This window comes from Neolamprologus brichardi, chromosome 4 (assembly GCF_056152115.1).
Source record: "Neolamprologus brichardi isolate AB-2024 chromosome 4, ASM5615211v1, whole genome shotgun sequence".
Classification (NCBI taxonomy): Eukaryota; Metazoa; Chordata; class Actinopteri; order Cichliformes; family Cichlidae; genus Neolamprologus; species Neolamprologus brichardi.
In genome coordinates this window covers 17017198-17525000 of record NC_142107.1, presented here as the reverse complement: position 1 = coordinate 17525000, position 507803 = coordinate 17017198, and the positions used below count along the sequence as shown (strand labels likewise).

The 507803-nt window shown below is 40.2% G+C and overlaps 25 protein-coding genes and 4 non-coding genes across 36 annotated transcripts; 17 read left to right on the top strand and 12 right to left on the bottom strand.

Moving 5' to 3' along the window:
• The first annotated feature begins 13149 nt into the window (after window positions 1–13149).
• On the top strand, window positions 13150–15601 carry LOC102780137 (uncharacterized). Its single transcript, XM_006798224.3, has 4 exons — window positions 13150–13293; window positions 13515–13711; window positions 13995–14103; window positions 15093–15601. Exons 3-4 carry the CDS (start codon window positions 14000–14002, stop codon window positions 15520–15522), a joined length of 534 nt encoding a protein of 177 aa, XP_006798287.2. The 5' UTR covers window positions 13150–13293; window positions 13515–13711; window positions 13995–13999; the 3' UTR covers window positions 15523–15601.
• Window positions 15602–15746: 145 nt separating this feature from the next.
• apnl (actinoporin-like protein) lies at window positions 15747–18068 on the top strand. Its single transcript, XM_006798223.3, has 3 exons — window positions 15747–16484; window positions 16944–17074; window positions 17179–18068. The coding sequence occupies exons 2-3, from the start codon at window positions 16971–16973 to the stop codon at window positions 17633–17635; spliced, it is 561 nt and encodes a 186-aa protein (XP_006798286.1). The 5' UTR covers window positions 15747–16484; window positions 16944–16970; the 3' UTR covers window positions 17636–18068.
• An 8036-nt stretch (window positions 18069–26104) lies between these two features.
• ramp2 (receptor (G protein-coupled) activity modifying protein 2) lies at window positions 26105–30805 on the bottom strand. The gene is made up of 6 exons (XM_006798221.3): window positions 30550–30805; window positions 29894–29956; window positions 29772–29804; window positions 27936–27953; window positions 27650–27779; window positions 26105–27560 (listed from the first exon to the last, which is right to left on the bottom strand). The coding sequence occupies exons 1-6, from the start codon at window positions 30773–30775 to the stop codon at window positions 27311–27313; spliced, it is 720 nt and encodes a 239-aa protein (XP_006798284.3). The 5' UTR covers window positions 30776–30805; the 3' UTR covers window positions 26105–27310.
• Window positions 30806–33352: 2547 nt separating this feature from the next.
• Window positions 33353–45424, top strand: ezh1 (enhancer of zeste 1 polycomb repressive complex 2 subunit). Of its 2 annotated transcripts, none has more exons than XM_006798220.2 (20): window positions 33353–33552; window positions 34660–34835; window positions 35106–35231; window positions 35909–36031; window positions 36451–36568; window positions 37031–37261; window positions 37803–37905; window positions 38195–38358; window positions 38549–38640; window positions 38745–38907; window positions 39908–40092; window positions 41483–41574; window positions 41702–41730; window positions 41835–41960; window positions 43066–43244; window positions 43337–43432; window positions 43527–43608; window positions 43699–43779; window positions 43879–43963; window positions 44051–45424. In XM_006798220.2, exons 2-20 carry the CDS (start codon window positions 34662–34664, stop codon window positions 44109–44111), a joined length of 2310 nt encoding a protein of 769 aa, XP_006798283.1. In that variant the 5' UTR covers window positions 33353–33552; window positions 34660–34661; the 3' UTR covers window positions 44112–45424. The 2 variants fall into 2 exon arrangements, with proteins under 2 accessions (XP_006798283.1, XP_087696076.1); XM_087839950.1 differs by lacking the exon at window positions 33353–33552 and adding an exon at window positions 33559–33784.
• Window positions 45425–45489: 65 nt separating this feature from the next.
• Window positions 45490–65637, bottom strand: cntnap1 (contactin associated protein 1). The gene is made up of 24 exons (XM_006798219.3): window positions 64727–65637; window positions 60310–60411; window positions 59627–59820; window positions 59194–59347; window positions 58713–58916; window positions 58292–58476; window positions 58046–58195; window positions 57613–57874; window positions 56882–57031; window positions 56620–56794; window positions 56144–56250; window positions 55906–56028; window positions 55328–55531; window positions 55056–55212; window positions 54856–54983; window positions 54578–54751; window positions 54270–54488; window positions 53924–54163; window positions 53610–53849; window positions 53346–53473; window positions 52798–52891; window positions 52449–52679; window positions 52308–52352; window positions 45490–48896 (listed from the first exon to the last, which is right to left on the bottom strand). The coding sequence occupies exons 1-24, from the start codon at window positions 64785–64787 to the stop codon at window positions 48697–48699; spliced, it is 3927 nt and encodes a 1308-aa protein (XP_006798282.1). The 5' UTR covers window positions 64788–65637; the 3' UTR covers window positions 45490–48696.
• A 10083-nt stretch (window positions 65638–75720) lies between these two features.
• plekhh3 (pleckstrin homology, MyTH4 and FERM domain containing H3) lies at window positions 75721–112677 on the top strand. The gene is made up of 13 exons (XM_006798218.3): window positions 75721–76323; window positions 82632–82687; window positions 95164–95258; window positions 99052–99234; window positions 100680–100837; window positions 103315–103438; window positions 104169–104466; window positions 106456–106663; window positions 106874–107001; window positions 107625–107745; window positions 108191–108679; window positions 108803–108994; window positions 110507–112677. Exons 1-13 carry the CDS (start codon window positions 76189–76191, stop codon window positions 110675–110677), a joined length of 2358 nt encoding a protein of 785 aa, XP_006798281.2. The 5' UTR covers window positions 75721–76188; the 3' UTR covers window positions 110678–112677.
• Window positions 112678–113011: 334 nt separating this feature from the next.
• tubg1 (tubulin, gamma 1) lies at window positions 113012–125806 on the bottom strand. 2 transcript variants are annotated; one of them, XM_035910895.2, is made up of 11 exons: window positions 125734–125806; window positions 123942–124054; window positions 123510–123677; window positions 123338–123406; window positions 117770–117849; window positions 117554–117680; window positions 115813–115899; window positions 115110–115259; window positions 114869–115021; window positions 114617–114778; window positions 113012–114082 (listed from the first exon to the last, which is right to left on the bottom strand). In XM_035910895.2, the coding sequence occupies exons 1-11, from the start codon at window positions 125744–125746 to the stop codon at window positions 113885–113887; spliced, it is 1320 nt and encodes a 439-aa protein (XP_035766788.1). In that variant the 5' UTR covers window positions 125747–125806; the 3' UTR covers window positions 113012–113884. The 2 variants fall into 2 exon arrangements, with proteins under 2 accessions (XP_035766788.1, XP_006798278.1); XM_006798215.3 differs by lacking the exon at window positions 125734–125806 and adding an exon at window positions 124415–124606.
• On the top strand, window positions 125781–133645 carry retreg3 (reticulophagy regulator family member 3). The gene is made up of 10 exons (XM_006798216.3): window positions 125781–125863; window positions 126088–126364; window positions 127797–127903; window positions 128274–128304; window positions 128426–128552; window positions 129383–129467; window positions 129942–130079; window positions 130419–130498; window positions 131171–131303; window positions 131391–133645. The coding sequence occupies exons 2-10, from the start codon at window positions 126117–126119 to the stop codon at window positions 131936–131938; spliced, it is 1497 nt and encodes a 498-aa protein (XP_006798279.2). The 5' UTR covers window positions 125781–125863; window positions 126088–126116; the 3' UTR covers window positions 131939–133645.
• A 1378-nt stretch (window positions 133646–135023) lies between these two features.
• On the top strand, window positions 135024–148608 carry psmc3ip (PSMC3 interacting protein). Its single transcript, XM_006798213.3, has 8 exons — window positions 135024–135356; window positions 135720–135820; window positions 135917–136006; window positions 136080–136191; window positions 136392–136537; window positions 147364–147417; window positions 147576–147635; window positions 148040–148608. The coding sequence occupies exons 1-8, from the start codon at window positions 135338–135340 to the stop codon at window positions 148094–148096; spliced, it is 639 nt and encodes a 212-aa protein (XP_006798276.2). The 5' UTR covers window positions 135024–135337; the 3' UTR covers window positions 148097–148608.
• On the bottom strand, window positions 138374–146139 carry LOC148103002 (uncharacterized). The gene is made up of 2 exons (XM_087839949.1): window positions 144713–146139; window positions 138374–141062 (listed from the first exon to the last, which is right to left on the bottom strand). Exons 1-2 carry the CDS (start codon window positions 146057–146059, stop codon window positions 138900–138902), a joined length of 3510 nt encoding a protein of 1169 aa, XP_087696075.1. The 5' UTR covers window positions 146060–146139; the 3' UTR covers window positions 138374–138899.
• On the bottom strand, window positions 148169–154103 carry mlx (MAX dimerization protein MLX). The gene is made up of 8 exons (XM_006798214.3): window positions 153990–154103; window positions 153031–153070; window positions 152799–152888; window positions 151814–151923; window positions 151632–151734; window positions 151077–151176; window positions 150554–150755; window positions 148169–150455 (listed from the first exon to the last, which is right to left on the bottom strand). Exons 1-8 carry the CDS (start codon window positions 154101–154103, stop codon window positions 150399–150401), a joined length of 816 nt encoding a protein of 271 aa, XP_006798277.3. The 3' UTR covers window positions 148169–150398.
• Window positions 154104–155369: 1266 nt separating this feature from the next.
• Window positions 155370–168178, top strand: fmnl1a (formin-like 1a). The gene is made up of 25 exons (XM_087839948.1): window positions 155370–155940; window positions 159146–159229; window positions 159573–159659; window positions 159757–159830; window positions 160481–160564; window positions 160674–160817; window positions 161502–161610; window positions 161793–161869; window positions 161948–162041; window positions 162349–162423; window positions 162508–162618; window positions 163947–164096; window positions 164193–164294; window positions 164756–165365; window positions 165458–165582; window positions 165693–165895; window positions 166026–166260; window positions 166354–166422; window positions 166501–166581; window positions 166680–166809; window positions 166893–167056; window positions 167144–167245; window positions 167331–167426; window positions 167551–167665; window positions 167784–168178. The coding sequence occupies exons 1-25, from the start codon at window positions 155755–155757 to the stop codon at window positions 167846–167848; spliced, it is 3372 nt and encodes a 1123-aa protein (XP_087696074.1). The 5' UTR covers window positions 155370–155754; the 3' UTR covers window positions 167849–168178.
• A 4786-nt stretch (window positions 168179–172964) lies between these two features.
• srcin1a (SRC kinase signaling inhibitor 1a) lies at window positions 172965–287172 on the bottom strand. The gene is made up of 21 exons (XM_087839947.1): window positions 287067–287172; window positions 215593–215622; window positions 214314–214672; window positions 207946–207972; window positions 200539–200734; window positions 199112–199407; window positions 196707–197527; window positions 196289–196390; window positions 195744–195871; window positions 194144–194164; window positions 193319–193479; window positions 191010–191185; window positions 189953–190083; window positions 189509–189656; window positions 188279–188585; window positions 187877–188138; window positions 186842–186981; window positions 186532–186684; window positions 183352–184245; window positions 180267–180404; window positions 172965–173704 (listed from the first exon to the last, which is right to left on the bottom strand). The coding sequence occupies exons 1-21, from the start codon at window positions 287137–287139 to the stop codon at window positions 173186–173188; spliced, it is 5082 nt and encodes a 1693-aa protein (XP_087696073.1). The 5' UTR covers window positions 287140–287172; the 3' UTR covers window positions 172965–173185.
• Window positions 287173–300592: 13420 nt separating this feature from the next.
• On the bottom strand, window positions 300593–309574 carry arf2a (ARF GTPase 2a). The gene is made up of 5 exons (XM_006798210.3): window positions 309485–309574; window positions 303242–303396; window positions 303005–303115; window positions 302795–302919; window positions 300593–302407 (listed from the first exon to the last, which is right to left on the bottom strand). Exons 2-5 carry the CDS (start codon window positions 303384–303386, stop codon window positions 302246–302248), a joined length of 543 nt encoding a protein of 180 aa, XP_006798273.1. The 5' UTR covers window positions 303387–303396; window positions 309485–309574; the 3' UTR covers window positions 300593–302245.
• Window positions 309575–311515: 1941 nt separating this feature from the next.
• On the top strand, window positions 311516–317400 carry wnt9b (wingless-type MMTV integration site family, member 9B). Its single transcript, XM_006798211.3, has 4 exons — window positions 311516–311699; window positions 312121–312374; window positions 313796–314061; window positions 315430–317400. The coding sequence occupies exons 1-4, from the start codon at window positions 311614–311616 to the stop codon at window positions 315889–315891; spliced, it is 1068 nt and encodes a 355-aa protein (XP_006798274.1). The 5' UTR covers window positions 311516–311613; the 3' UTR covers window positions 315892–317400.
• Window positions 317401–327879: 10479 nt separating this feature from the next.
• gosr2 (golgi SNAP receptor complex member 2) lies at window positions 327880–331364 on the top strand. Its single transcript, XM_006798209.3, has 6 exons — window positions 327880–328058; window positions 328280–328344; window positions 328967–329075; window positions 330236–330368; window positions 330490–330630; window positions 331098–331364. Exons 1-6 carry the CDS (start codon window positions 328030–328032, stop codon window positions 331257–331259), a joined length of 639 nt encoding a protein of 212 aa, XP_006798272.1. The 5' UTR covers window positions 327880–328029; the 3' UTR covers window positions 331260–331364.
• A 977-nt stretch (window positions 331365–332341) lies between these two features.
• On the bottom strand, window positions 332342–359451 carry gpatch8 (G patch domain containing 8). 4 transcript variants are annotated; one of them, XM_035910871.2, is made up of 10 exons: window positions 359304–359334; window positions 355431–355508; window positions 354475–354510; window positions 350121–350139; window positions 347037–347109; window positions 339328–339395; window positions 338145–338231; window positions 337909–338052; window positions 337685–337815; window positions 332342–337403 (listed from the first exon to the last, which is right to left on the bottom strand). In XM_035910871.2, the coding sequence occupies exons 5-10, from the start codon at window positions 347041–347043 to the stop codon at window positions 333554–333556; spliced, it is 4287 nt and encodes a 1428-aa protein (XP_035766764.2). In that variant the 5' UTR covers window positions 347044–347109; window positions 350121–350139; window positions 354475–354510; window positions 355431–355508; window positions 359304–359334; the 3' UTR covers window positions 332342–333553. The 4 variants fall into 4 exon arrangements, with proteins under 4 accessions (XP_035766764.2, XP_006798267.2, XP_006798269.2 ...); XM_006798204.3 differs by lacking the exons at window positions 350121–350139; window positions 354475–354510 and having other exon boundaries at window positions 359304–359451; XM_006798206.2 differs by lacking the exons at window positions 350121–350139; window positions 354475–354510; window positions 355431–355508; window positions 359304–359334 and adding an exon at window positions 341720–343615.
• A 10377-nt stretch (window positions 359452–369828) lies between these two features.
• Window positions 369829–377617, top strand: map3k14a (mitogen-activated protein kinase kinase kinase 14a). Its single transcript, XM_006798202.3, has 16 exons — window positions 369829–369980; window positions 371464–371736; window positions 371820–371901; window positions 372017–372236; window positions 372526–372909; window positions 373003–373137; window positions 373230–373359; window positions 373802–373930; window positions 375224–375328; window positions 375422–375579; window positions 375670–375820; window positions 376032–376352; window positions 376445–376554; window positions 376711–376849; window positions 376948–377048; window positions 377167–377617. The coding sequence occupies exons 1-16, from the start codon at window positions 369956–369958 to the stop codon at window positions 377326–377328; spliced, it is 2625 nt and encodes an 874-aa protein (XP_006798265.2). The 5' UTR covers window positions 369829–369955; the 3' UTR covers window positions 377329–377617.
• An 843-nt stretch (window positions 377618–378460) lies between these two features.
• LOC102798456 (apoptosis regulator BAX-like) lies at window positions 378461–381928 on the bottom strand. 2 transcript variants are annotated; one of them, XM_006798200.3, is made up of 6 exons: window positions 381721–381928; window positions 381034–381082; window positions 380366–380524; window positions 380101–380236; window positions 379887–379991; window positions 378461–379805 (listed from the first exon to the last, which is right to left on the bottom strand). In XM_006798200.3, the coding sequence occupies exons 1-6, from the start codon at window positions 381749–381751 to the stop codon at window positions 379707–379709; spliced, it is 579 nt and encodes a 192-aa protein (XP_006798263.1). In that variant the 5' UTR covers window positions 381752–381928; the 3' UTR covers window positions 378461–379706. The 2 variants fall into 2 exon arrangements, with proteins under 2 accessions (XP_006798263.1, XP_087696072.1); XM_087839946.1 differs by lacking the exon at window positions 381721–381928 and having other exon boundaries at window positions 381034–381137.
• Window positions 381929–381978: 50 nt separating this feature from the next.
• rps11 (ribosomal protein S11) lies at window positions 381979–383938 on the top strand. Its single transcript, XM_006798201.3, has 5 exons — window positions 381979–382099; window positions 382578–382718; window positions 382942–383017; window positions 383330–383459; window positions 383712–383938. The coding sequence occupies exons 1-5, from the start codon at window positions 382085–382087 to the stop codon at window positions 383833–383835; spliced, it is 486 nt and encodes a 161-aa protein (XP_006798264.1). The 5' UTR covers window positions 381979–382084; the 3' UTR covers window positions 383836–383938.
• Window positions 382783–382866, top strand: LOC118454749 (small nucleolar RNA SNORD35). Its single transcript, XR_004843880.1, has one exon. It is a non-coding gene; the product is annotated as a small nucleolar RNA SNORD35 (small nucleolar RNA).
• Window positions 383145–383228, top strand: LOC118454752 (small nucleolar RNA SNORD35). Its single transcript, XR_004843884.1, has one exon. It is a non-coding gene; the product is annotated as a small nucleolar RNA SNORD35 (small nucleolar RNA).
• Window positions 383535–383619, top strand: LOC118454751 (small nucleolar RNA SNORD35). Its single transcript, XR_004843883.1, has one exon. It is a non-coding gene; the product is annotated as a small nucleolar RNA SNORD35 (small nucleolar RNA).
• A 25637-nt stretch (window positions 383939–409575) lies between the features above and the next one.
• trnac-gca (transfer RNA cysteine (anticodon GCA)) lies at window positions 409576–409647 on the bottom strand. The gene has a single exon. It is a non-coding gene; the product is annotated as a tRNA-Cys (tRNA).
• A 5458-nt stretch (window positions 409648–415105) lies between these two features.
• On the top strand, window positions 415106–422520 carry lfng (LFNG O-fucosylpeptide 3-beta-N-acetylglucosaminyltransferase). Its single transcript, XM_006798198.3, has 8 exons — window positions 415106–415662; window positions 419472–419520; window positions 419743–419845; window positions 419924–420077; window positions 420172–420257; window positions 420657–420822; window positions 420916–421001; window positions 421087–422520. The coding sequence occupies exons 1-8, from the start codon at window positions 415252–415254 to the stop codon at window positions 421151–421153; spliced, it is 1122 nt and encodes a 373-aa protein (XP_006798261.2). The 5' UTR covers window positions 415106–415251; the 3' UTR covers window positions 421154–422520.
• Window positions 422521–437684: 15164 nt separating this feature from the next.
• Window positions 437685–463476, bottom strand: ttyh3a (tweety family member 3a). The gene is made up of 15 exons (XM_006798197.2): window positions 463134–463476; window positions 462543–462765; window positions 459772–459941; window positions 457093–457204; window positions 456719–456939; window positions 454096–454191; window positions 453412–453484; window positions 452444–452519; window positions 448314–448369; window positions 447601–447693; window positions 446764–446856; window positions 445928–446064; window positions 444505–444678; window positions 444003–444078; window positions 437685–439959 (listed from the first exon to the last, which is right to left on the bottom strand). Exons 2-15 carry the CDS (start codon window positions 462666–462668, stop codon window positions 439888–439890), a joined length of 1575 nt encoding a protein of 524 aa, XP_006798260.1. The 5' UTR covers window positions 462669–462765; window positions 463134–463476; the 3' UTR covers window positions 437685–439887.
• A 1266-nt stretch (window positions 463477–464742) lies between these two features.
• Window positions 464743–472873, top strand: snx8a (sorting nexin 8a). Of its 2 annotated transcripts, XM_006798335.3 has the most exons (14): window positions 464743–464837; window positions 464952–465018; window positions 465722–465849; window positions 466638–466767; window positions 467533–467723; window positions 467833–467953; window positions 468534–468670; window positions 468824–468904; window positions 469009–469169; window positions 469358–469487; window positions 469585–469653; window positions 470066–470215; window positions 471468–471617; window positions 471933–472873. In XM_006798335.3, exons 2-14 carry the CDS (start codon window positions 464997–464999, stop codon window positions 472011–472013), a joined length of 1551 nt encoding a protein of 516 aa, XP_006798398.1. In that variant the 5' UTR covers window positions 464743–464837; window positions 464952–464996; the 3' UTR covers window positions 472014–472873. The 2 variants fall into 2 exon arrangements, with proteins under 2 accessions (XP_006798398.1, XP_035766820.1); XM_035910927.2 differs by lacking the exons at window positions 465722–465849; window positions 466638–466767.
• Window positions 472874–473327: 454 nt separating this feature from the next.
• Window positions 473328–479425, bottom strand: nudt1 (nudix (nucleoside diphosphate linked moiety X)-type motif 1). The gene is made up of 4 exons (XM_087839943.1): window positions 479198–479425; window positions 478926–479086; window positions 476136–476277; window positions 473328–473582 (listed from the first exon to the last, which is right to left on the bottom strand). The coding sequence occupies exons 2-4, from the start codon at window positions 479079–479081 to the stop codon at window positions 473410–473412; spliced, it is 471 nt and encodes a 156-aa protein (XP_087696069.1). The 5' UTR covers window positions 479082–479086; window positions 479198–479425; the 3' UTR covers window positions 473328–473409.
• Window positions 479426–480729: 1304 nt separating this feature from the next.
• On the top strand, window positions 480730–483699 carry mrm2 (mitochondrial rRNA methyltransferase 2). Its single transcript, XM_006798196.2, has 2 exons — window positions 480730–481018; window positions 481748–483699. The coding sequence occupies exons 1-2, from the start codon at window positions 480730–480732 to the stop codon at window positions 482176–482178; spliced, it is 720 nt and encodes a 239-aa protein (XP_006798259.1). The 3' UTR covers window positions 482179–483699.
• The last annotated feature ends 24104 nt before the right edge of the window (window positions 483700–507803 follow it).

Sequence of the window (507803 nt, the reverse complement as noted above, 5' to 3'; positions counted from 1 at the left end):
TTTAAAATACTACAACAACACACATTTAATTCGACCACATACCGAGCTATTTATGACATTTCGGGACTATAATTTTTGATATCCCAGCCATCTGTCTGCTAGCAAATTTGAGACTGCGGTATGCCTGGCAATTGCGTGTTCTTGGTGGCTAAGATTAAGCACTTGTTTTTTTGTTTTGTTTTTTCATTTAAATTGGTATCATTTTAAAACTTGTTACAGTAGTTACAATGTGTAAGAGATTTACATTCGCCATTTGTGAAACCACAGAAAATGTCTGTTTAAAATCATATAGAAGTAATTGTGTAATTTAAAGTAAAAATGAAAATAAATGAATAAATATTTATACACACACACAAACACACACATAGCAAAGGACAACCAGTGATAAATTATCACAAAAGAGAGCACTGCACAGAAAACATCAGATTTTGTACAGAAAAACAATATTCTCAATAATGTTCTCAATTGCAGTAGAGGAAATAGAAAAAACAGCAATACAATAAAGGCAGGTTACAGCTGGCCCACCAAACGTAATAAGAAAATTTCCAATTTGAGCTCAGATTTGAGGAAAATCTGCTTATTAATTTTTTGGCTTATGCTTTTATATGTGATAATCTTTTCTGGAAATCATACAGAATTCGCAAACTCTAGTCGTTTCAAAACAAACACAAACACATGGCTAATAAACCTCCAACATGCAATTATTTTTTGTTTTTGTTGTTGCTGTCTTTTCTCATAATGCAAGTCTGGTTTGCTACTTGCCAGCAGTTCTTGGACTGAACTATTATATTTTTAGTCTCTATGAAAAAAAATCTGTTAAAATTCTGTTATTCTCTGACCATATGGAAATGTATTTCTGTTACCATTATAAACTGGGGCAATATAGTAAAATACAATTGGAGCTAGAGGACCACATGATCATTGCTAACTGGGAACACTGATGAATGAGTTGTTCTGACTCATAACTGGTTTTGATGTATTTGATACCACATGTCATTTATTTCAGTTTTTAAAACAGAAATAAATTACCTTTCCTTCTGCAATGCACCTAAGCATAGGCCCTGTGGGTCTATGTCATATTTATACCAAAAGAAATTGTTTTCATCTCTTCTTAATTGCAAATCTAAAAGCTTAATCCTGTCCATCGTTGGATGGGTCACAGGTCAAACTGGAAATAACAACTTTTCCTGTGTGCACAGCACGTGCCTTGGACTCCTGCTGACCCCATTTTAGAGCAAAACAAGACCTGCCGATCTCTGTGTATGCAGCATGTTTGCAGTATTTGTGACATTTTGGGAAGCAAGCCAAAGCAGGAAGAGTTAGACTGAATGCTAAAATTGCTAACTTATAATAAAGGATTGCTTACAGCCAGAACATGCAGATGTGTGGATATACCTGACAACAAAGCCCCTCGTCTGACAGTCTGAGCTTCAATGTGGTGACAGTGTTTTTAAACAGAACTGTGTGCAACTGTACACAGAGATCTTAAATCTTAATTTGGATTGGCTCTGGTCATCCTTATCCTGATGTGTACACGCTCTGTAAGAAGAGTTCAGGGTGTCTATACCAATGACACCCTTTAACTTTATGGTTTGTTCCACCAGTTTGTGTCCCTAGCACTAATGTCCAATAATGTGCTGATGCTGATATACGGATCAGTTATCATTTAATGTTAATAAATGACAAATTGATTAATCATCAAAATAATGTTTACTGTACCACTGTGAACACTACACAGGGGGCATCTAGGCAAACCCCAAGCCAGCCAAAAGATACAATCTCTCCAGGATGTCAAGCGTCTGTTCTGTCTGCAGGTCCCAAAAAACGACATCTGAGAAGACTGCAGTCCTAGGAGTAAATATATAGAGAGAGATGTTATAGTATTAAAATGACACATCTGATTCGAATATTAAAATTTGGCCAAAAACAATACTAATTTTGTACCTTAAACAATTACAACTATTAAAAAATCCTTCATTTAAATAGGGAGTCTATGCTTCAGTCTCTCAGTGACAAATGACCTTGGCACAGAAACAGTGTAGTAGAGTTAGACCCACTCGCTTTATCAAAGCCACAAAAGGGAAAGGGTTAAGAGAAATAGCCATGGAAACACTGAGGAAAAGCCATCCATTGCTTTTTGCCCTTTTAAATTGTCAAGTAATGATTTAGGATAAGGTAGGGTACTGGACACATTCTCTTACAGCTAGGTCCTATCACCTCAGGAAGAGGCAAAATAAGACAGCTGGGAATTGGGAGGAGAACGCAGAGGAGGGGTTGTGGGCAGAGTGTGGGAATACAAGGGGGGAAAAAAATAAATCCATATCTGTGCCTGGATGCATCTGTCCAGCCTGTCACTCTGAATTCATCGTCAGTCAAAAGCAAAATGTCACACCTTTCATCTGTTCACCCTGAGCTGCGGACTTTTAATTGCTTGGGTTGAACATAGTGAGATCGAAGTGAGGCAGCAGCGGGGATGAGAGCGAGGTTTACCAGGAGCAGGAGGGCCAGGTGAGGGGCGATGGCAGCCAGCAACAAGACAAGAAAGCAATAAAACTGATAAATGATGCCAAGACACACAGATACTGAGACCCACCACCACCACCCGCTCTTCTCTCACAGCAGCCCTTCTCACAAGCACACCTCTCCAGTACCAGCTGCACCTATAACACCACCTACCCACCCTAACACCCACCATCCCTCCGTCTCCTCTAGAGAACTGGACAGCTCTTATTGAGCACTCGTCTGTTTACAGATCAACGCTTCCCATCGGGTTTTGGATCAATAGGATTATATTTCTTATAAAGCAGGATGGAACAGAGGAAGGTGGGGGTGGCAGGAAGGACGGCACAGAGTTGTGGGCATATGAGTGAAAGGGAAAGGCTCAAGCTGTCAGAGATACTGCATGAGCACAGCTTGTAGATGCAGTGGCAGAGCCACAATTTGGGGAAATGGTAGGGTTTAGGGGCGAATGGAGGTGGGTAGGGAGGGGGGTTACTGAAGAAAAGCCAATACCTACAGATGGGATAGAGGATGGGGAGCTTATTGATCTCCTGTCTGTCTTTTCTTCAGAAGATCAGTGGCAAACAGAGGCCCTGGTGTTTATCATTTAGTCAATGCAAGGATGAGGACACTCTGCCTGAGGATATGGAAATGGATGGCAAACTTTACAATACGGCATGCATTTGTGATGCAGATGTTTTTCCAAAATGTCTTTGAAACATAATATGAGTGCACAGGGTGAAGGTCAAGGTGGTTTACTTCTTTTCAGAAACAGCAACAGCATTTGGTATTCATGTTTGTTAAGTAGAAGGAATGTAGCAGAATGCTCAGTAAGGAAAACACATTTGTTTTCATTTTTGTCTTTTGATGTGCTTTTTTGGGGGGGTGGGGGGGCTTCTCTGAGTGGTTTGTGATTGAAATGAGTATCTGTTTGTGTTGTTCACGGTGTATGTTTCTGTGTGTATGTCTATCAGTATTGAAATCTATTCATGGGTGAGTGTAAGTACATAAAGCATGCTCTCCAGCTAAAATTAAATCAAGCCAAATGTTTAATTTCCAAGAAGACAATTGATACATGGGTCAAATGTAGAGATTTGAATGCCAAAATGAGATGGAAAGAGGTTTTTTGAACAATGAATGATGAATATGGTGAATATATTTACATATTTTGAGTGATCAAATGCTGGAGTTTCAAACGTTTAAGATTACTCAAGTGCTATTTTGGTAAATGCATTAAATTTGCACAGAGCTTTCGGATGGAAAGTGAGATACAGAGAAACGAAGCTCTTAATTACTGGCAGCTCCCCAGAACCAGTTTAGTTCTTGCCTGGCTTTTAGTCATTTTGATGTATATTGTCTAAACCTGCTTCTGAGCTGTGTTTTCGCTTCCTTGTCCCCAAAAGGTGACACAAATGTATTCCTATTCCACACAGTGCTATTGATTTTTCTTAGGTGGGGGAATTAATCCGCGCTGAGCGCAAATCATCTTTGAAGCTGGCATTTATTCCCACTCTCACCTCCTGTGCAACACCCTGGATGTGTTTTATCGCGTGGTAATTTGCGCGGGTTGATGCACTGGCATGCTCTGTCAACTTAAAGCCCCGATCTTCAGTCTTGCCCTCTTGAAAACACACACCAGCCTACATAAACATGCGTACTTACTCTCATGCATGCGCAAACGCTAACACACATACAGATTAATGTCAAGGTCTTTCCTATTTAGAATTCTAAAACATTATACATGCAGATTAAAACCACATTTCCTCATGCAACTACTCTGCTGTGGGATGTTCTGTGGGCCTGTCCCTTTTATTTCCTCCCCTCTCTCAAAGTGGCACCAAATGTAATCCTCCTTAATGGATGTGTAATATTTACACTTATACCATAATCGCTTAAACATTCATTTACAGGGCCATATTTGGTTGTTCGTGGCCCTGACAGCCTATTCATCAAAAAGTAAATGTGCAGAACCTCGCGCCCCCTGCAGCAATCAATCAATATGCTCTTCTCCCGGCTACCATCAGTGCAGATACGTCTCAGGCCAAAATTAATCACTGTGAAGTTTGCATAATCCCCCCTCCAGTTCCCCTCAAGCCATTACCTCACGTTTGAGAACCTTTACCTTTGAAGACCATTTTGATGACTGAAGGGATTAATCAGAATCTCCCATTCTCAAAACAGATGAAATTGTAAGAGTTTATGCAGTGAATGACATGATATATAAAAAGGGGGCATTTATATTCAGCGATTGAATCTGTAGCTTAACTGATTGTCTGAAGTTTCATTCTGAGAAAGTGTGCATGTTTTACATCACAAAGGTCTCAGCCTTCCTCTTTTGAATTATGGAAATTGGGAAATGACTGAAAAGTATTCTGATTTTTATAAATGTTTCTTCATCAGATTGCCTGCTGGTACAAAAGATTTGCACAGAAAAACAAGGACAAATAATTTGATGTTTCTGTTTCCTTGTTTCGAATGTCATGAGAATCTTACAAAAGATTGCTTTTTCACCTTCTTTTTTTAATTTTAGGCAGCCTCTACAACAAAAATGTTTGATCTCGAAATGAAAGTTAAACTATCAACGTGTGTTGTCGACACAATAAATATATGACCTTACAACATTTAATTCTGCTCCCACATGAAACAAAGCACTAAATATAAATCTTTTGTTGACGACTGTTTAAAAATCTGACTGCTTCAAAATAGTGTACAAGATGAATAACCAGCAGAAAAACTATTTCATGGATTCTGACCCAGTTTAATCACGCAGCTTTAGCCTGATTAGCCAGATGACAAATAGGTGGCAGCAGAAATGATATCAGGTTAACACCAACAACAAAATAATTGTATAGTACCATATGACTTTACTTACAAAATGCAAAAAAAGGAAATCTCCTATAACTCAACCTGTATAGTGCAGGGGTCTATATACCAAGGCTATATCCCTGTATGTTAATCTCTCTGATTGATGCTATATAATGTAAGATATAATGCTATATCTTACAAAACATAAAGAAATACGGAGACTTCAGGTTAAACCATCTTTAAATTCCTCTGTATTGTCTGTTTGGCAACTCCAAATGCAAAGACATAGAGATGATGAGAGAGTCTATAAATATACATGTGCAAAACAACACAAAAAAGAACAATTACACAGTTATTGATGGTCATATATTCTCATATATGCCTAATTTACACAATATTGATGTTTAAATGGATATCAAAAATCCATGGATACCATCACACCTCAAAGCAGATACTAAGCATTTATTAATGAACTTGTCAACAGCAGTAATACTTACAGAAATTAATATCTTTTATAACCGCTTAAGATGTCTTGATAGCTTCTGGATGAGGGTGGTTACATCCTTCAAATGATAATCCACTCCCTATCAATGATAACACAGGTGCTAAAAGTAAAGTGTATTTTAACTATTACTGATAAATATCCGGATCACACAATATTACAAAATTTAATGGTGACTGAGTATGTTATGTTTGCCTCAGACCTGGAACAACACTATGATTTAATGCAGCATTTCCCAAAATAAACACTGCGGTGATTTGCCCTTTTCATTTGGTCCCATCTGGTGCTGTATGTTTGCATAGATTTGTAGAATCAGAGCTTGAGCTCTCAAAAAATCTTTAATGTCCTCTCAGGTTTGTGTCTTCAAAAAGATAACGTTATGCAAATTCATGAGAAATAATATCAGTAGAAGATAGAAGAAGTATATGTATATGTATATGTATTGGAACAGTATATTAATTTCCTCTCTTACATTGCAGACAGTGATGTGGTTTCATATTAGTGCACTTAAAGTGATACATAAATATAAGAAATGTGAGGAGCAAAAAAAAGTGACAGCCCGTGGGCTGAAAGTGATTCATTAAAGAGGAAAACACTTTTTTTTATACATGTGGTAGCTTAGGGTGGACACTGTTTTATAAAGTGAGTGGTCCTTAAAGTGGCAATAAGCACTTCATCAAGCAAACAGTTATCATCAGTTATAACAGCAGACATAAAGAGATTAAGACAGAACCAAATTGTTCCCTGAAGAGGGAGAAATGTCACTAATGTTACACATCATTAGAGCTGCAAAGTATAGGCTGTGCTGAATAAGGGGATGGAACGTGAATATGCTCATAACTCATAAGACATTAGTGTTTAACTGAAGCAAAACTGGTCATATTTTGTTACTTTTCAATTACTACATAAAACATTTAAATCTTCTATATAATGAATGATCACAATAAATCGTGGACAATGCTTTGTTTCTCAGTGATCAAAGAGCAAGAATGTAAGCACCCTTGCATGTTGCAGTGTTACACCGATGCTCAAATCTACAGTCACACAAATCTAAAATCGGTCTGGCACACCTGCCAGTCGCAGCAGCAGAGGAGCAATTTACAATGATTTTTGTTTTCACACATCCTAAGTGGCCAATTCTGCATCCCAGAGCTCAATAATGTTGATGTCACATTTGGAAGTGGAAGAGTGATTCTGGGAAGAGGTCAGGACAAAACCAGACATCAAGCAAGTCATAGCTTTGAGTCTGAAAATGGACATAAAACACACAGTCGTGTTTTAGAAGGAAAATTAGGGGGCATATACTTTAATTTACTTATTAGACTCTCCTGACACAGGTGACTGAAGAAGTCTGTCCTTCTGCTAATTTTAAGGGTTTCCTCATTCTTCTAATCAGTCATGAAAATTTCTGGCAATTGCACCTGATCAGACGACTAATATCACATAATACATTAGGAAGCCTGTGGAAGTTTCACATCTGTACACAGAATATTACATTCACAGTTTTTTTTTTATTAATGATATATTGATGTTGTCATAGAAACAGTTGTTCAGCCACATACTTGCCCCTGTGCATTCATTTTACTGTATACTGAATTCTCATCTCGTTTTAGACTGGCTAGTCCGCACATGCCCACCCGGCTGAGTTCCTGTCTCGGTTGGCAGACGTCAGATGTTCATCACCTGGGTGATGTTCATCCCCGAGGATTATGTTACAAAATCCTTGAACCTATGGCAACTGATTTTTTGTCTATATTGCATCTTACATATACTGACTGTATTGTTGCTGCTGACTGCTTAACACTTCTGACAAAACTATGATTGAGTCAAAACTTAATTTAACCAAGGACTATTTGCTTGAGCTGAGAAAAAAAACCTAAACAAACAAACAAAAAAAACATCAATGGTAAAGTGCCAAGAACTTCAGTTACTTAATTGACCATTTAAGGTTGGCTACAAAAGCAAATGAACCCTATGGAATTAGCCAATATGCCAATGTATCCCTGTGTTAGGATACTGCATGTTTGTTACCATATATGGATGAAGGGTGCTGTCTTTTAATTTATCACCTAATGCTAGCGAGCTTGGTTAGCAACCTGTATTCATAAAGTCATATCATCATCATTTGCTAAGTAACTGACTAATAAAACACTATATTTTAATTCACCAAAAGTGGAGTACAAATTTCTTGGTCTATATCACACAGGAAGTTGTAACATTAGTCAGCTAATCCATTAAACATCCTCCAAAAGGCGCCAACAGCACACACGGTGAAGAGCATCAGTGTAATGGCTCAGAGTTGCACAGATGACTACTAGCAGACGCTGATGGACTCCAGCTGCCTGTGTCAGGACACCTGTCAATTAATGAGGCCACACTGCTAACGCACCTCCAAGTTGATGAGTTATAAAATAAAAATTAACATCTAAACATAATTATGATCAAGAGGGAAACTATCAAGCATCACTTTTTTTGTAAACCATTTTTCCTACCATGCTGTTAATATGTATTTTAATACTGTAAAATTAGGCATTGTAACATGTGCTTCTTCTGGAATTAACTCCCTTTTTAATCCTCAAGTGGCCATTAGAGGATCTGCACTTCTGCTAGTCCATGGAGCCTTAATTCTTTCAGCCTCAGAGGTCGCCCTGTGCTCAATCCACATAGACTTGTAAATTGAAATTACTAATTTCAAAAAATAATAAAAATAAAAATAAAAACTTAACAGAATTAAAAGTTCTAATGCAAAATAAATCATCTATTTCTGGATGCTGGAGGTATGAGTGTAACTGTTTTGGCTGGCCTATGTGGCAAAGAGCTTTGCTTTCTCTGTGCCCATCCAAGAGTTTTATGTTGTTGCATCATCAGTCAGCAGATATGTGCGTCTAAACAATGTACCTTTACAGCTTATGAGGCAACTTGCTAACAAGCTGATAAGTTAGAACGCCACCCTCTCATGCAGGCATAGCAACGTCTTCTTCATCTTCTTTTAAATGTCATATCTGGTAAGTCTTGCAGTCAGAATCAGCATCTGAATGGACTGTTGTGCCAAACAAATTAAATTTTCCAAGATGAGCTATATAGTCTCTCTATAGGCTCCTCTTGTTTGTTTTTTTGTTTTAATTCAATTTTCTTGTCTTTATTTATTTATCTATATCTTTTATTATTTACAAGTCCATGTGTAATATGGCAATAGTAAACAAAAAGGGAGAGAAAATAAGTGAAAAGATGCAGAAAACAAGCAGCACTTGACATGGTAACTTCCCGGCTCTAAAACAAATTTAACAGGACAGTGGCCAAAATCCCAGCACTGAGCTTCAGAATTAAGAGTAAAACCCAATGTCTGATATCGCAGCAGCTACAGCTTTGTTTTCTAGTTATGATCCTAACATGTTGTACACAGATGCAGAGCATTTTGAGAAAACACATATAAACATGGAAATTACAGCAAAACTTGTACACCATTTTCAGCTTGAATGTACCCCTGCTGTCAAAAGACACGAGTCAGTCTTTGTTTGATTTAGTCATACGGAGGTCTAAAATGATTACATTTACATTGCAGTTGAAATGTTCTTGTCATCTCTGGCACACAGATTGTTGCACTTTTGACCCAAATAGAGGGCTGGGGAACAGGAAATTGTTGCAGCTTGTTGCCTCCTTTGTGCCATGCACTTCACTCAGTTTGCCTCATAAACACTAAATAAGTACAAAATAGAGCAGTTATGCGACAGGAACTGATGCTTTTGAATAGACTTTGTACTTACCTCAGTTTACTTGACGTTTTCCAAATACTTGTCATGTTCCTGGGTCTGTTAACCCAGCGTTTTAAGTTTTAGTTTATTTGGATGTTGTTTATGTTTAAGTTCATTAGATTAGTGAAGTTCATTTGGTTATTAGACTCCTTGTGTTTTCTTCCCCTCTATTTAAGTTTCCCTCACCCTTTGTGTTTCATGCTGCGTGTCTTATGTTATCAAGTTTGTATTATCATGTCTGTCCCATGTTTCCTGTTTTATTTTGAAGGAGTCGTGTGTTCTTTGTTCATTGTATTTAGTTTCACTTCCCTTGTCCTGTCATTAGGCTCATGTCAGTCAGCTGTCCCTCCATGTGTTCCCACTTCCCCTAATCACCTCCTGTGTATTTAAGTCCTCTGTTTTCAGTGTGTCATTGTCAGGTCGTCTGTTGTCCACGCCATGTTTCCTATGCCATGCTTCCAAGTTTCTTGTCTAGGTCTTTCTTATTGTTTGTTTAGATTTCCCAGTTTAGGTTTGTGTTAATTTTTCTTCAGTTTGCCTTGCCCTTTGTTTGTACCTTTTTTACCAGCCATATTAAACGGCTCGCTTTTTGTTAACATTTCAAGTTCTGTTCCCTGTTCCTTGGAGTCTGCGTTTTGGGTCCTTTTGTCAACCCCTACAGTCTGCCCTCGCCAGACTGTGACAATACTGCATTGTACACTGGTACAAAAAGGAAGCAAAAGTGGAGCTACTTGGTATAATTAGTGCCACAATACTCAATTATCATTATTATAAGGTATTTACCTTACAATATAAACCACCCTGAGGCAACTGCTTTTATTTGATTTGATTTGATTTGGCGCTATATAAAAAAAAAAAAAAAAAAAGTTAAATTGAGCGGAATTAGAACTCTAACAGTTCATCAACCAAACTTTTCAACAATTCATGATGTCATCTGATGCTTTTTTGTGTTGTTATTTTTTAATTGTGTATTTTATTTTATTCTAATGTGTTTTCTTTATTCCAGAGTTCAGCACTTTCGTCAGTGGTTTTCTGTTGGCTTAGCTTGGCACCCATTAAAATCACATAAAAATCTGAAAGTCGCTTTTTGTTATGATCCCCGCTTTATTTGACACAAGTCCATAAATATTGTGCTATTGTTTGTGTGGCCGACCTATTCCTATTTTACTCTCCCAGCTTCCCACTGTAGTTGTTGCTGATTGTAGAGGTGTAGCTACCGTACTTCTAAGGTATGTAATTTCAACAAGGTGTTGATTGTGGCACAACCTTTACCGCTGTACATGATTGTGTTTCATAGCTCAGCTATTTTCAGAGCAGTAAAACTTCACTGGTGACAACATGCTGACATAACATTTCACTTTACATTTTAATCAAGGCTGAATGGTAGAAGAGTAAACAAGCGCAGAGATGGACACATAATGTTCCGGAGGACCTATTAAATGCTGTATTTGTTCAGTGTCTGCTGAGATTTTTGGATAATGATGGCTTCTGCTGCTATCTATCATCCTCCAAAATAAATGATTAATAGCATCAGTCCACTGACAGTCACTTTTCCAACATAAAACAGAGTGAAGAAGGAACGCAAGGGATGGACAAAAACATGTGTGGCGTGAGGCTGAGAGACTGCAGCCGCTATAATCAAATAAGGCTTCGTCTTCAGCATGCATTTATCTTTGTCATCATAAGACTTCCAAAGGCTCAGCAACTCATGACTACTGATGTTCTGCCTTTTGTCACATCCCCAATTGCCTTTTATTAACCATTCTCCGAAAGATAACTCGGTGTGTTTAAATTTTACAGACCTGCTCTGGATGTGATCTAAAATAGGTCATAATACAGGATAAAAGATCTCTGCCTTTAGCCTCAAAAGTGCAGCTAGGAAGAGACAGTACTTAGGGCTGTGTATTTACTTATGTGTATTGTCCTTAATGTAAATATGTAAGAAAAATTGTGTTTCTGTTCCATGTCCTGTGTACTGTTTGTTTGTATATTTGTCTTTTTGGCTGCTGTTACAACCAAATTTCCCCCTTGTGGGACAATTAAAGGATTATTCTATTCTATTCTTCTATTCTATTTACTTATTACTGGGATTTTCCTGAACAATCATTTCTAGGATTTACAGAGAATGATGCAAAAAAAAAAAGAGAGGGTAAATATCCAGTGAGCAGCAATTCTCTGGGTGAAAATGCCTTGTTGATGAAAGAGGTCAGAGGAGAAAGGCCAGTCAGTTTTTTACCTGATAGGAAGATAATGCCACACAAATAACCACTCTTTACAACCAAGGTAAGCCGAAGTCTATCTCTGAATGCACAACACACCAAATTTTGGGCTGCAGCACTTCTGTCAGCTAAGAACAGGAAACTGAGGGTACAGTTTGCAAGAGTTCATCAAATTTGGAGAGTGGATGATTGGAAAAAAGATATCTAGGCTGATGAGTTTTAATCGCTGCTGCAGCATTTGGATGGCAGGGGCAGAGTTTTGTGCAAACAACAAGAATGAACACATGAAAGCTATTATCCCTTATAACAGCCATTCAGACTGGTGGTAGCAGTGTGGAGGATATTTTAAGTCCCAAGTGAGCATTATTTAAATGTCTGAAACCAGTATTGTTGCTGACCATGTCCATCATTTTATTACTAAATATGCCTAAAATACAACAAAGTGTAACAAATGAAGAGGCCAATAAATGCATACTCCTAATAAGTGCATACTCCTTCCTAAAACAACACTTAAGATCAAATGTTTCATCTAAAACATTGAAACTGGCCTGAGGGTGGCAGCAGAGGAGAGGTCACAGAAGAGTGTTTCCCATGTATCATGGTCATTTAATAATAAATCTGCCATGTGACAATATATTACTTTAATTTGGATGAATTTGAGTTTATTTGTTGTTCTAGTGTCCAGTGTGGAAACTTCAAACATGTTACTGTGATTGGTTATATAAACTCATTACTATTGTATTCTCTTAGATTTTTAGAATTGTAAGGTATATAATATGACCACTGTTTCTTTCTTGTTTTCTTTTCACTGCTGTTGTCATGGGACATTGAAGGATATGCTAAATATATTAATGTTTGTCAGCGATTTTCTGCCACGGTCACTGGCTAATCATCAGAAAGCAAACATTAACTTGAAGAGTGTGTGTAGTGCAAATGTATTTTTGCAAATGCATGTTTGGTGCCATCTGGTGACTTCAAGCACAGGAGCTGAAGCATTTAAATCAAGGGCCGGGCATCTGATAAATGGAACACAACAGCTGCCATATTACTCGAGCTGCTTGGTGGAGTAATGAACACACCGCCAAACAAACTTATTCTGGAAGATCCCCGTGCCTTGTGAACTTATGGAAAAATATAACACTGTACTGTATTGTGTTGTGTTGTTACATAATGCAGTGCTTTTGCTAGTTACTGTACTGGAAAGAAGGAATTAACTCCTCCTCTATTCCACAGTCTGGATGGGAATTTAGTGAAACGAGCTAAAAAAAAGTGTGTAAAAACTGCTAATGATGTTTGGAGGTTACCACAGGAATGTATCACGAGTCATCACTTGCAAAAACAAGCAGCCAGTTGAGTAATCCCCAGTGACTGTAGCGTCAGTCTAAGCAAGACGGAACATGAAAATATTCCACAAGCTTTGAATAGTTTTACTAAATTCATTTTTTGGGATGGAAATGGACTCATAAAAGATGGGGAAGACTAGAAATTCTAAAATACAATCTTTTCACTAAATCTAGTAAGTATTGACATAGGTATAGAAAATAACATGTGAGATAAATTTTAATCTGCAGAGGAGTAATTTTGTAAGATTTTGCTAAAATATGCTGCATAATAGCAACCTTATTGGAATAAAATAGATATTTTGATGCTAACCATGCAGTAAAAAATTTGTACGGTAATGTTTTTAACCAGTAAAAATAGAGATTACTGCTAAATGTTGTGATCATGTAATTTTAGGTGCTTGCTTCTTTGTGAGATATGATTTCTCACAATGGATGGGGTACTTTTGTTTCACGATGGACACGCCTGTGCTTGTGTTAGCACAAGCACTGTGGAGGTGTAATCACACAAGGGAGACGCTCTCTGCAAGACCTGAGAAAAAGAAGTTGACGCTGCTGTCGACGCTGCACAACGCACATTATTTTCTCTAAAAGGTACTTAATTATGCTTACTTATAATAGGACTAGAACTTATTTCTGTCTTGGTTATCATCTGTAAAAACAACGTTTCTCTTGTTCTCGTATACTTAAGGTATACTCGTTTTCAAACACGCCTAGGTCATGTTAAGTTAATTCTTATGAGAATGTTATATTTGAGGAGAGATATAAACCAGCTTTTTGGAGGTAATTAATCTTTTCAGCAATTAAATGTGTTGCTGCTAGCTGGTGAACTGTCAGTGGGTATTGTTCTAAGCTTTCAATCCTGCTTCTCTTGCAGTCAAGATGCCAGAAACAGCTGAGGCTGTGTCAGCCACTCTCACCACCAACAGAAACTGCACTATAGAAATAACCAATGTCAGCGGTAGCTACTGCCTCATTAACCCCAAGTAAGTCTGCAAATGTCTTTGTCAGTTTAACACTTGTAAAACTGATTAATTGAGAAAATAAATGGATAGCATTTAGGGCCAGACCTGAATGGCTGAATGTTTACTTCATAAAACATAAATCAATGAATGACAGAAAAAACATTGTGATGAGCAATGGAAACTTCACAACATTATACATTAAGTTCACTAAAATGCTGCTTCTAAGCTCTTAAAAGCAACAATAAGTGACATGTCCTGCAGTTCATAATTAGATTTGGCTGCCTAGTGTTTGTGAATCACTGTTATTAAAAAAAAAAGGATAAGTTACATATATGTAAATATTATTTTCTTTTGCATAACAGCCATGTATAATTTGGGGGTCACCACAATCTCCACCATGTGTTCTTTCTAATAATTCATAAGCCTAAATTTCACAAGGAGGGCTCAATGGCACTGCAAGCAAAATGCAGTGCACCATCTATTATAACATTAATAAAATATTAGTTTTATATAGCCACCTACTGTATTTCTCAACAATGTAATATGAATTGTCCCCCCTCCAACCAAAAAAAGAAGAAAAAAATTAATAAAACACAGCAACAAAATAAATATAAACAATTCATGTCTATTGGAATCTGTGCCATCCTTCTACATTTATCTAGCTGTGGGAAGACAGGCCATATTTTGGATGGCTGGTTTTCATGTGTGACATTACTTTGCTGAGAACATCCACCTATCCATCATGCAGTGACACACACTGCCTCATTGCACATCGCATGCAGGTACACTCACTGTTGCTTAGAAGTCCACAGTAGTACTCCCAGTCACACTCCATCCATCAGCATAAGATGTTTCACCCTGGAAAGCCCAACACTCAAAAAGTAAATTGACAATCTCCACAAAAGTTACAAAAGTGTGTTTTTTTCATCAAAAGTACGAGAAGTGTGACATAAAAGTTGTTAACTGATTAGTAGTGACGGTAAGGATTTATCTCTTGCTCTAATGTGTAGGGTGTACATGAAAAGTGGCTTCTGTCAACACCCGCCCCAGCCCACGATTCGTACCACCAAGACCGAAGTGTGCTCCTTCACCAAGGATGACAACACTGCCACGGGTGCCGTCGGCATTCTAACCTACGATTTGTTCCATATGCAGAGCCGGGTTTGCGCCGAGCGCATGGCTATCATGTTCTCTGTGCCTTTTGACCACAGCCTGTATAAGAACCAGCTGGCCATGGGTATGTTTAACCAATCCTGTGCTTGTGACAAACACCTGTATGACCGGATGTATGATGGGAAGGATCTCAGCAACTTCACCCGCTCTGAGGCAAATGGCTGTGGGCTGGAGTACAAGGCGACATATGTTGACCTGAGGGCCACAATGTCTACTGTTGGAAAAGCCATGGTTAAAGTGGAGCTCTATGATAAAATGGGTCATTAGTGTGCAGTCTACTGGTGTTCTGCTTTTCTGTGTTTTCTTGTTTTTCTAGTCGCAGAAAAATAAACTTCATTTGATTTGACGACTCTTGTCATCCTAAAAAAAAAACATTTAGGAGAAGAGGAAGACTGATTTTGCTGTCATCTGTATTTTGTGTCTGCTGAAAGATATCAATATCTGACAGCCACCTCATTGATTCTCCATTAGCTTAGCTCTTGGGCTCATGTACACTGAATACTCTATTTTCGTTTATTATGGTAATAAAGCATTCAGACCCAATGCTTGTGCTACTTTGAGTGGGATATGTTTTCATTCATATGCTTTCATTATTACTGATGAACTGTAATCATTTTTTAATCTCTTATCTGGATCCGTCCAATTCTAATGAGCAACAACAGATGGAAAATCTGCATAGATGTTTTTTTAATTTCTACGAAAACAATATTGTTCTTCCTTCGCTGTTAGACTCTCCATCTTGCTTAATTGTGTGGTATTTGGAATGCAAGAGTTTCAGCAAGATACTAAGCAAAGTATCGCTCCAGAAATGTCTGTCCCAACTTGTTTGATCTGCTTTTTTTACTGTTTCACAATACAAGAGGAATGACAGTCCCAAACCACATTCATGTCTTGTTATTATGGGCTTGAAGGGCTCACCTCAGTGGTTGGGATCCAATGGGAACTTGTTGGAAACTGTTCAATTTAGCCACAGGCTAGGGTGTGGCTGTTTCATCCCACAGGGGAAAACAGTAATATTAGATCTCATAGTCTTCTTTTCGTGTGGGTCATGTGTTTGGAAAGAGGGTGTGCTATCCTGTATTTAAGCAGGGTTGTACTTCAATTGGGAGGGTTTTCTGAGTGATTAATACATCCTTGGGGGGGGGGAAAAGAAAAAGAAGAAAAAGACAAAAAAGGAAAGCAACTTTTACTGTTTTTGGACTTGAAGTACTAACAGCGCTTCTCAGCAGGTAAGTCACTTCATTTAGGGTAAATACATTTAGAACAATGACTCTCTTAGCTCTTATTATTTGTAAGATATATAGAACTTTGATGAGGCTTTTGTTTGATTTCTTTAATGTATCTGCTGATAAAATGAGTGATCATGTTCTTTCACTTTATCACTGTGTAGTACTAATTATAAAGTACTGTCACTGGAGTGGTACACTTCTTTTAAAAGACTGCAGCAATTCTATGTTCTCTTGTAAAATCTCATTAGCCTGTGAAATGCACTATTTTTACGCAGTGACAGTCGATGTGTGCTTTTGAAGGTCGGCGTAATGATATTAGAGTACATCATCAGAGACGAAGAGAAACCTGAGTTCTATATTGTTATAAGTTTATTCCTATGATTCTCACTGCAGTTAGGAGGAAATAAACATCCAGGTTACAGGTATGAGCTGGTTGACATTTAAATTATTTTTTATTAGATCAACAGAGCTCGCAGCCACTGCAACATGACAGAGACAGCTGAAGCTGTAGCTGCTGACGTGAGCAGCAAAAGAAGTGTGACCATCGAAATATCAAATCTCGCTAACAGCTACCTCCTTATTAACCCCAGGTAAGCCCAGCCCGTGTTGTGACTTTTCGGGCTTATATGAAATACATAGTAGACCAAAAAAAAAAAAAACGTTGAATGCATTTTTCTATTTGTGTACTAATTAGGGTATACCTTGAGAACGGGGAGGCATACAACCCACCGCAACCTACAGTGCGCCCTCTAAAGACAGAGGTTTGCACGTTCACCAAGTCCAGCAGCAAAGCAACAGGAGCTGTTGGTGTACTGACCTATGACCTTTTCGAGAGGTCACAGAATGACTTCGCTGAGACTGTGGCTCTCATGTTCTCCGTCCCCTGGGACTACAACCTGTACAAGAACTGGTTTGCAGTGGGCGTCTATAAAAGGGGCCGTAACTGTGACAAGGATTTGTACAAAGAAATGTACTACGAGAAGAATCAGCATGAACATGGGTTTGTCAGGGAGGAAGCCACTGGGTCAGGAATCAATTACATGGGTAACCGCCTAGATATCAGGGCCACTATGTGTCCTCTAGGCAAAGCTATCATGAAGGTAGAGGTGTGGGATAAGCTTCTTACACCCATGGGCCAGCAGGCATATTAAAGGGCCCCTTGATACCAGTATTTTTTGTCATGTTTCCTGACAGCAGAATTCATTCTCTGCCTTCTGCTTCTTCCTGGTAGACTGTTTCTAATACAGCAGGCATGCATGATTTAACAGATGTATTGTTGCTGACATGTGTCTGTATACCTGGATATTACCCTTCAGTAAATCTGCTTAAGATATGAATTTAGTTTGTTTATAAATTCACCCCCCACCCTCCCAGCCCCCCATCAGACACACACACACACTGTATAATCACAGCTTCTCTCTGTTTCAATAGCATTCAGTTTTAAAATGGAATCTTTAGAAATGGAAATCAAAGGATGACTCACCGGAGGATGAGGGCATATAGCTTAATGAAATACGCTGAAAGCTTGTCTGTATTTACCTTGACACTGTAGTCTGAGGAATAAAATAAACCTTTTTTTCTGAAGCTATTTGTGTATGACTGTCTGTTGACTGAGTTTAGAAGAAGATGCAAAGGGTTTAAAAAATGAGATTTCCAAAGCATGCGCCATGTGCTGTGTATTTATAAAGGCTTCATAAGGATCAATTTGAAGTGGAATTGATATAGACAAAAACAAAGGGTCCTATTTCTTTTTGGGTGTCCCCTCCCCACATGGCTGAATTCCACTTCATCAAAGTCTTGGTATCACTTGAAAAACAATTGTATTATTTATGAAATCTTTGCTATTGTAATAGCTATTAGCTATGTTACGGCTAAATTACAAAATTTGCTGTAAAATCAAAGCATTCAATATCTCTAAAAACATGCAACGCAAGTCTGCGTTACTGGTTAGCCAAAAAATCATTCAGTATGCACGCCAAAGTATCCCTGGGATAGATACTGTATGACTGGGTGAATGAGGCATGTTAAGTGCTTTGAATGGTCAAGTAGAGTAGAAAAGTGCTATTTTAGAACCAGTCCATTTACTGTTAATTTGCAGTAATAACTTGTAATGTAAGCTCATTACTTAATCTTTATGAAGCAGTAAACCTGAGATAACTACACCTGCTTTCTTGTGATTATCATCTTGTCAAGTTGGATGAGATTTGGGTGAAGACCCTATTTTTGTAACTTGTGATACTTACTAAAAGCTTATAACTATTTAATTGGGTAGAAATTACCATCTTGATGTGTAATGTCGTCATCAGATTTTATTTTCCAGTAATGGCACAGCCAATTCTTTGAAGAGACAGTCATTAACCTTAGGGAAATATGAGCTTGTCACAAAGAAGGCACAATATCGCCTCTTAATTCACATCTTATATGAGGTTATTATAGGTTCTGCTTATTCCGTCTACAATCTCAATACTGCCTTCCTGATTCTGTTTTCCCATTAGATTTATGGTGGTTTCGCCGTATTAACAGTTCAAACCACAAAGAAGCTCAGATCAAAGGTTCTGCACTCTGTCACCTTTGCATTTGCATAAAAGCCAAACATAGAAAAGAGGCATAACCTCAGCATGTTTAAGCACAATCCCTGAAGCACTGTTGAGTGACACTGGAGAAATGAAACAGTCCCTATAAACAGATGGGAACACTAACAAGAAACTTTTAGGTGCTTTTTTTAGGTATTAACTGAAGGACAAATGCCTGCACATTCCTTTCAAATTTTCCTCTTCAATCTCTCCTTAGTATTTACTATACCTGTGCACACAAGTACACATTCATTATTTGCATCATACTGTTTACTGCAAGTGTTTGTGTAAGTGTGCTCCAGTATTTGCATCTACATTCGTATGTACAGTATGTGTTTGCACCCTTTTGTGGTGAGCATCTCTTAGTCTGGATACGCACCTGCGCCTGCAGATATTTCCTATCAAATGCATTCTTTTGTGCATTCTTTTGTGCATTATGCGATTTGTATTTTGAAGTGAAAAAACTCTTTCAAGAACAGTGCAGGATTAGACTCTTAAGCAAGGAAGAAAAGATATGAGAATTTTTTTTCTAGGTAGATAAATATAAGAGGCTCAGCATTTGAGGACTGAAACAGATGCTAAACACAAGGGAATCTGACTACTTTTCTGATAAAACCTTCTGTTCCAATCCTTCCGGGATGTTAAGAGGCAAGGGAAGTAAATAAAAGCACGAGAGGAGTAAAGTCAACATGTCTTTATATGAGACATATATCAGCTGATCACATTTAAACGACTGCAAGGTTCTAGTTACAAACACTACAGGAAGTTGAGAAAAACACTTTTAAAGCACACAGCAACTCAAATAAAATTGGAAAACATGGGAAAATATAAAAACTGTCATTTATTTGCATTTTTTGGAAGCATTTTTACTTTATAATAGCATTTTCTGCATTATTATATCACAAATAATAATTATTGAATTCATTTCTGGTGCTACTAATATAGTGGCTACGTTTTTCATCAATTTTCACTTTATTTTTAGAAAAAGAAAAAAAGACACATGAAGATTTGGAAAGGAGTGGCTTCCTTTCCATAATCCCCACCTGTCATTTCCTGTGTCTATTTAACATATTTTTTGATAATTCATTCTTAATATTAAATTTCAGCTTCCAATTCATTTTGTTTTACAGTGATTCTAATCGTCTACAGTGTTTAAGAAATATATTTGTCAATCTGGTCGTGCAAAAGAAATTTCCACGATCTAAAGTTTGACCGTGGGCCTATACCTCTGTGTAAAAAATCACCCAGGTTATAATCAGCTGCATAAAAGATATTATTGCCCCTCAAAATAAACAGGCTTCTACTTAAAAAGGTTAGTTTGTCAGCATCGTCAACAACAGAATAAGCTCTCAAAGACTGCCATCTAGAGGCCTCCTACATATATTATCTCACACAATTACCTGCTCTAAGCAATTTAGAGACAGCTGGGGAAAAGTATTTGGGTGAAAACCTTTTCTAAACTCTACAGTTTGTATACAACATTCATAATATAATATGTCCCATGAATAGCTCTTTCAAATTCTTGGTTTTAAGAGGTAAAGCTGGCTTTGTGTCCTTCAGAAACTGATTACTCCGTGTCTCCTTCTCCTACCACCAGCTACAAACATGTCTTGACATCCAGCAGTGTCTGGTACACTTTGATAGTTTGCTGTGCATCTGACGTGATGTGTGTCAGGCTGCTACCCAACACCTGCAGCCCCAACTCTGGAGCTCAGTTTCAGGCTTCAGTCTCAGTCAGGTTCAGTCTCTGTAAGAGTGGGAAAAAAGGGGGGAAGGTCGGCTTACACAGACGCGCTTGTTTGTTTTGTTTTCGAAGATTTATGCGGTTTATATTATAAAACTCTTAATAATTCCTTTAAGCTGATACATGAAGGTCAAATGTCATGTTATTCCTGGCAGGCTTTGGGAACTGTCATACCATTTTAGTTTGTTATTTTTGAATCTCTCAGCATGTAGAGTGACACAGATGTGTATCATGTAACAGTACAGATAGCCTGAAGGAAAACACTTAGGTGTTCTTTATTTTCAGAAGTTTTACATTAACAAAATCATTCTTGATGCTTTGATTCCTCTAAATATTTTTAATCTTGTAAAAAAAGGATTTCGATTTGAATTTGAAACGTTCAGCTTTTTTTTTTATTAACACTAAGCATATTCATTTAAACTTGAATTTAGGTCAGTCGACCTACTTTCCTTTTTAAACCTTTAAGAAAATAACATTCCAATGCAATAACCCCTACATAAAATTGCTCCATAAAGTAGCTAGAATGGATATTTTTTATGCAAAAAGCATTAAGAAAGGATATTTGTAGTGATGACCTCACAGAAAAAGAATAGTTAAAATAAGTGAAACCAGGCTTCCCTTCACACTGAAGCATTCCCATGATTCCCAGCTCATTATTGGTTATCCTGCTTGAACACTTGTTTTTTTGTTTGTTTGTTTTTTTGCTCAGAATTGCTCACAATATCCAGCTGTTTTGAATAAAAAGCACACTTATTGTTTCTGCCCAGGGCAAATTGGCAATTAAAGTAGCAGGTTTAGTGAATAATGTTCAGTATCTGCTGGATACAACAAAGAAGACGTTTTCTCACAAGTCTGCAGTATCAGCTGAAAGAAAATGTGTGTTTACAGTTCATATATATATAATTTATCAAGTTCTCTTGCTTTTTCAGGGATAAATGTCTCAGGTTCCTCATCAAACTGTTGATCTGCAGGCTGCTGCAGGCCTTGCTCCTTTTCATCATCACTGGAGAACTGATGTTTCTGGCTCTTTTCATTTTCATTTTCAGCTGGCAGTGAAACAAGGTTATCCATGCTTCATATTTCTTTGAGTTTATTCTGACTGATCTAGCAGCCGTTTTCATGTCAAACCTAGCTGAATGTACAGTCATCTGCTGCCAGCATGGTGTCAGCCAGCTGAAGGGTCAGCTCTGACACAGCAGTACCAGCTGCCTGGCTCTCACACAACAAAGTAATTACTCATGTCACACTGAATGACTCGCATCAGTGGGTGCGATCTTTAATTTTCATCAAATCTGGACAAACTCCAGTGTGTATGTGTGGCAATAATATAGCAAGTAGGGAAAAAAACATGTGTCATGCAGAAAAAGTTTATTAGGCATCAGGACATCTATAAATCAAATTAAATGTCACTAATTCATCAAGAACCTGATATAGGCTGACTTAAGATTCTCCCTTTCATCAGTCATACATGAATCCCCAGTCACACTATCAAGGGCACATATGAAAGCCTGCAGCAGTTGATAGATGCCCTAACATGCCCTCATTCCAACCACACTGCCAGATCACTGGGGTATTGCAATCATGGGTTCCCATAGTGAGATGATCCAGAAGCACCTAACAAAGAGCCAAAACTCAACACCTGCAACCAGGTGCACAGCTGAGGCTCACTGGTCCCTCCTGCTGAGAGAGAGGGGGGCAGTGTATCTTTTTTTGCTCTAAAAGGTTTATTTCAGAAATACGTGTTGGTGTGTTCATGGCTTTTCTATGATAATTAGTTTATAAAATGAGTTTAAATAGAAACTAATTCCAAAACAAGGTTAGGTTTGATAAAAAGGCTGTTTACATTTTATGCTCTGTAAAATCTAAATGCAATCAGAATGTAATTATTTGAAAATATCTTAAAACAAGAGTTCATTCACAATGGAACACAGAAAACTTGGTTTAAACTGGGAGATTTTGCAATTTCATTAAAAAAAATATTAGCTAATTTTTCATTTATGTACAGGAACATGTTTAGAAAAAGTTGGAACAATGGCAAAAAGTTCTGGGAAAGTAAATGGTACTAAAAAGAATCAGCTGGAGGAACATCTTGCAGCTAATTAGGTGAATTGGAAACATGTGACTAACATGATTGGGTATAAAAAGAGCATTTTTAGAGAGGAAGAATTTCTCAGAAGTAAAGATGGGTAGATATGTATAGTAATTTCTGAATGTATAGGGGTGGAATTAGTAGCTTACACATCTGGAAAGACACCTTCAGTGCTGAAAGATATATACAGGTTTTAGATTAACATATGGTCCCATCCCATTTAGGGATTTCAGTGCAATTCAGGTAATTTTATATAGTGCCAAATTACATATTTGGTGATTTGGCACTATATAAAAATTTGGTGACTTGGCACTGTATATAGTGCCAAATCACAACAGCAGTTGTCTCAAGGCAGTTATATGCTGCATTCTGTATCAACTAAAGGCTTTTCAACGAGCTTTTAGAACTCCCTGATAATAATGAATTGCAACAATCCAGCCTAGAAGTAATAAATGCCTAAACTAGGTTTTCAGAATCACTCAGGGATAGGACATTTCTATTTTTAGACATTTTGCACAAAATGCAAGAAGGCAGTCCTTCTACATATTTGTTTAATTTGCATATTTAAGAACATATCCTAGAGCCAAGGTAACGCCATACAGAGCAGGTATCTGGTTAGACACCATGTTTCTATGATTTCTAAGGTCAAGTTTTATTTGAATTTAGAAGCAGAGATTAGTGTCACCCAGGTCTTTTGTCTTTGAAACATTCCTGTAGTTTAACTAGTTGTTGTGTGTTTCCTCTGGCTTCATGGATGGATAAAGCTGGGTATCTTCTGCATAGCAATGAATATGTATGCCGTGTCTTCTAATAGTACTGCCGAGGAAAGTATATAATATAAATAGAATTGGTCCCTGCACAGAACCTTGTGGAACTCCGCAATTAACCTTAGTGTGTGAACAAGACTCCTCATGCACATTAACAAATTAGAGTCTATTCGATTCAACCCACTACAACTACGATTTCTGCAGTAAACTATTGTGATCGATTGTATCAAACTGCACTGAGGTCTAGCACGACAAGCATAGAGATGACTCCATTATCATAAGAAGAGTATTCATAACCTTACTAATGCTGTCTGAAACTCTTCAAATTAACCGTTCCTCTGCAGATTAGTTAACTGTTTCACAACTACTCTTTAAATAATTTTAGAAACAAAAGGAAAGTTAGAGATGAGCCTATTAGCTAAGAAATTTAGGTCAAGTGTTCCTTTTTAAGTGTAAACACTTTTTGAAAAGTCAAAATGAGCTAATATGTTTCTTAAAATATTGCAATCAAATCATTGCATTTTTTTTACTTAAATTTTTCAACTCAAAACAGGGTCCCTATGAAAATGCATTTGGATCAGCCGATTTATACTCAGCATATTATCTAATAGTACTGTGGTATATCTAAGAGGTTGGAGAAGAAACTATTGGCCTCATACACTTTAAATGCTTTATGCTTGAAATGATTCCTGTTGAAATGATAGTTCATGGTGCTACTACAAACCAATCCCAGATAACATGTGTTGTTGATACATATTTAATATGTACATGCCTCTAAAAATAGAAACATTCAGAAGTATGTCACTATTTTTCTTTGTTTTATTGATGTGATGGGAAGCATCTCCCTTACTAAAGTGAGACACCCACAATGTCTTACAGGAAGTTTTGATTTTGTTATGCTTTTGTTTTGAAGTCCTTTAACCACTCACTCTCTTTTTTGAGGTCAGCTTCCTGAAGGCCTGATTCATGGAGTGCACACACAATTACAGCCTAATGATGCTCACCTGAAAGGAGTTCTCCAATTATCCACTGCTAGTGGGTTAAACCATCAGATGAGAGCTGAGGGTGGGATTGGGCTGAATCTTCAGTTTGGTTTGATTTAGTTAGTTTGTATATTATTTAGCTGTGGAGTGTTTGTAGTCAGATATATGTGAGCTGTGTTAAAATAACTACAGTGTTTCACTGTATATGTTTTTGTAGCTGGACTGTGTCGGGGGAAATCTTCTAAATTTTATCGGTGGTGGTATGACCTGCACCTATTTAAGGAGGGGTTTTCTAAGTAGCTGCGTTGTTCATTTTTAGATGTGTCACTGGTGAGCATGTTAAACCTCTGTCTGTGTAAAAGAAATATACTCAGAGCTCTGAGAAATGGCTGTTTTTTCCCATTTGGTCCCCTTCACATTACCTTGCATATAATATATCTATCATATATCTATTTATTTATATGGTTTGGCTTGTTTTTGGTATTTTTATTACTGTTTAAGCCACTAAATAGCAGCTTCATTGCCCAATGATATTGCTCATTGGGCAGGTGGTGCCTTTAGTGCACTTGTATGTAGTTTCACGCACTTAATTGTGCCCATTTGCCAAAACATGCTGTTCCAGAAACAAAGGATTAAAAAGCCAACAATGGGTTAACAGAGCCAAATACTGTCAGGCCTTGCATTGCTGTGATAGTAGAGACGACACAGTGGGTGGTCCCGAAAATGCAATATTCTTACAAAAACAATTTCCAAACTTGTTCCGTTCCTTTTTATTTTTAATGTTAAAAACAGAAGTATAAAGAAAGATTATTAACAGGCTCCACTGTGTACAGGACTTATGTGCTTAAGTATTTTCATGAAAAAAATCAGTGTTTTTTTTTTTTTCCTTGCTTTGTTTTTTCTTGTGTTTTGTTTTGATAGTTGTGTCGGTGTTCAAAATTGACTTGTTTATGTCTGTTTGTCAGTTTTTAATAGAACCAGCAGAGGGCAAAATTTCTTTCCTGAAACATTTTAAAGCTCATGTACAACTATTGGCCCTTTGTGTATAGAATGTATGTTAATATTTTGTGATTGATAAAACATGACTGATGTTGATTGCAGAGTCTCATCTTGCGCAATGGCACCAGCAAATGTATTTCCTGGCTCTAACTATAAGAAATAACGCAAAGTTGGATGAGATCAGAAGGGGGTGGGGAGGGTGAGAATGACCCGACATCTAGAGAGGAAGAAGGTCACTAAACACATTTTCCCACCCAGTCCTGCCAAACACACACACATAGACGCACACACACAAATACAGGCCCACCCTGTAGTGTTTTGTGTGCCAGATGAGGGCGTGATACATGACTGTTGTCACTGCTTCCTTCACTACCTCAGCACTTGAAGAGCACAGCAACTGCACTGCAATATACTGATCACTAAAGAGACAGCGAAACACTGACTAGAGCAAAAAGCAAGACCATCTGCCTTACACACAAGGGAAAAGGGTGTTTAATCAAATAGCTGCAAAGGTGAAAGGGTAATTTCACAAGAATGGTACTGTATTTACAAGTCATAGTAAGCATACAACTGTAGATTTAATGGTTTAAAATATAAAAAATAAAAATCCATACAGTTAATGGCATGAGAGCAGGCAGGATGTACTTTCACAGTAAGTCCATGAAGTCCTGACAATAGCAGAAATACATCAGAGTATATAAATACACATTTTTATTCTAAATCTGAAAGCACTTATAGTGGCTTTATTGTCATTCAGGGCAAAAGATAAGACTTTTATCTTTTTGTCATTGTTCAGTGTTTGTCACAATTCTGTGCAGACAACTTAAAATGTCTTTTGTCTGGATGGAGATACGGTTTTCTTTTAACCAGCTTCTCATCACATGAGTATGACGATTACTTACAGTTAATAAAAACAGACCTCGACCCTTTGAGCAATTTGTGTGCTGTGACTTGAATAACTAGATCCATGCATATGGTTAACTTCTTCTCCTCCCTACACATACACACTATTGAGTGTTTAGGACCTTTGTCAAAGATCAGATATGAACATCTTTCTCCTTTTCAGAATTAAAAATCATTTAGTTTCTAAATGCTGTCTTCATAAATATATTTTATATTTTTAGGCTCAAAGTTTAACAGCAAAAAAAAACTAACAAAACATTTCCTATGAATGCAAAAGCAGCTCAGTAATAAACTTTACCTTGTCTTTCATCAGCCCAAGTCTCTTGCATAAAACAGAGTGTCAATACAAATTTTGTTTCTACTTTTACAAGCTCCGGAGCTTTCGTCAGGCTAATCACGAATATTGGGTTCTCCAGTATAAATGAAATACTGTGAGCAAACAAGAGGTGACCAATGCTTCAAGCAACAGCCAACTCTAGTGTCAAGTGGTTTAAAACAAAACATTTTTGTCACAGTAAATGAGATACAGTATAGTACAGAACGTAGTTTTTGACAGTGTTTGTCTGTGTTAAGAAGTATGTCACCTAAGAGAAACAGCTGTGATGCCACAGAACATTATCTCTGAGATAGTGCCAACTATGTCTATGTGGCTAATTTAAGTTGTGAAGTGCAGAAGATTCAGTCTCTGGTGAGATGAAAGTGTATGAGCAGTCTGTAAACAAGGTTAGGGGAAAAGAGAGAACATAGCTGAGCAGAGATTCTAGGTTATCAGGAGTTGCCATCCCCATTTTTGGTCTTAAGTACCACCAGGCTAACCATGACAGGGATCAGGCAGATGGGTGTGATGACCAAAGCAAACATGATGGCAGGTGGTGGGTCACTTAGCTCATCTGTGGGACAATCCTTGAAAAAAATGGAATGAATGTCCAAAAAGGTCTGTTCCACCACACGGTTGGGCCATGGGATGAAGTATAAGTCACATATTTCTTCTGTACACATGCTTAGGTTGCTGTACCAACTGAATAGAAGGAGAACGCGAAAAGTAAATTAGAAATTGGCATTTAAACAAAAAAGCATTCATTTTAAATAGAAATGCACCCTACTTACCTGTTTACCTTACTCCAAACGCACCAGTCGGTTTTGTTCAGTGATTCCATTGCAAGCTTAAAACTTTGCACACAGTAAACAGCAAACATGTCGGAGAGGCAGCCCATTCCGTCTGACTCAACTTCACAAACTGCAGAGCAGAAGAGAAGAATCAACAACAACAAAGAAGGGGGGAAAAGTGGCTTTAAAAATGAGTTGTACATAAAACAACTTCTGCAAGACTCCCTTTATCAAATTATATATGAAGATATACGATTATGTATGTTTATAAGGTTATGCCACCTACCAAACTGTCCAGTGGCATCTGAAAGAGAAGAAAAAACACTTTTTAGCTTAAAAACATGTACATGAAGCAGCAAGTCTCTCCAAATCTGCCATGTAAGCCCTTCCTAATTCAGTTCATTAAAAAACGCATCTGTCCAAGCAAATCGGAGTACCATGGGAATTTTTAGTCTACTTTAGATAATGAATTCTTTCCACATCTCTAGCACAGAGGCAGGCACTTTCATATATAAAAGGGAGACCGCACACTCACCGAAGAGAAAGGAGAGGAATAACCCTATGAAACCAAGTGCTCCCTTCATGTCAGAAAAAATGAATAAAGGTGTGTTTTCCCCAGCGTATAACCATGTAGAAAAAACCAAAACTTCTTAGACTTCGCACAGCGAGGCATAACAGGAAACCCGACAGGATGGAAGAGAAGCAGTGCAATCTTCGGTTACCAGATGTCCAAACAATGTTACCCGCGGTTACCAGATGTTCTTCGAAGATCTGTCTGATGGCCCTGCGCCTTGGCAGCGGCTCTCCCCCTCTCTAACACACATTTCTTTAAAATTTTCTTCCGCTTTTAAAGGGGTGGAGGCAACAAAGATTGTCCTCTCCATTCTCCCAAATAAAAGGGAGCACACCCAAGCTGGGGCTGGACTCACATCTGAAAACCCTTTACTCTTTAACTCTTGTTCTGCTTTTTAGTCTCAGTTTCTCACAGTCGAAGGCCTGGCCGGCTCACAGCATGTGATTTATTTGCCTTTTGGGCTGTCTCTGCCAAATAGGAAACATAAGTAAACATTTAGGACTTAGCGTTTCGGGGTGGATGTAATCATGACTCTGCAGGGTGTGCTCTGCAGACAGCCATGATTTCATATTTAGGTTAATTTGACCAAACCTGGAAAGAGTTGTTTGTCAGAGTTGACCAGCTGTTTAAAGGGCCAACTATCGTTACGCGTGCATGCTAGTAGGAAAACATTCTGTAATTAACGCTACAAGTACGGGAAATCTTGCTCATGTGTGCGATACATCTGGAAGATAGTTTCTCACTGTCCCTGCTCACCACTTAAAAAAAAATTGTGTGCAAAAGAGGTGCTTTCACTGATTGAATTAAAAATGAAATCTATGGTTTAGGGTTTCTCACAACCAGCTTGTTAATTTATGACACTAAATCCATATGTTCGGCCTCTCACAACATCTGTTTGCCAAGCAACCTTTTGATTTAGTAATGACATCAGGAAATGTGTTCTCTTTTTTTTTTTCTTTTTTTTTTTTTCCAGCGGGTGGGGGGCTCAGAGTTGAGAGCGCTGGCAGGGGGAGGAGGGGGACAGTCGGGGGATGCAGGAAAAAAAGGAAAAAAAAGGAAGGCACAGGATGAGGAACAGTGAAAGGGGCGCTGCTCCAATGTTCTAGTTGTTTCACAACTCAGAGTTCATGCGTTGATCACAGACGTTGCGTGGGGTGAATGACGAACAAATTTAGGAAGTCGAGCCAGGTGGGGGCTGCTCGTGATGAGGTTTCAGTTAACCTCCAACCCCAAACCATTACGGGCCTCATGTCCACTGACGTTGACCCCTTACTGGTAGAGACCTCCCCAGGAGTTTGTCTTGGATTCTCATTGTAATACACAAGCACAAATCTTGGCAGAAAAAAGAATCCCTGAGTTCTGCTTTTCTGGTTTGTCAGTTCCAGACCAGGCAAATAAGTTTAGAAATGTAATCCAAAGCAATTCCTCAGTGGACACAATTACATAAACCTTATTTGGAACTGTAAAAATACAAAATCTAGGACATATAGACATACATGTATAGCCGTCAGTCTATAATAAAGTGATAGAGAAAATGTATGCACTTACTAAAAGTCATCATCCTGTCTGTTGAGTTAAACTCTGCAAAGAAAGGGTATCAGTTAGTCAGCGGTCATGCATGAATTTTGTTTCTTCCTTGGTTTGTTGCTTATTTCTGTAAATGCACTTACCTACTGTTACTGTCGGATGCACAGTTACCTTTTCTTCACTTTGACATACCACTGCTGTGCTTGCTGTAATAAGAGGAATAAAATAAAGACCTGAACATTGGAATATAACTGTTGATTTAAAACACCACAATATTTTATACGTGCGAATAATCTTCTATATGTAGTTTGCAGGCCTGACTGGGGCAGTAAAGGAAATAACATGCCGTGGTGAATGAACAAATGAGTGCATCCTCCCTTTGTCTAGCCCTTTTCTAAAGAAATCTTAATGTGTTCAACTCAAAAGCTCATCCCATGTGATCACGGTCCTGTTGCGCAAAATAAATAAGTAATTGACTTAAATATTTTATTTATTAAAGACTCGTGACAACTGCATTTAAAAAAAATGCAACAAGATTCATAAAAATATCCTCCTAAAGTAAAAAAAAAAAACTGATCCAAGACAAATCAGTTGTCTCAGGCTGATCACAATTACTCTGTCACCCTTAATCCAAACTGTTTCGGTGTAAAATCAGTCATGGCATTAACTAAACTCCTTACTAAAATCTACTAATTACTAAAAGTTTTCTTTGAATTCTTATTGAGAGGTGAGTTCATGGAAAAGTTAAAAGATTAAGTCAGAATAATAAAAATTAGGATAGCATAAAGCCTTTACTTACCCCAGATGAAAAAAGGCATAAAAACTCTGAAATACATAACTAAGAATCTGGTGAGTGTCATTTTGCCTAATGTTCTTCTCCTCTTCCCTGATGGGTAAGAATTACATATCTCAACCTTTTGCAGGAAGGCTGTGTAAAGCAACAGGAAGCCCTCATTTCCTAGTAGGGGCGGACTCACCAAATGGGGCAAAGAGCCTCTGATAAAGTTAGGACTATTGCGGCCCATTGGTGCAGCACTATCAATCTCTCTCTCTTCATCTATTTCCTTAGTTTGTCCCACCCTCTGTTTTCAGGGGCCACACTTTGTCCTGTTTTTCTCTTCCCCACTTTCTGCCTCTTTATTTATCATTGCAAGCAGAATTTTATTGCAAACGTGGTTTCTAGCTGCAGGAGTTTCTGATCAAATGCAAGCTATGTTAGACTGACAGGATACATGCTGCTGACAAGACAAGTCGCTTTTCATGCCTTGCATAAATAAAGATTTAGAGAAGTAAATGTTTTAAGTAAATTATTTTTAGGAGAAACACACAGGGTTGCAAATCCCAAAGAAGAGATACTTTTTTAGCTTATTGTTCAGAAATATCAGACAAAGCTTTAATGAATCTACAGTTAATCTACATTTTTTTAGGTTATGGATTCATATTTCATTGCTGTGGAGCAACTGACTAACCGTGGGTAAAGAATATCTATCTATCTCAATAAACCTCTGTGGTAAAGAGAGGTGGCTGGAATATCCAGTATGAAATTGATGCGCGTCACTGAGGGATGAGTACTCTTTTTCAGCTGCTAGGCTTGGAAGAAATCCAAGTAGCAGAGGCCAAAATTGCTTCCACATTTCATTTCAGTTAAAAGAGGCCACTGTTTTACATGTAATGGACTGAACTTTTAAAAAATCCAGCATATAGAAGCTTAAATATTGAACTTGGAGTGTGAGCGAAGTGGAGCACGAAGCATATTTGAAATGTAAGTAAGTAAACATTTACTTTGACACGTGTTCTACGAAAATGAATGCTTCTACAGTCATTCACTATTTCAAATGGCTTTCGAAGTCTCTGTTTTATTAGCTACTTTGTAAATCTTTTCATCTCCAAGGCTTTGTCACAGATCATAAAGCCTGCAGCATATCTGAAGAAATGTATCCCAAATAGAGATGCCAAGATCAACACGCGCAGTTTACGTGATACAGAATTAAAAACTTCCTGCTGATAACAGTGTCCTAAGCTCATCTTCCTCTGTGTGTTTGCTTGTTTGACAGTTTAGTATCAACATGGCAGTGGCTACTTCAAATATCACTGTGGATACGGCAAACAAACTGTATCTGAGATACTTTTTGCTCACTGAATGCATAAATCATAGGCAGGCATGCGTGCCACAAACAGCACAGCCAGGGAACAGAGGGGATCAACGACAACAGCAATCAGACAGAAACACAACGGGTCTGTTAAGGCAATATAAAGTTTAATTTCTCTTAATCCTACTTTGATGTGTACTTATGAGTTCATGTGGCGTCCTTCCAATAAAAAAAACAGCTAAACAGCACCATCTTGTGTCTTGCAGGTGAATAATTACTGTGTCAGCTTTTGGGGATTTTTTTGTAATATCTTACAAGTAATAAACTATAAAATGAAATAAATGGGAGCTATAAATAAAATACCCTGAGAGTAAATATTTTTAAATATATCCTTTGTATTTTACTTTTTTCTTTGTATTATATCCTGAAGGGATATGTTAAAATTCCTCCCGTGGAGAGCACACGCAACATCGACCATATTTATCAAAGCAGTACTTTCAAGGACTTTTATTTATAGCAAATCACTACTCGATTGCCTGCACTTTCAGCTTCTTATTTGGCATTAAGTACACACACTAATTGTTTTATATTTGATTGAACGTAAATATTTGGATCTATTTAAAGTGATTGTAGCAGATAAACTGATTATCTCTGATTTTAAATGTATACACAAATCAGAATCACTGCCTCCATAGTAATGTGACTATTGCTAATTTATCGTAATTACTTATAGTGTTAGGTGTTAGCAGTTAGCTTGTGTACATTAAATCAAATCAAGCCAGAAAATCGCATGAGATCAACTGTTACCACGTGAACCCTACGTCCGGTTTATGTGTGATGTGTTAAATTAAACATTTCCCTTGGAAAGGGGTGTGACGTTTGGCTACTTACACATATGCAACGATTTAAACCAATCTGCTTCATACTGAGGTTAATATACTTCTCTGTAAATTCAAGTCATTATGCTTTCTCATATCGCTGCTCGTCTAATCAAAGTCCATCGAAAACATCATTCGATTGTGTTTTCAGCTTGCTTGCAGCAGCTTGCTGTATAGTGGGTTTTACGTGGGTTAAGTGACAGCATCAGTGGCGTGAATACCTTCATCCAACCCTCTATCTTTGTGTGTCGGGCTCTCCCTGGAGGAGAAGAGCTGAACAGCAGCTGAATTGTTTTCCATTTGACCCCAGTACATTGGAATGTCCGGAAACTGTGTTCCAGTGTCCAAGTATTTATTATTTTTAATTCGTAGGCTAGACAGTTACTTCAGCTCTGTGGGCAGGCTGAATTAATGCATCCGTTTTCAGGTTCTGTGAGAAGTTTATTTTGCGTTGATTTATTTTTTTTTTTGTATATATATATAATTAAATACCCGATACTCCTATAAAACTACGTGTATTCATAATGTGTATTTAGGCCATTTTATTCTTTTGCTCCTATAGAGTACAGCTGTATTTAAGATTATGTGATTGCACTTGCTCTACTATCAAAACCCACACGCATTTAGATGGCGATCTAGCACTCCGGACAGTTGCATCAGTTCCTGTGTATGCGTGTAAATGGCTGTGCTGCGGCTGCTGCACGCTACTTTTTATTCCCAGGACGCAGAATAGTAATAAATCCTCCTCTGCTTGGAAAGGCTGTGATCATAATATAGACGTCACCCTCCTGCTCGAGTTGGATCAACCAAGCCAAGTGCGCAGTTATTTGTAAGGTACAACAACAACAACCTCCAGCACCATGCCCACGGATAGAGATTTCTCAGAGATCCCCTCGCTGCGCGGAGATGATAACTGCGTCAGAGCCATAGCAAACACAGCCTCGAATTGCTCCGGATCTCTCTACTAAAAAAAAAAAAAAAACGAGAGAGAGAGAAAACAGAAAGGGACTTGGTCGCGTTGCGGGCTGTTGTCGCAACAAATAGGACACGAGACGTGGATTTAAAGGTATTTAATAACTGCGACACTGGATGTAGAGATCTTGACGTGCACGCCCGAGCGCTAGTGTAACGTGCCGTCATTGTGCTGTTCGGTCGCACGTCTTTAGAGTGTTCTACATTTAAATGGGTACTGTGTAGCTCTCTTGGCACGGGGCTGCACTTACAGGACGTCGCGGACTTCATAGCTTCATGTGTCTGAAACGTGTGCACGTCTCGTAGCCCCCAAAAACCAAGTGCAGCAGTTTCCCCGAGCTCAGTTTTACCTTCGTATTTATTTTTAATTCCGTTTGAGTTCAGACGGGGAAGTTGATGTTCAGCGTGGCGATTATGAAACACAGAAAAACTGTACTACGCACTTTTCTATTCTGCTTTTCTGAAGTGGCACGCCCACTCCTGTGCAATGTGGATGCCCCGTGCTATTAAATTCATGTGCTGTATTCATAGATGCGCACACTGTCGCGCTGTATGCGCATAATTCAGTCAATTTTCCCCAAGTTTTACAAAAAGAGCAGAAGCAGTGTACCAGAAAAAGGCCCGTAAAGCACTCGAGGAGGCTTTTTTTTTTTTTTTTTTTTTTTTGCATTAGACGTCTGTTTTGTTTTGCTAACAGATGGGGGCACTCTTTCAGAGAGACCATCGGCGAGGCTGAATGGGGAAATGTAAGGGGGTTGTGAGAAACAGAGGGCGATAGTAAAGAGGGCGATAGTGGTTACATCAAAACCACTGCCTATAATACATTTAATGTAATTAGTGAAAGTAGTTACTGTGGCAGAAAACATAAAAACAAGCCTAAGTTTACAAAAGTAACTTATCTGAATATGAAAGTGGAATGTTTTGAAGTTGGGCCTGTTTGTCATATGCTTTCCTTTTATTTTTAAACAGTCATGGAGGAAAGTGCCGCAGCAGCCCCTGGCACCGTTGTTGCCCCATCACTTCCAAGACCTCAGTCTTCCTCCTTTATCCCTTCTCGCAGCATGCTGGAGTGGAGACGGAGGGTCAAGTCTGAGTATATGCGCCTTCGCCAGGTCAAACGCCTTAAAAAAGCAGAAGAGGTCAAAGTGAGTCACATTGACGTCACACAAGTTAAATTCAGATGTTCAGGGGTTTTTTTCAGGGTCTGTGAATGAAGATAAGGTCGTAGCTAAATTTGGCACAAGACATCTTTTCTTTTGTGCAATCAGGGTTTTGTGCAATAGTCTCTAACAAATAAAGAGCAAAGCTTAATTTGCACGTGTGACACTGGTGTGTCTTTTGTATGCAGTTCTCAATGCGTATGTTATGTTAATAGTGTGTATGTCTTGGTCCTTTTTTCTCTTTTTTTTTTCTAGACCCTTTTCATGTCTAACAGGCAAAAGATTGAGCAACAGACAAATATCCTAAACACAGAATGGTCCAAGCTCCGGATTCAGTCCATCCCTCTGTCAACCTCTAATGGGGGTCTGGCCACGAAAAAGGTGGGTGGGTGGTCTGTCAGAGAGAGATGGAGAAATTATGGGGCGCTGATCTAGCTTTAATAGAGCAGGCATCCCTTATGCTGTAATGCAGTGTCCAGGGTTTGAAACCGCTCATTCCCTTCTGTCAGCTTTCTTGTCTTTTCTCCACTGTCCTATCACAATAAAGGCTAAAAGCCCCCCCCAAAATATGCAAAAAAGAGAGCAATGGAGACTATTAAGACAATGGCAGGACACATGATTTGCACTATTATCTGAACCTTGCGGTACGTCTTATTCCTGTCCAAGATGCTCTGGCTAAGCTAGAAGTTCAATATATTTTTATAATGTGAATGTGTTGTGAGGAAATCCCTTCTTGAACATCATGTTGAGATCTCCTCACGCCTCCCAATCTTCTATACCGATTCCCAACTGGATGGGAAAGAGAAGTGTGGTAGAAGTGGATCGCATGACAGTCTAACAGTCTGCGGCCTTGTGGGAGCTTATAATACATACAGCCTGATGATATAACCACATCTTTCTCCTCCCGCACGCTGTCACGGTCGGCTGTATTGTGTTAACTGGTTTTATTCCCTCTGCTCAGAGTTAAGCAGCAAGTGTGTAGTTATAAAGCGGCCGAGTGCTGCAGCGTATTGTTCTAGGATCTGGTGATTCTCAAGCCACCTCTGGTTATCTTACAGGTGTGTACAGTGGAGTTTGGCTTCCCAGGATTCAAAACTCAAGCCATTGCCATGAGACCACTGTCAACAGTAGCTGGAATCCCCTTTATGTACTCCTGGTCCCCTCTGCAGCACAACTTTATGGTATAAATAAAACACAATTGTCACTGATACAGTTACAGTGTCATATCACCCTTAGAGCACGCTGAATATAATGTGTTACTAATTCATCTGATTCTAGTTATGAGTTAAATGGAAACTGATAATGTTCTGCTATTTTCTTATTAAATTCTCTTTTCATGGAACTTTTAGGGCAGCTGAATAAACTCAGGAACATATGTTATCGAGCTATAACACAGAAGTTACATTTTGAAAAACATATCCAAAAAACGGGGGTATGCTCACAGAACACTCTTAGAACAGAACTTTTATTTTATTTTTTTCAGTCAGGCCGTGAATAAATTTCTGCTAACAAGTGTGATTGTCTATTGCTTTTACAGTTTTGGTCCCTCTGAAGCATCTGCAGTTAGAGACTTGTTTTAACCAAAGTTTGTATGTTCTAGGTGGAGGATGAAACGTTCCTCCACAACATCCCTTACATGGGCGATGAAGTGCTGGAGCAAGACGAGGCTTTCCTGGAAGAACTCATTGACAACTATGACGGTGTTCATGGTGACAGAGGTTTGTGTTGAATATTATATGTCCCTGCAAACAAGAGACAAATTAAAGGAAATGCGGCATCAAGTGTCTTAGAACAGCTTCAGTGCATATTGTCAGTGATTTTCTTTGAAAATCTTTGAAACTCTGCTGGTGGAATTGGATGTAATTCTTCAAATTCTTCAATTCTTTCCTCTGATTGTTTTTGATTGGGGTGGGGAGTACTGTCTAATATGTTGGTCCAAAAATCTCCAGTAGGTGTTAAGTTGAAATTTGGCGATTTTAAGATTTGCATCCTTTTCGTACTTCACTAATCAAACAGTTCAGTGGATAGGATAAAAGGGATAGCATAGAACAGCTGAATTTTGATTTTCAATGATCCTGCTGTTTTTAAAACCAAAACTTTTTGCCTTCTTAATAAAAAAGTCAAGATTCACACATTTAATTGGTGATAACTGTCGGTATGACATCTCGATTGTGTTCCAGAGGGAGGGTTCATCAGTGATGAGATATTTAAAGAGTTAGTGGAGGCCCTGAGCCAGTATTCTGACCACGAGGAGGACGAAGAAGAGGAGGCCTCAGCGGGAACTGTTGGGGACATGACAGGGAAGAAAGAAGAAGAGAGGGTGATGAGGAGGAGCTCAGTGGAGGGCTCGGAAGAGAACAAAGCTGGATCTTTGGCGTTTGTCAGGAGGAAGAGGAGAAGCACTACTGAGGGTGAGTCTTCAGCTTGGCGCATTTGTGTTTTCAGATGATGAGAACAAGACAAGTACAGGCTCGTGCTGTTCGTGTCATTGCACTGTACACCTGCCACAAGGTCGCCCTGCCACAGCAGCTCTTGAGCTGACATTGTTTGCCTTAAAGCTGCCTCTGTGTCCCTACTGTGTGTGAGTGGACCCATTTATCCGTTACACTGATATGGCCCAGCTCTAATTACAGAACTGAATGACCTCGTGCACCGAGCTTTATGGAAAACTAGGCTATATACACACTTAGTGACAGTTCATTTGAAGCACACCTGGGCACACTGTCATTTAGAGACTGATTCACAAATACATGTGTAGAAGATGGGAACCTGAATCAAAGATAATGGTAAAAGAGATGTACAGTGTTCTTATTACATCATTTTTGTGACCTTGAGAATGGAAGGAACTTTACAATTGCAACAGAACATATTGCATAACCTTTGTTTGTGAGTTTGTATCAAAACCTGATGTCTGGACAAACCTGGGTGATTCACATCACATGTCTCCCACAGTGAAGGACATGTCCAGCAGCAAGAAGATCCCCAATGATAAGATATTTACAGCGATCGCCTCAATGTTCCCCTACAAAGGCACCACGGAGGAGCTGAAGGAAAAGTAAGAAAAGTGTAGTCTATCCGGGGATCTGTACGCACAATGCCGGGCAGTCTGTTGCTTAGTGTTCACCATGGAGACGAAAGCTGTCAGGGAGGAAAGTAATAATAGTCGCTCCCTGTCAGGCTCTCCGACTCAAAGGGGTAGTTACATCAGCATCTGAAAGAGCTGTGCTCAGAAAGAAAAAATCTTCATCTTTGTCCGGCACTGTTTCACTAAGTTAAATGAGCGTCAATAGCGCGCCACAAAGAAGTGACATATCCCGCTGAAACTTTTCATATGTCCTCCACAGGTACAAGGACCTCTTGGAGCCGCCAAGTCCAGTGAAGCTACCCCCTCTCTGCACCCCCAACCTAGACGGACCTTTTGCAAAGTCTGTGCAGAGAGAGCAGTCGTTACACTCCTTCCACACACTCTTCTGCAGACGCTGCTTCAAATACGACTGTTTCCTCCACCGTAATAGCTTCTTATATATTCTTTCAAAGTTTGAAATCTATATATTAAGATTATAGTATTCCTTCTGAGTTTTGAGGGTAATATATTTATTATTTCTGAGTCTTTTGGGGGTTTTTTTTCCATGAAGCTGCTACTAATAACCACATAATGAAAAACAGGGGTCAAAACATTTTTCTTTCTGTTCATGAAGCTTTTCATGCTACACCCAATGTTTACAAGAGGAAGAATAAGGAGATCCGCATGGAGACTGAGCCATGCGGTGTAGACTGCTTTCTGTTACAGGTATGCCCACAGTTGTTTAACCGATGCATTCTCTGCGCATTAGAACTCCCTGTGTTTTCCTCCTGATCATATTTGAAATGTTCTACGTCTTTTCTCTTGTGAAGAAAGGGGCTAAAGAGTTTGTGGATCAGAATATGTTGCGGTCACAGAAGTCTCGGAGGCGACGGAGGCAGCCCCGACCCACCAGTTCCAGCTGCCCTGGACCATCTGGCTCTGCTGAAGAACCCAAGGAGGGTGACAGTGACCATGAAACCACCTCCTCCTCAGGTGGGGCACCTTCTCAAAATGTCACTTGAATGAATGAATGAATTTTAAAAAATCAGTTCATGTGTTCTTCTTTCTGGTAGCAAAAGGCTTTCTTCATTATGAGTTTATGCAGTATAGATAGTGTATATATTTTAATTGTTTTCTGCGATACACCCCCCAGAAGGCTGTCCACCCTGACTAACCCTCTTAAGGAAAGTGAAATTTGGCTAGAGATGACAGCTTTCAAGCCACATCCTCTCTCCTTTCCTGCCCTCTTCAATCTCCTCGTAGTATCAGCTCTTTCTTGCCAAGAAAAATAAACTAGCTATTAGTTTTGCATGCTTCAGCCTCAACATAAACACATTGTTCCCTCTCCACCTCACTTCTTTTACTGCACTATATTCTTTCACATTTTTACTGATTTCTTCATGCAGAGAGCAAGAGGAAGGAAATAAGCGCACACACCCCTGGCTGTTTTTCTTTCTCTTATTCACTCTCAGGTTGTTGCTGATTTCTATCAGTTCCTTACCAGAAGCCTGTGTTAGTTTTGGAAACTCCTGGTACTCAGGCAGTGACTCAGCAGAGGATCCCACATGTGTTGGGATAATGTGGAAAAAGCAGATTGTTGAGCAGATTAATAAAGACACTCAGCGCCGGAGCATGTGGCCACAGTAATGCTCCATGCAGTCTGTTGCCTGGCAACATGCGCTGTCTTGAATTGTGGATGCACGAGCATCATTGTTGGATATCCAAAACCCCAATCAAAACTCACAATCCCCTTTGTGTCCATTTATATACAAAGACGGCTTCTAGAAACAGCAGCTTTTATGTTTGTGCAAGGTCAGAGCACCTTTTATCGCATGATTGCGGATAAAAGCTGTCACAAACTTTGCCAAGACCGAGTCATTTAAAAAGTGCTTGCTTGTTCAGATACATGTTGAGTTTAAAAAAAAAAAAGTGACAAAATGCTTTCCAGCTAAATCCCCAAAATATGTTTGTGTGTGTCTGTGCGTAAAAAAAGAGGGGAATTCACGGTGCCAGACTCCCACCAAGCTGCGTCCAGGAGATGATGACGGGGAGCAGCAGGCGTGCTGTGTCGTCCAGTGGAGTGGAGCCGAGGAGTCGCTTTTCAGGGTGCTACACGGCACATACTTCAACAACTTCTGCTCTATTGCTCGCCTCATCGGCACAAAGAACTGCAAGGAGGTAAAACATACAGGCACATACAGGTGTTCACTTGTTTTGGTTTTGAAAGTTGGTGTTAAAACTACTAAATATTAGTCGCCGCTAATAATTGCGCTTTATTTCAGCTTTATCCTCGTTCTGTGTCCAGATAGGATAGCTACATTAACCGCTGTGTAATTAGATTTCAAACTATGTAGTTGAGAGTTTATAACATGTTTTGCCTGTAGCAGCAAATGTAGCCTGGAGACATGGAGCCTCAAGCAGAAGTGAGGAGCAGTGCACAGAGATTTCTTGCTAACTCTATGCCTTTGGTTTCCTTTTCAAACTTGCCTTTAGAGCAGCTTGACTCAACTGACATCATTTTATACATTTTGCACAGCCCCATCATAACTCACAAATAGCTTTTGTTAAACAGTTTCAGTCATATGAACCAATGCACCAGTAAACAGACATTAAAATGTAGCTTGCTTTATAATGACAGTACAGATGCTTTCATAAGAAAATGCAAGGACGTATAAGTAAAACAGTTCTTAACCTCTTTGTAGACTACAAAACAAAAAAGAAAAAGAGAATCTCAGTTGTGCCTCAGTTGTGCCTGATTACCTCTCACATCTGTTGTTTACTAACTATACTAACTATGAAATCTGTTTTTTTTTTGTAGTCTAGGAACTCAACTAAAACTCTCTAAAACTGATTCATAGTTGTTTTTGAAATAAAGTACAAACCATACTTGCGCTGCTGATTTCTGTTGCGTCAGTCCAAGTATAATAACGTGCATCCGGTGCTTGTGGTTTTATGGTGTGGATAATTGGACTGACTACAGAGAGAATTGCATATGGCACCATAAAGAGGAATGCCAACCAGATGTGACGTCTCTCATTTTCCCTCATGATGCAGTTGTTCAGACATTCCCAGCTTCCCTTGGGCTGTGCATGAGAGTGCTCTGTTGGGAACATTTTGCTACTTTAAAAAATTAGATTTCAAAAGTTGTTACACTTGTGCGTTTATTTAAAAAGCGTCACCCTTGATATCCAACCCTTGTATCCCCTCTTGTTCCATGGCCAAACAAGTCTGTATTGGGCTGTCGTGGCCCTGCTAATATTCTGACTGCCCCACCCACCCACTGCTTCTCTGAGGGGAAATGCTGAAACCAGCTGCATTATGTATGTGTACATCCCAGGAAAGAGGCCAAAACTGGGTTTTAGCAACCAGAAGTGGTTGAGCATGTTTTCACACAGATGCATGTGAATGTCTGGTCTCTGCAGTCGAGTTTTATATAAGCGGCTTGTTTTGAAACTTGGGTGCCTTTGTTACTTTGCACAAAATAATTGCAGAATGCCTTCATATTTGTTTGCTTGCACGCTGAACTTGCAAGATGATATGTCGTCCACGTCATTGTCATTTCCCAAAGGTCTATGAGTTTGCGGTGAAAGAGGTTCTGATCCATCGTGTTCCTTTGGAAGATGGAGGCATCTCCCCTCAAAAGAAGAAAAGGAAGCATAGGCAAGAACTCAACTGTTATTATCTTTTCTCTGACTTATTGTTTCGTCTTCCAGAATATGTGTGACAGAAATTTGATCTTTTAGCGAAGAGGAATAAAGCTCTCTAATGTATTTAATGGATATTACAGGTTGTGGGCAAAGATTCAGCTTAAGAAAGGTATGTGTAACTAAAAAAAGACATGGTTTTTACTTCATTATGCCTTCTGACATACAACACAGCTTACTGTTCCAGTCTGAGGGCTTTGTCCTCCGTTGTTCCAGATAACTCATCCAATCAAGTGTACAACTATCAGCCATGTGACCACCCCGACCACCCATGTGACAGCTCCTGCCCGTGTGTAATGACCCAAAATTTTTGTGAGAAGTTCTGCCAATGTGAGCATGAGTGTAAGTGTTAACTTTTTTATTCATTTCATCACAATTTGTGGCTTAATTCTACCAAAAACACAATAGCCTGCTTGACCATGCGATGCTCAAAGAAGATTGTTTGTTATAATCACATTTTCCACTGAGAAGCCGTTTGCCAGGCCACAATAGAGCAGGGCAGCAGAATGTAAAACGATTTTGCAGTAGTCTGGCAGCGGTCAGAGGAGAAATTGTCCTCTGGCAGGGATAGGTGGGTGTCTGCTTCACAGAGAGCTGCATTCACAATGAGCTATTTGCTGCAGCAGCAATGCCCCAGAACTGTGTTTTCTTAAATGGCCACATGGTGGAGAAATGCTTTTTCTGTATGATGCCCTCTGGAGAGTTGATAATAAAGAGAGAGGATAAGATTAAGCAAACATTTTTTTTCTGTGGTCTCGGAAGAGGAGTTTTTTCTGCTTGATTTGTTCATCTGTGCTGGTTTAGTCACCTTTTCTCCTCCCATCTCCTGATTACCTCGCCTTTTCCCGTAGCAGCAAAGAGCCGGGGCCAAACAGGAAGCAGGCCCTAGTTCCACATGTGCGCGCTCTAAAAACTTGGAGTGAAATCAAAGGGACGTGACAGGCTCTGCGCTTGATATATAACATCGTCTCCTGCGTCAGTATGAGTCAAATAGCTCGAGCTAAACGGCGCTTGAGGATACAGAGGTATAAAATCCACTCGTGGTGGGAATGGGAAGTGATAGGCTGCCTTGAGCAGCCTTAGTATGCACAGTTTTTTTTCCAAGCATATGCTATTGGAAAGACATTTCCGTTATTCTTGCTTGAGCCTTCCATTCATCTGCCCTGAGGGTGTTATGTTACATGCCTCAAAATTGTATTTCAGCATGTCTGCCAGCAGAGGTCTCTGATTAATGAACCTTTCAGCATTACTCAACCTCTGAGCTCCTCTTCTGCAACTGTATTTCGAAATTCAGTTTTTTGTTTTTTTATTGGGGTTTTTTTTAATCATAATGATATTTCTTCGCATAATCTAGTATATTTCTGGTTTGCTGCTAACTTTATTTTTCTTTATAAAACATGTCAGCAATTCCACTTTCAAAGCAGCTCTGTGTCTAAATGTTGTCTAGGCCAAAACCGCTTCCCAGGCTGCAGGTGTAAGACTCAGTGCAACACTAAACAATGTCCCTGCTACCTGGCTGTAAGAGAATGTGACCCAGATCTCTGCATGACATGCGGTGCCGCAGACCACTGGGACAGTAAAGTAGTCTCCTGCAAGAACTGTAGCATCCAGAGAGGCCTGAAAAAGGTACACTGGAAGATGTGTTGTTGTTGTTTAAAAATTTTAAAGAGTGAAATTTAGTGGTATTAAATGACTCAAATATCATATGGTGTTTTTAGCACCTGCTTTTGGCTCCCTCTGATGTTGCTGGGTGGGGCACGTTCATCAAAGAGCCTGTTCAGAAGAATGAATTCATCTCTGAATACTGCGGAGAGGCAAGTCTGTGCAGTTTAGTCGATTTTATTTTCAAATACATCATCCATGCCGCGTGCTTACGATGTTATTTTTCCTATATGTGTGCATAAGCAGCTGATCTCTCAGGACGAAGCAGACCGACGTGGAAGGATTTACGACAAATACATGTCTAGCTTCCTTTTCAACTTGAACAACGGCACGTATTCCCCACAACGTAAAATTCTAAGCCAGGCGTACCACTGCAGTGTATTAAAAAACCCATAACATACTCTGTTTCTCTCTTTAGACTTTGTTGTGGATGCCACACGAAAGGGGAACAAAATCCGCTTTGCAAATCATTCAGTTAATCCCAACTGCTATGCTAAAGGTCAGTGAAGGGGGGGCGGGGGTCACTTTGCTTTACTATATGAATTCAGCAGCTTTATAAGAGTTATGTTGTCTGATGTTATATTCCCTGCCCTTGCAGTGGTGATGGTAAATGGAGACCACCGCATTGGAATATTTGCCAAACGAGCTATCCTTCAAGGAGAGGAGCTCTTCTTTGATTACAGGTAGAGTTGAAGGCCCCTTTGTAATCTCCAGCTTTAAGAGATAATGTATACAAACTCACACTCTTCATACTGTGTTTCCTCCCACAGATACAGCCAAGCCGATGCCCTCAAATATGTGGGAATAGAGAGGGAGGTAGACTTGTCTTAGCTTCATCGGCTGCCTACCTTCAGAACTGGTCCTTAACTCCTCAGCCACCTACTAATGCTTCTTTCCCCGTCTGCAGCATCACATTTAGCTGACAAATTTCTATCAGCAGTCACCGTCTCTGCCCTCTCTGCTGCACTTCCAAAAATAGAACGCCCCTCCCCGCTGTTTGCAGGTGCTCATGCGCCACAAACACTGTACCACCTCCTTCAGTGACAGCCATTAGCTCTCCTCCTCATCTGCTCAGACCCATCCGCCTACCTGTAAAACTGTATCAACCAAGCTTAAACTATTTAAAGTGGAAATACTATTAATCCCTATCACTTACTGTACTGAGAGCATCTCAAATTTTTTATTCCATCTCGTCAAAGCAAACAAAGCCGAAATAACCCATAGCACAGTGTGTAACTCTCAGCAGTTTTGTTACTGTACTTATTGACTGGCTTTTCTTCGAGAATTCAGTATGTAATGCAATTTTTTACAGTGTATGTAACGATGGTAAACGAAATGCATGTGACAAACCATCCATTAAACATGTTAGATGCAACATTAGCTTTGGACAGATACTGTTGTTAACGTGCAGTCATGCAGTATTGTAGTATGAGGTTAAGCTGTCGCTGTTTTACAGAGAAACTTGATCAGGTTGCGCAACTCGATGCGCTCCCCCTGCGAATTTTCTCTGCGGCTAGCAACGTCATCCATCTTTATGGTAAAATAAGTTATTGTGCATTTATATCACTGTTCTGCAAAAATAGGCAACCGGACGAGAAACCGACTGACTGAATGTAACCTGTAGATGATGGTGAAGAGATCTCATTCTGCTTTTCCTTTTAAACATTATCCTATTATTGGTACTCAGACTGGCAGGCATATGTCAAGCATTTATCTTTGTGTTTACAACAGCCCGATACTCTCGCATTTTGCCAGGAAAGTAAGTCACAGAGTAGATGTTTCCTTTGCAAAATAAATAAGTGCCAAATGATTCCAGGAAGAAAAGTGCTGAAACAACAGAGCTGTGTTGCGTAACAAAGCTGTGTTAAAGGTAACCAATGAAGGTTATGACCACGGAAAAAGCAAATTTGTTAGTGTTTGACCAAATATTAAGGCCCCCCACATGTGAATGTAAATGATCCTTTTTCATTTGTTTTTCTTTATTTTTTTATCTCCACACTTGCCGTTTGGTCTGTTCTTCATTTATAAAACATTAAAAGCCCACTTTGAAATGAGATCTTTCTCAATAGAGATGAACAAAATGGAGTTTAATGCTGTGTACAGTGTATGCCTATAAAAATAAAAGTTTAACTTTATACATTAAACATGCCACCCTAGTCCTTATCTGTGCTAAATGCTCACTACATCGAAAGCTCGAACGACACATTGATTTCCTTCAAGCTTCATTTATTGAGATGACAGTTTGGCTTTGCCTTGATTTACACAGTTATGGTCATTTACAGTGAAACTATTACAAAACAACCTCGAGCAGAGAGAACAGAAAAAATAATCTACACTTCAAGGTGATCAAAACATAACTGTAATCTTCATTTCTAGAATTTGTTCCAGAAGGATTTAGTTTGATGTTGCAGAGAAATCTAACCTGCCTACTCTTCACATGATTTCAGACATCATATCACTGTTCACAGGGTGTCTGCAGATTTTTAAGGCCTTTATAGACACTAAAATCTCTAAGTGCTAACAGAACACAATACACACAAATCACAATTCCTTTATGAGCCTAATTTAAGCCCCTTTAAATCTGCTTTTTTATAATCCTGTAAATCCTGGCATTAATCTGAGCTTCAACTCATTAAACAATGCTCGGAAAGTTTGACATTTTAAATCGTCAGCACATACCCTGTCTTAGATAACATCCAGCTGGCTGACTCCCTCTACTGGACGTTTAACCTACCTATTTCTTTTCCTCCATTACGAGGCTGCAGGATGGTCCCTTCAGGATAAGGTCATGTGATGCCTGTGCGGATAGGAGCCATACTAAACACTGTCTCCCTGTACTACTGTTGGTGCACTACAATAAGTGAGCTGAATAGTTGGCATGAGTGCACGTTTGTCATTATTTTAAGATCAGGTTGTATCTTGGTGGGAAAAATGTAAATACACAAACATTAAAACATCAGACCACACAAACACACGCTCCAGGGACCACATATGAATTAATTAGTGAGGTGCAATAATGTGACACTGCTAATGCTGAATGCTTACAGTCCATTTACCAATGAATACAGTGAGATATATACATTTATATGATAAAGAAGTCGACTCTTTGCTAAAAGGCAACAAAGCACATTTGACCCAAGTTTGTTAATGTGGCGATTGTCCAAATAACAAAAACATAAAATCATTCTTCGATCGGTCACAAACCATCAATTTCACTCTGTTTGCTCACTTTTCACTCTCATTCGTGTTATTAAAGTACATTCTGAAAAATAGAGCCTGTATTTGCCAGTTTTGGCCAAATCTGTACATGTTCATACATTATTAGCAAGTCGTGCCTTTACAGTAATTGCAGTTTTTACATCTACTGTACATTCTTTCACTGTACAATTTCGCACAGTCCTGTCCATCTGTAACGGAAGAAAAACCAACAATGTTGAGTTTTGGAGGTGTATTAGTGCTACAGAGAACAAGTACTGTACTTTCTTTATCCTGAGCATTCTAAAAAGCTACAATGAATAGTTTTACTTTCAGTACTAAGCAGCCTACAATAAAAACAGAGCAGGTCTTCAGTGTAGTGTCTGCTCATACATTACGCAGTCTGAGGATATACATTCAAACCATTCCATTTGACTGTAGCTTTTCTTGTACAAACTGAAGGAATTTTAAAAACAAGTCACTTGACACATTATTCATATAGTTACGTATACACTCATTGCATCCTACTTGCTATTGTGCATTAGCAAAATAAACTGAGGCATTAACATTATTGGTGGCTGGAAGAAGCGAATATTATTGCATGTTACTGCAAAGTGCGCTCATGCTCTACATATGCATAGCTGATATGTTGCAAATGTGTTACTTTTTTCATTGTTTTCCACATACACGATAGTGCTTTAGTGTACACAAGGAGCTGCAGTGAGTGATGATAGCCCTACGCTTTGGTTGCACCACAGATCAAATGATATTTCATCTTGCCAGAGATGAAAATTTCATGTGACTGTAGAATTTTCCACTTTTTCACTGAAAGCAGCTAAACGAGCAGCGGCAGCAGTGATGACTTTGTGGTCAGCTACTGCACTACAATATCATGAAAAATATTTTAGCATTATGAGCTAAAAGAAAAAGATTAGCATTTACATTGTTGTGGTCCTCTGTACATATGTTATGGTGTGTGTGTGTGTGTGTGTGTGTATGTGCATGTGTGTTTCTATGTATGCTTCCCATATGGCCATAGCAGCTTTTCCCTGAAATTTGTTTTCACTGAAAAAGAAAGGATCGTGGAAGGACTTACTGTATACTCTTTTTGTTCTGACACTCTTGAGACGTTAGAGACTCAAATGTCTGTAGCACCAACCTATTGGCAGATTGATCATAATATGCAACCAGAAGTAAGACAGAAGAAATAAGATCTAGTTCACTCCGTCCCTGGCAAGCTTCATCACTTGAACTTTTTTTGTTTTCATTCTGCAGTACACCAACAGTCTGTTAGCTCCTACAACCAGAGGTACTGTATCTTCAGATCATCACATTCTCATGTCCAAAGCCCCCATGGTTGAGAATGTGTTTTGAATCTGAGCATACTGTAATCGGCAAAGCTGCTTTCTACTGACACTGTATATGTAATGCAATGTTATAGGCTTCAATACAACAAACACAAGCATATGTACATTGTAGAATCTATACGTATCATCTCAAAGCTCATCATCACAAAGCTCCATGCTTATCAGTGTATTCCTTTTCGGTTGATGCTTCTTTTTTTGTATCCATGAACACTAGTTTTGTGTGTTGATTTTCCTTGCACTGTTTTAGTTCCCCACTTCAGATGCTCTTACTGTTTAAAATCGAAATGGATTATGCACTATGGTGTCGATAGTGGTTCCAGAAGAGATTGTCAGCAAAAGGTATATTTTAGATGGCATAAATCTATACAATAGGTTATTGGTAGTTTTCATCTGTCTTAAAAATGGCTCAGAAAAGAAATCACTCAATTAAAGCCTAAAGACTTAAATCTGATCTGATGATCTAATTAAACATCCTTTCCCACAGTGTCTAAACTAATCCCAATCTGAATAAGCTATTATGGGTACTTTAGATCAAGCTTGCTCAGATGAGGCACTTCAGTATTTCACCCTGCAATACAGTGTGAGACTTGTTGGCTACTCATGCAACACGGGGCTTGATTTGAACTTTGAACCCAGCAAAACTAGACTTACCAAAATACATACTATGTAGAGCACCAGGCATCATATCCAAATCAACTGGGCAAAGGAACAGAAACCAAAATGTAAATAAAAAAAAATCAGGAAACAAAAAGAATAGAAAACTTAATATAGGTATCTGTGGTTTTGTAGATGCTAATTCCCACACTCCAACCCCCACTCAAAACCCCAACCACTGTCCAAGAGGTTCTCTGATGCTAGTCGCTCCTGAACTCCTCTTCAATTTCTGGGAGGTTCTTTTTTTCTCTCCTCAGAGTCTCGGTGAGGGGTCTGGAGCTACTGGGGGACTCCAGGTTTTTAGGTTCATTGGTATGGTAACTGCCCTTCTGCTGATAGGCATACACATAGATGCTGTACAGGCCTCCAAAGAGCAGCAGCAGCGCCAGGATCACAATAACTGAAGGACAAGAATAGGAGTCAGACGTTATCCACAAGACCAGGAAGAAAAAGCTGCTCCAAGAAATACTGATGACAAGCAAGTGTTGCTTGTCACAAATTCTTATCTTAACAAGACAAACTGTTGGAATAAATTAATTTAGGTCTCATGTCGCCTATGATGGCATAACACACTTTCTTTCTGCTGTGCCAGAAGTCTGTGATCTAATTCTGTAACATCTTAAGTGTGATGATTACATTCTGCGCATGTGTGGTTTTTTGGTCTCTCTGAATAAGAAATCACTGCTCACACTAGTGATTTAATTAGTTAGTGTGATTTACTGTGAAAGGTCATCGAAACATACAGAAAGACAAAAATATAGGGGGTTATCTGATTGTTGGGTTTTCTCTGTTCTGTTTGTATCATTTGGGGGGTTTTACTTTACAATATAAACTGCCTTGAGGCAACTGTTGTTGTGATTTTGTGCTGTATAAATTGAATTGAATCAATTTGAGTTGAACTGAATTGAATTAATAACTATACAAATACTATGTTGATTTTATTTTAAAAGGTTAACAGCAAGCCCAGTTAGAGGTTTGGAATATTAAATAACCTGGTAAATGATTTTGATTTATAAATACTGAATGCACTCTCACTGGAATTACACCTGCCTTTCGAGACATTCTTTGCTGGGTTTGAGCTCTTCTTCCTCTTTTTTCGCCTGTTCCTTTTAGGGGACACATTTGCCTCCATCTTATCACCAGCATCTTCTCCCAGTATAACTCTCTGCATTTCTTCCTTTTCTACATTCAAAAGTCTTTTTCTGTGGTCTTCTTTTTTTTCTTCCTACCTGACAGCTCCATATTTAACATACTTTGTCCAGCATACACACTCTTCTGCACATGTCCAAATGATCTCAGCCTTGCCTTTCTCACTTTTATCTCCAAATTGACCTGTCCCTCCTGTCTTTTTGTTATTGCTGCACTATACATGATAGCAGATTGCACTATCATCTTACAAACCTTCCTTTTCACTCTTGTCACAAATCTCACCTGACTTGCCTCTACCCACTCCACCTGGCCTGCACGCTCTTCTTCACCTCTCTTGCCTTCCTCTCATTCTCATTCTTGCCTCTGCTGACTTTCATTTCTCTGCAGTGCATACCTCCATCTCTATAGACTCTTTTAGGCCTGCTCCCTACTCTTAAATACAAATCACAGCATCGTCTACAAACATTCATAGAGGCTCCTGCTTGACCTCATCTGTCAGCCTGTCCATCACTATTGTAAACAACAAGGGGCTCAGCGCTGATCCCTGAGCTAATCCCACCCCCAACTTGAACCCATCTGTCACTCCTACCGCACACCTCACCACTGTCCCACTGTCCTCATGCATGTCCTGCAACACCCTCAACACTTCTCTGTCACTCCTGACTTCATCCCCACACACTTCTGTCATCTGAATAACCGTCTTCCACTCTTCTTCCTCTCCATACATGTCCTCACATCCTCCTCAGTAATCCTCTGTTGGATTTGATACATTTAAAATGTGATCTGAAATAGTGCACTCTCTGAAGCAAGGTCTTAGTAAGCCAGAGGAAATTTTCAGATAGCTAGAGGAATTTTCTGAAGATTGGAGTGACCTGATAAGCACTCTGTCCTTAGTTCCCAAACAGCTGCATTTAGAATTTGCTAAATGAATATGGACTTTCTGTAATCCAGCTGTAGCAAAGACATAAATGAGTTTTTGCATCAGATTGAAATGACATCAACTATAACTTCAAGATGAAAGACCATATTACAAACATGGTTTTTCATCTTAAAAGAGAGTGCTTGTAAGTATTCAGAGACCAGCTGTACATGAGCTTTTAGACCAGCCACATTTAATATTTGACAATTCAATGAGTGCTATCATGGCATTAAATTGCCTGTAGGTGTGTGGAGGTTTGTTGTCGCTCAGACTGTTCGCTGTGTAATGAAATGGCAAAACATCAACAGTGTTTGCCAGCCTTTCTGCCAATAAAATGTTCTCAGCGCCTTAGGTTCATAAACACAGCAAATGGTTACAGAGAATGGTCTGTGAAGTATAAAAAGAGATAACTTCTGATGTTCTACAGTATTTCTATGTCTCTTGGAAAGATATAGAAGGGTAGAAAATAGAAGGAAAATCAACATAAAGTGTCCTAAAATGGTGTTGAATCCTTTCACTAAAACTTCATTGTACGTTTACCTCAATCTAAAATGAGGAAGACCATCCTTCCATAAGATGTATGTCGTTCTGATTGCAGTGACTATTCCCTCAAAGAGTAAAAGGGGAATCTAAATCAGGCTGACTAAATATCCCCCAGAGCATAACAGAGCCACTGGATCATTCACTGTAGAGCTCGAGCATTCGGGTCTTATTATCTCTGTGAACGCTTTTTCTGCCAGTAGAGATTAGCATTTTATTTCATTGGTAATATTAAAACAGGAGGTGTAATTTCTGAGTCATAACCATTATATCTATGACAATATATCAGACAGAGAAGATGTCTGATATCTGGGAGGGACCTTTGTCAGCATAGCCGAATGTTGCATTAATCTTTAATGACACGCTGATGTCCAGTATTAGCATAATATCTCAGAAGCAAAATGATTTATTAAGCTAAAGCATCTATCAATGATGAACAGTAAGCTGGGGCCATGCAGACTAAATATAGCTGATCCGGTAAAGGTCTCAGACAGGGATGGAGCAGGGAGTCTCTGTGCGGCAGTTTAATCCTGAGACTCCAGCCTCTCCTGCTCATCAGGGGGACCTGCTCTAATTTTCTTTTTTCATCTGTGATACTATGCTGCAGGCTGCTCATCTGCTCTCAGTGCATGTCCTCCACGTCTATGTTCTCATTATAATATGTTATATAATACGTTATTATATAACAAATACCTTCTATAAATGCATATTGAAAGCAAGTCAGTTGGCATTGTTATTGTTATGACAGCTTATATCTCTGTGTTGCAAGTACGGTCCAACACTCATGGCTATTAATAATATATATATATATATATATATATATATATATATATATATATGCGCAATACCTGAATGCAATGAAATATAGACAACACTATCATTTGGTATGAACTGAAATGCTTGAAAAATAGTTATTTACTTTACTGTAATTATGTTCTATGTTTTGTTTTTCCACATATAATAAAATTCTGCCTTCAGAAAGAATCAACCACTGAAAGGCTCCTGTCAGACTCTGACAACTCTGCTCTAATTTTGGATTAGAGGATTTTAGGAAAAACTAAGAGAGAATTTGAAACACTGTTTGTGCCATCTGGAGCACGAGGAAAAGAGTAAAACAGAAATGAAGGAGATGAGTGGTGCTTTAGATTAAATTAATGTCACATTACACATTTTGTACTACTTCAAGATAAAAATGATTCTTACCTGTTATCCAAAATAGACCTAGGTCATCATGGATATAAATATACTCTGTAAGAGAGAGAGAGATGCACAGTTCAGGAAATGAATAGAAAACAATAATGCCTTTATTTTATGAGAGTTACACTATGAAAAATAAACTTCTACCTATTCCAGTAAACCAGGGGTCGGCCTCCCATGGTACATAACCGAGGACAGGGGGGAAGGCACCACAAATAGACTCAGAGACATAGCCGTGAGTCTGTACTGGAGGATCTGTTTCGTTTGGACGGAACAGGGTCTTCAGAGGTGCATAGACATTATATCTGACCCCAGATATGCAGCCTATGAAGCCTGGAGCATTGTGCCTCTGGATTTCGTAGTCAATGTCACCAACCTCTGAAGGAAACGATACAGCAATTAAACATGAGATCAGGATCTGATTAAACAAAAAATAATTTTAAAAAATCCTTGCAGCAAGATGTTATTAATAACAGATCGTTAATAAGCCGTATACCCATCACTCTGCCCAGGAACATGGACTTTGGAGAGTCAAACCTGGCATCTTCCACCAAGGTTATCTTTTCCACAATAGGCTCCATGTAATCCACCTATGGATAGAGAAATATTTGTTTTTACACCTCAAGGGGACATTGCAGGATAAAAAGACACCACTGCATGCCTATAGTACGTCCAGCATCAATGATTATAAACAGTTAACCAGCTACAGATAAAGCACTTCCAAATAAAAAGCACTATTTTTAAGACGTGACATATGAAAGTAATAAATGTGAGGCTACCAACCTGGCTTTTATCAAAGGTAAAGATTCCAGCCTTTTTACCTAACAACAAATCTAATCCCCAAATGTAAAACTATTACTTGAACATTTGTGTAGATCACTGTTCTTATAATTTGTAGGAAAATTCTGCTTCTCTTGGGGAAGTTCAGTTAGTTGGCTATCCTTAAGTAGTGTTCAGAATTACGAGACATAATAAATGATTTCACAGAAGGTAATCGAAACCACAGATCACATTGTACACAGTGGGAGCAATGGCAGCTTGAACCTGGGTTTTGATGGTTCTGTTGTGTCTGGTTATGTTCACATAGTGAGGGAATCCATCTGCCAGGTTTCTGTGAGTCAGCTGGTACTTGTGCGTTATGACTCCCAGCTTATACCTCAGATCTACACTACCTGAGGGGAGAGGCAAGAGAGTAAATCAATAGCATACAGTACTGAATAAAATCACTACGCTCTCCTAAAAATGAGATTATGTGCAAAATTACGGCTTTCCCATTCTCAACAAATATTGTTTCTTAGTTTTCCATACCATCAGTCTTGAGGACGACAGCGATGTAGTCCTGGACGAAGGAGCTTATGTAGAGCAACACGGCTGGTGTGTGAACAGTGCTAAAACTGAACTCTATGTCATCTGCTGTATCGTTGTAGCCAAGACTGAAATTGTCGTAGTGCGGGTCAATCCAGTTGGCCCACGCTGCTTCATCTGATACTGGCTTCTTTCGTATGTTGTACTTCATCCATGAGCCAATCTCAAAATAAGCTCCAATATCTTAGAAAGATAATTATTAGATTTCAGTCTGCATTTTATTACATTTACTTTTTGTTGTGCTGAACATAACTTACCTTTATGGCAGTAGAAACCATCAAAGGCTGTATTGTTACAGTCACAAGTATAGGAAGCGTATCCCTCGATACACTGCCCGCTGTTTCGACATGGTATGGTAGCATTAAGACACTGTCCAGTGCAGTTCCTCCTTATGCCCTGTTCTTCGTTTACTTTCCCCTCTAAATCGAGAGGCACGCCATTCATCCGCAACCCTCGAAGGCAGCCCAAGAAAGGTCTCAAGGTACGGTTGGCTGAACCTGTGACAAAGAATACTTGTATCAGTGGCTAGAGGACACATTAAATTGATTTAATTTGTGTCGTTTTTATATTTTGAAATTTCCAAGTACACCTCAGGAAACCTACCTACAATGAGAGGATGTGTGAACTTCATGGTGATAAAAGTCTGAGGTGGGAAGCGTTTGACTGCCCATGGCTGATAATCTACCTTAATCCGAGCCAACTTCACGTTAAGCTCGGCCTGAACGAAATGCCACTCGTTGTCATTAAGTGGCATAGGAGAGTGTAGGGTCGCATTAAGGATGCCATCGCCAACCATAAATACAAAAGCAAGATCCTGGGTGGCTGGAGGAAAAGAAAAGATACAATTAGCAAAATACTTTTTACAAAATGTACAACTTGAGAATTGCCTTCTAACAGATGAACCCACTCACTATTGAGCTCTATTCTTATAAAGTTTCTAAGATGATCATCAGAGTTCTCCAGGAAGACACAATGGTCACGATAGGTTTTGAAGTGGAAAGAGATGTCAACAGTTGTTTCAGGCCTGAAGGTGGGGAATGTTATGTAAGTGGGCTTTGTGAAGGCTATGGTGTTCCAGATGTTTCCTGTGGAAAACATTGAAATAAATTTGGAGAAAAACAACTCAGAGCCCCTTGATACACTAGAGATGAGCATATGTGTTAGCGAAAGCCATAATATTTAATCTCACTGTCGCCATGGCAGCGGAGTGGCCCAACTGTGAAATGTGCTTCTGAGCCGGTCCTATTGGTGTCCCCGACCACCACCCTCCTCACAGGCAGATGGTCTCTAAAGTCCAAGTAGCCTTTGTCCGAGTACCTGAAAAGCCACAAAGAAAACAATCAATGTCAAAGTCACAAGGTAAACACGTTCAGTGTGTTCTTCTCTCACCATTGTCTATAGTCAGCGTCGCAGTTGCACTGAAACTTGGGGTCGACGCAGGTTTGATTGACAGCACAGCCGCATTTTTGGACTTCTCTGAATGTCCCACCCCAATAATAATGGCTCTGATTGTTGCGACCAATCCAGTAAGTGAAAGGCCTTCCATCTATTTTGAAAGAGAAATTGAATCTGTGTTTGAAACATGAATTAATTTTCAATATTTTCTTGCTTATTGATCATCTGCACGTGCACGCTATTAAAATCTGTCTCATCCTACTTACTGGGGGTATTGAGGATACGAGACTTATAGCACGAGTAGTCTATCCACTGTTCACAGTACATGGAGGTGTTTGCAAGAGCAGTGACTTCATCCCAGGTGGCATTCCAGTAGTTGACATCTCCTATATATGGCTTGTGGATTGAACTCCCAATCACCTTAGTACCTTCCACTCGATCACTCAATATCACTGTCCAAGCTTTATATGCTGCAAAAAGGTTTGATAGATGTAAGTCAAATCAGAAAAGGATCAAAGAGAACAATGGGGGGAAAGTAAGGAACATGATGAAACACTAAAAAGAAATTTACTATATAATAATATCTTCCTCTATAATAATATGGAGGAAGCAGAGGATGAAACGTTTTGCAAGACAGATGTAAAGGCAGCAACAGCTGGATCTCTCTTGATATATATAAATCCTTTTTTTAATTTCCCTTGAAACTTCAGTGCACATTTCTCATTACCCTCACATAATAGCATGACTTTTTTTTCTCCCTCTTTTCGCAACCTACAGATAAAACATCAAACACTGAACACAGTGCGGCTGCAGCCATGCGTTATTAGCAACAATGACTACTTACATTTCATTTTGCAGTACACTTCAAATGGTTTCAATGGCCCACTGAGATCGGGATCGATGGTGTAGTTTCCAGACCAATACTTGCCACTGAGTCTGTAGGCCTCACATGATTCTTTATAAACCGCTGTTTGGGAGAAATAATGGAGCAATTTATTATAATAAGGAGTATAAATAACACAAGCAAGGTGTTATTTATTTAAGAAAGTGTTGGCGTTTTACAATTATCAGCTAGCACTTACACATGTGACACACTTCTCCTTTATAGCCTGTATTCTCACACAGGCAGATGAAGTCATCCCAAGACTGGATGCATCTACCTTCGTGCTCGCATGGATTTGGAGTACATCTGCATACAAAATAGATTATTATACTAAGTTTTTGGTTATTGCAAAAGTGAGCGACTTACATAAATAACCAGTGGGGTTTTTTTTCACCATCCTATTCTCCTTTTTGTGATATTTTTCTCCTGCCAAGTTCCTTTTGACAGAGTTTATGAGGTCAAGTTATTTTTAAAAACCAGACACACCAAACCAATTATGTCTGACAGCAATGTGGGGCCAAGTAGTCCACAAACATTACAAATGGGTTATTAATAAATATGATAAATGATAAAGTATGACATACACTAATAACTCATTATTGCAGTGCTGTATTAGTATCTTTTTAATTAAACGGAATCAGTCAGGTTTCCTGAATGACTAATAGTGTGTGTCACCTGTCAGTGATCCCACAGGTGCCCAACAGCAGCTCGGCATATCTTCCCCACTGTCGCATCAGAATAATGTCAATATCGAGCTGTTCGTTGTCTATGAAGATATGCTGCATGCAGCCATGGAAGCGATTCAGCTTGGTTTCACATTTCCTGACTGTGTTATTAGTTTTCGGACAACCTAAACGGAGGAAAGCAAATTTTGTAAGATTATGATGAGCACAAATTTGATCTATTTGATCTAATTTTATCTGAGAAATCGACTCACCTCCAAAAAAGTAGCGGTCGCCTGTCCGAATAGTGAAAGGGTTGGTGATCTTTAGTGGTGAGCCCTCCTCCTCATCAATAGTGAGAGTTAGCAGGTTGTCTCTGGCTGCCAAATCAACTGAATGCCAATAACCATCGTTTAGTCTGTATCCTGTGGGACAAGACGAAGCCCTTTGTGATGCTGTCATATTATGTTATCAGTACAGATATGTTCAGTTGTTTTTGTACATATTATTAGTACAAAAATCACATGCATAATGCTAACCATTCTTTCAGTTGTCAGGTAAAGGTTGCCATGAATTGTCCAGTTATAGTTTAGGGACAGAAAATATTTAAATGTGGAGAAACTAAAATTTTATGGTATGTCTCTGTTATGGATCTTTGCTGACCCTCCATGCATTTATGTCCATAGGATCTTAGACAATGATACTGTTTTGTGATTTGCCTGTGTATACCACCACTGTGGATTTCAAACAATCAAGATGTGATGCATTAATAATCTTATTTTAACAAAGTCCAAAAAAGTTGATTCTGTTCATCTGGACATAACGTTTTCAGTGGAAGAAACGTTTCGTCACTCATCCAAGTGACTGCTTCAGTCTCAGCTGACTGCAGGTTTCCCCACCCTTATAAAGAGTAAATTTGCATATTGACTGAAACTAGCACCACTGGCGAGCAATGGGCTGTGAGGTCTGTTTCTTGATCATTAATATGTGTCTGAGAAAAGCCTACCAGCAGCAAACTGAATTTTCTTCTTGCCAGGCTGGAATATAGTGACATTGATCTGTCCCTCGCTCAGACCCAGCTCAAGAGCACCCAGATCATCAGCAAAACGTGTGAACATCAGGAGCCCTGTGTAGTCCCATGAGCGGAACTTGAACTTGACAAACATGCGGGGCCTCCTGAAGAACCCTGGCACCTGCAGGTAGTTATTGGGCCCAGCGAAGGTCATTGGTTTCAGCAAAATGTCACGGCAGGTAAAATGCATCTTTTTCTAGATGGAGAGAGAAAATTGACCACATTAGCCACGCTGAAACGAATGACAGTGTTTGTGATTAAACTGTGAACATAAAACAGACGAATTTGGGTGAAGCTGCAAATTTTAAAGGCGATTACCCAAAATGATGTTGCTATATAATGGATTAGAGTTATCATAGAGCCCTACCCTTCTTGGTATATGGATGTCGGGATCTTCTCTCTTGGCCTTGTCGATGACATTGATGCCATTGATGAAGACGTTTTCCATACAGCCCGCGAAATTTGGTGTGGAAGGGAGGTGAGGCATGTTTTTCTCTATTACTCCTCCTACATAGATCTAAGCATCGGGTATTAAGACAGTCAGATACCCAGCGCATTGTCCTACATTCACTAATATTTCTGCAGTTAAAGGAGAATATATTCCAGACAGTACCTGTTTATCTAGATCCAGATGAGTAAATTCTCCATTACATATTGCTGTCACTGTCTGACTGTCCACCGTGAGGTTCACCTGTCGACCATAACGTTTGATTGTGACATAGTGCCAGTGGAGATTGTCAAGAAGGCTGCCAGCGGTCAGTGATGTCCGTCCATTAACTTTGTGTACATTGCTGCTTCCTGAAAAACCAGGAACAAACACAGCATGGAAGGAACTGAATAAAAATGTTCAACGCATGTTAAGATATTTGGAATAACTGAAAGACCTAACTCAACAACCTAACCAGCAATACCAAGATCCCTACCGTGACACTTCGGCTTTGTTTCAGGTTATCTCTGAGATGGATGTTACTCTTACAAAGATTTTAGTTCCTGGTTACAATAAATGTAAAACAATTTTTTAATGCTGGTTGTACCAAGACTGATGTGCAGGTAAAGCCGGCCTTTCTTCAGCTCCACAGTAAAGAGGTCTCCCTGAATCCCTTCACTGTGCAAAAGAAGGCCATCCTGCTCCAGAGTCTTGAAGTTTATGGCAATGTGGTCCTGCAGCGTACGGGACTTTTTTTCAGGATACTTGTAGACCACTGAGTCATCTCCATTGTACTGTAGCACATAGGAATCTGCAACAAAATTTCAACCTGATTCAGTTTAAAAGAGTAATGTGGCAAGTATGCTACATGGCTCATGTCCTTGAGCTCCTTGAAATTGTTTGGCACTTTAGCTTGCGTAATGCATTCAAACAACTGTAGAGTACTGAGAGTAGTCGCTTATGAAAGAATATGGAACTAGTGTAGCACATTTGCCATGTTTTAAAAATATAGTTAAGAGCTATGGTTAACTGCTGGATGTTAGTCAGAATCAGGAAATCCATGTAGAGCATCCTTCAGTCATTTTTACCATAAGGGCAGCCAAACAGCTCCAGTCTCACACCAATCTTCCCTCCATTCTCTGTGTTCCATGCCAGAGGCAGCAGACGAATATGTTTAGCAGTAAAGGCGTAATGGAAGACATTCCTCTTCACCTGATAATAATTCCAGTTACCAGGCAGCGTCTGCAAACAGATGAGACAGGAGAAGAGTGGAGAGTTATTGAGCCACCGCTATGGTGTTAAAGCCTTATTAAGAGGCGATGATGAATTGATGATGAGATTAGCTTTGTCAGTGATAATATTCTGTGCTGTCTTTGTTTTTCAGCCTGTGGCAATGAATATAATGGAACACCCACTGAATCCCAAATCTGCCATAGAGATTACATTTGACTAGTTAATCCTCGACTCATCCCTTTTATGGCTTTCATCCCACCACGGCCATTAGGGCCCAGTGACACCTACAGAGTTGCCTCCTTTCATGATGTACGGCGTCCAGGAGTCTGGTCGATCTCCGTAGAGCAGAGTGTATTTGGTGACCCAGTCATATGAGTTGAAGGTCCCCTGAGTGGCAACTGCCACCAGTCGGTACTTCCTGCGCAAGTCTATCTGCAACCATGGCTGTCTGTCCCTTGAGGAAGGGGACCAGCCGCTGCTGCCTGAGGGCATAAAAACGATAGATTTGATCAAATTTGTTAAGAATCAAATAACTGGAAATACAACTGTGACCTTACAGAGCTAACCTTAAATCTTACTGGAATGATTACACAGTATGTAATGTACTGCTACTACAAATCAAACTGTGTTTGAAATACCTGCATCATAGCTGGTAAACACTATTTTACCTGCTAGTTGTTAACTTTGTTAAAAAAAAAAAAAATAGCTTCCCTTGCTAAAAGTAGGTTCAATCAAATTAAAAAATAATAAAACATGATTTTATGTTTTAATAGCAGGATTTTTTAAATAAATTATATCATATTCTCTTCATTTCCATTGAAAGTATTGTCACCTTAAGCTAGAGTCCCTCACTTTATGGCTTATAGATAGTGGATCTGAATGGAAGTACTACGGTGAATTTGTGCTGTGAATCAGGTCTCAAATATAACTAGCATAAAGTTAAGGACTGGCTCTACATTACAAGAACTTACCATATAGTTTGGCAAAATTGGCAGAGTAGAGAAAGTTATATCTGGAAGAGGCCAGGAAGGAGGACGCATACAGCCCAGAGATGAGTGGATCGGCACATTCTCCTGCAGTGAAAACAGGGACAACACCAACGTCAGAAGGTGTTTTAAAAAGGTGCCTTTTATAACAATGCACCATTCGAAATGAATAACAACAGCAGGCACTCCTGCACAGCTAGATAAGAAAACTCCACTTGGAGATTAATTAGCAGTTACTGCATTCACTGGGAGACACATTTACTCGGATCAATTCAATTAAATTCAAAGCAAAGCACTAATACCTTTAGTATTATTTTGTTGTTTGTTTTTTTGCAGATTAAAATAAACACATGTTAACTATGATAATAATAATAATAATAATAATAATAATAATAATAATAATAATAATAATAATAATAATAATAATAATAATAATAATAATAATAATAATAATAAGTTTACAATATAATATCAATTTTCATTGTTATGCTGATGACACCCAGCTCTACATTTCCTCCAAACCTAATTCATCCCTTCTGTCTTATGGAGATGAGATCATGATTCTCCTCCAATTTTCTCAAACTTAACAGAAATTAAACAGATCCTTATCTATGCGATCTGCTCCATATTACCACTAACGTCCCGCTCTCTCAAATCTTCATCTGCCATTCATCTTGTTGGTCCTTCTGCTTGTCTTATCGCTACGGGGAACAGAGCTTTTGGTCGCTCTGCTCCTCGGCTCTGGAACTCATTTCCTCCTGTCATAAGAAATATAGATTCCCTTCCCTTATTTAAGTCACAGCTCAACACACATCTTACTTTTTTGCACTTTAATGTATTTTAATCTACTGTTTTATTGATATCCTTCTTTTCTTTGTAAGGTGACCTTGGGTTTCAGAAATGCACCCTCAAATAAAATGTATTATTATTATTATTATACATACATATATATAATATTTAGAGAGAGAGAGAGAGAGAGAGAGCTGTTATGCTGCTTTGCTATTGTAAATGTGGTTATGAGGCTAATGGGGCCATCACGCATCTGCTCAGACTTGCTCCTGCTTGAGGGCTGTTAAAAGTGACCATAATTCTACCTAATCTTGCTTCTGTCGTGGCTGGGGATAAATGGTTGATGCCCTCACCTCCAGCTGTAAAGGAAACAGTTTCTCATTTTACGTGCCAAAATATGCTCCTTGAGACTCTTAAGACATTTAAAATAGATAAACCAAAATCCTGGAGGGATAATATTTGTTCAATGAAAAACAAAGCAGGTGCATCAATAAATAAATAAAATGTTTTAATCTTGCTTATGTATAACTATTACTGAAATGGAAGAAGCTCCTATCTGACCTTCCACCAGTGTCAGTATAATCCTCTCTTAAATGTTTGGAGTTGTTTACTACTAAACAGGAGTTTTAATCATTGTTTTACATTCGTGGAGGTCATGCAGAAGAAGGCATGGTAACCGGCAGCTAAGGGCAAGGCATGTTAGCAGAATTAGTATACTGACTGCAAATGGAGCTAGATGAGGACAAGTGGAGCACAGTCGGAAATTTTAAACAACTTTAATGAGTTCTGTCCACATCTCTCCAAGGGCATGCTGCACATTCAGAGGGAGGAAATGTGCTGAGCAAGGGAAATATGACCTTGACTTTCTGATTCAGCTTCTTCTCTAATGGCTTTCTCTCTCTTTGTGATACAGAAAATGCCTGCTATTCTGCAGATAATCAATACCAGATCTCTGCTGCATTACTTTACTGCTGTGCTCTAAAGCCATTTCAAGTGAACCACACCCTCAAATGTCCAGTACCACAAAAAATACATATACTTTGAAGTTTTGAGATGCAATCACATAAGTAAATCTCCTTTGCTACTAGCAGCTTGAGTAATTACTTCTTTAACTTCTTCAGTTACTCGTAAATGAAATGGTGTTTGGCTTTAACGGCTTCATCTTAGACTGCATCAAGGTAACCTAGGTCACACAGCTCCTCCTTTTTATGAAAAGCATGTCACGCACTCCGCACCCAGACCTATTCACTGTCTCACTTCCTTTCCCTCATTTTGATACCACTCTCTTTATCTCCACCCCAACTCTAAAAACCCTCCAATCTTCCGTGCTTTCACTGTATCCCATTACTCTTGCTCATCATCATCATCATCGCATAATCTTTTCTGCCTTCTCTGCCTGCTGTCTCTTCCCTATTGGGCGTTGTCATGCTGCTGCAGTTAGAGCGTACCTGAAGCCTGTGTACCCTGCTACTTGTGATTTTGCTCCCCCTTCTGTCGGTGCACCACACGGGGTAGTCTATTTCTCCATTTATCATTAAGAGGCTGTGGAGAACAGCGTAGCTGTGTAGAGCTCTAGCACCACTCATGCTGAAATATCACTCTGCCGCTAGTGTGGGTAGGCCTGTCTGGGCTGACACATCGTTTTTGCCGGTTACATACAGTATGCAGAGGCACCTCCTTTGACTGACGCTGCTCTGTGATGCATGGCTGCTGACGATTCACACAGCAACCCTGTCTGAGTGAAGGCATCCACTGAATGCGGGCATCTCCAAACATACCAAAACATACTGCAACAAAGCAGCACATAAGAATGGCAAGAACGGTTATGCTAAATTATTCATATTTGGGCAGACATCACAGTGGGTGGTGCCTGACTACCAAGGACCAAAACTACAAACACTACAGAATATCAGAGTTCTGCTGAGACTTAAAGTTGAATCTAAATGACTGTTACAGCTTATTTAGATATAAATTCCCCTCTCATGAACCAAACAGTTAGTTCCTTGTTATTCAGACTATAAGCTTTAGATTTATTCACATGTATTCCACCTTCTTATTCCTCACACACACATACACACACACTCTCACTTCAGAGAGCGAGTTTCAGCCTCACCCCAGGATGACTTAGTGGGGTGAGGCTCTGAGATCTAAGGCTCCATTTTATTCTGGCACAGCTCCACTGTGCATGTCGCCGCAGCAGACCAGAGGGCTGCATTAAACTATCATCAGAACTTTTGTAGATAAAACACAGAGACATCAACTTATTGATTGGCAATCAGCAAACTAATGCACTTGACAAACATATTCAGCTTAACTGGTTTCTCTGTTCATCTTCTGCAGTTAGCGTGGCATCTCAGAGAAACTTTCTCTTTTTTTCAAAATAAAAAAAATCCTGTATAGCAAAGTTATAATTTCTCATAAGGGGATATCTCAAAGGCATATATGAATACTACAATGTGGAACCGTTTATGTTCTCAATAACCTAACAATAACACACACACACACACAGATAGATAGATAGATAGATAGATAGATAGATAGATAGATAGATAGATAGATAGATAGATAGATAGATAGATAGATAGATAGATAGATAGATAGAGATACTAGCAGTAAGTCAGTATCTGAATTTCTGAATTTCACATTCCAAAGTGACAGGAAGTCAAACCTTAGTCCATCCTCCATCTTTCTTACCTAAACTAATGAGCCAGTATCTGGAAGTGTGCGTTAAAGAAGCAGTGAAGACCCTCTGAGGTCATCTTGACAGTGACATCACACATAACGCTTATCAGTATGCATTGAAGCTCTGGTGAATGGGTCTAGGTGGGTGTTTAGCCTTACCCAATTTTAGCCCCAAACATACCCCCACAAACGCATTCCCGATTCTGTCACCTGCAAGACAACTGAAGCACTTCAGCAGTCTTATAGCAGATGTTGATTTCCCGGCAAGCTAAAAACGAGATGCAGCGCTTTCTGGGCAGCTCATGGACACCTAGGTTTCCCAAAAAAAAGTACTGCAGTGGGCTGGTCCCGGTCAGGACGCTGAGCCCTGCTCTCTCAAACGCTGCTATTAAAAATAGCTCAACCGATTTTCGCCAACAAGAAAATACACTGTGTGTGTATATTATTATATTTGAATCAACATGAACAGCACTGCGCTTTTAAAATAAAATAGAGTTGAGCCCGCACGCTGCAGAAACTTGCGTGCAGGCTGGGAGAAAGCACTGCAATGCAGACAGTCCAGTGCAAAGGGGGATCGCCGTGCGCACCTTATGCAGGACCGACGTGGTTTGCTTCAACACTTTTCGTGCTTTGAAATGTTTAGTAGCCAAAAGCAAGCCGTGAAAATGAAATCGTGTCCGTTTAACACAATGCCCGGTTTCGTCGCAGCGTGCGTTGCCCTTCAAACATCCCAACATCTCAGGCTACATTTTGCCCTCCAGTGGTATTTTTCACTCATCAGGTTATCGCGTGTTAGAATGCAACTTTTTCGTCAGCGTATGATCCGACACTAAACAGTCTGCAGATAATGCATGTATATACACCCTGAAATATTTTAATCATATTCTAGCAAGCGACAGTAGATGAATAATTGCTGTTTCACAAGACTTACGTGATGAGCAATGTTGAAACCCCCAAAACAAGAGGCATATGCTCAGTGTTTTGCAAGTCATCCTTCACTTAGGACACGTTTATCCACATATGCTATGTTAATTAGATCGTAGATTGTTCTGCAGCATCCTCTCACCCCCCCTTTAGCCCAACTTTAACTCGCGCTGCTCCAACTCCTCTTCCCGGGATCTCGGGCAGCCTCTACCGGGGCGGGGACGCGCATCGGTTGCTGGTGCTGATGCTGCGCTTCGCCGAGAGCGCGCACTTTTCTGTTATATCCTTTTAATGGTTTTATTTACATGACCGTAATGGAATGCAATAGCTCCTGTATGGTGGCAATCAACATGCTTTTCAGTTTTCTGCATAAGCGGTGCGCTTGCAGGCAGTTCAGACAGGATTCAGATGGGTCCCGTACGCAGGAGCCTGGATTTTCAAATGCAGAAGAAATTTGATAGGCGGAGAAAAAGAAACAAAAAAACTTTTAAATTCCGCAGCTGTCAGGTGTTCTCCACAGCAACTAAAAATACAGTGATTTCAGTCCCCAAATCAATATCGTGAAGCTGATCAAAGTGATCAGTTTTCGATTAAATATCAATGTTCTGAATATTCATTCCTCTTTTCTTTTCCTTTATATTTCATATCATCCTTTGGCACTGTTTTCATGGCTTCCACTTGTCCGGTTGTGCCCCGTGTTTTCGAGGGTTTGGTTAAGAACGCTTTCTCTCCGGGAACGCAGACGTGAACTTCTTCCAAAAATAAGATGACGCTCAGTAATATCCTTTACCAGCAGCAGTACCGCAGAGTTGGCTATGACAATCACATCTGACCAGTAGGCTGCACTGTTCTGCTTGATGCTCCTGTGACCCTTGTTCAGGTATTTCGTGCAAGTGCAACCCTCACAACAGAACAGGTTATAGCCTAAGGATGCCAGTTGTGGCTGAACTCTGATTCATCCCTGGAGACTCACATGCACAATGGAGTGGGGGCGGGGTGAGACTGATGCGGAGGAGAGGGATTTATGGCGATGGGTGGCACACTGACCACAAAAAGGGGGGGAGGGGGGGGGGGGGGGGGGGTAGGCTTTGGGATTAAGAATTGGGTTTATGGGACGGTAGTGCGTCAGTGATGATGTGAGATTGAATGCCTTTATCGTGGGATTTACGTGTTTTCAATCAAATCAGATTGTCTGTTTGTAAGCTGCAACTATTTTCACTCCCGAAATACCGTAAAAGTACAGAATTATATCTGCAGGGAGAAGACAATGGCAAGCAGGTGAAATTGACACGGGAGAGTAAAATAGGACCTCAAATCAGCACCAGAAAGTGGCTGCAAATAGTCTCCAGGCTTTGCATATGGATTTGTCTAACTGACAAGAGACAGAAAGCAAAGGATTTGATGGGTAATTTATCTCAGTCACAGTAGAAATTTCTTGTTTTCCTCCTACTGCCCCAAATATTCAACTGAGGTTTTAAAGTAGTGAAGTGTACAATAATCAGTAATATTTTACAGATGTACTTGTTTCCGATTCGATGCCATGTATTTGCCCTTAATATTGAGAGGGAAAAAAAGAGTTTAACACCCTCATACAGCTTGGATAATTTATAGTTCAGTGCACTGTAACTTATGGTAAGGCAGCAAGCAAAGAGGATTACTTAATTTCAGCGGGCATTATTTTAGATATAATGTGGAGCATGCAGTAGATGCATGCAGCACATCTGCACCTAGGTTATAGATATGGCTGGCTGGAGGCCATCTCATTCTCTAATTACCTTTTATATTTGACCTTATAGTGACTTTAGAGAGCTGATGATAGCCTAATGCTGGCTGAGGTTAAACAGTTCATCTGAATAAAACAACTCAATGTCAAAAGTAATAAACGATTAATATGACCAGTTCATGGTGGACTTTCCAGATAATATGTGTGATGGTTTTTTGGAGGGGGTGCTGTGATTCTCAATGGTTCTCAATCGTCACGATTAAAAAGAACTATTAAAATATTTTAAATATTTTGCTAAAATGCTCTTAATTAATCCATAATAGGGAAAAACTCTACTTCACTTTACATTTAGTTGTTACCCCAAGTAATATACATTACAACTCAGGTAACAGAAAGAGAAATTAGACTTATTTAATTAACGTGTATTTTTTTAATGTGCTCATGTGCAGCATTTTTGCAGGATAGGCACAGGAGCAGTTACACAATAGTAACAGCAAAACTGCACAATTCACCACTAGATGTCAGATATGGCTCATACTTGGATCTCTGCATCTCACAGTACAGTGGGTCTGCTCACATTACAACACTTGAGCAGCAGTTTTGCTGGTTGCCATCCAACTATCTCACACAATCTGTTCATTTTAACTCTGTTTTGCAGGTCTTTTGAAATATTTCATGTTGTCAAAAATGTCCAAAATTCTAAATGAATAAAAGAGGGAGCTTTCATTTTCTAAAATTAACCTGGCACACCTTAAACCATACACAAACAATTATTTATAATAAAGAATAAAGAAGGTATTTCCATAATCGTGTATACATCAATCTCAACCTGAATCACAAAATCTTCTCTGTCTTTAAAAAACACACACATGCAAAAACAAACTGACAGGTGGAGAACTATGATGGTCTTGTTTCTCACAAAGCCCTGGATTTTAAAATAACCTTTTGTGCTTTGGGATCACATTTTACTGTGGTCTGCACCCATTAGCACAATGTGTATTTTCCATAGGGGTGCCACTCCAGAATAAAAAGGACATGTGCTATAAGGGTACGAGCGCAAAGGCACGCTTCAGAATTTCTCACAAATACAATTACACTGTCGAGCCCATAGCCAAGGGCATATAAACACACATTTACGCATAAACAAGGGTCATGCCTAGATGTTTCCAAGAGATAATTTTGCTGACCTGTTACCATAGAATAACACTGTCATGAGGATGGATGGAAGGATCTGGAAAGGTTTCTATGGTAAGCGCTGTCTTTATTTGTGTGTAGCTGATATGTTAACGCAAAACAGATGTAAATAATGCTGATGGTGTCTGGTTTTCAAATGTTTGCCAGAAACCTGATAATTCAGCAAGACAGTCAGACACTGATGAGACAGGTGTTTATTTTTATCCCAAACTATGGGAACCTGGTGTCCCTCCATACTGGTGGGTAAAGTGCTGTAAACAGAGCAATTAAGACAGCTTCCTTTCAGGTGTCCATACACTAGTATGACCTCCTGCTGGTGAGGGCTAAAAGTGAGCCCAGCGGGGGATTTGCAAACTAGTACAGGGGTCCTGGAGGCTCTCCCCCAGTGTTAGCTCAAGACAGCTGCCACAACCTCTTTAACCACTCACACCAAAAGTGGATGCACCAGCTCAATTAACAAAACTAGAAGCAAAGGAAGCACTTTGTCCAAAGTAACAGAGCCCATCATTTAGTTTTTGCAAAGCTCAAAAATTAGATGTTTTTTTTTTTTTGTTCTTGCTAAATCTGTGCAAGCATCTCAGTTCAAAGAAAAATTCGGTTTTTGAGAGGTTGTGTAGAGGCTATGAGTGCATTCTGGGAGAATATAGTTGACTTGCAACTTGATTTTGCTAAGAAAAAAATCTGTCAAAGGGTCAGCAAAGAAAACTTGTGATTTTTGGCTTTCTCTTTTCTAAAGATTAGAAAAAATAAAGTAAAAGAGTGATTAGTGAGCTCTAATGGTGCTGGTGAGTAGATGTGGCTGCTTTTGGACAGAATCTGACTAGTGCGTTCCTCCATGTTTATAGTTTTAATGCTGTTTAAGGAATAATGTGGTCATGGAATCATGAGAGTGGTATAGATTCTGTTGAAATTTCAACAAGCAAAATGTGTTACACAACCTGTGTTTGAAGTATTTGAAGTATTTATTCAGTATTTCAGTATTTATCTTTTCATGCAATCAATCACCAGCAACACTTCAGACACAAGCTGTGCAGTCCTGTCAAAGATTCAATGTCAGGGGTTTCCAGGTCAACCCAGCATGCACCGTGTACTATACTTAGCTAGGCTGATAGGACCCATGTAGAACCGTAAGCACTGCAGTTCCACACTTGATCAACATTTACATTACCCCTTTAAAATCCAATTCTCCTATTGTTTTGTTTTGTTTTTTATATATATTTTCTATTTATAGGTCTTGTAACCTTTCTGTATTACTACAGTATCTGTATTGCTTAGCAAATACCGTATAAAAGACATAGCACTTGAAGATTAGAGTACATGTAGTTTATATTCTGTTTTAATGTACTTTTGTCCCTTCACTTTGAAAGAAGAAAAGGACTGATGCCAAGGGACAACATCTGTTGCGCTCCGTGAACCGTTTTTGCACAAATAGGGACCTATATTTGTGAATACACACACCTGCGCATGTCTTCAAATTTGATTTAAAGACAGACGAGACAGGTTGGTATAAACACAATGACAAGTCCACAAAGACAACAGTGCAGGCTCCTGCATTGGGTTTAAATACCATGAGCAGCTGTGGCCTGAGTTACATGGAGTCGAGACACTTTTGTTTCTGATGTTTGCTGCCAACACGGCACACACGCAGAAGTTCACATATAGGCACGTGTATAGCCTCAGTGAGTGATACACACTCCTTGGCTGTATTTCCCTCACGAAGCAAACAAGCCGCAGTATTTAGTCTGCCTCCCAGTTTGTTTGCCCACTGTCTTTTTTTCCTGTGTTGCACTGCCTCGGGCTTTGTTTAATCTGAAACTGTCTGTAGTAAATGACAGTTGCAGCTGGAAGGATGATGAGTGAGGATGAAAAGGGTTTATGCCAAGTCACAACGTATAAAGGTGGTCAGGTTGGCTAACCAACAATGTTTCTGTGCTTGTTTTTAAAAAGTGGCAACTGAATGCTTCTCTCTTTGGCTAAAAAAGACACCGGAAAATACTCCAGTAATTGCAATAGCGCAATTGCTAATTCTCAAGGCCTGTTTTTCTTCAACGTTCTGCCAAACCCTCTCTACAATACACTTTGCTATGCATGCACACACTCTTTAAATATCTGACTAGACATGCAAAGTGTGTCCTTCCCTTCCACAGCTCAGCTCTGTAGAGCTGAGCTCCAGTAAAGTACCTTTGGCAGTGAGGTTACAGAACAACTTGTCCCCTCAATGCTGGGCCCCACTCCACTCACAGCTTCTAGGTGGGGTGGGGGCTAGGGCATCTGATGGGCAGCCAAAGCAAGGGAGGGCTATTTCTTGCAATGTAGTGTATAAAGTAGCCTATTTAATACTAAAACCTTAATCACTGGGGGGAAAAGACTGAAATATCCTACCTCTTAGGATCATAGACTGCACTGCTTCCTGTTAAGAAACATCATTAGTTATGAGAGATCATTAGTAATGAATATAAATGGATGCTAATGATGAACTTGAGTGAACGAGCCTAGCCAGAGGCCAGGCCCATTGGGACTTTGTGGTATACAGTGTGTGTTTGTGGTAGGGGGAGGTGCAGAAATAAAATACAGCCCTGGTCCTCCTCACAGGGTTCACCCTCTCTACCCATGAATGTTGCTCTTGGAGGTCATGGCACCTAGCAACAGCTTGGCTCAAGCCCTGAAGGAAACACGAGACAACACATGGAGGGACGCCCGTGTGTTGTCTCAAGCACACACAGTTTATTTAGTAAGGCACAGTTCCTTAAATGCAAACAGATTAATCAAACTTTGTTACGATACAGCAGTGGGTTCAGGTGAGTGCAATATGTGGTGATGTGTGGGCTAATGCTGCCAGACTAAGGAAAGAAAGAACCAGTAGGGTGTTAATTAGCATCCCAACTAATGCAAACAAGTTGTAAACTCACGTATTTACCTTAAGGCCAGGTTAAATTTTTGTGTTTTACCCTCTTCTTTGTCCCTCTGCTTTAAACTGAAATATAGAAATGTCTCAAATCCCTTACCTTGTTCTTTTTCAGGTGAGCCAATGAATCGCAGACCTCCACTCTTTGTAGCATCATCGTATATTTGATTTCCTCCTAATAGAATTCAATACCCATTTATTGAAACGTTTAGCTTCTGAGAGATCCTGTTTACAGAAGTGTGGAAAATCCCAAATTCACAGGAGTGTGCAATTATTTTCTTCTGCAAAAACATCCAGATACATACTGACAAACAGGACCAAAGGAATTGAAGTTTACTCAGTTGCTCTGTGAAGGGCCACTGCTCAGACTGAGGGAAAGCAGTGGGCACTTTTTCCATATTCAGTAATTATACTGCTTGTACTTGTAAGAGCTGCTCTCGAGGCTGATCTCTAAACACAGGAAGCAAGAGCAAGCCCTTGCACAGATGCACAGGACTGGACTATTTTACAAACAGCAGATTGTTTCCATTGATTCCGCAAATCCTGATGACACGTCTATGGTGACTACCAACCAACCCATTCTTAAAATGCAGAGTAATTTATTTCCATCAAATAAGTGTTAGAATATGCATACATGTGCCTCTGTGCCAAAGCACGTCTTTTTTTGCAAATGTATATGCTTAAGAACAGAAATTCAAGTTTGCACAGACACCACTAATGCAACGCAGGTTCAGATTTTGGCAATGTGTCATCTATTCTGCATTCAGCATACTTTCACACAGTCGGCATCCAAAAATAGCTGAAGGACTCTGGTTCTCTGCCCAGCCTTCTTAACTGTCAATATGTTATCTTCTCCCTCACTCTAACACTCACAGTGTTTAACCTACTGTATCATTGACTTCCAGACACCAAAAGTTTATAATAAATTATTTCAATTTGGATAGTCCCAAGTACGGGATGATAAAGGTTTTAGAAAAACTATGGAAAAAAATAGAGGACAGAGGGAGAGCGTGATTGTCCTGTACGATTAAATTGTTAACAGCAAGTAAGAAGATACGTTCAGCACAACTATTTGAGGAGTCTTATTGGCTTTTTTTTACCTCTTCTTTGATGTAAAAATACCAGATACTATGAGGGCATATCTCTGCTTGTTTGTATTGTCAGATGTTGTGTCTATTCTTCAGTTGCCCTGGCTGTTTATCCACTCCAGTTGACTATTGATTTTTATCAGTCTCCCATCTTTCTCTATGCCTCTTTGATTCCAGTACATCCCCTCCTCATTTGTTTTTTGATGACAGTTAGTGATAACCACATTTCTGCTATCATGTCTGCTCTTATTTACATTTTCACCAAAGCGGAGGAATGCATGCTTTTCAAATATAATTACTAAGTACAGTAAAGTCTGAAGAATTTAAACAGTGAATCAGCAATGTTACAGTTAAAAGCATTCATTGATCTGATGGAATGAATAATGGTGTCAATATATCTAAATACCCAGATTGAAATCTTTCTAACATCTAGTTGACAGAAGCTGCTGTATAAAAAAAGACCCTTAAAATCACTTTAATAGACTGTGATGTTTCTTGCACATTTTCCATACTTGGTACTTGCGACACATGCTTCAGGTATAGAATATCACCCTGTCTCTTAAAACATGAGAATCATTGTTGCGAAACGATATCCATCCATTGCACAAGTTTTGCTGTCAGTTAATGCATTGACAGGTTGAACCGGTGCACAGTAATCTTGAGTGCCGAGGGTCACTGTAACGAAGCCAGGAAAGAAAGGGAAACGGGGAGGGGTTAACTGGGGCGAGAGGGTCAGAAGTTGAAGCCAGGAATGTTTTCTCTAGCCTTGCTTGTCACTGATACGATCGTGTACACCATGCAGTCCCCAGGAACAGATGTACCCACAGCCAGGGTTAGAAACACTTCCTTACCTGTGGCATCTGTAACACTGTTAAACACTATCTCTGAAGTACTGTAGAACAGGAAAGGGTAAGAAGATACTTGACATGGCGTGGGTGTGAGCCCAGGTGTGCACCTAAGAATCCCACTGTCTCTCTTGTTTAATGTTTGATGCAGAATTTGGTTAACAAATCTTTTAACAAGGCCCCCTGTGACTGGATGTTCTACAGTTAAAACCAGATCCTCAGGTATGCCAGGTATTCTAGTGACTTTATTATTCATTTTTGAGTTCTCGTCCATCTATATTTTCACTCATTTTTTGTACATAAACAACTTTTCTGTCACAAGTAATCTCATGCACTGCTGGATATTTCACAGTTTGAAGTTGAGGTCAACCGGCCCAGGGCTTTACAGAAGCCTATCCCATTACATGGGCTAACAGCCATCAAACAGCAGTCCTCTGTCCTCTAACCTGCAGCCTAAACTTTTGGTCACCCTAAGCACACAGGACTGGTGTCAAAGGGGTTGGTGCCACAGCAGGATGAGGGTTAAGTTCAATGCTGAATACAGCAGGGAGGAAATCCTGTCTGAGTCACGAGTCAGGGCCACAGAGGGTGAGTTCCAATCCTAAATCCTTACGTGGGGGCTGTCAGATAAACTTTGACCTTGGACCTGACAGAAGGTGCAATTTACCAGATGCGGAGTAGCTTTCATATACAGATATAGAGCTTCTTACTGTTTGCTCTGTGTGCCTAGAGAGCCCTTTGAATGTTCGAATTAAACCTCAAAAGCAGAAAGCTCTTGAAACATATCAAAAGATTTTATCAATCATCACTCAGAGAAGAAAAAAAACAACAAAAAAAAACATAACAACCACCCAAATGTGAATCATGCAAGGAGCTTTTTGGCAGGCCAGACTTCACATCTCTTTCTGTTGACAATCAATTTGTTTCACCAACATATGAGTCTGGCTGTGATGCGGGCAGCAGTGAAACAGGATCCTGCAGGCAGACACTCAAAGGGGAAAGAGTGAGAGACAGAGAGAAGGAAAGAAAAGAGGGAGAGGCAGAAAGAGAAGGGAACAGCACTCTGCTCTGCTCTGTCTCTTGATGTGTGTGATTTGTGTCTACTCTACGTCTCAGTTGGAAACCCCATATGCCAATTTCAACAAATGGTGTTGTGAGAAGTTGGAGGCAGGAAGTGTGTGTGTGTGTGTGTGTGTATCTTGGGGATGGGGGTAGTGATTATGGGGGTGGGGTTGAAGGGTGGAGGACTGAAAAGAAAAGACTGAGGAGAAGTAAAAGAGAAATGTCCCTTCATGTACCTGCAAGAAAACCAAATTCACACAGTGCTTTAAAAGCAACATCACATTTTACTCGTTGTCACAGAGACACAAGGAAATACTGCAGCTCCACTACATCTAGCAGCTGCATTCCATCACATTTTCAGATTTCAATGACTACCCTGTTACTCCAGGTTCACACTTTCCTCTCCTCTGCCATCTTGAGGCCAGCCAGCTTGGCTTCCGTTCAAACTGGGAGCCCTACCAAATCATCTGCCCTACTCCTGATCTGGTTCCTCAACCTGACACACTGTATCGGGTTATCTTGTGTCTATCCAAGTATGCGTGCGTGAGTGTGTGAGTGCATATATGCATACGTGCTAATAGAGAATCGTGTGTCGTCTCTTGGAAGGGGGAAAAGAGAGGAGGCGGATGGAGATAGTGAAAGATACTGAAAGACTGGGATAAAGTTTGTATGACACAGAATAGAAATTTTCAGATTGCTGCTTTTTTTTGCTGATTTTGTACCAAATTAAAAAAAAAAAAAAACTAATTGCAGATCATATTTGGGTTAAGTTTTTTACTGATATTTGAAAAAAATTATGCTGTAATACTTTTAGTCTTTCTTTTCTACTTCAGCTCTTTCAGAAACCATACACGGAGGAAGGGTTTTTCTCTTTTTTCACTTTACTAGCGTGGGCTGAGAGAGAGGGCTCTAAAAATAAAACATATGTTCCTCCAGGTCTGTGGGAGCAGAGGCCCCCAAGCGTATTGTTTTGGGATATGGGGGAGGACAGGGAGGATCTGGCCTTGAGAGCGATACTAAGAGAAAAGCTATGGCTTTCGGGAAAAGAAACATTCTCTTCTGTGTACTAATATATGCTATCTTTTTTTGCAGTTTGTCAAAACAAAACTTAAAATGAAACCAGTTTGCTTCCTTTCCTCTTTCCTTTTTGACAGTGGGAGATTGGGTAAAGAGGTGGCTAGGCTTACGGTCCATAATGCTAAGGTGAAAATGTGACCCCATAAGCCTTCTTATTGATTTTTCAAAGCCCCAAGGGAGAATGCAGAGTGCAGAGGTTAAAAGTATCTGAAGTAGTGATGTTCCTTTGTGCTCACAGTGCAAAAAATTACCCTTAGTTCGTATGTACTGCATTTGAGAACTGAATGAAAGAAGTATACCTATTGAGCCGATGTGGGTGAACCAGCTGCTGGGAGCTCTACTTGGTGAGGAATGAGTTAAAGCCAAAAGTGTGTGGGGGAAGTCTACACTGAGCAGCAAAGGGGAAATGAAGGCATATTAACGGAGAAATAGCCATGAGTGCTGAGGGGGCTGGATCTGTCACGTGTCTAGTTTTAGCACCAGTGCTCCTGCCTCCTACTGCTGCAGTTTTGTGGATTTCAGTAAAGTATAGCATAGAGAGCAAAGTAAAGAGAGTGTGAAAGATTCCTAATTATACAAACATGACACTGACATAATGTAGCGTAACACTAACAAGTCTGTGAAGAATTTTGTCATGATTTTAGCATATTACTATTTTGTAAAATGTCATCTTAAAATACACTTAACGGTCATTTAGAAGTGTATTATTAAGATACTTATGATTTTGTGTCCTTATTCAATATATTCACAGACTAAACTGGCTGCTGAGACATAATGAGTGTCTGTATAAATACTACAAATACTACATCAGAGAGATTTATGAGCGGTTAAAGACACTATCCCTACAAGTGAGCACTAGAGACAGTCAATATTGGAATATTATAATACATCATGTTGATTCTGGATGATTTGATTACTGTCATCTACCACAGGACATGTGACGCTGTGGATGATGTTTGCTTTGAGAGGCGTGCACCGTGGGCGTGGTATCCCGGGGAGTGTCTGTGTCCAGCCAATAGCGCAGTAGAGCTGAAGTCGATGGGCGTGGTCTAATTTCCCACACGGTCCTGTCCAAGCAGCAGCACGCTTTTGTTCAAACTCTGGACTCAGACATCGCTGAGGTACACTTCCAGGTTACTCGCTGAATGTGAGCAAAAAATGCTGATCTCAATAGCGGTGCTGCTGCCAGGGTTACTCACACTGGTGTTTTTCACTTAAAGTACCAGGTTGGGATAACTTTGAGTTTTGCTGCGCCTCGGTTTTGTGAAGTCTAAAGCAGGGTATTGCGAATGAAGCAGCTGGAGCTCTGAAAGCGGTGGAGGATTTTCCTTTAACCACATCTTTGTGTTGGAGAACGGTTGCTGTCATGTACACTTACTAGACATTTAATGTTCCTTTACATAAAGGAAGAAAATAAGCTTATGCGTTCCATCACCCTCCTCGCCGGAGATCTATGGAGAGGATTTTCTGTATGCGCTCACGCAGCTTTTGGAGTTACTTACGGTCGAGACGACACCGTGAATGTTAAATTTACCGACCTGGATAGAAGAAGACGACACACTTAACCTGATTTGAATGCCTTTGCAAGGAGTTTGCTGGTTTCTGTGCTGCAGGCAGGGCTTCAGTTTGCTCGGACGGGACTATGGGGAGAAAGAGGAGGAAGAATCTTTTGAATTGCGCAACAAGGAGGACTTGACTCCCAATGGACGGGTAAAAACTTACCACCTGCACTAGAACAGCTTCAGAGCACCAATAAATGAATAGCATGTTTTTAATGAATGCCCACACTACATTTAAAATATCAGTATTGGTTTTAAAAACTGCTCAGTTCATCCTACACTGGAAATTCAACGAAAAGAATGTTAGTTCAGTGTTTGAAAGGGATTTCACTTGGAAAACTACTGTCCTGTGCACAAGTCTTGAGTCACCCTTTACTTTAGCGTAGGTGCAACGGTTCATTTGTACAAACATATACATGCAGTATACAAGGCAGAGACAGACTGTTTAAATATAACAAGCTTAAAAGTCAATATTTGGTATGATCAATTTCCTTCTTTAAAGCAGTCTGAACACTCTCAGCCAAGCTTTCTTGTAATTTCTTGAAGTAGTTCTCAGGAATAGTTCTCTTCTTCTTAAAGGTCTTTGGCTTTGTTCTCTGTCAAGATGATCCCACTCCACTAATGTTGAGGTCTGGGCTCTGGGGAGGCCAATCCAAGGCAGACTGTGTTCCTTATATGCTTTACCTGCATTGGTAGTGTGTTTGAGATAATTCTCATGCTGAGAAATTAGGTCAGTTGCCAAGTAAACACTTTCCTGATGGTATTACATGGTGGAACAAAATATGTTTGTACTTTTCTGTAGTTGTGAGTCCATCAGTTTTGATAAGAGCCACAAACCATGACAGAGCCTCCACCGTGTTTTGCTTTAGGCATTCACTGTACCTCTCTCCTGGCCTTTTCCATATGTGCTGATGAACCCAACATTTCAAATTAAGATTCATCACTCCATGAGACCTGTTTGAGTCTAGTTTTTGTCATTTGGCCTTTTGTCCTGCTTTCCTTTTGCTAAAATGGCTTCATGGCAGCTGCCCTTCCTCTGAAATCAATTCCGAAGTTTGGTGAACAGTAGATCAATCAACCAAGGGTCCTGATGCTTTTCTCTGGTCCTGTGTCAGATCTTTGTTTTGTTTTTTAGGGTTTCTTTAGGCTTTTAGCCTCTACTTGTCAAGTTTTTCTTGCGTGCTATACAGGACATACAGAATGCCATTCCCATTTCGGCTAACAGCTCTTTGGGAATCACCTTGTTGGTGCAAAAATGCTTTTTTATGTCTGTCAAATGGGCATCTTTGGCTGAAAATGAGCACATACAAGGACTGGACTGAAAATGACTGAAAAAGCAGCCAATGTCCAAATAAAAGTTTGAAAGACATTAAGACCTATTACTAAAGACCACTTAAAAATTACCAAGAGGCTCTGGCTTCTTGTGAGCAAAATATTAATAAATTAGACTTTTGCACAGTACTGTACATATAGGTTGGAAATTCAGGGTATGATAAAGAATTTATCATGCTCCCGTTTATGGCATTATGTCCAGTGAAGTGGTGAGCTACAGTGTTCACGTGCGAGTTTAGATACATTTTCACTGTTAACCTGGTTTGTCTGTTCAATACAAGCCTCTAAAACTGATGCATGACACAGAATCTACTGATCCTTAGTTTAACGTTTAGGTTTGTGTGGTCTTTGAGGCCTGGGCAACATTGAGCAATCCCACATGCACACACTCTCTGATGTAACTTGTCGAACTCGGTGTTGAACTGATCCTGTGTATTTGGCCTCCCGTTTGCTCAGTGGCAAATAAGACTGTGGCCTTGTATTCTCTGTAATGTTAGTCATCTGATCAGCCACAGAGAGTTCAGCATTGTCCACCCACTTGTAAGGGGGCATTGTTGCCTTGCATTAAGGTAGGCTCTTTCTGTACAACCCCACATGCAGCTCTTAATGTAAAGTGTCCCAGGAAAAAAAATGCTCTCAAATATTTGTTAGGATTTTGTGCCTTTCCAAACACCGGCTCTTTTTTTTAAATCATATTTTTAGACTTTGACTTCAGTGCACACTAAATAACATTATGTGCTGGTTGAAATTATAGGCACAGCTGTTTTGTGCTTCTGAGATAAACTTTACACCAACACTAAGCCTTTGCAGATGAAAGTAATACCACCTGGAGCCATTACTTGCAAATCCTGCTTATCTGTTTATTGCCCCCTTTGTGTTTTTGCAGCCAGCCAGTTATACACTACAGCAATTTGCATGTAAACGATGGAAACGGATAAGTTATACAAAGTTATTGGCTCAACAGAAATCTAACAGTTCCAAAAACCACCAGATAAGAGCAACATCTGTTACTCAGCATTATCCGAAGAGGTGTTGGTGTGTAGCACACACTATCTTGGTCATAATCTACCATCTGTTCTACCATTGGTGGTCAGAGGAACCCAACGGTGCTTCATATTTGCAATCAATACAAGATCACAGTTACATGTCCCAATGGAGATGGCTGATGGCCTTCTAAAGTGAGACACCGAGATCCTTTTTCCTCTAACTTTCCCGGATTCCCTCATTAAAATGCAACCTATGATCCATGTGCATAATTGTGCTCCTCTGGTGGCTTTGGTTTAATGTTTATTGAATTATAGCTTTTTCAGAGACTTGAATCCTGGCCTTTTTAAAAAATATAAAGATAACCAGAGTGCCGTTATTGACTGAACAAAAAGGAACTAAGTGAAGTCGTTGAGTCTAGTTTTTATTATAAGAATCCAATATGACTTATATAAGCTGATACATAACTGATAGTAACAGGGAACAGGAGAATTATGATTACAACTAAGTTGTTGCATTTTTGTTTTTCGTTTTTGAGAGTTGAACCAAGCCTACTGAACTCCTATAGTAATCAGAGAAAATAAAGGGCTTATTTAATGGCACATAGACTAACAGTCTTGTTCAAATGATGAGCTGAATACAAGACTATCCCAATAATGAAATGATACAGTGACATTTTAAAAGGTCAGCTCAAATTTGCAATCTATGCGAGAATAATTGTTTAAAAACAGCTTTTATTATTTCTGGCAGTTTAAAACTCCCCACTCTTAAGCTCATAATGCTGCTTTGTCTTTAGAGCTGCTGTATCCCCAACATTGATGTTACATCACCGATTAGTCTTGGCTCTATTGATTGCTGCTCGTAAATATTTATGAATATGAAAGGCATGACCTGAGTCATAAAGTATTTGCCTGTCTGTATTAATCTGAGTGATGTATTTTCTTTTGAGGGGCATTTTGTCTTAATCTATCATGTGGTTCGGCATGTTCAGTTTATCACCTTACTTGTAAATGGAAGGAATCAAATAGTTGACTGTTGTAATTCACAGTAACAATTGGCAGCAAAGCATTATTTTGCTCTTAGAGATCCTTCGCCTAATAATAAATCCCCCTCATGCGACGGAGTTATTTATTGACGCTTCCAGGCACTTGATGCATTTCAGCAAATCATGTTACCTCTTATTTTGTGCCACTCTGATTGTGACAGTTGTAATTCTGTTATCAATATCTTAAGCTGAGCCAATAATTAGGAACACAGCTGAAACTACTCCAATCTCACATCAGCTGGTCAATCTTAACTGTGTTACAGTCCCCAGAGTAGATCCAGTTGATACTGTTTGGTTTTCCATAATTTCTACCAAGGGGGGTGAGGTCAGTTGAAGGGTTGGTCTATAATGATTTCTAGGAAAGCCATCTGGGCTGTGTTCGATTATTAACCATCATTACATCATTAACCATCCAAAATCACGAGCTCCTGCATTGTTTTACAACATGCTGCCAGAAGACGCCATGATGTGTAGAAACTGAAGTACCAAAGCCATAGATGACACACTCTTCCTTGCCAGGACTTTTCTTACTGGCGTTGGGATCGTGAGTCAGTGCCAATGCTTATGTAGGCTTGGCCCTTGAGAGCACAGGGCTATGCCAAAACCTTTTCTCTTCATGTTTACAGTCGCCATTCAAAGAAACTACTCTTTAACAGCTGCCCAAACAGTCACACCAGGCTGAATGCCTCCAGTGTAGGAATACTTGGGCACTAATTTTAGGGCAGGATATCCGTCATTCTCTTTTCTTTCCATGTTTCCACTAAAACCATTATTCAGTATTTATGTAATATGTATGCAGTTTTACCAATAAACTACCACCACAGAGGTTTAGGCCCAGGCAGTTGTAAGTGTGGACTGGAGTACCGCAGTGCATCCTGTTGCTCGGAACAAACAGACACAGTCCTGCTTTGCTGAGAGCAGGTCCTATTAGCCATCCCTGCTGCCCTCTGCTTTCAGAGGTGTCACGGTACGCTGGTTTATATTTGGTTTCCGCTGCGTCTCTGCCTCACCACCTCGAGGCCACACATCTGGTCTTCAGGCCGACACTGGCTGAGCCCAAGCATTTTCTCATGGTTACTCAGCCTCCCAGGAGAGCTGAAGGGAGAGAGAAAGAGAAGGAGAGAATAAACTGGGAAAAGCGAGAGCGGAAGTCAGCCACGGAATGAACACATCACGGCATCTTTCCCTATTTCTCTTCAAGCTCTGCTCTAGTCTGGAATGATTCATACCCTGCCGTCCACAAAGAGAGATCTTTTGCCAGGGCTCTACATCGCACGCTATCCTTTTTCCTCACCCCACAGCCCATTAACTCTATTGGAAAGCATTTTTTTCAGTAAATTGTAAAGACTTGTGGGCAATGACTCAGACTATTTTGACTGTGCCTACCTGTCTTATTAGTTTACTGATTGTTTGATTAGTTGATATTATGAAATTATTGCTTTTATGTCACTGATTTTTATTAAGGGTTTCCTGTCATTGATGTCTGTCTAGATTTGTTTATTAGGCCTGTTGGCTTGGCTAAATGATTTACCATACACACACTGTCTGTTCATTTGTTCATATCAGTCTGGTTTGACATTTACAGTACTTCCCTCTGAGTTAAACATTAATGAGATCTCATTATCCAAACTGTAATCTTTTCCTTATTTGCATATGGGTCCGTCTGCCTTAAAAATATAACATAGAGTCCAAGCTAGCCTATAAATTTGCAGTTTATGTTTTCTTTGTTATTTTTGAACCATCTAAAAAGAAGCCTAGACTGTTTTGTGGGGCAATGGTTAAACTTAGGATAGTTTGCCCTGTAGTAAAGTGTGGTGTGTGAACTGTGAGGAGCCCAGAACTGACCTGGATAGTGTTTCAGGTAGGCCAACACCCCTGAGTTGGGTCAGGGCAGCCACAGGAGCTGGCTCAAGGCTGTGGTTCACAGAGACAACAAGTCAGGCCACAGGGACACACAGTGCTGCTCTGCACACCAGGGAATCTGTCCAAATTGCACACAGGCAAGCTGTCTGATGGGGTTTTCCAAGGTCAGGTTGGGAATCTAGGGGCCGGAGCACTGTGAAAGGAAACATCCTCTTCCATCTTCTGCTTCACAGGGGAGTCCTGGAATGAAAAGTTCATTGTTTCACCCATGAAATTTGATTTTACATGTCTGCCAGTGGTAGGCTCATTTTAGTCAGTAGAGGAACGAATTCCAATTTCCACACAAAACTAATGTCCAAGAAGGTGTTTATGTGATTTTTAAATGAATAGCTGGCTTGCAGTTTAATATCCATCCTTCTATCCATTCTTTTCTGTTTTTCCTTATCGCGGCTATCAGCCTATCCCAGCTTCAGTTTAATATTTAAGTAAATAATTAATCTGTTCATCAGATAATTATTAGGGCACAATAAATTTTACTAGGTAAAGTGCAGTTAATCAGGAAAACCTTGGGTCTTATTTAAGGCTTCTCATCTCTATCATAATCATTGCTATTGTTTGATTTTGTTTTCTGTCAATAACATAACCGTAAAGACTTTATCTTTACACTTATGTGTTTATCTTTAATGTAAAGATTCTCAAAGGCACTTTCTCAATGCAAGCTGTTATAATTAAGGCTAAAGGGTCTCTTTGTCTTTCTTGCTGTTTTTTCCCCTCAAACTCTCACAACTTATAGCAATCTACTCACAGATAGAAACAATAAATACAATTGTTCTGGCTGTCCATGCATTCTCAAAAACTGATGTTATTTTTAGGTTAATCTTCTTAGAGAAACGAATGGAGAGGAAAAAAAATCACTTTGGGTCGCGAATGTTGGGGTGCACTCAGCTTAAGCATGAAAAATTCCTCTGTTCCCATCACTTATATTAAATTAGCCTGTTTTGCATGCCATATTTCTCCCATCAAGTTTACTCCTTGCAAGTAAAAGCCAAGCATTACAGGAATAGCGCAGCTATGTGCTGAGGCTTGCCAGGAACAACTGCATGCCCTATTGTAACATGGCTCCTGAAGGCAAAGCATTGAAGGATCACTTCAAACTGTGGCCTATTTCTGAAGCTAAAGCAATGTCTGTGGTGCATGATTGTCGATTTACCCTTTTCTCTCTTTTCTGTTGACAGACTCCAGCTGAGGTGATTGTTTCTCAGCCATCTTGCACAGCCAATGGAACAAATGGGTAAGGAGATAAGAAGCCAATTTCACACTTGAACTTTGGTCAATTTTGGGAGATTTGGATCTGGACATTGTCCAGCATTGTCTGATTTTTGTCCTTTTTCACATGTAGCCAATAGCAAGAGATTGTACATGTCAGCTGCATTATCTGTATTGGAAATGGTCCATTTCCAATACAGCGTATATAGCTTCTGGGAAGAACATGCTGGAGACGGGGCATGTGACACCCAATCTCTCACTATGAATTCTCCAGGAAATTATATGCTCTATTATCACATGGGTTTGACTGGGCATTACATAGAACTGGCAGGGTAAAGTCCATTTTATGTCCAATTCGATTTGTTCCCCCATTCAGCTCGACTTGGTTGCAGGCTACAGTGCAAACGACAAGGGAAGTAGTAGTTCCGTCTTTTACTTGTATACTTCCTCTGAGCGCCGGGGATTTCTGTATATATCCGTAGGCGCATGTGTTAATACTTGATTTCTTTCAGTTCCTCTTCAGTATCTCATGGTGTTCTCATGTGTGCATGCAAGTGGTACAGAGTCATATGCATACTGACAGATGATCTGATATTTGGGATATGTGGTGATATTTGATTTCTTTTAGGTGAAATTAGTTTTCAGTCTTTCAAACTGGTTGAGCTTTACCATTAAGAAGTTAACCTGGCTGTTATTTGGGGTTTTATTTGCCAATAATTTTCCATTTGAAAATTTTAAAAGATGTCTGATGGAGGTTTTTGACATGTTTAAATTTCCAAACAATTGATTTTCATAGATAAATCGGGTGCATTCAAATAATGGGAACATTAAGGAAAACCATACATTTATTACACCCCCAACCTCCTGAGGCATTAATAGGTTGAATTTGTCTTATTTAAATTTCGGATATCTAGGTCATTGAGTCTCCTTTGCTATTGTAGTGTGCCCTGTCATTCGGCTAAGATATAAAGAGGTGTCTAAGGCCCTCAGAGGGAAAAAAAGAGATTATGGCTGCCTATGAACCCAGCATTATTCATTGTATCATAAGCGAAAAAGTGGGCTAAAATTTAAACAACTTGCAATTAGTCAACAACAGACTTCACCAGATAATTAGCTGATGAACAGACTATTTGTTGCAAACACATATACTATTGATGTCACAGTAAATGTTTTTACAATTAGACAAATATAGAACATATTGGACCTCTGTTAAAGACGTGTCTTTTCTGAATAGGCAAAACCTACAGTTTGTTAATGATTATATTCTGAAGACCAGGCCTTTTGCACAGACAAATCAAAGACTGGGTTGCTTGGCCACAGTGATGCTGGTTGATGTGCTATGTTTGGACCTGGGCAGCCTGCAGTCACAAATTTTGAACTATGACTCCTGCATCATATCAAAGGATACTTGAAGATAATGTGTGGCCAGCAGTCTTAAACAGATAAAACTTTAACTGGACCTTTCGACAGGTTTTCATCCTCCCTGCAAATCCACAGAAGAATGGCTGAATAAGCCCATTCAAATTCCTGATTGGAATCCCCTTCTGATCTTGTTTGGGGTTTTGAGTAGAAAAAAACAGTGCTAAGGATCGTACCACTGAATGAAGCGCAGTCAAGATTTTTAGCAAGCCTACACCAGTGTGTCATTATGAAAAATGCATACAAGAAGCTAATTATTTCTGCTAAAGGGAGCAATGCTAGTTTCTATGGCTTCCTGTATTTACTTTTTCCACAAAAGACAAGTAATTATTTTTCAGTTGGATTGAATTGATCTTATTTAAAGATATTGCTTCAAAAGGGATGAGATGTTTGCTTATCTGCATATGTGAATGGCAGAAGTTTTCCTGGGGTGTACTTACTTTTATTACATGGTTATATGTTAATCTTCATCTTAGATGACTTTCACCAATCACCCTTTCAATATCAGGGCATCTTACTGTAAATGAGATTCAAATGGCCATGTGGATTACAAGTTAATGCAAATGAGAGTCAAAAGTGATTCATGGAGGGCTTGATCCAGACTATTAGTGCATGGCTGTGATCTCAGACAGTGATGTAGCCAGGCTCTGCTTCTCTCTATCTCTGGCATCGTGCCCTTATCACCACCCCGTTCTCCCTTCCACAATCGTAACTGTACATCTGCCGACTCACAGGCAATGAATCACAAAGCTTGACTTGTAGGCCTATCGCCCATCACAAATGAACAGACGAGGATCTGCAGAAACTCTCAACAAGAATAGAGCTGTCCCAGGAAGTGGTTATGTGAGATGAAATATTTTGCTGTAGTCATACGTGACATGGTGTCTTTTGAGGCTTGAGGGGGGAAAAATAGGACGGAAAGAAGTAAGGACTGGGTGACTCAGTCCTGCCTCAACAGCACTCCTAAAAGAGGTGTGGCTCGGGTTCATGTGCGCGTGTGTGTGTGCATGTATGTCATTTCTGCACTGTTGTGGTCCGCATGGCATGATTAACTACTAGTTTGAAGAGACTGTGTGTTTGCCCGGCTGTAATCATCACAGTAAGTGCAAAGATTAGAGAGCATAGCGCTTGCTCATTACCTGGCCAATGAATGGACACACCCAGAAGTTCAGCTGTACGGAAGGAATGCCAAGTTAGGCTCTGATAAGCCAGAACTTTGCTATTTTAACAAATTGAGTCATATCAATTCATCTTTGTTGCATAAGAGGAGACGCAAGCACTGATTTACATCGGACTTTGACCAAACTATTGAATTGCACTGTGCACAAGGAAATGTTAATCTAAACAATTAGATGGAATAAAGGTGTGACTGTGATTAATTAGGGGATTTTTTTTTGTTAACATGGCTATACTCTGCTAATAAGCCGTGCTACAAGCCTGATGCATTAGCTGATTTCAGGGGGTCTCACAGAACCCATGCCTGCAACTTCCTAACATATTTCCTCAAAATTAATTGGACAAACTAACACAATTTGAAATGAAGTAACTGAAGACTATAAGCCGAGTAATTGTTTATGTGTTGTCCTTCCTTCCATAAAGATGATCTGCTAGGCCTTCACTGCAGCCACCTTTGGTTGCTGCTTGTTTATAGGTCTCTGCGTTCAATTTTGCATTTAATAACTGAAAAGCAGTTACTAAATACAAAGCGGGTTGAGATCAGAGGATGTTGACTGCATCATGAAAGAGTATCCTTCTTTTTGCCTTTAGAAACTCTTTGGTTGCTTTTGCCGTATGCTTCGGGTCTTTCTCCACCTACACTGTGAAGTGCTGTCTGATGAGTCTTGCAGCATATGTGTGAATTTGAGCAGAGTATACCCATGTGGACTTCAGAAATCATCCTGCTACTTGTATCAGCACCAATTGAATATTTAAAGATGGCCTCCTTGAATTGTATTTATATATCTTAATCAATCTCAATCATCAAGAAATCCCAGAAAGATGATTGCGTTCATCTGGACGTAGCGTTTCCAGTGAGAGAAACGTTTTTGCATTCATCCAAGCAACTTTTTTAGTCTCAGTTTCCCCAAACATATAAAAAGTCAATTTGCACAATGACCAAAACCAGCATCATTGCCTAACAATGGACCATGTGCTCAGTTTCAGCATCATTAATATGCAAATTGTCCTGACCGCTGAAGAAAATGTGTCCACGCTGAGGATCGGGGTCCCCAACGCAAACAGGAGGATTACTGTGAATTATACGTCAGTGAAACCAAACAACCTTAGCTACCTTGTCAGGCCAAGACTCCACAGTCTATTTACACTTACAGACCAGTGGCCACTCTTGAAATGATGAGGATGTACACATCCTGGACAGGGAGGAATGATGGTTTGAGCAGGGAGTCAAGGAGGGCATTTATGTGAAAAGGGAACGGCCATCTCTGGACAGAGGAGGGGGCCTAAGGGTAAATCCTTTACCATATTACAATACTATGATTGCAGCCATTTCTCATTTGTTAGTAGTCATGACAATTTGCATATTAACAATTGTGAAACTGACCTCAGGACACATTGGTAAGGCCCCAGTTGTTACTTTGCGTGCTGCCAGTAACTTCTTCAAAAGCAACTTCTGTTTTTGGTCATTGTTAAACCTGCAGTTAGTTGAGACTGCAGAGGTCACCTGGATGGGTAACAAAGTTCCTCTTGAGGTCTCGTGAATGGCTCCCAAGTAAAAGTCGAGTACTTGGAATCAACTCTAGATCTTTCATCTGCTTCATTTGTCATCGAATTACAAGGAAACGGATCGAACCTGGTCATGAAACTACGTATCACTCAACTGTCCAGTTGCTTTTGAAACTTTGAAAAATGGGAGACTGTATTAAAAAGGGCTGTAATTCCTAACCAGTTAATGCAATACTTTTGTTAATCTCCTAAAGTTAAAGTTGAAAATTTCCCAAAACCTACTTGGGTGGTGTGGAGACACAAAATTACATAAAAATGTTTAATTGTCCAAACATGGGTCTTCAGGCAGATGACACGAGGCCCTCCCTGTCGGTGTTTCGGTCAGTAGGAAGTGCCACCCAGCTGCCACCACCCTCCTTGCTGTTCTCATGCTGAAATCCATCTTACATTGTCACTATTTTTTTTTTTTTTTATTAATCTTCCCTTTCCTCACTCTCAAGTTCCTTCTCATAGCTGAGGCAGGGGAGAGTACAAACTGTTCTAAAAAGAAAGTAGACACTTGAAGACTTTTCTCTGTTCTATCTGTTCTGGAATTAGCTTCTCCTCTTCTTCGTTGACAGCTCTCTGAAGTAGTCAGAAGCTTGAAGTTTTTGCCACTAGATAACTAAAAGAGAACAGTATTAAGGAATGTATTTCATGTGTGTAAATTTATGTACATGCAGGACCGAGGGTGTGTATGCATAACACAAGTGAGTGTTTGCGTGAAGAGCTTAGAAGTGGGCCCCTGGTAATTGCCTGTCTGGTTGTCTGTCGTCCTGTCTGTCAACCATCCAACCATCACAATCTGGACTTGTTTACAACATCAACAAATATGGAAAGTTTTAATCTGCGTTACTAAGTTTCACAAGTAGAATGGCTTTATTCAAACTAAAGAGTCACTTACTCTCTATCATAAAATGCCTTGCTGACAACACTTCTTCAGTCACAAACTCAGACTTCCTGTCCCTCCTACTCAGGTCTCATAACATGACTTTGTTTTCCCTCTCCCCTCTGCCTAGTCCAGAGCTTCTTGGCAGTGGTCTTGAGAAAACAGTGTATTTTTAGCTGGGAGGTCATATAGGCCCAGTCTTAATCACCACATTCCCATTTTCCCACCAGCCCAGTTTCAGCCAGAGGCCCGTGCAGTCAGCCTATGCACTCTATGGAGAAGGGAAGAGAAATAGATGGATTTCTACAGGAAGAATGATTATTAAGCCTCTGATATGAGCATGATTTTAATAAACTTTGGTTTATTTTACTTGGTGCTTTTTCTAAATGCCTTTCTGGGCACATCCTGAGCTATTTATACATCAGACAACTCTCCCAAGTATTCCTGTAACTAATCAATGCAATGGTCATTTTTGCAACCGTGCATGTTCTTTTGGGTTACAAGGAATGTTTCATTTCACTGCGGTCATGCAAGCCCGAGAGCAAGGACAGTGGCTCTTTGGCTTTAATTAATGTCTCAGCAGTGTGATTAGATTCTGGACTGAAATCAATTACTCATTGCCACAGAAACTAAAACCAGGCAGACAGACACAAACTAATTAATTCACTGTGCTGCTCACACTGCTGGATTTAAGTGTGTCATGGTTATTGTACAGATTTCCTATACGTTGGCTGCTTTAAAAAAAAAAGACCAGTGAAAAAATCATGCACAACTTTGGGAATCCTTTTCAAAAATTTCTCTTTAGAGAAAAGTTAGAGAAGTGACATTTGGTTAATTTGTTTAATCTTTAGACTTTTATAATATTACGCTGTTTAATTTTTTTTTAATGATAGACGATCGTGGCTCAAGAGTTGGGAGCCTTGTAAATGGAAGGTTGCCGGTTCGAGCCCCGGCTTGGACAGTCTCGGTCATTGTGTCCTTGGGAAAGACACTTCACCCGTTGCCTACTGGTGGTGGTCAGAGGGCCCGGTGGCGCCAGTGTCCGGCAGCCTCACCTCTGTCAGTGCGCCCCAGGGTCGCTGTGGCTACAATGTAGCTTGCCATCACCAGTGTGTGAATGTATGTGTGTGAATGGGTGGATGACTGGATATGTAAAGCGCTTTGGGGTCCTTAGGGACTAGTAAAGCGCTATATAAATACAGGCCATTTACCATTTTTATCTCCATCTCTGTTCTCTATCTCAGTTAGAGATCAGAAAGGTAATATTGGTTTAAAAAATTCTACAAATGTCCATCTCCATATCTGTACACACTGAATATTCACATAGTCAGCAGCATGTTTTTAAGAGTATTTTGTCTTTTAAGGCATTCTTACTTCCATTAAAATGCATCTACTTCTATAAGATGGATCATCTTGCATGCGTGCTGCTTTCAGGTCTATCTGGAGATTTTGTGGCATTTAGGGGCAATGGCAAAAGCTTGAACTTGTGTCTTTTCAGGTAGTTCAGCTATTGTTTAGTTTGAAATATGTTTAGGATCATTTTTATCACCAGATTTAAAAAAAAAAAATTGCTGGACATCCTTTCTTCCGGGATTTGCTGGCATTTAAATGAATCTAATATTCGCTCCAGCAGTGAAATATTCCCTAAGCTCAGTGTTGTGCAAGGTCACCCTTTGCAAGAGCTAGCTCAAAGTTCAGTTCACACAGATTAAATTGAAGTAGTTCACATTTCTCATACCAGCAAGCTGTATTGTTGTTCACAGAGCATCATGTGCAGTTCACGCACTCAACTGCACTCCTTGGCTTTAAGGAACACTCACATCATGTACATCATGTTCTTCAGTTGAAAGAACCATTTATTTGGGCCAGGGATCACTGAAAATATTTGCGTGTGTTCAAAGACGTACTCTTTTTAGTAGGTATGCAAACTTTATGGTCACAGTACCGATACATTATATGGATAAAACCTACACAAGGTCAAGGCTTGCATGTCATAGGCATGCCTAAAGAAGCAGGTCGGCCACAGAACTGTAATGGGAAGCTCCCGACACACAGTTTTTGTGCTGTTGTTAAGAGCTGCGCAGTTATTGAGTCACCAGAGCATTGGCAACTTTGACACACTATGCACCTCAGTACTCCACAACCTCACTCTGTAACTTTACATGATCTGCCACTTAGTGCCCGAGTTGCTGCGGTTCCTAAAACACTTCGGCTTTGCAAATACCACTTAAAGATGATTGTGTAATATGTTGGAGGAAATACATTTCATGAACTAACATCCTATTAACGTTCTGTGCTTGGATTCTTTGAGCTTTGCAGAATGGTCCATTCTTTCACAAATGTTTATAAAGGCAGACTCAGTTTTTTGTTTGTTTTTTTTATAACTGTGGAAATAGGACTGAAAAGTGGTGTGGCCCACTTTTGTCCATAGTGTACCTTTGCTTTGGATATCTGCTGATACAAGTACAACTCTGATAGCACTGCTTCATTTATAGACTGTTAGAGACCAGCAATCTCCCTCTATGTGTCTTTAGGTCAAGACTGCAAGTCTAAACATTAATTTCCAAACTTTGTAAAAGAAAATAGATGAAATAAAAATATTTAAATATATAAATGTACTAAATTGCTTTTGGGACAAAGATAAGCAGCAATTTATAAAATAAAAAAAGTGTATTATTGTCTAGTTTATTTGCAGTTGCTCGGCTTAGTGTGGGACTCCTTGTGAGTCTTTTCTGTGGTTTACTGTCATTAATGGTCTTTCTAGTTTTCCTCTGCCTCCTCTCAGTTTCACTGGGTGTGTGTCTGGCACACACTCCACTGAAGTTCAATAAACGTTCAATCATTGTCAGCTTACTTCATCACTGTTTGCTGTTAAGTCACAAACTGTTGCAAACACACAAAGAAAATCTCTTGGGATATCAAATTACTGACCCTTTGCTGTTAGCTACCTCACCGGTTAGCTGTACAACTAGCATTAAAGTGCAAAGACATGCGGTATGGCTTGATGTGACGTCGTAAACACAGAACAAAATAGAATAGAATGGAACTTAATAGATCATATACCATCACAGATACGTGACCTATCTCTTTAAATGAGTACTGGACCAAAATCGAATTTAAAAAAATTCGACTGATGGCTTGTCAGCGCATTCATGCAGAGCACCGTTCATTCTACCCTGCATGTTTCTTTTCAGGAAATAATTCACTTTTTTGTTGTTAGGAACCAAAACTGTATTTCTACTGATGACTTATGCATGAGGATATTTTTTGTGTTGGTGCCACTGCACTTCAGAACAGCGGCATCGCTTTTCCAGACTGTTAAATATTCCTCACGTCCTTTGGCAGTCAAACCAGGGTTTTCCTTTCTTTCTAGCAATGAGCAGTTTTTTCAAAAGGTTATTTGGTCTTCCAGACTTCAACTTGACTATTCCTGGCATTGCTATTCCTATATTACATTTATATATTATTAACTAAGAATCACTTACTTGAATTCAAAGTGAGGTTGTGGTTGGGACAACTTTTGATATTTTATAAACCTCTGAAATTTGCCTTAAGTGACCTAGCTATACAATGATTGTGGAAAACTAAAATCAAAACCCAAATTAGGGTATGAGATCTTACAAAGCAGAGCACATAATCATATATGGACAAGATTAGCAGGTAATGAAGTTGCTGGGAGGAAGCTAAATTCTCATGTGGCACTGACTTTACCTGCTTTGGCTGATTAGATATCTTCCTATTGCCTTTGTGGGTGTGTACACACCCGTGGCTGTTTGACATGTTCTTGCCTCTCCTTTTAGTCTTGTTGCACCTGTAAGGGTGAGACATTTGAGACAACATTCAACTTTGTCTTTCTATGTAGTGCATGGAATTTGGTGACCTCATTACTAATTACTACTCAATCTCCACCCAGCTAAAGAAGGTAGACAAATTCAACTGTATACACCTACATGAGTGTTCAAGACCTTTTATTATCATGGGTATGACATAAATGGTATTGGCATAAGTCATCTTGCTAAACCTTTATAATTTCTTGGCATTTATTTACCCCCTGAGATTTTCAGGCCCTCCAAATAATCATTTGTAAGGCAAAAGAAGTTACAGTGTTGGTATTATTGGTATGATGTGGCAATTTTCACCCTATTAGACTCTAAAGCATGATGTCCTTGATACTACCAATAAAAAAACGTAAAATGGAAACACATTTCCAAATTGAGGTGAAATGAGTTCTGCATTAGTTCAAGCTATATTGTACTCTTAATCTTTTTCTTCCTCTTTTCTTTGGTATGTTCTTCTCTATTATTTTGTTCCCATTTGTCAAATACTTCACGAATAATTTGCTGCTTGTAACCACATTGACTCCTGAACTGTGTATTGCCGTTGCCATTGTGGCGATTAGGCATAAAAGAGATTTGGGATACGGCAAACAAAAATTGTTACATAGCCCAGTATTTAAGGCCTCATTGGCTTTATATCACGCAGGCAATATCTTCTGTACAGAGGACAGAAGATATTGCCTGCGTGCAACTACACAGGTTGTTAAAACGTGCTTTGTATTCGCTGTGGAGTCAGATATCTGTGGTTGTGTGATAATAGGGAAATATGTCCCTTCCTCTCACAAATCAGGTCTCTTTTTTTCTGAGCCTTATTTTCATAACTTCTCCCTCTCCCACTTCACGGGACAGCCAACAGTTTTTATTTTCTAGTCGAAACTGACCTGTGTGATGTGGGTTTTTTTTTTCTTTTTTGCTTTCTTTACTTTTCCCTTTAACGTTACACGCGCTGCCATATTGGTTTTAAAAGCAATACTGCCATACAATGTGTTTCTCTGAGATTGCAAATGATTATAAAAAAAAAATGTCTAGCCTTCTAGAAGAGGACAAATGAGAGAGAGGTGCGGTCTGTAGAGGTGTGGTCTGTAGATCTGCGTTAGCTCTATTCGTCGTGGTGTCTAATCCCCATGTTAAATTGCTTCCTGCACTCAGGAAGTTGCCTACCGCCCCACCGTCACGGCCTGCTGCTGCAACCTCTGGGAATGTGGGGGGTGGTAGTATGGGGGCGAGGGGGTTGGACTGGGGTTGTACTGTAGGGATGCTGGACAGCTGTGGAGATCCAAAACTCCCACATCAACTTTACTTAGACAATTGCCCCATTTGTTACACCATAGATTGCCATGAAGAAATAGCGCTTTTTACCCAGTTTATGTATACATAGACCAAATGGAATGTCCACATGTGTCTGTACCTACACTGGCAAAATACCAGAGTAATAAATCTGTTGAAGCAATTTTTTTTATACCTCCAACATGTGGTCAGAGGACAATGATGGTTATTCTGTGATATAGGCTACAGTGTTGTTTTTTTCATATCTTATCATGTAATTCTTCTTGAGTTAGAAAAAATGTTAGCCACAAAAACAAGTTGTTATATAGAAATAACAGTAGTAATAATACTATACCGCTGTGGTCTGCAGCCACAGTCAATGATGGATAGATTTGGATGTTAGAGTGGGTTTTGGGACAATAGTGGCCCTGCTTATAAATCATTTATTTTGAAAGTCGGGCTTTCGGTGACGCTAAAGTTCAAAACGTTGGACAGAAACCTGGCCTCCTACCTGAGTTTCTGTCCTCTTTTAATGTTCCCTCCTTCTCTACATGGCCTTGTAGCAGTGACTTTTGGCTTGTCTGGTATTTCAGGTTCATTGTGGGGGATAACACCGTTAGGGGTCAGAGATAATATATATGAATGTGCTTGAAGTGTAGCAAAAAAATGCACATAAGAGCCAAGTTTTCTAAGATGGATAACCGTTAGACATGACCTGAATGCCACTTGTACTCAATATTCTGAAACACATCTCTCAAATCCTGCTTTTCTTTAGAGGAGCTATTTAGAATTTCAGACTTATATTCGTGTATACTAAACTGATATTTATAAACAGAAACAATAGTACAGTGTTGTCCAGAACATTAGCATGCCCAGTGTGTACGTCAGGCTACGCACTCCTCTCATAGTTATTCTATAGATCCTTTTCCCATCCTGTTTGGGCTGCTTTGTCTGCGTGAATGTCTCTGTTATGTAGAGGGAGTTAACAACCTCAAAAAAAGAGATGTCACATTTCTGTGTTTATTTTAATACATTTAAATGGGGTCTGTAGATGGACGGGGTGATAGAGATCCCCATAGGCTGCTGCTGTGGCAGGCGAGCAGGCTTAGTTTTATAGCATGGCTGAGTATAATGTGACAGTCTCTCTCTTCTGCCTTCTGATTATGCGTCATACCAATTTATACACACATATGGAAAAAAATGGCCTGCTAGAGTTTCACGGTGTCTGGACATTAGCTTAAATTAGAGATGCCAGTTAGTTAGAATCAGCCACTGCAAATAAACCTCATAAAGATAACATATGCATAAGAGACAGCATTTCAGAAATCCTTTGACCTTATCTCGACTCTCCCCTGTGATCAGTGATCAGGTCAAAGGACAGAAATTGGCAGCTGCTGTAATCTGAGCCAGTGCAGATAAAGGTATATTCTGACCCGCTGATTATTGCTGCCTTCAATGAGGAGGAACCTTCCTGAATTATCAGATCAATAATGACATAAATCAGCTAGCAAATGCATAGGTAAATAGATGAGCGATAACCCGGGGAGGGAAGGAGGGAGGGCTTGATTTCATTTCCTGAGTGGTAATCCCGGGAGGAAGAAGAGGTGGAGAGGACAGGAAGGAAGGAGCGCTTCGTCACTTGTACCTAACATGCTAGTTAGATCCAGGAAATAGAGAAAACAAACGAGTAATTAGGTAAATAAATGACAAGAGATAAAACGTCTTAACAATGTAATAGAATTGAAATGGGCCTTGGCCAGAGATAACAAGTCTGATGTTGTCCACAGCATTGCTGACCAGATGCAGAACAGTCAGTGTGCATGGAAACGGCTGTAGACTTGATTGTGGGGCATTAAAGGGCGAACAAGAAAACATCCATTCAGCAGATTTAATGATGTTTTTGATGTTTATGCTTTAAACTATCTGAGGCGGTGACCTCTTGAACCTTCTGCTTTCCTGTGACCAGCATGAGCTGGCTGGCTGGGAGTCGGGGCCGGCGTCGCTCTGTCACATTTATTTTAAGTCGCCCATTTGGCTCGCCGGCCAAAGTGATAAAAGAGAGACGAGCTGTCCACAGTGGCGTGGTATGTATGAGTGTGTGTTTGCGGGCTTGCATGCTCCTAGGGAGGGAAAGTGGGAAAACGCTAGGGGACAGATATTCGTGGCACCTCTTTCAGTGTGATCCCCCTCCCCACCTAAGAGTATCAGAGAGGCTCAACGCTGGCAAAGAGTCACATAGGGGCGGGGGGTCACAGCCAACTGTGTGTCTTTGAGCCAATTAACTGTCTAATGGGAGGGAGTAGTCAGGGGAAGACTTGAGTTGAGAGGGAAGCAGGGTTATTTACATTCTCTTTCTCCTCTTCCACTTAGCCACACTGTCTCGGAGTCTTCTGAAGAGATGAAAAGCCTGATCATTGACAAGAGTAAGATGGGACAGGAGGAAGAACCTGAACTCTTGGTAAAAGGTGAGCCTGACACACACAACTAACATAGCACCACCATTTCTCTTATCCTCCTTAAATACATGCATCTACCTGCTATAATCAGATATTCATTATGCTGACATCATTACTAATTAAGTAGGCTTCAGACAGGAAAATTATTTTTTAAAATGCCAGTCATCAGTTTACTATTTAACAGAAATACTTAACTTTTTAGCATTTTTCTAGCAATGCAAAATGTATCTGGACAGTTGTTTGGCCAAATTGGTGGGGGAATGAGCTATTTTAAGACTTCCCCTTGGTATATTAAAAATTTTCATGTAATATTTACTATTATTTCTTTTTTAAGGCTAAACAGTTGATTGAAAAATCCAAAACCTAACATGAAGAACAATCACTAACAAAGTGAAAAATCTGTTGTTGTAGTTTTGTTTTCCAGTTTATTCACCAACTCCCTGCAGGGCTCAGTCAGTGCTGTTCATGTCTTTTTGTATGGTGTATATTTCATCAGGCTAATTGCCTCCTGTCACAGCTCCATACTGGGCTGTTGCCCTGTAGCCAACCCCTCTCTTACCACATGTGGCACACAGCTGCCCCCACCCTCCCCTCTGTATGTATTAATGCAAAGACAGCTACTGGCATCAGGAGCTCTATCCTGCATGTCTGATGCTTTTGAGGAATGATCTCATAGGATATTTCTGTGCTATTTATTTTTTCCTTTCTTTTTTCCGTTCGGCCTGCTGCTGACAGGGAGCAGTAAAATGCCAGTGCTTAGATATGTTACGTCCTGCTGGGAATGGCGACAGTCAGATTGCCTAATTCTGACAGCAGTTACCATGCACCCTTGGCTATGGCCTCCTCCCTTACTGCTGTCCCCACTGTTTCACTGTTAGAAGAGTTTCCCTGTGAAACTGAGCACGGCTACAGTCTGTGGGCAAATTTCGTTTAACATTTCAGCTCTTGCACCACATAGCAATCCTTCACTACACTTCACTAGGCACCACTATTACAGCCAACAGCAGGCAACCTCAGGGTGTTAGATAATTCTCTCTGCATACTGCACAAGAATATGTTTTGAAGGATGCCTCCATTAGGACTCTCTCTCTTTTTTTTCTCCCTTTTTTTTTGTAGGGCATCCCGAGGCTACATGGGCGACTGTTGCCCCAGTATCTAAAGTAGGCCAACAACATTACAGATATAGACTGACGAGTGCTGACAGACAGAGATGTTGACATTGGTTTATTGATATACCTTTGTTGATTTAAAGTTAAAGTTGTTCCTCACGTGATGCAGTTTCTCATGCTGCAGTCGTCTACAGCTGAATCCGTCTGGTGCTTTATGATTCAAAGCAGGGGAAAGGTTTAGCTTTACATTTTTTTTTTTTATCTGTTCCACACAAAAGTAGTTCAACGCCAATTTGTAACATATTATTTTCCTGAAATGCTGCTCTGCTTCCAGAGATGGTTTTTATGACATGACGGCAAGCACAACACCGCGACCCATTTTCTCAGACGTATGTATTTTTATCATGGAGTTCAATGTTCAGTATATTGAACAAACTTTCAGCGGTGAGAGCAGCAGGAGGCTTGCAGTAAAAAAAAGATGGAAATACACAGAGAGAGTGTTTTCTCAATCTGTGTTTGAGGGGGCAGGGCACTGAAGGGTCAAGGGTCACAAATGAAACAAATTAAGGGCGAGCTGTGGCCCTCGGGGGAGGCATTAGCTGGCTACAGAGATGAGATCCAGATGGAAGATCATCGGTGGGCTATACATGGGGTCTCCGGCTTTATCTCTGTCCTTTTCACATCAATTCTTATTGCATTGTTTAAAGTTGCAATATTAAGTGCAGCCTATGTGGTGTATATCCCATGCCTGCGACAGAGCTGCGGGGCGTGCAGGCATGCCTGTGTCTCGTTTTTGATCCAGCCAGCTTGTCTGCCTCCTGTCCTGCGTGTCGTCCCAGCTTTCTTTGTGATTTTTATTTATCCATTTCACATTGGGTTTTGATGCTGACCCTCTCTGATGTGGTGTTAAGTACCTCCTGGGTTTTCACTTTGGGCTATATTTGAGGATTGGTTATGGTAGGTTCAAAATCCCCTCTTATATCATATTGAGGCCTGAACCTTCACCCCGTCCTTTCTTTCTTTCTTTTTTCTTTTTTTTTATTTGAAGCAGGAGCAAAGCAACAGTTTCTCTGTACTTCCTGGGTAAACCACATTTAAGCATGGTTAAAAAGAGGGAGAGAAGAGAAATTTGGGGCAGATGAAAGTAAATGAGAAGAGAATGAGAGCAAGAGGAAGAAAGATGCAAGCAAAATTATCTCTGGGTGACAGGTGACACACAGCTCGCTGACCAGAGAGGAAGTTGTGATGCTGGGGAGGAGTTATTACAGTTTCACAGGGTTAGAGGCTGAAGATATATTGCCTAATTCTTTCTTCTAAAACCAATCTCAAGAATGCATATGCAAGCCATATGCATTGTCATGCACAGGCACCCCAAGTATGGCTGACTGCCACTGCATCTCAATGCCCTAGCCCTGCATATAGTCATACACAACCCAGTATCAGTCAAAGTGGCCAGCCAAAAGTAATTTAGTTTATTTATCTGCTCAGACATGAAATGATTATGTACTTATGTAATTATTCCTTATTAGGAACAATTTGTACACAACTGGGGATGCAGAAGAGATTTGGGATCAGTAGATCTGGGCTGTTGCAGTTTTTCCAGTCCTCAGAACTTTAGGAACACAAGAGTCTTTTATTACAGAGAGAGAGAGACCTGACAAAATTAGCAGACATGCCTAAAAACTAGCTGCCTCATTCTCTTTGTGTCTCTCTCTGTCTCTGTCTCCTTATCTGATTCTGTCAGCCTCAAAAGTGGCAGTTATGGTGGCTTTGTGCTGCCTTTAATGTCTATGCTATTATCTGGCCTTATTTTTAGCACCTACTATTTATTCCAACAAAACTTTTACTCATAGATTTCTGCAAACTTTAGGGACAGTTACAGCCCTTGGAGATTATTCTTTGTGAACACAGGGTGTAGCAGCATTTATAGACCTACGACCTTTCAAGGGAAATGCTTGCCTTAGTGTGAAAGTCCCATACTTATGAAAGAAAGTTGCAGAGCATTGTTCCATTTTGAGAATGTACAACTTGCTTGGTGGTAGCAGAGATTTCTTATAGGGGACGCAATCTAATGGGTTTTTTTCTTTTTGTTTTTAAAGTCATGTGAAACTACTGCCAGAGATTGCTCTAATAAAAAGGAGGTATTTATTCTTTACTGAAAAAAATAAAAAAATAAACAGGACAAGAAGCTGCAGGCTCGCTTGCTTGAAAATTTGAAAACATCACATTTCAAGATTAATTTTCTTTTGCTGGACTAATCCGTTTAAAAAATCATTTACTGCAGCTGAACTGGCATGTGATCTTTCATTTCAGGGTTAAGTTGTAACATAATCCCTGTGTATATCCTTTTTCAAGCCACAGCAGACAACTTCAAGCCCCCATTCCTTGTATCTCTTTTGCAAAGATTGAATTGTTTCTTATTATTCTTGTGTAAATGCAATAATAAGGACTGAGTTTGCACAGTTACTCAGGTTTTCCACCCTGTCAGCTAGCTGTGAAAAGTCACCAGTAGCTACCAGTGAAAACAAAAGCACTATTATCGTTCGGCCTTGATTATAGGCGGCCAATCTTTGCACCCATGATGTCATCATTCTGTAGCCGCTAAAATGCGCTATATACTTACTATATTTTACTATATATTTACTTCATATTGATAAGTAAAAGCCAAAAATATGCATTCTGCTTGTTTAAAGGTTGGTTGTTACGGGAGGTGCGTGGCAACTGGATCAAGCAACGTCGATACTGGTTTGTACTGACCCAAGACTCTCTTGACTACTACACCGGACCGGAGAAAGGTGCCCGGAGACTAGGCACATTGGTCCTCACAAACCTCTGCTCTGTCATCTGGCCAGACAAGCAGACATACAAGGAGACAGGTGAGCAAGACACACTTATATACCTAACCATATGCAGATGGGATGAGGCATAGCTGACTCACACTCATGCAGGCTTTCCTGTAATCTCTGTAGAGTCCAGTTAGTTCTTTGTGTTAATTCCCTTTGTGGTATAGTGATCATAGGCATTATTTTAAAACTTCCCAGTAAATTGTTGGGTCTTTCAATATGACAGTGGTGACTTGTGGCTAGCTTTCCCCTTCCCATGAGTACTGTAATTCTTAGTAAGTTTGGGAAGCCCCGGCTTTGTTTGGTCAGAAATGCGGGTCAAGGTTGGCCTACAAGTGTCTCATTCGCGTAACCAGCAAGGCAATCTCTTGGATGCAGGAAACAAATGACAAAGATTTATAAAAAGAGTTGCTTTTGAAAAGACACAGGGATGACTTGTGTTTTTTCAAATCTGTATTCTTCAGATACCCTTTATCTATGTTTGTCTGCCTCTCTGTGAATGGAGATTATGCCCTGCTAACTTTACCAAACCGCTTAAAATCCCAAAACCATAGTGCAAACCCAAACATAGTTCTAACTCAATAGGCCAGGGGACTTTTCTGGACAGAGGACTTTCAACAGCGACTTTGTCACAGACTCCCGGCTGTTTCACTACTGAGTAGATCTGTGTTCCCCTTAAGCAGGGAAATTTGTCACAAAAGAGTTGCAAGAAATCTTTACTTCCTCTGTATTTTCTGGTTGTTGCCGTAAAATAGGAGTTCACTTTAAGGGCTTCGTTTTTGGTCTCATAGACCCTTGAAAGCAGTGGTTAATATTATATGTGAACATATTCAAATTGGTCAGTGGCAATAGTGCAGTGTAATGATTTGAGTAGTAAAACATTTTCATTTTGGGGTTATACTTGACTAAGAACTTTAGACAAAGAAGGATGTGGTGCCAAGTCACGTAGCAGGAAAGCCTGATAACAGCCACGGGGCTACAGATCAAGCTAGGCTGCCTGGGGTATGTCTAATACTTCCTCTGCAGAAGGAGAAATGTTCCTCTTTTTTTAGCTTTTATTATGTTACCCGAAATGAAACTCACTAAGGGCTTTCGGTCTCGTGTCTTAAGACATCTGCAGAATATCTACTCTTGTTTGGTTTTGGTGTGGTCTGAGGTTTTTTTTTCTCAGGTTGACCTTTGATCATCAGTGAAGCTGAGTGAGTAAAGGAGGGAAAAGGAGAGTCTGTATGGAAGATGTGCAGGAATCAGTTTATTGTCTCACATTGTAGGAAACTGGATCAGGCCTAAATCCATGCTGTTTACTTTTAAAAAAAAACCAAAAAAACATCCCACACATGTGTGGAAAAGTGTCAGGCCAGATAAGGTGCAGTTTAAATGACTAACTATGAATTATTACCATTACATGTCATAAGATTTGCAATGTTTTTTAAATGTGTATTGCTTTAATATTATTATTATTATTGGGGTTTTTTCAGGTTACTGGAGCATTACAGTTTATGGTCGGAAACATTGCTATAGGCTGTACACCAAGCACTTCAATGAGGCTGTGCACTGGGCTTGTGCCATCCAGAAAATCATTGATAGTAAATCACCCGTGGAAACGCCAACACAGCTCCTGATTCGAGACATTGAGGTGGGCCACGCAACGCAGACACACAAACATACACAGGGTTGCTGCCAAACTACCTATGATTACAGCCACCAAACACAAGTGGCCATCAGGCTACATAATGCTCCACACCCCCTGCCCCGTTACCATGGAAACCACACGACCACATTGCACCAGGGAGTCCAAAGTTTATTCTGCTTGCCTTTCTCTTTTGAGTGACCTCATTTCATTCTGTCACACAGGGACAGGAAATAATACCAGACCTGCAGTTGAAAGGTCATTCCAAGATAAAGGCATTTCCAGCTATTTGAATGTTTAGAAAAACAGGATTTGTGGCTTTTGAAAGATACCTTAGTTTGTGCAGGGAGTGTGTTCACAAGGGATTGTCATATTTTAATGCACGGTTTGCTAGAGAACACATTGTGCTGGAATGTCATTGAGCAGAGATGACTCGTCTTGCATCAGTCTACCTCTTGGGTGTAGAGAAGGGCAGTTCTGGCAGAGGAGATGGAGGAGGGCTCTGCATGAAGCAGCAGGACGAGATAAGCAGTCCTTTGCCTGGCCTCCTCTCTCAGTAATCTCCCAACGAGAGTCTCTAATCTCAAAGAAAGTGGTTAGTCTGCTCCCTCTACCCTCATCTGGTTTGCAAAAAGGGGTCAAGTTTTTATTTTGTAGGAATAAAGGGGTCTGCTTTACATTTATTGCTTTGACAGTCACTCATCCTTCCACATAAAAACCTTTTCTCAGTCTCTTGCTTTTTCTCTCCCTCTCCCTCACCTTTATACATAGGCACTTTCCCTCAACTGGACAAAGTATTCTCTCTCTAAAGTGTGAGGTCATGACTGGAACTGTAAAAATCCAGAGAGACTAAACAGAGGCGGCTTTGTGTGAACAGGACTGCTTGCTTATCTTTAAAGTATAGAATCAGGTTACAGACACAGAAGGGGCGAAAGCCTGGCAGTTTTAGCAATGGATCTATTGCCAGATGTCATATTTGAAAGAGATCAGGTGCGTGAAATGTTTTATTTAAACTGTGACTTTATCAGTGCTTAGATCATAAACACATTCATGCTCTTAACCATTGTCATCCAGTTCAGGGTCACAGGTGGCTGGAGCATAGCCCAACTGTCACAGGGTGAGAGGCAAGGTATATCCTGGCCCTGTCACCAGCCTACCATGTAGAGACAGGAAGCCAATTTAGAATCACCAGTCAACCTAACATGCATGTCTTTGTGACTGTGGGATGCTAGAGTATCTAGAGTCCACACAGAAAAGTCTAAGGCTGCAGGGGCGTTTGAGCTCCTTATTAGCTAAATTGATAATTGAAAAAGCATCTTGACACAACCGTTGTTGTGATTTGGTGCTATATAAATAAAATTGAATTTATTTGAATGAGGCATAAAACACAAGCAGCCCAATAATATGTTAGACAGACCTTTTAGAACCTTACCTTGATAACTGTCCATGAAAAAAAAGTGGGAAACCCTGTTTATTTAGTCTTTTCTTTTACCAAACTCTTTAGTTGTGCTTGGTATATGAACACTCCAAAGTAGTGTAGCATGCTTGGTGTATTCTGGAATATCAAACCTTTTCCCAACCTGGCAATGAGGTTGACAGAGACCAGAAGAAAAAAACAATCGTGCTTTAGACCAGCTTGTTATTGCAAAGCATTTCTTTGTAATATAAATAAGATGAACAGATTTTGTTGCCGTTGTACAGGCTAGCTGTTTGCCCCTGTTTCCAGTCCTTCATAATTACCATTCTTCTCATCTAGCTTTTGGCAAGACGGCTAATAAGCGTATTTCCCAAAATGTCAAACTATTGCATGTGGCAGTGGATGACCAAATGGAACAAAAACAATCTCTGGCCCTGGATCAGTGGATGAATGTCATCTGGCATGTTGAGTTGCTGCATCCCGCTGCACGTGGTCCATAGAGCAACATGTCATTCCCATAGTTCAAACAGACAAGCTTGTCACCAGTGTGCACCGAGCATTTCAGTGGAATGTGTCAACTTTGCCCCACTAAGGAGGGAGAAAGCTGACTTGTCTCATAGCCAGAAAGAAAGGGAGGCACGATCAGGGAAGTTGCAGAGTCAGAAGAGAGCCAGAGCAGTGGCAACGTTACTAATGAGCAACAGGTGCTAGGGCAGTAGCATGGAAGCCATCTGTACTGCTGGAAGGTATCTATCCACATACCCAGTAAAAGGCACAAACACACGCACACCAAACTCATTGACACCAGTGCATAAAATATAACGTGTCAGCCATGCTAGTGTGGTTTGCTGTGTCATCACTTGACCTTCCTGCTGCTTAAAAGATGCCAGAGCTGGATTGTGACCCCGGTCAAATCGACCTCAGTTACCCTTCATAGGCAAACACACAGACACGCACTCACAGAGTGTTCTCATGCTGGCTTCGTGCTTGTTGACTGCACATGAACGTTTATTTTCAAATGTGTTTGTTTATTATAGATTGGTTTTGTTTTACTTGTGTGTTTTAGGAGAATAAGTTCAACCCTGAGGTAGTGGAACACATCTACCAGCACAACCCCATCCTGAAGTACACCCAGGGACCCTTATATGCTCCTCTGCTGCCTTTCCCCTATGGCAGTCTGGAGCACACATGTAAGTGCTTAAGATTTTTACACTGCCAGAGCTATATATATGTGAAAGTACCGGTTAAAAACAATAGCATGATTAGCATTTTTTTAGCACTGTTTGAGTAAGTGTCAACTGGCCGAATTTACCTTGAAGCTCTTACGAAAGAGATAACCAGTGCACATGGCCACTCGGTGTGTGTGCAAAGCTGGCAGCTGTTTTCTGTAATTGCGGTGTGGCTAAGTGGAAAGAAACTGTTTTAAAAACTGTGATTGCTCTGCAGTTTGATTTGATTAGCGGAAGAATAAAGCTCAATGCAACGCAGATTGCTTTTCATTTTGCTTACGTATGCTTCCTTGCGTGCACTCTCCTCCTGTGACCCTGAAATCGCTCTTTCTTCCACCCTGATGGACAATCTTCCAATCACTTAAATGCACTGGGAGGAATCTACCATGGGAGCTTAGTGTGAAAATACATGCCTGCAGCTCTCTCTCTTTCTTTCTCTCTCACGCACATCCTCTCTGAGAGTTCAGGGAACACACTTTGTTTTATTAAGCTAAAACAATCATGATATGATGATAAAACTGATGAGACGCTAATGTAATAGGTTGCTATATTTCAATACTTTACATGATTAAATGTTATACCATTCCTTTAAGATATCTGCAAGGTTCAAATGTCTAGAAAAGGGGTGGGGGAGGAAGAATATGTCCTGACAAAAACTGTTTGACACACTGTTCTTTGTTTATCTCTCCAGACCACAGTGGGAAAGGCTACGGCTCGGTGCGTGAGGAGGCCGTGAAGCTGTTCAACTGCCTGCAGCAGCTGGAATCGGCAAGGGAGCCGGTTCCAATCATCCAGGGTGTGCTACAGACCTGCCTGGACCTGCGGCCTCTCCGCGATGAGGTCTACTGCCAGCTAGTGAAGCAGACCAGCTACACGCCTTCCCCAAACACTGCCGCGCATCTCCGTTACTGGCAGCTTCTCACCTGTATGAGCTGCACTTTCCTTCCTGGGCCAATTGTGCTCAAATACCTGCGATTCCACCTCAAAAGGTGAGATGCACACAAAGGATGCCTGACAGTTGAAGGGTTGCTACGATTGAGCCAAGACTAAAATCGAATGCTGCTTGCTGGGAAGTCAGGTGCAGCGCTTTGTATTTACCTTGCAGTATTTCATTACAGTACTATTGTAATGAAATACTATTTAGCTCAAGTAAAGCAGTTCTCACAAGTGACCGCTTCAAGATTGTTGTTTTGCTTTTGCAACAGCATTCAGACAGGATTTTTTTCACATTCAATTAAGCACACACAAATGCTCCTAACTTGAGAAAGCTGCTCACCTCGTCATCTCTTACTTAGAATTGGAAAACTTTCTTGCTTTTTCTGGCACTGATTTCTCCGACTGGGAAACGTGGCTTGTGGAAGTAAGGTGGAAAACACTACAGCGTATCCACCCATGTTGACAGTTTGAGGTAACAGACTGCAGTTGTCAGTTAATAGAAAAGTTGCATTAAGTTGTTTATATAGTCATGCAAATTGTTTTACATGAGTGTTTCAGCAGTACGGTGCCCTCAATCCCATATGAGACATCAGACCTGGAGTACACTGTACAAGGGTATAAGAGAGGAATGGCTTGACCTAGGACATAAAGGTGAACCACTGTTGCGTAGTAGCAGCGAAACATGGGGTCTAGACATCGGACAAAAAGCAGGCGCCAGCATCCCTAAACACTTGTTTAGATATAGTAGCATGATATGCCTTCACATTGTTAGCATGCTTCCCTAGACAGATCCAGTTTTCAAGGGCTGGATTTACAGGTCTGAATTAGCCCTTCTGTCAAGAATGCTAATCTAAGTTATTAGAAGCACTAATCTCCTGCCCTTGATTTTCTGTCTAATGCCATGCCATGAAACCACTACAATTTTCTATCTATATTTCTGTACTGGGAATCGCCCTCTGGCTAATGGAACAGTTGCATGCAATGGCAATTCATAACAACTCTGTGGAACTCGCTGGCTGTGTGTTTTGATATGTCTTGCTGTCACTCTCACGCACTCTCTCACTGTTTGGACCACTGCTGAGGCTGCAGCTGGGCAGAGCTAAGACTGGAGCTGGGCATTAGGCCCAGAAACCATCCTCCACTCCCCCAGTGCCCTGAGAAACCCCCAGGGAATGTCTGCTGTCAGACAGATTAGGCCAAAAGAAAGAAAGCAAGGGAGAAGGAGAGGGAGAGAAAGCAGGAAATGGTACAAAGACACAAAGAAAGGAGAGTATTGGAAATCTCACACAGATCAGTGGGACGTTCGTAGTTATGTTTCAGACACCCTTATGAGACAGCAAGATGTTAAAGTGAATAAGCTCGTTTTCCTCTTTCAGCCCTTGTTTTTGCGTATTTTGGGACGAGTACTGGAGTGTAATTGTTTCCTTCCTATTTGTACCCCCCTGTGTTTACAAAGGGCTTAGCTAATCACTCAATCAGGTTGTATTTCACACCTTTCACACTCGCAAACCTCAGCCTCCCCCTAGATTGGTTTGCTGCTTTTTTTTGTCCCCTCCTTTAAAACAACAGCACACAGACATACACTCACCTTCCACTCCTGGACACTCCATTGGGAGGAAGGAGGGGGTCACTCTGGTTCACAGGAGCGGAAACGCCTTTTCCTGTTTCGTGCACTACCCAAAGTCAAACATGTTTTCTTTGCCATTTTCCTTTTCTTTGAAGAATTAAGGGATGTTGAGTCTTTTAAGTTCCTAACAGCTAAAGTGAGAACATTTGTCATTCTTCGCCTCATTGACTTTCTAGCGCTGCCAGCCCAAACAAAATAAAAACTTAGTTGAATCAATGGAGTGACGCAAAGTCCATAATCACAGCATAACACCTAACAGATTTTGAGTCGCAGGCGTTAGTAAATTCTCTCTTTTATGTGCTTAATATTTTCATCTTTATGACAAATTGCTTTCACGAGTGCATGCACGCACACACACACACAGACACGCACTCGCAGCAGTATCGCTTTCTCACACATTTAATCTGTCTTGCAGAATCCAGAGCCAAAGTCCTGAGTCTGAAATGGATAACTATGCGTCATTCATCAGCGAGGCTCTGGAGAAGACAAAGTGTCGGGAGTGCGTGCCATCTTGGGAGGAGATCCAGATGCTGATGAACCGACAGGAGATGCTGTGCACCGTGCACTATCCAGGCCCTGGATCCTGCCAGCTCTACATCAGCTCACACACTACTGCCAATGAGGTTTGGAAACATTTCCCTGTATTCTACTTGGCAGCACAACGTTTCTGAGCTGGCTTCAGAGTCTTTCAGCTACTCACTAGTTCCAATTCAAAATTTCACAGTGCAATCAAGAGCCTAGTAAAATGCTCCCTCTTCTGCCTTCACCCTTGAAGCCCAATAACTTGGGAGTCCATCTGTCTTTTCAATCCGCTTCTCCTTCCTCCTCGCCAGGTGGTTCGAAGGATGCAAGAGAAGCTCGGCCTACAAGAGAGCAAAAATACATTTGCACTATACGAGCAGAACGCACTGTGGGAGCAGCCAGTCACAGGAAGCGCTCTGGTCGCAGACATCCTAACCAGGTTTGAAAAAGTGACTGTCAGTCTTTACCCTGGAAGATAGAACAAACAAAAAAGACAGTCATAATAAAACCAAGCAGACGTGCTATCAAAACATTGTGGCAAAAGGCCTATTTGTCACTCTATAGATGAGTATGGACAGAGCAGCACACTGTTTATTTATCTCCCCCCTAGTCCAAGTGCTATGCTGAATGTTAACCAGCGTCCTTGATATCTGGTGACCTTGTCTGTTCTTGTTGGTCAAACATGACTCTATGCTGGGAAACTAGATTTGTCTCTATGTCTGTCAGCAGTGCCAGCCAGGTGCTAGTCAAGGTAAAGATGATGTCATTTAATTGTACAAGGCAATAGTCTCAAAACGAAAACAATGAGCCAATTGGAAAAAAGGGCGCTATGCTTTATTTTTTTGCCTTTTTAAACAAGCATGGGTGTGTCTGTCCTCTCAATGCTGAGTGACAGGGTAAACATGAAACTGTCGGGTTACTAAACAACGGCATTACACAGCAGGGAAGCAATAGCTTGTAACATATTAACAGAAGGCTTAAGATTCTTTGTTTGTCGTATGTGTCTTTAGCGTATCTTTTTTTCTTGACCCAGATTTAACTTTCTGTCCGTCTCTTATGCAGCTTCTCTACTAAAGAGTCAGAGTCTAAATCCCAGTGGAAACTGTGTTTCAAGCTCTACTGCCTGTTGGATGCAGACAGCATATCAGTGGACAGCATAGAGTATTTATTCCTCTTTGAGCAGGTAATGGAGTGGAACATGAGCCTTCTCTTTTCACTATTTCTTTGTTGTGAGTGACCAGTGATGGTGTTGATGATGGCATCTGATTTATTGTCATGCAGTGATTCATCACTTGTGGGGGTTTTTTTTGTTGAATATTTTATGCTTTTACTAAACAATCTGCAATCACAGCCTGTAATTTCCCACTGGCTGTGAGTGTTATAAAATGGACTGCATAAAAAACATGACTAAGAGTACTGGCTGGAGTGCAGAGGGGGCAAAAGGCAGCCAGCATTGGCTTCATTATAGTTTTTTCCTGGGGAATTCTATAAAAGAGTTACGGGATGAAATAAAACAAGGTGGGGTTGAAAGGATGGATGAGGGGACTTGAAGTTATTACTGACGACCTTTACCTTCTTTGTGTTTGGTTCTCTTTCTCTCTGTCCTGGTTTTGACCTTCGCGCTGCAGTGCCATGAGATGGTCGTGCGTGGTCAGCTACCCGCCTGTGAAGAGGACCTGCAGGCATTAGCTGCCCTGAGGCTTCAGAGCCTAATGGGTGACTTCAGCACACATGCCCCCTGCCCGCCTCTGGATGAGCTTTTTCCAGGTCATATGCTTGAAACTCGGGTTCTCGTGTCAATTTCTGCACCGCAAGATGTGCCTCCTTGTCAGGTAGCTGCTCAGGGCTGTCCCACGACGCAGCGCTTCCACACAGGACTCCTCGCAGGGACTCTGTGGAGCCACACAGCTACAGCAGTGCACAAGCAAAAAGTTGAGCAGGACATGCGTCTGCGGACCCGCCTGAAGGAGGAGGCAGCGGCTGTCATGACGTCCATCTTGGAGCGTTGGAAAGGTTTGGCCGGCTACAGCCGCAGGGACAGTATGGCCGCCTACCTCACAATTGCACGCCAGTGGTCCGGCTTTGGATGCACTCTTTATGAAGTGGACTTTTATATTGTGAGTATTGTGTGCTTATGCTTTCATTTTAGTATCACTCTTAAACGTTTTTCTTCCTCAAAGCTCAAGAGAAACTTGAATCCTGCAGTCTCTTGACATTTGCACGCTTCTTTCTGCCTGCAGAGTTCAACGGGGAGTTTTTCCCAGAAGTTATGGCTGGGTGTAGCTGCTACATCTGTATCCTTGTATAAGCAGGGAGAATCCGAGGCCCTGGAGTCCTTTCCTTATGGCCAGATCTGCTCTTATGGTGTATCTGACAGCAACACCTTCAAGATTACAGCTGGGGACCGGGATCTGCTCTTTGAAACCACCAAGGTATAAACACGGTGCAGAATTGTTTAGTTTAAGAGGGAAAATGCCATTCTTAGTTCAAAATTTGTCATTTTTGTGATTTATTTAGATAGTAAAAGGTTTTATTTTAGCTTTTCTGGATCTTGGTCTGTGAAGAAAGAGTTATGAAGTATGAAATTAGAGCCACACCTTTGGATGACTTATTGAAACATGAGCTGGGTAGCAGCAAATAAACTTTCAAAGTAAAATATTAAAAAGCATTACAATGTCCTAAACTGAGCTAGTTCTGACTTTGCCCTGGAAAACCAACTGTTAGTCCACAGGGTTAGCATCTCTGACAGTATGTGTCACCCAAGTATAATGGCTCACCTCCCAGGATGACACATACAGGGTGAGGCTGAAGGTGACTGGAAGGAAAATATTAATTGAAGCTGGTTCTGCTCTGACCTTAAACATAATGTGTGTCAGCTGTAGGCCGGATTCAGTTTATGTATAGTGCAGAGCCAAGGGGCTTTATCACTGTGCAGTTTTCTGCAGAGTAAGAGAAAGACGCACAGTGTCTGCCCACGATACCCCCGTCCCACCGCCTCTTTGACCCACTTTAAAAACCTTCATTAATTTGGTCTAAATAGAGAGCACACAACCTGCCCATATTCCCCAACAGATGGTAACCACCAAAAGTCTCACTTCCTGGCATTTAATAGCATGGGGGTAAGTTTTATTGCAGTGGTTAGATTAAAATATTAGGCAAAACATTTCTCAGAAACATAGATGTGCCTTTTTCCCCCCCCTCCCCACACCCCCCATCAAGAACAAATCATGCCTTTCATTGGGCCGCTTTGCTTGCATCTTCCCACACACAACACAAAAGCTCTCTGTGATCTCTCTTGAGGCTCAAAAGTGACTTTATTTATTTATTTGACACGCAGGCAAATTGAAGTACGGTTCAGAAAGACTTCTACTTTATGAACTTAAAGCCGTCGTATCCTTTTGACATAAAAGTGGAAGGTTTTCAGCCGATGGGCAGAGGGAAAAAAAAGGAAAGACCAGATTTGCTGGGGGCGATTATGATTAGGCCTGGAGTTGAGTGTAAGATTAGCAGCTGATTCCAGGGTTATAGTTGAAGTTGAAAAGCAGGTTGAAACTCAGGGACTTTTTTTTATGCACAGACTATGTTTAGCCAAGAATCAGTAGGACTAGAGTAAGGGTAATTGTTGCTTCTGGTGGTTTGGTGGTTATGTCTGTGTAATGGAGAGACACATGAAGAAATGAACTCCTCCATAGTACCCTCCCTTAATTTTTCTGCAACAGCTGCTGAACAGTGTGGTGTATGTCAAAGTGAAGAACTACCCAGACACAGTTAAGAGATGTGTATGTCCCCTTAAATCTGCCGAACATCACGCTTTACTTCTGGAGGATCTAGTTTTTCTGGCAGCTGAATGACATCATCTTTACCCGCCCTCCTGTGACAGTGCCAGACAGACACTGAGACTGCCACCAATTTGACCTCTCTCTCTCTCCCTCTCTCCATCGCAGCTGACTGAGATCATGCAGCTGATGAATGCTTATTTCAGTGCCATCCATCGCCAACGAGGAAAAGGGGAAGATGCAGACATCACCATAGCAGACAGCACAGAGGTGGGCTTCCGTCACCTCCGATCAGCGCCGACACCCACACTCCTAGAGCTGCCCTCGCACCCTGTTTGAGAGGGACCCATACCCGGACACTCACTCCCCAACCCCTCAGCCAACTCCTCCGTGTGGCCCCCTGTGAGGCCCAGTCCCAGGCCAAGTCCTCAAGACACTGTGCCTCCTCCGCTGGGAATGGCACAGCAGCCAAAACAAAGAGAGAGCTGTTTTCATTCCCCATCTTTGAAAATAAACCCTCGCTGAGCTTTCCAGCTGAAGGAGCTGGCCAATGTAGGAGAGAGGGGGGTTGGGGAGAGGATGAGAAGGCAAGGGTTTCTGTTTTGCAAGTGAAGCCAGAAACCCACAGAAACCAATACGGCTGCTGATGAGGTGTCAAACACCCTCCCCCCCACCCAGTCCTGTCACGCAATCTACTAGGTTACCCTAAATGGCAGTATCTCCCACTCCTCCTTCACCCCAGCCTTCAAGACAATGTGAGTAGTTAGGGAAACACAGCAGCTGAGAGCTGAGACTTACGGCAACAATAAGCTGTGGTACCCCCCTCATAAAGGTATGGCTTAGAATAAAGACACTACTTTGTCCTCTTTCTTTCACGAAGAGTGCCATATGTGCGCTGCCTTTTGTAGAAGGCAGCGATCCCTCACGCACTGCTGGCATAGTGCTGAGAATATTCAGTGACACAGACATCTCCCCAGTCTTTGCTGCTCTCCGTCTCTGCCACACACATAGAAACCCGCTCACTCTCACATCCCTTTATGCTGAAATGTTCATCAGAGACGTTCAGTTTTCACAAGGTCCCGGCTGAGCTTGCATTACCTAGAACTGTTGATGCAGTGAGCCATGTGAACTTGGAACTGGAAACAGATGTTGAACTCTCTATAGTTGAGTCACGTCGGCCGCCACTGCTATAAAACCCCTTACCTATGTGCGCTATTTGATCGAGAAATCAGAAAAGCCGTGTCATTTTCTTCATGACACATTCAGGATCCGGATTAACTGTTTCTTTTTTCACGGAAACCAAAGGATTTTGGAGTCCTTTCTACAGTGTCTCTACCAAATGCTCTGATTCGTCCTTCGTTGTGCTGCTTGTCTTGACTTTAATCCTTGAACTGAAATTTGGTTAACACTTGACTGATTAGGTAATTTTGCTTATGTTGACAAATATCCTAATGCAGCTGTAGTCTGCTGGAAAAAAAAAAAGGTGCTTTTATGTTATACATATATAAATATAAAAATCTCAGCCCCGGTCGGCAATGTGGATCATCGAACAGTGCCCCTACTTTAAAGAAACACTTTTCTAATCAGGCCACAGATGCTGTCGTAGTATTATTTTGTTTTAACGCTCCTTTTATGTCTTAATTTCAGACCCATGCATATATTCATTTGAAGTTTGCTTTAACCGATCAGAGCCATAGATGCTCCCTAAAGCAGCTCTTATGTGTAAATCTTATGTAGCTCCTCCTTTGTGTTCACTGGTTATTCTGAAGCCAAAGTTTCACCAAGTCGTGGGTTTGAGCACGGACCAAAGATGTGCGTATTTTAATAAGCTTTTACAAGAAGAAATTAACCAAATGCAGACAGATTCCCTAATTTATATGCAACTATTTCCACTTGTATTAACATTTTCCTGCTGTACACTTCTTCTTAGTGTAGTATTTACAATGTAGGAATTTAAGACAGTAGATGCTTTGTAAAGATAATAGTCCAGTACTGTCTGCTACACTGCCCCATGCAATATAACCAGCCTAATTTTCATTTTTTTCTCACCATGGAAGGCCTTGACAAGTCATTGCACAGTCTGCCCTGTATCCTGCTCAGAAGCAGGTCTTTGCTTTTTCTACTGCAGCTGCAGGCAGCTCCAAGCTGTATGAAAAGGAAAGAAAAAGAAAAATCAAACTACACATTTTTGCTTTGTATTACGCTTGTTTGTATGTTGCATGGTACCTTTCTATTTGTGTATAGTTAATTGCACTATTGTTTGTTTTGAAACTAACTTGAGAGTGCAATAAAAAAAAACTATAAATACTGTATGTAATTAATAAAAAAAATAAATTTTACCATATTGTCTTTGGTGCTGTTTTTCCAGCCTCATCTATCCTATTTTATTTTGAGAAATGTACGTATGTGATGCCCAGACTTGTGAAGCATTAGGACTATTGACTTCCTGTAGTTTTGAGGTAACTCAGTTGTGCTGTTAGTGCCAACGTTTTTTACTGGTTTATAAGAATAGCTGGTTGAACAAGTAATACCAACTGTCTTTGTTGCCCTGTGGTTATGTGCCGTTTAATTAGTCGAATGAACAAACATCACGAGCACAGCTCTATTCCATTCTCACAACCGACCAGGCGTGTCCTCAGATAACATCTGAGACATTTCAAGTAAGAATTAAAATAATAGAAAATGTTTTTATTCAGTTTAAAACAGGTCCAACAGGCAAGCGAAATGTATCAGTATATTCACTTTTAGACAACACAGGGGAAGCCAGTGAATCAAGAATATTTACAGGCATAGAGATGAAGTGTTTAAATTAGATATATCCTTGTACTGTGTTCAGCTGCACAAACTCATTTTCTTTAGAGGACAAATGCTGTTAAAATGTCAATGCTGTTTTTATGGCAGGTATTTCAACACCATTTATGGCTCCAATCCAACTTCAACTTGACATTCTTGTTGGTCATGTACTGTGATAACAAATGAGCAATGTGTATCAGCAGCATACAGATGGTACAGCGCACCACATTAACCAGCATGCTACTGCTTTCTGTCAGTTCCATCAGTTCTACCAAGTGCACAAAAACTAAAGTACAGTACTTTGTATAAAAATAGACCAAAACAAGGCAAAATGTTGATTTAGACTGAGGATAACTGTAAATAACATTGCTGCAAGAGATAAACAATAGAAATACAGAAACGGGTATATACATTTACAGATGTTTTGGAGACAACAGCTGTTGATGCTTTGTACAGGATTTTCTATAATTAGTGCTCTTTTATTTCACAGAGCTGTTAAGGTTGAGAACACTTCATATAAACTGGGGGTTCAGAATCTCCAGGATGTGATGCATTTACTTTTTCTGGTTAATAGTCATGAAAGTCTCTAATTTGGAGACACAAACACTATGTTATTACATGTTAAAGCAAGCCAATAAATATAGTTTTTATCCACAAAAGCAGTTATAGCCAAATAACTATTCTGTGATATCTGTATGAAAGAAAACTATTTTTGTCCAGAAGCGAGAATTAAGTATAAAACACAAAGTCTGTTCACTGTTCTTGCGTGCCCCAGGAAATATAGTCAGGCCTTGTTGCTGCGCTGTACTCGTCTACCAGCTGTTGGACAACTTCCCTCGAGTTGTCCAGCTCATCAAAGTTGTCCTTGAATATGTCCTCTTTGCGGAACTGCTCCAGGAAGGCCTCGCGCTTACGCAGTTTGTCGTACTGCCTGCATGTCCGCTCAAACAACTGCGGGACGGCAAAAAAGAAAAAGTGACATCAACGCTAACATCCCAAAGGGAGAAAAGTTTCAGGTTCTTTTTCAGATTTCTTTAAAACAGTCACACTTTCTGTTTTGTTTCTTTGCCTTGGTGTTACGGGAAAGAAAAATGAAGTCTATTGCATGACTGAAACTTCTGTGTAACACTAATTTCCCCTTGCTTAAATTTGGGACCCACATTCATGAGAAAACAAAGCACAGCAATATAACCACCAGTAAAGGCTTTCTAAATCACCTTAGATTGAGTAATATAATGAAATGACATGGCTATAGCTTCTTTTAGTTTTACAACTTGTTTTAAACCAGTAAAAAGATTACTTCGTTTTGAGGAAATGTCTTGTTTGGCAGCATGATAATCCTAAACCTAATTTTTCCTGGAATTCCCCATGAAATGCTGCTTGGGCAGCTCACTGCATATCCTCAACTATGAACAAGGACAGATTAAGGTATCCACTACATAGCTACACACTGGAACTGAACATAACTTTCCAATATGCACTTACAGAGGAGATACTTGTGTGGTTGGCCATCATCAGGCCGCTGACTCGGTGAGCTGAGGGCAGGTACGGGGACTTTCTGGACAGAGCCACCTGGATGCTGGCGGGACCCCAGGGAATAAAGCTGGCAAGTTTACGTTCCCGGATCCTTTGGAGGCTTTTATGCACCTAGAGTCAGTTCACATATGTTTAAATGCAGTCCTAACATAATTATGTTGGATCAGTTCAACACCTCAGACACCAGATGTACAATTGTACCTGTGTTGGGTCGACCTCCCCCTGGATGATGTTGAGGATGGCGATGTAGCAGTGGCTAGGCTGCCTCTCTCTTCCTGTGGACACCATCACATTCTTGGGTTGTAGGAGTCTCCTCATCACGTCCAGCACTGTGGTTTTCCTCACACTAGCAACCTGAGACACAGCAGGGTGATTGATTTCAAACGCAACACCATCGGGATTATTTTCTAATTTCACACGCATCACAAGGGACGCAACTCACCGACTGGTCAGTAGTGAGAGGTGTGTATCCAGTCATAAGGAAGTGGAGACGGGGTGTGGGGATGAGAGATGCGATCAGGCCAATAAGGTCATTGTTCATATAGCCTGGGTAGCGCAGAGTGGTTGTGCTTGCAGACATAATGGTGGAAACCTGCATGTATGAATGTTAAAGCAGACGTTGACGAATTAAGCTCCTTTGAAATGTTATTTCTGCACTATATGCTCAATAACTGTGTTTAAAAGACAGATACTTTATTGATAGAACTACTATAATTATTGATCAGCTCTAGTGAAAACACAAATTTTTCATCTTCCCACAAAATAATAAAAATATATTTAAAAAAAAACAACAACCACGCACCCAAATGTAAATCAAACCCTAAGCTTTTCTTTTCTTTTTGCAACTTGGCCCTAAAAAAAGTGTAGCTCAAGTCAAGCACTTTAAACTGTTTGGAAAGTGAAGCCAAGTGTGGTTCTTTTCAAGAAATCTGAAATCCATTTTAAAGTTCAACTAACTTGTCAAACTAGTTTGTGCATCTTGTAATTTCTGCATTGGGCGCCAAGTCTTGCGCAGTCTGTCTCAACATTTGTCTTTGTTCAAATACAACAAGGAAGAAGCAAACTACACCTATAACTAAGACCTGCTGACTGACAACCAAAAAGAGAGGCAGAGGCTCTAACGCTGTGTTGTATCACTCACTCACCAGCTGATTGATCTGGGAGAACGAGGGGTTCTGGATATGCAGCCTGTCGGTGGCAATCCGATTTAGAGCGGTGTTATCCAAAACCACCTGACGCACAGTTCACATACAAAGGGCAATGATTAGACAAATGAAGAGGAAAAACAAGGGAGAGGGAAAAGCTCTCCAGCAAAACAGCATAGTGAAAGCCAATACACTACTACAATGTTAAAGAAAGGGTGAGAGGATATCGCAGTAATGATGCAGTAAAGGAACCTCTTAAGAAGCAATACAGTGTGCTGTTGTTAGAGGAGTTGAATATAAAAGACACACTGTACAGTCTCAACAGGGGGACCAATTCTTGGGCAGATTCTATTAGCTCTGCGGCTAATTTAATCAACATGGGGGCCTTATGCAAGACCCTGGAGGAAGTAGGTATTAAAGGGGAAACACCATTAGACTATCAGAGCATCTCAGACTAATACAATCACCAATTCAGGACTTAGATTTAATAAGTTCGATATTAGATAGGATTTGCTGGGGCTCAAGGCTGGCACTCCAATTTGCTTCTTTATTAGCCTGCTAGACAAGTAGTGAAGCAGCCTCAAGAGTAGATCTTCAATAAAGGAAAAGATAAGAGTTAGACAGTCTCTACCTGTCAGTAGCGTCATAAAACAAGATTGTGCAATTCAAAATATAAACAAAATGCCATAAAAAAGCATCCATCAAAGGCACCGTCAGCAATTAAGCTGTAGCGCTTAAAGCAAAGTGTCGCGTAATTTCACTTTAAAAGACAAATTACAACAGAGTAGTCAAATTGGGGGGGAAATATTTAACAGTTTTTGTATCTGTGTTATAATGTCACATTGAAAAGTTAAAATTAACATAAAACAGACTTTAAAGAAACCTTTTCAGTGAAGTATGGATTCCTTATAAAAGGAAATAGCTACAGTAGTATACAGACTTTAAGTACTCACTGGCCACTTTATTAGGTATACCGTGTTAGACTCCCTTTGGCCTTCAGAAACACCTTAGTTCTTCATAACACAGATTCAACAAGGTGCTGGACACACTCCTCAGAGATTTTGGTCCATATTGACATGATAGTGTCTGATAACTGCCTCAGGATTGGCCTAGCCATTCTTCCTCTGACTGCTGACAAGGCATTTTCGGAGAACTGACACTCACTGGATATTTTCCTTTTCTTTTTTTTCTTTTTTTCTTTTTTTTTTGGGGGGGGGGGGGCATTCTCTGTAAACCCTAGACAGCGTTGTGTGGGGAAAAAAACCCAGTAGGTCAGCAGTTTCTGAAATACTCAGATCAGACCATTTGGAACCAACAACCATGCCGCATTCAAAATCACCTTTCTTCCCCATTCTAACTCCCAGTTTGAACTTCATCAAGTCATGTTAACCATGTCTAGATGCACAACATGCTTGGGTTGTTGCCATGTGATTGGATTTTTAGATGTCTGCATAAACAGGAAACTAAACAGCTGTACCCAATAAAGTGGCCAGTAAACACATGTTAAGACATCTCATCTCAACATGTTAAATTTTATTTTCCCATTTAAGCTCAGTGGAATAGCTGAACAATTTGGTTTATTTTAACTTTATTTTGCATGGCATGGTTATAGGGTTTCCAAAAATGCTGATTGCTATATCCCTATGCCATCTTGTGAGATTATTTATGTCATGGGTGTGTAATGATGCCAAGAAAGCAATGGGATTAATTAGGGTTGTTTTTTTTAAATGCTGCTGCTCACCACGCAGTCTGCATTCTGAGTGAGTCTCTTCAACGTCAGCAGTGAGTTGTATGGCTGAACAACCACATCACTCATCTCATCCTGGTTTGGGAAGACTGAGTAAGTCTGTACCAGCTTCTTTGGGTACCTGTGGGACAGAAATTATATATTATTTGCTTGTACTATACTGCAAGAAAAAGAAATACAAGGGATCAAGTCGAGTATGTGCATGCGGACCGGTCATTGAGCCTCTCCAGGAGATAGGATCCAAGCCCCGAGCCTGTCCCCCCAGCAATCGAGTGACACAGGACAAATCCCTGCAAAGACAAAGGATCACTCAATACCTTCAATTTCAAGCTACAGCGTGCGCCACACATGTGCGAACCTTACTGTGAACTCTTCTGAAGCAGAACGTTAAATGTGCCTGTGGGTGTGCAAATGCCTCTTTTCCTCTGCAGTTATATAAATGGGAACGCAGCCCCACCTCACAAATAGGCTCCCTCACCCCCCCAAGACAGCCCAGTAATACCTGCCTTCTTCACTCGCCCGGCTATTATCACCAGACATACCGCACGCCACACCCTGCCAACATACACATGCCCACAGCAGCTCGGCCCACCTTCCTATCCAATGCACACACGAGTGCACACACTAAATAATAATGTGGGGTCATAATGTGAATGAGTTACAGAAATTGCAGACCTTCGAAAGGAAATGCGACTGTTATTTTATGGGAGGCTGGCAGCTGAAGAAAGTTCACCCAAAAAAAAGGACGCTAAGAATAATAGTGAGGCATGGCCAGGGCTGTGCTGGTTTTAAGATGACAGGCTCTGGCACCATTTTAGCATGCCGTTTCTATCAAGTCATTCATTTCTACAAGCATTTTACCACAACAAAAACAAAACGCAAGCCTTAAAGACTGAGAGAAATCATGCCTGAGTAAAATCCACCACTCCATAACAGTATTCAGACAACGAATGGGTTTACTCAGTCTAGACTGAGCTTCACCTCCAAAAAGTCACTGAAAAGAAACACAAATCAACCCCAGAGACACCAAAACTGCCCACGTGACCACAAAGAAAGACAAAATGATCGCAAAGAGACACTGAGACACCAACTGCTCCACTACAAAGAGACACAAAATGACCACAGAGCGACACAAAATGATGACAGACATTACCAGTTAACCAGATCACAAAGAGACAAATGGAGCTGCAGCATGACCACAAAACTACAAAGAAACACAAAACAAGCTACAAGGTGTAAGTATATCCATATCAGACAGAAAATCCCTGTAATTTCAACAAGTTCAAAAGTAATCCCCTCACATTAACAACAAATACCTGACACTTTAATTGTGACGGCCAGTGGGCTGGCCTTGTGTTTTGCTTTTTCTTTTACCTGTTTCTTGCAGGTGGGTGGAGCTGACCCAATTATTGATGCAGCACACCTGAGAGGCCAGTCCCAGTGTATATAAAAGACACCTTGACTGAACCAGAGAGGCTGGCTGTTGGGCTCTGGCTCTCTCTGTCTGGCACCCGTCATGGAAGTTCAGTGATGGCTGTTATGTCATTTAAATCGTCTTTAAGTTGCTTTATCTAATTTCATTAAATATGTCGTATAGCCTTTAAAATCCTGTGTGTGGTCTCCCTCTTGATTGTCACTTCCTATGAGCCGGGTTGTGACAAATGGGGGCTCGTCCGGGATCGTCTGTGCAATTTTCCTGGTTTGGGTGAGCTTTCTAACATTTGATTGAGAGCTGGTCTGTTTGCAGCTGCTTGTCTAGTTGTGTCTTGGCTAGGGCTTGCCTTGTAGGCAATTGTTGAGTTGATTGCTGATCAGTTTGGTTATTGGTGGTGCTTTGATATTCTGGGTGTGCTGTGTATTGTGTTTGGGAGGCCATTTGGTTAGGCAGATTAAGTGGGGGCAGTCATGTTAACACTGTTGTTTACTGGAGCTACTGTTGGTCTGCTGTCTTGTGTGAGCTACAGCATGCGCTGTGTTGAGTATTGAATGTGCATGAGTGAAAATCAGTGCTTTCCCGGTTGGGTTGAAGGAGTGTTTCTCTCTTGAGAATCATTCACTGGAATTTCTGTTGCGGTGAACACGGTTAGAGCAGTGGTCTCGGGAGCACGTCCCCAGGTTTGAGGGGGTCGCTGTTTGTGCAGTTGCCTTTCTCTTTCTGGCGGTTTTTAGTGCATAAATACCCACCGTAAGTAACTGCATGAAGACTAGGTTTTAGTTAAATAGATTTTGGTTAGGCAGTTAGTGGGACAGTGCTGTTTTCAATTGCATGTCGAGAATCAATACTTTGCTATTATGGCTACAGTTGATGCTTTTGTTCAGTCTCCTTCGGAAGACTTCTTGAATAGTTGTACTAGGGAACAACTTTTAAAACTTGCTGAACATTATGATGTTGATGTTGGAGATAAACGGCGGTTGAAAGATGAGATTAAAGGAGTGTTGAAGGCTGCATTAGCAAAGAGAGGCGTGTTGCCAGGTAGAATGCAGACCTTAGTGGCTGAGGTTGATCAGTCCGTGGTCTCAACTGCCGTTGCTTTGTCTTTTGAGCAGCAAAGGGAGTTGTTACTATTACAAGTGGAAAGAGACAAGCTGAACATTGAGAAAGAACGTGTAAGGCATTCTTTAGAAAAGGAAAAGTTGGAGCTAGAGCAGTATCGGCTAGACCTAATCAAGGCGGGCAAGTTATCAGGTGGTGTTGAGGCTAAAGAGTCTCCTCCACAAGGACTTGAAACTTTTGATATTGTGCGTAATTTGCGCTTGGTGCCGAAATTTGATGAAAGAGAGCTTGGCATACCGAAGATTATTCAGAGTGACCAGGGATCAAACTTTTCGTCAAATCTCTTTGCACAAGTTCTTAAGCTGTTGAATATTGTGCATAATAAAGCCTCTCCTTATCATCCACGGAGCCAAGGTGCTTTAGAGCGCTTCCATCAACCGCTGAAGTCCTTGTTACGTGCCTATTGCACCGAAATGAGGAGTGACTGGGAGGAAGGTTTACCGTGGCTTCTGTTGGCGGCGCGGGAAGTGTGCCAGGAGAGTACTGGGTTTAGCCCAAATGACTTGGTCTTTGGCCTCAAAGTTCGGGGACCGTTGACAGTGCTGTGCGATAAGTGGTTGTCAGGTGAACCACCAGTGAACTTGATAGATTATGTTAATGGTTTTCGGCACAGACTGTATGTGGCAGGTCAGTTGGCAAAACAGAACCTTGAAAAGGCTCAGGTCAAGATGAAATATTTGTATGACCAGCGTTCTGAAGAGCAGCGGTTTAGTGCGGGTGACCAGGTTTTGGCTTTATTGCCGATTGCGGGGTCACCGTTCCAGGCACGGTTTGCTGGGCCGTACACCGTGGTACAGACACTGTCTGAACAGAATTATCTGATTGCTACCCCAAATCGCCGGAAAAGAAATCGACTTTGCCATGTCAATTTGTTGAAACCCTATCATGTTCGTCCTCTATCCGTCGGTCTGTCAGGCTCTCTCATTTCTCCTTCCACGTCGAGTCCAGGGTTGACTGCTTGTACAATGGCGCAGTCAGATTGTGGGGGGGCGGATGTGGCAGCACCTGATGATCCTTTATTGCTTGGTCGTCTGAAGAATTCGGAAAATCTTCAGAGCTTGGATGTGCTGTTGGGCCATTTGCCTGCTGACAAATGTGCAGAACTGTCTGCATTAATTAAAAGGTATCCAACCTTGTTTAGAGACACACCTTCTAAAACAACTTTGATAGAGCATGATATTGATGTGGGTGATGCAAAACCAATCCGGCAGAGGTTCTACAGGGTCTCTGAGGAAAAGAGGAAGATAATTGATAAGGAAGTTCAGTACATGTTGGAAAACAACATTGCAGTGCCGTCGTCGTCAAGCTGGGCTTCCCCATGTTTGTTGGTTGAAAAAGTTGATAAATCACCACGTTGTTGCACAGATTTTCGTAAAGTAAATGCAGTGACCAAACCCGATTCCTACCCCTTGCCTCGTATTGACGACTGTATTGACCAAGTTGGTGCAGCAGAATATGTGAGCAAGTTTGATCTGTTGAAGGGATATTGGCAGGTGCCACTGACTCCCAGAGCTCAGGAAATATCTGCTTTCATCACACCATCTGGTCTTTATTCATATACCGTCATGGGTTTTGGTTTACGCAACGCTCCAGCTACATTTCAGCGACTCATGAATATGGTTGTTAATGGGCTGAAAGGCTGTGCTGTTTACCTAGATGACGTGGTGGTATATAGTAGCACTTGGGAGGATCATCTGGATCGTATTCGCACTCTATTTGAACGACTAGTTTGGGGAAATCTGACTATCAACCTGGCAAAATGTGGATTTGCAAAAGCAACTGTGACCTATCTTGGTAAGGTTGTGGGCCAAGGTTATGTGAGGCCAGTTGATGCAAAGGTGTTGGCCATCAAAGAGTTCCCTGTTCCAGTAACCAAAAAAGAACTCATGAGGTTTTTGGGTCTGGTCGGTTATTATCGCTGTTTTTGTCGAAACTTCTCAACAGTGGTTGCTCCTTTGACTGATTTGTTGAAGGCCAAAGTAAAGTTTATTTGGTCTGCAGCATGCCAGCAAGCTTTTTGGGATGTAAAAGCTTTACTGTGCTCTGAACCTGTGCTTTTAGCACCTCGTCTGGATCAGCCCTTCAAGCTGTATGTGGACGCAAGCCACATTGGTGCAGGTGCTGTTCTAGTCCAAGCTGATAAGCAAAGTACTGAACATCCAGTTAGTTTCTATTCCAAGAAGTTCAACTCCCATCAGCTGAATTATTCGGTCATTGAAAAGGAAGCTTTGGCATTAGTCTTGGCCTTGCAGCATTTTAGGGTATATTTAGATTCTGCTCGGCCAATTGAGGTATTTTCTGACCATAACCCCCTCACTTTCTTGAACTCATTGCAGAACCCAAATCAGAGGCTCATGCGGTGGGCCCTCTTTTTGCAGCCTTACAATTTGGATATCCAGCACATTAAGGGCAAAGATAATGTCTTGGCAGATGCTTTGTCCCGTGCCCCTTTGTAACCAGCAGCTTCACTCTTTATATACTTTAAAGTATGTCCTCTCCAGTATCGTTTTCCTTCCTCTTAAATTGCTCCTAGGTACCAAGGTTGCTGAGGTTGGAGTTGAGCTGAAGATGACTTTTGAGCATACAAAAGGTGTTGAAAGTGAGGTTGCATATGTGTGTATATATGTTATGGATTTAATATGTGCATGTTCTTCTAGTTGTAAATTCATAATGTAAATGTGTTTGCCAATTCAGGGTGAGACCCTGTTCTATGGGGGGAAGTGTGACGGCCAGTGGGCTGGCCTTGTGTTTTGCTTTTTCTTTTACCTGTTTCTTGCAGGTGGGTGGAGCTGACCCAATTATTGATGCAGCACACCTGAGAGGCCAGTCCCAGTGTATATAAAAGACACCTTGACTGAACCAGAGAGGCTGGCTGTTGGGCTCTGGCTCTCTCTGTCTGGCACCCGTCATGGAAGTTCAGTGATGGCTGTTATGTCATTTAAATCGTCTTTAAGTTGCTTTATCTAATTTCATTAAATATGTCGTATAGCCTTTAAAATCCTGTGTGTGGTCTCCCTCTTGATTGTCACTTCCTATGAGCCGGGTTGTGACAAATGCATGACTAAGGTTTAGGCTACAGTTTCAAGCTGCTCTTAAAAATGTAATATTTCTACACACATCCATATCAGTTTACTCTTAAATCAATTTTTAAAATTCCACACTGCCACAGCCTCAATTGTCCCAGCCCTCTGGGATAGTCAGTATGTGATAAAAGATAAACTTGCCTCCAAGCTGTCGCTGCCATCTGCCTCTCTGTCAATAATGTCGAAGATGTCTTCTTGAATTTTTTTTCCCTAGAGGTAGAGAATCCAGAGCAGATTTTAGATGTGTTATTAAATTTTTTATTGAGATTAATGGGGTATGGGTAAAAAAAAGTAGATTATATCAGGTGATCACCTGTGCATAGCCACTAGCCCAGTTGTTCCCGGCACCTCCACCATGCTCAGACAGGTAGATGTTCTCTGGGTTGTACAGGTTTGCATATGGGGAGTTAAGGATAGAGTGGATCACACGGGGCTCTAAGTCGAGGAGAACTGCACGCGGGATGTAGTGCTCATCGTCAGCCTTTGGGGTTTTAATCAAAAACAAGCGGTTAGATGAAAACACTGCAGTGTTGAGCTTGTCGTCTCCCTGCAGGAGCTTGGTTCTTACAGTTTACGATACAAGCATGCCACCTAGTCGCAAATGATATGATTGCACTTCAGCTGCATAGAAGCATCATCACACTGGAGACGTTGTACACTCTGCGGTGCAGAAAACGTAGGCTGATTGTAACACATAGCAAGAGAGACTATGTGCTATGAAGCAGAATACTTCTGCTCCACTTACCTGATAGAAGAATACATCCTTTCTGTCGGTCCCTTCTGTAGCAAACTCCTCAACAATCCCCTCTGGACTGATGCCATGCTCAGCACACAGCTGCTTCCAAAACTCAAATCCGACTGAGTAACAGGGAGGGGGCACAAGTAAACAAAACATGTTCATTTTGACTATTCAAACTGGTACAACTTTACTCTAAATGCACGGATGCCCGTTACCATAAAATGCATATCATAAAGGCACCTGATGGTAATCACACAATATGCACACAATAACATTATGTTTATAGACACTATTAGTCAATTGGTAAGCTAGGATACAAGGCCGTTGTTTCTGTTATATTTAAAGTTAGCTCGACTTATAATTAGCAGTTAGCTACTGTCGTTACACAGCAGAATACATGACAATCTGATGACATCTCGCACAGCTAACAATAAAAAAAGCTGTAGCGGTTTCAACGCTATCAACGTCTTTGCACGTACTTTGGTTTCCGCACTGTCCGAGCTGAAGCGTTATGATTTCCCGCGGCATGTTCCGTCTTCAGTCGCCCCCTATTTAGCTAGCTCTTGTAGTCTGCCTGCTAGCTAAATAATAGAAGAAAATAGCCACTGCTTTCACACCGCTTCACCTCTGCCCGCTCCTTCCCGCTTGGTCCTGTGGTGACGCTTCAAGCAGACTTCTTCTACTGTCGGTTTTAGAGTCGCAAGGCGACTCTAAACGTGTGCTGCCACCGTTCGTGTCGGAGTGTGTAGTGCTGTAAGGAACCGCAAAATATGCCTTACATCATCTGTCAACCTGTCCATCACCAATGCAAGCAAGGCTCAGAGACACTCTTACTGCACACCCCAGCTTGCTTTGTTGCCTGGTCTACACAATGCAACTCTTTCTGACCGTCTATATACTTCTCAATCAAGACTCTGAAAGCAAACATCACATCTGTATTGTTCTTTCTCATTTTGAAGCCAGACTGCAGCTTCCTGATCATCACCTTTATTCAATTTCTCTTTCCCATAGCTTCATTGTATGGCTTATCAGCTTTTCGCCTAAGTAGAACTTTGAATATTATCCCTTGTTCTTGAAAATGTATACCAACACACATCTTCTCCATTCCTCAGGTTTTATCCCACTCTCCAAGATTGTGTTAAACAATCTGGTTAAAAAATTCCACTCTCATAGACATCTCCATACCTCCACACTTATGTAATCTTGGCCAACTGCCTCTCCACTCTTCATCCCCTTCATTCTCTTCATAGCTACTTCCTCCTTACTAATCCTCTGCCCTTCCTGATTCAGTAACTGTCCTCCATCTCTCCACCTCTGTTATTTTCGTTATTCATCAGCTCTTCAATGTACTCAGCACACTCTTTAGTACAGCTTCCATCTGTAATAATAATGTTCCCCTTGTTTGTATTCATCAATGTCATTATAGAATGTGACCACAAGGGGACAGTGTAGACACGTTTTAAAATGCTCAACTGTAAGCCCACTGTCTATGAGATAAATTACAGTTGCTAAATAAACAGGTATACAGTTAAATTTAGATAATTTAGACAGGGAAGTAAAGTTCTTTTCATAACAAGCCATTTTCATTAATAGGTTGTAAGTAATGAATTGTACGAGATGATATTTTTAATAGGCTTAAAATCATGATGAATAAAGAGGGAAGAAGTGGGTGGTTGTGGACAGCTTAATCGAAAATGGGTTAGGTTTTTGGTGTGGAAAATTACAGTCGCAATAGCGCTTTCATTTTCAACTTTGCCGACGAAGTGCCTCAAAATAAGCAAAGATGTTCCTACTGCACCTGAATGCCTCATGACGCAGGGCCAAAGTGTATTGTGATTGGGCCGCTGACGGCTCAGAAAAACAGGTGACGCCATATTGTAAGTTCTCCGAATCGAGCGCCGCATTTCTGCAAAAAAAATGACAAAATAGTAAGTGTTAGCTGCTTTTGAAACGTTTATCCATTTGCTTTGATAAAATATTTTATTTTAATATAGTCAAATGTGTGTTGTTAGACCATAATAAAGTGGTTTGGCTGGCGTCATTTGCTTTTAGCTTAAAAATCCGTTAGCATAAATGTTAGTGGAGCGGCGCTGTGGCGCTCCTTATGAAGCTGTTTACATGGTTCCACTTAGCTTAAGTCTTTATTTTACAGGCTTACTTTGTCAGGAGTAGGACGCTGAGATGACTCACACTGGAACAATGCAAGGGGCAGACGTGGGGGATTGCTCTGCTAATCAGAGCGCTGATATCTGCCTTCGAAGTCGTTCATGCTCTAGCGAAAGAGATGGCCAAGTACGAGCTGTCAAAGCTGCTCTCCAGTCCAGGCTGGGGCCCTATGAGCCTGTCCTGACCTACCTGCAGTCTGTCCTGGTCTGGGAAAAACCCTTTCATTGTGTCCTTCTCTACATTGTGATCAACGTTGTGTTCTGGTAAGTTTTAGCTTGTGTTAGTTTGTGAGTCATGTTTCCTCAGTGTCTCTGTGTCACAGTTGCCAACATGCAGACAACACCAAGAGGCAAGACAGCGTGACTGGAAGCAGGTGGTTCTTATACAAATGCAAATATTTTGCCTGTCAGTTCAAGATAAAGCAGCTGGCTGAGTGGCGGTACTATTTTTATGCACACTCTGCAGGGACTTTTCACTCAACTTTAATGCTCCTAACTGTTGCTTTTAATCTTGAAATCTGTGTAATGCTGTGGATTATCTCTACCAATTTTACCAGTGAGCCTGTAAAGGTCAAATCTACAGTTAGTGTCATGGGGATGAGAGGGGAAGTTGTTTCACTATATGAATATGTAAGTATGTTTGAGTGTTTCACTGGGCCAAATTTTGGCTTACTTAGTTGACCTGGGTATTGCTAGATGTACAGGAAGGATCATTGACCTGACGCATGGAAAGAAAGCCTGACTGGTGGGCATGTTTGCAGAGTTCTGGCGTTCAGCCTGAATTTGATTAGACCACCAAGCGTTTCAGAACGTTTGCACTGCATCTGCTTTATCTTTGCTTCTGCACACACATAATGGTGCAGGCCATTTTCAGCCCAGAGTGATGCAGCCGTAACCCCAAAGTGACTGAAAGTTAGACATTAATGAGGGCAGCCACTCTCACAGTAGGACAGGGTTGTCCTGATTTTCAGCATACAGGTGGCGAATGATAAACTCGTGAAACCACGAGCTGCATTTTCAGTGCTGAGCACTTGTTGTTTTTTCATTTTTCAGTGACCCAACTTTCCATAAACATTTTCACATTGCTTTCGTTACTGTCACTTCTAATTACAGCATTAACCCAAATACTGACACCCCTTGTTCTGCCAGCAAATTCTTTGTTAGGTTAATCTCTAACCGGTGATTGGCAGAATCCTGCAGCATTGTTGTTCCCATTACATTTTGGAGTCTTGTGATCTGAAAATGGAGCAGCAGTTGGGATTTAGTTAGGGTTGTGTGCAAGACAGGAAGATGGAAAAAACCGTGAAACCTTATGTATAGTTAGACCACATTTTTTACAATATGAACATCTGTTAGTCTGTTGGATTAATATCATCTAAATGTTTATTGATATATTTGGTATTACAGTAGTGTGTGGCGTTAAAAATAAAAAAACAAAACAAAACAAATACGATCAAATACTCTACTTACTGCCAACCTTCTTGTTTAAAATAAATTTGTGTAAGACACCAGAGGGTGGGCTTTCTTTCTTATTCTTACTTTGACAATAATAAATGGAATTTGCTCAGACTGTCTTGCGGTTTAATTAATTTTGCATTAACTTTTTTATTGCATTGCTCTGTGATTGTTTATGCCTGTGAAAGCAAGAAATAGATGCACTGTGTTCATGTGTTTTCTGTGGTTTATCCCCTGCCAGGTTCTTCGCTCTGACCTCACTGCGCCTGATATTCCTGTTGGCATCTGGCATGGTTGTACTCGTCTGTCTAGATACCTGGAGAAATAAGATCTGGCCAGAGATTAGAGGTGCTAAATTTTGTCTCAATGTATATTTGTATATTTAAGAGAATACATCATGTTCTGCATTTTCCTTTTTTTCCGCTTCTGGAATGTCGTAGATTGTGCAAAATGCAGCCAATTCAATCCCTAATGTACTGTGGCTGTAGCAAATGTACATTTGTTCCTAGAATAAATATGACATGAGTCAGCAGCCTTGCCCTCTGGACTTTGAAAGGGATCTGTATTAGTCATGAAACTGTTCATCTTTGGCAGTGGTTTTTAAAATCCCGAAGACACTGTAGATGAAAGCCAAGCAAATGTCTAAATAATGTATACATAATGTTACACAGTGATATTTAATGTCTCTTAAAGTAATGAATGTTCTCTCCCTTTACAGTCAGAAAGGTGGATGAATCAGAAAATGAGAGGTTTGTAGCCACAGTTGTTTGTTTTTTTTATTATTTTTTTTTATTCTCATATTGCAGCATTAGTTGAATGATAAGGAGTTGATTAAGGAGTAAGGAGTTAAATGATTGTGTCCCTGTCTAGCTGGGGTCTGGTGCATCCTGGCACCCTCAGTGTGCCTGAATTGTGCCACCATATTGCTGAGGCCTGGGTCAGTGGAGTGGTTCTCAAATCCAGTATTGTGCAGTACAAGCGTCAAAATCCTGGCACAGTGAGAGCTACACACAATAATACAATGACTTCATTCTGTATCACAACACCTATTGTATGATTTTTAAGTTATCCCTGTTTGATTTACCTATTATCCTTTTCTAATTTTATTTTCCTTCACTGGTTTATTAACTCTGTCACACTAGAGGAAAAATAGGCGGTTGACCAATGATTGCGCAGAATTTTTTCACATTGGGCGAGCAACTTGTGGTTGAGCATGCAACCTTTGAACATTCAACCATCAACCTCTGGGAGACCATTTTTTGATCACAAGGCGACCTGTTGGGAGGCAACACCCAGTCACAGTCCAAGTTGGACTTATTGGAGTCGCTCAGACAGATTGGCAGAGGCTTGAAGAAAATTGATGCCTAATTTGTAAACACAAACAGTTGGAGTCGGTCTGTAACGATGGACACAACTTATATGTGACGATTATCTTTGCAATAGATCGTTCTAGTCAGCTGGTTGTTTTCTTGTTATATTCCTGTATAACATCAGAGTTACTGATCTTTGTCCAGTTAAATCACAGTTATTGCCGTTTTATCATTGTCACTTTAAAGACTGCAACTGACTGTGATTTGTCATTGTCCTGCTCGCCATCTTTAAAGTTACCATTTCGAAGAGATTCCACATGTTCATTGCACGGGGTTGGAATACTTTTAGTCGTGATACGGTCTCCTGTTTTCCCTAGTGTGACTGTAGCTGTGGATAAGTGCACCATGGGCAACACGATATGGTGTTGTTGACTATTTTCTGTTTGTGTGTGTGTTTTTTGTTTGTTTGCTTGTTTTTTGTTTCTTTGTTTTTGTTTTTCCGGCTCTTCTGTGACAGTTTTGCATCCTGACCTGTGGAGTTTTCAGCTGTTTGGCTATCATTGGACGCTACATTCCTGGATTAGTGCTCTCCTACTCTGCTTGTGAGTCCGAGCAGTTTATCCAGTTCTAATTAAAAACCCACGCCTCTTCACAGAACTATGTTGGCAAAGAAACTCTGCCTGACTAGTCTAATTAAAAGTGCATGGGTGGGGAAACCAGATCTGTGGGGGCTCAGTACTGGGGACTGATCTGTGAGGTGATTAAAATGTGGATGAGGCAGACCAGGCAGGAGTGAAAGAGCCAGGCAGAAAGCTAAGGAGGTCAGACAGAGACCAAGCTAATCTCCTAACCTTCAACCAGTAGGCTGCAAAGCTGGGCAAGGAGGACGTCTGACGTCTGAAACAATACAAATATCAGCTTGTACTCTACATATTAATCCTCTGTTCCCTGTCCCTCAGTTTTTCTTTATCACAAAAAAAAGTCAACAGGCTATCTTTCTGTAGTGAAATACTGCACTTTAATAGAAATGTCCCTCTTCTCTATCTTAACTAGTATTCTCTATGCCCCTCCTCTAGTGTTAGCTACTCTCCTGACTCCTCTGGCAGCCTATCACAAGGTTTTCCAGCATCTTGGCATCAAGCTGGAGCCAGTCCTGCAGCGGCTGGACTTCAGCATTCGTGGATACATGATGTCAAAGCCCATTGACAACCAGTGTAAGTTGTAAACCAAATTGTATTGTGTATATTTTTACTAGAATTGGCAGCTAACAAATCAGCTGGATTTTATGTAAATTTATTCTTTTGAGATGAAACTGTTGTTAAGACAATTTCCACTCCAGTAAATGAGACCAAAGTGCAAATATCAGAGTAGAGATAGTAAAGTGGTTTTTTTTTTTTCTTTGTTTGTTGATTAATCTGTTAATCAGTTCTAATTTTACAAACCATTATAGCATTTCTAAAACTGGTTGTCCTGCACACTGTGTATTTAACTACTACAGTTAAAATAAGCTGGACTCAGTAATTATTTGTTGTCTTGGTCACTCCACTCTGCAGTCCTACGAAGACCTCTACATGGTGCAGCCTCGGGTGAAGCCAGTGACAGTGAGGAGGAGTTGGCCGCTTTTTGCCCAACAGTAAGGCTGTTGCTGTTTCTCTTCTAAAGCTCTTAATATTTTAATCAAACTGTTACTCACTGTGTCTGCCTTTCTATTGTTTAAAGTCGGGGACATCATACCTGAAATTTGTCTTCAAATATAGTTTTTGTTTTTGTTCATATTGTGATCTAGTAATTATGTCAACATACACAAAATGCTTCCTAAAGCAGAAGTAAACTTTTATATTTAAAGTGTTCATAATGAGTAATGTGAATTTGTGAAAGAATGTTAGTCTTTACAATTCTATAAATTAAAATTTAAAGTCTGTCCAGGTTTTTTTTTTTTTTTTTTTTTTTTTTTTTTTTAAGTGAACATGAGTTGTTAGTCAACAGTGTTGGTTACAAGGTTATAAAATGAAACGAAAGATGAAACATTCACTGCACCTATTGCTTTTTCAGCACACTGTTAGCTACAGCAGCACGTCAGCACCATTTCCTGTTGTGGTTAGGAACGTCACAAAATGTGCATGTTTATTTTTGTCTTAATGTGTGTTTGTGGCAAAGCCTGCAGACGGTAAAAGGATGAGAAACAAGCAGAGAGTCAAACTAAGAATGTTTCTCTGTTTATGTCAGAGTCGGAGTTACCAGCTTGACTGCCATCTTAAAAAAATGCACCACAGCACAACCTAAACCATTTCATTTTGTCTCCTAGTTTGATGATGCTGTTGTTGCGAAGGAGCTTGCACTGACCGACTCCGAGCATTCTGATGCTGAGGTTTCTTATACTGACAATGGAACATTTAACCTGTCACGTGGCCAGACCCCACTGACTGAAGGCTCTGAGGGTATGTATGCAAAAAAGACAGATTTTTTACCTCCATTTCCTGGTTAGTTCATGCTTCTGATCTTCTCCCTGTCTGTATTCCGGCTAGATTTTGACAGGCATAGTGATGCTGAAGAATCCTTTGCCCAGGACCTCCCAGACTTCCCCTCCATAAACCCTGATGCCACTCTGATGGATGATGATGATGACACGAGCATTGGACTGCCTAGCCTGGGTCTGTCTGGGCTAGCTAGTCACCGGGCTTCAGTGCTGGATGTGGAATCTCATCTTGACTCAGACCAAGAGGATCTAGATGCTGAACTTTCTCTTAGCAGCCTGCCACCTGCCTCTAATATCACTGGAGACTTGGCTGGAGTCATTGCCAGCAACATGATCCAGGCAGCAATAGCCGGGGCGCTGCAACCTCGGCCTCCTGCTGCCCAACGCAGAGAAGGTCCCCCCAGGGCCGGGGCCCACCGAAGCTATCGCAAGCAGTCCAGCTCTGAGCTAGACACGGACTTGGATGGAGAAGACTTTGAGATGCTGGATCAGTCTGAACTAAGCCAGCTGGATCCCTTCGGTGAAGGTGCAGGTTCTAGACGGGGAGAGAGCCAGGGGTCTAACTTTTTGTCTAGCCTGCTTGGTAAACCACAGTAAGGTGTGTGTGTCTGTGTGTGCACAGCTTGAATGCATGTTGATAAAGTATGAGAATGTGTGTGGGAGATGATTTTAGGTTCCAGCACCCCTGCTCCTGATTAGCATCAGTTTATCACTGTGAAGTATTTCATATTTTCTATCTTTTCAGACTCTCTTTGCTGTAGTTTGAAAGTGATCATCCAGAAAACTTTTACTTCGTAGGCTGAGCAATAGATAATACAATAACATACATAAAACACATTCAAACATTAAATATACCAGCATTATTGAGCCTTTTTGCAGTCTTGTAACTTTACACACCACTCAGTTACAAGGTACAAGTACTTGTTGACTTCAAATGAAAGCCAGAGGCCATCAGATCTTTTCTACACCGAGGTCTAGACATACAGGGCTATTAACACAGGACCAAATGTGACATTCCTCTTGGTTGAGCTGAGCCATGTTTTAGTACTGATATTGTGCAACAGCCTTTTATATAAAAGCTTATTTAGGCATTGCAGTATTTGGATGTATCAGCCCTTCAATAAGTAGTAGCTCATGTTCATGTTGATACTCAGCTGTCTTTAACACGATCTGATGGAAGAGGATTAATTTGATGGTGCACCATCGAATTCATTTAGAGAATCATTTAGACAATTTAAACACTTGACAGCAGTTGCATATTTAGACAGTGATTATGTTCTTCAATGAAGGTGAATGATATCTGGATAAAGTTTAACATTTTTTGTTTTCCTTTTCTCTTGACTAACAGGAACGCATTCAAAGTTTATTTTGTCACAGTAGTCTTATGTGGCCCAGAGTAGCTCATTGTTACATTTGTGTTAATGAATTTTTTCCTCACATCAGAACATGCTTCTTTTTCGCTTGTGAGTAATTTCTGATTTTATTTTCCATTTTCTTGCCCTTTAAAATGGCTCAATTACCTTGTGTGCATGTTAAATGCCTGAAATGAGCCCTCGGGTTTGTTTGCGATTCAGTTTTTTGTTTGTTTTTGTTTTATTTTTTAAAGAAAAAATTAAAATAGTCTCTTTATGTCTTACCACTCTTGTATTCTATCTGGTTGACCTTCAAACTGACTTTTTTTTTTTTTTTTTAAAAGAGAGAAAATTATATTCTCAAGGCTCTTTTACAATCTTAATAGGCGACCTTGTTTACATCAAGTTTGGATAGGAAGTTAACCTCATATCTTTTTTAAGTGTTATTTTATAGTGGCTTTTGCTGGTCGGCCTGATTTCCTATACATGGACAAACCATGTCCGTATAGCGTTTTAGACTGGAAATGGCACTTGAAATTTCCATGAGCCACAAGTGAGATTTACTGAAATGCACATATGAAAAGTTAAAATGCTGGTTGTTTAATAGAGGAAAAAAACATCACTGTTTTCAATTGTGTTATTTTGAGAAGAAAATCATAGCCTGCAATTTTAGCACAGTATGGAAAAAAATCTGCTGGATTCAGAATTTAAATAGAACAATGTAAACTGATGGGAAATTGCAGAAAATAAATGTTACTAAATTAGTTGGACTTGGTTTGACCATATCAGTTAACAAGAATGTTTCAGTAGGCTGTTCTATGAGAAGTCCTCATCATGAGGGATTTGTAGGCTGTTTGTAATGTAATGTGCATAGTAGTGTATTTCCTTCTGTGTAACTGGTTTTGATATGTTTTGATGTGCAAATCATATTAAATAAAATGTTTGCAATTAATTGTCTCTCTGTTTATCAAAGGTGCTCTTAAGGCAATTCAGATGTACTTCATTTAATACCGAAAAGCTCTGAAACAACTAGAAAACCAGTCACAGCCTAATTTGACATTTGTGTTTTATTCCGTTTTAGATGGATCATCATAGCTGTGGACTTTAAAGAGCTGCAAGGGAATTTGATTTCTCTAAAGCAGTCTTTGGATAATGAAAACATTTTGTGTCACATTTGGTCACATGTCAAACGTGTCCTGTTGGCCATTTAAAGTACAGTTGACTCATTGCCATTGTGGTCATAAGGTGATAGACATGGTCACCAACAATACACAGGTTGGCTGTGGCATTTAAACAATGCTCAGCATTAACCCTAGAACACTTTTGCTGGGTGATTTTCACCTGAGCAAATACATTTACATGATTTCTCTCTCCTGCAGATTTTAGCACGTCGAGGAGACTGTGCCTTTACCAGAGAAGTCTCAAATGTCCCAGGAATGGGTGGACTAAAGACCAGCTTTCCAGTGTCATTATTTTTTTTGTTTAGGAATTTTTTTGTTCTTGAATTCCTAATTTTACTGTTTTGGAGCATTATTTTAGGGTCCCCCCGTGACACGTTTGTTTTCATTTTGTTAGACATGGCACAGTTGCAAATAAAAGAAGACCACACTAGTTTGTCATGTTGTCATATTTTGATGACATACTTTTTGTTGGTCTTATTATATAATGGGTAAAAATCACCTGGCAGTAGTGATTGTGTTACTATTTATAGCAATAGTGTTCTACGGTTAAGCAGCCCAAACTGTGCCTAGAAAATATGCCACACACGATTTTACCACCAGCACCAACATTTGTTTTAATGTTTAGATCAAATTCTGATCCTACCATCTGAATGTTACAGCAGAAATTCAGACCCACCAGACCAGGCAACGTTTTCTAACCTTTTCATTTTGATGAGATACCCAGTAAGATTTTCTTCTGTAGCCCATCTTTCTTCAAAGTTCAACATTTAGAGATGCTCTTCTGCATATCTTGCTTATTGCACCCTGGTCATTCTCCTCTGACATTAATGAGACATTTCACCCAGAGAACTGCAGCAACTCTTTTCTGATCATTCTCAGTAAACCCCAAAATATGGTTGTGAGGGAAAATTCCAGTAGGTCAGCAGTGTCTAAGATTCTCAGACCAACCATGCCACGTTCAAAGTCATCCAAATCTCCTTTTTCCCTCATTGTGATGCTTTGTTTGAACGTCAGCAGCTCATCTCGACCAGGTCCGCATGTCTTTATGTATGAGTTGCTATGTGATTAGCTGAATAAATATTTGCGTTCGGGAACAGGTGTACCTAATGAAGTGGCCGGTTAGGTACATCTTGTTTTGGACTGAATTGACTGCTTCTGAGAACAGCCAAATTAAAAGAGGTGTCACTCTACTTTTTTTCGGGATATCGCTAACAACATGGAATGAAGAAGGAGATAAAGTTCTACTAAACATAAAATAATTTAAGTAAAAGAACCATTGAGATACTTTCAACCTGTCATACTTAATAACTTTTGGGGCAGAATTAACAGAGGGGCGCTCAAACGCGAAGGCAGAAGACGGGTTTTGTGCTGGTGTGTTGCATCAGTTAGCATGAACGATCTTTTCCGTGACGTACGTTTTGCGCGAAACTCTGATCTGGAAAGCTAAAGTGGAGTAGTTGGAAATGAGTAAAAAAGATAACGGTAGGTAAAAAGTTTATATTCTAGGCTATAACAAGTTAGATGGCTTGTCAGTCGCCTGCACTGAGCAAACGACGATTGTTAAAAGTCACAGATAAAAGGAAACGTTTAGCCAAACGGCTACAAGCTAGCGTTAGCTGAGACGAGCTCCGTGTTTTTATTCTTCTTCCCCTTTTCCAAACGATATACTTGTTTTAAGGAGGGGAATCATATTTATATTAAAATAGATTAGAATGATGATTGTGGCCAGCGATATTACACTATTAGATATTAACATAACCATGAAAATCTACTTCTAGTATAAGTTAAGTGTAATGTTATGGTAAGTTTAGATAAACGTTAAACTTGTCTTGCTGTCATTCACAGGGGCGGGCGTCATCCTTGCCTACCTAAATGAGAAGAACCGGCCCTACAGCGCTCAGGATGTCTTCTCTAATTTACAAAAGCAACATGGGCTGGGCAAAACGGTGAGTTTAAAAATTCAGTGAGACAATTAGATGCCTAAAATTAACCTGTTTTTCATAGCCTACAACTAAGTGTTTTTTACACATTTCTTCCAACAGGCAGTGGTCAAAGCCATGGAGCTGCTGGCCCTGGAAGGCAAGATAAAGGAGAAAATATATGGCAAGCAAAAGATTTATTTTGCTGACCAGGTTAGTCTGTTTGTCTGGAATATTATGCACGTATAATTTATAAGTAACTGAAATAACTCAATCTGTCCCACAGGCTCAGTTCAAAGATGTGAACGATGCAGACCTGAAGGCAATGGACCATCAGATCTCAGAGCTCAGTGAAGAAGTGCAATCCCTCACCCAGAGCTGCAAGCAGCTAGATGCAGGTGAAATTTTCTGCTAATCACTGCCACTATCTTCTCAGATTTTGCGCACTGTTAAGCCACAAGATGTGGCTGTTTGATACAGTAAACGGTTTACGATGAGGCTTGTCCCCACTTCTCTTTTCTCTACACGTTGTTTTTGTTCTACTGCATATGTTTGAAAGGGGATGTTCTGTAAATTTGTGTGAAATCTGTGATGACAGAACTGAAGGAGCTAAACAGCTCCCTTACAACAGAGGAAATGGTGTCAGAGATCCAGGAGCTAAAAGCAGAGTGTTCTGGGTACAGAGCCCGACTGGAGAAGATAAAGTCAGCATCAAATCACATCACGCCAGAAGAGAAGGACAAGGTGAGGAATCCACCAGGGATCTGTCCTATGGCCTCTCTTATTTATAAATGCTGTGACAAAGTATTTCCCCCTCACCGACTGTTTTTTTTTTTTTTTTTTTTTTTTTTTTTTTAAATTTGTTTTGCATATTTGTCATATTCACACGTTTCAGTAAATTTTTAATTACGGAACTAAGCTATGTCATCGCACCCATTTGCCAATGAATCCCCATCTCACTGTCCCTTCTCCCTGTTTGAGTACCATGGTCTACAGCAGGGGTGTTAAACTCAAATACACAGTGGGCCAAAATTCAAAACTGGAACAAAGTCACGGGCTAACATTAATATTTATTGAAAAAAAAAATCTTCCTCCAGATATAAGAATGAATCTTTTCTTATGGACTCAAATAAGTTTTGCTGGAAAACTGAATATGGAACAAGCAAAGCTTAATACTAAACAATATATATATTAGCTGTATAATACCAGTAGGCCAGCTCTAATAGTAATTTGGTATGGCTTCGCGGGCCTAATTACATTTGGCCCGCGGTCCAGAGTTTGACACCTATGACTTATGGCAAAGTTACAGTCTCAATGTTATTTTTTTTTTTCTCAGTGTCTTCTTGAGGGACAGTATGTGTATATGTGTACGTGATATTAAATGAATGTTTAAGTGCAGGTTATTGCGCAGACTCAGCACAGAGCATCAAAGAGTTGATTTGTAGTGTGTCACATCAGTGTGGTGGCAGCTGTCCTGGCAGCCATTTTTGGAATTCCATAAGATACTATGATTCATATCAGTATGTCACACATAAACACATTGTATTGAATGACACAAAAACAGAATCTTATGAGAATTATAAGATTCTGCTAACATTCTGTCCACATTTGATAACCTGCTTAGTGATGTGAAATCGTCATCAATGTGTGTGGGCAAAACAGAAGCAACTTTGGATTTCTAACTACAAATCCATTCTCTCTTGTTTCTTTTTGTTTTTATCCCACTCTAAAAGTTGGATGTAACAGTGAGACCAAATTCACAACCCAATAGAAACAGATCCAGGTACATTTACTGCAATATTCAAACTGAATACAGGCTGCTGGCCATTGACATGTAGTATCCTTTTGACTTGAAGTCACCTGAAACTGTAGCTGTGCTGTAAACAAATAATGAAGCACAGTTTGACCAGAATAAGAACTAGAATCTTTAACACACGAAGATAATAAAATACACAAGCTATTTGGCTGGTAACTGGCAATAAGCCAGAGGACTAATGGCCCAGAAGGCCCAAATGAAACTAGTAATGTCCAGACATCTAGCCTATATTACTTAATATTCATTAACCTATTTAAAAAGCACTTTTGCTCTGTTTCAAGTAAAGTATAAATCTGCACCTCTGATTTGTGTGATTACATTTTCTCTTTGTCTTTTTCTGCTGCAGCAGCCAAAGTCTGATTTATTAATGACAAACTAGTGGTAGAAGCATCATAACATCAGGAAAACTGGACAGTTAAAGGATTTTTCTTTTTACATAAAAAAGAAAAAAAAAAGTATATATATACCTTATTTACTTTATTTATTAAATTTTGGGTTTGTTTTGTTTTTTTGCACTACATTAGACAACATCAAAATAGCATTGACATTTTTGTTATTTGTGTTTTGTAATCTTTATAAAAACCTAGAAAACCTCTTAATCTTAACACCTCTTAATCTTTGGTATATGGCGAGGCACTGTGGACATCCAAGTTTGTGATTGTGTAGATTTTTCAAATCAATACCATGGTTGCATCTACTGAAAAACTCTGTGAAGCTTAAATCTCAGTGACCTTGACTTCAAAGTCAGAGGTCAACTTTTCTGAAAATCGGAGGAGTTTCACATTTATAACGCAGGTATGTCTACTAGGAGGCTGAAGGGTAGCACTATATATTTATAAACAATCAAAAACAACAATTTATTTCCAATTTGTATGGAATTTATTTCTGTAAACATGGTGTTTTAGGTCGGATTAAAGGACTGATGTGATGGTAAGGTGTCCGCTGCTCTGCTTTGAATATTGGTAGGCTTTTTTTTTTTTTTTTAAATTTTCACAAGAATTGCTACTTCCCCTAGAGTTTTGGCCACCCCAGCAATCAGAAGATTCCCTATGAGCAAGCATTTAGCGACAGTGGGAAGGAAAAACTCCCTTTATAAAGGAAGAAACCTTCGACAGAACCAGGCTCAGGAAGGGACAGTCATCTGCCGTGACTGGTTGGGGTGGGGGGAGTGAAAATTTAAAAAAAAAAGAAAAAGAAAAAGCCAAAGTGATAATTATTGGAGCAGCTTAATTAATATTTCCAGTGTAATTTGCTGTTAATATCCTTTTCCAACCCCAGTTTGTGTTTTTATCACTTTTGTCCAGGGTGGAAAATGCCATGCTGGAGATTGACTCTGTATGGTTTTTCAATGTTGATACTTGGGAACCTGTTGGAGAGGCCAGGGTTGAAAAAGGGATGCCGGAGAACCTGAGAGGGTGTTATCCGCTGGTGTGCATCCAAGGCCAACATCTCTTTAATTAGGCTGACAAATAAGCGTTGGCCATCTTCTGGTCCTCGTCTAAACATCATTATTTGTTCGAGGTCATCCAGACGTTTAAGTTTTATGTATCTTGTCTCCAAAGATTCATATCCTGTCTCGTATTTAAATTGTTGGGCGGTCTTAAATGTCCAGCGTTGTTGGTTGTAGTTGTAGTTGTCTTTTGTGAAATAGTCTTCAGTGTACACGCCAGGATCGAGAACATGATCTGGTGGCTGACCCTGAGTCTCTATGATGAATTTCAAAACATCATAATATTTTTTTCCAGGGTAGAGTGGCACCCCTGTAACAAGCTCCACAGCCACCAGCCCCAGAGACCACATGTCACATGCTTCGTTATAAGGAAGGCCAAGCATAACCTCAGGTGCACTATAACCAACTGTCCCCACACGGTCACCAGGCATCACTGCAGACGCAGGACATGCGAGGCCAAAGTCTATAAGTCTGACGTTGACTGGAGACTCATAGCGATTTACAACCATGATGTTTCCAGGTTTGAGGTCAGCGTGCACTATTCCCAAAGAACACAGGTGGGACAGAGCATTTGTGAGTTGACCTAAAATTGGCCTGACCTCGCTTATGGGGAGACGCCGGTTATTCGGGTCCTGTATGTAGTCCCACAGGCATTGATCTAGGAGTTCAAATTTCAGGCAAACCCGCTCTCTGTCAAGGAAGAAGCCGTTCCATTGAACAATGTTGGCGGCATCTGGATCCAACCTTCGCAGCTGCTCCAGGATGAAAATTTCCTTTTTTGCCTGTTGCAGAATATCAGGGCGGCTCTTGTTCACCTTAATAGCCACAGCATGGTTGGTTTTGGTATCACGGCATTTGGCTACAATACCAAAGCCCCCTTCTCCGAGGAAAGCCTCTACCTTGTAGTGGTTTCCCAAAATGCTCCCTTTAACTATTTCAAGCTCATCTGAGCTGAAGGATGGGCTGGCTGATGTGTGGACGAATACTTGCTGAGAAAATTCAACTGAGTTTTGAAAACTGCAGTTGATTTTCTCTGATCTCTTGCATTTCAAGTTTGAAGGGTGCTGAAAGACCACAGGGTTTTGTGGTCTTTCAGCACTCATGTCAATGCAAGGGGAACTCTTAGGGTTGAAAAAGGGATGCCGGAGAACCTCCGACGGTGTTATGCGCTGGTTTGCATCCAAGGCCAACATCTGTTTAATTAAGCTTACAAACAAGCGTTGGCCATTTTCAGGTCCTCTTCTAAACATCATTACTTGTTCGAGGTCATCCAGACGCGTCAGTTTTATGTATCTTGTCTCCTGGGACTCATATCGTGTCTCGTACTGAAATTGTTGGTCAGTCTTAAATGTCCAGCGCTGTTGGTTGTCGTTGTCTTCAATGAAATAGTCTTCAGTGTACACACCAGAGTCTAGAACATGATCTGGTGGCTGACCCTGAGTCTCTATGATGAATTTCAAAACATCATAGTCTTCATTTCCAGGGTAGAGTGGCACCCCTGTACCAAGCTCCACAGCTACCAGCCCCAGAGACCACATGTCACTTGCTTCATTGTAAGGAATGCCAAGCATAACTTCAGGTGCACTATAACCAACCGTCCCCACACGGTCACCAGGCATCACTGCAGACGCAGGACATGCGAGGCCAAAGTCTATAAGTTTGACTTTGATGGGAGACTCATGGCGGTTTACAACCATGATGTTTCCAGGTTTGAGGTCAGCGTGCACTATTCCCACAGAACCCAGGTGGGACAGAGCATTTGTGAGCTGACCTAAAATTGGCCTGACTTCGCTTATGGGGAGACCCTGGTTTTTCCGGTCCCCTATATAGTCCCACAGGCATTGATCAAGGAGTTCGAACTTTAAGCAAACCCGCTCCCCGTCGTGGAAAAAGCCGTTCCATTTAACAATGTTGGCGGCATCTGGATCCAACCTTCTCAGCTGCTCCAGGATGAAAATTTCCAGTTTTGCCTGTTGCAGAATATCAGGGTCGCTCTTGTTGACCTTAATAGCCACAGCTCGGTTGGTCATGGTATCACGGCATTTGGCTACAATACCAAAGCCCCCTTCTCCAAGGAAAGCCTCTACCTTGTAGTGTTTTCCCAAAATGCTCCCTTTAACTATTCCAAGCTCATTTGAGCGGAAGGATGGGTTAGCTGACATGGTGAAATGTGTCAGCTTGGTCAGTGAATTGCTAAGTAACGCAAAATTCTCTCAAAACTCTCCAAAAGGGTTTGCTTACTGTCAGGTCAAGGTCCGTTGAGCAGCAAAGTTTAACAGAGCAAAGCTCCTATTTAAGGGTTTTCTCTCTCAGCAAGATGATGACATCACAAGGGATCAAAGGCATTCTACTTTGGATCAAAGACATTCTATTTTTGATCAATGGCATTCTATTTTTTCAGTTGAAACACTGAAAAAAAATAGTGTTTCAACAGGGCAGGCTGGCGCCCTGTGGGAGGCAGAGGTGATAGGGTAAGGATACAGAGGATAAGAAAAGATCTTATCTGTCAGCTCATCGGCGAGCAGCCGCAGAATCACAGGTGCAGCTTGGAAGGGGATGGAGAGTGAAGACAAAATCAACAATGACTTATGGCAGGGGTGTCAAACTCAAATACACAGTGGGCCAAAATTCAAAACTGGAACAAAGTTGGGGGCTAACATTAATATTTATTGAAAAAAAAATCTTCCTCCAGATATAAGAATGAATCTTTTCTTATGGACTCAAATAAGTTTTGCTGGAAAACTGAATATGGAACAAGCAAAGCTTAATACTAAACAATATATATATTAGCTGTATAATACCAGTAGGCCAGCTCTAATAGTAATTTGGTATGGCTTCGCGGGCCAGAGTTTGACACCTATGACTTATGGCAAAGTTACAGTCTCAATGTTATTTTTTTTTCTCAGTGTCTTCTTGAGGGACAGTATGTGTATATGTGTACGTGATATTAAATGAATGTTTAAGTGCAGGTTATTGTGCAGACTCAGCACAGAGCATCAAAGAGTTGATTTGTAGTGTGTCACATCAGTGTGGTGGCAGCTGTCCTGGCAGCCATTTTTGGAATTCCATAAGATACTATGATTCATATCAGTATGTCACACATAAACACATTGTATTGAATGACACAAAAACAGAATCTTATGAGAATTATAAGATTCTGCTAACATTCTGTCCACATTTGATAACCTGCTTAGTGATGTGAAATCGTCATCAATGTGTGTGGGCAAAACAGAAGCAACTTTGGATTTCTAACTACAAATCCATTCTCTCTTGTTTCTTTTTGTTTTTATCCCACTCTAAAAGTTGGATGTAACAGTGAGACCAAATTCACAACCCAATAGAAACAGATCCAGGTACATTTACTGCAATATTCAAACTGAATACAGGCTGCTGGCCATTGACATGTAGTATCCTTTTGACTTGAAGTCACCTGAAACTGTAGCTGTGCTGTAAACAAATAATGAAGCACAGTTTGACCAGAATAAGAACTAGAATCTTTAACACACGAAGATAATAAAATACACAAGCTATTTGGCTGGTAACTGGCAATAAGCCAGAGGACTAATGGCCCAGAAGGCCCAAATGAAACTAGTAATGTCCAGACATCTAGCCTATATTACTTAATATTCATTAACCTATTTAAAAAGCACTTTTGCTCTGTTTCAAGTAAAGTGTAAATCTGCACCTCTGATTTGTGTGATTACATTTTCTCTTTGTCTTTTTCTGCTGCAGCAGCCAAAGTCTGATTTATTAATGACAAACTAGTGGTAGAAGCATCATAACATCAGGAAAACTGGACAGTTAAAGGATTTTTCTTTTTACATAAAAAAGAAAAAAAAAAGTATATATATATACCTTATTTACTTTATTTATTAAATTTTGGGTTTGTTTTGTTTTTTTGCACTACATTAGACAACATCAAAATAGCATTGACATTTTTGTTATTTGTGTTTTGTAATCTTTATAAAAACCTAGAAAACCTCTTAATCTTAACACCTCTTAATCTTTGGTATATGGCGAGGCACTGTGGACATCCAAGTTTGTGATTGTGTAGATTTTTCAAATCAATACCATGGTTGCATCTACTGAAAAACTCTGTGAAGCTTAAATTTCAGTGACCTTGACTTCAAAGTCAGAGGTCAACTTTTCTGAAAATCGGAGGAGTTTCACATTTATAACGCAGGTATGTCTACTAGGAGGCTGAAGGGTAGCACTATATATTTATAAACAATCAAAAACAACAATTTATTTCCAATTTGTATGGAATTTATTTCTGTAAACATGGTGTTTTAGGTCAGATTAAAGGACTGATGTGATGGTAAGGTGTCCGCTGCTCTGCTTTGAATATTGGTAGGCTTTTTTTTTTTTTTTTAAATTTTCACAAGAATTGCTACTTTCCCTAGAGTTTTGGCCACCCCAGCAATCAGAAGATTCCCTATGAGCAAGCATTTAGCGACAGTGGGAAGGAAAAACTCCCTTTATAAAGGAAGAAACCTTCGACAGAACCAGGCTCAGGAAGGGACAGTCATCTGCCGTGACTGGTTGGGGTGGGGGGAGTGAAAATTTAAAAAAAAAAGAAAAAGAAAAAGCCAAAGTGATAATTATTGGAGCAGCTTAATTAATATTTCCAGTGTAATTTGCTGTTAATATCCTTTTCCAACCCCAGTTTGTGTTTTTATCACTTTTGTCCAGGGTGGAAAATGCCATGCTGGAGATTGACTCTGTATGGTTTTTCAATGTTGATACTTGGGAACCTGTTGGAGAGGCCAGGGTTGAAAAAGGGATGCCGGAGAACCTGAGAGGGTGTTATCCGCTGGTGTGCATCCAAGGCCAACATCTCTTTAATTAGGCTGACAAATAAGCGTTGGCCATCTTCTGGTCCTCGTCTAAACATCATTATTTGTTCGAGGTCATCCAGACGTTTAAGTTTTATGTATCTTGTCTCCAAAGATTCATATCCTGTCTCGTATTTAAATTGTTGGGCGGTCTTAAATGTCCAGCGTTGTTGGTTGTAGTTGTAGTTGTCTTTTGTGAAATAGTCTTCAGTGTACACGCCAGGATCGAGAACATGATCTGGTGGCTGACCCTGAGTCTCTATGATGAATTTCAAAACATCATAATATTTTTTTCCAGGGTAGAGTGGCACCCCTGTAACAAGCTCAACAGCCACCAGCCCCAGAGACCACATGTCACATGCTTCGTTATAAGGAAGGCCAAGCATAACCTCAGGTGCACTATAACCAACTGTCCCCACACGGTCACCAGGCATCACTGCAGACGCAGGACATGCGAGGCCAAAGTCTATAAGTCTGACGTTGACTGGAGACTCATAGCGATTTACAACCATGATGTTTCCAGGTTTGAGGTCAGCGTGCATTATTCCCAAAGAACACAGGTGGGACAGAGCATTTGTGAGTTGACCTAAAATTGGCCTGACTTCGCTTATGGGGAGACGCCGGTTATTCGGGTCCCGTATGTAGTCCCACAGGCATTGATCTAGGAGTTCAAATTTCAGGCAAACCCGCTCTCTGTCAAGGAAGAAGCCGTTCCATTGAACAATGTTGGCGGAATCTGGATCCAACCTTCGCAGCTGCTCCAGGATGAAAATTTCCAGTTTTGCCTGTTGCAGAATATCAGGGCGGCTCTTGTTCACCTTAATAGCCACAGCACGGTTGGTTTTGGTATCACGGCATTTGGCTACAATACCAAAGCCCCCTTCTCCGAGGAAAGCCTCTACCTTGTAGTGGTTTCCCAAAATGCTCCCTTCAACTATTTCAAGCTCATCTGAGCTGAAGGATGGGCTGGCTGACGTGTGGACGAATACTTGCTGAGAAAATTCAACTGAGTTTTGAAAACTGCAGTTGATTTTCTCTGATCTCTTGCATTTCAAGTTTGAAGGGTGCTGAAAGACCACAGGGTTTTGTGGTCTTTCAGCACTCATGTCAATGCAAGGGGAACTCTTAGGGTTGAAAAAGGGATGCCGGAGAACCTCCGACGGTGTTATGCGCTGGTTGGCATCCAAGGCCAACATCTGTTTAATTAAGCTTACAAACAAACGTTGGCCATTTTCAGGTCCTCTTCTAAACATCATTACTTGTTCGAGGTCATCGAGACGCGTCAGTTTTATGTATCTTGTCTCCTGGGACTCATATCGTGTCTCGTACTGAAATTGTTGGTCAGTCTTAAATGTCCAGCGCTGTTGGTTGTCGTTGTCTTCAATGAAATAGTCTTCAGTGTACACACCAGAGTCTAGAACATGATCTGGTGGCTGACCCTGAGTCTCTATGATGAATTTCAAAACATCATAGTCTTCATTTCCAGGGTAGAGTGGCACCCCTGTACCAAGCTCCACAGCTACCAGCCCCAGAGACCACATGTCACTTGCTTCATTGTAAGGAAGGCCAAGCATAACTTCAGGTGCACTATAACCAACCGTCCCCACACGGTCACCAGGCATCACTGCAGACGCAGGACATGCGAGGCCAAAGTCTATAAGTTTGACTTTGATGGGAGACTCATGGCGGTTTACAACCATGATGTTTCCAGGTTTGAGGTCAGCGTGCACTATTCCCACAGAACCCAGGTGGGACAGAGCATTTGTGAGCTGACCTAAAATTGGCCTGACTTCGCTTATGGGGAGACCCTGGTTTTTCCGGTCTCCTATATAGTCCCACAGGCATTGATCAAGGAGTTCGAACTTTAAGCAAACCCGCTCCCCGTCGTGGAAAAAACCGTTCCATTTAACAATGTTGGCGGCATCTGGATCCAACCTTCTCAGCTGCTCCAGGATGAAAATTTCCAGTTTTGCCTGTTGCAGAATATCAGGGTCGCTCTTGTTGACCTTAATAGCCACAGCATGGTTGGTCATGGTATCACGACATTTGGCTACAATACCAAAGCCCCCTTCTCCAAGGAAAGCCTCTACCTTGTAGTGTTTTCCCAAAATGCTCCCTTTAACTATTCCAAGCTCATTTGAGCGGAAGGATGGGCTGGCTGACATGGTGAAATGTGTCAGTGAATTGCTAAGTAACGCGAAATTCTCTCAAAACTCTCCAAAAGGGTTTGCTTACTGTCAGGTCAAGGTCCGTTGAGCAGCAAAGTTTAACAGAGCAAAGCTCCTATTTAAGGGTTTTCTCTCTCAGCAAGATGATGACATCACAAGGGATCAAAGGCATTCTACTTTGGATCAAAGGCATTCTATTTTTGATCAATGGCATTCTATTTTTTCAGTTGAAACACTGAAAAAAAATAGTGTTTCAACAGAGCAGGCTGGCGCCCTGTGGGAGGCAGAGGTGATAGGGTAAGGATACAGAGGATAAGAAAAGATCTTATCTGTCAGCTCATCGGCGAGCAGCCGCAGAATCACAGGTGCAGCTTTGCAAAATCAACAATGACTTATGGCAGGGGTGTCAAACTCAAATACACAGTGGGCCAAAATTCAAAACTGGAACAAAGTCACGGGCTAACATTAATATTTATTGAAAAAAAAAAATCTTCCTCCAGATATAAGAATGAATCTTTTCTTATGGACTCAAATAAGTTTTGCTGGTAAACTGAATATGGAACAAGCAAAGTTTAAAACTAAACAATATATATATTAGCTGTATAATACCAGTAGGCCAGCTCTAATAGTAATTTGGTATGGCTTCGCGGGCCAAATGTAATTAGGCTGCGGGCGGGCCAGAGTTTGACACCTATGGTCTACAGCCTTCAGTTTTCCTCTGTCTTCCACAGTGTCATATAAAAATCTTAATGATCCATGAGTCAGCTGTGCATATACTGTTCAGAAGGTATCTGAGAGTACACCTTGGATGGGGCTGGGGTTTTTTTCCTAGAGAGTAGGGTACTGCTCCCATGTGGCTGTTTAACATCTCATTTCACTGTAGATCAGCTTGTTAGTCTCGGTAATGGTAATGGTGGCGGCATAGTGCTGCATTCACATCATCTAGTAGAGCCTCTCAGGGTACTTCACGTAGTCTTGGTAACGGAGGATCCAGGTTTCAAGCTTGCCATGATCTCCTGCACTCAACAATCTTTCTTCTGGCGCACTTGGGGCTTGGTACCCAATCTCTGGTGGGGGTGATAATGATATCTCCCCCCAACCTGTCGTACTGACTCCCCCTTGCCGTAGCATTTTTTGTACCTCATCAATCTCCAACTGTGAGAGCAGTCCCTTCTTCTGAACGTTGGATCTGCAATGTTGATGTTGGGTATTGAACTTGCCACTCCTGCCCCAAAGGTGTGTTACCTTACCACTACGCTATCCAGCTGCTTATATATATTATTGTTGTTTTTAATTTGCAGGTATATAGAGAACGAGATCTCTACGTTAAAGAGTGGAAAAAGAGGAAGAGACTGGTAATCTTTTTCACTTAAGTTCCTTTTTGTATTCATAGCTCATATGTTTCGTATTGCATGCCATGTATTTAAAAAGTGCAGTACAATCCCTTTCATTAGTGTGAGTGAAACTGCATATGGATATGTTATTAAAGTGTTTGGCACCTTGTTTGTGTTAGGCTTCAGACATGACAAATGCAATCCTCGAGGGTTATCCAAAGAGCAAAAAGGAGTTCCTGGTGAGTTTAACACACAAAAAAAAATCCTTTTTAAGAATGAAATAAAGTTCTTGCTGTCAAAGGAGCTTGCAAAGAAAAGCGTCTGGACTGGGTGATGTGAAACTGGGTGTGGGTGATTGGGACCCACACCCAGTTTCACACCTTGGCTCAGGCGATTAGAGGATCATCAGGGGGTCCTTTTGTCCCTCTGTGGGGGGATACTCCCACTAGGTTTATATCTGGGACTCTCCACCATTTGACCTTAGAATTGAAGAAGCTTCTCGGATGAGAGGTGAAACGTCTTCAACTTAAAGAAGTCCAGACGCTTTTCTTTGCAAGCTCCTTTGACTACGATGACCTGGATGACTGAGAACCTTCACAGACAAAGTTCTTGCTATTACCTGCAATATTCTGCTTCTTCACAGGAAGAAGTTGGAGTGGAGACTGATGAGGACTGTAAAGTAGTTCCTCCAAATACTTGAACAAGAAAGTTATTTTACAGTCACCTTGCCACTAATCTAAGCAAATGGATTACACAGGAAAGCAATCAGAAGCCCAGAGAATACTTTATTTATGGCCCCTTTTTTTGAATAAATAGTTAAATTTAATAAATGCTTTAATTGAAAAAAAGTTCATAACTGAAAGTATGATTTTATAAAAAAAAAAAAATGCTTTGTTGCTTGTGAAACTCTTAAGACTTCCACATCAATTGACAACACAGTCATGCTCTTCACCTCAAAGGCAACGCTGGTTTAAATTTTCCCTTTTAAACAGATTTAACCAATCCTGAGCTTTCCAGTGAAAATGACAAGGCTTTATTTAAATGTTTAAAATCTATACATTGTTGTTCTTGTTCAACTCCATCTTGCTTTTATTTTCTGAAAGCATAAATTAAAATGTATAATGTATATATCTATATTTTTGAATTACAGTTGTACTGTTTTCTGCTTATTAAATGTTCAAGATCATAAATTCTGATGCTGAAGCGCCACAATTGTTTTAGTTTAATTCTTGTGAAGCATAAATAAAATAAGTTACATTAGCTGCACAGTTGGGAACCACTGCCTAGCTTTATGATTTTTCCTGTTATTGTTATTTCCACATAATTTGGATGACAAAAAAACCCCTCAGTGGCCACTTCATTAGGCAAACCTATGAAATTGAATACAATCAAATTCATAGTGTTCTCTCAGAGGTACAGATTTAAAACCTATTTTAAATATTCAACCTCCTTGGATTGTCAATTAAAAATGTCAACATTCAACACCACAGCAAACTACAACACTAAAAGAGCTGTACATTAATGCATAGATGACACCCATCTGCTGGTGTATATTTAAAGAAAGAAAAAAAACTTTATAAAGCAGAATTTAAGGCTCAGACTGGATTTTACAGAGGGGGGGAGGGGGTAACTAAAAGTGGCCACTGAGTGTACATGGCTTGTATAACAGAATTATTAATACACTTGAAACAACTTAAGCCAGTTACAAAAACAAAAAAACATTTCCATGAATACAGCAAACACAGGGAAGGATGTTTATAGAAACAACAAAAAACCTTCATTAAAATGAGCTGTCACCTACTTGAAATTCACTCATTATAATTCAGCACAGCATGAACTTGGCTGGTGCAGTTCAAAGGGACAGTTTTTGGTGGGAAAAAAAGCAGGTTCTGGCTGATACACAGCATAGCATGAACTGCATCTTAGCCACAAAAGTAAACAATGTTCATTCTGCTGGAATTGGACCAACTGAAGCTGAAATTTTAAGCTTTTTGATTAAAGGAAAATCTGAAAATTGCAGAAAGATCACCACACACATTGCTTCATAGTGTGATGTAGCTCAATTATGAGACAGAATACTCATTACATTTCCTGCCATTGAAGCCTAATTGAATTGAAATACGCCAACTATAAAATGTTAAATGGCACACTGTAAAGAGATTTAAATTTATACATACATTAATTTGACATTTCAGCACTTTGTCAGCTTGTCACAGCTCCATTTATGTACATCTCAAAATGTGTCGGATTACAAGCCAAATCCCAGTGATAAATTGTTGAGATCTCATATAGCATTTTCCTGATAACACTTAGCAATGATTGTTACTCTGCAGTAGTTTCCATTATCTGCTACAGCTGAGGAGTGTCTCAGTGTTCGTCCACTGAAGCTGAAACAGCTCCTTTGGTTCAGCATTAAGCTACAAAGTCATGCTTGATGTGACAGAGGGGAACGTGTTGGCTCATGAGTTCCCTCCCCCCTCTTTTCTCTCTGTTGATTATTTTAAAATGCACCATAAACTTTACCATCAGTTCACTCAATCTGTAAGAAGAGTTCTCGCTATTAAGACCTAATCTCCCTTCCTTGTGTTTTTCATCTCAGTGTGGGCAACTATGGCTACTGCAGATGGTGATTACCATTAGTTAAACACAATATTTTGCCTGCCACACATTGAAAACTGCACTTTCAGTGACTTCTGTACTGCTGGGTTCCCAAATCAAATAACAATCAGAAGATCCTGAAATACACTCAGTTAAACATGTATGTACATTTCAATGCTTAAAGTGATTTGCATTAAACTTATATCTGCTCATTCCAATGCCACCTTTCACCTCTGCCACATGTGATGAGGTAATCAAATTGCAGCCAGGGAGTCACTAATGAGTCAAAGTGAGTGTAAATACTGTGGCATAGCTTGGGGCTGATCAACATTTTTTTTTACTCTTAGAGGCCAGAGTAAGCTCAAAAAGTCAATTTTTGGGAGTTAACCAGAGGCCAGGTGGAGTCAGTAAAGCTGACCGTTGAGCTGCCGCAGCACTCCAACAACAAACTCCCGCAGCGTCTAGGAAAGAACATAAGCAGAAAACAAATTATAAATATCTCAACATAAAACACAAAATAATAAAGTTCTCATGGTTTTTTTTTAAACATACTCCTTACCTGTGGCTTGCAGTGTTCCTCAATCCAACTGAAAACACAGGCCGAAAGTTCTTGGAAGCTGCTCACTGAAACAGAGTTGCTGAAAGATTGAAACAGGGAGTCCATGATGCTCTGAAAGATGTTGAACTTGACCTGGTCCGACACCTGATCCTCTCCCTGCTGTGGGTTGTTCTGGTGAGCCTTCACTATGTGCTCATAGTTCCTATTAAAACATTTTAAAAAAAGGGAGGGGGGGGGGTTAATATAGTTTCATAAACAATGAATTTGAGTCATTCTTTTGAGAACATGGATAAAAGCACACATCAATGCATTCCCTAATCCATAGTTTTCTTTCTTTGCCCCAGACCAGCATTCTTTTTACAATCTGTCTTTCCATCGGTCTGGATGGAGAAAAGATGTGACTTGCACACAGTGCAGGTATGTTGAGAGGATTTAGGGAAGTCTCAGATCGCCAAAAAAAGAAGGCCTGTGAAGTACACAATGTGGAAAAAGCTGTTTGGCTTATGAATTTTAAACCACTCACGTTTTCATAATCTTAAGCGCCATCACTTCTTTTCTTAGGACAGAAACTTCCTCCTCTTGCTTCTTCTTTTCTTTGTGAAGGAAATGGATGTAGTCAATTGCTAAAAAAAAAAAAAAACACACAACAACAACCAAGAAATCGTCAGTCGGGGATTTCTGCCTTATACACAAGTTTTAGGTACACTGTTGAAAGTTAACCTTTATACTGAGGGTGTTGGTACTGTTACTTCCCCTTTTGTTGGGTAAAGGAGCCCCTGCAAGACAGGAAATATCTGTTCTTCCTTGAACTTAGTCTATCGTCTCTTTTTATTGTTAAATGTGGCCAAGTGAGATGTAACTTTGAAAAGCTAGCACCATACACAACAAGTTCAGTACAAAGCACTCATAGCACATAAACATAAACTAGGATAGAAAATTGCTCTTTTCTTATCAAGATGTCAGATGTATTAATTAATATATAGATTATCTCCAACTAAATCTGAAGTCAAGGTTACTCAGCAGAGGCAGTCCAAGTTTGTCCAAATGTTAACAAAAGTTATGTTTGACCACATCTTACTTTTTTGCAGAATAGTAGCCTTGCTGATCTTCTGTGCTCCCACCGCAAATTCAGACTGCTGCTGGCAGGTTGGAACGATTGACTGGAGGTCATCATATCCTTTCTAATGTTAAAAGAGAGCAACTAGTAACTACTGAAAAAAGTTAAAGCAAATCTCCAAATTTCAAGATATGAGTCCTTACTTTAATAGCATCTCTACGCTTCTGCTCAGCTTGTGTGTGTGCTTGTCTCCGACGATCTTTATACGAGTCCTTATATGATGTTTCATGCCTGTAGTCGCTGTCTTCATCATCTATGTGGGAATAGATTAATACTCATTAATGAACAAATAAAAATCTGAACCATGACATTAGCAGTGTTTTTGTTAGCCAACTTACAAAATGCTGAGGTAGCTATTTTCAAAAAGTTGATCAAATCAATTCATAACTGTACAGGATTATTAACCCTGGAGTTATTCCTGTGTTGGCACTCATTTCACACATATAGGCAACACTCATTGTTTTTCATCAGTATGAATTACTGTGATGCACTTAATTTACAAAGTAAATTATTATTTAACATCTCATAAAACCCTCAAAGAATTTAAGAAAATATTGTAAAATACAAAACACATGTTTCCATAATTTAACATGGACTGATACAAGAAACATTTTCTACCTCACACAGCAATCCCTGTGTTTGGGAAGTAAGAAAATTTTATGTATAAAACATTGTACAGCAAAATAGAGTAAAATAAATATGAAAATTAACTGCTGTAACAGCAATACAAAAGATATTTAGATCTTTATTTATATTTATTCAAACTATATTTTTGTTTTTTAAGACATATTTAAGGGCCATGTTAAATGTTTTGTTACTCTAACACATACATTTTCTAACTTCTGGAATAAATAAAAATAAAAGCTTTAGAGCGAAGCTTAATATATATTTTTTATTAATTACAAGCAATTTTTCCTTTTGTACAAATCCTGGAGAAATATAAGCAAAGCTATCTCTGTGTCTCATTGTATTTCGCTTTTACACTAAATAAACAAAAATGAAACTTTTTTTTAAAATATCTGACTGGCTCAGGCTACAACAACCAAACAAGTAAACAATTAACCTACACTACAATTACATTACTAGTATCAAACTATCACATAAATATACAACATTCAAACCCAGTACCTGTATTTGGCACTGAAGAGGCACTTGTTGAGCCGATACTGTTGGCCCGGGACACTACAGTACCCTTTCTAATTGCTTCAGAAATATAACCTAGACAACAAGACAGCAGTGATCAAACATAACTCACAACAAAATCAAAACATATTTTGATATACATCTATAATCGGAATCATATGAGAGATCAGATTACACTGGTGATGAAGTACAACACAAGAACTGACTGAATACTCACTGTTGTCAAAGCCACCATCGCTGAAAGCACCATCGGATGTCTGCCGAGCCATCATGAGAGAGCAGAAGATAGAAAAAGGCAAAAAAAATAAGAGGCTGTGAAGCTAATGGCAAGGGAAAATGCTGTGCTGCCCTACATTTGTTTGACAAAAGAGCAATAGCCAGCCAGTTAAGCCCCCACTGTGCATTGCCCTGATTTGTCCAATTCAGGAAAACAGGTGGGTAAAAAGCTGTAGAAAATAAGAGCCTTCATCACAGAACTATTGTTTGATGTAGGGCACAGCTGTCTAATTTGTGGTTTCCAAAGACCTCAAAAGCTCAGGAGGGGAAAAAATGAATATATGTTAAGTTTAAACAATAGATCCTACTACATGTTTACTTACGTACTGTAAAATTACTATACCCGATTTATTTTAGAGACATATTTTTTAAAATGGGGGCCCTGAACACATGTTAATTATTATTAATTATTTATTTTCTTTATTTTATTTCCACAGACTCCATATTAAGGAGTCGGTGGAACGAAGACAATTTCTGTGGTCTGGTAATTAATTATATATAGTATATAGTAGCCTATCAGACAAGGTAATGTGAGCTTCACAAACACTGATGCTGCACTGTAGATTTGCAAGAAAGAAGCAGCTACTCTGACCTTTTTTCTTTTATTTAACTTTGCGTGTGTAGGTGAAGACATGTTGTATACACCATAGGGCGAACAATGGCTGATTTGTTTACATAAGTAGGCAATTGGTTAGCTAACCAATACAGCTTTCTAACGTTATCAAAACCTCGGAAGCTAACGTTAGTTAGCCACGGAGCTAACAAACCGTGTACTCACTGCACTTTACTAAAGCTTCAACTTTAAGACAGCACAGCTTTTGCCATTTGCCAGTGCTGCCATACGCCTAACACATGAGTCATTTGAAACCAAAAAAGAGGTTTCTGATAGCAGTTACTCACTTTCCACTGGTCCTCAGGAGATGTTGTCGGGTCCGTCATTTTGGAATGCGACGAATTTCTTCTTCTGTGCACCATGGTAGTGAATTGTATCTGTTCTTGAAAGCGCCACCCCATGGTTTGGAAGTAATACTGCAGTGACTGACCGCATAGAATGTAGGTTTTATGTCACAGAAGGACTGTATTGAAAAGAAAAACCAAACAAACAGAAGGCATACATAGTAAGAGGGGAAAACTAAAATATTTTTTTTATCAGTTCTTTGTCTCTTAAACACTTAAATAAATCTGCTTTCTTTCAACTGCTCTCTAATCTTGTTCATCATGGCCAGTGAAAATCTTAGCATCTTCAACTCTGCCACCTCCAGGTCTGCGTATCTCTTTTTTTTAGCGATAACATTTCCTATCTCATTTTTGCAGCTATCTTCCTGTCACAAATCACCCCTGAAACCCGTGTCAATCCTCTCCATCCTGCATGCATTCTCTTCTTTAGGTATCTTGTGTACCTACTGTTGCTTTACATGAAAAACTCCAAGTATTTAAACTCACTTTACTTCAATACCTCTACTCCACCGTTACACCTGTAAGTAAATGATTAGCTTTATCCTTTTGATGATTTTTTCCCAGCATTTCCCTGATGTCTAAACACCTCTCCAATCTTCTCTTTTGATCTTTTCTTTTCACTCAGCTGATAACACTGTTGCCTTCCCGTGAGTCTCAGAAAGCTTTGAAAATGAATATCCTGTTGCATCAGAGCTAATCATTTTCACTTTCTCGAAGAAATGCATCTGTGATAAACTTATTATTCTTTTCCTCAATAGAAATCATTTGTATACACAAAAACTTCTTAAATTACTGAGCCAACAAAAGGCTCAGTAATTTAAGTAATTCCCACTGGATAGATCTCACTAGATGCAGTAGTCATCTTCACCCACAGAGGGGTGTTGTTTGACAATTCTTGTCATGCTGAAACCACCTTTACCTGTCTGAATTAAACCACCACATGAAGGGAAAATACCAAAACAAATGTAACCTTTGACTCATGTCAAGTTGACATCAGTAAAATGACTAAATCTAGTACAAAAAGGTGGTTTCTTTGTGAAATGTTGCAAAGTTTCCTTTAATTGTGTAGTTGATTTACATCTAAATCGACATCTGTTAATCTTTCATCAAATCTGGACAGAGTCTGCTCTCCTTCATTCCTGTAGTATCTTTTCTTTATCATCACCCACCTACTGCATGGTTACGTGTTTATCTTCTACCATGTCCTCCGCCCCAGGTTCTATAGCTGTCGTGCACAGGAAGTTACTCTTCTGCTTTTGTGCTTCTGTGGTTTCTGACTGTGTCACACTCCTCGCCCGCCTTCCTCTCACGCGCAGGCTTCGGTACTAAACTATTTAAAGGAGTTCTCGGTCAACTGATGTAGACAACAGTGCACGAGGCATAGGTGGACTTTTCTTTCTAACAGGCCTTAACAGGACTTATCACCTCATTTTCAAAAGGAACTTGAAGACAACTTAAGGAGAAGTGGGCCATGAGGATAAACTTTCTTTTTTCATTGCCCACCCTGTCCTCGGGTGTGAGGCGGATTTTGTAAAGCTGAGAATTAATGTAGATTGCCCTAGAGGCCCTAGACTTGGTTTGATTAGGCCTTTTTGCTATTGTAATTCAAAGTGACCACCTTTTGTCACTTTGCTTGTGGATACGGTGATTTCCTGGAGGAAACAGTTTGCGTAAATCAGTCCCCCTGGATTACTTGTGGAGATTAGTGATGGGGAATGCGGCTGGTGGGGGATTGGAGCATGAACCGGCCGAAGGTCGAGAGGCCAGAAACTCAGTCAGTGCAGCTTCAGCAATGAATGACTCTGCACCAACCTTGCAAAAAAAGCAGCCTCCTCAACCCAAACTTCCCATGCCACCAGAGAAGGAGCTGGAGGAGCGCTTCAACACGGTTCTGGTGAGTGAGAGCATGGCACGCTATACACCCTTACTGGATATGAAATCATGCAGATTTTGCACAAAGTTTTGGTTTGTATATGTAAGGGCGATTGCGCAAGTAAGTAAGCGATTAAGAGGATCACAAAAAACACATATCGAATCAGCTTTCATTTTACATTGTTACATTGTTAAAGTAATAACCCAAGTTTGAAAGTGACTGGTCTTTCACTCTTTGGAAATTTACTTTGCTCTAATATAGACTCCAATATGTACTTTATTACATTTCTTATACTCTCTAGGTATATCTATAATATATATAAAGCTATTTGTCAAGTGAGAAGAAAGAGCTGAACGTTAGAAAGACCGTTAGACCCTCAGTCAGAGTCTAATGGTCTGTCATTTTGTCCAGTCAAATTTGCACAAATACCATCAGTTACTTAAAATTTCACTTTAGTGATAAAAACAATGACAATCCTGTCAACAAGTTGCCAAATTCTTCGTGGTTTGATTAGAAAAATTCAAGCCAGAAACTGCTTGATAAATGCATGCACAACAGCAGGCTGAAATGGGAAGTTGAGCAATACATTTACATGACGGAGGCCACAGGACCGGAAAGGAACTGTTTCACCATTCTTTCAACAGTCTCACAACAAGTTAGTAAAGATAAAACTTCAAGTATTACGATCTTTTAGATTATATGTTGCGCAAAATATCAAACCATGATGCTTAGACTATCTTAATCCTGGCTTATTCTTTACCTTTTTTTAATGAAAAAATAGAGTTAGCTATAAGATTTTTGATTTGTTTTTTCTTCAGTAATGCTAAGAAAAAAAATACAGATCTACAAAAGTGAAACAAAGACACTATATTGTAAACAGTCATGTTAATCTGACATATCTTAGCTAGTAACATATATGAGTTAAGAGTTCTCCAGATTTTTATATCTAAATAGTTCAGTTTGTCCTACAATGTTCTCATTTTTAATTTTCTATAATGTCTGGCATTGTGGTTTATGTGGTAGATGATTTACAGCATTAAGTGTCTAGATATACATTTTAACCACACTCATTAAAACCACTAGTCTGGCAGTGGGCACATCTACTTAAAGCCACTGAGGATTCTTTGACCTGTCAACCCCTGAGGTTGTCCTGCCGCTGAACATCTGGATGTTGGTATCAAATCCTTTGAGACCCATGAGTTGTAGGGTGTGGCTTCCATGAGTCTGGCTTATACCACAGAGGAAAGCACCTGCCTGCTATTATCAATAATATTATGCCACAAAGTTTAGGATGGTACTTTAACATAGGCTTTCCCAACAAAACATTAAATTACAAAAGCAGGATCAGTGTTATTCAGTGCAGTTATAAATGGGTTTTAACCTTTCAAGCAAATATTTAGCATACATACAAACTTAGTGTATATAAAAATAATGATTTTGTGTTTTTATAGAAGGTGGGGAGCAATTAGAAAGTTATTTTTTATATAGTAAAAAACAAACACTTTACACAGCAAATATAAATCCATGTAACTATTCCAACTAAAACTATTCGTCTTTTCTCAAAAATGACATTGATTGGAACAGCGTACCGTGATTATTCTAAAAACAAGTCAAAATTCACACCATGTCTGCTTCATATGACAAACCTTGAATGGAAACATCATTATAATTTCATGCAAGATAATACCGTTTAGAGCCAGGGTTAACAGTTCATAGTATCTACACAAAATGTGCTCTCCGGAAAATGACAACACCCTCTCGAGTGTCTTCCTTCTTCAGTAAAATACTTGTCACTTGTCAAACCTCAGACTAGAGATTATATGGTTGACCTCATCAGCAAGGAAACGAGAAGCGAACCTTCTTCTTTCTTTCTTTTTGCATTACTGAAAAATGTGAGTACTTTTTATTTTTGAGCACCTAAATCAGAAACTATAAACTTCATAATGCGAGGCACTCGCATTACCATTTTTTAAGCACCACAAAACCACAGCAAGACCTCTCCCTTACATCAGCCAAGGAAGGAACCTCATCTCCTCAAGCACCAATGCATCAGATCATTTCCGTTTTCACTCCTCCCTTTTTAAAGAAAAAAAAAAGTGCACAGAAGATGTCAAACCGCTGCTCGAATGTACACAAAACTAGATTCAAAAGCCACACCCAACGTCAACTGAAATTATTGAAACTTGCTGTAAATGATCACATTGATTCAAGCTTTTGATCAGCTACATGAAAAATAGTACCAGTGCAGTACCAGCTGCAATGATGTGAGAGACAACTGTGAAAAAATATCTTTAAGCGAGACATAAATAATTACAGGGAATTAGTGATTAAAGAAAGTAAGTTAATTTTGTGAGTGAAGCCTTTTTCCTTGACGCAGGGGCATAATTTCCAGGGGGGTTATGACCCAACCAATATAAATAGGCTGTAAAATTTCTTTACTCATTTCAGTTATTACCAGCAAAATAGTTGCATGTTTAATCATCCCCCCCCCCCCCCCCCCCCCAATGTTCAGCACAAAGTTACACCAATGCCTTGACATATCTTATACCTTTCAATTTGACCTTTTTTTAAAAAACAAAAAGAAAACACAACAACAACAGCCTCCTCTCATTCAGTTTCTGTGAATGGGGAAATAACCTTAACACATGACATATTCCTGTAGGTTTGATAACTCAGTGTGAAACTGCCCTTTTGGACAGTAGTATGCCAACTCAAAAGTCAACCTACACTGGAATCATGGAGGTGGAGGGTACTTGGTCTGTATAAAGGTCTTTATGAAGTTCCGAAAATAACAGAAATATTACGTGCAGTTTATGACCGAAAAAGATATTTTTACTAAAGCTGAAACAGTCTGCACAGATAATGTCTAAACATGAGTCATATGGTTTAAAAAGTCAATAAAAGTGTTGCTGAAGCTTGAGTAGACACTGAAAGCGTATAACACATCAGTACCTATTGGCAACGATCAATGCATACACGTAAACACTGAGTCATCTGCTACCAGTAGGTAGTTACCGCCTTTCAGTTTTATGCTGAAAGTGCATCTGAGGTATTGTTGTTTTGCATATTGTTACATGAGCAGGAAACACGAAGAAATTATAGCATATAGTATAATATTTTTCTGCTAAATATCAGTGGAGATGGAGTTGATTTTTTTTGTACTCCAAATACATTTTCATGTAAATTCTAAAACCCATTTTATATCTTTACATCTTTCTTCTTTCAGAGTTCCATGAACTTGCCTCCAGATAAACTCCAGCTGTTGAGTCAATACGACAATGAAAAGAAATGGGAATTAGTCTGTGATCAGGTGAGAGCTTTTATTTGTTTTTTATGAGTAACACATGCCATCAAAGTGGACACGATTCTTGCAGCGTTGGCTCCACTGGGGGCAGAGTTGACATAAAGTGCGCAAGTACACAAAGGGGAGAGTCTTTGCAAACCTTGCAACATAGTTTCTGTGGTGGCAACTGATAGAGGCGTCGGCATGGAAACAGAGAGCGGTTTGTGCTCGTTGTATTTACTAGAATAACTTCAAATGCAGCTTGCTGGTAATATATGGTTCTGGATAAGTCATTATTTGGGATCGCTGCTTAAATTAATTCTACTTCAGCATGTGCTGACTCTATCCTCTGTAAAATATTCTCCCACAGGAGCGTTTCCAGGTGAAGAGCCCCCCATCCACTTACCTGACCAAGATCAAAAGCCTCTACCAGGATCAAGGAGGGGTGTCTCGTAGGGTCAGTAGAAAGCATTTTTATTCTTTCAAATGTATCACCTCCACATGCGTGCATCATGTACCTGCATCAGTGACTTTAACCTCTTCTGCTTTTTTAGTTGAAGAAAAGGATCCAAGATGCCACCCAGGTCCTTAAAAATTTGGAGATATCCCTTCGGACCAATCACATTGGGTGAGCCTGTTTGTTTCATGAGCTTCTGTTTGGTTTATGAGTGTTTAAGGTGTAATGTGTTTTATTTTGGTTTTTGGTGCGCCACAAGTATGTTTTCCAGATTTTTATAGCAGTTTCATGCAATCCAACCTGAAAATCTTTATCAATCATTAACGCTAAAAGACGATTTAAGGTGAACTTTAGCGAAACTGCAAACTGTCTGTGCACTTTACCTACATAAACCATTTAGCTGTTTTAGTTTCACTTGATATTTTTCAGCTGGTGATCAACACCTTTGCTGAAGTGGTTCTTCACCGCACCAACAGTTATATATAGTTTATATACAACCTTTTACAGAAACAGTACTTAAAGCTTCAATATATCGTTACATTTGTACATAAAGTGGAAAAGTTGGTAAAACCAGTGCAGAAGTAGTCTGGGGTTTTTTTTTAGCCCTTTGACTTTGTTGCATTTTTTTCCTTCATAGTGCAACTTGTCAAAAAAAATGTAAGATTGCAAAAGAAAATCACCTGACTGTGCTGGATTCCATATTTAGAGTAGGACTGTGTTCTGTTTTCTTTCTAAAGTTACAATCTTTGGCTATAAATCCAGTCTGGGCACAGAATCTATTACATATGGTCACTCCTCGTGATTTACTTTTCTTTTTGAAGATGGGCCCAGGAGTTTCTCAATGAACAGAATAAAGGTTTGGATGTTCTGGTGGAATACCTGTCCTACGCACAAAGTGACAGCTCGTGAGTACTAAGCAGACATGAATGATATTTTAGAATCTGACTGAGTTTCGAAACGTAATTATTCTATTATAGATTATGTTAAAAAGATGTCTATTTTTCCACATTTAAGGTTTGAGGTTGAGGCTATAGAAAATGGAGGCAGCCTGTCAGACAGAAGAAAATCAGCAGAAAGGTCAATGGAAGACTTGACCAAGAGCTCCAGCAGCCATCAGTCACATGGCATGACCAGAGCAGCTCGTGCGCTGACTGTAAGGTAAGAAACTCGAGACTTGAAAGGTTACTGAGGTAACCTTCAGAGATGGTTTCAGAGATGTCGCACAGTTCAAATGCCTTTGAATGAAGAATGAACTTTAAACATAAGCAGCTCTACACACTGTCAAAAAATAGACTCATGCAAAGCAGAAGTGGTGTGAAAACTCCACGAATTTCTGTGGTTTCCACTGCTGTGAGAACTGTGCCATGCTACACCTCTCTTTCTTTTAAGAATTGTTGATGTATAAATATTTAGGATTGAATTTGAGGAAATCTGTGAGCCCAGAAATAGAAATACTCTCAAATAAAGTGAAAGCTCTAACTGATATATAAGTTAGAGCTTATAAGATTATAACTCTAAAACATGAAACATAACTTAATCGAAACAGTGCTACAGCACAGCCTCCTCTTAAAAAAGATAACCATCTCATGTTCTCATTCATTCAGATCCCCTCACGTGGTCATCTAACTGTTTGTTAGTTCGTCTTTGATCCTTTATCTTCCTTCCATGTTGTGCTACATAGCATCTGTCAAACACAGTTACTGTCCAAAACCCTAGAAGTCAAAGCTACAAGTATCTCACTGCATATCTTACCATATCCTGGCATCGACTTCAAATCATTTGCGCATGCAGGAGATTCTCTTCCCTCAAATGTGTACTCCAACATGTATTACTGCTTCACAGAATAAGCACCACTCTGGTAAACAAGATGCATAAGAAGTCCCACATAAACAGCCAGAGAGATGATGTACATGTGTGCATAATGTGCCTGCGAGCCATCATGAACTATCAGGTAAAGCTTTAGCACACAGTCTAATAAAGTCACTTAATTCCTATGCTATCTTTAAAATGGATTATCACAGTATATGACATGTTTTCTGAGTTGCTAAAAAAAACCAGTTCTTGTTTCTAGCACATTTGATCACATTTACTCTGGAGTGAACAGCTGTTTATATATCTTCCGTCTGCTTTTAGTCTGGTTTTAATTTGGTGATGACTCACCCACGCTGCGTGAATGAGATCACCCTCAGTCTCAACAGCAGGAATCCCAGGTGAGCGCATTTGTCTGTGAGATAAAGTGTGTTAACTGTCTGCATCCACACCTCACCCATCCTCCTCTGTCGTGGCAGGACCAAAGCTCTTGTTTTGGAGCTGCTGGCTGCCGTGTGTCTCGTCCGAGGAGGACACGACATCATTCTCTCTGCCTTTGACAATTTTAAAGAGGTGAAATAATTTTTTTTTCTGGCAATTTCCTCATATTGCAAGAGCCTTATTTGACTTCTCCTCTTTCATTGCTCATCTTATGACTAACAATCTACTGCTCACATGCACTATGGTCGCAATTTTAGCACATGTCTAGAAGTCATGCATGTTTATGTTTAAGACTGAACTCATGTACCGTACTTAGGTGCAGAATATACTCTCAGTATTAATGTTCTCTGAGGTGGGCTAACACATTATTTTTAATCCTCCCATATTCACAATAATAAAAATACATATTTAGCAAGCTTTTATTTTATTTTTTTTGTAGGTGAGCAAAGAAAAGAACCGCTTTGAGAAGCTCATGGAGTACTTCGTCAATGATGACAACAACATTGACTTCATGGTAGGTACCACGGCCACTGGATGCAGCTTCACCAAGAGATCGTGTGCATGAACGCCATTTAACTCTCATCGTTTCTACCCAAAGGTTGCCTGCATGCAGTTCATAAACATTGTGGTCCATTCAGTGGAGAACATGAACTTCCGTGTCCATCTACAATATGAGTTCACTCACCTTGGATTAGACAAGTATCTAGAGGTGTGTATATATTTTGTTTAAAGTCCCTCATATGACAAGAAAAGCTACAGCTAACATCAGCTACATCTTTTGACACTGTATCTAAATTTCTCTAATCAACTTATAAAATGGGCTGTGTTATTTCCAGATAAACAGATTCAGCTTCATGAGATTTTCGTAACTGGTGATTCTACATTGGTTTTAGGATTGATAGGGAGAATAGTTGTCTCTCTGTGTTAGTCTGAAGTACAATAAGTGTTAAATAGAAGCACAGATGCTGACCTAGTTAAAAGTTTGGTAGATAACTATTAAGTGATAATGATATACAGCGATTGTGTTATATCTTTAGATTCACAAGAGGTCATCCGCTTAACATCTTGTTAAGTTATTAACAAAGCCAAACAACTTTCATGACAGATACCATGCACTCTCTCTTTACAAGCTAACACCGCATGGAAAATATTAGCATTAACTGCTTTAATTTTACCAGACTAGAAGAAGCAGTGGCAGTTCAGTAGTCGAAGTGATCATTTATTCCTTTGCACTCCAACAGCTGTCCCCAGCGGTAGAAAGCTTGTCAGATGTTTTCTCTTGTTTTGCCGATTTTATCATTTATAAACCAGACATAGTTTCTTTTCGGAACTTCATGTTGGTGATGATAAGGGTGCATGAATCATTGTTTGCCAGTTCACTAGACACCTGTCCTTTTACAATCTGCTTCTTTGTTGGCGTTTCCACACCCCCTCATGTTAGCTGGAGGTGACAAAGACTTGCTACACCATCTTGTGGTACAAAAGGGGTATTAGTGCATGCACCAGGCCTATGGAAGTTTAACTTATGTGCACTGTGTTGGAGAAAGAATTCATAGGGGGTTTCTTTGCTTTTAGTTTCTAACAACTTCAAGCCTAAAGTGAGAAAGAAAATACTTTAATACAGCGCTTAAATGTTCACTTTTCTGATAAATTTACAACTTCAAGTATCCAGATGTTCAATTCTAATGCCCACTTTCTTCCTCTTTTACTCAGCTGTCGCCTCTTCATCCTGAATGACTCTATTTATACTTTTACTCTACTTTTTTGTCACACACTCACTTCCTCACTTCAGAGTTAAGGGAAATGTATTCCTTTCTTTGATTAAAAAAACAAACAAAGTATAATTAGTGCTAATATTAAGATAAATGGCATAGTGACATTTTGTTTTCTGCCATTAAGATATTAAATTTAGCCTTAAAACCTCATTCTCACAATTATAATATAGATAATTATTAAAATAGAATCATGTTCTGTGATATTTTGTAAGGGATAATTTATTCCTATGATGTACCAATACTGTGTATCTTTGTGTATTAGACTCTGAAGCTAACAGAGAGCGAGAAGCTGCAGGTCCAGATCCAGGCCTACTTGGACAATGTGTTAGATGTGGGAGCTCTGCTGGAGGATGCTGAGAACAGAGGAGGGGTGCTGGATCATGTGGACGAATTACAGGATCACAACGTTCAGGTTGGCATAGACGAATCTGAGTGAATAAACGGAGGCAATGTTGTTGCACATTACGTGAAATCGTGCTGAAGCAGTGTTGCTTGTGTGGTGTTGCAGCTGAGTGCACGGCTTCAGGAGATTGAGAACCAGACAGGAGACAGAATAACTGAACTGGAGACTCAGCTCATGCAAGCCACAAAGGAGGCTGAGCTGCTCAAAGTAAGTGCTGCCTTCGAGTTAGCCAAGAAACATATGTAATCTTTACACAGATTTGTTTAAATAAGGTTAAAAGCATGTAAAAAAAAAAAAATAAGGACTTGAATAAATGTTGAAATTACTTTTTTTTGCCATGGTATGAGCATAACCCTGAGCATGGTAACGCCAGGTGCTCTCAAACTTAATAACAGCTACAGGAGAAAATGACAAAATGTATGAAATGGTGATCATTTTTTATTTAACAGCAGTATATGGCTGATACTTTATTTTGCCCAGTAGTTATGTCTGGAAAAACCCCATCATTGAATTTGGATTTAGAATAAGTCAAAAGAAAATATGATGGCATAAAAAGATTTAGCAAACTGTCTTTTGTTTAAGTTTTTGTCACCATTTTTCAAGGTTTAATCCAAAAGTATTCAATTAAACTCGACCATGCTACAACTCTGCGCACTTGTCCCTTGTAGGAAAGCCTGCGAGAGTCATGCTCCCAGGTTAGCACTTTGCAGCAGAGGGAAAGAGAGCGTGAGCTGGACAGGGAGAGGGAGAAGGACAGGGAGCGGCTGGGTATCACTGGCCCTCAGGGACCTTCCGAGCTAGAGCAGAAGATCCAGGAGCTGCAGGACAAAGGGCTAATCCGAGTGGGACGCACAGCCTCAGGAAGTCTGGACGTCCAAGTCGTGCCTGTCACAGTCGTTGAATACATTCAAAGCCCAGCCCCAGCCAACCAAGCCAGCGCTCCAACCTCCCCGTCATCTAGCATCCCTTCGCCACCGCCACCGCCTCCTCTTCCAGGTGGCTCAGAGCAGACTGTCTCTCCACCTCCACCACCTCCATCTCTACCAGGAGGTCCTGCACCACCACCACCACCCCCTCCTCCTCCACCTCTTTCTGGCTCTGCAGCCGCCCCCCCACCTCCACCTCCTCTCCCTGGCGCTGGCCCCCCACCTCCACCTCCACCCCCTGGAGCTGGCCCCCCACCTCCTCCTCCACCCCCTGGAGCTGGCCCCCCACCCCCACCTCCCCCACCTGGTGGTGGACCACCACCGCCTCCTGGAGCACCATCTGCAGACTCTGGTGAGGAGAATCCTGAATACCCCCTCCCCCCCAAAAAGAAACATGCTGAAAGAAAAGTGTTGACCATTCCTCTTGTTTTTCTATTTTCTCAGGGGCTAAGAGCAGGAAGCCTATTCAGACCAAGTTCAGGATGCCTCTGTTAAACTGGCAGGCATTAAAACCAAACCAAGTGACAGGCACAGTCTTCAACGAGCTAGATGATGAGCAAGTCTTGGGGGTAAGAATATGCTTTCTGCATTTTTTTTACATACAGCAGAAATTATATCCTGAAAGAAAATGAAATTCTAATGTGAGCACTCTCCTTGGCTCTTTTTTTGTCTACCTCAGGAGTTGAATATGGAAATGTTTGAGGAACATTTCAAAACTAGGGCCCAGGGTAACCCAGCTGACCTGTCCAAGGTTAAGAAGAAGATGACCTCGAAAGCCCCCACCAAGACATCTTTGATTGATGGCAATAAAGCCAAAAATCTGGCCATCACTCTACGCAAGGGGGGAATGAGCCCGGCCGATATCTGCACGGCCATAGAAATGTACGTGCTTACTTTTGCATTACGGACCTTCAGCAGATGTTTTTGCCATAATGGCATATTCTGTTCCTTCCTTCACCCTGCCTCTTACACTGTTTATTGCCTACACTAACTCTAACCCTCGTTTGTACAGGTACGACCAGCAATCTTTGTCCATAGACTTCCTGGAGCTGCTCGAACCATTCATACCATCAGATTTTGAGATGAAGCTTCTTGCTAACTATGAGAAAGATGGCCGTCCACTGGATGAGCTGACCAACGAAGACCAATTTGTTTTACGCTTTGGGAAGATTCCTCGTCTCAACCAGCGAATAAACACTCTGACTTTCATGGGCAACTTTCCAGACAGCGTCAAACGGCTGCAGCCGGTCAGTCTGTTAAATGCTTTGTAACTTGGGCTGAAAGGGATTATAAACACATACTTACTCACATACATACTTCTTTTTTTTTAAACTCCACAGCAACTGAACTCCATCATTTCTGCATCCATGTCTCTCAAGTCTTCAACCAAACTAAAAAAGATCCTAGAGGTAAGTAAAACAGTATGAATGCTAATGAGGCATCTAACTGTAAGATTTGGTTCTTTTAACCCATTTATTTCCTTCCAGATTGTTCTTGCATTCGGTAACTACATGAACAGCAGTAAAAGAGGTGCAGCTTGTGGTTTCAGACTGCAGAGTCTGGATCTTGTAAGTAGTGTTTTTTTTTTGTTTTTTTTAAATTTTATTTTGTTTGCTTTTCAGTTTATGGAAGCTCAATTACATTTTTCACCATCTTCATATTTCAGCTGTTGGACACCAAATCCACTGACCGCTCACAGACGTTACTTCATTTCATCACCAATATTATCCAGGATAAATACCCAGACCTGGTCAACTTCCACACCGAGCTACACTTTGTAGACAAGGCAGGCCTTGGTACATGCACACACTCAGGCTGACCAATCAACCTTCTTTTTCATTTGATAAAAAGTTTAAACTCACTTGTGTTTCTTTGCCAGTCTCTCTTGACAGCATTCTTCAAGATATCCGCTCTCTAGAGCGAGGAATGGAGATGACCAAAAAGGAGTTCCTGGTGCAGGACGACAGCCCCGTGTTGAAGGAATTCATTAAAACAAATAGCGAACAGTTGAACACTTTAATCAAAGATAGCAAGACAGCACAGGTTTGTCTGAAGTTCTTATCAAGCTCTCAACTCTAAATAATGTCTCATCATATTCTGAAACGTATTCGTCTACTGTTCTGCGTGCAGGAGGCTTACGGCTCTGTGGTGGAGTACTTCGGAGAGAATCCTAAAACCACGCAGCCCTCGATGTTTTTCCCCATGTTTGGGCGCTTCATAAAGGCCTATAAAGTGAGTTTCTGTGGTAGCGTTCTGATATTTGTCCTTTATAACTCGTGAGCTATATTTTAATCCTCTGTCCCTTGTCTGAATGCAGACGGCACAGCAAGAGATTGAACAGAAGAAGAAAATGGAGAGCGAGAGCCGTGAGGTTAAAGAGTCACCATCTCCAAACAAGGCTGGACCACAAAAGGTAAGAAACTATACATACTGCTAGTGTGTAGTCATCTGTAGGGTTTTTTTTAAAGCCTATATGTAAAACATGAGTCATTCAGAAATGTACTTTAAAATATTCTTTAACTTTGTGATTTCTAAAGGGCCCAATGATGCCTAAGATGCCCCAGATGGACCTGATTGCAGAGCTGAAGAAGAGGCAGGTGAAACCGCCAGTACGTGAGGGGAAGGACGGTGCACTGGAGGACATCATCACAGGTACAGAAACATGCTTCTTGCTTGAGAATCATTTTTAGTTTGTCTGCTGCAGTAGTTGATGTTTAAATAAAGGGGAAATTCCATCCTCACGTTTATGCACGTCTTTGTTTTTCATTAGATCTGAGGAACTCACCATACAGGCGGGCAGACGGTCGTCGGCCAGCCCAGCGCCAGGACACTTAAGCCAGTTTTTTCTTTTCTTTACAAATTTCCTTTTGTTAAACAATTGTAACTGGAATTACTCATTAAAATTCAAGCAGAAGACAGGTTTTAAACCTTCTGTATATACGATTTTGTTACAATTAGCCATATGGCAGTGTGTATTAACGACATATTAGTGTCATTTTGCTCTGTAAATATAAAGTTGGAAATATTTTAATAATAAACAGTCCATAAACTTTAATTGAAATGTTACAAAACACAACCATTTAAGTATTTCTAATGGCTTTGTATTAAACTTGTATTACTGGAATACTGTTACCCATTCAGTAATAAAAAATACTTTGTTTTTAAAAGAAACCATTTTTTAACCATTGTGACCATAGTCTCAGAGGTCTGTGATTACTGGAGCTGTCATATAATGCAATATTTGATATTAGGTTGAGCAGGCAAGCCATATACCACAGGACTATTGCAGAGGCTTTGGTCTGAACCCACTCAGGGGCATTTGCTGCCTGTCTTCCCTTTCTCCCAGCTTTCCTGTCATAATAAAGACTAAAAAGCTTCACTTGCTGACAAGCCAGTTTAAAGCAAGATCAGACACTACGACTGTACAAGAGAGCTGCACTTTATTTGACACACAATCACAGCAACTTATGTACAAAAGAAGGCAGGTTCAACTGCCTGCTGTCTTCTCACAGGAAAAACACACACATTTCTCACAGAATATCATGGCATCCACACTGATAAATTAGTATCTCCAGTATCAGTAGGCTTTTAAATTTATGTATCATTATATCATAGATCTATTTTTCTGTATTATTTTTGTTCTTATATCACACTACTCTACAAATGGGAGAGTTACTCTGTGGAAAGAGGACACCATCACTGGTGACTTCTCTGGTTGGGGTGCGTTCAAGCATTCCTGACTCCTTTTCGCACTCTCAGCCACTATCATCATTGTCACATAACGTCACAGTAAGACTGAACATGCCCGTGTCACACATACCAAAATAATGTCTCGTCCTTCATGTTTGTAAACCTATAACATAGAACCCTTCTCTGCTTTATTCTCACATTTCTGAGAAAACATGTAGACAACATTTTTTTTTTAAATCACCGTGCGATTGCTTGAGACTATACATGCATTGTTTTGTATATACCTTTGTACCCATCGTCATAGTTTATTATTTAAACATCTTCTTTTGGACATAACAATTTGTTGAACTCGCTAGGAATGACTTGGCCTATTTACAAGTCAATTTTGTTTTTCTACTTTTGATGCCAAGAGTTTGGAACATCCACACATTCATGTAAAAATCTCATATACATACTATAGAATGTAGATTCATTATATTTCAAAAAAAAAAAAAAGATACAATGGCAAAAGAAAAGATAAAAGGTATAGGTCATAAAACTCCACATAATTTCCTTATTAATCCAACTTTCTGTTTTTTTTACATTTATGGTTTAGCATAACTGCTATGTAAAGCCACTCAGAGGAACAGGTGGAGCAATATAAGCAACAAAAATGAGCTTCCACCTGCCTGAATCTGTCTGCGCTGAGGATCCACATTCCTGCCATCCCTGTTCACAGCCAAGCATGACACAGAGATAAATTAAAGCCAAGTAATATTCCTTTTTTTTCCAAAGCAGCAAGGCCTTGTATGACGCTTTCAGGCCCACAAACTCACAGTTACAACATCTGTTTCCGACCATCTCCAGTATCATTTATACCGGGTCAATCATCACGACACAGAATGGGGAGAAACGAAAAAACTAAATTAAAAATAAAACAGAAACTGATCACAGTTGCAGAAAAAAGTACCCTTCCCAAAATAAAACAACAGTAGCAAAATAAGCCCAACACACAGGCACTGGTCCAGCCTCTTATATCTTAAAGTGACTTTTCACATAAAGAGGCAAAGGTGTACACGAGTGGACGAGTATTTTCAGGGAAAAGCTTTTTTTTGTGTGTGTGTTTTTTCTTTACAAATTAAAATTACATAAAATCTAACTTGGTGTTCATAAAGAAAATTTTAGAATTTAAAAATGAACTAACTTCAGAGTATATTACAGAGGCTAACTCTTATCTATACAGAGATTTTAAACAAATATAAAAATGTTCTGCATATGAATAAATAATCTCAGTGTGAAATGCAATATCTCTCAATGAATTAAAAAAAGAAAAATCTGTACAAAATGATCACTAATATATAAAACAGAAGATATGATGACATTTTACAGTATATAATTTAATCTAGGCCTATATATATATATTTATATATATATATATATATATATCACATTTTCTTCACAATTATATTATCATACACAAACATCTCACTTAGATATATTTATATATGTATATTTCTTCTATGTTTCATTTCAAGTTTGAGTTTTTCTGATTGCCAGAGGCATCTGCTGTGAGTTTTTTTCGACATGCCCTCTAAACCTCCAGCCATGTTGAAATCACAGCCCGCTAACACTTGCCTTGAAAAAAAAAAAAAAGTCCAGAGAGCACTGTCACGCAATTCTGGGAGGGTTTCATTTCAGACTTTACTTGGGGGGGAAAGCAGCCAAGCGTGCATGCTTCCTCCCCATTGCTCACCAGACGCAAATGCAGCAAATTTAACTTGGAGAGTTATGGATTTGAGTGTGGAACAGCATGAGTAAGTGAATTTCTTTCATTTGACTTCACTCAATATGAAACCCGGGGCTTGAACCTGCCTGGCAGAGCTACAGAGCACCCAGGGGTGAGACTTAATTCGCTGTGCTGCGAGCTTGCGGTTGTGCACGCTGTTAGAGCTGGGGAGTGTTTAGTCAAATGCCACTGCTGCAACCTGACACACTGCATTTCAAGTGCCGTTTTCTTTTATCTGCGAAAAATGGGAACAAACCAGTTCTCGCAGCTTCTTCTTTGGGTAAAAGGGTTATTCTGTCATTGCTGCTGATCTACTACTGTAATACAAGATCATTTGGGGGGGGGGGGGGGGGTTCTGGCAGGAGCAACGTCTTAGAGGCACTGGGAAAAACATGGTTACAGGTCCTTGTAGATAAGCAGGCAGGAGTATGTCAAAGGCAAAGAGCACTGCCTTGGTAAAATCGCAAGAGCGCTAATTATATATTGCACACATTGTTCATAATTGAGGCTCGTCAAACTTTGTTCTTGGATAACATCAGCTGAGCACTTTTGACTTTCAGAGCTCCTTCACACCAAAGAATGCAAAGTGAAGAGGGCAGGGAAAGAAGTGCCCTCTGGCTGTCAGACCCTTCCTCTCATCTCTTTGGGTCTTTTATTTCACAAGCGCTCTCAATGGATACAGGACGAGTCAAAGCCGGCCTTATTAAAGTATCCTTCAAACACATGTCCCCAAACTAATCCCCTCTCCTAAAGCTGCCTACTCTTTGACATGAGCCCCTTTTCGCATGTTTTAAACCTCAATGCCACAAAGCATCGATTTCACACAGTCGTGCTGGAGAACCACTGAGAAGAATCACTTTGTCGGTTACGGTCCATTCAGCTTCTTCACCTCCCCAGCAGGCTGCCTCGAGGCAAACACGCAGGACAGGCAGCTTCCAAAGAGGTTCCTCGTGCAGGGTTCACACTGACACACCTTTGATGTGCTTGAAAATAATCCCAACTTGAGTTTCTATCATCGAGAAACACTGAAGGCCTTCATTCATAAAAGTTTCATGATTCAAAATGCAGGTAATATAACCGGAGCGATACTTGGAATCTAATGTGTAGCATATCAAATGTATATGGGAATGCTTCGACCTTTGTGCTTGTCATAATTAAAAAGAATTACAAAGTTAATTCTCGTTAATTGGGGGTTTTGTGTTTGAGAGTCAACTGTGCTTGCTTTAAATTTCAATACTTTCCTCTCGTGTCGCTCTTGGTTTGTAAGACTCACTTTTAGGCTTTTTGTGTCATCTGCTCGTTTACAGAATGTGTTATATTTTACAATAAGGCCTAAACTTTGATGTGAGTAGTTTTGAACTCAAGTATCCCAAAAGAAAGAATCTATCAGTCTGTAGATCTGGTGAGATCAGATTAATATGGCATAATTTACCAGAGTGCTCTTTATAAGTGGTGAAACAGATGTGACCTACGATGATTATTCACATGAGGTTGGCTGAAAGAAAAAAATAAGTGAGTCTGTGCTGTACAGGTTGCTTTTTCAAGTGTGTGTGTGTGTGTGAGAGAGACTGTGTGTTTGTGTGTTGTTCTTCAGTGTGTGTGCTTAAGTCTTTGGAATGGGTTGTGATGTCAGGCTCTGTAATTCCAGAGCAACCTAGAAGATGCTACTGTGGAAACATCCTGATTGTCATAATTAACTAGTTAATACACACATATGAAAACCAACATTTGAATACAATTCATCGTTTGCACTTTTCCCTTCTGTTTGCGAAACCGTGCCTCTTTGTCGTTTCTTTAAAAAGACTTGTGCTATTTCAGGACTGCTGCCTTCTCTGCATTCTTGTGAATGCGCTGCAGTTTCCAGTTTTCCAATTAGACATCTACTTTAAATGTCCCTAATTGCTGATGCAAGTATTTCGCTTGTAGGGTTGTAAATATAGATTAAAATGCAAAATTAAATTAAAGCCGACTCCGAGACAGTAGGGGGAGAACAATTGTGTAAGCTCAGTTTGCACAAACAGAGGGGAAAACATAGCACCAGTTTAGAGTTTAAAACAGGCGATTTTAAAAAAAGCCACAAATGCCCTTTTAACACTAAACAGCTTGAAACCTCGTTCATCACCTTGGCCACCTTCTGATTTTTTGAATTTTTTTTTTTTTGTTTTCCGAGTGGAATCACATTCTGTCAGGTGATGCAGGTAAGTCAAAACATTACTATCCTGAACACACACAACTACTGAACTCACTTGGTGATTATTGCAGCTTTTTTCTATATGATCAAAGTCACCGTCTAGATATTTCAACTATGCCACTAACAGCCCACTGAGAGTATGTATGTGAGAATGGTGCTGTCAGCAAATACAGCCAGACCACATCAGCTTATAGCAGGTAGCTGGTGGGAGGGGAGGCCTGTTTGTGCACTCTCTATCTGGGAAGGTGACAGAATGACTTTGTGGGAGAACTGCAGTAGATCTAAGGTACTGGATCAGAGTAGGAAACTTGTCCGTGAAGAAAACTGTGACTCCATTTACACTGTGGTAGACTGTGCAATAAAAGGAAGCAGAAAAAAACAAGAAAAGAAAAATTAAAAAATCTTATAAGAACTGGAATATAAAGAATATTGTTCCATAATGCAGCTAGTTCATCTTTATGGTTCATGATGTGATGGTTGTGGTTGAGAACTGTATCCTTATAAGTCCTTATCCTCCTCCTATTCATCACTTGTTGCCAGGGTAAAGGTCCTTTTTCACAGGCTTGTTGCCACCATCCTTGGACCTGTTGAGGCTGGAGCTGTCGAGGCTACGCCTGCTGGGCTTGAGAACTCCAGAGGAGAAGGCAAAGGAACCAAAGGTGGGAGAGGAGGGAGATAGGGATGGAGTCGGGGTGCTTGGCGAGGATGAAGAGGAGGAGGTAGCAGTTGGAGTAGGGGAGGAGGATTGGCTGCTGGGCAGGGGCAGGGAGGAGGCTCGCTGCTCACGTAGGAGGCGGTGATGACGAAGGGCGGAGGAAAGGAGCAAGGCCTCAGCGCTCAGGCCGGAAGCAGATAGGCTTGCCAAGAGGGCCTTTGCTTGGCTTGAGGAGGCTGTAAGTGCAGGCATCGCCCCCTCCTGGGGGTACTTCCTCAGACCAGGAACAAATGCTGCCGCAGGAGAGGCCACTCGGCCTGACAAAATGCCCGTTTTGATACCAGAGAGGTATGGCTCAATGCTGCCACTGGTGCTGTAGGTCCCTTTCGCCTTCAGGTAGAATAGGGACACAGAAGACAGGAGGGAGCAGAGGAGGAATGTAAAGAGATGAGGTTTTCAGGGGTCGAAGGGAAAAATCATGAAAAATGAAAGTCTTAAAATTGGTTGTGGTTGGGTACTGTGCCCTGCAGCACCTTCCCTTACTATTACACTCAAACATTTCTGCGCAAGCATGCTTGCACACGCACACGCACACACAGACTGGGTGTCAGACCATAAATCAGAGTAAACATTGGGGATATGAAAGTAGTTGATAAGGTACAGGGAGCAGATGGTTGTGTGTATCTCTGGAGTCGGGTGAACAGGAGAAGAAGGAAACTGAGGATGCTGGACACGGACAGGTTGCTCACTGCTGCAGGTTTTATAGGTAGGGTAGATGGGCAGGCCAGGAGGTGCAGGGCAGCACAGGTTCACACGGGGTGATGGGGTAGGTGAGGTTGCACCGCAGGAACAAGTGTCAGAAGAAACATGTAGTGAAGGGGAAGGGAGTGAAAACAGAACAGGAAACAAACACAGGAAATTGTTATTCAGGTTGATATCAGATTGTGTGATGCAAGCCACGACACAGGCTGCCATCTACACGTGATAAACAAAATCACTGATACCACTGAGAAGGTGCAACAGTGACACTGTTGACCACCTTTATTTTGACACTTGTTTTATTAATGTTGACTCATTAAAAATGTACACATTCACTTTCAGTCCTTTTGTGTAATGCAGAAATGAGACAGTAGATGGCACTGTTTCAACAGTGGATTGAGACTTGTGAGCAATACGTTTACAACATGTATTGGTCTGTCTTTGTTAAGGAGACTACATCTGAGAGAACATTTTCTGTGTTTCATGTGCAAATCCATTTTTAAAAATGAAAATACTCATTTTTCAATATATGGCAAAAAATGTATTTTTGTACTTTTCAGATGAAGCAACAGGAGAAAAGTTGATTTCTGTGGCTATAAAAGTTTTACTCTGTGTTTGTTTTGGGTTTACGGGAATTAGTTCTGCTTGAAAAGACAGCAGGTGTGCTAGTCTAGACTGCACTGCTGGGAGGCTTTCATCTGCTCTGTTGCAGCTCCAGATCCTGGGCTGCCAACCGTTCCCAGAGAGCCGGGCTGTTCCTTCTGCTCAAGGAACTCTTCTCAAGCCTGGTGGATGCATTTTTTCCTGATCTGCGAGTACAGGAGAGCACCCCTTCATCTCACGCACTCAGACCTGCCTGCCAAATGATAACCTCCATGGATAGTCCCCTACTAACCCCAACTCATGCCCAACACCTTTAACTAGCCTGCTTTACTGCCAAAAGTAATAAGTGCCCAAATGGGAAATGGAAATAGGGTTTTGCAGCGTGAAAGTGATTCACATTGTCATGCCTTCCTTGATCTGTGCCAAAGCAAATGGAGAGAAATTGTGGCTTTGAACTGTCTGTTCTTATCCAACACATTGATTTGAAGGATCCTCATGCCTGAAATGGTCTAAGTATGTCTCAGTATAGCTTTATTGAGCAAGCAGCCCGAGTACAGCGGCACGAGGCGCTATCAGAAAAGCTCTGTTAATTTTAACACCTGCAAATACACATAGATAACGCTAGAATTAAATCTAAAAAAGAAACTAATTCTCCAGGGGGAATAAAGCTACATTTTATACTGTGGTAAGGTGTAGCAAGTCCATTACGAAAATCTGACTGGCCAACTTTACCCCTACCCCATAATTCTAATTTATGGTGATTGAAATGCCGCAATGTTCAATCAGTATTTATTCTTGAAACGGCAGGACCCGCGTTTAATGCAAAAGTGGTCTCGTTTTATCTTAAAAATAATAAACTATCCTTCCAGCTGGCTTTCAGTCGTGACGAGTGAATGAACACCAATTGCCTTTCATGCAATCTGGAGGAAAGTGTCATTGTGCGGTAAAGATATTTAAATGTATTCAGATATTTAGGTCTATTCGTGTAGTAGCTGGATCAGGGGACAGCAGACCATCAGGAGACTCTGAAGTGCTGTCCTCGTTCCTTGGGTTTGGACCCTATTTAAAATGCCCCAGAAATGTCATTACGGTTTGGCAAGAAGAGACAAAAGAGAACAATCTAAAAACACCAAGGGGAAATGGAAGGAGGGGTAAAAGTTTGGGACCATTTAGGGAGCTATGAACAGCAGATGTTTATGAGGATAGCCTATTTTACCTTGAGTTCGGTGCCAAGGAGAGAGATCACCCAAGCTGGGCACATCTGATTGTTAAAACAACAATATTTTTTAAAGATTAGCAGTTAATTTGGTGGTAAAATGTTGATGGGAAGCACTGTGATTAACTGTAGTCATTGCCACATTTTACACAGTTCAAAAATATCAGCTAAACTTTAAGGTTTCATAAAATTAAAGAATACATCATATTTTTGTTTTTGCTTAGCAGCTGCAAGTTGAATTTCTCTTCAGAAAGATGACATGCCAGATGTCACTGAGGGGTTTAAAAAAAGATACCAGGTAAAGTAAAATGTAGATTAGGCAAAAGTTCTTAATTAGCTCTTAAAGGCAGTATGCAAATCAGCACAGCCGCCTTGATAATTTGATGAGATGAGCAGCAGATAATCAGCATGTTTTTTCCTGCCTAGTCTTTGCTCAGCTGTTTCATTACACTGAATTTAAAATGATTTAGTAGATAGATTTTGCCCCATCCATCTTTAAACTAAATTATCAGGCTCTGCTCCATTTTCATTTGACATAAAAAGATTTCAAAAATATGTATAGAGCTAATGATGCAAGGACATTCAGATAGACAGATAAGTATCACTAGTATAGCCTTAATTCAATTATTCACCAATTTCAACTCTTTTATAGTTTTGTTGCTGTTATATCAGACCTTTTACAGTAAACACAGTCTGACAGCAAGTAGAGCAAAAACTGTGTTGCACTGATATCCATCCATCTATTTTCTTCTGTGAAACCTATGAAACCAAGGGGAGAACATGCAATCGCTACACAGAACGGGCAGTGGAACCCTAGAACCTTCTTGCTGTGAGGCAACAATGCTAACCACTGCACCACCATGCTGCCTTGTTTACTGATTACATTATTACAATGACAAAAATACAAAAAAAACCCAAAACACTTTCAAGTAGCTGTTTTTTAAGCAATGAAATTTGGTTGAGAGTTATTTTGTTATGGTTGTAATCAGATGGCCACAGAGTATTGTACATGTACATGCAAAAAATCTATATGCAATTTATCCACATTGCAGCATGAACTGGTAATGGTAACCTCACTTATAGGGATTGTCACAGTGCATAACAAGAGCAAGGGGTCACAACAAGTCTGCCTCACAGCAAAATTTATTTCTGAGTTTCTTTTTCCTCCCTCCAGCTACAGCTCTTTGTTTTGTTTTATTAGATAAAAAGATAAAAAGACAATTTTTGTGCTAAATTTCCCCCTGGCAGCTTCCTCCCACGGTCTAAAACATGCAGGTTAATTAGTGTTTCTAAATTGGCCAAAGGTGTGAATATCAATGGCTGTCTGTCGCTCTGTGTTAGCTTTCAAGTAGACTGGTGACATTTTCAGGGACTACATCACTTCTCTCCCGATGACAGCTGGGAGAGGCTGCAGCACCCCTGCAACCCTGAACTGCATGAAGAAAATAGACGGAAGAATAGATGGAAATTTTGGCTCTGCTAGGTAGTTGAAGAAGAATGCTCGGCAATGTTTATGAAGGAAACCGAGCATATAGGGAGGTAATAGTGCAGATGTATGCACAACTTTCACGATAGAGCTACTTTGTGACCAGTAGTAGAGGTCCAGATTACAAGTAGCCAGGGTTTATTTCCTCAGTGATTGTTAACTGTGCATCAAAACTGTTGTCAAACTGCCAGTTTGCACATTTACGCAAGCCCGTTTGTAAATGTTCATCCATGAGGATCGCCACCATTAACCCTCTCCAGGCAGACGTTGCCGATTTGCAACAGTTAAAAACTAACAACCTGATTACCCCACATACATATTTTATGAGTTTTTTTTACTCAGAAGTATCACTGCAGGACTTGGTTGTGCATTAGCAACAAAAAAAAACTAATTTGAGCCTGAGAGGGTTAATGAATGTAACAGGAGCTCAACTAGTGATAGTTAGAAGCATGGATATTTAGGACAAGTATCTGACCAACTAACCTCTTTAGCCTTAAAGCAGCTAACAAACTATGGCCGCATTTTTAAAAATGGAGGCCTACCAACATTTTAACATCAATTTAATAAAGTGGCCAATTATTATATCAAGTGCACTTTTGCATTGAATAATTGTTTTTCACTTGTCTTTATACAACACCTGGAAATGTACATGGACTAGTAGTCCCTCATCGTTAAAAATAATACAAAATAGAGTTATTGGCTGTTGTAGCGCCTACCACAGCTGACTCTTTATACTCCTACACTAAACCAGCTGGTTATTTGTTCCTCTTTGTTATTCATCACACAGTTGTGGTATGCTGCTACCCTTAACTGCTTGGCACCGACTTCCCATGCCGACAATTAGCTTTGAGTGTCCACCGTCCCTCGGAGGATAGCGCTTTCACTGGTACAGCATCTTTTCACAATGACTGTTTTGAAGTTTGTTGGACAAAGAGACCGTGCTGCCTGTGAGTGTCATACTGAAATAATGGGATTAATTTTGCTTTCATTACACAAGTGTAGGCATCCACTCAGCTTCCAAATCTCGGGGAATGAGCGAGACTGACAGAGGAAGAGTGAAACGGAGAAAAGGCCAGCATGCATAAATTGCAGAGTAGTCAAAGCGGAAAGGGGAAGAAAAAGACATAAAGAAGAGGAAACCTGAAAGACTTTATGGTGGAAAGAGAACTGCCCTCTTCATAATGAATAATCAGTGATTGCCAGTGACTCAAGGGGTGATTATTACATGGCTCTGTAGAGATACTTCTCAATCTTCTCTCAGTATGAGGCAACCAAAGCCCCCCATGTCTCAAGTCTCTGGCTGTCTGCCTAACGCATTCATTTTTCAATCTTTAAGACTGAATTTGTGTCTGAATGCTCTGTCAAATTCTGTGGGTTATGAAGGTTTAGGTGCACTTCACTGCTTCGGTTATTTTTCAAATTACATTGACATTAAGCCTTTTTCCCCTCCTGTGCACCGGCGTGCTGTAAAAATCTTCTCTTGGCTTTACTTGACCGACATGCTCCAACAGTTCAATTTCCTTGCCTCTAGAGGCCATCTAGCATCCTTATGTCCAGTCTTTTGCCGTACTTTAAACCTCTAAAATGCCAGCATATTAGAAACGGAAAAAAGAATGAAAAGCCAGCTGTCAGGCATATGCATAACAACAAATACTTAGAGAGAGAGTTTATGAAGTTTTATAAATTAAACTCAAGCACTTTTAAGAGTTTCTTCATACCCAATTTTCTGTCAGAGTTCAGAAAAAAAACAGAAGTGAAGACCTGTTAAAGATGCAAGCACGTCCATAATGCTAATACATAAAAAAACACTTTAATAGGTTTAAATTATATAATTAGAAGCCACTTAAGACTTTCAGACATGAAACACTGCTTAGGTAATTAAAGTGTTAATCCTTGATCACTCTAACCTGTGTGACATGCATCTCTCTGTGGGACAGTGCCTGCAGAAAATCCTTTGATCCAATTGAGCATTCCCGTGATGATGAGCCTGTCACAATAATGTGGCATTAAAAAGTTTATGATTGTTGGCAAAACTGGCTTTGAATTCAGTTCATCGCTTCTGCTGTCTGTTAAGTTTGCATCTTGAATGTTACACACACTGTAATACACAGAGGGCGAGGAATGCATCACGCTGAAAGGTGACAGTGGTTCTGCGGGGCACAGAAAGGATCGAGTGGCAGTGAAGAGTGGTAGTTAAGGCCCATTTAATCTTGATCTAGTGCAGAGTGGATTACGGGAATGGATGCACACACACTTGCTTTCGAGAAAATAACTCTGAACGAAGGCTTGCTGAAGTTGTTGGGGAGGTGGCGTAAACATTAACGCAAAATGTGTCTCTATTTGAGGAACAAAGCAATTAAATTGGCTTAAACACAGAACAAAATCAATACTATCCTTTCTATGTTGATTTTTGGCAGGCCCTGATTTTTGCACTCAAACAAATATTTATGCCCAAAATGCTGATTTGACTACATAAGTATAATGTAAAAGAGTAAATTTAACAGAATCTGGTCAAATTAAATGTATTTTATTGGTATACATTCAGTATATATGGCATTTTCCCCTAATAATTAAATACTTCAATAAATAAACCTTTGATTTTATATATTTCAGTTGCATTTTACTAAGAATGATAGTTTCATATTTCTCTTTGAACCTCTGACAGTTTCAACTGTAGTGACTCTGTGGGCATAAAGGCAGTACGATTCGATAATAATCATTATTGTAATTTTCACGTTTTTTATATCTCCATTTTGTACAAGCCTTCATTAAGTGCTTAAGATGGTTATACCTAAAAGCCACTTGTCCATCTTAGGGATCATGCACAGACACTGCCAGATCGAGTGCGTTTTGGCCTCAACAGCGCAAAACATAAAGGCAAATTGTACCTGTTGCTGGCCCTGGACCTTCATGAAGTCCTCTCTTTTGCCACTTTTAGTCTTTTCTGTGCTGTTTTGTTGCAGGTGCTTCAGTTTGGAGGCAGCCGAGGAGTGGAGAAACTTCCCGCTACCTGAAATAGTTCCTCCCTAAGAATAGAATAAACAAGAGAAGAACAGAGGAGAACCATTAATAACACTTTGTCACACAGCAGATGTCTGTAGATTTCACTTCCCCTCTACAGCGTCTTCAATTTAAGCCTCAGACACACATCTACTTACTACAGAGTTTGAATCCAGCCTTTATCAAGTCTTTCTCTTGAGACTAATAAGGTTTTTAAGACCTCAGCTTATAGTTGGTATAAAATGGAACTATCCACTTCACAGAGTTTCACTATCTATCAGCAGAAGATGACAAAGACCAGAATATAGAAATGCGGCATCAAAACTGACGTTGCGTAGCTTAGCCTCACCACAGGATCCACGAGGCAGCATGCTTAATGATCTTTCCTGCTGAGTTACTCTATTGACTCTCTCTAATACACAGAAAAACAAATACACATCCAGTCAAATTTCCATCCAACTGTGCCTCATCTGCACACAGAGACATTAGCTGAAAGGAAAACTAACAAAAGATTAACCCTAATATCAAATAGTCAGTTACCCCTACTACATTAAATCAGAGAAGAAAGACTTGTAACCACCTTCCTTCTGCGCCAAATCCTTTTTTAACGAGAAGCAGAATTTAAAAATTTGATCATAAAATTTGCAAGTAAACTTGCTGTTTGATGTGCTAATTAAAAACTAAACTCTAATGGGTTCTGAAAGTAGATTTCGTGTCAGTGTGAATTTGGTAAGTGCGCCAGCAAATGTTGGACACGAGTTGGAAGAAGGGTCATGTTGAAATGATGAACGTGGTTGAAGTTGGAGTGATGAAATAATGTGTGAAGACTCTGTAATCCGCAGCCGTGCCCATGGGAGTGCTTTCTGGCTCTACATCAGAGGGCTAAAACTCACCATGACAGTGTGACTGTCAAGTATTGCAGCCCTGCCCTGAGTGGTAGGCTACAATCAGAGTAACAGGGAGTGCTACGCGAGCTGTCAAGACCTCTCAGACGAGTGGCAGCTGACACAGGAATGCTTTTGATAATTACTAATCTTTTGTTGTGTAGCGGTGAGCTGGAGGTGAGCTAAAGCCAGGCCACTGACAACATCTGGTAATAGAGTTCAACACATAGTCAGTACATATTAATGTGAAGTATATTAGAAGTGATACTAGGCTTTGGTAAGAAATCTTTTGTTTTTTAAACTTATTAGATTGCATTTTCTCTTTGTGGTTTTACCTCGTTATTTGAAAGCAGCTAAACAGTTTAAATGTCTGTTTATGTCCTTATGATTAAACATTTTGGGTCAGCTGTTTACAAGCCTTGTAAATTTATGTGGATGGATGAACACGCACTTAATCAAAACAATGTCGCAAAAGTGCAGCATCTGCATTTGTCAGTGGCTCTTTTATCTGTGACGCATGTCTGAATAGCTCCCCGAGAAAGGATTTCTCACATCTGTTTAGGGCAGAAGTTGCTGTAAATGTGTTACTCTTCATTCCTTGCATTGAAATGATTTGAAAGGGCAGCAATTAAATTGAGCTTATTAAAAAGGTTATGAGCCTCATCCTGTTTATTGTGCTTGAGGTGTTCATATGGGGAACTTCTACTGTGTTTGGTCTTTTAAAGTGAACATTCACAGAATAGAAATATTAGGCTCCATGTAAGCATAGCCACTGTAATGTGTGCAACAGGTCCTTTTTATAAAAGCCATTCTGACTTGTCACAGCAGGGCATTTAAGTAGGCCAACATGAACAATACCAGGACCTGGACTATGTATAGATTCTTAGGCTATGTCCACACGTACCCGGGTATTGTTGAAAACGCTGATTTTTTTATGCGTTTGCACCTTTCATCCACACGTAAATGGCGTTTTTGGTCACTGAAAACGGAGATTTTTAAAAACTCCGGCCAGGGTGGATATTTTTGAAAATTTTTGCATTTTGGTGTGGACGAGAAAAACTCAGAAAACGCAGTGTCAAAGGTGTGCGCATTTTTTGACGTTACACTGTGCGCCACGTTATTGTTTCGGTGAAATGAATTTCTACAATACTGTTACTGTTAATTGTACTCTCTGCAGTGTTTAAATGCTTACATATACACACACAGTTACTGTCCCTCCACACATACCACTCAGTTCTGCTTCTATGCCCCAGCTTTGTTTACTTCTTCCCACCGAGGCTTCTAGACTTCTGATTGGCCAACATTTCTGCACGGTTAGGAATATAGCGCCACCTGCTGCTTTGGCATGTTCCTAGCAGCGTTTTCCTTCATTTCTGCCTTTACGTGTGGGCGGGATTATTTTTTAAAACGAAAACGGAAAATCTCCGTTTTCAAAAATACCCGTGTACGTGTGGACATAGCCTTAAACTCATTAATAATGTCTCTGTTTAGCTTGCAATGACACGTCAAAACAGCTGCTGCAAAAAGAACATAATTTACAACAAAATGATGCTGGATGATGGAAGATACAGCTTAATGTAAATATGTCCTGGCGCTACCTTTTAATAAAGCACAACCGCAGTTGTACTGCTTTGTGCTTAAGACGATTAGTGAGGAAAAGAAAGTTGGATTTCAGGGCAGAACTAAGATAAGAAATTAAATTAATTAGATCGTACTAACCAGTAAAGAGCAGAAAAGGAGAAGAGGAAAATGCATTTATTTTTTTTATTGCCTCTTAGTGTAACAAAAGGCAAAATTAGCTAGACTCAGACAGATAGGAGATACCGGGACAGATCAATAAAAAACAATTAACAACTCTGAGCTCAGCAGGAGAGCAGCCCCAGCACTAATCACAAGTAGGTAGGAAGTCTGCTGTCTGTCCCCTCTGCACGGTTTCGATTTCAAATACAGTCGCATGCCGATTTAATCAGGGAGCAGACATCAGAAGCTGGAAAGTGAATTTCCAACTGCCATCCACAGAGAAGAAGTGAAGAAAAAAAGAGGATGCTGCTTCAGAGCAGGAATGGACACAGGAGGTGTAAGCAAAAACCTGGATTGATGATGGACTCGAGGCGGACGGCTTGGGTGGGAGTGGTGGCTTCTTTGCCTCAGTTGGCCTACCAGTCGTCGGTACAGGGCTACTGTTGATGATTGTCTGACTGTAGAGCTGCTCTCTAGTAGCATGACCACTGATCTCTATCAGTGTGTTTTCCAGCTCTCGAATAGTCTCCTCCAAGCTGTCCAGCCTCTTGTAGGTGGTGCGTCGGACATCTTCTGTCATTCTCCTCTGAGTGTCCGCAGACCTAGTTGACCCATAAGAGTTAAGAGTACTGCTTACTGAGCTCAGCTGTATCTCAGGCATTAACCTAATTTCAGGTTTGTGGTGAAATGTCAGCATGCTAGCCCCTGTCTCTATGCCGCTTCTGAGAGCCTCAGCTAGAGACATCTGCTGGTCTGGGGCATGGGAGAATTTTAATTCGAATGAAGCCACAAGGGAATACAGCAGTTCGTAGGCCTCTTTGACAGTTTTTTGTACCCTGAAGAGCACTAGCAGAGGCCGGTGACTCAGCTGAGTTTCAGACAGTTCCTTAGTCTGCGGTGAGATGATTAGAGTGTGAAGAACATCTCCTTTAGTCTCACTGAGCTCTTGGGCTTCAAGAGGAGACACCACTCTCATGTCCAGATCTGTCACCAGCAGGGCAACTTCCTGTTCGAATTCACTATCCGAACACTGTTCTCGCTGTGGAGGACTTTCAAATCCCCCTGAATGCTTTCCCCTTGAAATTATAGCCTTGCCGACTGAATGATGACCAGTCCAATCTTGTGATTGAGTCTCCTCCACAAGGTCATTCCCTAAATCTCTGACAGGATCCTCTGAGTTTGTGAGCGAAGCAGGACAGCAATCTGTCAACACGATGTGGGGGACAGGAGACAAGTGCCCTGCCTATAAATGAAGAAAGCACTTGAGTTTTCAATTTAAACACACTCCAAGCACAAACTTCAAGTGAGATTACAAACCATGGTATTAAAAACACCCAAGCACATCAGAAAGCATGAAAGAAATATTATCACATTGTATCTAATACCTTTGTAGATAATGCTACCAGGATGCTCAGTGTATATTCTTTACATACTGACTCTCACGCACAAAAAAACACAATATTATTAATAAGTGTAAATACCTGTTAAGGTCTGATGACTTTTATAAACATCTCTAAAAAGTTGTGTAACAGGTATAAATGGAAAGGATTAGAAAGATTGTTAATGAACATACTCAAACTGATCAAATTACTCACTGTCAGACAAACCTGACTCTTTCAGTTATTGCTTTGGGTTTGCAGCGCATTATTGGCAGAAACCTCTGTATAGCTCCTGCCCAGAAACACTAGACAAAAGACAGCCTATAACCCCAGTTCCGAAAAAGTGTGGATGCTTTGTAAAATGGAAATAAAACCAGAAAGCAATGATTTGCAAATCACAAAAGCAATGTATTTTTCTCAAAATTATTTAACCTGAAATAAAAAGGTGCAACAAAAGCCAGAAAGAGCATCTTAGAGATGCAGACCTTCTCAGAAACAAAGGAGGGCTGAGGTTTGCCAATCTACATAAAACTGGATCTAAAAGATGTGGAACATTTTCAGAATAATGTTCCTGAAAATAAAATGAAAGTCTTTATATAGTTCAGCCTTTACAGTATATCATCAAAGGATTTAGACAACCTGGAGAAATCTCTGTGCACAAGGCCAAAAATCAATATTGGATGCCCTCAGGTGGCATTCTCTGTGAATACAGTTCGCTGTGCTATCCACAGCAAACAAGCGGAAACTCTATGACGCAAAGAAGAAGCCAAATGTGAACATGATCCAAAAGAAAATGCCACAATCGTTTGGCCTAAGCTAATTTAAAATCGACTGAGGCAAAGTAGAAAACTGTTCTGTGGTCAAACAAATCAAAATTTGAAATTGGATTTGGAAAACATGGTGCCGGATCCTCTGGACTAAAGAAAAGAGAAATCATCTGGCTTGTTATCAGAGTTTTGTTCAAAAGCCCGCATCTCCGATGGTATAATGGTGCATTATTGCCATGGATTCAGCAGTTTGCACATCTGGAAAGTGTAATACTGATTTTTAACGCACCAATACTACTTATTGTGCTCTATTCAGTTTGAGCACTTAAAGCATTTTCTTACTACATGCCTCATTCCACACATATACATGTGCTTTTATCTAAGCCTAAACACTTTTTACCTAATGTTCACACACTCTTACTTTGATACTGCATTTATTTCAACAGTAAGGCTAAAAAATTTGCCTGCTTGCAGTTCAGACATTTTACAAATTGAAAATATTTGGTGCATACCACAAATGAAAATACCACAAAGAAGACCCATGGCTTCAATATTCAAGCAACTAATCTACTCAGTTCCCACATATATAAGCTTACATAGTTGCAAACATTGCCCTGTCCCAACTTCTGCTGCCATCAAATTCCAAATTCCTTTTTATTTTTACCTTAAAGTTTAAGTTTTTATTTGCATTTTATACAGTGTACCAAGTTTTTGGAACTGGTGTTGTAGTTAATAATTCTTGTGTGTGGTAGCGGGTGTAGAAGTAAAGAGATGGAAACTTAGTATGTAGATAACTCAGGGTAAGCCAAAAGGTTACCTCACAGCCTGGGGCCTCAGGGGGCCACAGGTCCAGTCTGGATGGGTGTAAACTTTTCATACTGCATGGGCTAACTAGCAGGGAAAGAGGAGCTGGCATAGAGAGCCTGTGCGGGGCTCTCTCAAATAGCTGAGGAGGAAAAAAGGAAGTTACAAACTGTCATTATCTGCAAAATAAAAACACAGCAGCAGCTGAATGATCAAACTCAATTACTGTTGAGTCTTTACTCTATTCAGTTTCAGCAGGTCATCTCTAACACAGTCCAAGCAGCTATCAGGATCCATCTGTCTGGCTGTGATCTGTGAGCCCTGGGTGATGATGTGTGTGAGTGAGCAGTATGTGATCTTTGGGCTCTCACAGTGCCAGGGGCTGGGGACATATGGCACCTGCTGCTTGAACATGTGGTAATGAGGGTGAGCATATCTGAACAGACATTGTCTGCCTGTGTGCACACAAAGACTTGCTCCAAATTGTGGACGTAACATGAATACTAAAAACATTCCTTTTGTTTTTTTTTTATGAACAACGGACTATTGGGGATATTATTAACCTTGTGTTTTCTTTACCTCCAATTCGGCAGCAATTTTCTCCCCCTCTCCCTCCTCTTTGTTTTCAGAAGCCAGTGTGGGAGGTGTTGATGAAGGACGAGGGTTTTCGGACACGGTCCTCCTCAGTTTTATGTGAGGTTTCTGTCCCTCTGTCTCTTCAGATTCAGCCTTCTAGGGCCACAAGAACAAAAAGGGGTAAGAACTTGTCCAAAGCTGGTGTGAGAAGCTTGCAATTGTGTCTGAAATATATCAATAGGGGAATTTTATGACTTGTAGATTTGAGGATTAAAACACTGGAATTGTTAAATGCACTATTTTTTTCAGTTACCTTTATGCTTTTTCCAGGAATTAGTGGCTCCCCACTGCGAGTGGTCACACCGGGAGATGAGGGGAAACTGCGTCTAGGCGGTGGAGGTGGAGGGGACTTGGAGGGTTTCTCTGTGCGATACCGAGGTACTGTCAGCTCATCTGAAAACACAGTAACATGTCATTAGAAAGAATTATTACATTATTAACACTGAATTTTAAAAACAATACCATGCCAATAAATCCAATTCAGCTTATGTATGGAGGAATAAAGGTGAGGCTTTTAAAAATATGATCACTGTATCAACTGTAAAGCTTGGTGGTGGTAGCATCATGCTCTGGAGCTGTTTTGCTTCCAGTGGTACCAGCACATTGCACAAATCCACAGCTAGAGACAACTGGGTGTTCCAACAGGAGGATGACCTCAAACGTGCATCAAAACTGGTTTTGTAGTGGATAAAACATTAAGCTTCTGGAATGGCTTTCCCAAATCTCTAAACTCAAAGAAATGGAAATTGAAAATTTGTGGACTATGCTTTTAAGCCAGGTCTGTGACAAGAAAAAAACATTTTAAATAAACTCTATCAGTTCTACCAAGAGGGGTGGCCAAATATCCAGCCAGAATTACACCATATGGTATGCTTTACATACTTGTTGATGGCTACAACAAGCATAAAGTTGAACTGCAACTTTTAACCTTTTAAAGGAAATTTAACCAAGTATTAGTGGAGTGTTTGTATATAACTGAGTATGTATATTTAATTCCTGTGTGAGGGTCAATATACATTCAAATTAAATTCTTTAAGTCATTAAAGATGTATACTCTTCAACCAATCAACCCTGGAAAAAGAACAGTTTAAAGAAACAATTAAAAGCCCCAAATTACTATAATGTAAGCACAACCGTATGTTTTTAACATGCAGTTTAATAAACTGATTACATAACAGGGATTGTTTATTGAAGAATTAAAAATTAGATTCATTAAAAAAAAAATAATTGGATGCCATGAAACAAAACTCTGATCTATCATACTAATGCAGCCTGAGCCTCATCTCACCAGAGCCACGCCTGGACCCTCCCTCTTTCCCAGAAAGCTTGTGCTGGGGCTTGTTGGCACGGTGGTCTGGGGTCGCTGCCCCACTCTGGGGGGTTTGTGTTGATGGTGTGTTGGAGGAGGGCTTAATCTGCTTGGCAGCAAAATCCAAATCTGGAATAGCCTTCATTAGTTCAGCCTGGGTCTCTTCCAACAAACGGTTGATGTCCTGAGCACTGTACTGGGTTAGACTGGCCCGCTTCTCCTCCCAGTCCCGCTCTGCTGCCTGTGAAGTTGAGAGGTGGATATGAGCAGTGTATGAACACAAAACTCTAGTCATGCCTCACTGGTTTACTGGTTTGCATCACAAAGTATTTACAGCAGATGGTGAAAAACACGTAAATAAACAACAGAAATAATCCCTACCAGTCGGACCTCCATGGACAAAGCTTTGTCAGCAGCAGCACGGCGCTCAAGCTCTTCTAGAGCTTTGCCCTTGTGAGGAACAGGAGGATGATTATCCTTGTGAAGGCCGGATGGGTTGCCATGTCCACGGCTGAGGCTGGTGTGAGGGCTCCAATTGGACAAGCTGTTGCCTCCCCCGAGATCATTGATGGCGAGCGGTGGGCTGGTGGAGATTTCAAAGTCTGCAAACTTTCGCAAGTCCTCGTTGTGCTTGGATGATGAACTAGTGAAGTCTTCTTGCTTCTTCCATACTCCCTCATTTGCTTGTCTAGCAAGGCAGAAGAAGAAATAATTAATCAACATTTTTAAATGTAACACAAACAACCAACATGTACTATACAGATCTCGAAATGAAAAGGAATTGCAAATGCTAAAAAAAGACCCCAAACACTAAACGCTGAAGGATAAAAACTTTCATTTGCCAACTTACTGCTACCCAAAAGATGAAAGAAAAGAGCAACATTAAATGAGCTCTTTTATCACTGAGATTAATTAAGCCTGAGAGTGAGGCGCTTTTTGGACACGGGGCTGATTAGGAGATAGACAATGGCACGCTGAAGGAAAAAGTCCTTCAACGTCCTCTAGTCTATACTAACCGCAAAATCAAAATTGTGACTCATGTGACTGAAAAGGACATTCATCAGTGTGACATTCAATAATGCCAATTAAGTACAACAATACAGGAAGCTTGACTACACACTTAAAGACTGCTTTTCTTCACACTTGATGGATTTAAATCACTTCTATATCTCTTAATGAACTCAGAACTCTGACTTAAAAAAGCAAATGTTTAAGCATGAAAGTTTCTGATCTGGATCAACAACATTATCTAATCGATTTTCTTGGTCAAAGGCCTCTCTCACTGCCTCATTTATGAAAATCCATAATGTTCTGCTGACACACCAGCACATAGGGGTGAAAACATTATGCCTTTGGCAGAGGTGCAAATGGAAAAACTGGGCTGACTGGAATTGATTACAAGTGGATACAGGTCAGCCAGTGTTCGGCATGTTTAAACAGCTTTCAGATCATATTTAAGAGCTTAAGAATTTACTGGACAAGTGCTTCCTTGTCAGTATTTAAAGGGTTATTAAAATCTCAAACTCAGTATAAAGACAGCTATTAGACTTTAATGTTGTTTTTTTAGTGGAATACAAACAACCAAGTAGGTATTGTTGTGCTAGGTCATACTTGCGCATGGTAGCAAGGGTATCAGTTATAGTCTTGCATCGTTTTAACAGGGCATCAAGTCTGTGTGGCTCTTCCTTCAGGAACTTGACAGCTTCCACCTCCACCCGGAGCACCACCCGCATCTTGCTCTGCAGACCTGGGAATTGATCTTTAGGAGAAAGCAACAGATTAAAACAGGGAGCCAACTGTAATCAGTTGGCTCCCTGTCCAAAATGTTTTGTGGTAGAAAACCATAACCTTTTTCAATTTAGGTAAATGGTCACTGAGTACATTGAGATAATGAGTAATCTGAGGGTGATTAAGTGCTACAGATTGGCTGTTCATGACTACAAGTTAGTCAGTGCATTGATGAGTAACTAGGGTGTTATAAATTGTCTGCCAGCATGAAGGCCTGTGTTTTCCTTTTGGCGCCAGTGTACAGTGAAATCCACCAGAATGACTCACTTTTCAACTCCGTGAGTGTTTCTCCCAGCTTTCTCAGAAGAGTGGCCTTCTCCTCCAGCTCCTGCACTGTCACCAGCTTGTGGTTGACAGACGACTCCTTCTGGATCTCCTCCACTGACTTCTCCAGGTCGCTGAGATGGAACAGACAGAAGGCTGAACACCAGGGATTCCTCCGCCACACTTAGATTCGACTGAATATTTATCTCAAAATCGTGATATTCAAGTTTCAGCCATGCTTTTGCCAATAAACTGTCTCTCAATCAACTGGGAACTAGATCAACAGTTTGGGCAAGCTGAACTGGACGAGGTACAGATTAGTTTTCGAAAGTTTCATGCAGCAACTGAGGTAAGAAACTTTTAAAATAGCTATATAATATGATGCCTTCAAGAAAACGTAAACTACGCAAATATAAATTCGTTAAGCGCTAATGTTGAGTTGATCTAGTCTGGTCCTCAAGACATATGATGAATAAAAATTCAGTGTATAATTAATCAAAATAATTGGCTGCCACTAGCCAGGAAAAGTACCAGACATCGATTAGCAGGGATCATCTAACAGTTCAACTAATTATTCTGAAATCCAAGTGCAGAAACGAGTGACATTCAATAAGTCTTCTTCGACTCACAAAGCGATCCAGCAAATTTCCACATACAAGACTGAAGCAGGTTATCTGATTATTAAATCTCAAGGTAGCTCTTTGCTCTCATTTTGCAGTCAGTTTAATTAGTTGTTGAACAGTCGTGTACCTCAGATCTTAATAAGCATCTTGCTCTGTGCCGGGCTTAATTATAGCGACAGCTTTATCCTATCAGTGTGTCGTAAAAGAGACATGAATTTTGCTATGTCTGATATAATTATAAAATACAAGTTAAAACACATCTTAAACTACACAAATGTCAACCAGTATATTCACCTACAGCACAGATTGCTTTCATAGATTCTTCTATATTTGGAAACCCCCTTTTTTTTAAATTATCACTGGTTTCTATCATCAAGCGTGTACTGCTCAACAACTGTTATACACTGCCAAGAAACAAATCGTGTACTGTAACTGACTGGAGTTGCTGGATGATGAGCTCCTCCTCGTTGAGATATTTGAGTCTTTCTTCCTCCACCAGGAGGCGCTGCCTCTGGAGAGGATCCTCCTGTTTCCTCAGGGCGTCAGTCACGCGCACATTCAGCTCCGCCCCTGTCCGCTTCAGCAGCGTTCGCACTGAATCCTGGTTCTCTAGCTGCATGAAAAAAAAGCCACACGTTAAAAAACAACATCACAGAAATACACATACGCTCAGCAAATATTTGGAAATTAGCTGTGGGAATGTTAGCCTTCTTGGTCTTTGGAGCATTGCTTGCTGGCGTTATGAAAGCTGCTATTTCATTTATCACAAAATAATATCACATTAAGGAGGAGAACTGGAGCTGACTAAGGCTTTACGATGAAAACTTCAGCGATTTGCAACAACTGCACACCTTTTTCTACCTTGTCCTTGAGGGGTCAGGTTCTCTGGCATCTTTACTCCATGACCTTCCACATGAGAAGAACACTTAACTCTGTCCTTTAATGTATATTAACTTTCCAGTCAATACTAGTGAGTTTTAGCCTTCATGATGTAATGAACAATATGTTCTTGAAACCACTGTGAGATGCAGCCAATACGTATTTGCATTAGCATGTGCACACAATATTGTTCTAAACACAGAAGGCTGAAATACCCTGAGGAAAACAGATGCACCAAGCATGAACTCCACTTGCTTTCAGTGTTATGAAAGGAATATTCTACAGGACTATGCATGTAACACAACTCCCCGAGATGAAATCACCTAGTGAGCAAGAAAAAATGAATAATTGATTATTCTTTTGTTCCAGGAAGTGAAGCAAGACAACAATATCGCTAACATTTATAATTACCCAGTATTCCCTGATATACTGCCAGCAGCAGTGATGTAGATGCATGAGGCCAAAAGCAAGGAGTACTGTAACACATTAAAGAAAAATGTTTAATGCATCTAGAGAAATAGCATGCTCTGCTGCCTCTGTCTTGCTCAGTTGCCAGTCTCTACTTTACCCTCTTGCATAATTCATTCACATGTAAAATTAAAGCTGTTGGCCATCAGCACGGGTGGCAATATAGGCCCAGGTGCAGAGGTCACACTTGGGCACACTGACATGCGAACAGCAAACTGTTCTCTCTTCGGTGCATCACAACCATTGATGTTTGGCTCGCCATCTCACTGTTTCGCTAGTTGAAAGCAGCCTTGCAACTGCTCTTACGGAACAAATAAAAGCACTACATGCCTATCATCTCTCACTTCCATTACTCAATTTTTCACTCCTTTTCCTGCAAGAAACTTCACTCCTCTGAAAGTGAGAGCATTTATCTCATCTCTTTCTAATTCCTCCTGCAGTAACCATGGCACCACTTCAAGCGGAGGTAAATGAAACGCAGACAGAAAGGACTTAATTTCCACTTTTTGGTTAACTCTTCTTGTGGCTTTCTGTCTAATTCTGCATCTATCTCGACAGGTCTAAGGAGCGAAACGGAAAAGGATGCTCCAAACAAATGCTACTAGCACATCATTCACGCTGATCAAGATAATGCCAGTTCGCTTCAGTAAAAAATGGGTTTATCTCAACCCAGAAACAGTGTCCTGGTTTCTCTAAATAATCTACTCAGCATGCTGTCAACACTCTTCCTAAGGACTACTTCTTCAGTAGAAACTTGTTAATAACAACTGCTCACAAGACTGTGTAATATGCAGAGTCATCAGTAAAGTATCTCAGGCGAGGCATGCTGCTGCTGATTTTTTTAGAGCGTACATTTGCAAAGCCTTGAGCAACACACACAAATACAAATAACCATTTGCATGTCATTAGGGTAGAGGTGGGGGTGTTAATAATTGTTCACCTTTTACAATTTGTTTTGATGAGTTATACCACTGTCACAGTGAATTTACATTTCAAAATATCGCATTAATATCAGATGTCTGTTTCTTTTTATCCTTATTACATATTTATATGTATTTGTTTTCTGTTGTGCAATAACAACAATGTAACTAACAAAACAGATGAAAGAAAACATTATTGTCCTCCATAGGGAGGAGGACTAGATATGTCCAGATAAATTTTATGTAGTTCTTACATAGTGGCATTCAGTACACAACCACAGAGAGCTCGGTTCACAAACACAGAGTGCCATTGGCAGCTACGATAATCTTTTAGATGAGACAGGAAACATTAAATATAAACTCGAATATCAAAGGTATATTTAGGAAAACAAACGGTGTTTGTAGAGCTAGACAATAACCAGTTTTCTAATCTGAAAGGACAAACCAATTAAAAACGTTTAATCGTGGATATTAAATACCTGGATCTTGCGTAGCTGGTTGAGCTGTTTGCGCAGGTCGCTGGCGTTTTGCTGCAGACCGTGAAGATGGAGCTGCATCTGCAAGCGACCAACGCTGTTCACCTGGATTGAGTTAGAAGGTGGCGGCGGCATCAGAGCTAGAGGTGCCGACGGTGTATTTGCTGCCAATCACAGAGCAGGAAACGGGGGTCACCGGGAGGTCGTTGGGAAACAAAGCGGTTAGTTTGTTGGGTTATGCTCCGGTGAGAGTTGCAGCCAGCCAGCATCACACAGTAAAACAATAACACAAATACACACTTGCCATAAAGGCCAAAAAAATTACATATACAGAAACTCTGGGCGCACACACACACAGAGGATATAGTGTGTGAATACAAAAAAGTCCCATATTCACAAAACTCTAATTGCCCAGTGGGAGAAATATGAGCTCATGCTATTAGTAACCCATAGAGAAGTGCAATTAGTCTATTCAGCAGTGACACACAGGGATAACCATGCTCTTATCTGAACATAGGCCTTTGTGAGTATGGCCATTGACCCACCAGATATTCTACCACATATTCACACACCCTCACAAAGGAGTTTTCCACTGTGTGCCAAAACAAACCTCTGAAATTCGCAAAGGAATAACCAAGCAGAAATTTAAAAAGTAGAAACAGAGACAGAACGAGGGGAGTCTGCGTTCTGGGAAACCAACCAGGAGATAAATAGGAGAATATACACTGCCAGCTACCCAGCAACACCACACACCCATACAGAGGTCAGGGAGCAATGAGAAATGTCTGGAAGGAGTAAAATGGTGATAGAGTAGGAGATGGAAACTACCTTTCTTCTTCTGTCGTCCGGCTGGAATATAGAAAGAGTGAGGCAGTTACCAAGAAATTAATGAGTAGCAGAGAGACAAAGAGGGAGAGGAAAGTTTAGATTTACAGAATGGTGATCCCGGAGAACATTTTATTGACTATAGCAGAGACAATGGCTGTGGTGATGGCATAAGTCTTCTGGCAGTGATCCAATGCATGAGGAAGCTTCAAAGACAACAGGGTTATAAAATTATGGAAAGAGAGGGATGACTGTACAGTATCAAAGGGATGCATCCAGTATACCTATCGGGGTACAAAAGCTGAAAAGCTCCTGTCAGTATTTAACAAATTCTATGATTAAATATTTGTTTCTTATAGAGAATAGCTGATATTTTGAAAAATACCTTTGAATACAAAATTGAATTTACATGCCGCCAGCAGAGACAGTCACAAGTGAAGGAATAAACCTTCCAGAGACTTCAAAGCTGTCTTATTTTCTCTTTCTGGAGGTTATGTTTACAATTTGGCATCTCAGTTTATTTAACACATTTCACGAGCTGTCACCAGGTATATTTTTCAATCTCTGACAGATCCGTGCTAGCATTTCGCCTCCGCTTTCCTGTATTTGTACTTTGCAAAAAAAAAAACTTTGCGGTACAATCTCAAAAGAACCAAAGAGTAATTTTCTCATCTGACCGAGCTTTAACAATTCTATTAACCCGAATTGATGCTTGATTTGATGCTTAATTTTGATTATCAAATGATATATTAGACATTTTAAATGAAACTCTTCCACTTAAGAAGCGACAGAAAAGCAAAGACAGTCAAAGAGAAAAAGAAAAAAGAACTATGAATGAGGTGGAAATGTAATGTCTCAGAGAGTGTCCAAAGGGGCTTTAACACTGAACTCACTTGGTTCAGTTAAAATAAACACTGGCAAGTTTTCCTGCTTAATGCAGTTAGTTTTGGATAGCTAGAAGAAAAACTGTCCATGAGAATTATTATGACTTCATAAGCTAAATCTGCTGTTACATTTGCAATGCTTATAATAAAAAATGCACAGCCAGTGTAGGATCGCTATTTACGATACATGGAAGTATTACCATATAACCTATCATACCACTGATTTATTAAAGATATTTCATCTGACTCAGTGTATTATGCACTATATTTGGCCCATTAACATGTCAATATACATTCCCACTAGAGCAAAAATGAAATAAAATTCTTTGAATTCTGCTTGGGACAGGACACTATTACTGTATATGTAGATAAACATGTTTAAGTTCCAGGGTCAGACTGTATAACTACATATTCACATGCAGTTTGATAGCTAACACATTGTTTGAACACTGCTGGAGTAGAACTAAAAGTTCCAAACAAACAATTACCAATGCTACATTTCTTAACTTAACCTCTTATCCGCCCTCTTGTAAGAAAGTTACCAAGTTGGCATATATTAGTCTTAAACCAGGAAGTCACCGCCATTGCTAGTTTGTGTACATTCGGGTGCGTGCACAGGGAGCAGGGAAATCGAGCCATAAAAGTATTCTAAACAGCACAGGAAAGGAAGTGTTAGTAACGGTTGGGTTCACAGGTAACAATTACGCTGCTTTACTCACTTCCAGTGGCGGAGCCATCACTGTTGGTTTCGGTCTTCTCGCTGGAAGAGAAAGGTAATGGCCGTGAAAACTCCGTCCCTTGGTCTGGAGGGCAGCCCGCCATCATGCAGAGACGCAGCAGGCCACATCTGAGGATCAACGGCCACAGGGCAAGGCAATTACAGTGCTAACACTAGAAGCACCACTGCTGGATACTATCAGACTGATTACATTAACAAGTTGTCACCTTTTTAATGAAGTCTACATATGTGAGAGTAAAGTGCCCTGATAACAATGGTCAGTGTAAGGAATCAAAATCTGCTGAAAGACTCTAGGAGATGTCTGTATTTATCAGTGCACTGATCAGCATTGTGCCCTGTGGCTAATGTTTAGTGCTCTGAATTTGTGCTGTGCTCACACGAGGTAATGCACCACTTCACAGCTATGGAGCTTATAATGGCTCTCATAATAGATAATAATCCTGTCGATCATCCTGTTTTTGTGTCCAAACTAATGCTGTATCTGTGACTTTCAGAGGGTTAATGGGCTGTAATGGAGAGTCTTACGTGCTGTCACTGTCTGGTGCTCTGGTCAGCACACTCTGGACGAGCCCAGTCAGACTGGCTATCTGCTTCTCCATGGCCTCCATACGCTCCAGGCGATGATCCCTGCGAAAATAACAAACAGCACATCTGTGAAACAAAACCCTGAACTCAACACAAACGAAGAGCTGAAAAAACACTTGGAATTCTTTGCAAACAGAAAAATATTTGTTCTTAGGGGTGTGAAATATGCAAATTTGAATAGGAGATTGTTAAACATGAATTAATAATATCTGTAAAAGTTTATCAGGCAGAGAAAATATGTAACTTTGAGGGTTTTGTTTTTGTTTGTTTGCTTTTTTCCCTGATGCACACTGCATCCGAAGATACAATAAAATACACGAATAAAAACAGGAAAACATTCACACTGATTCTTACTGACCTGCTACTGTCAGAATCTTGCCCAGATAACGAAGACCCAAAACCAGATGTGGTGCGGCTGCCCTCTCCAGGTCCAGCTGTTATACACAGAGGATCAGAACCGGAGCTGGGCCTGGATTTCGGGCTCTCCACAAACACAGAAGAAGAGGCAGAGTCCTTGCGGAAACTCTGTCTGACAGGTGAGGCTCTGGGTGTGCTGGAATAAGAGTCCCTGTCCCTCAGCTGCATGTCAGGGATTTTCTGTGGGGATGACGGTGGCATGCGAAATCCCATGCCCAGAGTGGCAGAAGAGTATGTGTCTGAGTATAGTGAACCTCCAGGCTTGTAGAGCGAGTCTTCCAGTTCTCCCTGGAGAGCAGCAGCTGAGTAGGTGCTGAGGGAGCGCACAGAGCCACGTCGGTACAGGCCAGCGGAAACAGGGAAGCTAAAGGGGTCTCCGATCGCAGCTAATGACTGGGTGGAGGCGATGCTGAGGCGGCCTTCGTGCATCAAGCTGTAGGGATCGGCATATAGCCCCTCATTTTTCATCAGTGCCATGTTTTTAGCAGAAACCTCTTCATCAGGCTTGACATCGCGGCGCTCCAGGATGGCACTAGGTGAAGGGGACAGACCTGCGTTGGCACCATGGCCGGCTGAGGGATGGTGTGGGTGTCGGGGCTGATCATGTTGGGGATGGGATCCACCGAAGGATGGAGCACGGCCCCCGCTGTAGGAGAGGCGTGAGCGAGAAGGAGACCCAGAGGATGCTGAGGCGGTGGAGGAAGGAAGGGTATTTAGGCGGCGAGTTGGGGAGGAGTCGCGGGAAGAGTAGACCATTTCCCTCTGAAATGAACAAAGAGGGATGAGAGTTACCATGGAGACCAACAGATGAGTGTACTGTGATTCCCATGCTTATAATGACTGTGACTATGACTTGGATCTGGCTGACAGCAGACAAGGTGTCAGGATCTGCAGATGCCAAAATATGATGATAAATTTGTTAAATAACGAGACAAATTATTGGTCCGATGGAAGAGATCAGAGATGCTGCCTGTGATTTTGTTTATTAGACTAATGATAAAAGGAATAAAATTGATTGTGTCTACTCAAAATGGAAATAATCTGCAAGGCAACACAAGACCATGTAGTCTTAAATCTGTATCTTTATCTACAGCAGGATGATAACATGATGCAAAAGCTCATTCAACCTGAAAAGCTCTGAACGTTTCTTCACTGAGCTCTTCTTCCCTGCCTTTTGTCTAGTATATTATTGTTAAACATGCCCCAGTGCTATCTTTCACTTCACCTCTGGCTGTGTTCCCCTGCTGCTAATTTAGTCCTGTTGTGATTTTTCTAATTTCTGAACCTTTTAAATGTCAAATAGTCTGCTTTTCCTAGTCGCATATCTACTTTTCTAACTTAAGTCATTCGTGTTTTCATTCATTCTCAGCATCATAGCAAACAGTTTATTGCAGAGAATATATTAGACAAAGACAGAGTAATATATGATGTTTAGCCTTTGTAACCAGGGATAAATTCATTTATATACACTGAAAAACCATGGCATTAAAACTAAGCCAAACCCTGTATTTCCTGACCAGTTGACAAGTGGTTTCTGATTTTCAGTGGAAGAAACTGGATGTACCAAGAATCGCAAACACTACCTAACCACTGACAGGTACTGAAACTTTAAAAAGTGCAGTAAAAACTACCTCCAGCCTGCAAGATTGGGGCTTTAGCAATTGATTTCACAGTGACTGTGAACAACCACTGGCAACCACTCAAGGAATACTTATTTTTCCTAATCAACTGTTGCCAACTGGTTGCCAGGTTGTCACCAGCTGGTCTTTAGGCCTGTGTGGCTACTTGTTGATGTTTTTGTGGTGTACACTCGTTGGCCACCCCTTCCCCATGTACAAGCACAGTACATGCACTGAAATCATTTTTCATTCTCTGTGTGCATGGTTAACAAGAGTTGTATTCTTAGTATTTTGTGAATAATGCAGATTGTAAGCATAGTTTTGTATAAAAAAACTAAAAAAGGATCTCCCTCAGGCTCCCTTGATCTTTACTGAAGCAGAAATAGCTTTGAATGTTAAAATATGCTCATTTCACACAGGAACATTGTTCTCTGGTGTCTGCACAGCAACAGATGGCCTACTTGAAGATAAGAAAATACATTTCCAGGAGGAATACCTGTTAAATTACTAACCTGAATATACTGTAATAGCCTGTAATAGTCAAAGTAACCACTGAAATAATAAAAATAATAAAAGAAGGCACTATTACCTTACCAAAAAGGCACCCCATTATAGTTTTCATTGACAGTTCAGTTGTCAAACTTGCCAGAGATCAGACAAGAATTTTGTTCTGTGAAATAGCAGAAAACAGGCTGGCCTTTTCACCTCCCATCTCCATTCTGCTTACCCTCAAGTCCCCGTTGGCCAGGTGTGCGGCAGCGGGATAAGAAGCATAGATGGGTTCTTTGCGGTAAATCTTGATGATGCTGCGATCCTGAATGTCTCTGACATCCTCCAGCTCGTAGAAGACATTACGGGCCTCGTCCTTGATCAGGATGGCTGTGTTGGGTGACTTCAGCATACCTGCTGTCAACTTCTGAGGGAACATGTGCACAATGAGAGCATGCAGCGTATCCAGGCTGGTGAGCTCATGGGTGATGTGCACCCGACGCGTCTCATCTCCATATTGCAGAAACAGCACGCCTAAAAGAAAGCGATGAAGGAGAAGGTGGCTGAGTCAGAAGATGCTGGCTTTAGTGGATGGAGAGAACTAGCAGAGACATTTTGTTGGCTGCAGCTGAAATGATACAAATGTTCTGACTCTTTTTTATACGAAATCTAGATAACTTTTCTCATCAGATATCAGCATGACTAATAGCTAAATGAGTACCAAACCCACTCTTATTTTCTTAATGTTTGATTAGGATTGTGAGAGATAGTTGAGAATTCACAGATAATGCACAAAGATGCATGCACAGGCTGAATTTCTTGCAAGGTTTTCTTTTTGAGTATTAGTTGCCCCACCTATGAATAATTAAACTCCAAAACATCCCAACTTCATAAAAAGCTTTCAGCAGATTCTGCAACGATCATATAAATAAAGATGTGTTTGACACCTGACTAACCTGAAAATTCATCTTCATACACCATGGGACAAACAAAAAGTCATACACCATGGGACAAACAAAAAAGAACAAACAAAGCAAAGAAAGACCAAGAGTTAAAAGTCAGGCAAAATTAAGTGTCAGTTAATACTGCAGACAAATTGGGAAGAGAAGAAAACAAAGACAGTAGTTAGTGTAGAGACAGGGGAGACAGGCAAGCCTGCTGTGCCACTTTTGCTTGCCCTAATCAGGTATAGCTCTTTAATTTTACACTCACTTCTTTTACCTGCGCAAGGTAACTCCACACCTTGCTCTTCATGAATCTGCACCACCTTCACATTAATCCTCTCTACACTCCCAAGGCCCTTTTGTTGTAAAACTGTCCTTGAATGTTCTGCTTGCACACAAGGATATACTTAATCCAGTACAGTATGAACTCTGTTACAGTTAAATGAAATGTCACTAAAATACCTATCCTAAGAAAAAAAATCTCTGTTTTTTATTCCATTCTAAAAACTACAAGACATTTTTGAACTCACAGGTCATACTTTATCAGGTTTGAGTGTTCTGTACATTTTTATAGCAGGTCAATTACACTAAAGACTGTAAATTCGGGTGTGAATAAAACACAATTCCTTCAATTCATTGTAAGCACAGTGGTTCCCTTCACCAGCTACATGAGGTAAAGAGAAAGCTGCCTTGAGTCCAGCTGGTATGCGGTGATTTTAACCTGGAGATCGTAGCTTATTCTGGCTGGCTGAGCGGGACAGCGGCAGACTCTGGCGAAATCGGTTCATCCGGTTAAATCCAATGGGGATGTCGGCTTCTGACATAGTCTCCAAGGATTCAGCGGAGGCAAAAGAGAGCTTGGCAGCCTGGTCGGCGAGACCAGACTGGGTAGACTGGGAGTGGCGTGGACTGCGGCTCTACAGAGAGAAAAGGGACAGATTAATTGACTGTGAAGTGAAACTGAAGTGGAAAGAATGGATTGGACGGGGCTAGTGGTGTAAGAACAACTTGAAAACAGAAAGCAGGCACACAGTGAGACACCACACAATGAAACACCTAACAAGATTATTGAAGCCCTGACAATGGTTAAGCTAGCAGCCATTTACAAAGAATTACTGGCGTCACAGTCTCTGACATTAGTTGAATGGTGCAGCAACAAAACATTATATAGCTGTACTCAGTTGGCACAGAATGCCAGGACATCAGCCTTTATGAATCACTTGTAAGGAGACGTATTAAGCAGAAACTCAGAAAAAGTTAGTGAGACTTTGCACACCTCCCACACGCTTTCATCCAAACTTGTCCGTTTGCAGCTACGAACTTTAAATGAATGCTTGTGGGATGGGAGGAGAAGCTCATGCAAATCCCAGGCTGTCACTGTGGGTTTATCCTGCTGGCCTTTGCCCAGGCGTCTCTCACTGAAAGACTGTTAGCGCAGCTGGGGCTGAGCTCACTGAACTGTCTCTCTGATCCCCCACCGCTGCAGAGTCTCCTCCAGCTCAGAGGCTGCTGTAATGAGCTCCCAGAATGCTGTCTGCTCATTGTTTGGACGGCAAAAGCAAATGCATCTTTGGCCACAGCACAGGAGCCATTCCTGTCTCATCCTCCTTGAACCACGAGCACAACAGTCGTTGTGCTCGTTTAGAACAGTCCTTTCTAAGAATTCCCCTGTCTTCCTTTCGCTGCCTAAGTCAAGCAGCAGCATGGATCTACTGCTCCTTCCATTAATGTGGTATTTAATTAATGGGATACTGACAGAAGCAATATGGAGGGCCATATCTGCGCTCATTAAGTCTCAGCAGTGGGCTGTTTGAATTCATTCATAAACACACAACACTGCACAGAATACACAATCACTGTACATCCATTTATGGTTTTGTTAATTGGGTAATAAGCCAGGAAAGCATGCTGAACAAGAAATGAAAGATGCAAACAGAGAATACTTTCAATATGGATTTTTTTTCAAAATAATCAATTAACTACTTAATCAGTAAAATGAAAAAATAGCAGGGAAGAAATCCATCTCAATATCCCAGACAGAGAATTTCAAAAGGGTGGGTTTTGTTTTTACCAAAAGGCAGCGTGTGACAGTATACTGTCACAGTGGGCAAAATGAATGTAGCACAAGATTAATTTTTTTTAGCCTTGCAGGTGGCACAGTTCAATGGATGGCAATGTCACCCTGTCAGATAGTCGATCGACCACCTCGGTGCATACTCAGCTTTAAGATCGATTGCTACAGAATTCTGCACCGACGATCATAGTTCAATTTGTCCAACACTTCCAAGTGAACACCAGCCTAGCTTTAGCTTTAGTAGATATCCTTAATATGTAGATGCAAATGATAATAAACGCTGCAGTACTCATGCAACTCAATGAGATAAATCTTTTTTACTTATTAAACTTCTGGGAATCGAGTAATTATTCCAGTAGGGAATGGAATAACCAAACAGCAATATATGGGACCTTATATCATGTTAGGTACTGCAGTCATTGGTAATTTGGTCTTTTAATTAGCTGCTGCATGCATTCACGTGTATGTTTACAAGACAAGTTACAAACCTGCAGCAAGACTAAAAATCCCAACAACCGTTTTTTAATAATGTAACCTTACATTCCTTTTGCCGCCATCATACATAATTCAATCATACACAGTGAACCAAACCAGTGATGGTAGCGGCAGACAGTGTCTGAGCGCACTGAGAAACTGCGATGCTGACAGATAACCCACACCATGTTTTCTAATAGGGTCATTTATCTAAGCTGTGACCACACCGAGGAACACAGCCAACAGCATCACAGAGGAGAAGCCCACACTGTAGCTTGCCTCATTCTGGCCAGACCATCCTACATAGGGACATTAAGGGGTGAGGAGGGTTGGGGGATCAAAATAAACCCTGGAGATTTTATTTACGTTTCCACTGTTTTAGGAAGCAAAAGTTATGATTGAAATGTCGAAACGTGCTTTCGGTGTTATACAAGCTGTTTGATGTGAGTCTAAGAAGCTATGATTAGCAGACTGGCAACACTGGTGAACAGTCATCCCAGCTCTGAGGTAACAGCAGTATAATTCTTGGGCTTCGTGCATTTGCCAGACTACTATGTAGGCTGGAGTTATTTATACATGACCTTACGTCAAAATAGGCAAAATAACCAGTTGTAATTTTTACACTTTACAGGCTAAACAGTAAAAAGGTTACTTACTGAGCTAAAAGAAGCATTTGATGATACATCTATGAGATATGTGTATTAATACTCAAGACCTTTTGGCCAAAGACAAAGCAATAGTGAATATTCTCTACAGAATAAAAACACTTTAATCTGAGCCTGTTAAGACAGTTTACTTTTAAGGCACAAAAAGAGAACACCTAATTTGATACTGATGGTGAAGGAAAGTTCATAACTGGGACCCAAAAACCAAAAGACTGATTTGTAGATTTTCGTTACTTTTTAGAACGAACCAGCGTAGTGAGGTGTGCTACTGATAGTGCTAGACTATTTGTAGACTACACTTGACGTTCTAAATGCCAATAAAGAAGGAGGATGATAAAAAGCAGTTTTTGGACAAATTCAGGTGTTTAGCCAACACAGAACAGGTGCTGAACCAGCCGTCTAAATGAAATATTACTCAGTAAAAGTAACACCCGGGAGCTGATTTGGCAAAGAAATGCAGCTTTTTCTATGAATGGGAATATGAGCAACTCTGAACTACAGCTTGACTCATTCTAGCTGTCCTTGTTAGAAATTAATTTTAAAGCGAAATAACCCACTGAGCTTTCTAGGAAAAGGAAATGGGAGAGTATGATCCTGTATGTCTGAACTAGCTTACCTGTCATGTTTTTAAACCCAAATTTACCTCCTTATTCACGCTGCATTCTCTCCGCAACTCCTTTCAACATGCTGCAAAAACAAGACAATGAAATCCCCATGTATGACTGGGTGTAAGATTACTGCAGCTGTTGTTACATGTGGTTTTACTCAGATCGTCTTATTACAACAGTCCCCAAACATTGACTTCCATATTGGTGGTTTATGTGATATGTAAACTGAAAATGTCTCACTGCGGTAATTTTGCATTGTAAATAATATATGTGAATGCACCATCTGGTCATGCATCTGGTGCTGCTAGAAATGCCAGCGTTACATCACGGTGTTCACAGCCTTTGAGGAAAACTGGTTTAACCTCCTCATTTTTCCTCCACACCCTCCCACCTTCCACCCCCTTCCCTACACCTCAACCTTTTCTTTTAGACTTTTTCCAACAGCACTCAATTACTGTTGCAATCTCCACACTGCTATAAGGGCATGGCAGAAGAGAGGAACAAGAGGAGAACAGGATGATCTTACATGTGAATAGAGTGGAAAGTGGGACAGGGCAACCTAAGGCTACAAACTGCATTAAACTCATTGCAACCTCCCACCATGTCTTTTCTTGTTTCTTGCTTGTAGACGCTAGCATGAGTGCATACACACAGACACACACACACAACGGTCTACTCTGCTTTAAGGTCAAAAGCCTTGTAGCCTTGGTATATGGCTTTCTATGTTTGGGGGAGCATTTCTCATCAAACTCCATCTTGTACTTCAGGGTCGTCTTATTTAGACTGCAAACTAGTTGTCAGATTTTTTATCTCTTCTTCGATAAAAATGGTGAACTTCACTTCAGCCACAGAATGTTTTAATCAGGCATACTGTAATTATACTTCTGGGGCAATCAAAAAATGAATGCATCTGCAAAGTGTTAAGTTATCTCTCTGTGAAGATTACATTTAATTTAAACCCTGAACTTGTTTTCTGATATGGTGCTCAGTTTGAGGTGGTTGATGCCTGATTAACTAACTGCCTGAAGGTTCAGTGATCTGGCCATAAAAGTGAAGTGAGTTTGTTTTAAAAATTCTGGAGTATATTTTGAACTTGAAACCCCCTCTGTGTCCTTATATATTCCTATTTTCCTCTTGCTCATAACATAACATGTAGAATGTAAATAAATATGAATCATGTGATGCACAAGCTTAAGTTAAGAGGAGTTCATGTGCGAGGTGTCGGCATTGGCTACGATACAGCTGAGCCTCCAACAAGACAAGAAAATGGCTGAACTACACTGCTATAACAGTCTAAAACCAGAGGCTGGCTTATTACATGACGGTTGCTGCCAGCCTCTTTCTAATCTTTTCTGCAAGAGCAGTAATTCTCCTCTTAAGTGACATTAAATTCTGTTGGATTTGAAAATTACTATATATAAAAATGCCAAACACAGCTTGATGCGAGTGAAGCCTTTGGTTCCCGAGGTGTAAAATCTTTAAATTGCAAACCTCACACCTTGTCCACATCTCATACTTTTTTCCCCCCACCAGCTTATTTTGTTCGCCCCTCCTAATAATATCTTTATCTTCCCTGGATGCTTCTCTGTGTCTTAGCCTCCAGTGATACGTCCTCCTTTCCCACCTTTTATCCCCTGTCACTCATGTGTCCTCCTTTAATTCTTACTCGACTGCTTTGTGTGAACATATCTGCTTCCCCCTCAGTCTCTGGCAGCAGAGGCCAAAGCCACATCCAGGTACATCTCTCGTGTTGTTTCTGTCTACATCTTGAGCATTTTTAATGTTTTTCCTCCACCCACAACCTGGCTCTTTTCCCACACAAAAAAGTTCACAGCTCTCACTTTTAGAAAATGGAGAGAAAACAGCCCCCTAAATCGATCCATCTCTCACATCCATTTGGCTCTACTTGCTTTTTTCCGTTATTATAGCTTTTCATCTTTGTAGCCAATCTCCTGGACACAAAGTCCCCCAATACTCTCAGAGTCCTTTCTCTTTAGAATACCAGGAATCATCAATGCATGGAACAAAATGCTTTGTAAAACTGCTATAAATTGTAAGTTGTTGCAATAGGTTTGCTTATAAAAGATAGTGAGAATAATGCACTGTTCCTCAAGACACCGTTTTATAACTGAGAGTGTTAGGTGGGTTTCTGGCCGAGAGAAACAGCAGTTTTGAAACTTTGACAGGGATATGTTCAGTCATGCATCACCCACAACTTGTTAATTAGACTTAAAAATGTGTCTATATTTAGCATGCTACAATCCAATGAGATCCCTGGAAAACATATTTATGCCAAAGATGAAACCATGAGTGTATGCAGTCCTTATACTACTTCCATTTGGGGGTTTAATTTGAGCAGGGAGGGTAATTCAGGGAGAATTAGGCTTAGATTAGAGATGATAGCATGAGGGAGCAGGACATGGCTTTCAGAAGCTCTAGTGCAAAATGAAGAAAATTGAACAAGATGAGGCGCCGACATACAGTAAAAGATGTCAACAACAGCCTCTGTGTTAAAAGCATATAATATATGATATCTTTAGATTTCTGATCACTTGGAGTATTTTGCTTATTTCATTTGACACTATATTAATGCTGCTGCACCTCTGTCAATAAATTCTCTCTTTCTCACTACTGCGTTATTAAAACAACCTAATTTAGTGCATTGTGAAGCAAAGCTGCAAAACAACAATACGTGAATAACAAAAAAGCAACTTGCACTAATAAATGCAAAGAAATGAAAACAATCTCTAGTAAATCACTGATAAAGAAAATGTTCATCATGAACTACTTTGACTAAAGAAGAGTTAATAAATTTTTGTTTTTTTCTAAAGCTTTTCTTCCAAACACTTCACAGTTTGTATAACGCAGCTTTCAGTTTCTCATTAACGGTTGGAAAAAAACGAAACATCCCTAAAGGTCAACTTGACTTTGGGGAATACTGATGAGCATGTCATGGCCTTTATTGCTAATCAAGAACCCACATTTTCAAATGCAAATATAATTATTCGTTTCAATTATTATTATTTTGACATCATTTTAACATTTTCATTGGGAATGAGCAGGAGGGATAAGATTAGAAATGAGTATATCAGAGGGCTAGCTCAGGTTGACATGATTTGAACATGTGCAGAGGAGGGATAGTGGATATGTTGGGTAACAAATGGGTAATGGATGTTGAATGTGGAGCTTCCAAGCAGGAAAAGAGGAAGATTCATGGATATAGTGAAGGAGGACAAAAGGTTGGAGGCAGATGAATAGCATTCTCAGTATTTCTGCAGAAAATCTTTCAGTCTTGTTATTTCATTTCTGAAAAGTCACAACTGGTTCAATTGATTGTTTCAAATGCTATTTTTCTTCCTCAAACACCCCCGAGCTTTGGCAGCCCACTTGTATGTCCTGCAGGGTTCAAAATCGTTTACTTGTGTGGCACATTTATGTGACAGACAGAACTCTAAATTCATGTTATTCAGAATAAATTAGTTGTGGGAATAGGGGATAAATTACTTACCCTTCCTCAAGGGTCAGGGCATTTAGCCATTGATATTTAGTGACATTTCCACCTGGTCCAAATGATGCTGAGAGCACAGACTGAGGTCAGACTACAACTCAGACAAGCCCTGGGCTCTTCCCTCACACATATCAATACCTTCTCCCTGCCTACCACTATGATCTATAAAGTCAGAAAGTGATACACACAACCTTGCACGCAAGCCAGCAATTCAGCGTAAGTGATTTATACAGTCAATATCACTGCCTGTTCTCCAGTGTATATAACCCATGTTTTTCCTTTATAAACCTGTGGATAAAATACATTTAGCATCTTTAGCCATGACTCAAGCTTCTGTGCTAATGCCAAAGCATTATTTCAGTAATGCTTGAGTAGCACATCTGAAATGCATTCTTAATGTCTCACTCAGTAATACGTCAGCAGTGTCACATGGCTGCTATCCATTAATGCCAGCCGACTGAGGTATCATAAATCCAGAGAGATTCATCTTCTGCAGATTAAATGGAGCAGGAGAAGTTTAAGCTGTTGCCACCCCCTGACACCTCTGCCACCACACACACACACACACACACACACACTCATAAAGAGACAAAACTCTCACACACATGCACACACACAGTGCACAGAGAGCCAAGAGATGTCAAGCGAGTTGGATACTGAAGCTAAAGTAGCATGGAGATAGGCTAGTGATGCCTGAGGGTCGAAAGTGATGCCACAGCACAAAGCACACATAGACACATTCAAATGGACACACTAACAATGACAAACACACAGGGACACTTGAACTAGCAGCACTGACCTTAAAGCTCCAGTAGTTGGGCTGTTGCTGTGAAGTTTCAGGAAGGGAGACAGAGAGAGAATAGTTAGATATTTACGTCTCTGCTTATAGCTTAAGTTAAATATAAACAGAATATTGCACAGAGCAAAGTAAACTAGTTACAAGACAGAGTCACGCTGCAGGCCACAAAAGGTTTTGCATTTTCCTCCAGAAAGCATCCTTTGAACTCATTAATATTACTGACAGCCTCATCTAATAGGGCTCTTTGAAGTATTAAATGATTGGTGTTAATGCAAGTGGTCTCTGTGTTTTGCAAGCACTGGGTTCCAGCGTACCTAAAACAAGATTGCGTTGTTGGCTGTAACTGGTGAAGGTGAGGAAATGAAAAGAGTGAAATCGAATCAAGCAAGCAACCCACTCTGTAGCGGCAACGCTGGCCTCTCTCCCAGACTTCACCACCACAGGCAAGCGAGCACTCTGCCTCCCGCTTGCCGTCTCCTGTCTCATCCATTCCCAATCCACCAGCTGCGCTCTTTTCATCAGAACCTCGAAATCTCACCTGCTTATTTTCGCCAGTGCATGCTGTATTTCTCATCTGTCCATTTGCCCTTCCTGCTGCTCTGCCACATACTAAAAGGCGCTCGCATTTTGGCAGAGGTCTCTGGCTTTCTATAAAGCCATAATTACCCCACAGTCAAATCCAGGCCAATCCACTGATGGCTCCAAAATACCTTAAACTGACATGGAAATTAAAAAAAAAAAAGATTGCAAAAGTCCATGAATTTTAATTCTAATCCAAACTGTTATTCTTGTTCTTATTCTTATCTGCAGGCAGTTTTCAGTCCATTCAGTCGCCGTTCTCCAGAACCCACATTAGTCTCCTGGCAGATGAATTTTTTTCTTTTTCTTTTTTTTTTAAGCGACAAGTTTTGATTTATGATAGTTGGTGGTTTTTCATTACCCGCCTCCCATTCTAATACAGTCTCAACAAAAGCCAGATTATTTCTGTAAACATGAGAATCAGGGCCAGTGATTACTAACTTATTGCAACCCAAGCTTTCACTTAATGTTCCCTCACTCTTTTTCAGCTCAGGTGTTTCTGTCACTCTATTTCCTTCCGTCTTCTCTTTTTATATCGAGATGCAACTGTTTGCTTGGCCTTGATGCAGAATGAAGTGCTATAATTAAATTAATACAAAGCAGTAAAGTTTCCTGGGCAAGAAGGTAGCAGTAGTAAACTACTGTGTGCTGAAAACCCCTTTGCAGGTGTTTTCAGTCAGTTTACAAGGCGTTTTATGGCTCTGATGAAAACAGGAGAGGAAAACTTTAAATGTTTTGTAGCTACTTTACATGAATGAACAGATAATTATTTTATATTATCAGTTTTGAATTAAAGTGTGAATCTTGAACGCCACACCAACAAAAAGAATTAAAAACAAAATCACAAATGCACTAAAAAGACATTAAATGCTTCTAGAGCTATTCTACTAAAATTTTATTATTCTAATGATGAATTATTATTGTTTTTTTTTTACTTTTTGCATCAATAGCACACATGGTGGTTCGATGGTGTAGCGGTTCACGCCATCTAACAAGCAAAAGATCCCATCCCAGGAGGAGACAAATCCTTTTGAGGGTGTGTCAGGAAGTGCATCCAACGTTAAAAAAAATCTGCCAAATCAAACATGCCGAGTGGGTCCCTTGTGAATAAAGGATCAGCTGGAAGCAGCCACATCTACAGCACTCACGGAAATCATGTCTATATGGTTCCCTAAAAATAAAAAGTTGCCAGAATAGCAAAATTTAATTGATTTTTTTTTTTAGACATAAGATACTGTATATCCCACAAACAGGCTGGAGAGGGGGGAGCTAAATATCAAAATACATTTCCATGTATCTATGCTGCACTGATTGTACACTTCTCTTGAATAATAAAAGTCCATTTAATATGTTTTGGAAGTATTTTGAGACTTTTGCAACATATTTTAAATCTTGCTTTTCCTGATGTCTGGCAGGAGGTTCAGGCTGCTGAGGTCCCGATAAATAGACTCAAGGACAGCTTTTACAACAGGGCAATAGCCCTAATCAGTGCAAACAGCTGACCTGATTGACTACCTCCCTGGACTTTTTTGGGGGGTAACAACAATAACAATAATAATATTTACAACAATAATTAATGTGCAATAATAACAGTGTGCAATACACAAAGACTTATTCTTCATTTTATTACTAAGTTAAGTTACTGTGATGTGTTGTGTTGCATATAGTGCCGACGTGCGACAGTTTTCCAAGTTCATCGTACTATTGTACTATGTATAACTGTACAATGACAATAAAGAGTTATCTTATCTTATCTTTAAATCAGCATGTAGTTTGGACTCAACATTAGTCTTGGGAATGACTGCACCAACCTACCAGAACATCCCAAAAAGGGAAAAATATTCATAGCTCAGAATATCTGCGCCATTCATTACAAATCTGTGTTTTGTTATAAATGATAGACAACAGCTTTAGAAGGACGCTCTAAAATTATTCATGTTTCGTGAAGTGGCTGCTGTCTTTGAGTTCATCTGTGCTTGTCTCTTCTTTTTTTGATACTGCATCTCCACTATATAAACAAAACCTGCTTGGAGCTTACACAGCATACAATACAAAAATGGTTTAATAATCCTGTGATATGGGTCGAACAACAGTAACAAACTAACCACCTAAAAAATGAAACACTGAAACCTTTAAATCTCACTTAAAGCATCGTGTGCAATCTTGTTATTTTATTCTCCAAGTAATGTTTTGCAAGTGTAGAGTGGAGTTGTTCTAAGTATAATTTTAAATGTGTATGACTGTGCTTAGGCTCACTGGCTCTGAGACAAGTGGGACGCAAATTTATATGGCGCTTAATCTCTACCCACGCTTCTTTTCCCCCGTGGTATATAAATTTCTACCAACACGTCAAAGCAGTTGCTCGAGAAAATGACTCTTTGGTGTGATGTCCCCTACCAAACTCTAATGCCTTATATTGTTGCTGTCCATAGAAAACCACTTATCTTCAAAGTCCACAGGATTAAATTAACCAACATTGGTGATAATAAAGAGAAACCTCTTTGTGGATGATTTTAAAAAGTTCTCGTTGTTCACAGGAACACACTGGATTTGTAAATCATCTGGTCAAAAAGCAGACTCTCAGTTAGAGATTGAAGGTCAGTGATAAAGTGGGTCGCTTTTGGGGATATGCCAATACACAATCCTTCAGGACTGGACTCAAACTGACCTTAAATACCTGATCATGAGTCCATCATTTATTAAGTGTAGCCACTGAGTTTTGTCCTTGACAATTTGTCGAACTGACAGGAGCTCAGGGGCAGCACCGGTGCATCATAAATAATTGCTGTTCATTTGTTCTGACAACCTTAATGATTTTATTTTCCCACAAAGCTGAATGACTCAGAGGCTTGGCTTTAATGGTGCAGAAGTGATTTGTGGTCTTGTGTGTATGTCTCTTCCCAGTGTTTCTGTGTTTGTTGCTTTAATGAGGCTAACTCACACTAAAGTAAACACATTTTTATTGTTCTTTAACCGTTGCTCTGCTCTGACAGCTGCAGATACACTTCACTTGGACTTTGATTGGCAAATATTCCAATGTGAAGGTGAGAGAGAGCAAACTGGAGAGGGCTTATTTCAATGTAGATTATTTCTCTTTAGCAGTTCTCCATGCAGGCAATAATCACTGCCATTAAAGAACATCTTCTGGGAAGAAATCACATTCAACACCTTAGCCTGTAGTGCCAGTCGTTATCACTCTAATCCCAGATGAACAGATGACAGAGTAACTCTTGACTGTAGCTCTGCTACTTAGCTCAAATCTACACATTGTCATTTTTTAACTTCCACTTGAATTAAATAGGCTGCAAGCCCCACTTAGACGAAATTACTGATAGATGTTTGCACTTAGGGCTCGGGGGTTAAATGCATTTCTCACTGCAAAGTTAAGACGTCTATATATTTACGCATAAGCTTGTGTTTGTGCACTTACTGGGGTTAACCACAGAAATCTAACAGAAGGACTTAGTCTCGCAGAGTGGAGCGCTGCATTACCTGACCTGCATGTAAAACAGGCTGCACTCGCTCCACCCCTCCTCCACCTCTGTCTCTTTCTCATGTCGTCATCCTCTCTGCACCCCCGCCCCCCTCAAATCAACCCTTCTTACTCTTTCTCCCTCGATCCTCCTCCAGTCCGGTGTTGTGTCTAAACATCACAGCAGCTTCTCCCTCTCTCTCTCTCTTAAAAACGCACACATTAATCAGCAAATTAGTGCTCGCTCAAACAGAGACACAAAGAACGCTGTGAACAGCTTATACATCAGCCCCCGTGTAGCTTGCCTTGTGAGCATATGCACGCCGTCTATACAACCACAACAAGCACAACAGGTATGCACTCTAATCCCAGCGAGCACATGCCCTCCCAGAAACACACAAACACACAAACTCTCTACGGCAGCCTCCAGTTTCCAGTCTCATCTCACCTGCAGTGCACCTGTGCCTGTCCACCACTCCAGTCATCCCAGGCTGTTCGTCAGGTACAGTGAATCCTCATCGTGCTTTCGCCTGTCTCTCCCTCCCTGAGCTTCTCTTACCCACCTCCCTCTCTTTCACTCAATCTCCCTCTCTCGCTGTCTCGCTCTACAGTTGCACATGCGGCGGAAAGTCTTTATTTAATTCATTACAACACCAGCCGATTAACTCCTTCGCAAATGGGTGGCTGGGTCCTGCTGGTGCTGGCTAATTGAGCAGTGGGCTGCTTCACAGGCTGCTGTGCTCCTCTCCAGCTCCTCCTCCCACCCTCCCTCCTTCCTTGCCGTCTATGCTCTGCAAAACCACAAGATGACAAGAAATCCTGGGCTCTGCTGCTTCCTTCCCTGAGTGAAAATGCCCTGTCACCTATGGATCTGTCCACTCCACAGGCTGACACTTAATTTGAGAAAAACACCTACCTTGAGCTTAATATTCCCCTGTCTCTTCTGGATTCATTGCACAATTCATCCCTCTCTACACAACCTGACCTTTGCAATGCGATATCCCCACCTACCATACATGGGAGAGGTTACCAAGGCAACTACGGACTCCACCTGCCGTTCAACCACCCTCCCGCTCGCTCGCTCACTCCGTCACTCTCTTTGATTCTTTCCCTTCACCCCTGATGTGCTTTTCTTGTCACATCATTACACTAAATCTACCCGGTTTTAACACAGCAGCTGCACTGGAACACAGAGAGCATGTTTCTGCGTAGTGTGTGTGTGAGACAGAGAGCCATGAAACTGGTCAAAGCATGAAGCACATTTGGAAAGGGGAAAACAACTGATAAAAAAGCGAGGAGAGTAGAGGAGAAAGATTATTTCGATGTGTCCGCATTAGCATATGCGCATTAAGTACCTTTTACTACGTTTTCCTACACCTTAGCAGAACCCCTGCTCTGGTCTGAACCCCTGCTCTGGTCTGAACCCCTGCTCTGGTCTGAACCCCTCTTCTGAAGGCGGCACCATGCTGAGTAGCATCCTGTTGCAGCACCTCCAGCTCAGTTCTTTGATCTTTGTATTTTTTTTAATCAGGTTTTCAAAATTTTGTGCTAATTTGAGAGGACATCTCTCATCTTTAACTCTATGTAAAGTTTTGCTACTTCTTCAAGAAGTAAAACAAAACAAAGCATTTTATAATGACACCTGTTACACCTACAAAAATACCCGACGCACCTCTTTCACGTCTTTTCTATCTAGGTCGGTGTCAAACTGCGTGCTCGTTTCACTGTTGACATCACCAGCAAGATGCCTGTTTTTGACCATTTAATAATCCATTTAACTCCACCTAAGTAATAGGGCATTCTGTGTGTACAGACAGCATGTTTTTTGGATTTTTTGGTTTTGTTTTTTGGTGATGTCACCCACTGAGAAAACAGTAGTATGTCCTGAATTAAAAGCAGCACCTGCCAAAAAAGCACCATAAATGGAGTAAAACCCTGCAAGCTGGTTCAAGGCAAGCAACTTGAGCTGCGCTACGTCATACAAACGTAACATGACTCACGTCCTGCTGTCGTATATCAATAACACTGTCCCTATTTGATGGTGTATTTATACTTTTCTCTCCCTAGAACAAATCAGTGCTGCTGGAGCCCTGCACCCACCTGTTGGCTCCCCTATTGCTCCCAAATTTCTGCACGTGTGATATTTGTGGGGGAAGAGATGTTCTCTGGGCTAAGATACCAAATTCTAGCTCTGCTGCTGTAATAAATTAGTCATTTCAAGCTTGAGTTGTCTTTTGGAAGTATCTCTGGAAATGGCAACAAAGTGAAAAATAGAAACAGTCGCAAGTACATTAACTAATAAATTAGTATTAATTACTTGTTCTCTTGCAGATCGCTCTGATGTACCCCTCATGCTGGCGTGGGAGGGTGAGGGCGACGGTGGGTTGTGGTGAGGGCTGTGGTGTGGATGCTGAAGCTGCTGCTGCTGCTGCTGCTGTTGTTGGTACTTGCTCTTCAGGTGATCCATGAAGGCGTCCCTCTTGCGTTCCATGTCAGCTTTGTGCAGGTTGGTCAGGGCCTCCAGGCTCTGCGCCGCACTGACTGTGTGCCGGTGCTCAGACGTATGCACCAGACCAACATTGGAGAAGCGCCGAGCATTGTTCCCCAGCGTCCGGTATTCCCGTGGATATTCCAGGTCATCTCTTGAGATCATGTGACCGCCAACACGCTCGGGATCTAAGAGACGAGGAAAGGGAGGACAAAGGAAAGGGAGAAAGGGAGGAAAGAAGGGTGGGAAGTATGCAGGAGAGAGGTGAATCCTCACCCACGCAAGCATGCAGAAAGATTTTAAGGTGGAGACGTACATACACACAGCAGGCACACATAGGTGGAAACAAATGAAGCAGAGAAGGAGAGTGGAAATATAAGGTACAGAGGGGACAGGAGAGAGAGACGGAGAGCGAGAGAGAAAGAGAGAGAGAAATGGGATGGGATGTTAGACTATTTGCCACCAGGACAGAGCAGTTCCTTGCAGAATTATTGATTTCAAATGCTGAGGGAAGAAAAATGAGAAAAGTAAAATGCTTCTGCGGTACATCAAAGGAAGAAGCTCAAACTGAATTTGTTTTGCTGGATATTCCATTGTGATATGCCTGCTTGTCATCTTAAGTGGCTTTCATTGTTTTCTTGGGGAAACAGTGAAAAACAAACTACTGAAAATTGAGGTGATTGAAAGTCACATGGGAACATGAAGAGAACAGCATTTTCATTTCTCTCACTGTTCTTGTCCTTCCTCACCAACTCCTGTCGATCTGCCCTCCATCCCATAACCCCGTGAGACATTTTCTCTATATATTCTTACTGTCTCTGCTGAAAGGTACTGATCCGGCTGTCCATTTTTAAGGAGGTGCTTCAAACTGACAGCCCTTGGCCTTTTGTCAGCTCTCTAACTGACAGACAACTCAGCCCAAGGTGGAAGGAAAGAAAAGGACAGAAAAGGAGACAGTTGGAAGGAGACAGTGTGATTACACACACACACACACACACACACACACACACACACACACACACACACACACACAAATAATTGTGTGACTTGAATCATGAATGAATGATGGTGCGATAAAGAGCAGAGAACCTTTCAACCAGTAAGTTACCTTGCTTAGGAAAACAGGCCCCAGCGTTGGCTAGAAGAGAAACATGCCAAGGGTTAATATATGTGTTTGTGCACAGATGTGCAACCAAACACACCAGAACACATGACCATCAGAAAAGGGCTATCAAGAAATGATAGCACTTCGTCTGAATTACAATAAGTTAATGCATTATATATGCATTGTGATGTATTCATAAGGGTTCACATATGGTGAAATGGCTTTCTATGAATGCTAATAGTGTCTGACGGTAACCTGCAGAATGGTGAATGACTACAATCATGAATTTTACACAGAAATAATGTTTCCTAAAACTCCAACACATTTAACTCGAACAAAATATTAAACGTCAGCAGGTAGACAAGCATTTTTCTTTTCAACTCGATAATAAAAACTAATATTATTTAAAGTAAAAGCATGAAAAGTGCTGAGGCTTAATAGGGCTGAATGAAGTGCACCATATGTACATTAAATTCACATCAGCAACATTAGCACGAGCTGAGCAAGTGAGCAGCGGAGGGAGGCTCCTCGGGGCAGAAGCAACAAATGGACTGTTAATGAACGCAGAAGTGACGAGGAAGCCGGCCAGATGGAGGCTCCGACGCTCTCTGGTGGAGAAACCTTAACACAGAAGGAGTCTGTTAAGAGCCGAAGGTCTGTGATCACTCCATGGCAGCTGCAATCAAACCGTGCACTCATTGTGAACCCGTTTCTCACTCTCTTCGTTCGCCGAAAGATGCTGCACTTAAGTGTGAACTGCTGTCTCAACACCCCGCCCTACCACCCCGCACGTTATGAAGTGCTGATAAACTGAACAGGCAAAAGGCAAAATGGACTGACCTCCGAGCTAATAGCATTAGCATTGAGCTCTCCACTGCACACCAAGGCTGACGGCCATACTCATTTGGCCCCCTCTCAGTTTCCCAGATCTCTGGTTTACACCTCATTAGGCTGGAGCTTATTGTGCATCAGCTAACAAGGACCTGACTCAAGGGCCCCATTACAATGGCTGGCAAAGCTGTGCCTATGTAGTGTGGCTTATTATGCAACTGAGTAGCAGCATTGACAGTGAAAAGCTGAGTACACTAGGCTGCCTATAGACAGGCATAAAACTAAGAAGAGAACGAAACATCAGCAAACATTTATAGTACAGCCAAGAGTTTTATAGAGTCCTATAGACTGACTGTGAAACTTTTCACAGTGAATACCCCCTCAAAAAACATTTGGCTCTTCAAGTGCCATCATTACAGCCGGCATTAAAATACAGTAGATATATAGTATATCTACTATAATGAGATATATAGTAATAGTATTTTTAGTTGAAGTTAAGACAACACATGGCAAAATGTCTTAAGGGTAACGAGGGCTAAATCTACAGCAAAGTACAAGCACTGGTAGCAAGCCCTTATTAACTGTTAGCTAAATAATTCAAACCTCTTAACAACAATAATGCATCAGTGCTGGTTAATGCCTGGAAAAAACCATTTTAAAAAAACTATTATCACTACACGGTTGTTCTCTAGAAAGACTGGCCTGTATACGATTTTGTTTCTTTCTCCTGGAAATTAAGTTTAAAAAGTGGGTATAATTTTATGATACTCCTTTGCTGATCATCGTCTGATCATCAAGAATCTGTCAACTACAGAGCAGTTTCCTTAGGCTTATGTATCTCAGGGAAACAAGATGAGTGTAGAAATGTTTCCTATCTTCAAAATGAGTTCAACAGATGTCAGATAATTGGAAATTCTTTAATATCAGGTGTGTATTCAGGCCAATATGCTATGTGGCTGTGCATATGTTTTAGTAAGATTTTATGTCAAAGCAGAAGTCAAATGGCTTGCAAACGTCAGCCAAAATGAATGACTCAGTATTTCTTTGGAACACTCGTTTCAAATCCAACCCAAAAACTTTCCAAACTGCATTTTGTGGATATTCTTTGCAAAGCTGTACACAAAGCCCTCCATCTTAAAAACAGCGGGAGTAAAAGTTGTGTGGGCAGGAGCGTAAGAATAGAAAATGGAAACAGGTTATTCATCTTTACTTTCGTCATTCTCAGCCAATATATTTCCACATAAGCTGGCAGACAATAACCCTGACAGCCAAAACAATCTGTAAAAGCCCACGCAATGGCAGCATCATTTAAACACACATAAAAAGACGGGTTGGGGGAGCATTTCTAGTGTACACTATATAACAAGAAAACACTTTCTGTCACAAAGTCTGGGTCTGCAGCGCACCAAATTGCAACTACAAAGCGCCTCCGGGAAAAGTTGCAGGATGTTGGTCAGCTAAAAAACAGAGGACTTGAATGACAACAGGAGCCTGCAATGAGAACTGATAAGATCTGTGAGCCCAATGAGGCCTGAGCTGCATTGCCAAGATAGAGGCCACAGTCAAGTGCATTAACCTGTCTAAATAAAAAGAGCCTGCTGCGGCAAGCTCAGAGAGATAACACAAGACAAACAGAGGAGAAGAAATTACAATCCTGGAAAAATAGATACTATAAGACAGTCCAAAAAATCCCAACAAAAAAAAAACAACTAACAACAAATGCAGCCTGATTGCACAGTCCAACTCCAGTGATGTTTCTCCCAGTTTATGCAAAATGCATGAAGCTTGAAACAATCTTCCATCAGTGAAGATTTTTCTACAAATGAAAGATTATGCATAAAAAGATAGAAGTTGCTTAAAAAAACAGGGCTCATACTAGTCATTTCCCCCCCCATAATCACCTCATCCTTCTTAACGTTTCTCATCTATCTTTAAATGTAGGCAATTTCAGTTTCTGACGAGGTATTTGCCAAACCACCCACAAAAACTATTAAGAGACATACATGCATAATATTAATCTCTATCACTACAACCAAATTCTGGACTGTATACGAAAACGTGTTCTTGCAGCCACCCACTGAGCTGGAGTTTCAGCTCAGGAAGAGAACTTGCTACTCATCATATGCAAAGACATATGGTATGGAGAATCAGGAGAAGGGGTTTGGATTCGCTTTTTGCTGGATTTGGAAGAGGCAGCCTGTGCAGCTTTATATTTTAGGGATGTTAAACATGTGGGTCAGAGAGAGCAGGGGGTGTATGAGAAGTTTTAAGTCACACAGCATGATAAAAGAGCTGCAAGGTGCAAATAATCAGAGCTCTGGATTCCTTAATAGCTAAATCCAATTTCACAGGCACTTCAAAACACTTGAGTCTGTACATATTGTGCCATATGCAGGTGCAATTTAAGGCTTCTGAATAAGCATTGTTTGAGAGGATAGAAATATGAATAAATATGATGCTTGAGGTTAAACAGTATTTTGGAGATGCAATTATTGATAAATGTGGAGCATTTCTCCTTTAATCAATAATCATTTGGTCTGCACAATGTCAGAAAAAAATGAATATTTCTGTTATCATTTCCAACAGTTAAAGGTGTTATCTTTAGTTTTCGAGACTACTCTGGTGAAACACTAAAGAAGCTGAAATGCTATCATCTAGCTAAACAAGTTAATCAGTAACTAACTGATGGATTGCTTGTCTACTTATTTAGGTGGCAGTAAGAAACAGGAGGACAGAAAGCTTTTTTTTCCTAGCTGTGAAATGTGAAATAGTTAAAGTATGAAGTATTTTCTAAGTTACTTTGTGTCTGAAAACTCTGGCACATACAGTACATGCTTTTTTCTAGTGTTTTTCAATAGTCTCGACTGTGCGTTGTCAGACAGCAAGAAGCAGAAGTGGCAAGAGGGAATAAATTAACGAGTAAGTGTAGCAATAGCTAAGAAAAACTCAATCATCTCTTCTAATTGGCCCTCTGGCCCTGTTGTTGCTATCAAGAATATTTTTTATAAGTGAAACTTCTTTTGATTGCTTTCTTTTTGGATTTTTAAAGTAAGTATTTATTTTTATAACTCAATGTCCTACCTATGCAGACGGTTGGGAAAACAAGGCGAGCTCTTCCCTGTAAATGCAATCTAATTTACTGCTACCAAAGCTCTTTGTGGAATGCCGGCTGCGGCAGGACAGACTAGTTCATTATTAAACCTGTGAAAAAGTGGGGAAGATGTAAAATTAAGCAGAAGTAGGTAAAAAACTGCAAACTGCAAATCCGGCTCGTCTGTTGAGGCTAAAGGCAAAAGGAAATTTGCAAAGCCTAAAGCTGTTAGCAATTTTAACTCGGTGCACTCCAGTGGGATCACTTAAAACAAACAACCAGAAGGAAATAAGGGCATGTCAGGATTAACTATAACCTCATGAAAACCCAACAATCAGGACATTATAAACCCTGCAGGTCACAACTCAAGAAAGAGGCTATATCTCCATATTGAATAAGCTGTACTGAATAAGTACTGTGAGCTGCATTATCAAAGATAAAACAACGGTGGTTAAAAGTCAGGTAAGGTTAAGATGAGGTAAAATGCAGTCGCTACTGATTTTCCAACTGCAACAAGCAGTGATTGCAAGCTGTCACACATCTTGAAATCTACACTAGCTGATATGAAGGCAACCATTTGAGTTTCATTGAATACAGCGCCAAAAAATGACTATGAACTTGTAAAAATAACCTCCCTTCTCTCTTCTCTTGCTCTCTCTCTGCTTGCGTCTGGTATACACTTAGAGCGATCAGGCTCCAGGTTAAAACACACACACACATATAACCCAGCAGGCATGTGCTATTCAGTTTTTTCTCTCCATTAAGGTAATCTCTAAAAGCTCAGAGGCACTGCTGTGCCAGGAGAGGAGAGTTAAAAGGGGTGAAAGTGACGGCTGGGCAGAGAGAGCAAGCCATCAGGAGAAGGTCAGCCTGCCTGTCTGAGCTGCTGGATGGAATAACAGGCCAAGGCAATCATGAGGCTCCAGACAGCCTCACATATAACTGACAGAGACAACTGTAATCTGTTGCGCCACACAAGGCGATGGGGGGTACGCCTACTTGATCATTAAAACATGTACAACACAAAGCAACACGCCCATCTTTTCACCTTTTGCCCTCCACTGTCTATCTATTATCTGTGCCTCTCTCCCACCCACAAACCCAGCAGCCTCTAACTTTGTTTCCGTGGCAAACTTGGGAATACTACAGAGGCAGCCAAGTTAAAATTGCAGCAGTAATGTGGATCCAGCAAAACACCTGTTAATACACGAAGGCACACAATCGAGCAATTAGAGCACGCTACGGCTCCTCTGAAACATCTCCGGGGCCGTCTGTAGCTGCAAACGACAAATGTGTGTGTACTCAACTGGAGGATGAATGTGAGAGATGGAATATAAGTGTGACAAAGACATTCTGGAAGGGGAGGAGAGACCTGGGGAGAAACAGGTGGTGGTAGCTAGCGTATTGCATCTCTTTGTTTCACTTATCGTTCTGGTAAAAGCTGGCTGTCTTTTTTTTTTCTTTCGAAAATAACAGCAGTCCAGCAGCAGGTGAGAAAGCCTCTTAATTACAGCCTGTTGTCGAACCCGGTCAGGCAGCATGGTATTGCCACTGGGTGTGAGGAAGACACTCCAAACACACTACATTACATCAGTGCTGCTACATTTACCTCACTGGGGAGCTCTACAATAGGTTGCCAGATGGAGACAGGCAGACGTGTTAGAGTTAAGAGAGAGCTGATGAAAAATACGTTCGGCGAGAGATACTTCAAAGAGCTGCAACCTAACCTCGAATCTCAACAGTGTTTTAGCTCATTTACAACAGCCAAACAACAATTTTAAGTAAATCCACCACACAGTATGTCTGGTTGCAGTTACAAAGTTTGATTTAAAGTGTGTATTTGTCACCAAAATGATCCTTAAACTTATCCTTATAGGCCATAAAGAGACGCTTTGGGAAAAGATTTTCTAATTCTTATCAAACCAGAGTGCGATTAGAAAATTACATATTTTAATTCCAGTGAATCCAATCTGTAAATTAAGGAGTAAATAGCAACCCTATACCAATGGGTCCAGTCAACACGGACTGTGATTGAACTTGTTATAAAAATCCCCAGCTGCACTGCTGCCAAATGAAGCAAATGAAATCCTACAACCATTTTAGTCACAGCAGTACGAGGCCGCCTCTTCACTGAATGTGCCACGCTCAGTAACCTTCGAAGGGTCCAAACCACCGGAGAGGAAATAGAGATACATATTAAAACTAACAGTGAAATGAAATTGATAATATTATGGTGACAACTGATACTTGGGGTTTAGAGACACATTACATCTAGAGTAGAACGCTAGAAAAAAAACAACAACAATAAAAAACCAAAGAGGACATTGTACACTCTCAGTATGAATGACAGAGATGCCCGAGTCATCATAACATCTCAAACAAGCTGCTGCTGACAATACAACCTCTGGCAAGGCGATGTAATGAGATTGGCCCGTTGCCACATCTACAGTGTGTAAACACTGGGCACAATCAGCCGCACACACATAGCACAGCTTGGCACAAACTGGTAGATGGTGTAGAAATCTGCAGACCACCTTTTAAAGTATCTGCATGGGTCCATGCTGTAAATGATGATGCATTATTATAGCTAATAAGATTCCTCATTGATCGCTGTTGCAAATGTGTCTTCCTGACTGATCCTGCCCACATGGAGATCAGAGTACAGTTTCAGTAACAGAGGGGTAAATGGTGCAGGTAAGTTTCTTCAGACATCAGGAATGTGGACTCCAGTTGAAACGCTAAAATCCAGGTCTATTTTCTTTTCTACTGATTTAAGGAGGAGTGTTAATGTATAACCACAATGACCTGATTCTACTGTATGCAGACAGCAAACAACAGGAATCGTGTGGACCACATCTGGTTTGGTAGAAAAGGTCCTGTATACACTTTTCTCTCGCTTACTACACTCTCTAAGTGGCACCTGAACAGTTAAATACCAAATGGAGTTTTTGCCTTGTCCCTCTAAAATAGCATGATGCAATACACTGCTGAGCCTTTGAGTCAAGTGATGAAAGGAGCAACAAAACAAAGCATAAAAAAACAGCATCGCCTGTGGCATTATCCAACTGTTTTTTCTTGTTTTCATTAGACGAATGCAGCACACTGAACTTTGAAACAATGGACGTCACTGCATGCGGAATACTGAATTTCCTTTTAGGGATTTAAAACAATTAGCTTATTTTCCACGGCTGCATTTTCCTTTTCTTAAATTGATAACTGGGTGCCAATTTAGTTTACCGACTAGTAGCAGGTGACCCAAATGCTAAAAGGCTATAATGCAGTTGCCTGGGTGTGAATCGGCCTCAAAGACAGTCACTGCAAGTCTTCCCCTGGTCTTTCTCACATTCTTCTCTTTGCTGTTCTATCACAATAAAAGCCCAAATGTCTCAACTTTAAGAAACCAGCCTCTAGGTTTGAACCCACTGGTCCCCTCAGGCCTTTTTTTCTTATTGCATGCACTGATTCAAGTGGAGTCCAAAGAAAGGTCCTCACATTAGGTCCACTCCGTGTGCCTAAGTTGGCTTCAGGTGGAGCAGCCAGCATGAAATGTTGTCTGTCTCTTTACATTAGCCCTGTGATGGACTGGTGATCTCTCACCCTATGGCATCTAGGATAGGCTCCACTCCTGCTGCGACCCTGAACTGGATAAGCAGCTAAGAACATGGAAGGAAATAAAGATGGAAATGAAAAACCTTGACATATAGTGGCATAATAAATCACGCCTTGAAAAAAGTAAAAATACCTGAACAGTCCCCTTTTTAGATATGAACAACCACCAAACAAAAACATAAAGGATGGAGCTTTTTACAAGTTAATGTGATTGTAGAGAAACAAACTATTTCGGGAGAGAGAAAGGGGACAGAGGCAAAATCCAAAGTTTTCCTGAGGGTTTCAACATGACTGTTTATCTTGCAAACAGGCCAACTCTGGCAAAGGCAAATGGATGACGACACTCATCCAATCAGGATCTGCCAGCTGTCCTCTTATCTTGCTCTCATATCAATAAATAAATCTCTCTAAGAACACACATGAACCACTTGGAAAAAAAGAGGTGCTCCCACTAAAAGCATTCAAGCTGCTGCATTGCACAACCATGTCTGAAGGACAGGGGGAGCCACAGTTAAAAATTAGAAAGCGGGAAGCGAAGCGTTGCTAGAGGTCGCAGATAACAAAGGAAGCACCATAATGGCTGACAATAACTCTATCTTAAATTGCTTAGGTCTAATGGGTCATTATCTGCCCCACAGGCCCTGTTTTATTAACAGCAGGACACACCTGCACACACACAGTCACATATCCACATATCCAGATGCTTGCTAGAGTTTATAATGCAGCACACCCCAACTATAACATGACTGATGATGTGAAATCTGGTCGAGTAGCTGAGACAGCAATGAAAATCGGAGGATATAAAAGGAAGATTTAAGAAGCCTTCGCTATCTGTGTTGATAACCTGAATGTTTACATATTCATAAGAGGAGCAGGGTTATAATGACAGAGGGGGCAAGACGGGATGAGAGCAGTACTAAGCTATAAAGCTTTTTACAGCTGTGCTTCTATGTGTTCCCGTATTATGCTCCTACTTTAGACAATGCCGACTGTAAAAAGCTATTAAAACATACATAAAGACCACTATAATCATGGTATATATAATAATGAAGCAAATAACTGGTGTAATAACTAAGAATGACCACCCAACCCTGCTGCTCTACAGAGCTCCTATTTTATATTGCACATCATTTTCCTCTGATCTCAACGTTCATATTCTCCTGGCATCCTGGATGTAAAAATAATGTAATGTCTGAGTGGTAGTTCTGTCAGCTTCTCTCCCTGCTGCCAGCGGCCAAAAAAATCTATTATCCCAGCGTTAAAGGAGAGCGCCACCCATATTACTCGTAAAAGTCTTTTCAAATATTTGTGGGAGTACCACTGAAAAACACAGAGGGGTCTAAACCCTATAACTTAAAAAAAGAAAAAGAAGCTAGAAAGGTTATGTAAGCTGTTGGTGGTCTAGTTGCACGATAGGTAGCGTTCCGCTGCATCAATTTTGATGTATTTTTTCCCCTCCTTCGTGGCAACATAGGAGGGGAATGCTGGATTCACTGGTGTGCACTCTTATGTAAATACACCTTTGTAATCTCTGAGGGCCACCCACAAGCACAATTATAGGAAGTAGTGATAGAAGCACATACATTTTTAGAAATAGATTCAAGCAGAAGAAGGGAATTTCTTGTTATAGTACAGACTGATGGTTCATTAAGTTTGCTTTGGACAGGTCAGCAGGCTTTCCTGTTTCTTTGCTCCACAGGCTGGCAGCATCAGGCTGATTTCAAAACATCCATCTGCAGGTATGTCAACAGTCTCGGTAAGACACCCGAGGTGTCAAACTGAATCTCGGTAAAAGTGAGAGATGTGGAATGGCTCTTCAAAGATACCGCAAGAACCAGCTTTCAACTTCTAAAATGCTCCTTTGGGTAAAACCAGCAGGTACACAATGAAAAGAGTTGTGAAATAAAAGACGACTAACATAAAAACGCTTGTACATGATGGAAGTGTTGAGGGTATTCTTTCCTCGGGCGAGAAATCATTCTTCTCCTCTGCAGTGATCAGACAGGATGAATAATATTAAATTAAATAAATTACCAGATTGTTGAAAGCTCTTAAAAGGCAACAAAGAAAAGGCATGCTGAGGTGACAAAGACAAAGCAATTTATACCACGATATTGTTTGAATAGAGCTAAAATACCTTCTCCAGTAACAATGAGTGTGATCTTTTACTGACTTACAGTTGACTACAACCCTTATTAATTTATTTACACTGAATAAACGCTAACAAATGACGCATTCCACTGCTAAAGAAACACAGCACTGCATAGGCAAGCAGGGTAACTGCAAACACTTACTGCTGTTTCTTCTTGTTATTGTATCTAATTAAACAGTCGGCCCCAAAATAACACCATTAATAAGATTATGCCTATTCTAATATCAATTTACTGGAATGAAAGCCAAAACCTAATTTGCGACGCTGAGGCTGTGTGTCTAAGTTTTCCAAATGATCATGTAATGATGTGTAATTTACACTAAATCTTGTCACCACAGCTCTGGTAAGGTTACTTATTTTTATAGGGCAGGATTACTGAGCCGGTTCTGACATGTAGTTGCCGTCACCCCTCCCTGCAGACCTGCTGCCAAGGCTCTTGTAGTATTAGCATTTTCATTCCAGACAGAGCCAACAGGCTAACCTAACGAGCAATCTCCCACAGGAACACATCTGTTGTCAGATTAGTTAGGCTCTGACCATGGGTCATCAATCAAAGTGGTGGATTACATTATGTACTGGGATTCATTCATTACTTACATCAGCTGATTAAATGGCATGGAGAGATGTAGAAAGAGCAATAGAGAGATGCCGGAAAATTGAGGGGGGGAAAGTTAAAGCATTCAGCTCCACAAATCAAACAGGATTAAATGTGAGTACAGTGAAACTGAGAAAAATGTGAATTGGCACCGAAACAAACGCATGCCTTGCTGCCTTTCAATCGGCAACATTATCATTTGTAAATGTCAATGTGCTCGATTTGATAACAAATCTATTAGCTATTCTTCATTTTTCTCAAACGGCACACATGAAAACGTAGGGTACTTTCTGAAGCAGTGGCGTTTTTTAATGCAGATTTGCTCAAATAAGTCCTTTGTCTTAAATTTGGTTGTAAAAACCTTAATATTTTGTCATTGCCTAATAAATAACAGTGTATAACAGGTTTTGTTATTTCTTGTTTATTTAAGACAGGTGGTCTAATGAAATTGTTAGGCACTCTTATGGGAACAAGAAGCTGTAGGGCATCGTGTTGGCACCAAGTGAAGCCAAAAGGATCAATGATGAGGCCCTAACAGCCTAAGGATAAGCTAGACCTTTACTACAGTCATCTTTGTCTCTGCTAAAGTGTTTTCTGGCTCCTACATAGAAGCTACAATTAGCTTTTCATGTCTTCTACCTGGAGGGGCAGGCATGCAGTCACAGTCACAGAATTGCTGATTTCCTTCAAATGGTGACAATAAACAGAAGCAATTTTCCTCTTTGATGGGAATTATCCTGACAGTTTAATTGGAATGCCGCTGCCAGAATTTTTTTTAATTGGAGGAACAAAACACACACAAAACTTACCTACAAAAAACTGGAAAATCAATCAAAGCAACCAGTCATTAGCCACGATGAGTTTGACAGCGACTGTCACTGCAGATCGGTTACCTTGGCAACAGGTCAGCTGTTCTGCAAAGCTGTCAGCAGTTAGCTAACCCCCAAACACACGCGCGCGCACACACACATTTGTCCAACAAGCATATGGTTAAAGGTTGCACAAGCGTTATGGTGTGAGACGTAGCTAGCGACAGATGTGGCACAAGCAGGGTAGCGGAGATTACAAGTTGCTGAGACAACACGGCACATGAATCTGTGTTATGATACGGATCATCATGTGTCACAGTACAAACTGCTCTCTGTCAACTGGATCAGAGAGAAGACAAATAGAAAATCAGAAGATGGGAGGTAGGAGGTGGGTTTTGCTCCAGATGTCTGGTAGGAAACGTCTTTTACTTTTAAAGGGCTAAGTTAAAGAAAAAGAAAAAAATTAAACACGCCTCTTTCATCTTCAAATCACGTTTTCAAGTCGTCTGCTTTTGTGTTAACAAAACCCCTCATCTATTAGGACAGTCGGATCAGAAAACGCGCATGCTGAAAGAGTGTCACAAACACAAAGACGCCATGTTCATTTGAAGTCAAGCGAAAACTGTGACACAGATCAGAAAGGAATTCCCATATCTAGGATTTCAGCTTATTTAGTGGGGCTTTGTCATGACTGCTGTGATCCCAGTAGTAGAGGGGGGAGATGAACGGCACACAGCAGTCCCTAGTGGGGTGTCAGAGTAATTGCTTATTTTTAACCAGTCCCCAGAGGCATCACAACGTGGGTAGCGGAGAAGCTCGACTAAACACTCCAAAACAGCAGCTCCACCTGCTCCTCCATATCTCCGTTGTCTGTCTCTTTGTCTTCATCACAAAGGTCAAAACAACAAATTCAACCTGGCAGGGTGAACTTTACCATTTACTTCAGTATGTGTCCCTCGGTAGTGTCAAAAGCCAAGCACAGAAAATATAAAGTATATTAGAGACACTGTCACAGTATAACTGGGAATTATGGTCAATAAAATGTTTGCCATTTTGTGTTTATGGCAGGGTTTGTCGATGTAATGAAATGACTTCCCTGTACAGTGTACGTGAAGGAGAAACTAAAACTCAAAGATCCCCAGGCGTACATTTATTTTTAAGTTCACTACCTAAAAAAACAGTGTGCCCAAGCACTGTGCAGGCTTTTACACAGGTGAGGATAAAATCAATTTTTATATGTTACTGTTCTTTATATTATATGGTACGATCATACCGTCTGTCAGTACTAATGATGCTTCTGTTTAGGGAATTATAAAAACTTTAAAAAGCATGGTTTTAGTGAATTTTATCTTTATTTTTTTGCTGTACAGAAGAGACTATTTTCCAGAATTTCTTTTTTTTTTCTTGAGAAAAAAAGGCATGACCTGATTTCAAGTGTTTTTTGCTCCAATGATCCACAGAGAAGCAGAGCAGCTTGCTTAGAGGGCATCTGAAAGACATTTCATCTAGTAAATAAGTGGATCCTCTGTAGCTGGTATTGCTTCTGTTCAATGTAACTTACAGTATTATGATTTAATAGTGGGATGCTGCATTCTCTAGATAATGCACCATTATTTCATGTCGCTGTGCTTTCCAATCGCTTTTGAAGTACTGCAAGATTGAGTTACCTTGTCTTAACTAAATAAAATTTTGCATCTTTCTCATTTATCTTCTCTTGCGCTTGAACAATTGTCCTTCTAGGCATCACATTAGTGGAGACAAACCTCTGCAACAATCTATGCTATTTGTCTGTTTTCCCTATTCATTTATCATGTGCCCTGTGATCGTCATGCCTCTTAAAGATGTCTCTTTCCTCCTTTATCTCACGTTTCTACTGCATGTCTCTATGTCTTTCATTTGGGTTGGCGTGCAAAAAGATGAATGGGGTGGGGCAGCCTTACAGATGGATGCGTGGGGTTCTGTTGTGATGTACTGTAGGTAAGCGGGGAAGAGCAGCCAGTTGGCACGAAAGAGGAGGAGGAGATGACGGGTTAGACGTTAACAAGCTGTCGCTGCCAACACAACACAGCGCCCAATGCAACAACAAAAACAACAGAGACAACCCCCCGACAAGCCCGGTGCTATAAACAGCAATCAATATGAATCCAACACCGTTCCACCCACAGAGAAGAGGTACCCACCTCAGGTCAAGCTTGGACCAATTGAAACCAAATTAATGTGCGAAATCAAGCAGAAGCCTCCGGGTATGCAGAAATGCCAAGACCGGCAGTTCCTCAAATGGACACTTGAGGGTGGATCCAAACGAGAGTCAATCCCAACAGACTCTCATGTTAAAATGACCATTAAAAAGCACATTTATGGTCTGGCACAAAAACCCTGAAGAGTTCTGATTTGAGATCGTTCCTCCCTTTCACAACAACTGCAGGTGTGATTCTCTTTCTTTATCTCACTAGTTTAGATTTTATTTTTAGCATTTAAGTGGCATTACCTGACAAATAATATGAATTATTATGTGGTACAGCACATTCAGATGCATGTGCTATGGTTTTGGTTTGTAAAATGTTAGTGTTTTAATAACTTAGTTAGCATTCAGCAGTCAACTGTGTGTTGTATCCATACGAGTCTAAGAGGAAACATTTAATAAAATGTTTTCATAATTAAGCAAATATTTCTTAACTTTTTCAAAGGCTTTTTATGGCTTGTAGCTCATGTAAATTAGAACTCAAGTGTCTCAGATTATTTGAATGTTTCCTAAGATCTACCAAGAAATACAATATAGAATAATCCAACTTCTTAAAAGTACATGCATTTATAAACTCAATACTTTGTTGGGGTTCCTTTACCACAAATGGCAGCTTTCAGGTCGTCTGCACTTTTGGGTCAGGTGTTCCTCATCTTCTTCTGATGACAGACCATAGATTCTTTCCTGATTCATGTCAGGTGAGTTAGCTAGCCAATCAAACACACCAATAACATAGTGAGCAAACTAGTAGTTTTGGCACTGTGGAAAGTTCGAAGATGTAGGCAAATAGAAAGATGAAGCATGCTCCTGGTAGACTGTATAGTCCAACCACTGTAGGATTCTAAAATCAATATTTGGTGAATATTAGATTTAAAAATCCAACATTCTGCAGCTGATATTTGTTTCTTTAGGCACACAAAATATTAAACAGATTTCCCTAACATCTGTTAAGCGTAGTATTTACATATTTACTTAATTAGGCTCTGCCAGATTATACTTGTGTTTCTGGCGTTCCCAAACATCTGTGTTGCCAACAAGGAAATTATGGAGTGCCCTCTGGTGGACAATTTATTTAATATCAGCAATAATAACATGGTTGAAGGGTTTCTCCCATCTGTCTTTTACCCTTTTAAATTTCATTTATCAGGATTGCAAATGCAGATACTGATAGATAAGCACATAGCCAATATTGGTTATAATGTCTAAAATCAATCGGACATTAGTAGACAGCTGCATTGACTTTGAGTGGACCAACCAGCACGAACGCCAATAGATGACATGGCACCCCAAATCATCACAGACTGTTGAAAATTCACTCTGGACTTCAAACACCTTGGTTTCTGTGCCTCTCCACTCTTCATCCAGACTCTAGGACCTTGATTTCAAAATGTAATGTAAAATGTACTTTCATCTGAAAAGAGGACTTTGAACAACAGAGCAACAGTCCAGTCCCTTTTCTTCTTAGCACAGTGAAGATGCTTCTGATGTTGTCTCTGATTCAGGAGGGACTTAATACAGAATGCAACAGTTGTAGCACCTTTCCTGAAGACGTCTGCATGCTGGCTGTTGATGCACAGACACCAGCCTCAGTCCACTCCTTGCAAAGGTCTCTCAAGTTCTTAAATCAACATCTGTTGACAAGACTCTCAAGGCTGCAGTAATTTCTGTTGATTATGCACCTTTTCCTACCACACTTTTCATTCTACTAAACTTTCCCTCAATATGCTTCAATACAGCGCTCTGCGAACATCCAGCTTTTTCAGCAATGACCTTCTGTGGCTTACAGTGATAATGGAGCGTGTCAATGGTTGTTATCTGAACAACTGTCAAGTCAGCAGTCTTCTGCATGATTATAGCTTTATGTGCTGAACTAGACTGAAATACGCACTATTTATACTGTAGAATATTTCATTTGAGTAAATTACTATTGAAAGAATGAGATACTGGATTTCCATTTTTTCATGAGTATAAGTCAAAATCATCAAAATCACACCTTTAACACATTCTTGTGTTAAAGGTCTTAAAGGTCACAGCGGTAAAGATGAACCTCAAAAACCAATAAATGATGTCACTTTCTGAGTTTGAGTTTTCTTTCTTTTTTTATTGTGGTGAATAGCAATTTTAGTTGATGAAACTTAGAAATAGAGCAGTAAAGTTTACTGTGTCCTTCCAGACTAACCTCAGTGTCTCAGCTCACTCCCAAATGGCTTACTGCAGCAAGACAAGGATTAGCCAATGTTGCTGCCACCACTTCAAAACACTTTAACTGCAGCAGTCAAAATCAATCAAACCAAAGGAGAGAGAACATCAAATGTGTTCTGTTGCTTTTTGGTTAGTTTGCTTTTTTTGACTTTAGATAGCTTATCGGGATGTACATTTAACATTCAGTTTCCACTGATTTAAATTTTAAATTTACAGGAAACTTTTTGATTCCATATTATACCATGTAAAAGCTCTGAATGCTAAAGTGCTCCCTATAGTATACTTTTAGTCACTTATTGTATTATATCGTGGGACTAATAGCTGCAGGGCTTGGTACAGGCATGCCAAAAACACCTACTCCCTAAAACTCAAGAGCACCAAGTAACATTTACTCAAGTTAAATGTCAGTTATGATGAGTCCCAAGGCCAATCTGACTGAATGTTTTTCCTTCAATCTTAAGGCCTCATGCTGCCAATCACACCCACAGAGAAGCTGCCTCTCTGGACACACATAAATAGACAGGGTATCACAGTTATAAAACTAAAGCAGGCCTCTTTTGGGATCCTAGGTCTTTAAGGGAGAATACAGAAGTATTTAATATTTAAAAAAAGACATCAAAAATGTCTCTATTTTAGCAATTGTTCCAATCTTTTCTTCCTGCCACCTGCTAGCTGAATGAAGCTTGAATCTGACAATTGTTAAATGTTCTGCCCCACAGCACCAGAGCACTTGGCAGAGCCGCCCATGGCTGATCCAGTAAGAACTAGCACTGACTCACAACGAGCTGGGAGACAGAGAAAAGGAGATGGAGATTGACAGAGAGACAATGGTTGCTACAGATAGACAGGAAGAGAACCTAAGTTTTGAGGTAGATGAAACTTAGAGAGCAAAAAAAGAAAAATGGGAATATAGAGGCCGGCAGTAAGAGGGCAGTGAAGAGAGGAGTAATTGACGGTTTTCAGGTGAGCTGAAAAGTGAAGAAAGAGAACGGAGAAGTGGGCTGAAATGAGGTGTGCACCGAACAAGACAGAAAAAAAAAGAAACAAAAAAAATCGTAGTCGGGGGCCAGAAAGGCAGTGGGAAAAGAGCAGAGAGCAGAATCCAGGTTGTGAAACGTCCAAATCCATTTGTTACCCAGAGACTCATTAGCATTTTTGAGTGAGTGTCTGGTTATAAATAGGATTGGGAGTGTGTGTTTGACAGGAGGGAGTCTACAATTTGACAAGAAGACATTCATCTCACCAGAGAACTCCCAGAAGATGGACAGAGAGACAAACAGACGGATCTCCCACAACAAAGCACAGTATTTCATCAGTCAGCAACTCACATGAAAAGTCTTTCCTATCCAAGCCATACCCTCATCACCCCATCTTACAGTACAACAGTGAGTACAACACTGAAACAAGTGCAAATAAATGAAAACTGCATTTTTTCCCCCTTTTATTTATTGTGAAAGTATTAGCACTTTATAGGACAGCCCATGACTAGGGGGTGTAATTCCCCTGTAATTTAATGGAATTTCAGTAGATTTTAATTTGATTATATTGATTATATTACATATTACCACAAATATTTAAAGGTAGAACAACTAGAATATGGCAGCAACAAGTCAGGTTTTTACAGGAAACAAAGAAATTACTAAACAGTACATTAATTTAAGCACTACATAACTAAGTAGTTTTTTTAAGTAGTGTGCACTTTTATGATAATCAATAATATTTTCCCATCTTACATTGTAACTACGCTGTACTTTTTGGGGGGGAGGCCATATTATGAAGTTGACTGAATGAAGTTAATTAAAGTTACTCATGCATTAGTTTTTAATTATTACTTACTTACTTATCAATGACTTACATAGTCTTCTGTAAAAGCCTGACTTGTTACAGCTTATTATAGCGTAGCTAAGATTAAGTATTTGTGGGTAAACACAATTGCATTGTAATTTAAAAGAAAATCACAGGTGATTTATGCACTTGGGCATGGGCTATATTATAAAGTGTTAGAGACGTGTTGCATTTTACTTTACAAAGTTAGGAAAAAAATCTTTACACCTAACATTGTATTAAATCTAAGAATCATCCCCATTATCTCCCTTAGAAGGAGGAATACAGCTTAACAGCAGCTGAATTTAAGGTATCGATATCATTGGCTCCCTAGTTTCTTCAGATCCATGTTATACCATAGCTGCAAAGACAGAAAAAAGAACTCCTAGAAACCTCCTAGGACCTGGCGTCCCTATATGTGGACATCACATTTTGGGTTGTCTACACCAAAATACTACATTTTGCTCTACAAGCGCCTGATATGCACGTACGAGGACATTATACTGCCACTGTTCTATTGAAATTTTAAACAAATATCCTTATATGTGGATCTCATTTTTCTCAGAAACAAACATTAGGTAAAAAAAAAAAAGAAATCTGGTCATTCTTTGTTTTTACATTCACCAGGTGCCAATCAGCCCAAATATCAAAGAGAAATTTAAAATGAATGTCATGGAAGAGTTCGGGTCTTAGGAGGTTAATGTCCAAAAAACACCTGAAATATCTTGCTTCCACCTTACCATCCAGCAAATATCAACTCGGTGAATAACCAGTTGAACTTAATGTTATCTGAAGGCAAAATCGATGCACTGACACAAGTTTTTACTTTTAAATGATGAACTGTAGATAAATATTTAAGTGAAGAGCCATTGTTGCTCCTGCAAATACTGCATTTTGCAATCGATTTGTTGACTTCAGTGAAGTGTATTCACAAATTGGTACATCTAAGTAGAGGCTGTCATCTTCAGTTAGTCCTCATAACTCCTACATGTCAATGAATTAGTGTTTGTATACATCGCCTGCATATTTCCTTAGCAAAAATGTGGAAGATAAACACATGAAGAGAGTGTGAATGAAAGATTTAGTGCGGGATTTATTGGTCACTGAATTTAACAAATCAGGGGATTTTACCAACTTGTAATCTGATCCAAAACTGAAAGGCTTCACAGTCTCCTGCTCATATGGTTTTGGCAAACACACCAAAAAGACCCTGCCATAAAGAGCACTTTTGTTTTTGATGATGAAAGTTTTAACTTCAATTTTTCAGACACAGAGCTTTCCTCCATTCTCTCTTGCTATCCCTGCTTCTTTTTGGCCATATTTTGTCTTTTTCCTCCAACTTGAGACTGTGGAGCTCTTTATGCTTCGCTAGATGCTTTTGAGATATTTCTAGTTCCAGCTTAAAAGCTTGTCAGTCACTCATGGCATGTTCTCCAACTTCTTTGTCTCTTTCGGCCTCGCTCTGCTCTTATATGCCCATCTTCCCTACAGTCAAAAAAATGCAACACTGGCTTTAATTATATGAAGAAAGAAAACTAAGCACTCTCATCTCCATCCGACATCTAGTTATATTCTGCTTTTGACCTGCTGTTGCTCTCACCCTGAAGCCATTTGAAGCATGTGTGTACAAATGTTCCATTTTTTTCCCGTCTGTAGATGGCGCCTCTGGCTACAGCACTGCTTTCATGGTCTCCCCCACCCCCCCAACACCGAAACCATCTCCTGCCCACGACAAATAGTTTCAACCTCCAAAAATCTAGTCTTCCTGATTCTCAGCCCAGATCCACCATTGGCATTGCTACGCTGTGGCTGGTCAACAGGACATAAAGCTCCGGCAGAGCCCAGGGAATGAATGAAGAAGGCTCAGAGCCATGCTTCAATCATGACCTGGAACCATTAGAAAACAAACTGCTTTCTAAGTCATAGAAAAAATAGATTAAAACTGTTTTCACACGTGCAGTGCAATCCTGAATAAGTATAGGATTTATGGAACAGTAGATGGTCAAAAAAAGACCTTTGTGCCAAGGCCAAAGGTCACTTTGCATATATGCTGACATTCACTGAAGATTTCATCATACTCTCAGAGCTAATAGGATAATAGAAAATTATGATTTCTTTCTTATTGCAACACTTTCAGTGGTCCAGTGCCACAAACTGTGTTTTCTCAAAAAAGGGTCCCAAGGGTCAATATAACAAGTTAACTTAGAGACAAAAAGCAATGCTGACATATGACCATGTCAGCATGTTTTTCACAGCCTTGCAGTAAATCTTGATTTGATGTGATGGAAAGAAATAATCTATGTAATAACTTTTGGGTGTTTTTACTTTTAATGGATATTAAAAATTCATGTCATAGGGTCATTTTGTCTCCTAGCTGGAGCCAAGCAATCCACCAATATCTCAGGTCTGAAAATGGTTAAAAATGTACATCCATCATAGTTTTGTGACCATTGGTGGTGGTATAGCATTTAAGATGCAGCTAACGGGATGCTCACGGGCTTGGAAAACTAATGGGGTCTTCCTCTGCCGATGCTGTACCTTTCTGCAAACTTTCTAACGTTCCTGCTGGCAGACAAACAGAGAGAGATGGCAATTTTTCTTTGTGGAGTAAATGAAAAATAATCTTGTTTGACAAATACTGTATTTATAAATGAGTACAAGCACAATATCTTTAACAATAATAATAATTATTTTTGGTTACATTTACATGTTACTTCAGATTAACTGGTCTAGAAGTACAGGGTGGGCCATTTATATGGATACACCGTAATAACATGGGAATGGTTGGTGATATTAAAGTCCTGTTTGTGGCACATTAGTATATGTGAGGGGGCAAACTCCTCAAGATGGGTGGTGACCATGGAGGCCATTTAGAAGTCGGCCATCTTGGATACAACTTTTGTTTTTTCAATAGGAAGAGGGCCATGTGACACATCAAACTTATTGGTAATGTCACAAGAAAAACAATGGTGTGCTTGGTTTCAACGTAACTTTATTCTTTCAGGAGTTATTTACAAGACTGTGTTGGATTGTTAATTATGTAATGTAGTCAGAGTATGTTGTTGTTACTTTGAGAACATTTAGGGATTAGTGTGATTTGCTATCATTTCAAGGATGAAAGTCCTTCCTAGTTTTCATTATGCAGACTATCATATTAGGATTAACAATTAATCTTGATTGTCATAATTCCCTGTTAAAGAGAGGCTGGTCTGGCTTTGAAGTGTCTCATATACAAGGCAGTAAGATTTAGACATTTGTCCTTGTATGTGGTATAATTGTGTTATAATGCTTAACAGCTTATAGCGAAAATCCTTGATTGTATGGGTTCATGGACACGAGGTTTTCCAAATAGAAAAAGATAGAAATGTAAATGTTTTGACTCACTCTTAGTTTCTTTTTGGCCATAAGCAAACACACCAAATAACTAAAATTGCCCTGTGACCAACCGTAACTCCACACTTCACTGTAGGTTTGTGATGTTACATCATAATTTAGCCATGGCAATGGTCTTTATGTGATTTTGCAGTGTGACAACTAATGCCTAGAAGTTCTTGCATTATCATGCATATGTTTCCAAGTGTGGAAAGAGGAGGTTAAACGCTTTTATATTTCAGAAAATCTGCCATTGCTGATATTCTAAATATAACCTGGACACTTGTGGTGAGAACACATCTCCACAGAGAGCTGCTGCCAGAGGTCGACTGTTCGTGTCGTGTCAATGTGACTGAAAAGGAGGAAGAAAATATATCAAAAAGAAATATCACTTTGAGGGTAAGATGGGGCTCTCAGAAATGCTGCCGCAGCCCTTCATCATCTCCTTTCTCCTGTCTCTTCACAAACAATTTTACCCTTACATCTCTCTCCTCTTTTCCATGGTGGTGACAAACAGTGCGCTTCCGGAGTTTCAAGTGCTGTTTCAACTGTGCCTGGAGAATAAAGGCAAAGCAAAGCTGCATTTTTTAAAGTGAATCCTAACTAACGGGAGCAATAGTAGTGAAATACTAGTTGTAGCCTAAAAACAAAACAAATGAAAAAAAACTGTCAAAATGCATCGAATGATTAACTGTCAATGCCCTTCATCCAGGACAATTTTTGCCGGTCCCTGGTGCTGCAATGTGAGGATTTGCTGCTTTCCACCACTAAAACCCCCACAAACACTTTGTTAAGCAATTTTTTGTCATCAAAGAGCATCATATCTTGCTTCTCAGAGAGTCAAATGCATGAAAAAGATTTAGAAAAGACTTGTGCTGTAATCAATATTCACACAGGTTAACACACTATAAATGGGAACTATGTCTCACAGTCTGTCTTTTGGAAAGAGATCAGGTTGGTTCTAAAACAAATTCCACTGTAACCAAAAAGCCGATTCGACAAGGTTTATACCCAGAGAGTATATTTACAATAAAAATGAACAAACGTTTATCAACCCGGCTTTTTAAAATGCCAAAACAATGTAAGGAAAATAACTCAGAGAATAAGTGTTACATAGTGTATAATAGAAAATAAACCAGAATGACATTTTGTTGTAAACCATACAATTCACAAGAAACAGTACCTTTGTGATATTTTTGAAATTACAAAAATAAAAAAAGTGCAAGGTAGCTGTATTTTTGTACTTTTGTACTAAAAACAAAACAAAAAAACCCATTTCGGATTATCATGTGTCGAATGTCAGGACAAGTTGTCATTTGATTTACGATGAGTATTAATAGCACATAACAGATTAAATAAAACATTTTAAAATGCCAAACAAGCTTACTCTTTCCCTGCTCACACACACACACCTACATACTATCTATGATCCTTCACATAACATAGATGTATCTTCCACACAGAAATCCCAGCACCCCTAAATGTCAGCTGCCCACTTTTAATCTCCCACCGCCTATTGTCTAACTGTCTCGAATCCTTTAAACTCATTATACGAAGACGACAGACTGTAGGCGTTTTTAGAAGACGTAGAAGAAGGAAGTCGCTTATTCAGGAAGAGTTTGCTGCGTTTTAATCTCTGCAAAGATGTGTATATGTGTTTGTGTACTAGACGGTTTGCCTCTGTGAACCCTGCATCCTTCTGGCATTGATCCTAAATGCACGCATAAGCACGTGTACAGACACACATTAACTCGCCATTAAGTGATGAGATTGAACTAAGGGCATGATGAATAAATAATGGTTTAAACTCTTGGGGTTTAGCTGACTAATTAACAGGGAGAAGGAGCCTTCTGGTAAAGCAACAATAAAAAAAGGGAAACACAAGGCCATCTTGTAAATCTGGGATTACTGACCAGGTTGCATACACACCAGCACACGCACACCTGAAAGATATACACACTGCAAACATATCCCAATTTGTGCTATAGTGTGCTGTCAGGAAGAGACAAAAAAGAGAGGAGAGGAGCTGGCCTCTACTGACTAAAACCCAGTGGGCTAATGAGAACTCCAATACACGGCCACACACAAAAACACACACAGACCCCACACCCTCATTACTGTCATATCCCTGCTTTGGAGGGCGAAGGTGCCATGTTAGCATCTCACCACAATCCTCTCGTCATCAAGGAATATCTAAAGAGAAGTTGTAGTTGCTTCACGGTATCATTGATGCTCTCGCCCGACAAATTCTCGCACATGCTGTCACTAAGGTCATTAGAGTGGTATAATTGTGAAGAATAACTGGTCTTGCTGGCCCAGCTGTCCCGCTGCATCATCCAACTAGTTTTCCCTGGATCATATTAGTGCTAAATATGTGCAGACAGCAGAGGGACAGAGAAAGGAATATGAGAAAAATGAAAATGAAAAGGGAGTGGCAACACTGACTGAGGGCTTTTATTTTGGCAAGCTGACATCTCCTTGGAAACAGACAAGTTCACTATTTAAGGGATTGTAGGAGCCCTCGTAGAGTCAGTAAATACAAATCAGCATCAACAGCAGCAAAAGCAAAGTTTTTGCAAAAAAAAAAAAACACAAATATAAAGCAGCATGGCAGAAGAAGACGCAAGAATAGAAATCAAATGAACTACAACTGACTGGCTACAAATGACTTAAAAACTCCCAAAGGGCACATGGGACGCAAAAGCAGAGTTTATGAAGAAGCTTCTCATGAATGAGGCAGCAGTGGCAGCAACAGCAGCAAGTCCTAAAGGAGCAACCAAGCTCAACAGCCTTTGAACATACAGGAGGCAAGCAAAGGCAGACAGCAGAGCTACGTGACTCTCATGACAACCAACCACAATCAAAGAGATGCACAAACACACTGTCAAACACATCCGCAAAGTCCCTCAGTGCTGCAAGTTATCAAGATTAAATGCCACAAGCATCCAAGCAAATCCAACAATGCTCAAAGAAAACTCTGAAGAGAAAGAGGGAAGAAAGGAAGGAGATGGACAATAGACAAAAACGAGCAGAGACCAGGACACACAAACGGAGGAGAGGAGTGAGGGGACCACTCCGACTGCCCACCTGAGGGTTTCCCAGCATTCTCCATCCGTGCTCCTTTTAGCTCTCTATCCCTGACTCTCTGTTTTCTTCTAGGTCACTCCATCCCTCCATTCATCTCCTCATTCATCCCCTGCTGCTGCCACCTTACTGGGACACTGGCTTGGGCGGACATTTGCGTACAAAAAAAAAAAATTCAAAGCGAGGGAAGGCGGGGAGGGACAAGAGGATTGTGAAAGAGTTGGGAGAGAGTAGGAGTATTGGAAGAAATGCAGCGAGTGAGAAAGACACACACAAAGAAAGCAAGAGGGCGAGAGAGAGAAAAGTGAGGCTGCCAGTTCCAAACATTGTCTCTTTTCTCTCTGTCTGATTGTGTGTCCCTAGCTGTCTGTCTTATTTGCTGCTCTCTCTCGCTCTCTCTCTCTTCATCTTCCACATTATGTCCATCTGAGTGGCCGTGCCAGGGTAGGAGGAGAAAACAGGGCTCGCCCTGGCCCTAAAACACCTTGAAGACAGGCCACCGACTGCAGACCTGTGTGCACTGGTTGTGCGCTTCAGGCCATAGATTGAGCAAGGGTATGTGTGCAAGTGTGTGTATGACTGTACTGTCAGCCAGCCAGAGCCCCAGATTACCGACGCTCCACTGGCACGTCCCACTTCATCCTTCTCTTCTTGTCACCCCGGCAACACCTCCGCTCCCCGCCTGCTTCCCCCGTCCTCAACTCCTCATCTTCCCCTCCTCCTCCTCTTCACCTCCATCTGCCTCCACTTTTTCCTCCCTTTTTTTCCTTTTGCATAAACTGAGGGAGAGTGTATATATTTATTTTCCTCCATCTCGCAAATCCTTACCAGCAGAGCCCACAGGAGAAGAAAAGATCGTCAATCTTTGCATCTTTATGTGCTCTGATAAAAAGAGACCCATCAGAGGGGTGTATATATATATATATATATATATATATATATGTACACACACACACACACAGATACACACAGTCCCCACGGTGCATCCTTGCTCAAATAAAGATAGCCAATCACAGGCGGGGGAGGCGAGAGGTGTGGTAATTAACAACACTGGGCCTGGGATTAGCTCAACAGCTCTCAAGAATCATACAGAGCAATAATCAATCCAAATCTTAGATGAATGAAAGCAAAGCCGTTGCTTTCTTCCCCTCTGAAACAGCAATAATGTTTGATTAACATGTTAGATTTAGTCAAGATCGGCACCTGAGAGACCTTCATAAAAAGCAAGAAAAGGTCAAGGCAGCCCTCAGGATGAAGATCGCCCTGGAAAAGCAATGCAAGTAGCCAATCTGTGCAATGACATAGAAGCTGCTTTTTTTCTTTTGAGTGCATCTGAGTCTTTTGTTAGGGTTACTGTCTTCCATGATGTACAATACGATTACTTCATGTCTCCCATAATAAAAAATCATAAAATCATACCGGATCTGACAACTGCTGCATCAAAATAATGTGCAGCAACAGACTGTCGCCATAGCGCCTGCACGACAGCGCAGTGTTGTCATCAAAAAATGACAGCTGAAATTGAAATAACATAGTCGTCAGTTTTAATATTATTTTAGCATATTATTTAATATATATTTAAAATAAAGCTTATCATTGCAAAATCATATAAAAAATACTCATGTATGACATGTAAGTACAAATGTATAAATAAAAATTAACGTATGTTATGTTTAGACTGTCAAATGTCAAAGATCCAACAAAATGTTAATAAGTAAGGCTTAATCTGAACATTTTTAGAAATCTTTTTGTTTCCTTTAAATTCTGGATTCTGTAATGGACTGACTCCAAAACATTGTAACTTTTGTGAATCACCCATAAAACTAACCACATCTTTGGGGCTTCCAATCATGCGCTGTTTTCCCCCCACGTAGTAACTCTGGCTCTTTGTGTTTCAAAACCAGATGTAACAAGCGATGAGCTATATGTGACAGAGAAATGAAGAGACACTGCACATCTTCATAGGTTATCCACTTGTCAATCACGAATTAGACAGTGTGTGCCTTTTCTCTTGTTTTGCATGTATTCCATGACTTAACTTTTTAAACCTGCAAGCTACACACATTTTTATCGAGCCATCTTTTGCAGTAAAAAAAAGCACCCCCGAAATGATTATGCAAATCTCACGAAAGTAAGTTGCCACACTTCAGGCTTTAAGTTTTTTAAAGCACATGAAGTGGTCCTCTGTGCTAACCACATTGGCATACCTCCACACTTTTCAATTAAGTGTTTGGGATGGTTAGACAAAGGGCAACCCCCCATTATCACTGTACTGAACACCCACAGATAATTTACCCTGTGCAGCGGGACACCTGCTGAGCGATGCAAGGTTAACAATGGCCACATAGGGATTGACAACTGCTGAACACGCAGCTTTGCTCCCCGGAGTTCACAGACTAAAACACTTGCACACACATTAAAGTATTCACTGCATTTCCAATGTGCACGTGTATGCATTGTATGGGACATGAGTACTGGCGTTCAAGCTCTGTGTTTTTGCCAATGTTGATAAGTGACAGGAAAGAAAAGTGTGTTGTTAACCTAACGCAGAGAGCTAATGTCTTGCAAGGACAAGTAAACAACAAGCAACAAAAAAGCGTATCCTCTACCTTTGAAAAACAACCCTCTATCCACCAAGCAATTTAGCACCAACAAATACATACAGATGAGATATTAATGGCTTACTGCGTCCTCTTTGACCTTTTAATTATTCTGATTTGTGTACAGAGCAAGCGTGCCGTAATTGCATTAGCATCTCTGCAGGTTTACTTAATGTTCCAGTAGAGCGGGAATTGTGATTCAGCAAGCAGATAGGATAACACTCCCTTCTTTTCGTGTACACTAAATGATCAGTGTGTGTGCATGCTCGTGTGACTGCGGTAAATCATCTGAGATTTATTAGCTCAGTTACCACTAGTCAAACCCTTTGACGTGCAATTATGCTCTATCAGCAAATAAATGATTTGGCCATTACAGACCATAATTGGTTATGGAACAAAGGGCCCATATATTGTCCGTCTCTTTTCCTGATGCTTAACATCTTGTCCTACTTTTTTCTACTTGTATTACCGGAAAACTCTACTTGCCCCCTGTTTGCCCCCCTCTTCCTATTCCCCATTTCCTCTTCTCCTTCCTCTGAGCATTTCCCTAGAGAGGACCCTGGCTCCTTACTTTCTCTTTATCTTCTGGCAAGGCATCTGGAAACCAGCTCTGTCTCCACCTCTCTCGATCACATTCAATCATCCTGATGCTTATTCAGTTCTCTGCCCTATCCACCAACCCTCTTCCTCCCCATCTCCCACCTCCTGTCCCACCCACCCTCCTCTTGGCTTGTCACCAAAGGATTGCTTATAACAATCCTGCATCCTTGTCTTTCTGTCATCTCTCTCCAATTGTTTCCTTCCTCACCATCTTGCCTGTACATGATTCCTTTTCCCTTTAAATTTCCCCTCTGTCTTAACCAACTTCTGTTCTAGACTTTGCTGCATCCTTCGTGATATCTGAGTGTACTGCTGATACTTTTGCAAGCTCTCCTCTGAAGCTGTACTTCCATCATACGTTTTGTAGTCAAGTTTGAAGGTGGCAGTCTTCGGGTTCTCACTCTAGTTAAAGCTAAACCATACACACTTTTAATCACTTACGGACTCAGCTTCTGCACCCAAAGATGAACGAATCCCATCCTTTTAAATGCTTTCATGTTTGAATGATTTGATGCAGAGAAAGTTCACTGATGCTTTCCTTATAAAATTGTTTATGTACTACCAGAAAAATCCTAATTTCAATGTAGTCAGAAAATGATGACATAATCCATGGGCCACTAACTTTTACAGTTCATGAAAACATCTCCTCAGAGTCTGTCTGACATTGTGAGCATTGTTACATGCTTACTATCTACCTCACAAGTTAACTGCCTTAACTTGCCTATGTCCTTGGCCAAGAGGACGTGCTTCCAGCCTATTGCACTGCACACACCTATAACACAGAACGGCATGCCTAACTGCAATAGCATCACCATGTTAGACCAGAACACTAAACATATGTTTTGGAAATATATCCAGCAAAAGTATATGCAACGCTTTCCCCTTGGTTTCTCAGACTTTTATATAAGATTACTGCTGCCAAATACAGGCAAAGACAGAAAACACTCAAGATCCATTCAAAAGTAATTCAGATCTGCGATAACAATTTTGTGAAAACACTTAGAGGCTGTTTTGAGCTCACTGACTAGGAGATATTCTGCCAGAGAAGGGAGCGAGACCTGAACTCAATAACTCCTTCTGCCTGTAAATGTCATTCTGCGGTAACGATGCTATTTCAACTAAACAGGTCAGATCGTATCCTAATAACAACCCCAGAGAGCTGAAAAACAGTGTGAGATCAGAGGGAAAAAAAATATGCCAATGAACTGAAAAGGCAGCTGAAGCATAAAACAAAGCCAAGGTCTGATTTAAAAGTAAAACGGAAGAGAGATTTACCCAAAGACAAGGGATGTGAGGCAGGGCCCCGACACCCGACTTCAGTAACCAAAGCTGTTCGGAAGCCGGCACCTTGATAGAGGTCAACATGCTCAAAAGGAATGAACCCATGACATACTCTACTCTTTTGCCTAAATCCATTTTGAGGACCAGAAGGATACCCAAAAAAATGAATTTCAAACTGAATATGAATGCAAAGAATTGGTGGTGATTGTGGAGTTTGCCACAGCAGCATCACTGTCTAACTTTTCAAGATACGGTGACTAGCTTCACTCTTGAAACTCAAATCGCCTCATGTTGCACATGTGACAGATGAGGGCTCCTTTTCACACATACAGGAAGAATGTGGATGCCAAGTTTGTCTAATTCCAGGAAAACTCCCTGAAAATGAACATTAGAAAGTTTAAAGAGCATTGTCACAGGGTCACCTCATACGCTGCCTTTGGACATATGGCACTATTATGGAAAGGCAGGTGATGAACTCTCACTCGCACTCTCACAATCCACTCTGCATCCTGGTAAAACATCTCTAAAGTGGAAAACAAGAAAAATCTCACAAGCAAGCAAAATCATCGACACAACTCTCAAGACCCTCACAGTCACAGAGTAAAAAATAAAGCCGACTTCATCAGAGAGGACCCTCCACGACCACTTCACCATTCCTTTCAGCTACTCTCATCAGGCAGCACCTCTGGCCAACAGAATTCAAAAAACTCTTCACCCATCAACAAGTGCACTCTTCCTTTGTTTACTTGTGCGTGCGTTTATTTCATTTTATTTTGCATCACTTTTAGACATTTGGAATCAAATGGACATGTACTCAGCCTTCATTGCACCTGCACAGTAAGGTAACAAACAGTCAAAAACTTCAGCAACATTTGTTACATGAGGTGAAAATGAAACACAAGAATTTGCATGTGCATCATTTGCACATGTTCAAATGTAAAGCAGAAAAGGTGTTCTGTACACAAGCTAGAACTACTCTCTTTAGGAAAACTCCGTAGCTTGATGCTTTTAGACAAACCACAGGCTAAGAGGATCTGTGATATGAGTGAAAACCCGCATCACCAAGACATAATTGCTGTGCACAAGCTTGGTATAGGCCAAATAAGTGGAGCTCACCCTGATGCCTACAACTTCTCCCACACTGCAGTTTATTAATTCTATCCTCTCTCTTTCTCTCTGAGAGGGAAAAAGAAAGTAAATGTAATGACAGCACAGCAAAAACAAGTGTAACCTTTTGGGTCAGATCTTATTTTGACAGGGCATGTAAACAGTCTGCTCCACAGAAATATAGAAAGAGGTACTGTAAGGAAGATGAAACTTGTATCTCTGAGTGAGAGGGTAGCTGAGGAGGAAGTACCTGTGTCATTATACCCCAGCTTGGCAACACAGGACATCTCTGCCCCGCAGGGCCAAGCCATGGCACTGATAAGAGGAAGTCCGGGCGGGTTGAGCCGATAAGAACCAGCTTTAAAAATTGCAGACATTGACAAAATTGAAGAAAATCGCAACAGAAGTTGAAGTGCAAAGAGTGCTAAGAGAGCCAGAGATGGATTTGCTGAGTAAATGGCTGCAAGCTAATCAAGACGCTAACAGTAATGGATAGGCAGGGCTGTGCAGATTGCCTCATTTAAGGACACTTGAGTATCGTTTAGGTAATCTTTCCGACGTCCTTGCAATGCATGGATGGAAGTCACTGACAGAATGGTCAGCAACATGACAAACGCAAAGACATTTCACTTCTTTCCCATAAAACGACAAGAACAAACAAAGAAACAAACAATCGCCTTTGTATCTTACTGTTCCCTGCAATGGTAGCCAAAACAATTACCCTTGGGTCAGCATTCAGGTAACTGACAATGTTTGTAGAGTAGAAATACTGTAGCTTCTTCCATCTCTCACTGAGCCGACATGGAGTCAAGGAAGTAAACTAAATCAGAAAAAACTGCAAGTGTTTCCCCTTCCTTTGATCCTCAGCTGGAGGCACGATCATCAGCGACCCTGAACAACCTCTATTGGGATTCTTGCTTTCTTCTACACTTAAAGCCGCAGACTCTTGTATAGCTGCACTTACTTTTTACCTAGTTTTTAGGTTTTCTATCCCTTCAGTGACTTTGCCATTCAATATATTTTCACGCATCTATTTCCTATCTTTTCTCATCCCTGACAGCATCTAGTTTTTGTACCTACCCTCCTTCCCTCAATACCACTCAGAGGATCTCTCAGTGGTGTTGTTGACTGTACTATGGCCCACGCCGCAGTAATCCAATGTTATTGGGGCGCTATAACTCAGTTTTATGTGATCAGGAACCACACAGACCTGGCTTCTGCACCTAATGACAAATGACCCAAGTCAGACATATCACCAATGAGTCAGTCAAACTGAGAGGCACTGGTAAAACCAGCTTTTGAAGCCATTTGTATTTCTGCTTTTTCCAGGCTTGGCTGTATGTTGAATGTGTGTCAGCCAGCGTTCATCACTGTGTGGGTGAGTTTCTCCATCAGCGAAGAGTCAGCTCTGCAGAGCAGCATTAACATTAGATGTGATCAGACCGCAAGGAATTCAAAACAGACAGCGGAGACGTGTCGGGATGTTTTCTTTTTAAAATGCCACAGTGTAAGAGCATGAGAGAATCATGGCGGTGTGTGTTTAATTTGCTCAGAGGGAAATGTCTGTCAAAATTTCCTTCCATTTGTCTAAGTGCTTCCTCTACAGTACACTGCAAGCAAATGAAGACAGGCATTCGAATGCTGCTTGTTGGATCGTGTACTAAACCGAGTAAGAAGACCTCGGGTTTTGTTTATGATCATTTCTTATCTAACCGTTCTATGACAGGAAAGCAAATAGCATTGGTTAGATTTTATAAAATAAAACCCGCTAATACCCTTTTACAAACAACAACAATGTCATTTGACCTTATATGCATCTGTCTCTGAGAGAAAATAAAGAGCAGTCATAGATTTTTGCTGTTTGCTTCAGTTTGTTATTTGAAAGGAAATCTGTACCTTTTAAAGTCTTTAGAAGAGACTATAAAAAGCTGTCAGAGACGTTAACTTACTCTAGTTCACACTGAAACACAAGACAATGTAACCTACATATCATACCTCTTCAACTGACCCCAAATAAATCTAAAAAGTCTTGTTTCTTCTGCAAGAGGGCTCGCAGCCACAAAAAAACGAGGTCCTTCTGTATGTAAAAAAATCTCAGAGAACACTGCGATAATAGAAAGTGAAAAAAAGGGGGGAAAAATACAAATGAGCTGCTAATTATGCACCAGAGTCCCTCTAAGTATGTGGAAAAACTAACTGTTAAAATAAAGAGTCTTTTCTCAGCAAATGGTACTTTCAAAAACCAATTTGCTCATGGATTTTCGTATGATTTTTTTTTAAACATCAATACATTCTTGAATAAAAAAAATAACAATAAATCAAATACACCACTATCACAAAGGCTTCCAAATATAGGCAGGGCTTTACATTAATCCCGTTGCTGTACTACATCAGCGGTTCTGCGAAGGTGCCCTCTCAAGGTCTATCCATCAATCCTCCGTCCCTGATGACCGCCTAGTTCTATGACGAGAAAGAGCGCAGTCTTCATTCTTCAAAAACACGGTAAAGGCTGTGATTGGATAAGAGTCTAAAGAGAGCAGTCACTGTGTTTTCGTCTGTGTGTGAGACAGCTTCTCTTTGTCCACGTTTTTCGAAAAATCTTCCACAAAATCCCAAATAGGCATTAAAGTTTATTAAATATGCAGAAGTTAGACTAAAAACACATTCACTTCAGCATCAATGGGAAAAAATGGAGCCCAGTGTCCTGTGACGTCTTAAGCAGCTTTTAATGACTGTAAGAGAGTGCACATGGGACCTCTGGCACAGTGGATAAATTAGCATTCAGCACTGGAGGACACAAAGGCTCAGTCAGGTCTGAAGGAGATCTAAAGGGAGTAGGCCAGCCGTTTCAACGGTAAGCTGGACAACTATGTGACATATTGATCGGATATTGGCTACGCAGTACTGCACTTGAGCTCCATCACCATCAAGGCTGCACTCTGTCACTCCCCCTTTTCAGCTGTTAATTTGTTGCACCCTGAATTTTAACATTTTGCCCTACACTCTGGCAGCCATCACATTCAGGAGAAGACCACTACATCAAACTGCAGCTATGACGACAGGAATATTAACTACACCGGAGAGGGGAAATTAGAAGTGCTCAAACACACGCTAATGTTTTTGGGCATCAGTGTGTGCGTACCTGGGCTTACATTCGCTGACTCCATACAGTATTATTAAAATCTCTCCTTGTGTTATTACCCTCAACCCACCTTTCCTGCTTTGTTTTAATGTCCAACTTAAACACATTCATCAATCATTTAGCCCATGCTTTGATACTGATGTGCTGAATTATATTATTAATATTTCCAGAGAGGCAAATTATGAGCACTTTGTATTTAAGAGGCTTTACGGCTTCAGCAAGCAGTCTTTTAACTACCCAGCCTTATCAGTGGAAATCCAGACGTCCTTGGAAGAAAGAAAACAAGGTTCTGCTGACAGTGAGATGAGAGTTTCACCAGTCTATTCAGCTCTTATCAGGTGCAGAAACTTCACTTTTACAATGTAAAAGTGAAGTTTCTGTAAAGTTTTGATTCGTGGATAATCTGTGTGCAGAAGAAGAGACAGTATCACTAATGAATCCACTAATTGGCTGTTTAATTGGCTGCAATTAGAGAAATCTGTATCAAATAGCAAGTTAAAATAGCAGTAATAAGCTGCCATATCTGTCAAATCCTGCTGCAAAATTGTAGAATACTGTATGAATGAGCTTCATGGTTTGGGTGAGGAGGAGTTGCAGTAATAGAGGGGGGGAAAGTGGCTGTGCAACAGGAAAAACACAGCAACAGAATACTAAACCACTACTTGTACTTTATACGAATGCACCTCTCCTCCGATTTTGGCCACGAGGGATTGAAATTTGTGTTTTATGGAGGTATTCAAGGATTTATGCTTGGTCTCTCAACTCAACAGGGCAGCTCTGGGTCTTCTGGGGGCCTTTCATGAAATTTAATTTGGGCTCTTCATTCCTGGCTCTGTGTCAACCATCAGCACACACCCACATCGGTACATCTGCAAAGCATGAGTCAGATTCAGGCAACATATGCTTGGGTATCAAGGCGAGATAAATAACACCGTATACTACAACCGCAAAGAGATTATAGTTCAAAAATGTTTGATTGTGAAATGAAACATGTCTTAAATAGATTTAATCTTGTACGCTCGATTTGTTAACTTAATCAAATCAGCCTAATATATGATTAAAATAGCTGTAAAATATTTGTCTGTTTAATCGCATTTATCAATCACTGGTTTAATGATAACTGTCAACACCACAACTATGATCAAATTGTAATTAAAATGTTGTGTATGAGTACCGCTGTTATATTTATTGCAAAACTATTGGTAAGGTAGTATAAATAGTGGGGGCAGATTCAATCAAAATCCCATTTTTAAGTCATGCTGCAACCAGTCTCATCCTAAAGAAATATGAAATTCATTTTTAAAACTAATGCCAAAACAGGTGTTTTCTAACTTTATTATAATGGAGTCAAGAACTCTCTAAATTAGGACTTCTTAAGAGTTTTAAGAGTATGTTGTGATAATGGAGAGGAAGCCATAGAGACTGCTGTAATGCTTCATGAGCCATACAAGTCTCTCTTATTATAGAGAGCCAAGCTGATAGACAACATTTGGATAAATATTACTCTGAAAACCAGGCAGAATTAGATATTACAGCTCAGTTTCCCCAGACATGGATTAAGTGTAGAGTTGGACTAAAAAAACTTTTCCAGTAGCAATCTCCATCAAAGTTTTCTAGACTAGGTTTAATCCAGGTCTGGGAAACTGGCTGGAAAATGGTTTATTATTGTAGCTTAATCACAGCTGATGGCAAAGTAGCTCCAGCTGCTCACAATCATCAAAAACGTCCCACGTCCCTGGACCCACATCACACACCGGTTAATAAAAGGGGTAGAAACAGAAAAGATTATCACTTTTGTAGATATTACCTCATCTCGTGAGCACAGTTCATGCTGTTATGCAAGTAAACAAATGCTTGACTTCATGAGTCTTCTGTTTTATTGATTTATCTTTGCTGTCGCTTTGATGTGTTACTACTTCAGCTTTCAGGAGGCAGTCCTATATAAAACTGTGTATTTTTCATAAATATACTGATCACTAATAGCACTTTATGACCAAAAACAAATAAGGATTCCAGATGTTTTCTGGTTTGTTTGTTTTTTCTAAAAACCAAAACAATTCAATTAAAAAAAATCAAGTCTGGCGGATAAACTATAAAATACTGACACACTTTATGAATTTCTTCCGGCTTGTTCCACCAGAGTTTATTAGACTGTTCAAAAGAATACACTTACAATACATATGCTTACATCGGCTGATATTACCTCAAACTACAGAGTGAGAAATTAGCAGCTATAATACATGCAGCTGCATGTTCGAAAGGCAGATGCGCCGACATCATTAATGCAGGAACACTGACTCCTACAGGGAGTCTGTACGCTGTGTGTGAGGAGGTCAGGGCTGCTGTTGCAGAAAGCATCAGTATGGGCAGAGCCTTTCTCCTGAGCTACTAGCTGTCTGCATCTACCAGCTACTGTGAGAAGAGCTCTATAGCTTCACATCATAAGACTTGAGCTTGCAGTTAACAGAGAAAAAAAGCTCACATTTTAATGCTAATGCTAAGGCTTCAACAGCTTGACTTTATCCGATGCTGTCCGAGTGTTTTTCTTTTTACAAAAAATAAATAAATCATTTTGCAGCACGAATCAGTCCACATTCAACACTCTGATATATAAAGTATCTTGCATATGCTTTCATTGGAGCATTAAAACTGTACGGGAATGGAACAATTCTAAATTTACTCAGTTATATTTGCAAATGGATAAACACACACAAACAAACACGCACGAACATGAACACTGATCCAAGCAAGCATTCATCAAAGATCAAACTACGGTGTCGTTTTTCCTGAGATACTGTTTTAAGCTCTCGGATATGTTGGGTCCCAGGGGATTTTTAGAGCTGCCTTCTCAGCTAGTAATAAGTTCATGCACATGTCAGTGATGATTATTTTGATCTTTTTTTCCTTTTCCTATTTTCATGACACTATTTATTTTATAAAAAGACACATAACTGAAGATTTTACTATTATTCCAAAACAGCGAAGAGAATCAAAGGAAACTCCCCTGCTAACAGGTGGGTAAGGAACAAGTAATCCTGACCTCTGTCAAGGGAGACGTGTGGATTTACTGCTTTAAGCCTGACTGATCCACGAGGCACTCCTAGCCTTTATCTAAAACCCTACTTTTAGTTGTAGCCTAGCCCTAAATAGATGGAATCATTTGCACTCCTTAAGCCTAGCTTGCTAAAGTCCAAAGTCCAAGCAATTTAAGGAAGGAACTGCTGTTGTAATATATATAATGCCAGATTTGAAAAGTAATCAGTCAAATATACCCCACAAGCTTTTGCCAGTGACTTGGAATATTTGGAAGTTTTGTTTCCATTTTTTTTTTCCTTTGAGATAATTCATACACAGAATTAAAGACACCTCATTGTCACCCATGGCAGTGGATTCAGCATTTTTAGAACTTCAGTGTAAGGATTTTGGCTTCTGCCATGTTGGCTTTTTTGGAGCTTTTTTAGAGCCCTCCACAACAGTCCCACGTTCTCGTCTGGCCCCTTGAGAAAATTAATCGCCCATCCCTGCCTTACATGGATGAAAGGATGGAGTGCAAATTTATCAGCTAATGCAAATAAGCTTGGTTAGCAATAAACCATATGGTGGTTTATTGCTAACTATATGTCTATATGTCAGGTCGGGTCTTAGACTCCACCTCTCTGGGAACTCCCAGGCCCTCCAAGTGTGGAGGCCTATCTCCCCTCACCACACTCCCTGCCGGTGACTGATGCCCTCAGGGGTCGGTGCATTGTTGGTTCTTGGTGTCTGGGGCTGGGCGCTCAGGTCATGTGCCAGCTCACTCCCGGTGGCTACTTGGCGGGGCCTGGCGCCTGCTGCTCGGTCAGGCCTCTTCCGGGGCGCGGAGGGCCCTCGGGCCTCCGGCCTCTGTGCCTGCGGCTCGGTTCACTCTGGCACAGCTGGCTGCCGGCGGAGCCGGCGGGCACGCCGGTGCAGCCCCCTCTAGTTTCTGCCTGGTGGCTACTGGGTGACCCCTCGTCTGGGGATCCTCAGCCCTTCCCATGAAGGTGGCACGGATGCCCCTCCGGTGGTCCTCCTTGGGCTCTTGCACTCTGGGGCCTCTGGATGTCTGGGGCCTGGATCTCCCCCATGCCTGCTTCATGCCCTGGGGGACAGGGCTATGGCTCTCTACATCCTCTTGCAGACCATTACATGGGGAAACCATTTGAATACAAGCGCGCCGATCCACACAGGTGTGCACACAGGTGTTCGCTGTTCGTAGACTTGAATCACACCTTTCTTGGCTGCTACTTCAAAGCACATTGTGCGCTGTCTGTCCTGCGTGCTGCACAACAACGTTCAATATTTGGTATTTGCTGCTGTTTACACTTAGCTAGATTAATGCGATGGTGTTGTGTATAGTATGTTGCTTTGTTTTGTTTTGTTTTTTTGCTTGTTTTCTACTCTTTTTCTCTCAACAGGTGATCCCGGAGATATTTTTTTCCCCCCCTTTCTCACTGTCCCTCTCCCCTTCTGTTTTTCTTTTCCTTCCTCTTTCTTTCTCCCTTTCCTATCCTTCACTCATGTCTGTCCCGTCTGTATCAACTGAAAATAAAATAAAATAAATAATAAAAACAAAGGTTGATCAAATGGACCAATACGGCAATGCCATGATGATCCATTTGGCAAAATAAATCCATTGGGTATCCTTGTTGGTCTTCAGACAACAATTCTGACGGCTAAAGAACCAAATGGGACAGGCAAAAAAAAAAAAAAAAAAAAAAAAAAAAGCAATAAACCATATGGGACGCAACATGGATGTAATATCAGCTAAATAGTAAAGGACTAATAACATACTAGAATTTCACTCACGAAAACTGAAGCACAAACTTCTTCTACCCTGTACGACAGAGCAAGCCTTAACATTAGTCAGGTAATCCATTAAGACAGGCAACAAATGCATACACACACGCTCAGTGAAGAAGTTGAGTTTAGTGGATGAGGTCTAGCAGACTCTGAGGCTCCAGTTACCTGTTACGACACGTGTCAATCACTTGGCCACACCCCTAACTTAATTATGCATCAACCCCACTCGGTTCCTGAAACCATTTCCCCATTGGTTGAACACAGCACTTTCTGCCAGCCGTGCACCCGACTCATCTCACAGTCAGTCTCCACAACATCTTAACATCTTTGCTACTACTTCGCATCTCTTTCACAACACTGCTTCACTGAAACCATTCGCAAAGCTGTAAATCACAATTAACAGCACAACATAACTGATAAGTGCTGTGGTGTCAGTGGTCTCTCACTCAATTAGACTGTTATGTAACTAAGTTGTTTTTATTACTGGACTGGAGAGAAGCAGTCTGTTGTATATCCAACGCCATATTCATGGCTGTTATTTTTGTCCTTGAGACCACGGTGAAAGAAAAGAAACTGGTAGACTGGTGGAACAGATCCTTGGAAAAAGTTCCTGATAATAAAATTCCATGTAGATTAATTTAAATTAATTGTGCTGTACTGACACAGCAGCCGACACCTAGAACAGATCTGTGATGCTTTATTTGAAACAGATGACAACAGTGTAAAAGTGTAACTCCAACATACAACTGCACAAAAAACAAAACTAATGTTGAAACAATGGTCATATTTGTGTAACTCACCACCAACAAGACACCTTAATATGAACAAATTTCCGCCAGTGTCCAACATTCATCATCCTTTGGCCATCTACGCTGTTTGTAAGACATATTTAATGGTCTCCAATCAGAAGCAGCCATCTATTCTGTTTAATCCCGCTTTCAGGTGCTGCGATTCCTCATCTGTCTTCATAAAGTCTACTGATCCCTGTGGGACCCTGATGAACCCTGATAGGGTGGTTCACCTGACAGAATAACAAACAGGACATGTGATTCCTAGGATATTGCAGAGAAGCTATTGTCCTGGAGCTGACACGTTACAGATCCACACATGTGATTCAAAACAGCATTCATGTGTTCCTGTATTTTTTATTTTTTTAACCTGGAACACCAATGCAGGTATAATCAAATCCAAATTCTTCAGGTCAGTTGAAAGACTTGCTATTTGCTTTATTTGTCTCTTCTACGTGACTACACATCAATGTCACTAGCAGAACAAATTAGGGAGCGTGCAGTGTGTGCTGAATGAAAACAATGACCGTGAGAGTGAAATGGAGGCAGGAGTAAAAGGCAAGACATTTAACATGGTTGAAAAGACATGGAGCACACATCAAAAGAAAGATTTGTACAAATGAGGGATAAATGAAAAGTTGAAGGGAAAACAAAAGTATCATGTAAGCTGTGAGGGAAAGATTAGAGGGAAACAGGGAGTCTAGATCCGGGTGTGACCCCTGTCAACTGGTGACAGTTTAGAAAAAGAGTCGGGGCATGTTCCCCTACCACCTTAACCTCACATGACGACAGCTTGTGCAGTGATACAGTTCAAGGTTAATACAGTGAGAATCACACAAATGAGCCCCCGAACTTGAGACCTGTTCACAACAGTTTAGTGCAAAAGAAAGCCAAGACATCATACTCTCATTGCCATACTGACTTTCTTGGCTCCGTCTTCTACGTATGTGCATGTCTGATTTTTTTTCCTCTTTCAGGGATGATGGCAGAGTGTGAATGTGTCAAAGGGACACAGGACCAGACACCCATGGGAGAAACATTCAATCCTGTCGCACTGCCAGAGGGAGACAACAGGAAAGCACTCTCTACCCTCAATCAACCCCTCCCCTCCACCATCCCAGCACTTTCCAGCTCTTGGCCTTTCCCTTTTGTGCATCTGAGTGGTAGTGATAATGGCGGGCTGTCTGTCACGCAAAGTCTGACCCAGATTCACTCTCTGAGAAGAACAGCGAGTGGAATGATGGGGATATCGTAGTCCTGTACCCATAGGATTGATCCTCCCTAGTCAGAACTGTTGGCCTGGAAGACAAGAACGAGCAGGAGAATGCAAAGCCAAGGGCGTACGCTAACCGGCATCTACTACTGGATTCCAATACAAACCCACAGCAGCCAACTCATTAGGCCAGTAACCAGCAGCAGGGTGTCAAGTTCCTCATAGACAGCTCCATGAAATAAAGGCCACTGAAACCTACTGGGCTGTGGAGGGCAAAACGAACAGAAAAGAAATAATAAAACTGAACTTTAAAGCATACTTTTAAATGTGATTCATAATAATGGGAAAAAAAGTCAACATTTGTGCCAATCAGAGACAATCCCCTGTGGCTGTGCACACACTGTTGCATGGATACAGCTACACAGGGCGGTAAGAGAAATCACAGAGAGCTGGATGGGTGGGGGCCGAGCACACAAAATGGCTGAAAGGGAATCTTAAGAAATTAAGGCTATTTTTTTTAGATTTCGATTTTTTCTGCTGGCTAATTGTTCAAATTCAAAATGTAATTGTGATGTTTGTAAGGAGATAGTGACCGGGGAAAGATCACAATGTTTACTGATTAATCAGCCTTGTTCAAGTGGTTCTTTTTAATGTTATTTTTAAAACAAAGTTGTCAGACTTACATTATCTGTCATCAGCTTAAACTGCAAAAAGAACTAGATTAATCTAAATACACTGTTTAAATATTGGGTTCAAACTCACGCTTATCCTTCTGGAAGATCACAGCATGAAGTGTATGGAGATGTCTAACTGATGCTTTGGAAAGTTTAAGAAATGCTTGTACACAGATACCCAATTTCATGTCATTATGTCACAATAATTCAGATGTCCTGATTGAGTATACTGGCAGCATTAAGCTCAGCGGGGCTTGTTTGTTAATTAACACGTGACATGGACAACGTCAACTTTGTTATCACCCTCTCAACGCTGAAATCTGCGGGAGTGGCTTATTAAGATCAAACAGGTGAAAATAAAAATGTAAAAAGCCAATCAAAATCTCAATGAGTGTTTCCCGTCTTACGGTCTCATAAATATCCCGTTCAGGAATCAACCACAACAAGCTACTCGAGGCCGCAGTCACTCAGTCCAGCTGATGAACTCCTGGCAGCCACTGGCTGTTAGGGAAAAATAAGTATTCTTTGGCAAGTTGTGAATATTTGCTGAAAGTCGCTGTGAACAAGATTGCTAAGATTCAGAGCAGGGTTAAAGACCGGTCAATTTTTCCTTGGTAACCACCTGTCACTAGGGAAAAATTCATATTCTTCAGCCAGTTGGTGAGCGGTTGCTGGCACTTGCTAGGTCACACTGGTTGCAAAGAGGCATATGCATGTGCACCTAGCAGAATGATGCAATCAAGAGAATACCTCCGGTTTTGTAAAGTTAATTATACAATCCAAATAAGCATGAAGTAATAGCTTTCTAAACAGAGACATTCACTAAAATCCATAATTTTCCCTTTCTTTGTATCTCATGAAGATCATGTCTTTATAAGTCTTTTTAAACGTCTTTATGTTTGCACATTGCTTCAACTCCACACTCAAACTGTTTTTAAATTGCACTCCAAGCACAGAAAAATGAAAACTTTCGCACATTCAAAGTTACCAAAACCTCTTCAATTATAACTTGCTTTGAATATCACCTGGCAGTTTATTATTTTTTTGCTCTGAACAGAATTCGTGCTGTTTGGAATTCCACTAGATCTGCAAATTTCAGTGTAATAGTGAGTTTGTATGCTCCCTATAACCTGCATTGTCGATGATGTGAACTACTTTTTTTTTCAAAGTGAGACAATTCTTTATCTCCAGTATGTGTTGCCCTACTAGTTTCACTACCGCTCGTTTGGAATAAGTCGATGCCAACGGGTGATTACGGCAATTTGCTAGTGACTAAACCAATAACACACCCTCTTTGTGACTGATTTCACCTGGCACCAGCACACAACCTCCACAACCACTGCCAGCCAAGAATACACATTTCTAATTGGTCTCCAGGCCCGTGTGACTGAGGTCTAACATGGCAACTTGACAGGGACATGAGGAAGAAGACTGTAGCTCCAAAAGCAGGAAGAATCCCAAGAAAAATGAATGCTAATAAAGATGCAGTTCTTATCTGAGTCAATGTGTTTTGATTCAGCTGGACCTCATTTTTTTCAAGAACACCTGAACCTCCATTCATCCATTCTCTTCCACTTATCTATTTCACAGTCGTTGTAGCCTATTCTTGCTATCATAGGCCAAGAGGCAAACAACCATCCACACTCACATTCACACAGACACAGGAAGAACAAACTCTACACAGAAAGTGTGGATTCGAACCCAGGACCTTCTTGCTGTGAGGCAACAGCGCTTAAGCTCAATCGCTTAATTCACCTCTTAGGAAAAGTATCCCTGAATAGTACTTAGCATAACATTTAGACTGCCAAAAGTCAAGAACATGTTTGAGCATTCAGCCTCTTCTCTTTCTTACATGACATTCATATCATAGTCGTAGTTTCCTTTGTTTGTCAATTCCCTTTTTACCAAGTAGTGTGGCAAATAAAACTGTACGCATAAGTCATTAACAACCACAAAATCCATTCACTAAGGTTTAATTTATTTAAAAGCTAAAAGCGAAGTGCCCTTGCTCGCTTCTTCTGATAAAGGATGGTATTACTTTTCAATATATCCTTTCAAATTGGCCAATAATACGTTTTTACGATGGAGAGCATGAGCTACATTACTATTATTCACTAAAGGAAAAGGTCTGGCGTTTTCGCTCGCTCGCTCAGTTTCAGTGCTCTCTGCTTCTCTCCCTCTCCCTGCGTCCTTCATGTGTCCTTGCGTGACAGTGCAACCGCAGTGTGCTTCACCGTTTCTGTGGGAGGCATCTCTGGGATCCCAGTGTGTGGGAGAGGACTTGTGCCTGGCTCCCCATCTTTCTGTCGCTTATCTCAATCATGCACGCTCCTGCCATCCCTCCTACTGCCTCCCAATCTCTCTCTCAGCTGTCACACAAAGCCCTGCTTCACTTTGTTTCTCACACAAAGGTGCATTTCTCAGTCTGTCACCAGGATAATGACTGGCGGGGAAGTGAGGCATTTGTTTTCTTAATTCCTCCAAAATCTTTCTGAAAACCGCTTTGACAGCTCTGTCATCAGTGTGACAGGCAGGTTGTTTAGGTTAACATAGGGTAACCTGTTCCTCCTCACAGGGTATCCTCTCGCCACAACCTTTTCAGCTGCATTAATTATAATGAAATAAATAATTTAACATAAAAATATCTCAAGCTGTCAATACAAGCTGCCAAAAATGCAGGACAAAATCCTGCTACTCAAATCATCAAGGGTAATAATCGTGATTAATAATTGTCATAATTATCATCCAACAAAATAAGCAGGACTATCGAGCAAACACACGTACATACACACACTTGGATTTTCTCTATCCCGGCTCGTAGCTGCAGAGAATTTCTCCTGATTGAGAGTGCTACAGTGCCAGAACTAATTAACAGCATTTGATTGTCTTGCCGCAGAGGTGGAAGTCATTACCATCATATTTCCCTGTGTATGCAGAATATAGTGCTTAAAAACTCCAGCAGATGTTCACAATGTGGACGCACTGTGGGTGAGCTTAATATCCATCTATAGTCCATCATCATACTGAATCATACTGGGAAAAAAACGTGACATCAGTGCTGGTCCAGTTAATCATCTGGAGTATGTACATGCACAGGAAGACATCGGCTCAATCTCCCCTTTCTACCTGCGTTTTGACGCTTTATTATCATCATGATAATAGTGGAAGGAATGTGCCTTGCGATCTTTTTTTTCTACCACTCTTTGCATTAGTCTGTGGTTTTCTATTGCTTCAAAATCTTTTGAACATTTTGAATGGGATGGAGCAGCCTAATTAGCCTTCCTGCCTATACAACCCTGGCCTCTGGAACAGAGGGAGGCAGACAGGGACTCTAAAAGGGAACGAAGGCAAACAGGAAGTTTTGCCTTCTTTTTCCATTCTTTCTCCACTGATCAATCACAGCTTGGATTTTTACAGCATATCCCCTGTTCACCCCCACTCAAGCCTCAAATTATTCTAGCGGACATCAAATGAGCTCCGTAGCTCACACAGAAAGCTGCCAGAGCATAAAAGACCACACTGAATCCAGACACACAGACAGTAATGGTAGAAGCACAGAGGACTATGAATACAGGAGTAAAGAGAATCCAAAAGCAAAAACTGTTTCGCACGACACACTGCTGTGTGAAATGGTATCCCGGGCTCCACTTGGCAGACAAAGTAGGTCTGAATGATTTATGAGCGACAACAAAGCTCGCCAGTTGTTTGTTTTAGATAAATGCTACACAAAGCAAAAACTAACAAACGTGATGATGGCAAACAAAGAAAGACGAAAGTTTCCTGGCCAAAGAAAAAAAAAATGCACCTAGATTTCAGAGTTTCAGAGTACTCTTGATGAAGTGGTACAACGTTCAAACCCGCAGGCTGTTTAAGCCTTGGCGCAGGTAGGGCTTTCTGCAGCAGTGCAACAGATCCAAAAAAATAAATAAATAAAACTTTTCAAAAGCAAGAGCTGAATTTCTGAGAGGATTTCATCTCTGAAGCTGAACCCGCTTACCTCCTCCAACAGCATCCATGGGTCCCAGCACTAACACCTGGCCAACTGCCCGCCCATCAGGTGTGAACACCTGGTAGTCCTCACCAAACATTCCCTCCCCCTGGTCTGCCAGCAAACAGCCTCTATCCATCCGCTAAAGCTGCTCAGCTTTACTCAGCTCAGCGGAAAACCTGTAAGATCAACTGAGTGATGCATCACAGTACTATACTGTACTTTAATGTAATCTTCTGTATTCAAAGTGTACAACACCACTTCCCTCCCGCAGTAACATTACGCCTCAATGATTACGACTTTAAAGGACACTGAAGTTAGAGTATGACAAAGGCCTAAATAGGGTAGCTGACTGATAACATAGTGAACGTGCATAATAGGGACTAACAGCACCTCTTGCTCTCTTTTACTACTATACAGTCTTTCAACATCTGTGCTCTTCGTCAGCAACATGCTTATTCACAATCAGGATCGGAGACAAGCGCTCGGGGCTGCAGAAGCACTTCCCCTTTCCTCTGCACTTTCTCTCTGCCTTGATCTACCCTCTTTCCATCTCTGCCTTTCTCTGTCTGAAAGGTTTCTGTGAAAGGCCCAAGATGAAAGGCTGCCCTCAATGGGAGCGTGATTGCAGAGACAGTGCTGCCGGCACAAGGTGTTACCAGAATTGCTCACTCAGAATTGCTCCGCCCTGCAAAGATGCACACCGCCACTGTCCAAAGTTTGTGCATGTGCAACAGCAGAAAGATGTTCCCCTTAACAGCCTCTTACTCAAAAAGATTTATCCCAGCAGTGTTCAGACAACATGTGTGTTGCGTCACATGGAGAGGATGTAATGTGCAATGACACGCGCACACACAGAGGGGAAGCGCTAGTGGAGAAATACTAGCTACACCTTGTAACATGTAGATAGATCTACTGCATTATATCTGCTGCTTTCTGTGACAATGCGATGTGTTTCAGAATATTCAAACAGCATGCACATGCACAAAAATAGACACTTTTTTTGTGATCTGCTGGCTTTCTAATCTGATAATCTAAGAGCAAAAGGCCTAGAGACTTGTGCGGGGAACAGCCAAATGTCTGCTCATGTAAAGATGAATTCTTGGAGAGAAAGCGGGGCACATTAAACCATGAGTGCTAAAAAGGTAAAACGGTACCAAAATGAGACATGAACAAAACTCTAGACAGGAAAAATCTATATTTACGTCATTCTGTGTTGACAGGAAATGTTCCAGGATATTAAAATCTATTGAGACTTTGAACACCAATTTAAAACATACATGTTTATGTGTATATGCAAACGTGATTCACTTGGAATAACTTCAGTTCTAACCCTCAATCTCAGAATATGAAGGGAAAGATACTCAGGAATGCTAAATCATACATTTACAGTAACAATTTAAAGACAACCTACATGTAAATGTAACATATGTGTTAAATACTTTTGAATTTCACCCAAAACACTTCTTTTTTTTTAAATTAAATATGTAATTTTGCATCTCAATCTCCTACCTGTGTGATCTGAGTCTGTGTGCGTTCCTGTGTGTGTGTGCGCTGCGTGGTGACGTAGGCGCGTGCATGTGTGCCCGGTCACAGCTCCTTTCAGCATGGCCGGAGGTAAGTCACTGCCACGTTGCTCTCTGCTAATTAAAGTTTGTTCAGAGCCCAAGCTGCAATGTGAATACAGCCGAACTGCCGCGTTTTTGTTTGTCATTAAGAGACTCATTTGGGATAAGTTTTGTGGAGGGCGGAGTTCGCTAATATACGTTTTTGATGAGTTTTGGCCAAGAACGCAGCTGAAATGCTAGCATGCTAAGTTAGCCTGATCGCTAGCGGCTTGTGAGCGTATTCGCTGCAGTTTTTTTAACAGCGTGCACTCTTTTTTCCTTCGTCAGGAGAGGTGTACTGGCAGTCGCGTGACACACACAGAACAGACCCTTATTTCTGTGTTGCAGGTATGGAGATGTTCTTATGTTTTGGAGATGCAGTCTTTCATTCATTGTTTTTATAAGTACAGTGTTGTATTGCCTGTTAGATGGCGGTTATTAATATAATTGTACTGAAGTATAATGTTTGAATTATAAGTACCAGAATATTGGGTCCTGGTTATTGAATTGTATTTATCTGACTGTTTATTTGTTTTTGAATTATTTTGTTTATTGTTCTTATAAGTTGTTTTTAATGATTTTTCAGTGACATATTATTTATTTTGTGCTTTTTGTTTTTGAGAGCTTAAGTTAATGTTTTAAAACAATTTGTTGTATTTGATTTATTATATTGTAGTGTTAATGAAGCTGCGGGCACAGCTCCTTTCAGCATGGCCGGAGGAGAGGTGTACTGGCAGTCGCGTGACACACACAGAACAGACCCTTATTTCTGTGTTGCAGATGTGCAGTAAAGAGCCAAAGACCCAGTACTGTCTCCTGCCTCTTACTTTCACGCCAGAACACAACGCAAAGACGGGCGTAACACATAAACGGGTTACATTGGTGCCGTGACCCTTTGGATTCATCAAGCATCGACGTCATCTCGATCACCGTGGGGAGCTCTTCGCAATTGCCTTTGTTCCAAGTTGGTTGCTTTTCCTAACTTGTGTGGGACTTTTTGAATGAGCTTGGACATTTAATCTGCTCAATTCTCATCCTGAATAACATTAAGTGTTAGTTACGAATACTGTGTTTGCTTTTGTACAGTTGCACTATTTTGAATCTTGTTTCTTGTTATTGTGCTTTATTCATCATTATGGAGTCAGCATCTGGTTCAGAGGCAACTGGTGTTTCTGATGGGGAGGTTTCCTCTAATGTTGGTTTGGGGCGAGGGTGGTTTCTTGGGGATGGGGTTCAGACACCTAAAGTTGGTGTGTCATTTGCTCCCAAGTTTTGTTCCACTCGTCTCCAGGTTCCCCCCTGTGACATTCAGACCCCGCAGACAGCTGCCAATGCTGAGTTGAGTACACTCATCTCAGATTTGGCCAATCAGATTGGTCAGTCCATTGTAGCCCAGCTGCAAGGTGATAAGGGGACCAGTATGCCTACTGAAACCTCTAAGGCTGAGCAGGGACCCCCTGAGCTAAATTTGTCTGGGGTGAAACTTGTCTTGCAATCAGACGCCAAGGAGCCACCAGTTTTCAGGGGTGACGGCAGTGATAAATTCTCCATTCATGAATGGGTTGAGATGATGGATATGTACTTTGTAAAACGCAACACACCAACAGATCAGCGATCACGTGACATATTGGCTAGGTTGATGGGGAAGGCTAAGGATGTAGTGAGGGTCACCCTACGTCACAACCCCTCAATTGACCATGTCCAGGTTCCTGAATTGATATTCGACATTCTGAAACAACACTTTAGTGTATTGACTTACTCTTCTATGCCTATGGCTGACTTCTATAACACCAAACCATTACAACATGAGGGAGTGATGGAATATTGGATAAGGCTAAACAATGCTATTGACGTTGCTGACGAGTGCTTGCGTAGGCAGGGGCGTAATGTTGAGGATCCGGGGCGTGAGGTCTCGATGATGTTCATCAGATATTGCCCTGACCCCATCCTCTTGAACAGGCTCAGCATCAAAGCAGCTGAGGAGTGGACAACCACTGAGGTTCAAGAACGCATTGATAGCTTCCAGCGTGAACTCAGGGCACGCAGTCAGGGCAGTTTCCACACCTCGCAGAGGAAAGAGCTTAGCCACAACTGCTCTATTGTGCCTCAAGAAGCGATGGCATCACAGCCTGTGCAGGCCAGTGTCGCCTTGCAGTCTCAGCCTACAGCACCAGCCTCAAACCTCGCTTGTCAGCTTTCGCCCACAGCAGCTTGCTTCACTCCTGTTCTAGCTGATGTTTCGACAACCTGTCCTTCTGGGACAGCAGTGTCTTCTTGTCCGGTGCCTACGCCTACTCCTCAGTTCCAACAGTCACCAACATACCCTGTGACCACTCAGTCTAGTCAGCAGTCAGTTGGTTGCGAGCTTGGTTCGACTAACACCCAAGCTTTTGATGTGACTGGCATGCGCGCTCTGATCAGCCTCTTGGATCGCGTGATTGCATGTCAGAATGTGCAGACTGCAGCCCCTGCATCTGCACCTTCGCAGCGTTTTACCCGCGGGCCCTTTCTTAAGAAGAGTTGTCAGGTCTGTGGCAACACTGGTCATTCCACTCACATGCACTGCAGGAGAGAGAATCTCTGTCTTGCATGCTTTGCTCCTGGTCATTGGAAAAAGGACTGTCACAGTCGCCATGAGGGACGGGAGGCTGGAGCTGTCGCGAGGCAGAGTTGGCCTTCGGAAAACTGAATCACCCACACTTGGAGAGGGGCAGTGTGGGGGATGAACCTAATACCCTCAATCATGATGAATCGGATCTTGAATTTCTTTATGTCAACACCTGTTCAACAATGCCAGAGGGATACCGTGTCGTGGTTCAGGGACCAGCAGTAGTGCCTACATTTAGTGAATTGTTCTACACCCAAGTTGCAGTGAATGACAAGGTTAACTTGAGGGGCATGATGGATTCCGGGTCCATGGCTTGCACTATGAGTGAAGAGGCCGAGAAGTCACTAAGAGAGGCTGGAGCTCTTGTGAGTGGACCGCAGTCGGCCAAACATATTGTGCTGGTTGGCTGTGGTGGGAAGCAGACCCACCCAAAGTGCGTTTATGACTTGACACTTACTGTCCATGGTGTGAAATGCATTGTGCCAGTTTTGGTAGTGTCGGGTCAGCGTGATGAGCTCATCATTGGCTCCAATGTCCTCAAGTACCTGATGCGAGTTATGAAACATTCAGATGACTATTGGAAGCTTGTGTCTGTGGGGAGCAAGCACTCGCTTCTTGACTATGAGCACTTCTTGGACATGATGTCGTGCACCACCAGATGGAGGGGTGAGGAGGTTCCTGACAAAATTGGCACTGTGAAACTGCCTCGTGCTGTGACACTACTTCCACAGTGTGAGCATCTGGTATGGGGCAGGCTGCCCAGCAATGTGCCAGTCTCTCCAGGCAGCACGATTATCGTGGAACCTTGCACCTCTGGGTCTGGGCCGAGAGACATTCTTGTTGGCCGGGTGATCACATCCATGTGGGGTGATCGGTGGGTGCCATTGAAGATGACCAATCTCTCCTCAAAACCACTAACCTTGAAACGCAACTCGAGGGTTGCTGTTGTTTCATCTTGCCTTGCGGTGGAGGACCTTGATTTCCAGCAGGACTCCTGCAAGATGGCGAGTATGGCCCAGGTACCAGTCAGTGGGCCAGCCGCTACTGACGCAGACTTGAATGACAGGTTGTGCTCCCTAGGTTTGGGTGATCTTGACATTGACTCATGCCATGCCAGCTTACATTCAAAGAGAGAGCTTGTTGAGCTAATTGAGCAGTATGAGGACATCTTCTCTAGACACCCGCTTGACTGTGGCGAAGCTAAACGCTTTGTACATCGGATCCACCTGACTGATGAACGCCCATTCCGCATGCCTTACAGAAGAGTACCCCCTGCTCATTACCAACAACTAAGGCAGGTACTCACTGACATGGAGGAGAAAGGGATTATTCGCAAATCCATCAGCGAATATGCATCCCCCCTCGTCATGGTCTGGAAGAAGGATGGTGGATTGCGGATTTGTACGGACTTCAGGTGGTTGAATGCGCGAACTCTTAAGGATGCGCACCCACTCCCTCACCAAGCAGATTGCCTTGCCGCGCTTGGGGGCAATGCCTTCTTCAGCACGATGGACTTAACCTCTGGGTTTTACAACATTCCAATGTGTGAGGAGGATAAGAAGTACACCGCTTTCACAACGCCTGTTGGCCTGTACGAATACAACCGGATGCCACAAGGGCTCTGCAATAGCCCAGCTTCATTTATGCGCATGATGCTGAACATCTTTGGTGACCTCAACTTCACCAGTCTGCTCTGCTACTTGGATGACCTCCTGGTCTTTGCTCCCACTGAAGAGGAAGCCCTGTGCCGGCTCCGAGCTGTTTTTCAAAGGTTGAGAGACAACAATCTCAAGCTGAGTCCAAAGAAGTGTCATCTGCTGCAGAAGTCAGTCAGGTTTCTTGGTCATGTCATCGACCAGACCGGAGTCGCTGTGGACCCAGCTAAGGTGGAAGTAATTTCCAAGATGCCAAAGGAGGCTCTAATGGAGAAGGATGGTTGCACTCCTTCTGTGAAAAGGATTAAGTCCTTTCTAGGAATGGTCTTTTTCTATCAGTGCTTCATTCCTGGTTGCTCAGCCATTGCCAAGCCTCTGTTTGCTCTGACGGCTGGCCAGAAGCGGAAGGGACGGACTAGTCAGGCTGGAAGGGGTGCTGGCATGTTCAGGAGGTTGACTGCTGCAGATTGGAGCCCTGCATGTGACAAGGCCTTTCATAAACTGAAGGACGACCTCCTTAACTGTGTCGTGTTGGCTCATCCTGACTTTTCAAGACCATTCATTTTGTCTGTGGATGCTTCTCTGGATGGACTGGGAGCAGTTTTATCACAATTGCCTGTCGACGGGGATAAGGCACGCCCTATTGCTTTCGCGAGCAAAGCGCTAAGCAGGTCACAGCAGAGATACCCAGCCCATCGCCTTGAGTTCATGGCCCTGAAGTGGAGCATCTCTGAAAAGTTCAGCCATTGGTTGAAGGGGCACAAGTTCACAGTGTGGACTGACAACAACCCGCTCGTTCATATATTGACCAAGCCCAAGCTGGACGCTTATGAACAAAGGTGGGTGGCCAAGCTGTCATCCTACAACTTTGATTTGAGGTACATCCCAGGTCGAAAGAATGTTGTAGCAGATGCACTCAGTCGTGACCCCTTCACCCATTCTATTGGTGGGCGCTTGCTTCAGGAGCCCTACGCGCACTTGGTGCGGAATGCAGAAGGTGCGGCGGCTCATGAGGTGCAAGACGTTTTCAGGTTTGGTGTCCAAAATTTTCAGATTGCCCAACAACCTGTTCCAGCTCTGACCTCAGAAGATTCCTACAGTTCGTCGGAAGTCACGGCTACCTTGGTTCACCATGATTACTGGGAAACCGCTGCGGAGAATAGAGCTGCCTCCCTTCTCCACCTTGTTCAGCAGTTACAACCAGTTGGCAATGATGTACTGCCATCACTTACCTTACATGAGCTGGAGGACCACCAACTTCAAGATCCTATCATCTCCGCTGTCCTGCCACTCGTAGCCCGCAGAAGGCGCCCTTCCAGGCGTGAGAGACATGATATGGATTCCAGGGCACTGGCCTTATTGAAGCACTGGGAGAGGCTCAAAGTTCGGGATGGGATTCTCTACAGGGAGGCGAGAGACCCTGTGAGCAAAACAAAGAGACTCCAGTTGGTGTTGCCAGTGAATTTACGGGCGCAGGCCTTGAAAGGTGTCCACGATTTGGCAGGGCACCAGGGTCAAGTTCGGACCCTCCACCTAGCAAGGCAACGTTTTTTCTGGCCCAATATGGAGAGGGATGTGAAGGAGCATGTTCGGTGCTGTGGAAGGTGCATACTTGCCAAGACTCCAGAACCTGCAGCACGAGCCCCATTAGAGAGCATTAAGACCTCTGCTCCCATGGAGCTCATCTGCATTGACTTTTGGTCAGCAGAGGACAAAAAGAAGCGCTCTGTTGATGTGCTTGTGGCGACTGACCACTTCACGAAAATGGCCTTTGCTTTCCCGTGCAAGAATCAGACTGCCAAGCAGGTTGCCAGAAAGTTATGGGACTGTGTTTTTTGTGTATATGGTTTCCCTGAGCGTATTCACTCAGACCAAGGTCCCAGCTTTGAAAGTGAATTATTTTCTGAGCTTCTGCAGATTTCGGGCGTTGCCAAGTCTCACACTACTGCTTATCACCCTATGGGCAATGGTGGCACGGAGCGGTTCAACCGCACACTTGGCAACATGCTGCGAGCTCTCCCTCTCAGAGCCAAACAGGAATGGCCGCAGCAGATTCAGACATTGACCTTTGCTTACAATGCAACTGTTCACGAGACTACTGGATATGCCCCATTCTACTTGATGTTTGGCCGTGTCCCACGACTACCGGTCGACGTTATGTTCAAGTCTGTTTTGCATGATCCTATTGTGGTGGACTTTAACAGCTACTCCAAGCTTCTTCTGTCATACTTGTCTGAGGCTGCCAAGATCGCCCAGGGGCACGCCAGCAATGAGCAGGAGCATCAGGCTCGTCAATACAATAAGAAAATCAAAGGTGTGTCTCTGAATGTTGGGGATCGCGTCCTGCTTGCCAATAAAGGCGAGCGGGGCAAGAAGAAACTTGCAGACAAGTGGGAGCCTCAGGTTTATACTGTTGTGGAGAGGCATCCCAGGACCCACATTTACAGGATCAGTGACTCTTCAGGCCAGAGTAAGGTTGTACACAGAAACCTTCTGTTGGACGTGAGCTTCCTTCCTGTTCAGGATTCATTGGGAAGTCAGTCCCTGGACGTTTTCTCCAGTGAGGGGGATCTCAGTGCTTGTGGGGATCTGGAGGACTCTGGCAGTCTAGAGACAGAGTCTACCGCAGCAAGGACTTCCTTGTGGGTCCTTTCGGATTTGAGCCATGGGGTGGATGTGGATTCTGTGGCAGGAGAGCATGCCTCACAGTCCACGGATCGTCAGCACGGTTCATGTGATGGTGCGGATGTGGACAATGCCTTACCTGACTCTCAGACTTGCACAACGCACACTTCAGCAAGCCCTTCTGGTCAGGCCCAGCACTTTGCTCTTCCTACTCCGGTTGACTGTTCCGCTTCCTTTGATTTGACACAGTCTGGCACAGTTTCTGCACCAGGTGCCTGTCATGGGGACGCTGTTGTTCCGCAGACTGTTCCTGTTTCTGGCTCAGACATGAATCAGACCTCTGGTCAGCCGTATACTGGGCAGCCATGCAATTTGCCAAGACATGGCCCTGACCATGCCAATGTTCGAGGCAGAGTGGTTACAAGAGCAGGTCGGGTGGTAAAGTCAGTCAACAGGCTGATAGAAAACATGGTCCAGAAGCCTATTGCATGGGGCCTGTTACCGCCACGGGAGGCTCGGCCTCTGACATAGACTGTTTTTTGGTCATCCCATTGCGTATTATGAATGTGTTGTATTTACTTGAGGCATCATGACACCCGCCCTGTGTGTCTTTAATGGGACCACGTTTGATGAGGTGTAGGCTGCACCTTTATGTTCTGAAAGGGTTGGAGGCCTGATCAACCTATCCAACTTCTTTTAATCCATTTACGGATAGTTTTTTTAACTGAACTATGGGATAAGATCCTTGGGTTGCCTGGTCCGGAGGTGATGGTAGTTCAGCATTGTTGTGCCTCTTGGTATTGCAGTACCATTCAGATGTGTAGTGATTTTGGTGAAATTCAGGGGGGGTGAATGTAACATATGTGTTAAATACTTTTGAATTTCACCCAAAACACTTCTTTTTTTTTAAATTAAATATGTAATTTTGCATCTCAATCTCCTACCTGTGTGATCTGAGTCTGTGTGCGTTCCTGTGTGTGTGTGCGCTGCGTGGTGACGTAGGCGCGTGCATGTGTGCCCGGTCACAGCTCCTTTCAGCATGGCCGGAGGTAAGTCACTGCCACGTTGCTCTCTGCTAATTAAAGTTTGTTCAGAGCCCAAGCTGCAATGTGAATACAGCCGAACTGCCGCGTTTTTGTTTGTCATTAAGAGACTCATTTGGGATAAGTTTTGTGGAGGGCGGAGTTCGCTAATATACGTTTTTGATGAGTTTTGGCCAAGAACGCAGCTGAAATGCTAGCATGCTAAGTTAGCCTGATCGCTAGCGGCTTGTGAGCGTATTCGCTGCAGTTTTTTTAACAGCGTGCACTCTTTTTTCCTTCGTCAGGAGAGGTGTACTGGCAGTCGCGTGACACACACAGAACAGACCCTTATTTCTGTGTTGCAGGTATGGAGATGTTCTTATGTTTTGGAGATGCAGTCTTTCATTCATTGTTTTTATAAGTACAGTGTTGTATTGCCTGTTAGATGGCGGTTATTAATATAATTGTACTGAAGTATAATGTTTGAATTATAAGTACCAGAATATTGGGTCCTGGTTATTGAATTGTATTTATCTGACTGTTTATTTGTTTTTGAATTATTTTGTTTATTGTTCTTATAAGTTGTTTTTAATGATTTTTCAGTGACATATTATTTATTTTGTGCTTTTTGTTTTTGAGAGCTTAAGTTAATGTTTTAAAACAATTTGTTGTATTTGATTTATTATATTGTAGTGTTAATGAAGCTGCGGGCACAGCTCCTTTCAGCATGGCCGGAGGAGAGGTGTACTGGCAGTCGCGTGACACACACAGAACAGACCCTTATTTCTGTGTTGCAGATGTGCAGTAAAGAGCCAAAGACCCAGTACTGTCTCCTGCCTCTTACTTTCACGCCAGAACACAACGCAAAGACGGGCGTAACACATAAACGGGTTACATAAATACAAATACATCACTAAACAACAAACAAAAACCACATAGAAGAAGCGAGAGTTCTCCTGTAAATGCCTTGGATACAGCAATAGTGCACCGTTGTCTGTTCTATAATAAGCAGGACTGCAGATCGATAATGCAGAGTGATGATGCTGTAATGTGACCAGAAGCCTACTTTTCCTCTCATATCAAGATAAATAGAAAAAGATGTGAAATCTGATATTACGCCGCACGTGTACAAAATGGATTCACCAAAGGCCTCGTACCAAATTTAAGAGAGACGATTGACCCTCTTAATCCCAAAGATAATATTAAAACACACACACACACACACACACACACAGATGTAACCCCTAAACCTATTTTATATATCCCACAAGAGAAAACAGAGTATTTTCAGTTCAGTTCTACCAGAAGCTCCTCTCATGTCCCCTCCACCACACAATTACCAGTTTTATGGCTACAGTCCAATTAAAGTGATTATGTGTCAGAGAAGAACGAGTAATATGATGATTATGATAATGACAGATGCGACACTTTGTGAATGAGCCACAGGTGCAAAGCTAGACCCAGGGACAGCCATCCCAAATAGGAGATTTTGTGGAGCCAGTAACCGTACAGGGTAAAGAGGTGAGAGATAAAAAGCCAACCCTTCAACTTGCAGAGACGGTAATTTATGTGGAAAGAATTTACAGGTGTCACAGCCTAATATCTCTTAACGGCTCTTTGGCTGATTTAAACAGAAGCATTGGGGCTGATACTAGTCCCTTCAAATTAAGTGGTCTACAGGGATTGAGCAGTGAATGGAATTCATTATGGTGGTTGACGGCTGTGATGTTCATTTAAGCAAAGATAACAGAAAAGTAACAGGATATAGGGAGAAATGTCCTACGACCAGACCACTGTTTTTCCCTTTCATCTAATCCCCTCAACTGGTCACAGCAGATGGCTACCCTTTATTGATTGTTGGTGTGGACTGGTGCAGACCAATCCCCCTTCCTACCTTGTCTTTCTCCCCATTGCCAGCAGCATGTTGTTGTTACTAATCAGTATAATTGAAGCTATGGTTTACTAAATCTACAGTAAGTGAATATCCGACCTGGAGAATTTAGGGCTAACATTTTCAGTCATCAAAATTACAAAGATACAAAAATGCCAGTCTAAATAACTTAAGATTAGCTGTACAATTAATAACTTAATTGAGTTTAAACATCATGAAAACTGTGAAAAATCCTAGGTAATCGTTTTCAGATAAACCAAGAAAATCTGAAATTTTCTCGGTTTTCCTACTGCAAATTGTTTTTATCCAAGTATTAAATACAATCCAAGAAAACCAAAAAAATCTGAAATTTTCTTGGTTTTCTTGGATTGTATTTAATACTTGGATAAAAACAGCTTGCAGTTAATGACTGCCTGAAGTCTAGAACCCATGAACATCACCACGGGCTGTGGTTTCTCCCTTGAGATATTGTGCCCAACCTTTACACTACAGGCACGTTCAGTTGCAGCTCGTGTATGAGTCTCTCTGGATTCTGTTTCAAAGCAGGCTATACTGTGTTGAGATCAGGTTACTGACTTAGCTATTACTTGGCTTGAAGAATATCCAATTTCTTCACCTTGAAAACCCATAGGTTGCTTTTGCAGTATGCTTTGGGTCATTATACATTTGCACTGAAGTACTGTCTAATCAGGTTTGCAGCATTTACATGAATCTCATAGTGTATTTCACAATTCACCCTGCAGTCGCACTACCAACAAACACTAGTGGCTTACTTTCACTGACAGTCATACATGTCAATGCTATAATGCTAATATCATTTAAAAGATAATGCATTATGCTTTGATTTATGAGTTTTTATGTGTTTCTTTCCTTTTCTATACTTTCCTGCTGAAGTTCATCTTGATTTTGTCTGTCCAAGGATTTTTTTCAGACCACTGCATGCTCTTTTAGACTTTTCTAGCAAAGTTGAATCTGACCTTCATGTAAGAGTGTAAACAGTTGTTTGCACTTTGTTGTAAGCCCTTCGTATTTCCATCCGTGAAAGTGTCTCTTAATTTTAGTCTTTAACAATGACACATATGCCTACTCAAGAATGTCCTTGACTTGGTGAGATGTTGTGAAGTTTTTCTCAACCATGGAATGCTGTCATTATCCACTTTTGCCATCTTTGTTTTGCTCTTTTTTGAACCTGACTGCTGATTCGGCCACTCTTAAAGTTCCTCCTGTCTCTCTGAGAGCTTTGTTTTGGTTTTCCAGCTTAATGTTGGCCCCCTCACTTGCACTGACATCCAAAACTACTATGAAAAGTTACAAAATTCAATTCAACAATTTGAATCAGCTTCAGATATTGTGTCTGCTTCATTTTTCATGACATAACAAGGGGAAAGGCCTCATCTGGCCCTCTCGTCTCTCAACTGTCCCATTAATTCTGAGTATTTGAATAGTTTTGTAAAAATCCTTGAATTAAAGTTGAACATCTGCACTTCAAACATATATCGATTCTCTGATTTAAAATCCACTCTAGTGGTGTACAGAGACAAAACTAGAAAAACTATGTGTTCGTCTAACAAATTATGATCTTAACTGTACCTGATATAGTTAGTGGCCTTTATTCAGCCAACCTTTAATACCACTTTTGTACACCTAGATTGAATAGTGAATATTTGTAGCAGGGTCTGCCCTCCATCCAACATGGGAAAGAGTATTTCTGCCTAGAGAGCACAGTCTATGATTCTGTGTCAAAAAATGAAAACACAACAGTGGCTGAAGCTGTTGGCAAGCATCCTGAAGCGCGGGGCGAATAGCAGACCTGACCATCTAGGGCACAGGTGTCGAACTCCAGGCCTCAAGGGCATTCGGTATCCTGCAGGTTTTAGATGTGTCCTTGATCCAACACAGCTGATTTAAATGACTAAATTACCTCCTCAACATGTCTTGAAGTTCTCCAGAAGCCTGGTAATGAACTGATCATTTGATTCAGGTGTGTTGACCCAGGGTTACATCTAAAACCTGCAGGACACCGGCCCTCGAGGCCTAGAGTTCGACACCCCTGATCTAGGGTTTGTTTATGTCTCTACATGCTATTGTCTTGCAATGCTCAGAATGCGATGTTTACTTATCCTAACTCAGAGCAGTGAATAACACCTTATAGGTACTCTTGGCTCTAATCTGAATTCAAGTAACTATATCGACAGCCATTTTAAACTCTATTACTCTATGTCTGAATTTTCAAACTGTTTAATATACATGGATTTCTAAGGGGCTCTAAAATAAATCACTACGATATTTTTCTCACCTTATAAAAGACTGCTGTGAGCGTCCTGCTGCTCCAGTGAAAAGTCATACCACTGCTGTGGGGTTCCAGACTGCTACCAGTACAGACAGTGTTCATGGGGCATCCTGACAGCGAAAACAATAGGACATTTTTGTGATGTATGGATAGGATGGATGGACTGAGGTCATTGAAAAGGATCAAAGGGCCACAACAAAGCCCTGCGTGTCACTGAACTCCTGCGTCAAACACCCAACAAGAGAGCAGAGGGAAGAGAAATCAATAGTGACTCATGCTATGCTCAGGCTGCATCAGGTATATTCGACCGTGAAGATGAAACAAGAAAAGAAGGGAGAGAGTACAAAAAGGAGGAGATGAGGAGAAGAAGAGAGCGATGAGGCACATTTTGAAGGCCAACTCTGCTCCCTATTGTTATTAGACAGCTCCCTATAGCCTCCCCTCCACTGCACAACTCTGATGTGCTTCCTCCCCGTGACCTTCGTCTGCTAGATCACATTGTGCTCTTTCCCATCTATTGTAGAACATCTGAGGGAAACGATCTATTTCAGTGTGATCATCATTTTGCCTTCAATCATGTTCTCATTGTGCGAGTGTCTTAAATTACCATAACAACGCAAAGTTGTAAAGGTTAAATTAAGCCTGGAACAAACAGGAAATTAAGAACTCGATGGATCGGTTCCGATTTTTCATGAAGTTGTGAGAGCGAGTCGTGCAGGTGACCAGCATCCCAGAGCGCTGAGTGACACCTAAAGGGCACAGCTTGACTTTTCCAAGACATCTGCAGCAGGTCTCATTAGTATTCAGCTATGAATCATTCATACAGCCGGCTGTCATTACCACAAACAGCATCAGGGGGGACTTACAAAGACACACATACACACTCTCGTTCACAGTTAGGGGTCCGTACAAAAAATATGCACACAACCAAAAATGCTCAAAATGTAGAAAAGTGTGAAGGAACTGTGTTAAAAAGAACTAGTTAGATGATCTGATTAGTTCATCTGCAGAAAACTGATATGTGAATAAAGGCATGTCTCAATTACAAACTGACAGGAACCAATTCAAGTTTCTCCACTAAGGATTTGCTGTTTTTTGTCTCCTTTACTTCTTTTATTTTTTATTTTTCACAAAGTGATGATTTAAAACTACTGGCTGGACAACTTAGAAGACATTAACTCTACTACAGATTCACGGAAGATGAAAAAGAAATCAATTTTTGTACATTTTAAAACACTAAATTCCATAATTTTAGGGATTTTTGCTTATTAAATAATCAAAGAAACAGTTGTCACTTAGCTTGCTGTTTAAAATAAACTAATTAAATTATTACCTAATCATTGCAGCTCTAGTGGCAGCCCCTGAATATTATAAATGATACGCTGATTACCAACACTCTATGTAAACAATACCACAAGGGAGTGCAGTAACAGAAACATGCAAATCACAAACAATAAGCCCTTTGTTTGCCTCCACAAGGTGAGACCTCTTTCCAACAAAAACTCCATTTGCATGCTGTGTGCAACAACTGTTTGTGGTTAACAGGCTTACACACCAAACCAGAACAGACTACTAATGCAGAGAGGATCAACTTCAAAGATACTCCTCTCCCTCTCTCTCCTTCTCTCCGTGTGAGGAAGCAACGGTGCTCGGAGATGATGCACGACTCCGGGAGCACAACAACTTTGTGTCCTCGACATTCCGTCTCCATATTTGACATCGATTATCTATACGTTTGCATTACAACACGCACTGTACTGTAACAAACAACAGGACAGTCAATGATAACCCAGTGAGCCACAACGGAGTTGTCATTAGGTACGAAGCCAGGAATCAGTATTTATTAACCACATCACATTTAATGTGTGCCAAGGGCTCTATTCGCTTTAAAACACTACTGTAGCAAATGTGTTTTCATGCCAGTGTTTGCAGTGTGAGTATTACTGTTTTGTTTTTTCTCGTATATATCCATTCATTCATCTGCCCATTTCCTTAATCGCTTACATTAGGTGAGAGGCAGCCATTCACGGATAAACACATCCTAAACTACAGCCAATGCACGCTCACAGATTAACCTAACACGCACGTCTCGACTGAGGGAGAGACCTCTTGGCGCACCCGGCAAACCCAAAGCCTTCTTGCTGTGAGGCAACAGCGCAAACCAGTGCATTTACAGTATACAGTTTAACGCAGATACACAGATGCACTTTATGTATCGATGCAATCATAAGCACACTTTAATCTTTTCTTCCAGCAATGATCCAAATTGAATCCAAGGGTTGTGATCTTTCCTTCAAATGTAGCTTCTCTGCTCTCGAGTCGCACTCAACACATCGCAGAAGGTGAGAAAAATGACAAAGCAAGCAGTTGTGTAATTTCAAAAACAACACCGGGGAAGACACAAAGCAATAAGGGAAAGTCCACAGTGTCTTCAACAACCTTTTTCTGGCATTTTCCATCGCTGAGAAACAGAATGTCTTTTAATGAAACCAGTAAAATAAAACTCCCCCCAAAGCACACAACGCATTAATAATTCTATGAAGGTATGAATATTTGAAGCTCAGTTTCAGGGTAAGTGTCAATGTTACTTGTGAGGGCAAGAAAAGAGCAGTTTATATTGATAAAAATGAACCGATGCCGAGACATTGCTTGCATAATCTGAAAGGGCATTATAAGCAGCGAGCAATCGTATGAAAATAAGTGTAAAATAAGTGGTTAATAAGCATCTTACATAACATACCTTTTCATAAACCCTATAACTTGTGTCTGAGACTACTGAGCGAGCACCATCCTTCAGGTTTTAGAAATGACATTTCATCTCAATGAACAAATATCACAGTGGTCTGAATGACAGGCAGCAACCGATCTGTGTATACGCCACCATCTCCAGAGCATCTGCTTGGCAGTGGGTGGAAGTGGGCTGGACTGGATGAGCTCTGCTGCAAAGCCCTGGAGCTTCTCTCTGCAGCCACTGGTGCAGAATTCCTGCTGTTATCTAGAAGGTGGAGCTAATATTTTATCATGATGGCCTCTTGGCGCTCCAGTATGCCAAAAGGCAGAAGGCTGCAATACAAGACAAATGACAAGCTCCAAATTCCCTGGCCAACAAAACCCACATCTGCCAAACCAACAGGCTGTATGAAACACACTATCACAGCCACCTCTGCAGAATGAATGAATAGTGCTGAAGAACATTAACCAAACCGAAAACAAAACAAACACGAGCAGATGCACAAATACACATTTGTACCAGTAATACACCTGTATGCGTGCCAACACAGCGGCAGAGATTATAAGTTCAAGACTGCTGCACTCTGTTTCCAAACACGTACTGGAAGATCAGCGGGTTGATCTATGGGTGGGTGATCCAGCATGCATGCACAATGAGCCTAATACATTGTTTATCAGTGTGAAAGAACTGGTAAGCAGGGTCATTAGAAATGTGGACACATTTATCACAGCAGAGATAGCATGAATTAAATCTTGGACTCAGAGGAAACAAAACAAAAGGTTCTTAAAGGATGCAGAGATAATCCGTGAGCTTATGTGTTTATTCAGTAAAATCTATTGATTGTCACCGAAAGAAACTAACAGCCAAAACAGAAAATGCAGAATGGGTGCAGGTGTCACTGAAGCAACGCCAATAAACTGGATGACACGGTAATATTTCAATGTGTACAAAATTTGGAATTTGTGCAGCATTTAACCCCAGAGCTTCACTTCTTATAATCACGTTAACACTTGCTGCCAGTCTGCTGCTTCGCTGCACCTCCACAGCCTCAACAGCCGGCTCTGCGAGCCTCCTGTTTCCTAGTAACTGTGGCAGGGACACAGGGCTTGGTGAACGGAGGAGCTTCTCTTTTTTTGTCATCTTTCTGACAGTTGGGTGCATGCATGCACTGATTTTTAAATAATTTCAGGACTGCTTGCATACATATAGGATTTTTCACTGTAGAGGTAACTATGTCTGTCGGTCCGACAGCTGGTGCACGTTTTGGTCCAAACTAAAATACTCCAACCAGTGAAAACAATTAGTAAAGAAATGACAATTACCAGATGAGAAAATATAGCTTTTCAACATCGCGATATTTAGTAAAGGCTTTAGTGGTTTAAAAGCAACTTCTGGTTGGATTACCATTAAACCTAACACAAACAATCATGACTCCCTCAGGATAAATTATAATAACTGCTGCCCCATTACCTTTTCATCTAACAGCATCTGCTTGTAAAAATGCAAATAATCTTATAACTCGGTTTATGACCCAAAACATGTAAAGCTAATCAACATTTCCATGCTGTCCCATCACTTAATAAGCCTCAGCTTTTTTTGTTTTGTTTTTTTGTTTGTTTTTTCTCTATTTGACTGGAAAAAAATAACTTGCTGAAATGTATTCAGATGCAGCTACACTAAAATGAGCAACCTCAGGCTTCCTGTATAAGAGACACCTGGGAGAAATATAAAATATAGTGAATGTCTATCCTCATTACCAGGCTACAGTAAAGGAAAAAGCAGGAAAAAATAATGCAAAAAAAAACCATTTTACCTACACCGGATTATAAATGTAAATTACAAAGTAAATAACAGCCTTATAATAATGAGTCAGTAAACACTGACATTAACAAAGCTGTTCTAAAAATTATCATTTGCAGCTCTGCCAGGTTTGATGCAACTGAAATTAAGCACATCAAATCCTACACCAGTTTTAGTCATAGAAATACGAGCCAGTCTGTTCAGGAAACGTGTCGTGTTATGCAGTCTTAAAAAATTGAGAATTTCTGTAAACAATATGGGATGATTCTGGTACAGACTTCCAGGGTGGAAGACGACGAGTCTTCATACTGAAAAGGGATATCAATTAATTTGAAGAGCCTACTGAGAGAAAATTAAGCTGCAGCTCATTACCTGTTATCAAATGAATATATAGCATATCATACATTCACTGGGGGATAGAATTCCACATGTGTGAATTACACTGGAAACTAAGAGGTGGACAAGGAGTCTAACACCTTGGGAATACTGCTTGCAATTTGACTGAAGCAACAAAAGCTCTTTAGTTAAAAAAAACCCTTATGCTTTTGGTAGCATCTTAATAAACATGTTGTGTCCCAAGACACTGAACTCTGAATCAGGCCATTCCAGTTCCCTGCTGTTAACTGAGCACTGCCAGTGGCAAAACATAAAACAACAAAAATGTTAATTAACAACATTTAGTCATTATGTTGATAATGAAAGAGCAATGCAGCAGGCATTGCATTTCCTTCAAAATGCATTTGCAGTTGCAAACGAGTTGCATATAAACAGTTAAAAGCGTCAAAAGAAGGAACACCATGACAACCTTCAAACACCCTTGTTACAGGCTGAGCTCGGGATTCAGCTGCGATTACCTCTGTGTGCGGTCCTCAACAGACCTATTGTTATTGAACAAGGTCGGACATTAGAAGGCAACTCCTGGCTTCGGAAATCATGACCCATAAGTGACTCAGTACCACCAGAAATAATAACTAGCCTCCGCACAATCACTGACCATTCATGACACGCAGTCATATTAAAAGCAGCCATTTTCCTCTCTCAGTCCCGCTCTCTCTCTGTTACCACTCATAACACTTCATAAAACATCTCTCCTCCTCATATTGAAAAAAACCCAACAATCTCAGCACATCCTAGACATCTCTTCTGCCATTTTTATATTAAGCTGCAGAGTGCACACTGTAGACTGCGTTGCAGAAAAAGCCAGTGAAATTTGCAATATGAAACCCACTGGTTTCCAATTTAAACCTCCAGCTGAGGAGATGGATGCTGCCCAGTTAATCGATCAAGAGACACAAAACACAGGAAGGAGCGCTGGAAGAACCAGAGGGATACCGGTCTGTCTCAGGGTAAAACACGTCTGACCTTTTCAAACTCACTGCTCTAATAGTTTATGGCAGCGAGTTTGGGCTCATCCGCGAATTTCACATGCAATGTTTGTGACTGCACTGATCCCCGTTACAGAAAATCCATTTTTTAAGCTTGGCTGGACTTCTCAATAATGCAAGTCCGTATCAGCTTCTCAGCCGGTTACAACTCATTACATGTATATTAGTGGGCGATAACGCAGGAATTGGTTTCCTTGTGAGAAGGGTAGCTCCTAGTGGGGAAAATGAGGAAGGAAATGAAAAGTGATCCACAAAGTTGCAGCAGAGCGCAGCCTTTCTGACAGCACAGACTTACAATCACATGAAGAACTGCAGCATGGATCACACAAATTATACTAAACTGAACGAGCGACTTAAGAAACTGGTTCACAACTGACAGTAAATATGATGGAGGTTTAAATTTTGACTGGAGCAGAATCACGATGGCAATCTAAAATCGCAGCCAAGCCCCAGGGCAATGCAGACATATTTGATGGTTCAGTTCGCAAAGTGATACCCCAACGAACTCTCGTTACAGTTTGATAAATCAACATTTAGTCTGAACATGGGGACAGTGAAGCAGTATATTGAGACCAGGGCATTAATGAGATGAGGGATATTTGGATCCAGTCATAAGCAGAAGAAGGATAATCTGCCCATAATCACTAGAGCCTGCACTCCCTGCTTTGTATTCCTGCCTGAACATCTTTAGAAGGAAAATCAGATGTGCACGTAGGAGGAAATAGTCTGAGAATAAAGAACACCATAACCACTTCTGCTAGCACCTCGCTAACACCACCACGTTCATTTCCTCTAACTGCCTCGCTTTCTTTGGGGGGAAAGTTTTTGGAGTTTAGCAGTTTCCATAATTTAGTCTTCTCGTGCTTCACAGTTCAGCGCACTCTGTGAAGTAACACAGATTCCAGAAATTAATCTTTAGCCCACAGGTATCTGAAATGTAAGTTAGATCAGTCTCACCCTACGCTCAGGAGCTGACTTATTCGTAAGTGATTCAGCTTAAAACGCTTTGAGCCCTTTTAAGCATTCACCTGGTCATAAATGTTTAATAACGACCACAAAAATATGTCTACATAACAAGACACAACCTTGTGCAATATGATCTGCATCTCATACGTTTAGGCTATTGCTCTCCCATGCAGGGGAGAAGTAGATGTACTTAAACCTGACACAATGTTTCCACTGAATATTAAAAACAGAGCATATGCATGCTGCTATTTCAGGGACTGCAAAACACCAGGTGAGGCTCGTGCGGTTATCGGACCTCTTTGTTCCACAGGCAGAGAGGACGTTTGGTTTTTGCAGGTGTGGAGAAACGAGAAGGTGCAGGTGCATGCACGAAATAAGCTCCTGGTAAACAAAGCTTATCAGTAGTTTCTTGTTTATTTGTTGCTGCATTAAAGAGAAAAATGGCAAAAACCTACACAACAAAATCAGGTTTGTGGTGATGTTTTCAGACAAAAAGATTTAAGATAAGCAATATTTTAACAGGTAAACAAGTCCAAACTTTTACAATAGAACATTTACAATTTATTAGGTATATCTCGCTGATACAGAATTGAACCCCCTTTTGCCATCAAAACTGCTTGAATTTTTCATGGCACAGATTCAGCAGGGTGCTGGATACATTGCTCAGAGATTTTGGTTTATATTGATAGCATCGCACAGTTGCTGCAGATTTTCCTGCACATCCATGATGGGTGTTTCCTGTTCCACTACATCCCAAATGTGGCTGACTGGACTGAGATCTGTGGAGGACATTTGAGTACGGTGAACTCATTGTCATGTTCTCAGGGAGGCTGTGGTCTTTAAATGATGCTCAGTTGGTTTTAAGGGGCTCAAAGTGTGCCAAGAAAATATCCCTCATAGAATTAAACCACCATCAGCAGCCTGAGCCATTGATGCAAGGCAGACTGCATCAACTTTTCATGATGTTTATGGTAAATTCTGAAACTACCCAAGCAGAAAAATTGGAGACTAATCAGACCAGGCAATGTTTTTCCAATCTACTGTCTAATTTTAAGCAGCCTGTGCAGGTTTTAGTGTGAACTTCAGAACTTCATCTTAATCATGTCTACATGCCTAAATGTACTGGCTGTCATGACATAGACTAATTAGATATTTCCATTAATGAACAGTTTAACAGGTGTATTTAACAAAGTGGCAGATGGGTATATATATACTCAGTGTCAAATTAAAAATGAATATAATTGATGTAGCAGTCTCCAGTACTGTTGCATAACTTGGAGGTGTTTGGGATGTTTTATTAAAATTACAGGGGAAAAATATTCATTTCATTAATGAGATCAGTGCAATATCACCACTAAACCTACAACCTCAGTAACAGCTGAATTAGTACCTCGGATGTTGTCAATAAAGCTAACAGAATTTGATTCACACACCTTGCACTAGTTGCATTTTCTGTCCAATAATGGACCAAAAATGAAACCTGGCTCTGATAGACACGTCTTAAATCAAAGGCTAAATTGTAAATGATAGCTGTAACGTGGTGGAGGTAAAAAATTGAAAAAAAACCCAGCAGAAATGTTAAAGCCTCTCTGCTCAGTCATTTCACGCTCGAATTTTGTTTTCATAGATCAAACAAAAATTGCATCTGAAGCATCAGAGCTTATCTAATTAAAAGCTAAAATCAAAATTTACATGCAGACACGCAACTCTTCGCTACAGACAGCTGTTATAAGTTGATATCTTCATCCAGTGAAAATGCATGGGGTGAAAATAAATAAGTAAGATGTAACTACCACACTGAAAATACCGACAGCAGGATTAGTGTGCTTTGCTGTCAGTCATAAAAGTGCTGATCACCAGAGTCTGAGTGAATCTGGGAATCAGATGAGGGGAGAAACTCTGCAGCCTCACACTGGGTGAATATTTCAGTATAAGATCTGACCATCAATGATGGAACTGTTGACCTTTTATATCTAATGCCTGCACAACTGAAGATCCCAAAACAAAAAAATGTGACTATTAATCATTGCAAAAAAAGTCTGACATAAAACAGGTCCTTTTCTCCCCTGACAAATTTGAATATTTACCTCATTATCTCCTACTTTTTCACACATTGATCTCCACAGTACCAACTGTCACTGCTGCAAAAAACAGATGTTGCTTTCAAATGCTGTTGAGACGTATTGTAATTACCAGGATTGCACATTTTAAATCGACCGATATATTGTTAAATAGCCAACAAACCTCCCTCTTTTTTTTGCTTGCATTGCTAATATGCCAAGATCTTGTATTCTCATTACCCTGCCATCACAACACCACTGCTTTCTCCTGCCGCAGCACAAAGTAGCTCTGTACCACTCTGTCTCCAAAAGAGTCAGCAGAAAGCTACTTTTGATTTAGAGACCATATTGTTATGTCTCACTACAGAACACCTTTAATATACGACAAGTTGTTTTTATGACTCACAGGCTGTAGCTTTTAAGGGCACATTAGGGCAGTACAACTTTTTCAACAGATCACTGTGGACCAACTAGAGCTCTGTGACGGGGGAAGGAGGGGGGGCATCTCGAGAATAATGAAGTAAATATTGCCCTCTTGGACCCACAGTGCAATCGCTTCAGGATCATGTTGTACAAGCTGCTCTGGAGGAATTTTACTCAGTTTCTGCTCTTTTTGGAATTACAAGAAAGTAGCTGCAAGCACATTTGCAGCTAGAGAGAAGGCTGAGTAGGAGTAGCACCATTCAACTTGATTAGTGTACAGACTTTACCAGCTGACAGGAGGTGATTATACCCTGCAACTGACAGCAGCTGGAGGACAATTATAGAGCTGTATTCATTTTAAAGTAAGAGGAAAGTGTTGGAAAGTTTAATATAGATTTTCAAATAGGTGCACTTTGAGAATGTTTTTTTGTTTGTTTGTTTTTTAAAGAGAACAACTCAAAATCTATGGGGGTTTTTTTTCCCTTTGATCACAAACTCATCCAAGATTTTTCAAGGTCAAGCAATCAAACCTGGTTCATGGTTGGTTGCTTGAAACCCTGTTGTTTCCAAAGTGCCATTTTAAAAGCGTTAAGTTAAGCGTTGCTATCGTAGTTGTAAAAACAAAACAAAAACAAAAAAAAAGAGCTCTGACTGTGAAACCAGACCCTCATTGGCTGATGAAGTGTTAACCTGTTAACTAAAGAGTTATCTGTATACCACAGATAATCCTCAATTTCAAAACATGGTATGACCAAGATTTACAAAACAGATGCTAGGTAAAATGATTTTGTGTTAGCATCTATGCACCTATAAAACCTTAAAAATGTTGTTTCGCTTTTCTTTCACAACAGTGAAACTTCACTTTACACAAATGCTGAATTATGCACGATGATCATGCAATATGACGCCACCATGTTGCCTGGCAACCACTCAGAAATGGGCTAAAATGGTCTGTTTTTAGCCTTTATACACCTACAAAAAATGTATAAAAGCATCATATCATTTTTATTTCACATTAATAACATTTATATCCACAAAACCTGAAATATACATGATTAGTAATCACATAGCAACTGAAATCATCCAGGCCTAACAATAGCATGGGCATGTACTAGTCATTACTTTGACTTACAATGGTAATGCAAGTCATTGACAACCGCCGTCTTCATGCTGAGAAAATATGTGATCAGACTTATGTTCCCATCGTAAAAGCTGTATCCTACTGCATAGGTCTCTGAGAAATCATTTCTAATATAAGACAAGACGAGACAAAGAATTTCTGTGGTGCAGTATGGCTTAATTAATGTGACTGACAGCAGAAACAAAGACCTTCACGACACAGAGAAAATAAAACAACAAGAAAGAAAATGTATTTTAATTTCGGACCTGTTACATCACTTGCAACAAGCATTTCATATTTAACTCCACACCCAGCGGTGGTGGTTAAATAGCTTCACTTTTTAAAACCTGACGTCAATTTAAAAAACTAAAATCAGAAATGAAATACAATTTTTTGATTGAGTTGTATTTGAGTTTACCGTTTGCTGAGAATTTCATTGACACATGGTAAGTTTAACCTGCTTTAATTACTTATTTATTGTACTGGTGTGCTTTCAGAAAACTAAACATCCAACACTTCATAGCAAGAATAAATGTTTAACATCTTTCTTCTCTTCTTTTAGTTAAAATTCTCCTTGAAAAGCTCATTATTAAAGGAACCTACAATCAGATTTTTTTATACTTATAGTTAACCTTGAATAAAGCAATAAGTATTACCCCCATTTTATTGTGTCCATTGTCATGCACAGATATCAAACTCTACCACGCACACAGTTGTGGCACGGAAACAAGGACCTTTGATAAATGCATGTAATATTTAAACCCTTGAATCATTAATGACCTTGAGAGCTTACTAGTGTGCTTACCACTGCAGCTGTGAGAGACTCATCATATACCGTCAACAACAGACCCCCTGGAGTAACAGCACAAAGATTCGCAAAGATCTCTGGCAATTCTTGACAAGGGTGAGAAACCTGAGCAAAGATTCCGAAATTCGATGTGAACGATTTTTTGTTGTTTTTCTCTTTATATAGTGATCAACTAGAGAACGAATGTCATCGCTTGAGCACGATCAGTTGCCTCATATAAAAACTAAATGCTGCATGTGTCATCATGATCCTTCATCCATCCCAAAGTACATATTTGAACATATGCATGTGGGTGCACATATGTGGTGAGGACACGGCGTGAAGCAAATCTAAACAGCTTGCAGATTTGGGCAGAGAAGCCTGGGATTTTATCATTGCACGATCATTAAGTGCTCAACCCATTTTATCAGCTCGAGGTTGTGCCCCAGAATGTGGGGAGTGTGTATATCATATAAATATTTTGTTTAGCACATTTGCGTTAACATCAGAACAACTCTGGTTACGCTATTCCCAGCAGGGTCAATTACTTCAGAAATCCCCTCCAAACATGCAGCTCCTCTGCCATAAAACATTGCATCATCGTCAGCCAATCACAAGGCAGGAATCATGGGGCTTTGTGTGGCACAGACCTAGGGAATAAGCAGGTGCCCAAGTACACTAACACAGTGACATCCACACTGTGCTGCTGTCAATAGCTTAGAGCAATGCTTTGGTAAAAGAAAAAGAAAAATCGTGTTACTTGTGATCTGATCCGTGCTCAAATAGAATTTAACAGGGGCCAGGATATAATGTGGTTCAATGTAGATTGTGCCCTTGCATGCAAGATAAATATCTGGCAGGTGCATAATGACATGACCTCGTACAGTCCACCTGTCTTTGCTTTCAGTATTGAAATGAAAAAATGGTAAACAGAGCAGCTCAGTGACTTGTTCCAAAACAAAACCTGTTCCATCAAATGCAAATCTTTACTGGAACTGGCCTGAATTTTCCTAGCTGTCATTAAAAGCAGGATTGCGCAATGATCTAAATATGAATTCATCAGTTTCATGTCAATGCATGACATAAATTTACTGTCTTTTTACAGGTTTATCTTTTCAGATAAATCCTCCTGCAGTTTATCTACCACGACGCCCAGAGTATGTCGTAATGTCGCCAACGTGTCTGCACCAGTGTCAAGACAAAGCCTCTATATATCAAAGAAAATCCACCGGGCTAATGTGGCCAAAGAGGTCATCACACTACCTCACACCTAACCCGTTACTGTTCCGAAGAGAACTGGCCTGAATTTATGCCTAGCAAATCACAACACGTAACATCCAGTCAGCAGGTTACTTGTGTCTCTTTTGATGAACTATAGAATTACTTCAGCAGCAAAACAGCATCTCAGGCACTGCGGGCCCTGCTCTGGCTTTGCCTCTCTTACAGAGGATCATAAGACAGACAGGCATGCGTGTTGACATAACCCTCAGCTGAACATACCAGGGTAGCATGGAGATAAAAAGCTACCAGGATCTACAGTCTCTGTACAATGGCAACATTACGATAAGTGTTAGCTCTCCGGCAGGCTAACACTGGCTTAACGCTCGACTCTGCTAATCTATTCTTTATGGTTTAGCCTTGTGAGCTGGAAAAACTCTGAAATAGGCTTATGAAGATGTTTCCATTTGCAGTTACAGGAAGTGTGACTACCAAGTGTAAGAGCCATACTTCTTCACTGGTTGAGTTGGGAAAGTTAAGCCTGGTTTAGGAAATTGTTTTCCAGCTGGTGACTTGAATGTCTTGAATTGGTTCGGTCTTGCCAGCTTTTTCATAAAATAGTGCTGTTAATTACCACCAGCAGTAATGACAATCCTGAATACTGCAGGTGTAATGTAAGTGATTGGAGATCTTTTGTTTCAGCAAATTATCCAAAATTGCTGATGGTGTAAAAAAAAAAAAAGAAAAAGAAACCCTAATAGCTCAAACATTCAGTCAAATGTAATGTCTGCTTTTAGAAATAATACACCCAGGGGTTTGTATTCAGCCTGATACATCTCTCCAAGACAGACACTGACTATACAGAGCTCCGAGGCCAAGCTTTATAGCGATAAAGCACAAAAATCCAATATACACACACAGACCTCTGGCCAGTGCAAAAGGTCGTATGCCATTGTAGCTTGCCTCTGCCTTCACCTAAGCTGCAAACTTATCTCCCTGCATCTGAAGAGCCAGATGAACGTGTCTTACAAAGAATTCAGCCTGAAAAAATGAAACTATTCAAAGGTCATCTGTAAGCAAAAAGCAAACACAGACAAGCTGAAGGTATCAGTATTCAACACCAAACACAGAATAAGCTCTCAAGCCAACAAGTTGGTTTACTATTCCACTGTTGAGCTCTCACAATCACTGCAACTAATGACCGATTAAAGGTACTCAGCACTTTTAAAAAGAATTATGTTGCCTCTGCCCAAGCAAGACTTACCTGTCCACCAACGAGCAAACCCCTTTTTTGTCTTTTCTTTTGAGTTTCCTTTCATTCTCTCCCCGTCTTTCATATCTTCTGTCACTTGTCTCCCTGCTCTTCTCACCACTAGCTACCAGACTGTCCCTTGGTGAGAGGCAAGTGAGGACGAAGAGGAGGGGAAAAAGAAAGGAGGGAGAAAAAGTGAGGGAGAATGAGGACTTAGAGAGGGAAATGAATGTGGATGAAGTCCCGGAGCTGTGTCATGTTGCCCATCTCTCTGAGAAGTGAGCATTTATCCTGTCCTCTCTTTCTGTCTTTGGATCTTAAGAGTGGATCTTCTGCTGCCTGTCAGACAGCCTTGCCATCCCAGGAGTGTTTCAACATGCCTCAAGTACATTCTTCCTACTTTAATCCCACACCCTTTTTATACTCTCTCTTTATCATGTATTTTTACCTCGTTTATTTGGGGGTGTAAAATCTGCAAACAAATGAGGCGCACTGTATTTTGCTTGAGGAAATCTGGTGCAAACTGTAGATACATTTGCCTGGTTCTCAAAAGAAGACTTTAAGATCATTTTCAATGATTGCTTTTATAATAATGCAAAAAAAAAAGAAGAAGAAGAAATAACGAAAAAAGAACGATAAGGGGCTGAAGGAAATAGCAAGAGGAGCTGACCCACCCGATCATCCGTTTACAATACCATCCCCCATTCACTGATAGCAGAGCTGCCTAGTCCCTTCATTAAGCTATCATTACGTTCACCATTTTTTCTAATTTGTCTTTTTTATCTTTGTGTTTTTATGCATTTCATCATCTTTCAAATACACACCCACCCACCAGCATGCACACACCCCTACACTTTGGAGTGCTTCACTTCCCAGAGGTTGTCCATGTGGCTGACAGCAACAGCTGCAACCAACACACCAACGCAATCACACTTTCCAATCAACTACACACAAACATCTCTCGAGTCCTTCTCTCTCTCTCTTATGTGCACATACACATACACAGACTCACACCCACCAGCACCACCTGCTTCACTAATGGTACTTCTGCTCTACACCGGTCCCCTCCCATATCTTGCGCTCACACATGGTGCCACCACCCTGTATTTCCAGCACCCTATCCACATTCAACAGCCTCCCACCCCGAGCCTTTTCCCGGGGCACCTCACTCCTGACCTACTGCCCATTAACTGATGCTACCTCACGGCATCACTCTCCTCAAGCAGCGCCGCTCTCCACAAGCCCTCAGCCCAACCCCCCATCCCTGCTTTCACAGAGTGTGACAGGAGGACAGCCAGCTAGTTGGGTAGCACAACATACAGAATCAAAAAATACCTGCCACACAAGTATGCATAGAATTAGGGTTGACATGCCTTGGGATGGTGCATTGCCCATGCTGCGACACGGACCGCTGCAGCTGAAAGTGATCGCGTTTCCTGTTCCCCCTCCTCTTTTTTCCTCTCTCCTCCTCCCCTCCTCCTGTTCTTCGCTTTCTGTTCTTCACAAATCGCTGGGTCTCTCCTTCCTTGTGCCGGTCCCCGCGCTCCTATTCGCTCCTCGCCTTCTACCGTCCTCCTTCCCTTTGTCTCACTCTGGCTTTCTCTTCCCTCCACTGGAACCTCCTTGGCGAGATGGCTTTGGTCCAGCAGCGGCGCTCCTGACAGCACTGCGCGTGTGTGATTGCGAGCACGTGTGTGTGTGTATGCGAGTGTGTGAGGGAGAGGCTGGGTGGGAGCGCCTGGGCGTGTTTGCGTGAGGGAGAGAGACGGAAGAGATGGGCGTAATCTTCAGCAGCTTTGGGAGACTGTGCATGCCGGTGCAGGGATGCTCAGCACACAGCTAGGAGTGAAGCACAAATTTTGCCCATGATAAATTCACACTCCCTCACCCACTCTCTCTCACTTCCTCTCTCCATGCCTTATTTCCTACTGAATACACATTATACTCTCGCTCTCCTCTTAAAGACACAGGCGGCACGCTGCATTGCTACATGCCTAAGGCGCATCTCATGATATCGTAATAAAGGGGAGCCCAGGGAGATGATCCTGCATGGGGCTCCTGAGCTGAGCCAGCGGGAGGGGGGGGTGTAGATTTGCTTGAAGCATCTATTGTACCAGGAAAGGTGGGGAGGGACTGAGGTGGGTGAAAATAAAAAAAAAAAGAAACAGTGGAGGTGAGAGAGACAGAGAGAGAGTGAACACTTGAAATATCCTTGTGACAACATCAGCTAATGATAAAGCTGTGTAAGGCCAGAGGGGAGGTTATAGTGGGATTGCTATGACAACCGGAGCTCGGCGGCAGGTGAGAATGACGAAAAGGACGCCACAGGAGGGCAACCTCAGCATCACTCTTCCCTGCTGGATGTTTGTATAAATTATTACTATTTTTAGTCCTGATAAGTATCACCCAAGTCCAACATTATCTCAGCTATTTAAGAGCACCCTTGAATGTGGGGGGGGAGGGGGGGACAAATCCACACTGAAATGAATCTTGTGTATTCCTGATGGAGGACAAAATGAGTTAAAAGTAGCTGAGAGAAGAAGGCATAGGGTGTGAAATCGGGGACAAATATTGTATAAGCCATGGATGATTGAAATCCCGAATACTGCTGTCAGGCAGAGTGAGGCAGCCTCTGCTGTAGTACCTAATGGGTGCTGATGAATTAAGAAGTTAAGAGCGGGGGAAAGAGAGACGGAGAGAAAGTAAAATGCCAGGAGATGGAGAGATAAAAGAGGATGGAGGGCCTCTTCATGATGAGAGTGATGAATAATATATGATCAGCCTGCTCATGACTTACACAGCACACTGGAACGTCCGTCATGTCCAGCTGGTTTACAGGCTCAGAGAAGGGATACATCAGCCTGCCTTGTGTAGCCTGTCCACCTCAGCTAGAAGCCTAACCCTGTCACAGTGAATATTTATCAGGTTTTGTATGTTTCTGTGTGTGTTAGTGTGTGTGTGTGTTTTCTTAGGTGAGAGTTTTTACAGTGCAAGTGTTTAAGAGCTTACTGACAGAAAAAATGTTTTATTTTCAGTGATCAAAATGTCATCATAACACTTCCATTGTGTGTGTGTGTGTGTGTGTGTGTGTGTGTGTGTGTGTGTGTGTGTGTGTGTGTGTGTGTGTGTGTGTGTTTTAAGATATATAAATATAATATAAAATGTTCTTCAGAGAAGTAAAACATGGGAAGAGGAAAAAGTAAATGCTGTTTTCGGCAGTCATGCTGTCGATAACGGTGCAGATGGTAAGAATTATGTTCCCCAGTAGACACTAAATCCAGCACAGAACATTTTTAATTATCTACTTTTAGCTTTATAGAGCCACTTCGCAAGATTTAACTTCCAACTTGACATGACTAGCGACAGGCGATCCTTTAAAGGAGATTTTGTACAGATATTTGATTTCCTACTTTATATCTGAAGCAAGATATCGGTCTATAAATATTCAACATGAGAAGGCCGTATGGAAGGACCTCAAACTCACTGTGAAATTTGTTGGTGGAATATTAAAGGAGAACTAGGGTTACTAGGAGAAGGAGAGCAGAAGTGTTTGGCTCATTTCCAACTCCATTTTTATTTTTCGCTACTAGTTCAGCTTCTGCGTGATAAACATTTCAAAATAATCTTCATTCATCTTGTACTGGGAATTTGTGCAGCCGACTAGAAAGCACAGAAACCGTCTGAAACAAGCAGCTTTAAGCTCCTTTACCTTGTCTTTAAAGTTGTTTTCTTCTGATTAGCTGCACCTTGCAAATAGATGTAAACAGCTGGGGGGCGGGGCTCTTCTGTTCACAGCTAGTGCTGCCAAAGACACCTGCTTTCACTGACATGGGGAAAAAATAGCTTGAAACTGAGCATTTAGAGCAGTCTGAACTTTTGGGTTTTAGGGATTCTTTGCTGATCAGCTTAAATGAAACTTAGTTTATATAAACTCCTTCGTTTACATAGTTTTCACCTCGGACAGATATTTATTTTTATTGACCTATTATTCCACTTATAGAAGCTTTTTTTTCACAAAAATAATTCAGGAACCAAACCGGTCCTAGCCTAGTCTTAAGCCTATCAGAGGCCTTTAAGTACTGCCATCATCATGAACCCTACAGAATAACTATGAACTTAAACTAAGCGAATTCCAAACTTAAATGTAGCTATAACCACAGCAGTTACAAAAAATATAACTTTTTATAAAAGAAATTAATATGTAGAATATTCTCAGTGTCATGTTTTCCTCTTCAGAATAGGTGATCCAAATACAGCAACAATATAAACAGCTTAATGTGCCAGAATGAAATCTCCCTTCCGCTTCACCCTTCCACCAGCACACTCAAAATGCAGCAACACATAATGCTGCCACGTTTTAAAAAACAATTATAAATAAATATTCTGGTACAATATATTCAAAAAACTGCTTTGATGATGACTTTTTTCCTGCTTTCCTGCAGAGCACTGCCTCTCTTTCACACCCACATCTGCAAATCTCTGTACAGGAGGAAGGCAACCCTGTTTAATTTAGTCAGCAGCAGGCTGTCAGAGTTTGAGAGTCAACAAATATGAGAAAATAACTCAGCTCTGTAATTTGCTCTACAGCATCATGGACCGCAGGTGTTAGAACCTGTGAAGGACGGTCAGATTAGGGATTGGCTTTTCACACAGGATTGTGGCTGCTCCTCTTTATCTCATATTGTAGGTAATTTTCATATATATTTTAATATATATATTTTCATATATAATTTTCATAATATTTTAAATTTCATATAAAATCAGAATGTGTCTTTTATTTCGTTAGTGGTAGTTTTCAGGTGGAAACATCAGTGTTTTGCTGTGTGACTATATTTTTCAATAGGTCTGATTGAGCAAAAAGATACTGCACTTGACATAATGAGATAATTGCTGTCATGTGCATAATAACTATGCATAATAACTTTCTATCTACAACATTTAAGAAAAATAATGCTAAAGATTGGGTCAAGCTGGTGTTTTGCCTCAGGGCTTGTATATTTCACTGAGCAGGAAGCTGTTCATATGCAGAGATGGAACTTGCTGAGCAAGTAGCTCCGAGGAGACAATGACCACCCTGTGCCACTGTTTTCTAATAAAGCGACAGCTGCGGTTTTAGTATTGGCTCTGCAGCTGACCATATTGTAGAAAGAATTATCAAGGCGCTTAGTCTAAAAATGATGCGCATTTTCATTCTCCAAGTTTCACACTCATGTTCTTAGAAGAAATTGTCAGTTGTCCCGAAGGAGTTTAAGGAAACCCAGTTTGCCTTGGCTGTCCTCTTTCCTTCTCTCCATCTCAGCTGTGCGAGCTCATCGACCCAGAAACCCTTCAGCACATTCTGTGGCACAATAGATCTGCCCTCGCTTCAGTGGAAACTGGCCATCTGAGGTTATTAGAGGAGGGGCTGGGGAGGAATGTCAATGACAGCGTGACTTGGATGCAGAAATATAAGACAACCTTAGAAGGCAGTGAACACAGGTTTTCTTACTGTACAAGAAAGACAAAAAACATGTCACTGCGATCATGTAAACGCTTCATTTGCATTTACAGTATGTGTACTAATGCAGAAACCTACACATGCCTCATTGCAGCCTTCAAAGCAATACCCAAAGGCACTATACATTCAGAGCTATTAGAGCAGAAAGTTGGAACCTCGAGGTCCAAGGATAACAGGTAAGAGGTAAGGTCTAGAGAATAATGCCTGCAGTAATGAATATCACTTTTCTTCATCTGCCATGAACCTCCAATACATAGTGAACCAATTCTACAATAGGCATTTATCATTAAACCATTTTAAACATTGCACAAATCCAGCAGTGCTACCGGTGCTAAAAGACTCTTCCTGAGGGAACAATAAAGAACAATGCCCGCTGGAGAAAATGAGCCACATTTAGTGAGGCAAGTCACAAAGAACGATAATAAATGTCTGCCAAAATCTTGCACTGGACACAGAGCCTGAAAACACAGATCATTCCACTAAGAAGCATCGCATACCACACTGTAAGTGATCACTGCCTTTCATCTCTCTTTAGTTTGTCAGCAAGAATATCCAAAAACTATCAGGTCAAATTTATGACACTTGGCAGAAAGGTCGAGCATGACCAAGGAAAGAGCTCATTAAAATTTGGTTTAGATCTGGGCAACATTTTATATATTCATCAAGATCGTCTAGTCAGAGACATAATATGCCAACATGCAGAAGAAACTGATTTAAAAACCAATATGTCCCAACTGACGGTGGCCTGTTAAGTAACTCAGTGTGAGTGTAATGCTGCATGGTGAACTTCTGGTTAGCAGAGTTACCTCATAGCAAGAAGATCCAAGAGCAAAGTCTGTGTGAGGTTTGCATATTATCCAGGTCCTTTGTTTTCCTCGCACGGTCCAAAGATGTGCATGAGAGGTTCACTGGTGATTCTAAATTGGCTGTCAGTGAATGGTTGTCTGCCTCTCTGTGTTAGCCCCGTGATAAATTGGCGACCTGTTAGAGATATGCCTGGAAGAAAATGGGTGGATTTTAATGTTTGTTTCATACTGACCTTTTCAATCTCACTGTGCTTTTTATAACTGCTTGCTTGATGGTTGTGTGATTTCTGCTGTGCAAAAATGCCACCAAAGGCCAGGGATCAACCTTTACTATGAAAAGACTCATTTTTGAGATATTTTTGCCCAGAAAAACAAAACAAAACATCAGTATGGATTTGCAAAACATATTTGGCCTTTTTAATTATTTTCACACACCTGGTTAATTGCAATTTATAATCTATCGGCATTTGCAGTGGGCTTTATGTTATTGTTATTTAACTACTACTCAGATCCTGATCTTGTGGTCAACCTTGCAGAAGTGGCACCATGGGAGGATGCAGTGGGGGAAGCATACAAACACAAAAGGCTAAAATAGACAGACCAAGGCAAGGCAGAAAAACGTGGCTAGTGTACCGAGGTGTTCCCTGTACAGTAGATGTGGAATGGAAAGGATTTTTGGCCACATTAACAACAAGGCTCCCGAAGAGAATGGGGGTTTTTGAATAGCCCTTCTGAAAAGCCATTAAGTCACTATGGGAGGCTGCTGAGCAAAGCAGCAATCTGCTTTAGAAAAAGAGGAAAAGCTCCAACTGGACTGGAAGACATCTGACACGCGGGGATAAAAGCCTAGGGGGACACACCTGGGACACCAGATATTGTTGCTGAAACACCTTCCACAATTTGTAACACAAGACATCGATGCCAATTATCCTCAGAGATTCTGATATCAACTCCTATGAGCTTAATTAAAAAGGCTTTCTCTGAAATAGGGTAAAGCTATGCAGGGCACCTTGAGTCCCAACTGTGGTTGTGCAAATAATTCAAATCATTTAAAATTTAACAAAAAAATGATTTTCATCAACCGAATTGTGTGAAAGACCACAGATAATTATGTCTCTAAGGTGGCACACACTGTCACTCTACAGTACAAATCAAGGGTTGAAGAATTTAGGGAAGAAAACTTTTAGGGAAACATTCGGCTAAATATATAAATCTATAAACAAAAACTATAAACAGTAGCAAAATACTCATAAGTCTTGTGTTTGTCAGGATTTGCATGATAAGGTCCCAATTGCAGACTCAGGAGACAAGCAGGATTAAACAAAAACTGATCCACAAAGGAAAAGATTAAGTCCAAAAAGCAAAGACACAGAAAATCCTCAAGGACACAGAGAGAATCGCACAAGTGACCAAAGAGACAAAGCAATGACAGGACTACATATAGACATAGAAACAGCTGTACACACAAAACCCGGGCTAACCAGGGGAATGAGTCACTGCTGTGGAACAGGTGAAACTAATTAGAATAATGCACAGGGGAAATAAAAACACATGCAGAACACAGGAGAAAAATGAGTACCAAAATAATGGAAGTAGAGGAACTCAGAGACTAGAACTTAACAGAATGAATTACACTAAAGGACCACATAGAGGGAACAGATAAGCTAATAACAGAGAATAAACACAGTGGCTCTGAATAGAACTCTAGAGAAAAATCATGAAACCAAACTTTAACAATAAACAACAACAATAAACCAAAAACCCCGAAGAAAGGATAGAAAAATCAAAAACCAAGCCCTAAATTTCAAAAGCCAATAAAACACTCGGATCACGAAAGCCATTAAGTACATGGAGACAATATTTTTGGAGATTGTGAAATATTGGTTCACAGTAAGAGACTCATATTACATATAGCTAGCTAGATAGCAAGATAGATTTTATCGGGCTTACTGATACATCTCGGTTCACTTGGAGCAAAAACAAACATTAAATAAAAGTAACTTTATTTTATTTTGACAAGTGTTTTGTCTTTATTGTGAACTCGAGGTGTTGTGTTTTTGAAATTAATTTATTAACCTCACAGTTATCCAGCTAGCTTTGCTAACCCATCATTGTGCAATATGCTTGAGCAAAAACACTTACCTTCGGCCACAAATACTCGGTTAGGCATCAAAGCTGAGAGCTGAAGCCAGGGATAATCTGGGAACTGAGACAAGGAGCCCAGCAGTGCTGTAACAAGTGTTACTTAATGTGTTAAACAACACAGTTGCTCAAACCAGGGGTGTCAAGCATAAGGCTCGCGGGCGAGAATCGGACGCAAAGACCTCAATCCGTTGGCTGGATGGTTTTGCAAAATGTGAAAGAGAGCATAAAGTTTTAGAATTTTGAACTGTATTTTAACAGGTTTTACAGCTTTTCGGACCCATACAAACCTCCCTTGTCGCCATTCACAATACACCAAAGTAATTCAGTTACAGATTTCTGTAATTTTATACATCACTTCTTACAATCTAAGCCTAAAGAGTCATGTGGACATATACTCCAGCAGCATTTCTTTACCATGTAGAAAAACTAAGAAACAAAGTTGAAATTGCTCTTATTTTATGTTGTATTAAAATATCTCATTACATGTGCAGTTAAATATTTTACACTGACAGAAATTGAAGTTTCATCAGTGCATCCCACATTAGATTAAAGTGGGCTGTATGTGGCCCGTGACATAAAATGAGTAAGCTGAACATCTAATCTAAAGGGGTGCGTTGAATTTATGTTATGCTGTGTAGGACAATAACTGTTATAGCCTACATTTACCTAAGTCCCAGAGTTACAGAGGTACCTTAGCGCTTTAAGCTGAAGCATCAAATCACGCTTAATATTATAATTTACTTTACTGCACCCTTAAACGTATTTTTGGAGTGGTACACTGAATAATTTAACTGGACTGTGATGTAAACCACATTATTAAATAGTAAACCAGTGGTTCCCAAACTTTCATGTGACCACTTAAAATCAACAGTATCCTAGTACATCTCATTGCGCTCTAAGTTCAAATAGAGATTCGATTTCTCTCAAAAGATGTTTTTCAAAAATCTTTTCTAAGCTATATTAAATAACTACTTGAGTTTCAAGCAAAAGATTAGAGAATTTTTTAAAAAGAAAGAAAAGCGGTTGCTTGATATTCATTCTTTCCTACCACATGAGTCATCTGAAAACCCCTTTGATCATCTATGACCCTTTTAAGACAGCCAGATCTCCACATTTTACTGGCTATATTTTTGTACTTTTACCAAAATGTGATTATAATCAAGGACTTTTATAATAACAGAGTGTTTTTTTTTCTCTTTCATTGTTGACACCTCCACATTTGGCAGAAAGAGCCTCTTGAGCTGGATCAGCATGACTGCTCATATATGAAAACCTCAACGAGAGGAATGAAAACAAAGAAATATCATGAACACGTGTCAGAAATCTATCTGTTTATTCTAATTCCGTTTGTCTATATGAAATACTTTGTTCACGTTAAATAAGCTTCATCTTGCTCTTTACCAATGTGAAAATGTTCTTGCCCTCAGTGTTAATCCACTGCCAATCAAGTGGACCAGCTCTGTGTTTCCATGGCGATATGAAAGGCTAGAGATGACTAGTCTTTTAGAAAGGTGTAGTCGCTGGTGAACTCTGTTTTCTTTGGCGAGTGTGACTGTGTGGGTGGATGGTCAGGATTCGAAATACCAGCCTTATGTGCAGGCACACTGCTGAGCACCTTCTGTGACTTCTGCACACCAGCAAAACGCAAGGGACCCTTAACGTTACACATGCATACGTCTATGGTGGAAAAGACTATATAGAAATGCAAGTTCACGTATTATATGTACTGGAAGCATACAACCTTTTTAACCTTAAACAGACACGTACTTTTCCTTGCCTTTGTGATTCATTATCAGGTGTCTCTCGATTGATCCTCATTTGTGCAGCTGATCGATGAAAAATAATGGTGCAGTGCCTCTCTCCCTTGGGATGGAGGTCATCAGTGGTCAAAGAAGTAGATCTTGTACTTGGGTGTATGGATGATTACAGTGTAAATTTACTTGATTGAACATGATGCCCTTTAACATTTAAGAGAAAAAAAACAAAACAACGAAATGCACTGAAAGCACTGAATCTGCAGAGAAATAAACTGTGACGGATCCATTATGAGATTGTTAATATTGATGCATCTTCCCTTATTCAGCACTTTGCTGCTTTTTTTTGCTTCTTTTTTTTTTTTTTTTTTAATAGATGTAGCAGTTTCTAACTCCCATGCGTCAGATGATAAAACAGAGGAGCAGCAAGATGATTAATGTGATGGGAAAGAAGGAAAAACAAAGTCCTCTCGTACAAATGTGTAAGCAGCATTATTTGGACTTATCTCAAGTATTTACATTTTTTATGAAATAAGAAAGAGGTTAGCCCTGCATCAGACTGGCAGCTAGTCCTGGGTGTACCCCACCTCTCGCCCTGTGGCAGCTCCAGCACCCCTAATAAGCATCGATAAAAGAGAATGTTGGATGGAAGAAACAGATTCTTGTCTGAATCTTGGTTTGAGAAGGTTGGAGGAACCTGTTTTTTTTGGTTGGTCATTTCATTAAAAAAATGTCAGTGCCTCCCACCTGATGCCCTTAGAATAAGCTGTTTTGTTTTTTTAATTTAATTTAATTTACAGCAACTTCAGTATATTTGATGAAGGCATGAACAGATGGAGTCAGAGCAAGAAGATCCTGTTATCAAAACGTAAGTGAAAAACAGACCTTTCACATGCTTTTACTTTTTTTGACCAACCATCTGTCCCACATGGTTGTACTGCATGACTCTTGAGAGTTTACACAAACTGCACTTTTCCAAGTTTTTACCAGTAAATCAAAAAAAACAAACAAAACAAACACACAACAACAAAAATAACAATAGGTAAACTCGATATAACATTCGTACCATTCCTTGTTTCTGTTACTCTACTTTAAATCGATGGGGGTTTGCTTTTGAGATTATGACATAATACATGATATTGAGCTTCAAAGTTAGTTATACTTAAACAAAATAGTACTAAGAAAACGTATGTGTGTTTTTGTTGTCAGTTTAACGGAGCTTAAATCGATTTTTCATCTAGCCAAATGTCATGTGGCTATCTCCTGTACGTATGAAGTTATGATGGGTCAAAAATGCTGGAAAATATACGTTAAATTTGTGTACTTTGTGTGGAAGAAAACTGACGAATGGATGGAATGACAACAATGACAAATAATTCAATAAAGAGTTTTCGATTTTTCTCCATAATGAGACGCAAAAATACAAAATAGCGTTAAAATGGAAACATGTGTGAAGTATAAAATCCTGCTTCCGTGCAGTTCTTGATTAGATACACTTTTTTACAGCAGGAGGTCAGAGAGAAGTAACAATGTTAGCGCAAAGAGGCACGATGAAAAGTGGACGTCATGCTGGGTGAACCAAGAGTTAATGTGCTGTGAAACTACAGAGTGTGATGTCACACTTCAAGGTGAGATTTAGTGGATCCACAGTGAGTGCCTAGCAAAGGTCAAGTGCAGCTCGATGTGAGTGAGAGGGGCAGAGTGTGAATCTACATATCTTGTAGAAATTACTTCAGGTCATTTCAGCTTTATTTGATAGTCAGAGTGTGGGAGAGACTCTGATAGACTATGGCAGGCGAGATGATAATGATCTCAGCTCAGTCTCAGTCTCAGTTACAGAGAAGGACCTCAGAATATAAAAATAACCAGATCTAGTCATTGAACATCTTGCAATTCTAAGATAAAGGGCAACAGCAGTTAATACGAGTTGACAAATAGTGCCTCTATGAAGCCGTGATCACGGATCGCCCTTTATGTTCAAAATGAAAACCTGGATCACAGTCCGTGTCTGGTCTCCTGCGCTCCTTTTCCCGTGTTTCTCAGTTGCTCTCTATAAGGTGCTGTTTCCAAGGTAACAACTCTATGGAGAATTGGCCACCTGAATTTCAGATGGAGTGGAAAAGGAGGGTGAACAGTGGTCTGCTGGCTCTCCGACTGTAAAGAATACATCCTCGTCTTCACTGGTGCTGTCTGTCCTGCAGTGAACATTGGTCTTCATTATGCCATACTCAGCAAGCTGAAATTAAGCCTGTGACAGTTTGGCGTGTTTAAAAATAATTTCTGTTATTGTCAGAATATGTGACTAATGGCTGATCTGGGTAGGTCTGGGTAGGTGGGTCATTAGTTTCCCTCATATGCATGTAATTGACATGTGTCAATTACATGCATTAGTGTGGTTAGTTAGGTTTTAGTGTGTTTTTTACACTCATATTTGTATTCATAAAAAATAGAAATATTTAAAAAAAAAAAATTAAATAACAAAGGTCTAATTTCCATACCATAAAGATATTTATATCATTCCAGCAGGAGCATGAATCATACTGCCCTGAATACTTTTTCCTCCTTTGTTTTTGAAGTAACTAACAGGAGCTTTAACGGGTTAGTGATATGGTGTTGTAAGTGTGCCCTCCAGCGTTGATATCAAGGAACTGCAAGACTACGTTTCAATTAAATTTTGAAAATTGTGCACTAACCAGTTTATTAGGTACTCCTTGCTAGTCCAAGGATGGACCCCTGTTTATTTATTTCTTCAGAACTATCTTAATTCTTCATGGCATAGATTCAACACGTCTCCTGAAATGTTTCTAAGAGATTTTTGTCCATACTGACACGAGAGCATCTGTGATGCAAATGTGCCTTTTTCACCACGCCCCAAAGATTTGGTTGGATTGAGATCTGGTGACTGTGGAGGCCATCTGCGGACAGTGGCATCATCATGGTCAAGGAGCCAGTTTGATATGATAGGACAGTGTGGTCAACACAATTTTCATCATACACCGCTGCTGATTTGTAAAAAAATAAGTCAGGAAGAAAGACTTACAATAGAGATCTCTTTATTATAGTGCATTTATCAGACGTTACAAGATGGGTTTTTAAAAAAAAGCATAAAAGATAATTAAGAAATACATATGCACGTACCATGTATTTTTCACAGAAACGAAAATTAAAGCTTCACATCTGAACAAGAGCAGGTGGATGACATTAAAATACATTTTCTTACAGGTTTTTTTTATATATATACACACGCACACACACATCTGTATTTCTTGCTGTTTAGTAAATGATACATAGGATGAAGAAAGCCCAAAGGTTAGTCATTCATTTAAGCAAACTTTATTTAAAAAAAAAAAAAAAAGTCCAGTTTTAGAAAAACAAAAAGGGAACATTAATTTTCCCTTTTGAGGTCAGTAGGTATGACCTTAGAGTTGTCGTAACTCAGTAAGGAATGTGGGGGTGATTGGTTTCTTTCTAAATGCGGGATCCTTTAGAATTAGTGGGTGTAAGGGAAAAGATGATGTCACTGGTTGAACTGCTGTAACAGTGTTACTGGGACACTTCAGCTGTCTGCTGGTGTGAGCAATTGGGAGCGTATTTGTGTACGGGTTCTCTGTAACAGCTGAGAGATAAACTGCCGTCTTCGCACAGCCCTGTGTTGTGCAAGCTGATGAGGTTGTGCAAATGGCCCGATGTGACGTAAATGACACCAAGAGAAGCACCTCAGCTACATGCAGAGAAAACACTGAAGCATTAAGAAAGCATTTACAGAACTGACTGATACACTTGTCGTACAAATGTACCGTCTGTCACAGTGCTGACAATGTGGTCTAGAGCATATGCGCGTCCCCTCTGGTGACCTCGTGCTGAACCAAACACAATGAACCCTTCCTGAAACCAACCAACTGGTCCCGAGAGCAACAAAATAAAAATCCCACACCAGGCCATGCGTGGATAAAGACTAACAAAAGATAATATAATAGAAAAGAGACCCTAAACCAAGGAGCTACATACAAGAGAAAATAAATCTACCAGTAAATAAAAAGCCAGAGTGGGAGCAACTCTAAAAAAGGCCTTGTTGTTCCAAGGAGTGGAGTGGATGAAACCCACACACATCCACCAATGACCTAGTAGCTACAACACTCTCCTCCACACATGTAAACATGCAACATTTATTGCCTTTTGTAGACCCAGTGATGATGCTTCTTCTAATCCTCTGCTAAAAAAAACCTTAAGATCCCATGAAAAGACAGGCGCAATAACAGATAACTATCAGAAGCAAAATGATGTGACCTGAATTTTGTAAAATCTAAGGAAGTTAATGTGGAAGATTCACAGACACACCGACTCCGATTACAATCTGATTATCAACAGGATCTACACGTTTATGGAATTAAAAGATTTTTTTAATGTAACTTTATCCAGTCCCTAAAAATGTCAAAATGCATAATTTTCAAAAGAACATGAACTATTCCAGGATGTAACACATTATACTTTATTTTACCAAAAATGACACTGGTTACATAGCACAGTGCATCTTGCAAGGTTGAGAGGAGAAAAAAAAACAGTTGTGAAAATGGTCTTAATTCTAATATGACAGGCTGATGTAAAAACCTAATTGTTGTTACCTTTTGGTTTTTGTGATTCTAAACATTCTTGACAGATGACCCACAGCAATAATGTTGTGTTGTTCTCTGCTTTGTGGGAACCAGTGCCTCTGGATGTGCTGACACTGGAGGAATGAGATGTCTTGAGAGCTAACTGTGTTCAAGGCACAGCAGGGCTGCTCCGACTTAGCTCACACGTACATGCACAGTCGTTCGTCCGTTCATCCAAAAATACTCAAACACACACATACAGTACAAATGCAGGGGAGCACTAGCCAAAAGGTCCGACGCTTCAGAAAAAATAGAGAGGGAAAAAAAAAAAGAGGAGAGCGTGAGACCAGGACCAGTGCAATCTCCCAAAACACCGCACAGAGCTGGCAGTGATTGATCATTTTGCGTTCCTTAACTGGCTTGAAAGCCAGTCCAGACCCTCATAGAGACCGTCTCCAGTAGTAGCACATGTGGCCTGGATATACCAGTTACGGTGACGCAGGGAGTGCAGGGCCAGTTTGTCTGTGAGCTCAGCTGCATTCATGGCGTTGGGCAGGTCCTACAGGTGCAGAAATTAACCGTTAATAACAAGCGTCCCCTGGATAGGTTACCTCGAATAAAATTTGCTTTTATTTTGAAGTAAAAAAAAAAGGAGGAGAGTTGAAACCACGATCTGTATCATTATTGACCTTACATTTCAAAAATGTATAAGATGTTTACATCTTATATATTTTTTGCAAGTAGTTGTGAGGTAATGCAGCCAGATGTGTAGTTTTTACCTTCCTGAGTGATTTTAAATTAAGATGTATTCAAATAAATACAATAACCTTCACCTGATACAAGTACAACTGTAATTTCTAGTAATGAATTCTGAATATCCTGCACAGTTTCATCTGGGGGGGTTAAATATGGTGACTTCTTTGATTTCTCAAACACACAAATTCACCTGTTTATTTGCAAACACGAGCAACACGGCATCTCTCAGCTCATCCTCAGCCAGCATTCGCATCAGCTCCTCCTTCGCCTCACCCACTCGCTCTCTGTCATTACTGTCCACTACAAAGATGAGGCCTGAAAAAGTAAAAAGGGTCAGTTTTGAGGGCAACCATGAACTAATTCTTATACACCAACATGGAAAAGATATAAGTTATCTCACCTTGTGTGTTTTGGAAGTAATGCCTCCAAAGCGGCCTGATCTTGTCCTGACCGCCGACATCCCACACTGTAAAACTGATGTTTTTGTATTCTACCGTCTCAACGTTAAAACCTAAAGTGAGAGATGGAAGGTTTAAACAAGTTTCAACAGTGTGTTGGCTTTTTTTTTTTAATGCCAAGATTTCAATATTTTGTACCAAGCAATGAAATTCTCATTACAGTGTGGGGGATGACTCACCAATGGTAGGGATTGTGGTAACAATTTCTCCCAGTTTGAGCTTGTACAAGATGGTGGTCTTTCCAGCAGCATCCAGTCCTACCATCAGGATCCTCATCTCCTTCTTTCCAAACAATTTACTAAAAAGGCTAGCAAAATTTCCCATCTTGTCTCACCTGCAAGAGGAGAAACTGTCAGTTTGCAAGGTCTCTGATAATGTGATACCAAACTAAAAGCAATTTCACAAAGACAGCTGAAGTGTTGACATCAGAAGTAGGAATGTGTAAAACTAGTCAATTAACTGTTGCTGCTGTCAGTCGTGCCAGACGTTCTAGTCATTTAATCCAATTATTAAACATTTCCACTGATGCCAAATGCTGGTAAATTGTTGCGCAACGTTATGCAACCATCTGCCACAAGATGGACCATCGTTGATCAGAAACACCATGAATCTGTTAGTCTAGGCAGAGTCTTTTTGTTAATTCTTTTTAATAATTATTGTTGGTTATTTTAAAAGTGAAAGAATTAGATCTCGGATAAACGCGGAAGAAACGTGCAACATTTGGAAACCATGATGTAAAGTGCTGCACAGTTAAGTGGCTCGATTCCCTACTGAAGAATGCGACTAATGGTTTCAAATGCTTTTGTTTCGAGAGTTTTTGTCCTTGTCCTATAAACGGTTCTCAAATTAATTTGATATTCAAGTTTTTCTTGTTTTAAATTAGTCGTTTAGTCCAACTGATTTCCCCTTGTTAAGTGAACATAGAAATTAGTCGCCACCAACATAAACCTAATCAGAGGGTGATGTTAAGTTTCTACATTTTGAGCCCCTTTGAGGACATTCGCTACCACTGCTATGCAGACGACATCCAGATATATGTGTCTTTTAAACCTGAAGATGTTTCTAAGCTGCAGATTCTAAATGTGTGCTTAGAATCCATCAAAGGTTGGATGGCTGACAACTTCCTCCAACTTAATGGAGAAAAGACTGAAGTCCTTGTATGTGCTCTAGACAGACATGTAGCTAACATAATGAATGCTCTTGGTCCTCTTTCAACATTTGTGAAATCGTCTATCAGGAACCTAGGGGTAACCTTTGATTCTGCTCTTACCCTGGATGTCCACGTTAAATCTCTGGTTCGGTCCTGCTTCTATCATTTAAGAAACATTTCTAAATTGAGCCCTATAGTATCTCATACTGAACTGGAGATTGTTATTCATGCATTCATTTCATCACGATTGGACTACTGTAATTCACTGTTTACATGTCTAAACAAAAACTCCCTGGAGCGTCTGCAGATTGTCCAAAATGCTGCAGCAATGCTTCTGACAAAAACATCTAAGTACTCTCATGTAACACCGTTGCTTATACAGTTGCACTGGCTCCCCGTTAATTCAGAGTCCATTTAAGATACTGGTTCTGACATTTAAAACTCTTCAAGGACAAGCACCAGCCTACATCATTGAACTTTTACAGCCCTATGTCCCCAGTAGATCCCTGAGATGCCTTGTGAAGCACTTTGTGATCTTTTATCTAGAAATGTGCTATATAAATAAAATTTTACTTACTTACTTATAAGAATCTCAAGCAGAAAAGTGTCATTATTACTGTTCCCTATATTCCTTATTGTGTCAGTGTTAATGACCGTAAAAAGCACTTCTGTGACTTTCTCCTGGCCCTAAAATGAAACACAATATTTGCCCTTCAAGTAAACGGCTGCTGCAAACGAACCTCCCAAGTTAAACAGAGGCCATAGTGGCAGTGCTGCTTGTCCTGGGTATCCAACAAGCTTGTGGCTAAGGTAAACAAGAACCAGTACAAAGCATCACACTTAATAAGCTGACAGAGGTTGTCTTAATAACAAAGGAGTAATTGGTTAACTACTTAGAAAAGACTGAAGAGATTTCATTTAGTAAACGCTAATATAGTTTAGTGAAATGTCGCACAGCACATTTTTAACCTTGTTAGACGACCTGATCAGATGAACTACTGAGGTGAGGTTTCACTACATACAGATGAAGAGGGAAAACATTTTATTTTAATCCTTTTGAAATGCCAGAAATTCTGCTTTTTCTCATAAATTGTGGTCTCATCTTCAAAGTCTGAGGCACAGGTGTAAGCACATAGATTTGATACTGTTTGAAAATTAATATGTCATCGAAACATTAACCTGTAAACTTACTCTTTACCCAAACCATACAGGAAACCATGCACCCTTACTAGATATTGTTTTCATAAAGTAAATTTACAGCTTAAATAATTTTTTACCAAAAATTTATTTTATTCCTCGTAATCCCTGCTTCTACTTTCTTGATTTAGGGCTTTTACAAACTGTTTCATGACAACTATGAGACAAAACAAACCAACTTGTGCTGCTCAGCAGTTTATTTGGTGTAAACTTGGATGAGATCCATTTTTTAATACCATTTTTAAACCTTTAATAGGGATAAATGATATATACTGGATAAGGGTATGTATAGGATTAATCACCTAAAAAATTAAAGGTCACTCTAATAGCTGGGAGAAGAAATACAAGAGTTGCAAGAAGCCAAAATGTTCTTAACCAGCAGGGTGGAAAGTTGTACGGATCACATCTGTTCTAATCAGTGCAGTTTAGTTTTAAATTCTAGTATTTTAGCATTTCTAGTCAGTAAAATTAAGTTTTTCCCTTGAAAAAAATTAAATACAATTTTTTAAAAAGGGAGGCTTAAGTTGTTTTCACACAAACTACTGAAAAAGTCAGATCATGGTGAGACACTCCCCAAACTTGTTATTTCTCACATGTAGCATAAAGCTGGAGCTTGCGAGCATCTGCTGTGTTCTCACTTTGGAAATGACACAGCCAAGAGCAGTGTGTAGCGTCCAGCAGGCAGAACACAGGACGACCACTCAGTAGCTTTGAAAACACCAGGCTTAGGGCTGTGCACTCTATTTACATTTTTATGTGCTATAAAAAAGAAAAGGGAGAGATAAAAAAGAAAAAAAGGTCTCATGTACCATGTGTTTACGTTCCTAAGTATGCACAACAACAAGCCCAGACATATCTGAAAGCGAGAGACATGTGTCACCCACGGGTTATTGGCTAAAAAGGTGAATGCTTACACCTTCTACAGCACCACTACTGCAGCACTGGCTTGACAGACTGTATGACAGGAAACGCAAACAGTGGATGAAACCTGCCAATAAGGTTACGTGGTGGAAAAGCAGCGCTTTAACCAACTTGCTAAAAAGCTGTACCATACATCCCAAATAAAAATAATGTTCAAATTCAACTGAAGAGTTACTTTAAGGTTAAGTTCCTTTTGTTACTGTGGAACTAAAGTGCTAAGCAATTATATTCCATTGAAAACACTACCATAGGTTTACTTCTGTTAACATATTTGACTCATGTTGTGTCACTAGATGTAATAAATTGCCATTACAGTTTTTCTTTAGAAAAGAAAGACAGTAAATGCCCATCATTGTCTTTACACTACTGCAAGCTGTAATCACAGCATACATGTGAGCATACAGCGCAAGTAAAACTTGAGTTATAATGTGGCCAGTGGTAACAGCTGGATCAATATGAGCACTTCCGTTTGGTCAAATGTACGCTGTTTGTTGACTGTAAGCGTGAACAGTATTTTGTAGTCATTTCACAGCTATAACATGTACTTGAGACCAGCAGCTTCTGCTGATCATCTGGCAAGAATGTGGTAAACCCAAGACGCGAATTTAACAGTGCCAAAAAGACTTCCTCAAAACGCCCACTGAATGCACACGATAAACAGACTTTTTGCATGCCTGAGGCCTGATAAAAATAGCGGTAGTCTAAAAACAAGAAAACTCCCCAAAACAAAACACCAGAATCGAGTGTTACAAGCTCACCGCGGCATTAATGCATCGGCCTCCTGTGTGAGGAAAAGAAACGACCGATTTAACAGAGAGATTTGGAATATGTGGATTCACTGCTAACTAAATTTACTGTTATCTTTTCAGCATTGAGCTCTGGGATGCATCCCACTCTCAGTTTCACAAACAGAAAGCATTAATTATGTTTAGAAAGGCAATATTTAGTGACTCTATAAAAAGTGATCGATTTCATCAACAAATTAAAGTGCTTTTTGAGATGAGCATTAAAATTTTAAATTTCAAAATATTAATATCCATGTTTGGGGAGAATAATAATAATAAAAAAGGAAAGATAATAGGATCTCCTAAGCTATTATGAACTGAGAAAAACAAATATTAGAGGTAGAATAACATACTGGAATCAGCAAGCAGCCTTTCAGGAAACAAGACAGCTTTATGGTATCACATCAGAGGTCAATATTTGTCTTTTCTCTGTTATGTAACATTACAGTGTTAGCTAATCATTCAAAGACTGAAGGTTTTTTGAAGAGCTGAAAGACTCAAAAAAAATATTAAAGATTAGTTTATTTCCCCACAGTAATTAAAAATACTGTGGAAAAAAAAGATTAATTATTATCCTACAGTAAGTAATTATTGCTGAAAGAAAAATTAGCAATGGAACAGAATCTTATAAAAATAGACGAAAGTAACACATTTTTTCCAGCTCTATATTAGGCCAGTTAATGCACACTCGAGTCTTGTAATGTTAATGACATAAATAATTATGGACCTAAGGGAGTTCAGTATCAATTGACGCATACTGTCAAAACCGTTTTCATACATCAACTCTAGACTTTGTGTTGAGACGCTGACTCACACCTGGTCACTTTTGGTAGTTTAAAGTTAGGTGTGGTACTTGGGTTGAGCACATGATGCACATACACACCCCTGCAAGCAGCATTAACGTTTAATGGCTGGTGACTTGTGGTTAATTTTATAACCACAAAAAATGTCTGTGTTTACATGTAAACTCTGGGGTATAATGTTACAAAGTGGACTTCACTTGGATTCTGCAAGAAAGTTTGATCCTCCCTCACAGAGGAGCACTGTCTATATGTGCTTTACTGGTTGCTTAGAAGGCAAGGTTTTCCATTTTTTAAAGCGGTGCATTACTTAAATACCTTTTCAATCAATTAGTCATAAATAGCACAAAAATTGACAAATTTCTGTTAAGTGATCGAAGACAGACTCAAGCGGACTAACCATGCTCTTGCGCTTACTCAAACCCACACAGGGTCATTATGAGCCAGGAAAAGACAGCTAAAGGGGTATTAAAAGTCACCAAGTCTAGTGACAAAGTTGCTTAGTTTGCAGCAAATTAGGCGAACTAAGGAGGGATGGTCACTGCTGGGTAGGAGAGTGACGTCACCACTTTAAAAAGAAAGAAAAGAAGAAGATGAGTTTGAAAATTTCACAACACACTCTACTCAAAATGGTCCAGTTACTGTGATGTGACCTTTCCAAGAATCTCGTGGGAAGCAGCAGTGCATCCCCAACACCTGATTCAGCTTCCTATAAATCCTCAAACATCATCTTTGGTCCGAGGAATGAGGAAGTGATGTTCAGTAGGTGTAAAGCAGTTCTTTGAGTAAACAGGACTGACAGGATCACAGAGGTGAAGCGCCACCCATCCTCCCATTCAATGAAAGAGGTGCGATTGTTTCTGCGAAGTTTTTGTTTTTTTGGAAACCTTTGGGTGACAAAAACTCTTAAAAGTGTCTTTAAACCACTGACTATTATTACTTAACTCTGTGTTTCAAACCTGTCCCTCAGTTTGGTCAGCCCATCAACCCCCGTAAGACGAAACGTTTAAAGCCGTTTTGATTAACAAAGAATAAATAAATACAAATCTGAAAATAAGGCTTCAGTGCTCTGGTGCAATTTAAATGGCGCTGGTGGCAACTTTAAGCCACCAAGCAGTAGAAAAGAAATTATTTTAATCTCCTTTAAGGTTTTATGGGTGAGTTGGAGCTGTGTGACGTTAACGCTAAGTGACAGCTCATTAACGCTAGCTTGCTAACTGTGCTATGGTCGAGAACCAGCGGAATAACGCGTAATATTAGCTATTTAGATCACAGTGAGCTCAAAAACACCACCGCCTAATACAGTTATTGATTACGGTTTAATAAGGGTGTGTAGCCAGCGGTCAAAAACTTCTTAAGTCAACACAATGGTGCTAAAGTTAAACTGCTAAGGAAACAGCTTATGAACTTTAAAGTATCCTGCTCAAAGCGTCTACAACTTCAAACCAACCGAGCTGCAGGACTTAAACATCAGCGGCCTTCTTCTGTGTTCAAATGAAATACATATTCATAAGGCTTAACTATATCGCATTTTTCAATGAAAACGATAAATGAAAAGAAAAATGTTACCTTCACTGGCGCTTCTCGATGCTTCTACACCACCGATCCGGTTCAACAACAAAATGGCGTTTTCCGGCGACGTCGTGTTCTTCTTCGTCACCATTTTCTTCTTCGTGTAATTTGAAAACATTAAAATCCAGGGTTTGCTTCACCAAATGGTGAGAAGGTGACATTACAAGCTTAGTGTAGGACTGCAAAAGTTTTCAGTATCTTAAAAAAAATAGTCTTCAGCAATAATCCTCCAGGTTTTCCGAGGTCTTTAAACTTGTTTTTTCCCTTTGGACATTTGGCTGCCTTTCCACTCATTTTAAATCCAGTCCAGTCGTTGTTTAACCCACTTAACTCGGACTTAAAAAAGTACCACACTCAACGCAAAAAACACGGTTACACATTGCTACACATAATAAGTTATTATGTGTAGCAAGGTTATTATTAATAACCTAGCAAATAACTAATTTTGAACTATGTCTATAGGCACTTTGTTACTAGCAATCTGTTGCCAAAGCACATCTGTTACCACAATTCTAAGTGAATCTATAAAAAGTAACAAAGAAAACACATAAAATAGGGGTTTTGTACTAACAAGGTGATATCCAAAAGGTTATTATCCAGAAATCTGACATAACCTGGGTTGATGTCTAGTGCATCCTTGAAAGAATTTGATGAAACTAGACAAGTGGAGGACAGAAGAAGCAGTGGCTGGCTTGGGAAAAAAAACCTATAAAGAAAAAACTATCTAGAAGAGTGTCTGAAAGTCATGTCCTTCAGAAAAAGAAAAAATCCTCCCAAAGACTGACACAGGACCTGAGAGATGGGATTGAGATGATCCTATAATTGATCCATCTAATTCAGGAAACAAAGACTCAGGTATGGGAAATCAGGCGACAGCTGGACTCAAGATTTATTGATTTATTTGAAGAGAAAAAAATCAAATTAAACATTTTTGGTTCAAATCATAATTAGTACAGAGGAGTTCAGGGGAGGAGTATGTACAAAACATAGTGGAGCCTCCACAATGATTTGGAGCTTCATTTTAGCCAGTGGCATTGGGAATCTTGTCAATATTGATTGAACTATGAATTCAGTGTCATCAGATTCTAAACCAATACCACCTCCTCTGGATGGATATATCCAATCATACACTATATAATTAATTTAAAAAAAATTGTAATATTATTGAGTATTAAGCTATAATTTACAACATAATTTGACAGACTTTTCCATTAAAGGATGGGACTGCCTTAACAAAAAAAAAAAAAACACCTCTCCGTGTCTCCTTCTTTAGCTTAAACGTGAATCAAATGTAGATACACAACCAAAGCATTAGTATTATTGTCTCTACGTTCATTTGTATTCCCAGATTTATTCTTTATTTTAAAAATCCTCTAGATGGGGCTCCATCCATGCCTGTTTTTTCTTTTTCTTTTTTTTCCCTTCGACTGTTTGGGACCAGATGGAATAGGTTTGATTGGAATAACAGACTTCAGTGTCTGATTCTGTCCTTTAATTTCAGAACTATTTTCAGACACGGATCCTTTGCTTTCTAGCCATGCGGGGTTTTTTTAATCCCGGCTTTTTTTTTTCTTTCAGTGTGTTTGCAGGATCACTGAATTTATACTCTTTAATAATACAATATAAGAACTTATATGTTAAGCAAAGAAAAAATCTTTTTGCTTTCTGAGCCCCTTTGATCAGACAGATGTTTGCTGTTATATAACCATCATCATGCATATAGACCCTATGTCTACTGTTTATTCATTGCTTCAGTGACAGTCCTACTCAAACTTTAGATTCAATCACGACTTTAATTAAGTTTTAATTGTATTATTATTATTATTATTATTATTGTTATTATTATTATTATTATTATTATTATTATGAGCTGATCTTGCATCTTCTGGGTGGCGTTACAGTGGGAGGGAACATACAGTAGCAATGTTGAGAGAATCCAATGACAGTGCGGCAGGATGATGTACCCTCCCCTAAGAGTCCTGCCTCCCAGCGGACCAGGGCGCCTGGCGCAGCGGATTGAGGGTCTGAGTGCATGAGGGGCCTCTTAAAGAGAAGCGCCGAGCGAACGGCACGGACTTTCTCTATTGAAGAATCAGCGAGATGAGGAACAGCGCCAACCCGGCATCATGCGCTCCAGGCTCCCGAGGACCGCCTGCCTATTGCGAATCATTGCACTCTGCATCCTTCTGTCGCACACTGCAGCTTATTTTGGGTCAGACGATGAACTTTTACTTGTACATTTTTATCTCGGTTGTTTGGCTTTTCTGTTTAAATCATTAGAAGTGACCACAGCCACAACCTTTACAAGCTTTAGCTGAATTACGCACGCGTAATTATATTTTTATAGGGCTGTTCAAAGTCCATGTACACGCTAATATGTTCCACTGAAACAAACAAAAAAAATCCATATTCGCAATTTCAAATGTATTTTAAGGTAAATGAACATAAAAGTTTTATTCCTGGATTTTCTTCGAGAGAGAAAATACCGTTGTGGGAACACATTTGTAATAACAACATATGCTGGAGTGGTGACAGAATAGTTTCATTACTGTGGTACAGGACGCAGTGTTTGTGTATTTTGTCACACACATACAATATCTAATGTGATTTTCCCCCCTCTTCTATAATCCTAGACTGACAGGTCGGGAACCTCTGGTGTTTTTACCAGCTCCGTTTTCCAATGAAGCTCCATCAGGAAAGGCCCACCTGAAGCAGTGCGAACAAATGACTCTGACGAGGAGACAGAAGAGACTCTGTCGCAGGGAGCCGGGCTTGGCCGAGACGCTTCGGGAGTCGGTGCGCCTCAGCCTCCTTGAGTGTCGGTATCAGTTCAGAAACGAACGCTGGAACTGCAGCCTGGATGGTCGGGGAAGTCTTCTGAAAAGAGGTGAGCCACTTTAACACTTTCCTTAATTTTGGGTTCTTGCTCAAGGTCATTGAGAAAGTCGGAAATTCTCTTTTATCTAACTACAAATTATGTCTTCGTCTTTATTTACCTGAAGTGCATGGCTGAGCAGTAAGTACAGGATGTTTTATAGATAAGCACACCTGTAGTGCTGCAGGCATGTTTTTGTCGACATAAGCTCATCAATCAAAAAGTGAAAATGAGAAAATGAACCAGTAAATAAATTTATGCGTAAACTTTTTACCACCAGTTTAACAGCTGTAAAAGTTTGTAAACAATAAGGTTTCTTGTTCAAATTTAACGAAATAGTTTAACTGATAGTTTATATTTTATTTCAAACAATACAACATTTTTACAAGCCCTTTTCTCACACAGGGAAGCAACTTTTTCAATAAGATGTATTACATGCTGTACAAGATAGAAACTGAATATACACCCGTTTATAAGGTCTTACAGGTTCTTTGTTTTGTTCCTAATGGTCGTTTGTTGCATTTCTAAATAAACAATTGAGACATGAGCTTCAACTATTTGCAGCAAAGTGCTGAAAATGATTACTGTGTAAAAAAAAAGTTTGGTAAGTTATTTTGTTTGAGAAAACCAGTGACAAAATTAATTTTCTTCATCTCATTTAAAGTTAAAAATGTTCCTAAGTCATTCTGCAGTACCAAAGAATGTATCAAGATAACACTCGGTAACTCCTCTGAACCCCTTGACTTGATACAACCTTTTAAAGTTTTTGAGAAGCTGCTTACTTGAATACTTTATAATTTACATGGCTTGATACACCTATTGATTAGCTACCGTTGGATCACCATATTGCACATAGCTCAAAAATCCCTCCTGTGCACATAAACTCCTTTAGGATCTTCTAAGCTTTATGCATATGGATATCAGCGTGTGGGAGAACATGAACAGGTCAGCACAGAGGTAATGAGGGAGTAGAAAGCCAAGAAATGTGGTGCGGTGCAGAGTGCTCAAGCCCTGTGGTTATTTTTATCTCGGGAAAGTGGCCATTCCCAGAGGAAAAGGGTGGCGTGATTACCCACTTTCATCTGGGAAAATCCTTCCTAGTCAAAATAATAATTAATTGGATCAAAATATACCATGGTGATGGCTCTGGGTGAAGCAAATAACAGTGCAAAACCAAAAGGAAATGTCAGGAGAGGAATTGCGACGTAAGAAAACTTGCAGAATTGCTGATGTTGTTGTAAACCCTGACAACGCATCGAGTCCTCTGTAAACATTCTGGCTTAAAAGGTTAATCGGTGACGCAAAAAGCATTTTGTTGTAAATTTGTTCTTTCAGAGCAATAACACCAATAGCTTTTGCATCCAAAGCCTTGAAAAAATGTAGCTTTAAATATTTTTTCTTTTCTTCCACCTCCCCTGATCCCTCTGCCACAGCTTTCAAGGAGACCGCATTCCTGCTGGCTGTGTCCTCTGCAGCACTGACCCATGCACTTGCCAAAGCGTGCAGCTCAGGTCGAATGGAGAGGTGCACTTGTGACGACTCCCCCGGGATCCAGCATCGGGAAGCGTGGCAGTGGGGGGTCTGTGGTGACAACCTGAAATACAGCACCAAGTTTCTCAAAAAGTTCCTCGGCCAAAAGAGGGTCAGCAAGGACCTGAGGGCTCTGGTGGATGCCCACAACATCAACGTTGGAATTCGGGTGAGTGTAGAAATATTACATCAATTATTCTGCAGCAAAACAGCGCACTCCTTGAAGCCTGAGGCGACAAAACGTACGCCTTAGCAACACTTAGTTCGATTAATTGTTCTGCGATTTTACCTGACAATTACACCTCTGACGCAGTCCCGAGTATCAAATGTTATTAAACTGTAATCCTCGCCTCTATATTTTTCATGGTGCCAGCCAGATAAATGCTCTCTGATTTGGTGCTGTCATCGGCCCGAGCGGATAACACAGAGGCAGAGGGTGAGGCAGTTGTAGCGAGGAGACAAGATGGCTGTGGGATGGTTGGAGCCAGGTGTTTTCAGGCATGATAAAGCTTGCTGTGCGGGCCAGCAGAAAATTAAAGGTCTCATTTCAGAGAGAACGATTATAACCGTGGCCTCTTTTTAATATACGAGCAAGCATTTTTTTCCACTTACTGGATCACTGTGCTCTTCATAAATCCACCTAATGTTCATAACCACCACTGTGTAGCTGTGAAATAGCAGGCCCCAGGGTCCTGTAGCTCACACCTAGACAAGGCTGATGTGGAGAAAAAGGAAAAACACAACTATCTTATCTAATCTTTACTGAGTTAAATGTTTTTCCCAGTTGACACCAGTGTGGCCAGAAGAGACCAGGAGCCGTGTTAACAAAAACTTAAAGTGGTCGGCATCCCTCATCTCACATTAATGGTGTTCTGAAGCCCCTGAGGGGTTCATGCCTGCAAAAGGAGGAACTGAGCAGAAGTACCTAGAAGTACCCTCTGGGTCTCTCTGTATGACCTGTCTCTGGCCCCTGCAAAGACAGCAGCTCTCAGGCTGAGTGATTGCTCTCATCACTGACCATCAAGCGCAGTGAACTATTAACCTAAATGAGGGGCACCACTACCAAATGCTGCATTATGTTTTTGGCACTTCTTGCGCAGAAATTCTTATTGATGTTTTCCATGAGCAGGCATGTACTAAAAACAGGGCGGAGAGATTCCACTCGCCCCTGTTTGTCACCTCTGCCTCAGGCCTTAGGAAAGAGAGGCAGGAGAGAAGCCGACAGAGCTAGTTTCAACACACAGAGGGAAAAAAAAAATAGCAAGAGCTGTCCAAGTGAGAAATGTGGGGTGAAATATGACATGCTGAACAGCATCTTTCAATCCATTATGTCAAATTTTTGACTGAGGTGAGCTAAAGGCACATATTGGCGGACCACCACTCCTAACCCCCTATGCACCCTGCAGGAAATTGTCTCACTCTTGCCAGATAGACCTCCCAGATAAGAGGCCAGGTAATGAATCAAAGTGAAGGAACTGACATTTCTTCCCTTTTCCCCTCCAATTCCTACCCCCCTCAACCTCCCATCTTATCCCAGGCAGTGAAGAGCGGACTGAAAACAACCTGCAAGTGCCATGGTGTCTCCGGCTCTTGTGCTGTACGGACTTGCTGGAAGCAGCTGTCTCCTTTTCACGACACCGGACGCCTGTTGAAGTATCGATACGACACTGCTGTGCGAGTGCTGAGCGTCACCAACGCAGCCACCGGGGAGACCGAACTCGCAAGCCCCCGTCGCCAAGGTCAGAGCCTCCGGACTACCGACCTGGTCTACCTGGAAGACTCCCCCAGCTTCTGCAGGCCCTCTCGCTACTCCCCTGGTACAGGTGGCCGTTCGTGCGCCAAAGACACAAGCTGTCAGAGTCTGTGCTGCGGACGTGGTTATAACACAGCCATGCGCCTCACCAGCCTGTCTTGCCACTGCCAGGTACGCTGGTGCTGCCACGTGGAGTGTCAGACGTGTGTGAGAGAGGAGGAGGTGTATACCTGCAAAAATGCATAGCTGAATGATGAGATAAAGACATTTGCAAAGACCTGAATAAAGAATGATCCTTTGAGTCAATGGAAAATGTGATTAAAAAAGAAATGAATCACTGATCATGGACAGGACTGAACTGTAATCTCCTATAGACACTTAACACTAAGGGATTGTGAACTGCATGGAATATACAAATGTAATAATATTATACTGCTGGTTATAGTCACTAAATTGATATGCAACAGCTTACTGTAGGTGAGGATGTTTTCAAACTACCCTGCTTTTCTCTCGCTGGATGCACTGAAATCTCACTCTCCTGAGGATGAGGAGGGAAAATGCTCTTACAGCAGGTACTGGACCGGACTGGAAGACACCGGATGCTGAATTCTGTCTGCAAGGAAGCTCTAAAAGGGATTTTGTTGTGTTGTAATTGTCTCCCTCCATTTCACTATTTATTGTGCCAGTTTTGTTGTACTGCTGCTTTATATTCTAATTCTTGGAATCAATTGTTATCAATGAGGCTAAAATAGCCTTTAAAGGAACCTACCTGTCTGACTTTCTGTCTGCTGTGGTGAACTTTTAGCTAAAGTTCAGTCCCGACTAAAAAGCACTTAAGTTGCTCTTGCTTCATGAGATCCTATGTGCATTATGAATTGTTTGTCTTTAGGCCTAAATATATGATTAGAAAGAATCACTGGAAGCTTTGAGCGGTGATTAATGCCACACAACCTACATTGTAACTGATGCATGAGAAGCTTATTGTGCAAGCAGAGAAGCTGGCTTTCAGTTGCTCTTATGGAAATGTCTATGGAAATCTTTACATGTGGACTAATGTGGGCTCAGTAGAACAAAGGGAAATACCTGGGGCAATAGTGAGGGAAACACCAAACACTGTGGTTAAAAATCACTTTTTTTGCTTAATTTATCAGCGTACCAGCCTGGCTCTTCTAATTCTGCTGTTTATAGAAACACACACTTTGCTATGCTTTCAAGTTTAAAATTATTTGGCCGAACCATTTGGTCTTCAAAGTCTAATTTAGCCACGTCTTTGTTCTGAATGCCTTTGAAGTGGGCTAATCATGCTCCTTATTTGCTCAAATTGCTAATCAAAGACAATCACCCAGTTTACTACCCTTATATATTCAACTTCAATGTGTCCATGTGTGCAGGTCAAAAGTGCCTGCCGGACCCCAAAGGTTTGTTTTTATTGGCCAGTTAATGTTTTCTCTGAGGGACTCTGAGCTGTATATATAATCTGAGTATAACTCATGTCAGGGGTCCTGGCGTCTGACAATGTGGAATCCTAATTTTCTACCTCACTTCATCTTTTGGCAAATATCAGTAAGATTTATGAGCTATGCAGAGTTATCCTCTCTGTAGATACATGTTTTCCCCTCTGCATTCGTTATAAATATCATATTTGAGATGTTTGTACAGCTCTTTTTTTAATTTGGTAATATATGAATACTCATTTTTCCAAAGCAATTTTTATAAAAATCTAGTTGCTTTACATTCTTATTTAAAACAAACAAGGTTAATAAATGGACAACGAGTCACAAGGCCTACGTGTTTGTTGTGTCTCGCTCAGCTGCTGCAGGCAAACACACTAAACCACGCGCACACGCACACACTTCACACGCAACAAGGAAGCGAGCGCAATACACCTGCCCGAAACACGGCTCCGTGCATCGACTGAGCAAAAAACCACTTCCTGCTCATGGTGGCCTGGCCTCCTTTTCATCTGAAAATCCTGTGGTCGTGCTGCATCGCCATCAACCGCCCAACCGCCCAACCAAAAGGCGAGGGCTGCGTGCGCGGAGAACACGCTTACAGGTGTTGTGCCTCTGGCCAGCGCACCAGCCGCGATGACAACCATAATGCAGATGATGACAAAGGTGGTGACTCAGAGGAGCGCTGTCTTACAGAGCATTTGACCCCCGATTCACCATTAGAAAGTTACAATCGACCGCCCCACAACGATGATGAGAGCAGTTTATGCGCTATTATCCCTGAATCATAACTTTCCACTCATTTGCAAGGCATCAGTGAACCTACAGCATACAGAGGGCTATTGTATAAGGTATTTATAGTGTGCTCTCTGGTGCTTTTGATGTTGCTCTCTAATTACTGTGATTACGCATTATTATTCCTTATTAGAACATTCACTTAAAACCCAAAGCATTGCAGTAAATTATAAGATAATTTTTTTAAATTACTTTATATTATTGATGTAGAGCAAGTTATTGTTGGGGCAAATTAGCTTTTAAGTAAGATGAGTAAACTTGTCTTGGCTGTTCAGATATTTTAATGAATTTTAAGGACTACCTTGCGTAGAAGAAAAAAACAGCTGTTTGCTTTAATGGCAAAACTTTATGGAGAGCCAAATGTCACCTTGGGGAAATAGGGAAAGGTTAGCAGAGAAAAAAAAATCTTAAAGGTTTTCTTGTTTTTGTCTAAAACTATTCCAAAACCAAACCTATGTATGCAAATATTCAAAGTTTCAGTTTTACTAAACTTCATGTATTTTCACTATGATACATATCCGGCTTTAGTGATTTGAATTCTGACAGCTTGTTAAAGCCACTGCGAAGCCTTTAAAGGTATTTTACCTCAAGCAATAAAATGCACCACTGCTTACTATGAATCACCAGCGGCTTACTCTAACTCTGACTTTATGATATTTCACCCTTTTTGTTTCCCATAGTCTTTAGGACAGTTTCACATACTTTCCCAAAGCCTTAAGCTAACATGATCATTTAAAGAATCACTTGGTTAAATAGGGCAGGTTTTTTTTTTTTTTTTAAGATATTGAAGAGTTCATACTTTAGTGATATGTGATCTCCACTGGACCGCAGCAATATTCTTTGGTCTGTCCAGCAACTGTATTGTATTGCCTCTTTGAACCTTTGAATGTGTCCTTTGCTGCAAAACTAATTTCCCTTCTCAGACAATAAAGTTGAAAAATTCAGTTCAGCTGTACAGAAAATGCGTCAGCATCTCTCCAATGACTGAGGTCAAACCAGTTTGTGTGGTCAGACTACTGACTCACCACATTAACTCATCATATTATAATAATCCAGATCAATATTTAACGTTATTCATCATGAATGTCATCTATTAAAAAGCTGCAGGATAAAGAGCAAGACGGCGGAGTGTGTCACGGAAAGAAAGGTGGAGCGGGGTTTAGATATTGAGGGACATGAAGGAAAAAGATGAGGATGGAGGGATGAGAAGGGATAGCTTGTGGCCCCGGGAGGCCTATCCCCTGCTGCTGCTCTTGTTGTTTTATAATGAACTCCTAAAGCTTTCATTTCCCTCACTACCCTCACTGGAGGGGGCGCAGCGATGGGGGCTGCTGAGTCCACGGCCGGATTCGCACGCACAAGCCCCAGGGGTGGGGAGCTTTGAGCTGGATGGGGGGGCCGGACTGAGCAGAGGTGCAATAGCCAAGCGCCTGTGTGTGTGTTTGAAAGAGTCCTGACAGCAGACAGGTGAGGGCGAAACGGTTTTTGCATATGTGTGTGTGAGCATACTTGCCGAGTGCACACCTGTGGTCACTTCAGCCGTGTTTGTAGTGAGGTCCTCGTGTGCGGGTGTGGGCTATAGTCACCCTGCCATGTGCCGGAGCTTCTCTCTGTCTGCCTGAGACACTGAATAACATAGATAATGTAGGTTAAGGCTGACGGTAACACTATCTCCTGCGTCTTCACTGGCTTGGTTCAGGTAAAGGTTACTATGCCGGGTTGGGCTGCAGCAGTGCACCATGCTGTGATAGATGAAGATGAATTGGCAAATCGGGGCTGGGGCATTTTTTCAGATATGTATTATATTTGCGTTGCTTAGCAAAAAGATATTATCCATAGAGACTTACATAGCTTTCAGGTTTATACATCACTCATTTGTGTAAGAACAGTAGATGTTAACTCAAGCGTGGAAGGCTCGGTAGATACTTTGCTCAAGGACACAAAGCGAAGTCCTGTCCTGTAATCGAAACCTCTGAGCCCCAGGTCAAACATCTACACCCTACAAGACTTCCGCCTCTGGAGAGGAGACTCTCAGACAGCATTGGAGCTGTGCCTAATCCCCACACCCTGACATCACACGGAGATAATTAAATAATGAAGACGACGAGGAGAGGAATGGATTTGGTGAAGAAGAAGAGGGAAAAGAGAGATACGGAGAGTTGTGAATACAGCATGGGGTAGGAATTTGGAATGTGAAATGACTAATGCAGTTGCTCAACCCACAACAAGAACATGCACTGCCTAGAGCTATGACAAGGCTGAGTGCATACCTCGAACTCAGAGGCTGGGTTGGACTGGGATGGTGGCTGAGTTCCTCGCAGTAGGTGATGAGATAGTGCATGCCTGTTTGATGGTCAATTAAGCGGGCACAAGGTTTAAATGATGAATCGTTTGGTTTGTTCACCTGCGGATGGAGAAAAACAAGAAGAGCTGACAGGTATTACAATACAAATGATTAGTTCATACAAATTAATATAGGATACTAAATCAATCAAAGGAAAAATATGAAACTTGGAGTACAGGCTTTGCATTAGAGCTTGGAGAGACTGAATGAGGATCTATTTTGTCTGTCAATAAAACATTGAAAACATTTTCTTTTCTTTTTGTCTCTCATAAATTAGAGTTGGAAGGGATAAGCAGCCTCGTGGTTCTTAGAGGGAACCGATATCATTGTTGACCTTTTATGGATCTTCACATTTTTCCAAAATTAATTAAATTTCTTCTAAACTGAACTGATTTGATTCCAATTGAAATCCTTCTAAGCTTATGGTATTTTTAAGCATGTTAGCGCTGTAGACAGTTTAATAGATGGATGTAGCTTGGTCTAAAAATTGAAGATCACAGGCAGTGGCTTAAGCCTGCATTCTTTTTCATCGTCACCAAGGGAAGACTCAGAAAAATTATCCGGTTATATATAAATTTGCGGCAAAATAGTCCCGTCTCCCTTGTTCAGTGACCTCACTAATTGATCCTGATGACTTCATGACCTTACACACTAAATAGAACATTAGGTCCATCAGTGCATTCATTTGCTTTCTTCTCTTTCCCCTCACCCCCAACATGGGTTGATCAAAGTGCAGTACTACTAAAAGGAATAGAAAATACATTAAAAAATAAAACTAAAGTGTAATAAACTCACTCCCATTTAAATGCTAGGGTGTAAAGATGTGTCTTCAAGTGGGATTTAAAAGATGTGGAGAGTTGGTGAGGTTCTATCCCCTGCAACACATGCAACTATAGCAAAAGCCTGTGTCATCTGTGCTTTAGGCTCAGCTCACCTTAAAGTATGCATAGTTTTAAGTTCAGAAAGAGGGTACGAATTGCAAGGGAAGATCTGATTATTGGGCTTTTCTCTATAATATTGCAAGGACTTTACCTTACAATATAAAGGGGACCGTTCTTGTGATTTGATGCTATACAAATAAAACTGAATGTAAATCGACATGAATTGAATTCATTTTATGCAACTTGTCCAGGTTGCAGGGGGAATGGTTTAAGCAGAAACACAGAGACTTTCCTCTCCCCATCTACCTCCTCCAGCTCTTCCAGTGGGACCACAAGGTGTTCCCTTGCCGGCCAAGAGATATGATCTCTCCAGCACGTCCTGGGTCTGCCCCGGGGTCTCCTCGCATTAGGACATGCCTAAAACATCTCACCTAGGAGTTACCCAGAGGGCGTCCAAGTCTGATGCCTGAACCTTCTCAATGGTTCCTCTCAGTGTGGAAGATTTAGTGGCTAAACTCCTACTGAATGACACCCATCTTTGAGGGAGAGCCCAGACACCCACAAAGGAAGTTAAATTCCATGTATCCAAGATCTCTACCAGTCACTACCCATAGTTTGCAGCCATAGATTTTCCAGTAAGTTTCAAGCTTTGATTTCACTCTAAGATCTTTTGTTTCCAAATATCTTCTTTCTTCCTGAGGTTTGGGTTCTCGAACCTGTTGAGATTCATTTGTTTTTGTTTGAGCTACCCATCTGTAAAGTCTTGAGACTCCTTCACAGGTTGTGATTTAATGGTTTGGACAAAAACATTCCACAAACACATACAAACACCTGCCAAAGTACACAAACCTACAATGACAGCGCCGATGACACATTCACAGGCAGACGCTCACAGAATGGGTTGATTTCTGGTAGTTTTTAAAAAAAAAAGTATAACACAGGAGTGCTGATGAACTGGTTTTACATAACAAAGATACCTGCAGATGTTTACCCGATTCCTCTTAAACTGTCCATTCTCAAGCCCCACAACTACCCACCCATTGGGAAGCTCCTGTGGGAGGCTGTTCTCATGCTACTCCACAGAAACACCTGCAGCACCAACAGAAGAGTTTACATGGCAGCTGCTGTGATAAGAGCCCACACACCTACATAACTGACTCCTCTGCTCGATAAATGGCACTCCTCTTGCTTTTTCTCTCACAGCCACATGTGCACACTGCACACACACACACACACATACACTCACTGACCTCCATCACAATCAAAACTAAACTTTCCCACATCGACTATGTCCAGGAAAGAAAAACACAGATAATGTTCTGAGCTATGTCTTCTCCCCAACCGGCAACATCTCTGAAAAAGAAGTCTGGTATGTTGCCTGTGATTATTTGTGATACAATACCTACACAATTATGCTGTCTGCTGGCTTTATTTCCACCAGTGTTCACAATTCAATCGTGATTCTCATTAAATGGATGCAGGTAGACAAAAACATTTCTTTTGAGCTCTGTACACCACACAATTTTGTTCACACACACACAGCGTAATGATGAGAGTGTGGTTTAAAGTGGTTGCATGACTGTGGGAAGGGAGCTGTCAGGCCGGGGAACCCCGGTGCAGCACTTCGTGCCACTGCTGTTTTTAATCGCATCCTCGCAAAGATGAAATCCAACCACAGGGGTGGACAGCATCTCTCATCCTCAGAGGTCTTAGTGTCACAGGTGGTTAACCAGAGGGCTGCATATCTGTGGGTATGTGTGTATGGGTCTGGCATGAGTATGATCACTTTTAGGAGAGAAAAAAAATACAGCATACCAGGAACCAACAGAGGGAGACAGTAATGCTGATCACCTGTGCCCATTTCAAAAGCTTAGTCTTCTCCACTGAAGAGAAATCTATAGATTTACAAAAAATGCATTTCACTCAAATCATGTACAAGATGTCTGTGAAGGTTCTCAGTCATCCAGGTCATCGTAGTCTAAGGAGCTTGGAAAGAAAAGCCAAACGTGAAAACTGAAACGTCTTCAAGCAACTTAAAGAAGTCCAGACGCTTTTCTTTCCAAGCTCCTTAGACCATGTACAAGACCTTAATAGACCAAATATTTCTTAAATAGCACTAAATCAATACCAAATAACAAATACAAACTTTAGAGCACTTTGAAATAAAAAGAGTAAAGGGGGCAGTTGTATTTCCACACAGCCTGCAGCGATGGGCTGATGTAAGACAATCACCCTGTGGTTTTATGCTTATTTGCGGTTGCCTTGCATCATTATGTTGTTGTCCTTTATCTGTTTTTAGTTTTGTTTCGTCTCTTTGTGGCTATTCGCAGACATTCCATCATTAAAAGTAATATTGCCGCAGCAACTGGGGTGGTCATATAGACTGTCCCTCTGGGAGGAGGGGGTGCTGCCCTCTGGACCCCCAGCTGGACTCCTTTCACAGTAAAACCCACTGAGATGTTGGGAGCTTATGAGTTTTTCCTGTCATCTCTGACAGGCCCTCATTTGCTTTCATTCAGCGCCTCGTCACAGCTTCAAAGACGAGTGGCTCACCTGCCTCAGGGAAGAAGCGAAAAGATCAGTGTGCCTTTAAAAAAATGACTGGTATCCAGAAATTGTTGACCCTGGGCAATTTTGCTCCTCATAATTGGCTTCTTCACTGTGTCTGTCTTGGGCAATCATTGTAGAGTTATGATGTGTTATACTGCCTGGAAAACATCATTAAGTACATTGTAGGGAAGTGATTCAATAACATATCATTTTCCCTTGATGAACAAAACAGTGTTGGGGTGCGGGGTAAGTCTCTGAGTACATCCAGTGCTTTCATTTCTCTACTGAACAATAACCAGGCTGCTGTGTTTTCTAAGCAGTACAGGGAGACTGATGCAGCACTAAATGTTGTTTGGTTACAAGACCCCCAAAGGGGCTAAGATAAATCACATTTCCTAACAACAAAGCAGCAACATACATGCATGTTCTCATATAAATATATTTAATACATACCCATGCTTCCCTTAAAATCATTGTTAACATACAAGTCTTGAGCCACCTCACATTTCTTTATGTAGTATTTTGCTTCCAAGTAGCCAGAAAGTTTTAAAGTGGTCGTGAGAAGGCTTCCTGAAGGACTTTTAGAGTTTTATTTGGACTCAAAGTGATAAATCAGTGTTGTCTCTATACATAACAGACAACTTAGTAGTGAACCAATTAGAAATTGTATCTTTAGACACTTTGTTTGTGTCATAAAAACACTAAATTATTTCCCATTATTTAGGTGAATCTGTGAAAAATGCCAAACACAACACAAGTTTGAAGGGAAATAGTATTTTTGAACCAACAAGGTGATTCCAAAAGAATTATTAGTTGTAAACTTGCCGTTTTTCGGCATGGTGTGCAACGTGTTCTTAAAAAAATTGAGGATTCACAACAAGTGGAGGACAATGTATGTATAAAAAGTATGTACAGCAGATGAGCAGTATCTGAAAGTCATGCCCTTAAGAAAAATGGAAAAAGAAACCTTGAGAACGAGTCCTAAAGACTATTTAAAGAAATTACAAGAGAGAGTTCTGGCTACCTTAAGAAATAAAGGTGGTCATTCTAAATTGTACTTTTCAAGCTCATCAGTATTAATTTACTGTATTTTTATGTATGTTTCCTGTTTTTTTTTGCCAAATATAAAGGTTTTCCACAATACTATGCAAACACTTTTGTGCAGTAAAATCTATACACTACCCCTCAATAGTTCAGTTATCTGTTTATACTACAACTGAGGGTAAATATTGTAGTGCTGTATAAAGCAGAAGTACGTAACAAAATTGTAATACAGTTTTCTTCTAAAGCAATATCTCAATAAAATAATTCTGTTCTGTATCATCATCATCCAAATTCCTCAAAATTACAAGAAAATTAATTAAAATAGGAGAAAAGGATGAATGTTACATGTGTATTAAGGTATGACAGTGACAGTTTGTGCTAACTCGCTCAGTCAAAGTGATCAAGGCTCCACACCTGGAGTCTGGATTCCAGTTTGTGCCCGTGGTGATCAGGTGTGGATGAAAACCAGTAAGCTCATCTCATCCTTTCCTCAGGGCTGAAACATAAAGGACAGACGGCGAGAACCCCACGACCTCCAGAGATGTGCCTCATGTATTGCTCAGAAATGGTTTAAGAGGGGTTATTCCTCCTTCTCGCTACCTCTTGTCTATTCCGAGCAACAGGTTAAAGCCGTATGCATCCAGTCACTACCCCGAGGATATGTTATGACAACCAAAAATGGTGAACTGCAAGAGCAAGAAGTGGCATGAACAGATCTCAAGATTTCTGACATGTGGGGGTGGGTGAAAAGGACCTCTGTTCAGAAGTGTCTAGCCTGAAGATACAACCATCAACTCATGTAGCATCAGGCAGCCGTGGAAAAGTGTCTGGGCCAACTTCTGATTGCTGTGCTGAATGAGGAAAACAAATACAGGTATCACCTCCAAACAGGAGCTCATTCCACAAAGTATGTTAATGTTTATGTTTCCCTTGCTTTCCCTTGCACTCGTTTATTCTTTCTTCCCTAACAGGTAGACACCACACTGATGGAGGGTATGTATAGGGTGATTGAGATGTGGTTTTATTAAGGCGCCAGGCAGCGCTCCAAGGTGCTTTCCTCATAATAAATCACCAAGGAACTATTGTGAAATTTAGAGTTTTTTTCACACCCTACTCCATGACAGAGCCAGTTTGTGGCTGGCAAATCTGACATCTTCTCTTCAGTGTTCGTGAATTGTAATCTCACTATGAAGTTTAATAATATTAGTTTTGGTGACTCTGGCTGCAGGCAAGAAGAGGAGAACAGCTTCTGGGTGGACAAACAGGAACACTCTGACACCTGACTGTGGAAAAAGAGGATGGCCTAATTAGACCTAGTCAGGGAGAGCTGACAAAAGCTCGCCTTAGGACATGTTTCTTAGAGTCTTTCCTGTGACATGTCTACGTGTCAACAGATTATGCTGTATCTTCTCAAAGCTTGTCTTTGTAGGCCAAAGACTTCTGTGTCCTAAAAGAATATCAAATGCAATGGAAAATGTAGCCTAAGGCTCAGATTTACACGTTGGGAGTGTAGCATTGTCCAATTACAGCCTGTCCAGAAACAGGAGTTTCGTGCCCATGTACACTTATGGTCAGATGTTTACATTCATCATAAGCATGAATGTCATGGTAATTTTTGGCCTTTAGTGGTTACTTTGAACTTTTCTTTTTACAGAGTGCAATGATTGTACGGCATACACCTTTGGAAAAAAAACAAACAAGAATTGAGTTCATAAGGTTGAATTTAATTTGGATAAACCACACGGTCAAAAGTATACTTACAGGCTCAAATATATCAATACACTTCCACTAATAGTGTATAGTTGAATGTCTCTTAGCAAGTTGCACAATAACAGGAATTAATCATGATTCTTGTTTTTTAAAGTCATTAAAATAAATTACAATTTTGAACTGTGTTGTATCGAAATGTTCTATATATTTACTGAGCGTGAGTCTGTGAGCCAACTGTCTTCCCAACATTTTGTGTTACTATACTATCTTGTGTCATATATTTATTATTATCATTATTTATGTACTATCATAACAAATAATATTTTAAAAATATATAAAACTAACAAAAGTAACTGGAACTAAACGGAATTTAACACACACAAAAAAGAGTAAAATTAAAGCAAAAATACATTAAAAAAAATAAAACTATAACATTATTGTATATAAATATAACATTATAATATATTATAAATCTATTTTAGGAATACAATTTTAGGAATTAAAAAGACTGGTAGACGTAAGGGATTACATTTTCAGCGTCCAAAATTGAGGAGGAGTGAGCAGTCTTCTCTCCCATAAAAGTTTCTGAAACATAAACAGTGACATAATAAAAGTATCAGTATATGAAAAGGCTTCCAGTCAAAAAGAGGTGAACAAAGTGCCGGGGGAATGCATAAAACATAATACTGAGAGAAGAACAGGAGTAAAATGTATTACATATTAACCTTTGACAATTATGAAATAGACTGTACCAGTATTCCAGGTACAGTAGTGCATCCAATTTGATTTGAACAAGTGAATTAATTAACATAAAATAAAATATTATATATATATATATATATATATGAATAATTAAAGAATGAACGAAATACTGCGTTATGGAGTTTTATATTGGTCAATATTTTTTTATTAAATAATAATATTAAACTTACCAAAAATGATCAAAAGTTGGATTGGAAAACAAATATTTTTGTCGGTTGGGCTATTCAATAAACAAATGAAAATATTTATATCACAAAGTGCGAACTTTTCACTTATTAAATAAAAAGCTTTGCACGTAAATCCAAAGTAAATACATACGATGGAAAAAAACAACAACACTTAAATCACATGAATAATCAATATACAGTAATACAGTATAAACCTTTCCATGACATGCTTTACATGGCATATCCTGGACACTGAAAAAATAAAGCGTCTTCATTTCACTGATAATGCAGTATTTGCCGTATATTATCTATGTCTTTTTCCAGTTTTGGTCAATATAAATAGAGGAGCAGGGGTATTCTGGGTGTGTTCATTTCGTCACTTTTTTAAAAAGATTTTTATCTAAAACATTAAAAACCGCAATAAAAACACTCCTTTTACAGTCTGCTGACAGAGATGTGTAATTAAGAAGGAGTGAGCTCTCTTCTATATTTCACTCTGTGTGATGACGTCGCGCGGCTTCCGGTTTCCTATTTCCGTACACAAAAGCTCCGCTGATGACGTGTAAACTCCTCTAACGTTAGCTACCAAGCTAACAGAGCCGCTTGTCACAATTAAAACTATTATAACAAAATAACGCGATAAAGTAAGGGAGGGCGAAGCGTTTCTTAGATCGGGAAAAATGGAGACGCTTTACCACCAGACCAACAAGTGAGTTCTCTTGTCTGACGTGGAAACGGTGCCCGTTAGCTACCACTGCTAATGAGCCTAACTTATTATCACTTTTACTTCTGCTGCAGCAGGCTTATATCCGCATAATACGATTATTAAACTATAAATATGGCGCATACCAATATGTTCATGTACAGTAATAATTAAAACAAAAATTGTTTTTATTGCTGCTCACTAACGGTATGATCGTTGTGGATTAGGCAAATCCAGGAGGTTCAGTCTCTAATGGGAAATCTGGAAAAGACAGACCGCCAGTCAGTTCACTGTAAGTGACCAGCTGTCATGATTGTAAGGGGCTCTGCCCCTGCTCTGTGTGGGAGTGTTGTTGTGGTACAAAGCTGTCATTCCTAATGGCACCACCTCTGATGAAATCCCCTTTGAAGAGCTTCTAATTTCTGCTCAGAACCGGGTCCTTGTTATGGCTGCTTCTTCCTCTCACATATATAATGATAAAAGCCAGAGCTAATTGTTTTCTGTGGATAGTGCCTGGCCGTTCAGTTCTGTGCCCAGCTGTTGCCAAGACAGGAAGTAGTAGGGTGGGTGGTGTGGCAGATAATGGTGGGAGCCGGGCAGTGAACTATACTCCCCTTCACAAATGATGACATAAGGTTTATTTTAACCCCAGGGGAGGATGTAAACCTATGCAGCTACTAATGAGCTGGGGTCGCTTAAGTGATGAATGCTACCCTGTGACACCTGGGTATATTATTAGAAGACAAACAGCAGCCCAAACTCTTTTCTTTATATATATTGGAAGACATGTTTGAATCAATTCAGTATGTAAGTAAATTAGCCAGTAAATTTCAAAATTATGAATTGTAATTTCACAGCCTTAACTGATGTCTTCCCTGCAATTCTCTCTTCTTCATTTCTCTCTGTTTTACAAGTGTTAGAAAATGAACTGCAAGCTAGAATCGACCAGATCTTCAATCATTTAGAACGCCTTGAGATCCTGGCCAGCAAGGAACCGCCAAACCGCCGCCAGAATGCCAAATTGTGAGTTTGGATTTAAACAATAGACGGTGACCATAAAGACACAGAAACAGCAGGGTGTATCATATGCAATAAAGGCAGGAGGAGGGTTAGATGATGAAGAGGCAGCCGCGTCCTGCCCTGTGGCAACGTGGCTCTGTGAAAACATTTCCTCAGAAGCCCTCGTCATCACCAGCATTCCTGCTGCATTGGGCAAAGATTCATTTCTGAGCTGGATAAACAGGCCTTAGGGGGGACAGTGCACCCCATTCCACAGCGCTCCTTTAATCTTAGCAGGTCTCTGGTGGGGCCTGAGTGAACTCAGGGAGGGGAAGGGCGTGGGGGATTGTGGGGACTCTTCAAAACAAGCACATAAGATTTGAGAGCAAAATAAATGTTCTCCTTCAGTACAACTGCTGATACACTGAATTGTGAAAAAGGGTGCAGTAAGAGTTAGCACCACTGTCAAACAAGGGTGGAGAGACAGTACATTAAATTCCTCAAATCTGTTAAAAGTTCCCCTCCAGTCCTCTTCATAATCAGCTGATTCTATTTATTTATTTATTTGGTACAATTTAACGAGGATGTCGACAGACAGCAGCCTGGTGCATAGCTGCATATGAAACTTTTCTGAGTCTCCCAACACAGAATCTGGTTAATTTATTTTATCTAGTTAAAAATAAGTTTGACTAAAAAACCCAGCAGAATTTGGTTTAATGAAATGATCATCCACTCCATGCAGTGTGAACCTGTAACCTGTACTGTAAAAGGGTCGTGAGTGCTGAAAGTGGAAGTCAGTTCCTGATTTGGCTGATGCGGTGCTAAAAGTCAGAGGGAAGAATACATTGTTTTCCCCTGCCAGGGATGAAAAATTATTTAGCAGAGACAGGGATGTGTAGACCAGAGTGGGAGAAATCCCTCCCATCCTCCCTGACAAATCACACCCTGGCTATAGTACTTGCACATTATACGAACTGCAAGCTTAAATTGAGAAGTGTTCGAAAACTCCAAGTAGCCTGTTACCTCCCACAGTGGGCAAAAATGCATTTGAAATCTCTATAGATTACTCTTTGAGGTGACTGGATTGCTTTGTAAAGATTTGCAGGGACCCGCAACTTTAAATTGGAAAATGTTTGTTGTAGTTGTAAAACTGGACACAGTTTGAATCCTTTTCTTTCTCTCAGACGAGTGGACCAGCTCAAGTATGATGTCCAGCACCTCCGGAGTGCCCTGCAAAATTTCCAGCACAGACGCTATGCCAGAGAGGCCCAGGAGAGAGAGAGGGAGGATCTCATGAGCCGCACCTTCACCACGAATGTATGTAAATTGTCTAATAGTGATCAAACTGGTGATGGGTATTGATGTGAATGCAACATTTTAAGCTAAAAAAAAGAATCTAGAGTTTGTGTAAATTACAGAGATTCCTTTTGTTTAATAGGACGCAGATACCTCCATCCCCATAGATGAGACCCTACAGTTTAACTCCAACTTGCACAACGCACACAGAGGCATGGATGACCTCATCGGCAGTGGCAGCAGCATCCTTAATGGTCTCAGAGATCAGAGATCTACGCTAAAGGTTAGTGACTTAACACAGCAGAAAAACAAGTCTACATCTGTAGCTTATTTAAAACATTTGTTAAACAAAGGAAGCGGAATAGAAGGCGGATTGAATTAAGTTTCCTGACCCACTTTCTGGTGTCCATGACGATCACAATAGTCGTATTGTTAGTGTGCTCATGCTCAGCTAGAGGGTGAGTGTGTTTCCAAGGAGGAGATGGGCTTCCTGGTTTTGCTTCAGGCCTCTTCTTATCAGGGTGTGTCTGTTGATCAGCACTCTCAGCCTGGTTGTCTAGCCATGAGAAACCTCTGACGGAGTGGCGCGTCAGGGAGGGCGTTGGCACTCAACGTCTCTCAAAATCAGAGGAATTAGTGGAGATAATTACAATGTGGTCATGGAAACATTTTGTTTATTTATGGCTCTTATAAACTGTCACATGTGATCATTGCTGTTGAAATGAGTGTGGCTGTTTTGGCTCTGCACAGGGAACTCATAAGAAGATGCTGGATGTGGCTAACATGTTGGGGCTGTCAAACACAGTGATGAGACTTATAGAAAGGCGAGCCACCCAAGATAAGTTCATCATGATTGGAGGCATGCTGCTGACCTGCGTCTTCATGTTCCTGGTAATCAGATACCTGGGCTGACCTCCAACCATCCACAAGGATCAGTCGTGGACATTTCTGCAGCACATCGTCCCTCATGATATGAATTTCTAACATTAAAACCAACTTTCATAAGTTGTTCCCTTACATTTAGTTTTCTTTTAATGGCTTTCCATCATGTTTATTGATAAAATGGTGACGTTGGCAAAGACCTTAAACTACAGACAGTATTTTTAATCCATGTGAAGCTCAGTGTGCCACTTTCCATTTTTACCAAAACCACTTTGAAACTGTAAATTTCTCCTGTGACTTTACACAGATGGTTTCTTATAAATACATAACTGTTCCTCAAGTTGCCGTCAGTGTTCTTCCGCCTTGATAAACATGGTTTTTAAAGAAATACAAGTACGGAAATGTTATGTTCAGTGTTTCATCACAATGCAACTTAAGAATTCTCACCAGAAATTCTTGTGTTTTATGGTGTAAACTCAGTTACTAGCTTATTAGCTGCACCTGGTCAATACAGTCTATTGTAGTGGACAAAGTAGGATTGAGTTGATGCCATACAATTCTAATACATTAGGCACAATGACCAGAAAATTAGAGACTTTCAACACAAACATTATATCCTGCATTAAGGCAGGACTTAGTGGACAGCCTCATTAGGTTTAGCGAGCTGTACCTAATAAGCTGGGAACTGATAATATATGTAGCTAATAGTTCAAAGAAAATCAATGGAAGCAGCCTCTTTCTGTCACATGCTTTCTTTAAGTTTATGCTTGGTCTCGTCTCACTATGTGAGTGATTTTAAAGAAATTCAATCTATAATTTTCTTTCTACAGCCTCATGTAATGGTTCTGCAAGTGCTGACAGGACTGTTTCCCCTTTTACAGTAAACAGTATTAATCATAGCCTGGGACCAGATACACTAAATGCATGCTGCATTCACATGGATTGACTGTTTTCCCGAAGCCTATACCAGGTAACTCCAGCACCATCTACTGTTGGACATTTACATCTGCAGGGGTTGTTTGACTGTCAGATGAAGCTTATGGAAATAAGGCAGGACCTTCATTTGACCGTCTACAGTTATTTACATGGCAATTTCAATAATGAAAGAGATATGGAAAAAGACACACAAACTCAGGATTTTATTTGGTGAAACAGAGTTAAGTCTTTAAAAAATACAGAGTTGCTACTTTTCTTTTTAAACAGGTCACTGCTGTTTGGCACCCCAGCAGGGATGAACAAACCACCGTGATAAAATACATGTGTCCACCTCCCATCCAACTTGTCATTTGTCTGCTTTTCCCACTCCCCCCAACAGCAGTGTCAACCCAGTAGAACGTTAATAGGTTAATCTACAGCAGTTTTATTTACAAAATTACACACAAAAAAAGCCAAACACAGCTCTTCTTTTGAAGAGCATTTTGGAAAATAATTTAAAAAACAGAAAAATACAATTATTGCAGTATACTACAATCTTATTATATGATGCACAGGCACCATCTTGATGTACAGATTTCAGTGCAATTGATTCAGATGTACCCTCATCCCAGGGAACAAGAGCTTTGCTTCAGAGTATTCAGGAGATTTACACCCCTTCATCACATTCCCCCCGATTTAGAGAGGGCTTCTTGTATGACAGTGTCATACTTGTTTGGACACCATATCTGTTTTGTTTTTTCATATGGCTGTCACTGGTGGGTTTCTTCACATTACACACTGACCTATGTACAAGTTACTGCATTACAAATTACTTTTAAACCAAGAATCCAATAGAGAGTGAGTAGTCATTTGAAAACACAACAAGAGATCAGTAATCATGAAAGAGTCCATCTCTGAAAATTAGATTACACAGATTAAAATGTTCACCTCTAGAACAAAACCACTTCCTTGAATCGTAACATGATTCTGCTTACACCTTTAGCCATCATGTATCTCTTTGGCTGCCAAAATGAGCGAAAAAACAACAAAAAACTCCAGTAGTTTCTGAGGCTGTTACTAGTTCCCAAATTGTAATATAAACCAATGGTCTAGAGGAAGTGTCTACAGTTTTTAGAGGGGGAGAAAAAAATCTGTGAAATAATGAGAAAATAAAAATCTCACATGTACCAGAAGAAAATGTTAGTGTCGATTTTGAACCCAGCAGTCTTAACCACTTTGTGGTGACGTGCTGCACTGTGAGGCCAGTAAAGTTCTCATAAGATTCACATCTTACAGCCTGCATGATGTAACAAAGACTTTATTTAAAACCGTAAACCAAGAGAGTTCAGGTTAAGTCTTTCATTTAGTGGTTGGTTGTTGTGAACACACTACTTCATTTTCATTTGTTTTCAAGAGCCGTGGTTAGGGGGGTGCTGGAGGTCCTGTCCTGAGAATATTGGGTGTAAGAGTGGGTGGAGCTGAAGCGCTGCTGCTGCTGCAGCCTGTGAGGGTCGGGGTGTGAAAAGTGTGGGGTAGAGGGCTGTGTGTGGAACATGGTGGAGAGCTAAGGGGGTGTGATGAAGTGCAGAAGCAGGGATAATATGGATTGGCTGACCAGAGAGGAAGGCTGTTGGGTGGGCAGGGATCAATCCTGCATGCCCCAGTGAGTGTCCCAGAGAATGACCAAGTGAGGGCCCCAAAGGAGACAGGGAGATGGGGGTAAGGTGATGCTGGGGAATGTGATGTACCTGGGCCAGCTGGGCATGTGCCGGATGTGGGTGGTGGGGATGAGCTGGATGGATGCCCATTGCTGCAGCAGTGGCTGCATGGTGCTGAAGGATGGCGTGTTGCACTGTGGTGATGGATGTGCCAGAAGCTACGGACACAGTTGGCTGCTGAATGTGGATCTGCTGCAGGGCTGGTGGAGGGGGCGCTGGGGCCAAAGTGGCAGCTGCTGCGGCAGCGGCCGCTGCAGCAGCTGAGGGAAAAGTCTTGACCTGCTTGGCTAAAAGCTGCTGCTGAATATGCTGTTGTGCAGCCTGTTGCAGCTTGCTGTATTTCTCCATCTCCTCTGGTGTGAATGTAATTGGCTGACTTTCCAAAGGAGCCAGTCCATCCTCCTCTGCCTCCATGCCATCCTCCTCCAAGCTGGGCGGTGGGTAACCAGGGTAGGCATGCATGGCAGCCTGCTGCTGCTGCATTTCAGGCATCATGGACTCCATCATTGGGTTCTGGGAAAGGTCTTGTCCTGACTCTCCTTGGTACTGGGGCATCATCATGGAAGGTTCTTGTTCAAATACTGGCCGCGTTTCTTGGTGCCCCTGGTCTTCTGTTGCAGGCTGCTGTGTCTCTTCTTGAGTCACTGTGCTCTGTGGGGCTTCCTCAACCTTCTGAACTGGTGGAGCTGGAGGTGGTGGTGGAGGTGGGAACTCCCTTATAGGCTCTACTAATATAACCTCTCCTTCAGGTTCAGAGCTCTTCCCTGTCCCTGATTTCTCTCCCTCTTCAGGTCTGATTAAAGGAATTGCTGGCTTTTTCCCTGCCTGCAGCTTACCAATTAGTGGAAGCATGGCTTTGTTTCCAAGGGATGGGGGTAGTTTTGGGCCAAAATAGCCCTGCGGTGGGTCTTTAATCTTAATCCCAGATTTTGTTCCTGTGGTAGAATCTTCAGAGCTTTTCTTGGACTGAACCTTCTCCAACAGCTGTCGTGCAGTTAGAGTGTTTTTCTGTTCTCCTGCATCTCGAGACCCCCCTGGTCTCAGACCCAGCGAGCTGGATGAATGGGTGTTGCGGTTAAGGCCTCGTGAAGAAGAAGACCGTGGAGACTGGGAGCGGTAGATGCGTGAGCGGTTGAAGTCTCTGCGATGGGTGTCACTATCCTCTCGACCCCTAGTGCTTCGCCTGTGAGGAGACCCTTTATTTGAACTGGAGGAGCGGCTAGCAGAGCTGTAGCTACGACTGTAGCTCCGCCTCCAGGATCTTGCACTAGTGCTGCGACTCCAGCTGCTGGAGCTTCTGGAGCTGCTCCGATGATGCCGTCTGTGCCTCTTCCTGCGGCTGTAGCTGCGTGAACGTGAGCGTGAGTCTTCTGAAGAGGAAGATGTGTACTGATGCCTCCTGGATCGTCTACGTCCTCGGCTACTCCTGCGGTCATACTCTGAGTCGGATGAACGTTTGGAGCGCCTTCGTCTGTGACCTTCTGTGCTGTAGTCGCTGTAGCTGTCTGAGTAGCTTCGGCTACGGTGGCTGTAGGCACTGCTGCCTGCTGAGGAGCGCTCAGAGCTGCTGGAATAAGAGCGACTACGGGAGGTTTGGCCACGATGACGCCGGCGACTGCTACCTCGTCGTTCCCCCCGTCTTGATGAACGGCTGCAGGATCGCCCTGATTCTTCACTATGGTGGCGGCGTTGTTCCCTCGGGCTTGACCTGTGATGACGTGAGCGCTGGGTATTAGAGCCCCCTTCTTCTTCACTTTCACTGCTGGGAGGTCTACCAGAACCAGGACTCTTTTGGGCTGAGGTGGAGCACGAGGCACTTTGAGATGCACTGGTGTCAGTCTTTTGTCTTTTGTTGCCACTGTGCTCCTCAGATGAGTTGGCCTTCTCAGTACTTTTTCCATTCCCTCCTTCTGCTCCAGATTTGCAAGGCACTTCCTTAGCACCACGTTTCCGCTTCCCCAGTTCTGCTCCTGTGTTTCCTGTTGCTCCTTCCCCTCCAGTTGTCAGCTGAACAGAGGAGGCAGCGGCTTTATCTTCCGACTTTGGTTTAGGTTTTTCCTTTTCTTCACCTGTTGCCTCAGCTTGATCTTGAGCCTTGTTTTTGCTCTTCTTACGTTTGTGTTTTTTCTTTTTTTTGGGCTTTTCTTGTGTTACCTCAGTCTCACCTTCTGCATCTTCTCCCGCTCCTTTTTCTTTTCCTTTGCGTTTTGAATGCTTTGCAGACTTCTTATGCTTCTTCTTTTTCTTTTTTTTCTTTGCACTATTACTTCCACTTGTGGCCTTTTGTTCTTCACTTTCTGGCTGCCCAGACTCTCCTTTTGACACTAGCTTGTCTTTGTCAGCACTAGTTCCAGGTTTAGTAGCCATTTCTACTTCAGATGATGAAGCATTCACTTCTTGTCCCTTGTCATCAGTGTCTTCACCAGGCTTGGGGGACTTTGCCACTTTCCCACCACGCACTCCTTTGTTACGGGACAGTTTGAAGTCAAAATAGAGGGGATTGCAACTGTAAGACAGGGAAGGTTGAGCTTTTGTAAATTCAAGGAGCTCCGATGGCCACTGGAGGGTTGTAGTCTCATCTTTGCTCAGGACTGGAAAGAAGGGACCAGTGGGCATTTTCGGACCAGCGTTTGTATCCACAGTATCACGCGTCTCTGCTTTCTGGGTGGGTGAAGCTGGTACAGCAGGAGCTGCATCTTCTGCACATGAAGGGGTCTCCTCTTCTGCCTTTATGTTAGCTGATAGAGGAACTAGGTCTGGGTCAGCATCTACAGTAACATTGCCTTGTTCCTTTTCAGTCTTGCACTCTGTCACATCGCTCTCTGTCTGTTCTGGACTTTCTTCAGCCTTGTTCTCCTCTTGTGTCTCTTCCTCATCGTCTTCATCTTTGCTCTGACACTGTTCAGAGGCTTTCATGAACAGCAAAAACTGGAAGTGTGGCTTTACTCGACAGTGAGCTGGTGGTACATAGTGGTAGTACTGAGGCTCTTGTCCAACATATCCTTCATTGGTTTTCATCATCATTTTCAATTTGCTAAGCGTTGATGCTAAAGATCCTCCATCATCAGGCTGCTGCACCTCTTCTGTACCTGCTGCACCACCTCCTTCTCCTCCTTCACCTCCTCCAGGCAGTCCCTTAGGGCTGTCTGTGCCACAGCCTGATGTGTCATCTTGTCCTCCAGCCTTTTCTCCCTCTTGACTCTCCTCTGTCTCCATAGCTTCCTCACCATGATCAGCAAAAACAGCAGCTGCTGTCTCCAGTTTTACTGGTGCTTTCTTGGCAAAAGAGAATGAGACACTGACTTTTGATGCGTTGCTGGAAGTTGGCGAGGATGAGGCATTCTTTCCCAGAGAGAAGCTAAAGGTTGGACCAGACTTTGGGGAGGCTTGACCAGTTTTATCTGGCAGTGATCCTTCCAGGGCAGTGTCTGCCAAAGACTGTGTCATGCTGTTCTCAGGTGTCATGCTGTTGCCGTCTTCTCCTTTCTCTCCATCAACAGCGACTGTAGTTGTTTTGAACATAGGTCCACTTCCAGGAGTTCTGAAAGAAAACATTACACCAATGTGATGCTGGACAAATTTTTACTATCGAGGTCTTTGCCTTTAATTTTTATCATGTTTACTGGAAAAGATGAAAATATACAAAAATATGTTTTAACTTACAGTAAGTGAAATGTTCAAATACATTTTGTTGAATTTGTCTAGCTTGGACTAACATATTGAACCAGTGACATTTATAAAATAAGTAATTTCACCCTGTCCCATTAAATATATATATACACAACCCATCCAGCAGATGGCACTCCAGGAATAAATACTTACCGGTCTTGCTGTTTTCTCTGCTCAGCAAGCTCATGCAATCGCCGCAGCATCTTTTCTTGCTTTTTTCCATCTTTCCGGGAACGTGATGACACATTACGAGCAAACTCTCTCTGCTTCAGCTCTTTAAGCCTCTGCAAGACAGAGAGAAACCGGGCACATTTCATCGTGTCTTTAATTAAAAACAAATCTACATCAACACCGCAATGCTTGCTAAACAGCAGTACCTGCTTGTGAGCGTGGTCATAAGAGTTAATGTGGTTGTCAAACTCCTGGTGTTTGGTGTACTGTTTGTCACACAGCTCACAGTAGAAATTGGCTCTCAGGTCTTCCAGAGCTTTTGCAATGGCTTTTTCTTTTTCCATCTGGTCCTGTTTTTAGTGGGAAATTTAAAAATACAGTATCAAAAACATACAAGTGATAACAATTATTATCACTGTGACAAAGAGATAAACAACCTCACCTTGTATTTTTGTCGCAGTTCTTCTGTATCTTCCTTTTCCACTTCGAGGACTCTCCTCTTCTCTGTGGCATCCTCGGCATAATCCAGCTAGGACAAACAAAAAAGTCACATTATAAACCAACAACATTGTCAAAGCCAGTCCAAGTTCATCTTATATACCAAAAATGAGTTTAATATGGTGCATAGAAGAGCTGATGTGCCTTGAACGCATCGAGTCCCTACAGTGACTATAGAAGACAACACATGGAAACTCCAAGAAGAACAGTTGGTCAGTTTGTGTCGCTTGTGTGCTGTTACACACGTTTATCATGCTGACTGACTGTTTGCTGTAGAAACATCTATGCGACCAATGTAGGTAAATGTTATTTCAAGACAAATATCAAAGACTAAAGGCAGGAGCTGAAATAACTGACAGTGATGCTCGCTGAAAATTTAAGCATAGTTTTATTTAGCTGGGCAGTGTTGGTGTCACATTCTTCTTTGTGGTTTTTACGTGTTTTGTTTTCATTAAATAGAATCATTCATCATTCATGTCTGAAGGTATGTGAAGTGGTTAAGACTGTCCATGGCAGTCAAGATCTTTAATATGTTGAACACAGAACACCTCTGCATGAACTGCGTGTTGTGAACAGGACCAGTTATACTTAAGTAGTCCTGTAGGAAGTCACTGTGCCATAGCCTTGAGACTTCTCTTAAGGGACCTAGCAAAGCAACGTATCCCATACTAAGAGATAGATAGATATACAAAAATTGGTGCTAATTATTCACTCGCAAAGTGTTTCTTAATACTTAACAGTATGGTTTTCATGCTATGTAAATGTCTTTAGAGCTCCTGATGATTTGTCCAGAGGCTATCTGGTCGACTCATCAGGAGCAACCCTGAAACATGGGATTTTTAAAACCATGTGACCTCGTATAACACAGCATTTTAGCTAAACTGCTCATTTTCAAAGTCATTTCTATTTCACAGTCAAAGCACTCACCCCAGTGTCAAAACAAGTTCATAATATTTATCTAAACACCTTAAACTACTACTTGGACACTTAAGGTGCAAAAAAAAAAAAAAAAAAAAAAAAAAAAAAAAAAAAAAAAAAAGGGAGAAAGGAACACCTTGCTTTTATTACAGGGTCAACTACTACAACTTAAATAAATGTGTACGAATCGATAAAAATGAGCATCATACCTCCATCTCCATTCGTCCCATCCCCATGACATCATACTTAAGGATGATGGGCACAGGGTCAGTGCGTCCTAAGGGTAGAAAGAGAGAGAGAGGACCAGGTGAGCTTTTTTAATGCTTGGATGAAGAATCAACTCGGAGACAGCCTGCTTTTAGAGCATAGGGTGCTGGGGTTAGAGAATTTTGCCTTCAAGTGCAAAGAGACCAGAAAGCTACAGTGAACCAAACACCAGCCATTCTCACAGCTTACTGCAGCCACCAGCTACAAACCAATTTAGCCTTCCTGTTACATTTGACCGGGCTGCTAGTTTGCATTATGAATGAGTCAAATTAGCTGCACTGGATTCCTGATGGAGTAAATGAAGACAAGGGGATCAGGATTGCTCAGTAAAATGTCTTGATATAAAAGTACACTACAAAGCATACTGATCTTTAAGCCGGTATGTTTTCATTTGTGCCTCTCTGGCACCCCTCCTCCATCCTTTCATTCCTGCAGTCCTGTTAAACCAGAATGCCAAGTTTATCAAGGACGCTGCAGCTCGAGGGACTGTGTGTGTGTGTGTGTTTGAGAGACAGTGTGTGTGTGAGGGGAGCTGCAGCTGCTGCTACTGCTCACAAAACACCACTGCGACATCCTCCTTGAGAGTAACAAAGGCTCCCAATATTATCTAAAGGCTATTGCATCACTTCTTGCTGAACTGTCTGTCTGACCATTTACTGTCCTGAGGTCCAAACCTGTTCCCTTGTCAGAGGCCCCCCTTTCCTCATTATGACTGAAGCTGAAAGATTTTTCTTCCGTTTACTTAACCTATGTTATGTAAGCTGTGAAAAGAGCTAGATCAGAAGGAAATTAACTTGTAGAAAAATAAACAAACCAAAGACAACCAAAAAAACAAAAACAGAATGAAACATTAAAGATATAAAATATATGTAAATCAAAACTACATTGGAGATTGACACTGAATTGCTTGATCCACTCATAATCAGCCAAACAAAGCAGAGAGAAAGAGTCAAATTAAAAAAAAAAAAGAAAAAAAAAAGGACACAAGCACTGAACTACAGCAGAGTGACGTCACAGGCCAGGTATCGCCATGGTGACAGTGCAAGGGATGGGGGATACTTACCTGGTAAAACATGGGCATGAGTAGGAGGAGAAGGAGGGGGGGACAGACAGACAGACAGGGGAATCTCAAAACAAAAGGCATAAAGAGAATTTGGACTAGTCTGCTGCTCCTGATGCCAGCCAGATGTAATAATTAATCACACTGATAGTGATTATCAATTCAGTTTGGTTTCAGTTTTTTTCCCCTCCCACAAATCCAATAATCCAATGTAGGTTTTTCCACAAATTAAATTTCTATGTATACCATTGGGCATATGGAAAAACTACTAATATTTAATTACAGTGGCGCTAAATAAGATGTAAACTTACTACCAGTTGGTGCCATATATAAAGAAGAGAAAATAGAATTCTCCTGTTCGTAAATACAGATGACTTTCAATCAAGAGAACGAAACATAAGTAGTGGAGTAAATAATATGTTCAAAACCTTTTGGTTTTGATTAAAATTTCAAAATTATCACAACCGCAGTGGCTTTCTTACACATTCTTACTTTCCTAGACAGGAAAGTAAGAAAAAATGTACTGCAAATCTCCGTTTCTTTTAGCCATCATAGCCCAATGACATAGTCATTTTAAAAACAAATGCATGGGCATAGTAGCACCCTGTATAACGGCCTGCCTGCACTCTCAGTCCCACGGCAGTGTCTGTCACCTAGGCAGGCTTTTTTTTTTTTCTTCTTAAACAGAATACCTAACAGTGATTGGGTGATTTTTGTGGCCATATTCAAACTAAGGAAGTGAAAGAAAACGGCTGATTTTGAGATCACAAGACTACTGATAGCCTGGACATGTAAGTTCATGCCCTTTGTCAAGCAGCAGCAGAAGTGAAACCAAAAACAGGGTTTAGTCTGTTAGCCAGCCACTGCAGTGGTCTCTCTGACAAGTCACAAGTCAGGCCTAGAATTATAGATTAATGAACAATTACAGTCATCCCAAACTATCACCAATCTTTAAACACAGTGACAATACTTCCACATTACCCATTCCAGTGAAAAAGAAAGGGACCAGACAAAAACAATGTGCATCTAAATCACAGGGTGTGAATCACAAGGTTTTTTGGAGAAAAAAAAAACTGAAAACAAACAAAATGACAATGTTCTAAGAGTAATACATATGCATGGTAATATACAAGCAGCAGAATGAAGACTAATACAGAGAGAATTAAAGCCTATGTAGCATTGGTGCTCTGATGAAAGAAAAAACAAACCAAAAAAAATTGGAGAAATAAAAACAAACAGAAAACAATTCAATTGGGGGATAAAATAACATTTACCACTAAGTTTACCATCAGCACAACATGGGCAGGATCAAATCGCTGTAAAAAAGAAACACCAATTGGTTAAGCAGGAAGATTGAGGCACATAGAGAAGGGAGGGTGGGGTTGGGAGTGTGGTTATGGGATTTAGGGGGGTTCATTACCAGAGGGGCTACTGTGTGTCAACCGCCCCACCCCCCCTCATCCCTTCATTCAGGGCTAGGTGCTTACAGGGATTTCCTCTCACCACTCTCTCCCAACCACTTATCCCAGTCCCCAGGCCCCTAGCCTGATGTCATCTTGTTTCTCAAACAAAATATATCCCAAAAAACAAATTACCACCCCTTACATCTTTTCCACTATGGGAACTTGCGACCTGTAACTGAACACAAGCTCAAAATGGGGCAGTGGGAGTTGCGGAAGCAAAATCTGAGCTCCCCTCAGGAGATTGTGCTAAATGAACCAACACTATAACATAGCGCAAACAACATGGTTTTAAACTTTATCATGAAGAATGCTACCATTTCACTAATACATGCATGTATGCATTCTCATATGTCATTAAGTTCCTGTAGTGGAAAAGCAGGTTGGTTTTACATCTAGTAAAAACCCTGGAAATTCCTCACATTTTAGCTTGGGAAATAATAATAATTAAAAAAAGAAGTGAAATCTCATCAAATAAGAACTGTTAAAGGAGCTATTCTGCGTAAAAGACATACTAGAAACTGCCACGTCTGATAGTATTTTGGGTCTAGAGGGAGGCTTACCGCCTAAGAAAAGTAATGAATCAAAAATATACTTTTGCCTTTTTAAAGATGTGGTCAAATATCTAGATTGAGACAATAGGTGCCTCTAGGGATGACCACCATTTTCCCCCTCTGAGCTTTTTGCCTTGCAGATGCTTGTCAGCCCAGTTAGCAAATCTCCCTGAGATTCCTTCATTTCCTCGCTAGCCTACTGCCAGCAAGCTCATTTTGGGATGTGCTTAACCATGGAAAAAGTGAACACAAACTACACATAAAATGTACCTGAGGGAAGAGCCAGCAAGGCTTTGAGCAGTGCTTAGAGTAGTTTCTTTATTGCTATGGAACAGCAACATTACTCAAGTACAACTAAAGATGTTAATTGTGCATCCAATCGTTTTGTCATATAGTCCTATATCATGTGAATGTAGTAGTTTAGTGTGCTACCTCCAACACTGCTTAAAGCCCCAGGTGAATGACAGTTGGAGGCAGGCAGAAGTGCACCTCTGGGACAAACATGCTATGCTGAAGGGGCAAAGAAACGGGGGGAGGATGGGAGCCTGTGACCATGGGGACAGAGACAATTGGGGTGTAAGAGGTGGAGAGGTTTTCCCTGCAAGTTGACTCTATGGCCCGGTCAGTAGCAGACACACACGCATCTCAGTTCCACATAATGACCACACACGTACACATGAGTTTCACAGGTTTGGAGGTAGAAACAGGCAAACAAGCAGAGGGGAGAAAACTTGTCTACTCTGCAAGCCATTCACAGTCTGAGCCATGGTTACAGCCAATCAGATTACCCAACAGCAGCCACGGAAACTCTAAGAAGGGGGGAAAAAATCTAACATACACGGAGATGATGATTCTAAGGATTTTGAATGAATCATGGCTTCCTAAATCTACCTTGATTTAAAATGGATCGTCCTTTGTTCAAATTGAAGCACATTACTCATAAGCAGATTGAAATAAAGGTTTAGTGATTATAAAGCAAAGAGGAGGAAGCTGACAGAGGCCATTAGCCTATGATAAACTGTAAAAGGGATGTTACACTGAGGTCAACTGCAGAGTGGGAAAAGAAAACACACGCACACACACACACACACCCAGGCGCACACACACACACACACACACACACACACTGACATACAGAGGATCCAACAAACCTTACCTAAAAAAAGGGCAAAAGGGACAAAAGAAGAATAAGAACAGAGTCAATACAGTGAAAAACTTAAAAAAGGGGACACAATGCTTTAATGTCAAATTTCATCAACCGTCTCTTCAGGCAAAGAGGACAGGAAAGAAAAGGGAAGATTATAGTGATTATCCAGCAGACTTCAATGAGATGCAATGGTTCACCTATGTGATATGCCTACTCCTAAGTCTATTAGCAAAATTCAACAGGAGATAGCGTGCTCCAACACTGGGCCATTAATTCCAGCACAACAACTGGACACAATTTGCCGCAGTCTCATCTGCCCACAAAGCAGGATGCTTACATAATCTCATGACTGGTGCCAGCGGCAAAAACAAGAGCACAGTCAGCCTCTGCAACGTGTTCTCTCCTCCACACAAAACACACATCCTTATCACATCAAATAGTCTGCTATTCACTAGTTCATGGCCAGATGGAAATAAACAATGATGGTTACTGACCGCTAAGCTCTGAAATTTCTGCTGTTGTTACCCTCCATAAACTTGTCAGCCTGCCCAGAAAGAAATGAAGCAGCCTCTTGGCCTACTCTGGTCCTTGGCCATGGTCAGCCTGAGAATACCTATGAGAGACAACACTAGGAGCCAAGGCCATATATGTACATGTGAGAGCTGCTAGGGTGACTGCAACAATAAAACTCAACAACCAGAGCTCATGAGAGCTCAGTGTCTCTGGAGGACAAGTGATTCCTAGAAGCAACATTTTAACATGGAAAGAACAGACCATGCATGCTGTAATTCTGCATGAGCAAAAAAGGTAAAGACTATAGTGATTACCTTACTTTAATACCTTTCTACACTCAAATAAAACCAACAAAAAATACATAACAGCTCTATGTTAACAGTAGAAAGAGGATTCATCATGTTTGTCTTCCTCTACTGGTCAGCCAAATGTCAAAACTTAGCATTATTCTGGTAAACTAAGGACACTGTTTAGTTAGGCAGTCTGTGTTCTAATTTTGTCAAGCACACAGTCCAAGACATTTTCAAGACCCCCTTTTCTCACTCTTTTACTTGGCAATACAGTGTACTGAAAAATCCTATTCCCAGAACCATATAAACAAGGAAATCTGGATTAGATGAAAACAATTAAGCAGCACTATCCTGGACACATGCTTATAGATCTGTACATAAAAGACAAGAAAATTTAAGCAACCCAGATACAAGCTCTGCCTAAGGCCCAACACATTTAAGACAACTATGTAATTTGGGCGTGTGCTTTTCACTGTTTTGCACTATTAGTGGTGTTTCTCAATAAAATGCCAATATTGAAAACAGATGTTACTGCTAGGTTTACAGGAAGGGCAATGCACTTGAGAAAGCATTGCAACTGAGCAAGACTAAGTGAGCGAGGGAGATGGATAAGTCAGACATGACTAAAATGTTATGGATCCAGTGGATAGAAAGGGACATAGAGGAGGAGGCAGATAAGATTAATACCAGAAGCTATGTAGAAAAACAAGCTCCACTCTTAACAGACTGCAAGGACTCGCTTGCGCTGAAGGCATTGACATCACTCATATAGAATGCTATACATCACTCTTTTTGGGCAGAATTCAGGGAAGGGTGAGGCTACGAGCAGAAACAGAAAGGGGAGGAAAAGGAGAAAATGAAGATGCTGATGAGAACAGGAAAGCCAGTGAAGAGACAGGAAATGGCTTGGTGGAGACATGCCAAGGCTCTGCACCACTGCCACTGAGCCAATGAGCCTATGAGCACAGCAGGTCTGAGCTAATGAGGTGCCAACGTCAGCCAAGGTCTAACCCACACGCTCAGCTATGTGCAGCCTTCTAAGTTCGTGCAATTCAATATAAACAAGGCCATTAGATTACTATGAATGGCCAAGAGAAAGTAAACCTCTCTTAATGCAGCTTTTTAGTCTAAAGCCTTTTACATCTTAGAGAATTTGTTCTAGTGCAGAGGTCACTGAGCATTTCAGAGTCACTCTCAAAATACAAAGCAATCCTTAAACTAATAGAGTAATAATAATAATAATACAATGTAATATGTTCTTGGGCATGCAGTTAGAGTAATAGAAAAGCAGATTTTTAGATTAAATGCTGGACTCATCAATTGTATAAAGTCATAGGTATACAGGGTAAACACTGAGTTTAATGATACAAGAAGTGTTCAACTAATGGGACTGTCCAACACAGTGTCTGATCAAATGTCTACAACTAGTGGACCTATGGTCCCTATTACTAACTTCTGTTTGCGGTCTCAGAGCTGTAGGGTGTGTGATGACCAGCACACACACAGCAACCACACAATGGACACATTAAAACTTCTTTTTGATTACAAAAATATAGCAATGCAGTGCATTCCTGTAGGGTTGTGGAGGTGTGCGGAGGTGTAGGCATGTTTATTAGGAACTTAGAACATAATGGCTGTAAAACCATCTTTCTTTTTTTTTGCATTTCTTTGAATCATCACTCTGTTCAACACTAGCTTGCTGATTAACATATTTATAAACTGCCAACTTATGAGGTTCACTTTACAGTAACAAAACTGGTTTTTACCAGCTATGTGACCGAGAGATGAGCCTGGTCAAAGTGCTGGTTAAAATGCTCGGTAACTAAGTGAATCAGAAATAATCAGTGCTACAAGTCTCACTCCAATGTTCAGGGACTTGTGGGGTAAAATAACTCCCCCAGAGGGTCTCTGTAGTTAAAATCAAGAGGTCCTTCAAAAGTCTTTAGTCCCTGTGAAAGGTTCTTGCAATGGAAAAAAACCCAGCTAATGTGTTCTCATTTATTTGCACCCCTATCCATCTAAAATAAATAAATACTCATGTTTTAACAGAAATCCAATTTAGCTAAAAATGAGATAAGATAAGATAAACACTTTATTTATCCCATATTTAGAAAATTCTGATATGATCACCACATGCTTTCAAGTTCAGGGCATGATCTGAAATAGATAAAACAAATATGTCCCCTGGAGGCAACAAAGAAACCACCATATCAGCAAACTGTATGTTCAAAAGCACTGAATCCGAATGTGAACAAAGGGCAGATTCAACTTTGCTGTCAACTAAAGCATTATGTGAAGATGACTAGCTCCATTCTAGTTCCCAAGCCCCAAAGTCCCTTCCCTAAGTCTTAATCAAGGTCAAGAATATTTTCTTCCCTCTTTCAGTTTAAAGTAACAGCAGTATGAGAGCAAAAAAACAACTACAATGTTTCCTTGAATAACAATCAATTTCACACTACCAGATACAAAGGAAGAAGGCAGAGAAAAGATAAAGAGAAAAGAAAATCTAGCACAAAAAATAAAATAAAATAATACAAAAGGGGGAATGTGAGAGGAAAGAAAATGATACATAGTGTTCCAATACCATCATACATTGAACTTAAGTGTAAAGAAGAGTGTGCCCTTACCCTGCATGGTTTTGCCAAGGCCTTGGCCCAACTTCCAGCCATGTTTCTGAAGCAGCCGGTGCCCGATGTTATCCTAGCAGAGAGAGAAGAGAAGAAAAAAACCAAAAATATTCCAATAATAAGAGGAGCTTTACCCGTAGGCACGGGTGAAAAATAATATAAAAACAAAATAAAAATAAAAAACACTAACAAAGAAAAAAATAAATAAATAACACTCAGATCACGCTACCATCATCAGCACAACCACCACCACCAACACCATCGTCATTATCGTCATCACCTACAGCGTGTAATAATCAGTGTCTTCCAGCACAAAGAGTGGTAAGGGAGGCTGGGTGTGGGGGAATAAAAAGTGGGAGACTGAGAGGAAGGGTTGAATTCAACTATGAACAATACATAAGGCTATATGTAATCTGTAAACTACAAGATATCCTCCTGAAGTAGGAGTGCATTTTAAAAACCTTTATTAGGCAAAGAAACTGGGCGTAATTATTTCTATATTTTTCCATTGATAAAGGTAACACATGAAGTCACATCCACTAACTGAGAAGTTAAGAGGAGGAGGAGTAGGAAGGAGGAAGGAGAGGGCGATATATGTATCACACGCATACATATATGAACCACTACAGAGCAAGATCTCAGTACACAAAGAAAAGTAACACAGAACAGGTATGGAAATCTAGCATAAACAAAACAAAGACCAGAAACTCCAAGCTTGCTGTGATTCTGTAACCATGACGAGGAGAGCACCATGAAACATATGCAGCTGTCACAAAAAATTATAGCAACAGGAAACGACAGAAGTGGAACTAGTGGGCCTTGGATTACCATTACAAGGCCCAGGGTGGATAGAATATGCATGTGTGAGGGGATATGCGGGTGTGCAGGTGAAGAGAGGAACACATTGTGTGCATGTAGCCCCACCAGATATACGAAAAATAGCTGTTGTGCTTGTTTTTGGACATCCTTAGCGGCTCTGGTCTGTTATCAATCGTCACATCCCACCAATTTCAACACTTATAATTTGATATTTTCATAGATACCATTAGTATTCAGAAATGAGAAAACATACCTTCAGACTACTTGAGGCCTCTGAATGTGCGTGCAAGGCTTTTCTTTTAATACTAATGATTTCTATGACAAATGCATCACAAGATCAAGCAACTGATAATGAACCAAAGAGGCAAGAGGAGTGCAAAAACATACACAACAGGAACTCTCAGCACACTGTGGGGCCAAATGTGCATGTCGGAGACCGTTATATCACTAGTATGGGTCAGCAAGAAAACAAAAACATTAAGTGAAATGCAAGACCGTCCCACCACTACACACTACAGTACATCCTCAAGCACAAATAAACAGGTAACGATGAGATTTCTTAATAAGCAGTGTTTTGCTGTTGTGATTATAACTATTCCAAGCTTGTCTAACATTCACCAGAGTGCTGCATTCTACCAAAAAACATACAAACCAAACAAAAAGGATATTTATAATCACAAAGAGATTGACATCAACTTTCACAAACAGAAAGTGAAGGGGTTTAAACAGAAAAAAAAACTGCATGCAGCTTTTTGTTAAAGAGTTTTAACAAAAAGGATCGTCGGTGTTAGTAGCGCACTGTGAATGGTACACATACAGAGGAGTGGGGCGGGCTGAGGGGTGTGGGCGGGTTAACAAAACTCCAACTGTGTTAGTCTCAGGTGGTTCAGGCACAGAGAGGAAAGTGATGGCTCAACGGGGCTCAATTAGTTCTCTTTGGTAAAAACAGGAGGTTGGGAGCAGAACAGAGCAGGCTGAGCCATGATGAGGGTGAGTTTCTAGGGTGGTGAAAGTGAACTGGGCTTGTATGAGTTAGTGCATGTGAAGGGGAGTGGTACTCACACACGCAGTGTGCATACTGCATCTCCGCCCATGAGACTTTAATTGAGATACATCTGGCTGTAGCCCTTTTTTAAGGTGGTTTTTCAAAGCAAACTGTTGCCTTCCTTTGCCCTATTTTACAAGTGACATACTTGTACAATATGACATACTAAGGACACTTAAAAATACTTTTTGGTGACAAGAATAACATATCGAAATCATCTGGCTGATGTTTGCAGCAAATGCTCAAGAAAGACTCGAATTCTTCACGTCCTGTTTCTGTTACAGTTTGATGGGTTGTTTTTTTTGGGTTTTTTTTACTCCTTTTTACTGTGCGATTGTCAGATCCTTTCCGCTGTAGAATGAGATAAGAGAGAAATATGTGCTGGGACTAACATGGCAGGAAGGCAACTGGAGACAGACTGCCTGAATCAACTCCTAAATCAGGACACTGAAGGCTAAATTAAAAAGTCTTGCAAATCACTGTTTATTACTTGTTGCTGCCTAGCAGTTGGGCAAGGACTTATATGAATTAGAGGCTTTATGGCCACTAAAGATCATTTCTTCATGCCTAATAGACAAAATGTGCTCTGAATTTATTGTTAGGGGAAAACACTGCAGAATTTGCTGCAGTGAAAGCCACTCCTGTTCTTGACACAGGACCTGCTTCTGTCCTTAACTGCAATATTGGAGTGTGACAAGACTCTACACAGAAAAGCATTTATTGATGAGGGGAATTAGCTGACCTATGAAGAAGGAATTGAGAAAATAAAATCCACCCTGAACTAACTGCTGAGAAAGGCACTCCCTCATCCCCTGCGCAATTGATGTTAGCTGATTTATTTTTCCAGCACAAAACGTGGTTGTTAGGAAAAAAGACTCAGACTCAAGTCCCATAAATGTATATCAAGTAATTATACTAGGAAAAAAAGACCCCCCCCCCCCCCCACCCAAAATAAATAAATAAATAAAAATAAAACAACTAAACAAACAAACAAAAAACCCCAGCAAGGGCATTGTTGGATGAGGCAACGGTTCCAACTGCTGACAGTGAGAAAACGATGCGTTCAAAATGTGTTCAGCAAAAGTTAGAGGGCGGAGATGAGGAGCAGACTGGGTGTTGAACAGACGAGTGCACCAAAAGAATAGACAGACAGACAGATGAAAGCAACGACGGCGAGTCCAACAGCAGTGCAAGTGGAGTGAAGGCATTTCCATACGAACCTGGCTTTAAAATACTGGGCTGTCAAAAAAACAGTCACACGTGACACAACGTAAGAAACCGGCCAAACGCTTTCAACTGCAATTCTGCTAGCTTCTCTAGTTCTTAAAAATACAAATCTCTCTCTGCTTTAAAACAAACATAATACTGTATACAAACAGAAAAAGGTAGGCATTTCAATAAATCCACCAACTGACTGTTAATACAAGAGAAAGAAAAAAAAATAGAAAATGTTATCCAAACAAAGACCTCTACAAGAGGAGGTGTTCAAGAGTGTGCAATGTGCTTTCAATGGCACAGTGCATGGCAACAGATATGTAAAAAGGAAAGTGATATGCAGGGGACCCCATTTAGAGACCTCAGAGTATTTACTTTTAGTGAGAGCCTATGCAGCCATTTTAATGAGACAGTATGTGTGTGTCCCTGTCAGGGTGTGAGAAATTGCTTTAGCTCAGATTAACAAAGACATGCCAACACTGGACAGGCATACTTATAAACGTATGGACCAAAGCTAACAAAAACCACGTATTTTCAGTGGTGGTAGACAAGATTGCTTTCTGCAGCTCCTCGTTCATTTTAGCAATTGCCTTGAAAGTGAAGCTCTGTAGTTGTCAGTTACTCTACGTGTGACTAAATGAAAACAACCATCTAAGTGCATGAAAAGGCAAATAAATAAAATAATAAGCCTATTTGTATGTGTAGATGTGGCAGATTTTAAAGATTTCACTTACTAATTTAGGGAGAAAGGGGGGGGAGTCAATTTTATTTAATTTATTTAAAATAAAATAACTAAAAACACGTACTTACCTCATAATTCTGAAGCCACAATTCAAGGTGAGGGAATTTAGCAGTGTAGTTAAGAAATAAACACCTCCAAACAGATAAGTGTTCCTGTTTTTTTTGTGTGTGAGAGTGTGTTGATGTCCAATAGCTACTTAAATCATTTGTGATAGTCTCAATTATGACCCCTTTGGTAGCTGTGGTAAATTTAGAGCCTGTGGTGTTGTGAAAAATGTGGGTCAGTTGTGTTTGACCTTTTGCTTGTGCTGTTGTTCTTCCTACCTTTTATGTGACAGACGTCAAACAAGGACAAACAGCTGTGTCAGATACTGTCTGGCTGTAATGCAAGACCCTACATACTTCAGTAACAGCTGATACACTGTCACCCAAATGTTCCTATTAGAACCTTGGTAACGTTAAGACAATCATGATGTCTACAAGAAGCCCAGTAAATACATAATAAAGAAATAAATCTCCCTGTGGCCTGAATACTCATGTTTCTAGGATTGCACATCTGTGTGGTTTCTGTGGCTCTGAGGCTGCCCACTGCATATCGCTCTGGTACTGGGTCAGGTCAGGGAAGGAAGGAGGATGGTAGGATTGAGGGACTAGGAGGGTCAAGAGACGTGGGGGGAATGAGTCTGGGAGAAAAGGTTGTAGTTGTGATTAAGACAGAGTGTTGAGCGGAAATAGTACTGAATGCTATCAAGTTAACACATGCAATGCAAAAAACAGTGTTAGAGAAAATAGCAAAGACCAAATGGGAAAGATAGGAAGAGAAAAAAAGATCCCAATAAAGTACCACAGACCTCTAGCTGCCTATAGATCACACACAATAAGTGGCTGGAGAGGGGCTCCGAGAAGCTGGGCCAAAGCATTCACCAACAGCTCCGAGATGTAACACTGGTGATCAACTGCCACAAATTCTACTGCCTTAGAAGTTTTCACTAAGGAAGCTGGGATAGAAGTGTCAACATAAAAACGTAGCTTAAAATTTAATGCAGACTTTCAGATCTACTTGTATTTATGTGTCGTTTACATCCAAGTATGAAATTCTGTTTTTAAAACATGCTTTTGGGGATTTGTCAGCTTAATATAGTTACGTTTTTTGCTTTAAAAACTGTACTACGCCTTTAAAAATAAATAAATAATAATAATTAAGAACAGCCTCATAATATCTTCTGAATCACCAAATATCATCTGATATTTGACTGCATCGCAGTACTGTGCAAAAGTCTTGAGTCACCCCTCGGTTATTTATATTTTACTAGCGAATGGGAAATAGGTGAAGCGACTTATTGAAACATCTGCAAAAAAACAAAAACAAAAAAACAGTTTGTACAATTCTAATGAGTATGAAAGTCAATATTTGGAATGAACACCTTTATTCATCAGCACATCCTGAACCTTCTTAAGCTTTCTTATCATTTATTTAAGCAGTCCTCAGGAATAGTACTCCAGGCTAATTAGAGGTCAGTTAAAAACTCTTCTTTGAATGATGGCTGCTTTTTGAACAGAACAGAAGTTCTGTTCAAAAACAGAAGTTCAGTCAAGATTATCTCACACTGCTTCAATAATGTTGAGGGCCATGGTCTGGGGAGACCAATCCATGATTGTTAATGTTCCAAAGTGTGCATTTCTATAAAAAGACATGCCTTTACTGCACTGCATCGTTGTCAGGCTGAAAAATGAAGGTGTTGCCCGCATTTTTTGTGATCATAATTCCTTCAATTTTGAAAAGATCTTAAACAACACTGGTTGAAAGGCAGCCCCAAACCATGACAGAGCCTCTAACAGGTCTTACAAATGGTTGTACCCCTCTCCTGAACTCTTCCGTACATATTGATAACAATATCATGTTTCTTTTCCCCACGTTTAATGTTTTCTTTCAGATACATTTATTTGCTTTTTTTTTGTTAAAGGCCTGCCATTTTGTCCTCCAGTTCTTGAAACTCAAATATTTTTTAAAAAACATACCACAGCGAGATTTTCTGGGTTTATGGCTAATAGCTCTTTGAGAATTAAATTGCAAAAGCTTCCAAAAATACTATTTTAAGCCTGGCAAACTCTGTAATTGTTGACATTTTTCATAGATTCAACTATACAAATGGGAACAAATGATGTTTCTATTACATGCGGCTAGTGACAAAGTGCCTAAGGATATTATTTAAATGTGGTTCTTTGCTACATTTTCAGTTATGAGTAGAGTAGAAACAACACAGGTTCAAATCTTGAAAAGGTGCCTTTTTTATGCTTCAGTGACTCATAGGTCACCGTTAAGTGGCTTTTAAAAAAAAAAGGAGAAAAGAAACAAAAAACAAAGAAACAATAGCTTCTGAAAATGGCCTCTCATTTTAAGAGCTAGTCTTAAAATACATGAAAAAGTATTTAATATCCAAAGAAAAACCTTTAAAGACCTTCAGAAAGCCTGGAGAGCTATTGCACAAGGCCACTTGAAAAAAATTACAAGAAGGTCTGGCTATTTGAAAGGAAAATATGAATAAATGGTGGGTGCCTAAATACTTTTGCACAGCACTGTAGGTAAAATCACCTTGCTTTTGAGCATGCACCATCCAAAACAATTATGTTCAATAACACTAACGGTACTGGCAATTAAGTGACAGTTGACAACACCTCTGCTGACGTGTGAGGAGCTGTGTGATGCTGCAGCATGGCCCTCAGGACCCCTCCACAAATAATAGCGCAGGAGCAAAAGAGCCACTTAAGCCGGGTGAGCAGGCCACCTCTCTCCCCCTCACTGTTTTCTTCCTCTCTCACCCACACGGTACGATTATTTTTGTATCTGTGAGGAACTGCTTCATACATAAAATTCTACATAGATAGAATCTTTTAATGTTCTTGGTTAACAGAGTACTACCTACTACCCTTTCTTAAAAATTCGACAAGGCTTGGTCAAATCAAGGGCTTGGTAAAATCCTTTTATAGCATACAGCTATGTTTAATTCAAAACATGCAGGTTATTTTTCAAGCTAATATTGAGGTTAGAAATTATTTTACAGTACTTAGAATTTACCTGAGTTCATCATTTTTCATCCATCATTATACTCATTTACTATTGTATACTCTGTGATTAAAGAATTTGTTTCTGTTTTTATAGTAATTTAATTGTATTTCAGAGTTATTTAACTCTATGTGGTTACTGATTCTATCTGACATGCTTCGTAAAGTGATCTAAAACTGAAAGTAAGCAGAGTTTGGGCCTGCTCACCACACTGCTTGAGAGACAGAACGGGGGTATGGAGAAAGTAAGAAAGACAGAAAGAAGACAGCTGCCTGCGCTATTATCGAAGTGCCTTTTCAGCGAAAAATGCAGTCCCAGTTGCACAAGCACCATGCCAGCACAGAATGACAGAGGGTACTGTACACCGAATCACTGTGTAGTAGGGAGGGAGCGAGAGAGAAACTGAGGTAGAGAGAGAATAGATGTAAAGTTTAACAGTAGTGAAACAGAGATAGCCAAAGAGAGAGAGAGAGAGAGAGAGAGAAAGATAGTCAGAGAAGCGTTACAAGGACCCTAAAGATAGGAGTAAGAAAGCAGAGCGTGCAAATACAAACCGGGTCATTGCTGCTTAGCTAATAGGGGCCAATTCGCTGCAGGAGAGAAATGTCGAACACCCCAAGTTGTGTACAATAAGATAACTGTCCTATAGACACAAACACTAACACACAAATTCTAAAGCTACATAGACACACACTCACTCAAACACAAATGTATCCACTCACACCATCTAATGTGCACTCGCTTGTTTGCTAAATGGGGTGGAATAAGCACTGCATAGTTTTCATAAACATAAATTTGACAAACTGCAAAACAATCAGATATACAACTGTAAACTAACTAATGTGGTCATTTTAAAAACATATCAGCACTGCAAAATGCATTCTATTGGTCTTCCTTTTTTTAAGACTTTATTTAGGACTACATAAATTAAATTAAAAAAATACAAATTTAAAAAAAGCCTTGAAATCTCAAAGTGACTCATAAAAATATAAGTGACCAGCTTTGTTTAGCATTTAAACTCATGCGACGCCTATGTGTACCCTGTATGCAGTTTTCATATTAAAATATGTATGAATTTTTCTGTAAGTACTCAAAAACCAGCCCCTAATGACAGTGCTTCATCCACTCCATGGTTTCACAGCAATTTCTTCTCCTAGCGTTTAGATGACTAACAATGACTAATGGGAAACTGATACAAAAATCTAACGATTATCTTTAAGCTCTACATAAAACAGGAACATCTAGCCTAAACATACTTATTTTGAACTGTCACACAAGAAATGGAGTAGGCATAGGACATGGGAAGTGGGGCGGGGGGACTTAAAGGATATTAATGCACATGAGACAAGTGATTCTACAAGTTAGGTGGCAATGTGTTCAAGAAAACACTGGATGCAGCTACACGGACAGTATGAATGGAGTAAAAGGTGTTGTTCTTATTGCTCCCTGGACCAATCATATCCACTCTCACAGCTGGTCCAATGGTGCAGGATGATGGATGCAGCCTTACCGATTCGATGGGCTTGTCCAGGGATGCCTGCTCCAGCTCCAACTGACCCTCTTCATACTGGTCAAAGTGATTCCCACCCTGATGGACACATTTAAAAGTGTAAAGTAGAAATATATCAGAAAGCAGTTCTAGTAGAAAACTGGTCAATTAATAAAGAAATAATTGGCAACTACATTGATAAAAGAAGCAGTTTAATATTTTTATTTCAAAATGACTTAAGATCATTTGGTCTTCTGACTAATAATTTGACAAAACACGCACAGGCGAAGATCTGTAATTTTTCACAATTTTCTCACATTTCAGAGATCAAATGATTCATCTGAATTGAGAAAATAGCTGTTACTTAGACACGCAGTGAAAATAACCATTAGTTGCTGCAGCATTAATAGGAATTCACAGGAAGAAATTTGTAGGAAGAACTCAGAAATGAACATAAAATCTGCATTTCAAGACAACACATTGCTTGATTCTTACTTTCAAAACAATGAGATAGCAATATGAAGGGAGGAGTGTCCTGTGCCTGGTACACCTTTACACCACCCTTTACACTGAGCAACAGACCAGCACACAAATAACTAAAAGATCGGATAACCTTGACTAAAAACTAAAGTGTCAGCTGAGTTCCATTTCTTTATTTAACGTTAAATTTCTTCCAGCAGTTACAGTGACTTAATGCTTCCTCAGGATATCTGACTGAATATGAAGCATAGCTTTAGAAATACAAACTGAATCTTGGGTCAGGCTGAGATTGAGTAATGGGCTTACCACCCCAACTGAAGGAGTGAGCTTACAGAGCAGTTTCTACTCAGAGACAGATGGCTTCCTTTCTCTGGCAGCAGAGGAGAGACAAAGGTCATGTTTATGAGTTTGCTCTATTCTACCCTCAGAATTATGAAAGACTACAAAGATATTGGACGGTGTATTACTTACTATTTACTTGTAGCATCTACAAACAGGTTAGTGTGGACAGGTAAATCAAAAGCAACTATTAAAAAAATAGAAAAGAAAAAGAAGCAAAGTTTTGTAAGCAGTAGAATATTTAGTTTCTCTTTATATTCCTAAGTGAAAAGAAATGTCTGTTTTAAAAACAAAAGAAACCAATGCTTATGTGGCTGGGCAATGGAACTGCAGCACTTTTTTTTCAGGAAGCCTGGTTTTGCAGAGATAAGCAACTATTTAATTCAGCCTTCTATAATGAGGTGATGAGATGCCATACTTGCTGTCATTAATTCAGACGAAACAGGACCCTGCATCAGCATGAGCGAAGCCGGGGATTATGAGAAGAAGAGCTGCTTGGGAAGCGCAAAGGGCTTATTTGTGAACAAATCGATGGCTCCCTGCAGTTCCCCCCTCATCTCCTCTTCTACTGACTTTCTGTCCAAACCACTTAATGTGCTATCAACACTGCCTCTATCCACCACAATGACTTCTAATTTTCATTGCCGTTTGCTTCCTCATCACTCTGACTCTTAATACATGAACCCCACACCAGTGCTGCATAGAAATGACTCTGACGATGTTCTCCAATCTGCATTACGAGAGTAAACTGCCACTTGTGCTATTGCAGTTAAATAGATGTCCCATACCACATCGCATTAGGAAATGAGAGTTACTCTTTGCAGGAGCTCATGAATTGTGTTATATTATTCTGCAAGTCAAGACTAGTCATGTTCTACAGCACTGCTAAGTCATTAAAGAGGACAGGGTTGTTGGGCTAGTTGTGTTATAGATATTAGGTAGACCATCTGTGGGTGTTTCCTGAATAGTGTTGCTTGGCAGCAAGCTTTTACCCATGGAGTCAGAGAGAAACTTTCTGAATACTGAGCATATGAATGCCTTCGCAGCAGTTCTCACATACAGAGCTCTACTGTGCTGTGCTGGAGCTGCCCTCAACAGACTCATTCAGACCACACAGCAATTCATCTCTCACTGACAAACCAGCAAAAAAAACAAGTTCCACAGTGGGTGCAGAGGGGGAAAAAACAAAACAGTTTCTTATATGCAAGCTTATAATTAGAACTTAATTGCATGTCTGGTAGTTTGTCACAACACTGCTCAAAGAAACAGCTGATTTCCAACTGTAATTATGTTTGATAATATTACCAAAATACACCCAACTTTAACCATAAAGCTTAATACCAGCCCAAAAGATCACATGCTTTAATGTCATTTTTAAAATGTATCTTAATAATGGAACAGAAAAATCTAAGAAATAGGAGCAGAAATCATAGACACAAGCATTCATCCATGGATTAGCATTCAATTAAAAGCTTTAAACTCATAAACTAACCCAGCCTGAACACTGCTATCGACACAGAAAGTCTCCTGCTTTTTTATAAAAAGTATAAAATAAAGGGGACATAGACATGACAAAAATAACTGAACTATGTCCATGTATGTACAATGTGGCAACGCAAGTTTTTCAAGTAGATAGGGTGATGCTTCCTAGAATCGGTGTTTTGAAATCCCCAGGCTAAATGTGTTGGTGATGGGCTTGTTTTATTTATTAAAACTCCTTCCACATTAGTAGTAGTAGTGTAATTAAGAACAGAAAAGCATTAACATGTGCATCAGAATGATATCTGAGATTCAAATCGCCACACTGCCATGTATCCACTTTTCTGAAGTATCTTTGAACCAGATAACACATTTCAAACAGATGTTAAAACAGTTACTTCATTCTCACTTGTAGTAACAGCTTATAGACCGCCCAACAACAACAACGGCAAAAGTTGGAAGTCCACAAGAATTTTAAAAAAAAGGTTTAGATGTTTGAAAGAATTGAGTTACACAGTGGACGAATGACCCTCTAGCGAAGTGCTTATAATTAAACAATACCAACAATCGAGATGCAAGTTTATTTTGTAGTCTAGTAAGCATAACAGTATTTGGTTTGTACTGGGTGCGGTCTTAGATCCAAGATAGGCTTGTGGGGGACAAACAGCTCAAACAGAGATTGTGAAATTAATCTATTCAGCTACAGAACCAAGCCAAATATACAACCTGAATAACGTCATGTCACAAACATAAGATTTTTAACTGGCATCGGAGATGTATTTATTAAGATAACGCACAGATGACGCAAAATATTTACAAAGACTCCCAGTTACTGTGTCAATATTTAACCAGACGTTCAAATGCGGGTGGAAACAAAACAAAAGTGTCATCAGTGTGAAACCAATGCTAAAAGACAGTTCATTTACACAGCTACATTAGCAGATAATCAGTATATGAATGACCAAGGACATGGTACTTAAAATGTGTCGCTAAACATGTTCCTAACTTGCACTCTGTGTTTTCAAGTCGATACCGGAGGCAATTTCTGAATAATATCCGATAGCTATCTGTTGCTAGATTCATCTTGACCTGATGATGATCAACTGTGGTGGAATTTCAGCTGTCAAAATAATACAGCCATTTATGGCTATTAATGCTACAACAGCTCAATGTGCGTACAAGCTAGCTATGTTAGCTCACTATCCATCCTTAGCATATGTCGAAAAATAATCAGAATGCCCAAGGTCACTAATGAGCTAATTGGGACTCCAGTATCTATTTTGCTGTTGCGTGGTTAAATGTTTGTAGTTTCAGAAAGAAACGGTTGATAATGAAGACGATAACCCAAGACATTGGTCAAATATAGCACTCAGGCGAACACTGAGCCGTAAGGCAAGTTAATATCAAAAGAGCCGCAGTGCACTAGCGTTAGCATAGCTAGCTTGCAGTGCTAGCAACGGGGATCTAGAGCGAAATGCACGATGGTGTACACGATACGTCAAAACTGTCCTTAACCTTCAAATAGATATTAACTTACTGAAACACCTCGACACTTTAAAAAATATGGAGGTGGACCAAATATTTAACATGCATTACCTGGAAATCACGCTCTTCGTTGAACCTAGAAAATCTGTCGGCCATTTTCTGAACGCAGCAGCAGTTGTGTACTCGCTCAGTCTGTGTCCAACAGAAGCGCGCTGTGGTGGGGAGGACGGTCTGCGGTGAATTTACACTTCACTGCCAATATCCACCAACAACTTCCAGCGTTGTACATGGAAAGCTAGACCGTATCAACATGACTACGTCTACACAATGTGTATTTTACTTGTGTGAATTTTGAAGTGTTAGGCAACCGGAGAGCAGAGTGACCTAGTGTCCCACTTTTTGCGAGACAACACAAACGTTTTTATCTCAAATACTGAGACAGTGACCGACATTTTGATTGGGTCTAATTGTAAACTTACGCCTCAAAGAGGACAAATGGACAGGACATTAGCTAAAATTATTAGTTTTTGTTGTCACTTTAATTTGTTAGGTGTACAGTGTTGTTTTTAATTTCAGTTTTGTTAAAGTGTTTCTTTTTTGTTTAGTTTTTAATATTTTCCATGTTAATTTTAGTTTGTCTTTGGGTGGTTAGGAGGGTAAGAGCAGTTCAATAATAGAAAGAATAAATTCACTTGAATTACAGCTATGAGACAAAAGGGGGCTCCTTAAAGGCATGGAACCAATTCTTCTCATGCTGGTTGTGTTTGGCATATTTGAGCAAAACAACAATGACAAAGAATGAAACTAACTTAGTTTTTTGTTTCATTGAATTTAATGCCCTAAGACAGTAAAAACGCATTAAGCTTACGTTTACTTAATAAGTTGGAAAATAGCATTCAAACAAAATACTGGGTCATTGTATTCTGTTAATTACTTTCAAGGCAACTGATGATGCCATAATATCTGATATAGATAAGAACCTCCAAGGGCCTTAGATCAACACATTTCTCACATGATAATATATTGTATTAAATAGACTACTCATTTTAATAAACTAAAAGATAAGCATGTATATATATTTAAAGTGCTTTCTGCTTTATCATAGCAGAATGCAAACAACAGCAAGAAATTTAAATAGGTGGTTACTTACGAAATCAACAAATACATAAATAAATGAAACAAATAAATAAAGGTTTTGTTTATGTGCGATATAGCATAGAATTATTAAATATCTCCCCTTGCGCATTACATGACCCAAGAAAACTACAAAAAATAGAGGTTGTAGATGTCGTTTCTATGCTAAAATTACCTTATTTTAGACCGTTGCTAGGTGGTTGCTAAGGATGTATAATCAGACCTTTGCTGATATAAATGAGAAAGAAACATTATATGAACCTTTTATGTCACATAAAAGGTTCATATAATGTTTACGCACCAGTAACACATAATTTATGTGTTACTGGTGCGTAAATTATATAACTGGTGATTTTATTTTGTTGCTCAGTGGCTACTAGGCAACACAATGATGCCATGATATCTGATCTAGATAAGTACCTTCAGGGGCCCAAGATGTACTTCTTTTGGTTTGGTTTCTCAACTCCTGTTGATCTGGGGGGTGGGGTTAGGGTGAAACATCTTATTTGGAATTTGATCTCAACAACATCTAGGCCTACATTTTTAAAAGCTGGGACAGCAGCATGTTTGGTAGTTTCGAAAGCAAAACTATTTTCTTATTCTTGTTTGACATTCTTGTTTGTTTTACGGTTCATGGCTTTCTTTGTCATATTTTTTTTCTTTCATGAGCCAGTTTATCACCTGCATTGTTTTTCTACAAAGCCACACTGTTGTAATACTCGTAAAATGGCATTGTTTTGTTGAAGTAGACAAGGCCTTCCCAGAAAAAGATGTCAAAAGGATGGCAGCATGTCTAACTTTCACATTTAACCTGTACAAATACACCCTTGTATATTTAAAGATATTGGCCTAAATTAAAAGCAAATGTTAGTTTGTCACACCAGAAGATAGTTTTCCACTTTGCATCGATTAGAAATGAGCTTGAACCCAACATCTAATAGATTGTTTGTGTTCTGTTATTAATCAGATGGTATATTATACTAAAAGTATTGAACTGGTTGGTTTCAAATGAATCTCTTGTGTAATGATTGCACAAGTGATGGGTGCATGACAGATTACATACACAATGCACATGGAATGTAAAGAGGTACACAAACAGTAGCTATATAATGTATGTAGCTTTATTTAAAAAATGGCTAAAACAAGCAAGACAATTTCCAGATAAAAGACAATGGTCAAGCACTATATACCAAATAACTAGAAAGGCACACAGGATTTCTCTGTCTGAAACGTGTAGTTTGGTAGACAGTTGTAAGATAGGCTACTTTGGAAACAAAAATGCATTCCTGTCTCAAAGATGCTTGTAAATGACAGAATCAGCTTGAGTGGAATACTTAGCTAAGAAAATCTATTGCCGTTGGTCAGAAAAGTGTCAAAAAATGTTACTTCGTACAGAAACGTACCCCCTCCCGGGCTGTCACCCTCTCTGGTTTGCATCCACACATAAGGGCGTCTCAGAACGTTTTTCAGATGAAGCCACAAAATGTTATTTGTAAAACACATTTCAAGTTAAATATCACAAAGATCTTTACAACAAAAATAGCACGACATCAATGCAAGTTTAAAAAGCTGACTTTTTAAAAATCCACCAACTTCACAGTGCTCAAGCTCAGTGGGAGAGAGTTCTGTTCCCTTTAGTTCTCAGCCTTGTCTGATGCACAACGAGCAGGCCCATAAACTCTGAGCTTCCTCAAGGCTTGCTTTAGGGATATATGGATGTAAAAGTTCACTGATGTACACTGGTGCATTTTCATGCAGACCTCTAAAAGTCAAAACCTGAATCTTAATGTGGACTCTAATGTTAATGGGTAGCCAGTGCAGCTGAATGAGTAACAATGTGAGCACTTTGAAGACTTAATCAAAAACCTCACATTGGCTTTCTGAACAACATGCCGATATTCCAATGAGGCTTTGTTGATACAAGTAAACAATGAATTACAGTAATCTAAACATGATGAAATAAAGGCATAAATAACAATTTCCGAGTCAAATTAGGACACAATGGAACTCAATTTGACTGTATTTCATAAGTGACAAAAAACAAGAGTGAACCAGAGATTTAAAATGAGCATCCACAGTGAAGGCAGAAGCAAACGTTACTAGAGGGTTCCTGGTAGAAAATTTAACAAATGTGGCCTGGGAACCTAGGGTTCTATTACCTTAGGTACAAATGTGTAACTGAATGTCATTTGCATAATAGTAATAAGAAATGACATCAAAAGTGCTTGAGATGCAACGAAGAGCAAGCAGCTATGACAGTAAAGCCCCCAGAACAGAACCTCGTGGCACTCACTTAGAAGGCAGCCAGAAAAACAGATCATTTAGACAGATAGTACCACTCCAAAACAGACCAGTATCTCCAGTACCCAGTATCTCAGCCTATGAGGCATAATGTGATGGTCAAGACAGATATCTAAGGCAGAGGTCAAGTCCAATATTAGCAAAATGAAACATTCTCCTACATTACTTAACATTATCAATACATTATCAAGATTTCACTGGGAGACTCTAAGAAGAAGTCATTGGTATGAGCTCCACGAAAGTGGTTAAAACAGAAGCTAATGCTGTTCTAACAAGACAAAATGGAAAAGACAGTGATCCTTAAAAAGATCTGTTGAGATCAGCATCATTGTATAAGTATCAACATGGTTCTATGGATGAAACTGCTAAAACTACTTACATGTTTGATTTTTGAGGTGAAAACCTCCACAAAGTTTAGGATTTTAAGCAAATTATTTTAATCTAAAAAGGTTTTTTAATACCCATTTAAATGAAATTGCCTGTCTTTAAAAATGAAACTAACATTGGATTAAAAACTCAATATTTTGGCCACCAAAATTAAATGACAAAATCCTTATTCATTGGTGGTGGCTTATAAAAATGTCATTTAGAGATGCAGAAGCAGATAGACAAACATTTTAAGAAGTTAGATATTCATGAGAAAAAAAAGAGACTGACGTTGTGCAAAAGAGTAGTGGAAATAGTATTAATATATAATGTCTACACTATAAATCAAAGAAAGGAGCAGTAAGGTATAATACAGAAATCTATAAGTATTTGTGGAAACCTATTACCTGACAAGTGTATTCATCTATTATAGAGTAGTACAAGAATGTAGGAATGTAGGAATGTAGGAATGTATCACTGTAGGAATGATTTCCTGAAATGTTCTTTAGGACAAATGAGTTCTGCTGCATCTGTAGTGCATTATCCTGTTCAACAAGTGATTGAAATGTTTATAAAAAAATAATGAGCGTGAAAGATACCAATTTAAACACACAACTTAGACTTCACATCAGTGAAGATCAGAGGACAGTGCATGTCGTATGTCCCCGTGTATTAACCTGTAAAAGACTTAAGTAGGTTATCGCTCCATCTTGTGGTAGATTCATATAAATACAGATATTTTTCTTACACCATGACGTAGGGGCTGATGATATGCTGTGTTAGATTACTCATCATTGTTATCATTTATTTGTCCAGGTAAAAGTCTCAGAGATTTAGTGAGTGAGTCAGCGAGTCAGTCTTTTTCAAGAGAGACCTGGCCAAGAGGGCAGCAGATGTTACAGCAAATACAACACATAAAATTATAACAATTACAGAAACAAATATGAATGATAATCAGTACAGACATGTGAAGACAAACATGTGGATAATATGCAATAACAGATCATTGGTAAATGGTAAATGGCCGGTACTTGTATAGTGCTTTACTAGTCCCTAAGGACCCCAAAGCGCTTTACACAACTAGTCATCCACCCATTCACACACACATTCACACACTGGTGATGGCAAGCTACATTGTAGCCACAGCCACCCTGGGGCGCACTGACAGAGGCGAGTACAAGAGTAATAACAAAAACAGTCCCTCTGACCAAAAGAGCTATTCTTCTGCTCCTTTAAATTGGACTTAAACTGGACTTAAAAGGAATCAGCCCAAGCAGAGAAAACGTAATATGTTGACGATTTGTCACCTAGCGTAAAATGTTATGCTTTGGGAGTGAGAACGTGTTGATTTATAACATGTAGCCAGTTTAATTTCAATTACTTGAATCCTTTTGCTCTTAGGAAGCGTAGACAACAACTTCTTTTGCCATTTGAGAAAAACATGAACTTGGATTTAACACAAACCTCAAAGGCAGGTTTGTGTTAAAAGGTTTGCACTCCTCAAGGGGATGAAAAATAGTTAACTGTGTCATCTACAGATAAATGAATTCAGTATTTGGATAAAATATCACAGAGGTTATTTACATATAGAGAGATAAAGAGTGGTCCCAATATAGATCTCTGAGGAGCTCCTTTGGATACTGGGAGAAACAAAGAAGACTCAACAAAGAGGACACACTGTGTTTTAACTGACAAGTCATTTGTAAACTAGCTAACAGCTTTTACTGATAAACCACTATTGTTCGGTCTGTTTATTAACATTACATGCCCAGCTGTGTGATCTGTAGTTTTTAACATATGAAGGACGACCTCCTTATCACCTCCCTATCATCAAAAAAGGGAATATTTCTATATTTCCATATCACCACTGTTCCAAGGCATACGATTAAAAATTATAAGTTTGTGGTTCATCCAGCTTAAGAAAATAAGATTTAAATTGATGTGGTCTTGAATTCATTGTATCCAACAGCTTTAAAGCCTTGTGGATCGCCATGACAGAAAAGCAAAGCTGAAAAGTTGAATACAAGATTCATTTCTTGTAGTGCCAGAGAGAACCTCCTGTTCATTAAGCTGTTTTAAATCTTCATGTGAAGATTCAAATAAAGACCCTGAAGAAACCAAATATTTATTAAAGCCGTTAGGAATGTCACATTTTTCAGTTAAAGTACAGACGTCATCAACAACAAAAAGGGTGTTATATCGCGCTAAGAAGATCGTATTGTTATCCAGAATCTTTTAGAATCATTAAACTGTTTAGTGTTTTAAGGTTGAATGATTTTTTTTTTTTTTTTAGCTATGAATCAGCCAGATTTAGTTTTTCTGGCCTTAGCCCAGCCAGCATCACTTTCTTTGAGGTGACTGGACAGCATTTCACTCTAAATTTGCGGATAGTGCCATGTTTATTTAATATTTTAATGAAAATGTATTTCCATGGCAAATCAATATCACTAATCAGGTTCTATTCAAGTTGCAGTGAATTGCGGAAGAAAGGTTGCTAAAAAATCTCGTTTAAAAAACAATTTGTTGTCTTGATTTCAGGAGTATCGATTACCTGACTGCATCTACAACACAGTGATTACTGATACCATTTGCAAAACACCAATATGGGAATATTTATGGGGAGAGTTAGTAAAAGATGGCATTTCAGATTTGGACAAGTTGGACTGTAAATTAGTTCCGTGAGATTAATATTTGTAAATGTAAAACTGCCTGAGACAGAAGATAGTCAGTGCGAGTTAAAATCTCCAGCGAGGAGAATTTCATTAAGATCTACTGTAGATACTCATCTTGGTAAAATACATCATAAACGCCTTATATATTAAAATACAAATATCTATATCTCAGCAGAAAGCAAGCAAGACCTATCGATATATAGTAATAGGTTATTAACAACATAGAACAAACAGACAAACAAAGGCTTTTTTATGTGCAGTTTATTAAACAGCTCCCCTTTCACGCTGCACGACCGCTTATCCTCTTGTCTTTAAATTAAAAACAGACGCGTACATGAAGAGAGAGTATTTTATCTTCAAATTAAAAGCACACCTATAACTTACAGCCACACGCAAACATTGTGCTCAGTCCGAGCAACATTTAAACATACTGTTACAGTCAGTGATTAATAATAGCGCAATATGTCTTTGCATTCTGGCGTTAAATGTTGTTATTGTAACAATTAAGGGAACCCAAAAACTACTTCGAAATTCAAGCGGAAACAGGAAAGAAGCTACATGATGTCAAGATCGCCATCGGCCGACGCCTAGTTACGGGAAATACGGTAAGTGAAGAATATATAGTATTTATCATAAACGGTTTAACGAAGTTAAGAGCTTTCTGACTTCAGTGTTTCCCGCTGTTTGTCGAGAACTCGATTTCTTGATTTACATGTTTGACTGTTTAACGAATAGTTCAAACATTTTGGGCCTAAGTTTTATGTGAAATGGCGGTGAATGTGGCTAGAAGGAAGTTAGTGCGCGTGCACACAATAACAGCGCGTGTATACACATGAAATTACTGTTTAGTCAAATTATGTTCATTTTAAACGAATCGCTAAATAGTTAAACATCAAAGGTGACCATTGGTAGGTAAATTGTTATAGAGGCTTACTGTAGATTTTACTGTACAGAATATAATTACCGTCGTACTGCTTATACTTCTCAGTGGTACCCTCATTTTATTTTTATTTTTTATTTTTTGTCACAAAGGCTGTACTAACTCTAAACATGGATATGTTGATGTTCTTACCTGGTAAAAAAAAAATTAAGAGCATATTAGTGATAGAAAAAAAAACTTGCTATATTTGTTATAGGAGTCCTCATAAGAATAGCCGTTATGTATGTTATTATATGTTGTCGCAATATATGCAGTCACATATCTTTTTATGCTCTTATCTGTTTCATTTAAACATTAGAGCCCCAGTGTAATCTGATAGAGCTAAACAATTACATTTACCAGATGTAATTGTTTACATTAGTCACTCTTGGCAGGTCCTATTTTTCAGGTCCAAGTTATGCTGGGCCTCCATACTGCACCAATGCTTGCTGGATCTTTCTTGGCCCAGAGTCAAACTCCTGGCCTGCATTTACAAGCGAAGCAGCACTGGTCCAAGTCCACCCTTAAACGAAAAACCTTTTGTTCCTCCTGTGCAAATATCCTGTTCTCATTTTCTTTGCAAGATAGCAAGAAAGTGCAAATATGACTGTATTAAGATGAGCTCACTATATAGAAAATGTATAGAAAGATTGCAGCTTAGTAGAACATTATTATAATATACATGCTTTTAGATTTGTTGGCCATGTTTAGTAAACCTATGTTGGATAGCATTGGGAAATGGAGAAGAATGTTTTTCGTGAGGTGTCAAATACACATTTCTAATATTGATTCATGAGAAAACTGTTTTCCGAATTAATTTTAATTTGTCAAAGAACCCAGTAATGTTTACAGAAAAACTGGGATAACATTAATAACAAGGGCTTAGCTCTAAATTTTCCTGGGTAATTATTCTTTTAAAATGCAAGGAGTTTATAGAACATCTCAGTTTATTGGAAATAATGTGCAGCAAAGAGAGGACTATGCATTCTTACTGTAACTGACTGTTTCTTCATTGAAGTTAATATTGAGGAAGTAACTAGAAAAAGGGAAGTTGTTAGACATTAGACAAAAGGTATGACTGAGTACTTGGAGCTGCATTTAAATGTGTGCCTGCAGATGTTTTTTTGCAATCTTTTAGAATGTGTAGTTGAGGACTGGAATGCTTTCCTGAGAAGCAGCCACCGGTTCTCTTAAGGAACTCTTGCCTGTGTTTTCTGAGTTCCTTTTAGCTGTCGTTACTAAAGGCTTTGGAATTTCATTAATCTCTGTGAGAGAAACAGAGCAGCAGAAGCTGTACAGTCACCAACTGTATGTTTTGTTACAGTTTAGTTCAAGATTTCCACAGCAAAGGTCATTATGGATTAAAGTTTATAATGTGCACTATTAGTTATATGTTTATTAGATATGTGTAGACATTTAGGGTGCAAAACTCCTCTAAAGCATAATTGTTTAGGTTTCTGATGACACTGATAGGGAAGTGTAGGTTCAGTTTGCATGTAAATGAAAAGACTTTAGTGTTGATTACTTGACCTGCAAAATGAATTGGCAGACTTTGATAATCAGTCATTGCCATTTCTCCAGTTAGTAAAATGCCATGCTTGTCAGTGCAGAAAGTTGTAACAGAAGTTAAAAAAGGACCTTAGAGTTGCACCGACTTCTTTTGCAAAAAGTGAAATATTCTCAGGACTGCATGAGCAATATATGGCAATAGTGAAGTACATTGGAGATTCATTTCAGGTATAGGGTTTCTAGAAATGAAGTCTGGAATATGGTCAGAATTGGTGGTGTGCCCCAAGCTGAGACGTATAGCCCGATTCTTATCTGTTTTGCAGTAGTACCAGGGAGCTGTCCGTTGGTCTGTCTGTTTCCAGATTCATTCACAGCTTAAAAAATCCATCCAAAACAAAGCATAATTTCTGTCAAGCCTTTAATAATATGAAGAGGCAATTAAAAACATGAAATTTAAAAATCAAAACCAGCAAATTGCAAAGCAAAAATCGACCCCCCCAAAAAACACTGGTCACAGTGACATCTTAAAAGAAACCTTAAAATCTTGAAACTTTTGACAGTTTTTTTGTCACACAGTTAATCTGTTGCACATAATGTTGTGGCTAAACTGACTAAATATTTCAGCTCTAGACAGAATGAGTAAATGAGAAAATGATTGGCAGACGAACTGATAATTGGTACTAATTGTTGCCTTTTTTATGAGTCAGAATATGTGAAGTTGGTGACTAATAGAGTACCAAAAACAAAATTCTAAATGCTTTGACTGTCTACAATGTCTGTACCTGTGTCCTTAAGCTTATGTCGGTTTAGCAGAGATATTGTTGTCATGACAAACAGTTTCCTTATCAGTAGGGGTGGAGTGAGCAACTTCCATTGAGCTTTTCGATTAAGGCATGTACCAGAACCTGTCAAGTGGTGTTCCGAGTTTCCTGTAGTGGTTTTTATATGACTAAGTTGTTTTTCTGCTCAAGAGAAAAGCAAGTGAGATTATTTCAGATAGAGCCATCAGATTATTGACAGCTCATACGCTTGCCTCAGTCTAAACACTGTTTTCGGAAATAATTTTTCGCAAGAAGATGCTCATAATGTGAGTTTTCACACTGCCACATTTTCATAAAGAAAGAAACTCTTTGTTGTTTTAACAACAGGACATATAGTGGAGAATGTGGGCGTGTGACATGACATGTGACGGGCTCTTGAATGTTGGCTTGCTACAGGGCACGCACTTATTAGAATATCAGAGCAAATGAAAGGCCACAAATCCCTTCACATTTAGCGGTGTGAATGTGTACAGAAAGTTGACTGTCCATTCCAGGTGATTATCAGACTACCTGGTTTAAAGTGGACAGAGAATTGAAATTGTTTTTCACCCATTAAAGAAACTTTTTTAAACTGATTTTTTGCTTTTTAAACAAATTTGAATTCAGTGCTGTGCTGTACTAATCATATCCTTTGCTTATTCCTCATTAAAACCCTGTATCTTGATAGTATGCAAAGATTGAAAGGGTTTAGATATTACCACTACTTGCATCACAGTTCATAGTTCACATTTTTTGTTTGTCACCATACCCATAAGCAAACCTGATCCTTTAATTGGTAGTACTCAAGAGGGCAGAGTAAGTAAACCAGCACTGTTAGAGGGAGCAGAAGGAGGGGGGAATATGGGGAAGTGTAGATGCATTTCCCATAAGTCATAGTCAGCCAGCTCCTCCCCCCAGTTGGCTGAAAGCCAGCATCAGGAGAGCAGAAAGCAAAGCGGCAGCGACTGAGCCGAGTCGTTACTGAAAAGTCGAACATGAAGGCACGCAAACGGAGCACCTAGATCGTGTCGATGACAGGTTATTCAGAACAAATACTTGAGAATGCAGTTCAGACTGGCATCTATTGGTATGTCTGCCCGCTACGTCGGCTCACACATACAGAGTCTGTTTTTGTGCCTGTTTGTTGCAGTGGGGTTTTCTCTATTTCCTTTCCACGTAAATTCATTGGGGTGTGGTGGTGCAGCGTCTTAAGACGGAAGTGACAGTTGAGTTGCTTCGCTGTAGATAATCTTGCGGTGCATGAAGTCTGCGTACAAGGTAGTATCATTAATAAACTCAGACAGCTTTAATGTAATTTTGATTATGTTTTGATGTTATTTTTTGCTGTATTGTTACTTGTATCTATACTTTATTGGTGTTGTCAGCAGCAAAAGCATGTAGTGTGCATGTGATTGTTTTAGTCAAGAATTTAGGCTTAATCTTTGTGTGATATGCTGTTAGTGTAATGGACAAACTGACGCAACTAATTGCAACTGTAGTGCTCTAAATGTAGTTCTCAGTTTGTGCCTTTTAAACTGCATGTAGTTTTCCTGTGTTGGTTTTACAGTCTTACCTGTTGTGCTGGTAATAACTTTTAAGGTGTGAACAGGCAGCCATGCAAATCTTTATTTCAAATTAGCCCAGGCTGTGCAGCCCAGGCATTGCCTAGGTTACTTCCTCTGACTGAAACAGAGTGCATGCACTGAGCGACAGAGTTTGCAACTGTGAAAACAAGGCCGGGGTTTAATTTCCTGTCTCATCTGCCCACCTCAAATTTCACAGTTTCAGTTCATCTGCGCTCCTAACCATGTGTGGCGCAGTAAAATATGTTAAACTTCAAACGAGCCATAATGAAGCAGATCAAATTATTTTTGCGTTTATGCATGGGTGTATATTTCCGTCGTAAACCTTTCATTCGGATCTTCAGTCAGATTTATGAGCTTTTCTGTTGTGCTCGATTACAGCAGGCAAATGGCACAGTGGAAAGTATTTGCAAAGTGCGCCATAGATGCAAACTGAAAAAATACTAAGAACGAAAAATTAAGAAAAAATGAACAAAAACAAACAACAAAATGCATTGCAACCTTTAACCTGATATGTGTTTAGTTTTCAGAATCCATTTGTTCCCCTTTTTAGGTATCCTCACTCCCACGCTCACATTAGCAGATAAAAGTCCTTTGTTACATTTTGGAGAAATGGTTTATGCTTATACAAACTTCACAACATTTCTAAAGGTCACTCTTGATGAGTCGCAGCAAGCATCTGACTAACTGAATAAATATCACGCACTGTGAGCTCTGAAGTAACGTGTTCATCAAAATCGAAAGCTCGGTTTATAAAGGTGCCAAATATGTTGCCCTCGACCAAAGACAAATTCACTAATTAATATTTAAATAATAATACTAAAAAAGTTACTTTTAACTCTCTGGTTATAGCCACACAAACAACCCAGGCATCTATAACTAAAACTAAATTGATTAACTCTTATTTAAGATTAAAGACAAAACATAAAGGCAGGAGACAGTTGATAAGGAAGATCGTTATTTATCAGCTGCTTGTGTCTCTTGCAGATTTAGAAGATAACATGGCGGTGAGACAGAGGCTCTTCAACTCAACAGCGCCTTTCACTGGACCACCAAAAGCTGACCTGAAGGGGACATATCCATCATGCTCCAATGCAGAGCAGGAGACTGAGGAGGCGCAAGACGAGGGGAAGGATGGCAAAATGGGATTTACGCAAAAGTGGTCTGCTGATAAACTCACTAAACTCCTGACACATGGAACTGCAGAACAAGTGGAAGAAATGCAGTTCAAGACCTCAACCATTGTTGCTCAGGCAGAATGTAAATATATCTTATTTTTATAGTGTATCACATCAATGAACTTTCCTGTGAGCCAATTTTACATTAACACTTTGCTCGTTTAGGTGAAACCCAGGACTCCCAAGAGTTCAGCCCGTCCTGTTACGACCGCTCCTTCCGTGCTTTCCCTAAATGCTTAACTACCAGGTAAGATCTTGGGGACATTCTCCGCATTATAAATTAAATTTCTGTTTAAGGGTCTGTGCTGAATTGTTTAAACATGCCTTAAATTCCTTTTGCTTTCTTTGAACTTCTTTTGAAGTCTTTCATCTGACCAAAACAATGTGGCGTGCCAAACAATGGCCACCATCCAGGAAGCAAGCACATCAATACTCTCCTCAAGAAAGAGTACCCATAGGAGACAGAAACGTAAGGGGAAGAGGAAGAAGCAGCAGAAGAAGAAGGACAAGCAGCGACAGAGACGTCGAATGCCTTCTGGAGTGCCTGAACAAGAAAGTGGAAGTTCTCTGATCCCGATCCTGGTGAGGTTACTATTCACATCTTTCTTGACTATGAAACTGGATTCAAAAATGTGTTAATATTTAGTATGCTGTGCTGTTGAAAGAATTTAAATCGTCTTCAACAATAGGGTCCTAATCTCTAGAAGTTCCCATGTAAACATTACCCTTCCTAAATTGTGAAAGGGAAACATTGAATTCCAACAGCCCCGCCTCTTTAGGCCTTGAATTTTTAAGCCTAGAGCAAATTTATCGGAGGATGTAAACACTATATTGTCTAAGAACTTTTTTTTTCTTCTCCTTCTTCTTGTAGGGGGACTCTTCTGTTGAAGAGAGAAGCGATCTCAGTACCTCTTGCTGTAGCAGCTTTGAAAGCTCAGAGGAAGACGACCGAAGGGCTTCTTTTTACAGCCAACAAGTTTACAACAAAGGCTCAAGCTGTTCCCCTTTGAACTGGCCAGTTTTGGGTAACCTCTCCAGTGTTCGGTCATATGAGCACAACAGCAGCTCAGACTCTCTTAGCAGTGTGGGAGACTGCTCACTGGCCCTTGCTGGGCTTAGAGGCTGTGTCAGTCAGGGGGATCCATGCTACGCAGGGCCATTTTTCAAAGAAGTGGAGAGGGAGACTAGGGAAGACGAAGACGAGTTCTCGGAAGCTGACTCTGTTAGCAATGAGGGACTCATTTTTTATCACGAAGTAAGTTCTGCTTTGCTTCAGTCTGCTTGCTTCAGTATGTTTTGATTTGAAAAGTGGCTGAACCAAACTAACCTGTTTCTCTCTTGCTGACAGAAAATTCAGCCTGTGGACTCAGAATACAAAGAAGGGAGAGAGTATGTCCTCCAGCACTTCATCAAGGAAGGCTCCTATGGTGAAGTACACAGTGCTGAAGATGTGAACAGTGGGTTCAAATTTGCTGCCAAAAAGGTAATTTACAGCATATCGATTTGTATAAAAACGGTCTTGTATAAAAGTATGTACATAATCTTAGTATTTTACGTTCCATCTTTTTCTCAAAGATTGCCCTGAAGAGGTTCAACAGTGAGGAGGTGGGTGCGTGGAGTGCCCTCAGATCTCCTCGTGTGGTGAAGCTCTTTGGAGTGGTTAGAGAGGGGCCTAATGTCGTCCTTCTGATGGAACACAAAGCTGGTAAACAATCCCACTATCTTCCCTTCACACACAGCGTATGTTGTTGATACTAACTACTCCTGTTGTCATTTAAACTCAAGAAACAGATGGAATCAATTAAGTGCACAAACATGTACAGTACATGGAACTTGAGTCGACTGAGTTCAAGTGCAGAAAAATACGGATGTGATTAGTGTTGAGATGCGGAAGTGGGTGTTTCTGGGATGCTCGAAATGACTGTTGACCTTACTCAAAGAGTGTTTGTCCAAACTGCACCAAACGTGTGACGCAAGCTCCCTTCCTGATAAACATTGATATACCTGACACATTTTCCCATTGTCATTAAATGCTGGCTTCTTTACAAGCCATAACCCAGAGGAAAAGATTAATCAGATGCTCTCTGTTGGTAAATATTACTAAGACAACAGTCTTTGTCCTGCTCTAACATTTTGTGTTATTCCAGGCTCTTTGGGCCAGCTGATAGTGGAACGTGGTCGACTGCCAGAGGATTTAAGTCTCCACTACCACTCTCAAGTTTTAACAGCGTTGGAGTACTTAGTGAAGAAAAGGGTGGTGCATCTCGATATTAAAGGTATATTATACAAATGCCATACCTTTGAAATGACTTAAATGTTAGCCTCATATTTATGATGTTTGGTGTGCCCACTTTATGACTGAACAGCCATTCAAGTCATTCATCAACACATGTGGTTATTCATGACACGTATCTTAAGAGTGAGCTTTTATAAGAAATTTAGTGTAATTTAATCAATTTACAACAGAAAATAAATCCACAAAGTGAAGTTAAGTTTTATCCACTTTTTATCTCTATATAATTTACAAATTAATAATGACTGGGACTGTTCCCGTGACTTCCTAAATATTGGTGATGTTGTCGAGTGATAAAGTATGGAATGTAAATGTTAAATCCAAAAAAGTAACAATATATCGATATTGGCACTGCCTCACAACACTTTCATTATGTATATTAACAGCTAGAGAACAATAGTAATAACAGTAAAACTAAGAAATGTGTCAGCTTGACTTTTACTTGTTGTGGTAGTGGAAAGTTGAAAAAAAGACAGAGAGAAAGTCAGATTTGTAATTAGTTCTCATCAGAGGATTTTGTGTCTATGCGCAGCTGTTGTTTGGAACACAAGTGTCATAGATACAGTCTAGATTTGATCTTCAAGCACCTGGGTTGTGAAACCAGATTACCACAGAGAAAAAGACGGGCTGGGAATTTCCCACAGTGTGACTCACTGCTGTTCTCTAGACACAGCGCATGTGCACAAAATCAGGAGAGCGAGAGAGAAAGGGAGAACGAAACGGAGTGAGGGGGGGGGATGGGACAAAGAGCAGGAAGTAGTTCGAAAGAGAAGAAGAGGAGAAAAAGTACAATGGACAGAAAGAATACAGAAGATGAAAATAAAGTGGAAAGGGTTATATAGAAGAACAAATGAAACACAAAAACAGAACAGAAACTGAGATTGAGGAAGAGCAAAAAAGACAGAGAATAGCTTAAGAGCTGACAAGACATGTTTTATGGTGTATCTCAAGCGCCATCTGCTGTCTGTAATTTCTCAGGAAAAGCTAGACAATAATACCACATATCTTCTTTATCTGCGTACGGCTTGTGACTAGTTTCCACATCCATTCCACATTAAAGAGTTTAGCACAGCAGCTGTCCCTGTGTGACTTCATATTTTCCATTCATTTGGCTCCTTTGTCTTAGACTGTTTTGTCTAAGCAGCTGCCCTGTTTCTAATTATGTCGTCTAAAAACTACACAGCGCAAGTCATGGAAATCAACCAAGCACCACTGACATCACACAGCAGCACACAGATTAATGCAATGGATTACTGACTCTACTTGTTTCTCACAGCCGACAACGTGTTGCTGTCGGACGATGGTAGAGACACCTTCCTATGTGACTTTGGACATGCCGAAAGGCTCGACAATCAGGGTCAGAGCCTCAGTAGGTCCAAAGGTAAATACTTTGTCACTGAGTAATTTGGCAAGATGTGCAATTTCTCCACTTACATGTCCGAATTCACAATTTTCTCAATGTATTTGATTACAGATCTGAAGGGCACAGAGACTCACATGGCCCCTGAAATAATAAAAGGAGAACCCCGCGGAGCTAAAGCAGATGTGTGGAGCAGCTGCTGTATGTTACTGCACATGCTCAATGGTTGTCAGCCTTGGACAAGATACTATAATTGTCGCCTTTACTTGAAGGTATTCTTCGAATACTTTATTGACAGATGTTTGTTCTTTAGAGTACTCGTATCAAGCCTTGACTGAATTCCCTTGGTTGATTGGTTACAGATTGCTAACGAGCCCCCACCTCTGAGAGAGATCCCACCTGACTGTGGCTCTCTCACTGCTGAAGTTATAAAAGCAGGACTCCAGAAGGATCCACTGAAGAGATCATCAGCTTCTGACCTCAAAGAAAAAACTGACAGAGCTCTAAGAGAAGGTAAAGTAAATCTGCACTGCATCTGGCTTGATGGTGATTTCCGCAGTGAGTTTACAGACAATTGAGTTTATTTTGCATTTATGTGGTATGGAATGCTCGGTTTAGTGACCATCAGTTGACCACATTGAGTTTAGTAATACCTGCTATACATTTCTTAATCAGTTTATCGTAGGTACATAAGTTAATTTAATTTTTATTGATTTGATTGCAGTTGGAGGACTCACCAACCCAGTGAAGGGTCCCTACTTAGAGCCCTTGCTTAACACCAACAAACCAAGTGACTCCATGCAACTCATCACCAGCAGTGCTGACTTTGAGGATGAAGAGATGCACCAAGAGTCCATGGAAAAGCTGATCACAACAGGGAGGAGGACAAAGAAACTGACTGATGAGGAAGAGGCAGACGCTGATTCTAAGAAATCGAAACGAGGCTCGCCTCATGAACCACAAATGCTGATCTCGGAGCTGAGCCACAAGAGGGACAACAAAATCACCACGGTACCTGAACTTGAGCTACGGAAGCTGGTTGGAGGTGAGGTTTTCTTTAAGCTGTATTTAATTTCACGTGTTAAGTATGGCAGATGCTTGAACTCTGTATGCTTTTGTTTTTTCGTTTGTTTGCAGATTTCTATCTGAGCAGCCTCTCCCAGCTTCATTCTGCTGAGATGCAGGAGCAGTTGTTGTCTTGCCTCAGCAGTGACCCTTACTCGAACTGGGAACCATGGGACAAAAAGGTAAATCAAAATGCAGAGCAGAAATAAAGCCAAAATATCAGGGAAAACATGTTGTTAGGCGAACAGTTTTTAAAAGAACTTCTCTGGCGGCCTATTGTTTTGGTTAACAGCAGAAATAATAGACCTACTGTTTGGTTTGTGTTCCCCTTTTTCCAGGACTCTGGCCGCTGGTCTCTGAGCCCAGGAGATGACCTCAGCTCCGGTGTCTTCTCCTACAATAGCCAGCCAGATGTGCAGGTGTTCAGTTTGGATTTCCTGGGTCACACACAGCAGCCACCACCTTGCTGTTTTGAAGGTGAGATAAAAAGCTCTTCTGTTTAATATGATACCTAATTGTATATATATTTTTTTCTCTTTGGTCATGTGCCTCACTCTGCTTTATGATTGGTCCAGGGGTGGATGTCTGCATCAGAGACTTTAGTGATAAGAAAATCCAGATCAGAGAGATGCGTCGGGTGAAGGTGGGCCATATTGCCACTGGAATCAGTGATCAGGTGAGGTATACTCACAGAATCCCACACTATTATATCCAAAAAGTATATGTTGTTTGTCCATTTAAGTAGAAAAAATAGAAGATTATACTAGTTTGACATTCATCTGTGTCTGATTTAGATCTCTGAGAGGGTTTACACACTGAAAACTGAGCACGGCCAGCAAATTGGTCACGATGAGGAGGTGCAAGAGTCCGGCCTGGAGCTCCGCTGTTTTCCAGCTCCAGACTTCAGCACTTCCTGGAGATGGAGAATCAAAGATGGCATGCTGGAAACACGATAGAGCCCTCAGCTACTTTATTCCAGCTGCAATTTCATATTAACCGCTTATCATTTCATGTTGTGCTTCGAACAAGTGTCTTTGGCTTTTGTTGATGTGTGAGGGACCATAAAACATTTGTGAGCCTCCACTTTAACAAACTGCTTTTGCCTAAAATATCGTAAATTAAAAATAAAAAAATAAAATGAAATATAAAAGAGGATTGATTTTTAGCTTTGTGTCTTGTAATGTTGCATGTGTCAATGTTTACGTTGAGTCAATAAATAGAAAACTGTGAAGTCTGTGGAAAAAAGTTTGATCTGTCTTTTTATTTCATAAAAAAAACAAGTTTGTAATACTTATAAATTGATAGTTCACATGATTTAGAAGTTACAGCTATATAGTTACTAATTATATTATTACTATTATTATAATAAATATAATGGTTTTGTATTAGGATAAAGTTGGTCTCATTTTACTTTTCAGCCTTTTAAGGTTATATCCAATATCCTTTAATTAATAATAATAATAATGACGATGATGATAAAAGAAAGGCCTTTTCTATTTGTTCCACACTGGTGGCAGCTTCCCCCTCCCCTATGTATGAATATATCAGTCAGTATGGCGACTGATGACTATGACATATTTACCAGAAACTTTGGTGCAGAGCAAGGCTAATGCCAGAGAAGACATTATTAATATCTAAAGATTATTTATCACAGTTTGATAAGCCACCATTTCTCCAAAATTATCTGAAGGCTATACTTTGGATTACTAAGCCTTGGGTTATGTTTATAAAAATGAAAAGGTTGATGTCTTAACTTGGACATTAAAAATATCAGTGTGCTTCCTGGGGTCTTACTTTGCATTAAAAATTGACACTAATGTATAATCTAACTAGCACATTGTTTGTGTTGATCTATACAAGTTCAAACACTTCTCGGGAGACTAAGTTTCTATTTGTCTCTACATTTCCAGCAACACATGCATTTTCTAAGAACAGGAAAACAGGGATCAGTTGATTTGCTGACGTAATTACAGTAGGGGGGCGTGACTGATCGCGAAAAGTCTGAGCCATATTTTATGAGATCATACTGCTGTAAGCTTTTTTAGTATAGTCAACATTCTGTGTGTGATTAACGCACAGCTACAGATAATAGTTAAAAGATTTATTTTTAATATTACAGCATACAAAGTCACTGCAAAAAGATTTCAAGGGAGACTTGAAGGAAATTTTACTCTTACAAATATGATATAGAAAAGGTGAAAACTTGAGAATATCAAAATGATTTCAGAGTTAAAAAAGAAAACAAAAACCACCAAGGCACTGACAAACAAGAAGAACGTATAAAAAGACTTTTGCTGTTTAGACAAAGTCGCAGTTTGAATAACTCACGTACAAAATACAGTACTTTGAATATGTGTAAAGTGAGGTAAGAATCTGTGAGCAATCCATTGCTTTCTGTGTCTGCAGCGTCAAACCTTCAGTAGACCAAAAGAACACCGAGAAGTAACAGAATTATTGAGTGTCATGTTAAGGTCAGAATGCTGGTCAAAATGCCCCCAAACACCATATGATTGTATGTTACACAAGATTGCAGTTCTTTTACTATCCTCTCAGAGAGATTATATGACTGTTTTTTTAACCATCTGATGATTCATGTTAAACGTAAACATAACTTTATACAGAAGAATTGGGTGCTGCACCTACTGGAAGAAGAGAAATGAACTGGGGGTTAATTAAACCCAAACTTTTATCAGAGTTCTCTTAATATATACCGTTTTCTAAATATTTCCGCAAAAATATCTCTTTAACTCCACTGAATATGACCACCTTCTTACACGTTCAGTGCCAGCAGAACATTACAGATTTACACCAGTGAACACTCACAAATACATGAGAATGTGGATTGGCTAGCATACAGACAATGATGTAAAATGGATGGAGAGAGTGAGAAGAGCAGAAAGGCAATTTCTGTGAAGAAAAAAAATAGCAAAAAACAAAACAAAACAAGGGAAACTCTTAAGTTGATCAAAACATTGCTCATAATATCATTTAAGGTAGAAAACAGAATGCAGTGACTTGTGTACCAAGTAAAAAATAAATTAATTAAAATGCATTCCTTGTTCAAGTCTTGACAACCTCTCCCCATCCTTCAATTTTGTGCACGTAATCCTGCACAGCTCGCTTCCCCAGTGGCATAGGCATCTTGAGTGCAACAGCGCTATTAGTCCAACTCCCAATTCTTACATATGAATAAGAGGCAGAAATGAAGAACAATTAATTCAAGATAAGTTCTTCCTGTTGAGTGTATTTCTTTCTGCATTCTTCTTCCTCCTGTGCCATTTCCCTCAATTGTAATTCTTGCTGTCTTTCTCCTCTCTGCTCTTCATGCTTCCCCTCACATCTTGCGAATGACAAGAACAGTGGTAAGGACTCCTGCCAAGAAAACTCCAACCGTCTGCCATGTTGGTGTGCCAAAGTAGGAGCGAATACCCTCCTAAAAATGCCGAAGACAGGAAATTTAATATGGACACATTGATTATTGCTAAAAAATTAGGTTTATTAGTTTGCTCCTTACCCAGCCACCTTGCTCCCTGATCCAGTTGATCACATGCTCCCGGAGATAGTCTATGGTCCAACTGATAATGGTTCTGATAATATCAGGAATCTGAGTTACAAGAGCCTGTAAAGGTGTAAAGAGAAAATCTTTAGATTTTTTTTAATTCAATAATACATGCCTTACTTTTGTTATTTATTAATTTTAAAATACCAAACATAGCAGTTTCACGTACTTTGATAACGAGTCGGCATGCAAAGTAGAACAGTGCAACCACCCTGCCCCAGTTAAATATTCCATCTGAAAAGATCTCATAGGCCACTCTCATAAAAACCTCTCTTGTGGGACAAAGCGAAGAGTCATTTATCATTCTAGGGAAAAAGATTGAAGATTGGTAAGCAAATAATTTAGTGATTACAGTTATAGTTGAACAAGCTTGCATATCATAATACTCCACGCCTTTAAAGTTGCCTGAAGAGGCACACAGACAAGTTACCAACCTTTGGAGCTCTACATTTCCATCCAGATCGTCTCCAATCTGCTGCAGGCACTGAGCAAGCTTCTTATGTTTTGGGTCAGTCAGCTGGCTTCCACCAAGCTGTTCTCTCGTCACTGCACTATTGCCATCTCTTTGCCTCTGAACTCGCTCATAGATGAAACTATACAGCACAAATACACAACAGTAAGCCATCTTACACTTTCTCTAGTTCAACAGCAAGAAACCAAAGTGAAGGGGTTAAGATGACCTGGTTACCTAAGCTGGTTATCATCATTGACCCTTGGCACATTAGCACTTTCAAAATGGACTGTTACTTATATATAGCACTTTACTACTCTTTGAGCGTTGAATGTGTTTTCTTACAACAAGCCTTGTTCACATATGATACATATTTTCTCTGTGCCAAAGCACTTTTAACCCAGCATTAGGACACTAGCACTCTGACGGATGTGTCAAGGTCAACATGAGATTCACTATTTATGTTGACATGCAACCTAGAAGATCAAACAAACAACCTTGCAATTGGTAGGTAACAGCTCTTCCTTCTGAAACAAGTCAACAAAGACACTCAAACTCCTTACACCTAACCCCTTATATCAAGTTGATTTCCTTCACAAAAATGATATATTCCACATATAACTGCTACCCAAGAGTGTAGTGTGTACTCACTCCTGTAACAAAAAAGTTCCGACTTCCAGTATCTGATCTCCGGAATTCCCTGAAAGACAAAGGTAGACACTCATTAGATGACTCAAATGCTGATAAATAAGCATTGCGCCAAATTATTATGAGATCACTTTAGATGACAGAAAAATTATACGTCAATTCTCAGTTTCATCGTAGGTATTTTATTTCCGTAACAATTAGTTTAAACACGTTTTTAAAACTATTGTTTTTGTAAATTATTTATATCTCCTGTTCAACTCAACTATAGACACCTGTTTGTCCGTAATATATACAAAGGCAATACATCAAATCTGGTGTTAGTTATTTAGTTGATAGTATTAATTTAAGTTAATTCGCGTTAAACACTGTCGTAACTGAGGAAATTTGCCATTTTTTTAATGTCAAAAGGATGCCGTTTCCAAATGTGTACGTTTCGCTTTTGGTCAAACGCGTTTGCTTACTCTTTGTAATGCGAACATCTACACAACGCAGTGCTAACGCAAAGCTAACGTTTAGCTACTTTTGCTAAGCTAAGCTCTATCCATGTTAACGATACACTTAGCAAGCAATAAAGCGGCAAACTAAATGTTAACTGTTAAAGCGCCACATTATCTGTGTCTATCGGACTCCCACCGACACTGTCAGAGTCGAAATATATGTTTTTTATTTGTTGACGATAGCTGCTACTACCTTGATCGCCTCCTCCTGGGTGTGATGCCATCTTGTTTTCTGTTTGGGTCGTTTCTGGTTCCCGTGCAATCACGTGATAACAGTTATTTGTTCGTACCAGTGGGCGGCACTTGCCACCCTCACTTTTTCACCCTCTAGTTTAATTTACAAATGTACAAATAGAACTATAGGCAACAGAAATAAGGAAAAACTATAATGTCCCCTACCGCACGTAAAGTGGTACAATAACCCTGTAATTTTAGTCCAAAAAAAAGTCTGTTATATCTTTTTTTAGCCTCGCCTAAATGAACGTCATTTCCCGTACCTCGGTGTCTTCCGTCCGTCGCGCGCATACACAGGCCTCTTTACGACTCGGCTGGCAAAGATGGCGGATGCACAAGTATGTTCGGCAAAACGGCGTGGTGACTTTAAATCGACATATTTACACTTTAATAAACCTTTTACTCATCTAGAATTAAGTATATACCACTATAGTGTTCTTATATTTGTTCCTGAGTCACTTCAAACTACATTTACGCGCTTATAGTCAACATTTTTTGCTCCTCTGTACTCCCTCGTGCAGCGCCCAAGTAGCCGGAATGGTAGCTTGGTTAGCTTAGCGTGCTATTACTTACCATTCCCTATTGATACGGCTTCCACTCTTTGCATGTTGTGCGTGTTAAGTCTTAGCGTTTAGGCACGTCTTCTGTAACTTGTTAGGCTGCATGTCATATTAACCAAAAGTGAACATAGTTTTTAGTGAGAGGAAGTAAGTCTTAAGTCGACTAACGAGCGGCGGCGTGTGAGAGAAATGCGGGGTGAAGTTGATGTGATTTCTATTTCAAAGCTTTAACTCGCTGATCTGTATTTCTGACCAGACCGAGAGATCCTATCAGAAGCAGCCTACCATCTTCCAGAACAAAAAGCGTGTTCTGATCACAGATGGTGGCAAGGAGACCAAGGAAAAGCTTCCTCGCTACCACAAGAGTGTTGGGCTGGGCTTCAAAACACCAAGAGAGGTAAATGAATCAATTCAAGGCATTTTTCAAACGTTTAAATACAAACAAGTATTGGGTTGTAAGCTGCAGATGATGTTTTTCTCACGATGGTCTTCCAAGCCTGCAAGGTTCTGACGACAATGCCTTTTGGCAACACTGATGCAAACTTGTGATTATGATTTCATGTTAGATTTGATAGTCTTATCGCTCATTCATATACTGTAACATGTTTGTTTTTCTCCAGGCTATTGAAGGCACCTACATTGACAAGAAATGCCCCTTCACTGGAAATGTTTCCATCCGTGGCCGTATTCTCTCTGGTCAGTTGAATGTCTTGTAGCACAGACAAGTGTTTTTACAGACGTCCTAAACTTAACTTTATTTTAAATGAAGCCAGAACAGTGTAATTTACTACAAACCTCATGTCTTCCTTTTTTGTCACTGTCCTGCAAATGATGCTTATCTCACGATGGTCTTCCAAGCCCTTTGGGTTCTGACGACAATGCCTAATGGCAACACTGATGTAGTCTAGTGACAAAAGTACTAAGAGGAGTTTTCTAAATCTATCCAGTGCCATTTTATGACTATAGAAAGTGGTATAACACAAAATGCTGTCCATTGTCTGTCTGAAGGTGTGGTGACCAAAATGAAGATGCAGAGGACCATTGTCATCAGACGTGACTACCTGCATTACATCCGCAAGTACAACCGCTTTGAGAAGAGGCACAAGAACCTCTCGGTCCATCTGTCACCTTGCTTCAGGTATAGCACCTCACATATGTTTTGTTCAATAACCTTTACTTAATAACCGTGTTCCTTCAAAGCATCTTGTTTTGCTGCATATGATGTTTTTTCTCACGATGGTCTTCCAAGCTCAGGAAGCTCTGACGACACTGCCTTTGGCAAAAACTGATGCAGCTTTGCTTCAGTATGACAACATTTTCTGTAAAATTATTTTTGGACATGCATACCCATCTTAAATTCCCCTTTGTTTCTTTGTTTTGTCTTCTGCAGAGACGTCACAGTTGGAGACATTGTGACTGTCGGGGAGTGCCGACCCCTCAGCAAGACAGTGAGATTTAACGTCCTCAAAGTGACTAAGGCCGCTGGAGCCAAGAAGCAGTTCCAGAAGTTTTAGATGTGACTTTGAGCGCGATGTCTGCCGTCGGCTAATTTGTCTCACTTTGAAATAAATAAAGAAAATCTTGGCTAAATTTCCCGGAGCAGACTGAAATATAAAACATTTTTGTGTGGCTTTATTTCCAGTAGTTTGAGCATAATAAAGAGACAGCACTCTACGTATTACTGGTCACTGTAACAATATTATTGATGCATTTATGAAGTACTCGTATGAAAATTAAGTATTTTAATTTTGGGTACTCTGGTACCTGGTCTAAAAGTCTATAAAATCTGGAAATAAGTTCTGGTTCTAGAATTATTTAAATACAAACCTGGATGAGCAGCAACAAATAACATACTGTGAGTGTGCAAAAACAAAAGAAAAATGCAGAAGCAGTGAGTGAAAATACATCAAGATTCAACCGCGTGTTTCTAAATGGTTCACCTTTAAAAACAGCACAATGAACTGCAGTGACTGCATACAAAGACTATCAGTCTTTTTATTGGGGACGAGTTTGGGCCCACTTTCTTACTGCTTTAGTGAGGGTTGCTCTGCACAGCATTTTAATCGTGTGGACTTGGCTAATACAACATCTTGATTCTTGTCTTTTCAGCTATTGTAAGTTTGTTGCTGTGCTTGGGATCATTATACTTTTGCATGACCAGGTTTGAACCAAGCTTTATCGGTCAAACAGATGGCCTCACATTTGGCTCTACAAGATTTAAAGAGCATTGTTCCCAAGTCCGAGGAACAATTGCTCCCAGATTGTTAACAATTTATCTCCTTAACATTGTTTTAACACCTGAATGCTGCAGCAAACTGCCAAGAGTGGGATATAAAATAGAACAGATTATTAATCGCATGGTGTAATATGTTTTGTAGTTCATTTGGACTATAGTTTGAGGTCATTTAAGCCCTGCTACAGAAAACATTTCTTTTACATCTTCATAAATTAAACCTTAGAAATGAAAGAGAGTGTACTTTGTTTTTCTCAAAACTACAAAAAGACAAAATAATGCAAACAAGGTGAGGCTTTGGAAGGTTTAAACATAGTTGAAGTTGAGTAGATAAAGTTGAATCTATATTTTCGTATTTGGTGCTTTAGTTCACTTACCAGCTTTATTGGTCTTTCTCAGGGTGGCTGCTCTACTGTTTTAATAAAATAAATCCTAGATATTGTCCCTACAAGGTACATTACTGCAGCTGGCAGGTGTTTCTAGTAGCCTACAAATGCTTTTAGTGATAAATTGTAAATCATTCTACCTTCAATAACTCGAGTGTCCTAAGGCTGAAAGAGTTATTTCCTAACTGAAGTCTAGTTAAAGCAGCATGGCAATGATGGGACATTTAGCTTTATAAGTATTTTTTTTTTTAATTAGTCTGTAAAAATCATTAAATCCATGCAGTTGCTAGACATGGCACTAAAAGCACAAAAGAGATTATGAAATGACTACTGGACCAATGAGATGGAAGATGCAAATGAACCTCTTCAACCTCACTTTTCCACATGAGAGTCTTGAGAGTCTAAAAAAACAATTAGTTTTGTGCACAAAAAACAAACAAAATAAAACACATAGTGTCTCACTCAAACACTGGGTCATGCTGTAGCATGTATTCATAATTATATTTTAAGCAATCAAAATGCATCAACCTGTTCCTAATCTCCCTATTATCACCAGCAGGGGGCAATAGATAGCTGTTTGAATCTATTCACTCTTGACTCTAACATATGTGGTAAATGGATCAGCCATCAGATTTTGTCCGATTGCAATCATTCATGAGACAAATGACAATACTTGCTTTGTAAATAAAAATTATGTTAATAGAATTTTTAAATAATAAAATATAATAATAAGAAGAAAACAATAGATAGAATATACTTTATTGATCTCACAAAATAGTACAATACAATAAATAAACAACAAAGTAAAAGTGGCAACAGTGGAAAAAAAAATAAAACAAAGAAAAGTACAAATGAATTATGAATATGCATAAAATATGCATTTTCATCTCTCACAGAAAGAAGAGTTACATAATAATATATAAAATAATATTGGATTACTGTTGAATAACATTAATGTCTATTTCAGTGATTCCAAAGGTGTGATTCAGGGCCTCCTGTTGGGCCCTTAAGGTACTGCAGGTGGGCAGCAGCAATAACAGAAATTCAGTTTGAATTTAATCTGTATGTATGTACAATTAAACATAATGGTATTAGTTATACTTAAAAAAACAAACAAACAAATCAAAACAAACCATAATGTAATTAAATGTAAAATTAATGCATGAATTAATAATGATAATAAATAAAATACATTACATTGATTTTTTTCAAATCATATCTCTTGGATATGTAAAATCACACTTGCATAATGCTGCAGCCACAATATGACCTCATTATTTTGTACTTTTAAGGCCCAAAGATGCTCAGTGTGTCTGAGATTCAGAAAAATACACAACAAGTGTGCTTCTCAGCTGATTCATTTGCATTTGTCCTTATTTCTGCTTGAGAAGCTGACAGCTCTTCTGTGTGGGAATCAGTCAGCCCCCCCACCCCCTTCACCGTCTGCTAGCTGAGTGCCGTGACAGAGGAGTCACTATTAACATAATGTCGCAGTACATGCTTTTTTTCTCAGTGCTCTAGTGATTGTGGGACATATGGTGATGATGTGAAAAATAAAAGTGGTTAATGTGAGCTCAGCCATGTAAGTCGTCCTGTCATTTAATGATTAGCAGACTGAGCAGCTGTTCTTCTGAAGCTTTGCTATGGAAAAACAAATATTTCCCTCAATTACAGTTTTTACTTTTGTTTTTGCTGTAATAATAATAATGTAGCTCTCCACCCATGCTGCAGTGTTTACCTAAACAGCAGTGTCCCAGCTTCAAACCACAAATTGTCCTCTGTACCGGGGCTTTCCCAGCTCTTTCTCTTCTTCGTTGCCGACTCTACGGGAGGGTGGGAGGGCTTGCAGGATGTTCTCGGAATAACAGGCTCTCTCACAAGCAGACACCCCAGGGAGCATGATGGCCCTGAAGGACCCCCAGCCCACATGAGTGCAAGCATGCTCCCAAGGAGTGTTTGTCTGAGGGCAGAGGTCTGATCCCTTAAGAAGTCTGAGCAACCATAATAAACCAAAACTGACTGTCAAAACTGTGATGGATATGTACGGGTAGATAAGCCTGGCGATGTTGCTGTTGTTGTGCATAGATCCAGAAAGCTAAGATAAACTGTGCTAATCATTTAAGCTAAAGAGTTTTTCAAAACGTCTGACGCACAAGATGCAGACATACATTTCTTTGTGCCATTGTTCTGTGTATTTACTTCCACGCAAGTCTGATCGCTGAATTCAAAAACAGCAACAACAAAAAAAAAAAACTGTATTGATTTGCATTTTCATCCTCACTTCTTGAAACACAAGCCCTGCAATTCAGGGCTCAGCTTTGAGATGGAGAAACCAGTCACGCTTCTGCTAAACTAATTTCAAGTTTCCATTTGGAGGCATCACAAAAAGTGAAGATAGATTCTGTGTAGTGGGATTTAGTAGAGCATCCATCACTGGTGGCTTACTCGGGCCCTCTGTGCATATGAAACAAATGTATTCTGTAAAGAGCCTTTTTCTTAGCACACTCATATAAAAGGGGTCTCAGCACGCTAATATCTGCAAACAGCAGTATTGCAACATGTTCTTCTGTTCAATAGTACTCTTTAAACATTGTTATCTATATATTTTCTGGCCATGACAGTAGACACACAGCCAGGTCACTTCACATTCCTCCAGTCTGCCAACATGTTTACCCAGAGTCATGGAGCATGCTTGCAGCCATGCTTACTTGTGTACCTAATGGTAGGGATGTTAACTTTAAGGGTCATCCCAGTGAGGGTAATCAAACAATCAAAACAGAGACCTTCTGGTGAGCCAGCAGGAGGTTGCAAAGTCACCGAAGCTGGAGCCTGATCATGGGCTGTTTGGAGGCTGTCAGCGGCATCAGACCTGATGGACTGAGCAGATGCAGACACTGATTTGTGTAATACAGAGTAGCCTGGGCTTTAACAGATAAAGCCTTTCACTCTGTGGTCTGTACTACAGACAAAATAACAGACTGCTCAACACAAAGGTAAGCTTGTTTCCCGAATCTCAAAAAAATCACCTCTAAATTTAAGTCTACCTTATGAGGGATAAATTTATTATATTGCTACAGATTTTTTTTCTTCTACTGCAATATAATACAGAACCATTAAACCCACCACTTCCCTGTGGCTGCCTGCTAGGTTGCACAACACAAACACTATAGACTCCACTACAGGTCAACATGGGGTCACCCTCCACATCTGGCCATTCCATTATATTTTTGAACGGACAAAAAGAGTCCAAAGGCGTATTATTATGACACGATTCTCGGCCACAAACAAAGTGCCATGCGGTCAGGCTGCACACTGCAGTCATATATATTAAATATGGGTTTGGATGGCCTTCGGTTAAAGCCAGTGAAAGTGGATATGGTGGCTAATAGGCATGTCAAGATCTATGTCTTTAAGGTTAAAGGTTCTGGTCACAGTTATCAGTGTCCGTTATCTACAGCAGCACCTTGAGCTTCTTAACTGATTTTAAGTGATCTAGCAGATGTGGCTGCTGCTCTTCACTTGCAGACTCATCAGTTTGCGGGTGCTTTTGTAAAAACATGCTTTTATTAACCTTATGATTCCTGTTCCTGCACGTTCGCTGAAGGGCAAAATTCAAACACTTCAAAGAGTATCCGTTACAAAACGCTGATTGATAACTGCTCACTTGGTCTGTCTGGTAAGTCGAAAGCCATGCAGCTACACTGCAGATTTACACGACATCTACTAATTCAATATTCTCGGCGTCCATGCCTGCCTGTCATACAAACTGCATGTTTGGCATGTGTGACTGCGGTGGGCATCTCCAATTTTACACCATGTCATCAGATCAAAAGGGCGGCTGGTGCTGGTGGGTTACAGGACAGGGTGTTGTGTGCTGCAGCAATTTTGGATCATGTGTGAACCATCCAGCATGGCTGTCATCAGAGCAGCCCCGGGGTGTGCTCCTGCTGAGTGATGGCCTCACACTGGAGCTCTGATCAGGCAGAATCTGGATTACATATTAAACATGTGCTATTTTCAGATAAGCCAGGTGATTTGTGTCCTCATGGAATGTATATTCATTTGTACTCAAACAGGCATCTATTGCTAATGAATACAAACTACATAAATAACAGAATTACTACAGAAATACCAGAAGTTTTAGTCTTTTGTTTTGTTGAATTCTCTGAGTTTGTGTTCTGAGAAGGTAAATAAAGACCTGCACTGTAAAGTGTAACACTTCTCCCTATGAAGTGTAACAGGAGAAACTCAAAGGAACGCCCCTCAGCAACAGTTTGTGGTGTTATTGAGCAGTTCCTGTGCAGTGAGAAGAATTCACCCTGGCAGATGGTGGGGCCGAGGCCCCCGAGGCCCCAGGCAATGCTACACCCTGGGACCCGGATACCTAATCATGCCCTGTTGAGCCTCTCACCTGCTGCTCCACTGCTCACAATGTTATCTCATCTCCCTGACCTATTGTGGCTCCCATCGGTGATAATGACAGTTAAGAGACCCACGCAGCGCTGGAGCAGGAGCTCCGTCTCCCCGGAGAGAGTCAGAATCATGGGAAACCTCAGAGTAATCGATCTCCCCATCCTGCCTCCTCTGGTGGATCTTATTTCTTATCTCGTATTGCAGTAAACTACTGTGGTGTCTGTGATTAAAGCACAGATTGTTTTGACTTTCACAGCCACTGTTCTTAGAGCGCAATCTTATTTTATTATTATTATTTTTTAATAAATCAGTTGCCAGTGCCCCTCATACACTGTAGGAAATAGAATTATAACAATGTAATGTAAAATCCACAGTGGCATTTAATTTGCTCTTTGTCTCGTCTCATCAGTCTAAAGTCTAATTTCACAATAGACAGAAGAAATTCCACTTGCTCGCCATCTAGTTAAGAAAGTGTTCACAGACCATAGCTATGTGGCCTTGAGTAACCACAGTTAGTTGCATTTTAAAAATTCTGTTCGCGCAACCTACTTAACCAAACCACAGTATTGTGAAGATCTTTGTTGTTGTTGTCGTCCTCTTTATTTTTGTGCTTCGCTATTTTCATTTTCACTTAGTCATTTATCATGAGAAAAAACCCTCCTCTTCATGTGTGACCTCAGTTCCCACCATCTCAGACAGACATGGTCACAGTGGCCCATTTTTCACTGGGCTCTGCCCAACTTAATTAGACTTTCATTACTTCGTTCTGAATGTGTACCTCATCAGTAAAAATGAAGATGGGAAAATGACCTGCTAGGTCAAAAATAATAAAAGGGGTATTTGTTAAGTAAGTTTGGCATTTTACTTTTTGTCAAATATAATCCACTTATACTTGGTAAGCAAGTTCTTTTCTCTGTGTTCAGTATGTATTTACATAACTGATCCTGGGGCACGGTTCCCACTGAAGTGAATGCATTTGCTTATACACAATGACTACATTAAGGAGACAATAGCTTTCAGTTGCACATACTCTACTGTAAATCCTGTAGCTGCTGGTTTGTTTCTCTATATTTCTAACTTCCCCATCAGGTTTTTAACTCCAAATCCACAAGTTCCCCCAAATCTCACATGAAGTCATTTAAAAAAAAATAAATAAAGTTTTTGCAGGACTTGATGCAGCCTTTTTTGCTTTTATGGGAAATAGGACATTAGGTGACAACCAATATGTAGCTCCTAATCAAATGTAGTCAATTAACTGATCATCAGTTAATTAACTGGAAGTCCCAGCAAATTCATCTCAAGGTCAGACAGGTCAGGTCCTAAATTGCAAAAACCTAATATCTACATCCCAGATGCTACAAGCCTTAGTTAGCATGCAAAATTTTAAAATTTATGACATTACATTTAGAAAACTGAACAAGTATGGCTTGTTTGGAAGGGTTGCCAAGAGAAAGGCTCTTGTCTTTAATGGCAGAACAGCTTAAGTAGCTTCTGAAGACTTGTGAAACAATGTTCTTTGGCGAGCATCACATCGCATTTGGTGGAAATGGAACACAGCAGATGAGCACACACACCTCATACAACCTTCAAGCAGGGATTTGGCTGTTAATCAAATGCACTTGATTGAGCAATAATCAGCAAGCGTGAGCAACTCAGAAGAAGAAGTTTGGGCAGTTTGCTGATCTGGATCATTCAGGTGTGTTTAAACAGTACCACAATTTTCCCAGACGTCCCAACAAATTCATCCCAAATGACAATGATAAGAAAAACTGCAAAAAAGAGAAGAAAACTACCAACTGGCAAGCAGGTTCTGTCGCTAATCAAATGCACTTGATTAATTGATCATCAACAAGTGTGAGCAGTTCTATGAAAGCAGACGTTTGGGCAGTTTGCTGGTATGCAGCATTCAGGGCATCGGGGCTTGTTTTACAGACCTGGGTACCTTGAAGTCATTGAGTCAACCATGAAATTGTCTGTAAAAGTATTCTAGACTCAAATGTGAGATTATCTGTCTGACAGCTAAAGCATGGCTGATACTGGGTTGTGCCATGGCCCTATTTACGTACAAATAATTCACAGAGTGCAAAAGTGCAATAAACGTTTACATTTTGGATGCAGATGTTTGGATAAAGAACCAAATGATGTGTAAATGAATGTCCAGGTTCTTCTTAAGTAATGATGAACTGAGATCTCTTAAATTCTAAAGAAAATAACTAAATTTCAACATGACATCATCTTAAATCAGCAGAAATCTCTTCTGGCTTTTTGTTTGCTTATTAAGAAAATGTGTGGGCTACATATGACAGTTTTAAAAGCCTTTGTTTGGGGTCTAGTTGTGCTTGTGTGCTGCACACATTAAGGGAAGGAAGTGAAAGGGATTTCACAATGACCTGTTTCTTTATTATTTTCTCTAAGAATGGAAAAAACAGTATCTTGTTTCTTTAGTAAATTACAACTGAAAAGAGAACAAAAGAGATCAGATGGAAGGACCACACCCAATAATTCTCTGACTGATTTCAATTATGTTCCCTTTGTAGCAATACAATCTGTATCTAGTCAAGAGAAAGGAATGTATTCACATGGGATCTCCTACAAATTCGACCTCCTTAAGCATTAAAGGCCATTTAAATGCTGGTTATTTAGTGAGACCTGCTTAAAACGAATAAAATATAACACGATGGCACATTTTCAATTTCAGTTTAAGAGCTTTGTGATTTATAGTTCAGGAAATCTGGAGGATATCTTGTGTCTTTCCACCTTGGCAGGATTCCTACTCTAAATCAACCATGCATATGTTATGTGTAATGTTGAAAAATCTCACCATAATCATAAGATTATTAAAATATTTCACTCTGGATGAGGCTCAGATGCAGGCTGCAACTTTTCCACTGACAGAAAAAGGAGAACACACATGTTGACAGACCTCACAGATAGTTGGTTGAATTTCCTTCTTCATAACACAGTAGAAACTCCCCCAACAATTCTGCAATGTAACATCAAAGAAAAGTACTATCAAAATGACATTGTTGTGTTCAGTTTATGGGCGAGAGTTGTTGATGTAGGCTGGTACAATGAAAATAAATAACATTTGGCATGTCTTTGTTAGAGAAATGTTCTTACTCACAGAGGTTTTATGTACAATCCAACAGAAGCCTGGAAACAAGAACCTTAAAAACCTATTCAAACCCTATGTGACAAATGAATGCTAGCGTTTCAATGCAAAAAATGCATGACCTCCCACCCACCCCCCGTGTCCTCAGTGGTAGTTATGACCCCGGCTGACATACTTCTTTTGCAGGCCAAGCACATGTTAGACCACCTTCCCGTGAAACAGAGGGGGTGCTTTCAATACAAGACAAGCTAAAGTGACACGGCTGATAACCCTGTGCCATTGTGTGCCTGGCTGCCAGAACATCTCTGTTTCATTGCAGTGCGTAAAACATGTTGGAGATAACAGCCAATCCCAAACATTCCGCAACAGAAAAAACAAAGCCGTCATTTTGCTCTCTCCAAATCTCGTTTCTTAAGATAGATTGCATCTGTAAGACCACCATAATTCAAAGAGAGGAAATCTGATCGTTTGTAATGTTTTGTCTCTTGGGACAAAGTGGCATTTTGTAACATGTATGAAAATATATTTGGTAGGAAGAGAGAACAGATTGGTGTGTGTTTGTGTTTGGAGACTTATTAGGGCATAACTTTTACATTTACGTCCAATAGTTGGTATACAACCCTTTTTTAGAAAATGTTTCAAGCTGCTTTATTTTGAGACATGAACCATATCGAATTGGCCCCAGTTGTGCATTTTATTAGCTAAACATGCAAATGTGTCTTAATTAAAAAGCCCTGCCTTTTAACATCAAGTCTATTTTTGTTATAAGCAAAATGCAGGACACACTTGTGGACAAAACTGTGGGAAGAAGGACTAATAGACTAATAGACTACTCTAGCACAAACAATCTTTTACACTTATATAAGTTGTTAACTATGATTGTGTAATGGGTTAGCAGCCCAAAGCAGGTGCTACACAAAGGAGTAATCCAGACACTTTGACCAAAGAAACCTCGGTTCAAGAGCCTAGTTAATGGTATGGATCTTTATAACACTACTGCTTTAAAAATGAAGACTTCTCCGACTTTTTCCTATCCTTTTAAATTCCAAATTAAAACATTCTCAACACGTTACAATCAACAATTAGACTCAACAGCAGTTGAGAGATTTGCTGTTTCATATTGTATTTGTGACAAGTGCATTTAGGCATATAAGTACAGGAATATGCATAACACAGCCTTGGCAGTCCCATTAAAGAAGGACATCATTGCAAGTCCTGCTATGTTTGTGTGGAGAAATCGAGGGAAGGAAACAGAGAGTTTCTCGACACTCTGTTTCATTGTCAGTTTCTCTGATCAGCAGAGCAACAATAATCTTTTCTGCTTTAGCAACTTTCAGCTAAAGATAAAACAAGAGACATCAAATAGAAAATGAAAAACACAGTCAATCACTGTATTCACAGAATAAGCTTAATCTCCAAAGCAAAAGCATAATCAAGCAAAAGAAAATGAATGAACTCTGACTGACCTTATGAAAGGTCATACAATGGTCAGTGAGTTTTGGTCTGCCACTTTGTCTTTATCTATGAGGCTGTCAGCTCTTTAGCTATAAAACCAATTGATTTTGTAAATAAGAAGCTTTCAGATTCTTTTTTGTTGGCTAGAGTATTCCAATCAACTGATACTGAATTTAGATTTAACAATAAGCCATCCCAACTTTCCAGACTCAGAGAATCACCATACCACTGGTCCGTAACCCTCAAATAGCAACAACAACATAATCACTCTGTTTGCTTTTCATTTAACATATGGAAAAAAGCGACTCATCTAATGGTACACTGAAAAATCAAAGCCCCTCTGCATCCTCAAGAGGTGGCCCCAACATAAACAGCGATCTGTTGAGCAGCAGTGTAAACTTCCTTTTGCTTGCTCTGATGCACACACTTCCTGAGGGGATTGGGTTCTACACCAGACTGAACCCCATTCTCCATAACGGGGTGGAAGTGTTCCAGCCAACCAGACAAATTCTTGCTTGCATCTCTGTCTGCATGTATCTGTATGCAAAAACTTAAAAGACTGCATGTGGAAAAAAAGCAGACATAAGCCGTGGGGGCATTTGTATATTTTCAGGGCTTAAAACTAGAATTACCACCACCAGCCAGCTCAGAGCTGTTAGAGTTTACATGTCTCCACATACTGGATACAAATGAGACTTTAAAGGAATTTAATGAAAAGTATTAAGTGTTTTTTTTGTCTGCCCATAAACACAAAACACAAAGTTGTAGTCATAACAGTAAACAACGTTTCACAAATTAACACAGACACAATCTGACTTCTGTTCCTGAGTTATGGCACTAAGAAAGTTATTTTTGGAACATAACAAGGAAGAACATCAACATGGTCTTAATATCAACACTTTCTCATTTGATTTCATTACAAATTTGTCTAAAATGCTGTCATAATAAGCATAGGAATAGTTGAGCTTCAGTGACCTTTGACCACCAAATTCTAATCATTTCATGCCTGGTTCTAGGGGACTTTTGTACCAGCTCTGTATCTGTAAGTGTTCTTGATATGCAGTACTACTTTCACAAGAATAAGATAATAAGACAGATAAACAACTGAAAAAAAAAACAGTTGTTGTCAGTATGGAGGTCTAACAGTATCCAAAGGGGTAGTGCACACTGCCTGGTATTAAAGATGGGCTACCAGTATGGCTCTAAGGGATGATATTAACAACTATTGAAGATATAAGCTCATCATCCTCAGTGGATACATAACTTGTGTACCAATCATGTAATTGTAACTGATCTTTGACCTTTTACCTGCTGCTATCGTCAGAATAAATTTCCTCCAGCCTTAGTTGTGCTTTGTATTTGGTGCTAATTAGAATAGGAACTAAGATTGCTACTAAACTTCAACATACCCATGTTATCACTATTACCTTGTTGGCATGATGAACATATAGTAAGCATATAGTTAGGGCTGGACCGGGTGACCCTGAATCCTCCCTTAGTTATGCTGCAATAGGTGTAGGCTGCTGGGGGGTTCCCATGATGGATTGAGTATTTTTTCTCCAGTCATCTGCATTGAATCATACTTGTTCTTTTTCTCTGGCTCTGTCGGCAGATGGCCGCCCCTCCCTGAGCCTGGCTCTGCCGGAGGTTTCTTCCTGTTAAAAGGGAGTTTTTCCTTCCCACTGTCACCAAAGTGCTTGGTCATGGCGGGATCATATGATTGTTTTGGTTTTCTCTGTATGTAATATTGTAGGGTCTACCTTACAATATAAAGCGCCTTGAGGCGACTCTTGTTGTGATTTGGCGCTGTATAAATAAAATTGAATTGAAAATTGAATGGATGTGATATTAGAGTTCACTGTTGTTAATTCTCTTTCATTAGTTCTCATTTTTACTTGAAATCAAATAACTATTTTTAACAGTGTCTTTTGAGCTGTTTCATCACACTCTTAGTTCAAATTAAAGCAGCCAATAAAACATCGGTTCATACCCTCATAGAGCAAGGGTGGCCAATTCATTTTCTCAACGGGCCACAAATAGGGCCTAGTTGTAACATCTACTCTTGCCAGTAACGGTTTATAAAGTGATAAAATTAATATTGAACAGAACCAAGTTTAGCTTATTGAGGTCCATCACAGTAGTATCTTGTAGATTCTCATGTAGCCTCTTAAGAAAATGAACTGCCTAACCCTGATGCAGAGTCACCGGTGACCAGTGGCATTAAAGTAAATCGGCTCCAGTACACTGTTTGTTATGATGGGATATATTCACTATAGAAGCAAAAGTGATTTTTGTACCAGGCTTCAAACATTCTTCTTTTTTCTGCTGTAACTCTGACTCAAGCCTTTATAGAGCATACAGATTTTTCAACCCTGGAGTGTTATTGGAGGTGCAAATCATTTGGCCACATATGGTTCCCTGCTGATAAAAGAATAAGGAAGTGTAATTTTTGCCTCTTTGCTGTTCTTTTGCTTCATTGTTTAGCCTTGAAGGCTGCTGCAGCTCATTTCCCACAAAGTCTTGTGTTAAGATGATGTTCCTCAGATATAAATGATGTCAACACTACATGTTTTCTGAGAAACAAGTCTGTTAACTTAATTGTTATGATAAAAGTGGATTATCTAGCCGGTCCCACTAATTCAATGTGTTCTGCAGTTTATTTTTGATTTCCTGCACCATGACTGGAGATTCATATCTCTGCTGGCAGTAGCCCAACTGCAACAAAATCACATCTATGAAGGTCCCCAACCTTGGCACTTTGAGAAACACTACAGCTAGTCCAAGAGGTCATACCATTGCACTATGGGAGACACCACTGGGGTACAGTAGGTATGTGTAAGTTTGGACCTCCTGGGGGGAGTCCCACCCAGGGAGAATGGAGAGGAAACCGCACAGATGGAGGTCAGTGTTGGGTGGCTCACATCCTACTCAGTGTTTGTCCTGTTATTCTAATCTACGCCAACACACACACACACGCGGGATCCCGATTGGGGAATAAGGCCTAGGGAATCATCTCAAAAAGCCTTCTTTAAAGGCTCGGCAACATATGGAAAATTCTACAAACTGCAGAACTCTACACTACTACAACTCATGAACAAGAAAGCATGGAATGACACTTAGGAAACCGCAGGATTTTAAGAATTGTTGTAAAATGCGGTCTTTGGGATGACCTTGCCGCAAAGTCGTGTAAAACCAATATAAAAGAGTATAATTAGAAAGAATACTGCTCTTAACTGTCATTTTTCATCTACAGAGGACTCTATATCCAACCTTAAGGCATGACTTGGCAAGTGTAAAGTCCTTAAAGCCTTTGAAGACTGTCCGGCTTATGTATGGCATTTCAATATATGATATCCTTCTGTGATTATTTGCGTGCCTGTATCATGTTTTTTCTAGGCTGTTGCTGAGTCCGGAGGCTAAAGCTGGCCAATGTAATGTTTTTCATGGCTGAAAGACGGACACCATCCTCAGATGTTAAACGTATTGAGAGTAAAAGTAAACCCCTCACTACTGTGTGGGACAGGGAAAAGACATTTATAATACTTATCATGCTGTGTTTGTGCTGATTTATTATCTGCTAAATACTAACACACCAATAAGCCTGATGCATTGTTGGATGCAAATTTTTTTTTTGTGATATCACAAGAAAAGCTATTCCTGGAAGGTATTTACAGCACACGACTACAAAGGCACAATCTCCATGTGCACCTTTCCTGGATATGTGACTATGTTCACATTGTCTCATCAAAGGTCACGCCGAGGCACGTCAGGCAAACTCTGGCCAAGACCAACGAAGCAGCGGTAGTGACCTGGGAAATCGGGATCTTTCCGTCAATACTGCAGAGACAAAGAGATGTCAGGGGATGATGACCCTTTCCAGCTAATCAGAGGGAAGGTCTCCTCCCTCCACCTCTGCTCTGACAGTGAAGAGGTTTCCATGTTTGTGTTGGCTCGTGGACACCTGGCGGTACATGTATCCTTTCTGGCATAAGTTGATGATACAGATACTTATCTTCTGTCTTTGCATGGAAGAGAGGAAGTCAGAGTTTCGTCAATTAATCTTGTTTATCACTGCCTAAATTCTGAATCCCTGTAAATGTAATTATTTAGTTTCCTTTCACATAGTTTTTGCCCAAATTCATGTACCACATAATCCACAGATAAAGTTATTGTAAACCACATCTTGAAAAACGAATTCAGGCTTAATTTCCATGTCCATTTTCTTGTCGCCTCAAATGTGTTTCAATTTTCAGTGACAGTGGGACATGACTGAATTTATAACAAACACTGACTGTCAGTCGGTCAACCACTTTGGCCTAGATTAGAATATATTACTGGCAGCTGAATGGTTATGATGTTTTGTTGGGACATTTGAATCTTTAACAGATGTCTATTGTTGGAGTCCAGACCATACATCTCCTTTGTGCATCTGATGTAATTTTTTAATGTTACTATTCCCCTTTCTTTAGTTGTTATGTACACACTGCAAATATAAAAAGAGTTAGTCCCACAGAAGACAAACATGGTTGATGAAATGCAGCTTTGGCTAGCAGAAAAATGGCTCCAAACTTGAAACTTGACCTAAATATTAAAATTTTTCACACCACTGCCATCCATCCAACTCTTTCCTAATGAGTTTATGGCCTCAGCAGGTAGTTTCAAGTCTTATTTTGTAAAATAGAGTCCCTTTTAAAGTAAAAAAGAATCACAAAAACAGTAGAGCAAAATTTATCTCATGGCCGAGTAGCTGTTCGCCTGTGAGTCAGATGATGGGCCACGTTTCAAAACACCAAGAAACTAGTCAGCTTTAGACTTCACAACAGGCCTTCACTCACCTGTAGGTGACAATGAATCCATCCATTGTCATTCATATACAGGACATACACCATAATCTGTTATATAATTATTATATAATTTATTCCAAGATCAGCATAGTAAAACTCCCACCATTGTGAATAACTCTCGGGCTCATATACCCATTGCCATGTTTTATGGCATGATTGAGTTAAAAAAGCTTGTAATGAATTTATTTCATGTTTTCTGAACAGAATAATTGACTTTTGAACCCTTTGATGCATCTGCTGATATTGTATAATATTTCTTTTATCCTCTGAGAGTGTTCCTTTTGTTCTTCAACAGTAGCTTTATAGAGCGATGGCCCTTTTTCAGTCACTGTGGCCAAGCATTGGCTTAAGATGCATATCTAAGTGTGCTCTGACCTGTGCTTTCTTCATGCCGACTGAAATCCACAGTTTGTCCAGAGTCCTGACCCACTCCAGTCTACGCCGTGACCCTGGTAATGTTATACAAATGTCATGCATCACAGGACTGATAGCTTTTGCATTTGGCCTACGAGCACTGTTGCAGAAAAGGTCCTTTGTATGAAAACAGGGACCCTCTAGCCCAATGGTTTATTACATACAAGGTTTAGCAGGGGAAAAAATGCTGTAAGGTTTCTGCTGTCAATGCCATCTCAAAAAATGCTTCCACTTAATTATTTGTAATGTCTGTTGTTTCCTCAAGCCATTTATAACTCAAGCTGGCTCTTTATTTGAGCGACCTTTGAGAAGAACAAAGCTCTTGATGCTGCAGTATACTTTGTGGTTTCCTTATTTCAGCATTGCAAGACTTTTGAGATTTATAGTCAATGTTGCTTTGATGTTAAAGATTGATAAAAGTTGTAATTGTGTTTAACTCTCCGCAATAAATTGTCTTTAACAAGCTTTGGAGTAACATGTTATCATAATAAGACATATAATCCTGTCCAACGATTTTAGCTGAAGAACAAAAAGTTCCCTTAGAGTTGCAATAAAGACATAATTAGCTTAGCAGGATCTTTGGGCTGCCTTTCACTCAGTTAAGCGAATGATTTATTGCCCATTTGGTGAGATAAGATGATGAAGCCAGGATTTGATCAAAGACTTGATTCTTCTGTAGCCATCACCTCAAAAGAAATGACTTACAGTGAAGCCACAGTAAACTGTCAGAACGTCAAGGTCTGCTTTTTTATCTCTGCCTTTTCTACAGCACCCCGTGGCTTTGCACTTCTCCCAGCTGAAACCATCCACAGACGTTAAGGTTTCTTATTATAGTGACTGTTTATAGATAAAGATTTCATGTTTGTGTGGTGTACAGAAAAGTATGCAAGAAAATCACACTCACACAGTCACATACAGTACTTTTGAACTGTAAAAATTATTTAAAAAAATTATGAATGCTTTGAACAGTAAATAAAGATCCTCTCAGGCTGCTACAGCTTAAAAAAAACTATTAAACAATATACCATCAGCAGTCATGTTTTTATATCTGCTTGTTTTCACGGAGTCCTGCTTTCCTGTTTCACTGTCACTTCATATTTCTTGCATCTGCAAAATTACTCAAAAGTAAACCTGATCTTGCCTGTGGTTCTGAACCAAGTTCTGCAGAATATCTGTAACCAGAAACAAAATAAAGCCTTGTTTTGCCAGAGGTCCCAGAGCCTAAATTGCCATTTTATGTCCCAGACAACAGAAAGCTTAGTGATGCAAACAGGCTGCCATGGAAACCATTGCTGCCTGCTGTATTGGTTGTTTGAGATCCGCCCTTTTGCCCTGACCCTTTCCCTCAATGGTGGCACACTTTCCCTGGGGGATTTCACATACAACATCTGCCCTGTCCCCCCCTCACTGAGCCACCCACTCCAAAAGCTGCAGAGCTTCTGGACAGGCCTTTCTCAATAAAGGCCATCCACACACACCTGCTGAGAGGGTTAGAGGTCATCATCCCAGCAAGGACATGACCTGCAGGGCTCCAGCTTTGGTCCCCCACACCACATAGCAGAGGAGAAAGAAGCACAGTTAAGAAAATTCATTCTTCTCATTTTCCTTCAAGCTATCACTGCAATGGATCAAAATAAAGCCTTTTTCCTGGAAGGATCCTTGAGAACACAAGTTGTACTGAGTTTTCTAACACATTACATCAGCCTCTGAAAACACTTTCCCTTTTCATGTTCCCAGGTTTTGGTGTCTGGCTGCTCCGTCATGTGACTGCTGTGGAGACAGAAGGAGAGGGAGTTCCCAGTGGCGTCTGTTCGGATTTCTGTGCTGCCTGCTGCCTCATCGGGGCCTAAAGGAATCACCCGGCCCTCATCAATCTGCTTCCACATTCCACAATAGCCGACAAAGAGACTCCACTCTCAGTGGCAGATGGCTTCGCCTCAGGCTAACCACGCCAAGCTGCCATTGTTTAGACCGAAGGGTTTGATGCAGGAACCTTTGTTCCTCCTCCTTCAGTGTCACAAAGGGTCCTAGGATGCAGAAGTTGAATTTAAACCTTCGAATTCTAGTAACACCAATAAAGTTTCCAATATTGAAAATATGCTTTAATATAAGGTATACAGCATGTTGCTATGAATAAGGAAGCTAAGTATGTATAAGATATAGTGGGTAAATAAAATGAGACACTAATGCTGTGACAAAAGGGTGCGATACCAAGGATTATCCTGATTCCCACAGGAATACAGGAGGTAAGCGTGGGCCCAGCAGGGAAATAGCAGCAAGCTCTCACAGCTTGCTATCGTACTAGAAGCCATGTTTTCTATTGTTATCTCCAACCAAAGCACTGAGTCAAAATAAGAGAGCCTTGTGAAACCACAAAATTTATTTTTTAAAAAAGTGTGATAAGAAGTCCTAATGGCGTCAGAATCACAGATATGAGTAGCTTTATATTTTTTTATAAACAGTTAAAAACTACAATTTGATTATTTTTGCATACAGGGAAGTTTATGTGGTCCCTTTTGTCTCAGATGGTGCTGCTTTCAGCTCTTCTTTCCCACCATCACTAAGAACTCAGACGTTTGTTGTTCTTGATATTGTAAGCTCTTCTAATTTACTATTTAAACTAGTTCCTGACCTATATAAATAAAAAATGAAATGAAGTAAGATGGATTATTGCACTTTATTGTGTGCAAAGACTTTACTGAGTCACTTTGTAGACATCTGTTGCATTTTCATTTGCACTTTTATTATCTTTTTAAAGCTGTGATGCCTTAATTTGCATTAGCAAAACATGCATAATGATTTTTTAAAAATTTGCTCTTTCTTTTTGGTGGAAAAACATCGACATGCAGATTTTTTAAATTTAGCAAGGAATTCTCCATCTCTACCTTAATCAGATTCAATTGCATTTGTGCTAAAAGTCTGGTAAAGGATTCCAAAGCTCCCATTCCGAATAATAGCTCCTCCCCCTCAATAACACTTATTCCTTTATAAAATTCAAATCGCAGTGAAGAAATTAGGTGTTAACCCTCTACTTAAATAGTTGGAGAAGTTCCAAGACTTTAGAGCAGTTTAAAGCATTTTTCAAAAATATATTTCCAAATCAAATATGTGGATCCATCTGCTGTGGCAACCCCTTGGGAAATATGGGAGCAGCTGAAAACAGCATTGAACAATCATTTCTACCTCTTTTATGTGTAATTACTTTATTACAAAACAGCGTTTACTGTAAAACATAACCACAACAAAAGTAAACAATATCACAAAAAGAATTGCCATATTGATTCCCTGTGGCTTAGTGCAGCACCCCCTGGTTTAAAGTCACATTGATCCAAGGTCCAGGCGTAGTTTTACACCCAGATAAAGTTACATGGTGGGTTTATGTAGGATCTAATGCTGCCGTTCAGTTACAGACCCCGGCAACTATTTTATGGCCTTTTCTTTGTAGTGCTTTCTTCCTGAAAGTGGAGGGAAGTGAGGATTTCTTTATGATGTGGGATTCCTTGAACATGCTCACCAAAAGCTCACAGCAGCTTTGACTGACTCCATTCAGCAATTAACATAAAGCTGCTTCTCCATTAGATAGTATGCAGCCCCGGCTCTCTGGGCTTTTTGTGGGGGAGAGGGCTACATTTAACACATCTGTTGTCTCCAATGTCTGGGCAACCCACAGACAGGTCTGTCCACAGTGATCCTTTTATTTGGCTCTGAAAAGGCCTATAGGGGATCCTGATAGATGGCCTTCACACCAATGAAAATGCAAAGCAGGGTATTGAGAAGAATAGGGAGCCACCACTCCAGTACACCCCAAACCCCTAAACTTCCTTTAAAGGACTACTCTTAAACAGTCTGATGCTGAGCCTAATCATGTTAAAAAAAGAAGGCACGTCTAGGCATGTTTTATTTACTGCATTCAGCAGGTATTTTTTTTAATCCTCTTTACCATCTCAACAAAGTTAAAGAAAACTATTTTACCAGATGAAGCACTGGTTCAAAATGGAAGTTTTTCTTGAAGCAAGACTTGGCAAAAATTAAGTTACTATCCATGTTTTATTAAAATTTGAGGCTACTTCCAGACAATTAAAAAGAAAAACTCCACTAAAGCATATCTTTAAACAAATGCTGGTTTTATTTGATTGTGTATTTTGTCTGATGCTATTTTATTTCACACGGTTCATACACAACAAACTTATTTCATCTGAGCACTTCCATCAACAAAGACTGGAAAAGGACATGGTGGGGATTTTTTGTTTTTTACATCATAATTTTCTTTTTTCCTTCTGATCCACAAGTGCCATTGTTGTGTTGGCCCATTCTGCTTTTCATACCCTGTGTTTATCCATTTTATTGGAAAAACTGTGTTCTCAGGGCAGAATCCATGTAGACTTGAAATAATCAGAAATAATTATCCTCTCATGGTGTCCACAGCTGTCTGCTTGTTTATCTGCAAGTTACAACAATCCCAACCTTAGTCACTCAGTACTTCTGGAAGAGCATTTTTCATTAGTTTGTAACCCCTCCTGGAAATGATGCCCCTGAATTTAAGTAAATATCAACTCTTACTTTCTTTCTACCTCAGTTTGTGTTTCTAACCACCTTCTGAAAGGAAATTTGCTCAACTTTTTAGTTGCTAAATCCTATTATATGCTCACCAGATGATGTTTTTCTGTGTGCCATTTAGAGCTGAGAAAGTTTCAGATTTGGGGCAATGGCACAGTTTTTGCAGTTTCGCCTCTGTACATCACCACAGTGGATTTTGAAACTGAAACTTAGTTTTTCCAAAATCAACAAAGTATATTTAGCTAAGAAGGTAAAGAAAAGACAAAATGTCACATCCGTGTATGAGGAAGTGTAATTCCCTGTATGAGGGATTAGAGTCCCAGGAAGTAAACAGTAAGCTCCTTAAAACGATTCTTCTTGTCCTTGATGCATTATTTTAATATTTAATACCAAATACTATACGTAAATACTACTATAAACATATAAATGAAGCTATATTGCCAATAGTTTTGCTTTTGCTTTTAACCACACAGAGAATTTAGTAATGTAACTAAGGTTTAATAACAGGGAGTTTATGAATTGGAGTCCTGGGTTAGCCGGGTCAGAGGATGTTTACTGCATTTCTTCAGCATCACTGATCAGGACAGCACAGACATGGAAAGACAATAGACAAAGCAATGTCCTATTTAAAGATGGGTCATTGCTATTTATAAACCAGCGAAGAGGCCATAAGAAGGGGGATGGAGATGAAGACAACACTTTATTGCTTAACTTGAAAAGTTGAATTTTACTTCAACACCCAAAGTTTAAAGATCGCTACAATTACAAAGAAAAAAAAAGTCTGATCATGACAATTATCAGCTATGCAAGCATGCTTTGGCTGTCATGCTTTCTCCTGTTGTTTACAGGGTAAAGGAATCCTGTAGTTTCCTCTATTCATTACAGTAAACTCTTATTTTGACGTCTGTAGCTGGCCCAATAGAATCTGTTATGCAAGTTAAAAATACAGATAAATTCAACCTGTCACAGCAGCTGCAGAGAATTCAATTCAATTTCAATTCAATTTTATTTATATAGCGCCAAATCACAACAAATGTCGCCTCAAGGCGCTTCATAGATACAGAGAAAAGCCCAACAATCATATGACCCCCTATGAGCAAGCACTTTGGCGACAGTGGGAAGGAAAAACTCCCTTTTAACAGGAAGAAACCTCCGGCAGAACCAGGCTCAGGGAGAGGCGGCCATCTGCTGCGACCGGTTGGGGTGAGAGAAGGAAGACAGGATAAAAGACATGCTGTGGAAGAGAGACAGAGATTAATAACAGATATGATTCAATACAGAGAGGTCTGTTAACACATAGTGAGTGAGAAAGGTGACTGGAAAGGAAAAACTCAATGCATCATGGGAATCCCCCGGCAGCCTACATCTATTGCAGCATAACTAAGGGAGGATTCAGGGTCACCTGGTCCAGCCCTAACTATATGCTTTAGCAAAAAGGAAAGTTTTAAGCCTAATCTTAAAAGTAGAGATAGTGTCTGTCTCCCGAATCCAAACTGGAAGCTGGTTCCACAGAAGAGGGGCCTGAAAACTGAAGGCTCTCCCTCCCATTCTACTTTTAAATACTCTAGGAACAACAAGTAGGCCTGCAGAGTGGGAGCGAAGTGCTCTAATAGGGTAATATGGTACTACAAGGTCATTAAGATAAGATGGGGCCTGATTATTTAAGACCTTGTATGTGAGGAGCAGGATTTTGAATTCAATTCTGGATTTAACAGGAAGCCAAAACAGGAGAAATATGCCCTCTCTTTCTAGTCCCTGTCAGTACTCTTGCTGCAGCATTTTGGATTAACTGAAGGCTTTTCAGGGAGTTTTTTGGACATCCTGATAATAATGAATTGCAGTAGTCCAGCCTGGAAGTAATAAATGCATGAACTAGTTTTTCAGCGTCACTCTGAGTCAGGATATTTCTAATTTTAGAGATGTTGCGCAAATGGAAGAACGCAGTCTTACATATTTGTTTAATATGTGCGTTGAAGGACATATCCTGGTCAAAAATGACTCCAAGGTTCCTCACAGTGTTACTGGAGGCCAAGGTAATGCCATCCAGAGTAAGAATCTGGTTAGATACCATATTTCTAAGCTTTTCAGCGCCGAGTACAATGACCTCAGTTTTATCTGAGTTAAGAAGCAGAAAGTTGGTGGCCATCCAATGTTACTCTCCGTCTCAGGCAGCTGATAATATCTCCTCCGATATCAGATCTGGTGGAGCGTGGCTGTTTTTAAATGTTGCAGCAAAGCACACTTTGTTTTATAGCTGGAGGACTTGTTAATTTTCTGGTAGCATGCTGTCCTTGACGTATCCTGTGTGTTGTTCCTGTAAGTCCCCTCGTCGTCTATCCACTTGTGAGATCCCCTTCAAAATCAAAATAGACACTTGTGGCTCAACACAAAGGGCAGTATTGTTTCCCTCTGAAAGGCGAGCATGTGCTTTGCTAATGCCGCACTTGCAGCAGCCAACCTCTGGGACAACTTCTACATTCAGCCTTTGAATAAGGAACACAGTTATGCATGGATGACTTCCCCCAAGGTGCCTGGAGGTTGTGGGAAAGGGCCCATAAGTAAGTGTAGCCTCAATGAATGGACATAAGACTTTAATGATAGCAGGCCCATCTCAGTCCATCATAAGGTGGGGGTGGTTTGGTGTAGATCACAGTGCCAAAACTACTAGAAATCAGGGTGATATAACCTAAGCTTTATTTCATATTTTTATATACTGTCAAATTTTCTTTTATGTGGTTGCAGATGCACTTGAGTTGAACTGAATTACACTGATGCATTTGGAAGTTTCGACCATGTTAGATTTTGATGAGCATTGTTTCAGACTCCAGCCTTCAAGGTCTTCAAAGGAAACTTTAGCTCAGTGTGGCCAAGTAAAGATTCCTAAAACTTCTGAAAAACTTTTTTCTTCTTCCTGTTTTTGCCTACTTTTCTTTGTTTGATCTCTCTTTCTCTCCACCCTTTGCTTGTAAGAGTCTAGTGTTTATGACTAACTATTTAAGGAAAACAAAAGATCCAATTTCAGTGGTCAAAATCACTGAAAAACAGTGGATATTTAAAGCTTGGCTGCATATGGAGTATCACAAGATGTTCCCTACTCTGCTGAAAATCCATTCCACTGGAGTCTTTGGGCTTCTCAGTTTTGGCAGTTCTTATAATCCAACCCTTAAATGCTGTGCATACATCATTTTGAACATTGAAGGTCAAAAAGTGAAATACTAATTTAAAAACCATATTTCAGTGGATGGGGAACTTTTAGCAAACAAAGCAAAACTAAATAACATTGACAAGGGCAAAAAAACAAAAAAAAAGTACACCCACTATCTGCCTTTTTTGTCAAGTGACACAAATTCCTCATTACAGCAAGAACACTGTAAAGATCATGTTAACATTGTTGGCCTGAAATAGGCTGACAGAGCCTGGTTCTTGACTTCCAGGCATTGTGTTCCAGGGTCAGGGCTGTTTGTGGCTAGCTTGATCTCAGCTCGGTCAGACATCGCCTCCTATTAAACTGTGTGATCAGAGTGGCGCCTGTATGGAAACCCGTGAGGCTGATTCAGTCGGCTGCCTGAAGGAGATTAATATAAAAGACTACAGACAGGGAGGTGCACCTTTCATGAATCTGTTTCAAGACTGGCAGAGATCTAGCAGCAGGCTATCTGTTGTTAAAGTGCAATCTTCCAGAAAGTGGACAGTAGGTTGATAAAAATTTTGCAGTGGGCATCATAAAGGAGATGTAAAGTTGTGATTGTGCACAATGTTTGGTGAGCATCTGTTGATCAGCCTTGATGTGAGTTTTTCCTAAATTTGCATAATATGATCTGTTTGATTGCAGCCATGCAGCATTTGGGTGCCAAAGTAACCTGCTTCTGTCGTGATGTCTCCCACGGGAAATCAAAAGGCTTGTAAGCAGCACTAATACTGCAGTTTCCCACGGACTAAACATGACTAAACGCGGGTTAAACATCACTGGTACTTAGGGAGATCAGGTGAAAATCATGTTTCTGACACTAGTCTGCAGAAATACCTCAAAGAAAAGCACACAGATCAGATTTTATAAATACATGATTCAAATTCAGTTTTTTTTTTTAAAAACTTTTTGGGAGGAAAAAAAAAGCCCAAATTCAACAGTCCTACTGACAGTAGAATAAGGCCTCCGCTAATCCATTTAATATGAGAGGATCAGCCCAGTTGGACCCACAACAGGAGATAAACCGCTGCCCTGTGGGATGGAAGCTGCTCTTGTTTCCCGGCTGGAGCTGAACCAGTGACGGTGCCAGGAATTAATCCCAGTCAAAAACAGAACAGATTCCCTCCGCTGACCACGGTGGCCAGTCTGGGAGGAAAGTGTGTGTTTGTGGGATCCATAATCATGCAGGATTTCCTGACAGGTGGCATGTTCAAACCATGCCATGTGGCAAACCGTACTTGGCCTTATTACTGCAAGCTTCATCCTTTAATACCGAGCCATCCAGCTATCAGTTAACACCAGCTCCCTGATATTAATAGCTATTATCAGATCATGAAACTAAAAGAGCTTACAACCCTGAGAAAATAATGAGAAAATGACAACAACAAAGCAATCAAAAGAACAACATTTTACTTCCGATTCATTTGTTTATATTAAGTTATGCAAATTTACTCATTTTACAGAGGAAAAACTTCTGAAGTTTCCACTAGTGTTATCTAATGGGGTAACAAAGCTACTCCCCCCCCCCCCCCCCCCCCCCCCCCCAAAGTTATGTAAATACTACTTTAAGGGTATTAGCCAGTCATAAAAACAACGTTTGTGAGGCTGAGATATGCAGAGAAAAAGAAGTCACCTACAAGCTTTAAATTAGATGATTTCAACCAGCTACTGGTGCAAGTGTCTTCAACAATTAACTGGTATTTGCTGCACTGTCTAATGTTTTCACATGGCGGTGAAGTCATTTCACTGCCCAGCAGTCACATCTGCTTTTCATTGTCATGGCTCCTTAATTTGCCCAGTCCCTCATGTTGCTGTATATCACCCTCCTCCCTGTAGAGTTCACTCCCAGTAAACAAAAAGCCTGAACTTTGCTGCTCTGCATTACAAAAACATGAACGAAAGTCCTCACGAGTCTTAAAAACAAGATGTAAAAGACTGATTCCTTGTAGACTGTGAAATTGAAAGCAGGGTGTTTATTCTTTCTAGCTGTTAATAGACTTTCGGCTGCAGAGTAAACATTCATTAAAAGTCATAAACAGCAACAGATGTAGAACGATGCAGAGATGACCGAGCATCTGCCGTTGCGCCGTGTGAGGTATTGTGGTATCAGAGGTGAACATTGTGAAAAAAGCTCAGGGGATCAGGACATCTTAGAGATATTAAGGTTTCCCCAATGACAACTGTTCAGTGGTAGTTTCCTTTTAGCCTGGAGGAGGTCTCCACTAAATCCAAAGGCCTGGAAAAAGAGGTAGCAGAGGTTTGGTTAACAGATCGAATGACAGGAGCCTCTGCAAGTGTAAGATCAAAAGGGAGTTTTTATTTGGTCACAAAGGAATCATAAAAGTCTTCCATACAAGCTGGATTCAGATGCCAATAATGTATTGGTGCACCACTCCTCTGTCAGCTGGCATCACTGGTTTAGAGCGGCTCTGTGGTTAGCGCTGTTGCCTCACAGCAAGAGAATCCCAAGCAGTCTGCACATTCTTGGGTGAGTTTTCTCTGGGAGATCTACTTTTAAAACAGCTGTTTGTCCCCCTGTAAGATCCTCAATAACATGAACTTGTCCACCTAGTGAGTCTTGAAACGCCTTTTCAACTGAACACCTATTTGTCAAATACTGTCCTGTGTAGTGAGTCTTTTATACTTAAGAGGAAAGGGGCATCTGGCTTTGAACCAGAGACCTTTTGATCTGCAGTCAATTGCTCTACCACTGAGCTATACCCCCATACAGTCAGCTATGACAAAATGACAATGACAAATCACAAAGTAGAACGCTTCATCCGATTGCAGTCTGTGGGAAACTGTCTTTTTTTTAAACTTAACATTGTTCCAGTTGGTTCACATTTTAAACTGTAACCCTTTCACTCAGGCTGTGAGCATCTAAATCCACAAGTCACCCTGATCTTCTGAAAAAGAGAAAAAAAGAAAAGACAAATGACACAATACATATAACATCCACACAACACTCTTGGAGTGAAACTTCAGCACTTTCCCACCAGAGTCTCTCTCCACTGTGTCTGCCGTCCCGTGAGAGTCTGACACATCAGACTGCCCTGTCATTTCCACAGTATCAGATCCCACAGCCCTATTCTTCCACCACAATACACACAGAGATCATATCTCTCCAACTCTCTGTGTTTCACAACATAAAGCCCCCCCGTAACACTGGTGAAACAACAAGTAGGAAACCATGACAGCCCCCAGCCGATATCCATAATTGGGGCCAACCCACTAAATGCATTTAAGTCTTGGATGTGAGGCAGAAGACCAGACCAGAATAGACAAGAGTCCTCCCAGTTTAATATGTTGATCATTTGATGCTCCCGGAACAACAAGAGCTGCCACAAAGACAGAGTGCTGGGAAGCATTAGGCTGACAGACTGGAAGTAGGGCAGAAGCAGGGGGTGACTGTCAGGTCTGAACAGTTATGCAAATAGCTGTAGTACCAAAGAGGAGAGTGTGAAGGGAACAAATATGACGGGTGTGTGTGGAACTTTAAAATCAGCTACCAGCAGTGAGTTTCCTGTTTTCATTGGACCTGCAGAGTTATGGTTTTCTCCTCTTCAGGAAAAAAATCTCTTGGCTCAGGCTGCTGTGGGGTTTTTTTCTTTATATTTATCTAAGAGAAAACTTTATTGCTACTGATTCCCTCTTCAAAAAATCAAAAGTTAAGTGTACTCAACGTGATGGCAAGCAAACATAGAAAACTTTGCGATTGAAAAGATGGGTTAGGCAAAACCCATTTGCAGTAGTTTTCAATATGGAATGAGAAGGAAGGAATGCATCAAACAATTAACAGGATATGAGTTGCTCTGATGCAATCGAAAAGAATGTAATAACACTGCGTTGTTGTTAAACACGAGCTTTTCTGGGCTATACATCCACCAACTTACTTCTTACAGTATGCATTGTGATATGGAAATAATTCACCTGTTATATAATTCATCAGCTTTTAGTGGTCTCTTGGGTTTACTGAGAGCTTTGTGAAGTATCGCTGTTGTGTCTTGTTTCCAGTGGCAACAGGTGGTTTTGTACAATTTAGAGACAAACATCCTATTGTGAAAACAGAGAAGTTTATCACAAGCGCAACAGTTTGGATGGACAGTATAGATATTTCATGAAACCAACCAAATCTAAAATGTACATAAAAATGTACTGAAACTATCTGAATATCTCCACACTAATACAGTATGAAAATAATATGCACCATGGGAGTATTTGCGTGTTTTATCTGAACTTTATCTTGTATTATACTCTGTTTTGTTCTTCCATTGTGCTCACGTGAAGGAACTACTTTCAGACTTTTGGGAATTCTGTGTGTAAATCAAGAAAAATGGGTCATATTTACTCCTCTCAAAGCAGCTGAAGCATTCTCAGTTGCAGTCTTTGGAGAGTTTCCGCTAATGTAGCATGAGGAGGGAAACTGAAACCGAGATCTGAGGCGGACGGCCGGTCCCCTGGCTCTCACTTCTGGTGTGACCTGTAATCCCATCAGAGATAGTGTGTCCACGGTGGGAAAATAAACAGAACTGAAGACTGATCCCACCACTTGGCTCCCATCTCAGTGTGGTGTTATTCCATTTGTACATTTTTATAGATTCAGTCCCACTTTTGAGCAGTTAGTGTTGTGGTTAGTGTTTTTATAAAATTGGACAGTGTGCTATATCTGAAACATGCGCTGCATACTGGTTATATGCTTGCTTCTTTACATTCATTTGATCAGTTCAGCAAGTTAAATGAAAGTAATCAAACTTGACTAGTTTAAACTTCATTTCGCCCTTTTTAGCATTTTTAATAAAGTCAGAAATTATATTAGTAACTGCAACCAAATCCTCCAAAATGAATGACAAGTAAAATGCAGTTGTAATAACTCATGTATACCTTAGGAAATTAGCTAAATAATCATTTTTAAATCAGTTTAGAACAAAAATACAGTGTCTTATGCTCAATTTATCAAACATTTGTCTACTTATAAATCCTAAGTAATAGGATTTATGTGTTACTCATAAATGCAAAACTCACAGAAACATTTATTAAATGTTGAGATCTGATTATTAAGCCAATTTTAAGGGACATTAAAGGAGACATTAGTTCTTTTCACACTGTTGGATGATCTTTAATCAGCTGCATATCTAGTAGCCCTATAGAGTGATTTCCAGTTGTGCCAGGGTAACAATAATTTGGCATATTATTATTGTTGTCCTGTGTTCGACCTCCTGCATGTGTCAGAAGAGAAAACTTTGAGCACTGTTCCAATCTGAGTCTCTTAACATGTTCCAGAGTTCTTGTTTAAACACAGCTCTGCTTTATCCATGCTCCCTCCTGCAAGCTCTGTCCATGCAGCTCTCTTGCTGAAACTAAATGGAGTGTTGCCAGTAATGAGATTGCATTCAAAGTAGACTGCATATGAAAAAGGGCAACTTCAAACAATCTCCTGACCTGGTCTGCTGACACTGTGTGAAAGTGACAGACTCGGTACTGAAGCAACATGGCATATACCATGGAAGACTGGAACTGAAATATTCACTAATAAACAAAGGCTTCAAAAAGCAGCAGCATTCATGGAGCAATCCTCGGGAATGTTGCACAAATGGAAAGAAATGGAAAGAAAAATCTTGCCTTGAGCTAATGTCTTCCATGCTGTCTTATAGCCGAGTGTGTTTTCAGGTTTTTGTGGATTTTTTTTTGGGCTTGGGTGATCACGCTGTCCCACTTCATCCTGGGTTTCTTTACCTGCTGTATGTGTTTCACATGCAGCCTCCTTTGGAAATAGAAGAGCTATTTATAGCAACCCTATAATTTTATCATCTGGGCTCAGATCCCCTGACAGACTGATGCCTTCAAAGGGAAAAATCAAGCACACTGTGTGTTTATTTGTGGGTTTGTGGTCAATGTGGTGAGGAAGTGGCATCGTCTGAAGAAACTAGGTTTAATACCGCTGGTATTCAGCAGTAATGTTAGATGGAGAGGTCAAAGAGGAGGTAGAGGAAAGGCATCTGAAAGCGTTTCAAATGGCTGAAATCAAGTGAACCGAGAGGGAGGCGGGAAAGGGAGCAGAGGCTTCTAAGACTGGAGAGAGTTCTTACTTGCCATTTTAACAGCTGACATTGTTTCACAAATCTAAAGAGCCAAAACACAGTTTCCTTACTAGGAAGAAATCCATGCAAACCCAGCAGAAAGAGGCGTTTGACTGAAGATTAATGAAGGCCACAGAGACAGCCCCTTCTGTCTGGTTTCTCATGCTTTCTTTTAGACGCCTTTCTGTGCTCACTGTTAAAAGGTGGACAAAGAGCCTTGTCTGGAGCAACAGAGCGGAGAAGTAACTTCTGTCTTGCGTGTCTCAGAATTAGACAGAATGAAACACCTGCAGCGGAGAATATGCTGTTCTTGTGCATATTCTTTAAAAAGACTGATTTCATTTCTTGAACTGCAACTGCTGCAAAGACATACAGAGTCAAACAGGAACACAGACTTCAGACTTGGACAAGTGTGACTGTTGATCTTTTCCTGATGCCCCTGATACGCCTAGTCTTTGGGACACTGTTAGTTTGCAGGTATTGCAATCATTATGGTCTGTGCAGTTTTTCATCCTAATTTGGATACTGTTGATCATCTTAGGAGAACACTGTGATAATAATAAACCCATGTGCAACTTTTTTCAAGTAACGAGTAAAGTAAGGGATTACTATTGCAAAAACGGTAATTAGATTACCATTACTTTCCCGTAAGCACGCTGCGTTACTAAAACCGTGATTTTTTTGCGAGAATGTCTCATGACAATGACGTAAGCGAGTGCGACGTTCGTGACAACAGCTGTGTGCAGATCAACAATGGATAATATATCGAGTGCGGGAGAGAGTATGAGCATGCAGCGTTTAAAGCGTGGAATTATTGACCTTACTTTGAGTTTGATTCCATAAAAAGTGACAAAAACATTAGTGTCTGTTGTGCGTGGGAAGAAAACTTCTTTTTACAGCTTCCAACTTCCAACTTCCAAGCAAGCACCGAGTGCGCTACCATGTAATGGGAAACTCACAGAGAAACTCACGGATTCTTCAATTGACCGCTGCGGCTCACCTGCACCAGGACAAACCTCGCCTACCCCACTCCTGCTTTACAGGTGAAAATAGAGCAACAGGACCGCTAGTCTTTGACTTTATTTATTTTCTGCTGTGTTTTACTTGCATCTATTTGAAAGAGTGAGTGTAAACACAAAAAAAAGATATTTTATGTGCTGGAATGTGCAGAAAATAGGTTTAAATGTTAAACAAATGTCTTCCAGTCAGAGAATGTTGCATATAATTAAATTTTTGCTTGATGCATAAAGTTAAAAGATTAAAACTAATAAAACAAGTTTTAAAAAGAGACTTTTCCATTTGATTACATTTTGTATGATGGATTATGCAGAAAAAGTAGAATTGGGCTGAAAGATCTATCGCTTTATTACCTATTCAGGTTGTAAATCGTGTTTTTAAAAAGTAACAAAGTAACAAAGTAATTAATTACTTTTGAAAATAAGTAATCAGTAAAGTAACGGGATTACCTTTTTGGGGAATTACTTTTTGATTCTGATTACTTTTTTCAAGTAACTTGACCAACACTGCCCATGTGATTGACCAGACTGCCTAAACCCGACAGTTGCTGCAGGTTATTGAGGCTCCACCAGCTGAATGTTGGTCTAAATGAATCTCTTTTGGTCAGCATCCCAGCACTCCATTGCCAGAGCCAAAATTTGAATAACAAGTGTTCAGGAATGGCCAACTGTTTAGTGGCCTCTCAAGGTCAATGGAGAACAATGGAGGCTGTTTGTCTGGTGAACACCCGGCTCACACTCGGGCGAATTCAAATCGCTTCACTTTGAAAAAGAAAGAAATTTAAAGAGGGGAAAAATAAGCGTGATTTCAGTGTGGTGAACAGCATCCTTTTATTAGCCGATGAGTCACAGCATTGTGGGGATGATGCACTTTTTCTCCAGGTGCAGTCTCTGAAACACACCTTTCTTCGTGACCAGCTGCAATTTTTGTTTTACTTGGGTCAAACGTTCACTTTCATGATCTGTGAAAGGACAAGCTGCACTCAAGCACGCACGCCCCGTTGCTGCATCACAGGCTGAACGCTGGATTCACGGACCTCCCACGAGGCGTGGCCAAGTGTCGAAGCTTATATATTTTCCTCGTGAACGTTCGCTCCTGTATTCTACAGCTATGCAGCGCTATTGAGTTGATGTTTGTCCTTTTGCGTTTCATTGAGGAAAAAAATTACCATATGGACTTTGCATTGGGAGTTCGTTTAGGCGCTTCATAGGTTTTAGTCGTATTTAGGTTTAATCATGTTGAAAAATAATGGAAAGAAGACCGCAATCTCAGTAGCCTGCACAGCATGTCTCTGCCTGCTGCTGCTGCTCCTGGTTGCTGTGCAGCATCACCGGGTGCAGGTGAGCGAGGTGACGAGCGAACGGGACATCGGTACGCGCGCTCTGCTCCAAGATGCCACGCCGGGGGAAGGGGAGAGCGCACCGCCCGAGAGCGCACGGGATAAGAAAGGATTCTCCGCTTACTTCACCAAACTGACCCGGGGACGGAGGGAGGTGGAGAAGCCCGCACGCTCGTTCGCGGACCCCCCTCCAGCTGAGAACATCAGCGCGGATGACATCTTCATCGCAGTGAAGACCACCAAGAAGTTCCACCAGTCCCGGCTGAGTCTGCTTCTGGAGACATGGATCTCCAGAAACGTGCAACAGGTAAATGGGAAAAGTGTAGCATGGAACATTTTCAGCTCGTTATCAAAACACTGCGCGTGCACAATCCGAAAGTTAAAGATTTCAGTGACTTACTTTGTAGATTCTGTCATTGTTACTGAGCCCGCGCTGCATAGTTGTAACAATAATCCAGTGTACGAATGCAGGTGAAGATGATGTTTCATCGCTGTTCACGGTGCTTTATTGTTCCCCTTGTCACCAGATGACATACTGAAACGGCCACACTGTTCACCATGCTGAATTCCCTCTGCTCTGTCACTTTTTATTTTCCCCTGAGTGATGTCCCTGAGAACGGAGGGAGCAGTTTCAGAACTCCCTCTTCTCCCCTTTTCTCAACCCCCCTCTCTCCCCTCTCTCTATTATCCCCCCTCTTTTGAGGTGTCCCTGTGAATGTCCCCGGTGCAATGGATGCTTCACAGCCACCGACTCCAACGCTGTCCCCCTTCCAGGGCTAACAAAGCTTCTTTCTGAAGGGGGAAGAAAAGCTTTCCCAGCCCCTTGTCTCCCCTCTCTCCATGGGAACGTGGGAGCTGAGTCTGGGTCAAGCTTAGTGGAGGGATGGGAACGCGGGGGCTTCGTTTAGGGGATGCCTGGGACAAAAGGGTGCATCTATAGGCTTGCTTATGCTGGGAAAGAGCACGCTGAGTATGAAAATGTGTCCTTGAAAACCAAGCTCCTTTAGAGGGTGCACAAAGACAAGGCTGAGGAAACAGTAGCTAGTCAAAGTGATTTTATCCTACACCTCACATGCGCTTTTGCAGAAGTCGTTGTAATTTGTTTCGGCTACAGTCACATAAAGGTTTTCTTTTTATTCCAAGCAGCAATAAAGTTGAAGGGGATCTGTTTGCCAGGGTTTCAATTAATAATAGACTGTCACAATCACTGTGTGAAAAGGAGTAATGATTAGATGGAGTAGATCAAACCATGATCTGCAACAGCTGCTTACATGGGAACAGCTTCTGCTAATTGTTTGCAATTACTGCAGTGGATGATGTTAGTTAACCCATTTAAAACAGAATTATCAGCAGGGCTGAGAGGCAGGCAGCTGGTAGGTGGCTGCATGGACAAAAAGGACAGACTGAGCACCACAATGCATGAAGGAGTTCCTGGAGAAGGGGTGCCAGGTGGTCAGGGGAGACAGCACAATGGAAGGCCTTAATGCCAGCCATATGATGTTCCGAGTTCCCACCATGTACATATGGCCATCCTCTGTGATCAGATTTGATTCTCATGCTCAGCTGATGGACATCTGTGGAGTTTGCATCAATGTTAGAGTATCAGACAAAAAGTATTATTTCTGTATAAGCAAGTATGTTTCTGCAGGCTTTTACACTTGCTTGCTTCTCACATCTGCTCAGTATGTGATCTGGTGGTGTTTCTGTGAGAACAGGGAAGGTAGATTATCTCTGTGATAGGTTTGTTGACACAATAGTGCTTGTGGCCTTCTTTGAGCGCATACATAGCATAAATAACACTTTTGTAAATCCAGCTTGTTTCGGTCTTTATGCACATTGTTAATAAATGCTTTTGGGGAAAAAAACCACTCAGTAGCTGGGACTTTACGTTTAAAGTTTAATTCCTAACCATCCTCTTTACTTTCTCTCTTTCCGGAGTTCATTTGGAAATCTGGCACATATGAGTGTTTTTTTTTTTTTTTTTCTTTCAGTGTGCAAAATTATTTCTAGTGTCTGGACAGCTGGCACTGACATCTTCACGGTGGTGTGCCATGCATTCCTCTCTTAAGAGTCTGATAATTAGCCAGCCGTCCAACAATGAGATCTTTTAGCATTTAGAGAAAAAAACCCCACTTGGAGCTGCAGTTCAGTTATTCAAATGGCTTCAGTGTAAAGAAATAAAATACAAGCGGTCAGAAAGTGGGTGGATGTCATTAAGGAGGAAATCCTGCTGTTAATCTGCAACTTCTGATTTGGAAATCGACAAATGCATGCGTTTTATGCCATCAACTTATCTTTTACTGCATCCCCGATGAAACAATTCTAATCCTGTGTGATGTCTGCCAAATTATTAGTCTGCACAAAAAGTGCTGAAATGCTTTGAAAAGCTGGGACAAAAAGGGGAAGGAATCGGGGTGGAGGTGGATGATGGAAAAGAAGGGAGCCCAGTGGCCTTCCTTCCTGTGGAGCTGGAGGCAGCCAGCCAGGCACCACGTTCAGCTCAGACAGGGCCGTGCCAGACCTTCCTGTGATCAGGAGCGCAGCGCCGCTCTTCTCCTCACCTCTTGCCCTCTCGCCTCTTATCTCTGCTCCACACAGGACCATCTCTTTTCTCTCTCGTGCATTCTTTTTGTTTGAATTAGTATTCCATGAAAGTAGCTCTTTTAAGTTTTCAGTGAAGGAACAATGACTAAGGAAAAAACTTCACTGGGAGATTTCTCTTTAGTTAACTCCTGCAGCTGTATGCAAATGCTGGCAAACGCTTCACCCAGTGGAGACTTAACCCAGCATGAAAACTCACAGCATTGTTCTATTCAAGAGGCTCTGGCTGTGTGTGTGGGGGAGACGACAGGGGGTGAAAAGGGGGTGATTGGCCACACACGGTTTTTGATTTACTAATCAGCAGTGAGAATCCCACCACCGCTCCTCCATCCACCCTCCTCCTCTTTCTGTCAGTACCCAGGCAGCTCTGGCAGCTGCCTCAGTGATTAGGCTGTCTATTGAACGAGCTTTAAAGCAAACAGCGCCAGCCTCTGATCCCTTCACCAGCGAAACCACCACTGTTCCCTAAACAAATACAGGCTCATGGCTTCAGCGTTGAGCAACATCTGCTCAGAATTTGTTCCACAAACTGCTTGAGCAGCCTCGCTTTGTGTTGGGGGGGAAAACAAAAACTAAACTGGAGCAACCGATGTTTCATTTAATTCGAGTAAAGTCAGCGGCCTGCTTATAGATGCACATCACAGATTGCAGTTGCTCAGCAGCAGGGCGATGGTGGTGAACGTGCAGGCATTAGAGCTCTAATCTGTTAGTGAGGGTTAAGGGAGCATGACCTGGCATGTAGAGACACGTGGCGTAGATAGGGTAGCGTGGTGTTCGGCAGGTGCTGCCTCACCTGAGGTGAAGAGTAAACAGACTACTGGCGGTTACAAAGCCTGAGGCCGGCCGCCTTTTCATCACCACTATTCAGCAGCTCGCACCTGCTCTGTGTGAGTTGTCATAAAGAGAAGTCTAATCTCTTCCCGCTTCTTTTAAGTGTGTTCCTGTAAGGTGCCCTTTGTTCTTTACTCCTTTTATGACTAATTGCTACATTTAACAAGTGCCTGCAGTCTGGTGGGTTTAATTCTTCTAACGTTTTTGAATCTGTCAGTCACACAGATGCGAAGACAAAGAGACAGACATTTTTTTTCATGCTGCTGTTTTTATCAGCGTTAATCATTTTGAAGCTCGGCAGCAGGTCCAGCAGAGCGACGAGGCTCAGCCACGGGATGTGATACATGAACGGGGTGTGTGTGTGGGAGGCGGACAGTCTGCCTCCTCCTTTGTTGTTTGTCTGGGATGCTTCGGGCCGGCTGCATAGTTGCCATGGTGAGAGTAAAACGCAGGACAAAAGGCCTTTATTAGAGCAGGAGGCTGTTTAACTCAATGCGTTTTCCACTGCATAAAAGCAACGCTGATTGATGCTAATCACACCAGCTGGATGTGACGGAGAGAGACTTTGAACACACTGTTGAATAAGACCGTGTGGCCACTTCACATGATCAGCCAGAGTAGCTATAATTTTGTGGTTCTGAAGGCCAAGTCTCCTTATCTGTGATTTCCCTTGTTTGTTTACAGACGTACATCTTCACAGATGGAGAAGATGATGAGCTGAAGAAGAAAATCGGTAAGTTTTACGAGGGAGCTTTCAAGTTGCCAACAAAGATGCATTTTGTTTGAGAAAGGCACCATCAATGAGAAACCGAATCCCATTTTAAAAGCCATAAAAAATTTTGCTCTGAGCTTCTTGCCTCTGTGAAAGATGACTTTGAAATACACAGATGCTTCTTTGATGATGCCATGCCTCATGTTTTAAGCCATAACTCCGTTTCTTTCATGACCGCCACAGGGAGTCATGCAATTAACACCAACTGCTCTGCGGCACACAGCCGACAAGCTCTGTCTTGCAAGATGGCGGTGGAATATGACAAGTTCATCGAGTCGGGGAAAAAGTAAGCATCGCTTTAGAAAACGCTCACTTGCGCATTAGAGGAGAATGTCTTTGATCTAATAACTGTTCTGTTTTGCAGGTGGTTCTGTCACGTAGATGATGACAATTACGTGAATGTTCAGGCCCTGGTGAAGCACCTGTCCCAGTACCCCCACACCCAGGACATGTACCTCGGCAAACCCAGTCTGGACCGGCCAATAGAGGCCACAGAGAGGCTGGGCGACAATAAGATGGTATGCTGAAGATTGTTGTTGATATCGCAGTATATATTTCAATGGTGACTCGCCAGATGGTAGCATTAATAACCTTTTCGTTCTCCTTTTATAGAAACCAGTGAATTTCTGGTTTGCAACAGGAGGAGCAGGTTTCTGTGTGAGTCGGGGTCTGGCGCTGAAGATGAGCCCATGGGCCAGGTAAGATATTTATAATTATACTGCACTAAGATTGCATTTGCCTTGTAGTGAACACATAAACTACAAAACCCCCCAAACGTCCTCAATAGTCCAATAGATCCAATGGATTACTACATTTGGAATAGTACATTTCTAAGCTAAAGCCCAATAAAGGCAAGAAGTAGTGCCCCAAATCCCCACCCACACCACAATGCCAACCTTGGGCGTGTCTTTGCTTGGATCTATAACCAGCTTGCAACACCCAGAGACTCTAGAACTGCCATTATAAGGCAGTAGGTGCAAGGCTTTAGGTGTTTCAGAGGCGTGTTACAATTTCAAAGCGACTTACTGTCAGTAGAAAGGATTCGTACAGCAGAGCAGAGTACACTGGCACTGACCAGGTGACTTCTTATTTTTCAGTGGCGGTCACTTCATGAACACAGCCGAGAAGATCCGTCTTCCGGACGACTGCACCATCGGCTACATCATCGAGTCGGTTCTGGGGGTCCCCCTGACCCGCAGCAACCTGTTCCACTCCCACCTGGAAAACCTGCAACAGGTGTCCAGATCTGAGATTCACAAGCAGGTGAGAGGCTTATAGGACATGCTGCATCCTTGAGAAAAGGACAAATCCGAGTGAATGTGGTGTTCACGTTTTTGCTCTTCTTTTTTTTTTCAGATCACTCTAAGTTATGGGATGTTTGAAAACAAGAGCAATATCATCAATTTGAAAGGAGCGTTTCCAGTAGAGGAGGATCCATCAAGGTGAGGGGCTGTTGCACTTAATTATAAGACGTATTAATTTAAGCACATTTTCAACATAGATCTAAGTCTTTTTCTTGTCTTCCAGGTTCAAGTCTGTGCACTGTCTCCTGTACCCAGACACCCCGTGGTGTCCTCCCCAGGTTCCCTATTAGGGCGACCGCTCCTTTCTCATCCTCGTCTCTGTCTTGCCTCGGTATCTGAAAGGCTCGTGGAGACCAGTGTTTGGTATTAGACCATGTGGCTGCTGTATTCTTGCTGCAGTGGTGCATGGTTTTTAATAGTTTTACTGGGCTGCTGTGCGGCCCGCCTCGGGACTCTTCCTTCCTCTCTGGAGCCAGAGCCTCATCCCGTATTACGGGTTACGGTCGGAGGACTTCAGCTCTGCAGGAAGTAGCTTTCATCGTTAAGCTTTGCAGGCAATCAGTTGAGCTTTGTGATGTACATGTTGCTTGTAAATGTATCTGCTATTCTCATAGAATGTATTGTCTTATATTTGAGCCTTTTGCCAGCTTTACATTAACACCTTTTTTTTTGCTTTTTAAAATGCAGAGCCCTTCAAGTCTATGTTTGTAGGCTTTGGGCTTTTTTTCTCATTTAATTGGCTTTTTTTGTGTATTTCTTTTGTATCAAATGACTCCGGACATTTGCTCTAATATGAAGATGTTGTTGTGCTTTTAAGTTAACAGTGTTATATTCCCCATAACCTGAGCTGGCAGTTGGCAGATTCCCAAACGCATCCTTTGGCGATCCAATCTGATGTGTATCAGGACAAAGCACTTTTCCCTTCCTCATAGTTTTGTTTTTACTTCACGAACTTACCTAGTTTACGTCCTCTAATGATATACTTCAGATTTGTAGCCAAACTAACAGAAAAAACAAAAATAACCCCTCAAAATCTCAACATTTGCTCCTTTTGATGTATTTAATAACACTCCTTGCATTAGTTACAATCAAGGAAAAGTAATGAGTGGTAGAGATTTTGCTTTGGGGTTATAGTCACCTTTGCTTTGCTTTGCTTTGACAAGTCTTTTTTTTTTTTTTTTTTAATATTGCACAGCTGTGTTTCAAATGGGCTGATGTTTGCTCCTCACCTCTGAAAGGTACAACAGAGCTGAATTACCGTCTTTTTAGTTTGGATGATTCCCATTCGAAGAAGAAAAGCAAGAGCAGTTTGAATCAGTAGCACAGAAAAGGAGAACCAGATGGGTAAACTGAGCCACAGTCTATAATAGTTTGCACAAAAGACTGTTGAGCCTCTGTGTTGTTGTCAATATGAATGTTCCTTATTTACACATAACATCAGCTGGTTACTGTTGAGGCCTGCGAGGTGAAAGCGACATCAGCGTTTCCTCATGGAGGTGTCTGTGTTCCCTCTGTGTCATTTCTCACCCATATTGGGTTACGCTATACATCTTGATTACAGTATTGTGTACTGTGCCTTTGTTTAAATGAGTAGGGATTGTCTATGCTTAGAATGTAATTTCCCCCTTTGTGGTTTACATACACTTAATGACCTGTATTTTTTTTTTTTTTTTTTTTGGGACTGCTTTAAACTGTGCTAAATGACTGTGGTGTTTTATTCTCCAGTATCTGGAGGGTTTGACCAGTTCATTCCCAATAACTGGCTCCTCAGGGATTATGAGCTGATCCTGGTATTAACTACCATGGGACCCACGGTGGGACCTAAAACTCTGAATAAAAATGCATAACCACTGAGAAACGTTCCATTTTTTGGTAATGTTTTTATTTGACTGTCTTGCAAGCTTAAGATGTTACACTTAATGCTCACATTAATCCTAGTTGTAGTACTTGGTGCTTTATGGACACTTGAACTTAAATCACACATTAAATCTGGTAACAAAACTGTCACTCGTGAACTCTGGACAACAATGGGAGATTCAAAGTTTTGTTTTTTTCCACAGTTGTCCTTTCTCGGGAGTAGCAGACAACAAAAGACAGCCTGTTTCAGATGACATATCAGTACAGGAAATAGTTTGATTTAGGTGTGGAAACGGCTTTAGTAGAATCTGCAAGACACAGGACGATGATGATTTTCACGTTGCTGCATTTAGATATCAAACAGACTTTGTACAAACAGCCTGGCAGGTTAAAGACCTGTGACTATGCTAAAGACTGGTCTATATGAGTATTTCAGTTTTACTTTATAGCTGAGGCTTACTTTTAATTCCTCTGTGTGGATTTGATAGCTGTAGTACACATGACTTTACAATGAAAGAAAATGACCCTTTCAGCATGAATTGTAGTGGTTACGCTCATGATACACATCCCCTCTACATTCAGAGATGGCTTTTCATAATCCAATATTCAACAAATATTACTATGATGAAAGAAGCAGCCGGAGGCCCAGGTGTAGACATGCTTAGATTGGTCCAGGTTTTCTCAGCCCTCCCTGCACTTATTCGTGCTGTTATAGGGTAAGAGGAAGGGTACTTCCTTACTTCTGGCTGCCATACATAAAGACAACCATTGACATCTACAAACAATTTAGATTCCCCAACTAACCTAAAACCACATGTTCTTAGACTGTGGGAAGAAACCAGAGTACCAAGTGAGAATCTACACAGGCACGAGGAGAATGTGCAAACTAGACACAGGAGCGTCCCACGCACTGAATTAATCACAAATAACAGCAAAAATAAAACAAAACTAACACTAAACTCTATAAATCAAAGAATAACCAATGCTCAGTCATTCCAGTTATCACAGGAATGATAATGAACATCAAAACAGGAATCAGAGCCTAACCATCATCAAATCTAAGAGAACAACAAGACCAAACAGAAACCACGTAATTAAAGCACTCCATCCATCGCTTCCGCTTATCCTTTGCAGGGTCGCGGGGGGCGCTGGAGCCAATCCCAGCTGTCGAGAGGCGGGGTACACCCTGGACAGGTCGCCAGTCTGTCGCAGGGCCAAACAACCATTCGCGCTCACATTCACTCGCACATTCACACCTAGTGGCAATTTGGATTTTCCAATTAACCTATCCCCACAAGCTGCATGTCTTTGGACGGTGGGAGGAAGCCGGAGTACCCGGAGGGAACCCACACAAACACGGGGAGAACATGCAAACTCCACACAGAAAGACCCCGGCCTGATGGTGGAATTGAACTCAGGACCTTCTTGCTGTGCGGCAACAGTGCTAACCACCGTGCCACCGTATTTGAACACTCAGTGTGCTTTCAGTATTAGGTAGTAGGGTTCAGTATTTTGCCCAAGGATACTTTGATACGCAGACTAGAAGTGCCAGATTTTAAACTGCTGACCTTTTAACAAGCCACTCCACCTTCTGTGCTACAGCCACCCTGGTTAATATATAAAAAAAAAAAAGAGTCCAAAGAAATTTAAAACCGCACACACAACAAATTCTTGATTGTTGTGTCAGTTTATATGTTTATTTATCAGTGGAGGTGGTTGTTAGATTCACTGTTATGACATTTAAGGGAAATGATATGTTTTTGTGTGCTGCTATAACAAGATGTGATATGACCCGTGGATAGATTAAATGTACAGGAGTGGACTTTTTCATGCTGGGCTCAAAATAAGCCACTTACTGGTGGGTCACACTTTCCGCCCTGTGAAATATATTTAATAATGTTTTTGTGTATCAACACTATCAGCTTTGTCTGTAATGGACTCTTTTTACACTGAAGTGTTGCTATTTTTATCTAGTTTTTATTTTCCACCACTTGTTATGACGGACGGCAATTCAGTGTCTTCCCACAAGGGATTTAACATGTCAAAGGAACAAAAACCCCAAATTACTACTAACACGGGAACTTTTTAAAGAAGGCAGAAATCTGCCACATTTTATTTTCTGCACTGTGAAGAATGAAATATTAATTAAAACAACTTTTCTTTTTTAAAAACTTTTTTTTATTTTATTTTTATCCTAAAATAAATAGTTTAATTGAAACGAAGCACATCGGCTGAACTCTGGGAGACACTGAACTGAAGATCCATCACCAAAGCCTTGCATGGGAGACAAATCACTCACAGCAAACATCCTCACCACAAACCATAATCACAGCTTTGTCTTCCATGGATGTATAGTGGGAAAAGCTCGAGTCTTTCATGTGTCTAAAGCTCATGTTCAAACACAGCAAGAGCCCTCTGCAGCCTAAATTTCCCCGCTTCTCTTCTGTTTTAACTCACAAAACATTTCCAATGAATCTGCACACGGGTTTCACACATATAACTAAAGTGAGCAATAGAGGCACTTTGATTCGTACACATTTATTCTGCTTCTTCGTCTTGCTAAGAGGAAGAGAAAGATCTGTTCCCTGGCACTGCACCCATGGGAAAAAGACAATGTGGCTTAAGTGCAAAACTCTCGTATTATTAAACTGTGAATGTGCAAACAGTAATTGGATCAGCAGCAGTTTGATCTTTTCCTGCAAGAGGGAAAGGTTTTTATATAAACAACAAATCATTAGAATCTCGGTCTAATCTGTCTTTAATCTTTTTAACCTTGGAGGAAAACTCAGAGTTTTACACAGTTTTCCCAGTTGTAAATCATTAAAGTACAAGTCAGTAAAAAAAGTAGTTTGGATGCTTTTACAAATTTGCCAAGAGAGGATTGGAAAACACCAATTCCTGGAGGTTACGTGTAATTCAGATCTCTGAGCAACTCTGAAACAATTATCACTGTTACATATTTTTCTTTTGGTGGTTTTCCAATATTTGCCTTCCTTGCTATTCTAATTATATCTGTTACCAGCTAGCAAATGCAGGATAACACAGCCAGCCTGAGGCTTTAAGTGTATGCTATTAGCATTTCAATTTCCACCCAGAGCTTAGGCCAAGTTTTCACCCTCACACAGAGGTACTGATTGAACAGAGCTTTGTTAAAGAAGAGAGCGTGTTGGACACAAAATGTAGCAGCAATCAGACTCTTAGAAACTGCAATATTTAACAGCTATAAATACTTTTGTTTTTGCAAAACGTGAAAAGAGTGTGCTTACTACCTGAATAATTAGTCCAGTAAAAACCGAATCAGGTCATTTGCATGTCACTGAAAGGCTCGTAGGAAATGTTGATGGAAAGTTTAGAATGACTGGTTGAAAGAGGTGGAATGATTTCAAGTGTTTTGCATATGTATGATGCGATGACAGGTGAACGATTGCATGAACTGCAAACAGGCACGTCAGGCGGAGCACCTGCCCGTCGGTGAACCGTGGTGAAATGTTACCGGGGGGCTGTTTCTCTGGGTTTGTTCACTAATAAAGAATCCAGTATCCAAAATGTCTGTCGCGTTCTGTTGACAAAACATAAAAAAGCCAACATGACTTGTGTTTGTCTCAGTTTGAGTCATGGTTTAGGAGAAATGCAGCTTCTCTGCCCACCCACATGTTTTCACAGAGGGGGAGAAACTGAATATAAAAACACGGAGAGTCTTGTCTGTCACCCATGTAATGACCCAACAGACTGAGCTGAGAGCGGTTTTAAGTGTTTTATGACTACTGGGAAAGCTTTTCATTCAGTTCAAAATGATAAAGAACTAGTCCACCTAGTATTTAGATGGCCATCCACAGTGTTTACCCTCAGAACCTCAGTATGAGGTGAAATGCTAAATGTCAAACACTCAACCGCAAAGAGCCTAAACAATTAAAGCAATGCAAAATCATCACAGGAGAAAAAATAAACAGACATTAAATTACTGACAACCCACAAAAAGTCACACAAAACACACAGATCAACACAAAGAGGCAAAAGCCCAACCACAACGACACACATTGGAACCACACAATGATCGAAACTGTGACCATGAAGACTTTCAAAACAACCACAGAGACAATAACAACAGCGACAAAGCAAAAATCGGGACAAGCTGACGCAAAACAACCAGAAAGACTTAAAAAGAAGCCGCAAAGAGAAATATAACAAAATTCAAAATGACTTAAGAGACACAAAATATCTAAAATAGGAGTAAAAGAAATGTAAAGTTAGCTAAAGCCTGGGGATCTTTCTACTCTTTGTCATTGTGCGACAGCATTGATAGTTTATTTAATTAAGGTTTGTTTAATACACGTTAGTATTTAGATTTGGTTTTTGATGAAGAGATGTCAGTATCTTTCAGATCTAAAAGTGTCACAGGTCTTAAAAGTGCGTTAGTTGGAATGACGGAAACACTTGAATTAGCCTGTTAACAGTCTGTTTAAAACACAAACACCCCCGTGTGTTTTTTTACACCTCCAATCAGCGTTTTGGGAGGAAAATGTGAAATTTCACAACTCTGCAAAGGTGCTCCTCTCCTTGCGTTTCACTCATTAGCAACATTGTAACTGTCAGTAGAATGGAAAACCCCTTGTGTATGTATGGAAAAGGGGTGCTGGGATCTGGTGAGGTATGGATGCTTGCCACAGAGGGACATTCCTCAGAGTGTAGAGGATTACAGCGACGCAGGCCACTCGCACATTGTCTTCGTGACTCTCCTCTGCTATATCAGTCAGTCTCCAATTAACAGCCTGCATTGTCTGCAGGATTAAGAGCGGCGGGACAGGGCCCGCGAAGAGATCTCACAACAACTGGCACAGAACTTAATCCTGCTCTGCATGTGCTCTATAGGCCATCCAAGTTGGGAGTTTACCATAATCCAGGTATCACATATCCTGGCAATGGAACGACTTGAACTTACTAAGCAGCACTCGAGTAGAGGGCTTGAGGAATGTTGAGGAAAACCAGCTTGTAGAGAAATGTATTTATCTCAGCTCTCATGTTTAAAAAAGTCAAATAATCGTCCTGATTGTTTCCCAACATAAATCTTGTTTAATTTAAGCACTGACATTTTTACAAAATTGTAATTATATTTCTTTGTTTTAGTTGGAATTTTGTCATCAGTATCTGGGCTTTATACTCTACTGTACTCTACTGCTTTCTACCATCTTCTTCTTTCATTTGTTTCCTTTAGAGGTCACCATAGTGCCTCTGTTTTATTCTCTTCTGTCACACCAACTCTCTGCATGTGCTTCTTCTCTACATCCATAAACCCCCTCTGTGGTGCTCTCACTCAGCAGCTAAATCTTCAGCATCCTTTGTCTACTGTGTCCACTCTCCCTCCTCCATGTCTAATCCACTCAACCTGAGGTGTCCCTCTGACATCATCTTTCCTAATCTTGTCCACACTCCTACTTCCATCATGGTAGAACAGTTTGGATGCTTCTAGCCTTTCCTTCTCTTCCACCTGGTCTCCTGTACGTATAATTTATACATCTACATTCCCGGTCTTCATCATATCAGCCAGCTCTCTCCTATACAAGTCACAGTCCAAACTCCGTCCAACAATAGAACTGTTTCCAATGGGAGCCTGCTGATCAGCACCAACACCAGTGCTGGTCGTTGTTAGCTCAGGCATCAACCGATCCGGTATGGAACGCTCATTTCTTCATATTTGATTTGGCTAAGATCTGATACAACCCTCCTCCTCATTATTCTGGGCTTTGGACCAGCACTAGGAGTACACTGGCTTGTGGCCCCCTGGTTGTTTGCGCAGGATTTAGTTTCTGATCCTTTATTGAAGCAGCTAAAGTGTTTGACATGCAGTAATCAATACAGTTAGATTATACTGCATGAGATGCTGTAAATAGGTTATAAAAGTTAGACAGAAAAGTAAAACAGTCACAATGAGCAATTAAATTGAGTATATTCTCCATGTTACTGTGCTGCTTGTGGGAGAAAAAGGTCACATTTTTCAACATGATGATTTTTAAAGTGCTAAAAGTGTTAGAAAGACTGACTTTAATAAGATTAAAAATACAAAATGACGAGGTTAAAACCCATCACTTTGTATATGCTTTGGGTAACACATAGCAACGAGAATATGACAGCTCTCCCAAACAAGAAAACTGCATCAGTGTAATGATGTTTTGGAAATGTTCAACAGAGCATAGATGGTTTGTAAGTGCCATGCTCATTTTACTCATTCGGCCCAAAATGTTGTAATTTTTAGAAAAATGGAAATAAAAACAGAATGTGAGGATTTGCATATACCATATTTTATTATCATATCAAGAAAAACATAAGCTTGTTTGAATATGATTTACCACTGTTTAGCATCCTCTCTCTCTTTTTCTTTTTTTAAGCAACAGTTCATAAACATCAGGAAAATTAAATACGTATATACCTTTTAGCACTGACTTTCCAGATGTCCAAGCTTTCAATTCCACAGGCACTAACGCACCCCCATCCAATCAGAATTGCAGGCTTTTGAACTGAGTCCCGTTAACAAGCATGGTGGTCTCGTTCCTTTTTAGCCTGGAGGATGCGGTGTCCATGTTTTCCCAAATGAATCTGAAACTTTCATTCGTCTGACCGCAGAAAAGTTTCCCACCTTGTCTCATTATGTTTTAAATGAGCTTTGGCCCAGAGAAGACTGCAGCGTTTCTGTACCATGTTCACACATAGCTTGTTCTTTAGCTTAAACATGCATTTGTGGATGGCACGGTAAACTTTCTGGAAGTGTTCCTAAACCTATGCATAATTTCCATGTTATGTTATGACCTGTTGTCAGTTTACTCTAAAATGTGCCTCCTCCTGTTTCTTTTTTAGTACCACTCATTATCTTTAAATTTACATTTTATGCAGTGACCCAACGTGTATATACATGGCTTAAAAGACTGATTTCAGTAACTCTCCATTAAAATAACATGGCTAACATTACATTTCTGCATGGTGATTTAATCCATCCATTTACACATTCATTGTCTCAACCATTTGTCCAGTTCAGGGCCGCAGGGAGGCAGGCAGAGGGCGAAAGGCAGAGTAAGCCCTGGACAGGTCTCGAGTCTATCACGGGCGAGCCGGGTTTTTAATTATTTGGTACTGCTATGTAAATTTATTGTTTGAAGGTCATTTGCATGAAAGGTTAAAGAGGTTTTGCATAAATGCAAATGAGGGTGCAAACGGTGGTGTATGACCTCAGGCACTGATAACTCATCTCCACATAACAATGCAACACTTTGGTAACCAACTGTTAAGGATATTTTTGGTTTGATATGCACCAGACTTTTATGTGGAGGACAGCTGGTGGAACACTCTCACCAAGCAACCAAAGGTTTTACATTATGCTCATAATATTTGACCAAAGCCACTAAAAGACCTTTTAGATGTGTCTGAATGCAAAAACTGTGACTCTCTCCTCATTTAGATGGTGTTTTTGAATGTTTGTCGTAACCTTGGTAATAAGAAAACTTTAATGTCCTGGCTGCTAGATGAGATCATGTGGTTAAATGTCTTATGTGGGCTTTTTCTTCGGAGTTGGTGGTGAACCACTGGATCACGACAAATCCTTCACACAGAAGAACAGGAAGGAAACTTTGAGAAAGTCGTGAAACATCTCAGTGAGCAGGGCTCAGAAAAAAAGGGGGGGAAAAAAGCAAGGACATGGATAAATGGCCTGCTCCATAAATCTTTCTTCGGGTACGTGCTCCCACTGACTGCTTGGGGTGATGTGCACAAAGGAGGAGGTGAGGTGTGAATGATGTGAGTGCTGACTCTCAGGATGCAGCAGCCTCCCTCGGAGCTTTGCCACAAAAGGGACGAGCCAGGCGCCCGGTTTCCTCCACTCCCGCTGAGCAACAAAGCAGTGACAGGACACGGAGGTGCTCACGTGTAGAGTTTGCCTCAACTATACTGTGATGACAAGATGAGAAATGGCAAAGTGTGAGAACCATTCATAATTACATGGAACTTTTCCATTTTATGCCACTAACAGCTGTAGTTTAAATACAAAAGCTAGGATGTACAACACATTTTAAAATAACACCAGTGGGTCATCATCTTTTAGGTTTGTGACCACAAAGGCAGCATAATTGACGCCATCTAATTGTAAAATAAAAGTGATTTCACTAAAATCACAGGTAATAGAAAAGTGTGTAGTCTTCCATTAATCATCTCGCAAACCTTCTGAAAAGTTTCTACTATTTTATTTTAATTAGCCTGCATATCAACAATGATTATCATTAAACCCGTTGTGTGTATTTTTCAAATATTCAAATATACCAACAACATTTTTCAACTTTCTACTCCGATGAGTGTCTTTCATCACAAAAAGTCAGCTTCCTTGAGATTCATTCCTCGAGTCAACCACAGAAAACAATCCACAAAAGTGACATGACTGTATTGCTGTGACAAACGTGAGGAGGCCTTTATTTTACTGAACTTAGTAAGCAGTTGCTGCTCATTTAGTTAGTCAGCACCAGTGTTGGTCAAGTTACTTGAAAAAAGTAATCAGTAACTAATTACTGATTACTTCCCCCAAAAAGTAATCCCATTACTTTACTGATTACTTATTTTCAAAAGTAATTAATTACTTAGTTACTTAGTTACTTTTTTAAAAACACGATTTACAACCTGAATAGGTGATAAAGCGATAGATCTTTCAGCCCAATTCTACTTTTTCTGCATAATCCATCATACAAAATGTAATCAAATGTAAAAGTCTCTTTTTAAAACTTGTTTTATTAGTTTTAATCTTTTAACTTTATGCATCAAGGCAAAAAATTTAATTATATGCAACATTCTCTGACTGGAAGAAATTTGTTTAATATTTAAACCTATTTTCTGCACATTCCAGCACATAAAATTAAATATTTTTTTGTGTTTACACTCAGTCTTTCAAATAGATGCAAGTAAAACAGCAGAAAATAAATAAAGTCAAGGACTAGCGGTCCTTTTGCTCTATTTTCACCTGTAAAGCAGGAGTAGGGTAGGCGGAGGTTTGCCCCGGTGCAGAGTTTCTCCATGAATTTCCCATTACGTCGTAGCGCACTCGGTGCTTGCTTGGAAGTTTAGGTTTTTTTTCGCTGTAAAAAGAAGTTTTCTTCCCACGCACAACAGACGCTAATGTTTTTGTCACTTTTTATGGAATCAAACTTAAAGTAAGGTCAGTACTTCCACGCTTTAAACGCTGCACGCTCATACTCTCTCCCGCACTTATCCATTGTTGATCTGCACACAGCTGTTGTCACGAACGTCGCACTTGCTTACGTCACTGTCATGAGACATTCTCGCAAAAAAATCACAGTTTTAGTAACGCAGTGTTCCTATGGGAATCTAATTACCGTTTTTGCAATAGTAATCCCTTACTTTACTCGTTACTTGAAAAAAGTAATCGGATTACAGTAACGCGTTACTGCCCATCTCTGGTCAGCACACATATGTTTTTTATTTCTGCTTCACTCTCACTGCTCTTACTGCATTACTTTGAATAAAAGTGGCTATTCTGAGTTCAAAACCTTGCATAAAAGGATGTATAAAAATAATAAAAATAATCATCTGCTCCTTTGCAGGTCTTAAAATGAGTTAAAAAAAAAAAGCCTAGTAAGTTCATACTTACTGTTTACAAAGACATTAATCAGTTTCATCCAAAGTTTTTTCACAAGTGGAATACATTCAAGACATTTGCTGATCTTACCAGGATTGGATGTCCCACAAATTTCTCCTGAGGGTCAGAGTGCACAGAGAATCTGCAAAAAAACCCAAACCCAAAACTCCTACAGGCATCAGATATCATGTTAGATATTAAAGTTAATGACAATATGATTAGAAACTTGACTTGTAGCTTCTAATTAAACAACGAGACTTCTGGAATCACGGCGTTTGGAGGAACGAGAACAAAGTGGAGATGTTTGTCCATAATGCACAGCACCACATTTACAGAACACCAAACACAGCACAAACAAATCATACTGTCAGACAATGAGATGTAGCAGTGATGATTGCAGCCACGGGAGCGGGGCACCTGAGTTGATCATGAACTTTTTGGTATACCAAAGTATTCAAGGTAAGCTTGGCTCAAACGTGCTCATGCAACAGGACAATGATCCCAAGCCCAACAGCAAATGTATAACAGAGTGTTGCAATGGCCAGACCTCAATGTACCACAATGCTAGCAGGGTCTTAAGAAATCTGTGCATAAATTAATGCCTGCAAGCCTCAATGAACTTAAGAAACTTTGTAACATTGCATTTTTAAAAGTTTATGTCTTAATGCATAAAACCTTTGAATTGAAAGAGGGTGGACCTTCTTTTTTATGGTGTATGTAAGAGAGTGAATGGCGGTCAACGTTTAAAGCCGACAGACGGAGCCCAACTTGACCCTGATAGAGGTATTTTGTGTGTAATTATCATCAACTTCACTTGCCAAATGGAAACTCGACGCTTCCAGAAAGTCAAGAAAAAATAAATTCAAATAAAGTTCTGTTTGTTTTTTTTTTGTTGTTTTTTTTTTTGCTAAAATTGCTTATCCTCTTTCTTTTTTTTCAATGCCTGCTGTTTGATATAAGAGCTGAATTAGGATGTGCCAGAAAGAAAGATTTCAGAGGGGCAATATCAGCCCTGAGGTTTAGGCTGATTACACTGGTGCACTTTTAAATGGAAGTCTTAATTGCCTTGTGAGGTTCAACTCTTGTGTGTCTCCTGGCCGTCAGTCATGCAGCTGCTTGGCACTGAGAAGGCAGAGAAGAAGGAAAGCCATGGTCCGACCATCTGGAAGAGAGCCCAAGCAGACTCAGGAAGTGTCTGTCTGAGGGTTTTGGGGGGGTCAGAGGGTGCAGTCTCACCCTCCCCAACTGCTCCCGCCTCCTTCCCCTTCTCCATTCAGCTCGTCACCTCAAAGCATTAGTAATGCATTCCTCCAGTCCAGCAACAAGCAGTGTAATTCAATTTCCTCGACAGTGAGGCTGTGTGAAATTTCAATTGCGTCTCTGTGTTAGACGGGCTGTGAAAACCTCCCTGCCTCCATCGTGCTTTGTTTGTTTACTGCTCAGCCCGCACAAAAAACAGCAGGAGCCCGGGAGATGATGTAATCTTGGCATTTATCATTCGGGGAAAAAGTGAATCTGAATATTACAACTGTCTTTCAGTAGGCTAAACTAAGAAGATATATTTTTGATAGACAAATGTGACACGTAGTTAAAGAATTAAAATAAAGTAGCTAGTTTTAAGATAAAAAGGGGTATTTTTAAAATACAAAAGTCTGTTTGTCTGTTCTTGAATGATCAGTTGTAGCATCAAACGGGGTAACAGCAGCTGGTTGGCGGTATGAAGGAAGTTGACAAAACCAGACTAGTGGCCCGGTGCTGACACTGACCTCTCGCCTGCTGTCTGCCCAGAGATGTCACAAACACAAGGCTGCCTATTCTCCTCAGCTCACATTGAACTACAACCACACTGTCGTATGTTACTGCATAGAGACAAAAATAAACCTGAGACAAAAAAACAATCAGACTCTCTTCTGCAAAAGGAAGGCAACAATGACCCCAAAACCTCCGAGAGAGTAAATGTGAATATCTTCAAATTTTCTCCTCTACATTTCATTCTAAATGTTGGCACATGTAATTTTTACACATTAGCTGGACATGCCGCCCCCGTTTTAGCTGAAGAAACAGATGCTTTTATGCTTGAATTATGCTCTGAGGGAAATCTACACCGTAACTTATGAGGCAACTGGAAACCCCTCTCAGCCTTTTTTAAAATGGTAATACAAATTTTTCCTGCCAGTTCCTTTTAATATAATATTTGTAAATTCCTCGGAGGAGGCAAACCTGCTCATATGTTTTCTCTACAGTAACTGAAATAACTCTGGAAATTAAAATTTATAATGCAAAACCAGAAAGATCTTCTTGTTCATTCTGGGATCTTCAGCTTGACCTCTTGTCTTTTTATCAGTGCTACTATCTCCCAACTGTACTTCATAGGATGTCTCACTACTATCTAGTAAACCTTCCCTTTCAGACTTACAGTGAGCCTTTAGAATAAAGATGAGGAACGTGAAAAGTATGCAACGAAACACAAACATTGGCCCAATGCTCACTTTCTACCCAATGATGGCAGACCTCCGTGTAATATAAGAGATGAGATTCCTGTGCTGAGATTCCAACTGAAGGTTTATCTGCACGGGCAGCAAACAAATCACAACAAATTGGCAGCTGCAAACCACAAAGGTACCAAGAACAAATCCCAGAATGACTGGATTTGCCTGCAGCTAAAGTGGAGTAGAGAAAATGTAGAAGAGAAGCTGAGTTGGAGATCCGATGTAAGAAACAGCAGGATGAAATCGACTCTGCGATCAGCTCTTCAAAAATCTTGAAGAGAAAATTGCAAAACGCAGAGAACAGGAAGAGGAAGTCCGCTGAGAGATCGCAGAGCTCAGAGTCAAACTGCACTATTGAGACCCTTAGTGAAAAAAATTATTTGAAGGCACAAAACTTAAAACAAGAACTGGAAAATACTAAAACTTTCTACCTGGACATCTCAGAGAACCAGGAGAACACAAACATCAAAAACAAACTCCAGCAAACAGAAGAAGAGAAGATTGTACTGTGGCAGCCTTTGCAGTCTCTGCAAGAGACAAGAGAAAAACAGGAGTCCAACATTTCCAAACCAGATCATTCTCAGACCCAAAATGAGACACTCCAGGAGAATCTGCAAGAAAAAGAAGAAAATGAGGCCAGCGTTACCCCCCAAAAAACAATCCAGAGGCAGATGGCCCTCCCTGGGCCTGGTTTTGCTGGAGGTTTCCTTTTCAAAGGGAGTTTTTCCTCACCACTGTCACCAAGTGCTTCCTCATAAGGGATTGTTGGGTTTTTTTCCCCTTTAATTCAGTTCAGTTCAGGTCATTCGTATGTAAATACTATTACCAGTTTTGATAATTGGCTTGGTAAATTTAAATTCTATAGCTTTATCTATACTACATGCGGTACATGCAGGAGACAGTTAGCATCAGGTCAGTATCCAGTCACTGCTATGAAAACTTTCTTTTTGGCATCCACAGATGCAACAGCTCATAACAAAATGGTGCAAACAGAAGTGAATCCATGTTTGCACGGGTTTTACTTTGTCTGCCAAAGATTTCTTTGAGTAGGACACTTCCTCTTCAATGCTGACTTCAGTCGATTTGAAGACTTGAAGTTTGAGGAACACATTTTTAAATGAATTTCTGGAGTTTGAGCTCTCACAAATGTCCCCTCAGGGTCCAAAAAGCTCTTAAAACAACTGATTTATCAGCACATTTTAAAGAGCGTGAAACATTTTAAACATTTTCAGTTATTTGGAGTCACTTTTGCATCAGTGACTGTAAAGGATTCCCGCCATTTCAGCTGCTAAACGCTGCACGATGTTCACCAGCAGCGTACTGTAATTTTAGAGCTCTGTCTCTGAAAACAGCAGCCTGTGGGGGCTGAAAATGAAAGTATCGCCTTAACATTTTCTGAGAAACTTAGCTGTTTAAAATAGTCAAGCGTCACGACTCATATCCTGTTTTGTTTGTGCTGTATGTTTACATTAAATGTAGTGACGTTGGAGAGCACTTGATGCTTAAAGAGAATTACCAAAAAAAAACCCCCATAAACAACAGACCAAAGTGAACAAAAAACATAATTTCTAAACAGCATCAATTTAGATGTATGCTCTCACCAGCCACTTTATTAGGTACGCTTTGCTTGTACAGAGTTGGACTCCTTTCTTCCTTCAAAACTAACTTCATTCATCACGGTATAGACTCAGCAAGGTGCTGGAAACATTCCTTGAACACTTTAGGCCATATTGACATGATGACATCACACAGTCGCTGTGGATTGGTTGGCTCCACATCCATAATTTCAAACCTCTATTCCACCATATTCTAAAGGTGCTCTATTGGGTCAGGATCTGGTGACTGTTAGTCCATCAAACTTATTGTCATTTTCAAGAAATCCATTTGCAATGATTTGAACTTTGTAAGTATGTAAAAGTTTACTTTTATAGTGCTTTTCACAGACATAAGTCACAAAGTCACAATATAACAAAAGTAGCAGGAGACTCTGCAGAGTCAGCTAAATGGAGCTGGAGTGGTCAGCTTTTCCATAGCCTTAGTGGCACAGACCGAAAGGCTCTGTCCTTCCTAGTCTTTAGTCTTGTACGAGGGACGGCCAAGAGATTTTGAGCTTGAGGTATGGCGTGATATCCTACTGGAAGATGGGTGCACTGTCGTGATGCAGGCATAGTCACAACCAGCAACAATACTCAGGTTAAGCAGTTCTCAACTGATGTTAAGGAGCCCAAAGTACACAAAGAAGTATCACCCAAATCATCACACCACCACCAGCCAGAACTGTTGATACAAGGCTGGATGGATCCATACTTTGTTTACTCCAATTTCTGACCCAGCCATCCAAATGTCACAGAAGAAATAAAGACTCATCAGACCAGCAATATTTTCCAGTCTTTTATTGTTCAAGTTTGGTGAGCTTGTGCAAATTGTAGGCTCAGTTTCCTACCTGGTGTGATCCTCTGCTGCTGTAATCTTCTGCTTCAAGGTTACATATGTTGAGTGTTCAGAGAGTGCATAACTCAGTTGCACTCTCAACCTTAGTTGTAATAAGTTACTGTTGCCTTCTATCAGCTTTAAGTAGTCTGACTTTGCTTCTCTGATCTCTGGCATCAAGAAGGAATTTGGTGAACTGCTGTTCACCGGATAATTTCTCAGTTTCAAACTATTCTTTGTAAACGTTAGAGATGGTTGTGTGAGAAAATCTTGTAGGTTAATCTATAAGATTATCAGACCATGCAACAGTCTGTTAAGTCACCGTTTTTCCCCATTCTGAAGCTTGGTTTGTACTTCAGCAGATCGTCTTGACCGTATCTGCGTGCCTAAATGCATTGAGTCGCTGCCATGTAACTGGCTGATCAGTTGAACAGTTGTCTCTAAGAACTACAGTGAAGTTTTGCTGCTACCTACTGGATGTCAGGAGGGATTTTCTGTCTCAACAGCACAAAGAAGTGCGATGACCTATTGCACTACATTTAAGGTTTCTTTAATTTTGAAACACAGCATTCAAGCTCAAGACGACCACAGTGTTTACAAAAAAAGTTACATCTACAGTGATTTTTTTTCCTCCACAAAAATTTTAATGAAAAATTTAAGTCTATTTACCATTTTCACATTAATGAAGTAACACACGGTGCTTCTACAAATCTAAACTAAAAACAATAAACTAGCAAACCCAATAGAAAAAAAGTTGTTTAAAAATGTAGAAATTAAAGAAATTAAAATGCCAATTTCACAATTTTTTCTTCATTTTGTAATAGTTTATAACCAGTATAATAGCATTGCATTACAAAACAACAAAGAGTATGACTATCTAAAGGAGAAAAACTGCATCAGTGTAATAACATTTAACAGAATATAGGTGGTTCAAACCAGTCAGGCTCATTTTCTCAACAGACTTTAAGTAAAGAGATTTTAAAAAAAACAACAACAAAACAGTAAGGGTTGTGCTTAACTTGTTGGCACAGTCTCAACATCACCTCTTGTACTGATCACGAAGCACATCTAAGAAGCGAGCTGAGGAAGCAGAAGTACAAACATCTCACTGCACGTCGCAAAGTTTGTCATGCTTCAACAGGAAACGTAGCGAAGAATTTTCAGATTGTACAGCGAGCACAGTTGTTGCAATCCCTTCACAGCATCCACTCACCCGTAACAGTTTTTGATTATAAATGCTAAAACACATTTGAGAAACACTGCACTGCCTATGCATGAAGCTTCTCCTGAAATTTCTGTTGAGATATGCATATTTTCTTTTTATATACACATTTCGATTAAGAGGGTTAGTCACTGGGAGGAGGAAGCGGTTTCATTTTGCAGGAAAGGGTATCATCGGATATAGATGTGTGTGGACAAGTCCCAGTTTTGCTCAGGGAGCACATGATTTTATTTAACAGGAGCATGGTTAATGCATACTATCCTGAAGTGTGTAAGGGGAAAGAAAATAAAAAGGAATATAAAAAGAAATCACACACACTCCCCTGCTTCACCATCTCTCTCTTTCTCTCTCTCTCTCTATATATATATAGATAGTTAAAAGTGTCTGCTTTTTTACTGCTTCCAGTAGTATATAAAAGAAAAATTAATCATCTCACTAAGTGCTGCTGCTTCCCTACAACACAGTTCATCTTTGTCCAATCCAAATTATGAGCCACAATCACAGCTTCACACAGTCCTGGCTGTGTAACAGGGGCTCAACACAGTCTGAAAACAAACAAAAAATAAAACACGCACACTCCACAGGAAATAACAGGGTCTCGAGAAGAAGAAGAAAATAAAAAGTTCTCTTTCAAAGGACTATAAGACGTGCAATACTGCAGGAAAGCGGTTTCCAGAAATTAGGTTTAAGACAAAAATGCAACAGCATGCCAATGCCAGAGAAATCCAAGTGTGTGGTGCATGTGTCATGTGTACACATTAAAAATAACAATGCGTTGTACTTTTAAGCCAGTAAGCAGAAAGCAGTGCTGAGGAACTGAGAAAAAAAAGTTTTTCTTTTTTCCTGTATGTTATGCTTTAGAGGAGACAAAAAAAACATGAACTAAAAAAAGAGTTTGTATGAATGTGCAATGTATTCCTCTCTGAGTATGATACAGTACTTTACAAATCAAAACAACCAGTAGTAATCAATGTTAGTCTATGAGCATTTCCGGAGTCCTTGACACAGCAATGCTTGTTAGATGTGACTGGTGCGTGTCATGGTGCATTCATAAAGACAAAAAAAAGAAAAGAAAGATTCAAAGTTAGCCCTGGCACCATCATGTCAGAGTTAATTTCCCAGCACCAATGATGATTCGTGCAGTAGTAAACGTAAGCCGAGGAGATGTAGACAAGTTCCTGCACTCATAGCTCATGAGATGAGATTTGATGGATGTCCCAAAGCTCTGCTTCAACCAGCCAGCGAAAGCACATTTGGTTTCATATATTAAGTCAAGTCAGGCAGAAAGAAGCAAGAGACTGAGAGAAAAATTATCTATGGGGGGGGAAAAAAGATGATGGAGGGGCTTTCTGAGTGACTTCAGTGGCATCAGTGCTGCAGACCAGATCAGCCTGTCGGGGTCTAATGCGCTGGAGTGTTGTTGGGATCTGGTCGACTGTTGGCGAGGTACTTTGCCCGCATGCTGGAGGTGTACTGTGAAGAAAAACAAAGAAAAGAGAAAAAGACAATTCACATCATGGTTTCACTTTTTTCCAGGTACTACCACTCCTCAAAAATACTTGAAACCACATTCTGTGTAGGATTCAAAAGGCAGATTTTTACCCTTACACAAAAAAAGAAATAAATAAAAAGAAAAGGTAAGCAGCAGCAGAAAAACAAAATATACATACAGACATACAAAAATACATACATGTACAACAGCTACAGAGTACACAGACATCAGACTAGAAAGAGCTGGACGCAATTTAGGATCATTTTGACACTCTTATCCTGCCAGACTTCGTGCTCGCTTGCAGGGCCAAACATTCATATAGATTTAGGAGCCATGCGTTCTTTGAATACAGGTGATGCAAACACAAAGGCTGCATTTCACACTCCCGTCGAAACACTTGGTTGGCACTTTGTCAGATTTTGAGATCAACCCTCAGAGCCGTCCACACAGCCTGCTGATATGAAAGCCAAGTATTTCCAACAATATGGGCTGAAACATCAACACTTACCATGCACGTTTAAGTAAAATATTCAACATTAGAAGGGCTGTAACCGTAGGCTGTATGCTAAAGAGGGACAAAGCCGCTGTGCCGTTACCCATCAGTTATTTAAGTCCTGCTATAAAGCTTAACTGAGCATTTTCCCTGTTATTTTTAAACTAGATGTGATAAAATGGACAGATGTGACTGTGTAACTGACAGATACCACACCTTACACCCCCATGCAGCAGTGATTTATTAATTAATAGGTAGCCATGCCCTGAAACATGCAATGCTGTATTCTTTCTTTTGCCTATAATGGTGATTATAATTTACACAACATAAGACTTAAAGTGTCTGAGATAATTAACTCATCAGGATATGAGTCACAGATCAAAAAGGAGAAGAGGTCAGTTTTACTAAGGACTTCTATACTACTGGACTCCGACATTTGCTCTTGGCTCCAGACTTTTTTCGGGTAAAGTAACTGCCCCCTTCTGGCTATTAGAAAGAATGCAGGGTTTAAACACTTGTGCACTGGGCTCACTTTTAAGACTTTAAATCTATCTCCAGGTTTTATACGCAATCTATGGCTGTAATTATCTGTCCATCCATTCTCTTCCACTTATCCAATTCAGGGGCTGGTGGGGATGGAGCCTATCCCAGCCACAACAGGGCTAAAGGCAGGATACACTCTGGACAGGTCACCAGTCTGTCACAGGGTCAATACAGAAAGACAGACAGCCGTTCACACCTATATTCATAACTATGGGCAATTTAGAACCACCAATTAACCTAACCCCACTAACTGCATGTCTTCAGACTTTGGGAGGAGGCCAGAGGAGAGAACTCACACACACACACACGCACGCACGCACGCACGCACGCACGCACAAGTCAGATGGTGGGATTCAAACCCAGGACCTTCTTGCTGTTAGGGAACAGTGTCAATCACCATGGCGATAATAATTTAGGTTAAGTTTACAATTTCATTGTTTTTTTTTGTTTTATTTTTTTGCAAAAATGATTATAATTCTAAAAATAAGTTATGAAATGTAATTTAAACTTTCCAGTTTTACTGAACAGTTTAAAATCTTCTAGGCTGGGGAAAGATATTAAGGCTGAACTGTCTGTAAACATTGTCAGCACCCTGCATTTTTCTTACTAGCTTGTCTCAATGTTTCAAGTCCAGAAACAAAATAAAAATAAATAAATAAAAAAAATAAAAAATCAGTATTTTCATATTTTTTCCCCACGATGCATTTCTTCTCAATGCTAGAACTCAGGCAATGCTGGATTCAGTTCAGAACGCCTTCATTACTTTCTCATCCACATTGTCATAAATACTTACAGAGACTAACAAGCACAGGTGTTAACGATTCTTTTATATACTCAGTAACCACTGTAGTGATAATGGTGGTGCTTGAGAATGTAAAGAAATGATGGATGAATTTGTTTTTATCATCAAATGTAGTGTCAGTGAGGAAAAAGGTTAGAAAATAGAAAGACACTAAAGGTCATACCAAAGTCAGTACCTTTAAGTGATATGTCCCTGCTTTACACGCCAGTAAACAATCCTGAAAGACTTTAAAATGTCTACTTGTAACTCCCATGAGATCACCCTCAAAGCCAAGAATCAAGACAAAGCACATCCACATTATCACTGAAATGGTTTAATGGACTTTTAATTTAATGTTGACTGTTATTGACTCATAGATGGTGTGCCTTAAGGCAGAGTTACAGCTTCCTCCCAATATATCAGAGTTGCAGGGGGTAAATGGACATGCAGCCTGGGGCCACAGGAAACAAACATCAGGTGAGACACCAGGTAGGACATTTAGCAAGAGTCGGGAGAGAGGGGGAGTGAGGGTGAGGGGTCCATTAGATCTGGTGGGTCCTAAATAAAGGGTGAGTAGAGCTGGGAGCTGGGAGTTTGGGAAGTGGTACAGGGGAGGAACAGGCCAGCAGGGGGAGGAAGCGGGCATGTTTAGTACCTGTTAGCATAGCAGATGAGGTTACCAAAACGATCTTGAACTCTCCGAAGGCTTTAACTGCCAGCAGTGACCGCTGTTACTGTCCGCAGCAGTCAAATACAACTGTATGGATCCGCAGAAGCAAAAACAAAAACGACAAGAAGAGAGTATATAGAGAAGATACACAAAGCAGTGTCGAGGTCCAGACAGACACACAGACACCGGGGAGAGCAGGAAATCTGGTGATGTTCAGGCCAGGTATACGCAGAAGGGAAAGACGAGGTTGCCTCGTGATACAAACCAACACCATTTTAATAACTCTTCGGCATCAAAACACATGCACAGGGATTTATAGCGTTGTGTTATGCCATTTGTTTACATTATGTTTACTCAATGAACTTCTGATCACCAATAAAAGCGACGCGCTATGGACAGTATGCAGGATTTTTCTCCTCTCTGTAACTTTTCAAGTGACACACAGAAAACACTGGTGACAGCATGGCACTGTCATTAGCTATGGTAGCTTTTTCTTTTAAGGGTTGTGAAGAAACTATACCCTGGACAGGTTCGAAACTTCAGAGAGGCAGAGAAACATTCATGCACACATCCACATCTGTGGGAAATTTAAAGTTCCCTATTAAGTCACCTTTTGTATTTTTAAATTGTGGGAGAAAGCTGGAGCTTCGAGAAGGAGAAAGCAAGAGTTCTGTCGCCCCTTCTTTTAACAAGATCAAGTACAGCACAGCACTGCTAAAGCTGGGAGAGACTGATTAAGACTCAGAAGGGTGGATCCTCAAAAAAAAAAAAAAGAAAAAGAAAAAAACAAAAAACAAAAAACCAAATCAAAACAAAAACAAAACAGTTCCCAGAGACTCATCTCTATAAGGCTTATACTAACAAATGAGCTTTTCTTTTTTGGCACAGCAACTTTCACAGCATAAAGTTTCCAAAAATCTTTTAAGGAAGTCAGGAACTAAATCTGGCGGGTTCTGGTGAATTTACTGGGGTTTTCCACGACTAACACGGAAACCACAGCTTCTTCAACCATTCACAAAACAAAGAAGTGATTAGAGCTTTTACATAGTAATACTAAAGATATGGGTACTTTTTCTTATAACAAGAAATTTGAATGGGTTCTCTGTTCAAATACATTAAAAGGAAAATGTGTGTAAACAACCTAAGGGCAGAGGCAGGGGGGATAATGAGAAAGGAAAGCGAGTTAAGCAGAGAAAGCGAACAATCTCCCGATAGTTTCATGGTGCCAATGCCGTTAAGCAAAGATAAACATCCATCAAACAGTCAGTGCATCATGTGCAGTGGAGACAGATGCTCTGAAGTTCTCTGTCTCTCCTTCCACCTTTTTATGTCCGCTTACCCTTAATTAATTAAACTCCAAGGAAGCATCAAAGTCACACGGCAGTATATAGACACCACCTGTCTAGTTAGCGTCATTCAACATGTCTCTTAAAATAAAGTTAACAGTTTCTATTTTAGCTCTTCAGTTTTTCCTCTGGTGTAAAGGTGCACACTGAATATTTTTATGAGGTGCTTTGACAGGAAAAACAACACTTACCGAAGGTGGAGGAGACTCTCGTCCTATCAGTGGTGTGTTTTCACAGCGAGAATTAGGGAAGTTGGCATTCTGAGCCCTGAAGGGGAAAAACACGATTGGCTCAAACTCAGTGACCACACAACTACAGTGTCAGTCCTCACAAACAGATTTGTAGATTTGAAACCATACACTATGAGCATAAAAATCTACAAGTAAATTATAGCAATAAAAATCAGCATTCCCTCCTCAAGTTTCCCAAAATGTGTGCATTATTCAGGAGGCAGACGGCTTTGATTTTCACAGGCATCACAGCTGGAGAACACCAGCTGCATCTGCTGCACATAACATGGCTTGCTATAGGAGTAGAGCTCTGTCTGGGGACAGATAAATTTGCTCCTGAATACACAAGGAATCTAATGTCAGCCTCACGGTGCATAATCTGGGCTGTCTTGTAAAAATATATCATCCACCCCTCTTGCCTTTAATGTGGTTTTCCCTTTAAATTTCACCAGTAATGTCTTACATGTACTCTGTGACGGGTGCGTTGCTGACGGTGTGGGCTGCGGCAGGGATGGAGGTCTCGCTACCATAGCTGCTACCACAGCTGTACAGGCTCGGCATGTGAACCCGGTACAAATTATCATGGTTCTGTCTCCCTCCATGGCTCAGAGACTCATCCTCACTGTCCTCCTCGCTCCTGCAAAACACCACACAACAATATAAAACCACCACCAGGGGGACCCCGTGTCCCATCTCACTGATAACAAAAGAACATAAAGACGCCACGTGGTCACGTTTTTCATTAGTCTGAGTCACATTCTGATTCAATTTCATCTCTGCTTCAGGAGGAGACAATAAGATAAGGTCTCTGCTTTTTGAAGCAAAGAAGATGACTCAATTAATTGGTCCTGCTCCTTCAAAGAGCCCTACTTTTGCATGTGATTTTTAAAAGACCAAGAAAAAAAATTTACTTCTGCAAGAACAATGGGATTCTATTTGCTTCTTTTCAAACATGGAAGCTCAGTAGTGTATAAGATAACATTAATTGATTAAACATGGCCTGTCAAAACAGAGCAACAATAATGCTGGCAACATGGAGCCTGTCTCCCTCTAGTGTTCCCACAGGCTGATTTCATGCATTTTTAATCCATGACATCATGGAATCTCATTCAGAGCACTTCACAATACAATCACTTGATTCTACATGGTCAGGAAAACTGTGCTAATAACTTACTGACAACACTAATGCACAGGAAATGCTAAACTTCGATACTAAAAGCACATCTTGATAATGACCTGCCATTTCAAGCTGTTAAGTAATTAGCCGCATTATTACAGCAATAAAATAAAACAAGCTTGGCAGGGAAACTGAGAAAAACAGACTGGTAGCATGTAATCCCTTGCTTTATAACAGGAAGCTCTAGCTGAGATCAAACTGATGAACATGCCCCCCAATGGTAAGTTAATTATATGGAGCAGCTGAGCTGAGAAACCACATTCCTGTTAGCAAACCATATCTGCTGTTAATAAGAGAGAAATTAGAATGATTTCACCCCACCCCTGCAAAAAACCAAAAACAGACACGTAGTGAGATAGCACATTTGATGCGGGTTTAACAGGAAGTAATCTATTTGAGGATGCAGCTAGAGCCTCCTGGACCTGTACCAGCAGTGAACAAAAACCAGTCTTTCAAGCACAGACAAACGTAAGTCTTACGGAAAAACAATCACGTTTCTCTGCCCATGTAATTCCTTGGTAATGTAAAAACAAGTGGCTACAAAAACATGCAACAAATTCATGATTAATTAATGGGCTTTTCCTCTTGAATTATTTCTCACTGTATATAAAGTCCTCAATATAAACCTAGCTTAAAAGCTTTTGCACCACTTTACAACGTCTTTCTGAGGAGGACTGTGCAAACTGTATGAGGTCAATGAAAGTCGTACCGCTTGCCTCTCCAGGTGTGCGGCACACTGCACACAATGGAGCTGAACATGAGAGCAGTGACGAAGGAGAAGAGCACGAGGTAGATGAGACCCTCAAGTCCATCATAACAAAGTCCCGTCATGGCCTGGACGTAGTCCTGTAACAAGCACAGGTGTTCATTTTAGTTTTTGGAAGATTTAAACACATTCAAACAGTTTTGTTTATTTATTTTTTGATAAACATAACGGAAAAAAGGCAAAATAGAAGGGAAGAAGTTAAAAAGGGGTCTTTAACATGCATCTGCTTTGACTTCTTGTTTAATCTAGGTCAAACAAATGAGATCACAGTTGGCAAACTAGAGGGGAGCAGAGTAGGTTTTCATCTTTTCATCATGACTGAAAATTTTTGACTAGATGCACTGCAGGAAAAAAAATATTTGTATTCTGCTAAAGTCTCTCTCTTTACATAAAATAATCGTGTTGCTAGCCAAGGAACTCTTTGAGAGAGAAGAAGAGCAGATAGCACCAAGAAAAGTGCTTCACTTGCACATGTGCACTTGGAATTTGGAAGCTACTGGGGGACAATCTTCCAAAGCACAGACATAGCCAAGTACTTGTCATTCAGCCAGCTTCATAAATGGTACACAGCCAGCATCAGTTGGACAAGAACTTGCATACAGGAAAGGAAACATTATTTATGATGGCAGGTGTAGTCAACTGCACAGGCATAAAAGACGGGCTGCTTTAAGCTGCACTACAAGGATGTCAGTACAAATCAAGTCCGACGGCCTTTTTTCAATCAGACAACGAGCAACCCCACAGTTAACAGTGTCTCAGTTTGTAACTCTTCTACTCACCATGTGCAGGCTGCGACAGTCCACCAATGCAGTGAGCTGATGTAGGCTGATCTCTGTGGTGTTCAGTATCCTCTGGATCTCTTCCAAGCGTCCCTGTAAATTAGCGATGGGAAACTCAAAATGTGCACTGTTGAAAAATGGCTCAATGGCTTGAAACCACAAAAAAAGAAAAAAAAAAGTAGAACAAAGTAAAAATCAGAGCAATTCTCATTGTTTACCTGAAAACACACTACACAGTAACTTTCCTCATCCTGTCTGTTAATAGTTTAAACACTTGACAATGGAGAATGAGATAACGTGATTATTCAATGCACATTTATGAGGGATTTGTCTAGCTTCACTAAACAGCAGTACAAAGGGGCCAGAGCTGAAAAAGCAGATTATAATGTATGATACATTTTAATGGACAGTTCCCTTTTTCCCTCTAGTTCTTTTTTTTTTTTTTTTTAGATCTGGCAGAAAATGTCTGATTGCCAGATAAAAAAAACAAGTGTTTCCGTCACCTCAGCAAATTTCACTGTGTGGGTATGTGAAGGGAAATATGCCTCCCTCTGTTCCCTATGTCAGCTCTCCTTTAGGCCTCTGTCAACACAGAGTAAGGACCATCCCTGGACAATAGCATAGTGTTGTATTGACAAGGGCCAGTGAAAGCCTAATGCACATAATGCAGGTCCCAGGTGGGCTGTCAGCGGGCCTTTATGTGGACAGGTGCACTTCACTTCTCTGCAGGCCGCACAAGTCCCATTCACTTGTATGTTGTGTCATCACAAACCGTTAGAGATACCGTGTAATGTGGGACTACAAGTAAAGGGTAATTTATTGGTGTAGGAAACATACCTTGGTTTGTATATACTCTCTGCTGGCAGATCGAAGCAGTTCAAACACATCATCCTGCATTTCCACTAATGCTTTGTGGCTCCCGGAAAGCCTCTGAAAAGAAAAAAAGACTGAATATTGTAGCAGTCCAGCATATTTCAAAAGTATTTCCATTTTTTAAATCAGTGCCAGAGGCTTTCAGTGGCTGTCTCCTTTTGTAGTCAAGCTGATGTCTTGTGAAATCACGCTGAGTTTATAGAGCTTCAAGGCTTATATAATGTATATATAGCGCTTCGTTCTCTATACACAAGGACTAACAATAGATGCCTAGCTTTAGCTGCACTCAAAACTTCTAATTTATTCATGGAGCTTGAGAAATTAAATGTAGGGACTCCATTAAAGAAAACCGCAGTTTCACAGTAACTGTAACTTCTGTACAACATCTCTCATGCCCAACACCCTTTGAAGCAGCCCCACACTATCGCCATGGACGTACAGGAAGTGCTGCTCTGCATCAGCTTTCCTGCTGGCATAATGAAATGTATTGTACTACTGCATGGGAAAAAAATTGCTTTGAGGCAGTGGGAGTGGCCCATGGTGCCTACTTGCATTCCTCCTAATAACAAGGTCATACATCATGCAGAAAATATGTCTGTTGAGATTTTAGCATTATGAGCCTGAAATGGTTTGTTTTAACATGCACAAAGATGGATCTAATAACACATGTAACAAACCTGCTGGAAGGGATTGCTCTGCTCCAAACTGCAACTAAGGTAGTACTGCAGGGTTTCTGCAAGAAAAAACAGAACACATATGAACATGTTGGCAGAGCCACAAGAAGTTACACGTAGGGCTGCGGCTAGTCTTTATGACGACATAACTTGAAAGCGGTTTTAACTGCCAAATGTGTGAACTTTTAAGCTTCCTCAGGATGTTTGTTCTATTCAACTGCAAAGAGGTTAACAACATTTGTCAGCTTATCATATGGCAAATGTGGCAGCTTTTTCAGCTGCTCCCTTAAGGCCAGATGCCCTTCCTGACGCAACTGTTCCAGGGATATGCGTTTGAACCAGGAATCTTTCATGTGCACTTGTTCAGTTTGCTCATGTATGAAAACAGACATGTATGTTGCTTATTTATTAATTATTAATATTATTCATGTTATTCTTTTTATCCTAATTGCATTACTGTTATATTCATTATTCTTCTTTGTCTTTTATACACTGAATATCTAGCTTGCAACGTAATTAAGTACAGGCACCGTTAGCTTCACTGTTTGATAAACACTTTTTTATAAAAACAACACATTCCACTTAACTCAAAATGCACTAACAATGAGAGCAAAATATACTCACAAACAACCTGCACATAACCTATGAAAGGAAATCCTTGCTTTCATAGGTTGAGACAAATTAAAACGCTTAAAAAACCCTACCATCAAATAGATTTGTAGCTGATTAATCCGCTATTTAAATTAAAAGATACCACTAGCAGCTAAAAAACTGCTATATCACTGTCAGATTTTGTAACATGGTCCAAATGTCTTGCACATCACAATAAGCTGACCTTAAAGGGGAACTAGTAAGCTAATGTCAAGGACCATATATTATTCTTGTAGTCTAGTAATATAGCTCTGCATGATTTACAGTTCGAAAACAAATGTGCATTTATGCAATACTGGGCCTTGGTGCGTTATCTCAGTTCATCCATTGTGTGAAAGTAGTTATTAAAGCTCCTGCCCCTTTAAAGGTTTTTTGTGTTTAGCTTTCTTGCACAGCAGATCTGTAAAGCTTCTGTGCTCACAACTTGTGCCGACTGCTTGCAATGACCATGTTAAGGATATCCCTCCCCTTTGACGTCAAACCAAAAACAGACAAGTGCTAGAAAAAGCACAATTAGAGCAGCATGAAGCCTGAGCTTTTGACTCGTGAGTTTATTTGTGCAAATTTGACCTTCGGTCTTAAAAACATAGCCATGTTTGGGAATCTACTTTTTCATTGGGAAACATACAACAACAACAACAAAAGATTACTAACATAAAAAGTCAACTTACTACTAGTACAAGTCGGAGTCCAGGAACATTAAGTACACAGAGGTATTCAGCTGCTAACTTTGTGTGTCGGCCTTTTAGTACTGGCCAGGCAATGCAGCAGGTTTCTGAATGTTTATTGTGAACCCCAGAGTTCAACAATCAAATTTTATTTATGCAATTTCAATTTGCAACAACAGCCTCAAGGCTTTACCAAGCCTAAAGACCCTACAATGTTAAATACTAAAAAAATAAATAAAAATAAAGATAGGGCTCAATCTCACTAAAAAGCTGTGTAAAGGTGGGCATCAGATTCTCTGCATGGTTATCAGTACAAGTTACCACTTTCAAAACATGATATACTGTCAAAAAGTACTGATTATAACTACTGCAGGACAAGACAGCTATGGCTTTTTTCTATATTTCTCATTCTTGCATCATTGTGCTTCGTCTTCACAGAGTCACTGGTTCAGACCTTAAGATTCAAGGCCAAAACATACTATGTTACTGTCTAGTTTTGAGTCATTGAATGCTGCCTTGTAAGACACTGATGGCTACTGTAACTATGAACAAGTTAATCATGAGCTTTGAGGTTAAATGGAAATGTGTTTTTCTCCTAACGCAGCAACACTTGAACAATCAGCACTACACAGCCAAAGAGAGACTTAGAATTAAGCCTTTACTGCAAACAGCTTCAGGAAAACAACACCTCTAGAGTCATTGTTAAATTACAACATGACCATACTTGCAACCTGCTTGCAGTACACGATGAGCCAAAGAAGACTAATTAATTTTTCAGACTTTCGCTTGCTATTACCGGCCACTTCAGTTAGGTTAAAAATCACAGAACTGAGAAGGAGTAGATGAGAAATGCTTTTGCGTGAGAGCGTGACTCAGAAGCGGTGGAATACAGAAACGTCCACGGATAGAGGCAGTAAGAACACCACCAACCTGACACATGGTGTTAGTGACGTCCAAACTCACTGCTGTGTCAGGAGCCTTTTCCCACACAGCTGAGCATGAGAAGCGAATTTCCGGCATTTAAAAGTACATATCAGCAAGCTTCTGTTGGTCCAGCTCTCACAACTACACCCACACATTTATATCAGGAGGAGCAGATTTCCTGAAGTCTGGATGAACTACGGATGCCTCATCATGGGGTTGGGATCAGTTTTTGTGTCACTTGGTATCAGAACATAGTTAAATGATGACTCAGTTATGGCTTTCATGATTAAATAAATATAACGGACAGGAAGTGGGTTTATATAATTTTTATAGTATTATGCCATTTCCCCGTGAAGAAGAAGAAGAATTCGTTTTGCTCATAACTCTGTGAGGAACCCTCAAAAGAAAGGTCAACAAACACGTATTGTTCAGTATTATGATTAGAGGCAGTGAGCCATGCCATCAAGATTGCTTTGGCATCCAGTCACTGCACTAGGTTAGATTTTTAGCAGTCAGAACAAATGAATGAGTTGCACTGTGAGTATTCCCAAACACAAGGATGTGTTGAAAACCAGATGTCATATAGACTAAATAAGCAAATGTTCACAAGGAACCAACTTCCTCCAAACACAGAGGGATCAAACGCACAAATGCAGCTGTTTTGAGCACTTATGGAGTTTCTGGAGTTCAAGCCAGCTCAGAGTTGCAGCTCATCTTTGTCACTGTTGCCACCATTTGTATTGAAAACAAACCATCATAATAATAGAGAAAAACCGGCTGCAGCAGAACAAAATGCAGCCTAAATTTCTCTCTGATAAAATGCCTAACAACCACACAACGAGAAAGCACACGCATGAAAAATAACATTGAGTGCTGTTGAAATGATGCTACCACAACCACTGAGGGGAGAAAAGCAATAAATACAGTGCTGTAATAACACTTTGTGCTATCCAGAGATTTGTCTAGTCCAATTTCATGAAGGCAAAAGCTGTAAGGGAGAAATAGACAAACACAAGAAACGAGTCTGGACTTACAGCAGTTTTTTTACCCACTTTGGGTTAATACTGTAATAGCAATATACTTACTGCCTCATCACAGTAATAATAAGTGAGTTCCTTTTTTCTGCTAAATAGTTAGCATGTGTTTAAGAGGGGAAAAAAAGCAAAACTGAAAACCCCCACACTGCATAAATTAGCCCTAGGGTAAAATAAAGCGTTAAAGCTGCAGCATTATACAGTTCAGTGCATACAGTGAGCCAGTGCTCATTGTTCAGATTAACCATACAACGGAGCATTTAAAGCTAATGTCCTGGTTTCTGCCCAAAGCATGGCAATCTCCATGTTTAAGAGATTAGAAGAAGATATATTTTGTTAAGCTGATGTCAAATAAGGGATTTTAAGCAGAAATAGGAGCACCAAAATCCTTGGTGGTGCTTATAACGTGTGATTATGGGTCTTATTTCAGAGACACATTATCTTTTTCCCCCCTTCCAAGGACTAAAGGAGGATGCAGGAAATATACTGCGCCCCGGATACTGTGCTCCTCAGTTCTTATCTTCCTCATGCAAATCCAAGGCACTATTTTCCCTCTTACATGTGTCCCATCATGAGACAGATAGGGTAGTTACTAAAATCAGAGTTTGAGAGCTGTCTGTAGTGGTTTTTAAAAAGCAGCCCATTGTCCTTCTGCCCCCAATGCAGATGTGGTAGTAGTACTTGGAACCTGCTATGGTCTATGGAGAAGAGCAAGGATGACCCTTCAGAACAATGAGACCTCAGTGCAGCACAACAAAGCATTCAGATCCTGTTCTCTGCCCTTTCCAAATGCAGTTATTTTGAAGAACTTACTGAATCTTTACCACATAATGATCTTTATAAGAGGAGCTCCTACCTTTATTGATGACTTGATACTGCCTTGTCACTTCAGTGACATACGTATCAGGAGATGCACAAAAGTCACTGGTGGTCTAGAAAAACAACACAAATTAGACTTATAAACGCAGAGGACTCAGTTGGTGACATTTGCATTCAAATGCAGTCAAACGCCATCACAGGCATGATTGCAAATGAATCATCATCTTTGATGAACTGATTGCAGCTTTAAAAAACAAAAAACAAAACAATAAACAAACCAAAAAATAAACACTTCATGTCGCTGACTCCCTCAATCTCTGCTGAGAGCAATCAAACAAAATTAATTAAATAAATAAATAAAAATAAGCACATTTAGGTGTGAACAGCTTGATTCATCTGCAGGGGAGGAAATCCTCCACGGGGATATTTAATTTGCATAAATAAAGATTAATGTTCATCAACATTTTTCAACCTCCTTGAAAATTCATTTAAAATGCCTCTTTAAATTATGTAATACAAAACAATATAAACAAAATATATGGATTTATTTTTTTTAACCTGAGTGAAGCAGCCAGTTTTACCACTTTCTGCTTCTGGGAGCACAAATTGCAATATTACCCCCATAGTGCATAATAACCAGTTATTTTGCTTCTAATCACACATCTTAATCAATATCATTAGTCTTAAGGATTTCTGTAATAAGTACCTAGAAAAATAAATCACCTATAAATTGTTGCACAAACCCCATTAACAAATACATATCAAGCATTATGAAATATGCTTATTATAACTTAGTAAAAGCAGTTTCAGTAGAAATAAACAGGTCTTGTGTAGCATAGTCCTTCTCATAGGCACTGCTATTTTCATGACTATTTAGTGTATTACTCCTTATATCTTGACTCATGAACTCGACTAGTTAAATGAAATAAAACTCTGCTTTGCAGCCACAGGCTGCCCACAAAAACTGTTTTCCCAACAGGATCATGCAGTGATGCAGAAACTTACAGCAGAGACAGCAAACTCCAGCCCCAGGGAGACCCAGCTGATTACCAGAGCCACTACACCAAATAGGCACACCCTGGGGAGAGAAAGGAAGTGAGAAGTATATTTAACCAGCAGCAGCTCTCATGTGCAAAAACAACTTAATCCACTGCAGAAAGAAAGATATTTAAGATAGAAAATTTGACAATTTATTCAACACACAAAGATGTGCAGAACAATCTTAAAGAATAGGATCAGCTGTAAAGGCAGAAGGATAGAAGAGGAAAGCAAAGGAAATCACCAACATACATACATGGATAGATTACATAAGCAACTAAAATCAGATGCAGCTAAACAACAATATTGAACAATATTGAGTGATCCAAAAAGAACACAGGATATCCAATATCAAGAACTGATACTGAGAGTCTGTGTTATTATGTGCAAAGATAGTACATAACAAAATAAACGCAAACCTGTCAGGCCAAAAATGTCACTTGTGTCAACAGAAGTTATCAAAAATACTGATCTGATCCTGATGTGATGCTCCCGTGAAATTAGTTTTAAAAGGGCTGAAATTTCAAACAAACAAACTTTTTTGTATGAAATGAACAGTAATGAAGAAGTGGTTTCATGTATGGTAACTGCCACTCAGCTAAATTATTTTCCAGGTCACAAGAGTTTCCCCTTGAATCTTGTGAGACTCACGCTATGAGTGTTCCTTTGGAGTTGCGAATGAGGCCAAACAGCACCAGAAGGCAGATGAGGACATCGAACAGAAGCAGGGTTATGTAGCCCAGCCACCTGTGAAGACACATGTCATTAACAACAAATGGTCAATGCAGCACAGCTAACCATCTCTCAGTAAACAACCAGTTCTCTTAACATCAGTCGCAATGATTTCAGCTTATCCTGTGTATTATAGGTATGCCTCCTGAAAGGTTTGTTACACTTGAACATGAAACCTAAAAAAATAAAGAAACGAGAACCTGAAAATAACTGAGGTTAAGTCATACTTGTCTTGGGGCAACTTGTAAGTGACATGTCATAAGTAACCCAGAGGGCAACCCTGGTGAATTAAAGTTACCAGCGAATATTTATACTCATTTACTGAAAAGGATGTCAAAGGAAGGTTAGGGGCCTGATGAAGAGCGAATTAGAAAAGCCCTCTGATGACCCCCAAAGTAAATGAATCAATAAATATCAAGGGACCAGTTCACCATGCATCTGGTGGCTGGGCAGAGCAGCCCAAAGTAGCTATAGGGGTCAACTCGCCTGTGGGTTCGAAGCCTTAAGGACTTGATGGTAGTCAGGTGCAGAAGCCCTAACGGTTTCACCTCTGGCTTTCAAAAACTGGCTTTTGGTACCACTGAATGTCACATTTCTGGTAGAGAAGGAGTCTGAGGTGGTGAGTGGGATAATTGCATTAGATATCCCAAGCTTAATGGACAGCTCAGGCTACGAAACCAGTTTCCTGGAGTGGGGGATGAACTTCCATCAGGTCCACTCAGGAGTTGTCTAGGTGAGTGGCGGTGGGCAGGAATGGGTATATTTGTAATCTCCTCGTTCAGTACCTCCCTGCATGTTCAGGTGAAAGAGTGAGTCTTCGATACTGGGGAACTTTAATGCTAACATGGGAAATGACAGTGCGACCTGGTTGGATTTGAACGGTCTGCCCACTGTGAACTTGTGTGGTGTTCTGTTTTTAGACTTCTGTGCCAACTACAGTTAGTGCACAATGAACACCATCTACAAGCATAAGTGTTTTTAAGTGTTTCACAGTTTAATCATCAAATGATCAGATGCAGCCGTATAACCTGGACACTTGGGTGTAGAAAGGAGCTGAGCTGTGGTGCTGGCACAGACATCAGAGTTGAAGGGAGCTGTTGGAAGAGTCCTGTTGGACTTGGTTATCCTGTTTGACTCCAGAGACAGCTGAGAGATATTGGTAGCTCATGCAAAGTGCAGCTCTGGCAGTAGCTGAAGCAATAGCTCATGTCCAAGGAGTTCAATGAGACCATGGAACAACTCATAGGAGGAAGTGGTGCTCTACTCTAAATTGCCCCATTGCTCTAAATGCAAATGGGGATTGGAGAGGATTTCCTTAATACCGCTGACATGCCTTCCATAGTAGAAGCAGAGTCCGGGGGTGACTCATCTCTCACAGGAGAGGAGGTCACTGTAGTTAAACATCTTCTGGGTGGCTAGGTGAATGAGGTTTGCCCTGCATTTCTTAAAACTCTGGATATTATGGGGCTGTCCACAACAGCTTTCCACAAAGTTTCCTGCAATACTGATTAGAGGTCTGCAGCAGTGCCTGTGGATTGGCTGTCTGAGGACGTGGCTTCTACTTGCATATACAAAAGGGTGGCTTGGCTCTCCCTTAGAGATAAGACGAGTAGCTTGGTCATTTGGGTGTGACTCAGAGTAGAGCCACTACTCCTCCACAAATGAAGTGGTTTGGGCATTTGATTAAGCCCCAGGCAAGACTCAAGATTGGAAACCGTGTCCACCTGCTTAAGCTGAAAGATGTGGCTGGGAAGAGCAAGGCTAATAAGCCTTTTTAGGCTGCTGTCCCTGCAACTTGGATAAGATAAGATACTTAAAGAGCACAATTTAAACAAAAATATATGCTTGTAGCTAGGTGGTAGCATTCCTTTTCTTCCCTGTAACTACTAAATCACATCTTTTGAATGCATGTAAGAGCAAGTATTATGGGAAAGGGTTTATTGTTAACAGACTGTGAACCTATTCTTCAAGGATATAATTGGTATATTTAACTGACACCACAATTCCAGGGTATTTTTCCTCTCTCACTCACAGTTGTCCTTTAGGGGTGCTGCAGATATCAGCACAACTGATCCACATATAGTAAAGGCAATGAGCCTCTGTAACCTTATTTGACAGAAATCAGTACATTCAGCTGGTTTTTCTGACCATGTGATAAACAAAGATATATTTTATGCATGAGAAAATTTAACACTGCTTTAATTTTCTAGCAGAAAAATGTAGTCCAGGCTTGCAATTTTTAAGCACGTCAGCTACCTAATTATGCGCTGAATAAGTTAAAGAAATTCCTGCTTGCTTGCGTCCTGCTATCTTGAATCACTCAAGACATTTTAATACAGAAATACATCCAACACAGCAGCACTGTCTAACTAGGAAAAAACTAACTAAGTTTCAATGAAATATAAATGCTGTAATAAGCACCAGTAAAACAGTTCAATTTTTTTCTACGTCATTTTAATAAAATAGATGTAGCATGAGATAATTAGTCTGCTGTTATACCACTGCAAAAAGTGGTGCTTAGGCTCCACTGTCCCAGTCTTACCTGTACCAGTCAAAAAGCTCAATCTTGCCAGCAAACTCATCCAGGGAGATGTTGGAGTTTTCCCAGAAGGGAATCTCCACCATCTGTCTGACCAGCTCATCCAGCTGGCCCTGCAGCTTTTGGATGATGGACAGGTAGTCTGCATGCTGTGCATACTGCCCCTCAAGCTGTTGCAGATTGTCATCAACTGTCTGGTTCAGGGAGGAAGTACTGTCATAGACCTAGAGCCAAAACAGGGCCAAACAAGGCCACGATAAGAGTTCAGACAAGAAAAGCGGGGCTCGCTACACAGCTCTAATGAAACTGGGGTTGCTTGTGGCAGCGAAGCGATTAATTATTAAACCTCTTGGTATAATTTGTGCACTGTGTCTTACCAACTTCTGCACTCCAGTGATCGTGCGGTTAGCATGGCGGAGAGAATACGTCACTCGATTCACTCCATCACAAGTCTCGCCGTTCCCATAGAAACCGACAGCAATACCAGCGCTGAAGGGAGACAAAAGGAAGGGAGGGGAGACAGGGTGGTGAGGAGGAGGGATTAGCTAAAAAAGACACAGAGAGGAGACAGAGAAGAGAGCAAGCCAGGGGGACAGCTAGCCAGGGAGAGAGGCGTGTGAACTCTACATTAACCCTGTCGGTTCAGACCCCAGTCAACAGGCTCCTTTGAGCTTCTGCAGAAAGACTCCATACAGAACCATGGAAACACAGAGGAATGGACCAGCTATGCCCCAAGCCCCTATGACTGACAAAGGCTGTACTGAGGCAGGAGGTCTGCTCCCATTAGCACAGGCAGGCCTCAAGCTGCAGAAAAACAGCTCTCTCTAATGCATGAGCAACAGTTTCCGAAGGCACATCGATGGCAAAAACAGTTTCACATTTATTAAAATCCTAATATCATTGAAAACATACAGAATTAACTATATTTACAATAAAACTGTTTGATATATTCTAATATTTCAGTGATAAAATATCAACTCCAATTCTGCACAATAATAAAGATTTAGCTCTGACATCAGTTCCTGCATTGCAGCTGTGGACATGTGCTATGTGTGACATTCATCCTATAAACAGATTGTATCAGATGAAATGATTATGAATGAACCATTGTGGGTTAAAAGTGTTCAGCCAACAGCACTCAGTAGATCAGAAGGTTTTCCCTTTTCCTGGAGTGCTGCTAATCTCTTCCTCTCACACTCTGCAGTGTGATAAAGGTAAATAGGAGCAGCTTCACAGTACAAAACAAACTAAACTCCCTGGTGAGATGTGACCCTGTGGAAACTCTATACTATTCATAAAAAGAAGAAAAAGTGAGAAGATAATCCCTTTATTTTTAAGTGATGCAGTTTCTTGTGCAATGACACTGTGATGCTGAGCGTGTACCCACTGTCAAAGAACAAAAGCAAAGCAAAACAGAAATGTCAGATCTCTCCAACTTTTTTTCCCCCCTGCTCAGCATTTATGCGTGGGTACAAGCGCGCACACAGATACGGTGATTGTAATGCAGTTCTTGTACTCATCAGGTCCCCAAGCTCTATGTGCTACTCTGAATCAAATGTGATGGCTCTCTTGCGGCCCATCAACAGGAGGAGGAAAACAGGAAACAAATTCAGCTTCCAAGGACAAAAACTGTGTCCAGATGGTACAATTCTTACACTATGCACTTAAAATAAATAATGTAAAACCTAAAAGTACATAATGCTCATATACTGTACACCTCTTCACAAATTCCTGTTACACTGTTTATTCCCATCAGCACAGTTGTGGTGGCAACAATCCAACATACACAGGAATGCAACAGTTTTTAAATTATTCTGTATACAATGGTATGTGGAGGCTTTCAGTGTGGGTGTGAGTGATGTACTGCCTTAGATGGTTCAGGACGATATTAGCAACAATACAGAAACCACTGAATGAAACTAGGTGACTTGTAGCAACAAAAGCGAAACAGGTATTAGCACTGCAAAGTAGGCAGGCCAGTAATTAGACTTTCATCAACTCTGTGACGAGCAATTGATGGGACTATCAACTGGAGGAAAGTATACTGCTGATTGACATTAGATCAGGTTGTAAATACATTAGAGAGTTACCTATGCAGCCAGACCCTGACATTTCCACTAATTAATAACCATCAGATACAAAGTCTGGGCTTTATTTTGATGTGGTTATTTTCCAACATCGTAAGCACTTTCATCCAATTTTGCAAACTTAATATGATAATACCACAGAGAACCAATAAACTATAAAACTGCACAAATTTAGATATTTATTGAATTCATCCCTATGAACTATGTCACAAAGGACTGCTTGTTTCAGCACGGCTCAACCCACTCTGAATCTGTAGCAGCTGACCGCAGCTGATTATTTGCATATTCAGCTAATAATGGCTTTAGATTGGTTTACTTCCCTTTACCAATGCTTCAAAGGCTTCATCGCTTGCAATGCAAATGCAAAGCAACCAGTACAAAAAAACAAAACAAAAACAAAACAACAAAAAGACTAATCTTAATGACGACTGCAGTACCTCCATTATGATTTGCTCCAAGCAAACTTCTATAACACTTCATACTGTTAATCATACTCTAAAACAAAATAAAATCATAAACCATGTGTTATCTGAAAAAGCTATAATTGATTGAATTATTTCATTTTATCATTGGGCTCCTCATAACGCCGTATAACAATTTGCTCAACCAAAATTGGTTTACAAAACACTATTACAAAACAAGAAGAACAAGAGTAGCACCATGAGTTACAAGCACTGAATAAACAGTCACACTTGCCATGTTTTCCAAGCTTTAGAAACAAAGAAGGGAATTCATAAACACCAAAATGATCAAACATCCATTTCATTATGTTATAATCAGTAAACCAAAACATTTCTGGATTTTTTTTGGAGTCATTTCAATAGATGCATCCTTTGCCAACTTCTGTGTTTGGGGATCTGACATCATGGACTGAACCATTGCCAGTGTTTAGGCTGTCTGTATTGTTCAAGAGTAATATGTTATCACCAACACTGTTTATCACCACTGCAGTCCCATGTTAATACTCACCTACAGACAAGCGTTGCAATAATGACACACCAAGCTGTGCAGCAACAGTCGGCGTTGGGCTGGTCCTCGTTTTTTTTCCGCCGGCAGCACAGCCAAATGGAATAGAAGAGCAGGAAGAGGAGGTCCAGAGCCAGACAAGCAAGCGCCACACCTCCCAGTAACAGGATTGACTGGTAGAAAGAAGAATGGAGTTATGGAAACCTTCATAGCTGTTACTGGTTTTTCTCAACAACAACAACAACAACAACTGGGATAAAATGCTTTTAAAATGTCCCACAATGGAAATGCACACAACTTCAAGTATGTTGCTATCTTATCTGAGTGCTGTTTTACACCCATTCTAAACAGTGGTGTGTGCTTCAATGTTAAACAGAAACATGAAGACAAAATAATCTGTTGACTGATTTGCAAACTGAAAGACTTAACTGAGAACTTGATCTCAAGACACAACTGCAAAGAGCAGCAAAAACCACAAGAATGTATAATGATGTACAATGTGATAGTCAGACCTCTCCCCACTAACTGTAGCTCTTCGTATGTAGGTCAGACAGAGGGCCTATGTGTTCACTGCATGCTCCTGAGAATTCATTGCTGGGGCAGATTTCCATCCACTTTTGTTTTTGTGAAAAACCCAGTGTTGTTCTACTCGTTCGGTTTTCCCAACAAAGCACCGCAGTGAATGACACGCCCTAGTGACCTGTGCAAAGCAGCGAGTGAACACAGCCAGCATCATTTGTGTTCCCAGTGATATACACAAATAATGCCATGCCTCATCCATGCTGCTCTGCATACTTCAACCAGGAGGAAAGACTGCGATCATAATGAGGATTAATTTTGGTGCATCACATCTTTACCATCTGGGCAAGATGTAAGAATGACATACTCAAAAGTTGAATCACCTAGATGCAGCCTGAGCTCCATTAATTTCTCAGCCATCTGGATGAGTCAAGAATGTCCCTGAAGCTTGAGAGGGAGCATTGCACTGGCAATAATTAGCAGCCTGTAATTAAAGTCAGTCAATAATTATGGTTTGTAAGCTGTCCCAATGATAACACCTTTTATGTGCAGCACTTGTCATGATAAAACTGAGAAAAGGAACATATAGCAGATAACAGCTGGATTACCCTTTTAATAGTCTTGTTAAAAGCAACAGGGATCTGTTGCTTTTAAAGAGATATTGTTCACACTGAACTTCCTGAACAGCTGTTATCCAGTAGGGGTGTAACATTTCGCAAACTGGGACCAAAGGAATTCTTTTTTTTCTCAAGTTGTGGCATGAAGTGAAATATGGTTTTTGAGAGCTATTATTCTTTTGTTATATCCATCAACTCCTACCAGGATAGCTGCTGTGAAAAGCTGTGAACTTTATACTCCTTAAAATGCTCACTTGCTCCAAACTAAAATCTAATCGCACCATTAAAATCAATGTTTAACTAAAGGAATTTGATAGCAGGTAACATGTTAGTTCGAACAGGGAAATAATCAGAAGTGAAAGTGTAAACATCCTTTTAACTGTATAAGATCTGGACCATGACCGTGAATTGCAGATGCATGTCTGGAACACGCCTTCCTCGTTTCGGAGGAATCGTGATTCACTTCTCGATTTTGACCTGAATCACCCTTCCTTGGTAAAAGGGAAACGGGGCTAGATCTTGATGCATCTCTTAAAGTTAACTCACGTCTGTAGATTTTTACACTTGTTTTCAAAATGCTCCTCTACATTAGTCTGCCTGCTCTTAGTAATCACTGACCCAGAGCTTTATTAAAAACCACAAAAGTACAGAGGATTTGGTAATGACGCACTTTCTAACACCAACAGCATAAAGAACATACATAAAAAGAGGAATTTAAGTCTGTCGTCATAATTATAATTATTATCAAACCTTTTTGCAGATCTCTCTTTATTAAAACCTAAATAAAAACACTTATCAGACTAGCTGTACCAGTTTCCACACAATTAAGGACTTCAAAGTGTTACCTGGATCTAACAACATGGCTTTCACAGATGATAAACACCATCTTTCTTGAACATAAATTAAAAAAGAAAGCAATGCATTGTTCATGGCAATTCAAATGTATTTATTGATTAAAGGACAATAGAACTAATGGGTCTGAAGAAGGGAATAACCACCTAGAGCTGGGTACCTATAATGAACATAACAAGTTGCAGAGACTCTCCAAAACTCTCACTTTATGTGACCTAAATTTAGAAGATTCTATTTAATATTAATCATATGAACAAACGCCCTGCTTTCCCTTCCCCCCAGAGTCTAAACTACTCATTAGACTGTGCAGAATCCTCCTTAACCCCTGCTCTCAGTTTAACCTCCCCGATGTGAGTCTGTTGGAATAAATATATTTTTTCCTTTGGGTACTCCAGAGTCTTAATGCCCCCCATGTGGTGTAACAAATACTGACCATGATAAGATTACAGGGAAAATAAGACATAAGGAAGTGGTTGCTTAGGTCAGCTTATGTGGCCTGGATTACACTATACATTGCCAGCTGGTTAGTGTCTGGAAAGCTACACACACAGATGGTGTCAGGGATCAAAAGGTGGAGAGAACGATCAGCTGCCACCAATACAACTAATAATATTAAATGACAACCTTACAGGAAAGAAAAAACGACAAACTGTAGCCCAGCCTGCCCAAACATGCTACAATTGAGAAATGGAGGTTTGGGATTTTATCAAACTGATACCGAAACAAGCACTTGATAATATCACAGCCCCAAGTGCGAGTCTAGGAACTTGCAGGGGATTGTTTTACCTGTTGATACGTCCAGTCTTCTGGTCTGAAGTCACTGCTCGTTTGCTCGAACCTTAAGTTGAAATGTGGAAGTCTGTGCAGCAGGTTCACCCACCATGGTGGAGTGTAGCTAACCACCGCTGCCATGGGGAGCAAATGTCAATGAGATCCACGGACAGCGGGCTGGAGAGAGGGGATGCTTCAAAGTGTAAACACGGAGGGGAATCAACCTCATACAGTCAATCTGTAGCCGGGATGAATGACAAAAACACATGCAGTAATGTTTAAGTGTTTTCTTCACTCCGACAATCATAAACATTGCATTCATTTATTTTTTACCTACGTATAAAATCCCAAATGCTTTCATTACATATTAATACGAGCCCGGACGAAACAACAGCTCGCTAACTTCACAAACATTGATGCAGCTAGCACTCAGCTAACCTTAACTACTCGATGTAAACCTCAGTCATGCTAGTTACTTTCTGTCAACTTAACTATCTCTGGCGTTGTGTGACAGTTGGGACTTTTCTCTCATGTTAGCTGTAATCTCAAGCACAGAAGTCCATTTAAAATCACATAAAATTTTCGTTTTTTAAGAGCTACTTATACCCGTAAAGTAGGTTAGCCAGCGTTAAGTCTGCTAACGTTAGCCGGTTTAGCTGCTAGTTAGTTGAGTCCGCTGAGAGTCGAGGAGGAATCAGAAGAACCAGTCTCTTTTGTTTCACTTGGCATTCTCCTCTGCGGTTTGTTGCATCCTGCCTTGCTCATTTGGTAGTTCCTCATTTCATCTCTCGCAGTCTTATCCCACCGCAACGACTCAAACTACCGAGCGAGATCTCCAACCAGTTATCGTTCGTGCGGGAGGCTGAAGCCAACCCAACTCGGCGACTGTTCACGACATTCACCCAGCTGGCAGCCAACCCAGCCCCGGCCCGCAAAAAGTAGCCCAACACCGTCGATATGTTTTAAAAAATAAAACATGACCCAACAGCGCCACTCAGAGGAGCCGCAGCGTAGGGCTATTGGGAGGTTCAGGTAATGTCGGAAAAAGTATGACTAACTGTCTATTGAGTCACAGCTAAGAAAATTGTCTCCGCTAAGGGGTTTAAGATAGTTAATTATTTTTTTTGAACAGCGGGAAGAAAAATTAAAAGTCTTGTAAAAGTAATGCAATAAACTTATCTAAAAATATTAAGGAAGGAGAACAGAGGGAAAATGCCAAATTACACAAAATTACACCAGAACCTTGATGGAATTATGAAATCAGAACAACCTCCAACAATTCAATTCAATTCAATTCAATTTTATTTATATAGCGCCAAATCACAACAAATGTCGCCTCAAGGCGCTTCAACACCCACCAGATTGCATGTGGTGCTATCTAAAAAATCTGACTGGTAACAGCTTCATATGTCATGATGAAGATGAACCCAAACATGATGCCACGGGAGTAAAAGCATACTTGGACAGAACAAAGACTCCCAAACCCACAGTGGGGCACTATTAGTCATGGATTAGCCTCCCCAGAGCTTGGATCCAACATTACTGACAAAGAAAGAAACAATAGGCAGCCAACATCCTGAGAAGAGCTTTGAATATCATTTAAGAAGCCCGGAGAAGTATTCTTGAAAAATGCTTTTACAATAAAAAATTAAAGTCTAACCATAAGAGACTTCAGGCTGTATTAAATAATGAAGGTAGTCGTGCCAAAAACACTGACTTTCAAGCTTATTAGTATTCTGCAAGCATGGTTACAATTTGTATTTCCATATTTCTAACAAAATATAATGAAATAAGTGTGGTTCAAGCATTTTGCACATTATTCCTGTAAATAATGTGTATTGATAATCTGAGAGTGTTTTCTGTTTATTTTGTTTCATGTTTCTATTCTCTTTCTGCTTTATTGTTGATATCTACGACAAAACAACAACAACAACACGTAAAGATAACACAGCTCAAAACAGTACGGTTATGTGTACAGCAACAACGATCACGTCAATTAAACTCTCTGCCTGTGCATCTTGTTATGCCTCAAGCTAAAATATACAAGGAGCACATGAAGGCACCATTGCTCATGCAGACAAATTTAAAGAACGAGGAACAGAGAATAAACTAAAATTAAACCTCCCAAGTGAAACCATGAAATAAATATCCCCCTTCGAGACATTTCCCCCCCATTGCAAGTTTGATAAGTCTGATAAACTTCTGTCTCACAGAGTTGGGAGCTTCATAAATCGCTTCTTCACACCCCAAATCCGTTTCATGGTTCGGATTAATGCAGTTTAAAGGCACAATTGGTGATTAACTGTGGCTGTAAGCGAATTACTGCTCTTAATTCATGTGGATTATTCATCTCTGGGCTCGGACTTGAGCCAGCGATCGCTACAACTTTAAGATAAATTGCATGTTTTTTTTTCTTTTCTTCAGGAAATCACATGGAGGTGCTCCCGTGCTCACATGACAGGCTGAACCATGGCAGGAGAGATCAGTGAAGGTAGAGTGCCAAAACTTCTTAAAGTCCTTTTTATGACAGTATCGCCAAATGATTTCCACATTGGATTTATTTATTTTTCTCGACGTTGCGATGTCGGAAAAGTTTAAAGTGTGAATATTCCTGCGAGCTAAAATCGCTATGAGAATTTCTGAGTAGGCAACATTACGATCGGAATCAATCTTCTTTTGAAAAGCCGTCATGTGCGCGTTTTATTTCACCTGTTGGTGCTTTCTTGATACCAGTAAAGGTACAGTCTTGGTGATTTTTTTCCCCGGTAAAGGTTATGTAAGCGGTGAACAGTGCTACTTAGTTTGGGAGCTGTTTTACTTCCATTTGGAAAACTTTCCCTTGCCCACTGAAATACCTAAAAACCGCGTAGTGATCTTATCTGAGCTGTATTAATCTTATCTAGTCCGCACTGCTCTAAAACTGAAGTTGTTAATATAATACATTCCGATATTTTTTTTCTTGTTTATTTGTTTTTTTTGTCTGTTTTTTTGATGCTTTAAAAAATTCAAGGCAACACAGTAGCCTGTAATTTCTATGAGGGGTAATATAAAACCACGAGATAGGAAATAAATCCTGTAGTTTCATAAAATTAGTTTCTCGTGACCCCTGCACTGGATACCACTTCATTATAATGATGGCATATTTCTCATATTTTGGCAGTTGTGATGCTATGTAGGTGTTGTTCCTCTTTTAGGCTCAGTTCCTGCCTATTACAGGGAAGTGCATGAGGCCATCCGCTGTAGGACAGATGAGAGAGTGCAGGTTGAGGTTTTTCAGCGGCTGCTCCAAAGGACCGATCTCTCCAAGGTGGTCTTAAACCAGGTGCGGGGTCCACATTTAAAGCATTCATGCTGCTACAGGTAGAGACTGCAGTGTTATTTAAAACTGTAACTTTTACTTATTAACCGGCACTGGCCCAAAGCAGCCTACTGTAATGGACTATACAGCCCACACTGAACCGAAATAATAGAGGAATATCTCATTGACTCATCCCTATTTTTTTGCATATTACCAATGTGACACATGCACTCACAGTTTTATAGTGACATGAAGCTGGCATAGAAAAGGATTACAGACTGGTGAATTGAAGCCTTTAGTCAAAGAGACAATTTAATAAATTAAATGGGCTGCTATGCCACATTTTTGCTCAACTGTTCACTTTAATTTTGATAAGGGATGCTTTGTGAGTTAGTGTTAGCAAATGCAGACAGAGTAGATAAAGACATAATATTTTATCAGGTCGCCACTGTGAGATAGGCTCCAGTGCCCCTGTCAACCTGAGTTGGATGAGTGATTGAGACAAATGATAGTGGGATGAATATCTTATCAGCAGGAAGTATTGTTGGCTTGTAGGCATTGAATATATAGCGGTGTATCCCATGGTTTTTGTTTGCATTAATGCTGAGATGTACAACACATCCACAATATAAAATTCCTCTGAAGTCAGAATGTCTGCAGGTTTCCCGTTTCCCGTTCCCTGACCTCATTGCATATCATTGCCTTTGTGTATACTGCGCACTTTTCGCAAAAGGAATGCAAACCACATTTGAATTTGGTTGTCAGACTGTAAGACTGTGACCCTGAGGCCGTATTGTCTTTGTTCTCTTCAGATTGCTGAGCATGTTGACTCCACCGATGGATTCCTGAGCAAATTATCACTCTATAAAGCGCTCGCTTTGATTGCTCTCGCTCAGCAGGGCAAGCAACCGAGTCCCAAACTCTTGGAGAACTGCATACTAGGTAGGGGACAGTGACAGCAGAGTAGTAAATGTTTTACTTAATGAGTAGTTTGGAAAGTCTTCAGTGTGTAAAACGGCAACGCCAGCATTTCCTCTGCTGTCAGGATAAATCATTTGCAAAGATACAAATGTCACTCTTTTTATTGACCATGTAGATGTAAGGTTTCACTTTTAAATAGAAGTTGTTGTTTTTTTTAAATGACAGCTCTAAACTGAAAAGTACCAACTGCGTAAAATTTTCATTTCACTTGCCTCACGTGGCTTCATTTAGTTTTATTTTATTTTGGTAGGGAAGACTTTGCTATATTTAAGTGTTGCATTCTTTCACGAGCCCCACAGAGGGAAGATGACAGGGGGAGAGGTTTTTATGGTTTTCATTGAGGTAGCCATTATGCTGGCTTGAGTTAGATCCATCCCCGACCTTCTGTGATTATTTAAGGCCCTCTCTGTTATTTCAGGTGTGGCCAGTGTGGCAGCTTGCTGCATGCCACTTCCTTGTCAGCTCCAGAATGAGTCTTATGCATTTTTGGGAGTACATTACATTCAATTCACGATCTTCCTGGAATGTCCTAGAAGAAATGAAAAGCAGATCACATGAATGCTACACACAATACTGGGCTAGCAGGAGACAAACAGAGGGAAACACGTAGTCTTGGTTTTAACATCGGCATTCCTCGCACTTGAGAAATTCACTTCTCTCTAAGATTCATTGATTCAATCACGGAAAACAAATATTGGATCTTGGCTGTTGCTGTGTGGTTGTCAGAGTTACCGAAACCTCAGCTCGGGGAGCCGAGGGACCTGAGCACGCTGAGGATGCAGCCGGCTCAGGACGACGTGCTGACATTGTCGCAGACGCTGGACGGGCTTCTGGGGAAAGACACGGTCCAGGTGGAGCTCATTCCTGAGAAGAAAGGCCTGTTCCTCAAACATGTGGAGTACCAGGTCACCAGCCAGGTAAAACCTGATACATTAAACATGTGTGTTACAATGGTCTAGAACACTATGTGAACTACTACACTATTACTCTTTCTCTTAAATTTTCTTGTCTTTTTGTTTTATTCAGCGTTATAAGATATCAGTTTATCGGCGTTATAGCGACTTTGATGTCTTCCACGAGGTTTTGCTTCAGAGATTTGCCTACAGAGTCGTGCCAGCTTTGCCACCTAAAAGGATGTTAAAAGGAGGTAGGTCAGGGTCTTTGTTGCTGCATTGAATCATTTTACAGTTTATTTTTATTAGCTGAACATGTCTGTTACTTTTTATTTGGGTGATATACTCTCGACAGAATGGTTGACAAACACGTAGCCAAGCATTTTGGCAGGTAAAGAATAAAAGTTTAAATATTAATACAGGAGGTTTCAAACAGCCGTTACATCATGTGTCTGATTAATTAAAAACAAAAAAATCAAAGAAATTAGTGATGTGTAAAAATCCACCTGTTTCCTCTTTATGTAGATTCTTATGCACTGATGAATCCTCACAAACACGCTTGGTTAGACACTGACTCACTTAAGTCTTAATCAACTGTAGAATATTTTTAAAAAAATGCATCATCATATGCAAATCAGCCTTCCCACCATTGGTGCTTTTTGATGCATAGCATCGGAAGAGTTCTCCGTTTATGGTTTTTGAGTAAATTGACATGGATTTCAAGTTTAAGCTAAAGTTGGCCCCCTTTTATACCCCACACACCCCTCTCTGTCAGTGCTAACACTCCTGGTCAAACTGCTCATCGTGTTTGCTCTCTGCTGCGTCTGTCCACAGTCCTGACCTCTCTCTCCGAGCGGGAGTTCATTGAGGGGAGGAGACGTGGTCTCGGCAGATTTCTTAACTTGGTGGCTCGACATCCCTTCTTCTCAGAGGATGAGCTGGTCAAGACCTTCTTCACTTTCAGTGGCTCTGTATGTCGTTTCTTTAACTTACTCCCTGTTTCTTTTGTGCTGGCTGTTGCACAGTAAGCATTATGGTCATGATGACTGACGGTGCAATGCATCCTGTTTTAGCTAATCTGTGCCCCCAAACTCTGACCTCCTCACCCTCCTCTTCCCACACAGGATGTTCAGTCTAAGCTGCGTGACACTTGTAAGAAAACGGGTGACGAGTTCATGATTAACAGAATCGCAACTCAGGCAAAGGTTTGCACATGGTTGATGACTCCAGTTGTGCTTTTCTCATAAAGAATCGCCTGCTTTTAAGGATTCAGACGGCACAAAAGAGCTTTGCCTCGCTTGCGTTACAGGAATATCTCCCAGCTGACATTCAGGCTCAGTTTTCGACAAGCAGAGAGATGATTAGAAATATCCACAACAGCTTCCAGAGGCTGCGGGACAGAGCTGAGAAAATGGTGGAGCGCTCTAAGGACAATGCATCTGATCTCCTCATGTTTGGCAAAGAGCTCAGGTATTTTATTATTACGGGTATAAACTTAATCTCTCTGTAGTATCCGCAGGTATTGGAGTTTTTGGTAATAAGGTTCAAATCCTCAGTGTTATCTGTGATTCTGTTCCTGGTTGTTAACTTAAAATGAGTTTGGCAGCGAGCACACCACAATATTACTTTCTCCCTCTGTAATATTGTATTTTCTGCAGTACACTGGGCTCAGATGCCTCGCCTCTTCCCTCCTTGGCCTCTTCACAAAGCACCTGGGGGACCCTGCGCCAGTCGCTGAAGAGCCTTTCTGTGGAGTTCGCTGTGCTGTCTGACAAAGCTGCTCAGCAGGTACAGCCCTTTCAGTCTTTCATCTTCACCACCTGCTCTGCTGTGTTTGTCCAAAACTGGCACTGGGTAATAAATGTTGTTTTGTTAATGTCCTCAGGGCCGGCGAGAAGAAGATGATGTTGTGGAAAAATTGAATCTTTTCCTGGATTTGCTGCAGTCGTACAGGGTGAGTGAGTTTCACTTTTGGTTCTCGCCTTTCACTCCACCTCCAGGGGATCCTCAACCTTTTGTGTGGCAGTTACTTTTGTTCTGCCTGCTGTTTTCTGATAGAAGCACAATAAATATTTGTAAATTTAAATATGAAGTGCATTTAGTAATCAAAGTCAGAATATTATGCAATGGACTGTTTTAACCTCACTCCATTGAAATTGCTGTTTTTATTCGTGGGTGGAATTTTTTTGGATTTTGCAAAGCAGCTGGTGGGTTAATAAGAAAATCATTTTCCACAGCGTCTATCAAATCTATTAACCAAAAAAACAACATGCATAAAGTTCTTCCATTACCCCTGGTTGTTATGTGCAGCACAGCGTGTTTCCCTACAATTTGGAGTCAAATAAAGAAGTACTTTGTTTCTCAAGGATCTCTGTGAGCGGCATGAGAAGGGCGTCCTCCACGAGCACCAGAAAGCATTGCACAAGTACAGTGTGATGAAGAGGCAGATGATGAGTGCCACTGTGCAGCACAAAGAGCAGGCATCTGTGGAGCAGCTGGAGTCGCGAATTGTTCAGGTGATCATTTCATCTTCTCTTTTGTGAGCCTTTAGAGTGTGAACTTCTTTATTGCTTTAAAAGTAAAATTCTACAATGATTGAAGTTCATATAATAGTAACATGTGCCCTGAAAACACACACACTGACTGTATAATTGTGTGGGTTTGCATATGAATGGAGCTATAGCCTTGTGAGCCATTTAAAAAAAATAAAAAATTAAAATGTTGGGGATGAGAGAAATTTGTCAGCTGCACATTATCCTGTTCCACTACATCCCAATGGTGCTCTATTAGATTGAGATGTATTGACTATGAAGGCCATTCGAGTACAGTGAACACATTGTCATGTTAACCTGCTGAAAATGGCCATCAGAAGATGAGTACAATGTGGTCATAAAGGGACAGGCATTCTCCTCAATAGACTGCTTAAACACTTAATTGCTACTAAAGCGCCTGAAGTATGCAAAGAAAATATCCCCGTGTTTCTACAGCACTATCACCCGCCTGAACAAAACAGGGTGGATCCATGCCTTCGTGATGTTTACACCAAATTCTGACCTTACAATCTGAATCTCACAGCAGACATCAAGACTCATCCGTTTCCAGTTGTCCAGTTTTGGTGAATCTGTGTGAATTTGTAAACTTGGCTTCTTGTTCTTAGCTGACAGAAATGGTATCTAGTGTGGTCTTTGACTGTTGTAGCCCTTCTGCTTCAAGGTTAGATGTGTTGTGCATTCAAAGACGCTCTTTTGCTACTTTTATTTATTTGTCTGTTGCTTTCCTGTCAGATCGAAGCAGTCTGGCCATTTCACTCTGACCTCTGTCATTAGCAAAGCATTTTCAAGCCATTCTCTGTAAACCCTAGAGATGGTTATGCAGACAAAATATACATAAAGTGTCCCGTCAATGCATATAATGCTATCTAAAAACAGAGAGATTATTAGTTGACTAATATGTGAGATATGTATGTATTATTATGTACAACATAAATGAATGATGAAAGGTAATTACAGTGTTGACGTGACAACACAAAATGGAAAATTGTAAATCCTATAGACTCTTTTAAATGTAATTGAATAATTTGTGTGCTTCTTGTTTTGGCAATGAGAGTAGAGCTCCATCATGTTGTTTTTTTTTTTCTCATTATTTAGTCCCAACACGTACATATGAAATTAGACAATGCTTACTCCATATAAAGTGTTTTATTTCTAATCATTTCCATCCTTTAATGAACGGTAAAGACATCTTCCTGTATGTTTATTCTAATAACAGCAAGAAAATGCCATCCAGACCATGGAGCTGCGTAACTACTTCTCCCTATTCTGCCTTCACCAAGAAACACAGCTTATCTTCACTTACCTTCCGATTACCTCGCACATTCTCGGATCTTTTGTTAACTCCCAGGTCCAAGGACACCGAGAGGTGAGACAGTCTTTTGAAAATAACTTTTCTACAGATCCGCCCTTATGGCGACACCACTCCAGGAAGGTCAAATAAGTTTTAAATTGGCTACTGAAACTGATGGATGGTACAGCTGAACAGACCGAACTTTTTCATCTGGGATTTGAAACCAAGCAAAGCAGTAATGGTTATGTACTTCCTTCTGATCGCTGGTTTTCAGTTTCTGTGGTTCAAGTACTTGAATGCTTCTTTTTTTTTTTTTTTTTTAAAGCTGGAAACTATTGAGCAATATGTTCTGTGCAGTAAAATACATTATTGTTTTCCCTTTCTTTTTAGATGGGGGAGGTGTGGAGTGATTTGCAGCCAAAGCTTGGGTGTCTCTTCAGCGGTAACAATGGATTGAAACACTCCATCTGAAACCTAAATGTACATGAGATGAAAAAGGAAAAACACAGCCACTGAGGATTGCAAACTACAAAATAATGCTAAAGGGGGGCGGGGGGCACAGCTTTTTCATTCAGTTTTGTTTTGTCTGATCATTGGCCATATCACCTGCATGGAACAGCTGGCTCGTAAGTCCAGTTCACCATTAAATTTTTATAGTTATTTGAACATGTCAGGAAAATCCTATGAAGTGTTATTTTACAACAGATACAAGCCTGGTGCATTAGTTAAAGCACCTGTATGTGATATTTCAATTTTCCACACTAAGATGAAATAAGTAGTAAAGGACAGACAGGCTGACTTTATTAAGGGATGGGACTATTAAAAACCTTAATGTTCTTGCTTAATAACATTGAACCAGTATATTATTTTATTTTATGAATGTTAGTTCGTAGGGATGTGTACCAGCATACTTTTCCTGCTTTTTGGTTTTTTTTTTTTTACAACAAGAGTTTTCGCTGCCTGAAGTATTTGCAAGCGTCCCAGTTTTTATTTTATAAGCTATTTCAAACATCTGACCTTAAACTGTAGGATAATATGAAGGGCAGGGGTGAGATCTATGAAAGGATAATGTCTGGCACTAGTGACATAATATGTCGATAATAACACTATAAGCTATTGATTTACTACCAAAGACAAAGCTGCCTAAATACACTCCTTTGCTGTACATAAAAGCAGGACTCCTGCATCGCCCCAATTTAACAATCATCACTTTAATTTTTTTAAGAAGATTTTTGCGCACATCAGCCAACCGGTGTATTATTATCAGGACAAAAATGTCTGAATTTTGCTGGATTTTCTTCTCATTCACTGTCTGACTTTTCTAAAAATTTTGTACACACATACTGTCATATAACAGAGAATATACTTTACTCAAATATATGTAACAAAGGTGCAATTTGGGGTTCATGTTAAAGAAGCTATGTTTCAAATTGCAAATGAACTGGTTTAAACATGTATTTTATGAAGAAACTCCCACACAGTATGAAACAATTATTTTAGTAATCGCCTTGATTTTGGAAACGTGCTGCACAGAATATGAAACCTAATGAATTCAGAACTGTATATACTGTAAATATTCCACTAAAGAGGTGCTTCCTGAATTGTGTTGAATCAGCTACTCTAAAAATAAAAAGAGAATATGGATGTTTTCTTTCAGTGTAGTGCTGCTTGGGGAAAAAACCCTGTAAAGAAATAAAAAGGTTTCTGATTGTGTTACAGCTGCGTAACATGTAAACCCTCCCCAGGATATCTTCGTTTCCTCCGCATAATGACACAAAACAACCGTTGGATTATTCCTGGTATTTCTCACAGGTTTTATATTGGTCCCTGATGTAAATGCCACCAGTAACAGCTCGATTATTTCCCTTCAGAGCTCCTCCACTTCTTCCAGCGTGTGGCTGAGAATCACATCGTGACCCTGAAACTTGAAGTATCCAACAAATTTCTTCTTCTGCAGCATCAGAGGGAACCACAGTATATCATCGGCCCACATCTGACTGAAAGGAATTTTGTCACTTTCGAACCACTGAGGCCTCATTTCTAGAAAACAAAAGAAAAAATAATTAGACCTCCGGAGAATGAAATAGCATTTTATCATCTGCCTTCAGATATCATCTGCCTTTTCACTGTCATTTCTTAGTTACTGTCCAGAGAATGGAGAGAATTATTATTAAATCAATTCAAGTTGCTTTTAGGACTTCAATCCAGACATCTGTATTACGGCAGTGCAGATAACACTTGCACTCATTTCCTGCCTTATCTTATCTGTTTTATACAAAACAAAACTTTTATATGATAAGCTGTTAAAATGAAACACTTAATGTTATTTGATGTGCCCTAAAACGCTCATAAGTATGCTGAAATAATTATTGTCACTAAAATTACTCTTTTTTAGAATTTTCTAGTCTAAGATTAGAGTGAAAAAACTCCACCATATTCATTCATTCATTCTTTGTTAACCTTAAAAAGATGCTAGAAATGGTTGGATCTTTATTTTTTCTTTAATTTAATGGCTTGACTAGACTGTTCTTAACTAAACAAACCTCATACTTAATTAATCCCCCAATTGGTTATCAGTATTTTTCAACTTTTTAATTTCTTTCTTGTTAAATCAGTGTTAAAACCACATTACACAATTTCCCTTAACTTCACCACATTTCAGTTAAGCTTTTTTTCCCTCTACTTATCACTTCACCTCCTGACTGTTTGACTTCTTTTACCCTCCAGACTCTTTGGTTCACTGCTAATGCCTGAACGCTCGAGGAGCTGAGGTTTGCCGAGCGCCTCCAGACTTCACCTTGCTGACCTTGGCTAAATTGCCTGGAAAGACATCCTTGCAAGTTCTTCCTGCTAAGGGCATCGACTCTTCTTTGTTTATTTACAATCTTTACCACTGAGAGCACAATTATAGATTTTTCTTTCCCCTTCACAAATATACTATACACGCTCCTACTTCTGTGTATCTCATACAAAACAGTCAAATAGTCAAACAAAATCTAACACAGGATACGACTGGTTTAGACAATTGCAGACCCGTTTCCAGACTTCTACTAATTTCTAAAATAACTCACAAAACTCCTGCTTACCAGCTTTTTCAGCTGGTTGAGGGACATTATACTTAAAAAAAAAAGTATACCAGTCATCAGACCAAACCAATTAACATATTATTGATCTGGTATTTCTGGCACTGCTCTCAAATGGTTTTAATAATAGTTATTTGCCAGAGACAGAGACAAATATAATAACTTTGTCTTTATCTTCTCTTTTCCCATGTGACATCTCTCAAAGCTCCACCCTTGTACCATTTCTGCTTTCATTATATATTTCATGTTTTAGAGATCTCATATTTCTTACTGCTGCTCATCTGATAATATGTAGCTATACTTTCCTATTACACCTATCAACCAGTTTTCACTATCATTACTGACTGAGTGTCATTAAGCATCTCAAAACTGAGGCCCATGTGTTCAGGCCTGACAGCTTCTTTAAGGAGATTGGTCATTAGCCCTGCAATATCAAATAATCTGTGAGGAGTTTGGCAGTTATTTTGACCAGCATTTGAATTTGGAGCCTCAACTCTCTAACCTCATGCACTCATTTCTTTCAAATAAGAAACATCACTAAAATCAAACCTTTATTGTAACCTTCTACTTTGAACACACACTCCAATCTTCTGTCTGCTGTAAGTTATTGTACCTTACCTTTGATTTGAATTACTCAGTCCTCCCTAGCACACCCTCAAAAACCACAAAGTGCTTGCACATCACGCCTATCCCTACTCTTGCTATCATAAATCTTGCATGGAACTAAAAAGCCATGAAACCTACCAGTGTAGCTGCACTATGACAGATTGGCATAGAAGAGTGGGCCAACATTTCATAAAAAGCTAATGTCTGACTCTAGTTATTAGAAGACTTTGGCTTCAATTGCTTTGCTCAGACTGCTTGTTTCACTTTAAATTTTGCTGGAAAAATATAAAACTAGTAGAGCCTGCAAAACAAACCCCCCTGAAGATGTCAGGAGGAGGTCAAATGCTTTTCACAGACTTCACAGAACTCTTAACTATGAACATCTGCTCCAGTATTGCACAATTATTAGATATATTATAGTTTCCTACTTAACATTTCTACTCAACTGCATTTAAAAAGCTTCTTTTGGCTGCTCACTTATTATTAAGGGGTCACCAAAGTGGATGGATTTGCATATTCAACAAATTTGATTTTATAAAACCTTTAAAATATTATTTTCAATAAGAAATGTGACAGATATGAAAAACGAACTGTTGATATAAGTTTGGGTCAAACATCACTTTAACAGTAAGTTACAAAAAATGTTTTACATCAAGTTATTAGGACTCAATTATATTTGTTATAAATATATTGAAATATAAAATATTTTCAACGCCAAACTGTTAGGCACTGTGCAACAAACAGTCTTCGCATCTCCTCTCATAGGGCACCATTATCTGAAACGTATAGGCAACAGTGAACTAAAACCACCCCAAGCTCTCTGCTTCCTCTCATTTCAGCCACTTTCAAACTATGATACCACTGGATTTCTTAATTTTTCAGTGCGGTGCAGCGGACGTGATACCATCGGATTCTGTCGGTTCTCCATTATATGTGTCGGCTCTGAAAACATGGACATCAAGTAGCTGCGTTTCTCCCACAAATTCAAATTTGATATTTCCGATCTTGTCGAGTGCATCCACCGTGAGACCACTTTCTTCTTCCAGCTCTCTGAAAGGAAAAAACATCAAATAAATGTTTAATTACGTGGGTCTTAAAAATAAGCTCACCGTAGACGTCACACAGGCACTAAAAGCAACTAAAAATGGCAAAGTAATGATATCGGTGGTTCTAGGACACAATCTATTTGTGGCATTTGCTTTACCCTCTACACAAAACATTTTAAGATTATTAAAAAAAATTAGTATGAGAGTAAAAGGTCTGGATAAGAGCTTGTGGGGTGAACTTTGAGATCGGGGTCAAAGTGTTGTTGCAAACTGCAGAGGGTAGTAAAATATGCCAAAATAGCATGTTCAGGTTGACTGAATGTCAAATTTGTAGTACTTTTATTCTCTCCCATCTTTATTTAAAAAGTAACTAACCATTAACAAACTAATATGTGACATGGCCTAAAAGCTCCGGGGCTGCTTTCTAATAAAAATGTGTTGTCAGAGAAGAAATTAATATAAGAGCTTTGTCGCTTTCTATGAAGGTGTGGCAGGGCGTGGTCTGCGGTGCCGCTGCAGTGGAGGCGGACGCACCTGAGCGGCATCCGCAATCATGCTTTGCTGGCATAAAGAGTCTGTACTGGGTCCTGTCAGTTCCTGTTTTGGTGATGTGCTCGGCTGGTGGCTGGAAAGCTGCAGCCGTGTGTGTCATCATTCATTTACAGAATGTTAAATTTTGGTAAAGGTACACTTGATACATATCTTACTCATCACAAGAGCTTCAGAGATAAGAACTGTTAGGGGCAGGGATGACGACTTTTAAAAGACTGAAAGAAAATTCAGATTTTCTGGAACGATGCAGCAGCTCTTTTTGTTTTATTTTCTGGGGATTCATCCCAATCATAAAAAAAATCAACAACTGCAATTATGATGCATTAGCAGCATCCAAGAAAACACTCCACATTAAAAGCTGCTGGTAGATGCCAGCAGCAAGTGAATTTTAACGTTCCTTTCACAGAATATTATACATTACACTCAAGATATTAACAGACACTAATTTCTATGATTAGGACTATTAATTACAAACTGCAGTTTTCCTCTTTTTCTTTTTATTTAATCAATCACACTTTTTAAAAGAAGCTCTTTTGTCTAGCAATATTCTCAGTCACAGCACATTATCTAAGGGCCCTCATTTTGGCTTTTTAGTCCCCAGTACTCAAGCCAAACACAACCTTAAGTTCCCTTCACTAAAAGAAATGTTTTGATTGGTGTTAATTATCTTTGTTGTCTCACCTTCACTGGACAGAATGATATGCAGAGTCGGACACTAGAGTCTGTTGAAAGTTTTGAGAGCCAATCCAGGTTCAAAAAGCAACTTAAACAAGTTAATTTGGGAAATGTGAAAGCTGAAATTGCTGTGGAAGAAATGCAAAATAAACGTTTGTCTATTCACTGACCAGGACTTATTAAATGGAAGGAGCGAAGCTAGGATTGAGAAGTGGGTTAAGATGATTTTCAGTATTGCCCTTACCTGACCATTACATGAAGAACTAAGTGTTTCTAACTCAGTCTTGCTACCCATCGCATTTATTAGCATTCCAAATATCCTGAACACAAAGCTGCTCTCACTACGTGTTTAAGGGAAAACAGCTTGAGAACTCGCCCGATAGCTTTTTGGGGGTTTCCTTCCTTTGCTTCGAAGCAAATTTCCTGCAGATGATTGATCACAGATTGTCCAGACTTCACATTAATGTGTTTCCCCCCACACACTTACAGAGTACTCAAAACATAGCAAACTCCCTCTTTTTCAGTCGTTTTCTTAACCCTTGCACAACATTGGTACTTTGCTGTTGCATACACATACAGACAGAGTTTCCTCTTAAAATCCCAAACCCAGTGTTATGTTTTGTCATATGTTTTTAATGGTTCATGTTAAAGCTGTAAGTGTATTGATACCTTGGCAGGTATCAAAGTGGATATTGATGTGATAATATGGACTGTGAAACTGATTAAACTAGACTTAGAGCTACTTTAGATAAAACCACAAGGGCTATAAAAACTTACACCTGTAAAACCCTAAAAGATGCTTTGTGTTTGCAGAAATTTGTGCCCCCACCCCCCCAAAACAAAACAAACAAACAAAAAAACATAGTTGCACATCCAAACATGCTGTGGTGGGGATTCAAGAAAATAGTTTGAGATGATTTAAGCTTTGGGATGAAGTATATTATCCTGCTGGAAGGAGCCATTAGAACACGGGCTCACCGTGGTGCATAAATGGAGGGGCATGGTCATCAACAATATTCAGGTAGCATTTAGATGATGTTCAGCTGGTACTAAGGTGCCCTAAGTGTGCCAAAAAAATATCCCCCACACATTAAACCAATACTGCCTTGATACAAGGCAGAATGGATCCATGCTTTCCTGTAGTTTACAACAAATTCTGACCCCATGATCTGAGTGTCACAGTCAAAATTGAGACTCAGACCAGTTGACATTTTTCCAGTCTTCTATTGTCCAATTTTGGTCGTCATGAGAATCGTACCCTCAGTTTCCCGTTCTTAACTGACCGTTGTTGCAGCTTTTGGGGTCTTCCCAATTAGTTTCGTCACACTTAAGACCACTTCATTTCAAAATCGTTTAAATTGTGAGTCTATTTTTATTATAATTTTTTTTTTTAATATAAAAAATGTCGAGCTCAACTAAACTTGCCTCCTAGCAGCCTCCTCAATGGTTTCTCCAGGCTGAACTTTGCCCCCAAACCCGTTCCACTTTCCAGCACCAAAGCCCCTCTTCTTCATGCCCAGTAGCACTCTGCCCGGCTGGACAACGAGCACAAGGGTCAGCAGCTTGGAGCTCAACATCTCGCCTGAGTGTGGAGGTAAAGAAATCTGATGTTACACTAACGCAATGCATGCTCCACTGTGCTGCACAGTAAGCGTAATCAGCTGCACACTCCGCTGTATGCTACCATGGTTACCTGCTAAGTAAAACGGTGCTAGCGTATTGAAAAAAGGAAATTTTCCTCAGCGGTGGCCGAAGAAAAAAGAAGAAAAAACTGTTTATAAAAACAGTATACTTTGAGTTCAACAACTCCCGCGTGCAGCTGCAGATCGGTTGTCACGTGATGTGCTGATACGTAAGAGCGTGGATGAGTACGATTGACGTAAACTCACCGGGTCCATCGCTTTCTTGCTAGATCGGTTAACCGTGGTTACCATGAAATGTGTTCGACTAGAAACTGCAGCTGGTTAATGCTGCAGTTACAGCACGTGTTATCTCAAGATAACCCAACAACAAATGGAGGTTATCAGTAACATCAGAGCTAATGTTATTATGATGCTATTTATGTTGAAAACTTCTACTGAAAATAAAATTTTTATTGATTGATTATTTTTATTTTGTTAATATAACAAAAACTGCTTCTAAAAGCTTTGTTATGACTCTGATGGTTCTCAGTCATCCAGGCCATAAAATCTTCTATACTTGCTTTCATTACTATGTAGACTATTAGTAATAATAAGAAAAGCAATAATACTTAAATGCACTTCAGTCATGCCTTACAAAAAAGATTCCATCTGAAATCTGTAAAATTTAAGGTCGAGTTTACCATTCAAAAACTGAAGAACATTTTCCAATCTAAAATTGCAACAAATCATCTTTGTGGCCCATATTATTATTACAAGTTTATAGAGAAACCCAACCGGATAAACAACTGAATAAACAAAGGAAAATGGAGAGATTGGCTGGACTTTAGAGAATCTGGAGAACTATCTGCATGTAAAGATCATTACTAACAGATGTGATCTCCCGGCCCTCAAATGAATCTACATTTAACAGCATGCAACATTCCATAATGTGAAATCACTGCAGGGGAAATGAAGAAATGCCACTTCGTCTCCTGTACTTGGATGGCATGGTACTTGCCTCAGCTGGTAGCTCCATATGTTTTGATTTGGTAAAGTTTTACATCAGATGCTCTTCCTGACAGAACCCCCAAAGAGAGTTCTAATCGAATTGGTGACCTTGGTGAGCCAATGTGTTATTCGCCAATCAAACTCTCCAAAGCGTTTTGGAAAGCATTTGTGCTTTACATATGCTGCAATCTATTCCATTAGGGAAGGCCTCGTCTGTCTTTGACAGTGTCACACCTTCTGCACATATTACAGCACTGTAATAAGAGTCTGGATGCTGAACTGGCTTAATATAGCCTGCCTGTCTTCTCACACATTAAAAGATTTTGTACACAGTAAAAAATAAATAAAGAAATGTGACCTAGGATTTCTCAGTATTGTATAAACTTAAAACAAATGGAAAAATAAATTAGGCACATTAGCTTCAATCTGTCCCAGGTAGGAACACTTGTTGTGTACATGTTTTGCAGTAAGGGGACGTATATACGCACGCACCTAACGATTTTGCCCTTAACCAATGAGGAGGGGGGGGGGCTCGTGTATTTTGACGCAAGCGCAGTTCAGCGTGCGGTACACGTGACTGCGCACTGTAATAACAATGTGGATGTTTTCCTTGCAGAGGAGATATCTGCACTCCTCGTTGTGTTTGATGAAGAAACTGAAGGGTAAGACGCCAGCGGAGCAGCGCTGGCTCCGACGGCAGCTTAAAGACCCGTATGTCAAAGCTTCCCAGATCCAAAACTTTCGATGCAGGAGCGCGTTCAAGCTTCTAGAGATAGATGACAAGTTCAGGCTCTTACAGCCTGGATACACTGTGGTGGACTGCGGAGCTGCTCCTGGAGCCTGGAGCCAGGTGGCAGTCCAAAGGGTCAATTCAGCTGTGACAGGTGAGAGGACAGGTGTCTAATCACACAGGTTTGTGGGAGGGGCGCCATGATATGATTGTTACGACGTTTAACCTAGAGTTTGTGCTTTTGCTAAGACTGTATGTCAGGGACGACATTGAGCCCAACCTTACAATATTTTGTCCGATTTTTCCCTATTGCGTAGTGCTTCTGTAGTTTTCCAAGCGTCAAGTATTGTGGCTCATGCCCAATTTTCCTAATAAGATTATATAGGCATCATAAAATGTCATATTGATTGTTGATTTTGTTTTTAAATATCTGCAGTGTGGTTTGAATATTAGCATTCAGAAACCGAAGCTGGTCTTAATATCCATCATGTTTATTCCTAGTGATGCAGATTGATGGGAAGAGTCTGCACTACATTTACCACACAAACAAAAAGCAGTGTTCTGCAAAAAACAGAAGCAGATGTGATAGACTGTGATGTATTACCAAGCTGAAAGTTATTGAAGCCTATGGCAGATGCATTAATAAAAGCAGAAAATTCACAAAAGAAACGTGTATTGATGATAATATAGAACACGTGCTATTATAATTTGATATAATTATGTGTTATTATAATTATCAATTGAGTTGCCTTGCTTCTCTAGTTGATCGTGCAAGGAAATAGACTGGCTTTTATATCCAGACTTGTCTTTCTTGTAGCTCAGCCTTAAATAACAGAAAAAATAAGCTTGTAAATTAAAATCACTATCTTTCCTATTACCTTAGATCCAGAGTTGCCTCGTGGTATGGTTGTTGGCATTGATTTGCTGAACATACCGCCTCTGGATGGTGCTCACTTCCTGTCCAATTGCGATGTCACAGACCCTGCCACACATGCCAAGCTGTTGGAGCTTCTTCCCCACGGCAAGGCTCATGTCATCCTGAGCGACATGGCACCCAATGCCAGCGGTTTCAGAGAGATGGACCACGAGAGACTCATCACAATGTGTTTGTCTTTGATAGACTTGGCTGAGAAAATTTTACAGCCCCAGGGTTCTCTTCTTTGTAAATACTGGGACGGGATCCTTGCTTATAAACTGCAGGAAACGCTCTCAAGTGTGTTCAGTAGTGTTCGGACTTTAAAGCCAGATTCCAGCAGAAAAGACTCAGCTGAACGATATTTCCTTGCTAGAATGTACAGAAGGCCAATAAAGTGATGTTTAATTATGGAGTGTGTGCTCCGTTCAGTCTGATCATGACGAAGGGGCTTTCTTAGTGGCTGTCATCAAAAGATGGCACTGTTGAGGCATCAGTAAGGCTGACTGCTCCAGGCACAGAAGCAAACACATTAAACACTGTGATGCTGGCTTTTAAGCCCTGCAAACTTAACACAGCAGCAGTGAATCAGTAATATGTAAACCTATGCAAGAATCAGTTTGATATTCCTCAAGAGCCCAATGCAGTGTTTCTCTGAAGTTATTGTTTGCCCCAAGTGTTTGTTCTACACACTCAGACTGGTATTTGCTTTGTTACAGAAAGTCATCTACCAGTGGTGCTTATGCTAATAATTTGCACTGCCAGCCATGTAGAAATATGTAATAATTCTCTCACTGAGAGCTCACAGAGAGGGAAAACTAATACATAAGTCAAACACAGTATGACTAACTGGAAGTGGGATGCTACTCAAGTGTTATTGGGTTCTGACAGTGAAAACATGTCCATTTCCTGTGAAAATGTGATAAGCACAGTCATTTGAGTTTTTCTTTTTTTTTCCTTCATATTTTCACAGATCTCCTTTAAATCACTGAGGTGAACACTTTCATTTGTTTTTATTTTTTAGTACAACTGGTCATGAAATAAAAGCACATTTTGTAGTCGTATAGTGTCACAGTCTTGTCCTGACTTGAAGCGCCATTCACCAGAGCCAGATGCATATACAATATCTTTATCTCCTCTTCCCGTCTTAGTGCATTCGTTTTCATGTATGTACAAGCAACTATTATTTTTGGAGGGCATTTTATGCCTTTAGTCCAGTGACAGAAATAGATTGGGAATGACTTGCCACAAAGGTCTCCAGCTGGACACGTACTTGGGATGTTGCTTTACCCTTTGGCCAAAAGGGCTCTGTCATGTACAAATGAGTGAATAACAATGAAATGCAACCATGCGCAGAGGTTCAAAGGAGGAGGAGTTATTTCAGGCACCCCTGGTTCTAAAAGGAAAAATCTCCATTCATTTTATAAACAGAGATGCAATTCGCTGAATACTTCTACAGCTTGTATGTCTTTCATGGTTAAATAAATCAGTACAAAAGATTAACATCTGTGTTGGCAAACATTTGGCTCTTTAGTAAAAAGTTATAGGTCAAGCCAGACGATAGCTTGATCTCAAGTAAAAGAAGTATTTTTCTTTTGAATTCTGATTAATTTGTGGGTGGATTTGTAACAAGTCTACCATAAAAATAAAGTTCTTTAAATTTGCTTTTAAAGGTAATAGTAATCCTTAGTACTGCAGTAAAAGCAAATCCAGTTCAGCCTAAAGAGGCTCTCTTATGGTTTTGGGTAGAAATGTTTGGAAGTTAGTAATTTACAATAGTTGAGTAATGAGGTCAAAGATGCATAACATTTAGAGGATGTGTATGTTGCTTTTTAGATTCTAAATTTGTGCAAAAATGTTGAGCCACCTCATATTTCTTAATGTTTTGCTAGAAAAATCTCAAATGGGGCAATAATTTATTTTTTCTTGATTTTTTTAAAAAAAATTTTTATTTTTCTTGGTGTGTCTGGTCAAGTTCTTTTCTACTTTGGCATACCTCAGTCTTTTCTCCCTATTTTCCTTTCTTAAGAAGGAATTCACATCAGTCACCCTTCCACCGAGACCATTTGCGATGAAGATTCAGTGAACAGTAGATGGATCAACTGAAGGACCAAGTGCAATCTGCTGTAGTTTGCTTTTTAGGTCTGACACTTCTTTTGTCCTCTACTTGTCCAGTTTACAATTTTTCTTTAAAGAACATAACACACACCCTGACAAGATGTGACATTTTTAGCTAATAGTCTTTTGGGAATCACCTTGTTTGGTCAGAAAATAGTATTTTTTTCAAACTGTTTTATCTTTGGCAAGAAATGGGAACCAATTATGTTTTGTTGACAGCTTGTTGGTACCCAAAGATACATTTTCAAATGGATTATTTGCTTACTGTTATGTGTATGCACAACACTGGTTCATCCACTGAGTTTGGTTTCTTTGGTGCTTAAATGATTTATAGGTCAGTGCTTTGGCTTAACAAACAAACAAAACGAGACAAAAGAAACCTGGTGAGGTGCAAAGACAGGACTGAGAATGAGTGAAGAAACCGGCCAATGTCCAAAGAAAGAAAACTAAAAGGCCTCAAAGACTTTCAGAAAGAAAGAAGAACTGATGCAGAAACAAAACTACTTCAATGTAAACACAAAAAAAGAATGTCTTGGCTCAGGTCTGAATGTAATTTTACTGAATATGAATATTTTGTTAAATTTCATGTTTACCTTTTCCCCCCAAATGTGTTTAACGCTGAATGTATATCTGAATATATCTATGTCACAAACGGTAATTGAAAATATTTTATTCCTTATGAAAATACAATATAATAAATGACTCACAAGCTGTTCTTGTTTTGAAATCAGTTTAGTCCTAAATTGTTTTTTTTCCAAGTCTGATCCTGCCATAAAAAGAAAATTAAAATCCTAATCGAGCTCAAATTTGCATTTATGCACCAAAGAAAGAGATTGCTCACATGAATAAATTAATATGGCAGCTATCTGGCCCTTCTGTCTCAGGAGTGATGAGTAATACAGTGTGAACTGAAACATTCATGCCTCTTGGTAAAATTAACTGCATAGAAGGGAGACTGACCCCTAAAGATGATTGCTTAGAATGAACGGGAGCAGCCATGCCTGTTGATGAAGCTGATCGTGCAAGATGTGAACAGATGACCAATTTTACTTCTCATTACTTGTTGATTATTCAACCCTTTGCTATTTAGATTTAAATTATTTCAGAATTACTGTGGGATTTATGTAAATTCCATTGGACTCGAGTGTTTCGGCTCAGGATAAATGATGATTCATTCACAGGCTAATTCATTCTTCCCTGGACAGCTGCAGGTATCGTTGTAAATAATAGTAAATGAAGAGAGGAAAACAGAAAGCCACAAATTTTGATATTCAGATCTGTCTGCTGAGATGTGGTAATTACCATTGCAATCTGCCACGTAACACCAGTTTTAACTGCTTTGGTTTGTTATTGCTGGATAGGATTATATGAACTTTACTTTTCATAAAAAGTATTCTATCCTTAGCAGGTCTCAAAATCTGGAGCATTTAATCTCAGATGAACTCCAAAACACGACATATTATTTAACACTCTAAGTACATTCCAACGTCCTTTAGCAGCATCTATTGTAGATTTCTGGTGTGATTGAGATTATTATCCTGTTTACTTTAGTATACAGAGGAGTTCATGGTCAGTACAATGTGCCTAGTTCATATGGCTGCAAAACAAGCCTAAATCATCATCCCTTGACCACTGTGCTTGACAGGTGGCACAAAGTATTTTTTTTTTGCCTATACTTTGTGTTTGTGTTTGTGTTTGGTTTTTATCTAAATGTGATGCTGTGCATAAGGTCCATATATCTTCATGTTGGTCTCATCTGTCCAAAGGACATTGTTCAAGTAGTCTTGTGGTTTGTTTAGATGCAACTTTGCAAACCTTTGTCATGTTGCCATGTGCTTTTTAGATAAAAGTGGGTTTCTCCTGGCAAACAAGAAACACTTGCCAAGTCTTTCTAATTGTAATGTCATGGACTCTAACATTTAGCATGCTGTCTGAGGCTTGTAGAGTCTTAGATGTAGCTCAAGGGTTTTTTGCAATTTCTTTATGAATTGCATGCTCTGACCTTGGGGTGAATTTGCTGGGGTGTCCACTCCTGGAAAGATAACCATCTGTCTGGAATGTTTTGCACCTGTGAATAATCTTTCTCACTGTAGAAGCAATAGGCTTCAAATTGTTTGGAAATGGCCTTATAACCCTTCCCAGATTGACAGGATGCAACAAGGGCTTCTTTCAGATCACCGCTGATGTATTTCCTCCTTGGTATTGTAATAATACACACCTGAATAGTCCAGACCAGCAAACTGGCAAAACGTCTGATTTACAGACACTTGCTCATGATCAATTAATCAACTTCATTTAATAATTACCACCTGGCTGCTACTAACCCTCCCCCTCCCAAGCTTTTTTATTTTCTTAGCAAGTCTGAATTAAAGAATTATGTTTTGAGAAAAGGGAAGCAATAAGGGTCTACTAAGTTTTTTTTACATACTTCTTCTGTGTTTTGGTTTAGTTTTTATTAAATAATGAATCTGTATAATACATGTTTTATTTTTAATCTCAGGTTGTATTTAAGACCTACTAAAGACCAGATATTTCTTTTATTATGTCTTGATATGTAAACCTTATAATTTATGCTTTTTACCTTGACTGTAAGACAAGAAGTAAAAGTACTACTGACAAGTTGCTGAGATTTTGTTGAAAAGGCAGAAGAATATAATTAACAGCTATTCAGTGTCATCCTAATCAGGAATTAATTTGAAATTTCTTACCTTTCTTACATTATAAATAAAAATGTGTTCACATGAATAATAAATACATTTAAAGCCTCTTCCTGTGTAATCTGACGTTATTTACTCTGGTGGCAAAAGAATGCAGAGGACTGCCAATTAGAAAAGCCCTCAAATGATTTGAAAGGAGAGTTGATCTCTTACCAAACAGATTTTTTTGGAAAAACGGTTTAAAAAAAAACCCTGAATCTTTCTGGAAAAAAGACCTCCTTTTTGAATTTTGCTCTGTCCCACTAATAAAAACAAACATTGCCTCTAATATTAACACAGTGGAACTCTCAAATTGGCAGGAAATTAAAGAAATGGAAATATCTTTTCTAACCATCGTGCCTTTCATTCCCTTGGCTGACCTGAGTTGCCAAAATGAATTGCTCGTCTGACAACATTCATCATTCCCAGTGCCTGTCCCTGAATGTTAGCAGACTGAGCCAAGCAGGCATTCACTGACGTAAAGTAATGAATACTATTATGATGATAATTTCATACCATCTTCACAGGGGGGAAAAAAAGAATCTGAAATCTTAGGGCTGTATGAAGACCGCAACTCTTTTTTTTACTGGAAACTCTTTTAGTTCATGATGGCAAGCCATTTAATATAATGGAAATTTTCTGGTAAACAAGCGTGTTTCTAAGAATACGTGGGAGGGAAAATATTCTCTTCAGACATCATTTTTATAGTGCTTCATTGCCTCTCAGACAACCGTAAAAAAACAAAACAAAACACAAAAACTTACAGGTGTTTTGTGTCTGTTTCCCTGGCATTGTTATATAAAAGGACGCATATCAGTGAACAATCTTGATCTTTGCTCATCGGGGGCTGCAGCAGTCCTGCAGAAAAATGTCAGGAACATTATTGCAAACGGGGTGAAAGTTGGATGTGGTGCGAGGGTTAAAGAGACAGAGGATAAACAAAGCACGGTGTACATTTGTAACCCCATATCTACTGACATTTACGGGGCAGAGCGGAAAAGGGAAACCGACAGATAAAAACTTTGAACTAACTTTGTGTAAAGATTTTTGCAAGTGTGGATGTTTTCTGGTGATTTGTCACACTGGGATAGTAAACTAATGTGTGATAAAAGAGTGCAGAGAAGGAGAAGATGGTGATCAAATATTGTTGTCACGGTCTTATTAATGAGCTGTTGTTTGTGTTTTCTTTTTTCTTCTTCTTTCCTTGTGTATTTGAGGGTATTTGCCATTTTTATATTCCCACTGTCTTTGTCTTGCTGGTTTTGTAGGTGAATTTAATGATGGAGTACAGACATATAGTCCAGAAAACTGACCTCCTAAATCCTTCTCCTAATCACTTTTCCTTGACCTCAGTGGAAAATGTCATGAAAAGGTGGGAAACAGAATTTATAAGAGCTTAGGAAATGTGAAGTATGTGGACAATCTGACTGCACTTGCACTAGACTTCTTAACAATGTGATGATGAATGTCCGTCCTTTTGAAACTAGAATGTCCGATGAACTTACAAAAAATGAAATTGCAAATTGCAGAAAAAGTAAAGTATTGCCTAAAAAAATGAAATATATTCATTTTTGAAATGAAATATTTTGTGCTGGAGACTGATCCAGGGTAACCCCTTTCCACCTTTTTGTTGAAGATTTCTGTGCACAAAATAAAATTCCCTGCTCCCCTCCATCACCTATCCAAGATGACCCAATCAGAATCAGAATCGTGTTTATTGGCCAAGTATATGTGCAGACACATACAGGGAATTTGGTTCCGGTAGATGGTGGCTCTCAAGCACAGCAAAGTTCACTTTATGATAATCCTAGAGACTGAAAATACAGGAATGGACATGACTAATGCCAACTGAACTATAGCAAAACGTAAAACCAGTTTGATCAGTTAATGTAGCTCATAATATTGATTTAGAGAGCTTCTATAATGCAAGATCATTTCTTGATAAGAAGCAGATTTCTTCACAGCACTGTATTGTTTGTAGTTAACCTTTAATCTGTTCCAATGAGGGATCCTTCCTTATTATTTAGAGAAATTAAACAATTAACAATAACAATAAACATGGCTGTCGGAGAGATTTTTCCAGGTCACTTCACTCGGTCAGTAGTGTCCCTCTGCAAATTTAATCATCTGACTGCACCCTTGGTCTCCCTTTCAGTTTACTTCTTGTTTTACTTTGAAGATTAGGCCCTCATTTGGCTTCTTTGTTTTTACTTCCCAACTTTTTTCCACCCTTGTTGTGTCTGATTACCTTTTCTTCATTAGTCTGTGTCTGTTCTGTTGTCAGCTTCCTTGTTAGGATTCCCACTATCAGCTTTCATGTCATAATTTGGCTCCTTATATGATTACACCTTTTATGCGTTTAATTTTTTTCCCCCCTACTAGTTATCAAAGTGCCTTGCTATTCTGTCTTGGTTGTTTGTCTGTGCTTGATCAACATTATTACTACAATATGCCAATTGTGTTTATGCTTTGAATATTACATAATGTCCACATCTCCCTGTAACATAATGTCTGCACTACTGTTGCACTTACTGCTTTTTATAGGCAGCACTCTGTAAACTGATAACTGCAACATTTACTCTGAGAGGTCTGAGCTAATGAAACATTATGTTAAAAAATGGCTGCTCTTAAAAAAAATACGCCCTTTGACGTTTAGATTTAAACCCACTGGAGCTCTGGAATAATAATGCTTCATTATTACCCTCAGCTTTCTTATGAAGACTGAACACCACTTATCAGTCTTTGCAAACACTTCAAGCATTTGAAATGGTTAGATCTTAACACCAATTTCCCCATGACTCAGCTAAAGAGTACATATGATTTGATTTTTCTTTGTGAAGCCCTCCTCCATGTCTAATCGCTTTGTATCATTTAAAACCTTTCAGTTTTGCTAAAATAGGAGGTTAATAATGGTTCTAAAAATAACATATACAAAATATATTTAACACATATTCAATTATAAAAGAAATATAGGACTTTTAACTCTGGCATGAAAAGTCAAAATAACAAACATCAAAGACCAGACTAGTTCGATCAGGTACATCGCTGGAATATCTGTTGACTAAAGGTCACACAGTTGAAATATGACTCAGAATGTTGCATTAGACTGTAAATCCTCTCTTTCTTCCCTGATTTCCAAATCCCACTGTAGAAGATCTCTGGTATACTCAAACCCAAGAAATATCTCACATCTCTTGGCAGTGTTAATATTCATTTAACTGAAAAACAATATCAATCATTGCTCTTTTAAATAGTAATTGTGATTTATTTAATATTGAACAAATGTCTTTTCCTGAATGATCCTAGTCTTAAATCAGTTTTAAATCAGCATTCTGCCCGGATCCTTGAAATGTAGTCAAGTGAATATGATTTTTTCAGGAGTAAATTTATTATGATATTGGGAATGTTGGTGGATTTCCAGACCAATGTTGGAGAAAAATCCAAAACGGCTTCATTCTTCTTTGGCAAGTATTTGGTACAATGTGTGCTTTTTGTCATGCTGCATAATCCATTTTCACTTAAAATTAAGCTTAGTTCTGTTATAAGATGCAAAAATACCACTGAAACCATGATACTCACACCACCGTGTTTCATTGCTGGGACACAGTAATACTACTGGTATGCAGTGTTTTCCTTTATCCAAACACAGTGCTTTTCATTTTAAAAATAAAACTTTAATTTTGGCTTCATCCACCCACAAACATTGTTTCAGCAGCCTTCTGGCTTGTCCTCGTGATTAGCAAACTGTAGATAGGCAGCAGTGTTCTTTTTGAGGAGTGCTCAATTTCTCCTTGCAGCCATGCCAAGGACGCCATTGTTGTTCAGTGTTCTCCTGATGGTGGACTTGTGAGCATGGACAGTGGCCAGTGTTAGATAGGATTTATTAGAAATTACCTTTTTGACTTTCAGGGCTATCACACGTCTTGCTCTTGGAGCAATCTTTGTTGGTTCTGTAGAGGTTAATACTGTTTTTGAATTTCAATCATTTGCACACAGTGTGTCTGACTGTGAATTTGAGTCATGATCAGCACATTGCGTTTTGTTTCCCCTGAAGAACTCATAAATCTTCTTTTGTTCATGATAATAATTCACTTCAAATATGTATTGTGAGGATCAGACTTTCATAGATCCTGGTTCTTTGAATAAAACCAGTGCACACACTCATGCCTGATTGTTATTCTACTGACTGAGACCACCAGATTCTTATTTCTCTTGCAGGATCCACATATTTATTTTCCTTCTCCCCTCTGTAAAAACAGTTAATGTCTTAAACAAATAAATGGCTAAGTGCAATATTTTCTTTGGTTCAGTTGAGTTCTTTTATTTTAATTTCATTGCATGTGTTAAACTCAGGTAGTTTTAGGTAATTATTTATACAGAAATATTAACTTTAGTTTTTTTTTTTTCCAATTGGAAGAAATGTCACAGGAAATATCTGTGGCCAGATCTGATGTGGTGACATAGTCATAAAATCCTCAGTCTACTACTCTGAGTGTTGTTGGACCACACACTACACAAATATACTTTATTTTAACTGACATGTTGTTTTTATGTCATAATTTTCCATTTTCCCCAATTAGATATTTTAGAAACAAATAATTTTTGCTGCAGGATCCTTATGCTGAATCAACATTATTTTAGAATATGCAACAAAAGAAAGAAAAGCTGCTGTGAAAATGTAAACAAAATCTGATTGAACATAGAGCACTGAGCATTGAACATATGAAATTCAAATGCTTACACTGAAAAAATGAACCATTTAAAGAACAAAAAGTTAATTTTGAATTTGATGGCAAGAACATGTCTTTAAAAAGTTGGGTCAGTGCCATCTTTACCACAGAGTACCATCCTCTTTTCTTTTAACAACACTCCACAAATGCCCGAAAACTGAAAAGATCTGTTTCTGGACTTTTGGGAGGAGAATGTTGTCTCATTCTTATCTCATATAGGACTCTAGCAGCTAAAGAGTCCTAGATCTTCTTTGTTGTATTTTTCATTTCATGCTGTATCAAATGCTTCCAGCTGGTGAAAGGTCTGGACTACAGGCAGGCCAGTTTAGAACCTGGACTCTTCTACTATGAAGCTACACTGTTGTAATATATGCAGTATGCATTTTAGCATTGTCTTGGTGAAATACCCAAGGCCTTTGATGAAAAAATCTCATCTGGATGAAAGCATCCGTTACCCTAAGACCAGTACATACTGATAGTGCCTTTCAACATGCGGGGGTTGCCAATAGGCACAAATGCACCCCTATACCAACAGTCTAGATGGTCCCTCTTCTCTTTTGTCAGAGGAATGTGGCACTTATATTTTCTCCCTAAAATGTTCCTCAGCCCATGCCTGTTTTTAATGTAGTCCCACCTGAAGGCATCTAATATTTATTTTTGGCCTTGTGCCTTGCACTCAGAGATTTCTCCAGATTCTCAGAATCTTTTTATGATATTGTTTACTATATATGATGAGATATTCAAAGTCTTGTTTTGTGTTCTGAAATTGTTTTCCAAGTTACAGACGCAGTTTTTTTTGCTGATCGGTGAAGCCTCTCTATGATGCTATTTTTATACCCAGTCATGTTACCAACCAATTGCCAGTTAACCTAATTAGTTGCAAAATGTTCTTCGAGCTGTTTCTTTTTAAGCTGTTCCTTGTGTTGCTAGTTAACTTATTCGTATTTTATTAACATATTTTAACATATTATTAACACATTTAATCTGTTTCAGACAGCATAACAGCTTTTTGGAATTAAGATTGTAAGTAGCTACTCTTCATAAACAACAGAATTATGAAATCCAAGTTTAAATGTTGTTTTCTTTTCCATTTAATTAACTTACCATGGGACAGGTGCGGATCTATCTTCTGGGGATCTTGTAGCCAGTCTGCTTGCTGGTGAGCAGACAAATGAGAAAATACAACTGGGATTGAAGACTGGGTTAAAGACAGATGGTGCAATGGCAAATTGTATGACATCTTACTTCATGTAACTGTGACCAGACAGAGGCACTTAATTTATTTTAATTCCAGCTTATGAAATATAAGAGGAGCAGCTTTGAACAGATTTATTACACCACGCTTTGTTGCTTGCAGATACACCTTTTTTCGCAGCTGGTGAATATTGTTTCATTTAATGCTGAAAAATGTTTCAGTAGATCGGGCAATATTCCCATTGTGTTAAAGCTTATGTAAGTCTGCTTAGCGGTAGTTATATAAATGAAGAATGTTTATCAAATCTGAGCCTTTGAAGTAAAGTTCATCCATTTAGCAACTCAGGTAATGACTATAAGCCCACTGGATTACTTAGTAAGTGAGAGATGAAGCAAGGGGATCTTCTGGAGTGGGCATGCTCATTAATTTTTCTAGAGATGCTGAAGGCAGGACTTCACGTGGTTGTACAGTGAGCGCCCCTTGGGTTCATGTCAGCGCTGTACTGAGAGCTGGTTGTACAACCAGAGGCGCTGTGTTGGGTTTTGTTTTTCTCAAGCAGAATGAAAAACAGGTCAGATGAGGTGTCTGCCGGCTCCAGCAGTGCTCTACTGGTTGTTATGGTCGACTTGTCTCATTTCTGGAAGGTGCAAAACTTCACCTATTGGGGGAGTTGTCATTCTATCAGCAGGAGAAGGAAGATAACACTTTTGGCAAGGCATCTAACATTCTCTCAGAGAGGAGAGCAGCAGGAGGTTGATGAATGTAGAGGAAAAACATGTCCTCATTGTTATGCAAGAAGACTGAATTATAGTTGTTATAGATACTGCATTTGGTTGATTCAAGCTGTGAATTTAAATATTCATATAATTTGCAATGATCTTGTGTTAACTTGAAGCACTATCCAATTTCAGGACAGTGCATCAGTATCAGTGTTGAGATACAATAAGCTATGAGAATAAACATTGCATCAGTGATACACGGATACAGAAGCTAAAATCCAGGCCATTATTGATGTTTGACTCACTTTTCTTTTCTTTTTAACTATTTGGTGCATATGCTTTTCTGCAGTATCCCACAGATTTTAATCCAGTGTTTGTCTCCAGAGAAAATAATCAGCTGGGATTTAAGAGGGAATTTTGTGTGTTTACAGTGGATGTTGTGGGATGTTTCTTGTTTTGCCTTAATGCCACAGGAACTTGCAAAAAAGGCTTTGAAGTGAACTGTATAGGAGGCTGCTAATGAAACCCTCATCTCCATATGAGTGCTTTGAGAAACAACAAGGGAAAGATGGCTCACGTTAGCTTATTTCTCCATTTGACATGTTTGAAAAAACGAATATTCAAAAATACTACATTGATTCAATCGGCATGAAAACTACCAAAGAAATAAGTTCCCTAAAAGATGGATGCATGTGGCAACCAAGGTCGCGTCAGGTTGTTGGTCAGGAGGCGGAGAGAGGTGAGGGGTGGCCTGATGAGGCAACGAGGAGCAGCTGAGTCCCATTAACTCTCCATATCTGTCCCCGTCCTTCAGCACAGTTACAACCTATTCCCACTGCTTCGCCATATGGTGGCTTCATCTTTTGCTGTATGGGCTTTATTTCATGAAAATAATCTTGTGCTGCCGTCCTCCTCTTTTCATTTCTTTTCAGGTGCAGGAGAGGCTCAGCAGGAGACGTTTCGAAAACTTCTCCAATTGTGACAAGACTCGCCTACCCCTGCGGGATGAGCAATCCTTTTGTTTCCCATTTTATTGTTCTGATTTTGTTTCAGAATTGCTCTATCATCCATTTTCCTCAGCTCGCTGGTAAATGAATGAACCTCTCTTGCTATGTCCTTTGGTTGGGGGAAATGAAAGAGGAAAGGAAGAGCAAGAGTTCAGGAAAAGGAAAGAAAAACATCCCTCTGGTGTTTTGGGCTTGTTGCTGTGCGCCTCTTTTCCTGGGGGCATCATAGTAGTTTTACTAGGTTTGGCTTAGGTTGCTGAGTTGAGTTGGAATGGAATAAGATTAAACTGGAAAAGAAGAGTATGGGGAAAGGGCAGCTGAGTGACTGTTTTTTTTTTTTTTTTTTAAACCTTCTGTGCACATGAGTTTACAAAGACTGATGCTTGGTTTCAAGTTCATACTAATTCTATTCCCTGTACTTTATGCTCCCTCACAGTGTAGAGACTGTTATTGTAGAGACTGATTTTGCACACTTTAACAAAATATCAGTGCTCCTCAGCATTTTTACTGTCAAACTATGTTGAACGTGACTCAAACGCCAACTTTGCAAAGCAACTGAGAATTAAACATCAAAATACTGTCTACAAAACTTCAGTTACTTTTTTGTTTTTGTTTTTGCACGACTTCTTTTTGAGGTGTTTCACCACCACCCACAGTGTTTTATGTCTTCTGCAGTTGGAGCTCTTCCATTCGCTTTGTGTGGGAGAATATTCTGTATCGACTGCACTCAAATCTACTGTATTTAGTAGGCATGATGTCTCTTTTGAATATTCTTTATTTTGTTATTTCTGTGGTAGGGATTCAGTGTCATTATGCAGTATGGATTTTTGGGGCACAACCTTATGCATCATTGCCTGTGTTATACTTTATTGCACACCTGGAGTCTGAGTCATTTATTCAATCTTCCTACACAGTTAAAGCAATATGTATCAGATGTTATCATTATGAACTTCACAGTTTTAAAGATATTTACTGTGTAAAAGTCTCAGATCACTCCTAATGTCTTTATGTTTTGCTTCCAAGGAGCCAGGTGTTCCTTTTTTTTCTTAATGGTCTTGAGCAGTGGATCTCCAGTCTTTCTTAGGATCTTCAAACCTCATCAGAATTGTACATACTGCATTCTTGCCTTATATTACTTTATTTCCATTCACGTTTGCACATATTTCAATAAACTCCTATTTCCCATTTTCAAAGCAAAATTTGATTGGGTGACTCAATCAAATTTTGTGCTTGTATTTTTTTTCTATATCTCTGTTGTTTGCCAAGAACTAGTACAGCACAAGATAGATGATGTTAATTTGTCTGAATTGGAGGTTTGTAAGGTATAATTCTGAACTCTGGAGAAAACAAGGCAAGATACATCGCCTGCCCTCCATCACCACAACAGAGTTATTATAACTACATATTTATGACTCTTAAAAGGTAATCATGTTAATCATGTTAACATTAAGAGACATTGAGTTATAATAGGTCTGCATCTTAATCACTTAGCATAACATGAGCAATCAAATGACTTTCTGCTTGTTTTATTCACCCGGTCACACATGTGAAGACATTTCACCTTCACAGATCTTTGTGGGGAAAACCCCACTAAGGGTTAAATATCTGGGAATCTTCACCAATGTCTTCATGAACAAAAACCCCACAAAACATTCCGTTGCCTTCTCTTCTGGCAAATCGGCTTTTTAGTTTATAAGGCTTTTTAGCTCATGGTTGTTCCAGTGATGAGCTTTGGTTTTGCGTTCTGTACTTTTTTCATGACTTCCCCATCTGTTCCTCCAGTGTTCCCTTCATCTGTTCTCACTTTTGTCTTATTATCTAAAATGTGTCTTTTGGGACACTTCCTATTTTACTTTGAAGGTTAGTTTTCTTTCATGCCCTCTGTTGGCTTTGCTTCCTGTCTCTATCTCCCCTGACTCCCTGATTGTTCTCACCTGTGTTAATTGTGTTCAGCTGTTGTCATTCCCCACATGTCTCCTGTTGTTTAAGCAGCCCTTTGTGCATAAGTAGTAGAAGTCTTCGTGTTGTGCATTGTCAAAGTTTCTGTTGAGCTCCTCAGTTTTCTGCTACCTAAGATTCCTCCTGTTTTTTCCTTTTTTTGGAAATGCCTATTTTTTGGACTTGTTTGTCAACCTTCTTAGTCTGAATAAAATGATTTCATCTTACTTTTGCAGTCTGTTGCCTGCATCCTGCTTTTGAGTCCTCTCTCCTGTTTCCTCACAATAGTGCTATAGATTTAGGAAAATAGCATTAAGTAGCCCTTCCTGTATGTTGAAAGAAATATTTCTATTCGAAACAAATGTGAGTTTTGTTCTTAAATGAACATAGATGTCTTTTTGTCATATTTATTACCAAGCTTATTATTAAATTTGACCTCAAGCCTCTATCTCAGAAATATAAAAGGTGTTTCACCCTTAATGTGACTTTTCTTGCACTTCCACAGCATAAATCTGTAACAACTCTTGTTGGGGAGGCTGTGTAACTGCCAAAACTACAATATCTCATGTGCTGTGATGGAAAATTATGCTGGGTAATTTCCTTGATAAAGTCTTAAACTAAAACTAATGGAACCTAATAGTGAAAAATCACCATTGTCAAAGCAGCCAAAATGATATGATCTCTCATCAACATAATAACTACACAGGTCACTTTGTCCTTGTCTCTTTTTTGCCATCCTTTTGCCTCCCAAATAAACAGAGGCTCCCAGACGCACAGCAGCAAAACATGCAAGAACCTTTTGTGTTATCAATTGTGATTCATTTATAGGATCCAATCTCTCTCTCTCCCTCCCTCTCTCCATATTTATCAGAATCAGAATACTTTATTGATCTGTAGGGGAAATTACTTAAATACTGCCATTTGCCAAAACCCAGCACACATTTACGTGTGTGTACACACACACACACATATATACATACATGTCTATCTCTATCTGTCTGCCTGTCTGTCTTAGCAATTTGTAAATGGAGACTTATGTAAATGGAGACTTAATATATAGTTTTTTGTTATTTTGTTGCTTTTGTTGTGATTATTCTTTATGATTGTGCTGATTCCTTAGCTTTATATAATGTAATTGTGCTGCAGTTTGGCCAGGACTTCCTTCAAAGTAGATTTCCATCTCATAAATAACCTTGGTTGGATGAAGGTATCCTATCTCTTGCAGAAAATGTTCTCAGTTGGACTAAAAGCATGATGAACAACAAACTCTCTCTGATACAATTTCCTGTTCTTTTATTTGGCTGGTCTGTGCAGTCGGCGTAGAGCTCTGCTCTCACCGCCTTTTCTTGAGTTTTAGTTTATGTACTGCTTTTTAAGAGAGGGATCTGATTAATTATTCATATCAGTGGCCTGCTGTGATACTGTGGCCATTACATGTGCTGCATCAGAATATCTGCATTATATTCACAATCAGTTTATATTTTTTCGGATGAGGTGCTCAGCCATATCTTTGAATATTAAACACAGCCTGTATAAGTTGAAGATAACACCGTTGCTGCTGGATGAAAATATTTTCCCATCCAATTGTCAAAGCTCTGGAGATGGCAAAATGAGTTTGTCAGTCGATCAACCTCGTTGCATTGCTGACTGGAAAGTTTCCACAGCAAGCTGCAATAAAAAGAATGCACCACAATCTCTTTTAAGTGTATTTTTTAGACTTATTATTAATCAGAAAATACCTAAAAATAAATAAATAAATGAAACCTTTGCGTTATTACCCACAGTTTATTTTCTCAGCACTGTTTTACCCTTTTAGCATCAATACAGGCTGTTGGCACTGGACAGAGGTCAGCGTGGGCACCCTGACTGGTCTGAGGCTATGCAGTCCCATTTTTCGCTTCTAGCACATAAACTTTGAGGGCAAAATTTTCTATACTGTCCTCTAACAGGTGCCATGATGAAAAGATAATCAATGTTATTTACTCCTTTTTGTCGGTCAAAATGTTATACCTGATCGGTGTATTCTGTGTTGCATCCTATTGTTTCCAGTGCACACACCCACCACTCCAGACTATCTTCCACATGTTCTCTACTTTCGCTAAAGATGTAGTCTGCAAACATGATCGATGGCGACCCCTTCCTGGCCTTACCTGAGGGAACCATGGTAGCAGACTCAATACAATTCTAGCATGCTAGTCTTTCTTCTGGCGGCATCCCGGATGAAGCATCAATTTTCATCCATTACAGCACACCAGCAACTCAGAGCTTACGAATCAGGCAGTAAAATATATTCAGATATTAACACCACCAGTATCGTTGGACACTGTTGTTTGAGTCAAATCCACACAAAATGCAGCAGCTTAGTTGAAAACCAGGGCAGTATTTTTGGTTGCTTTTCTTTTAAAACATGTTCGTGTTAAATCGACTATGTCATACAAAAAGAAAAAAAAAGAAGAAATTTGTGCATTTTGTTGATGTTGAACAATTGGATGTTTTTCTCAACAGGAGATGCAATTTGAATGTGAATTAATGAAAAAAAAAGAATGACTAATGAAGCAAAATTTTAACCTCTGCTGAGAAAGCCCCTGTGTCTGTCTGGTTGGATAAATGATCAGTGCAGGTTTATTGTCAGTTTGCTCCAAAAGACTTGATGGCACACTGCTGGAGACCTCAGCACTGATATTTAAGCTTGTAATATTGCTGAAAAGTCTAATGCATTTGCTCTGCTGGTAAATAAGTCTTATAATAAGTCTGCATACTAATTAATCTTTAAATCTTTGCATGCTTTTAGATGCAGCAATACAATGCATGGAAATTATAGATTTTTTTAATATTGTAGTTGTATGAAAATGACAAAACGTTTCTGACCACTAGGCTTCATATCAGCCTCTCAGGATACAGTCATTAACTGACAATCACTACCAATGCAGCAGCTTAACAGTCCTCATGAGATTCGTGGCTCTGCTGCTTGAGCTGTAAGACAGAAGAGTAATCCAAACTCACTCATAAGAACTGGATCATTATGAAGTTAGGTCACTCTGAAAGTCAAGGGAATAGCCTGTTTCAATACTGAATTGTAGTGGACTTTCTTTTTAATGAAGAGAGATGACTAAAATAGCTCTGCATTAATTCTTCCTTTTGCAATAAATTGTCCATTGACTGACTAAAAAGAAATACTCGACAATGGTGTTTTTCCATTTTTAAAGCAGGCATGAGAAATTTATCACATAATTCAGATTCAGCATGTCAGCAAAGCAGTAAATGTTTCTGCCACTAAAATACGATTCAGGATCATGTGACCATTAACAAAGAGAAAAGACACTGATTGCGGTTGGAAGTGAAACAAGCCCATGAGTCCTAATATAGTGAGTTAATCATAGCAGCAAGTTGTAGAAAAACATCCATAATATTGATTGTTCATATAATGGAAGGGTATAATAACTATTAATATTGCCTTTTGACAGGCTTTCTGGTTACTGACCCAGCAGATCTAAACAACATTACAGTAAAATGCTAGTCGTCTTTAAAAATATGACTTTTAATACCAGTGGTTTTTCTTTTTGGCTTGATTTTCTGCATGTTCAGAACAACATCACTAACCTTGTCATACGCCTCAGAGTAAATCATATCACAGAATATGACAAGCGTATGTTGAGGCGAACTGAAGAGGAGGACAGGGACAGGTGCTGCTAGGGCGAGAAAGACGTCTCTCATGCAGTCCTTTAGTGCTGCAGGCAGGCAAGGTGTTCAAATAGCGCACAACTACTATATGATGAACTCTGCATTATTAAGTGATAAGAACAAGTAATCTGATGTCCTGTAATCATTATGATGCTATAATTTGAGATTATATAAGTTTTTGTACAAAGTATCGGTATTGGATCAGTATCGTCGATACCACCCTGAATATTACTTGGTCTCGGATCGGAAAGGAAATCAGTGGTATCACACATCACTAGTTTTAATTTCACATCTAGTGGCATGGGAGGATGACGTGCCAAAGAACATGGGCCACAGGCAGTTGAAATGTCTGCCATGCTTCCTGCGTCAGAGCAATATGTAACAGGAAGTCTTGGCCTGAATATCAGCTGGCTAAATTAAAGGCCCCAAGAACGAAGAGGATAAATCAGTATGAAAATCGATGGTTTTGCAGATTGCCCCCCAAACGTCTGACTCTTTGGGCTCCTAGGCCTGTGTTTGTTAGGCCTGTTGATAATCCAGTTATGGCTAGAGATGATTTCAGAATTTTTTTAAAGTTATTATAAGATTTATAACATTTAAAATTAAGTATCATAAGGATATATTTAAAACATTAATTCATAATAAATAATCTTTTACATAATTTATGTTTCCACAGAGCAAGGACAGTTAAACCTTTTAGTTTCACATATTTGTGTATTTTCAGGTTTTTTTGTTGACTGATTGTCTGTTTTAGGAACATTTTAGCTCTGATTTTCATCACTTGTGACCAATTGCTGCTGGAATGAGGAAGCTAGAATGCTCCACTAAAGCCCAATTCAATTCCTCATTCACTATGTGAAAAGAAGAAAAAACTGTTTCCAAAGTGTGGCTGTTCATTCCTGGAAAGGACCAAGTATTGGCTTGCTGTGTGTTGATGAAACACACACAACAACACGATTTGCCTGATTAATCTAAAGCATTATTACTCAAGAGTGAAAGTTTATGTAGCTTGCAGTCATGGTGATAACACAATTCTTCCACTGCTGAGTGTTGAAATGGGACTTCTCAGTCAATAATGCCACAGTTGCTTCCCATTTAATTCAGGAAAACACAGCTAATAGCAGCAGACAAAATTGGCAGCTAAATCAGCTTGAGCTCCAGACTTGCTTTAACTACGTTCTTTATAGTTTTAACACCTGAACATTTTCATTTCTGGACTTTTGAAAATCACAACTTGCGATGGAGAAAGTAGCCAAAAGTTATGCATTTTTGCAACTTCTAAAAAATGGTGCATCCATCTCCCCCCAGCCTGCTCCCTCTGTTGTGTCAGGATCACCATAAGCAAATGACAATCACATGAACTGACAAGACCCCGGGGGACCACTTTGGTGTTGAAAATGCACCCCGTGAAACTGCAACAGCAGGCAAACATCTTCTGCAGCGGTAATTATATCATCTCAGCAGAGACTATAAGAGACATGATGAAACAACATAAGGTATTCTATATGGAAATGCTCATTAGATGAGAAGTGGACTTCCTGTTCTTTATAAACCAAGATGATTTCTGAAACTGCCAGAATCATAGTAAGGTCCAGCAGGTCAAAACCAGCCTTCAGTTCTGTAAAGCATACATTTATGGCCTGAGTGTCCTCTCATTGTATGAAATCTGAAATCTAAAATATTATGTCATAAACTATTTTTTTTTAGAACAATAGAAGCATTGTGAATATTGTTATAGGAAACACAAATGTCAGAAGAGCTGCATGTTTCCAAAGTATTTTGAAACAAACTCATTGCAATAGAAAGTTAAACCAGGGCAAAATGTCACGAAATCAAGAGCACAAAAGAGCACCAAAACAATGGAAGTAAGAATTTACCTCAAGAAAACTGTAATTTGTCTAACCGAAGACATCTCTGAATTGCTAAGGAAGAAGCAATCAGACCCACAACGAACCAGGCCAGCGAATGAGGAAATCGTCATTAACTATGACAGAATGGCAATTAAACCACAAAAGCTTCAGGAGATGACAGAAACCACACAGCATGAGTGAACCTGTGCCAGCAGGACTCCAAAACATAGGGTGACTACTTTGAACAGCTTTTCACTCCAAATGAAACTTTATGACATCATGCTCATCCAAGCATTCTCTGGCAAATTTACTTTAAACTATCAAGGCCTTCATCGATTCAGTAAATTCATTATTTTGGTCCCTTCTTCACAGTAACCAGAAAAGTCCTCTTCACACCAGGTTAAAGGGCAAGTCACTTCACCTGCTAGTGTTTTAACCGAAAGTTTTGATGTGCCGACATTTTTGCTTTTGTGCGTGTGGTTGTCGTTGTGTCTTATGACAGATGAATTCATTACACCTTGCAATAGTCTATGTGATGCACTGTTTTCAAGTAAAATGCTAAGCTATTTGCCATTTCTAACGTTTTTGATAGATGCATATGACTGCACATATTACACTGCTGTATTCATTTTGTGCAACACGCTGCCTGGAGAGTGGCACTATTTAATGCCCTGGAGCGTTTTTAGGCAATTCTTCTTCACATTCCCTGCATAAATAAAGACATAAAATAGAAAACGTGAAAACACAATGTTCATCTTCAATTCAACTTTTTCTCCCCATTTCTTGAGTACATTTACACACATGAACTGTATCGCTGTGCTCACCGCACAAGGCCCACACGCACATATACATACACACCTGCGCCAGTCCTTTTCTTAAAGGGCAGCTGCCAGCATGAGTCACGGCTCACTGGAACGAAACGACAAACAACAACAGATTGTTTTAACATTGTTGTTTCGAAAAGCCATTACAGTACAGTGCCCTCCATATGAAAGAGTTTTGTTTCATATGGAGGGCATTTCAGCTGCTGTAAGAGGGGTGGCAATCAGTTGTACGCTGATTAGGGAAAAAAGTGCTCATTACAACTCCAAGTTTGTGATTTAGAACAAGACAGAACCATTTGGTTATGACTGAAGAAAGATAAAGTATGTACCAAGACAAAGCAGATGGAAAACACCCATGTAAATGGGAGACACATGTTGTTTAAGGTCACTAGTAAAGCCTTGTGGCTGATTTAGACTTCTGTAGTAAATATTTGTAGAGCCTAAGATCTAAGCTTTGTAAGTGGCTGATGTCATTACCAGCACTCATGCTTTTGCTTGGTGTTTTACGTTTTTTGCTCCACGTTTTTAATGTGGTGCCAGCCACAATAGCCACAAGTAAAATGATGCACCTTTTTTTTTTTAGAATTCCCACTCTTTGTTGTGGTGATTTCTTTTTCTTTTTTTTTTTGTAAGCAAACAAATTTGCCCAGTTTTTCCACTTCTTTGTACATTCCCTCGCGTCCATTCTGTTTCAGCAATCTCCTTACAGGTATTAACTGACAGCTGCGAGTCCTTCTATTGAGGCTATTATTATTTTCCCTTATGTTCAGGCTCTCTCACTGATAAAAAATTGGCACAAAAAAGTAACCAGAAATGCATAGGAGGTATTAAAAGCACAGAACAGGCAAATTGCAGTAGTGGTGAGCAGTGCTGATGTGATGTGTAGTATCACCTCCTGGAAGCTGCACATCAGGGTAGGGGTTTAGGGTAGAGTTTGAGGTTGTGACATACCTACGTGTAGATTAAACTCAGAAGTATAAATCCCCTGTTAGTCATACAGGTCTAGAGACCAGTTAATGGAAACCACTGGTTGCTAGTTAAAAATGTGTATTCTGACAAAGAGTGTATTGCACAAATTGGTATCTTCTATGCAAATAATGGGTGACCACAACAACCTGCTAGTGTCCAAATCAAGCGCAAGGAGGTTTTTGGTGCAATATATTAAACCTCTTTATGATTAGTTTCACCTAGTGACTACCACAATCTTCAGAATCCGCCTGCCACCCAGTCAGGGAATACGCATATTACATACATAGATTTCTCCCAAATAACCTGTGGTCGTTGGGGGTCATTGACCTATTATTGACTAGCCTTGTGTGACCTATAAGGCAATGAAAAGCATGGACAATTTTTGTTTTAAGCAATATATTAATGCATCTAAAGAATTTAAAGAAAAAGCACAGTACTCAGACAGGAAATTTATCTCTAGAGGCTCAGCATGAGAAATCACACTGCAGCAAAAGTTTAGCTTGGTCCAACATTTTTGCTAGAAGACACTCTTTTCTTGATGGAGCCTTATTTTCACAAAATTTCACAGTAATTCCTCCAACATCTGATGGGACATTTCAGTCTGAAACACAGCGGTGAACTGAACGACTGATACGCCGCCACCAGGGCTGAAAATGACATAATATCACTGCTGAATCTTATGACTATAGAGTCATTTCTCGGGGAGACTGAGTTGGATTGTTGCATTTTGCTCTCGATGACAAAAAAGTTCTATTGTCTTATCGGTTCATTTCCAGTGTTACAGACAAACAACTGCTGCACTAAACATGGAAATAGCTGCTCCTTCTCAAATGGACTATAGGTAGATATTATTGTTATTCGTCGGAGAGAAGAACACCAGCATGTTTCCAGGTCATTCAGTGTGAATTGTGAAAGAAATGGCAGAGCATACTCGCTGATTATTCCTGGCCAATGTTTTGCGTGTTTCCAAGAAGCAGGAAATTTGTCTCTGTGTTTGATGATATCCTGATTCTTTGTGTTCATCCAAATTTGTGAGTCATGTAGCTGAAAGGTAAAACTGGTCCAAACTGACTGCCAGGGAAGTTACGCACGCACCATACTGCTGTCCATCTGGTTTTGTATTCTGCTGCTTATTGTTTACATTGTTGCACACAAAGCGATTGCAGTTATGAAATAAATAAATAAATAAATAAATAAATAAATAAATAAAATGTCACTATTAATCAATATACTGATAGAAGTAGAAGACAGAGATGCAACTGATGATCTGGTGCCAGATGTGGGTGTGCTGTTGCCAAGCTTACGTCTGCGCACAGCCAAGGCACTGTATGAGTTTGCATCTGAAATTTTAATGTATATTTGTTTTTAAATGCCCTGTCAGTGATGATTTATGTGGATACTTTGATCGCTGTTTTGTTGTGATTCAGCAGCATAAAATCAGGTGACATTATCCATGACAAAACTGAAATGAGCTTATTCTCTATCATGGAACTGGATATGCAATCGCAGTGAAAATGGATGGGTAACTTACCATCGGAGGGTTGTTCTTAAACTGGAGGAGACAAAAACAAATCTACTTTGGCTGAGTAATTTTGTTCATAACTTTAATTGTATTTCTAAACCTTGCGAGAAGGTGGTAATCTGCCCTGAAGGCATTTCTGCTACTGTTTTAGGGAAGACGGTTATTAGTATTTACTGAGAAAATCATTTTTGTGTGAAAGTAATAGACAAACAAAAACAAAAAAACAAAATGAAACAGCAATATTCACTGATATTTTATGGTAGTACGTTTTTCTATGAATTATATGCATTATTCCAGGTTCTTTGGGCATATTGATAACTGAATATTTACATTCATGTTAATATTTAATAGATGAAATAATAAAGGAAAGATTTTTGTATCAGATGTAGCATGAAACATTTAAATTTCATGGACTTTACTCAATTTTTCCTTCATTCACGGTATTCGTACTTTTCCCCTCCTGACTGACTGATTGCAGAAGTTCTTTGGGCACAGCCCCCGGCATACAACTAATTCAGGCCAACAGTCAGGCACTTTTATGTATCTTTAGCGCTGACACTCAGCAAGTGAAACTTGTTTAAAACATCTACATGTGGGTTACATTAGCAGGTGACTGCAGGTCCAGCATGTTGAACCGAAAGCAGTGTGTGTGTCATTATTGCTTTCATTAACATTTCAATTTCACGCTTAAAAGTGCTCTAATCACAAATGTTTATTAATGCTTCTAGTGGTTTACTCACAATTATTTATGCCCTGACTGACCTTATTGAATTCATTTTCCAAGCTTTTTACTATTTATTTTTATTTTGTGCCTAATTCCCTGACCTTTTGGAACCAGTAAACAGTTGTTTTGAACAAAAACACTTCAGAAATCCACTTTCGCTACCTGTCCAGCAAGAAATGTCAGAAAGACAAAGTTTGCAACTAGCTGGTAAATAAAACAGAGCAATTACCTCCTAAAGAGCCACATATTTCTCTGATGAGTTAATAGAGACCAAAACATGGCCATTGAACTTATATTATTTAGTATTATCACACGTGTAAATGAACCACTGTTTGAACACACTGCTTGCCAGATCTGCTCCATCAAATCTTGAGTATCTTAGACTTTGTGACGCTGCTCCTGACTGGATGATAACAGTTAATGGAGGCAATAATCTTGTTCCACTGCATTATTATTTTGGTTCAAATTTTGTGGTGTTTGAGAAGTATACTTTCATGTTGCAAGACATGTCGCAAGACAAAAACACATAGCGTCACTATCAGCCACTGGGGATTGCAGTTTTCCAGCTTGTTCAGTAAAGTTATGAAACCTGTAACTCATCTGCAGCGGAATTGTCTTATTATATGACTGTTAACCAAATAGTAACTCTCCTCCTCCTTTATATGATATTTGCGAGGGTTTATGACCTGAGGAGGTGGCGATTCTCATATTACAGAAATAAATTTGAGTGAGCTGCCATGTACAGTCATTACAGTAAGGGTAATGGCCATGTTATCTCTGAATATAAAAACTAGAGTCTGCTGGTCGACTTACTGGCTCCTTTGGTTGTAGCAGACTCACAATTTTGTCTTACACCAAATCCAGCAGTAGTAGAGATTTATGTTTGCAATAAGAAGAAATTTACAAATATGTTTTTGCACAAAACCTCTGTGCTTTTATTGTTAAATGGTTACTGTATACTTTTTAGTTACTGTATATTCTATGTGAAAATCAAAAAAGATGGGAAAGGAAAAACCAAACTTAAACTTTCTTTGAGTTAACACAGAGCAAACTTCAAAAGCTGTGAGCTGCATGTGAGCTCTACAACAGGTTTCTAATACACTACATCATCTTTTAGAGCTGACATGGCACTCTGCTGCTCAATAAAAAACTTTAAAAGGTTGCTGCTCTTAAGTTGTTTATGATTTTAGGTCTTGCAGCAACCTGCAGATTAATTCGTAAGTGGATTAAAAGGATGCTGTCCTAAAAACCCCATTTGCACATTGGGATCATATAAAGCTACAACTACACCAAGCCAGCTGACAGCCAACTGCCCAGTGGTTTACAGCCAGTTTCCAGTCACCCCTCCTTCTTCGGGGACGTATGTACTTTCTGAGGCGCCCCTTTCAATTACAGAGTGTGACCAAGGTGGCACTTTCTTTATAGCAATATCGACTGTTTTGATAGCTTTCATACTACTTATTTTGGTGAATAATGTCTAATCATTGCAGTCTAATCTGCTTTACATTTCTAAATGATGCAAAATAAATGCAAAATAGAATAGAATACCTCTCACACACTTTTGCACTGCAAATCACCAAAACTATTCCTAGCAAACATTCCTTCATTTATAGATTCATCTTGTATATCAGTGGCTCCAAGCCATAATCATGTGAAATAGAAGGTTTTACATATCAAGACATTATTAAAAAAAGATGATCTGGTCCTTAAAGGGTTTTAAAATGATTTCAACTCATCTTCAGAAGAACAACACCACATGACGTATTATAACAGGTCATGATTTCTTTAACAAAAACTAAGCCAACATGCAGAAGCACTGTGTGGAAAAACTAAGGACACCCCATGCTTCAATAGCTTGTGCAACCACCTTTAGCAGCAATAACTTAAAGTAATCGTTTTCTGTCTGACAATGTTCAGTTTTTTATCCGTGGGTGCAAAACAATCTCATCTGTTCAAAGGACATTATTCAAAAAGTCTCGTGGTTTGTTCAGATGCAATTTTGCAAACCTAAGTCATGCTGACATATCATGTTTAGAGAGAAGAGGTTTTCTCC

Excerpts from the sequence above, each read along its gene's own strand:
- srcin1a (XM_087839947.1), bottom strand. The coding sequence starts at position 287,139 with ATGAAAGACGGGGAGAGAATGAAAGGAAACTCAAAAGAAAAGACAAAA. Across the intron at positions 195,872-196,288 it reads GCACCAGACAGTGACAGCAC|ATGTGGCCTGCTGCGTCTCT; the intron begins GTAAGACTCTCC and ends GTTGATCCTCAG. Across the intron at positions 193,480-194,143 it reads CGGACGACAGAAGAAGAAAG|CAAATACACCGTCGGCACCT; the intron begins GTAGTTTCCATC and ends TGTGATTGGCAG.
- LOC148103002 (XM_087839949.1), bottom strand. The coding sequence starts at position 146,059 with ATGTCAGCCAGCCCATCCTTCCGCTCAAATGAGCTTGGAATAGTTAAA. Across the intron at positions 141,063-144,712 it reads ACCGTGCTGTGGCTATTAAG|GTCAACAAGAGCGACCCTGA; the intron begins GTGAACAAGAGC and ends GTGGCTATTAAG.
- LOC102780137 (XM_006798224.3), top strand. The coding sequence starts at position 14,000 with ATGCCAGAAACAGCTGAGGCTGTGTCAGCCACTCTCACCACCAACAGA. Across the intron at positions 14,104-15,092 it reads TACTGCCTCATTAACCCCAA|GGTGTACATGAAAAGTGGCT; the intron begins GTAAGTCTGCAA and ends TCTAATGTGTAG.
- mrm2 (XM_006798196.2), top strand. The coding sequence starts at position 480,730 with ATGTGGATGTTTTCCTTGCAGAGGAGATATCTGCACTCCTCGTTGTGT. Across the intron at positions 481,019-481,747 it reads GGTCAATTCAGCTGTGACAG|ATCCAGAGTTGCCTCGTGGT; the intron begins GTGAGAGGACAG and ends CTATTACCTTAG.
- ramp2 (XM_006798221.3), bottom strand. The coding sequence starts at position 30,775 with ATGGGCCGCAATAGTCCTAACTTTATCAGAGGCTCTTTGCCCCATTTG. Across the intron at positions 29,957-30,549 it reads TATGCCTTTTTTCATCTGGG|CAAGCACAGCAGTGGTATGT; the intron begins GTAAGTAAAGGC and ends CTCTTATTACAG. Across the intron at positions 27,561-27,649 it reads GTTTGGAGTAAGGTAAACAG|TTGGTACAGCAACCTAAGCA; the intron begins GTAAGTAGGGTG and ends CCTTCTATTCAG.
- mlx (XM_006798214.3), bottom strand. The coding sequence starts at position 154,103 with ATGGGGTGGCGCTTTCAAGAACAGATACAATTCACTACCATGGTGCAC. Across the intron at positions 153,071-153,989 it reads CTCCTGAGGACCAGTGGAAA|ACATCCGATGGTGCTTTCAG; the intron begins GTGAGTAACTGC and ends ATGGCTCGGCAG. Across the intron at positions 151,177-151,631 it reads GGCTACTATTCTGCAAAAAA|CAATTGACTACATCCATTTC; the intron begins GTAAGATGTGGT and ends TTTTTTTTTTAG.
- fmnl1a (XM_087839948.1), top strand. The coding sequence starts at position 155,755 with ATGGGGAATGCGGCTGGTGGGGGATTGGAGCATGAACCGGCCGAAGGT. Across the intron at positions 161,870-161,947 it reads CTCAACAGCAGGAATCCCAG|GACCAAAGCTCTTGTTTTGG; the intron begins GTGAGCGCATTT and ends CTGTCGTGGCAG. Across the intron at positions 162,424-162,507 it reads ACAACAACATTGACTTCATG|GTTGCCTGCATGCAGTTCAT; the intron begins GTAGGTACCACG and ends TTCTACCCAAAG.
- psmc3ip (XM_006798213.3), top strand. Across the intron at positions 136,538-147,363 it reads CGCCAGAAGAGAAGGACAAG|GTATATAGAGAACGAGATCT; the intron begins GTGAGGAATCCA and ends TTTAATTTGCAG. Across the intron at positions 147,636-148,039 it reads AGAGCAAAAAGGAGTTCCTG|GAAGAAGTTGGAGTGGAGAC; the intron begins GTGAGTTTAACA and ends GCTTCTTCACAG.
- snx8a (XM_006798335.3), top strand. The coding sequence starts at position 464,997 with ATGGCAGGAGAGATCAGTGAAG. Across the intron at positions 469,170-469,357 it reads ATGTTTGGCAAAGAGCTCAG|TACACTGGGCTCAGATGCCT; the intron begins GTATTTTATTAT and ends TATTTTCTGCAG. Across the intron at positions 469,488-469,584 it reads CTGACAAAGCTGCTCAGCAG|GGCCGGCGAGAAGAAGATGA; the intron begins GTACAGCCCTTT and ends TAATGTCCTCAG.
- wnt9b (XM_006798211.3), top strand. The coding sequence starts at position 311,614 with ATGCGCTCCAGGCTCCCGAGGACCGCCTGCCTATTGCGAATCATTGCA. Across the intron at positions 312,375-313,795 it reads GGGAAGTCTTCTGAAAAGAG|CTTTCAAGGAGACCGCATTC; the intron begins GTGAGCCACTTT and ends CCTCTGCCACAG. Across the intron at positions 314,062-315,429 it reads ACATCAACGTTGGAATTCGG|GCAGTGAAGAGCGGACTGAA; the intron begins GTGAGTGTAGAA and ends ATCTTATCCCAG.
- rps11 (XM_006798201.3), top strand. Across the intron at positions 383,018-383,329 it reads CCGTGGCCGTATTCTCTCTG|GTGTGGTGACCAAAATGAAG; the intron begins GTCAGTTGAATG and ends GTCTGTCTGAAG. Across the intron at positions 383,460-383,711 it reads CATCTGTCACCTTGCTTCAG|AGACGTCACAGTTGGAGACA; the intron begins GTATAGCACCTC and ends TGTCTTCTGCAG.
- apnl (XM_006798223.3), top strand. The coding sequence starts at position 16,971 with ATGACAGAGACAGCTGAAGCTGTAGCTGCTGACGTGAGCAGCAAAAGA. Across the intron at positions 17,075-17,178 it reads TACCTCCTTATTAACCCCAG|GGTATACCTTGAGAACGGGG; the intron begins GTAAGCCCAGCC and ends TGTACTAATTAG.
- gpatch8 (XM_006798204.3), bottom strand. The coding sequence starts at position 359,348 with ATGGCCGACAGATTTTCTAGGTTCAACGAAGAGCGTGATTTCCAG. Across the intron at positions 339,396-347,036 it reads CCTTGGCAAAACCATGCAGG|GACGCACTGACCCTGTGCCC; the intron begins GTAAGGGCACAC and ends TTCTACCCTTAG. Across the intron at positions 338,053-338,144 it reads AACTGCGACAAAAATACAAG|GACCAGATGGAAAAAGAAAA; the intron begins GTGAGGTTGTTT and ends CACTAAAAACAG.
- tubg1 (XM_006798215.3), bottom strand. The coding sequence starts at position 124,463 with ATGCCGCGGGAAATCATAACGCTTCAGCTCGGACAGTGCGGAAACCAA. Across the intron at positions 123,407-123,509 it reads GGGCTAGTGGCTATGCACAG|GGAAAAAAAATTCAAGAAGA; the intron begins GTGATCACCTGA and ends CTCTACCTCTAG. Across the intron at positions 115,022-115,109 it reads CTCTCACTACTGACCAGTCG|GTTGCTAGTGTGAGGAAAAC; the intron begins GTGAGTTGCGTC and ends GCTGTGTCTCAG.
- arf2a (XM_006798210.3), bottom strand. The coding sequence starts at position 303,386 with ATGGGAAATTTTGCTAGCCTTTTTAGTAAATTGTTTGGAAAGAAGGAG. Across the intron at positions 303,116-303,241 it reads TACCACAATCCCTACCATTG|GTTTTAACGTTGAGACGGTA; the intron begins GTGAGTCATCCC and ends CTCTCACTTTAG. Across the intron at positions 302,408-302,794 it reads TCGTGTTTGCAAATAAACAG|GACCTGCCCAACGCCATGAA; the intron begins GTGAATTTGTGT and ends CTGCACCTGTAG.
- nudt1 (XM_087839943.1), bottom strand. The coding sequence starts at position 479,081 with ATGTTGAGCTCCAAGCTGCTGACCCTTGTGCTCGTTGTCCAGCCGGGC. Across the intron at positions 476,278-478,925 it reads AGGAGGCTGCTAGGAGGCAA|CTGGAAGAAGAAAGTGGTCT; the intron begins GTTTAGTTGAGC and ends CCTTTCAGAGAG. Across the intron at positions 473,583-476,135 it reads AGAACCGACAGAATCCGATG|AAATGAGGCCTCAGTGGTTC; the intron begins GTATCACGTCCG and ends TTTGTTTTCTAG.
- plekhh3 (XM_006798218.3), top strand. The coding sequence starts at position 76,189 with ATGCCTTTGCAAGGAGTTTGCTGGTTTCTGTGCTGCAGGCAGGGCTTC. Across the intron at positions 103,439-104,168 it reads TGGCAGTCTGGAGCACACAT|ACCACAGTGGGAAAGGCTAC; the intron begins GTAAGTGCTTAA and ends TTATCTCTCCAG. Across the intron at positions 108,995-110,506 it reads TGCTCTTTGAAACCACCAAG|CTGACTGAGATCATGCAGCT; the intron begins GTATAAACACGG and ends TCTCCATCGCAG.
- gosr2 (XM_006798209.3), top strand. The coding sequence starts at position 328,030 with ATGGAGACGCTTTACCACCAGACCAACAA. Across the intron at positions 329,076-330,235 it reads CGCCGCCAGAATGCCAAATT|ACGAGTGGACCAGCTCAAGT; the intron begins GTGAGTTTGGAT and ends TCTTTCTCTCAG. Across the intron at positions 330,631-331,097 it reads ATCAGAGATCTACGCTAAAG|GGAACTCATAAGAAGATGCT; the intron begins GTTAGTGACTTA and ends GGCTCTGCACAG.
- map3k14a (XM_006798202.3), top strand. The coding sequence starts at position 369,956 with ATGCAGTTCAGACTGGCATCTATTG. Across the intron at positions 373,138-373,229 it reads TCAAATTTGCTGCCAAAAAG|ATTGCCCTGAAGAGGTTCAA; the intron begins GTAATTTACAGC and ends TTTTTCTCAAAG. Across the intron at positions 375,329-375,421 it reads GAGCCTCAGTAGGTCCAAAG|ATCTGAAGGGCACAGAGACT; the intron begins GTAAATACTTTG and ends ATTTGATTACAG.
- ezh1 (XM_006798220.2), top strand. The coding sequence starts at position 34,662 with ATGGAGGAAAGTGCCGCAGCAGCCCCTGGCACCGTTGTTGCCCCATCA. Across the intron at positions 43,609-43,698 it reads CCTTTTCAACTTGAACAACG|ACTTTGTTGTGGATGCCACA; the intron begins GCACGTATTCCC and ends TTCTCTCTTTAG. Across the intron at positions 43,964-44,050 it reads GAGCTCTTCTTTGATTACAG|ATACAGCCAAGCCGATGCCC; the intron begins GTAGAGTTGAAG and ends TTCCTCCCACAG.
- cntnap1 (XM_006798219.3), bottom strand. The coding sequence starts at position 64,787 with ATGACTTGCAAAACACTGAGCATATGCCTCTTGTTTTGGGGGTTTCAA. Across the intron at positions 58,917-59,193 it reads GCTGTTTGGCTGCCCTTATG|ATTCCTATGTGCTACAGTAC; the intron begins GTAAAAATGACT and ends ATTTTGTTGCAG. Across the intron at positions 53,850-53,923 it reads TGGTTTCTACTGCCATAAAG|ATATTGGAGCTTATTTTGAG; the intron begins GTAAGTTATGTT and ends TATCTTTCTAAG.
- ttyh3a (XM_006798197.2), bottom strand. The coding sequence starts at position 462,668 with ATGGCAGCGGTGGTTAGCTACACTCCACCATGGTGGGTGAACCTGCTG. Across the intron at positions 452,520-453,411 it reads TGGAGTTTGCTGTCTCTGCT|ACCACCAGTGACTTTTGTGC; the intron begins GTAAGTTTCTGC and ends TTGTTTTTCTAG. Across the intron at positions 448,370-452,443 it reads GTATCAAGTCATCAATAAAG|AAACCCTGCAGTACTACCTT; the intron begins GTAGGAGCTCCT and ends TTTTTCTTGCAG.
- LOC102798456 (XM_087839946.1), bottom strand. The coding sequence starts at position 381,137 with ATGCTTATTTATCAGCATTTGAGTCATCTAATGAGTGTCTACCTTTGT. Across the intron at positions 380,525-381,033 it reads GGAACTTTTTTGTTACAGGA|TTTCATCTATGAGCGAGTTC; the intron begins GTGAGTACACAC and ends TGTGCTGTATAG. Across the intron at positions 379,992-380,100 it reads CATGCCGACTCGTTATCAAA|GCTCTTGTAACTCAGATTCC; the intron begins GTACGTGAAACT and ends ACACCTTTACAG.
- lfng (XM_006798198.3), top strand. The coding sequence starts at position 415,252 with ATGTTGAAAAATAATGGAAAGAAGACCGCAATCTCAGTAGCCTGCACA. Across the intron at positions 419,521-419,742 it reads TGAGCTGAAGAAGAAAATCG|GGAGTCATGCAATTAACACC; the intron begins GTAAGTTTTACG and ends TGACCGCCACAG. Across the intron at positions 421,002-421,086 it reads GTAGAGGAGGATCCATCAAG|GTTCAAGTCTGTGCACTGTC; the intron begins GTGAGGGGCTGT and ends CTTGTCTTCCAG.
- retreg3 (XM_006798216.3), top strand. The coding sequence starts at position 126,117 with ATGACTCACACTGGAACAATGCAAGGGGCAGACGTGGGGGATTGCTCT. Across the intron at positions 126,365-127,796 it reads GTGATCAACGTTGTGTTCTG|GTTCTTCGCTCTGACCTCAC; the intron begins GTAAGTTTTAGC and ends ATCCCCTGCCAG. Across the intron at positions 127,904-128,273 it reads GATCTGGCCAGAGATTAGAG|TCAGAAAGGTGGATGAATCA; the intron begins GTGCTAAATTTT and ends CTCCCTTTACAG.